At 40.9% G+C, this 576,716-nt stretch overlaps 1 protein-coding gene across 2 annotated transcripts; it reads left to right on the top strand.

Annotated features, from left to right (window-relative positions):
- Positions 1-148,108: 148,108 nt before the first annotated feature.
- Positions 148,109-541,195, top strand: FGGY (FGGY carbohydrate kinase domain containing; the record flags this gene model as incomplete). Of its 2 annotated transcripts, none has more annotated exons than XM_084243991.1 (15): positions 148,109-148,309; positions 160,955-161,066; positions 167,209-167,360; positions 195,333-195,421; positions 276,409-276,524; positions 331,670-331,798; positions 364,286-364,389; positions 401,022-401,129; positions 411,240-411,301; positions 429,535-429,682; positions 444,860-444,934; positions 450,797-450,917; positions 457,107-457,201; positions 536,477-536,538; positions 541,114-541,195. In XM_084243991.1, the coding sequence occupies 15 exons, from the start codon at positions 148,109-148,111 to the stop codon at positions 541,193-541,195; spliced, it is 1,656 nt and encodes a 551-aa protein (XP_084100117.1). The 2 variants fall into 2 exon arrangements, with proteins under 2 accessions (XP_084100117.1, XP_084100118.1); XM_084243992.1 differs by having other exon boundaries at positions 148,142-148,309; positions 429,535-429,686; positions 444,819-444,934.
- Between the last annotated feature and the right edge of the window lie 35,521 nt (positions 541,196-576,716).

The following is a 576,716-nucleotide window of genomic DNA, read 5'->3' as shown; positions in this document are numbered from 1 at the left end:
CTGGCCAGCCGGGAATTGAACCCGCGCTGCAGAGGCCGCAGACAGCTTCTCAGCGCTGCACTCAACCTGCTGCGCCACCAGGGAGGCCCAACTGAGGCTGTTTTTAATCCACAGGAGCTGTGGAGAAGCATCCTCATGGCTAGTAAAAATGAACACCTAAACTATATTCCGTGAAGTTCAAAATTTGAATAGAAGTTTTATTAATTATAAGAATGACATAGAAGTATGCATTTTAAATATGATAAACAGTACTAATTTTAAAAGTCTAGAGAGCTAAGTGTTCTCTAAACCATAAGAAACACCGTCATTTTCATGAGTAAAGGAACAATGTGTCCTCGAAAGACACATTGAAAGCCTAAAGAGCAAGTGTCTACATTTATACCTCACTCTCTGCATTCTTGGTCCCCCAAAGAAGAATTAAAACAAATCTGTGGGATTGGGGTGGAGTGGGGGGCAGAAAATCATGCTGTATGTAATCAGTTACTCAAATGGCAAAGAGAGGGCTTTGAAAGTTTTATTTACATCAAGCCACATGTTTAGTGTTGATTCTTGATCTTTGTCTGCTTGCTGATAAGAGGCCCCCCAAGTGAAATTTAGTTCTTGGCACATGTCTAGAATTTGTGGAGAACATCTGTGAACCTCAGGGAAATTTCTGCCATTTGCTATTTCAAGGTTTTCCCTTAAGCATTGCTCAGGCAATGCCTGGGCACATGCCCAGGCCACTTTTCCAGAACTTTGTCCTACAACTTCGACTAGATCTAAAGATCTAAAGGGTAATTTGTATTTTTGAGAGCTTGCTGTAAAACTTCCTGATGGCCTGGGCTACCCACTGTAATCATCTGTGGTTAAGAGCAGTGATCATTGTTTGGGGTTACTTTGTGCTCTGAGCAGCTACATACAGACTTTGTAGTACGGCATTTTAAAATCTTTCCCAGACCACTGACCTTCGATACAATCTGGAAATCCCAAGGAAGGCCTCTGACACAACAGCATTTTTGCAGTTTCACTCCCACCCTTGAATTTGTGGGCTGGTGGCTTAAGGGTGGGCTGTGGAGATGAAGAATAGGAGAGCAAGCAGTCCTGGTTATGAATTTCGATATCAGCTACTGAATCAAGGGGGACACTTAAAGGTTTAAAGGACACTGAAGTATTGTCAGTAGGATTGATTCATCATAAAACAAGGATTTTTTTTTTTTCATTTTAGATTGCCTAAAAAAAAATCAAGGCAGAGAGGTTTAATGAGGTAGTATGTCACTTAGAATGCAGATTTCCAGGTTCCAGGCATGAGATTTGTTTTTAGTGGATCTGATGTAGGCATAGTTATATGCAGTTTTAATAAGAATTTGGGGTGCCAAAGGAAAACTTCCTTTTTGTGCTCTTTTGCCTGAGAAGTTACTCTAATTGGCCTTTTGAGCTCTGCATCTGATAAGAGAGGTCCAAAAAAAAAGACAACACTTAGACTTTTCTGTTTGACAACATAATAGGACTTGAGAGTTTTCCCATTGTCAGCCCTTGTCACAGTCTTAGTGCTTGAATTAGGGAGAGAAAGGCAGGCCCCATGGAAGCAGGCCACAACTGAGAGTGAGCAGGCCCTGAGTCACTGCCTTCAAGGGGTGGACGATAGACACCATGACATGTTGTCTGACATTTAGCATTAATTGTTTCCTCTCTTGTGATGTGACTTCCCTACTTTATCACCAAACTTTCAGTAAAATGTTCTGTACAAAATGGCGCTGTGTTGGTTATGTACTAGGGGATGAGGAAGAGAGCAGACACTGGAGTTTCCCAGGGAAGTGTGCTGGAGAGAACTGGAACAGCCGTGGGGATGGGAGGGTAAAGAATGCGTGAGAACTGAGGTGGAGAACCAATTCAGAACAAAGAACAGGGAATTCATTGGACAGCGTACAAAAATGTGTGTGCCTCCTTGGGACCCCTTAGAAAGACTTGTACCTGTAGAGCTTAATCAGTTTATTAGAACTTAATCAGTTTATTTTAGTTTTTATTAAAATTTATTTATTTATGCTTAGAAGAGCTGGGGTGTAAGCCAGAGGTATGGGGGCAGCAGTGAGAGGATTCACCAGAGTAAGTAGGGAGCAGAACAGGCAGACTGATTGAAATACACCGCTGAGGGGAGCAGCGGGTGAGACAGGAGAGGTCTACTGCAAGATGTGGGTTAGCTCCTCTGCTGGGGATCGAATTCTTGCTGCAGTGGCAATAGCTTCGCAGTGGCAATAGCTTCACAGTGCAGAGACTCAACCTCTTGCACCACCAGGGAGGCCCAGTTTATTGTTTTTAACCAATGTGTATACCCATGTAATCACCACCACAGTGGATATACCACCAGTTTCCTTCTGTCCATCCAATAGACCAAACCCCCAAAATCTCCTGGCCATAAGAAACTGCCAAACAACTTTTTGTCATTAGAGATCGGTTTAGACTCTTCTAAATTTCATGTCAATGGAATTATACAGTATATATACTTCTGTATATTATGCTATTTTAGTTTCCTCCAGGTAGTTGCATTTTTCAGTAGATTGATATGTTTGTTGATTGATTTGATGAATAGTATTTTTTTTTTTTGGTATGGATTTAACAAATTGTGTTTATCCATTTACCTGTTGATCATTTGAATTGTTTTCAGTTTGGGGACAGTAGCAACAAAGCTGTTATGAACATGTGTGTACAACTTTTTGTATGGTCATATGTTTTCAATTCCTTTACATAAGTACCTGAAGTGAAATTGCTACAAGGTAGCATAGGTATGTAGGTGTAGGTTTGACATTATTAAAAAAAAAAAAAAAAAAGAGTGCCTAACCACCCACAACATATGAGAATTTAATTGCTTCATGTTCTTGTCAATAGTTGCTATTATCAGTCTTGGTTTAGCCATTTTAATGACTGTCCTCTTAATTTCACTATGTTTTTAAGTGACTTTTCCCTTGTAACTAGTAATATTGAGGCAATTCTCATGCTCACTAGTCACTCCTATATCTTCTTTTGGAACACGTCCTGACTTTTTACTTAAAAAAAAAAATTGGTTTGTTTTCTTACAATTTAAGAGTTCTCTATATACTCTGGATACTTGTATTTTGCCCTTTTTATATCTGAACAATATTTTCCCCAGTCTATGCAGTGCCTGGAATTCTTTTCGATGGTATCCTTACAAGAGCAGTTTTAAACCTAAGGTATGTTTTGTTAGATTCTTTTCAGGCTTAGTGTCCAAAAGAAATTGCCACCATAAAGGTTACAAAGATTATACTCTATATTTTCTTTTGGAAATCTGTAGTTTTGGCTTTTGCAGTTAAATCTATGATTAATTTAAAGTATTTTTGGGGGGAGTCCAGTGATTTAAGTTAATAAGTTAATCCTGGTGTTAGGATGAAAGTAGCCATTGACCTTGACCTATGTTAGTTGTTTGTTTTTCCTTGATGTTCTTCATCTGGTGGTTGAGGAAGTTCTCTTCTATTCTTAGGGTGAGATGTGCGGTCTTTCCTTTTTAAAAAATAACGAATTGTATAAATATTGGCAAACATTTTTTGTATCCATTGCATTTTTTTCTATTTTTTGTTAATATGTTAAATTACATAGTTGCTTTTTATATATTAAAGTACCTGGGGTAAACTCACCTGGAGTGGTATGTTACCCCTTTTATATGTATTCCTGAGTTTTATTTGCTACTTTTTGTTTGTAATTTTTTTTAGTTTTTTTTAATATAACTTTTTTTTAAGATTTATTTATTTATTTATTCATTCATTCAAGCACTGGGTACAGTCAGAAGCATGGGAGGGTGAGAGAATTCACCAGAGCTAGAGCGGGGAGCAGAGCAGGCAGAAGGACTGAAGTACACTGCTGAGGGGAGCAGTGGGTGGCAGGGGAGGTCTGCGCGCCAGGTGGGACCCTCTTCTGGTGGCCAGGGAGCTGCCGGGGAGCTGCCGGGGAGCTGCCGGGGAGCTGCCGGGGATCGAACCCGCGCTGCAGAGGCTGCGGGCAGCATCGCAACCCAGTGCTCAAACGCTGCGCCACCGGGGAGGCCCTTATTTGCTACTTTTTAAAGAGGTTTTTATATGTATGCTCTTGAAAGTTACTAGGTTATAGTTTTCTTTTTTCTGTAAAGTCTTTGTTTTTGTAACAGATTAAGGTCAACCTCAGCAAATGTGAAGTGTTCCCTCTCCAGTCTTTTCTGAAATAGTTTGTGTAGGGTTGGTGCTATTTTCTCCCTTAAATATTTGATGTAATTTGCCTTGGAAGAGTTTATTTTTCTTTATAAAATTGTGTTAGTAATAATTTTAAATTCTGTTGTAGATATAGGGCAATATAGGTTTTTCATTTCTTCTGGAACTAGTTTAGGCAATTTGAGTATTTCGAGAAATTATGAATTTCATTTAAATTTTATTTAAGTTGTTGAACATTTGTCATGGGTTGCTTATGATATTACCCATTTATTCTTTCAGTTTTTGTAGGGATTTTAATAATGCCTTTCATTTATTCTTGTTATTGGTTATTTGTGCCTTCTTTCTCGCTTATTTGATGAGTGTAGCAAGGTTTTTGAAAGTCATTTTTTAGATTCATTGATTTTTCTTTTTTCTACATCACTGATTTCTACTTTCATTTTAATTATTTCCTTGCTTTTACATATTTGGATTTATTTATTTATTTTTCTAAAGATTTATTTATTTAAGCATACAAGAGCTGGGGTACAGGCCAGAGATGTGGGGAGTGAGAGGATTCACCAGACAGAGTGGGGAACAGAATTGACCAAAGTACACTGCTGAGGGGAGCAGCAGGCGAGTCAGGGGAGGTCTGCTGCGCCATGTGGGTTGCCCCCTGGCCGGCCGCGATCAAACTCATGCTGCAGAGGCTGCTGATAGCTTCACAGTGTGGTGCTTAACCCCTTGCGCCACCAGAGGCCCCATATTTGGATTTAAAGAGTTTTCATTTTCTATCTTCATTAGGTGGGTCATTGATTTTAAACATTTCTAATTTTCTACTATAAGCACTTAAAACATATACATTTCTCTCCGGCCACTGCCTTAGCTCTACCCAACAAATCTTGAAGTGTATTTTCACTTTCTTTCAATACACTGTATTTTCTAATGTACTTTGTGATTTTATTTTTGTGACCCATGAAATTTACCAAGAACTGTGTTTTTAACTTCCAAATATTTGAGATTTTTCAAACATATGTCTGAAAATGATATCTAATGTATTTTTATTTTGCTTAAAGAGCATACACCACATTTTAATACTTTTAAATTTACTATGACTTGTTACAGTGTATATGATAGCTCTTGCTATATAATCCATGTGCATTTGAAAAGAAGGTGCATTCTGATATTGTTGGGTGGAATGTTCTCTAAATATCAGTAATGTGGCTTGGCTGATAACTTTGTTCAATTTTCTATCTTTATATTTACTGTATCAATACTGAGAGAAAAGTATTATTACAAATATTATTATGCATTTGTCTATTTCCCCTTTTTGTTTTCTCCACTTTTGTTTCATATATTTTGAGTATCTGGGGTAGGGATTTGGGATTATTAGTTTTTTTAGTGAATTGACCCCTTTGTCATTATGAAATGACCTTCGTTATCCTTGGTCATATCCTTTTTTTTCCTGACGTCTGCTTTGTTTTATTATAACCAGTTTAGATATTTTATGACTGGTGTTGGTGTTTTCAAGGTATTTTTTTTCCCCTACCCTTTTCCTCTATGCCTTTATATTTATTTTTTTAAAGATTTATTTATTTATGCATACAAGAGCTGTGGTATAGGCCAGGGGTGCAGGGTGTGAGAGGATTCACCAGAAAGAGAGAGGAGCAGAACAGGCAGATCTACTGAAGTACACTGCTGAAGGGAGCAACAGGCAAGACAAGAGAGGTCTGCTGTGCCATGTGGGTTGCTCCCTGGCTGGCCGGGGATTGAACTTATGTTGCAGTGACTGCCGATAGCTTGATAGTACCGTCTTTAACTAACCCTGTGCCACCAGGGAGGCCCCTATGTCTTTGTATTTAAAGACATTTTAATAGAAAGCATGTTGTTGCGGCTTGCTTTTTTGATACAGTCTTCAATATCTGTCTTTTGAGTGTTTATATACTATTTTCATCTAATGTAATTAGCAATATTACTATGTTTCAATCTATTTTCTTGCTATAGTTTTCCATTTTACCCATATATTTTTGTTCTTTGTCTTTTTCTATCTTCCTTTGGATTGAGTATTTTTTTATTATTTCATTATACCTCCATTATTGGTTTATTTGTCTGCCATATATTTTAGCGTTTTAGTTTAGTTTTACTGGTTGTTCAAGGCAAGAGTTGCCAACCTACAGTTTGCAATCAAATTATTATTATAAATAAAGTCTTATTGGAATGCAGTGTCATGGATTCATTCATGTGTTGTCTATGGTAGTCTATCTTGCTAGTGAATTTGATGTTATAATGGCAGAGTTGAATACTGTGACAGTGACCATCTCACCCACAAAGTCTAAACTATTTACTATCTGGCCCTTTATGGAAAAAGTTTCCCAAAACCCTTCTGTTCTAGGGTTTACAAATCTTTCTATAACATCAAATCTGTTTTCAAATAATATACCATTTCATATATGAAAACTGAAATATAATATACTTCCATTTTATTTCTTCATATACTGTAAACTCCAAAGTGTATTGATAATGTTTTTGCTTTGAAGCGTCAGGTATAAAAAATTAAGAAATAAAAGCATTTTATATTTACTCATACATTTATCAATTTTACATTCTTTATTTCTTTTCGACATCCAGATTCCTGTCAGTGGAAATTTTTCTTCTGTCTAAAGTGTACCCTTCAATATTTCTTATAGTTCAAGACTTCTGGCAAGAAGTGACCTCAACTCATTTTTGTCTGAAAGTCTTTATTTCATTCTTCATTTTTGAAGAATACTTTCATTAGATGTAAAAATCTAGGCCTTCTTTCATTTAGCACTTTAAATATAGTACTCCACTGTCTTCTTGCAGTTTCTGATGAGAAGTCTGTTCTCATTTTTCACTATTATTGTTCTTCTTTAACTATGTGTCATTTTCTCTTTGGTTACTTTTAAGATTTCTCTATAACTCTAATTTTTAAAAATGTGGTTATGATGTCCTCTGGTGAAGGTTTTCATTGTTATCTTGATTGAGATTAATTGAGCTTAAATTTTCATGACATTTGGGAATTTTTAGTCACTATATCTTCAGATTTTTTCATTTCCCCTTGCCTCCACATCTCCTACTGGAATGTCAGACAGCTTCAAATAGACCCACAGTCACTAAGACACTGTTCATTATTTTTTCAATCATTTTCTTCTACAAGATTAATTTTTGAGAGCTTCTATTACTATGTCTTTCAAATTTACTAATATTTCTTCTGCAACATATGATATACCCTTAATCTTTCCAGAGGTGTTTTATTAGCATATTATATGTTTTCATATTGAATTATTTCAATATAACTTAATAGCTGTTTTAAAGTTCTTATCTGCTAATTATGTGATCTCTATCATTTCTGGGTTTGTTTCTACTGACTGATATTTTTTTTCCTTATTATAGATCACATTTGCCTCTTTCTTGGCTTGTCTAGCAAAATTTTTGCAGACTGAGTATTGTGCACTATAGTCTGTACCCATTTGGTTTTTGTTTTCCCCTTTAAAGAGTGTTGAATTTTGTTTTTGCAGGCAGATAAGTCTTGCTAATAAGCTTCATCCATTCCACACTATTTTTTTTAAGACTTTTTAGGTCAAATTTAGAGAAGCCTTTACTCTAAGTCAATTTAAGCTGACAACTAAGCTATGGCATTTCTGTGGTCTCTTCTGAATGGCCCAGGTGGGGTATGCAAGGACCTTTTACTCTAAACCATTGGAGTCCCCAAGTCTATGGCTTGTCATCCCTGGCCTGGTTTCATCGAGTGTGGCCCTAAGTATTCATGACTAAATATTCAGCAAAGTTGCTAAAGTACTTTTTCTATGTAGCTTTCTTTCCTCTGAAATTTTGTCTCATTATTTTAAGTCATCTCCACCTCAAAAATAGCCAATCTCTGTCTTCGCAGCTCCATGAAACTATTGTGCTCTGCTTAAGATTCCCCTCCGTGCAGTAAGACTCAGAATGTAATTCCAGGCAGAAGGCCAAGGGCTTACCTCACTTATTTCCTTTTTCTTTGGAATCACAGTGCTGTACCATGTGTTGTCCAATGTCTGAAAAACAGTTGTTTCATATCATTTTTCCAGTTTTCTTATTAATTATGATGGGTAAATTTCTCTGGATCCTGTCAGTCCATCATGACCTGAAATGAAAGTTCAACTATTGCACTTATATTTGTACAAAAAAGGGCAAACCTCGAGACTGGAAACAGAGATGTTCATGTTACAATAGCAAAGCAGAACAACGTGTGTAAAGAATGAAATCTAATATGTGAAACCATCCTAATGCACATTAATTGGAATATGTACCTAAGATAAAGAAGGTGATTATTTCCATGCTCTCCACATAAAAGTGTTCTTGTTCATTCATTCCTTTATTTCATAAGCATATTTTGAGTGTGATTTTGTCTACTTTTACTAAGAGTGAGGATACCATGTTAAATGACATAGAGCCCTGTCCTTAAGAAATTCACAGATAGGGAGAAATAGACAAATGACAGAAATAATAATATGCCATGATAAATAATGCAGTAGAGAGAAGTTGTAGGTTATGAAAACTCACATTGTGAAGATGGGAGTGTCAAGATGGACACTCTGTAGGAGATAATGATTTAAAAGTCGAATCCTGATGAATGAGTAAGAATGTATCAGATGAAGGAAGTGGGAGGAGTTGGAAATAAAGCACACATATGCAAAAGTCTATTTAATTTCTTTCAGGAATCACAAGTATTTCAGAGTGGCTGAAGTGTCAAGTGGGAAGAAGAGGAGTGGGGTGAGATGTATCTAAAAAGAGATGTAGGAGCTGAGTAATATAAGATCTTTTAAAAATTTATTCTAGGAGAATTGAGAACCTATTGAATAGTTTACCCAGGTAAATAACATGGTCTGGCTTGTGCTGTGGACAGATACCAGGGGCTACAGTTTGGAAAACAGAGCTCTGTGGGAGATATAGTGACCTACCAGGAAGACATAGTCCTTTTTTTTTTTAATAAAGATTTATTTAATTATGCATACAAGAGCTGGGTACAGGCCAGAGATGTGGGGGGTGAGAGGATTCACCAGAGACAGAGTGGGGAACAGAACAGGCAGACTGACTGAAATACACTGCTGAGGGGAGCAGCGGGCAAGACGGGAGAGAACTGCTACGCCATGTGGGTTGCTCCCTGGCCAGCCGGGGCTCGGCACAGTATAGTGCAGCACAGTTTAGTGCAGCACAGTTTAGTGCTGCAGAGGCTTTGGATTGCTTCATAGTGCAATGCTTAAACCCTTGCACCACCAGGGAGGCCCAAGATGTAGTCTTAATGCAGGCAAAAGATTACTTGGACCTGAGCAGACCTTGAAAATAGCATCCAAGATAAGTAGATGAAACAGACATTCTCTCTTCACTATGGTGGCTCTTCTGTTTCTGTCTGTATTTCCAGGACAATTACCTCCTTGAGTCTGCCTCACTCCTCTGTTCTGGTTACTGTACCTCCAGCTTAACAGTTCTGTTCATATTTCCTTCTATGATTCATGGAAAACTGTGGCACAGAGCTGACAAAATGATACTTAGAAATCAGCAGTAGAAGGGAATTAGGCATCATGTGTCACAAAACACAAATTTTGCACTTGAAAAAATTGAAAACATAGTTTCATCATTTTATCCAGATTCACTAAACATACGTTGATTTTTCTCCCCTTCCTGTGTGAGATAAGATTTATCATTAATTATCACTCTCCTAGATATAGCTGTAGATATTGACAAGCTTGTAAAGGTTTAAAAAAGTGATGTCCTTATATTATGGACATTAAGAGTAAGGGAGAGAAGTTTCAGCTATAAAAGTAGATCAAAGAACTGATCAAGAAACTCTGATGGGACAGTGGCAAAGACAAGTAGTTTTTCTGTAATATGAGTTATCCTTTCCTTTTTTGGTGATAGAGCCTTTAATATTTAGGCAAGTGCATAATCCATGATAAAACCTTGTAGTTAGGTAGGTGTGTCAATGTTCCAACAGAAAACACATGACACACTCAAAATGGGATAAGTCAAGGAGGATTTATTTATAAAGGTGCTATTTATTAAAATTGGGTGTGGAGGAACTATAAGTGTAGTGTGTGTGGTAATCCAGAGCTCATAGACTTAGGCTGTTACCTCCCTTGGGGTCTAAGAGAATAAAATCTAATAGGATAAAGGGAATAGTTACCAGAGTCTTGGAAAAGAGACAGTCAGGTAGAAGCAATCCTTCTGCAAGGACCTGTGACAGTTGTGGGACAATGCAAGCTTGGAGAGAGGGATCCAGAAAAATAAATACCCTGATCTCACTCTTCTTTGTTTCTTATCCCCTGCAACAGCCCTTATTGTCTGAACTAGAACCACAGAAGTCAAAGGTTACAACCTCCTACTGATAAGGTCCACAAGGCCAGCTTCTCAAGGCAGAGAGGGGATGAAAAAAAGTAAGTGATATCTGTCTGGAAAGGAAAATGGAAGATTGCTGGCATATGGGAGTTATATAACTAAATTTTGGGAAATAGGTGGAAGCCAAAATAGTGTATTCAACTTTTGGATGTACCTTTAAGTGGAGGGGCATGTCTTCCTCTTTCCTAGAAGTCAGATTGATGACAGGATGATTAGAATTTGAGCAGGTATCTTGGTCCACAAGATGGACCTTACATCCTGAAATTGGTGGAACAACATGATAGAGGGAACTTGTATCCTAAGAATCAATTAACTAGCTCTGGTTGCCTATATTCACCTGCAAGAGAAACAAATTTTACTGCCTTTTAAAACCACTGTTCTCTTCAAGTTTCTGTCACTTGTAGCTGATGCAAATTCTAGTCATTTTAGAGACCAAACAGGAAGTTCTTTTGGGAGTTATGATTTTTGAAAACTTTGAGCATTTAAAATGTACTTTGTCAGCTTAAGCAAAAAGGAAATTTATTGGAAGGAAGCTGGGGTGTCTCAGAAAAGCAAAGGAATTCCTAAACTACCAAAATAGGAAAATGCATGGCAGTTCTGGTATCTCAAAATTCTTCCTGGCCTTTCACCCTGGAAAAAGCCACCTATATTATATGACTCATGGCCAACAATTCCCAATCTCTTCAGCAAACCGTCCCACATTTCTTATTTTTGTTAGAAAAAGTAAGAATGGGCCAGATTGGTCCATGTTCTCATGTCTCTGTTGGGAGGGAAGAGCCACATTAGAGGCAAAGTCATCAGAGGCTTCCGAGATCCTCACAGACATGGCTGTGTGATCTGTCATACAGTTGCCCCAGGTTTAAAGTGGTTTAAAGTGCCAAGGTTACTTTGCCTCAACTTATACCAATCTCTGAAACATAATATGTTTCTATACTTGCCACAAGCTCTTTGAGGGTGTGCTTCATACTAATTCTGGAAACAGTATGAATAATAATAATATCTGACCAATAGCTAATACCGAATAAAGGATTATTTCTTTCATTTCCTTCCTCAATACCTGGTATTATGTGTATCATAACAAGGGTAGGGACAGGCAATAACTTAAAAACACAGTTTTATGTAAATTCAAAATTTTGTGCAACTAACCCAATTTCCTCATGTTTACCATATACACAAACTTATATTGAATACAACTTGCAGGAAACAATGACTAAATGCTTTTAAGAGTACACAGGCTGGCAGGGAAAAGAAGCATATAGATAAATCATCATCATAATAAATAGTGAGCTATGTGCCACTGTAAAATTAAGTATGAGATGCCTTAAGAGAACAGAGGGAGAACCAGAAAGTTGGAAGAGGTTGATGCTTGAGGTGAGTGTATGTGGGTGAGTAGGAGTCCTACAGGCATATGATGGAGGAATTCAAGTCTAACCAAAAGGAATAGCATGGGCAAAACTACTAAAGCATGAAATGCTCATCTGTGTTCAGGAAAAAGCTAAGATCACCATGTGAATAGACTTCCAGGCATGAGATAAAAACACATTTATTTACTCAGCAGTAGGTTATTGACTGCTCTGTGCATAGTTCCCAGGGAGTCAAAGTTCAATAAAAGGCAGTCAGTGGGAACAGCACACACAATGACTATGATCAAATGGAGATATGGCAGAAGGGAAAAAGTCCTACTGTGAGATTGTAGTTGGGGAATGAGGCATTACCTAGAGGTCCAGGAACAAGAGTCCAGAATTATAAGTTGGGGTCAGGACCTTGAATCCCATCCTGAAACTGTTTTGAGTTTCTTTATCTTGTATATCATGGGACTTTCTAGGTTTTCCCATGTGTATTTGTTAACGTAAGAAGATACCCATTTGCTGAAGCTGTTTAAAAACTTTCTAACTCTAGACAGATAAATCCCATTTGTTTCACATTTGTGTTCCAGGCACTGTGCTAAGGTTTTATAGATGTTATATCATTTGAACTGAGATTGGGCTGCAGATGGAAAGGGTTATGTGCCAAACTTTGGAGGTAGGCAAGAGAACAGAGAAAGGAATGATGTATACTGTGAGTTTGGGATGTCTGGGTAGGTAAATGCAGTTTTATGAGTAGGGGCTTAAATTCTTCCTCCAATTCAGAGAAAGACCCCTGCTGTAATCAATATGGCTACCATTCCTTGGGTATATACATGTCAAAGCCTAAGATTACTCCATCAGTTGGAAATATGGACATGGAAAACTGCTTTAACTAAGTTGAGTTTATTCATCCTAAGCAATGAGAAGTTCAAGAAAATATAGTCTAACAATTTATCAGAGAAGCAAGCTCTTCCATTTTTCCAAAGTGGTTGATGAATCTCCATTCCTTCAATTCTTTGGAATTCACTTCCATTCCAAGAAAGATGAAAGGGAGAATAAGAGGTATTTACCAAAAAGGTTTTGTTTTCTAATTTGTGGCCATATGCCCATTTTAGAGATTTCTGTTTACATTTCATTGGCCAGAACTTACATGGCCACTCCCAGGTCCAAGTTAGGCTGGAAAATAAAATGTCTCAACAGAGTGTATTTGCTTCTCCCTCCACTACAATAGAATTGAACACTAAGAAAAAAGGAAATGAGAAGTATGTATGTAATCCCATTCCATTTTTTTCAATACTTCTATAATGTAGAGAAAGTTATCCACATTTTAAGTGATGGAAACTGGACTCAGAGAGGAAAGTAAATTGCCCAGATCACCCAAGTAATGAGTCATGAAATAAAGATTTTAAAACAAATCTTATCATTCCAGAAGCAATGGATTTTTTTATGATGCCATCTTGCCTCCTTTAGTTTCGTGACTTTGAGGCAGTCACTAAATCTTTCTGAGCTTCAGTTTCAAGATTTTAAAATGAGAATAAACATTTCTATCAAGAGTTCTTAAAGCATCTAGTTAAATGGCGAGTGCAAAGAGTTGGGAAGGATCATGTTGATGTAATCCTGATTATTGTCTATTTGCCTTTTGCCAAAGTGTGTCTTCCATATTTGAGAAAAGGAATGGTTCTTTGAGTAGCACAATGCCAACATTGCTCTTTGAGCTTGACAACAGTAAAATCTCTTGGCATTTCCTATTTGGGCCACATCAGTTTCCCAGGAATTATTACTGGCTGGATTTTTCTTTGTCCACTCCAATGCTGCCTATGAAGATGAGTTATGAGACACATTCCACAGCAAATCAGATGAAAACAACTGTAAGTCATCCATCCTGGTTTTCTTGCATTCATCCCCTGGGGATATTCCCCCACTAGGGCCAAACTCAGCTCCTCTTCACATAGTGCTCCTTCTGGTGCCCAATCCCAAGATGGAATAAAGCACTGGAGCACCAAGGGAGGCATTCCATCCACAGACCTACCACTTGGGATTGGGCACCAGAAGGAGCACAATTTGTCATAGTTTCATGCCTCGAGTGCCAGACATTTGTGTGCCACTGCCTTCATTGCTTCCTCAAGAGAGTCTTACTCCCCAGTCAGGGCCCAAAGCTGAATCTGAGAGCCTCCACTTCTTTAACAACTTCTCCCAGGCTTCCAGGCAGGTGCTTTGTTTTATTTTACATTAACTTTTGTACTAGCATGGGTCATTGTTCATGCTTTCATTATAATGTAACACATGGTACACCCATATTTCACAAAACTTCATTTAAGTCTGACATTTTCCTTATTGAGCACCAGAATATTCTTTAAAACAAATAGAAAATCAACTGATTTTTGTATATTGATTGTGTATCCTGATATTTTACATGTTTATTATTTCTAATAGATTTTTTTTGTAGTCTTTTGGATCCTCTATGTAATCATTTCATCTGTGTAAATTGATAGTTTAACTTTTTGCCTTCCAATTTGGATTCCTTTTCTATTTCTTGCCTGATTGCAGTGGCTAGGAGTTTCAATACTATGTTGAACATTAATGGTTAAAGTGGACATCCTTGTGAATTAAGTCAGAATGTGAAAGACATGCCTGAGCAGGAATGCTTTCGGCTTTCACCATTGAGTAGAATGTTGGCTGCTGGTTTGTCATATATCTTTTATTATGTTGAGATAAGTTCTATTAATGTATTTGGGGATACGAATCCAATGGTAAGGGGAACAAAAGCAAAAATAAACAAGTGGTATTAAATTAAAATAAAAAGCTTTTGTATGTACCTCAAAAGAAACCATCACAAGTCAAAAAAATCTACAGACTGGAAGAAGATATTCACACATCATATGTCTGATAAGAGGTTAATTTCCAAAATATATAAAGTACTTATACAGTCCAGCAATAAACACATAGATAACCTAGCCCAAAAATGGACAAAAGACCTAAATAGACACTTTTTCTTTTTTTCTTTTTTTCTTTCTTTCTTTTTTTTTCTTTCTCTCTCTCTCTCTTTCTTCCTTCCTTCCTTTCTTTCTTTCTCAGGTCACTTTTTTTATTTTAACATCTATCATTTTTTTACATTTTTTAGACAATATTTGCTTCCCCCCACCCCCTCAGATTGAGTTGTCCTAGAATCTCCTTCCCCAAGGCACTGTGCACCATCACCACAGTCCCCTGTGCTCCTCCCTCCCTCCCTCTCACCCCACTCCCTCCTCCTCCCCTGCAGTATGTCTCTGGTTTATAATTGTCTGTTTTTGCTTTGTTGTGGTTTGTACTGTTATTATTATCAATTTTACACTGATGAATAGACACTTTTTCTAAGGAAGACATTCAGGTGGCCTACAGGCACATGAACAATTATTCAACATCACTTATTATAAGATATATGCAAATCAAAACCACAATGAAATATCTCCTCACCTGTGAGAATGACCTATTTAATAAGGAATGGAAACGACACCTGTTGGAGAAGATGTGGAGAAAAAGTAACACTCATCTGTTGGTGGTGGGAATGCAGTTTGGCGCAGCCTTTATGGAAAACTGTGTGGCTATAACTTTAAAAATAAAAATGGAACTCTCTTATGATCCAACAATATCTCTGCTAGATATTTCCCCAGGAAATGAAAACACTAAAATGAAAGGATTTATGTACTCCTATGTTCATATTATTCTATGTTCAGCATTATCCACAATTTCTATGCATTATCCACAATACAGCATTATCCACAATTTCTGTCCAGCATTATCCACAATTTGTAAGTCATAGAACCAAGCTAAGAGGCCATTCACAAATAACTGGGTAAGAAATTGTAGAATATATACCCAATGAAATACTACTCAGCTGTTAAAAAAAGTAAAATAGTACCTTTGGGGACAAAATGGATGGACCTCAAGTGATTATGTCACCTTATTTATCTGTGGAATATAAATAACCAAAAACAAACCTTAGACTTTGTGAAAATTTTACTGGTTGCCAGAGGGAAAGGAGTGGGTGTGCATGGAGGGAGAGAAGGAGGGAGGGATAGGAGAAGGAAGGGGAAAAGGTGATAAGATATTGGCACTGAAGGTTTGGTGGAGGGTGAGTGAAGTATGTGCACATATGGAGAAGTAAAATTAAAAGGCAAAGGTTATATAGACCTATAGACAACTGAAAAACTAATTTTCAGAAGACATAAAATAATAATGATACAAAAATATTAATGTCCATTAGAAGACAGGCAGACAGATGAGAAAAGAGGAAAAAAGAAGGGTAGGGAAGGAGAGAGAAAGAAAAGAAAGAAATCACACATATAAATGGAAAAAACAATCTTATCCTCTCCTTCCCTTCCTATCTCTGTTCCTTATAAATATCTAGTTTTGCATCTTGTACAACATGAGCATGGGCCAATTTAGACAAAGTTGGCACAAACTGCTAGAGGCTTCCCATGGAGATAGGGTTAATTTTTAGTTGCCAGATATGGCCACCTTTTATCTCACCATGTACAGGCCTATTGAATTTGTTGCCATCAGTCCCTAACCATTATATAAATATAACATACATTTTTTTAAACAATTTCCCAACATTGGAAGCTCCCACTTTTTCACTGTTATAAATGGTGCTGGAATGAACATGTTTGACAATGTATTTGTGAGCACATGTGTTAGTATTTCTATGTGAAAGAGTCCTAGAAATGGAATTTTGGTGGAGAGTCCAAAGTTACACTCCCACTAGCTTTTATAAGCAGATCCATTTCCTCAGAGCCTTACTGACTCTGGAATATCATTCATTTCTTTTTTAACTTTTGCAATGTATCTCACTCATTATGTCACTTGAATTTCTAGTAACTAGTGCAGTTGAGCATCTTTCCATATGTTTATAGACCATTTATTTTTCTTCTTCTGTGTCACAACTATCAGAATCTTGACAAAGCAACGGGTTCCATTCAGTTCTGAGATCCATCTCACAATATCCTGTGAAGTGTCTGAAGACTCTATGACCATAGCACCCGTGTTAAGGATAACCTTTTCCTTTGGCATTTTCTTGACATCACTGTTTCACAACCATGGATACCATGCCCTGAGGTTCTGAGGGCAAGTTCCATACCATTCACACGAAGCATCTATTGAGGGACTTTCACTTGTGCAGCCAAGGGAAGAGCTTTGTGTATGGGTTTGCTTATTTATTTATTAAAGGTTGTCTCATCTGCACTGCTCTTGCCTTTGCTTTGTCCCAGTCTGTCTGAGTCCTTTCTGTGTGAGATGATGTCTAGCTCTACAGCATTCTGACCTGGGGTGGGGTGGGGAAGTCACCTTCTCAATTCGAGCCCATGGTACTAAATATTTGTAGCTATTCACGATGAGTCAGTTTTATTTCATTTCAAATTCAAGGAGCACTTATTCTTTGCAAAACTTTGGAAATACAAAAATGGATAATGCTCAGTCCCAATTTTAGAAAAACCTGAAGTCCAGTAGAAATGAAAGTCTTAGGAGGGGGATTGTCATGGGCCTATGGTTAGTCAACAAAGAAAGTCAGCCCAGGGTGCTCTGGGAGACAAGACAGCTCTCCTGCTCACCATTTATGAAATCTTGGGCAGGAAATGTGAACTCTGTGTGAATCTGTGTGAAGAACTCGGTAACACCCTATAGGATTGTTAGAAAGACCAAATGAGTTAATCCAAATAAAGTGCTTAGAGCCTGCTGTGTGTAAATAATGAATAAATGTTAGTTTTAGTGTAATCATTATCACTGTTTTCCTAAATTATTATTATTTTTACAGTTTTTTATATATTTCATTTTATTTTATATAATTCTTACATCATTTTTTCATTCTAAATTATTATTATTGAAGCACAGAAAAAGAAATCTAGCCCAACCTGGGGACTGCTGGAGAAGGTGATGGCAGAATCATGTCTTGAAAAATAGAGGAAGTAGATATAGCCTTGATCTAGTATTGAAATATTCTGTTATTATCATGTGTTGAGCAATGTCAGTGGGCTGGATATTTAACCTCCATGATCTCATTTAGCAATGAAGACACTCAGGCACAGGGAGGTTATATAACATCCTCTAGGTTACACAGCTAGTAGCCTGTAGAATTTTTATTTCTTCTCCTTTATAGATAATAATAGTGAAGCACTAAGTGGTGTTAGGATCATGATTTAAATCCACGTCTCCCACACGCCTAAACCTGTCTTCTTTGCTGTATTGCCATCCAAAGGAATATATGAGCCTTGTCTTTTGGGGACTTTCAGACAAGACACTGGGCTTCTTTATGGCTTGGTTTTCTTATTTCAGATCAGGCATCTCCACACCTCTTTTCTTTGCAAAATGCCTCTCTTCCCAGCCTCCAGGAGGCTGTGACAATGAGTGGGCTCCCTCTGTAAGATGCCTTGATTCCTTTGAAGGAAAGTGGCAGGGAAATGTGAAGTTGGGTGATGGTGGCCTTTTCAAGGGTGGGTGATGAATGGAAACTTCCTGACATTTCAAGTAACAACATCTGAAAGGAAGTGGAATTTTCCTGAAACACAAGCAGGAGATCTCTGTCACAAGTTATTGATTTGGGGTACATGTCTTGCATTTAATCCAGTGATTAATTTGGAAGGAGGCAGTATGCATGCTGGGCTTTCATTTAGTGAGTTTAAAAGCATAGGCTTCTGATTTATTTTGTCTGCATTCGTGCAGGGCTGTTTAACTGTGAAGGGTTGAATGACAGACTTCCCTACAGGCTGTAAAGACAGGTAAAATTTAAAAAAAGGAACATAAAATCTTTCAAGGCACTCTATTTATCTTTTGTAATTTATTAATCATGCCTACTGAACGCTGGTTGACCCTCTGGGAACACTTCAGCAAAGGAAAACTATTCAGCATGCTCAGCCTGCCAGTTTACTTGCTTCCCTTTTTCCTTTTATTGATGATAAAACTAAGGACCCCAAATAGGAAATGACTCGCCCGAGTCATACTGTGGTTTAGACTTAAAATTAAATCCTGACTCTGCCCTACGACCTCAGGACCAACAAAACTAAAGGAGTATGTGTCAAGTTCCAAAAACATTCCTAAAATGGTCAAAGTACTTTTATAACAAATAGATAAATGAACATAAGAATTCCTTTGCCTGTACCTTTTCAATGGTCTGCTGTTGTCTTAAAGACAAATTTTGGGGCAAGGCTTGTGAGATCCTTTAAGAGCTAGCTTCTGCTTACCTGGAAAACTCTATCTCTTATCTCTCCCCTCTTGAACTCACCTCCATTCCTATGGAACATTTTTATCTTTATCCAAAGAGGATAAGCTTCCTCTTACTGTTGAGTTAATAAATTTGCTATCTACTTGCCTGGAACATTTTTCCTGGCTGGGTGGCTGGCTGGCCAGCAGGCTGGCTGGAGAGATGGATAAATGAACAACTCAGTACCTAGAATTGTAGCACACTTCACTAGAAATCATTGCTATTTGGAGAACAGTGCTTGTTCCATCAATTTAAACTATCACTGACTAAAAAAGAATTTTAATTTACCCAGCTTGACTTTTATCATTTACCTGATACTCTCCAAATATAGCCCTTGGTTCTGAAGGGACTTAACTTAACTTCAAGAACTTTCCATGCTTATCTCTTGGTACACGTCTCCTATTCTGTAAGCTCAAGAAGCTCTCTCCATTGGCTACCTTAGTATAAGAATACTTAAGTTCAGAGCACTTAGCACCCTGAAATGCCATTATTTGTCTCCTGCTGGAACTCTTCAAGGTCTGAGGCCCATATTTTTCCCTACCCCTGGAGCCTGCTATGTGTAAGGGGAGGTGCTTAGGGAATTGAGGTTACTACAAACTATTGAGAAAACCTAAGTTAGGGTTTCTCATACACCCTGGACCACCTGCATCAGAATGCCTGAGTGCTTATGAAAAATTCAGACTCCTATGTCTTCACCAAACTTCCTGCATCAACTCTTTGGGCTGGACCTTGAGAAGCTGCATTTTAATAAACTCCCCAGCTGATGCCAATGGGCATTCACCTTTGCAAGCTTGCACAGTCCCAGTGCCTGGTATAGTGTCTGTCACATAGTTGCTACTCAGTAAATACCTGTGGATGAATGAATGAGCAAGTGAGTGAATAAATATTTTTAGAGGGAGTGGCAGACAACAGTCAATTTGCTCTTTGGGCTAATGTGACAACTGGTTCTGACTCCAGACTCACATAACCAGTCATCCTTCTAGGTTAGGCACAGGTGGGACTCTGGGCGCCACTTCCCCTTAAATGGGCTGGTTTCCTGGAGTTGACAGAGACAGAAGAGAGAGAACCTTGGAAGTTGTAACGTTGGTCCATTTTCTCACTGTGTACCAGAAGGCTCCTGTGCCATCACCACCACCTCCTCATCTCCCCACCCCCAAGCATCCTGTCACATCCCAAGTCAGAACCATTCTGGAAGCAGTATTTGCTCATTTGACATTTCAAAATAGCATCAAGTTGGCTAAAGATAGCTAGGTTACAAGAGAGGTTAAACAGCTTGCCAAGTGCCGCTCAGCGAATTGGGTCTTCTCCACACTGGTCCAATGAGGACTTTGATGCTTCCCTCTACTTGAAGAGGGAAGTATTAAAAGAATTAAAAGAAGGGGGAGGGGAAATTGAACTATGAGCCCAAGGACCAGCCCTGGTCTGAATTCAGTGAATGAGAAAAGAGTGTGTATTCCCATGGTCTTGGTTAACAAGCTGTATTTCCTCCAATTGTCTAAGATAAAAAGGTTGACATAGTAAAACCCTCATTTCTGGGCCACCTGTGTCTACTATGCTTCTGGCTGCCAAACACAAATAGGACTCATTTGAGTTGGGGATAGTTTGTTCAGCTAAGACATTAAAATTAATGAAATGTCACTAGCTTTTTACTCCCTATTATTTCTTCCTACCTCATGCCCCCTTTAACTAAATTTTCCGAAACTGCTATGGATGTAGGAAAGTGAGTGACAACTGTGGAGAGTTGTTGTGTTCCCAAGGGGGTCAAGTATTTACTGACAGATTGAGGTATCCAAATAATAATATCTACCATTTATGCACTGTTAACCTTTGTGAACCACTGGTAAGCTCTGACACACTTTATCACATTTATTCTCACAATAGTTCTATGTGCTGAGTGACATATCTCCACAGCAGAAAGTAATAGCTGGGTCAAGGAGGTAGAGCAACTTGCTTTGGGAGCCACAGCTAGTGAGTTGTAGGCTGGGGGTCATACCTCAGGTGGGTCTAACCCCAAAGCCTGCTTTTTCCCAACCCTGCCCTATGTGTCCCTTTACACAGACAGACAAGGGATGTCCTCTGCTGCATGCACTGAATTAAATCCATTCCAGGAATCAAGCCTGCTGCAGCGAGGATCAGGATGTCTCTTGACATGGGCAGGCAGCAACAGTAGGTTGAGTGGATGGACACTCCTGCTCCATGACTCAGCAGCCAGCCCACTTGTCTGACCTTTTCCCATGTCACAGATATCTAATGAAAGGGTTATCCCTGCCTGCATCCTGCAGCTCCAGGGGTGAGTGGCAGCCTATGTCACATGGGACAGACTGAATGTCAGAGTTGAAGTGAGTCTCTGTCTCACCCTCTCTGAATGTGACCACAGCTGCCCATTCCATGGTGGCAGTGCTGTCACAGCCAGAGCCTATTGGCAGAGAAAGTGGTGGGTGCCTGAGGGGACAGCATGCTGGTCATCTGGCTACACAGGGGCAAGAGGCTGGGGACAGCGGCCCAGTTATGCCTGGCTTTGGTTCCAAGCTCTGTAATATGATTCGGGTGCTTCCAAAGGCCCCTGCTTCTTTGGCGCAAATTCAGTTAAGAGCAGGGGGAGGGTGAGCTAATGGCTTCCACATTTGGGGCCCCTCCACAGGGAGGGCTTTCAAGCTTTGGGGCACGGAATCTGACCCTGCCTCAGAGTCAAGACCTGCTCTATGGGAAGCAAACATGTTCATTAAGTACCTCCTATGAGTAAGGTTCTAAGACCTTGTGGTCTGCACCCTGAGAATAGGATGATAAACAAGCAGACACATGCACAGCCTGCCTGGAGTTTGCAGCTGGTGGGAGAGACTGAAAATGTACCAGAAATTTGCAATAAAGGGTGAAGAAAGCTGTAGGTGCTGGAGGAGTATTTGAGGAGGGCACCCACCCAAGATTTAGTCAAAGGAACAGGTGGTCCCTGACTGAGACCTGCAGGGCTGAGGAAGAGTTCACTGGGAGGTACTAGGAGCAGGGGATACGGCACAGGAGGAAAACTAGAAGTGGGGAAGTATCTGAGGGGGTGGGGTGCAAAGGCACAAAGTGTAAAAGTTGATGTTAAAAGGACCTCCCTGGTGGTGCAAGGGGTTAAGACGCAACCTATGAAGCTTCCGCAGCCACTGCAGCACGAGTTTGATCCCCTGCCAGGGACCTAACCCACATGGCGCAGCAGACCTCTCCTGTCTCGCCTTCTGCTCCCCTCAGCAGTGTATTTCAGTCAATCTGCCTCTTCTGTTCCCCACTCTGTCTCTGCTGAATCCTCTCACCACCCACACCTCTGGCCTGAACCCCAGTTCTTGCATGCATAAATAAATCTTTTTTAAAAAGTTTAAAAAAAAAGTTGATGTTAAAAACTTCAGCTCTTGAAATCCATCAAGGAGAACAATTGAGATATAAGAAATCCAGAGACAGAATGAGATCCATTTAGAAGTACCATACTGGATCCTGAGAACAGCTGGAACAGGACAAACTAGATGCAGGGAGTCCGTTAAGAAGCCGTAGCAGTGACTGAGGACAAGGGTGGTGGCAATCCAGGCCAGGGTGGTGGCCAATGGGGTAAAGAGAGGGAAAGGGCAAGGCTAGTTACAAGGCCAAATCAACAAATTATATGGCCTTTGCCTTCGAGGAGAAAACAACTTTAGTTAAAAAAATATTTTCTCCTCTAATTCATCCCAGTCTCACATGACTAGAAGGGCACTTAGAGGTCATTCAGTTCATTCTTCCCTTAAGAGAAGTCCAGTGGTTTTCAACCTGGGTTTGAATTCTTTCCAAGCAGAGAGAGAGTGGTGAAATGTCAGGTGGGCAGCTGCACTGGACCCAAATTCTCTTGACATTTCAGAAACCCCTGTGCTTGGGAGAGTTTGATTCTGCTGGCAGGGTGTGTGGCCCCAGGCACTGGGGGTGTTTGAGATGACACCAGTATTGTCAGCTGGGTGAGAGCACAAAGCCGCTTCCCTGTGTAGACCTCCAGCAGAGGAGAACTACTGAGGCTGGTGGCTGGGGCAGGGAGCTGCTGAGAACACCTTTCTATTAGCAGCCTTCCCCCCACAAGTGCTGACTGAATGACTGCGCTGTCCAGCCTTGTTCCTGGAAACGCTTTGATAACACTCTCTGGGTGAAAAGCAACACTCGCTGACCTTTTACATGGACAGAATCTGCAGGAAAAGGTCAGTCTTTTTGGAGGTTGTTGAAAACTTACTGACAGCAGTGCCTTAGGCTTATAAAACTGCTTTAACCTTCTCTAAGCTGTCAACATCTTCCCTTAGACTGGGCCATGTCTTAGCTCTGAAGGACCCACTTGGTCCCCAGACACCCCTGGAGCTGGGGTGGGGGAAAAGAAGATCCTGAGCCCTAGAGTCTAGAGTGAACCAGCTCAAAATTACCCCTTGCAGCTGTGTGATGGTGGTCTTGCTTTACCTCTCCAAGCTTTCTTCTCTGTAGAACATATACCTATTTTGAAAGTCTACTATAAAGATGAAATAAGATGATATAGTCTAGCCTGGTGTTTAGAAAGGGCTAATTTTCTAATTTTCTCTGCCTATTTCTCTCTCATTCCCATATACTAAACAAGGACAGATCTAAGGTTGCCGGCCAACCTTAGACAGCTCAGGCAACTACAGAAAAATACCATTGTCTGGATGGCTTAGAATATACACATTGACTTTTCACAGTTCTGGAGCCTGAAGTCTATGATGAGGGTATTGGCATGATCAGGTCTGGGGAGGACTCTCTTCTGGACTTGCAGATAGTTGCCTTCTTGCTATGTTCTCCCACGGCAGAGGGAGGAAGTTCTGATCTCTCTTCCTCTTCCTGTAAGGCACAAATCCCATGAGGAAGTCTCCATCCCCATGACCCTAACTAAACTTACCTCCTAAAGGTCTGTCTCCTGATGCCACCACTTAGGGATTAGAGCTTCAACTTATGAATTTAGAGAGACATAGACATTCAGTCATAGAAGAGAGGGTCTGCAATGAATATTCATTTCACATTTCCTTCCCTTTGAGGCTCTGAACTATGACTGTCTCTTCCTCAGATCTCTTACCAGCCCCTAGTACTTCTAGGGCCCCCTTTGAGAAAGTAATGAGAGTATGGAGCCTCTTCCTGAAAATGTGTTTGTATATAAATAGACACCATGCACACCTTCTTATCCGCAATGTTCTGCTTCCAGTGTTAAAGAGTTCATGGATTCCATGACATTCATCCATAGGCTCTAATTTAAAGACTTCTTTTAGCACACAGGTGATACAAACCTCCTGCCACAAATTGTGGTTCAGTTATCTCATTTTACTGGCTACATTATAAACTGCATGAAGTTGGGAACCAACTATTCTTGTTCAAATCTGTATTCCATGAGTGACTGGGGAGTCATAGGCACATGCCTTAACACTAAGTGAGTGCTTTGATCAATGAATAAGTGACTGGAAAGGTGGATGGGTGGGTGGGTGGGTGGGTGGGTGGGTGATGGATATTAATGGATGGATGGGTAAGACAGAGATACTGGAGAGATAAGTGGAAGGATGGATGGATGAATGAATAGGTGGGTGAATAAAATAGTGAGGAGGCTGGCATGCTCAGAGAAGGGACCAGGGTAGCAGTGCAAAAGTAATCACTGATTTGGGGCACTCAAATGCTATAGGACCTTGAAATCCCTGGCTGACAGCGGCTGATGTAATTCGGTAGACAGTATGGCATGTGGAAAGATCAGAAGCAGAGGATGAGTGAAGTGAACAAGGTCTAAGCAGACTGGATCTTGCAGTTGGGCTACGGGCTTGGGCGGGGCAGATGGAATCTGAGTCAGAAAGTCAAACAGGAAGCTGGGCAAGAGGTGGGGGAACCTCTGACCAAGAAAGCACTGGTAATGGAAAGCAGAAGCTGCAAGACACATTTCTAAGGAAAACTGGAGAGTTAACAAGACCCCAGGGGGTAGGGAAAGGGCTGAATAGAGACAAGAATTCATAGATGAGGAATTCTTTGAGTCATCCATTCAACATCGATTTGCTGAGTGCCTCCTATGTGCCAGGGACTGTTGTAGCACACTGACAATCAGAGTCTGTGCTTTAAGATAAGAAAAATAGAAACACTACAAAGCTGAAATTTAAGGAGCACCTACTATGCATGGGACACTATTCTGAATGTTCAATGTGACTTTTCTCACCAACAACTACTAGGAAGGAGATGTCATTCTCCTCCCTACTTAACAGCTGAGGAAATTAAGGCACAGAGAGGGTAAGTAATTGTCCCGAAGTAACACAACCTGTAAGCACAGAGCCAGGGTTTGAACACAGATTCCAAAGCCTATGTGCTATCTCACCGTGCTATATGCTGCAGTTAAATGAAGGATTTAAACAATAGTCCTATGCAGGGTGATGAAAGAGATGATGGCAGTCTGTACTGGTGACAGTGAGACACAAAGGGGAGAGGTGATTGACCCTGGTTCGATGAGTTTAAGGGGATTTTAGAGAGGAGACCCTGTGGAGCTGGGCCTTAGAGAATGAGTAGGTTCTGAGGCTTCTTGAGAGGAAAGGCTGAAGTTGAAGAATGAGGAGACAGCCATTCCAGGCAGATAAACCAGCCTGGGCAGCCTGCATGGGTACTGAGTAGTGATGCAGCAGACGCCTGAGTGGGAAGCCCTGTTTCTTGGGTGACTGATTTGTGGCACCAGAGCTGAGAAGTGGGGAAAACAAGTTGCCTATAGGAGATAAGGCTTAGGAGTGTTTCTTCACACTTGTATGAAGGTTTATGATGCTCAACATGCTTCTTATCTCTTTGCGTCATCCTGAAAACCTCAACAATAGGCAAGTCCATCTTGGAGCTAAGGAAACAGGTCAGAGAAGTTAAATGACTGGTCTAAGTTAACACCATCACTGTGTAGCAGAGGCCAGACCAGGCCCTCTGACTCTAATTTTAATAATATGGGCACTTATAGCATACACTGTATTTTGCTGAGCACGACTGGCCCAATGATAAATATGAAAGGCAAAGATGAGGCAAATCAGATCAAGCAAGGTTTGAATATACATACTTGAAAAAAAAGAACAAGCAAGAATAATCGACATGGGCACAGCTTCACAGTTGCAAAGCAAAGGAACATATGGAACCTTATTTGAGATTTATGACGACAATGCGTGGCAGGTAGTACAGAGATGACTTTTGTTCCCATTTTTCAGATGGAAAGACTAAAGGTCAGAGATATTCATTGTGCTAAGGTCACACAGATTGTAGGGAGCAGAGCTAAGGCTCCAACACAATTCTTCCTAATGCCAGTGGTACAAAGTCCAGGAGGAGTATTACTATGATAATAGCCAATGTTTATTGTATGATTACTATGTGATACAAACTAGCACATAGTAATCACACAGTAAGTATTTAAAGTAGGCATGTTTAATATGTAAACATGAGTTTCTCTCAGGTGACCCCACAGGACATAGCTATCTGGTTTAGGTAATTAACTTTAGTGGCAGTGTTAAAGCTGACAACAGCTTAAACTATTGTCAAGCATCAAAGAGTGACATTTTAATTGCAACTTGCTAGAAGTCAGATGAAAGTGGGGTTTTAATTCTACAGTGGAGACTTCCAGCAGACAGATTCCTTTACAAAAAGGAGAGAGGGGGTGGAAACAGCCCTACCAAATGCTAGGAGGGAAGAGAGGCCAGGAGGATGAAGATGAGAAGAAAGCGGGGTGGGGTTGGGGGTGGGAGGGAAGACCCAGTCATTTCCCTGCGAGAGGAGCTTGTCTTCGGCGCTGATTGCCCAGAGTCTGGCAGCGCCTGAACACAGAGAGGGCACTTAGTGACTCTTAAATGAGAATGAGAAGGAAAGGGACGTGGGAGAACACACCAGGCGGTGGAAAACCAGGAGCGGAGAGCAGATCGCAGACACAGAGCTCCCAGGCACGCAGAGAGGACAGTCAGCGGCCGAAGGGGCGGCACTGGCGGGCTGGGGGGGAAGAGGCAGAGAGGCGGAGCGCCCACCCCAGGGAGGCACAGGGCCCTGTCGGCTAGGCGGGGGGAGGGGGGGGGCGCGGGGGGGCGGGGGGGCACGCCTGGGGCCCTAGAGCCTAGAGGCGGGCGGGGCAGAGGTCGGGGCAGCCCCCAATGGGCTGGGCGTGCAGCAGGTCTAGGCCTCTTCAAGGGGACTTTTCCAGGGCGGGGGTAGGAAGACCTGGGAGCTCTGACCCTTAATTTCCCAGGTCAGATTCGGGCTAGGACCACCCCTCCGAGGCCTCAGGTGCTGGACCCCACCCGGTGCTGGCCCACCCACTTGTCCCTGGGTTTAACCTTTTAAGTTCCTCCCTGACTTCAAGGTCAACAAAGTCCTGCCTTTCTCCAGCCCAGGGGTTCTCACACCTGAGTGCATCAAAATCATCTGGCGGCTTTATCAGTTAATCGATTCAACTTAATTAATAATTTGATTTTGCTAAGCCCATTTGCTGCCAGCCGTCCACTGCTGCTGATCCAGTGTGTTTAGGATGGAGGCTGTAAATATGCATTTCTAATAAATTTCCAGGTGATGCTGATGTCCAGAGCCACTATCCTACGAGGACGTTTTCTTCCTCACTTTCCTCCCTACTGCCCTGCTTACCTTGTCCAGCCTCCTACAGAGACAGCAACCCTTCACAATTAGGGAAATAGTTGGAACAGAAGGAACCTGCATTTGAGCAAAGCCAGAAAGTTCCTTGAGAATTCCAATGCCCCGTCCAAGGAACTTTCTGCAGTGTTAGCTGCTTCCTTTAGTTTCTTGGGAATCCAGTGTGCGAGATCCAGAACAGGGAAACCCTGAGTAGTAAAAAACTGAACAACAAGCTGGGTTATGGAAATACAGATGCAGGAAAGGGAGAAAATGTCCTCTTTTTCAGGAGAGGAGAGGGTACATGGAGGATGCATGGTCAGCCACACTGCCCCAAGCAGGGCCGTTGACACTTTTTATTCAAAAAAATCATTAATTGAGCAGCTCCTCCATGCCTGGCACTGAGAATTTGGGATAATCAGGAAATTAAAATGAGATCACTATCTTTAAGAAACATACTTTGCAGTAGGACTATTAACAGCAAATGAAATAAAATAGAGAAATTTTGTACGTTAGAAGATAATAAAGACTATATTGGGCCTCCCCGGTGGCGCAGCGGTTGAACGCTGGGTTGCGAAGCTGCCCGTGGCCGGTTCGATCCCCGGCTGCTCCCCGGCCACCGGAGGAGGGTCCCACATGGTGCGCAGACCTCTCCTGCCGCCCGCTGCTCCCCTCAGCAGTGTACTTCGGTCCTTCTGCCTGCTCTGCTCCCCGCTCTGGCTCTGGTGAATTCTCTCACCCTCCCGCGCTTCTGACTGTACCCAGTGCATGTATAAACAAAAAAACAAACAAACAAACCAGCAAACAAATAAATAAAGCATGCCTCTATAAAAAAAAAAAAAAAAAGACTATATGGGGAAATAGAACAAGAGGGCCTCCCTGGTGGCACAAGGGATTAAGCACAGTACTGTGAAGCTATCCACAGTCTCTGCAGCATGAGTTCCATCTCTGGCCGGCCAGGGAGCTACCCATATGGTGCAGCAGACCTCTCCTGTCTCACCTGCTGCTCCCCTCAGCAGTGTATTTCAGTAGATGTGCCTGTTCTGTTCCCCACTCAGTCTCTGGAGAATCCTCTCAACCCCCGCACCTCTGGCCTGTACCCCAGTTCATGCATAAATAAATAAATCTTTAAAAAAATGAAACAAGAAGTTGGGTAAGGGATTGCCAATAAGCATTGCAATTTTAAGTAAGATGGTTAGGGCAGTCCTTATGGAGAAGGTGAGGTTGGTACCAGGATCATATGATAACTGAGGGAAGAATATTTCCTTTAAGGGGAAAGGTAGTGCAAAGATCCGGGGGCAGGTGCATGCCTGGTGTGTTTGAAGCTCAGAAAAGATCTGAATAACTTTAATGAAGGTGGCATGGGGAGAGTTGTTGAATAGATGGAAGTCAAGTCGAGGGGACAAGAAGGATGATGCTATAAGGCTGGGTTAGCCATTGTTAAGGACAGATGTAAATTTTACCCTATTTTGTTCATCCATTTTTCTCTACCTATTTGTCCTCTTCCTTCTCAACTCTTCCATCTACAGAAGTGGACCCAAGAGCAGCCTTTGACATTCTCTGGCTCATAGTTAGAGCTGATTTTGAGAGAGTTATTTTTTTAGCAAGTCAGTGGACCCTAAAAGCTTGGGTTGGGGGCTTACCAAAGTTGCAATTACTCTTTCTAAACTGCAAGATAGAAAATTAGAAGCTCACTTTTGCCTTTGGTATCGTCCTTTTTCTCTCTTATGATTCTGTACATGACCTCTGGTCTCAAGTTCCCCGATGTACCTGCTCTCTGAAGTTTCCCAGCCTGCTGCAGCAGGACCATCCCATTAAAATACAATGTGAGCCACATAGGTAATTTAAAAAGTTATAGTGGTTATATCTTTAAAAAGTAAAAAGAAACAGTTAAAATTAATTTTAATAGTACATTTGAGTGAACCGAATATATTCAAATTATCATTTCAACATAAAGCCAAAAAAATGTATGAGCTATTTTACCTTATTTTTTTTTCTGTGCTAAGTCATCAAAACCCAGTATGTATTTCAGATTTAGCATATCTCAATTCAGACAAGCCACATTTCCTCTAACTAGTGGCTACTTGGCTAGCACAATCATAAATTAGACTGTTCTTCCCTACCTCTCCCCTCTTCAACATAACTAGCCTCTCTTGTTTGCAGATTGAGCTGACATGTCTTTCAGTAAGCGTATATTGATTTCACCACTTCCCTCATTGATCTATAAGAAATAAATGAATTAATTTATACAGACTACTTAAACTATTTCTTCTTCTTCTTCTTCTTTTTATTTATTTATTTATTATTTTTTTGTGGGACCCTTGCCGGTGCCGGGGAACAAACCGGCGCTGCAGAGGCTGTGGGCAGCCTCGCAGCCCAGTGCTCAACCGCTGCGCCACCAGGGGAGGCCCCTTAGACTATTTCTTGACACATGCTAAATTCAATTGAAGTCTTAACTATTATTATCATACCACTTACTGCAATTGTAATTTACTGATTGTCTAACTATTATTTCATATTTTTCTCTCCTTCCTATACCAAAAATTCCAGGAGAAAGGACCATGCCTTCTTTTTATATTGCTGTGTTCTGGGGTCCTTGTATTTGGCACAAGTAGTTGAATATTTAATATAAATTTGTTGAATAAATGAATAAATGAATTAGAATGGTTGCTTAGGGTTATGATTCAGTACTTTAATTCTAACATTAGAGTGGAAAACAATAAAAATCCTTGATGATGATATCAGTTTCCATTTTTAACAACACATCATAAAGAGAGATGGAATCTGGTCTAGAAATGGATATAAGGAAGTGTAGTACAGTAGAAAAGATTCATATTTTTCAAACTCAGACATAACTGGATGTGAAGTCCTGTTACTGCACTTACTACATTTATCACCTTTGAGATGTTAACTTCTCCAAGACTTAGTTCCCATATCCATAGAGATCTAAGCATCTTTGTATATTATGTACCTACATACACGGTATGTTGTAGGCTAGAATACAGGCTCTAATCTCATCTCAGACATCCTTGAGCACATTACATAATCCTTCTGTGTCTCAATACCTATATGTATGTGTTCTTTTAGCATTTAATGAAATATGATGTTGTACATAGAAAGACTTGATGTGGCCAGATATCCATGTCTTTGTCTTTACTTTTTCTTTAACGTGCAACCAAGAGCTCATGATCTTTCTTTTCTTTCTTCCTTTTTCTCCTCAAAGGATGGAGAAAATTTTAAGCAGTTCACATTTTGAAGAGATTAAGCCATCTGGTCTAGTAGATAGTAACAGGTTCAGGGTAAGAAAGGGCCTTTCAGCAAAATTGTCAAAACTTGTTATTTTAGTCTCTCTGCTCTTTGCTTTCTTCTTCAGCCTCTTTTCTTCTTCCAGAAAGCCCTTCTCTTGTGCCTTGTTGGTTGCTGGCATTTACTTCTTTCTCTGGCTCCCAAAGACATAAGTAATTCCCATCCACACCCTAAATTTTACTGCACGTTAAAGAGGAATTACAGGCACCTGAAAGGGTGCCACTTGCTGCTCCGTGTTCTCAAAGATCCCTACAGCATTTTCCCCATTAGTTTCTAGATGTCTGTTAATGCATTTCCCCACCAGACCCTTGAATGGGGTGGGCAGATACAGCCTTTGTCTCTCTGGATCTCAGCCCTTAGCAAACAGCCAGACACATAGTAGGTGCTGGAAAACGTGCTACATGCATCGTAAATGCATAATGCCCCAGTGATTGTTTCTGGTTACTTCCCCTCCAAATTGCCCAAAATACTGGTGGATGTGGGTTGTAAGACCTGTAATGGGAGGAGGTCTGCTGCTTGTTTTGAATTGAAACTGGACATGAGAAGCTCCTCTAGCGTGATCAACTTCTTTTTGGTGTCCTCTGGGGATGCACAGGAGAGAGGGGAGTTGGGCACCCAGGAAGGTTGACAAGGTGCCCTCTTCAGCACTGAGTCAGCAACACCCGGCAATGTGGCCACAGGAAGATGCCGCTCTCAGGGGCTGAGTCACATGAATAACTGGAATAGTTGTTTAGATCATAATGAATTCCCAGAACCTTTCCAAGCCAACCAGCAGGCACATGCTCTCTCCCTACCCTAAGTGCTTTCCAGTTTTATGACTTAGCAGAAAGGAGGAGACAAGACCTGAATTTCTGGGGGCAGGGGTGGCAGGAGTATGGAGGACAGGAATCCTTGTCATTTTCATCAACCAGTACTGCAGATTGTTTCTGGAAGTTTCAGGAAGATACAGAAAGAGACTGGCATTATGGGCATGAATTCTGCACCGACTGCACAGCTCTTGTATCAACTGGGTGAGGTGTGGAGCAGAGAACCTGGCACCTCACCAGAAGCTGTTAGGGTGCCAGTGGACACTAAATGCCCTGGGAACCAGGCAGGTTATCCTCTGTTGAAATAAATATCCTTGGAAATTTGTGTACTTTGGATGAAACTAGATACCTAAATTGCAGCCCTAGAAAAAACTCTAAAGGAGAATGGAGAGACACCCGAGGCACAGAGGCACAGTGGGATTGGTGCGTGGTCTACAGTTTGCATCTTCTCAGATGCTAGTCCGAAAACAAGAAGCTCCCAACATGTCTGTTCAGAGCTCCATAGAAACCCTTAATGAATGCCTTCTACAAACTACAGGCATCATTCAAAACTTACATCTCTTGTTTCCTTCCTGAGAATATTCAAAGAAGATCTCAGGCTTGAAAAGTTTCTTTTTTCTTTTCTTTTTTTTTTAAAGATTTATTTATTTATGCATACAAGAGCTGAGGTACAGGCCAGAGATGTGGGGGGTGAGAGGTACAGGCCAGAGACAGAGTGGAGAACAGAACAGGCAGACTGAAATACACTCCTGAGGGGAGCAGCGTGCGAGCCAGGAGAGGTCTGCTGCACCATGTGGGTTGCTTCCTTGCTGGCTGGGGATCGAACTCGTGCTGTAGAGGCTGCAGATTGCTTCATAGTGTGGTGCTTAACCCCATGCGCCACCAGGGAGGCCCCAGAGTTTCTTCTTTCTTGATACCACATCCGCATGAACAGCCCATTCATGCTGGAATATAGTCCCTCTTGCTAGATAACTCATGCTTTCGTTTGATCTAGGGCAGTGGCTCTCAAAATTGAAGATACATCAGAAGAACCTGGAAGACTTATTAAGACAGATTTTTGGGCTCTACTCTGAGTCTCTGGCTCAGTAGGCCTTGGATGGGATCTGGGAACATAGATTCTTACCAAGTTCTCCAGAGATGCAACTGGGTCAAGAATCCCACTTTGAGAACCACTGATGTAAAGCAACATTTTTTAAAAAGATGTTTATTTATGCATACAAGAGCTGGGGTATAGGCCAGAGGGGTGTGTGAGGGGGTGGTGAGTGAGAGAATTCACCAGAGATAGAGTGGGGGGCAGAACAGGAGGATCTACACTGAAATACACTGCTGAGGGGAACAGCGGGTGAGACAGGAGAGGTCTGCTGTGCCATGTGGGTTAGATACCTGGCAGGGGATTAAATTCTTGCTGCAGTGACTGCTGATAGCTTCATAGTGCTAAGAGTTAATCCCTTGTGCCACCAGGGAGGCCCCCTTAAATACATTTTTTAAAAGATTTATTTATTTATACAAGAACTGGTGTACAGTCAGAAGCGCAAGAGGGTAAGAGAATTCACCAGAGACAGAGAGGGGAGCAGAACAGACAGACGAACCGAAGACAATGCTAAGGGGAGCAGCAGGTGAGGCAGGAGAGGTCTGCAGAGCCACATGGGTTTCTCCCTGGCCAGTGGGAATTCGAACCCATGCTGCAGAGGCTGCAGACAGCTTCACAGTGTGGTGCTCAACCCGCTGCGCCACCAGGGAGGTCCAAATGCATTTTTTTTTTAACATAGATTTTGTTTTTAAGCACTCTGGTCTCTGCAGAACAAAGTTATATAGAGAGATTTTAATATGGAAGGCAAATAGATCTAGGATTTAAATATATGTAATCACAACAAACACAACAAACTCAAACCTCAAAATTCAAGTAGTCTTCCAGTATAAGACTTTTTTTGACTTGTTCTTCCCTTTTTACTTTTTTTTCCTGTTTTTTTTTTATTTTTTATTATTTTTTAATTTTATACATTTTTACATCATTTTTCATTTTTGCACAATGTATGTGTTTTCATCTTGGTTATAGTCCCCATATAATTCCCACCACCCCTTGTTTTGATCCTACTCCCTCCTCACCCCCACCCCCCCTGTAGTGTGTCTCTGGTTTATAGTTGCTTATTGATTCTGATTTTTTACTTTAAATACCAGATGGTCTCACTCACAGCAGGAATTTAGAAAACCTAAATAAGGGACCAGGAAAAAGCCTAATTATAATAAAGTAAGAATCCAAATCAACAAGCAACTATAAACCAAATGCATTTTTAAAGCAAATATCCACTTGAGATTCCATTGTGAAAGGTTGTCATCACTTACAGAAAAACACGAATGCTTAAAAAGGTGTAAAATCTTTATTACAATTCCAGTGTTTACTGGATTTGGAGAAAATCATCTATGAACATCTAGATTAAAACAATTCCTGACTTAGGTCCAAACCAGAAACCATAAGTGAAATGCAGAATTACGAAGTAGAGGAAAGTAGATTTTATCACTAAGAGCAGAGGCATTAAACAGTATCAATTAGCTGACATCTTTTTACTAAAACTGCACTACCTGGGTTCAAATCCTGGCTCTGCCATTTGTCAAATGTATGTCCTTTTCTTTGTCTGTTGACATGAGTTCATCACAGAACCTAGTTCCTAGAGTTTTGTAAGGATTGAATGAGTTCATATATGCAAAATGTGTAGAACAGAGCCTTGTTCATAACATGTACAACAATTGTTTCCAGTGACTTGCCTCCAGCAAGTTCTAGTGATTCAATTTCTAAAATATTCTAAGTCCTTTGTTCCCCATCCCATCATGCATAGTCTTAGTTCAAACCATGTCTAATCTACCATGTTGCAGTATCTTCCCAACAGCTCTTTTTTTTTTTTACTGCTCTTTATTCAGATTTCTCTTTCCAATGTGTCCTCCACACCTCAACCCTAGTGACCTTTCTAAAACCCATCTCATCTTACCATTCTCATGTGAACTCCAAATAGTCTTCCAAATAGTCTTCAGTGCTTCCAGGACACAGTCTGAACTCTTGAGCATTGCCTTTGAGGTTGACCTGGATCTGAGCCCTGTCACCTCTCAGACTTCATTGTTCATTGTACTCCTTTCTCTCTAGTGTTAACAATTTGCTCTATAAAATCATTAATTTAATGTTTTGCTTTGTTTTCTAAGTGTGGGATCTAGAGGTAAGATGGTGAGGTTTATGTGAAGGTGATTTCTTAACCTATTCACTTTGTTTGAAAAGGTTTCAGGCAGGAAGGAAGATTCCCGGAAGTTTTTTAAGTGTGGAGAGGATGGAAGATAGGAAGGATCCATTCCAGAAAAATTGTTCCTGCCAGCTGGGGAGAGAGTAGAGAACTTGGCCTCGCCTTGCCTGTGTAATCATGATGGCCATGCTCATCGGTAGGACTATTAGCACTTGAGTCCAAGCCAGTCTTTCTGTGTCATCCCTGAGGACTCTGAATTTAATGCAACTTCTTCTTCCGTGTGCCCTTTCTAATGTACTGCAGGTTAATTGTTCTAGTTTTCTCCATTTAAAAGGACTAGAGTTTCCACTTGGTGAGAGTGATGGCTGTCTCTGATCTCTCACCTATCTTCATCTAGATAGGGTAGAGAATACTGGAAGTTCTTCAGAAAAACTCTAAACATATATAATACTGGGACGGTTATTTATCTGCTAATGAATTTGTGATAGCTTATGCATAACTTGGTGTCTTCTACAAGTTAGCTGTCATGTTCATTAAAAAGAGGAGGGCTAAGAGAATGAATTTCTCAGGAAGTGGCCTCTGGGAGTGTGGTAGAGATGGCATTTATGGAGACCCTCATCGACATGTACCACAGGGCAATTTGGACAGATGACCCCGTATCTGTTTGGGAGCTGAAATCAGGAATAGGAAGAAAACTGTCTCTTCTGTGTTCCCATTGTGTGAACAACATTGTGTTGGGGGATTTTATAGCTCTTGCAAACTAGACATGAAACAGTTAAATTGTCAAATTCTGTGCTGCAACTGGCAGGAATATTTGATGTTGCTGCACAGGAAGCATATCCTAGAGTGAATAATTCCTGCACAGCAGGGGAGACTTTTTGCAGGTTGAACCTTGTCTGGAAGCAACTCTTTTCTTGTCTGAGAGCCAGGGGCAATATCTGTTATCCCTCTATTCTGCCCCTGCCCTTTTCCCCCACCAAGCCCAACACCCAGGGAGAGGCTCAGAGCACATGGGGTAGAGATCCATAGAGCTCCTACAGTGCTCTGAGCTTGATGGAAGAAAACAGACCTCTTGTTGGTTATTGATGGCCATCTATAACTTTAAGCACCATAGACAGATTGGGAATTCTCTATAATTACTTTAAAAAATAACTTCCATAGAAATGGCCATTGTTTTGTCTACCCAAGGAGGATATAGACAAAGAAGAACTCGGAAAGGAATGAGGGCAGTGTGAAGACAGAATAACCAAAGAAGAGTCCCTCTAGATCAGAGGGACTTGGCCCTCAGATAGACACTAGTGTCACAGCGGGCAGTGTTGGGGTGTAATGTTATTGGGATGTTTCAGGGGTGTGTGCGCATGTGTGTGTGTGAGAGAAAGAGAGAGATAAACCTATTGCAAACACATGTAACATGTGTATATCTTATACATACTGAAGGGAAGAAGGGAAAAAAAGGAAATAATAAACAGGACTCCAGATAGCATTCTGTGTGACTATCTGGCACTGAGATAAGTAGCCAGCTTCTTAGAACACAGTCTTAACAAGAGTTATTCTCATTGTCTTTATTCCACTTGTATAAGAAGAATGTTTCATTTATTCCTCATAAAAACACTGAGAGATAGGTCCAGAGGAGAGAACTAAAAAATAAAAGGGATAAAACAATTGAACAGGCATTTCAAGAAAGAGATGTACATGGCAAATAATTACATGAAAAGATGCTCAACATCATAAGTTGTCAGGGAAAAGCCAATTAGTTCCACAAAGAAATAGCTCTTTAGGCCTACTGAAATGATTAAAATTAAAATGATTAATCATATCAAGTGTTGATGAGGATATGGAGCAACTGGAACACTCAAACATTTATTTAAATGAATGTATATGTTAACACAAAGACTTGTACAAGAATATTCATAGTAGTTACATTTGTGTTTTATATGCACCGCTATCATAGCAGTATCAAAACAATGAAATAATAGAAACCAAAAAGGACACATTTTGATCTACTCGCCATCATAGTGGATGTCAAAATAAGTAAGCAATGGTTACCTGGGAATGGGGTGGAGAGTGACATGAAATGGATTACAAGAAGACATAAAAAAATGTGGGGGGAGTGATTAATATGTTCTTCATCTAAATTGTAGTGATGTTTTCGTTGGTGCAAACATGTCAAAACTCAGCAATTTGTACTGGTTATTGTATATCAACTGTACCTCAAAAAGAAAAAGCAGTAGCAATATAATGCCAAAATATATGACAATAGGAGGTAGGAGAAAATAATCAAAATCCAGCAATATAAATAAAGGTAACCAAAAATAAATATTATATAATAGTTGAGAACCCATGCCACAGATTCAAATATCAGTTCAACTTTGGGCTGGGCATTTAACTGCCTCTGTAAAATGCAGATAATAACAGTACCTACCTCACAGAATAGTTGGGACTATTAAATGAGTCATAACACAATATAGTCCTAGGCTAGTACCTGGAACTTAGCAAGGATTCAAAAAACATTGAATAACTGTTATTATTGCACAATTCCTTTCATTTCATCTAAAGTCAACCCTTTCCCAATAGGAGAAAATTGAATATCCCATTCAGATGAAGAACCCAAAAGTGAAACTAGGGGTCAGTGATTTCCAAGTTCAGTTTTTCTGGTGAATGCAACTTCTCCTCTTGAAGAAAGCTTGCCATGGCTACTTGAAATTATGTAACCTAAGGCTAAAAGGGCTAAAGGAAAATATTCTTAGCCTCCTAATACACTCATTATCTAAGGATCTGGGAAATAGCAGATAACAAGAATCCCTTAGTGAAGATGTGGCTTCCCTTAGGAAGCCACAAGGCAGTAAGTGACTAGGGTACAGCATCGGTATGGATTCTGTTGGCCACTCAATTATACAGATACCTGTTTGTTCTTGACCAGTCATTCTAGCTGCTCTGGATTCTACCCAGGGCAGAAGATTTCCTCTGACCTGTGTTAATCAGTATCAAAATTGAGAGGATAATTAAGGAATGTTCCATTATATGGGACTATACAAATTTATATTTCATTTTTGTTTGGGTCATGAATGTGGACTAAGGTTGCTTTTAAGAGTTGAATATACACAGGTCTCTGTTTACTAAGCTTCGGTATTTCTTGCAGTACTACTCTTTTAAGTGCTTTCTTAGCTGGGTCTATTGAAGGGAAGGGAAGTTAAGGAAGGGAAGACGCATGACAGATTCAGTTTTCTGGTACCCAACACCAGAATTCTTGTCAAAAATTAATTTTTTCAATTTGGAACTCGGTTTTGTGGGATCAGTTTCTTAATATGAAACTTGGGGATCCTGCACATTTCTCTAAATCTTAAGCTACTGGGCTTTGTCTTTGAGTTTGAATAAAAACAAGCTAGAATAGTAAACAACAGACTAGAATAGTGAGGCAAGGCCCATCTTCCCTAACATGTGTCTCCTATCCCCACATCACAAGCCATCCAATTGTGAATTTATGTCTTTCCCAGAGAGGGGGGCACAACAGAGTTGCTCAGAAGCAATCCAGGAGCATCCAGCTTCCTGTGTTCTTTTGAATCTACCCAGGTATCAAGTAATCCTAACGGTGCGTCAACTTTAAGGCTATATTCTTCAAGCTCCCAATTATCTAAATCAACAGCCACAATTGATCACTATAGGGAGAAATAAATGAATTCTCTTAACAGAGCTGTAGACCTGCCCTTCCCTCTCCTATCTGCTATTAGATGGGCCAAAATTAATTATTTCCTAAAAGAAGTAGCCACATGCAGCAATATTTTGACTTTGTCTCCCTAGGTCATCTAAAATTCCTCTTTTGTGGACAATGCTTTCAGTCCTAGCAGACAACTGATATGCGACTTCTCTATTCTGACTCGGTCAGTTCTTTTCTTTACTTTTTTTATTTTATATATTTTTACATCATTTTTCATTTTTGTACAATGTATGCATTTTCATCATGGTTATAGTCCCTATACAATTCCCACCCCCCTTGTTTTGATCCCACTCCTTTCTCCACCCCCACCCCCAGAGTGTGTCTCTGGTTTATAGTTGCTTGTTGATTTTGATTTTTACTTTATTATAATTAGTCTTTTTCCTGGTCCCTTATTTAGGTTTTCTAAATTCCTGCTATGAGTGAGACCATCCGGTATTTTTCTTTTTCTTTCTGGCTTATTTCGCAGAGCATGATCCCTTCCAATTCCATCCATGTTGCTGCAAATTGCATGTGTTTATCTTTTTTGATTGCTGAGTAATATTCCATTGTGTATATGTACCTCATCTTCTTGATCACTGACTCAGTCAGTTTTATGTTCAGGGATCTGTCATTTTGCAATAGTCCTCCCCCGCTGCTCTTTTCTGTATTAATCAGAAATCTTTTGGGTAAGTTACAAAAACCCGTCTCAGATTCCTCCAAATCAAGGGGAAAGCATAAGACTTCTGAGGGCCATGACCTAGAGAGCTTTATTTGCTGCTCTAGACCCAGCCCCTGAAAGAAAGCCTGTTGAATTTAAATGAATGTAGGACCAAAGTGCAATCGGCAGGGTTGCCACTTACTCGGCAGGGTTCATAACAGCTGAAAACAGAAGAACTGGGGCTTCATGATAGACAGCTCGTGAGTGGTCTCTACAGTCCATCTATTGATAGAACTTCCCTTTCATCATCTAAGTATCTACAGGGGTTATCCCCAGGAAGCCAAATTCATGCTCCGTGAGCCTTTTTCCTGATCAGTTGATAGTTACAGCATTGGGCACAAGGTTGGAGGGTGGCCGATCACATGTGTGCTCCAAGATTTTAATTAAGTTCCATCTCTTTCCTGGTGGTTAAATTGGGTACATATAAATGTAAATGTTTAGAGGAGGTGAGTGAGAGGGAGGAAATGAGGGAGGAAGGGAGGAAGAGGAAGAAAAGGAGGCTTGGTGGGAAGGGGAGGAGGAAAGAAGAGAAAGAGAAGGAAGAGCAGGTGTTATTAGAGAGAAATGTGTCAAATGCTTTTGAGGTCCTGTCCCAGACCCCTGCTGGGTTTGGCTAAATCCTGTATTTCAGCTCCATGGGATACCCCTTATTCCTATAATAATCCCCCCCCATTCATATACACTAGCTTCATTTAGTTTCTGTTATTTTCAATCAAAAGCTATCTTCCACCAATACAAATATATACACTGAGAATTCAAAAATAAACATATTTGGGGGCCTCCCCGGTGGAGCAGGGTTTAAAGGTTCAGCTCTATCAAGGTATTGCCAGCCACTGTAGCATGAGTTCAAGCCCCATCCAGGGAGCTACCCACATGGCATGGCAGACCTCTCCTGTCTAGCCCACTGCTCCCCTCAGCAGTGTATTTCAGTCAGTCTTCCTGTTCTGCTCCCCACCCTGTCTCTGGTGAATCCTCACACCCCCAGTACCTCTAGTCTACACCCCAGTTCTTATAATCATAAATAAATAAAAATACATCTTTTTTTTTTAAGTAAGCAGATTTGCCTGTCCAACAAAAAACACTCAAAAAGTGCCCTAGTGTTTATGTTTCCTCACTCTTGAGTAGAGCATATGAGGCAGGGATGCTATGGGCTGCAGATAACAGAATGTCAGCTAAGAATAACTTAAGAAACAAAGGCATTTTGTGATTAACTAGGAATGAGGAGGCAGGCCCCTCCCATGATCGTTGCAAGCCCCAGGCATCCTCAGTTTCTGGCTTTCTCTCTCTTGTGTTTTAGGTGGTAGAAGTCTACCAGACCTCTGGGTACTAAAAGTCAGTGACAAATATAAAGGGGCTATATCCTTGAGCCACATTATGTGACAAATCTGATGTTCTTGGCCCACCAGCAGCCTCTTGCTGGGTCCATCCTATAAAGCCACTGTGACATTATCAAAAGAGCCCAAAGTAAAACTTGAGGGCTAGAATCTCAGCTTTTGTTTTTCCTCCTCATTATTTTACCTTGGAAGAGTCACTGAAACTTTCAGCCTCTTAATTTCCAAATATGTTTTTGTAAAAAAAAAAAAAGTTATTCTTGGTGTTTATGGAAAGTATATGAGATAGAATTACAGATGTAACTAGTTTGATTTCTTGTGACTTATAAATTTCTTAAAAGAATAAATTTTCCTTCTTGGATCTTAGTTCCCTTCAGGGAGAAAATACAACAGCCAGGAAAATCCTGGGCTTTGGTGTCAGACAGATTTCATTTCAAGTCCTGGCTCTACCATTTATTAGCTATCTAATTTTGCTTACTGACAAATATTTATTGGGCATCTACTCTGTGCCAGCACTGTGTTCTGCCTGCTGAAAATAAGGGAATGAACAAAACAGGCATAATCTTTGCTCTTTAAAGCTTGTATTCTAGTTTTCCCATTAAGTAAGAGTAGAAATACTTCACATTCTGTTATTGCTATAAGGATTAAAGTCAACAATGCATGAAGAATATCTGTGAATAGTAGATGCTCAATAAATGCTAATTGTCTTCCCTCCTTCCTCTTCTTACCATTACAAGGTTCTGGAAAAAACATTGCATTGATTGCTAGGCACTGACACTCTCATCCTATCCTTATTTATTATCTGTACCATCTAAGGAAATGCCTCTCTGGATCTCTATTTCCTCTTCTACAAAATAAGAGATTTGTATGAAATAATTTGAGAATAACCTTTTGTTTGGATATTTTATGTTTCTCAAAAATATATCATCTTGATATAGTGGAGTAGGCATGTTAGACTGTATTATGATTTATAAACCAATTTTTTGGTTTTTAACATTTTTCAAGGATTTATAAGATCCAAGCCCTGTGCAGCATCCTTATGTTTTTGTTTTAATCCTACAACAACTCTTTGAGGCAGGAATTATTATCTTCATTTTGTATAAGGAAGCTGAGCCTCAGAAATTCAAATTGGGTCAAAGCCACTCATCTAGTCAGAGTCAAAAGTGGTATTGAAATCCACAGCTGTTTACCTCTAAAAGCTATTAGCTTCAGAACTTGTCATAAGACTGATGGAGTGTAGTTAATGGCTCTATAAGTCAATCATTATTATTATTATTGTCAATCATCATTATTGATGATCATTATTATTATCATCATCATCATTATTATTATTCCGTAAGTCAGCCTGCATTTTTCATCCAAGGAAGACACAGACCATAAGTCTGTCCCCTTCTGTTCTTTGGCTCTTGTCCCTGGCTTCCCCACAGCTGCCTCTCCTTGCCACCATTTCTGTGGATGGTTTCATGTGGTAGATGGGAAACCAAACAGAATTGTTCAGAAATAATGTTTTCTTCAAATTGGACATTTGTTGCTTTTTTGGCTTTGAATTTGGCAAGTATTTCAGTGCTGTGGTGGTCAGACCCGGAGCAAATAATTAGGTGGCCATGGCAACTAGCATCCAGGCCACCACAGTGACACTGAGGAGGGAGCACCAAAAAGAGAGTCCAGATGTCCACTGTGCCTCAACACTCTGGCCTCAGGTTCATCATCCCAGCTTTTCTCCTTTATTTCTAATATTCTATCAATACTAAAATGAAACATCCATTTCTATACTGAAGCATATGGGTCCTGGGATCCAAAGAGCATCTGCAAAGGCTGCATGGAGACAAAACTAACAATGAATTTAAAAAAGACTAAAGCAGGATACAAACATTCATGAATAAAACTGCTACTATGTGTCCCAGGAAGTAAGCTTTATGCCAGCACCTCAGTTAATTCTCTCAATGTCCTTCATTGGATAGAGGAGACTGAGGCTTGGAGAGATGAAATGACTTGCTTAATCACATAACTAGATAGTAAAGGTATGAGAATTCTAACCTTGGTCTGCTTGACCCTAAAGTCATCTATTATCACCTTTCCTAAGATTGCTCTTTGTTGAAGGTGAAGTAGAGGCTGGATAGGTAAGATAGTATTGGTCTTGATGACCATGCCATTTGGTTGATGTCCCCCACCCTATGTTGCCCAGCTTGATGGGATTCTTCCCCCTGGTACAGTCTTAAGCCATTCTATCATAGATGCATATCTTTTTCTTATCCCAGTTACTTTAAATCCATGTTATCCTTCATTATTTCTGTTGTACCTTAAGCAATATATTGCAGTTGAGTTTGAGCCAAATTCTTTCTCTTCCGTTGCATTCTTGAAAAGATAACAGATTGTGTGTGATATTCTCTAGCTTCTGGATCATATATCTTCTCTCCGACTCTGAAGTTGGATTGCTTGTTACCTTATAGATCTTTGAAAAATCCTGTTCCTCATGGACAGATTAGGAAAATCTTAATCCTCAGTAATTTTTCTTCCCTTATTTCACATTCCATTAACTCTTTTAGATTTTTATAAGATTATTATATATCCTTTTCTTTCTGAAGGTAAGTCTGGTACTTCATGCGCAGTATGATCTTTAAATAGAATTTTTGATATTTCTACTAGTGAAGGGTATTTTTCATTGCCAATGGTTGTTGATTCAAGTCTTCCTTCTAGTAAATAGAATCCCACTTAAAATTAAGACTGTTGATATGCTCCTCACTTCTCAGATTGATGAAATCTGCCCCCAGGCTTGGATTTTTTTAACTCACATTTCCCCTGTGTTCTAAGGAGGTAATTAATGAATTTTCAGAGAGATATGTTTCTGTATGTCCTAACAGGAAGATCACCAGTTGAAGGACAATAAAGGTGATGATTGTGCCAATAAAGGAAGTAAACAAGTTAAATGATACCTTTAAAAAATTGAAGGCAAGAGTTATCTGGGTCACGCTGCCCTCTCCATTACTATATTTCACTGTAATGGTGTGTTGTCTTGGCCACAGCAGATGATGGTGTAATAGGCACAGTCTTTGAATCCAACTGTCAGTTAAGCAGCTACATGATCTTGTGCAAGTCACCCAAGCCCTCCAAGCATTACTATCCTTTTATTTTAAATGTAGATAATGGTAACTTGATAGTTGTTGTGAAGATCAATGATAAGATAAATAAAATACATGGGCATTAAAGTTCAGAGATACATACTGATATATTTACAGATGAATTGACTCTCCCATGTATAAATATCAAAGAGAAATGAAAACATATGTCAACCTGTACTTTAATGATCTTGTATAGAAGTGTTTATAGAAGCATTACTAGCAATAACCAAAAAATAGAACTCAAATGTCCATTAACTGATGAATGGATAAATAAAATATAGCAATATCCATTTAATGGAGTATTATTTGGCAATGAAAAGAAATGAAATGCTGATACATCCTATAAAGTAGATGAATCTTGAAAACACTATACTAAGTGAAAGAAGTCAGTCACAATATATTATATATTGTATGATTCTATTTATTTGAAATGGCCTTAATAGGCATATCTATAGTGATGGAAAGTAGGCGAGTGGTTGCTTAAGAAAGAAGGATCCTAGGAAAGAAGGATCCTAGGAAAGGGGGTGATAGCTTATGAGTACAGGGTTTCTTTTTGGTAAGCTTAAATGTTCTCAAATTGATGGTGGTGATAGACTGGTAATAAATACATCATCATCAAATCATACAGCTAAGCACTGTATTTAAGAATTTAAGCAGGTCTTCCCTGGTGGTGCAAGCAGTTGAGCTCAGCACTGTGAAGCTGTCCGCAGCCTCTGCCTTGCCGGTTCGATCCCCGTCGGCCTCAGAGCAACCCACATGGTGAGCAGACCTCTCCTGTCCGGCCCGCTGCTCCCCTCAGCAGTGTATTTCAGTCAGTCTGCCTGTTCTGTTCCCCGCTCTGCCTCTGGTGAATCCTCTCACTCTCCCGTGCATCTGGACTGTACCCCGGCTCTTGTATATATAAAATAAATCTTAAAAAAAAAGAATTTAAGCATCGACTTCTAACTAACCTATTATAAGAATACATCTGATAGTTTTCCTTTCATTTGTCTTAATTCCTTTTGTAGGAGTGAGTTAGCTCTTTTCCTTTCATCCTGGCTCCAGAGAAGCAGGAGAATAACTGGTTACAGATATGAAGATGGCTTAGAATGCCTAACCATCTCCCTTCTCTAGCTCCCTGTGGCCCATCAGTCACCCAAACTTGCTAATTTTCCTTCCAGATGACTCTGAACTTCACCAATCCTTCATACCCACTGCCACCTACCTAAATCAAGCCTTTGCCAAATTCTACAGGACTACAGCAACAGCTGGTCTTCTATACTTTTTCCACACTCGCCCTTCCAAGTCTAGTACCCATCTCTCCTACACACCACCAGGAGACTCTTTTCCACGGATGTCCTTACATAGTTCTCACCCCAATCAAAAATGTGTAGGCTCTGCATTTCTTCTGGCATAATCCCTTCAGTTTTCTATCAGATTCCTCTCATCTGATGTCATCCTATGAATCCAAACTCATTTTTCACCATTTTATGATTCATAACCATTGGTCTAATTTAGTACTCCATCCATTGTGTTCTCATCCACATGCTTCAAGTTAGGAGATTGCTGATTAGTCTTGTCTAATTATTTCATTCTACTTTTCTTCAAAATGATTGGTCTGGGAGTAAGCATTTGATGAAATTCTGAGCAATAATACATGAAAGGAGGGCTATCAGGGGAAAGCACTTCTTGGAGAAAGAGTATTGCTCATAAAAGCCATCAAAGAAGAGGCATACCTATTTCTTTTGTCCCCACCCTCTGACATCTGAGCATTGAAATGCACTGCCTGGACCATGAAGAACAAGTCAAGCAGATGACAGCAATGCCATTGAGCTGAACATAAAGCCATTAAACTGTTGAATTAAACCAGTCCCAGAACTGAACTACTTCTGCACATCTTATTATAGGGAATAATATATGTCTTTATTGTACAAGACAATTTTACTGCAAATCCTAAAACTCTGTGAATCATCTCATTTCTGAGTTCCTCTGACCCTGGTGGAGGACTCACACTCTGATTTCCCAGCCTTGCTCTGCCCCTTATCAGCTCTGTGAATGGGCAAGCTGCTCACCGCTTCTAGTCCAGTATTTCTCCAACTTTAACTTGCATCTGAGTCACCTGGGAGGCTTGTTAAAACACAGGTTCCTGAACATCAGCCCCTACAAATTCTTATTCAGTAGGCATATGGGAAAGCTGGAGAATTTGCATTTCTAGCAGATTCCCAGGTAGTGAGTGGTGTGGCTCTGAGGACCATACTCCTTCCTTCAAATGGACATGAGCACATCCCTAGTAAGTTGTATGAGGACTAAGTGTGACAATATATCAACTGTGCTTGGCACAGTGCCTGGCACAGAATTGTGCTTAGAGATGGAAACTATTTTTTTTAGTTAAATAATGTTATTTATCTATTTTAAATTATTTTTTACATCATTGTTCATTTTTAAACAATATTTGCTTCCCCCCACCCCTTCAGGTGTAGTCCCCATAGAGTTTCCTTTCCCAGTGCACCCCTGCACCATCACCTCAGTCCCCTGTGCTCCTCCCTCCCTCCCTCTGATCCCTCTCCCTCCTCCTCCCCTGCAGGATGTCTCTGATTTATAATTGTCTGTTTTTGCTTTGTTGTGCTTTGTACTGTTATTATTTTTTTACACTGATGTCTTATTTGGCTCCTCTATATTCCCCTGTTATAAGTGAAACTGCGATATTGTTCAATTTCCTTCTGGCTTATTTCACTGAGCATAATTCCTTCTAGCTCAATCCACGTTGCTGTGAATGGCATGAGTTTATCTTTTTTGATTGCTGAATAATATTCCATTTTGTATATATACCACATCTTCTTGATCCAATCATCTATTTTTGGGCATTTGGACTATTTCCAGATTTTCCCTATTGTAAATAGCACTGCAATAAACATTGGCATATAGGTATTCTTTTGAATCAATGTGTTTGTGTCCTTTGGGTAAATCCCTAAGAGTGGAATTGCAATGCCATATGGTAGCTCCATTTTTAGTAGACTGAGGAACTTCCAGACAGCTTTCCATAGTGGTTGAACAAGTTTGCACTCCCACCAGCAGCCATACATGACAAACCAACTGCCAATATTATTCTCAATAGCAAAAAGCTGAAGGCCTTCCCTTTAAGATCAGGAACAAGACAAGGATGTCCTCTCTCACCACTGCTCTTCAATATAATACTGGAGGTCCTAGCCAGGGCAATAAGACAAGAGAAAGATATACAAGGAATCCAAATAGGGAAAGAAGAAGTAAAACTATCACTATTTGCAGATGGTATGATAACATACATAGAGAACTCAAAGAAGTTCACAGAAAAACTACTAGGAATAATCAACCAGTTTAGTAAAGTAGCAGGATACAAAATCAACACACAAAAGTCAGTAATCTTTCTATACACAAACAATCAATCTGAAGAAGAAGAAATCAAGAAAACCATCCTTTTTATAATTGAAACAAAAAAAATCAAATACTTGGGAATAAACCTAACAAAAGAGGTGAAGGACCTACACAAAGAAAATTATGAAACACTGTTAAAGGAAATAGAAGAAGACAGAAAGAAATGGAAAGACATCCCCTGCTCATGGATTGGAAGAATTAACATTATTAAAATGGCCATCCTACCAAAAGAGATGGTAACTATTATTTTAATTTGAAAAAATGTTGAGAGATTCATTTGTGCCAATTCCAGATACGGATTCATTCTTCTGGAGTTCTGAACTCTTGTCTAACAGATATTCCCAGATGAAAGAGCCCAAAGAAGCCTGTTGACTGAGAATATTAACTAGGCAGCGGTGGAAGAATGACATGAGTGATTTGCTGGGATTATTGAAAATCATCCGAAATACCGCAGACGGGAGGGAAAATGGCCTTCACTTATCAGCCCTCCATTAAAATGGTTTGTAGTGTGTCTCAGCATTATCCAAATGATTAAAGAGGTGAGACCTTGAAGAGGGGTGGGGGTGGGTAGGAGACTGGCTGACGGTCTTTGAAAGAGGGAAGGCAATAAAAGATTAGTTATTAAAGAAATGAAGTTCAGGAAATGATCCAATGTCTTGGGAGTGTTCAATCATAGAAGACGGGAGCCTTCTAACCTTGTGAAGTCAAAGGAAATTCAGAGGTGCTTTCTACTTCGGGCATACCTCTTTCCTGCTGTTTCTCAGGTCAAGAAGAAAGACACCTCGATTTAAAAACTTTTTTTCAATAAATTCTTTCTCTAAACTTCCCAATAGAGCTTACTTATTTTACTTCCCAACAGTAGAGAAATGTTTCTATGGCTGTAGTTGTTGGCATCTATCAGAAACACAGTCCTTAATATGTACCAGGCACAAGGCTAAGCATTTGCCTTCATTATTTCACTTAATCCCTTTAACAATCCTATGACGTAGGTTCTATTTTTATGTCTTTTACAGATGCGTAAACAGGTTCAGAGAAGTCAAGTGGTTTGGGTCAAATGTCTAGTAAAAGTGACTTTAACCTGCACATAAGTAATATTTTAACTTTTCAAATGATAGTACCGCTATTTTCTCACTTTGTTCTCCCTAGAGAATCAGGTAGGTATTAAAATTCCTGCTTTCCAGATAGGAACGTGGAGATTTAGAGCATTCACGTGGCATTCCAAAGGCAACCATGGTTATAAAGTTGTGAAATCAGAATTAGACCTTGAGGAATTCTACTCTGTCATACTCCCTTTGGAAATCACTCAAATTGTCTTTTAAAGATGATTTGCATGAATACATATTTATAATTCCTTTCCATCAATAAGTAAGATGAAAATCTTTTCTTACATCAGTTTCTTAAAAACAGAGTTCACCTTCATTTTGCTTTTCCCTCCTTCTCTCTTATTTCCATTTCTGTTTCCTCTCATTTCCAGATTGGGGGTGGGGGTGTCCACCACTCCAAACAGCTCATCTTTGCACTTTGCTGTGTGTTTACACATATCAACATTTCTCCAGCCCCCGAGAGCTTGAAAGACTTTATCAAGGTCTTTATTCTCTCTTACCTCCATTTCCTTTTTATTAGTCCTCACCACTGTGACTTGCAACAGGTCAGACGTCACTCTCTGTATTAGAGTGAGGAAATTGAGACAGAAAGGTTAAAAAACTGTCTTTATGCCAGTATCTCACAGTTTTAATAGCAATCATTTTGTGATAAGTTTTGAAATCAGGAAAAGTGACACCTCCACCTTTGTTCCTTTTTAAAGATTATTTTGCCTATTTGAGGTCCCTTGAGATTCCATTCAACTTCACAGCTTTGTCAGTGTTCTTTCTTATTTTATTTTTTTTAAGATTTATTTATTTATTTTATACAAGAACCGGGGTACAGGCCAGATGCGCAGAAGGGTGAGAAGATTCACCAGAGACAGAGTGGGGAACAGAACAGGCAGACTGACGAAATACACTGTTGAGGGGAGCAGCGGGCAAGACAGGAGAGGTCTGCTGCACCATGTGGGACCCTCGCCGGCTGGCCGGGATTGAACCAGTGCTGCAGAGGCTGCAGACAGCTTCACAGCGCAGCGCTCAACTGCGTGCGCCACCAGAGCAGACCCTGTTCTTTCTTATTTTAAAGTCTTTGCTCTTTACGTAAGGCTTTAATTTGAATTGGCCAGAGATCTGACTCTGAGAAGTCAGAATCTGCCTGTGACTAGTTTCAGATCAGGCTGATATTAAGCAAATTTCTGATCGTCTCTGGTATCAGTTTTCCCTTTTGTCAAATGGACTCTGTAAAGTCAGGAGATAGGCTGTGCTCAGGGCTTGCCAGCGTGCCTACAGTAGAAGACATTAATAAAAGTAGATTGTCTTGTAGTTATTTATTATATATCATTTATTTATTAATTATATGTATTGTAGTCATTGTATATTATAAATGTTATATATAAATGTTATGTATTTATAGTATAAGTATGTAAACTTCTAAAATTTTATACCTTTCGCTCTTAGCTTTAAATCATTGATCCATTTTGAGTTAATTTTTATGTATGGTATAAGGCAAGGGACCAACTTTTGTCTCCCTTCCTTCCTTCTTTCTTTCCTTCCTTCCTTCCTTCCTTCCTTCCTTCCTTCCTTCCTTCCTTCCTTCCTTCCTTCCTTCCTTCCTTCCTTCCTTCCTTCCTTCCTTCCTTCCTTCTTTCTCCTCTCCCTCTCCCTGTCCCGCTCCCTGTCCCTCTCCCTCTCCCTTTCCTTTTCTTTTTAACACATGGCCATCTAGTTTCCCAAATACCATTGTTGAAAATAAAGTCATTTCCCCCATTAACTGGTCTTGGCACCCTTGTTGAAAATCAATTTGCCATGTTGTTTTTTTTTAAAGATTTATTTATTTATACATACAAGAACTGGGGTACAAGCCAGAGATGAAGGGGGTGAGAGGATTCACCAGAGACAGAGTGGGGAACAAAACAGGCAGACTGACTGAAATACACTGCTGAGGGGAGCAGTGGGCAAGTTAGGAGAGGTCTGCTGCACCATGTGGGTATCTCCCTGTCCAGGGATCAAACTTGTCCTGCAGTGGCTACAAACAGCTTCATAGGTTGCGTCTTAACCTCTTGCACCACCAGGGAGGCCCAATTTGCAATGTTTTTGAGAGGGTTTATTTCTGGGTCCCTTGTCCTACTCCATTGACCTATGTATTTGTCTTTATGCCAGTATCTCACTGTTTTAATTGCCATCATTTTGTAATAAGTTTTGAAATCGGAAAAGAGACACCTCCACCTTTGTTCCTTTTTAAAGATTGTTTTGCCTATTTGAGGTCCCTTGAGATCCATCTGATTTTTAGAGTGAATTTTCTATTTGTGCGAAACATCACTAGGATTTTAACAGGAGTTGCATTGAATATATTTATAACTTTGGGAGGTATTGACATATTAGTATAAAATCTTCAAATCCATGAACGCAGGATGTCTTCCTATTATTGGTGTCTTCTTTAATTTTTTTCAGGAGCATGTTGTAGTTTTCAGTGTACAAGTATTTTTCCTCTCCCAGCTATTAAGTTTATTCCACAAAATTTTATTCTTTTTGATGATTTTGTTTTATTGATTTCCCTTTCAGATTGCTTACCATTAATATATAGATATGTAACTGGTATTTTGCATATTGATTTTTCATTCTTCAACTTTGCTGATTCATTTAATAGTTACAGTAATATTCTTTTATTTTTTCTTTATAAAGATTTATTTGTATTTATTTATGGATATAAGAACTGTAGTGTAGGCCAGAGGTACAGGGTGGGAAGGGTGAGAGGATTCATCAGAGATAGAGTGGAGAGCAGAATAGGCAGATCTACTGAAATACACTGTTGAGGGGAACAATGGACGAGGCAGGAGAGGTCTGCTGCACCATGTAGTTTAGCTCTCTGGTCAGGGGTCAAACTTGTGCTTCAGCGGCTGGCTATTGTTTGATAGTGCTGAGACTTAAACCCTTACACCACCAGGGAGGCCCTACAACAATATTTTTGTGGAATCTTTAAGGTTTTCTACATATGAGTTTAGGTCATCTGTGAACACAGCTAATTGTTCATCTTCCTTTCCAATTTGGATGCTTTTTATTTCTTTTTCTTGTCTAATTATTTTGGCTAGAACTCCCATTATTATTTCAGTAGAAGTAGCAAAAGCAGGCATCCTTGTCTTGTTCCTGATCTTAGAGCAAACACTTTGTCTTTCAACATTGAATATGATGTTCTCTGTGAATATTTCACACATAGTCTTTATTATGTTAAGATAGTTTAACATATTATGTCTCATTTTTTGAGGATGGATTTACATTTTTAAAAGTACATTGGTTGTTAGAACTGAGTGGGAATGAACTGATAGCAAGAAGACCCTTTTGGAAGTTATTGTAGTATTTTATTATGGTATTTTAAACAAAAGATATTGCAGACCTGAATTAGGGCATTATCAGAAGAGATGGAAAGAAACAGTTATGATTTTAGGAAGAAACATTAGTTGATCTTGGTAAGTGACTCGATATGTTAGGAAGCAAAGGGTCAAGGATGCTCTTCATTTTTCTGACTCAAGAAATGGGATAAAGGGAAACTTGTAGAGTGATAGTTTGGTGAGGAATGATGATGAGTTAGTTGAAAATGAGGCACTGAGAGATAGGCAGCTAGGATAATGGTTAAACTCCATGTATAGATCAGTTGAGCAAGGATCGCAAAAACAAATACTTGGAGGGGCCAGGCAGCTAACAACGACAGTGAATGAGATCTGATCAATACTCCCAGGGTGTCCGAGGATCTGAGGCAAATGACCATGCATGCCCTGCGTGGACCCTCTCCAATGGGTTCAGCCAAGATCCAATTGCTGGTTTGTGTTCAACCATCCCATTGTTTTCCTTCATACACTTAAAGGAATACATTCAGGGAGCAAAGCTGACCAATGAAGAGATAAATGGAACCAGGAGGCACCCCAACTCCTACCCTAGCACAATTGACATTATTCAACAGAGTCACAAATGTGACTCCAGCTGCAATTTGGCTCTGTTCTTTGCTGTGTTCCTAAGCAGCATTGCTCAGAACAGCGACTGCCGGGAGCTGAATTTTGGGAGTCTGAGGGTTCTTACAAGAGCCAAGGGCAGTGAGCCTGGCTCCTGTTTCAAGGCCTTGAAGCACAGTTATTCAAAATATCAAAATATTAATTACCTGCTTGGCTTCCCTTGCATGGGATATCTGGAAAGAAATGGTTATTTTTGTTGTTATTATTGTCATACATAAATAATAAAATTTGACTTTTTAGCACTGTAGAGAGGTCTGGTCAGCCAGGATAGAAAGACACCCCACTGGAATGAATTTCCGAAGCCAGTTCTTGCAGGAGCCTGAAGCACCAAAGGGACTCAGGCTGAGTAGCCAGAGGTCAGCATCCCTGATGCTGATTTTCCTACCAATGGCAGGCCAAGTAGGGCAAGGGATCAAGACAACTGGCTTGGGTTTCTGAGGCTGTTTTAAATGCTGGATCAAAACAAATTTAGAAAGTCTGTAACTTTGCCTCTTTGATAGCTACATGGACCAAGAGGGAGATTTTAAGAAACTCTTTCCAGTGGCAGCAATCATGAGCTCCATTGAACAAACAGCAAGTAAACATATTTGTTCTTCAAAGCCTGATTCAGGTGTCACCTTCAATATTCACACCCTTTTCTGTCTTAATCCTTTGGGACCATAACATCCACTGCTGTTATATGCTTAAATGTCCCACCCTTTGGACTTTTCAAAGGCAGGGGAATTTACTCTAATTCTCCACCAAACTACACTGGGATCAAACAAGGTTGCTTGTACATACTCAGTGTCTGAATGAATGAATGCATGACTTTATTATTTCATTGTTGCAGCGTTCCTTCATAACCTTTTTCCTGTGTTCCTTTATACCTTTTCTTTCTGCCATTTGTATTAATTTCCTAGGACTGCCACAACACAGTACCATGGGCTGCATAGCAGAAATAATAGGAGTGTGTGGTCTCACAGTTTAGGAGACCAGCAGTCAGAGATCAAGGTGTTCATAGGGTTGGGTCCTGCTGAGGGCTGCAAGGGAGACTGCTCCATGCCTCCTTTCCACTGCTGGTGGTTTGCTGATCATTTTTGTTGTTGACTATAGACAGGCCTCTACTGCAGACACATCACCCAGCCTCTGTCTTCATGTTCACATGGGCGTTCTCCCTGTGGACAAGTCAAAATTTCCCTTTTTAATAAGGGCACATGTCTTATTAGATTTGGGGCTCACTCTTTCTCAATATGACCTCACCTTCATTACATCTTCACTAGCCCTAATTCCAAATAATGCCATATTATGAGGTTCATGAGATTAGGATTTCAAATTATGAATTGAGGAGGACATAATTCCACCATATCAGCCAGTTATTACACCTAGTAATTTTTACAGCACTCACCACTCCCATAACCTTCTTGAGAACAGCAATAGTACTGATCCTCTCGTAGATTGAGCTCTATTCGATGGGTGTCTGCTCTAGAAGAATAAGTCACTACCACCTCTTCGACACAATTTTCTCATACATAAACTACAAAATTATAGTAAATAATTCTTCAGAACATTTCCAGCTTTGAGATTCTTGGATGTTTATGAAAATCCATAGCCCTGAGACAGTGCAAACCAGCCACTCAGAAGAATACCTGTTTGTGATTCTTTTTGTATAAAGTATAAAAAGGTAGTGGTTACTCTTGGAGAGGGCAATGAGGGGAGCTTCTGGGGTACAGGTAATGTCCCGGTTCTTGATCTGTGTTCCCACAACATGGGATTCCCATTTGGGGAAATTTCAGAGCCAAACACTTATTATTGATGCACTTTTATGTGTGTGTGTATATATATATATACATATATATACATATATATATGTATATATATACACATATATGTGTATATGTGTATATATATATAAAAATACTCCAATAAACAGCTTGTCTTAAAACAGGAGTTGATAATTTTTTTAAATATGTGCACGTAAGAGTGTTACAAGATTAAAGGACTCTTTATATATATTTTTTTTTTCTAAAGATTTATTTATTTATTTATACAAGCACTGGGTACAGTCAGAAGCACAGGAGGGTGAGAGAATTCACCAGAACCAGAGCGGGGAATAGAACAGGCAGACCAACGAAGCTCACTGCTGAGGGGAGCAGAGGGCACAACAAGAAAGGTCTGCACGCCATGTGGGACCCTTGCTGGTGGCTGGGGATTGAACTGGCGCTGCAGAGGCTGGGGGCAGCTTCTCAGCCGAGCGCTCAACCACTGCGCCACTGGGGAGGTCCTCTTTTTTTTATATTAAGGGGAGGGATGACAAACTCTTTGTCCACCATTAACTTGTGCTAGGTCTCAGATGCCTAATAATCATAAAATAGCGGTTAATATTCATTATGTATTAGCCATACCTAAAGCATGTTGTCAGGCAAACAAGAATGACATTTGATTTAATTTCAAAATAATATTTATAACAAGTAATATCATACTCATTTTACAGATGTGAAAATGTAAGTCAAGAGAAAGTGTGTAACTTACCCAGAATTGCAATGTACATATGACATAGGCTACATTTGAACATATATCTTTGCCCCCTAAGACATTTTTTCTTTCAATAATGTTCACCCTGAAGAGAGGGAAGTGACTAGATATGTCTTACATTCCTCTAATGCAAGCTAAAGATCTGTGCAAGTGTAATTTACACGTACTTATGCGTATAGATGTGTCTGGGTGTGAGTATTCATATAATTCACATACACACACTCACATGCATGTGGGTGTGTATAAATGTTCTTGTAATAACTTACAAGGCCAAGTCTCTGTGTGCCCAGTGCCAAGATCTAGAGAGAAACTGAAAAATGTAAAGATTCATTGGAGTAATTCCAAATATTTGTTTTTCAGCACTGGGTAATTTAAACATCTGAGTAAACTCACTCTCTGCTTTTCATCCAGATGCTGACTCAACACCAAAACAGAATCAGGCTCAGTGACCTGATGTATAAATCGATCAGAGTATTCATATCCCCAGTGCTTTCTTTTTTCTACTTTTCCTGATATTGAACTTAAAATAACAAAACTCCCAAATTTTACTTATTGCTGGATATATGGTGTACCAGCTAGAGACTACATTTTTCATCCTCCTTTGGAGTGTGGGGCTGTGACTGTGCCAAGTGATGTGTAGAACCTTCAGCTCACCTCCATGAAGACAATGTCCCTTAGATCAAACTCCTTCTTTTCCCTCCTTGCAGACTGGAAATCAGACAAGACAATCATGCAGTCCAACGAGAGATGAACATGATACTCTAGGGATGGTGCAGAAACAAGTTGGAAAAAACCTGGGATGGTTGTGAAGCATTGCCACACCACTAATAACTGCTTTCATTTGGACTATTAGGTGAGAGAGAAATAAATCTACTTTGCTGTACCTGCCCTAATGCACCAGACTTTACAGGTAGAAGGTGATTCACAGAGACACAAGAATAAGTCTGTTGCCCATCGGTCAAAAGCTCAGCCCTCAGAGAGAAGACACTCTGTCCCTGAGCGAGAGCCCACTCAATAGGAGGCAGTCTCAGAGGGACTGATAATGTGCTCTTCACAGCTTGCAACACACCTTTTTATTGTTCATTACCACAAATATATGAAGTAGGAATTAACTTTATTCTCACTGTGTCTGAGAAACTGAGTTTCAAATCAGTGTCATGCTCATAACTAATAAGTGACATGGAACCAAAATCTTTCATCTTTTTCTGGTTTCCCTGGAAGAGAAGGTACATGGAAACTTGAGGCCAAAGAAGGGATTCTGAGAGATGCCTTTTCTGCATTTTTTTTAAAGATTTATTTATTCATTTATACAAGCACTGGGTACAGTCAGAAGCGCAGGAGGGTGAGAGAATTCACCAGAGCCAGAGGGGAGAGCAGAGCAGGCAGAAGGACCTAAGTACACTGCTGAGGGGAGCAGCGGGCGGCAGGAGAGGTTTGCGCTCCAAGTGGGACCCTCCTCCGGTGCCCGGGGAGCAGCCGGGATCGAACCGGAGCTGCAGAGGCTGCAGGCAGCTTAGCAACCCAGCGCTCAACCGCTGCGCCACCGGGGAGGCCCCTTTTCTGCTTTCTCATAGAACATCAAAACTCAGAGTTAAAGTCCAAGCTACATGTATAAGAAAATAAAATAATGCAGAATATAAGGAATCTTTCTTTAAGTCTATTTGTCCTTTGCCAATCTTGGGTTCAAGTTAGAATAATCTGGTAGTCTGTGCTATAACCAAGACTTTGTCCATTAAAGCCACATTTTAATAAAATTGATGGCCACAATACACTCATGTTCTCATTGCAATTTCACAGCAAACCTGTAAGTACTTTAATTTTTTCTATCTTTTAACAAATGAAGTAACTGAGGTTTAGAGGAACTTGCCCAAGGTACTGTAACTGGAACCCAGCTGGCCTCAGCGGTGGGAGCCAGCAGGAACAGTGATGTCCCTTCACCCTGCTGCTCCACCACAGTCAGTGTGGCAGTTGCTCCTCAGAGCCTAGTAACTGCCTTTTTGTCAGTTGTGGCAGTTACTCCGCAGAGACCTTTTATGTAACTGTGTACTTCCTGGATTGTGGAATGGACCAATCAGGTACGAGTTATGAACTGACAGATGCTAAATGGTCCAATCAGCTACAGGATTGAAAAATGGCCCAATTAGACTTGTGGGTGGAGCATCCTGAAAGAGGATATAAGCCAAGGTCGGAGGGAGCTGAAAGCAGATGCCAGCCTCTGAGGAGATGAACAGGAGAGATGACGGCAGCCCCTAAATAAAAGAAGATGGTTCCAACCTCTGAAGGAAGAAGAAAGAAGGGGAAGACGCCATTCCTGGCCTCTGAAGAAAAAAGAGGAAAAGAAGTATCCAGCAGCCAACATCCAAGGAGGGAAGAGAAGCCCAGGACCTCTGTCAGAGCCTGGCCTCCAGTCCTGTCTCTGACATGGCCCGAAAGGAGCATCAAAGGCTCTGGACCTGGCATCTCAAAGAGCTGTATGTTGCTGGTGTTGCCCAACAACTCACAAAGAGCTATTAACACTGGCTGTCTCTGACACTGTCTCTGAGGGACCAGTAGTGACCATCACTACTGGCCAGTGCGGTCCAGCACTCCTGGTGACCATTGAGAACCATCACTGACCCTGTCTGGGTGAGATAGCCAGCACTTGTGGATACAATGAGCTCTTTGTTTCCCCTGTTTGTAAAATAAACCCCATGGATGTTCCTGGAGCCTGAGGTCTCTTGCAATTGTGCGCGTGGGTAAGAACACACAGACAGTGACCTGACCTCTTATCGGGCACTGTCCTTTGTTAGGCTCTAGCCCTTGGTTTTGGTTTTTGGCCTTTTGGCGCTTTATGGCGGCTCCTCTGGTCTCAGAGCCCGGGCAGGTGGGTGGGCAATCCATCCTTCCATCTGGCCTTCTGCCTTGTTGCCTTGTAGCCCTGTCCACCCTTGTTTTTAGTACCTCAGTAAATAGACAAAATCTTCCATGTCTAAGTAGTGAGACCCATATCTGGCCCTCTTGAAGTGTTTAATGAAAATGTTAGTTACTGTTTTGAATGTCAGGTTGAGAATTAAATGAAAGTCTCCTGGCTCTAAATCCAAAGACCCACTTGGATTTAGTCCGACAGACCCAAGCCATGATGATGGCATCACTGGCATGGTGCTCAATCTGTGCCAGGAACTGTTCTTCATGCTTCTGTTTATTAATTAGTGCCCATGCACTCCTTTCAGAGACCACAAGAAACATGTCTGTGGCTAAAAACTTTGGGTTGATTGAGTATTGCAAGGAGGTACAATGCACATCATAGACTGGGGGTGTCTCAGGAGAGGGCATGAGAAAGGAGGTGTAGCATGTAAACCTGAGTAGGTGCTTTTGGAAAGCATTCAAGGAAGCCAGGATTTGCTAAATACTAGGTGCTGTCATGAAATAAGGGTAAATTCTATGATTTGATTTAATGAATCTTATCTAAGAGGAGAGAAGACTGGGAAGAAGCTAAAGAACTAATAAGAAGCAGCAATCAGTAGTTTAAGCCAGGAGCGAGTTTGCATGGTGGTTTTTTTTTTTTTTATATGTGTTTAGCAAAAGTTACGAAATCATCCATCTTGTCTCTTTCATGAGATTGTTTATGCTCGGCAGGAGAACACCACAGTCTAGCCACTAGTGCCAGCCCAGAACCTAACATGGATACCTTACTTTTTTTATTGCTCCACCAGTTCACAGGGCTGGGGGTTGCTTTTCTCATTTATTTAATCTTCACAATAAATGTATGAGTTAGATCCTGTTAGCATCCTAGACTCGGGATTTCGGTAACCTACACAGGTCACACAGCTATCAGACAGAAGAGCTAAGGTGGGGACCGAGGCAGTGTAGCCTGAAAGTTATCTTTCTAGAGGTAGAATTTGGCTATGATGCCCCACCTTTCCAGTTTTCTGTCCAAGGCCTCATCCTGCACTCCTGTCTGCTCCTGACTCTATGCTGTGGATTCTCTAGCGGGCTAGGGTACTCACATGACTGGATTTCACAGATCACAGTGGCCCAGAGTTACCCTCTGGAAAATAGCTGGAATTCCTGACCTGATAGCCTGCCTGGCTCAGGCGCTCTCTCCCATCCCAAACTGGATAGGAAAACCTGCTCCGCCTGCTTAGTTGGACACCCCCTATTGTTGCCTCCCATTCCTCCCCAAAGTCCTCCCCGCCCTGGTGAATGAGGCTTATTTCTGGAGGGGCTAGACATTTGGACTGCCCAACCCCAAGCGCCTGTTGTGACATCCTAAAAGAATCTGACTCTGGCCCCCTAGGGTGTTAGATGCTGCCTACAAGCTTGCAGGCCATGTGTGCAGAGCACAGCGCTAGCTGAGTCCCTCCTTAATAGATATCAGTCCTCTGAGCAAGATATTTAACCTCTCTGAGGCTCCTCAGCTGCAAAACTAGTTGAGAGGATCAGATGAGCTTGGATATATATATTAATTTTTTTGGTGGAAATTGAGGAAGGGATTAAATTTCCAGCAACTTAACGAGGAGGAGTTTGGGCTTCCCTGGAACACAGCTGGGAGCTCTGAGGCAGTCTTAATCAAGATTGGTGCTTCTTCAATGCCTTTGTGCCAGTGAATTGCCAGAGAGTCAAGATGACACATAGATTTTGATTCAGTTATTCTGCAGAAGGGCTGCATTTCAGACAGACTCGAGCTCATGGGGAAGGCAAAACCAGCTATAAACTTCTCTGTGCAGGGGGCACCCTTTAGAACTTCTACATCTCCCCCTCTTATGAGAAAGAAGTAAGTCAGGTTGGGAACCCTACCCTCGAGGTGATGAGATAATGAATACAGACTTTCGTGATTCAAATCCTTGTCCCATTAGTACGTGACCTCGGGCAAGTTGCTTATCCATCCAGGCTTTCTTCTCTTCACACGTGATGTGGAATGACACTGTTTTGCACAGTTGTTGTGAGCAAGCAGGAAGTTGGCATCTGGAGTGAGTGGACCTTGAAAACCATGTTGGTTTGCTTTCCATTCCCACCACCTCAGTAGGGTGTTTGCATCTGAAAAGAAAATAAAAGGGGGAAGACAATATCTAACCCTTAGGTAGAAAGTGTTAACAAAGCCTGTTCAGGCTTCAGGGAGCCAGGGGAGGGAAGCACTCCTGACCACATCCTGAGGTGACCCCTCCCCCTATTGTGTGAGCCTGGGGCTGCCAAGGTGATGATCACTGGGAAGATTCAGTCTCTGATGGGCCAGATATTGAATATTATCTTACAAGATGTTAAATATTATCTTGGATTTAGTATCAGAATATCTGCATTCCAGCCCTAGGACTACCCTTCTGTGACCTTGGGCAAATGGGGCAAGTGACTGAGCCCCCTCCCTTCTCCCTCCTCAACAACAGAAGGGAAGTTCCCATCAGCCAAAGATTAAGCACTTAACTTTTGTTGCGCCCTTAGAAAACTCTCTCTAGCATGCAACTTTACAGAAGAGGAAACCCAGGCTTAGAGTGCTTAAGGAGCTTGTCCAGAGACACACACAGTCAATGACCTGCTGGGCTGGGAACCCTGGTGGTCATATTACAGGGCAGAAGGAGGGGCACCCCATGACCCCTAAACCTGCCTGATAAATGGGTTCTGCTATCCGCTGCATAAAGACAAAACATACTCTAATGCATAAGACCGTCAATAGAAAAATATTTTAAAATAATCAGTGTGCAATAGAAGAGAAATAGTGTGGATAAAATAGTTTCCCCATGAAGCACCCAAAGTCACCCACCCCCTCATGGGTAAATACCCAAACAGGGTTGGCCCAAGCAGGACAGCTGAGGCCCAAAGCTTGCCACAAGTCTAAGGCGCCTTCTGGTGGAGACCCATAAGAAAAAGGGAGCAGGGCCCAGGCAAGTCTGGAAGGAAAAGAGCAAAATCAAAATCAAGATCAAGGCTGCCATTGTCACCTTCCCTGCAGGTCTCTCTCATCCAGGTCTTTTTCAAGTGTCTCCTTTTATGTCCCTCAAGTCTTTGGCACAAATCCAAGGCTGAGCGCAGCTTCTTCACACCTCTCTCTGCTCCATGTGCCTCCTCCAGGTCCTCTTCTTGATCTCCTTTCCTTCATTTTCCCAGTCTTTTCTAGCTTCTCCTCCCCGCCCAGCTTCACGTTTCTTAGGTAGGGCAGGGAACCCGGCCCCTCTCTTTCCCCTGGGACAGTGCTGTTACTGAGGACAGCCAGGCTCTCACGCTCCACCTGACACCCCAGCAGCCACATTGCTGGGCTTCCACTTGCTTATTTGTCACCTTGGAAGAATAATGCCCCCGGTTTTATTCCAGGCAAGATCAGAGGGCTCCAGGTGTGAGTGGGATGTGCCTTGTTCCCTGTCAGGTGCCTTGCAGAGAACTGATGTCTTAATCTCTGTAAGTTTGGAAGGCAGCATTGGCACAAAAGTCCTCAGCATGAGTGTTTCAGAAAGGCAGATACACCTCAGAGTGAAGACAGTCTTCCCACAACGAATGCTCCTGAGTTCATGGGCTGCGTCTGAAGCAGGAAGCTTTCCAGCGAGGGAAGCACCTGAAGCACTTGCCTGTGGGCAAAGCAGCCAGGGTTTCACTCAACATCCACCAGGACTGAAGCTCCCAGTGCAGGACTTGGCCCCCAGGTGCTCCATTCTCCCTGCTTTCTCCTGTCAGCTGCTCTCCAGCCACCATTTCCCCCTCAGATTCTGTGAATTCTCATGTTCCTTGAGGTTGCAGAGCCTGGCTTGACCTGAATGTAGTTTGCCAACTTCATCACCGCCTCTGGGGCAGGGGTGGATATGCAGGGAAAACATTTTTCCTGAACTCTGGCTCAGACGCCTTTAACATCTGTGGAAAACAAGGGAGTTTACCACACAACCCTCTCACAATCAAGTACTCAATTAATGCTTGGCTCCCCAGAGCGACCTTTCTCAAGAAAAATACCATTTGAAACTTTTCTCCACCTCTTTCCATCTTTCTGAGAGAGGCAGTTCTGAGGCCAACTGTGGAGAGAGTGTCTGGTTTCCCCCCTGCAGCTTGCTGTTCTAATCCTCTTGGCCAAAGCTTGCCGAATGCCCCACTCAGCATACCCTAGCCTGACCTCCACATGCCTGGTGGGGCCAGAGCTGGGGCTGTGGGGGAGGGTCAACAAGGAAGCAGTCCTGTTTGCTCAGGTACACTGGGATAATAGGGGTAGCAGGTCAGGGAGTGAGCGAGAGGGGAGAAAGTGGAGAGGTGCAATGATGTCATCAGGAATTTTCCATCTCTTTGAGATCTGGAGCCCTATAACTCAAAGTGAGGTCCACACCATTCCCCACCAGCTTGTGTCTGTCTGAAATGCAGAATCCCAAGCCCCACTGCAGAATAACTGAATCAAAATCTATGTGTCATCCAGACCTTCTGGCGATTCACAGGCACAGGGTCATTGAAGAAGCACCGATCTTGATTAAGATCGCCTCAGTGCTCTCAGCTGTGTTTTGGGGAAGCCCAATCCCCTCATCAAGTTGCCTGAATTCCTAAGGGGCTCACTCTCTCAGGATCACCCCTAGTGACTCTGGAATAACTGCCTCCCATGTTTCCCTCCCCAGGGAAGTTGGTAGCTTGTTTTGCCCGCCTTTGCTCACCTTGTCTGTCTTTTCCAAGTCCAATCAGATGGGAAATTAAACCCTTACTTAATTGCCATCAAAGAATAATTCACAAGGAGCATTTATGTGTAGGGCATTTTCTCCAAATGTTCTGAGTAAGAGGGATAGGGAGAAATGACCACTTTTTCTGCTTTATAGTGAATACTAGACACCGCTGTTCTTTGGCCACACAGATGAGACAATGGGACTGCCCCTCCTCCACCCCAACTACTCAGATGGTCTCTTTCCACATCTCTTCAGCCCTGCTCTTATTGTCTCTTCTTGACCCTCTTGGAGCAAAACTCCCCCCACCGCTCACATGGAAAGTGATGACACCCCTTCTATTATCTTCACATCGTGGCCTCAGAACTCATCTTCACTCCTACATGTCTCAAAAAGAATGTTCCTTCCACCTGCACTCATAGCAGCATTATTCACAATACCAAGGAGTAGAAACAACTCTAGTGTTCATTGACAGATAAATGGACAAACAAAATGTGATATACATATGCAATGTTATGACCAATGTTAAGACCAATATTATTCTTAAAAATAAAGAAATTCTGACATAAGCTACGTCATAGATTACCCTTAAGGACGTTATGCCATTGAAATAACCCAGTCACAAAAACATGCTACTGTAGCATGATACTACTTATGTAAAATATCTAGGGGAGACAAATTCATATAAACAAAGTAGGATGGTGATTGTCAGAGGCTGGGGAGAGAGGAAAGTGGGGGAAAATTGTTGAATGAATACCAAATTTCAGTTTTGAATGTTGAAAAAAGTCTGGCGATGGTTGCACAGCAATGAGGATGTACTTCACACCACCGAAGTGCACACATTTTTTTTAAATATTTATTTATTTATTTGTTTGTTTGTTTGCTTATTTATTTATTTATTTATTTATACAAGCACTGGGTATAGTCAGAAGCACAGGAGGGCGAGAGAATTCACCAGAACCAGAGCAGGGAGCAGAACAGGCAGACTGACAAAATACACTGCTGAGGGGAGCAGTGGGCGTGGCAACAGAGGTCTGTCGCACCACGTGGGACCCTCGCTGGTGGCCCGGGATCGAACCAGTGCTGCAGAGGTTGTGGGAAGCCTCGCAGCCCAGCACTCAACCACTGCACCACCAGGAGAGGCCCCAAAGTGCACACTTTTTAGAGATAATTAAGACAGTTCACTTTATATTATGTTAGTTTTACCATAATCAATAAATACAAATAAAAATATCCCTCTAGGCAAAATATCCATTCTTCTGAGTCTTAGTTTCCTCACTGGTCACTGGGGATAAATACGCATGCTCTTCGCTAATTATACCTCACAGGACTCTTTTTGAAGCTCAAATAAATTGATGACTTTGAAAATAAAAAAATTACTTTTGCAAGAGGAAATCTGGTGCTAGTGTTTAAGATAGTTGTATTTCGCTTGTATTAGCCTATGTGTTTCCCATTTCTGCTGCCTGTCCTCTCCTACCTTGCACCCCAACCTGGCTCTTCCTCCACCATTTCCTCCAATGTTGGTGTTCTCTACCATTCATTCCCTGCCCTCTTTTATGCTTCTGTTCTCTCTGGGATACCATTGACTCTCAACTTTTGAAATACTTCAATGGACAGGTGAACACCAATCTGTAACTCCTGTCCAGATCTACTTCCTAAGATTCAAACTAGTTTACCTTACTGTCTACTGGACTTTTTCCCAGTGCACCTCAACTTAGCATATTCAAAATTAAATTCATCATCTCAGCATTCCCCACCAACTATTTCCTCCAAGGTTCTTACTCTTAGAAACTGATCACAAAATAGAATCTGGGACTCGTCAGTGACTGCCTCTTCTCCACCACACCCTCAACCCTTAAAGGCCTACTCTTGAGAGAGGGTCTCAGATGAATCATTTCTCAGAGGTTCTTTCTCTCTGAGGTTACTGTCAAAGGCGAATGCAGGATGGCTGTAGCTGTGTTCTGCATGTCTTCTTCATTCCAAGATCCAAGTTGAAGGGACATGCTGTTCTTATGGCAGAAGGAAAAAAAAAAACTGACTGAAATTTGCAATGAAATTTAATGTTGCAATGAAATTTAATGTTTCTGCTTGGACTTGGTCTAAACCATTCCCACTTAATTTCCATTGGTGAAAGCAAATCATATGCCTCAGTCTGATGTTAGCAACCTGGGGGAGGACACTTATTCTCCAGGGAAATACTGCATGTCAGAGAGTGAGAGACGCAAAAGTAAAATTCTCTTACCAGGAAGAGGAATGAAGAATTATGGTCCAATAATTTGCTTACAACACTGCTTGTGTTGAGATTAGCTCCATCTGCAGAAAGACCATAACTATAGATGTACCTAGATTTTCCACAACCAGATTCCCAGGGGGTGCTGACCTCTCAAAAGGTAGTACTTAAAACCTGCTAGGAGAAGTGCTAGTCTCATGGGAAAGAAGATCTGGTAGCGGATCCTGCCTCAGTCAATCCAATATAGAAAACCACTTTGTTGGGCCCCGACTGAAGTATCTTTCACTTACCCGTGGCATTGTCAATGGAGGGAGTGCCCCATGTCACTGTTAGTATATGTCACGTGGCCATATTTGACTGGACTGGGGGATGTCCCCTGATCAAGACTGATCCAAGCAGGGTCCCATCTGTGAAATGTGGACTACAAACAGAGAGAGCAGAAGGTCAGTTGCTCCAATGGGTACAGGATAACTTTTTAAAAAAAGAAAAAAAGATTTATTTATGCATACAAGAACTGGGGTGCAGGCCAGAGGTGCAGGGGGTGAGAGGATTCACCAGAGACAGATTGGGGAACGGAACAGGCAGACTGACTGAAATATACTATGAGGGGAGCAGCAGGCAAGACAGGAGAGGTCTGCTGTGCCATGTGGTCAGCTACCTGGACAGCCAGGGATTGAACTCATGCTGCAGTGGATGGGGATAGCTTCATGGTGCTGTGCTTACCCCCTTGTGCCACCAGGGAGGCCCTTCTTGGATTATTTTTAATGATATATTTTCATTTGCAATGATCACTTCCCCCATGTGTGTCTCTCCCACTATTGTGCTGTCCATGATGGGACCAAAACATTTTTTAATTCAGGTTTGTATCCCCAGAACTTTGCACAGTGCCATGCATGTAATGTGTATTCGATTCCAAGCGAGTTGAAGGAGGGAGTGTTCATACAATGATATATAGGTTGGAGGTTTGCAAACAAGGGTCAGGCCTCCTCTTCCTAAGAATCTTTCAGATGAGGTTGTAGCAGCAGATCAGGATTAACTGGATGACTTTAAAGATTCTCTTCCTTCTGAAGAGTCTGAGATTCCGTGAGTCAGATTCTACAGTTTCCACTCACTGGCAAACACACTTTGCCCCCTTGGGTGCTCACCTGTGGCCCACGTCTTCTGACTGCTAGAACTCACATTCTTAGAGGACAGCCTGTGCTGGGCACAGCTGGCAGCCCCACACATCGGGCATAAGGAAAGGTGATGTTGGAAACCTCTGAAAGCAGCTGCTTGGGACCCTAAGGGAGCTCAAGCGATTGGGCCCTCCGTGGCTCCTTTAAGAAGTTTTAAAAGGTTAAGGTTGGCTCTAAAAATAAGTCCACACGGCTTTTTTAAAAGCTTCTAAAACCATATGTCCACACTGGCCATTTTTTGATGGGCCAGTGAGCCTTTAAAAGCTTCAAAAACCATGACTTGGCCTGTCTCCCATAGTGGAGAAAGTTCAATGTGTGGTATGTTTAAAAACAGACCTGCTTTTAAGTCTCCAGAATCTGCACCTGAAACATTCTGCTCCTATCAAAGGGGTTCAGGACAGAGTTCAGAATGCGTGGGGCTTGTTACCCTAGAGGCCAGATTTTTTCCCACAGGGAACAACCGCTTCAAACAACCACAAAACTGCAATTAGTTGCCTATAGAGAGATTAGTTCAAGTTTTTCTTTCCTGCTCACTCTCTTTTCCCATAGGTCTCCTCATAATGTGGCACGTTATGGATTATTTTGTTAAGCACATATGCACACACACACATATGAACATACACAAGACAGGGTTTGCCCAGGGAAAAAGTTCACCTGGACAGAGTTAGAGTGTCTTTGGGGTGATCAGTGATAAATGACGAAGAGCATTCATGTGTTAAATTGTTCCCTACCTCCTCCTTCCTTCCCCGCCTCTCTTTCATTTTTCTTTCCCTTTCATTTTTGAAGATATAGAAGAGCCTATTAGGTGCCACATATTTAATATCTATATTTTAGGTTGAGAGATGGCTTTGAAGTTAGTGGAGGGCTGGGGAAAGGGTATCTTGATAAATCAGAAATGTGTTCTTCCCGAAGACATTTTACAATTTGCAGGGAGATTGGAGAAGAGTATGGATATGATGCACGATATTTCAGACTCCTTGAATACCTGAAGGCATTCTTTACTGATCTCTTGACATCCACAAGGAAATCGAGACTCAGGGAAGTGAAGGATATGGCTCATCTTTCAACAGGTCACTCGGCCTCTGTACATACACATCTTTTGTTGCTTCCCTAGCAACAGCAAGTGGCCATAGTGCAGTAGGGAGAGGGCTCTGCTGCAAGAGGGGATGGGGGAGTAAAACCTAATTGCAGAATGCAGAGGAAAAAGAGCTCCCTTCTAGCCAAGGGAATCAGAGAAGTTCCTGAAACAGCTCTTTGCAGCCACAGTAGATTCTCCTTCCCAAACCAGGGAACTGATCTCAGTCTCCTTTTCGTGTAAATGATCTGTCTCCAGTTTCTTCACAAATATCAAAGGCTAAACCACCCAAGAAAATGAGTGTCTGCTAACTTCCTTTCAGAACCAAAGTATCAAACAGAGGGATGCTACCAGTCCTGCTATGATTATTTTGGCAGATCCTCACCCAGCTAGTGCTCACACATGCTCTGTGACTGGGGGTTCACTGCCTCAAGCTATAAGACAATTCTGGAAAATTCAGGCAAGAATTGCTGAAAGTTGCTCTTTCTGTCAAGCCACAGTTAGTTTCCCTGTCAAGTCTCCCACTAGTTCCATATCCTGTGCTATGGAACAGCATTAAACTGATTGATTGCAGACACTTGAAGACATTTTTCACAGGTACTCTAAATGCTATCTTCACCAGACTAGACATCCCTGGTTCTTCATATCAGATTAAAGAGGTAGTATGATGAGCTTCAACATACAGTGGTTCTAGAAATAGACTACTGAGATTTGAACCCTGACTTCATCAGTTACCAACTATAAACCTTTGGTCAATTCACTTCACTGATGTTCAGTTTCTTTAGCTGTGAAATAAAGATCTCTACCAAAGAGAGTTGTTACAAAGACAAATCGCAATTATCATTGTGAAACTATTATCAAGTGCTAAGGCTAGAGAAAGCAGGTAGAAAATGTTTCCTAGTGTGGAGGGGCACCTTTGAAATCCTGAGAACAGAACATTTCTTCCCTCTCTGGGACAGAAAGGAATGATCAGAGAGCTCATTTTGAAGGATTATGGCACTCAAGCCCTCAGGCATTTTGCCTGAATTACTACATGGCATGCAGAACACTAGAATCTTCTGGTGAGTGCTGGGGTTCAGCCCACGTTTCTGATTCAGTGGATCTGGCCTGGGGCTCGAACATTTACAATTCTAACAAGGCCCCAGATGTGGCCGGGGATCCTAAACCACTGTCCTAGAGTTTAAACAGTGGTATGTGACAAATTAACAATTGTTTTCCTGTGCACTATGTATATGCATTGTATGTCTTATCTCAACTAGCCCTTCTAGGTCACTATATAATCATTTCTTCTTTATATATGAAGAACCTAAAAAGGTTGCCATTTTATCACAGTCAACAGCAGAGCTAGGATTGAAATCAGAGATTGTCCCAAAGTCTGTGCTCATAATCCCCACTTAGCAAATGAGTAAATTGAGGCACAGAGAAATTGCATCTTGCCTGAGACACATATCATGGGGTAGTTGCATTTTAGTTTTTTTTTTTTTTAATATTTTACTTTTAGACTATTTTTTTAAGACTTATTTATTGTTTATATAAGAACTGGGGTACAAGCCAGAGGCATGGGATGGTGAAAGGATTCACCAGAGACAGAGCAGGGAGCAGAACAGGCAGACAGACTGAAATACACTGCTGAGGGGAGCAGCGGGCAAGACAGGAGAGGTCTGCTGTGCCATGTGGGAATCAACCTGGCCGCGAAGGAATCAAACTCACACTGCAGAGGCTGCAGACAGCTTCACATCGCTGCGCTCAACCCACTGTGCCACCGGAGAGGCCCAGCATTTTAATTTTTACATCCAGATCTGTGCAACCTCAAAGTCCAAGGCCCGTGAGAAGCCGGGTGTGTTGAAGGTGGTATCCATTCCAGCATGGAGCCCAGGATCTCCACTCTGGTGCATGATTTTCATTTTGTTCTTTCCTTTTTTGCTTGACTTCTCGAGGTAATTGCTCCTTTCTCCAGGCACTTGATAGGGTAGACATGGTCTTCCTGGGGATCAAATGACCACAGAAGGAAAATAACTTAGAACAGGCAGTTCTTCATTCTTCCTCAGCTGGTGTTTTTCCTTCAGAGCCTGGAAAGAAATGTGGCCTCTGCACACTTTAAATTGGACCATCAATTATTTGTGTCTTGAATATGCAGAGCTCATTAGGGCCGTGTTGGCCACAGTGGAGCACCTGGGCTGAGAAAAGTAAACTTGCCTCAGCTATTTTCAATCCCTGCCGCCCCTCCAGAGTGGAGCCTGCCCGGGGAATGCCAGGCTCTAACATGACCAATTATTTCTGTCCTCAGTTTACTAGGTCATAAATCCTGCCCTGGCACCAAGATCCAGGTTCTTGTGGAAGAAGGTTCAGTTTTAGGAATGACTCTACCTGCTGGCTATGGAGCAGTGTGATGTGGTTAAGAACCTGGCATTTGAAGCCAGAGTATTGCTGGGACCTCATTACACTCTCTCATAGGCCCCCCAGCTGTGTGTGACTGTCACTGTCCTCTGCTAGATGAGAAAATGGGTCCAGCATCAGCTAAGGTTGTTCATGTGACACAGTATTTGAGAAAGGGATCAGGCATCCCTCAGAAGCCACTGAGGGAACCTAGGTTTATCTGAAGTCCTTGATGTGGTTTCTTAAAAGGAAAATACATGCTGAAAAAAAGGCTTCTCCTGCTCTGAATGGAACATTTACACTTATTCTCGCCCTGTTCAGATTGCTCTTCTTACAGCCCTTTGTATACCTGGATGCTGCTCACTCTTCGGTGATCTCCTCACACATTGCTTCTTCAAAGAGACCTTCTCAGCATCTAAAGTCCCTTCCTTTCTCTCTGTGCTCCATCTAACGCTCTGAAACATCACCCTCTTTCTCTCCTCTTAGCACAAAACACAGTCTAGATTTACCTTGTTTATTCCTTTGATTGCATGATTATTATCCAATCACTTCAAGTGCTGCCAGGTTAAGTTGTTTTTGTGCAACTTTCTGAATGAGAATTGGCCTGCCTCCTCAGTGAACTCCACTCCCCTGAGATGGCAAAGCTCACTTTCAAAAACCATGTCTTGCAACTGCTCATCTGGGTGGTTTGGGTTTTTCAGACTGAAAACAAAGAGCAGAAGTAAATTGAGCACTGAAGGTGGCAGCAGATTTAAAATGTAACTTTATTTACATTAACTTTATTGTTTTTATTGGTGGTCATTACAGGTTATAAATTTGATGTGCTGTTTAAAAAAAAGCAGGGAAAACAAACTAGAAAAAGCCAACCCTGCTTTGAAGGAACTCCATTAAAAGGAGAGACACACAAGTTAGCAGACAATTGCACAGCCCTTCGCTAAGTGTGAGGATAGAGGTGATAAAGCCAGCCTGGACTTGGAGGTGAAGGGGGACAGTGACCTGCCCTGAGGAGAGACAGGGCTGGGAAGAAAAAAAAAGACCATGTTCAGGGAGTTAAAAAAGCTCATGTAGGTTGAATGAGAGTGGAGGGGACTCACTAGTGCCTTTTGTCCCCATCCTGTTCTGACTGTGTGCCTCTTTGTCCACTTGTCTGTAGTCTGCATCCCAGATTCCAGGTCCCCAGGACCAAGCATGATGCCTTCCCTAATCAGCATCCTGTTATCATTTGTGGAATGAACTTTGAATAAGGGGTCAGGTTTCAGGGCTCATGTGGGATGGAAACAGTTATAAGCAAAATCGGGGGAAACAGAGGGAAACTGCACTTTGATTGATATGTAGATATTTTTCGCAAAGGTTTTGCCCAGTTGTTTGTCCAAATCCTTGTTTTATATCCTCTAAACAAATGTTAAAATCCAGCAGATAACTAATGACAATAAAAGAAAATTATAGGTATGTGTGTGTGTGTGTATATATATATATATATATATATATATATATATATATATATATGGCTTTGGTAATAACTGACTAAATGAAAAAAAATCCTTTAGTAATAAAGGCTAATGCAGAATTTGAAATTAAGTAGGTTTAAATTCTAAACATAACTCTGCTACATATGGTTTTAGAAAAAATTATTCTAATCTCTTCATCCTTATGTCACTAGACTACACCTTGGGGCCTGGACATAGTAGGTCGTCAGTGATTACTCGTGAAACTAATGGCTCTCCACCTCACCTTACTGACTTTAAAGTATTTCCATATATATACTGAAACTGAAGGGAGACAGTGGGAAGTTACCGGATTTGGGGGTAGATAGATCAGTGTTAAGAGTCCAGCACTTTTATGATTAAAACCAAAGGCAACCTGTATCACTCCTCTGTAGGTCAGTACCCTTAGCCCTAAAGATCGTCTAATAAAGCACAGGTTTCCAAGACATCGTGAGTGCTGAGGTGATCACGTCAAGTTGTTGACATAAATCAAATGTCAGTACTTGGCAGCCCCTTTTGCTTTGTATTAAGTTTCACAAAAACACTGTGAGGTAGGCTTTGCAGACTTACTTTACAGATTGGGAAACTTAAAAGAAGCACATGGTTTGCTTAGTGCTAAACAACAAATGACAGCTCTCAGTTTTGAAAATCAACTTTGATTCCATCAAGAAAGTACCATCACCTCCCCCTCACTGTCCACACATCCACCCTTCATGGTTTAAAAAGTAGAGAAAAGACAATTGGTAGCAATAGTTTGCCAAATGAATGACTCTTTAGGATTTTTTTTCCATGAGGGGGTAGGAAATCTCTGAATCATAGCAATAATTTAGTACTTTGTCCATCTCTACAGTTTTTAAAGTCTCCATAGTTTGTTTGCTTGTTTTTGATCTTTAAGTACACGTGAAACAAGAGAGGTAAAGACTGTATGCCCATTACATACATGAGGAGACAAAGGGTCATATTCAGGAAAATGACTGTGTCTTGCCTTCATGCTCTGGAGAGAATCTGCCAACCATACTATTTGCCATTAGGTAAAGAAACCATCAAAAATGGTGACATCTATGAGCAGAGGATGTCTTTGGAGAGGGAGGGGGGATTATGGTCAAAATAAGGGGGGTGAGATTGTATGGGGAAATATAACTAAGATGAAAATGGATACATTGTGCAAAAATGAAAAATGATATAAAAATTATATAAAATAAAATAAATAAAATTTTAAAAAATGGTGACATTGCTGGAAGGAACCATAAGCAAAGGATAATAAGAATAAGAGGTGGTCAGTTTTCCCAGCACCAGTTATTGAACAAACTTTCTTTGCTCCAGTGCATATATTTTGCTCCTTTGTCAAAGATTAGTTGACCATAAATCTGTGGGTTTATTTCTGGATTTTCTATTTGGTTCCATTGGTCCATGTGTCTGTTCTTGTTCCAATACCATGCAGTTTTGATTATTTTGGCTTTGTAGCATAGCTTGAAGTCTGGGAGTGTGATGCCTCCATTCCCCCTTTTTTTTTTTTTTCAGGAGATCTTTGGCTATTTGGGTTTTTTGGTGATTCTATATGAATTTCATCAATAATTGTTCTATTTCTTTGAAGAATGTCATTGAAATTTTTATTGGAATAGCATTGAATCTATAAATTGCTTTTGGTATACATACACAATGGAATATTACTCAGCAATCAAAAAAGATAAATTCATGCAATTTGCAGCAACTATGGATGGAGCTGGAAGGGATCATGCTCAGTGAAGTAAGCCAGAAAGAAAAAGAAAAATACCAGATGGGCTCACTCAGAGCAGGAATTTAGGAAACCTAAATAAGGGACCAGGAAAAAAACTAATTGCAATAAAGTAAAAATCAAAATCAACAAGCAACTATAGACCAGAGACACACTACAGTGGGGAGCAGGGGGAGGAGAAGAAGGATTAGGGTTAGAATAAGGGGGGGGTGGGAATTGTATGGGGAATATAACCAAATGAAAATGCATACATTATGCAAAAATGAAAAATGATGTAAGAATTACATAAAATAAAATAATTTATAATAAAAAAAGGATGTGGTCAGAAGCCATGGGAAGGGAAAGAGTCTCACCTAATCAATGGGAAGACTGCTAGCCCAAAGAGGCTTCCCTTCGCAGTGCACTGGATGGGAGAGAGTTGAAGCCAGGTCCACCCACCCTCCTCTCATCCACCCCTTTTAATTGCTGATCCCACTCCCTATGCAGATGTTGACATCTATGTCAGAACTCAGCGTGGGGTCAGTCACTGGGAAGAAGGCCACACCCCTGTGTGCATGGCACACATTGTAGAAAGGTTGTTTGGAGATGTGAGCTCTAGATCCCGTGAGAGAGTGACTTGAGAAGAAAAGCATTTTTTTTCAGTTGATTGGTTTTGGGTTGCTTTCTTCCTTGGATATTACCACCTCCCCTACTCTGAAGAAAATTCGCTTAGGAATCTTCCTTTTCCACTCTCCGTTCCTTCACAGAGCAAGACCAGTATTTGCAAAACATTCCCATTTCTGAATGATGAAAAAGCAGCGTGATGACCAGGTATGGGGTGCTCTGGCCTGGGGAAAAAAACCCACTTGCTTATGGTGTTTCCATGCACAGTTGCCAGGCATCAGAAGCCAGGCTGCAGTGCCAGCTCTGCCTCTTTACCAGCTGTTTGCTGCAGAGAAATAATGATTGCATCTGCACTTAACTTTACTCACCAGTAAAATGGGGATACTCTGCAGAGGAGCGGGAAGCTTCCATGAGATGACTCCAGTAAACTTGTTTCACAAACACTTCCCTTGTACATCCTTTTTTTTTTTAATATATTATTTTTATTTATTTTTTTAAACAATATTTGCTTCCCCCCACCCCCTCAGGTGTAGTCTCCATAGAGTTTCCTTCCCCAATGCACCCGTGCACCATTACCTCAGTCCCCTCTGCTCCTCCCTCCCTCTCATCCCTCTCCCTCCTCCTCCCCTACAGGATGTCTCTGGTTTATAATTGTGTGTTTTTGCTTTGTTGTGTTTTGTACTGTTATTATTATTATTATTTTTACACTGATGTCTTATTTGGTTCCCCTATATTCCTGCTATAAGTGAAACCATCCAATATTTTTCATTTTCCTTCTGGCTTATTTCACTGAGCATAATTCCTTCTAGCTCCTTTTGGCTAAGATCAAGTATTGTACAGTTCTTATAAGGAACTTGGCAGACACACCCCCCTTCTGCTTTGAGGTTTTCTCTCTCCTCTCACTGCCAACTTGTGCCCAGATATGTCCATAAAAGAAAGATACCAGTCTCAAAGACAACAGCATCTCAACAATCAGATTTGAAGACGTGAGGAGGACGTGGGAGGCACACCTTTCAAATCACAGCACATGGGAAATCTTGAACTGTTCTTTCTTCCTAAAAATTATAGTTTACGTTGGCCTAGCCACTGGGAAGGATGCTGTCCTAGAATCCTGGAGAACAATCTCAACTAGGAACTCATTGTGTGACCTTGGCCAAGTCACTCTGTTCATTAAAACTTACTCTTCTAACAAAAAGGCTAGACCAGGGGGTCCCTAAAGAAGAGTGTTGCTTGTTGCTTAAGAGTACACTCTCTAGACCCAGACAGACGGGGCTTCAAATCTCAGTTCCTGTGGTTTACTAGTCATATGACCTTGACCTCTCCAAGTGTCAGTTCCTCGCTTGAAAAGCAAGCTTATTAAAGTTAGTATCTAATGAGGTTTTACTGAGGATTAAGTGGAATAAACTACATAAGAGGTTTAATGGTATGGTTGGGTCATAGCAAGTATTTAAGAAAAGGAAGTTGTTATATTATTAAAACCATCATCGTTATTATCGTTACTCTAAAACTATTTGAATTTCAGGTTGTGGTTAGTCCCAGCAGGGGTGTATTTGGAATGGCTACCTTCTCTCCAGGGTCCACGACAATGCCTGATCCTGTCTGGATACAGCCTGGGAAGGTAGAGCATGCCCTCCTGTGTCCTTTCTTCTGAGCCTCATGTTTTCCTCTTGCCCTTTGCTGCCTGGCACAGGTCTGAGGTTTGGAGTTGTTGTACCCCGGCCTCCCACTGGTCAGGCAGCTAGAAGGAGAGGAAACCAGAATAAACATGTTTTGCAAGAGTAGAGCTTGTTTAAGTGAAAGCAATTCTAAATAAGGACAACACAGAGCCTTGGCTGCCTGTTGCAGCTTCCTCCACACAAGGGTTTGCCATGGAAAAGCAAAGGTCATTCGATTGATAAGCTGAGGGTGCCTGCAGCCAGCCTGGCAGGAAACTGATGACAGGACATCCTCATCCAGCATTTGAACTCATCACAGGCTTGGGGGTGTGGTACAGGGACAGGGAATTCAATGACCCAGACTGGCCTCTAATCCCAGCTTCTCTATGATCATCTAAAGCATTTCCCTTCATCCCACAGAATGTTAAATTCTCTATCTATATTTAAAAAAGGAACAAGTTTTGCTTTGGGTTCCCATGGAAATTTTAAAAGCTAGTTAAGTCAAGATGGGTAAACTGTAAAATAATTTTCAAAACTCTGGAGTTAGTCAGAAGGTGGTTTTCCTCTTAGCTCCACTGATTGCTAGTCATGTGACCCTGGGCAAGTCTGTGTTTCTGAAACTCCATTTTCTACTTTGTATGTTTGATCCCTGGCCTGGCTTCTAATGATCCCAGGGCCATCAAAGCAGCAAAGTATGTCAACTTGGTGTATTAGTTTCCTGTAGCTGCTATAACAAAGCATAAACTTAGTGACTTAAAACAAGAGAAATTTATTTTCTCATAGTTCTGGTGATTAGAAGTCTGAACTTAGTTTCTCTGATGCAAAGTCAGGGTATCTCTAAAAAGCCCTAGGGGAGAATCTATTCCTGGCCTCTCCCAGCTCTGGCAGCTGCCAGCTGTCTTTGGTTTGTGACTGCACCACTCCACTCTCTGCCTTCAAGCTCATGTGGTCTCTGCTTTGTTGTGTGTAGTCAGCTCTCCCTCTGTTTTCCTCTTATAAGGACACAGGTGATAGCATCTGGGGGCCCAAGTGAATTATCCAAAATAATCTCACCTCAAAGCTCTTAATCACATCTACACATACTTGTTATCTGTTTTAACAGATAACATTTACAGGTTCCAGATATTAGAACCTGATATCTTTGCATTCTGTTCTTCAGCCACACTTAGGAATACTTAAGTAGTACTTTCCTTACTATGCTTACTAACTTCTTCAACATTATTAAAGAGTTTCAGAGGACCCCACTACTAAAAAATATCTTGTCATTGAAACTGAGAATTACAGACTGTTGAAGTATGCCAGAAATAATAATATTGAAAGCCTTCATATTACCATGACTGCATAGAATGGCATCTTAGTTATCTCTTTATCCCAAGCAAGTTTACCAGGCAAGACACCTAGTACAACATGATGAATGGATGCATCAAAACATTTACATAGGGCCACCCCTGGTGGCGCAGTGGTTGAGATCTGGGCTGCGAAGCTGCCCGCAGCCTCGGCAGTGCCGGTTCAATTCCCTGCCGACGGGCAATGGTCCCGCATGGTGCACAGACCTCTCCTGCCACCCCCGCTGCTCCCTTCAGCAGTGTATTTTGTCAGTCTGCCTGTTCTGTTCCCTGCTCTGGCTCTGGTGAATTCTCTCACCCTCCCGCGCTTCTGACTGTACCCAATGCTTGTATAAATAAATAAATAAATAAATAAATAAATAAATAAATAAATAAATCTTTTTAAAAAATGATTTACATAAATTTGAATTTCATTTTTGGTATAGTAGAGTATTTACATGTATAGAATGATATTGGATGGCCTGAATGAAATCCTGCCTTCAGTTATAAGCTGTGAGATTTTGTTGCAAGTTATTTAACTTGTCTGAGAGGCTTTAGTGTACGCATATATAAAATGAAAATAATTAAAGTATTACCTAGGGTTTTACAAGGAATAAAAGATATGTTCCTTGTAAAGAAGTTTTCATAATACCTGGTATATGAGAAGCACTTGTATAATACATGAATTGGCAATTATTAATTTCTTTATTACTGACTTCAAGTTTAGTTCATTAAATCACCCCTTGTATATACCAAGAATTGACTAAGAGGCAAAGGAGAGATAGTTTAGTGAGAAACAGAGGAACTAGAAATATATCTTCAGACTTATGCAAAAGAATTCCAATTAATTGTTTTTGTTTTCATTATCTCCATCTTCCAAGCAGATTCTAAAACACAACAGCATTGGACTTTGCCTCTAGGCTTGATTCTTGATAAGACATGTTGATCAACTGAAGTCTTTCTTTCCTTTAGGAATTTCCTCAATAAATACTTTCTAAGTACCTATGACTAAAGGAATTTCATTCATGAACTCTTTTCTGTAGGGGCCGAGCGGGTGAAGCAGGGACTAAATCAGCTGTCAAAGGTTCTGTGGGTCTTAGAGGGTTATGTGGTATGACTCTAAGCCTTGACTGCAGCTCAAATGATCAGCTGGAGTTGGATAAGGACAGGATAATATCTTCATCAGGAAGAATTAGAAGTGATACTAAAATGTAGGTACCACGGCCCCAGAGATCAGAGGACCTTGGGAATGACAAGGCATTGGTTGAGAAGAAACACCTAGATTATAGGTTGTTGCTGTGACTTGCTTTAATGTGCTTGCTTTGTTTGCAAAGACAAGGCTGCATTTAAAGGATTTATCTTCAAGGTTTCCATGTTCTACTGAGAAAACAGTAATGTGCATAATAAACTTAAGGTGGACAGTGTAAAATGTCATCTTAAAGATACTAAAGGGCAGGGAGACAAAAGCAGACAACCCCGCTAGAGGATGAAACAAGGAGATGAACTAGGGAAAGTGTTCTAAAGAAAATGACATAACATTCCAATAGATCTTACACTGTTTCCTGTAAACATCAACGGTTCCAAAACGTACTTTGAAGAATCAAATACAAGAGACCACAAAAGATTATCTGGGTTAGACCTCTGCTTTTCGATGGGCTTGTTTATCCCCATTTTATAGATAAATTTACTGAGGGTCAGAAGCACAGGAAATAGTGTAGGGGAGAAAATGATAACATAGTTCCTATTGCTTCTTAATATTCTCTATTTACAGAGAGGATAGATAAGGAAAAACACAGTTTTTTAAATTGCAGCCAAAAGATCCCATGTTTCAGCTGAAAAAGTATGATCAGTTGAGTGACAAAAATGCAAATATCATTGGACTAAGTAGACAATGTTTTTCAGTCTCACATAAAAGAAATATAGAGATTGCTTGTATACAAATGTTTATAGCAACACTATTCACAACAGTCAACAAGTGGTAATAGCCCAAATGTCCATCCACAGCTGAATAGCCAAGCACAATGTGGTAGAGACATACAATAAAAAAGAAAAAAGTACTCATACATGAGTCAATGTGAATGAATCTTGAAATTATGCTAAGTTAAAGAAATCAGATACAAATGGTCACATATAGCATGAATCCATTTTTATGCAAAGTTTGCAAAAGGCAAACACATGGAGACTGAAAGTGGAATAGTGGTTTCCAGGGGCTGAGGGAAGGCAGAGTGAATGACTGATTAATTGGCAATGTTTCCATTTGGAGTGAGTAATAATTTGGAACTAGATAGAAGTGGTTATTATGGTGAATATACTGAATGTTGATGTAAAATGGTTGCCTTAAAATGGCTAATGGCTAATTTTGCTAGCTGCATTCTATGTAAAGTAAAAATAAATAAGTAAATACATACATACATACATACATACATACATACATACATACATACATAAGTTCAGAGGTAAGAAATTCAGAACTGATAGGCAGCTTCCTCCCTTAAGGACCCAGGCCCACTTATCTAGCAGTTCTGCCATCTATAGCTTTAAGTTTTACCTCATGGTTCAAGATAACTGTTCAAACTTCAGTAATCACAGCTGCATTTCAGCTAACAGGAAGGGGAAAAGAACAGAGGTGTGGTATGAGCCAAGGACCTTGAAGAATGACATATAAATTTGATGTTTCAACAATGTACAGGAACCAGCCAATGCAAGAATGACAAGAAAGAACTTTCTGGAAGAAGGACTCAGAGGGTGCTGGTTTCCACAAAGTTTGTTGGGTGGAGGAACTGGGAGAAACCCAGTGAACCTGGCACAGATAAAGTGAAGAGAATACTGGAGAGGTGGCATGGGTGATCCAGCCCACCATAACCCCTGTGTGGTTCTGAAACTCTATTATCTTTCCTCCTACTAACCCAATGCTTGCTCCTTTTACCACATAAGTCCCCTTAGACTTAAGGAAATTGTTTTAATAAAAATAACCCAGTGAGAGATGTGTCTAAAGATGGCCTCTAATATGCACAAAGCACACATTTTATCTTCTAGTCAAAGGCTTTTGGAAGTTATTTACCTCTCAAAGACAGTTGCCAAAGACCCCATGACTCAAGGGTTTTCTCCTGCCTCCTGGCAGTGTGTTTTATTGCTGCCTTTTCAGAGGTCTTCTCCATTGTCTCTTTCCTTGTATGACCTCATTCTTAGTGCCAGTGAAAGCCAAGGTAAATCGTGCTAACTAACAGCCAGGGCCAGCTGCTGAGATATGAACTGGTTATTTGTCTCACCAGGTACCAGGGGAGGGGAGGAGGAAGCTACTGCTTTGGGTCACCAGTGCCCACAGTTCTCTATTTTGGCTTTGCTAGGATCTGGGATTTTATTTGCCAAGGAGCACAGCTGGGACCAGCCTGCCCTGGCTGAACTTCATGTGCCTCAAGAGAAAAAGCAAGAACCTGCTGTCAACTGGACTGAAGGACACTTTGGCATTACTTGTAGATGACAGTTTGTTGTGATAACCCAGGATGGCAGGACTGGAGGACCTGAGTCACAGAGAGGTGAGGTGATTTTTTTCAAGGGAAGATATTGAAGTTTGAGGTTACCTGGTCCTCTCAAGGGCTATAAGTTAAGTATCTTTTGGCATGAACCCAAGAGAACTCCTTCCAAATTGCTGGAATTTAAACTGAGGACAGAGAGGAGACAAGAAAGCAAAGACTAATAGAGAAAGAAGATTTTAATAGTGCTGTGTGAGAGCATTTCCCAGTGAGGTCCCATCTGGGACTAATAACTGCTGCGAATTGATCCCTAACCACATACTTGACCCTAACCCCATGAGTTCCAACTCATTTTGTCATTGTCCTGATGCTCTAAGGTTAGATAGTGGTTTCCAGTTCACAGGTGAGAAACCAAGTCTCTATAAGGTGACATGACTTGTAAAAAGTCATCCAGCTGTTAAGATATAGGGCCGATATTGAAGCCCAGTTATATAGCACCTGAATGTCTGTGCTCTTAGCCTGTTTATCTTTAAGCTGCACTCACCTGTGTGTCCCTGTTCAGGCAGACGAAATCATTTTTTCACAGTACAGAAGAGATTTGAAGAAACCACCAAACCCCCATTTAATTAAAAACAGAAACAAGGTAGCTGAAGAAATGAGATGTCTGGGTGAGGGTTGGCAATGGACAGAGTTGAGAAGAAGATGACCTTCACCTCCTGCCATGTTACATGATCTGCAAGGCCTCTCTTGAGGAATGGGTGGCTTCCATTCACTCTGGTAGATCCTTTCCTCTTCAGTTGCTCTGGGATCCAGGAGACTGACCCATTGAACTCCTAGCTTCTGGTTGGATTCAGCCTCCAGGTATTTTTTTCCATGCTCCTTCCTATAGGACCACAGGTTGACAGTAGACCGCAGACAGTTTTCACATGTTTTATATTTATCTGCAGAGATTTAGTAAGAGCCACAATTATAAAACTGATGAAGCTCTAGAAGATTGTAGAACCCTGCCTGCTCAGCATTTTACCCAGAAACATTGCTTTTCTCTGCCTCCCTCCAACTGCTCCTTGAAATCCAAGAGTTGTAGGGAACATACTCTAAACCAGTTGACCTAATGCAAACCTCTCTCTACTCTCGAGGAGAGAGTCAGTTGCCAATGTTTCCAAAGTGTCCTTTGTTGGCCTGAGTGGGTATGATTTATACTCTGGGCCTCCATCAACAGTTTGCCTCAATATCTTTCAAAGTGTAAAGTCCTGTAAATCTTCCCTGGGAGCGACTCCTCAACCGCCAGCTTGTGTTATACAAACACACAGAAATGTCATTAAGGCAGCAAACAGCCCCACTGGCCTCAGCAGAGGTCTTTTCTGCCAGGCTCAAGTTACCTAAAATCAATATTTGAACAAGGATAAAACCACATGTTTTCAAAACCAAGTAAGAGGGTCTAATACCAGGCCTGGAGATGTGGTTACATCACACGGGTTCCCGCTGCCCAGCCCTTCCCACCACAGGGACTCTGCTGTTGAGTTTGACCTGGCAGTTCAGGCTCCTACATCCTCACTGTCACTGGACTTAATAGTCCTTGGCAATTAATCTCCTCAGACAGGTGACAGCTAGGAATAAACTGTACAAGACAGGAATTTTCACAGAGCAAGGATGGGACTCAAGCTTATGAAACAGGAAGTTAGGTGTGTCCCTTTGTGCATTCAGCATGCATTGATTCAGGCTCTGTACTAGGCTCTGTGAGAAGGTCTGGGAGTCCAAGAGTTAGAAAAATCTTGAGTCTCCTCTTGGGGATCTCATATATTATGTGGGAAGAAGAAGAGCTCACATGTCATATCAACAGCAAGGGACAAGTGACGGTGATGTTGGTAAGTCCAGGGCACTTGGGGGCACACACAGGGACAGGGAACCCAGTGCTGATTGGAGGCCTGCCACAGAAGGCTCCCAAAGGCAGGTCTACTTGAAGGTGCACTTTCTAACCTATTTTTATATATATATATATATATATTTAAAGGGCAGGTTTATTAGGGAAAGGATAAAAGAGTTAAAGGCACTTGCATAGACACAAGTGGGCAGGAAGAGGTGCTAAGAGAGGCCTGCATGATTGCAGATGGCCAGCCTTGAGGAGAGCCATCTCCACTGAGGGAGGTCAGTGAAGGGAAGTCCCAGCATGGTACAGGCCACAGGCAGGCAGGAAGGCTGATGCCCTGCAGAGGAGAGTTTGTGAAAAGAAGCACCTGCGTAGTCACAGGTGGGCAGGGAAGTGCTGCTCTAACCTATTATTTTGACTTTGTATGTGCCAGACACAGGAAGGGAAGAAAACTTCTAGAAGGAGAGTAAATCCTTGCCTTCTCCCCAAAGGAAAAAGTATGCAAGGAAGATTTTTAGTTTTCCTCCCAAGAAGAGTGCTTTGTCTGATTGGCCATTGGAGAACAGAACAGCCCATGCTCAGCCACTCTGAGTTCTCTCTATTTTGGAACTAGGCAGCCCAGAGAGACCCCCCACAGCAACACCTGACTCTGGAGTAAGATGGCAGGGTACTGGCAGTGGGGCCGGTCCACTGATGCCTGCTGCCAGGCCAGAGGGCAGTGTGAAGGTCTCTACCTGCACATCTGCAGTAGCGTTCTTTGAGGAATGAAGTTGGCACTATGTTCTCCATCTGCCTCTGGGAGCCTCTCTCTCTACCGAGAGAGGAGTCTTAATAATTGCTCCCTTCCAAACAAAAAACATGGCATATTATCAGACAAAACTGTCAAATCCAACATTGTATTTTTTTCACATTGTGCTTAGAAAAATAAATAAAAGAAGCCAGTATGTTAACAATGATTGTATTTATGTGTGGTGATAGAAGATTTTCCAATTTTTTTTTTAATTTATTTATTTTTGCATAGAAGAACTGGGGTATAGGCAGAGGTGTGGGGGGTGGTGTGAGGATTCACCAGAGACAGAGTGGGGAGCAGAACAGGTGAATCTACTGAAATATACTGCTGAGGGGAACAGTGGGTGAGACAGGAGAGGTCTGCTGCACCATGTGGGTTAGCTCCCTGGTGGGGGATCGAACTCAAGCCCTAGAGGTGATAGCGCTGAGAGTTAACCCTTAGGCCACTAGGGAAGGCCCAATTTTCCAAGTTTTTAAATGAGTATGTGACATGCTATTTCTAATCTTAAGGGGGAAAATTGATCAATACCATGATATAATCTTTCAGATTTGATGTAAAAGAATTTAAGAAATATAAGAAAAATATGAGAACACTGTAAATCCTCAACAAAGCATTGTTTGCCCAGGATAAAGTGGTTAGAGGTAGCTGTGACAAGCGCAGTAGGTGAGGTAGCTGTGAGAGCAAACAAGGCCCAATCTCATTCACTTTTAAGTTTTTAAACAACTGTGCTCAGTGTGAGATGCTAGAGTCAGCAATCCTCTGAGGATAATATTCAAGATCCCCTTCCCCCCATTTATGGGTGCCTGGGACCTGTCCATGCTCCTCCCTGACCCAGATTTACTGCGTCATGTGGCAGGATTTTCCCTGTGAGTGAGCTCTCTTATATCTATTAGCCTCTGCTTGCATCCTATACTCTCAGATTAAAATGCCTTTCCTCTCTACTGAGCCCATGATCCTCCTTTAAGACTCAACTTAAGTGTCCCCTCCCCCAGGAAGCCTTCCCAGGTTTTCCCCTTATTTTCCCTAGAGCAAGTTGGACATGTTCTCCCCTCCATGCTTATTGAGAATTTAGCTGCCAAGGTGCTTGTCACTTTGCATTGCAATAGATTGTTGACTTACCTGTGTCTCCTTGGCATGAGAATTGCATCCTGTTCACTCACATGCTTCTTTAATGACTCATCTCATTCAACTAACACTGGCCGAGCTCTGCTCTATACCAGGTACTGGGCACTGGGTACAAAAGAAAAGATAAAGATCTCCCTTCACAGGGCATGTTGTCTGATGGGAAAGAATATTTCTCTTCTAGAAAAGAAAGAACACTGGAAAACAATCTGCCTAGGGGAGCAAATCAGTGTTCAGAGAGGAAGACTCCATTTCAGCTTGGTGGTGAAGGGAAAGTAGAATAGAACTAAGCAGACTTTAAAATTGTTTAAATAAGCCAGAAAGAAAAAGAAAAATACCGGATGGCCTCACTCATAGCAGGAATCTAGAAAACTTAAATAAGGGACCAGGAAAAAGAATAACTATAAGAAAGTAAAAATCAAAATCAACAAACAACTATGAACCAGAGACACTCTATGGGGGGTGGGAGGCGGGGAGGGGAGGGATTGGGGTCAAAATAAGGGGGTCACAATTGTATGGGGAATATAAAAATAAAATTTATAGTAAAAAAATGTTTTTATAAGGAAGGGGGAAAACCCTAGGTAGGATAAGAAGCAGCCAAGTCGTCCATTTCATGTAGGAACTTAGAAGTAACTCAGTAAGAGCAGTGAGGATGGGGTGGGGTGGGGGGACAGGCGAGGTGGAAAGAGAATGAGAGGCCATAAAGCAAGGGGCAGGCTGAGCGCGTGCAGAGCTTGTGTGTGCCCTTTGTTAGTTTTACTTTATTAAGTGAGCAGATGTCACTGAAGACTTTGGGAGTTCTAATCAGATTTGTAGATCAGGAAAATTACTCACCTCTGTTGTTGCAGTTGTCAAGGAGAACAGAAACTGATTAAACATTAAATGCTGAGTTCAAATATCCCCCACTTTTCCCAAGACCAGAATCTAGGAGGTCAGGTCGCACTGCCCCGGGAAGGAGTGCTCACCTCTTCTTGGTGAGATGAGCACTGCCCGCAGTCCTTGCCTTCAGCAACATGAAACTCCATCCAAAGCAATGCTTCATTAATACCCATTCTTCATTTCTCCCTGATCTTACCTAGACCGTGTGCAAATCCTGGTGAACACAGCAAATACTATCTCCCTCTCCCACTCTGCCCATCAGCCACCAAGTCCTGCAATTTCCACCTAACTCTCTCTCTCTCTCTCTCTTTTTCAGCATCAGGCTAAATGTGCCAGACTACAGGCTTGTGATACGGCTCCTAGTAATCCCTGTGTTAGTTGCCTTGGCTGTTGTGACAAAGTGTGCCAAACTGAGAGTCTTAACACAAGCATAGGGTCTCACATTACAGAGGCTGGAAGTTTGAGATTCAGGTGTTGGCAGGGTTGGTTCTTTCTGGAAGCTGTAAAGGAGTCCATTCCAGTCCCTTCCCCTTTGGTAGAGGACTGCCCTAGTCTTCACATGGCTTTCTCTTTACATGCATGACTGTCTCTACATGTCCCCTTTTATAAGGACAACATTCTGGATTAGGGTGCACCAAGATGACTTCGTTATAACTTGATTGCCTCTGTAAAGACCCTATTTTCATATGAGATGACATTCTGAGATATCCAGGGCTAGGACTTCAACATATGAATTGTCCTGGGTCGGGAGGGGCACGGGGCGGGGGCACAATTCAACTCATAGCACCTCCTGCCATTATGCCTTATGTAATCTCCTCCCCTGGACAGACTGATTTGTTTCTGAAGACAGAATGCAGCCGAAAGGGATGTCACTTCCAACCTTAGGTTACAAAAGAGTACAGCCTTCATCTTGTTATCTCTCTCTCTGGTTCTTCTCACTTGCTCAGAGAAAGGAAGATGCTTTCTTCTGAGAGGCTCCATGGGGACATCACATGGCAACAAGCCGAAGGAAGCGTTCAGTCAGGTCAGCGAGGAACTGAGCCCTGCCCCCAAGTATGCAAGTGAGCTAGGACACCACTCCTGGCCCATGTGAGCTTTGGGGTGACCACAGCCTCAGCTCATGCTTGACTGCATCTTGGTGAGAGATCCTGACATGGAGGATCCAGCTGAATTATCCCTAGGTAAGCCATAGTTCAAGGAATACTGTTATTCAAGCCAGATTTCAGGCTAACTTGTTACCCAGCAATGGCCAGCCAATAGATTCTCTCTCCTCTTAGACTGGGCCTCTCTCTGTTTGCTCCACCCGGACCTCCCTCAAGTATAAATATAACTTTGAAATTTCCCCGCTTAAAACCTGGTATGACTCCCCATTGTTGTTCGGAGAAAAACATCAAAATCTTTAGCACTGCCAAGCCCAGTCTTTCCCTGCAACTCCAAAAGGTTATGCTACCAAATTATTTGCTTAGAAGAAGACAAAATTATGTTCAAATTCTGGCTCTCCTACTTGGTCTGATGTCTGAGCTCTGTCCCTTCCCCTGTAAAATCAAGATTCTAAATTATCATTAAACATTTAGTGAAAGTTCACTCTGCATGATATCTGTGCTAGATGCAAAAGACAATAAAACATAAGAAATGGTTCCTGCCTTCAAGGAATAGAAACAATTGAATGTTTAACTACTGTGGAATGTGTTAAGTACTCTGGTGAAAGAAACACAGGGACTAAAAGTTAATGTGTCGTGGACACTCCCTTTGCACATAACACATTAGAGGGACTTGCCATTTCAAGACCACCCCAGTCCAATGAGGTGCCAGCTACAATCTTCACCTTCTAGAAGAACAAATTGAGGCTGGGAGAAGTTGACTAACTTGTAAAAGTTCACACAATTGCTAAGTAGAAAGACTAGATTTTAACTGTGGTTTAGATCATTCCAAAACGCTCCCTTTTTCCTAATGTGCTATGTTCTCTGTGAATGAATGTCAGAGTTGGGGGTCTCAAGAAGTGGGTACTAAGATGGATTTGATGGTGTTTTGTGCTGGACACCTGTGCAAGGAAGGAGAAGGATTTGGCAGAAGAAATTGAACTTCCATGAGACTTGACCAAGATTCAGCCCACCTGGCAAAGGACTCTGGAGCTAATGCCCAATAGCAAGGTCCTCCATGAGGTGAAAGACAGGGGTCTTTATGCCCTGCCTTGCTCAGTAGTAATGACTGCAAGTGTGGGATCCCAGGTGAAGGGTTTTTCCTGCAACTAGGGTGACCTTGCAGGAGTGACAACTGAAGGCCGCCTACTGGCCAACTCCTGACATCTGAGAAAATTCTTGCTTTCAGGGATCTGGGCAGCAGACACCCTGTCTTACATAATGCAGGGGCACAAAACTCAGATAAAGGGATGCAGGGAGAACTTCTAGAGGAGGTGACACTGAATCATGAAGAAGTTTGCCTATAGGGTGGGAAGGGCCATTCAAAATCTGAGGGCTAAAAGCAGGAGAGAAAGGTAAGACGTAGAAGAAAGGAGGAATCTATATGGAAGTGGGGTGGGGGGAGCAGTAAATAAGAAAAATGGCTCCAGCTGTGCTTCTTTGCCAGCATGGACTTGGTGCTCTCTCGTGTCATCATAATCCTGACAGTGAAAAGGATTGACCTTTCACTTTGCATCCCCCTCCTCAGTAAACTCATTTCCATCACAGTCTCAGGGACTTTTCGTTCTGCACAGACATTAAGGATGCTGTGCCTTGAAAATACACTGCAAGTTGGGCAAATAATTGGGCCTGGCACTTAGTACTCAATAAATATGTGTTGCTGAATTGGAGTCCATTGTGTGAATTCCTTAACAAGGAGGTAGTTGCTCTGACAAGTAGATGAACCTTGGGAGGTAGAAACCCAGTCAAGAGCTATAAGCAAATCCAAGTTGGGGACAACATCAGGTAGGACTCATTGCAAATGATAGAATTGTAATCAGGACTTGAGCTCAGGGGTCTGGGATTCAAGACAGTGGCCGTGCCTCAGGAACAATAAGAAACAAGATCGGGACAGAGGCACCAGGGGCCATGGCTAGACTGGGGGATTTTCATTTGTTTATTCTTCCGCAGATCCTGTCCTTCATCCACCCTGTTTGCAGATAAAATATTTATATGAATTATAGTGCTTGACTTCCCTCTCACTTCTTTCGTTTCCTTGCCACAAATCCTTTGAAAAGAAGAGATAATGAGTGAGACAGAGTAAGACATAAAGTGTGTGTCAGCACAAAAGTAAATTGAAAATTTACTGAGAAAGTCAGTCAGTATTAGGAAGCGAAATGCTGATTTGGCTCTACTCTGAATAAGTGAAAGTCCCTCCGCTGTATAAATTTAATGTTGCTCCTTCAGGTTAAAGCTGCTATTTCAGATGGGTGAGAAGGAAGTAGAGGGGCAAAATTGGTGTAGGAGAAGAAGGGGAGAAACAGGAGGAGACAGCCCCCAGCTCCCAGATGTCAGTGTGTATAGGACTCTGGCGTGGGAGATGGCGGGATGCGAAAATAATGTCTCACACCATCTTTCTGTAGGATTGGCTAGTCAGAGGATTTTCACTTTGGTGATGAAACGCCAGATATTTTGTTCAAACTAGAGCCAATCTTTCTGAGGTGCTGGAGACACTGATAATATGGATTTAGACACAGTCTGTGGTGCAGAGTCACTCACAGCCTAGGAGAGATGGCAAGCGAGCAGACAGAGGAATGTAATGGCGGCCATTGTGTTGATTAGACAGACACCTCACCCGACTTATACTGTCAGGGAGACTCCCCAGAGGACTGTGATGGCTGAGAAGCTGAGTTATAAGAGATGGGTTGAAGTTACCCATCTCTGAAGCACTTGAAGTAACAAGTGCTTCAGTGAAGCGGATCAGCTTATAAGTCAGGGACTTGGACCACTGTGCTATGAAGGGGAAAGAGACAGATATGGAGGCAAGAACTAGATCATGAAGAACCTTGATGCCAAGGTAAGAGTTTAAGCTTTATTCTAAATGCTTTGGGGAACTATTTGAAGATAATTTCACGAATTGTGATGTTAAGTCAGTTTGATGGAACTACTGGAATTTCTTGGATGCCTTACCTCTGGGTCCTAAGCTGTGATATGTGACCTGAAAGCCATTCAGCTTTGGCTTCATCCTCTGCCTTGGGAGCAGGATTGACACTCCTGGCTCAGAGAATGGGCTCATTTCCATGGTTTTGGGCCGCTGGGTGGGGCCTCTATAGGTGGAGCCTTCTAGAAATGAGCTGCACACCCATGATGTCACAGGGCTGGGACATGGGGAATGGAGTGAAGTGTAACAGCTGCTATCACTGCCCCCCCCCCTTTCCTTTTGAGAAATTACAAATCTCTCTTCAGACTGCTGATCAAGGAGTCCTAGTAGTCATGAAGAAATTCAACCTTTCACAAAGCCCAAATCACTCCTAGAGATGGTAGGATTGTGAAAAGCCTGCCAGCTCTATAATCAAGATGATCTAGATTTGGATCCTGGCCCTGTTCTAAGCTATGAGCCCTAAAGCAAGTTAATTACTTTCTCTGAATCCCAGTTCTTTAGTGATAAGATGGAGATAATATCTCTCTCACAGGGTTATCAGGAGCATCGATGAAGACAATATTTATAAATCTTTGGCAGTAGTTATTTATTCTGCCCCTAGAGAATTTTTTTTTTCTTGTGGAGATTAACTCTCTGCTGGTCATCGAGAATCCATTTAGTTCAGTTTTTCTGCCTTAGTAATAGAAATGGGGAAGTATTACATGAAAACATGAGTTCTGTTGACCAAACTAAAAAATTGGGCTCATCTTGAATAATATTAGTCAACCACACTAAGTCAGGCATCATGGATTGATGAAGCTGGAATGCAAAGAGTTTGGGACTCCAAGTAGCAGGGCCTAAGTTCCTATTACCATCTATGCTCTTGACCAGGGCACCTCTCTGAAAAATAAGATTCCTTCCAAACTTGATGGTCTCAAGAATAAGCTAATAAACTATTAGACTCTAATAAGTCAGGTATATGGGCTGGGGGTGGGGGTGGGGTGGAGTGGGCAATAGGAGGCAAAGCACCAAAGGATGTCCCTTTATTTGCTCAAATAAATTCTCTGTTTCCATGAGGGCCTGCAGCTGAGGAAGAAAAAAAAATTCTTCCACAGGAAAAGAGTTTAAAAGTTCATGCTCCAAGAAAGAATCATAAACTATTCCAAGAATGTCAGAGAGAAATATGACGTACCCCAGGGGACCCCCAGGGGGAGTGAGAGAGGGAAGCAGCTGGAGTTGCCACATGCTGAGCCCAGTGCTGTCTCCAATGGAGATTCCAAAGAGATTAATACGGTGCGATGCCAAGGTGGGACTTTTTCTCCCTGCCTTCTAGATATAGAAGTCCTTTTCCAGGGCAAACCCACTGACACTTCAACTCCTGTTTAATAGATAAAAAATCACCTTTGGAATAAACATATGGGTTCAAAACCCAATTCTGCCACTTACTATGTGGTTTTTGGCAAGTGAATTCACCTCTCTGAATTTTGATGTCTTTATCTGGCAAACAGGTACAGATATCTGCTGCCCAATATATATATATATATATATCTAGATAGATAGATAGATAGATAGATAGATAGATAGATAGATAGATAGATAGATAGATAGATAGATAGATATTTAAGAACTCAATGAAATAATGTAACAAAGCCTGTAAACCCAATGTCCTAGGAGGGGCTCCATCAAAGGCAACTGTCTCCCACCATTAACTCAAACTCAGGCAACTGAGCTTCTCAACAGTGCTTATTCTCTGTTCAGATCATTCTTTTTTGTGTTAGTAAACAGAGATTCTGACAAAACATAATTGACTGGATATTCTAGCCTTACCTGGAAGTTCCCCCTAAGGCCCACTTCATTTTGATACCTTCTTATACTATCTCTTATGGCCTTTTGTCAATTCTACTTTACCCAGCACTGGCTAATACCTTTTTTTTTTTTTTAATTTATTACAACTTCTGTGATCCATCGTTAGTTCCAGAGGTCCTTCCCAGGGCATTAAATTTTATATCACAAGATCATATTCTCAAATCAGTAAGCTATCATTTATCCCACTTTATGTCCTGCTTTTCTTGACTACAGGTGCAAATGTACCCAACCACCTCCTGCTGGTGTGTGGCATGAGTCCCTCAACTCTTTCAGAGTTTAGTCTCTTTCCTCCCTTAGCAGGCCCAGTACACCCCCTGCTTGGTTATGTGATGAAGAGAGGTGGAGGCAGATCCTTGGCAGTGGGGTTGGTGGTAGGATTTTTTTTCTGGCAAGGCAGAAGCTTTTGCATAATTTTTAAGCAAAGAAGGAGCACTGTCCTTCAACAAGGAGGTATACACCATGTCTACAGTTCAAGAGGGTTCATAGATATATGGGGTTTCAAGTCTCACTTAGATGTTCCAACCCTAAGTCTGAGAATACTTTTCCTTTTTAATCCTTGATGTAGCTGGTTCACTGTAGTTAAGAATTCAGTCTTCTCTAGAGCTTGGCTACATTTTAATGAAGTTCTGAGCCTGTGCCTCAGTTTTTTTATCTGCCCTCTGGCTTCAGTAAATGAGTGTCTCTGTATGCCACCAACGAGGACCTCTGACTTTTACATTTGGCTATAAATTCATGATTAATCACCCCCAGCCTTTCATTAGATTTTTCCAATGCATTAATTGCACTCAACCATCCAAATCCCTTGTTCTTATAATCACTCTTTCCCCTCAGCTTTTTAACTGCCTGAGATATTGTAATGGCTAAGCATTCCTTTCCACTGCCCTTCCATTTACCCATTCACCACTAACTGAAGTGTTAGCAATTGTACGGATGGAGCACGTCAAGGGCTATCAGGGCTTCTTATACCACCAGTCATAGTGTCCTCATTGCCTGCCAGGATGGCCGTTCAGTGTGATATTGTAGCACTGCATCAACCAGTCATTGGGACAGACTGCTGCTAGAGAGTAGGGACAAAAATTGGTCAACAACTTCAGCTGAAGGCTGCACAGTAGGGGTGCAGATGTGTGTGTTGTGGTACTGAACTGGGGCATAAAACACAACATTATCTACTACACCTTAAAGTTAAAGGAACAATCTTACCACCACCATCCATTCTGCAAGAGTCTGCTTCCATATCATCTTATTAGCATGCCTCTCTCTGGCATTCTCTATTCCTCTGATTCTTCTTCATTTGTTCCCACCAGCATTTATTTCCATCTGAAACACTTGCTTATTTTTTATCTCCTACCATAAGATTGTGCTTTCCACATTTGTGGTACCCCATCACCTAGAAGAGCCCTTGGCTTAAGGTAGGCCCCCAACAGATATAAATGAAATACAGTATGCACCTCACTGAAATTGCTAAGGACTAAAATAAATCTCGTATGTGATGGAATCTAGCTCAGAGTAGAAGTAATACAAATGAATACCATAAAGATGTAAATGTAAGTAAAGAAATATTTGTGAACATATGTCTACACGTGGCAATGGGATGAAGAAAAGGACTGTCTTCTTTGCAGAAATATTTTACAGTTTGAACCACTCAGCTGTGGGGCTCAGAGACTCAACTTTTTACCCAGGTCTTCAGGGCAGACCTTTGCCTTTCCATAAGGCAGGGATTTAGAACTCATTTTTATTTCTTCCAGCACCAGCATTTAATTGCAGACTTAACAGGGGCATAGACCTATAAAAGATTCACCTTGTTTCTCTGAATGTGTACATTATTTACCATACAGTCATAAAATATTTACCCATTTCTCAGCCGACTGCACCCTGCTCAGTCTTAACTACCTCATTGCTGCTCAAAGCTGATCAAATAGGCGGCTGGCAACTCTCCAGAAATGGACCAAGCTAGCAGCTGGAAGAGGACCATATTTTATGCATTTGTCAGAGCACATAGCAATCAAGGGTGTTGAAAGCCTTTCTGGAGGTACTAGGGAGGAGTGTGGGTCCTTAATCCCTTCCCACCTCCAGCCCTTGCTCTAAAACATGACTCCCTATGCCAGGCCCAGTGTATTCATCTATTCAGGTTGCACTTATAGAGCACCTATTGTGTGCTATTGGTCTTGGGGATGTGGTTGTAAATGATGCAAAATCCTATGCCCTCCTTAGAGAAAACAAGCCCAATGATGAAGACTCACTATGAGAAAAGCACCTGAATATTGACCTCTCTGTCCAGGTAACAAGAGTGTAAAATGCATGGTTTCCTGAACCACTTTGTTGGGTTGGAATTCTGTCATACTGCATCATGATGAGTGTGTGACCTAATCTCTTGTTGCTTCAGTTCTCACGACATTAATAGTCTCAGTTTCATGTTATTTCTGAGTATAAGCTTCCTAGCACCTAGAGAGCACTTAGTAAAGGTTGGAGGTGAAGAGAAAGGAAAAAAAAATTCCCAGAACATCTCTCCATGCTAAATATGCCATGATGTTCATTTTACAGATGAGACAATGATACTTCAAAAATTAAGTACTTGGCCAAAATTCAGTTGTAAGTAGCTAGGCCGGGATTCAAGCTCATGTCTGTCTAATTGCAAGGACTATACTTGTAAACACATACTTATTAAAGTGTGGCATAATTATAATTATCATATCTACAACTGTTTCCACTATTTCAGTAATATTCCCAGCCAACCCTCAGTGAGATTAGATTTCCTTGTTATTTGCCTTTATAGCACTCCTTTCATTGCAGTCCTCATGCCTGTGATCACTTGTCAATTTGATTATTTGTTGGAGTAAGCTGTATGCAGACAAGAGATGTACTTGTCATGTATTCCCAGCACCCAAGGGGCTATTTCAAAGCATGATAATTTAATCTTTGCAGCAATGCTAGGCAGCAAGTAACATTTCTCCCCCACTTTATTGTTAATGAAACTGAGTCTCAAAGAAATGTAAGAACTCCTCCAAGAACACACAACTAAAAAAATGGAAAAACTTAATTTTTGTTTTTTTTTTAAATGCTGAAATTATTATTTTTTAAAGATTTATTTATTTATTTATACAAGCAGTGGGTACAGTCAGAAGCTTGGGAGGGTGAGAGAATTCACCAGAGCCAGAGCAGGGAGCAGAACAGGCAGAAAGACCAAGGTACACTGCTGAGGGGAGCAGCGGGCATGGCAGGAGAGGTCTGCGCGCCATGTGGGACCCTCGCCGGTGGCGGGGGATCAAACTGGTGCTGCAGAGGCTGCGGGCAGCTTTGCAGCCCAGCGCTGAACCGCTGTGCCACCAAGGAGGCCCAAAGCTTAGTATTTTAATAAAGGTCCCTCTAATTCTGAAGCCCATGCCCCTTTGACTGGCCTACACTCTCCCTAAGCAGGGAGGTAACCAGAGGACAAGGTCTCAGGAAGGAACATCCATGTGTGAAGGGTTAGCATGCCAGGCACTATGCTGAGATATTTTGTCAACACTATCTCTTTTACTCCTGATGACAGCCTTGTGTTCAAAACCAGATTTTGGCTGAAAGAAATATTTTGCAAACTCAAGTGCAAGCCATGTTGGAATGAGTTGACAAAGAGAAGGAGACTGGCACTGCGCAGGAAGGGAACTGAATAGGCGACACTGACCAAGTTACAAAACCTTTAATGCTGTCCTTCAGTCTAAGAATTTCTGTCCAAAGAATAAGGCCAGCTTAGGTGGGGCCCAGGCAAAAGCCAGTTGGGAGCCCAGCCCAGGGGCAGGAAGGGTAAGGAGGAATCAGGGGGAGGTGACACACTTTGACCTTTTAACTCTGACTCATGCCGTGCTGCCTTCTTGCAAGAAAATGTTCCTTCTCCCTAGCTTGGGGGGACAAAAAGGCACAGGTACAATTTATCTCCTCAGTGTTTTATATTCATGGCCTGTTCAATTCCTTATGAACACTATTAGTAGAAAATGTGGCACAAAATAAAGGTGATAATGGATTATCCCACAGTTGGTATATATATTTTTGACTATAGATTAACTCTTTGACTACAAATAGCAAGTCTTCTTAAACAAAAGCAGATTTTCAAACTGAACTGATTTTTAGTAGAATTAACGTTCACCAAAAAAATAAATAAATCCTGCCAAAGGCAGAATCTATAATCAGTTCAATTTGACACCAAAAAATAATGATTAATAAAATAGTCTTATAGTTTAAAAAGAAGCATTTAATTCCAATAAAATTTAAATGGGAAAATTAAAAATAGTGAACTTTGTTATATTGAGCCTCATTAAAAATATAAACTGGCTCAATAAATTTGCTCCAGAAAAATTTGATCCATCAAAGTGTACATAATTTTGATTAAAACTGTTGTCTGATATAGTCACAGCTTGAGATCAAATACAAGGTCTCCAAATATGTTATTTATCTTACCGAAGACTGTGCTGGGGCTTTACTTAACATTATCTCTAATCCTTACAAAAACACTTCGTTACAGTATTACAATCCCCCAACTTCCAGAAGAGGGAATGAAATTCAGAAAAGGTAACAATTTTTTCAAGGTAATAAATGATTTAATACCAGCACCAGGATTATTTGTTGATCAAAACAGAAGAGTTTCACCGAGTGAAGGTTACCTATAACTCCCTTCCTAGATTGTAGTATATCATGATAGATGTGGGGGTACTATTTATCTTTCTGGCCTCTCCATAAAGACTGTTGAATCCATGTCCCTTTGCACATAGAGATGCTGAGACTTTAGGAGAAAAACTGAACTAGCCTAAGGTTTAGAATTTTATGAAAGGCCTGGACTTTCCCTGAATCCTGATCCACTATTCTCTCCACTCACTGAAATGACCCATGGAATGATGCTATTTTTTTTTTTTTAAGTAGCTAGAAACAGGGAATTCTCAGCCCCTACAAGAGTAGAGCTCTATGGAACCTCAATTGTTTCATTCATGGCTAATAAATTCAGGGACTTTTGTCTATCTACTATCACTACTCACAAAGTAAAACTCCTTCAAAATATCCTAAGCAATATATCCATCAAGGAACAGCACATGACCCTGTGCCTCCTGTTCAACACTCAGAGAGTGAAAGAGAGATCCCAAATCGATCATTTCCAACACTGTGATATCAGTGTTTTCTCTTTCTGCTGCTTTCTCTATGAAGTGGATCTCTCTGTTCTACTCAGCAGCCATGGGGGTTCATGAAGAAGGGCGCTAGACACATTCCAGGTCCCTGGGGAAAGAAGTTATATGTTTCTTGTGTGATTGCCATTTGTTTTAATTCAGATCAGTAAACCTAAACCTAAATCTGCATTTACAGCCTTGGCTTGACACTTAATGTTCTGTGATGGGGAATAATGTAACAGGACTTATTAGGTGACTATCTGACTGGGTTTGCCCAAAACCTAAATGTTTTTCAGGATAAAGGACTTTCAGTTTTAAATTGAGACACAACTTCAGACAAATCTACCCAATTGGTCACCCTAGTCATTCCCCATTGCATGATTAGCACTCAGGCCAGAAATATATTTAATCCAACCCCAACATTTTTCAGAGCCCACATTCAATTTCTTGGCAGGGTCAAGATGAATCTGGGTCATTTAAATATGTTAAAATATGGTAAAAATCTCTTGACTAATGTTATTGATTTTCTCCATGAGAAGTCTCATGAAGACTCTTTCTCCCAGCACAAGAAACTTTACTTCAGCCTGCAGTTTGTAGTTCTTCTTCCAACAGAAGGTGGAGGGCTTCTCAGTAGCAGAGCAATTTGGTCTGAGTCTTGTCACACACGCAGTCTGCTCTGACCCACTCATTGGTGAGTATGGGAGGTGATTTCAGAGAGAGGTCTGAGAAATTATCGAGGTGGTCCAGCAGCCTGGGTCACCAAAAGCCATTACCTTCAGCAGTAAGAAATTGCTAGTATATTATACCAAAAGGCTGACCAAAGCAAGCTAGAGCGCTCAACTTGTTTTCATCCTTTCTCCTACTTTGTCTTTATAAATCCAATTGCCTTCTAGGCGCCATTCAGCTTTCCTCTCTTGTCTCTTTGGTTTTTATCATAGTTCAGATTTCATTAAGCTATGGGTAACTTGAGGACAAGAGCCTACTTTACTCATGTCAAGATCCTTAGTGTTTAGTGAAATGTCTAGTATAGAGTATGAGCTCAATTCCTTCATATAAGATATAGGATTGAATTGAATGAATAAATCAATTTACATCTTAAAGTTGCAGAAGTACCCAAGAATTAGAACATCTGTGCCTTACCTAAAGTGTAGTTTTAACAGATGTTGAATAAATGTGTGAAATAATGAATGAATGAATGAATGATGCGGATAACTACTATTAATGGACTGTTGATTGTATGCCAGACACTGCCTAGGAACATTGCATATGATACCTAATCTTCAAAAATCCTGCTGTATTTTTTTCTCCTTATGCTTATCACTACTTAACATATTATATATATATATCTTTCTAATTAATCTTCTCTATCAGTCTTCCCTATAAGAATTTAACCTCTACAGGGGCTGAAATCTTTGCCTGTTTTGTTTTCTACTGCTTTCCCTGCCTAAAAAGTTACATAGTACCAAGTACATGAATATTGAGTAAATATTATTACCCCCACATGGCAAAGAAAAAGTTAAATTTAAAATGCTTCAAAAAAAAATTCCCTAACCTTATGTTGGGCACTCTATATATTACATGCTTTTATAAAAAACTGTTGAACTGCATTATGAGGCAAGAATTATCATTATCTTAGCAAGGTGGGCACTGTGAGTCAGGAAGGTGGGTAGTCAGAGAACAGCAGGGGTCAGAGAACAGCCCATCTAATAAAGGCCTGATCACGATTCAAACTCCAGGTTGTATGACCTCAAATCCTTGCTCTTCCCATGACCTTAAGCCTCCTTGCAATGAGAAAACACCTCATCCCTGAATCAGAATATTCAGAGAGAAGGTGTTGTTTCCCACCTAAAAAGATAGAAAAAACCTGTTATAACCCAAGTCAACTTAGAAAAACCCTATTGAAGAAAAAGCACTCGTTTAACATTAACAATGCAACAAATGCTAAATGTGGATTAGAAAGAACTTATTAGGAAGAAAAGATACACCAATGATCTGAAGTCTTAATGAGATGCCCACTGTATCTAGGAGGAAGCAATTTCCCAGGGGAGGAACTGATGTGGAAGGAATAGTCAGCAGCTCTTTAGTGGCACCCAGACACATCCTCTCACATATACACCTGCTCAGGGCTCAGCAAAAGACAGTGCGTAAATGTCTGGAATATTGCATAAAAACTGTCTGCCCAAGCAGTCAAAGCTATTAAAATCCATCTTGCTGAAACGAACCCTGAGAGCAGGTCAAACAAATCTAATTTTTATTGTTCCTTAAGGAGATGGTTGTGTTGAAGACAAAGGAGAGAGGCAGGAGGCCAGTTAGAAAGAAAAAAAAAAACCCTAAGAGGCCTTAAAAAATTAAATGTTCAAAAGAGCCGTGGCAGGCAAGATAAATGATATATTACAGTGCTGGTTTAAACCTAATTGATGACTAATGTTGTAATGCATCTGAACCTACACTGATGTATTATCCGTCTGGTCCAAGCTGAAGGGACACTGCAAGGAGAAAAATTGCTAACTGTTTTAACCTGATGTAACTTTTAAAAAATAACCAGTCCAGTTACTTTAAAAGATAAATGGGTGGGTGGTGACCTCCTAATGTATATCAGGGTCTTGCAATGCAAAATCAAATGTTAATTAAATAAAATCCAGTGCAGGGACAATGCAGAAAGAGCATGTTTTTAGAGCTCGGGGGCCAGATGAAATTGTGTTTTGGGGTTTCTTAGAAAATATTTCAAAGACTGACAATGGAGAGGCAGTGATGGCACACCACATAGGAAGTCATTTAAGAATCAAAGGTTACCATCTGGTAACACCTTCACACAGGTTATATATTTATAGAATAGCACATGGGTGCAACTATTCAACTACTGTTGAAGGGGCAGGATCACCAACAAAGTGACTTAAATCCACTAAGGTGGATCAGAGGGGCTTTATTTTCCTGATCTGATTCAATAGAACCTGAACATACGCCTCAGAAGGACAAACAATGTAAGATGTAAGACTGTCAAAAGGACTCAACAATCAACTTGACAGGGCTCACAATGAGCAAATTTAGTACCAAATTTGTCACAAAATAGTGAATATAACCAGTTGGAACCAAAGACTAACCTGTACCTCTAAATCATATACAATGTTTCAAACCAAAATGCCTCAATTAAAAAATAATACAAGAAAAAGAAATAAAAAGAATCAATCAGTTCACACAGCTATAAAAGAATGGATGGATGAGTGATGAGAGCGAAATTTCCTTGTTAGAGTATAATTCTAATTAATTAGTGAGTAAGAAATAAGGAAAATTAGAAAATCATCATTTGGCAGCCAGCAAAGGTAATTCTTTTAAGCAAGACTCTTGAATAGATACAGAAGATGGTGAGCAAGAAAGAAGGATGAGAAAAAGAATCTTTACATAATTCCACAATGTCTCATTTTGAGAACTCCTTGAACAAGGGGTCACCAACAGTTTTTAGACAAATGGACATCATGTGATTCCTGATAAAGTATCCTGAGAAGGACACAACATCATTTTTGTGGTAGTCTTGATAAAAATGCAGAACAGAATTTAATTATGAGGAAATTAAGGACAAATTGAGGGCCACTGAAAAATAAATGGTCTATTCTATTCAAAGTTTCAAGGTTGTATATCAAGTTTCAAGTCAAAGAATGACTCAGGAAATATTCCAGGAAAAATGTCAAGGAAATGTAACCTAGGAGGCTTCTTTGGATGCTGGGGAGAAAATAATGACATCTGTGGGACAATTCAGAAATTTGCATTAGGACTGTAGATTAGATACTAACATTATATCAATATTTTTTCATAATTTTAATAATCACATAATGGTCATATGGGGAAAACTGTCAACACAGGGAAGCTTTGGTAAAAGGAAGACAGACATCCTTTGTTCTATTTTTAATTTTTGTACACATTTGGAATTATTTCAAAGTGAAAAGTTAAAAAAATTACAGAATTATAGACCCAAATCTAGCTTCATTCATTCAGGAGCTGTTCTATTCAGTTGTTCTTTACAGGCAAATAACTCACTGGAACAAAACTGGTGGTAAAGCTAAGGAAATAAAAATTAGTGTGAGTGGTCAGAGCATGTGTATGTAAGATGATGAGAGTGAGGAGTGAGGAGCAGGAACAAGGGGGCAGTAGTGAGCTGGCCCTGGAGAGGTCATTAGTTCCCTCAGGAGGAATCCACATTTGACTGTCTGGACCAAAGAACGGTCAATTGTGGGAGGAGTATGTGTTGAACAGCCAGATTCCTTGTTACCATCCAAAACTTGAATCCAGTTCCTAAAGGTCAGGCTCATGGATCTGCATTTGAACTCTCCAGGAGAGCCTTACCAACACTAAAATGACTCTATGCGACCTCTACTTGAGTACAGATTGTTACTATTACATTCCTTTTAAAGAACAAATTATATGTGCTGTCTTTGAACTTTCCTGTCATTTTGCTATAAGCTGGCTCTCTTTCTGCTTTATAAGAATCTGAAGGCTTTTACTTACAAGGGCTCATTTTCTGTGATATATTTTGATGGAAGTAGATGATATGAGTGCCCAAAGGTAGCAAAATAAGAATAAACACTTTGGGAAAGAATTATTAGCTTCCTTATAAGTGTGAGAGCTGAAAAATGAGCTGCCATGCACTGGGGCACTGGCCCCCTTCCAGGCTGGCCATGATCACTCAAGCTCGAGACCACTGGCTGGAAAGGTCAAAGTCATATTTTATGAAGCTCAGTTAGTTCAACGAAAACATTTAGTTGAAAAACCTCAAGCACTCTGTAAATAGATTTCTAGGGTTTTCTTGAAAGGTTTATGAGAACACCATGGCTTAGCACTAAGTTATGTGAGTAAAGGACCAGAATGCACTCTTTGAAGGGGTGTGTGTGTGTCTTTGTAAATTTGTACTTAGCTACCCTGATAAGAACACAAGCTCTGAGGTCAGGAAGACCTGGGTCCAAAGCATAGCTCTTCCACAAGCTGGCTGCTTGCTGAGGCAAGTTACTCAACTCCTGTGAGACTCAGTTTTCCTTGTGCCTAGTGCCAAGGCCATTTTGAGGGACACCCCACACACACCCTGAGATCCATTTGATGTACAACCATACATCTTTGGGTCTGCATTCAACTGTCCTTCTTAGTGAAGACTTCCCCAAGTTCCGTATTTAATACAGCAAATATCCCCCTATTTGCCCCAAACAGTTCTTATCTTCTTCTCAGGTTTTGCTTTTTTCACCAGTACTTATCATGTAATACAATATACATTTTACTATTTTTACACTTTATTTTCTATCTTCAACACTAGCATTTAACAACACAAGGGCAAGGATTTTGCCTGTTTTGGTCAGAGCTCTATTCCTTGTGCCTAGGGGTGTTTGGACCATTATAAGTGCTTACTAAATATTTACTGAATGAGTGGGTGAATGATTAAGCAGTTAGTCAATGGGGAGATTCCTAGTCCAGCACTTCTGGTCAAGATGGCTCTATAAGATCATGTTTTCAGTTTTCCTTACTTGTCAAATACCCAGAAGTAAGAGACCAGCTACAAAAAAGAAAAAAATTTAAAACCTTTATGTCTACCCATTCTGAGGTACTAGGGGTTAGAGGTTTAACATATAAATTCTGGGATGGGTGACACTGTTCAGTCCATAGCAAAGAGTAAGAGAAATAAAGACATATTCAGATCCACAAAAATTAGAGAAGTTATTACCAATAGATATTTGCTTCAAGTACCACCAAATGTTTATCAGTATGGAGAAAAGAAAATATAGACTAACACAATGTAAAATATATACAAAAAGTAGTAATCACATTAATTATAAGCTCATTAAATCCACCTATTAAAAGTGAAAATTTATCATCACAATGACTTTTTAAGACTTCGTGCTATTTGTTTCAGGGAAGAGACAGATCCAAAACACAATGGCCCAAAAATTGCAACTAAGTGGATAAAATAAAATATAACAACCACATATAGCTGAAATAAAGCTGGGATGGCTATATTAGTATTAAGCCAACAGATTTAAGGAGGAAAATACACTAGTGAAATAATGACTGTCAGATCATTAAGAGAACCTCTACTAAAAGGTTTAAAAATCATAAGGTTTAAAAATCATAAACCTGTGTTTACCTAGCATTGCCTAAAAACAAATAGGACAGACGCTGAGAGATTAGTCAATCTCACTGGAAATTTAAAATCATATCTCTGAGAGAAGATTTAATAGTCTTAATTATAGATAGATAGATAGATAGATAGATAGATAGATAGATAGATAGATAGATAAATAGATAGATAGATAGACAGACATTCATGCAGGTACCTAACATAGAGACATAGAGAACTGGAAATTTCTCTCTGACTTGTTAATCTGGCATTAATTGTTAATTGTTAATTGTGCTTCTCACAATTCAAATCTGGATCCTGCCTGGGTTTCTTGGGTATAACTGGTCATTAAAACTCCATGTTCTCTTCCTACCTTCCATAGACCTCATTTAGTACTTACCTTAGTATAGGTAAGAAAGTATCTATTTGTTTCATTACCCTCTGAGCCCCTTGATTTTAGACAACATGGGTATGTCACCTATCTCTATAATTCCAATGCCAGGCAAATAGCACATAGTTGGTAATTACTTGTGGAATGAATGAATCCGTAGTCCCTGTTCTTAAGAAGTACACAAGGTAGAATAATTAGCAAATAACATGTATGGGAAAAGACTTGTGCTGAGCACTCTCCTAAGTGCCTGGCAGGTAGGATCCCATTCATCACCACAGTCTCCCTCTCAGGTAAATGCTAATATTATTTCCCACAACAGAAAATGGAGACCAATAAGCTGGTCTGATTTGTCCAAAGTCACATATTTAATAAATAATGAGCCAGGATTTGACACCAGTTCTCTAATCTCACAGTCTGAGCCCTTTAGCAATATACTTTACTACTCATATTTGTGTATTAAAACACAAGCACTAATAGAAAGTAGTATTTGCCAAACAACAAGTGAATTTGATTGCTATGATGTTAAAAAGATTAATTGTACAAATTCATATCTTGACAATCTGCAAAAGTGTTCTCAAACCTTTTGATTTCCCCTGTGCCCTCTCCCACTTGTCAGGGGGGAGATGGGGGAAGAAGTCAGCCAGTCATTATCCTCAAGATCTAACACCTCTGTGCATCTCTGGGATCATCCCTACCAGTTTGGCAGAAACCCACAGTGTCTGCTGTCTTGGCAGGAGTTTCAGTGTGGTGATCTGTGACTCTCAGGCCCACTGGTCTGGCTGCTTTTCTGTGTCCTTAACTAAGACAGGAGAAATGAGTGGTATTAGGAGCCATCTAGACAACTGGGCAGCTGCTTTTCTCTTTTATATTATGCAGAAAGTTCAGATACAGGTCAATAGATGGATTCTGAGAAAAATCTGGGGTGGAGAGAAACAAATAAACCATTTACTTCTCAACCTTTATTATCAAGAGAACATTAGGAAATAGTTTATATTTCAGGGTGTCTGAATCATGTGGGTCATGAACTAACATATACATCTACAGACATAGAGATCCATACTTGACAACTTAACTTATTCCCACTAAGGTAACAGTCAAGGAGAAAACACTGCTTTATATGAGTAGATATGAATCAATGTCTTGGAGTTCTGGACAACTCAAAACTCATGCTCCATCCTGGCACCACTGAGAAATTATTATACAGTTTGCATTGTTCATTGTTTTTGTTATGTGCTACATTTGACCACAGTTTATGAGACAATTCACCACTGAATAATTTCCATCCAAATGCAGAAGCTGGAGACAGTTTAATTCATGTCAAACTTCAAAGCTACAATGGATAAGGGCTGCAATTGAGCAATCAAGCAGTTGGCAGGGTAGGCATGTAAAGCCTTTGACTAGAAAATATAGAGCACAGATTCCTGCCCAGAAGTTTAATGTCAGTGGCCCCTTTCAAGAAATTATCTTAGAAAACTCCTCTGGTTTTCAAAGTAGATATTTTAAGGCCTAAAATTGGTGAGAGATAATCATCAAAATTATAATATTCTGGTTTGGGTAGAGAAGGCTAGAGTTTTAAAATGCATTACCAATTTAATCCTGGCAAGCATTTTGCTAAGACTTTATTCTCCCCCAAAGTACAAATGAGAAAAAGTTCTCAGAAAAAAAATGACTTATCTAAGGAAAATCCAAAGTTGTTAGGAAGTAATGAGATAAAACTAGAACTTAGATTTTCTTGTCTAGTCTAACACCCTTCCCACTCTACCAAAGTCTGTCTCTACCTTGAACTTTGTCTTGATATTTTAACTCCCTTTACATCTGACTCTCTCAGTCAAAGAGCCAAACCTCTGCTGTGTTTTGTATGGGAAGAATGGTCAGAAGATACTTGAATTGAGAGGGATCATAGAGACCATGTGGTCCTATATTCTTGCTTATAGATGAGAAAACCTAGGCCCAGAGAGATGGGTCACTGGCTGAGATGACAGGCAGAGTCAGCATCTATATTTACTCATTTTTAGTCTTCTGTTGCTCCCTGATGCATCGTCAGCAATGTTTCCCCTCTAAACTCTGGAAATTGATTTGTGTACTCAACTGACATTTATACATCACTTGCTATGAAACTGTTCATGGTTTAGAATCACTGAAAACAGAAAGACTTACGCTATAGGAATCCTTACTCCTTTAGCAAAGATATATACAAAAACAGTTGTACTTACTATGTTGGAGGTTTATACATATGAAATGGATTAGCAAAGAGGGGGCGGGGGGATTAATTAGGCCTATGGAACAAGGGAAAAGTTCACCAAGGAAGAAAGAATTGAGTTCTCAAAGTAAGTTTGCTATCCAGATCGTGATATCTTTCCCATGTTATCCAGATCGTGGAGAAAGGAAAAAAAAAAAAAAAAGACCTCACCTGAAAAGAGAATCATATGTGTAAAGGAATTAAGACTGTGAGAAAACACTGAAACGCAAGCCCTTGGGTCGGATTAAATCACAGGTGATTCACTGGAGAGTGATATCAAAAGAGAATGGAAATAAGGCATTTGATGATGGATTCATAAATCACATCAAGAAATATAGACTCTCCACAAGTTGCTGAGGAACTGTTAAAATATAAGAAGCAGCAGATATAATTCACAAGCCAACTTTGTCAGGTGAGTGTTATCTCCAACTGTAGAGATGAGGAAACTATCAAGTTCATGCTCAGATGACCCAGCTTGTGTGTGTGTGTGTGTGTGTGTGTGTGCTCACATACATGTGCCTGAGAGAATCTAAACCTAGACTCAGGTACTCAAAATCCAAATCCCAATTTCTTTGGACAGCACCATATAGCTGCTGAAAGCAATTGTTTTTGAAAGGGGAAGCTAGTCCTGAGATCATTCCAAAGATGTCCAGCATGAAGAATGCAGAGCCCCCATCTGATTCCATCCCTGATGAAACAGCAACCTGGTCATGGCTTACTTCCCTGCTAAGTTTAGTTTATCTTTCTCAGTTACTTAAAAATAAATCAATACAAGCATACTTTAATATGCCCATGACCCTTATGGAAGACTTTGTTGACAGGCATCAATGAAGAGTTGCTCTCTCTAACTGTTTTCTAAAGAAGAGCCCAACCAATGTCAAAAAAAAAAAAAAAAAAACCCACCAGATTTATATATTCTCTCTCTCTCTCTCTCTCTCTCTCTCTCTCTAATTGTCTTGACTCTAGACCTTTTCCCAAGAGTCCATATGTCCACAATTCAAGTTCACCTTTTCTGCCTGATTCTAGAATCCAACCAAATTTTTTCTATCCTTTCTGATAAAGAAAAAACAAACATTTATTCTGTGTTCCATTTCCTCTGCTCTTTGTGGTTTTAGAAGTAAGAGACAAAGAGCCTCAGCTCAGTAAAGTCTTTTATTAGCAACACACTCCAACCACACCATCTTCTGTAGCTTTTTATCACAGCATCTAGCACAATCATTGTGTCTAATTCATAGACAATTTTGTACCAGGCCCACAGTAGATGCTCAACAATTCTTACTTAGCTTGGATATAGTAATTTACATTTTGGCATATTTATCTTCTATGGGTTTTTTTTTTTTGTATGTTTAATTTACATAATTGACTTTATACAGGTTTTTCAAGTAGATGATTTTCCTTATTCACTCAAGTATTATGATTCATAAAGTTTCTAGATTAAAGAATGTGGACATTTTGAAGTTTTTTCAGACATGTTCACAAAATTCCTCTCAACTGGTGGATAGCAGTTTACACTTTAGTCACTAGTCTATGAGAGAACCTGGAGAACCATTTAGTGAAGATCACTTTGTTCAGGTGTCACTGAATGTTAGTGGAGAGCAGATCATTTGATTAGGCAAAACCCACCAAGTCTTACAGTTTTAAGGCAAATACAAGAACAACCCAGAAGATGACTGGACAAGGTCATTGAAAATTAACACGCTCTGGTAAACTCCTCCATCTCCAGATTCCATCTTTTTTAGATTTTTTTTTATACAAGAACTGGGGTACAGTCAGAGGTGTGGGAGGGTGAGAGAATTCACCAGAAACAGAGCGGGGAGTAGAACAGGCAGACGGACCAAGGACACTGCTGAGGGGAGCAGTGGGCAATACAGGAGAGGTCTGCTCACCATGTGGGTTTCTCCCTAGCTGACCAGGAATCGAACCCGCGTGCAGAGACTGCAGACAGCTTCACAGCACGGTGTTCAATCTGCTACGCTACCAGGGAGGCCCATCTCCAAATTCCATCTTGAATTTACTATTGCCTCTTTGGGATGACTCTACATTCTGAGCCCCATTTCTGTGAATTTGTCACCACATTCCCTCTCTAACTTTGAAAACTGCTGACCATCCTCTTAGTATGACATCGAGAAATGAAAGTGTATGCTCTAAGGAAAGCAAGAAGGTTGAGGTCCCTGATATTCAGGGCGCATGGGATGGAGAGTATAATAAATGAGTCATCTCTCCCCTGTCTCACCACTTTATCACCCATTCCATTCACTCTCATGTCCCATACAGTAGGGACCACTTCATGTTCCTGGACCTTGTTCTGCTTTTCTCTGTATCTTTGTATATGCTCCACTCTCCATCTTGAACACCATTCTCATTGTTGTCAGTTGACTGGCTCCTCCTGCCCTAAGGACTCATCTGAAGCACTACCATGCCCATATCCCCTCCAATCAGGATGATTGAGAGAAAATAACACCCTGAGTGACCTTTCAAGCCTGGGAACAACCTAATTAAAGCTTTTGGATGATTCCTCATTATCTGTAGGATCAAAATATGAAGCCATGTGACCCAAAACAATCTGGCCCTGACTGCCACTCCAGCCTCATCTCTCAACACTCCCCTTCATGCCCAAGTTCCAAGTATATTGAGCTTCTTTCAGATCCTGGACACCCACCTCTGCCTTGGGCCTTTGCATGTAGGTTCTCTCAACCAGCAACACTCCTTTTTTGGCCACTTGCTTCTCTAGGTGGCTGACTTCTAGTAACTCCTGTATCTCAGTTTCTTAGGGGGATAATCCACAGACCCTAGAGTTGAATAGCTTCTTCTCTAACTGATACAACCCCAGGTCTCCTGACCTCTCCTCAACATTTCATTATGCTTTATGGATATTTACTTTATTAATCTTTTTCTCACTAGACTAGAAGTCTCTTGAGGGTAAAAAATGATTTCTTTCATTTACCCTTTCAACTCCAAAGCCAAGCACACAGTCTCAGGCAGCTTTTTTTTTTCTTTTATATATTTTTTTCAGGTTTGTCATTTTATTTTTTTATTTTTATTTTTTTTAATTTTATATATTTTTACATCATTTTTCATTTTTTATCTCCATTATTTACATGGCAGGTACTTGTTAAGATCTGCTAAATGAATGAAAGGCATACATACACACACACATGCCTTGGCACCTTGAAAATTTATAAATTCTAGATGCATTCACTGGTTACTCTCCATTTGCCCTCTCCTACAGACCCATTTTTGGCCCTTGTTTGCTGTGCTCTACGCTTTAGGAGGTTGAATGGCAGGTTGCATGATATTTGAAATCTGTCTTCCACTTGAATTCAGCACTATGGAAAGTTAGAAAGATGAGCATTGGCACATCTCTTTCCTGTACCATCTTCTAGCACAAGTTGCTAGTAGGCTTAGAGGCTGCTTCTCCAAAGCTTCAGTCTTTACTGGACTGATACATTACTGTTCCCCTTTGCCCCTTTGACCCTAAAAGAGATGTGGACACCTCAAGGTGTCCCCAGATCATCTCTACTCACCTTATGTAAGTAGACTCTTCATCACAGTCTCTTCACTTAAACTGTTTGGATGAATTCTCTTTCCTTTGGGGACCATGACAATCTGCTTTACAAATGCAGTTTGTTTTCTTACCCTCTCCCAACCACCAGTTCTAATTTGGATGGTAAAGGAACTCCTTCACCATTACTACTCTGTTTACTGCTCTCTCTTCCCCACTGGACTATGAGCACCTAGAGGGCCAAGAAAATAGATATTATTTATTTCTGCATCACTAGAGTCTAAGACAGTGCCTCACCTATACTAACCACTTAATAATAAATGATGTTTGGTCCCTACTTCACCTGCAGAATGAGGCAATTGGACTGAACTATCTCTAAAACCATTTTTATGTCTTCCTAAGCAAATGAGACAAAGAAAACGTTCTTTTTAGATCACCCATCTTGGGAGAGTTGTCCAGAAACATACAAACACATTTGCCTTTTCTGTGATGAAGCTGTCTCCAGTGGGGTAGATGCCTTAATAAATCCATATTGAGCCATTTATGTTGGAGCAAAGATTAACCACAAACTATCACAGTTCAGATCAAATTTAATAGACTAATAAATGGCTGCTTAACAAGGACATTTGGTTACTGTTACATTAAGTTTCCTAGGAGACTTTATTCTGTTCTACTACAAGGATGTGGAAGGCTATAAAGTAAAGGCCTTCCAAATTTGATTGAAAAAAATAGTCTAAACTCAGTTCTTTTTGGAAATTGTTCTTATGTGACAGTATGAAAACTGGCCTCAAAACATTTTCTTTGCCAGGCATTTCCTTCATATATTTTGGAGAAAGCTCGGCCTCACAAGGAAACCCCTTAGTTGTCCCTTAAAAGTAGAATTGCGTCATTGTGGATAAGACATGGTGTTCAAATAGCTCCCTGGGGGCTGGGCTCTTGGAAACTCAGCAGGATTTTAATTGTAAGCAGACAATTTGTTTTGGATTGTATGCAGAGCATGAAAAAATAAATGCTATAGGATCTAACAATATATAAGAGGATTAAATTCTAGTATTTCTCTACTGCTTTGCTTCTTGGTCCTAGTTATCTTTACAAGCAATGAACTCACCCCTCTAAGATTATTTTCTCTCCTTTAGAAAATCTGAAATGCATTAATTATTAGCTCCTAGCACCTTAAGGAGTAATGTTAGTCTTGTTCACTCCTATATCATCAATGCCTAACATTATTGCTTAGATCATCTGTGCCCAATAAATATACTGTATTTCATCAGCTTTAAGGCACTCTTTTTTCTTTATAGTTTAGCAGCTTTTGAAATCAGAATGCTTGATATAATCAATGTCGTGTCGTGGATTGATTAGCTTCATAAAATCATGATGCCTACTACAATTGATGCTATCTTAGATTCAGTAAAATGTGGAATCCTGAGTGTCTTTAGGGAACCAGATCCTACATTAAATTCTTTAATCCATTAGTCATTATACCATGTGATACTAACTCTTTAAGGTAAGTGTTATTATCTCCATTTGACATATAAGGCTCTGAGTAATGCAGTCAATTGACCAGAGTCACAATTTCTGCTTAGGAAAAAAAACGGAGTTGGCTTCAAACCCAAGTCTGATGCCGAAGTCCATAATCTTTCAATTATATTGTGTTGTCTCCCAGTGGAGACTTCAGATAAACTTTAGAAACTACATGTTAAAATCTGGGATGTTTCATCGCTGTTTTGACTTTTTCCACCCAGCTTATCCTTAATTAAAAAAAAAAATTGTCACCCCAAAATATTCTCAAAGTGATCAATATATGTTCATAGGTTTGAAGTTTTGGTGACAGAATGACAGAAATCCATCCCATACCAAATTAAGTAAATATAAAATATATTGGATATGCATGGGTGACTCACAGCTCCAAACTAGATGAAAGCTGGAGAGAGTTGGGGCTTAGGAAGCACTGGAACCAATGCCTGCAGTGTGCTGGAATACTACTCTCTTCTCACTGTTCTGTGGATGTGGCCCCTGACAACTCCAGACTACTAGATCTTGGAGCTTTAGCACTGCAAGATGGGGTCATACAATTCTTTTAAACCTAAACCTAAAAATCTAGAGAATTTGGATTCGTTAGTTCAGAATCACATATCCACCTCTCTCCCCCTGGAACTTGGGCTCAGGTTGAGTCATACTAGGCTAACAGGCAGGCCCCTTGGTAATTACATGAATGAAGTTGGGGGAGAAGAAAGGCAAGTCCCAAAAAACAACAGTGGCAGGCAGGAAATCCCTAAATGTCTTTTCCAGAAAGCCATCATAGATGTCCAGACACCATATGTACTGATAATGAGAGAAGAAAGGTAAAATTATTTCCAGCTGGGGAGATTGGTGGGAAATAGAACTCAAGATGGACTGGGAAGGAAGACTGATTTTAGCACGTGGAGGTGTCAAGGGAGGGCTTTCTCCGTGGGGTTGAAGCAGTATGACAGATACATAGTCTAGTTAGAAACAGACCAGTAATAACATAAATACAAAACTACCATTTAAAATTAGTGGCATGGAGGAAAAGATGAAGAGGAGACTTGGCTTTCTCAAAGGAAGGAACCTTTGAGAACTTGACTTTTTCTTTTCTTTTTTTTAAAGATTTATTTATTTATTTATACAAGCACTGGGTACAGTTAGAAGCACGGGAGGGTGCGAAAACTCACCAGAGCCAGAGCGGGGAGCAGAACAGGCACACTGGCGTAGTACACTGCTGAAGGGAGCAGCAGGAATGGCAGGAGAGGTCTGCGTGCCATGTGGGATCCTCGCGGGTGGCTGGGGATCGAACTGGCACTTCAGAGACTGCGGGCAGATTCGCAGCACAGCACTCAACCGCTGCGCCACCAGGGGAGGCCCCAGAACTTGACTTTTTCAAAAGAAGGAGATTTGGAGGAATTACGGGCAAGTTTCTTGAAAAGGTGATATTTGAGCTATGATCTGAAGGTTAACTGAACAGTAACAACTTGAATAACCTAGATGCTGGAGGAAGTTTCTGTAGGCAGTAACTAGAATATGCAAAAGAGAGCCTCCCTGGGGGTGCAGGCGGTTGAGCACAGCGCTGTGAAGCTGTCTGCAGCCTTGGCAGTGCAGGTTCGATCCCCACCAGCCATGGAGAGACCCACATAGAGTGACAGACCTCTCCTGTCTCACCTGCTGCTCCCCTCAGCAGTGTTTTTCAGTGAGTCTGCCTGTTCTGTTCCCCACTCTGTCTCTGGTGAATCCTCTCAGCCTCCTGAGCATCTGGCCTGTACCCCGGTTCTGGTATAAAAATAAATTAATTAAATAAAAAAAAAAAGAATATGCGAAAGATCCCGTGGTGGGAGAACCAGGCAAGTTTGTAGAACTAGAAGGACCAGCTGATTCCAATCTCCTTTTGTACCTCCATTAAAGCCCACAAGAGCCTTTTTGCTAACCTAATTGAGTCACTTACTTTTTTAAAGCTTATCTGTTACTCCTGGCACCTCAAGCAGCACCTTCAACCGTGTTTGGGACACTGATTTGCTGCAAATGATGTATCATTTGCTTTTCATACTAACTTGCCATGGTCCAAGCACCCTCCTCTGCACCCCAGCATGCCATACAAAACCAAAAATACACTGATTTTCTATGTGCACCATGATGTGACAAAGGCTACATGCATTAAAGAGAATACAATTCAAATATTTGACTTACAACTCAGATTTCCTCTCTAATGTCACTGCCAGGCACAGCTGTCACAATCTTCCAGCTCAACCCCAGATGTAAGAGAAACATAGGAGACTGAGCAGTAAGCTAGGACAATGTAATTCTCTTCCTCTCCCTCCCTACTTGCTTTCAGGGCAGCATCCAGAGCTGCCCCCATGAAACTGAATCCTGATCACATGGGCCCTTCTCTGTATCCTCTTCTTTTTTAAAATTTTTCATTATTATTTCTTGATTTTATATATTTTTACATTGTTTTCCATTTTTGCACAATGTATGCATTTTCTTTTTTTTTCAAAGATTTATTTATTTATGCATACAAGAGCTGGGGTACCGGCCAGAGGTATGGGGGGTGAGAGGATTCACCAGAGACAGAGTGGGGCACAGAACAGGCAGACTGACTGAAATACACTGCTGAGGGGAGCAGCATGCGAGACAGGAGAGGTCTGCTGCGCCATGTGGGTTGCTCTCTGGCCGGCCAGGGATCGAACATTTGCTGCAGAGGCTGCGGATTGCTTCATAGTGCAGTGCTTAACCACTTGAGCCACCTGGGAGGCCCCCAATGTATGCATTTTCATCTTGATTATAGTCCCCATACAATTCCCGCCCCCCACCCTTGTTTTGGTCCTACTCCCTCCTCTCCACCCCCACCCCGCCCCTGTAGTGTGTCTCTGGTTTATAGTTGCTTGTTGTTTTTGATTTTTTTTAAAAAAATTATTTATTTATGCATACAAGAGCTGGGGTATAGGCCAGAGATGCAGGGGGTGAGATGATTCACCAGAGACAGAGCAGGGAACAGAACAGGCAGATTGACTGAAGTACACTGCTGAGGGGAACAGTGGGCAAGTCAGGAGAGGTCTGCTGCACCATGTGGATTGCTCCCTGGCTGGCTGGGGATCAAACTTGTGCTTCAGAGGCTGCAGGTTGCTTCATAATGCAGTGCTTAATCCCTTGTGCCACCAGGGAGGCCCCCTGTTGATTTTGATTTTTACTTTATTATAATTAGTCTTTTTCCTGGTCCCTTATTTAGGTTTTCTAATTTCCTGCTATGAGTGAGACCATCCGGTACTTGGGAATAAACCTAACAAAAGAGGGGAAGAACCTATACAAAGAAAACTATAAAACACTGTTAAAAGAAATAGAAGAAGACAGAAAGAAATGGAAAGACATCCCCTTGCTCATGGATTGGAAGAATTAACATTATCAAAATGGCCATCCTACCAAAAGCAATTCACAGATTCAATGATATTGCAATAAAAATTTCAATGACATTTTTCAAAGAAATAGAACAAATATTGATGAAATTCATTTGGAGCCACCAAAAACCCCGAATAGCCAAAGCTCTCCTGAAAAAAAAAGAAGGGAATGAAGGCATCACACTCCCAGACTTCCAACTGTTTCCTTTTCTTTTCTATGCGCAGGAGTCATGACAAATTTCTTTACTATTTCTTCCCCAACACCTTTCCCACATTGCCCCATCACACTTCCGTGTCTTGTGCTGCTTCCCTCTCCCTGGAATGCCTTCATCCAAATCCGTTAGAGCCCCATTGCTGAGGGATATTAATAGATCTTGTAAAAAAAAATAATAAGTGTGATTTCAATTGTGAGCAAAGAAGATTAGGAAGCCTTGGATTGAATGGCATGGAAAAGGAACCTTCACCCCAGGATTTCTCAAAGCTCCACATGGTGAGCTGCGCTAGGTTTTCCAAACTACTCAACCGCAGACCCATTATTGGTGGAACACCTGTGGATGAGGACATATTCCCAAGGTCACAAAGGTGGGAATATGAGGAAATCTGGGCTTCGTGATTAGGATGGAGAGAAGGAAGGGAGGCGGGGGAAGGTAGGCAGAGAAGGTGAGGAGAAAAGGAAGAGGTGAAATCTCCACTAGAATGATTGTTCCCTCCCAAATTCAGAGATTTGCCAGGTTGCCCCTGCCTCCAGGTCATTTTTCCCTTAGCAGAATTCCCTCCTGTGAGAGATGAGCTGTGTAGGGAGGGTAAAAATAAGCAAATAAAGCCACCTCCCATTGCTATTCAGGGACCCAGTTAACAAGGTTAATGACCGGCCCTGAGGTGAGGTGGTGAGGCGTGTGCCTCTGCTTTTCTGTCAGGGTCCCAGCTGCAGGAAGGATTGTCAGCACTTGCCCTTGGACTGTGATGATGCCTTTTGCAGCAGCTTTTCCTTCCTCATCTTAAACAATAGCTCTTCATGCACTGTTCAGAGTTCACTTAAGGAATGAGATTTAAAAGACAGGTGGCAGTTGGCATCATTACTTAATTATTTAACCAGAAGTGTTTAGACACCATGTCAATATAAGGGCTTTAACCTCTACAACCAACAATAGACTAACTTTCAAAATATGTTACTGGTCTCAGTTACCACATATTGAGCATCTTTTATGTATCAAGAACAATGCAAAGCACTATGCATCGGGAGTGTTCAAAGAATGGTAGCTAGATTATTGTAAGTATGATATTGTTTCATCCTTATACCTTAATCTGTTCACCAATTTGGGGTACAATCAAAGTCACATTATCAGTATTTGACATTAAGATCAACATGTCTCTAATGTCTGTCCCTCACTCTGGTTCTCACTCGCACAGTTGCTCCTCCCTTGTGATGAAATTATTTTTCTTTATTGAGGTAACATTGCTTTACAATACCGTATATGATTTGGGAACGTAGATTCACACCTCCTCAGATATATGTTATCACACCACCCCAACCTCCAAAGCACCCATATTTCTTTACCCTAGGCCATTGTGCCCCCTCACGCCTTTGTTCCTACTTACACCCTGCCTCTGCCTCTAGCAGACTTCATTCTGCACTCATATTTCCAGGGTTTGTTTTGGTTTAGTTTTATCAGTTCCTTTGTTGTTGTTTTCCTCTATATTCCATATGTAGTGAAATCATCCAGTATTTGTCTTTCATCTTCTGACTTATTTCACTTAGCATAATCCTCTCTAGTGCCATCCATGCTTTTGCAAATGTCAAGAGTTCGTCTTTTTTTAATAGCCAAATAGTCATTCACTGACTATTATAAAGTGCTGCAATGAACATCGAAATGTGTATTTCCCTTCAAATTAGTGATTATCTATTCTCCAAGTAGACATCCAGGAGTGGAATTGCTGCATTATATGGTCTATCTATTGTTAATATTTTAAGGAAACTCCATGCTGTTTTCCATATGAGAGGAATCAGCCTACATTCCCACCAACAGTGTATGAAGGCTCCTTTCTCTCTGCATCCTTGCCAACATTTGTTGTTTCTGATTTTTTGGATGTGTCATTCTCAGTGGAGTGAGGTGGTATTTTATTGTGGTTTTGATTTGCATTCCCCTCATAATAAGTGATGTGGAAATGTTTTCATGTGCCATGTGTATGTGTTCCTTGGAGAAATGTCTAGATCTTTGGCTCACTTTTTGTAATTGGGTTTTTTGTTTTCTTTTTGTTTTGCATGAGTTCTTTGTCGATCTTGGATATTAACCCTTTTCAGACATATGATGTGCAAATACTTACTCCCAAACAGTGGGATGTCCTTTTGTTTCACAGTTTCTTTTTGCTGTACACTACCTTTTTAGTTTTATGTAGTTCATGCATTTATTTTGTTTTTTCCTGTCTTTTGGAGTCAAGTCTCCAAAGACATCCCTGAAGCCCATGTTGTGAAGTGTTTTACCTATGTTTTCTTCTATGTATTTTATGGTTTTTGGTTTGCATCCAGGTCTGTAATCCATTTTATTTTTTGTGTATGGTGTGATATGGTGGTCTAGTTTCATTTTTCTGCATGTGACTGTCCAGTTGTTACAGCACCATTTGTTAAAGAGACATTCCTTTCCCCATTACATGCTCTCAGACTTCAAGCTATACTATTAAACTATAGTAATAAAACAGTATGGTATTGGACTAAATATATGCACACATACCAATGGAACAGAATTGAGAACCCAGAAATATTTATATGAAAAGTTAATCTACAACAAAGAAACTTCTCTCTTTTTTGCTCTTCTCTCTGAGTTTCTTTCCTAGTCTAAAACTCTGTACTTTTAACATCTCATAAAGAGAGAGTAGGAGAGTCTGGTTATTGTGTGGGTACTTCAACTTTCTGACACTATTCCATGGGATGCTTCTGACACTGTTCCATGGGGTGCTTATTACAGCTGTCCTGCCTAGTCATGTTTACACTCATTACCTACTTCTGGGACATTCTTGCTATTTTAGACCCTTACAGAGCTGCAGAGGTTATTCAAGAGAGGACAATAATATTTACCCATTGTTTAACTTGGCCCAGGTTGCTCCTGATTTGTTCTCCCAACTCTCCTCAAAGCTTTCCCATCAGCAGAATCAGAGGACACACACTTGACTGAAATGATCCTCCCTTTGCACCACCTAAAAATTGTTGGTAAACCTCGATAATTGGTCCAGAAATTTCCTTTTTTTAAGGAAGCTTGCTATCATTTTGGGCAGTAAACTTTAGTTGTGGCCATCTCTAGTTATTGAAAAGTGTGTAAAAAAGTTGGAGCATACAAAAGAAAGTCCAGATCTCTTTGCCTTCTGAGTCTCTGTGCAAATTCTTCTACTTCCACCTAAGTTATCCTTTTTCAATACCAAGGGAAGGCAGCCTCCCAAAGCCACAAAGTAAAAGCTTTGTTACAGAATTCTTTTTAGCTGGCGGGTACCCACTTGCTTCTGTTTGCATAACTGAAAAGGGTAATCAAGTGAACAGAACTTTTCCAGATCAAAGAAAGATAACTCCACTGGCTTTTAGGCTATTTTAAAATAGTTTCATTAAAACTTTTTTTTTTTTTTTAAATTTTGCATCCATCTACTCAGAAAAGAAAGAATCCTGACTTTTCCCAGTCTGGTTTGCTTGTTCTTCCTGTTTCTCCTATGCTCTAAATGTGAGTTCTTAACCTGCTGATTGTCTCTTTTTTAATTTTCTTTTGGCATCCAATTCCTAGCTTCTAGTGTAAACTATGTTGAAGAAATCCCTTATCTCCAAGTACCAAAGGGTACCTTGACTAGTTTATCTACTTTCATTAGAACCTAAGCCTGTCTGAAAACAAGATTTTCATCCTATAGAGACAGAGCCTCTCAAAGCTCCCTTTTATTCAGTGGTGCCACCAGCTTCTAGCCAAACTCAAGTCTAGGGGGTATCATAGTCAACTCTTCCCCTCCACCTGCTGCTCTGGCCAGTTTTCCCAATGATAGGATAGGGTTAATGATAACATCTATCTTAGAGGACTTGTGGGGATTAAATAAGTTAAAATTGAAAAAGCAGCAGAGGGACTCACCAGTGGCGTAGTGGTTGAGCGCTGGGTTGCAAAGCTGCCCGCGGCCTCTGTGGCACCAGTTCAATCCCCGGCTGCTCCCCGGCCACTGGAGGAGGGTCCCACGTGGCGCGCAGACCTCTCCTGCCGCCCGCTGCTCCCCTCAGCAGTGTGCTTCAGTGCTTCTGCCTGCTCTGCTCCCCGCACTGGCTCTGGTGAATTCTCTCACCCTCCCGTACTTCTGACTGTACCCAGTACATGTATAAACAAAACAAACAAACAAACAAACAAATAAATAAATAACATGCCTCTTAAAAAAAAAAAAAACTAAAAAGCAGCAGAAGGTAGCCTAGCATTCAGTAGGGAATAAATGCTAACCATTATTGTTTATACATTCTGAAACTATCATTACTACATATGTTGTGACTAGGAACTTGGTGTGGTTGATCTGAAGATGCATTATGGATCTCCAACACCAACTGTAGCCCACATATCAAGAATGATGACATGTCACACACACACGCTAAGAGGATTATTGTAAAAGGTTTATTATTCACATAATGAGGGCATCTGGAAAGAGCAGGAAGCATCCAGGCATGTTCAATAATGGCTTGAGAAAGCAGGGACAAGAGGCTTGGTTGGAGTTTTTTGTTTAGCTAGGGCAAGGGGTCCTATACATTGTTTAAACTGACCACTGGTTCCAAAGGAGGGAGTCTTCTGCTTGCCCAGATTGGAGAAGAAGAAAAAAGGGGAGGATGACATGAGACCTAACAGCTCTCAGAAATCAAGTATCAAAAAAGGAAAGGGAGGGGTCAGATTCTTTATTATAGAATGAATAGGGCAGACCTAAACCAATGGACTACTAAATCTCCCAATTTTAAATTTGCATTTTCTTTCATTCCCTTGTCATGATCCTGAATGAATGGAGACTCTTGATTACTTTTTAAAATTATTAGTACAAGACCTACTTTTTGGCCTCCCTGTGTCTTTGCCTCTCTATTACCAAACATCCTTTTGCTAGTGTAATAACTCAAATGTGAGTTTTCCTTGTGACTGGGAGGTTCAAACTGGTTCATAGTGTGATATTTTTTAAAACATAGTCAGAAAATTCTTCAGTATTCACCCACAGGGATGTAGAGCCTATATTCCCTACTCTGGACTGATTTTAACCAGTGATGAGTACAGCAGAAATGATGTTAGTGACTTCCCTGACTAGGTCTGCAAAGGTCATGCAGCTCTACCTGGTTTTCATGGGATGTTTACGCTGGGGATACCAGCTGCCATTGAAGAAGTCTCACACCTGAAGGTCACCACACTGTAGAGGTTCTCTACAAGGGCTTCTGCTGATGTCCCCAGCTGAACAACTAATCAGCATCTACTAAAGTCACATTAATTAACCATCTTGAACATCCAGCCCAATTGAGCCTTTAGATGCCTACTGCCTCAGCAAAGATCAGAATATAACCATGTGAGAGACCCTGGGCAAAATATCAGAATAAAACCTTTTAAAAATCTAAACCACCCCATTGTGAGTAAACTAAATGGCAGCTGTTTTATACCTTTAATTTTAGGGTAATTTGCTATGTTGCTATAAGAATTGGAAAACTCTCACTTAGGCATTAAAAATTAGAGCTGTCAAAGTATAATTCTTTAAAAATTATAAATCATTTTTTAAAAATAAAAGATTAAAAAAAACTATAAAAAGAGCACATGCACAAGATTAATTCATTCGTGAAGGAACCACCAGGTTAGTAAAGATCATTTGAAAAATATGAACTACCCAAGTATGTATAGGGACTGAAGGAAAACGTTGAACTAAAATTTGGTTACATTAAACTGGTTTATGTTCTAGGGGACAATAAAACCATTACCTTTGGGTTTGTCTTGTAAACAAAAATCATTTGCAACTGTGCTGGAGAAAAAAATCTACAATAAAAAGCAAGTAATGTGTAAAACAATAGGCCTGTTGGATAATTTTCCAGCATGATATTGAAAGAATGCACATCTATTTTCTGAGTTTTTGATATTTTTTCTTAATTGGACCTACAGTAGATATCACCTTTGCCTGAAAGTCTTTATAGGGTTGACAATAACAAAGGCAGCCTCCCCGGTGGCGCAGGGGTTGAGGGCTGGGTTGCGAAGCTGCCCGCAGCCTCTGCAGTGCCAGTTCAATCCCCAGCTGCTCCCCGGCCACCGGAGGAGGGTCCCACATGGCGTGCAGACCTCTCCTGCCGCCCTCTGCTCCCCTCAGCAGTGTACTTCGTCAGTCTGCCTGCTCTGCTCCCGGCTCTGGCTCTGTGAATTCTCTCACCCTCCCGTGCTTCTGACTGTACCCAGTGCTTGTATAAATAAATAAATAAATCTTAAAAAAAAAAAGAACAAAGGCACAAACAGGGGGACACTAGAGCCTTGGTCTCTGTGATGGACAGAGGGAAAGTGATATTCAAAGGAAGGTTCTAGCCAATGATTTTCTTCTTTTATTTTATTCCCTCCTCCAGACCATTCAGGCCCACACCCTATATGTCTTCCTTCTCAATTTCCTCCTCCCATTCTCTCTGCTAACCATTATCTTCCTTTTGCCAAGTTCATATTTTTACTTCTATTATTTGTGTGTAATGGTTTCTTTAGGTATTTATATTTTGCTGATGAGTGAGACTATCCAAAATATGTCTTTCACTTTTGAACTGATTTCACTGAACATAATCACTTCACGATCCATCCATTTTGTCCTAAATGCTACCATTTCATTTTTCTTCACAACTGTGTAATATTCCATTGAAGATATGCTCCACAGATTTTCTACATATTCATTTTTTGAAGGGCACTTGGGATTTGGCAATTATGAACAGTGCTGCTATGTACATAAGTGTAGCTAGGTCTTTGTGTATTTGATTTTTCATGTTATTTGGATAAATACCCAATAACAGTATTGCTATGTCAAATGGAATTTCCATTTTATTTTCCTGAGAAATTTTCATAGCATTTTCCATACCACTGTTGGTGGGAATGCAGGCTAATACAGTCCCCTTGGAAAAAGCTATAGAGATCTATAACTTTCAAAACACATCATGTTATCACTGCCTCCTTGTATTGTGGTTGGTGTTTAGTAAAATCTGTGGTTTTATATATTACATGGGCTAGAGAGCTGACTTGGTATTTTGTCCTTTGGAAATACTGATACTCTTAGTGGTGAAGATTATGTTGGCAGAATGTCCCGAATATTGGATTTTCAGACTCTCTAAGTCTCAATCTTGGGCCTCCCTGGTGGCACAGCATATTAAGCACTGCACTATGAAGCAATCCACAGCCTCTGCAGCACGAGTTCGATCCCCGGCCAGCCAAGGAGAAACCCACATGGCAAGGCAGACCTCTCCTGTCTCTCCCGCTGCTCCCCTTAGCAGAGTGTTTCAGTCAATCTGCCTCTTCTGTTCCCCACTCTGTCTCTGGTGCATCTTCTCACTCCCAGCATCTCTCGCCTGTACCCCAGCTCTTGTTTGCATAAAAATAAATAAATCTTTAAAAAAATAAAAGTCTCAATCATAGTTCAATGTGATTCATTTAAGTAGGAATAATTGTATGAAAAAACAAAATGTACCTTGTAGTAAGGGTCCTTTTTTCAAGTCATAGCTTAGTAGCTATATCACACAATCTCCCTGATTCCTGGTTTCCTGATCTGAAAAATTGGGCTCATACTTTCTTAACTCAGAGAAAGTTTTGGAAATGGTGTGGCTCTATTCTCAAGTTGTGGTATAATAGTTATTATTAATATAGCATTTTCTACTTGGGGACACAAATGGTGAGAAAGGAGGAAATTCATTCCAGCAGATTACTGGGTGAATGCAGTCCCACCCAAAAAACCAGAAGTTTTTTGGTGCAGCTGACTATTACCCATGGAATTGCCTGGGTGAGCAGGTTGTTTTGACCTCTATTCAAAGAGGCAGCTCAGGAAATCCCCTCTTTGCCTAACAGTGATTCATAACAGGAACTCAGAAAAAAAAAAAAATGAGCTGGAGAATCTCCTGAGCCTTTAGCACAGTGGGCCCAAAGGAAAACTGGACCTCCAAAAAAGGAGGAGGTGCTACTTAAGACTTTGGACTACCAGAAACTAGATTAGAGCTCTTCTCTCTGATGGTGTGTGGCCCTCAGGAAGGTCTCTTATCCTCTTTGAGTTTCCATGTCTTCACTCATAAAGTAATGGTAATACCCAAAGAGTTGGTGGGAGATAGGAAATTGGAGATGAAAAGAAAAATCAGAGTTCTGCATAGACAAGGTTATCATGGAAACTCCAAATCCCATTGACAGTTGGTGACCCAACCTCATTGATGGAATGCATACATAGTGATATATACACACACTAGAATATACTCAGCAGCGCAAGGAATAAGCTACAGGTATATATACTGGAGAGACTGCATCTTTGTCATGTAATAAGTACGGAAGTATACATACTATATATTAAAAGAAAGGAATAAACATTGTACAAGTTAGGAAAATTTGGAAAGTGGTTCATTTGATGGGGCTAGAAAGAGAATGAGAGAGCAGATGTAAGTGTCAATGTCTCATTCTAATGTTTGGTGGCAAGTTCATCAATATTTTATTTTACATTCATAATAGTAAATGTTTTACTATTAATAATACAGATGAGCCTTTACTCATATGACAATGAGGGTATATCATTACAATTAAGTCAACTCTGCACAGCAACACAGAACAGACACCTAAAACCAACCCCTTCATATCTCCTTGTCTTGTTCCTTAGGTTCTTCTTCATCTGGGATTTTTTTTAAAGAGAAAAGCATTTTCTTTGATGTAATTTATTTTCTTCACATTGTATACATGCTGTCTTTTGTTCCGTGCATCTTTAAAGTTAAAAAAACTTTGGGTATAGGGCCTCCCCGGTGGCGCAGCGGTTGAGCGCTGGGTTGCGACTGCTGCGCTGGTTCGATTCCCAGCCGCAGGGCGAGGGTCCCACATGGCACGCAGACCTCTCCTGCCGCGCCGGCTGCTCCCCTCAACAGTGTATTAAGCCGGAAAGAAAAAGAAAAATACCGGATGGTCTCACTCTTAGCAGGAATCTAGAAAACTTAAATAAGGGACCAGGAAAATGAATAACTATAAGAAAGTGAAAATCAAAATCAACAAAAAACTATGAACCAGAGACACTCTATGGGGGGTAGAGGGTGGGAGGGGAGGGACTGGGGTCAAAATAAGAGGGTTGCAATTGTATGGGGAATATAAAAATTAAATTTATTATAAAAAAATAAAATATTTGCTAGTTAAAAAAAAAAAAACAGTGTATTTCGTCAGTCAGTCTGTTCTGTTCCCCGCTCTGGCTCTGGTGAATTCTCTCACCCTCCCGTGCTTCTGACTGTACCCAGTGCTTGTATAAATAAATAAATAAATCTTAAAAAAAAAAAACTTTGGGTATAGACATGTCTAATGGTTTCCATCTTTGAAAACTGTTATTTATACAGCTGTTTGCTTCTCTTTTCTCTAATCAGTCCTTTCTAGCTTCTACTTCCCTCTCCCACTTGTAATATAATGAGGTGAAAATGCAATGAGATATTGGAATAATCAAAGTAAAATGCTCGAGTGGACTCTACACCTTAGGTCTTTCCTAGTCTTGTACTCAGTTCAAACTCATCCCTCAACATAACCTTCCAGTCAAACTAAAAAATCTTCTGTTCCCCAAAGTAGCCTTCATGACCATATTTCTCTTTTGAAAAATTCCCACTGCTCATTCAGAACCACCTTTAAATATCCCTTCCTTTGTGCTTCTTCTAAATTCCCCCAGGAGAGTCTGTTGCTACCTGTTCTATGCTTTGATATTGCTTGAAAATGGCCACTATTTTAGCCCTTATTACACAGTTGTTGTAATTGTTTCTTCACACATAATCTCCCTGACACTTGAGGGGAGAACCTATCCCTGCTTTACCTCAGAGATGCCTGGCACATAACAGACAGATAAATTAAAACCTTAATGAATGATGGGTGAGAGATTGTTATATTAAGTGTTCCATGCTCCCTTCCTCACTAGCAGTTCTCCAGTTGTGCTTCAGTGTGGGCAGCAGGAGCTAAAGAGATCAAAGATCCAGTCGGAGGGATCCCTAAACGATCAGAAATCTGGAAAAGGGGGCATCCTCTACTGACTCTGTCAGTCCCTAATTGTTCTCTATCTTGATCTGCACCCGGAAGACCCATTCCCATCATGGTAACAGAGCTGCTGTGAGTTCCTACAAGGGGTGAGATGACTCTTGTGACAGAGTTTCACAGGAAACACACAAACATTTGTAGACACAACTTGGGTGGCCTGGGAACAATTTCCAGAGGGGAAAAGTTGTAAGATATTTTTATATTGCTCCTATTTGGTGAAACATATTCCATCTTTTGAAGATGTGCATTGATGGAGAGGAGGATGGAGTGACTTAGCTCTGATTAGAAGGGAGTTAGACAGTGAATGCTAAGGGAGGCCTTGTTTAGTGACGTGTTCTGCCATTCAAGACTGAGTGAGTGTGTGTGTGTGTGTGTGTGTGTGTGTGTGTGTAAGTACTGTGGCAATCGAGTCAAAATAGTGTAGGAATTGGAATTAGACCTTAGCTCACATCCATGGTTCATATCCTTAGCCAAATATCCTTGAACAAGTTACTTCACTTTTTTGATCATTTAGTTTGTCATTGATAAAATGGGCAGAAAATTATATTTATCTTATAGGATTATTAAAGAGCAAATAAGATTAAAAACAATCAGCATATCCAGAGTTCAATAAATGCTATTATGTGAACTCTCCGAGTTTATTTCCTGCAAGGAAAAAAAAAAAAAGGCAAAGGGTAGGCAATGTTACCTACTTACTAGGAAAGTAAAATGAGAAAGCATATAGTAACATTTAATAAACACATAGTAACAATATTTTAAATAGAGTTTAGTGCTTGTCTTCAGCATTTAATAAATATCTAAATCAAGAAAAGACCTTAAAGTGAGAAAGTTGATCAAGGAATTCTTAATATTTTTTTCCCCAGAAGTGTAGTCAAAGACCCTCTTTAGCCATCTGAAACAGGTATGAATAATTTCACCAAGGAAAAAAAAATAATCTGTACATATGAACTTTAAAATTTTAATAAAATTGTAGTGACCTTCGGAATTCTATTAAAAACATAGAATATTTGGAGGCCTAGGTTTAAGATCCCTCATCTAAATAAAGTTATAAAATATATGTTAGACAAAATGGGAAATACACTAGTGGACTGCTTTTTCCTTTGTTTAAAATGAGCCTATTACTCATTTTAAAAACACTCTTGTTAGCAGGGACAGCTACAGTCCTAAGTGTAAATTAATAAACTCCTTTGACGAAAGAAATAAAAAACTGGCAAATATTTAATCTTTTCTCTGAAAAGCTGGAGTGGTTTATTCTGTGCCCTTTTTGAACATGCTGTAGATTTTAATCCCCTTTTGGCCTTTTCTTTTGATTAGAGCTAATGGAATTGTTTCCCCCTTATGTCCTCATTTTCCATTCCTCAACCTATCTGGACTTCTGCCTCCTAAGGTTAACATTGCTATGAAGTAATGTAATTCATCATTACTGTTTAGACAGATTTATTCAGCATTCTCTCCCCACAGATGTCTTTGAGCGTGGTGAATCCCACATCCAGGGTTGTCCGGTGGGGCTTGACATTATATTTATAGTATCTAAACCCAAAACAAAAAACAAAGAATCCTCAAACACCCTCCCCCCACCCCCCACAATTTCACATGTAATCAGAATTGACTGGCAATGTGTTTTAAATAATTGTACCAGTTAGGACTGGAAAATGCCCCTGGAGTAGGAGAGCTGAGCCGGTCTGGCTGTGCATAGAACTTCATTTCAATTAATTTGCCTTACAGTGGATCATTGAAATTAGCTTAACCCAAATATTTGGGTTGGATAGAATGTGCTAATAATAGAGTCATAGAGTCACAAACATTGAGGTTGAGGAGGAGGTCTAAAGGACAGTCCTGTTTCTTTCTCCTCCCTGTAAGTAGTTCTTCTAGAGATCCCAAGTACCTACAGTCCAGCAGTTAGAATTGGGGTGGGAACCAGAAGCTTGTTGCTATTTCTGGTGCTCTAGGGAATACATTTAGTGAATATCCTTGCCACCATCACTGCACTTGAATATGCTTTCCTTAAATTTTTATTTTTTTATTATTTTTATTTTGGGATTACACTTTTGCTCTTCCATATATGCACTTGTTCCACTTGAATCTCTGTTGCGAAGGGGACATCTGGTAGCCCATTGCCGCTTGGGGCTTCTGAGTTTTGCCATATTCCAGAGTTAAAATCTGTTGACCACAATAGAACTGATTTTCTTCCTTAGGTTACACAAACATCTCTAATCCCTCTTCTACTTGATGTTCAGCAAAATGTTTAATTAACTGCTTCATTTTCTATTCATTGAACATTAACTATGTCCTAGGCACTGTGCCAGACACTTGGGGTATTGTGATGAGCAAGATAGATTCTGGTTCTCACAGAGCTTATATCTCAGCAGGGAAGATATCTGATGACAACTATGATTCTTCTGTTCTCCAGGCTAATCACTCATAATTTCATAAACACTGGCATGTAGTTTCTTCATCCCTGCTCAGACTCCTCTGAACTTGGTCTAAAGGGTATATAGGACTCTTTCAAGGGTGGGACCCAAACTAAACACCAGGAAGAAGGCAAGGGATATTAAGGCTTGTCACTGCTGTCCTTGATTAGTTAACTGCTTTTCTCTGTGAGTCTCTGCTGTCCTCATATTATCAGCCTTTCATTTGCTCCCACGAGCTATCTACCTGTGAAGTAGGGGTTGAAGGCAATGCCTAGATGATCTGAAATATCTGGAATGGGTAGCATTCTGATCTGGTCATTCCCTTTTATAAGGTTATTTATAAATTGAGACCATGGACTTCGATATCAAACATGAGTTTCAGTCTCATCTCTGCCACCTACTAACTTAAACAAGCTGGCCAACCTTATGGGTATGTGCCCTGTGCAGTCCTGGGGATGGAAGGCTGTGTCAGAGGAATCTGACTCAAGTTTATGCACTGTTGTCACCATCTTGAATTTCTTAATAATTTTTCAACATGAGACACCATATTGTTATTTTGCACTAGGCACAACAAATCATGTAGCTGGTTCTTCAGCAAAAGCTACTTTGCTTCTCTGAACTTCAATGTTTCATCTAGGACACAGGAACACTCATACTACCAACTCCACAGGTTTCGGTAAGTTTTAGGTGAGACAGTGTATATACCCATCCCATAGTTAGCTCCTCCCCCCACCAATGGAAGCCAACAACATTGTCATTTAGAGTATCTGACATGAAGTATTCTGAATTTGGCATGTATGCTGGCGAGGTAAACATTTCTTACTTCTTTATGCCATTAATTACCTTTTTTTAATACCTGTCCTTCTAACTAGATGAGCATGTTTGGGAAAGGGGAGTTAACTTCTGTTTTCTTTGCTGATTGTTTCTTTGATTGCATTTGAGAAACACTGATTCTGGCTCACTTACGCCAAAGGGAGTTTTCAGAATGACATGACCTCAAACAAAAATGCTAGTAAGACTGGGACCAGGAAACTTGTGAGTGTCACTTCCAGATAGAAGAGTTTTGGCAAAGGCAGTATGCTTGAACACCTGCCATCCACAGTGTCACTGTGTTGAAGACTCAAGTTTAAAAGAGTGTGTGCACAATTTCTTGTTTGATTCACAGCTCATTTCCAGGCCAAGGCAAGGCAGGGCAGGGCATTTGATTATAGCACCATAAGTTGGCAGTGGAGGAAATTCACAAAAAGGAGAATGATATGCTGATGGGAAGGAGAAATAAGTCCAGAAAATTAAAAAACAAAGACATTTTCTCCAGAGCGTCTGCTGTGTACCTGGTACTCTGCTGGGGGGTTCACTTTATCTTACTCATAGTGCCTAATAAGAGGGGACACCCTACAGATATTTGTTGAATAAATGAATAATTGAATGGCCTTATTTAACCCTCACACAACTTTTGGAAGTAGGTAAAAAGGAATATTAATTTCATTTCTTTTACAGAAGAAGAAATTGAGGCTCCAAGAACTTAAATTGTTTGTTCAAAAGCACACAAATAGTAATTAAAAGGTGTGATAATGGTACCTCTGATAAGTTTGTGTGATTAATTGAAAGGATGTTTGTAAAGTCTTTAACACAGTTCCTACAGATAGAAAGCCCCCAGAAATGACACCTTATCTCTATTCTCAAAAAAGTATAGAGAAACAGAAACAGAGTGCTGGGGGAAGACATCTGGTTTCACTACCATTTTTCTTCAAAGTTTAGGTACCTCCAGCTGAACTATTAATGCACATATCTCTTAGAGGAAAAAAAATCATTGCCAGTTGAACTATTACATGATGCTTTCTTATCACATCAAGATATTTCAGATTAATATTGAGAAATTCTATTTTAGACAGAGTAGACATAATTTAGAAATGATCTAGATATATATTTTAAATAAAATTTCTTTGTCTGTCTTTCAATAAAACTGTTTAGGAAAATAGTCAATGAGCTAGAGTTGGCTACTCCTCATATAGAATATTTCTGTTATCTTAGAAAGTTCCCTCCTATGTTCTTAAGTTATTCTTTATATCCTGTAAGTGATCACTGTTTCAATTTCTATCACTGTAGATTAATTTTTCTAGCACAGTAGATTAATTTTAATAATTTTACCTGTTTGTGGATATTTGTGTAAATGGAATTAGGTCGTATATACTCTTTTGTGTCTGATTTCTTCCACTTAGCCTGTTTTTTAAATTAACCTGTGTGGTTTCATGCTTTAGCAGTGCATGTTTTGTATTCCATTATATGAATATAGCAAAATTTGTTCATCCATTGTCCTGTCTGTGGGCATTTGAATTGTTTTCAGCTGCTACAATTGTTTAAATTTCTTTTGTATTTGTCTTGAAACATTTTAAAATCACATGCTACTCCTACACACACACACAGAGAGAGAGAGAGAGAGAGAGAGCAAGAGAGCAAGAGAGAGAGAGAGAGAGAGAGAGAGAGAGAGAGAGAGAGAGAGAGAGAGAGAGAGAAGATAAAGCAAAATAAAAACAAAATACATTGATTAATGTATCACCCAGACTTCATTTTCCGAATAGTTGATCTCTTTGGAAATATTTTTCTCCTCAATTATCGATGTACTTTTCACAAAATATTGTCAACTGGGCCATGAAGAGAGTTGGAGAATATGGTGTTTCTTAAATGAGTGCTATGTTATTGTTTTGGAAGTTTTTGTCAAGTCACGTTTACAATTTGCAAATTTTGAAGTTTGTGAGATTTTAAAAAAAATCCAAAAAAAAAAGGCATGAGTGAAATTTTGATCGACAACTACTTGTTCCTCCAAAGTTTAATTGGGGGTTATTGACTAAAATCACAGTGACTATGGTTGTCCAGTTATTTTGCCAAGTACCTCCAGATAAGCAATGCAACTAAGACATTGCTTAAGCCTGGACGTCTGTCATCATCAATTGGAAGGTATGGCCTGATTTAAGTGATGTTAAAAATTAACTAAAACTATACATATATAGAATACATGGCAGGAGGAATATTCTAGGAATTCGATATTCTCAGATCTTGTTTTCTAGTCCTTGTTTTGTCACAACTAGCTTGTGACTTTAGAAAATATTTTAGCAAACTAGGAACACTGTCTTTCTGGTGGGGCCAATAGCCTTACAGGGATAGGGTTTAGCTAGCAGAGTGGGGAGTGGACTTCAGCTTCATGTTGTATTTAGATGAAAGGACATATTGGTAGGGCAGAGAGAGTGTTTTGGAAAGACCAGAAGTCCATTTTTTGGTAGGCAGGCACCTTCAGATAGGTCCCAGTCTAAACTCGACCTAATCCAAATGTTCTCTGCCCAATTCAATGTCATGAAGTTCTAGAGAAGGTGGTAGTAGACTTCCCCAGGCTGTTGTGAACATCCTGCACAGGCTCAGAGACATTCTTCTTTGAGTTGTCCTGGAGGCCTGCAGCAGACACTTCCTATAGGTCACCTCCCACTTCTGCTTTGACTTGTCATCATCTCAGAGCCCTCTCCTGTTACCACTATGGGGAAAGACATGTTTCAAGGTTTAGGATTGCATGTTGCTGGCATGGCCATCACATGGTTTGTACTTTTATACAAATGGCTCATGGCTGAGAGTCATTGTGGGCTGCAACTGAGTGGTAGCAGGAGAGAAAGTTATAGATGGTTATAGATGGTGGAGAGCTGGTTTTGATGGTGTAGAGCTGGTTATAGATGGTGTAGAGCTGGAGGGTGGGTGGGCAGTTCAAACCTGGAAGAGAAAGCTGGTGCTGCAGGTGGAAAGAAGTGAGATGACTAGGACTTGCATTCATTGGATACATTTACATCCAGCACAAGCATCTTTACCCACTTTAAAAGAAACTCCCTCCTTAGTAATTGGAATGTAGTGTCTTGTGATCGATGACCTGGAGCAAGCTTCTCTCATGTTTCTTCTGTATTAACCTTACTCTCTCAAGGGTTGGTCAGGAGAAGTCACTGAGATACTGCATGCAGAGGTGCAGAGCCCAGACCCAGTAAATGTTAGCATAATCTTTATTGCCCCTTCATAGTTCACACCCCAATATTTCCACCAGTCTTGGAGACCAGCCCAAAACACTACCTGGGCTTTTAGTGGCATTTAGCATATAGTAGGTACTCAATACTGAATACTCAGATGTTGAAGGAAGAGATGAAGCCAGGCCAGAGGCAGGCTAATAGAGGACAAGTAAAAAAGTATGTTGGCACATTTTCCTGTCTTTGGAAATGACCTACTGGCATCCTTTAGAGATGCAAGTTGAGCAAACTAGTGAGTTGGTATATAAAATATGTCTCTTGGTCATACTTAGGGTGGGGAGCTCGGCAGGTCCTCCAGTCAGTGGTTTCCTCTTACCGACCACCTGTTAGGTCTCCAGTGAACTATTTCAGTTATTTTCCTCCTGAGATGATAGTGTAGTCTTGGGAGAGAAAGCATGTGTATGCAAAGGCACCTGTTCCTACCAGAGATCAAGTTAAAGGAGGCTTAAAGGAGTCTAAGTTGAGAAAGAAAGGAAGACAGGAGAGCAGTTTGTTACTAGTGAGCAATCCAGTAGGCAGGTAAGTCTGTCACAGCCATAATCATTTAACACTTATTAACTACCTGCTATTACAGAGTCCTGAGCTAATTGCTGAGATTATAAAGTAGAAGGCATGGTTGTTACCCTCCAGAGGCTTCCAGTCTAGGGAATGGAATCGGATAGAAGTATGGAGCACATACTAGTTGTTCAACTGGGACACATGTTTTAAGGTATATTCCAATTAATAAATATTATTATTACCCCAGGAAACTAAAGCGCAGAGACATTAAGAAAGTCTATCCAGCTCACCCAGCAAACAAATAGCATTGGGAGAAGATCCCAGGTCTATTTGGTTCTAATGGCCAGAGCTGCCCACAGAACTATGTGCAAGAGCCTCAGGACATGCATGTAGAAAAGAAAATGAACTTTACAAGGTGTTTTAGGTTTACTACCTGATGAGTAGTAGATAGGAGGCTGCAGAGTCTAGAAGAGAATGTATTTACTGAGTTCTCAGACAGACAGAGGAACCTTGCACTGGAAGTAGACTTCATCTAGATGCTGAAGGGAAAATGTGAATCCAATAAGAGGAGAATGAGGGAAGAGATCTTCTAAGTGAAAGAAGTGGGGCATAATGTGTGCAAATATGGTCAGCAGAAAAATTCTCACTTTCAGAAGTTTTAGCAGCTTTTAATGCCTACTACCTGAAGAGGACCTTTGCCCAGACTATTGTTCAACTGAAGAAGACACTGATGCAACTCCAGAAGTCATGATATCTATGATCACATCAAGACCCTTGCTTAGGCTTGGGATGCTGTCGCCAAGGAATGTATGAGTGGGATCTAGAAGAAGACCCTTAGTAGATTTGTCTGAAATTTCAAAGAATTTTCAAAGGATGAGGAGCTTGCAGAAATCTCAAGGTTATGGTTGACCTGACAAGCAACTTTTACCTGGGTGGGGATGAGCTCCCAGAAGCAGTTTAAAAGTTTTAAAAGTTAAAATATATATATATATATAAGTTTATAGAATAAGTATATAATAAAGGAAAATATATATATTTTTGGTATGGTCAAACAATCTTTTTGTGTTTTAAGCTAAAGTGAGTGTTATTCCAAAAGAGCCAAAAACTCAAAAAAAATTTAAAAAGTTTTAATAGTAAGAAAACTATATTAAGTTTCATTCATTATTGTGGAAAGAAAAATATTTTAATAAATTTATTTATTTAACATTTATTTATTTATGCATACAAGAGCTGGAGTGTAGGCCAGAGGTGTGGGGGGTGAGAGGATTCACCAGAGACGGAGTGGGGAACAGAACAGGCAGATCTACTGAAATACACTGCTGAGGGGAGCAGCAGGTGAGACAGGAAAAGTTTGCTGTGCCACGTGGGTTAGCTCCCTGGCTGGGGATTGAACTCGTGCTGCAGTGGCAACAGCTTCACAGTGCTGTGTCTTAACCACTTACACCACCAGGGAGCCCCTTTAATAAATTCAATGCCACCTAAGTGTACAAAGTTTGTAAAGTATGCAGTACTGTATCATAATGCCCACAGCCTTCACATTCACTCGCCACTCACACACTGACTCACCCAGAGCAACTTCTGGTCCTGCAAGCTCCATTCATGGTAAGCAACCTGTACAGTTGGATCATTTTTATAGTATTTTATATGTCTGGTTATGTTTAGTTACACAAATACCTTTGTGTTACAGCTGCCTAGAGTATTCAGTATAATGACATGCTGTATAGATTTGTTGCCTAGGAGCAATAGGTTATACCATACAGCCTGTGTATGTAATAGGCCATCCCACCCAAGTTTATATAATCATACTTTATGACATTTGCACAATAAAATCGTCTAATGACATGTTTCTCAGAACTATCCCTATCATTAAAGGATGCATGATGTTATTGGGGAGAGCACTCCTGCTCCAGTCTTACTAACAGTGCACGTTAGTTTCCGTTTCCCAATCTGTACAATGGCTGTGATCAGAACTACTTCACAGGGTTGGTAAAAGAAGACCAGAGACAATGTGTGCAAAGCCTCTGATATATCAACATCACCTTCTAAATCTAAGTCAGACCTCAATCTAAATCAGGTTTTGTCTCTCATAGTAGCCTCTTTTCTCTCCTAATTGGAATTGGATCAATGATATATTTGCGTTATCTGTTAAACGGCGGTTTTGTGACTGCAATTTCTATGAGGATAGGGACAATGCCTGCTTTCCTCAACACCAGAGCAGACGGCACCCAATAAACCTTCGTTAAATAAAGGCATAAATGTATGAATAAATAAATAACAATGCTTACTTCTGTGCCATGACCTTGGGAATCTCAGGGAAAAATACCTTTTTCCTTTGGTGAGGGGCTGACTTGCTAAAGCCTGATTTTATCTCCCTAAGACTGCACTGAGGGGATTGCATAATTTCCACCAGTATAGAGAGAGTACAAATTCTCCTGTCTGCCTCCTGAAGCTATACATAACCGTCTCTTAGCAGGATGGAAACCATACAAACTTCCAGTTCAGCTGGTTCTACGATTTCACAACCCAGTTCTTTGTGTCTTGCTTATATCTGCTGTGCAACCAAAATTCTTAGTGTGATTTGTGATATACCTAGTGGACAGTGACCCTGAACTACCCCCCATGATGCTCAGCAATGACCTTGAGTGAGTGTCTAGACTTTCTAATAATCAAATCTTCTAATCAAAGCAAAACAGTAACTTTTTGTTTAGACTTGAGGAGGAAAAGCAATAAACTAATAATTAGCATTTGATGCATTTCTGTGAGTTCTGTGATGAAAAGAAGGACTGGGGGCTGAAGGATATAGGCAGAATATATTGCCCAATGAGGTGAAGCAATGTCCATTTAGCTGGATAACATTTATAGCTTTTCAAATGTGATTACATACATCATCTTGCCCTTGCTTCCCTGCAACCATGGAAAATAGGAATGTACAGATAACATTTGCATTGCAGTTTGTTGCTAATATAAGCTTAGGCAAGTGGGGGTGGTCTGGGATATGGCTCTGGTTTCAGTGGCATAAAAGAACTTACCCAGATCTCATGACTCTGGATTTTTCTTCTGGGCCATGCACTTACTTTAAGTAAGTCACTTACTTTAAGTAAGTGTCATGCACTTACTTTATGTTAGCCAACATTGCGAACATGCCTGTAATGTCCCAATTGCTCCACCTTCTGAAATGAATTTCCCATGCACTTTTATGATGGGACATCAGGAATAAACACATCAGGAAGCGGCAAGCTAAGATCCGTAGTCATATTAGCGTGTTGCAAGCTTTTGTAAATGAAATTTTATTATAATATAGTCATATTCACTTGTTCACTATCTGCTATCATTTCTTTTGCATCACAGAGGCAGAATTGAGTCTTTGCAACAGAGACTGTATGACCCACAGTGTCGAAAATGTTTACTATTGGGCCCTTTACAAAATGAATAAAATGGAAATAATTGCAAAAATCAATTTATTAATTCATAATAGGCAGTGTATCATAATTGAAAAAGAGAATGAGAATTGGCCTCAGAATTTTACCTCTACAACTTTGCTAGGTGAACCAGTTACTTATGCCCTTTGGGTCTGTTTCTGCATTTATCACCTTGTAGAGTTGCTATAGGATTTCTACCAGGTAAGTTAAATCAGTTATTACTAGGCTTGGCCCCATATGTCAGAAAACATTAACGAAAAGTGCCTTGCACAATACAGCACTTTGTTTCTTTCACGTAGAGTTCTGGAAGTAGTTTGGGGTGGTGTGCTGGTACTACATGTTTTTAGGAACCCAAGCCCTTTCACTTTGTTGCTTTGATATGTGTGGCTCTCATTCTGGAGATTCTCTCCTGGTTCACAAATGTTCTGGAGCCTCAGTCATTATACTCTAGCTGCTGTCAATAATAGTGACAATATGATAATAAGAGCAAACAAATAAAATATCAAGTACACACAAACGAGAAACAGAGTCATCCATAAAGGACAGGCATCAAGTCCACACTAATTCAAATTTAGTTAAGATGCAACCTCCTGCTATAGTTTATGAGATAACCAGTGAATGGAATAAATAATTTCATTTATTTCATTTCTGGGGCACACTGGATGGAAGCAGTCTTATATGTATTCAGCATCTAACATGTGACAAAGCATTTTCATAACTATTACCTCCTTTGCTCTTCACAACACTTTGCAAAGGTAAGAATAGGTTTTAATGTTATTAGTCTTGTTATACACTGCTAGTCACATAGCTGCTACGTGACCTGATTCCAGTACCTCTTATCTTCCCAAGGAGTCCATGCTGGATATGTGCATAGTTGTTGTAAATGAAAGATGAACGAGCATGGTGTAGAAGTCAGAAAATTACTCCAACACTGGGTTCTTAGCAGAAATGCAACTAATCATGTGACCTCACCCTTATTGAGTCAGTATCCTCACCTCTGTGACAAAGATAGAGGAATCTATTGACTTTTGAGCTTGTTATGATGATACTAGACAATAAATATAAAACACACACACATAGTTCAGGTTAATAAAATTAGTCATTACCTAGGCTTACCTTTCAGAATTGATATGTCCTTAGAAAAATCACTTCCCTTTACTTGGAAACAAAGGGTTTGGATTTTCTAGGAAAACAAGGGGTTTGGATTTGTTAAGCTATCTTCCAAATCTTGAGTTTCATCAACCTGGGAATATGCATTTTAAAAGAAAATAGCTAAAATCGGAGCTTGGAGATCGTTATTTCCCTCTGGTTACTTACTGTGTCTCAGAACAAGCCACAACTTTTCTGACTTCCCACATCTGTAAAATAGCGATAAGCCGTATCTAGCTTATTGGGACAGTAAGGATTGTTAAGATTAAATGAGGTAAATCTGTTCCAGAATCCACCAGATTGTAACTTTCTCAAAGGCCCATGTTTTATAGATTTACAGACTGTGGCATCACTGCAGAGGGTTGGTCTACATGAATAAATTCATGTCAAGTAGCAGAAACAAGCTCTGGCACAAAGCATCTAATAAATATTATGATTACTATTGCACCCTTCAACAACATTCCTGGTGTTGGATCCACATATGACACACGCACCTATCGGGACTGCCGAGAATTTGTGTACGTGAATTCTGAGAGACAAGCCCTACGCTGAAAACCCGCAGCACGAGTGGACAGAGCACCTCTAAAACTCCAGCAAGGCAGGCGTGGCGGGAGGGAGGGCGCCACGCCCGCCACCAGCCAGCAGCAGAACTGGAATCTCCGGGACCAAACCTGCCCAAGGCGAAGTGGGCGGGGCGTAGGCGCGGGCCAATCACGGGTCCGGTTTGAAGAACCAATTGGGCTGCGTTTTACAAGGGCCGCGTCCGGTAGGGGCGGGGCCAGGGGCGGGGCGGAGCCGAAGTCGCCTGCGGGGACCGCCCAGCTCGCGCTCGGTGGGGCTGCGCGCAGCGCCTGGCGGAGCCCTAGCTGTAATGTAATTTCAGATTGGACAAGTAAGTGACCATCCTCTCAGTTTCACTTGTGCACGCGGAGCTTCTGCAAGTACGTAGGCTCCTGCAAGCACGTTCTCCTAACGGAGAGCGCACCGGGCCCACAACTAATTTCCTTCTCCTTGCGGTGGCAGCCGTCCCTTGCTCCTCTGCCCCTGGCCGCGAGGGTCTCCCGCCAGCTGGACCTTGACTGCCGGGACGTGGTTGGGGGCCCTGCATCCTCTCCTGGGCGAGGCGTGCAGGCCACTCAGGGAAGGGTCGGCCTTTACTGCAGCCAGAAAGTTTCCCTGGGCATTTTTGAGCCCTTTAAGTAAAATCTTGCTGCCTAAAATAGTAGCCTAAGGGCAGTGCTGCCTGCAACTTTAAGTGCTTTCAGTTTTTTATGCTAGTGTATTAGGTGCAGTTTTTCGGATGGTGTAGTACTTGATCAGTTACTATAATCCTGGGTGCCAGAGGCCTGGGAGTGGCTTTCTGTTTTTACTAATTTCCCCTTTTAAAGATCCTCAAGCTGCAAAATGGTGAATTTCCTTAAGCACTGACTGTTTTCCACTGAAGCACTTCTTGTTTTAACTAATTTTGTCCCTAAATTAAAGGGTCAGGCATTAGGTTTGGAAGAACAGTCATTAGGTTAATTTTTAAAATAGGAAATCAGGAGGAGGAAGTGATTATGCTTTTGAATTGCAAATCAGTAGGAAAGAAAGTCTACTCAGAGTTTGTGGCATTTATTTAGGTGGTAGAGGTTTGCTTTGTTTTGTTTTGCTTGCTTTCCCAGTCATTCCTCCCACCAAGTCTATATCCTGATTTTTTTACTTTTAAAGTGGCCAGCTGGGTCTTGCAGCCTTTTGACTGCTTCTTGGGCTTCTGGGAATCTCCTGTTAATGAGGCCTTCGCGCTTGGCTCTTGACCTGATGGCCACTGGCCTGGCGGTTAGAGAGACCAGCTGAAGAGGCTCTCATAGTGGGGAGGCTCCAAGTACTGTTAATAAGGATGACTGGGGGAACAGCAGAGTAGATGAAAAGAGCCTGGAGGTTGATTTTTGGAGGGGAGGGAGGTTGGGAGCCTCCCTGGATGGATTTAGAAGTCAAAACTTGTATTTTGGGACAAGGGAATAACCCAGAGGGTGGAGAACTGTGTCTTTCTGGATGAAATTAAGAAGCATAAGGAGATTGGGCCTTCTTCCAGGCTGTGTTAATTATTGCTGTGGGCCTTGTCTTCTGGAATCTGGTTTCCTTTCCCTCTATTTTCACTTAGTTTAAATCACAGTCAATAAGCAGCTGGTTTTGAAAACAATTTGCAGTAACTCAGACACCCAGTCAGAGTGCTCGGAACCCCTTCCCACACTGCTCTCCCCTATGCAGCAGGGAATTTGAAATATTTTGCCAGAATGTACTGCTGAGATCACTTACCCTCGCATTGCCCATCTTTTTTATACAGTGGAATGTAGAAACAACTCAGGTGGTACAAGAGGAGATCACCCCTATCTGTCCTTCTGCTCATTCATTTGTTCACTAATCTGTTTGCACATATCCTGGACCTGGCGCTGTGGTAGGCTCTGGGAAAGTAAAGACTAGTAAGACTTGGTCTCTGCTTTCAAACTCTCGTTTGTTTACTTCTAGCCTGGTGAGGGGTATTGTATGATAGTGAACTTCATGTGATGGCAGGGTAGAGAGAAGCTCTCAGGAATGGAGAAAAAGGCAAATGGTCCAATGTGTGGTTTTAGGAAGACTTCCTGGAGGAGACAATATCTGAACTGGGTTACAAAGCTTCCCTCTGAGTGGAATGGAGAAAGACAAGAGGGGAGGGAGATGATCTGATTTGGGAACAGCTGTGCCATATTGTTGATTCTTGTTACTGTGCAGGAAAAGGTGAGGTGGGCAACCACGAGAAATGAGTTTGGGGAGAGTGAAAGGGCTAGATCCAGGAGGGTCAGGTGGATCATGTTAAGGGAGTTTGAGATGTATCTCCAGAGCAGTAGGAGCTGCTGAATGGACACTCAGATTTGTGTTTTTAAACTTACTCTGACTGCAGAGTGGAGAATGGATTGGAGTAGTGAAGACTGGAGAGACGGTATTACACCATGAGAGATGGGTGATGGTCACAGTTATTTTACTGGAGAGGTTAGAATAGAATGGTTAGGAATTAGTTACTGATTGAATATAGGGGATGAAGAAAGAATGTAGAAGTCAAGGTACCATAGGGGAAAAGAAATCATTCCCTATTGGGGGGGGGATTGATTTTTTTCCCCAACAGTCTTATTGTGGTCTAATTGACATACAGTAAGCCATCTATTACAGCATCTAATTTGATAAGTTTGGGCACATGTATATCTAGTGTAAAGGGCAGGACTAGACACGGTGCAGGTTTTCTGATCCCATGCAGACCGGGTAAAGGAGGAGTCAGAGTCCTCAGTAGTTTTGCAGGTTTTTTATTTGGGGTTCACCAGGCATATGGCAGGCAGGGGTGCTGGCTGGGGGGCTGGGAGGCTGCCAGGCCTCCCAGCCCCCAGCAAGTCTTCACTCTATTTGGGCTCTCTGGCGTTGGTTCTGCTGTTTCTCGGCTTTTCTTTCAGCTTTGGCTTTTACTGCTGCTACTGGTGCTGCTGGCGTCCCCACCGTGATGCCGCCCTTAAAAGCACAGTCTTAACTCAGCTGAATCCCATCTACCTATGCCCACACCCTATTCCAGGTGCCCGCCATCAGACATGCATTCAGGACAAGGATCCATCATCTATCCTAATGGCGGAAGGGCAGAAAAGCCTGATATTTTCTTTACCCTACATCTAGCCATGAAACTATCATCACAATCAAGGTGAAGAATGTACATAACACTTTAAAGATTTCTTGTGCTCCTTTGCAATTCTTCCCTCACTCCTAATCCCGTCCCTTCTCCCCTGACCCCCCAGGCAACCAATTGTCTGTTTTATGTCACTGTAGATTATTTTAGATATTTTTAGGATGTTGGGTCGAGGGGCCATACAGTATCATTTTTTTGTGTGTGGTAGTTTTTTTTTTAGCATTATCATCTTGTGATTCATCCCTGTTGTGTGTACACAAATAGCTCATTCCTTTATTTGCTGAGTAGTCCTTCATTGTCTGACTAAACCATGCTTTGTTTATCCATTTACCTGTTGATGGATATTTGTATTATTTGCAATTAAAGCTGCTATCGCCATTTGTGTCTAAGTTTTTGTATGAACATATGGTTCCATTTCTCTTGGTAAATATCTAGAAGTAGAATGGCTAGTTCACATGGTAGGTGTGTTTAACTTTTTAAGAAACAGCCAAACAGTATTTCAAAGTAATTGTGCTGTTTTTCATCTCCCCTACCAGTGTATGAAGCTTCCCATTGGCTTTAACAGTTGATGTGGTCACTCTCTTTAATTTTGGCCATGCAAATAATGTGGTTTTAATTTGCATTTCCCTAATGACTGCTAATTTTAGTCTTCTTATCATGAGCTTATTTGCCCTGTGTCTATATTTTTGGATGAAATGTTTATTAACTCATTTGTCCATTTTTTAAAAATTGGACTGTTTGTTTTCTTAATGAGTTTGGAAAGGTCTTTATATGTTCTCATTATAAGTTATTTATCACATCTGTGATTTGTGACTATCTTCCATTTTGTGGCCGGCCTTTTTTAATGCTGTCTTTTGGAAATCAGAGTTCTTAATTTTGATGAAATTTATCAATTTGTAATTTTCATGGTGTCGATCTTTATGGATCGTGGTTATAGTGTTATATCTGACATCTCCCCTAACCTGGTCTCAAATATTGTCTATTTTTTAAAGAAAAGTGTATTATTTTTGGTTTTACACTTACTCTTGCCAACTATCTTATGTTTTGTACGTGGCACAGAATGTGCATTCCTAGCATGTTCCCCTGTGTAGCTGATGCTGTTCTTTTGGAGACCATCTTTTAAGAGCCACTGATGCTCTATCCTCTTTAAAAAAAATAAAACAAACGGGCTCATATTATAGTATCTAAGAACTTAATAATATATAATTAACATTTTTCTTTAGCTCCTTCTCATTGCTTTTAACAGCTACATATGTATCAATTTTAGCATTTAATTTGCTTCCAGGTTTTTGTGAATGTTCTCTTGCCTTTATAAGAAAAGGTGGTAATGAATATTTTTGTACATATCTTTTAGGCAAACTGACCCATAAATTCTTAGAAGTTGAATTGTTAGGTAAAAGGGTAGATTTTGAAAATGGGCAGACATGGCTAAATTGTTCTAAAGGAGGTTGAATCAGTTGCTCTCCCATTAAAAGTATACAGAGTGCCTATTTACTCACACTTTTGCCAAAAGTGGGTATTATCAAAATTTTTAATTTTTATCTATTTGTTAAGTATAAAATTTCTCTCGGTATTGTTTTGATTTGTATTATATGTTGTGTGAAGTTAAAGATTCATATATATTCAGTGCATTAAATTTTCTGTGAAATTCAAGTTTGTATCGTTGCAATCACAAGAAAGAGGGAACTGTGTGACCCAGGCACCCCATATTTGGAGGGGTCACTAGTAGTTCCTCATATCAATAGTTTTGTAGGTTGTAGTAGAAAGGGTTGAGATTGAGGAGCGGATAGCGAGCTAAGATTAAAAAGGCAGGCAGGAACCACAGCTGCTAGGTCCTTGTGGACCAAATAAAGAAGCATTGGTGGTCTTTAAGCCTGTGTTTGGCTCTTGGTAATTTTGACAGGGCATGTTTGTAAAATGGCAGGCTAGCCAGTTCTTCAAGTCTAATGTTTAATCTTCAAATAACTTATTCTTCAGGCCTTTCACCTTGGATCTTAAAGCTGCTTGGCCATGCCTCAGCTACAGATAAACACAAGAAGAGGCCAAAGACCTTAACCAACCTCAGACTTGGCCTTGCCTCTGAGGAAGGAGTTTTGCAAGATTGTGTAGGGGAGTGGATTTTGTTGCTTTACCTAATGCTGTCCTGAGTCCTTCTTGGACTTGCTGACATTTGACAGTAGTCATTATAGTTGGTGGGTTCTTCTGTTGCTTGAATTTGAGTAACTTTCTTGGGAAAGTTGTGGATTTCGGCCAATATGCTAATGCTAAAGACATTGCTTTGAAGGTCTGGTTAGTTCTGCAGAAAATCATTTCCTAGTTAATTATGTCAGCAAATCAACAACAGTCTTCTGGAGAAGAAAGTGACAGAGGGAGAAAATCTTTGGCTTTTAGTGAACTTAGGGTCTAAATTGGGCCCCTTCTCTATCTTCCTTCTCCCTCCAGAAATGTGCCTGTGGAAGTGGGGCCAAGGTCAAGGGGGAGATTGTTCCAGGAAAGGAGCACGGTGGGTTACACAGAAGAGAGGGTTGCTGATATTGTTTCTAGAACTCTCCAGGGGAAAGACAGTCTTAAAGTCTTATTTTAAGAGATATTTGACTCTTTTATGATTTTTAACCTTCCCCTCCCCCCAAACTTAGTAACCCTCTTCTTCCCTCCATCTCTCCATTACTACCCTACACCACTCTGTGCTTATCTGGAGTTGGGGCAGAACATTTGAAGTTAATATGTAACATGTCTACATAATGTTACATAAAGTTTATAGTTACATGATGTAGTATACATGGATCGGAGCCTGGAGAAGGTATTTCTAATGATTGAGTGTCTGAGAAGCGCAAGTAGACTTGAAAGTGCATTGCTAGTGTGCCCAGGCTGAAGGCAGCTTGGTTAGTATGGAGAGCCACGTCATGTCAGAGATGGTAGCAGGGTTCCTGGTTCAGACGTGGCTCAGACAAACCTAAATTTGCATACAGCTTCCTTCATCTACAGGCTCTGAGCCCATCAATGGGATATTGATGCCCTCAGGAATCGGGTATAAATGGAAACAGTGCACATTTTGATGGATGTTATAAATATGGGTTCTCCGTCATTTCTTTGCAAAAAGAATAGTTTGGTGGGACATTGCAAAGGACTTGGAAGCTGTTACAACATGTAAGGAGTTGCTTTGTTGAATCACAAGGGTTGAACAGAAGAGAAGAGAGAGTGAGCAGGGTTTTATGGCTGAGGCCAAGGGGGATCCAGAGTTTAATTTGCTCTCAGGCAATGTTTTGTGTTGGTGGAGTTTGGGGATGTCACTTGATGAATCAGAGTTTCCATCCAGGATTTCTTTAGGACCTATACTATGCACTTGGCCTCAACATGGCTGGATTTTGTATTTTCTCTGTGACTGCTGCTTTGCCATATCCGCCTCTGTGGCTCTTGGAGAGTGGTAGCTTTGGTCACCATCCAGGACTGGCTCAGTTTTGATCCTTGTGGCTACCACATTGTGAGGCAGACATGGGGATTTGATCAATTCTGATTTTTCTTCCCTTTAGAACCCAATTTCTAATTTAAAAGGGCAAGCACCCTTTCCGCTGTCTGATTTAATATCACCCCCTCCTCCAGTTACTTCATGTTTGTCTTTAAATGGGCTTACACCATGCCATGAAGTTGCTCAGCATCTTGAAAAATATCAAGTTTTTGATCTGGTAGTAGGAAATGTGATGAAAACAGAAAACTGACACCGCTTTACCAGCTAATGTCTCTGCATTCTATGGAGAAAGGTGGAATTGGAATAGGATGCTGAGCTCCTAGAATAGGGTTAGTGCTCTGGTGTCAACATAAAACTACTTCACCCACATGTAGTTTTACCAGGTTTGTTAGATTTCTCTTGAAGGGCATAAAGTAGAAATAACTTGAGGCATCACCATTTGATTTTCAAACATCAGATTCTTCCATTAAATTGTCAACTTTCTAGAATCAGATCATACAGTTTTTGATTTCGTAATCCCAGCCTTCTAGTACAGAGGAAGCAGTTCATTCTTGAGTTGTTTACTAGAACTGAGCTGTCAGTTATGGTGAGAACACCTAGGTATAAATGGTCCATATTAAAAGATTGTAGGTGTGCAGAGATCATTTGCTGTTGGAAGTGAAAGTTGGTGTATGGTAACAGTTCTAATATTTATTGCTGTTTTTATGTGCCCTAGACCAGGCACTGTGTTAGGTACTGCAGTTGTATAATTTCAGTTATACAACTTTTGCTGACTATTGTATTCAACTATTGTATTCAGTTATACAACTATGGCTTAGGACTTGGGACTTGCAAGGAATACTGCAAGATTTGATATATAGGAGTCAGTCTTTGACTATAAGAGGAAAAGTACCTGTCAGACAGCTAAAATTTTTCCTTCCTTGTGTATTGTTGATAAAGCCAAAAGAAAACCATTTATTATTGTCACATTAGCTCTCTCCTTCCAATTCTGAACTTTCTCACCACCTTAGAGCGTGTGAGATGCATTTAAAGTGGCCTTTAATTATTTCTGTTAAGACTGATGTGGGCACATGTACTCATTGCTATGTTTTTCTTCCCAAACTTACCAACCTTTTGATTGCAATATAACTAAACAAATAAATAGTGCAGGACTCCTGAACATGAGCGCTCAGCAAAGTCCAAAGATCAAAGTTGAAAGAAGATACTGAGTTCTTTTTTAGATCCCTGGGATATTGTCTCTGTGGACACTGTCACAAATCCATCCTGGAAGAGTAACTCTTTAAAAAAGAGCTCTGGAGGTAAGTCATCCTCTCTGGATGGGATGTGTGGGGGTTAGTCTTAGGAAATAACACTATAGCTCTCAGGTTGTTTAGGGGTAAAGATGGGGGGGGAATAACAGGACAGCCCCCAAATGATTAGCTTTCAGCCCAGTATTTCAGCACAGCATCAGCTCCCTTCTTGAATTGCTGAAATAACTTTGCAAAGAAATAGCCTCCCATGTCCATATCCCTCTTTTCCTTTCACGCTTTATTTCAGCAGCTTGCGTATTTGCTGAAGAATCAGCTGTGAAGTCTGTGGTTTCCTGTGGCTCATTCCTGATAATATTTATACTGGAGCTCAGTCCATGCTGGGGACTTGGGCAGGTGGATTTCTCTGGCCCTGGAAGCCTCTGGTAGACTGAGTAGGGAGGCATGGCTTAAGACTTGGTGTGGCACAGCTCTAATTTCTCTCCCTAATTTTCCTCTTGGCCTCTACAGTCCAGGTCCTTATTTGTCCCTGTCTGATCACCCAACTGTTGCTTTTCCTTTCAGAGTATCCCTCTTTGCCTAAAAAGAATGAGTTGAAACCCAAACTCTCACGCTCACCATTCATAAATGAGGCTTGGAGCTGCCCAGTCTTAGCCTGGAATCGCAACTCCTCTGTTTAAGGTGCTCTGTGACCCTAAACAGCTTTATCTCTGAAACCCTCAGTTTTCTTCACTTGAGAATGGACTCATTCTGCCTGCCTCACAGGGTTGTTATGAGGATTAAAGGGAAACTTAACACCATGTGGGCGATTTGCAGAGCAGTGCGGAATAAATGCTAGTTATTGCTATATGTATAGTTGGTCCTGTTGAAGAAACCGATCAAAGGATTTGGTTTCCAGTTTCAGGTTGGTGTTGTGGAAAGAACCCTAAACTGGCTGTGAAACCTGGGATTCAGATCCTTATTCTATTGTTTATTCTTTATGTGACTTGGGGCAAGTTCCCATATCTCACTGAAGTATAAAATGGAGATGGGTTTACCCACTTGATTGGGTGTTAGTGAGATGAGAATAACACATGTGTAAAGGTGCTGGGCACACAGAAGAATCCTGATCCTTTAAAAAAATCAGAAAAAGATATTTTCCATTTGTTTTTTTTTTATTTTTTAAAAATCTTTTTTTTTAAAAGAGATTTTATTTTATTTATTTATACAAGCACTGGGTACAGTCAGAAGCACCAGAGCCAGAGGGGAGAGCAGAGCAGGCAGATGGATGGAGTACACTGCTGAGGGGAGCAGTGGGCGTGGCAGGAGAGGTCTGAGTGCCATGTGTGACCCTCGCCTGGCTGCTGGGGATCAAACCGGCACTACAGAGGCTGCGGGCAGCTTGGCAACCCAGCACTCAACCACTGCACCACCGGGGAGGCCCCATTTGCTTTGTTTTTTGAGGCTAAGAGAACTAGTTGAATATGGTTGGAGTCCAGGACACAACAGATAGTACCTATGACCCAAGAACAAAGGACAAGAGTGAGAAGAGCCAGGGATCTAAGTTGTAGACAATCTTGCAGAATTTCTGTAAATCACAGTGTTGAATTTCAGGGAAGATGCCCAAGGATTTGGATTTCTCTACTTCCCTGCTTTCAGGGTCCACATGTGGAAACAATCTCAAAGAGCACACTTAAAACTATAGTAATGGGGGAAATGATGAGCTGAATATTAAATTAGGATCCATTTCTTAAAAAATAAATGAACCAGGAGGTCACCTGGTTCCACCTGTGCCACCCTGCCGCTGTGGGTTTGACTGTTCCTGAATGATGCCTTTGAGATGTGTTCTAGGAATGGGTGGTTTGCTGAAGAGAGGCAGTGGCTGGCATTGGAAGAGGCTCAGTCTCTGAAGATAGACAGCCTGGTTTCTGAGTTACCATTCTTGGTCCAGGCAGGCTAGGACATCTAGCAGGGTCCTTGTCAAACAGTTAATAAATGAACCTGTATCAGGCAGGATTGCATCCTGACATGGTGAGGGTCTTGAGAGCCAGAGGGAATGGGATCATTCTCCTTTACTTGTTATATGCATAGTGGAACAATTAATTACTCTACCTGTCCAGGACTCATTTTCCTCCTCATTGGGATAATAATGGCAATTATCTTCAAGGATTCATGTCAGGATTAAAAGTGGTAGTGTAAGCAATCTGCTTAGCTGAGTATTTGATACCCAGAAAACATGGTGCCTTTCATTATTTCCCTAATGATGGGTTTAAGGGTTTCCAGTGAGACAGAGTCATGTTAAGTTCCCTTATGTGCCAGGCACTGGGCTGATCTGGGGAGGCAGCTGTGACTGGGCAGCAGGGGAGTTAACATTCTATTAGTAAAGCTCTGCTTATTATACGATGTGGGGCTCTGTATGGGCTTGTTCTTCTTTAGCTAAGGTGGTCTCCGAACTAGAATTGGGATAGGCCTATGAGTGCAAATCTCTTGCTTTGGATTTTCCTGGAAATGAATCAGAATATCTGGGTAGTGAATAGACAGGTGATAAACTCCCTGCAGAGGAAGACAGTCTGAAGTGAACCCTAGCGCGAGGAGCAGGGGCTGGCAGGAATGGAGAGAGGCCTGGGTGGTGTCTCGCCAGATCTGTGTAAGCCAGAAAGTGTATATAGATTCTTCATTTCCTCTTTATATCAGTGTTTCTTCCCAAAGCATTTAGGATAATCTTAGAAAGTTCTAGTCAAGGGTAAAGAGTTGTTAGTATGCCAAAATTGGTGTTAGGGAGCAGCACCCCGGGGCTGCTTCACAGTGGAGACTTTGGGAACCTAACAGAATCCCAAGCAAAGTGAGAGCTAGGGATGAGGAGGGCGTGGAGTAGGGTAGGTGGTGCTGGTCATTCTTCTTCCTATTTGCAGGTAAAAACCTGGGCAAGCTTTGAACCAAAATACTGACCTATTTTGTGCATCACTGTATCTTTAGCTTTTAGCAGAGTGTCTGGTACAGTATTTGTTTCTTTGAATATCCATCACTGAATGCAAGATGCATCACTTTTATAAACCACTAAGAAAAAAAAGAAAATGCTACCAATAAATTATAAGATGCCAGTGATTGTAAGATCGCTCTGATTTTTAGAGAAGCTAAATTTGAAATATGACTATCTTAGAATTCATAAAGTGTGTTTGTAAGCATCCAGTAAATGTTGAATGAGTGAGCCTACAAAGATTAGAATCAAGACAAAATATTGGTGTATATAAGGACAAACTTAGGAATTCAAACTATTAGAACTAGAAACCTGTTCATCTTTCTCTCTATTGATTCTCTGATTCAGTTGTTCACTCAGTAAAGCTTACTGACAACTGATTATTACCACACACTGTGCTCGGAGCTGGGATGCAGAAATCAGTAAGTTCTGTTTTTTAGGTTCAGACTAGTAAGGGAGACAGACATGGAAGCAAAAAATGCCATCATTCAGAATAGTAAGTTTTCAAAGTGGGGTCAGGATGCTCTGGTGGCATCCTTTGAATATAAGTAAGGGACAAAGAAGGTCTTGGAAGTCTTCCCTGGAGAGGTGATGGTTGGGCTGGGTCTGAATGTGAAGTCCCTGATCACCAGGCAGACAAGAGCACAAGGAATTCGAGGAAAAGGCCGTGGGTGACAGGGCAGTCCTCTAGTGGCCTGATGCACCTGCGAGGGTCTGGAGATTGGCGTGAGAAAGGGCATGGTGGCATTACCTGTGACTGGCAGCCGGCAGGTGAAGGCTCCTGAGGGCCTGGGATGCTGAAGACCTCAGGCTAGATCACAGCCCTTGGCCAGTGGTTTCCTGCCATCCCGAGTCCTTGCAGAAGTCCCAGCAGAGGGACTGCTGAAGGGGGTGGGGGTGGGGTGAGAGGTGGGACAAAGGTGATTTTTCCTTCCACCGCAGCGGTTCTTTGATCTATTTAATTTTTCGTTAGAGTGGTGTTTGAAAGAAAGGCATCTCTGTTAAATGAAAGGAGGAATGAATGGTTTGAAAATTGGTGTAGGGTTGTGAGTGAGGGAGAGAATGTAAGAATACACTGAGGCCAGAAAGCAAAAGGGGGCAAATGCAGTGGGAAACCACTGGGATTAAGTTCAAGCAATCACTTCTAATGAAGCTGTTTTTGACTGGGATGAATATCCAGGAAGCAGTGACAGAACATCTGCTGACTGCTTTCCTTTTAGAATCCCCAAGTGTGACTTTGAAGTGCAAGGGTACAGGATACCACTGAGGTTGAGATGAGACTGGGTGCTTGGCCCCGAGCTCACCCGGGGGAGCTGTAGTATGTTCACAGTGCCCTGTCTTAGGGGCTCATTCTGTTCCTTTGAAAGACCAGGCTGGAAAATGAAAATCTCTACGAGTTTTCTGTTCATGCGGGCTAATCTGGCCAAAGGGAATTGTAGTGGCAGTGGAGGCCAAGGAATTCCTGAGTGTTCTCTGGTCAGATTTCCTTGTAACTCAGGAGGAGTCTGTCAGGAAAACAGTTTGTCTAACAAATTCCTGATCCTGTCTCCCTGGAGGCTCCTTCCCAATTCCTAGTTATTTCATGGCATTGCTGCAATATATCTACTTCTTCTGCAAACCTGTACTGCTGACTGTTGCAAAGAGTGTGAGACTTGGGAGTACATGGCTGTGGAACTGTGGGCCCAGGCTGCTCCTGAGGGAGGCTGGGTGAATTCCAGAACTTCTCAGGCCTGCTTCCCCATCAGTGTAATGCTCATCATAATAATGTGCATTTACTGTTCCTAAGTGTGGACTCAGCGTTAAGCAAAATGTCACATATTTCATGGAATCTCACCTGGGTTACCTGTAAAATAAAAATATATTTACCTTCCAGAATATTAGGAGTAACGGCAATGTGTTAGTTTCCACAGTGATTGGCACAGATAGGTGCTCAGTAGGTAATTTGTTGATGACTGACACAGAAGATGAGGATCCTTTCCAGTACCATGACTGCTTTCCTTGTTTTGAATTAAATTCAATGAGAATAATGTCTGTCTATTCCTTCTGGATTTTATGTTTTCCTGTAACCCTTTATTTACCCTTACAGCACTTTGTACTCCATATCATGACTTTGCATGAATAATTCAGTTGTTTATAGATGCTTAATATCTCATCTACTCCCTTCCAAGGATGAGAACTCCATGTCTGAGGCCTGTCTGGTTCTCCCCCACTAGCTCCGTGCCTGTTGACACACTGTTAACACTCACCATCCCCCCTCCCATTTTTATTTATTTAAACCGTTTTAATTTGGGGGTTACATTTTTACTTCTTATTCTCACCTGTTCCACTCACCCTCTACCCAGCCACCCAGGTCAGTACCCCATTTACCTCTCTCTCTTATCCCTTCCTCCTTTCTCCCTGTTTCCTCTGGTAACCATTAAACTCTTCCATTTTTGTTGAGTGAATAAATAACTGCCCCGCTAGTTAGTTGCTCAGTGTTTATATCCACTTTCAAGATGTCTTGTGCTTGACTCTGGTTTATGTGGTTTTGCCTTTGACCACTACAGGCGGCGGGATCATGATGCGCAGCGGAGATCAAGAATCAAAAAGCTACTATGTGGGTGTGGACGTTGGGACAGGCAGTGTCCGTGCAGCTCTGGTGGATCAGAAGGGCGTCCTTGTGGCCTTTGCAGAGCAGCCCACTAAGAAGTGGGAGCCTCAATTCAACCACCATGAGCAGTCTTCCGAGGACATCTGGGCTGCCTGCTGCGTTGTCACAAAGGTATGGGTATAGCTCTCCTTGTGTCTGCTCGCCTGTTCCCACCTGCCAGCTGTGTGACCTGTCACCTGGTGCCAGGGACTGCATTGGGCTGGGGTACCTTTAGACTTAGTCCCCTCTTAGGGGCGTACAGTCTAGTGACGCAGACCAATAATGAAATGTCTCTGATGAAGATGAGGAAAGGGCTACCTCTGAAGGGCTTAGGGTAGACAGCATGAAAGATGGGGACTATGCAGGCAGGATTTGGTTAGGACCATCCGGAGGTGGAAGAAGTTGCTGATAATCATAGATGACGTCTGTTGTGCCTTCCCTGCGTGCCCAATGGCATGTAAAAGTGTGAACAAGCATCATGAATCCTCACACCAATGCTGTGAAGGTAGTACTGTTAATTATTGCCTGATGTTATTGACAAGGAAATAGGCACAGAGCTTGGGCCTCTTACCCAAGTTCATGCATTTAGTAGTAGGCAAGGCTGGCAGCTAAGGAATCTGAATCCAGTTCTGTACTCTTAGTCACTGGACCATTCTGCCTTCGAGGTGTGCAAGTGAGCGGAACCTCCCTGTGGGCAGAGGGAACAGCATGTGCCATGGCATGGTAGAACGAGAACATGACGTGTTTGGAGAAAGCGAGGAGGTTGGGCAAAACACTATACGGGATGTTCATCTTCAGTGACCTTGGATGGGCATTGGCCTGTTGGCTTGGGAAGGGAAGCATATCGGGCAAGATTTCGTCATTTTTATAGTTTCTCTTGACTGTTCAGTTTTATATCCTGGTGATCAGAGATGCTTTTGTCCTTTTTTTGGTGAGCAAATCAAGTCCTGGGTTTTCTCTTCTCCCATTCCTAGTTTAGGTGCTTAAATATTCATGAAGGGCTTGGTAATTTGCAGATGGACAATTCACCATTCTGTTTGTATTGATCAGTCGGTTTAAACTTTAATGAGCTTGGGGCTGCTGTTAGTGTCTTGGGAGAAGAAGGCAGAGAGAGGAGTTGGGGGTAGGCAGCACTGGAGCATTATATTGGAATAAAAGAGGGGATACATCTTCTCTTCTGCCTGTTTAATTTTCATCTTTCCTCCTCCTCTCTGCCCCCGCCTTGGGGAGACTCTTCTATTCTTTGCCCTTGGGTCTCCTTTGTTCTTCTAACATATAGCCTTTCTTGCCATTAAGGAAATTGTCAAGAAGAAAATATAATTCCCCAATGAAAAGCTTCTTTAAGAAAGGTCTGCTCTAAGTACAGCTTGGTTTAATGGTAGATTTTTTATCATCTCCCAGTGGTGGCTGACTTGTCATCTCTTTGAGCCCCATGAGCTGCATGAGTGCTCTGGGCCTTTGTCTCACTGTAGCGAACCCAGATAAGGCTATTGGGTCTTAGGCTGCTCCTCTTGCTTGGACTTTGGATGTGTGGCCATGCGCCAGAAGGCAGAGGATGAGCATGACACATCTGTTCCAACTCATGGCTGGTGTGAGGCTTAAGGAGGGAAGTGTTTTTTGGTTAGAGAGGTAGCATGGCATTGAGCACACATTGTGGAGCCAGACGTGCCTAGACTGACAAGCCATTTCCAGCGTTTATTAGCCTGACATCTTAGACAAGTTTCTTAATGTTTCTTACCCGAGTTTTCTTATCTGTCAACTGAATGATAGCTGTACCTGCCTCCATAGAGTTGTTATGAGGATTAAGTGAGTAAGGCATATAAAATGGTTGTAACAGTGCTTGGAATAAATAGGCATGGTCCTTTTTATGATGGTGGCGATAAGAGAAATGTCTGGTATGGAGGAGAATGTCTAAGATAAAGGGAGGCATCTCTTGGGAATATTCACTCATTTCCCATCTGGTTCAGGTTCCTTTCATGGAAGATTTCAAGAAGCTCTGCTTCAGAGCATAGAGTTACTGAAGATGCATCCTGGCCTGCCTCTTCTTGCTCCAGAACTTCAGGAAGTTAAGAGTTGGGGAGCAGCTGTACTGCTTTTCCCATTGTCTGAGCATTTCACATTGTCTGAGATTATTTCCTTCCTTAGTCAAGTCAGCAGTTGTCTCTACTGCTGCTAACTCCTGCAGCAATAATGACGGTGGCTTCCAATTGTTGGGCACTAATTATGTGCCAGGTACTATCTGTACACTTTATGCCCAGTATTTCATTTTATCCTCAGAACAAACTCTTGATACAGATTTTGTTCTGTTTTAGAGCTGAAAGAAATGAGTTTTGAAGCATTTAAGATTTAAGTCCTCAGCCCAAGGTCACATGACTAATGCAGGGAAGGCTTGGTCTTGCTGGTGTTCCCATGTGCTTTTCCCTTTGCTTCCCTCTCCAGCCTCCTCTCCCTGCACATGCACCCCTGCTTGGACATTGTATTAAGTTGCCTGAAGTTTTTTTGAATTTGTTACCATATGGGGAGCCTGGAGCTTACCCTGATTGTTGTATTAACCATGATGAATTAGAAGTGGTTTTATCTGGCTGGCTACTCATGTGGAAATATGTGCTCTCTGAACAGGGCTCATTCCTGTTCATCTGTATTTCCCTGGAATTCTTCCCCTGAGGTGTGCTCAAGTAATATTTTGTTGAGTAGGCAAATGAATGAAACGACTGTTTTTTTCACTGTCAGGACTGTGCTTTTCTCACCTTGTCTGCCCATGTCCTGAGTCCTTCTAAGGTAAGCTGTCAAGCAGTATTTCCTCCTGGGTAGAACCTTCTTTGATGACCTCAACAGGCTCTTCTTTCCCTTGGAATCTTCTTCTGCTCCCTCTCCTTCCAACTGTTATTAATGTAACTGGTGCAACTTAAGCAAAATGGTCTTTCACTGGCTTTCTAAGTGTTGGGTTTTGGGTGTATCAGAACCGTGTCATCCTTAGAGGCATGAAACATTTGTATACCTCTCCCATCTGTGCTCTGCTGCTTAGCAAACAGGCCTCACAGGCCTTAGCAAACCGCACACAGGCCTCTCTGCTGCCCCAGAATACACTTTCATCATTATCTAACTCTTATCAGGCTGTATTTTCATTGTTCATTTGTTTATCCATGTTTAAGCCATGAGTTGAGCTCTTGATGAGCTCACCCTTATACCCCTAGCATCAACCACAATACCTGGCACAAATTTGGTACTTAGTAAAATTATTACTGAATACTAATATAATACTAGTTCTAATACTTAGAACTAGAAACAAATAAAAAACATTGTTATCTCAATCTTAAGTAAATGTTACAGTAATTCTGTGACTTACAAAGGCACTTTCATTCCTCCAGTTTGACATATGAGGATATTGAGGCCCTGAAACTAGTAAGTATTAAAGAGAGGACTGGATTCTTTGTGAAATGGCTCTAAATCCTCTTCTCTGAGGTCTTGATGACCTCAACAGGCTCTTCTTTCCCTTGGAATCTTCTTCTGCTCCCTCTCCCTCCAACTGTTATTAATGTAACTGGTGCAACTTAAGCAAAATGGTCTTTCACTCCCCCTAGAGTTAACAGGTCTTTATTGGGTTGGTACCCACATACTTAAAGTGTTATTGTGGGAACACACAAGTACTGCAGGTAAACACAGTCCCTAATTTTATTTATTTATTTTATTTTAAAGATTTATTTATTTATTTATACAAGCACTGGGTACAGTCAGAAGTGTGGAAGGGTGAGAGAATTCACCAGAGCAGGGAACAGAACAGGCAGACTGACGAAATGCACTGCTGAGGAAGCAGTGGGCACTGCAGGAGAGGTCCGCGCGCCATGTGGGACCCTCGCCGGGGATCGAACCGGTGCTGCAGAGGCTGCTGGCAGCTTCACAGCCCAGTGCTCAACTGCTGCGCCACCAGGGGAGGCCCAGTCCCTAATTTTAAAGACATATCTCTTTTTGGAGACATAGTCTTAAATCACCCCACTGAAGCAAGGACATTGTAAGTTAGTGTATGAATAGCACCAACTTCTATAAAGCAGCAGCAACTGGGAGGAATCTTGGCCCACATGCATTTGTTGAGTGCTATGTACTCAGCAAACATTCACTGAGTACCAGCTGTGTGCTGTGCTCTTTGCCAACCACTGGAATATATCAGGAGAGGTGTGCAAAAAGTTTTTTTACCCCTAATGATGAAAGAGTTTAGTTGAATACAAAAAAACCAACACATGGGAAGCCAGTGAAGTACTGTTATATTCTAAATTGTACCAGCTACATGAAAGATGGTTAGAGGCGGTGGGGGTGGAAGAGGGAGTATTCACCTGGGATTGAGAATAACATTCACTAGGCTCTTCCATCCACAGAACCTGTGTGGCTCACAAAGCACAGTCTTACCCAACATGGTAGGAAGGGAAGGGGTTGTTACTTCCATTTTAGAGTTGAAAAGAAAAACTGAGACCCACGGACTTATGGGACTTTCCTCAGATCTCCTAGGGAATTAGGTGGTAACTTAAATGCAGGCTGTGTTAAATCTGGGAATTCTCTCCATCTCTGATATCACATACCTTCATCTTTTGTCTAAACGATTCTAAGAACCTATCAGATCTTCTCATATGTGCTCTTAGTCCAATTTGTTCTTCTAAAAGCTGATTTTTTTTAAAATGCTAACTTGATTGTGTTCCTCTTGCTTACAACTGTTCAATAGCACCACACTATTATATGGACAGAACTCAAAATCCTTAACATGACACCTGCATGGTCTGTTTTTCACCAACTTTGCTACCTCATTTCAGGGTGCTTCCTTAGCCTTCTGTCTTGTCCTTAAATACACAGTGCTCCTTCCAACCTCAGGAGCTCTACACATGTAAGCTCGTCTGCTTGCACAACTCCCTGACTTCTGCCATCACATTTAATGCCGCTTCATCCTAGATCCATACTATCGATTATAGTAGCCACCAGCCACAGGTGGCTATTGAAACCAAATTAGTTAAATTAATTAAATATAATTAAAAATGCAGTTCTTCAGTTGTACCAGCCACATTTCAAGTGTCACATGTAGTTGGTTATCAGTGTATGGGACACCTCCTCAAGTCCTTCAGGTGTTTTTCAGATCTCACCTTCTCAGCAGCTACTTCCCCTTCTCAGCACTCCTGATCTCCTTGACGTTTCACTTTCTAGTATACATGTCCATTACTGCAGAGTATTCATTGGATAGGGGTGTGTCAAATGACAGTTTAAAAGTCACTTCATCAGGGAAGAAGCTTTTTCTTGCCCAACATTACCTCTAGTGGAGTTTGCTTTCACTTCATGTTTTCACAGTGTCTTGTATGTTTCCTTTTTTAGAGTATCACATGGTTTATGAATTGCTTATTTTTTTATTATTATCAAGTAATAATTATATAAACCATATAATGAAATAAAATAAATAAAATGAAATGAGTTCAATCAAATAATAAAAATCTTTTTAAAAATTAATATCTGGCTTATTAGGTTTCATGTATCAGGAGGCAGAAATTATATTTTTCTCACCCAGGGTCTAACACAATAGACTCAGGAAGAATAAAAAGAATGACTGATTAAACAAATCAGGATGCCCTTACTCCCAGCTGATGGAGAAAGCCGAGGCAGAATGTAGGAGGGAGAGCATGGACAGAAGCACCAAAAAGGAATGTGAAGAGACAGTCATGCTGGATGGAGCAGAAGGTTTCTAGTGGGAAGAAGGAGAAGAAATTGAAATTGATGATGGAGTACACCTGGGAGAGCCATTTCTGAGGCTGGCCAGGGGCTCTGCTAGAACACTAATGAGTTTCAGATTGACCTATCTGGCAACAAATTCAGAATGGCTTGGGGGAACAGAAAGAAAATTCAAAGAGGCCAGTTGGGAGGCAGTTTGTTTCTTAAAATGAAATTCTGGATACTGAAATGCCTTTGCAGCATAAGCTCTGAGAGACTTGGGATGTCTTGGTCAGCACATGTACCCTGCCTGGCACATGTAGGTACTTACTACTGCTTTAATAATGAATGGCTGGGTTAGGATGGTGGCAGAGGAATAGAAGGGACAAGATGGAGAGACTTTGGATAGCAGCTCTAACAGGATGTGGTGATGATGGTGGAGAAGAAGTCAAAGGCAGTTTCAGCATTTCCATTCTTGGAAGAATTTTTGTCATTGTCATAAATGGAAGTGTTTGGCCTCCATTTGCTCACCTTCCAGGGATAACATCACACCTAAGCTAAGATGCTGTGTAGATAATGTTGTAGGATTGGATTTATTCATTTCATCAGCCATTAGAGTAGATTTTGCAAAATTGAGTTCTTCTGATGACAGTCAATATATACCCTGTGCAAGCTGAATTAATTAATTCATTGCTGTCTTTACCTCAGTGCCTTTTCACTGGCTATTCTCCTGCCTGGAAGATACTCTCCCCAGATTTTCACAAGGTCAACTCCTCAAGTCCTTCAGGTGTTTTTCAGATCTCACCTTCTCAGCAGCTACTTCCCCTTCTCAGCACTCCTGATCTCCCTGACTTTTCACTTTATAGTATACATACACTATACATACTTTCTTTGGTTTATTGGCTCCTACTAACATGTAATCTCCCAGTGAGCAAGGGATATAAAAAAATAAATATTTTGCTCTCCACTCTTTCCCAAATGCCCAGAAAAGTAGACACTCTAACCCTCAAAGGGATTTGGTCAGATTTGCTAACTAATTGAAGGAGTGAGTAATTGAATTGTATAGGCCACAGGGGGTGATGGGCTCAAGGGAATCAGGAATTTCATAATTCCATGAATGCTCCCCAAACTAACCAAGAATTCAAATAAAGATTCAAAAGAATATAGTACTGGCTACACAGAATTCTGCTGAAGCTGGAGTGAGTCTGTGAGACCCCAGACTTTGACTCTGGCATCAAATAGAGCTGAAGAAAAAAGCAGGTATGACTCTGACCTTCCATTCCTTACTGGAGGGGGTTTCTAAGGAATGCCTTCTCCCCACCCAATATGGCAGACCCAGTGATTTAAAACACATGCAGGACTGAGTCAGTTCCCATAGTCAGAACAAAGCAATGCACAATCCCTTTTCCAAATATTTGTTTGCTGCCCCATAGCTACAAGTTGACAGTTGTTAGACATGGACCAGGTTACCAAGTAAGTCTGCAGAAATCTTCTCTGGAAATTCTTTAGAAGAGCAATGTGCTTTCTTTCCAGCCAGGGAAATTCCCTTGATGCAGAATTGTTGGGGTGAGCTTACTAGACTGCTTTCTTCTTCCATTAATAAGGGTATAAAAAAGAGTCCTCAGGTTAGCAGGTCAACCTGGGGCTTTCTGGGTAGTGTGACCCTGTTATCCATCTTTTGGGGAAGGGTGGGATTGGGACATTGGGGTGATCCTACTCATGTAGAAGCATGATTGTAAAGGCATGTCCAGATAAAGCTGAGAAACTAATCGTGTTTACCTAACCAAATCACGTTTAAATTGTTCTAGTTCCTTGTGACAGGTTTCTATTTTAGAGATGGGGTCACTGAATCCTTACGACTGAAAGGTCTTGGTTAGAATGTGGAACTCTGTAAATCTTCAAGGGGAGTCTTAAAGTAGATTGAAAAGAATATTTTCCTTGCTCTTACTTGAAGTTTACCCCTATCGTAATTTTAGGAAGATTTGAGTCTATCCAATATTTTCAGTAGCAGTTGCCTTTGCCTGTCATTTTTATATATGTTTACATGACACAGAGAGCTTGCTGTTCTTTGTACATAAAAGAGATTCTATGAACACAATAAGACATTGATTGCTTTATATTTCCTGTTGGTTTCAAAACACTTTCAAGCCAGTTGAATTGTTTGAAACTCCCTTATATTCAGGTAACTGAGGTTCAGAAAGGTGATCAGACTGATCGAGTGGGATTGGTCCACAGGCAGTGCTTTTCTTTTGGGGGGAGGGGTATGGACACTTTGGGGGGTTAACGGTTGTGGATTTTTTTAAAAGATTTATTTATGCATTTAAGAACTGGGGTACAGGGCCTCCCTGGTGGCGCCGCAGTTGAGCGCTGGGTTGCAAAGCTGCCCACAGCCTCTGCAGCGCAGGTTCAATCCCCGGCCACTGGGCGAGGGTCCCACATGGTGCGCAGACCTCTCTTGCTGCCTGCTGCTCCCCTCAGCAGTGTATATCGTCAGTCTGCCTGTTCTGTTCCCCACTCTGGCTCTGGTGAATTCTCTCGCCCTCCTGCGCTTCTGACTGTAGCCAGTGCTTGTATAAATAAATAAATAAATCTTTAAAAAAAAAATACTAGGGTACAGGCCAGAGGTCCAGTGGGTGAGAGGATTCACCAGAGACAGAGTGGGTAACAAGAACACGCAGATTAACTGAAATACACTGCTGAAGGGAACAGCGGGTGAGACAGGAGAGGTCTGCTTCGCCATGTAGGCAGCTCCCTGGACTGTAGGGTATCAAATTCCTGCTGCAATAGCTGCGGATAGCTTCATAGTGCTGCGACTTAACCCCTTTGCACCACCAGGGAGGCTTTTTTGTGGGTTTTAAAAATTTATTATGTTTTAAGTTAATGGGAGATGTTAATGATTATGGTCACTCGTGGTTTTTCATGAAAGGAAATCATAGAAACAAAAGTAAAAAAAAAGGATTTAATCAATAAATGTTTTATTTTACAACTCTAAAAATTACTTAAAGAAGTGAAAAATCTACTGTCTCTAATTGCATTGTTAGAAATTAATAAGTTTATTAAGTTTCATTTATCTTCTTATTTTTTACTTTAGTAATATACTATGGACCTCTTTTCCATTTCTTCTTTCCTCGCTCAACTTTTCAAAGATATATTTTTACACATCATTTGTTACATGTGTAACATTATATTGTATACCATAACAGGTTAAGGTATAATTTACGTACTATAAAATCTCTTCATTTTAAATGTATATGTCAGTGATTTTATTAAATTTATACAAGTCTGCAGTCATCACCATAATACAATTTTAGAGCATTTAAAAAACTGCCTTTTTAGTCAGTTCCCAGCCCAAGTCTTGGTTAACTATTTAACTGCTTTCTGTGTTATAGATAATCTCTAACTGGAATCTTATAACTTGCTTTCTTTTGTGCCTGGCTTCTTCCACTTAATATCTTTTAGGTTCATCCACGTTTTATATATCAGTAGTTTGTGCCTCTTCTTGCCACATACTATTCCATTGTGTGGCTATACCACACTTTGTGTAACCATTTCGTTAAACCCAGATTGTCATTTGATTTGTTTTCAGTTTGGAGGTATTATGAGCAATGCTGCTATGAATGTTCACATACAAGCCTTTGTGTGAACTTATGTTTTCATGTTATAAGGCAGACAGACACCTAGAGTGATATTGCTGGGGGTGTGGTTAGTTATTAAAAAAAAAAAATCCCAGATTTTTTTCTGTCCCCCAAAAAGGCTGTACTTTATATTTACATCAACTACATATGAGAATTCAACTCTTTAGCCACAATTTTCTAACAGTATTCTTGTCCTTTTTTGGTTATAGTTGTTCTCATTATATGTAGAGTAGTATTTAATTGAGATACTAATTTATATTTCCTAAATGGATAATTGGTTATTTTTATGTTATCTTTTGTCATCTTTTATTCAGATCTTTTAACCATTTTATAATTGAGTTGTTCTCTTATTGAGTTATAAGAGCTTTGTGTATTTGATATGCAAGTGTTTTGTCAAATGTATAATTGCAAATATTTTCTTCTAATCTGTAGCTTATCTTTTTATTTTTTATGGTTTCTTTTGAAAAACAAAATTTTAAAATTTTGATGAGCTAAATTTATCAAAATTTTATCAATTCTGCTTTTTAATAAATCTTGGTTGAATCTATAGCCACAAAGATTTTTTCCTGTATTTCTTCTTCAAGATTTGTAGTTTTCTTTTGCTTTAGGTATGTGATATATTTTGAGTTAATTTTTGTGTATGGTGTGAAGTAAAGTGTAAGTTTGTTTGTTTTTTCCCCATATAGGTATTAAGTTATTCCAGCACAATTGATTGACAGACTGTCATTTCCTGAATTATTTTGGCATCTTTTTTTTTTTAAGATTTATTTTATTTATATAAGAACCAGGATCAGACCAGATGTGCGGGAGTGTGAGAGGACTCACCAGAGACAGGGCAGGGAACAGAACAGGGAGAATGACTGAAATACACTGCCAAGGGGAACAGCAGGCTAGACAGGGGAGGTCTGCCGCACCATGTGGGTTTCTCCTCCACCAGCTGGGATCGAGCCCGCACTGCAGAGGCTACGGAGAGCTTCACAGCGCTGAGCTAAACTGCCTGCACCACCAGGGAGGCTCCTGTTTTGGCATCTTTATAAAGAACCAGTTGCCCTTAGGTCTTTGGGTTTACTTATTATCTTTCTAGCCTATTCCATTCATCTGTACTTTTATCCCTATGCCAGTGTGATATTGACTTAGTAATGGTCACTGGCTCCTAAGTTTTTGAATCACGTAGCATGAGTTCTTCACCTTTTTTTTTTTTTTTTTCTTTGCGAAAGTATTTAGAATCGTGTATATCCTTTTCATTCTCAATATATGTTAGGAGCAGCTTGTCAATTTCTAAAAAAATACTTGGGATTTTAATAGCATTTGTAAAGAATATGAGATTAATTGAGGAGCTTGCTATGTTAATCATGTCCAACCTTATGGCACAATTCTCCAATTTATAGGTTTCTTCTTGTAGCAATACTTTATAGTTTTCAGGTATAGGTCATGACCTTCTTTTGACAAATTCATTCCTGAGTGTATTTGTTTTGGAATGGAATTGTTTTCTTAATTTCAATTTAGTTAATACACTACTTTTTTGGTAGGAATTTTTGCATATGTGAGCATATCTGGCTAACGAAGAAGACACTAACCTCTTTTTAAATCTTAATTCTTTTATATTTTTCTTGTTTTACTGCATTGACTGGAACCTATAGTACAAGGGTGAAGAGAAGTAGTGAAAGAGAACATCTTTGTTCATGGCAGGGAGAAGTTGTTGGTTTTACCATGAAAGAACTCTTTGTAGATGCTCTTTATCATTTTGTGTAAAGTCCCGTCTTTCCTGGTGTGTGTGTGGTGGTGTCTTTTATTGCATCTGTTGAGATCATTTGGTATTTGTGCTTTATTATGTTAATATGTGTTATATATTAGTTGATTTATGGATATTTAATTACCTTTGCATTCTTGGGATAATCACATGTGATCACAGTATATAATGCATGTCTTAAATGTGTCAAGATTTTGTTAGTATTTTGGGAAGAATTTTGACTCCTCTGTTCATTGTAGATATTGATCTATAGTGTCCTTCCATCCTTCCTTTCCTTCTTCCTTTTTTGATATCGTTATTTGGCTTTTGGTATCAGCATAGTACTGGCCGGGTAAATTTTGTTGAAAAACGTTCCCGCCTTCATTATATCCTTACAGAGTTTGTGTAGGAATGATACAGTTTGCTCTTTAAAGGCATAATACTTGGGCCTCCCTTGCAGCGCAAAGGGTTAAGCACAGCACTGTGAAGCTATCTGCAGCCTCTGCAGCATGAGTTCAATCCTCATCTAGGGACATGGAGCAGCAGACCTCTCCTGTCTCGCCCTTTGCTCCCTTCAGTAGTGTATTTCAGTCAGTCTGCCTGTTCTGCTCCCCACTCTGTCTCTAGTGAATCTTCTCACCCCCCGCACCTCTGGCCTGTACTTCAGTTCTTGTATGCCTAAATAAATAAATCTTTAAAAATAAATAAATAAATAAATGCTTAATGCTTTTATTTTGCTAAGAGAGTTTACTGACTTCATCATACCACCAAATCCAGAAATTGCTTTTTTCTCTTTCTTTTTAGTGGCTGTCAAATACTCATTTTATATACATATCAGATGTAAATTTTTTAATAATAATAAAAAAACTTTACATTTTTTAAGTGTTGTTAAGCAGTATTACAGTTCACCTCATCTTCATGTAAACTTACATAGCTGATGATTTGCTACAAGGGATTCCTAAAAGTGGGGTTGGTGGGTCAAAGGTTTTACAAGCTTTTTAATTTTTTTTTAAGATTTATTTATTTATTTATACAAGCACTGGGTACAGTCAGAAGCACGGAAGGGTGAGAGAATTCACCAGAGCCAGAGCGGGGAACAGATCAGGCAGACTGATGAAGTACACTGCTGAGGGGAGCAGCGGGCAGCAGGAGAGGTCTGCGTGCCATATGGGACCCTCGCCCTGCAGCTGGGGATCGAACCGGTGCTGCAGAGGCTGCGGGTAGCTTCGCAACCCAGCACTCAACCGCTACGCCACGGGGAAGCCCTACATGCTTTTAATTTTAATAAATACTATAAAATTATTCTCCAAAAATTGTAATTAATTATTATACTCTTAGAATAGCGTTCAAGAAGGTCCACTTTGCCATATCTCACCACTACTTTATGCTATTAATCTTTACATTTTTGCCAATACAAGGAAGAATGTTGGCGATTTCAATTTATTTAATGTAGTAGAGTTGAGGAACTTTTCATATGCTCATTGACTATTTTTATTTTATGATGTGACTTGTCATGTCCTTTGCTTAATTTTCAATTTGATAGACAAATTTTCAATTTGTCTTCTATTAATTTATAGGATCTTTTGATATTTTAGTGACATTGAACTTTTATCTGTTTTTTTATTGCAAGGATTAATTTTTTTTCTGTCATTCATTTCTTTCTAGTTATAACTTGTTTTCAAGCTTTTAAAATCCTGGCATTATAATTTATGTTTTTGTCTGTTTTTGAAACAGAAAATTGTACAAGGGATCGATTTAAATCAAGTTCGAGGTCTTGGGTTTGATGCCACATGTTCTCTGGTGGTTTTGGATAAACAGTTTCGTCCTTTACCAGTAAACCATGAAGGTAGGACCATTGTTTTTTCTTTCCATTGTGGTGGGAGACCGGTTGGAGCAGACTTGACTTGTCAATACAAAGGGCCCCGGTGGAATGTGAGGTTGGATGTCTCTTACCACTTACACTTGGGTTTAGAGATCGGGTGTGGAAGCCAACAATCATGTCCTAGAGGCTAAAAGCTTGGAGAATAATTGGTATGAGTAGGGTGACATCAGGGTCTGAGTTAGAGAGAGATTTGGCTTCATCAAACACGAGACTCATAGTAGAGGGCTTAATGAAAGAATGACATTGGGTGACTAGCTTGATATGGGTAGCCCTGAACGGACTAGTGGTCTGGGTGTTTTCTAAGAAGGGAGTTTCAGTGTCTGCAGTTGATTTCCATATGCAGCTCTGATATCACATTCATGTAACTGAGTGATCTTAGTCTCCTGAAAGGAAATAAAACAAGGCAGACAAGACTATGTATCACACAGAAACTGGAAACAGATGATTTCTATTTTCAGTAGCCAGAACAAAGGACATTCCCATGCCTACTGTGTCTAGTAGATACAGTAATAAGCTGTTTCAAATGTAAAGTGCCACCCAGGTCCACCTTCAGAAATTTTTCACAATGTGCAAGGATATGATCCTTTTGAGGAATTTTAGCTGGTAGTGTTAGCCTTGCAGTTGCAAACCCAATAGTATGTACTTACCCATATAGGTACTGTAAATAAGTAATGTGGGTCAGGTTTGAAGAAATCAAAGCATATATGTAGAGATAAATATTTAACCTTTTAATATTTAACTAATATTTAACCTTTTAATGAATGGAAGACATTTGGGAGTGTGGAAACTGTAGTACACTGGAAATCAGTGCACCATCTAAGGAGTGCAGCTCTAGGCATCATCAGTTATTTGTTGCCAAGCTAGCCACTACATACATGTTTGGGCTAAATTGTGTGGGAGAACCTTTAGTGGTAGATATTGCTGTTGTAGTGCCTTTCTTAACTGGTGTGTGAATGGGACACCCTGGAATTGAAGTCAAGCGGATTGTAGATCTCAGTTCTGTTACTACCGAACTGTGACACACAGAGTGAGTACCTTAACCTCTGCATATTTTACTTTTATCTTCTGAAACAAGTGAAACTAGAAGCAGTAGCTTTGCTGTGAGAATTGAGTGAGAGCCTAGCACCAGTGAATACTCAGAAAAGTTTCTTCCATCTGATTGTAAATTCTTCAAGTTGACAGAATGTGTCCCACTCCCTCCTCTAGGCTTAATGCATGGAAAAGTGATATTTATGAATTACGTGTGCTGAGAAGATAGGCAGAAGGATGAATGTTTAGACCATAGTGGTAATTATGACCATCTTCTAACACACACACACACACACACACACACACACACACGCACTCTTTCTCTTTCTCTCTCTCTCTCTCTCTCTCTCCCCCCCCCCTCTCTCCCTCCCCGCCTCTCTCCCCACTACTTGCTACATTTTTTAGCATCTACTATGTGCTAAGGCCTGTTTATTAAGTGTGGAGACTTCAAAGCTGCATATGAATGGTCCTTATTCTTAGTGACCATTCCGACTCATTTGGCATTGTTCTGGCCCAGGAGGGCAGGGCTGCACAGTCTGGACCAGGGCAGAGACCAGGGGAGGGGGGGCTGAACCAGTGGCCTCAGCTCAGCACAGCAACCAGCACTCTCTCATGGATTGGGCTAGCCTTGTTGGCCACACTGGGAGGCTGTCAGCTTTCCCTTTATTGGCTTTCAGTAGAGGTCGGGTAGTCATCTGTCAGGGATGCTATAGGAGGAGTTCTCAATTTGGGTGGGACTTTAGCTGTTAAGAGCCATAAATTCCAACAACACTGTATCTCCTAATCTGTTAAAATACATTACTGTACAATCTGTATATTAGCATTAACTATGGGTAAGACTGCTTCATCAGTCTTACCCCAAAGATTTGTATTAAGTTAGTTTGGGAAGAGGCACCAGCTTTTAAAAAAAGTTTCCTCAGAAATTTTAGTGTGTGGAGAATTGCTGGATACAGATAAATGGACAGTTGAATTCTCAGGAATAAGAACACTTGCAGAAGAGAGTTGCTTGCTAAATCTGCTAAGATATCCACCTTTTTTGGATGCCATCATTTTTCTCATTGTAGATAGAATTGCCTCCTGTTAACAGGTCTTCTATTCAGAGGAAAGCTAGGTTATGACCCTAATTAAAAGTGTTGAAATATATTTACTTCACCTAGAAGGTTAAAATGTGCCTGTTCATCAGATGCACCTAACCGCAGGTGCCCCTTACCAGTTTCCTACCTTTCAACAGATTATATTAAGCTTGGGTTTGATCTTAAATGAATTAGCCTATGCTAGAAACTGAAAATAGAATTTTAAAGGTGGTTTAAAGGTTCTTTACAGACCTCTTTGATCTACATGGCAGAGACCAGTCTTGATTGGTGGGTGAAAGTGATAGTAAGGAGCAGGATGCAGAGTCATGGACTTAGCTATTGCCATTGAAACCATAGCTACGCACCTGGAAAACTGGTACCGTCTTTAGATATTAACCAAAAAAAAAAAAAAGTAAACAAAAAGCTCAAGTAAGTGAAGTCCACATTAGGGGCAATAGTTGAAACATTACTCATTGCCTATGTTAGCGGTCCCAGTGTTGGCCTTTTCTTATTTGTTCTTCTTCCTTTGAAGATCAGAGCAGCTGAGACTGGACAGTGCTGCCCTTGCTGCCTGCCTCCTGCCTCTGCAATCCACCAAACTCGTAACTGCAGGGGCATTGCAGCCATGGGAGCTCTCTGAGGGGGAGGAACCAGGGTTGATGATAATTCATGGCTCAGGGAGCAGAAACCTCATATTTGGATGTTTTTGTTAGTTCATGTAAAGTATGTCTGGAACACCTCCTGTGAGGTGTTCAAAATATTAATTAAATGAATACAAAGATGAATAGTCTGCCCTTAGGTAAATTGATTTTGTAACTCAAATTCTGCTTGACCAAATTGCCTCTGATTCTCTTAAAATATGACATCCTCGTGGCTCTGCTCTGTTTAGCATGCTGTCTGTTGTGTGAGACCTCCTTCCCTGGTCTCCTTTCACCTGACTCACCAATGGCCAGTCATTGTCAGAACTAATTTAAAACTTCCCTGCCTCTTGGAAACTGTCTGGCCAGCCCCAGGCTCAGCTAACTCGCCACTTCTCTGTGTTCTTCCTCCTTTCTGCCCAGTACTTCTGTCTGGCAGCCAATGCACCATATAAACTGTTTTTTGTTTTTTTTTTTTCCTGTTCAACCACATACCCTGGAAGGGCAGGGACTGTGGCACATTCTTCTTTTATCCAAGCACTGTGCCTGGAATGTGGTAGGTGCTCAATAAAAGACTAAATAAACTTTCAGTAGAGTTATTTATTTGTGATTTTCTGTAAGGACTGAAAAAAGATTAAATGTTGATTTTTGTCTAAAAGGGAAATTATTAACATTCATAATAAAAATAATCATCATTTTTGCACAATCCTCTCTGTGTCCTTCTGATAGCATTTTGAATCTCTTCATAAAGAGACAGTAATAACTATCTTTGCAGTTGAAAGTTTACTAACAGGTCTTGAAGCCTCTGCACATACATCCTATATAGAATTTAAGAAGCGATACTGATATTGTCCTTCTCAACACCTATATACCCATGCACATGTGCATGTGTTTGTGCATGCATGCAACACACCCACATTCTGGTTTAGTGATGGTTCTGGAATGAGAACTGGACAGCAGTATGTTTAAAACTATTCAGATGATTCTAATGCACAACTGGGGGCTGAGAACCAGAGCTTTAAGCAATTCTGTTATACAGTGGAATCACTCAGCTGTTAAAAAAACAAACTCAGATGGTTCTGTGGAAGGTCTTAATATATTTTCTCTCATTTTCAAAGAATTACTGTTGTTTGAGAAACTTTCATGGGACCTGAAGTCTCTCCAAATTCACAATGGCCTAATATAGGTATTTTCTTAGATTGTCTTTTTTTTTTTCCTTTAAATTAAAAAAAAAAATCCTCCTAAAAAACCTGGAAAAGAAGACTCCTATGTACCCACTACAAAGGATAGACAGATGAAAGTTTTCCATATTTGACTCAAGCCTTTATTTTGTTACAGAGAAAACAGTATTTGGCATTCAGTCCATGCTGTCCCTGCCTTTCCCTCTGCCTGGCAGGTGACCTTTGCTCTCCCACTTTGTGTACCTGCAAAGACAACAATATGTATGGTGTTTACAAATATCCCAGCTGCTTTCACCATTCATGTGGATGTGTGTCACTCTAGTTAGTTCATTTTCCTGATGTATTTATTCCCTGCATAGATCTGTTTTCAAAGCACACTTGGTGCTTTTCTCAGCTGTGAGATAGGCTTGTCTTCAGCCTCAGAGTAGTTTGCCATTGGCAATGACCTACATCATTAAAGGAGATAATGTGTATAAAATGTTGGGCACAGGACTTGGGGCATAGACATATACATACACATATACATAAACACACAAGGGTTACAAACATCTACAAAATTACAGAGTTTCTGCTATTATTTTGCCATAAAATAATGTATGTAAGTGGATTCATTGCTGCTTTGTGTTTTGCCAGCTAACGAAGCACAGGACTCTATAAAGAATTCTCACTTGCCCACTGGTACTTGATGAATTAACAGAGGCTGTTATGTGGGCTGTAGGATGATAGAAGTTGGATGTGAGAGAGCAGTGCCAACACTTCTTTCCAGCTGGTTTCAAATCCCATTACTATGTTTTATGCCTCCTGGGGCTTTACTGTGATAGGTATTTGTTGTATCTTTTCTGTACATTATCTCTCATTTAGTAAATGAAAGTTCTCAGTAATTCTTATACAATATTAACTATTATTGTCCTCACTTCATAGAGGAGGATTCTGAGACTTAGACAGATTTATTAATTTTTTCAGTATATCTCTGCCTATAACTGTCAGTATCCCCCTTAATCTGCTGGATTCCAAAACTTGTGTGCTTCTGTCTCTACCAAACCAGCCAACTGAATGAGGGAGAAAACTAAACTGATTTTAATTAAAGCAACTAGAAGTGGGACTATAAGCAAATGAAATCCAATGTGTAGATAGATTTGATGTTTCATATGTATTATACTGACAAAATATGTGCTCGTATTTAGAGAAGACAGATCTTAAAAAGTCAAAGTATTATTATAGGCTTATTTTCTAGGCTCTTTTCCTGAATACATTGCCAGAATATTTTTCTAGACCATAAGGGGTAGGTAAAGAGAGAAGAAGTTGAGAGAGAATGAGTACTAACTAATTGGTAGGAAGTGTCAGCTGGGGTTAGTGTACACATTTAACCCTGGGGCTGTAGTCAAGAAACCCATCTCTTGAAGGAAAGTCCAGGGTCTGGGTAGAGTGTACTCTTCAGCCTTGGTGGCCCTTTCGCTTGCTCATAGTTCTATGAATGACATTGACAGAATTCTTTTTTTTTTTTAAAGAAGCAGTTTTCCAACTTTTATTTATTTTTTTAAAGATTTATTTATTTATGCATACAAGAGCTGGGGTACAGGCCAGAAAAGCAGGGGGTGAGAGGGTTCACCAGAGACAGAGTGGGGAACAGAACAGGCAGACTAGTGCTCGCTTCGGCAGCACATATTCTAAAATTGGAACGATACAGAGAAGATTAGCATGGCCCCTGAGCAAGAATGACATGCAAATTTGTGAAGCATTCCATGTTTTTAAAAGACAAACAATGGCAATACAGACACCAATATATCAATATTAACTCTAAATGTAAACAAACTAAACTCTTCAATAAAAAGACACAGAGTCGCAGGCTGGATTAAGAAACAACACCCAACCTTTTGCTGTCTCCAGGAAACACATTTAACTACAGAACAGGCAGACTGACTGAAATATATTGCTGCGGGGAGCAGCGGGTGAGACAGGAGAGGTCTGCTTCACCATGTGGGTTTCTCTCTGGCCGGCCAGGGATCGAACTCAAAATTGTGCTTCAGAGGCTGCGGATTGCTTCATAATGTGGTCCTTAACCCCTGGCGCAACCAGGGAGGCTCCATGAATGATAGAATTTGTGCAGCTCTTTGTTCTTAGAAATCCATAATTGCTGTAAAGGCAAGTAGGCACAGTGTGTTCATCTATGTGTTTCTGCTGCTAGGAGATTCCCGTCGAAACATCATCATGTGGCTGGACCACCGAGCTGTCAGCCAAGTGCAAAGGATCAATGAAACCAAGCACTGTGTCCTGCAGTATGTCGGAGGGGTAATGTCTGTGGAGATGCAGGCCCCGAAGCTTCTGTGGCTGAAAGAGGTGAGTGAGTGGGTTGAGAGGATAATAATAGTAGAGGATTCCATTTATTGTGCCTCTGTCTATACCAGCACCCTGCTAAAGTCTGTTATATTTGATTTTCCCCAGCACTTCTTTGAGGAAGGTTGATTCCATTTTATTGATTAGGTTGCAGTTAAATTATTCCCATTTTTATATGCTTAAATCATGCAAGGCTGTGATAGCTTTTGACATAGGTTATCTCTTTCAATTCTGACAGCAGCCCTATCAAGTAGGGTTTGTGTGTGTGTTTTGTAGACAAGAAAAGTAAAGCTAATAAAGATAAACTCATCCCCAGTGCTACAATAACGATGTGACAGAGCCAGGATTTGAACCTAAGATTGGTTGACTCAGAAATCGATTCTGTTAATATCCAGTACTCTTCTGAAGTTCAGAGAGATTTATTACCATTGCAATAGAAAGAGACAGAGCTGGGATTGAAGTCCAGATCTCATGATAAGAACCTTCTTTCTCTATATGCTTTTATCCCCAGTGATTAATCTCTGGCCTTGTTGGCATTATAGGTTATTTCTTTGTCATCTTACCTGAACTTGAGTTTCCTTGTCCTGAACTGATATGGTGATCTCTGTCCAAGCACTGGCAGGTGGTTCCTATTTCCAGATGTTATGAAGTGTGGAGAATGGTGATGTCAGCTTAATGGTTCCCATTAGAGATGGATGTGTTGGAAAGTTCAAGTCCTTTGGGATCCTCAGGGACTTAAAAACCCCTTGGTGGTCTGGGGAGGAGAGAATCCATCTAATGAGTAAGCCCTGGTGCGAGTCATTACTGGCTCTGAGTTTCATATGGGCTGAGTTTTCAATTACTCAAAATGTATACGGGGATGGGTGAGCTTAGGGGGGTGCTGAGAAGTTGTCCCAGAATTGCTACCTTGGGGCAGAAGGGAGATAAACAAAAAGGGCATCAGTAGTCAGAGCAGGCTTGGCTTCCTCTGTATTGAACTGTTTTCTAAGTTTTCATTTTCAGAGAGGCTTTTATAGTGGCTAAGAGTTTGAAAACAGTCCTAGAAGCGGCAGGGGTTGGGGGGCAGGGGTTAGTTTTCTAATTCTCTATTAACAATGCATTGTGTGACTTGGGGCAAAAAGTTTCTCATTCCAACCCTTGCTTTTCCAGGCCTTTCTCTCCATCTATATAAAGTGAAGGAATTGGACTGAATCAGTTTGAAAACCTGATCCAAATAAATGCTGACATACAAGTTGGAATGTAGAAATGCCCTGCACAGTCCCCATACTCTGTGTGTTACATGGGCTTTCATTGATTTAATCCTCGCAAGCTCTCCTGATAGAGAGCATGAGAGACAGACTGAGAGAGAGAAGGTAGATGACTTTTCCCAGACGGTTGGGAGAGCCAGAATTAATCCCAGGTCTACTAGACTCCAAATCCCTGCCTATCCCATCACGTCATGCAGAACTATAATCCCTCTGTTAAAGCTTGCCAAATTAAGGGGCCTCCCCTGGTGGCACAGCGGTTGAGCACTGGGCTGCGAGGCTGCCCGCAGCCTCTGCAGTGCTGGTTCGTTCCCCGGCCGCCGGCAAGGGTCCCACCAAAAAAAAAAAAAAAAAGCTCGCCAAAGTAAGGAAGGAGCAGGAACGAGGAGGGTGGTCTTTGAGTGAGCCTATACATGGTGCACAGAACAGATGTTTGCATAGATCACCCTTCGTGGCCATAGGTAAGGCAGAGTGGTACTGAATTAAGTGAGGAGGTGGCAGGTGGTCTTTGGTGCATGATCAGGGCCTTGTTGGGCTCTTGCTTTGTGGCCAGCTCAGCGCTATATATCCCAGAAGATATAAATAGACATCCACTATGTATGTATAGAGATCTCAGAGTAGTTAACTATTGTGCTCTGGAGATCAAACTGCACTAATAAAACCCACAGAAAATAATTAAGTTCTAGATTGCATGGTGGTGATTATGATCTTCTAAGGTCATCTATTCATTCATCCATCCATCCATCTAATCAATTTCACATCAGAGCTTTCTGAGTAAGGCTCTAAAACATTGCCTCACTATATATTTAGCTATTTGGAGATTGAGCCTAAACTCTTTTTTTTATTTAAACTTTCTGGTAAGCATGCATAGGGATTCTTACTGAGAATCCCTTACTGAGAATCCCTTTCAGACTACTTTGAATTTGATCACAAATTCAAAATCAAAGATACTTCTAAAATCAGTTTTAGCATCTTCTTCTTAAAGCCTGACCAAGATGGCTTATAGCACTTTTCAAACTTTAATGTGTAAATGAATCATCTGGAGCTTGTTAATCTGCAGACCTGATTTATTGAGCTGTTGGAAAAGTTATGACGTATTCTTTCAAGTGAAAATGCATCATGACTTTTCTGACAACCCGATGGTAACCCTGGAATAGGGACTGAAATACTGCATTTCTAGTATCTCCCAGGTGATGCTGATGTTGAAGTCTGTTAGCCTACTATAAGACCACTCTCGGTTCTAAATGCTCTGTGCTTGTGTCCTGAAAAATGTCATTTGTGGAGAGTCAGGAAATTCTACCACCTTCTTAATGGGTCTATGAGGGACAGACATCAGGACATTAGATATGTTCTGTAGAGTGCTTCAAGAGCACAATTACAGTTAGAACTCAAGACTATGCTAAGTTCATTGGGCTGTCTTTTGTTTAATTTTTATTCATTTCTTAATAAACCAAATCTTTACTGAGCTCATGCTGTGAAGCAGCAGTGTGATGAACACTGAGGACATGGTGGTAAAGAGGGCTCAGCCTTGACCTGTGTCCACTGAGGATAGTGAGGAGGGCTCCAAGGTGTGGGGTGGGTGGAGCAGCTAGACATGGAAACAGAGCCATCAGCAGATGTGCTAAGTGCCTGATACAGGCATTTGCAAAGTGCTTTCAATGAAAATAATTTACTTCTTGGAGCAGTTATTTGTGATATGAATAGATACTGGTCTTGCCTTAAAGAGACAGACTATGGTTATTTATTCTAGAGACTTATTCTAGAGACAGACTATGGTTCATTTATGGCAAGGTAAGTAGGTAGCAGATGAGCCTGGTGCTTCCCTGAGTACAGCAGGAAATGGAGCCCATCAAGTAGCTCAGGCTCAGTTTGTTAAGGGCTTATTTGGTCATAGAACTTGGTTGATGGTTTTTAAGTGTGTGTGTGGGGGGGTGTCTTTGGCAGGAACAAAGAGATTGGTTTAGGGGTGAGAAAATGTGTCTCTATGTGAGAGTTAACTCCTTTTCATACTTCCCTGATCATGGCACTTTTGTTGGCTTGACTTTGCTCAGAGAGTACATTCCAGAATACATTATACAGCCCACAAGATGGTCTGTGATGCCATTCTTACCTTCTGCTTGCCCCTTACTGTGTGTCCCTCATCTTGCTCCCTCTCATCAACCTCAGGGATCCATTTGGCGTGCCTCACACACACCCAGTCCTTTGCCACCTCAGAGTGTTAGTGAGGGGTTGGCAAACTACAGCCCAGAGGCCCTGTCCCAGCTGCTGCTTATTGCTGGTTGGCTTGGGAGCTAGGCATTTTCAAATAGTACAAAAAGAAGCAAAAGTAGGAAAATATTTTGGAACTTGTGCAAATTAAATGAAATTAAAATTTTAGGCCACAAAGTTTCATTGGAACACAGATGCACTATTATGTTTATATATTGTCCAAGGCTACTTTTGCATTACAATGACAGCTGGATAGTTGAGACAGACTGTGTGGCCTAAAACTGCCTGCATTTGCTCTCTGGATCATTAAAGACAAAATTTACTGGTCTTGATGATGTTGTGATTCTGTGCCTCTGCCCCGAATTTTCTTCCCACGCTTCACCACTGATTCTAACTCATCATTTACGTCTCAGGTTTATTTTCCTTAGAAAAGCCTTTCCTGACCTTCAAATAAATCAGAAGTCTCTTGTCATTGCACTCTTCGTTTGACTTCATTGTATCTTTTCTAAATTGTAATTGTAATATCAGTTTATGTGATGATTCATATCACCCTGGCCTCTTCATCGATTGTAATCCACAGGAGGATGGCAGTCCCATCCATTTTCTTCATGACGTGTATCCCTGCCTCTAATCAAATGCCTGGCACACAGTAGGTACTGAGTAAATAATTAGGAATCATTTGAGAGAGTAAGGGACTGCTGCAACATTCTACGTGAGAAGCAATGAGACCTGCTTTAGGCTGTGTGGGTAGGAGAAGAGGTGGGTTCTGGAAGTCTGTGGGGGATAAAATCAGCAGGACATTGAGACTGATTGGCTAGGAGTAGTGGGTGTAGGGTAAGGTAAAAGGTATCAGACTTTTCTGCCCTCCCGCCATCAGGATAGATGATGGATCCTTGCGGTCCTGAATGCATGCCTGATGGCGGGCACCTGGAGTAGGGTGTGGGCATAGGTAGATGGGATTCACCTGGGCTGAGACTGGGCTTTTAAGGGCGGCGTCAAGGGGATGCCAGCAGAAGCCAAAAGAGAAGCCAAGAAAGAAGCAGCAGAAGCCGAGAGAGAAGCAAGAGAAGCAGAAGCTGAGAGAAGGCCAGAGAGCCCAGAGTGAAGACCTGCTGGGGGCTGGGAGGCCTTCCAGCCTCCCGGCCCCCCAGCATCCCTGCCCCCCAGCACCCCTGCCTGCCATATGCCTGGTGAACCCCAATAAAAGCCTGCAAAAAACCACTGAGGACCCTGACTCCTCTTTTACCCGGTCTGCTGGATATTAGAAAACCTGCACTGTGTCATTCCTGACCCTACAATTGGTGTAAGTCGGCAGGATGATCCATGCAGACGGGTATGGAGCCCTCCAAAGACCTGGAGAGACTGAGGAGTAACAGACTGCCTGTGACGACGCTGGAGGCGTCATGGCGGCACAGGAGATGAACAAGTTCCGGAGCTGCAGGATGAGACCTCGCTTGGAGGAGATGCCCAAGAGGACCAGCCAACGACCCCTGAGGCAGCAGAATCATCGGGGAAGAGAGGACCACGATTCGGAGCTCACCAGTGCTAATGCAGGGAGAGGCCAATTGACTTGGACTAATAAACTTGGACTGATGGACTTAGACTAATGGAGTTGGACTGACAATCCCTCCAGAAGGCAGAAGACCTTGCAGGTTGATGTTTTGGGACACTAGGGGTGGAACAGTTTTGTTTGTAAAACCCCAGGAGATGGGAATCTGGGGGTGGCCAGTGGGCCTTGATGGCCAAAAGCAGCCTGTGTATGCCCAGCAGCCAGGCGGAGGAGAAAAGCCAACTGAGAAGGCAAAAGCTGGTACTGATGCTGAGTTTGGGAAGCCCTGAGTGGCTATTAAGCACTAAGTAAGCTGAGGAAGGCCAGTGAGTCTCGTAAAATCACCTGTGGGTGATGCCCTGTTCGTTTTCGAGTGAGGGTGAGGAGCTGAGGAACCCGTCCTTGGGGGACGGATGGGGAACGTGGCTTGGGGTGGAGCCCAAGCCGAATGTAGAGTTTGGATCCAAGGATCCCCGACCCATGTGCTTGTGCAGTGGGTTGGCCTGAGTGCAGGGGTCTGCGAGTCGCATTGGTGGCTATGAAGGCCGAATGTTGGTGCAACAGCAGACAGAAACCCTGAGGGTTGGCGATTACCCCAACAGAATAGAATCACCAGTCCCAGAGCTAGTGCATCCTGGGGGTGGATGCTGTGTGTGGCTTGTAGCCGAGACTACAGCCAGAGAAGGCCAGGAAGCCTGACGGCTCCTGGTGTGTTACAGTAGATGCCGTGAGTGGTTCCCCTCCCTCGCATGAGCAGTGCCTTTGGCAGCAGATTTGGTGGCTCATCTGCTGGTACCAATAATTGTCTTTTGCCACTAGGTTGGTCCCTTGCCTGGACTTATTTGTGTTCTGTTGTATTTTGTTGTTATATTGTGATGTATTTGCTTTTGTGGGCCATGGCTGCATTGTTTATGTTTGCTAAGAAAATTGTATATGTGTAGATTGTATGGCAGAAAACCCTGAGGGGGTGGACTGTAAGGTAAGTTAAAAGGTATCAGGCTTTTCTGTCCTTCCGCCATCAGGATAGAGGATGGATCCTTGCGGTCCTGAATGCATGCCTGATGGCGGGCACCTGGAGTAGGGTGTGGGCACAGGTAGATGGGATTCACCTGGGCTGAGACTGGGCTTTTAAGGGCGGCGTCACGGGGACTCCAGCAGAAGCCAAAAGAGAAGCTGAGAAAGAAGCAGCAGACACCGAGAGAGAAGCAAGAGAAGCAAGAGAAGCAGAAGCGGAGAGAAGGCCGGAGAGCCCAGAGTGAAGACCTGCTGGGGCCTGAGAAGCCTTCCAGCCTCCCGGCCACCCCTGCCTGCCATATGCCTGGTGAACCCCAATAAAAGACCTGCAAAAACCACTGAGGACCCTGACTCCTCCTTTATCCGGTCTGCTGGATCCTAGAAAACCTGCTCCGTGTCCGTCCTCTCCTTACAGTGGGCTAGATGGATTCAGAACTGACCGCTCACCTCGGTGCTATTATTCATGTGCAGCTTCTCCTTAGCTTGGAATCAGATGTCAGAGGGAGTGGGGCAGATTTTAGAGTTCAGACTTCCCAGAAGACAGAAGTGATATACTAGGACCACCGTAGCTCTTGGGCAAAGTCACTGGGGTCCTAGTTCTGCAAAATGGAATTTTAATCATGTCCTCTATATTTAAGGTTTATGTGTTTCAGGTTGACGTATGTCTCCTTAATAAGAATTGTCAGATAAAAGGAAAAATGTCATTTGAATTTTTCATAACCCCCAGCAGTCTGGCTTTTCCATTTGGTCTCAATGATTCTGACTCTCATCTTAATGAAGGCCAAATGTAAATTAAGTTCTGTCAGTTGGGAACAGCTGGAGTTTCCTATCTTTATAAACACGAAACATTATAGGGTAACAAGGTGCAGACTGAGGAAGGTCAAGAAAGTTAACGGGCTGATGCTGGTCCTGACAGCTCAAGTGTTAATGGAAGATAATTAACTAGCATGTAGAGGCAGCATGGAGATATTCCGATCAGTCTTTTAACTCATTGCCTTTTTTTGCCTTTGTCAGCAGAGTAGGAAACTAATCACTTTATAGTTTGAGGTTTTCATTGTTCATTCCAAAGGTCTGGAACCAACTGGCTGGAATGTTGGAGGATTTTGTTGATGAGCTTAGAAAATATATCTACCCCTCCCAGCTCCCCATTCCATGCCCCTCTGCTTTTGTTCCCAGTAACATATTGGATAAATGAGTAAATGATTCTCTTATTCTTACGTGCCTTTTCCTGTATATGTAAATTCTTTGGAGGAATCTGGGTGCTTGGGTGTGTATGGAGGTGATTTGATAACTTCATACTGACTGGGAAAGGTGGCAGCTGAGTGTTTCGTGGTAGGAAGTATTAAAAAGAGAACTCTCTAAGAGGTCAGAAAAGCCTGTTCTAGTCCCTTCTCTAAAATAAGAGGCTTGCCCCAAATCATTTTTTGTGCCTTGTCTGACCTTGTTCTTCCATTCTTCTTGATGCTATAGTAACATCTCTTTCTTCACTTAGATTTCTTATAAACTTGAAACTTTATGAAAGGTAAACATTGTAAGTTTCTTTCTTTGAAATACATCATTTCTTTTTGAATGGCAATATGGTAAAAACTACAGTGTTTCTCTAATAGTTATTTGGTTTTAAGCTCCATTTCAGGGTCTACTACTGTCCTCTTAGATTCTGCAGATCTTAGCAATAGAGCTAGGAGGAACTTGGGAGATGGAAGTAGTGTAACAAAGTACAGTGCCACTGTTTATATTTGAATCTTTCTCCACCATTTATCAATTTTGGACCATAGAGAAACTAAATCAACTTCTGAGTCTTAATATGCTTAGCTATAAAATGAGGATAATATCAACTTTGTGGGATTATTGTCCCACAAATTTAGTGAGCTATTTGTACAATGGCTTATGTAGTAGGTATTAAAATAGTTTACTTTTCACTTTTATTGTTTTTTCAAAAGTGTTTATTTTTACTGATAGGTAAATCTTATCATGTTATCCTGAAAGTAACATCCTATCATGAATTGAGACCGTTTTAAACAATAAAATATCTTCTTTCATGGACTGGGCTGTGAAGAGTGCTATGTTTTTCCTGTTTGACAAGTAGCTATGGAAAGCATCTAAAAACTACCACAGTGTTGTTGACACAATCACAGTTGCAGAATACAGAATGCATTTTCAGTCATTCATTCATTTGAATCATTCACAGCCTAAGTGTAACACCCACATCCCAGGGTGAGCAGTGAATCCCACTGGCTCTGCGCAGTGAATCCCACTGAGTCGGTGAATACCTTGTTTTCCCTAAAATTCACAAATGCCTCCAGCTCCAGCATTCTTTTATTTCATATGGATTATTTAATTTTCACACCGGTCTTGTGGGTAGATGTTATCTCCTTTTTACAGACGAGGAAACTGAAGCTCAAAGAAGTGAAATGACTTAGTCATGGCCACACACCACGTAGGCAAAGCCACATGAAGAGCCAGCCCACAGCTCTGTGCAGGCCCCTTCTCGAGGCCCATGCACTTCACTGTGGGAACCCAGAAGTGGTGTCTACCTTCACAAAATGTAGTCCATCTGCAGAGGGAAGATACAGGCTACCTAAGCATTAAGGACAGAGCCAGGAAATGGATGAAAACAATAGCTAAATTGTATATAGAACTTACTATCTAGTATTTTTATCCACATTAAGCTCATCTAATCCTCGCAGCCATTCTATGGAGTTATTATCATTTTATATAGATGATAAAACAGGCTCAGAGATGTTGAGCAACTTGCTTAAGGTTATTCAGTTAAAAAATATGACAAAACTGAGATTTGAACTTTGGCATTTCTGGTCCAGAGTATGGTCTTATCATCATTTTGCTCTACTGCCTCTTCAAGTATTTGTCTTGCAAAGTTTTGAATAAACTAGTTCAGGGTAGAAATTTGTAAGGAATGACTTCAGGAGGGTCTGAGGCTGGGAATGATGGGTTGGGGATTCATTTTCTTCATTTAACAAGGACTGATTGTCTTTTTCATGCTAGACACTGTGTTGGGTATTGGGGGTGCCACAGTGAGCACGACAGATGAGGACTATGGAAATGTAGATTTTTGTATCACAAGGCAGAAAACACACACACACAGAGAGAGAGAGAGAGAGAGAGAGAGAGAGAGAGAGAGAGAGAGAGAGAGATTGATTTGGTTTTGGTTTTCTGGAAAATACTGTGGAGGAAAAGCAAAGATGAACACATTTGGCCTGGCTAGCTTGTTCTCTCTTGGAGGTTTGGTTTGACCTGATTGGTGAGATTTTCAGGAAGAGGGAGCAGCAGACTCCCTGAAGGGAGGAGAACACCTGTGAGATTGGCAAAGGGCCTGAGTAAGGCAGAGTAAGAGGAGGAGGTGGGTTGGAGAAGTGGGCATGGGAGAGATCACTCATAGCCATGAGGCCACAGGCAGGAGTTTGGATTTTATTCTAAAGCTGTGAGAGATGCTTGATGGATTTTAAGCATGGGCATGACACGATCTGTTTTATGACTTAAAAATATCAGCCTGGCATATGCACTGGTTAGATAATAACTGTTTGTATGGCAACAATGAATTTTACACTATACCGTTAAAAGGAAAAAATTACAGGACTGAATGTGCAGGCTTATAAATGCACTTGCTTTTAGAAATGATAAGTATAGAAGAAAAGACCGGCTGCACACACAAAAACATGAATAATGGGATACTATCCATGGCTGGAATAGTTTTCTACTGTTAGAGCACAACCCTCACACTTTTATTACTGCTTAGTAATTTTCCATTAAAAAATAATCTTGTAGTCATAGCTACATGTTCTGGTTGACAATACTTAAGTATTTAGCATAGGATATTTTACTTCGTGTGCTTTTTTTCTCTGCAGAACACTGTACTAGGGGGCTTCCTATGCACCATCTCATCTGTGTCCCTCAGTGACACAGCATTATTAGGTCATTATACAGATAAGGAAACCAAGACCCAGGGGCCTTAAGTAGTTTCCTTAAGGCTACAGGACAAGGGAATGGTCGAGCCAGGATTTTGGGCAAGTCCAGCCAGCCTCCCAGTCCTAACTGTTGACCTTCACTGCCGGTTTTCAAAGAGCACTTGTTTCTTCTACCATGCCAGGGGTGCGGACTGGCAACCCACAGTTTGAATCTGGTCCCCAGATGGGTTTTAATTAACCCACCATATACTTGAAAAAAATTTTTTTTTGAATTAGCTTCCAACATTTAAAAACTAAGAAATTTCATATAAAAGTCCAGATTTTCTGCTTCTTTAGAAAAAATAACAAAAGGACTTGGCAGTCCTGGCCCACATTCCCATGTGGAAGGAATTGGCCTGAGTGGCTCTGGGGCTGCCCCCTTTGGAAGGGGCAAGTGTCCCTCATTTCACAGCAGTCCCGCCCAGCCTGCTTCTCTCATTTCCTTTCCTAACTCTTCCCCTCTAGGCATTTGGATTTGAGACACACGCTGTGGGAATCAATCATTACTTTTCCTATAACAAAATGCTTAGAGAAATGGAAAGACTTTCCAGATGTGGAAATTTCTTGGTCAGTGGCTTTCTTGGTAAATTTCTTGGTCAGTGGCGCAAAGCGTACTATGCCCATATTCTCTCACACCTCTGGGTTCTTGCTCAGGTTTTTCCTTCTGCCTGGAAAACTTAGTTTCTTCCTTCACTTGGAAAACTTAGACTAATTCTTCAAGACTCCACGAAACCTTCCTTGACTTTCTCCATTGAGTGTTGGTTAGGGTCCTGCCCTTGGTTCTCTATGCATCCTCCCCTTACCTCTGCTCTGGAATTTATTACAATATATTGCACCTCATTAATCTCTCTGTTCCCAGTGTCTAGGGCATTGCTTAGCATCTCACATGAATAACTCAGTAAATATTTTAATGGATAGTTGGATGGACTTATTAATCATTTATCATGCCCTTTTTGATTATTGGGTGTGTCTGTCCAGCAATTCCATTCCAAAGTAAAGATCCACTGCTCAGCGGGAAGAAGTTTTCTCTTCCCCATTGTGGGAAAGGAAGTTTGGAGCATTACCACTCCTTTCCAACCCAGAGCCACCCCTTGGCCGGAGTCCTGTTAACTTGAGTCACACATAGCTCATTTTGTATGTGAAGTGAAGTCTCTAGACGGAGACTAACTCCTGTGAGTCTGTCTTCTCTGTCTTTGTACCCTTGAGGTGGATAACCCCTCAGTTGTTCCCTTTAACCTCCCAGCAAATCCAAGACTCATCTACTGAATCAAAAGCCCTCTCTTTAGAATGTTTATACCAGAGCGCTGTTGCATCCAGCCCAGATTCCTTGCAGCCTTTGAACAGGGCAGACAGTATTGTCAGCTGTCATTAGGGCATCTGTTGTGCATTTTCTCTCCAGGGTGGTCTGCCCATAAACCGGCCTTAAAGTAAATATACTAGTGTTGAGGCTGATGGTCAGCCTTCATTTACCTGCGCAGTGAATTTTCCCTTATCATCCTTGCATTTGTGTATTTGAGTTACACCAAATATGTGCTATATACTTTTAGTTTTCTAGTCCAAAAAAGTAATTTTACAAAGCAAGCAAAAAAATACACAAAACGCCAAAGAGAAATTGGCTTGATACTTAGCCAGTACATAATGAATATCAACTATTATTATAATGCTATATTTTGTATTTTACTTAATGGCTAATCACGGACTTTCACGTATATTTTCTTTATTTGCTCTGTGACATGGCCTCGTGAGATAAAGATTACTGTTTGCCACATTTAGCAGATGAATATACTGAGCCTCAAAGAGCTGCAATGATTTGTCCATAGGTGTCAGGATTGGGTTTTGAAGAAGGTCCTTTTGACTCTAAATCCTGTCTTGCTTTTTCTGTTGTGCCTTGTCCCTTCTCATTTGGGTTGGTGGATTCTAAGCTGCAGAGGAGGAGGAGCTTGTCTTTTTGGACCTGACTGTTGTGTCCACAGAGCCAAGTGCAGTGCTTGGTATTGAAATCATTCTCTCACACATAGATGCTCAATGAATTCATGTTTCCGGGTGAGAGCCAGGCTTTGGATGGTGGCCGGAAAAGCTCAACTGTACTTGCAAGGTATTCCCCGCTCCCTTGCACTATGGCAGCTACCTTTAAGACTTCTCAGTGTAAGCATGGCTAAGAGCAGGATCGCTGCATTCAACTGGCTTTTTGCCTACATGGTATGATTTGATGTAAAAGAAAAATTGGGGAAAATCCCTCCCCTTCGTGGCTAAAGTGGAGGCTGTGCCTATTGAGGAAGATACTGCTTTTAGGCAAGACATAACAATGGTCATGAGAGAGGAACTCATTAGCACGATGGGTGGACCTCACTGAGGAGTACTGTCACTTTGGGAGTCTGGAGGCCTGGGGTAGACAGATGTTCACTGAAACATGAATGTTGGGAGGTCAGAGGTCAGGAAAGGTGCAAAGCAGAAAGCTGTTCTAGAAGTGTTAAGTGCATCTCATTTCTCTGAATATATGGGTTGGTTTTATCTTTTCCTATTGTCTTTAAAATGAGAGTAATTGTTCTACTACCATACGAATATATTCATTTAATGCCTGAAACAAATGTTTGTCTAGTAACTACTGTGTGGAGAGAAAGCACTGTGCTTGGTGATGGGAGGTGAGGTTGAAACCAGGAATATCCTTTATTTCCAGGAGCTCCCGAACCTAGGAGCAGGAGAAAGGCTATGAAAGCCATTTTTCCTCCAACATTTTCTTATCAAAAATTTCAAACATATGGAAAATTGGAATGAATTTTACAGTTGGCACTAAGAACCATCACCTATATTCTCCCATTAACATTTTTTTAAGATTTATTTATTTATACAAGAACCAGGGTACCGGCCAGATGCGCGTGAGGGTGAGAGGATTCACCAGAGACAGAGCAGGGAACGGAACAGGCAGACTGATGAAATTCACTGCTGAGGGGAGCAGCGGGCGCAACAGGAGAGGTCTGCTGTGCCATGTGGGACCCTTGCCAGCCGGCCGGGATCGAACTGGTGCTGCAGAGACTGTGGACAGCTTCACAGCGTGGTGCTCAACCCCTGCGCCACCAGGGGAGGCCCTCTCATTAACATTTTACTGCATTTGTTTTATCATGCACATATGTGTCTACCTGTCTCTATCCATCCATCAAGCCACTTTCAGTTTTGGGAGTAAGTTGAGACAAGATTATATTTGTTAAAACAGGTTGAAATATTAAAAGGCTCTTTAACTTTCTGAGACATTTCATAAATAGTAATTAAACTATTGCCTCTTCTTAATTGTTCTCTATAAACATGATCAATACTGACACTAGGATATATTAAATATCTACCATGTGCTTTTAAGTTAGCTATCTTATTTAATTCTTATGAAAATCCTGTGAGACTGATGAAGTCAGTCAGCACATGAAGAAGCTGAGGATGGCTAAGTTGGGAGGCCAACTTGGGTCTTCTGACTCTAGGGATTTAAAAAGCTTTAAAAGGAGTAAACATAGAGCTTCCATATGATCCAGCAATTCCACTCCTAGGTATTTACCCAAAGGACACAGAAACATCAATTCTAAAGAGCACCTGCACCCCTATGTTTATAGCAGCACTGTTTACAATAGCTAAGCTTTGGAAACAGCCCAAATGCCCAAAAATAGATGACTGGATCAAGAAGATGTGGTACATATATACCATGGAATATTACTCAGCATTCAAAAAAGATAAACACATGCAATTTGCAGCAACATGGATGGCGCTGGAAGGGATCATGCTCAGCGAAATAAGCCAGAAAGAAAAAGAAAAATACCGGATGGTCTCACTCATAGCAGGAATCTAGAAAACTTAAATAAGGGACCAGGAAAATGAATAACTATAAGAAAGTGAAAATCAAAATCAACAAAAAACTATGAACCAGAGACACTTTTTTGGGGTGTAGGGGGCGGGAGGGGAGGGATTGGGATCAGAATGGGGGAGTTGCAATTGTATGGGGAATATAAAAATATAAATAAATAAATAAATAAAAGTTAAAAAAAAAAAAAAGGAGTAAAGAAAGGCTAGCTGGTCAGACTGCAGCCTGTTCTACAGGTGAGATGCCCAGGAAGAGACATAGCCAATTCTCAAAGTTTAAGAAGCCAAGACAACACAGTTGTCCAAATTTTTTATTTATCTTACATTTTGAAGATCAGTATTATCTCAAATAAAAAGTTATGAAATTATGCAAGGTTAGACTCAATTAAATAATCACAGTTGAGACTAGTTGAAACCTAAGATTTCATTAACACCAATTCCATCCCATTCCTCTTCTGTCTATGTTCTCCCACATTATAGTGACCCTTCAGCTGCTGATATCTTCCTCCTCTTTGTATTTACCTTCTGTAATTTAGAAGAATGAATAAATGAGTAATCTAGTTCCTTACCTATTCTGAAGTCAGGGATTCTAGAAGTACTTATCAGCCTAGATCTCACTCAAGGCTTATCTCTGTTGAGCTGTGGCTACTCTGCTGATTGACTAAGTGATTTGGGATCCCCATAAAAGCCCATATTTCTCTTCTCCTACATGGAGTGACTACGACTTAGGTAAAACTTGTGAGTAACCTCAATAATAAAAGAAAGTCTGGTCTTGACTCTAGTCCTCCTGATACCCATACCTACACATGGTCCAAAAACTACTTTGGTTTGGCTTCTATTGTAATCTCAATGGTCATTGTTTTCCTGCTTAAAAATGCAAGGCTGGGGAGTGTTCAGAGGGATTAGAGAGCTTCCTAAAAAAAGAGTACCAGGCCTCTGTCTTGCACTGGGGCTTTGCTAACTGAATTGTGACACAGGCATATTCTCCCAGTAATGCTCCATGCATAGAGGACTGGACCTTGCCAAGTAAAACAAAGCAAACTACAGGGAAATGAGTTTTTTCCCAATTAATTATTGTTAATATTTTTAATAATAAGGATTTTATTTTCCTTTATTTTCCCATTATTGTTATTTCACCACAGATTAGTGAAAAATCAGTGGACCCGGACTAGCACAGTCTGCTGTCTTGCATTTGGGAACAGCTGGTCTGTATGACTCCGAAGTCTCCTTCAGCACCCACCTTCTATGAACCTAAGATAGATGAGAAGAAGGGCAGGACCAGAGCTCAGGCTGCTGCAGTTGTCTTGGCATAAGGCTGTGTAGTCTGGCTTTGGCTGGAGGTCAGGGACTAGCCCATGGACCTGAGGAAGAGAATGAGTCACCGTGTAAGTATTTAGCGAGTACCTCCCATGTCCTGGGAAGCAGCAGCTGGACAGTGGTGAAGGAGACATGGGCTTGGAGTGCGAGTGACCAGAGTTTCTCACTGACCTTTTCACTCACTATATGCATGATCTTGGGCAATGCATTTCACTTATGTGCCTTAGTGTCCTGTCCATAAAATAGGGTTGATGGAAATATTCTCTCTCAGAAAGTATACATTAAGTGGTAGTGTGCGGGTTGTAGTTACATATTTTCAGGGAATGATTATGAAAAAAGAAGTTGATTTTTGGAAAGAAAACTAATGAGGTCTGTTTTCCATATAGTTATCTCTAGATGAAGGTAAAAAAGCTAAGAATGAAGGGAAATAGGACTCATTTTGGAATAGGTGCTTTTTTATAATCTGCGCTTAGTCTTTTAATTGGTGATTGATCTCTGTTGGATTAGGTAGAAAGGCTCACCTCATGCAGCTTATGAGTAGAAGAGTTAGGGATGTAACTGGAATCTAACTCAACCCTATGATCTTGCCTGGAAAGTTCACAGGCCAAGACTTGAGGGGTGGTGGAAGAGTCAGTAAATCCATCCTGAGATGCCCCAAGCAAATGCTTCGAGAGAAATTTGACTTGCACTATTAGTAATAGTAGCTAGGAGGGTCTTATCTTCATCACAGACATTGTCCGGATGATGACTGTAAGGATGGGTACACGTTTTAGAAATGGTCTAAAAATAGATCCAGACTAAGCAATTGCTAGAGATGATCAAGGAAACATTGATTTAGCAGATAATTTATTAAAAATTTATTGTACTCCCGATACTTTATTAAATGCTGGGAATAGAGCAGTAAACACAGCAGATCCCCTGCCCTCAAGCTGCCCACAATCTAAAAGAGAGACAAAAGATATGAAGTAGCAATGGAGTGGAAGTGGAGTGGCAACTCAGGCCCCTCTGGAGTCAACCCAGTTAGGGGAGAGGAGTCAGGAGGAGGTGACATCTGGAGCCTCACAGGTGGATTGCAGTTAGGTGAACACTCTGACTCGCTTAGCTTGCCAAAGTCAGGCAGGTGGAGGGAATGCTCTGGGGAAAGGTCTGGCAATCTGAGGAAACAAGACCTCCAGTTGCTATTTGCATGGTAGGAGCTTAGAATGTGAGTCAGTTGAAAGCACTTAAAAAAATAATATATTTTTATATTTATATTTTTTTTACATCGTTCTTTTTTTTTTTTTTTTTACGATGTATGCTTTCTCATCTCAGTTATAGTCTCCATGAAATTCCCACCACCAATTCACCCATGTACCATTACCATAGTCCCTTGTGCTCTTCCCACCCACTTTGATCCTACTCCCTTCTCCGCCCCCTGCAGAATGTCTCTGGTTTATAGTACTTTTGAGTCCTCTTTTGTGATTCCCCTTTTGTGATTCAGTGCAGTTCCCATGGAATTTACTTCCTAGCCACAATCAGAAAAAAGCCACAGGCTCTTTGCCTCACCTTTTTTGACTCTCCTAGCTCTAGGGCCTGGAGCTGGACAACTCAGGGAAAATGAGCCCCAAGTGTTCCTTTGGCCACAGTATCTCCCTGGGCGGAAGGAGACACTCTCCTGATTTCATGCATCTCAAGGCTAGACTAGACAGTGCCTCAGAGAATAGAGCAGTGAATTAACCCCTCTTGTCCACGAGGGTGGGACTGAATACCAGACAGGCTCTTTCCACCTCTCCTTCGGTGGGCGTGTGACTCAGAGACGGTGACATCAGCCATGACTTCATTCACCCAGAGGAGAGACAGTCCGCAGCCTAAGAGCAGGCACTGCCTTCTGCCCTTCCTTCTCCATGTTTTGCCTCGTCAGGGACATTGTTGTGGTCTTGCTCCTTTTTTATTTTTCCCCACACATTTTCCTCCTTTTTACCTTTTTCTGTCCCCCTTCCATCCTTTTTCTTATTTCATCCATTTTTCATGCTTAAATTATCTGTTCTCTTTACTCCTCTTTATCCGTCTGTCACTTTTGTCTTTATTCTTCCTCCTCCTCCTCCTAATCTTCTGTGTTTCATTTCTTTCTTGCTCATCTTTGTTTTTTATCTCCATTTTCCTTTCTTCTTGTCTTTTATCTCCATTCATCCTTTTCGTATGTTTGTTCTCCTCCCTTCGTGTCAGAAATGTGTATGGGAACTGGTTCTCCTGCCACCCATCTCCTCTGCCCTCCTGACTTCCCACCGGGATGTTGCTGTCCTAACCTTCCTAAAACTGTGTTCACAGATAGCCCTCTGTCCAGGACTGATGGTGGCATCCATTCTTTTCTGCCCTGCATGTCTGTTACAAATGCAGATTTGCCTCTTACAGATCTTCAGTGACCTTCAATGACCAGTGACCTTTACACTGACCTCAGGGTTCCTTTTTAATGACCAGGGATGCAGCTGGCTTCTTACTACACCGTTGCTCAGATAGTTGTCCCAACTTGGGCCACCCTTCATCCCATCTTCTTTAGCCTGTGCCTTCTACGCGCACAGAGGTCAGAAGCTACATCCTAAGTAATACCTTTCCTCTGCTGCCTGCCCAAGCAGTGTTTTTCTTTCTTGACCATACGCCATCCTTAGTTTATAAATCAGGTATTTTCAAACTTGAACTACTCTGCACTGTTTATACATTCTTTCTTAATGTTTCATATACAGACCCTGCTCCACCTAGCCAATAAGCATCCTAAGTTCAGGACTAGGATTTCATCCCTTTTCATGGTCTGCTTTCATACCTAGTACACACCCAGCTACCAACTAGGGCTGATAAACATGTTGTTGAATGATCAATAAATATTTCATTTGAGAAGTACTTATTTCATGTTAACTCTTGTATGCAGTTGAATAAATTATAGTCCCTTCCTAAAAAGGAACTAAGAGTCTAATCAAAGAGGCAGATAGGTCCACACATAATTTGAGAAGACTCAGAATTATGGGAGAAATTAAAATGTGTCTGGATGGGGCACATTAGCATGTATAACCTCATTCAATTGAGTCCCACTGATAATACTGCAAGTTAAGTTTTCTGTAAGTGAGCAAAGTGAGGCCCACAGGTACTGTGTGACTACTGGGCAGAAATAGCACCATGTACAAGTAGGAGAACTGAGATTTGAACTCAAGAGTGTCAGGCTCTGAAGCCTCTGATCCTTCTTGAGGGTGGAAACATGGTGAAACAGACATTCTGATAGTAATAACAGTATTTTAAGATGTGCTTATTCTGTGCCAGATGTTGTTTTAAACACATGTATTTGCTCATTTTCTTTCTCAACAACTATGTTATGGGTGGTGGTACTGTCTGTAATTATATTAGGGGCACTGAATTATTATATAGGGCACTGAATTATTATATATACCCTCAAGTAAAGAGTAATTAAGTAGCTTTTCCAAGGCCACATGTCTGTGAAGTAATAGAGCCAGCACATGCTCTCCTGAAATCTGGCTCTGAAGAAAGGGCAGCAAAATGTGCAAAGGCACCACCCTGTAGACTAGCCTGTTATATTACTAGAACTGCACTGGGTCAGTTTATTTGGCGGATCGGGAACTGTGGGGTGCTGGTATGAGAAGGTGATGAGAGATGAGGCAAAAGTGGAAGCCTGAAGCAAGGTCACAAAGATCTTATAGTGTCCAGCACCTCCCACAAGGATGCTTCACAAAAGATGCAAGCAGTGTTCCTAGAAGGGTTGTTTGCTGTGATGTTGGATGGCTTGCATTCATCATAAGGAAGAGTGTATAAAGTTCTGCTCTTCTTTCACTGGTTGAGTTGTGTAGGATTTTCCCAGTTGCAGACTTTGTCCATGCTCTGCAGAAAATGGCAGTGGAACTCTGCAGCACTGGTATCCATGGACAAGGAAGGGGCGCATGCGTGTGTGTGTGCATGCGCGCGCGCGCGTGTGTGTGTGTGTGTGTGTGTGTGTATACACATACCCCCCCCCCAGTTAAACCCCACAGAGATGGCTAATGGGACAGTGGCAGTCATCCTTTATGGGTTGGCAAAAAGTTAATTTGGGGTTGAAAGACGTTTGGGGAAGAAAGAGGAAGGGGCATGTCTGAGCCAGCCTGGCCCTGACACCAGGTTGCCCTCAAAAGTCCCAGAGTACTCAGTATTTGACGGAGTGCTGCTTCTGCTGAAGCCCCCTCTCCGGGGTGTCTGGCAGCCATTCAGCATGGTGCTGCACTGACCTAGAGTCCACGCCAGGAAGTGAATGAATCCATTTTCCAATTAAAGTGAAACTTCTCCAAAAGACCTCCTCACCCCAAGAAGAGAAATTTATCTTCTTGGCAGTCCGTCTTGGCTAGAATATGTCTCTGCTCCTAAGATAGACTGTGAAATGTCGTTAACTTGAATGGAAAAGAGAAACTAGGACAGTTCTTATTCACAATCTCATTCACTTTCCCATTCATTCGTTATTTCCATTTCCAAAAACTCCTATTTAGCATATACATCTCCATTCATATATTCCTTCATTCAGCTGCCAGTATTCATCATATATGCACCAGAGACAATGCTAGGTGCTAGGAATAAAGAATTTGATAAAAGAAGAAGATGGTCCCTGCCTTTTAGGAGTGTCTTGTTCAGGGAGGCAGACAGAATTATGAAGAGATGATGGGAATGTTAGAGGTATTTATGAAGTACTGTGGGGGCTTAGTGTAGGTACACTTACCTTAGGGAGTCCAGGAAGATTTCATGGGGTGGGTAATGCTTGAGTTCTAAATGATGTTGGCCTGGTGAAAGAGGGAGGTATTCTAGATAGGGTGCACAATAAATTAAGATATAAAAATGTGAGGAAAAAAATGAAATGTAGGTGGGTAATTCCAGCTTAGTATCTTAGAATCATCAGAAATGAGGCTGGAGTATAAGACATGGATCAGAAATGTCATGTTAATGAACTTGATCTTAAGGAGTAGGAAACTTGGAGGATGCAGACTATTCTAGATTGAAAGCTTCCTGTGGGTCAGGACTATGGCTGTTGTTGGCTCATTTCCCTAGCACAGAGCACAGTATACCTTAAGTGTAGAAAACCAGATGTGTTTTTATGGACTGGATTATAGGGTGAATGAATGTTTTTTTAATAATCAAATTCACATTTTTCAAAGGTCATTGTGTCCAAATTTGTTGTGTAGAGGGTAGGGCTTGAAGAAGAAGGGCTATATTTGAAACGTAGGGGCTATATCAGTAGCTTTGTTCTGTAACAAACCACTTTAAAACTTAGTGACGTGAAAAGCCAACCATCTATTTACCTCGTAATTATGCAGGTTGGTAATTTGGGAAGTGATCAGATGTTTTCTCTGCTGAGTTCACCAAAAAGTCTGTGGAGGGACACTGGGTAGAGTTTGCTGACCTTGGGTTTGCTTAGCTCTTTTGCATGTCTGAAGCCTTGGCTGGGATGGTTCATTTCTGCTCCACATGCCCCTGATCCTCCAGCAGGCTAGCCTGAGCTGCGTTACATGGCAGTGCTACATTCCAAGAAAGACAGAAGCAATGATTTTTGAGACTTCAGTTTAGAAGTAGCACAGTGGCATTATTGCTTTATTCCATTGTTCAAAGCAAGCCATGAGACCATCCCCAATTCAAGTTGTGGAGGTACAGATTTAGCTCTTGGTGAGAAGAGCTACATCATATTGCCAAAGGCATGGACTGGGGGACTGAAAAAAAATGTGGCCACTTTTGGAGCGTACTATAAATGTAATAGCAAAAAAAAAAAAAAAAAAACAGGTGAAAGAATATGATAGACTGCAAATGGAATAGAGAAGGGGTATGATAGTCAATTTTATCTCTCATCTTATTGGGCCACAGGCACCCCGATATTTGGTCCAGCATTACTTGGATTGTGTCTGAGGTAGATAGTTTCTGCTAGTTTAACAACTTAATCAGTAAGCTGAGTACAGTAGACTGCCCCCTCTAGTGTGGGTGGGCCTCATCTAGTACATTGAAGACCTTAGAGAACCAAGAAGCTGAGTAAGAGGAAACTCTCATCCATCTGTCTGCCTGAACTGGGACATGGGTTTTTTTCCTGCCTTTGGATTCAAACTGAAATATGTACTCTTTCGGGGGCTCAAACCTGTTAGACTTTGGACTTGTGTTTACACCATCAACTCTCCTAATTCTAGGCCTTGAACTTGGCATGGAGACTCCAGGGTCTCCAGCTTGCTAACTGCATATCATGGGGTTTCTCTGCCTGCATAAGCATGTGAACCAATCCTTATAATAAAGTGATTTCGTGTGTGTGTGTGTGTGTAATTTCCTCTGGAAAATCTAATACAGGGGGTGACTTGGAAACCCTTTCATAAATTAATTGGAAGTTTAATTTATGATTGGATGTAAGGAATGACAGAGAAGAAATGGAAGATGATTTCTTGGGTAACTGAATCTACTGATGTAGAAAATTGAGGAGGGAGGAGGAGAACATTTGGGGAAAGATAACAGATTCTGTCTTGGATATGTTGAGTTAGAGGTATAGTATGTGAGTCATCCAGAGGATCTGTCTCAGAAAAGTTTAGAGTCTGAGATTTGGTACATAACTAAACTTGTACTTGTTTGGCACCTTGGGGGTAATTGAGATTGTCCAGAAGTATGTGAATGGTGAGAAGACCATTTGGATAAGGCAAGAACTCTGGGGAACATCTACGTTTAAAGGGCAACTAAGAAGAAGAATCTCAAGGAGACAGGAAAGCAATAATGATGAGAAGGCATGAGGGATCCAGGAGAACTGGGTTTTAAGGCTTTCCTCCTCACTTCCCCACTTGTCCAAGCCTGCTTTTTACCATGTTTGCTCCAAGAGCTTCTCACCCATTTCAAACCTGCTCTTCTCTTCATATTAGGACTAACCTTCTCCCTCCCTCCCTGTCTCCCCGCCACCCCCCTCCTCTCAATACTACTTACAAGGAACTGTGTTATCTAGGTTGCCCTGGCACCCTGCTCCTTTCTTCCTGACACTTCCTTTGCATTTTACCCTGCTTTAGGGAGCTAAAACAACTAGCTCTGAGCTGGTTGTCTTAGATCTACACTTTAGTCTCTTTCCACTTTATCTCTTGTGTAACCTTGGGCAGTCATGTTTCCTTTCTGGGTTTTCATTTCTTAACCTGTAGAATGAGGTTAATTAATTTCTTGCCTTCTGTGCCTTAAAGGACTATACAGACCAGATAAGATCATGTATGTTAGTGTGCTTTGAAAAATACGAGTTGGTAGCTGTAATTGAAGTGAAACTCACCCACTTGTCAGGCACTCTACATTATTTCATTCCATTCTCATAGCATCCATTGAGGTATGTGCTAGTAATACGGTATTTGAGGAAACAAGGGCTTAGAGAAATTAGTTTGGCTAAAGCAATACAGCTGGGAATTGGTGAGGACAGCCATGTCTCCCTGATCCTAAAAGTTCTTAGATCCCACATAAAAAAACCATGCTTTCTTAATGCATGTGGTGGTATTATATTCCGGGGCAAAGTCAGCTTCATGAATATAATCACTTTTCATATAAGTGATAACATTTTTATGGTTGGGAAATCAATTCTTGTGTGGATTGTACATTTTATGTATAACAGGAGTCTGTGGAAGGTAGGGGAGAAGATATATATATATTTATATATATAAATTTGAAACACTGGTATATAAATATACCTTGGAATTATTTCATTTAACAAATTCAATGATTGTACAGTTAAACAAATCCTTCCCTATTGGAGGGTAATCTATCTTGTCAATTCAGATTTTTCCTTTTTGGGGGTGATTCTCTGCAGTAGCATTGATATTTATGCTACTTGACCTTTAGGCTTCAACTAAAATCTGTCCTCCATGAAGCCTTTCTTAGTCACCCCGACCCCAAAGCCCTTTTCTTCCTCTAAACCCTGTCGGTGATTACTCACTAGAGGCAGATATATGGCCACACACACAATATTATGATAAAGTTATGAGGCTGACTCACCAAACTGTGTTATCAGGTTCATTACATTATTGTCATACATCATTTTATTAATTGCCTTTTCCTTTGCACACATCTTTCTTCATCACTGTTATAATTTTCTCTTTTAAAAGGTCTGACTTTAAATTTTTTATACCTCCTGAAACCTTTTGCATTGTCCTTTTCCTGTATCAGCAGACTTTTACCCACCTGAATTTTGCCATTTAAAGGTGGATTTAGATACATGAATATATGATTAGAATATAGATGGGAAGGAGGGATTCCCTGAGAAGGTAAGACTTGAGTTGGGTTTGAATCAAAGGTAGAAGGCTGATCTTGGGAGAACATGGGAAATTCAACTCAAGTCAAGGCATCAGTCTCCACAGGGATGTAAAAGAATGTAATTCATTTGGGGAACAGGAAGAGATGGACAGTGCAAGTGGATGATGGGAGATGAGCCCAGAAGGAGTCATCATAATAATGGCCAAGTTGGAGTCAGGTTGTTAGCATCCTGAGGTCCATGCCAAAGAGTTAAAATGGAATTCTTGGCCAGGAGGAAATATCAAACCATTTTAAATAAAAGAATGCAATGATAAGTTTTAAGTTTTTAGAAAGATGCCTTTAGTAGCACAAACCTCTCAGTGTATCTGCCCATCTGGCTTGAAATATCTTCAGTGCTTGGTCTTTTTCTCTGTGCATGAGAGTTTGAAGCACACGATTGTTTCATTCATTGTAGAAAGTTTCTGGTTGGAGATTGTGACCCAGTCCATGTTTTTAGCACCATTTTTCTTTTAAGAATGCAGTTGAGGGTTAAGTTTCTTCCTGAAACATCTTTCCTCTCTGGGCCATCAGTCTATGTTCTCATTTGGAGTCTTGAACATAGATTGAGGATAAGTTTTGCCTTTTTATGGGTAGTTGTGCTGGAAGACAACATCATGTCTATTGGAATGTTCACACAGGGTTGTTTTATAGGGCAGGGAATTAGGGGTCTGTGGTCCCTCCCTTTTATTCACTGTGCGCAGATGATAGCTCAGATAGAATCCCTTGGCAATTATTAACAAAAGGTTTGAATGAACCTTTTTAAATTCATCATCCCTAGTTTCTCATGATGTTCCCAGACCCTGGTATCGCTAGACGTACATTGCAGTATCTGCTTCTTTTCCCCACTAGTCCCCCTGGTGTCCAGAAGCCAGCAGAGACCTCATGGCCTCCAGGGATGCCAGAGTAAGGCAAAAAAGGAGAAAAGGGCTTGTCTCTTCTCTGAGGCTGGCAGGGTGGCTGCTGCCTGGCCTTGGATTTGGGATATTCAGTGACTGCCTCCACCCTCTGCTGAGCGTGCAGCTGTGAGCCTTTGCATAGTAGCCTCCTCCCAAGAAGTGCTGTGGTTTTATGAAGTAATAGATGACTTCAAAAAAATTAAAAGTTCTCTTTGGTTGCTTCCAAGCCCAGGAATTGCTTAGCTCAAAGGATTGTTATTGGAATGCAGAAGCCCTTCTTGCCAACTCATACACTCCAAATCACTGCTAATTTTTTTTTTTTTTTCCGTGAGAAGGCTAGTGTTTTATAGTTGCTTGGTTAACTGGAGGATAGACTCATTAACCCATTCAGTATGAGAGCTCTTAGATTGAACTGAATTCAGCTATAGCATAATGAGAGGCAACTGAAGGTGTATGTGTAGAGGGCCTAGTCTGCACCCCCTGTAATGCATCCATCCATCCATCCATCCATCCATCCATTCTCCATCCATCCATCCATCATGTGTGTGTGCAAGGTGGCATTAGGTACATAGAAGCTGTGAGTTATCTGTCCAGGATTGATAGTGAAAACACTGAAATTTTTGAAATTGTGTGCACACTTGTTTGGAAGGACTTCTGTTTGGCTTTTCTTCTGTGAAGACTGCCAGCAGCTTCCACTCTGACCAACGCAGAAGGCCAAAGCCCACAGCTCTGCTTGGCCTGGAAGCCCCAGGATGGTGACTATGACAGAGTGGCAGAAGGGACACTCTGCGTAGAACTGGAAGCCCCTTGTGATATTGGATATGGCCTTGTTGTTCAATCCTGTTTCTATATCCTTAGTCCTTAGTGTGTGGCTGTTGTGTGTGTCACCTTGTACTCCTGAACTGCCCCGAATCCAATGGGATGAGGTATGCTGGGAGCACTGTTGAAAGGCTCCGGAGGGATGTAAAAGGACAGTCACTGTGTCCTGATGCAGGCCCAGTGGTAACAAGAATAGAATTGTTTTGGTAAGTTTGAGGCCCCAGGATGGAATGTTGCTGGCAAGGGGAGGGGAGGGACAGAGAGATTTTGCTATAGAACTGGGTTAAAAATCTATCACCTAGACCACTCTGGCATTTGATGCCAAAGCACTTGTGAGCATGTCATCAAAGGGAAGAACGTTCCCATAGGTGGTCCGATGGCTTCTGGAAGTAAGAGAGCAGGCTTCTGGAGACATTCTCCCTCATCTGTTCAAACCCTGCCTCCTTGTCTTTGCAAGCTAATCTCAGGACTTTGCTTTTCAAACTTTGCTTTTCTATCTAATCCTCCAAGACCACGTGCATCCTTAAGGATGCCTAGCTCTTGTAATAAGATGTTGTTTCTGGTTTCTTATCCCATGAAAAGGTTGAACCGGGGTCCCTGGCTTTGATCGATGAAGCTGGCGTAGTCTCAAGAAGAAATGACGCTCCTTGGATGCCTCCTACCCGCAGTGTGTCTCTTTTTGGCAAGAGGTCTGAAGTTCTCTTTGAGACATTATGTTTGGTTCCATTGTTCACAGTGGCTGTCTATGTGACTGCGGGCTGAAAGCACTCATTATGCAAGGTCTTTAATGACCTTATATGAGATAGTAACAGAAGCAGTTGTTTTCTGAGTTAGGGAAGATTGTTCAGCTTTGGCTGGAAGCATTGTTTGTTGCTTCAGTGGTTTAGTGGTTTGCTGGTGACTGGCCTTGGATATCTGGAACCCTTAGCAGGAGGCTGCTTTTTCTCCTTTGCTCTTAGCCTGTATTTCCGAAACCACAAAGCACATGACAATAGGTGCAATGTGCAGGTAGTTTGATTCACATTGTATAGTGACTATTAGTTTATAGCTGTATTAGACATATTTATTCCTTCATTTTGCATTAAACATTAAATCACCATTAAAACCAGTTGGCCAGTCAGAGAAAAGTTTAGGACAGGTCATTTTCTAGATGTAAACTATCAACTAGATCCTTTGGAATGTAAACCAAATAATCACACAACAGTGATGGAGAATGAGCTTAACACTGTCTTTTGATCTGTTATTTCTAACAGGAAATACTCAGTTTCTCTGCTGTACATTGGCCTCTAGATTCATATAGTATTGGTAGAAAGTGGGAAGTAGGAGGAACTTACAGAATTTGAGACCAGTTGGAAGTTTATAAAATGCACTTGGAAATTTTGAGGCATTATAACAAGATAACACATGTAGAAATCCTTTATAAACTTTGAAACTTTCCTCATAGGAGAGACATTGGAAGGTAAAATTGAGCAATTTATCTAATTGTTTACATATTTATTGCGTGCCTGTGATGCATCGCCTGCTAGCAGATAACAGCAGAATATCTCTTTTGGAACTTCTGCCTTAGTTGCCCTTAAGTTTCCAAAGATTCCTTTGTGCTTATAATACATTTATTTCTCTTTTTTTTTATAATTTCTTGGGGAGATAGTAATTGGAACCAAGGTGTGAATAATTATCTTTGTAAGTAGGAAACATTTTTTTGGACACTATATCTATATGCTTTACTCTTCCTTTATGATTTTTTTACTTCTTCAGGTCCTTGGCAGAAAATGCCACTTCATAGTTTCCAGGATGATCTCACCTCCCATTCCCATCATAGGCAGAAGTTACATGACTCCACTTGGATCCTGATTTGAATTCCTGGGAGGAATCTGATTGGTTCTGTTAGGTCACATATGCACCCCTGCTCCAATCAAGTGCATAAAATGTTTGGAGTTTCTATTTGTCAGCTAAGGGTCCAGTCCTATGTGTGTGTGTGTGGAGGGGGTGATGGGAACAGTTGTGGGATATCATGGTGTATACAGATGATAAGGTCCTTGACCTCACAGAGCTTACAACCTAACAGAAAAGACATTACACAAATGATTATGGTATAGTGTGGGTTGAATGACAGCCAGCCCTAACCTGAGTAAGAGATCCTGGAAGACCTCCCCAAGAAAGAGTAGATAGGACTAACCAAACTGGGTAGGGGAACATGGACCCTGGGAGGGAACAAGTGGATACAGTAGATAAGGAATGAATGTTCCAGACAGGTGGCAGAAGAATGAAAAACTCAGTGGCAAGGGAAAAAAAAAAAAAAAACTTCATTCATAGTGTGCAAGAAACACATGTTTAAACATTTTACAAGAGTGCTTCTATTTGCCATTCTCGTTCACTTTAGAGGAAGTTCTTTGAGGACAGGGACCATTTTCCCATTGCCTTTGGAACCAGTTGATATAGGGAGGATTTTACATGGAAGGATACATTCCAATTTATCAGATAGTTTCTTGGTGTAGTTTTCTTCCCAGAATAGCTATTCAGTTTTGAAATTTTATTATTTGTCTTGAGACATATCCTCTTGCCCTTTATTGGGAAGATGGATTGCATAACCTCTCAGAGTGTGCTTCCTTCAGGTTGGAAAAGATGAATTAAAGAAATTAGGGTCACTTTGGAAGGATTGATAATTACCAATTTTTTTCCTATGTAATACTGCTTTTATGTCATCCCCACTCCCAGCCCCTGAACAGATGTCTTACCGGGTATTATTGGCTATGCTTTTGTTTTGAAAATTTTGAAGCGTTATTGAAAGTGGAGAGGGGTAGGGAAAAAAAAACATAATTGATTCTAATATATATTTAATTTGGCAGAACTTGAGAGAGTCTTGCTGGGATAAGGCGGGACATTTCTTTGATCTCCCAGACTTCTTATCGTGGAAGGCAACAGGTGTCACATCACGGTATGTTAATTACAAGTTGGATTTTATTTGTGCTCATCCATTCTCCACTGTCTGTATATATATATATTGCTTTCTTAACTCACTGTGACTATAAGGACTGTTTGTACATCTGCATGTGATTTTGCATACTTGAAACATCTTGAATCCATCTTCCATCTCTACTGCACATGCCCAAACACCATTGTTCCTATGAGTCCTGGAATGTGGTATCCAAGGTGAAGACCATTCATTAAAATTGGCCACATTTGATGGAGATGTGAACAGTCCACCATGAAATGTGACTCTTTCCACAGGCACTTTTCACGTGGTTAGTAAAAGGAAAAGATTTTTCTCTTTGGCCCTTAAAATTAAGTCAAGAGATGTTTTATTTTAAAGGAAGCCCATTTTAACTAGATGGGTGTGTTCTGAAGTTATTTTGCTTTTTACATCAGTGTACCCAAATCATCATGAAATGTAGAGGTATGTATGCTGAAGTAAACAACATTTTTCCAATAAATTATAAACTTTATAAATAAGTATGCTACGGTGAGAGCCAATTTAAAAACCACTCATTGAGTGTGAAATTTCAGCTGCTATAATTAACAAAGTGGATATGTGCCTCGGTATATATAGAGAGACAGGTTTGACGTGAAATCTCAAAGTATACAAGTGTGTTGTCATCTTGACCTCTGATTTTTGTGGGATGGGGAGGAATGGATGGTCTCGGGTGAAAATAATTTAGAACAAACTTGTGAGGAAGAGGACCATTTTCTAGAGGACAGATAAACCTGAGTAAACATACATACACACAGACACACACGCACACATACACATGCACACACACATAGGAGAGAGGGAGGTATATTTTGAAGTTAGTTCATTCACGGAGAGCTAATCCTCATTTCCTTTCTTATTTAAACTCAGGGGAAGCTGTATTGGGAAATCGTTTTCTCTGGGTTTTTTCCCGTCTATCTCATTGTGTATAATTTGAACCTTTTCTTGTAGAGAGTTGATAAAGAGTGTGATAGTTCAGCTGCAGGAGCTTCCAGACAGGAGATAGGAGAGGACATGCTTCACTGGCACGTCATTCTTCATGGTATTATCTTCCCCTCCCACCAGTAAAGTACTAGGATAGAAGGGATCCACATGCAGATAAAAATGACTTCAGCAGACTTCAGGTACTCATCCCTCACTGGGGGAGAGGCTTTTGGGGGAGTGGTATGAGCTTTATCCCAAAAGGTGCATTAGTCACCCATATACAGTTATCACCACTGTGGAGATCAGTATGTAGGTGAAGACCTCATCTTGGGCATTCTTCTTTCAATGTGAAATTAATTTTCTGAAGTCTAGAAGCACCTTTCTCTAGACTTGTTTTGCACCTGTGTAGTGAAGGAATTGTTCTGATCATTTTTGTCAAATAAACCTGTTAGTCAAAGCAATGCTAATAGTGTGGGTATCAGCAATACCCATTGGTCTACACACCCTGAGGACTCAAACATAGAACTGCAGGTGGAGACAGACCTGCATATGTTGTATTATGCTCCAAGTAGTTGCATGATCAGGTGAGTTTGGACAACATCGCCTAACAGGATATACTTGAAAGTAAGATGTGACTCTTTAAGGTGCTTCACACCTGGGAGGAATTGGGTCCATACATTCAAAGCCTTAATGAGTTTGGTGAATTAAATTTGGAGAGCTTAGTGTCGACCTATCAACTTGCTTGGAGTCTTTGCCACCCACCCCCCCGCCCCAATAGTCTGAAACTGCGGAAGCAGAAAATGAAAATGCTCAGAAAGATTTATTGTCTATCTAGTCATCCCTGCGATTTTTTTTTTTAATTGGCTGAGGCACTGATGACTCATTCTGTTTTCATTAATACAGATTTGTATCCCCCCTTCCCTGCCTCTGGCCCCATACTCAATAGCTCCTTCGGAGGCCTCTCTGTCTTCTAGATGTCCTCATCTAAGGCTGAGCCTGTGGACCTTGGACACCAGAGACTGGGTTCTTCTTGCAAGCATGGTTCCCCTCTCCCTGGCACACCTATTTCTTAACATCTGTCTGTTGCTTGTGTCGTCCTCAACCTCCCAGTTCTTTCTCTCTTCTCTCTTTTAACCTGCATGATCAGGGTGGAACTAGTAATAGCTCTGAACTTTCTGGATTGTAAAATAAGATAATGGTTGCACCTGCTCTGTGGAGTCATCGTGTGCACTGAGTAAGGTAACAGAAAAACTTCCAACACAGTGCTCAGATCATTTTTTTTTTTAAGGAATTAGATTTTTTCTTTTTAACTTCTCTTTTTTCTATCTATTTTGGCAGGGAGTTTTGGATTACATTTCTGGCATAGTAGAATGAGGGAAATCCTTGTCGTCAGCTTCACCTGGCCTCAGTGCCTCTACTATGTACTGTCTGAAAGAACCTGAGTGAATTACTTGCCCCCACTGAGCCTCAACCCTCCTCTGAATGTCCTTGCAGGTATATGGAAGGAGTTAGAAGTACAGGGGATAAAATGTGTAGCACTTAGCTTTAAAAGAATACAGCGTTCTTTTAATCAAAAATCCCCATTGTCTGCCCCCGCTTCCAGAGTAAGGAAGATGAGGGTCTGAGCTGGAATGTGCCAGTGCCAAAAATACTTTGGGCAGTAGAACATGAACTTGGCAACCTTTAAACCTAGGAGGGGTTCAGATTGGGTGTTTATTTGATTCTTAAATGATGATTATTTTGGGAGCCTTTGGGAAAAAAGAGTGCCAAAATGGCTAAAGAGGATTTTTTTCTTTCTGTTTTACTTTTGAGTCTAGGCTAAAAAGTGATCATGTTTCACCTTAATGCTTTCAGACTTGTTTTTGGCAGTGATAATGTGTAAGAAGTCTTTTTTCTTCTTGTCTTCTCTCCTTATCTATTTTTCTCCCCTTGCCCTCTTTTTTTCACCATCTCCCTGTTAGGTACAATTCTCATCTTAAAATATGGGCCTCTCTTATTTATTTGGATTAATGAGGAAATTACCACCTGGCCTATGATTAACTTTTAACTCAACCCCATTTTTATTACACTAATTAAAATAATTATCACTATGTTTTTGTTATTAATAGTAACAATATGGTAATAATCATTTATCAAGTGCTTTTTATTTGTGCTGGGCGTATTAATAAATGTGAAACCATTAGTCCTCTTAACCATGAGTTAAATTATATGGTGTTATTACCATTTCCCAATTCAAGAACTGAGGTTAAATGCTGTAGATATTTGCCACATTCTATCAGTTAAGTAACTGTTCAGAATTTTGTTAACCTGAGAGATGGGGAATCATGAATTTGAATAATAGCAACTGATATAATCAGATAAAAAGATATGCATATAACTTGTAAATACTCTAATGAGATTTGAGTTGGCTGGCAATAGGATAAGATAAAAACTGATAAACATATTTAAAAACTACAATGGAGTGAAATATTAATAGAAAAATTAAAATGAAATTAAGAGCTTCAGAGAAACTCAAGTTATTTCTAGTTATTAATAGGTATGTTCCCTAGCTTCCTAGTAGCCAAGATTGAAACATAAGATTAACTGAGTGGACAGATCAGACCTCTGGAATCTGAAATTTCTAGTAGATTATCAAGGATTGGCAGTATTCTATAAATTATTTAAAAGTATGTCTTCTAAATTCAATTATAATTTCAAATATGCCTTTTTATTTTCAAATTGTTTTTATTTTAAAACTTTTCGATTTACAGAAAGTTAGGAAGATAGTATAGAGTTCCCATATATGTGATACCCTTACAATTAACATATTCATTTGATGCATCTGCCACAATTGATGAAATGGTAGTGATATATTATCACTAACTTGATTTCATATCTTGATTCCTCTTTATTTCTTTAGTTTTAACCTCATGACCTTTCTATGTTTTGTGGTCTTCTCCAGGATACCATATATATTTAGTCATGGCCTTAAACTCTCTTGACTGTGACAGTTTCTCAATTTTCTTTGTTTTTGAAAATCATTATGTATCTTGTCAAATGACCCTCTGTTTGTTTTTCTTTTATTTTTTAAATTGCAGATCTACTTTGTGCAACTTATTTTTCCTTAATAAATTATTGTATTTTTCATATCGGTGAGTATTATCAGAAAACATGTTTTTGATACCTGTGTAATAGTTATTATAGGACAGTATAAAGTATATATGTTAATTCTTCCATATTTTTTAGGTTTAAAATAGTATCCAAAGGGGGAATAAAATGGTATCTAATTTGTTTTGTATTATTTGGTTATCAAATATAATAAATTTTTCTTATACTTGTTAACCACATTTATTAAGTTATGTTAATTGCAAATTATGTTAACCTGTGTTACATGTGTCTATTAGTTATTGAAATTATTAATATTTATATTGGATTTCAGCATTTTCTTAAATTGTGAGAGCACTTGTTTTTTGTTTTGTTATTTTCCCCAGGTATTAATTTTGAAAAAAATTTGAACAGAAAATTTGAGAGAATGGCATTGAATGAGTTGAAAACTATATATTTACCTAAATTCGTCAATTAACATATTGTTAACATTTGTGCTTTCAAGTGCTCTATCCCTGATATGCACATACTTTGCTGAAATGTTTGTAAATGAATTGCAAACATCATGTCCTTACCTCCTAAATTCCATAACATGTTCACCCAGGAGTATCAGCAGTTCTCTTATCTGACCACAGTGCCATTGTCCCAGTGAGGGCCAGTTATATGAATCCTCATTATTTAAACTCTCGTAACATCCCTGTTATTAGGACTCAAGGTGTCACTCACTCTTGCCAATAGGGCTCTGACTAATAGAAACTACATACAAAGAAGTATTAGCTAAATGAAAAATGAAAACTACCTCATTATCTCAGAAAATGCTCTTGCACCTCTGTTACATAGAGCTTCTGTATAACCCAACGGATCATGCAATGAAGGCTATACCAGCATCTGCATATTCAAGTATATGTGTGTTTGCTGTAGGAAGGAAGACCATATATGTCAGCCACATCTCAAATCCAGTAACTGAGACAGCCAAGTGAATCCAGATCCTCTTCAGGGCACACTGGTTGCACATAAGTGTAAAAAGTGAAGAAGTGAGCTTGATATCATTCTAGGCATGACTTATACCCTTATCTTTAACATAGGGGGACACCTTTAGTGGTGGCTTAATATATTCTGTCCTCTCAACATCAGATGTGTTTCCCTTACCCTCTTGGGGAAAATTAAGTAAGGGGTGGGGTGCAAAGTCACTTGCGCTTGCTCTGTGCTACTGTGTGTAGAAAGAGCAAGTTTGGGGATAGATTCATCCTCCTGCATGGGGAAAAGAAGTGAGAAACTTCCACTCTAATTTCTGCCTCTGGCTATATGCCTCTACATTATTCCTCAGTACTTGACCTCCTGATAACCTTTCACAGTTGCATATCCGAGATAAGACTTAATTTAAAAACAAGGCACCAGCTTTATTGAGAGTAAAAAGAAAGTTTCATATACTATGCAAGTATACAATATGTCCATTTCAAATTTACATTTCAATGGTTTTCATCTATTTTGATGAATTAGAGTAAAATGTATATAACAAAATTTGCCATTTCAACCATTTTTAAGTATATACTTTAGTGGTATTAATTACATTCACGGTGTTGTGCAACTATTACCACTACTATTTCCAAAACTTATTCATCTAGGCAGAAACTGTCACTATCAAGCAGTTTTCTCCTTACTCCTCCCTCCTTTAGCCCTTGCTAATCTCTAGTCTACTTTGCACTACTCTGAATAGTGTATTCTATGAATTGGCACATTTGAGAGAGCTCATCTGAGTAGAATTAGATGATATGTGTTCTTTTGTGTCTGACTTATTTCACTTGGTATAATGTTTCCAAGACTCACCCATGTTGAAGCATGCCTCAGCGTTTCCTTTTTGTGACTGTATAATATGCCATTATATTCTTTTTTTTTAAAGATTTATTTATTTGTTTATATAAGCACTGGGTACAGTCAGAAGCACGGGAGGGTGAGAGAACTCACCAGAGACAGAGAGGGGAACAGAGCAGGTAGACCGACGAAGTACACTGCTGAGGGGAGCAGTGGGCGTGGTGGTAGGAGATGTCTGCACACCATGTGGGACTCTCGCCCGTGGCGGGGGATTGAACCGGCACTGCTCAGGCTGCAGGCAGCTTCGCAGCCCAGCGCTCAACCACTGCGCCACTGTATTCTTATACAGTTTTTATTTCCATACTTCTGTTGTGAACCCACGTTTCCTCCTATTTCCCTACAGTTACTCTTATGAATGATGCTACAATGAATATTGTGTGTAGGTATCTGTTTGAATCTGTGCTTTCAGTTCTTTTAGATATGTAAGAATGTATTTGCTGGATCATCTGTAAACCTATGTTTACCTTTCTGAGGAACCACCAAGCTTTTCCATAGCAACTGTACCATTTTACATTCCTACCAGTAATACATGAAGGTTCCAGTTTCTCAACACCCTTACCAATACTTGTTTTCCTTTATTTAAAATAGCCATCCTTATAGGTATAAAGTGAGTTCTCATGGGGTTTAAGATTAATTAATTTTTTTACTCTTAGACAACTGTTAATGAAATTGAATTTAGATCATCCTAGAGATAGCACCAGGAAAATTAGAGTTCTAGGGGAAATAGATCAGTTATTCTTAGTGTGATTTGCATTACAGTTCTTTGATTTGCATTGTTTTATGTTTGTGTTGAAGGATGACTTCTCAGAATGATGGTATAAAACAGTTCTTTAGGTTCTAGGAAGAATGATTCACTCATGCTCTCACATCACCTTATTTTTTAGTATTTAATAGTGCTGAGAAATGACTTGTAAATATTCCTTGACCCTTATTTTTGGGAAAGTATTCACTCTCTAAGAAGAAATATGATCCTTATCTCTTCTGTGATGGATAATGGAAGTAAAAAATGCAAAATAACAGTTTCTTAAGCATAGAGTTTATCTTCTATAAATAAATATAAATATATGGAGTCCTTATTGTGGGCTGCAGTCCAAAGAAGGCATCAAGGGCCATTTCTTTGACTTTTTTTCTGTATCTTCCAAAACCTTAACTTCCATTCTCAAGGTCACTTAAAGGTCCAAGATGGTTACTGGAGCCTCCTTTACCTTTCTCCTTTAGCAGGAAGAAAGGTTGGTAGAGGGGGGCTTAAAAAGTATAAATACTCCACATCTGAGCCATCCTTCTTTAAACAACCTTCTTAGAAGAATAACATAATATTTATGCTTACATATCTTTGACCAAATTTATGTTCAAGGTCATACCTTACCAAAAAGGAGCCTGGGTAAAATAAACTTTTCGCTGGCTACATTAAAACTTGATTAAAATTGTGTTTTCCTTTGCTACTAAAGAAAAAGAAAGGGGAGAATTAATATTGGGCAGGTAAAAAGACAAGCACAAAATTGTAATTGCTCAATATATTGCATTGATTAATATCCTCAATATCTATAATTCCTTCATATTGGTGATGAAGAACAGGGTAAGAATGGTGGAGGTCTTGGAGAAGTAGTTTATGGTATGAAGCAACTGAGGCAATTTCCATCATTTGTTCACTTATTAATTCACTTATTACTTGTCTGTATAATAATAGAGCCCCTAAGAGGCATCTTCTCTTTAATCTAGCTGTGGGTAGGCACATATTTAAATTACTCAAATCCATATGAGGACCAGGGCCACAATGTCCTTAGCTCAGTGTTTTACTCTGCCACTTAGTGGCTGGTGAATTTGGGTAAGTCATTTAAGTGCCTCTCAATCCCATTTCGCTGATGGTGAAGAAGGATGAAAACTTCAAGGGTTTGCTTTATGGAAAAAAAATGAAGAACCAAGGGTTAAACTTCTCAATGACATTTGGTACATAGTATTGTACAAGAAGTGCTACTTCTACTTACTGTTCCTTTCAGCTTTGGTTTTTTGTTTTGTTTTGTTTTGTTTTAAAATGTGAAGGATACGCAAATTCAGCTAAGTAGCTTGTGAATGGAGCATGGACGATGGGCTACTTAGACACCAGATAACCTGTTTGGCTTCTGTTCTTCCTCTTTTAGGGGTTTTGCTGTGGTTCCCAGTTTATGTGATCAGGGTTCAGTGAGGCTTGGAGTGTGAGAGTGTTACCAGGGGTCTTAGAGCTGTTGTGGATGTGAAGAAATGCCTGCAGACTACAGGTTGGTCAGTATTCAGAGGCTGCATGTCCAGGAAAGAGTGGAATAAGGTGGGGCAGGAGGGGGCATGGGCCTTGACATTGTGGCTTCTCTTACACATCTACAGAAGCCTCGGACTGAAGCTGTAGATGCTCATTCTGGGTCAACCTGATGAAAGGTGTCAGGATTCAGCCTTGCAACCTATGATACTGCAAGGACTGTGATGGCGTGGAGGTGTTCAGAACCTGTGTCATCAGAGACACAGGGTAACATGGTTTGTAACTTGTAAGACTTGTGTCCTGTCCAGCTGTGTGACCTTGGGCTCGAGCTCTGTTTCTTCCCATCTGCAAAATTTAGGAATTGGATTGTTATGTGATCCATTTAGCATCTTCAGGACTAAAGTTCTGTCTATGAGGTGTAATGGTGTTGACCAAAGACTTCTTTTCCATTCTTTCTTAAAGTCATTCTGTTGAAGAAGTATTGCTCAAGTCTGAACTTAGAATTCAACCCTCTGGGATATAATTTAGTGTCAAAAAGCTATTTGCTTTTGGTCTTTTTTTTCTCTTTTGTAGTTTCTTTTCTTTTTTAATATACATTTTTCCCTTCATTTTCCTTTCTTTCTTTCTCTAAATTTTTGTCAAGGGCCTTTGAAGAAAATTCCTAAATATTATTAAGAAATTGCAGTCAGGGAGGCCTTTTTTCCCAAGTCATTTAGAAGATTGCTTTCCTTTTTGTTAAATGCAAAAAATTGTCAACCTCTATTGATAAAATGTGCCAGAAACCACATTCACCAATAAAAAGTGTCAGTTCTCATTATTGCCCAGATATTGTTCTTCTCAAAAGTTCAGCACTTTCCCCAGGCTTTCTAAATACTCTTCTTCCACATTTTGCTACGTTTTGAATCTCCTTGGGTCTATATGGGATGGCAGCCTGTCTTTTAAAAATAAATGGGTTCCAAATGCCATTCAAACCTGTTTCTGCCCTAACCTACCCCTCCCCTCTCTACCCCTGCCTTTTAGAAGTCTTATATGCTGTATAAATATTGAGCTGGATATAATTTCTAAAGAGGTGTTTGGACTTTTAATTAACACTGACAGCCTGTCTGCTTGGGATTTTACTCTGCTGTCTCCATGGAAAAGTCAGGCAGGTCAGTATGGAGAAGGGAGGGAGCTCCGCAGTGGATATGTTCCTGGCGGCTGGCCCTAGAGACACTGAACTCTGAGCCAACCATGAAGTCATTTTGAATTTAAGGAGTCTTGCTAATCCACGGCAATGCGTCTTAATTTGACAAAGTAAAGGCTGCCCGATAAGCAACCCTAACTACAAGTTCTGTGAAACTTGTGCATGTGTATGTGGGGGGGTGTTTGTAAGTTTAGATTGTGCTAAAGAAATGTGGTGATGTGGAAAAATGGTCTCCTTTTCCTCTGATTCCTCCCTCTCCCATTCCATCTCTCTCTCTCTCTTTCTCTCTCTCTCTCTGGCCCAGTTCAACTCTGCAGTCTGGCCTCTGCAGTGGCTTGATGTGAAATTTGAGAAACATATGTAGTTTTCTATTTCAGGAAAATGATCTCAGGGATTCAGTGTGGTTTTTTTTTTTTTTTTTTTTTTTTTTTTGGTTGGCTGTTAAGCTCTGATCTAGCCCAGTGTAGTTTTTTGATGATGGGAAAGAGGCTTGGGAGTGCTTTTTATCAGAAAAGCACTTCATGTAATAAACCTTAAGGTTTGGTTTATTTAGTTCTGTTATCCGCTCCCTCCCCGGCCTGTAGCACAGTGTCATCTGTTCTGTCAGAAGTGGGAAGAAGTGCGCATTGTTCGTGTTACAATCAGCTCATGGCTGCTGGTGCGTACATACACAGAAATGCCCACTGTGTCTGGCCTTCACAAAAGATAGTTTGAAATGCAGCTGGGTGCAGGACCGGGAGTCTGCATACTGATGTCCACAAAGGAGAAGGGATTTATGAGGGGTGAAGTCTACCTTTGTTTTTGCCTTGGAAGAGCCAGTATTTTCCTTTGTTCTGGAGGTCCAGTGCCCTGCAAACCAAACTTCCTGGACCTCACCATGTAAGGGATGTGTGGACCAGCATCCCTGCTGATGGAGGGGGGGGGCTCAGGCAAGGAGGCCCAGGTGAGTCTGGCATAGGCCCTGACTGCGAGTGAGAGCAGCAGGAGGTGGACCCATGGTATTTTCAGACAGGTCCAGTCCATGTCTGGGGGGCTGTAGCAGCATAAGGCATGACTGTAGCCCTTGGGAGCACTTTACTCAAGGTGGAAAAAAGAGTCCCTCACCTATCCTTATCCACTTGGCATGAGCTTCTTAATGACAGATGCATGTCTGTTTTCATCTTGGTAGTCAGGGGGTGCTTGCTGAATTAATGAGAGGCAGGTGTTCTGAAGGGGATCTCCACCAGCTCTGCTGGGGTTATAGAGAAGGGGCCTACCTACGCATCTTCACCTAGTTCCAGATGGGGCAAGGGGAACTGGAAAGGTATATTCAGAGGGAAGGTGACTGACTGTCCTGGGTAGTATGCTGGTTATCCTATTAGATTATTAACAACATGTCATTTTTATAGATGAGGAAGTAGATATTCAGAGAGGTCAAGGCACATGCTCAAGGTCACACAGCTACTAAGAAACCGAACTTAGAACCAAACCTAAAGTTTGTGCAACACTGAAACCCCTTGTCACAGCGCATCTTTCTAGTAGGGGAAAAGATGGAAACCCTAGCTTTCCCTACACTGCACTTGTCTCTATCTCTTCTTGTGTCTGGGCAAACTGACTATCTTCCTCTGACTTTTAAATCTGGCCTTTCTTCAAGTGATTTGGGAAAGTTTAAGAGACTCTCAGGCAGTGGTGGTGGCAGATTTCCCATGAGGGGAACTCAGCAAACTGTGAGCTTCGGGGACCCTCATTTCCCTGGGCCCTTGTCAGTGCTGGAAGTTTCTGGAAATGTTCCAGGTGGGGAGGAATTGCAACTGGGTAGCCTTTCTGTGTAGATGTAACTGATTTCAGGACAGAGAGACCTAAATCCCCAAAGCTCCATTTAATTTGTTTTGACCTTTTTCTTATAAACACTTTTGCATCAGATTTTGTATTCAAAATTAAACAGAATTTTGAGTTTTGGAATATGTAGTTATATTCCTTTTTTTGAAGAGTCCCCCATATAAAAACTCCATGGGGCCTCCCTGGTGGCACAAGGGGTTAAGATGCAACCTACGAAGCTATCCGTAGGCATTGCATCAGGAGTTCAACCTCTGGCCAGCAAGCTACCCACATGGTCCAGCACACCTCTCCTATCTTGCCCGCTGCTCCCCTCAGCAATATATTTCAGTCAACCTGCTTGTTCTGTTCCCCATTCTGTCTCTGGTGAATCTTCTCACTCCCCCACACCTCTGGCCTGTACCCCCATTCTTGTATGCATAAATAAATAAATCTTTAAAAAAAAAAAACAAACTCCAGGCCCTATAAGTCCAGGGCCACATGCCAACCCTGGAACTTATGTGTGACCTCGAGCAACTTTTTTGGCCTTCATCTGTACCTCATGGGCTTGTTACAAGGTATGAAATAGTTCACGTGTAGAGAATTTGTAGTACAACATGCTAAGGACTAAGTAAGTGTTGACTGTGTGTGCTACTGCTCTTATTATGTGTTACTGGCGTATGAGAACAAATGGATGTAAATTAATTACCAGTTTCTGCCCTTTAAACATCAATGTTCTGGAGGGCACATAACAAGGACAACTTTAGAGTAAAAACCCACAGACTATGGTTTATGCATTTATCTCCTTACCATCTTTGAACATCATCCCCATGCCTTCAAATAAAATTTAATTACATGGAGAACTGGTGATATTTCACACAAATGCAACAAGAGCGCTCTTCCTCTTAGCATTGTTCTTTACACAGCAACATTCCAGTCCCATCAAACAGCTTGCCCATCCCTGGGCTAGTCAGGCCTTTTCATGTCTTCCTGCCTTTGCACATACTGTTCCCTCTTCCTAGAATCTTCACCTTCTTCTTTTTGCTGAACTGTTGCTCATCCTTCAGGACTCAAATGTCATGTTATTGTGAAGCCTTCAGACTCCCTGGGGCTGTTCGACACTCCCTCTGCATTGTTCCTGGTTCTTCTAGCATGTCTCCTTGCATTGCTTTTTTTTTTTTTTAAGTTTTTTAAAGTTATTTTTGCATAGAAGAACTGGGGTGTAGGCCAGAGGTGTGGAGGGTGAGAGAATTCACCAGAGGCAGAGTGGAAGATCAACCGAAATACACTGCTAAGGGGAGCAGTGGGCAAGACAGGAGAGGTCTGCTGCGCCATGTGGGTGAGCTTCCCGACTGGGGATCGAACTCAGGCCTTTGCAGTGGGCCTTCATGGTGGTAGCTCTGAGACTTAACCCCTAGACCACCAGGGAGCCCCTCTCCTTGTATGGCATCATTCCTCAGCACATGATGATTTTCTTGCAACCGGGATCCCTTTGCACAAAGACAGTACAGCTTACTCACCTTGGTAGCCCTTGATGTGGAGTGTAGGACAAATTATAGAGGTTGAGAAATTTAGGGCAAGTGACTGGAAAGACTTTCTGTTCATGCCATTATATTTTAAAAGTCATAATAGTTTATTCCAGGAAAGTATATGATATGATTATAGAGAACCAGGTTTTGTTCTGGTGATTTATACTATAAGAAATGTTTTCTATTTCCTGATTGACATTCAATTTGTAGTGATTTTTTTTTTCTTTAGCATTTTCTTAATTCCCCTGCTTTCAGGTTTCTGATTTAAGCAGGTACTGTTTTGTCACAACTACTCAAGTGGTGTTTTCCTTGCAGTACTGTGATTGGTGAGTGCAGGGAATTTGTATATTTGATCCACAGCTCTATCCCCAAGTCCTGACATAGCGATTAGCAGAGAGTAATAGTTCTAGAGGTGGAAGCAAGTAAATAATAGTATTAGTTTGTACTAATAACAGGGTAATTAATATGTGCCGGCACCGTTGTGAGCATTTTAGATATTCCAACCTCTTCCACCATTCCTGTTATACTATAATTATCAGGTATATATATTTTTTTTTGGGGGGGGACCCTCGCCGGCAGATGGGGAACGAACCAGCGCTGCAGAGGCTCTGGGCAGCCTTGCAGCCCAGCGCTCAACCGCTGCACCACCAGGGGAGGCCCTATCAGATATATTTTACAGGTGAGAAAACTGAGGCTTAAAGAGGCTGAGGAACCTTGTCCAAGGTCACACAGCATAGCTGGGATTTGAACCCAGGCATGTGGCCGTAGCATCCAGGTTTTTACCACAATGGTAAATTGCCTCTGTTTAGTATTAATGAGCTCAGGGCTTGTTTTTTAACTGATTATTGAGGGAATCCAGCAGAGACCTACTTTTATAAAGTAAGGAGTTCATTTGCTAGGTGATTATTCACCTTAAACCAGCATTTCTGTTCCTCAGTGTTTGATGCCCAGTCTCGCAGAATGGACATCTCTTGGAAATATATAAGAAGTGCAGTTTTCAAGCATCACCCTACCTACTCAATCAGAAGCTCCAGGAGGTGAGACCCAGTAATCCATGCTTTAGCAAATCCTCCAGGAGTTTCTAATGGATGGTAAAGTTTGAGAACCTCTGTCAAAGGCTCATTATTTTCTCTGGAATTTTACCCTCTTCTTTTGACTTTTTTAAAACATCATACATTTTGGGTGCTTACCTCTGAGTAGCCCAGTTTCTTGTCACATTTCCGTGGGGACTAAGCTGTAGATTCAGTGAATGTTTTTGCTAAGGTTCCTGAGAGGTTTTACAGGTTCTGTGCTATTTGAAGTTTTATGAAGCTTTTTCCTGTGCTGATGGATTTCAGCATTTGAGAACTTACAGTATAATATTCCCTCTGGTTGGCCCTGCTCGCTCAGATTCACCTGACTGGTGAGTGAAGGAGTTCAGAGAGCAGGGATAACAGAGGAATGGGAGATAGCAGAAACAGTGAATGGGGGAACAAGAGTTTCAGATCATCAAACATTCCAGAAATTGCTGTGACCTCTATGGACCCTTGAGTTACACATGGTAGGAAAAAGGACACTGGACTTGGAATTGGACTTGGAATCCTGGTTGAACCTCTCTTTACAAATGTGAATTTAAAATGGTAATCTTGCTGTGCATCTGTTCTTCATCTGTAAAATGGTAATATTTACCACCTGATGACTTTATTAAGTAAGGTCCATGATGAGCATTTTAAGTCATGATGAACTAGTTGCATCTGTGTCAAGAAGACACTAAAAGCTAAATTTTGGTCACTAGCTTCTTCACTAGCAAGTTGTAGGGTAAAGAAAATATCAGGCTTTTCTGCCCTTCCGCCATCAGGATAGATGATGGATCCTTGTCCTGAATGCATGCCTGATGGCGGGCACCTGGAATAGGGTGTGGGCATAGGTAGATGGGATTCAGCTGAGTTAAGACTGCGCTTTTAAGGGCGGCGTCATAGGGGGACGCCAGCAGCAGCACCAGCAGTAGCAGCACCAGCAGCAGCAGCAGTAGAACCTGAAAGAGAAGCCGAAGCAGAAGCAGAGAACGCCAGAGAGCCCAGATAGAGTGAAGACTTGCTGGGGGCTGGGAGGCCTGCCAGCCTCCCAGCCCCCCAGCCAGCACCCCTGCCTGCCATATGCCTGGTGAACCCCAAATAGAAAACCTGCACTGCGGCCAGTTCTGCCCTTACAATTGGCGTAAGTCGGGAAGATCCATGCAGACGGGTATTGGAGCCCTCTGAAGACCTGGAAGGGACTAAGGAGTAAGCGTTTGCCTGTGACGACGCTGGAGGCGCCATGGCGGTATAGAAGATGGATACTTCCACGAGCTACAGGACGAGACCTGGCGTGAAGGAGACGCCCAAAAGGACCAGCCAACGACACCGGAAAGGACCAGCCAATGACCCCTGAGGCAGCAGGCCGTTGCTGATGCAGGGAGAGGCCAATGGAGTTGAACTGATGGACTGATGGACTAGGACTGACAATACCCGCCAGAAGGCGGAGGACCTTGCAGGTTGATATGTTTTGGGACCCTGGGGGGTGGAACAGTTTTGTTTGTAAACCCCAGGAGATGGGAATCTGGGGGTGGCCAGTGGGCCTAGATGGCCAAAAGCAGCCTGTGCATGCCCAGCAGCCAGGTGGAGGAGAAAAGCCAACTAAGTAGGCAAAAGCTGGTACTGATGCTAAGTTGAGAAGCCCTAAGTGGCTGTTAAGCAGCCTGGGTATGCTGAAGACCTGTGATTCTCGTAAAATCACCTGTGGGTGATGCCCTGCTCATTCTTGAGTGAGGGTGAGGAGCTGAGGAACCTGTCCTTGGGGGACGGGTGGGGAACGTGGCTTGGGGTGGAGCCCAAGCCGAATGCAGAGTTTGGATCCCGACCCATGTGCTTGTGCAGTGGGTTGGCCTGAGTGCAGGGGTCTGTGAGTCGCATGGGTGGCCATGAAGGCCGAGTGTTGGAGCGACTGCAGACAGAAACCCTGAGGGTTGGCGATTACCCCCAACAGAATAAAATTGCCAATCCCAGAGCTAGTGCATCCTGGGGGTGGATGCTGTGTGTGCCTTGTAGCCGAGACTACAGCCAGAGAAGGCCAGGAAGCCTGACGGCTCCTGGTATGTTATAGCAGATGCCGTGTATGATTTCCCCTCCCTCGTATGAGCAGTGCCTTCGGCAGCAGATTTGGTGGCTCATCCGCTGGTACCAATAATTGTCTTTTGCACTTGGTTGGTGCCCTGCCTGGACTTATTTGTGTTCTGTTGTATTTTGTTATATTGTATTTTGTTATTTGATGTATTTGCTTTTGTGGGCCATGGCTGCATTGTTTGTTTGCTTAGAAAATTGTATATATATATGTATAGACTGTATGGCAGAAAACCCTGAGGGGGTGGACTGTAGGGTAAAGAAAATATCAGGCTTTTCTGCCCTTCCGCCATCAGGATAGATGATGGATCCTTGTCCTGAATGCATGCCTGATGGCGGGCACCTGGAATAGGGTGTGGGCATAGGTAGATGGGATTCAGCTGAGTTAAGACTGCGCTTTTAAGGGCGGCGTCATAGGGGGACGCCAGCAGCAGCACCAGCAGTAGCAGCACCAGCAGCAGCAGCAGTAGAACCTGAAAGAGAAGCTGAAGCAGAAGCAGAGAACGCCAGAGAGCCCAGATAGAGTGAAGACTTGCTGGGGGCTGGGAGGCCTGCCAGCCTCCCAGCCCCCCAGCCAGCACCCCTGCCTGCCATATGCCTGGTGAACCCCAAATAAAAAACCTGCAAAACTACTGAGGACTCTGACTCCTCCTTTACCCGGTCTGCATGGGATCAGAAAACCTGCACTGTGCCCAGGTCCGCCCCCTACACAAGTGTTCTAAGAAAAGGATTGCTGGTTTTTCAGAATAACAAGGTCTTCAGAGTGCTCCAAAGTGACTATTCCAAGGAACACAATTCTGGGAGATCCAGTTTCTGGGAAAACCAGGCGCCAGGTTGAATGCTTTACGTCTTAAATCTCCATATTTTCGAAAAGGTATCTAAGAGTGATTTAACAATGTCAGGATTTAGACCTAAGTTTTCTTTTTGTTGTTGTTAAAGACGCCATTGCTGCAAGTCAAGGCCTAAGGACTGTAAAAATATTGATGCAACTGTCAGAGGTACATGGTATTTGACCTTCTAATAATAAAGACAAATTATTGCATTTCTGTGATATTTGATTCTGCAAGAGCTTCTCTTAATTCCACTGGTATTCCATTCCACAGCTACTGGAGCTGCTGAGACGAGGGACATAGGGTTGTGTTTCTGATTTATGAGGTGGAATATTACTCTAATTTACTAAACTGAAAGTTTAGTAAGGTTCAGATAACAGCATGTCTGAATGATAATAACCACAGAAACTACTCAGAGATTCAGTGACTTAGTTACAAGTTTGGTCAGAAGTTCTCTACAGAATAAAGTACAAGTTGTGAGGGAGAAATTAAGCACAAATAAATAAAGGACAAGGCAGATACTGAGCACACAAAACTAGGTATATGCAGGAGGATTGTTCTTGCACATTTGCAGAATGTAAGCAGTGAAATGTTCCTGGTGGCTGCTTGCTAACACCACCCTACTTCACAGGTTGGTTCCCACTCGCCAGATTTAATGGGTCATGACAGCATAGAAAGGTAGAACAATAGACCCCACATTATTTAAAAGAAGTCACAGTTACACAGAGAAGCATTTTTATTTTTCACCCTCAACTTTGCTGCATTCGCAGAGAGCACTTTGGAATCAGCTCATCTAAGCTTCAGACTTCAAAGCGAGCTCATTCTTGCTGGACAACAGTCACATCCATTTTTGCCAACTCTTTGACCTTTAGAATAACATGCACTCAGGTCTGACCTGTCAACTGTCTATAAAAATCCATTCAGATCAAGGACTCAGTATTTTCAAAAGCACATCTAAAGGATGGGGGCCTTTCTAATTTTGTTTCTCTAGGACTTGTTTTGGAAGAAGCCAGCTGCTGCTTCTAGTCTTCTTGAGAGGTGCTGTAGAGAGGTTGAGTCAGAGGGGCCTCGACTTACATTACCATCCTGTACCCTTTTATTATCAGTTGCACATGATGTTGGCAGCCACTCACATCAGCATTTTTCTGCAGCTGTTGTTTTTTTATTTTTTTTTCTTCTGACTCTTGTTGATCATGATCATTTGACTGTGAAAGTATGAAGAGGAAAATAGGATAAGTTGACTTTCCACTTATGCCCATGTGGGGATCTTTGACCACGAGGGGTCGGTTCACATGTGACTTTGGGATCACTCTTGTGTTTTTCAAGTGGTCCAGATGACTTGAAACTTTGTATTATAAAGAAAAACTGGAGAGAGGTCTAATTTGATTCAACCACAACCTGATAGGCTAAAAAGGATGTACAGTTCCTGATATAACTTGTTCATGACACTGTAAGATAGTATTATGCTATGTTTTTATATTGCCCATCTTCATAAAGAACTCAAAGCAATGTCCCTTTCTGTATGCCTTCTCCTCTCTAGTATATCTGAGATGTGTGCGGTTTCAAAGTGCAGGTACAGCGTCATGACAGATCAATGAATGTGATCATGCTGAGGGTATTGTGTTATTGGACATGCTTAACATTGGGGATGGGAAAGCCTGTCAAACTCCCAATAACTATTAGTTATGAGGTATTTTTTATATTTCAGGCTCTTTATAGGTATTATAGGGATAATATTTTAGAAGGCTATTGTGACCATTGATTGTGTTAATCCATGTAAAGCACTTATGTAGCATTACTGGTGCATATAAGGGTCTCAGTGCATATACTGTTTGTATTGATTGCAGAATCAATCATACAATTTAAATGTTTTCTTTACTTACTATTTGTGTAGTCTTGGATAACATTAGTATTAATATTAACTTCATAGTAATATTAACGTAGTGTCAGTTATATATTAGGTGCTTTATATGCATTTGCTTTTAACCCTTGTTTTAACTTTCTGAGGTCAGTATGGTTATACCCATTTTATGGAGGAGTAAGATAGGGTTAGAGAAGTTAGGAAACCTCCCCAAAGTAACAGAACTAGATCTGTGGCAAAACTGGCTTTCTAAAGTTCTTGTTTTCTGAGTCAAAATTTTATCATTGGTAATAGGAATAACAATAGCTCTAGGTAAGGATTAGATATTGTACATAAAGTACTTGGTACTTATGTGCACTTCTGATATGATGCATTATGATGTTGTTATTATATCCAGTTACAGTTTTCGCAAGCCATGAGATTTTTCATTTTCTGTTCCACTTATCACATGTATATCTGTAGGGATTAAAAAAGGATAGATGCCTGAAAACTTCAGAATTAAATGTATGATCTGGTGCAGTATATGCTTATGTATCTGTGTGTACATGTACTTTCCATTCACTCTAGAAGTACATGGATACTGAGTCTAGGTTCTATTTAAGGAAAATCACAAATGTTCAGAATCATGGACTTGAACATAAAGTGTCTTGGCCTCAACGTTTTGCTGTTCTGTTTAAAAGTTGTCAAGGAAACTGCCTGAGTTAAAGCCAGCATTTGGGAATCAAATGAGTTAGGATGGGTAGGGTGGAGTCACCTTTATACATACATTTTTGGCATTCAGAAGCAACAGCAATCCTTTCAACTGGCATGTACAAATGTAATATATTCCATGATATTTTATTCTTTATTTCTTGCCTTAATAAATGAAAACACTTATAACATGGGCACAGGCCCACTTCTCTGCTTCTGTAGTCAGATCTTCCACACGAAGGATAGGTAACCACTTCATTTAGTGAATTACCAATTCACTCCTTAACCCTACAATATAACTTCATTCTTACTTGGGGGACACCAATAGTACCCTTATTGTGATTGTGTCATAAATATGCCCCCCAGGCATACCTTCTTACCTGAATTTTAGTTCCACATCCTATAGAGACACAAAGCTTTAAGGAATTATCCTCTCCCAGTATAAAGTCTGTAATTTTAAAAATTGGTTAGCAGGGACACAATATTTTCTCAGAATTTAAACTTTCTCTAACACTTTGATTTTATGTACTAAACAGTTTTTCTTAAAAATTTTTATCAGTAGGAGATGATTTATATACATCATTTTGGAGTTCTTCTTCCTTACGAAATTTGGAGATCATGAGGTTGATATTCTGCTAATTCATCTTTATAAGATATGAGGAATTCCTAAATAAAACTTTTTCTTGAAATACTTTGGACTTAAGTGGATCTGAATAAATTATGTAATTATTTACTATTATTTTATGCCTGTTAAAACCAAACTGCCATGAAGATTAGAATTATAATACAATTTCCTCTTTACACCATGGTTTACACAATCTTTTTTGTAAGGGTTCATAATTTCAAAGATGCTGTGCTCTTTGTCAACTCAACAAGCTAATGTTCTCTCTTAATATTTTTTTAACTATTATTCTATTGAATTATTTTGTGTTTCTTAATAGTTGATTTGGTACATGATGTTGGCAGTTTTCAAAATAATTAATAGTACTTTGCTATAATAATGATGCCAAGCTGCCTACCTATATTTGGAAGTGAGTATTATGATGTTAACAATAAATCCCAAACTGCTTTGTGTTGCTGATATTGTTATATTGTCAAGATATGATGGAGACCCTTGCTGTAAACATTGTCATTGATTGGACACAGGATGAGTAATGCCAGGATTGATGATGAAATAAGCAATGCCAAAGACAAGTCAAAGACAAAAAGTGTATTGGGTAAAGATATGGCTGTGCTAAGCTTCAGTATATTCCTGATCGATTCTCATTTTAGACATGTGGAAATGTTGAGGAGCTGAGATATTAAGTAACCTGGCAACGTCATGTGGCTAGTAAGTATATGTCAGGATTTAAATGATAAGACTCATGCTTTTAACCACTATAGTCTTGCAAGCCACTCAATAAGCATTTGTCGATTAAACCAATCAGTTCTCTCAAGGAACGGATTCTAGTGATGAAGGTAGATAATTAAGTCATAAATTTTGATACAATGTGAAGTATGTTGTGACTACAGAATGAACTGTATATAAGAAACATGTGAGGAGCAGTACATTGTATGGGATTAAGGAAAGAACGAAGGAAGAGCTGGAAGACAGCAGCATCTCAAATGATGAGGCCCAAGACGGGTCCCCAGGTTTATCTGTTGAACTACCACACAGCATGTTTGCCTGCCAGGAGACATACTGTTCCATGCTTTGCTTTATTTACGCATCTTGGCTTGTCACCAGACTGGAAGCTGTCTACATGCAGGGGCTAAGTCTTGTATCTTCATCCCTTACTGCAGGGATGGCACTGAGCTATTTAATAAATACAAGTGATGAATAAATCATGGGTATCTGCAAGGGGAATGAGTGGACAAGTGAAGTCTGGACATTACAAAGATAAGAATGTTAATGAAGGTGTGAAAACTCATTGCATGTTCTAGAAATAGCCCATGGTGTGGAGCAGGCAGAGCATGAAAGTGCAGACCAGGGTCTTATGAAGAGTTGAGTCAGCCAATGATATGTGTACACCATTGACATTAGACTTCTGATTGCAAGCATTTCCCTAATTCATTTTCATCTCTACAGGGCAAAGAAAAAGGATCAAGAGCTGGAACATGTCATGGGGATTGAAAAGAACAGTAATCATAGCCCACCTCTGCTACTTGTCAGCTGTGTAACAGTGGGCGTGTCTCTTAGCTTCATTGTCCTGCTTGTCACACAGTAGATTTTTGAGATTTGTTAACTAGAATAATGAATTAATAAAATTCTATCTTTTTGTCATGAAGGTTTTGAGGAATTTGAGATATAACTACATAAATGATCTAGTGCTGTGCCATGCACTTACTTATCCAGTGAGTGTGAGGCAAGGCTTTGGGGTTTCCAGAGAAAAGGGACCCTGAACATTTAGACAAAGTAACAGCTCTGTGATGGTGTGATCAGTTCCTGGAACCGAATCAAGGTAGTAGAGGGAACTCAGATACCCTGAGAACGATTATTTAACAAGAGGAAACAAGGCTTATAGGGTCAAGGAAAAGACTTCATTTTAATCTCAGTAGTGCTCTGGAGGGCGAATGAGGTAATCGGTGACATGCTCAGTTGTTTTGACCCCACTTGGCGGAGAGGGCAGGGTTTGCAGAAGCCTGCACCTGTGGGTCCTGGACTCAGTGCTAGGAGAGGTGCAGGCAGCACAGTCAAGTGCAGGCTATCATGTGTGGTTGGGTCTGAGTCTATAGTGTTTTTTCCCTTGCTGTGGTCAGATTGGGGCTCATCTTAAAAGTTATAGGGTGATGGAAGAAAGGAGCTAACACAGTTTAATGGTAAAAATATACAACAGAAGGTGTGAGTTACCAGTGACCTGATTCCTTCTTTTCTTTCTTTAAATCTAAACAGAGTAACATTGTGATAACTTTATAATAACTTTGACAGGAATGGACCATGCTCTGTTATGTCCAATCAACAGATTTGGAGAACTCTCCATTATTTTATTCTAGTCACATTTATCAAAGCCCTGCCTTCAGGGTACAATGGGGTGAAAGCAAGACTTCTCCAGGTAGTCACATTATAGTGCCATTAGCACCATGACAGATGCCCAGTGCTTTCTAGATTCTGCAATAGCAAACTGGGTGAGATTAGCTTTATCTAGGCACTCAAGAAAGACCTCAAAAGGAAGGAAGAATGAGCAGGAATGTAAGCAGGATGACCTGGGAAGGATGGCCAGTGCAAAGTTGTGGGCTAAAACACCATGGTGCTTCTAGGAAGCTGTGAGCATGTTAGCTTATCCAGAGCAGGTTGTACGTGGGGAGCATTTGGAGAGAGGAAAAGGAAGTACCCATGTACGTTACTCAGGCTTTGGGCTTTATTTTTTTTAATTATTATTTTTATTTTTTTACATCATTGTTCATTTTTATTTATTTATTTTTAATTTAAATATTTTATTTTATATAATTCTTACATTTTTTCATCTTTGCAAAATGTATGCATTTTCATTTTGGTTATAATCCCCATACAATTGCACCCCCCCTTATTTTGACTCTAGTCCTTCCTTTCCCCGCCCCTCCATAACTTCCCCCGACCAATAGTGTGTCTCTGGTTTATGGTTGCTTGTTGATTTTGATTTTTATTTTGCATTGATTAGTCTTTTTCCTGGTCTCTTATTTAGGTTTTCTAAATTCCTGCTATGAGTGAGACCATCCGGTATTTTTCTTTTTCTTTCTGATTTATTTCGCTGAGCATGATCCCTTCTAGCTCCATCCATGTTGCTGCAAACTGCATGTGTTTATCTTTTTTGATTGCTGGGTAATAGTCCATTGTGTATATGTACCACATCTTCTTGAACCAGTCATTTATTTTTGGGCATTTCTGTTGTTTCTATAGCTTAGCTATTGTAAATAGTGCTGCTATAAACATAGGGGTGCAGGTGCCCTTTGGAATTACTGTTTTTGTGTCATTTGGGTAAATACCTAGGAGTGAATTGCTGGATCATATGGAAGCTCTATGTTTAGTAGGTCTTTGCTTCCCCCATACCCTTAGGTGTAGTCCCCATAGAGTTTCCTTCACCAGTGCACCCATGCATCATCGCCTCCGTCCCCTATGCTCCTCCCTCCCTCCCTCTGATCACTCTCCTGCCTCCACCCCTGCAGCATGTCTCTTATTTATAATTGTCTGTTTTTGCTTTGTTTTGTACAATTTTGTTGTATTATGTACTGTTATTATTATTTTTTACACTGATATCTTATTTGTTTTCCCTATATTCCTGCTGTAAGTGAAACCATCTGATATTTTTTTTCTTTTTTCCTTCTGGCTTATTTCACTGAGCATAATTCCTTCTAGCTCCATCCATGTTGCTGCGAATGGCATGAGTTTATCTTTTTTTGATTGCTGAATAATAATCCATTGTGTATATATATCACATCTTCTTGATCCAGTCATCTATTTTTGGGGATTTGGGCTGTTTCCAGGTTTTACCTATTATAAATAGTGCTGCAATAAACATAGGGGTGCAGGTGTTCTTATGAATCAATGTTTTTGTGTCCTTTGGGTAGATCCCCAGAAGTGGAATTGCTGGGCCATATGGTAACTCCATTTTTAGTAGACTGAGGAACCTCCAGACAGCTTTCTATAGTGACTGGACCAGTTTGCACTCCCACCAGCAATGTAGGAGAGCTCCTTTTTCACCACATCCTCTCCAACATTTGTTGTTGCTTGTTTCTTTGATATGTGCCATTCTTACTGGTGTGAGGTGATATCTCAATGTAGTTTTGATTTGCATTTCTCTGATGATAAGGGATGTTGAACACTTTTTCATATGCCTGTTGGCCATTTGCATTTCCTCTTTGGAGAAATGTCTTTTAAGTTCTTCTGCACATTTCTTGACTCAATTGTTTATTTTGTTTTTGTTGAGTCATGTGAGTTCTTTGTATATCTTTGTGATCAGTCTCTTATTAGTTAAATGGAGTGCAAAGATTTTTTTCTATCAGTGGGGTGTCTCTCTGTTTTGGTTAATATCTCTTTTGCTGTGCAGAAGCTTTTCAATTTGATGTAATCCCAGGTGTTTATCTTTTTATTGACTATCTTTGCTTTGGTTGATGAGTCTTTGAAGATGTTATTGCAATGTATGTCTTCTAGTGTTTTATCTATATTTTCTTCTATATATTTTATGGTTTCAGGTCTTATGTCCAGTTCTCTTACCCATTTTGAGTTGATTTTCACACAAAGTCAAAAAAAAGCACTAAAAAAGAGAATTATAGGCCAATCTCCCTAATGAACACTGACGCAAAAATCCTCAACAAAATCCTTGCCAACAGAATCCAACAATGCATCAAAGGGATAATATACCACGATCAAGTGGGATTCATCCCAGGGGCACAAGGATGGTTCAACATACAAAAACCGATCAGTGTAATCCAGCACATCAACAAAAGGCAAAAACCATATGATCATATTAATAGACACAGAGAAAGCATACGGCAAAGTCCAATATCCATTTATGATGAAGGTGCTTGAAATTCTCGGGATACAAGGAACTTACCTTCACATGATAAAAGCCATATATGAGAAACCTACTGCCAATATTATTTTCAGTGGCGAAAAGCTGAAGGCCTTTCCTTTGAGATCAGAAACAAGACAAGGCTGTCCTCTCTCACCACTGCTCTTCAATATAATTCTGGGGGTCCTAGCCAGGGCAATAAGACAAAAGAAAGACATATAAGGAATACAAATAGGGAAAGAAGAGGTAAAACTATCACTGTTTGCAGATAATATGAAAATATATGTAGAAAACCTTACCCTAAAAATTCCACAGAAAAACTACTCAAAATAATCAACCAGTTCAGTAAAGTAGCAGGATACAAAATCCACACACAAAATTCGGTAGCCTTCCTATACACAGTCAATCTGAAGAAGAAATCAAAAAAACCATCCCTTTTATAATTGAAACCGAAAAATCAAATACTTGGGAATAAACCTAACAAAAGAGGTGAAATAAAATTATAAAACACTGTTAAAAGAAATAGAAGAAGACACAGAGAAATGGAAAGGCATCCCTGCTCATGGATTAGAAGAATTAACATTATTAAAATGTCCATCCTACCAAAAGCAATATGCAGATTCAACACTATTCCAATAAAAAATCTCAATGACATTCTTCAAAGAAATAGAAGAGATACTGATGAAATTCATATGGAACCACAAAAAAACACGAATAGCCAAAGCCTTACTGATGAAAACAAAGGAGAAAGGAGGTATCACACTTCCAAACTTTCAAGCTATAGTAGAAGCCATAATAATTAAAACAGTTTGGTATTGGAACAAAAACATACGCACAGACCAATGGACTGAATAGAGAGCCCAGAAATAAAACAACAATTACATGGACAACTGATCTTTGACAAAGGTGCAAAGAACATGCAATGGAACACGGACAGTTTGTTCAATAAATGGTGCTGGGAAAACTGGACCACCACATGCAAAAAAATGAAACTAGACAACTACCTTTCACCGTGCAGAAAAATCAACTCAAAAAGGCTTTGGGTTTTAGAATGTCTATGGCGTGACTGTGAAAATGTATTACTATAAAACCCTTGCTCTACCTCTTCATGCCTCTGAGGTCTTGGGCAAACACTTTAATTTTCTTATCCTTCAGTTTCCTCTGAGATAATAACAGGACATGCTTTACAGGGTAGTTGTGAGAATTTGAATAATAGCATAAAGCACCTTCAACAGTGTCTGGTACATCAGTTATTAATTATATAATGATATAATTATATAATTAACACTAATAATTATTATTATTAAACTGTAACCTATAGTCAGAGTGGAACAACCTGGTAAGAATGATGCTGAAGAAAGGCAACTGTCAACCGTGTGGAGTGTTGACAAGGGACAGGGACTGGAGGTGGACAGCATTGGGGTATCCCCAGGCAATGTAGTTGAAGAAGAGATAGATCTAAAAGATGCTGAAAAGGTGTCCTTGTTCAAGTTTAGGCGAGGAGGGTGAGGACCTGCATCTCTCAGTATTCAAGAGTTGTGCTGGAGAGAGGCTGATGTCCAGGGCCAACATGACCCAGTATAAGGTGTCAAGGTAGTGTTTGTCCCAGTTCTGCATGGGGCACCGCCATGAGCTCACGCACACTGAGCATGCCGGGAACCTCTCCCTCCATGATGTTTTCAGCTGACTTAAATGTAACACATGATGATGAGCATATTTACATAATGTGTGACTGGTGAAATCATGGAAGATTGGAATTTCCCATTTTAATTCCATCTTAAAGATGCTTGTTAAGCAAAAGGATATAATTCATTTTTCAAACTGCTGAAATGTTATTTTGGCCTCTTAAATCAAAGGCATTCCGCAAGTGTTTTCTTTATTACATGCCTTAAACTTTAATTAGAATTTAATTATAAAATCCTGAGGGCATGAGTAAGAGGAGCAGATGCGACAGTAAAAGCAGCTTAGTTGAAGGAGGATTAAAGATTAAAAGTTGCGTGTTAAAGGCATAAGTAATGACCACAGTACTGTGCTTTTGTGCTACTCTGATGTTTTTTCAATTCTGCAACTTAGTTTTATTACTGGTTTGTAGCTGAGGAATTTCATAAATTAGATTTTTAATTCTTGTTTATAGTCACCAGTGTAGGTTTGCATTTCTAAAATAAACTCTGGATACTTTTTATTCGAATCTTCAGTCTAAGCTGTTGGTAAATATTTTTAAACAAACATAGAAAGCAGAGCCAGGATGTAGCTTGGCCTCAATATATGGGTTAAAAAAAAAAAAGGAGTTTCAGTTGTTATTTATACAGCATTGCTTCTAGGACTCAGTTGCACTTGTCAGTTTTTATAGCTTGCATCTTGGAAGATACCCAATGTAGGCAGCTCTGGGATAGGGCAAGGTATATGGTGCATGGAGTCAGGGCTGCTTTATAATTATGATCTTGGCAAATTGCTTTGCCTCGCTGATCTTCTTTCTGTATCTGTAGAAATTATTTAAAAAATTCTACTTCAGGCGTCCTCCTGGTGGCACAAGGGTTAAGTCTCAGCACTGTCACACTGTCACCCTATCACCTCTGCAGCCTGAATTTGATCCCCAGTCAGCTAACCCACATGGCGCAGCAGACCGCAGCAGATCTCTCCTGTCTCACCTGTTGCTCCCCTCAGTAGTGTATTTCAGTAGATCTGCCTGTTCTACTCCCCACTGTTGGCTAAATTGAACTGAAGGAGGCGCTCATCATTTTATTAATCAACATCAAGTGAGCATAAGAGAGATTTTGATAGAGATGGATGGGAAATGTGGAAGTCTTAATGAATCCAGGCTTAGTTTTGTGGAAATGTGTGATATCCACTTATCAGGTTGGTTAGCTCATTTGTCTTTTTGTAATTAGCCTACTTCTTTTCTGTTTGCTCCCCTTGGGTTGTTGGCTGAAGGAATGTTAGAGATTTGGAGTGTGGATACCTTGAGACTGCTCCTTCTATGACACAGTCAGCATGGCCTGCTGTCCGCCCTGGAGATATATTGAGAATGATCTTCCACTATACTAAATGACTCCACTTCTTAATGCATTTGCTCCTAGTTTTTCTTTGCTTCGTGAAATCTTAACTTTAGAGTCCTTTCCTTCATTACTTACAAACTTAATGTAGACTAGACATAGGTTGACAGGAAAAATACATAATGAAGCCTAAACATTCCATCACCTACCATTCAATACAACTTTTTCCTTTAAATATCTTGATGTACGGTTTATTCTAATTATTTGCAGATTCCATATTTGTGAATTCACCTGCTTGCTAAATTTATTTGTTACATCAAATAAACTGTTGGTGCTCTTGTGGTCATTCTTAGACAAGTGCAAAGAGGCAAACAATTTTTTAATTGCTTGCACGTGCATTTTCCCAAGTGAGACCTAGTGGGAAGTCTCTGCCTCCTTCTTTCTGCTCATATTGTACACAAGTGTCCCTTTCTGGTCTGTTAGTGCACATTTTTCTCACTTTTTGATGCTTTTTTTGGCAATTTCACTGTTTAAAATGCCCCCACAAGTGTAATGTTGAAGTGCTGTCTGTATTTCTAAGTGCAAGAAGGCTGCCATGTGCCCAGTGGAGAAAATACCTATGTTAGATGAACTTCATCCAAGCATGAGTCAGGTGCTGTGAGTTCAGTGTTAATGAGTCAACAATATATATCAGATGGGGCATTTTAAAACAGATGTACATATAAAACAAGGTTGTGTATTGATTGGTTGATGGGAATGTAACCCATAGCTCATAGGAACCTAATGCAGTATTTCTCTTAGGAACAATGAGTCAGAGCTGTTAATTTGGCATTTTTAGACAGTTTATAGAATATCACTAGCATGAATAATGATGACATACTATATGTCTTTCAACTCTTCTTCTTGCTCATTCTTGATCTTTCTGTGTTGTGATATCTCAATCTCTGTGCTCTGTATAGTATGTATATATTTGCTCAATTGACAGTGCATGTATTTTAGCTAGATGTCATATGACACTGTTAATTGTCAGTTGTGTTGGGCTTTGGCCTGTTTGCACACAGACTATTTGTTGCTTTTGCCCTGCTCTATTCTGAATTAGCAGGGGTTGACTCTAACCTCTGATATTTTGACACCAGCAGGAGATGGGATGACGGGAGGAAAAGGGAAGCTAGTGTTTGTTCTTCCCTTATTGTGTTGACAGCAGCTGCCTCCCCTCTGTGGCTCTCCCACTTGCTGGGCAAGCCCTGTAGCTCCAGCTTCTGCTGGGTGACCCTGGTTCTTGGGCTCCAGCAACTCCATTTCCCTTTGTCCTTTCGGCCAGTGGGTGGGAGCAGCTTCCTGCTATTGCTTATCTCTGAGTTTCTTGGAGGAAAGTCTCATATTCAGAAGTCAGGGCAAGACAGAAGAATGAGAGGATGGTAGCCAGGATTCAGCCCCTTGGGAGATACAGAGAAAGGGTTGGAGAGTGCAGAGGGCATGAGGGCTGTGCGTATCGCGTGTGATGTTAGAACTCAACTTGGCACAGGTTAAGAAGCCAAGATGCCATGGATGGTTGGAAAGCAGCCAGTGCCTCTCATCCTGAGCTGATTTTGTCTGGAATATGAATCCCTTAGCCTGACTAACTCATCCACTGAGGGAAAATAATATTCCATCCTGATAGGGCTCGAACAGGGTCTTATTCTCTAGAATATAATTTTCTTTTCCGGTCTCTTTTTAGTCCCTTCTTCACATTAGGGCTCTTTCCCCAAGAGTGTGAGAACCCCTGTGGGTCCCATGCTCCATTCTGAGCCTCTTGTGTTGGCACGGTTCTTATTAAAAATGTATTTTCTCCTTGTGTTGGCTGGATTAACAGAAAGGCCTTTGGAACCAAAAGTTGTTTTGAGGACCCACTGTACCGAATGGCATTAAATATGCATCACCTCCCACATGCAAATCCTTTGTCTTCTTGGACTCTTGTCTGTTTTCTGCTCAAATCGACATCACAAAAACCTACTTTTTACCATGATGTGGTGTTTTCTTCTAGGAATATGGGAAATTTCTTTGCTTCTGCCTGTTAGCCTTTCGTTGGGAGGCAGTGTGCTATGGTGATGGGTGAGCAGAACGAGCTCTGCCACTGGCAAACTGTGTGACTTGAGGAATCTGATACTGGCCACTTAGTCTGTTGTGTAGGTAAAACGGGATGGCGCATGAGCAGGTCATGCCACCTAGGTGAGTGTGGCTGCCCCCAAAGAAAGGTTTCTCTTCACTCATCGCTTATTCTTAGGTCTTCTGTGTGGGGCTTTTCAAATACATTTCTAACAAACCAGAATAAAATATACTATTAAAATAACCCAGAGTACCCAGTTTAACCTTACTGAATAAAAATGAAATGTTCAGACACTTTGTACTGTTTTGGGAAAGGCTATGCAAGTTTTTTTGATCTTGTGAAAAAATGACAGTGTCTCAAAGGCTGGCTTCAGCCCTGGTTATTCATACCTGAAAATATACAGAAATCTGGATTCTTTTGGCTTAGATACATGGATGCACATGTGTGTGTATTCTCTGTGTGTGTTCATTCTCTGGATTTGTGAGTGTGCATGGATTTGCAGGCACACGTACAACACTAAGAAATGTTCTAATATTTTATTTTCTTACAGTCTGTACTTCACATCATTTTTTTCCCCGAGAACTGTTTATCTTCACTCCAGACATGACCGTTGGAAAGGTGGCAGAAAAAACAAACGGCTGGTGTGTTTTGGGGCAGTCTGCATTCCTTTTAACTCTCTGAGACCAGGCTTATGCTTGGACTTTCAACCTATTTGTCCTGGGGCCCAGCTATTTTACTTCTTTCTGGAAAATTAACCTGTTGTTCAAGCCGATGAAAACCCTCTCAAGTTTGAGAACCAGAGATCTATGAAGTGTTTGATTTTATTTGTAACTTTAACCAAGGCAGACTTAACTGGGCTTTTGTTTTCTTATTTAACTTTCATCTTTGTAACCTTAACCTAATTTCTTTTTCAAATCTCCATCCTCCCCCATTCCACGATTCCTAATCCCTCTTTTGTCCTCAGATTTTTCTCCCAAGTCAGGAGTATGACATTTAAATCTGTTCTTTAGGAAGTGTCTGAAATCTAATGCATGCATGAGATTATTGTTTTTTCTTGGGTTTCTTAGGAAGATTAAACAAAGGTTGTAGATTATGGAACTCAAAAACTATCAACAGAGTCATGGTGCAGTTTGGGAGTAGGTGTGTGGATTTCAGAAAGCCTCAGGATGCTTTCAGTTGGCCTTCATGTGGACTTTCGTTTCCTCTCTGAGAGGCCCAGGACTGGGCTATGCATGGTTTAGATAGGAAAGGATTGAAGGAATAACAGCTTCTGGACCCAAGCCTTGAACACTTGGCCATCATTCAGGGTCTCAAGAAAGGGGACAAGAGGCATGAGGAAGCTTCAGGAGTTTCCACACAAACTTCTTTCAGCTCTGCCTGTGTGTGTTCATGTCCAAATGTGCCCCCCCCCCACTGTGGAAAATACATTCATTCACCTCTGTTAACCATACAACGACATCGTGCAGGAAATGATAGTATTTCTCTTTTACAGACAGGGAAACTGAAGCTTTGGTAGCTTGAGAAAACTGAAGGTACAGCCCAAATGCCCAAAAATAGATGACTGGATCAAAAAGATGTGGTATATATACACAATGGAATGCTATTCAGCAATCAAAAAAGATAAACTCATGCCATCCACAGCAACATAGATGGAGCTAGGAGGAATTATGCTCAGTGAAATAAGTCAGAAGGAAAAAGAAAAATAATGGATGGTTTCACTTATAGGAGAAATATAGGGGAACTAAATAAGACATCAGGGAAGAAATAATAACACAACAAAACAAAACAAAAAGAGACAATTATAAACCAGCGATATCCTGCAGGAGAGGAGGGAAAGGGATCCAAGGGAGGGAGGGAGGGAGGAGCATAGGAGAATTTGGTGATGGTGCATGGGTGCATTGGTAGAAGAAATTGTGTGGGGACTGCACCTGAGTAGGGGGTGGGGGGAAGCAAACATTGTTTAAAAATGAACAATGATGTAAAATATATATAAATAAATTAATTAAAGAAAACTGAAGGTATAGTTAGGATTACAGGGAGCCTGGAATTACCAGTTTGTACATTCTTTCTCTTTCACCAAGTTCTTTCCTCCTTGTGTAAATCTTCAGGGATTTTTCTTCTTGCACTCTCTCAGCCTAAGGGAGTATTTTATGTGTTGGACACTGTTTTATGCAATTCATATCTATTCAGTGCCCATTCTAATAAAAATGTGTGACAGGGTATTGTTCCTATTTTAGAGAGTCAATCCCTGAAATTTACGGGACTAGGTCATTTACATGAGGTCACAAAAGTCTTAGGAGGTGACTCCTGGGTTTGAGTTCAGGCAGGGCCCCAGCCAGTTTGCCATGTCCATTACATCAGCTGTCAGCGCTGGCCATGGTCCATGGAGCCCACCTGACCAGATGAGGTGGACATGTGTTGTGTTTCATGTTCTATCACAATCAATTTCATTTTTAGCATTATAGGGATTTCAAGTAGACATAGGCTGTTTCCTCAGAGACAAAGGTAATAGCAACCTTGATCGTGAATACCACTGCCATATGTAAGTATGTGTGTGTAAGAGACATAGTTCTTGGTACTTATGCATCATCCTTTAGGTCAACTTTATTCTTATTTTGCCAGTTGTTCCGCTAATGTCTGTCTGTCTGTCTGTCTCTGTCTGTCTCTCTCCCTTTAACCAGAATCTAATCTAGGATCACACATATATTTACTTTTCATATCTCCTAGTCTCCTTTAATTTGGGACAGTTCCCTCCATCCTTGTCTTTCATGACCTTGACATTTTGAAGCATCTGGCCAGTTATTGTGTATCATGTCCCTCGCTTTGTCTGTTGATTCCTCAGGGTTAAAATCAGGGCATATACTTTTGAAAAACCACAGGAATGATGTTGTGTTCTTCATAGTGTGTTATGTCAGGAGGCACGTGATGTTGATTTTTCAGACCCCTGGTGATGTTAGCTGGTGATATCATTTGAGTTTCTCCATTGTAGTATTAGTGTTTTCCCCTTTGTAATTAGTAGCAATCTTATGGGGAGAGACTTTGAGGCTATATAAATATCTTGCTTTCTATTATACCTTTGCCCACTAATTTTAGTATCCGTTATTAATTCTGGCTTGAAACAGTTATCCCTGTGGTTTTGCCAGATGATATGTTCCTGTTTATGATTCCTTCTATCTTTGTTAACTGGAATTCTACGGTAAGTGACTTACCCCTTGTATTCCTTTTATTAATATTTATTCTATCATTTATTTGTATCAGTATGTACTTATGAACTCATATTTTATCCAGTTGGTTATAATACATTACTATCATGATTTTATTGTTCACCTAGTCACAGATTTAACCATTGGGAGGCCTTTCAAGCTGGCTTCAGTGACTTTTGACTTGTCTCCATCTTTTTTGAGGATATCTTTGCTTTTTCTGATACCATGTTTAAAAATACTTAGTGTTTTCTATACTTAGTACTTTCTGAATAGCATACCACTAAATAAGTACTCTCCACGGTCCAGCCCTGGAAACGCTTGACTCTCTAAAGAGCCTTAAGAGAAGTCTGCTCTTTCTGCTTTGCTTCCTTTCCTCCCAGTCACTTCTTCACTATCATATGATTTCCGTTTTCCCCAGTGCACTGACATTGCTGTTAAGGTCATCACCAGAGCAGTATGCTGAGGTTTTATGTTACACCTCTTACACCCCATACTAGATCTTTCAGGAGTATGGTGAAGAAAAGTTGCATCATTTCTTGCTTTAACTGTCATTGTAACTACCAGGTTTGCATGGGCTCTGACAGATATCCCCATCAGGGAAAAACTGACAACAGTCACTGTGGGGGAACCAATGCTTCCTTTCCCACCTTGGAGGTTGGTTCTCAGGCACAGTTTATACGGCTTGGGGAACTGGAGTGGGAAGGTGTGGATGGGCCTATGGATGGAGAATCACTAAGTCTCTGTGGAGCCAGCTTGGCAATGCAGTTTCACCTTGCCTGCCTTCCTTATTGTTTTGCCCCCATTGCGTAGCACTCTCTTCCTGCGTTCTGCAATTGCAGGTTTTACCATAGTACTCACACACAAACCTTCTTCTTGCTCAGGGACTGCTTTCTGGGGCACCCATGAAGATATGTTGTACTTCATGCCCAATTTCTGTAATCCCTTAGCTTTGACAATATCTCATGTTCATTTATTCATTCTTAAAACTTACTTATGGAGACCTCAAATATGTGAGTCATTGTATACAGGTAAAAACATGGAACTTGTAAGATGGAGGGCAGGGAGAAGAAACAATTTAATAAACAAAAATTCAGCTAAGCGGTTAAGTGCTCTGAAGATAATGTGAGAGGGAGTGAAGTAGAAGCTTGGTCAAATGAGTGGCATTGAGGTGCTTCATGCTGAGAAAGTGATGTTTAAAAGAGACTGGACCAATGAGATGACATGAACTGAGGGGAAATCACCTGTTGAGCAGGAGGAAGTGCAGGGGGAACCTCTCCAGCAGGTGTGTAACTCTTGATCTGTTTGAAGGACAATAGGGAGGCCACCACGTGACTAAACACAGGGAGCAAGGAAGTAGTTGTTGGAGATGTGGACATCTCCAACAGGGGTCTATGAGACCTTATAGGAGATGTTTTGAAGTTTGGATTTTTTTCTAAATGTGATGAGGGGACCCTGGATAGTTTTGGCAAAATAGTGACTTCTGATTGACATTTTGCTGAGCTGGGTCTACCTGCCATGTGGAGAATGGATTGTTGGGAGATAAGAGTGGAAATAGGGCCTCCCTGGTGGCACAGGGGGTTAAAGTCTCAGCACTGTGACACTATCCACAGCCACTGCAGCACAAGTTTGATCCCTGGTCAGGGAGCTGACCCCATGGTGCAGCAGATCTCTCCTGTCTCACCTGCTGCTCCCCTCAGCAGTGTGTTTCAGTCAGTCTGCCTGTTCTATTCCCCACTCTGTCTCTGGTGAATCCTTTCATCCCCCGCACCTCTGGCCTACACTCCAGTTCTTGTATGCATAAATAAATAAATAAATACATCTTAAAAAAAAAAAAGTGGAAATAGTTGAGAGGTAGTTACAGTAATCCAGATAAGAAATGATGGTGGTTTGGACCACAGAACTAAAGATGTTGGGAAATGTTTAGATTTGGGATATATTTCGAGGTCAAGTTTGAAAAGACTAAATGATGTGGATATGGGGAGTGTCAGGCAATGAACAATCAGGGGTGAGAGTAATCAAAGAGTAATCATGGCCTCTCTATTCTGTGGACTTTGATATCCCTACATAGACTTGCACCTTTTGGTTCTCATTCATAGATTCTTCTTCTGGAGTCTCTTTATATATTAGTTTTCAGAGGCTTCTGACCTTAGTTCTCCACTCTTTTTTATCCTGTTAGGGATCATCATAAACTCACCTTCCTGTAAGATCCCAACAGGTAGCATGTAGGAGGCAGAGGCTGAGATAGCACATACACCTACCCTGTGTGTGGGGGCAGCCACAGCACAATGCATGGCATGAGCCACATCTCAAGTGCACTTCCTGAAATGAGCTCTTGCTAAGTGTGTTCTCAAGACAGGGATTGCTGTCCTAGTAGTACAAAATTTTTCTGTTTTTTTCAAGACAAGTTAAAAATCCAGATTTGGAACAAAAAAAATCACAATCTTAAGATTTTTATATGTTGACTGATACTTTTTTAAGAACTCTAAGGGGGGCCAAACAAAACAATTCTGTGTTCCAGATGTGGTTTTTGGGCCAGTAGTTTGTAACTTACACAGAAAAGTATTCTTTCTGGGGAAAGTCAGTGTACATGACTTGGTTTTATTGATTTCATTTATGGGCCAGTGACTTCCAAATCTGGATTTCCAGCTCTGTTGCTATTGAGCACTCTCAAGTTGAGTAACCTCTTAACTACTGAGTCTGTGTGTGCTTTTTTCCTACCCAATTCTTAATGAATTAAACAATTAAACTCTTTTTGAATCTGAATCTTATTTATGCTACTTTCTAATTCTTTTCCAACATGATTTCTCTCTCTCTCTCTCTTTGAAGATTTATTTATTTATACATTGAAGAATTGGGGTACAGGCCAGAGTTGTGGGGGTTGAGAGAATTCACCAGAGAGAGTGGGGAACAGAACTGGCAGATTGACTGAAATACACTGCTGAGGGGAGCAGCAGGAGAGTCAGGAAAGGTCTGCTGCAACATGTGGTAATCTCCCTGGCCAGGGATAGAACTTTTGCTGCAGTGGCTGCAGCTAGCTTTATAGGTTGCATATTAATCCCTTGCACCACCAGGTAGCCCTCTCACTCTTTTTGACAACCTTAATTTGGTTATTAAACAAACTTTGGAAGCAATATCACTAAGTGTCCACTATTATATGAATTTTACAGATGATGAAACTGACACATGAAAGAAACTTGTCATTTGTGCAAATGAAGCAGTAAATAGTGGCAGATGGCATTTTGAACCCATGGCATATTATTGCAGATATATACTCTTCCTGCGTACAAAATAATAAATTGCACATCTGTATTATATGAGATTTAAATGACATATGATCTTGCTAATCATTCCACAATTATATATGTATCAAATCATCACTTTGTACATTGTAAATATACAATTATATTTGTAATTATCCTCAATAATGTTGGTAAAATTAAAGGGAACAATTCAGTGGCAAAAAAATTAGAACATAAAAATAAATATAAACATGTGGAAGTAATCAACTAGAATTATCTCAAATCACTTCTATCAGACCTCTTCTAGTAAGCTAATATATTTTTTTTCTTCAGTTACAGGATCCTCTAGGTATGGAAGGGTGCTTGCCAAGTACTCAGGGGGTGTTTTAAAACACCCCTTTCTTTACAGAATTTTAGCTGGTCCTTGTCCTTTTTTAAATGTGTATGATGCATTTGAAATCAGCTGAATCACAGAGAAGCTCAGTTGAAATTGTGTAAGTTTGGTGTTCACATTATAAGACATTTTAATATCATTTACAAACATGGCCATCTAAGAGAGTCCAGGTGTCTGAAAGCAAACAAAAGTGACCCCTTCTGGCAGGCAGCCAGCTGCCCGCTGTCTCCAAGTCCCTATTTGGATGGACTCTTTGTAGGTCATCTGCCTCTTCTGGCAGCCTTTGCTCAGCTGTCTCCAGCAGACAGCCTGGCCTGGGCTGGTTCTGAGTAGGAGATTCTGCCTGCCTCCTCTTGCCATGGCATTTCCCAGAAGGTATCTATTTATTTTTATGGAAAGTTGCTGACAATTGTGTTGTAACCATGTGGCAATATCTACCAGGCGATCCTATTTCTGCTTACTCTAGAGGGTAGTTTGATTTTTAAAAAGACAAATTTTAATCACCCACAAGAAACATATTCCTTAGTACACTAATGCTCTGGGTTCAAGCACAACCAATGGCTTTTCAAGAAATCCTCAGAGATTTTTCCACAAAGAAATGTAACTATGATGATTAATAAAAGCTTGGGCTTTGGACTTCGACATTCCTGGGTTTGGGCTCCAGCTTATTTCTTAAGCCTATTTTAAATCGGTAAAATGGGAATAAGAATTATTCATAGGAACATTACATTTATTAAATAAAATAATGTCAGTGAAACTCTTACTCAAGTATTTTGCACATAGTGTCAGTTTTTGGGACTTAAGTTAATTATTACTGTAGTTAAAATAATAATTTTATTATCATGTTGGCTCATGTAGCAGCAGTTCTTCAGTCAGTTCCCCTTATGTATTCTCCCACATAGCTCTCACATCGAAGGATCTGCTTAACTACTGTTAAGTTAGGTAAACATTCCTTTCTTCTTAGTTTTGAATTATTTAATCAAACAAACTCTTTTTGAGTATCTTACATGTGTAGGGACTACACTACATGGTATACCTTAAGAATGGTGTACCTTGACATTTCACCCCTTTTTATTCCTGTTTCAAACTAAAACTTCGTATTGTGGTTCTTCAAATGTGCTGTCTCTTGTCCTGCCATCCTCTTCTTACAGACTGTTCCTATGACCTGGAATGCTCTCGCTCACTTATCAATCTGGCAGATTTCTACGCTCGGCTTAAAACTCAACTGAAGCCAGCTTGACTCCCCCAGGGAGATTTAAGTGCTTTTTCTGCTGCCCATGTGCTGTGCTTTGAGCACATTATTCATTTATAATGTTCTCATGAGTGTGTATATTACCTTTGTTTGCCTGTGTTCTCTGCTCTGGACTGGGAACACTTTGAGGGCAGGGACTATGTCTACTTGTTTTTGTATTTTTAACAAAGTGCTTATGGGATCCTAATTTATTGGCGCATTGAAATGGGCGAAAGGAAGAAATTGGTATGTGAATTAAAATAAATAAGTGAAAGAATGAATGTATGGTATATGGACCTGACCTTAAGACCTTGAGATGTTGTCACACTTGTAGGGGAGACTGGAATATAAACATTCTCAGGGTACAGTGATAAATGCTTACAAGATCCTTAGTGCATAAAAAGCAAATGGCAGTCAGCAGGTTCTGCTCATAGTCATGTTTTGTTTCAGCTTCTTGTTTATTTATTTATTTAAGAAAAATCCATTCGGGCACCAGATATAAAAATCCAGACCTCTGACTTCCCGTATTTTGCAGCATTTCTGCATTGGAAGAGGTGCTGGAGCTGAGAGGAGCTGTTTTTAGTGTGAGCATGATTTCTGCACTTCACAGCCCTGACTCATTCATGTTACCATGCTGACCCTTGAGTCCACTTGAATTTGCAAACCCCTACTATAGAGGAAGGATTGGAATTTTTTCCAAGTGAGAAATTGAGGGAAGAGATGATTTGGGGATGAAAGGAATGAGGGTGTCACAGTGAGTGAAAAGGTTTAGCGATGTGAAAAACCACTTGGGGCACACAGGGCTTGTAAGGTTCTAAAAGGCATTGACTGGGCCTCCCAGGTGGCGCAGCGGTTGAGCGCTGGGTTGCAAAGCTGCCTGCAGCCTCTGCTGCGCCGGTTCGATCCCTGGCTGCTCCCTGGCCACCAAGGAGGGTCCCACATGGCGTGCAGACCTCTCCTGCCGCCCGCTGCTCCCCTCAGCAGTGTACTTCGGTCCTTCTGCCTGCTCTGCTTCCTGCTCTGGCTCTGGTGAATTCTCTCACCCTCCCGCGCTTCTGACTGTACCCAGTGCATGTATAAAACAAACAAACAAACAAACAAATAAATAAACATGCCTCTATAAAAAAAATAATAAAAAAATATAAAAGGCATTGACTGAGGTTAGAAGAGCCTACAGGGGCCTGATCATGGGGTCTTTTCATATTTCTTGCTAAAGAGTTTGGATTTCAACCTATAATAAATTGACTTATTGAAGAATGACATGGTGAGACGTGGTGTTTCTGGTAAGGTGGATGAACTCCAAAGGGGACATCCATAGACACAGGGAGAATCAAGAGGATGCTGTGCTCTTATTCAGTGATTCTCAACCTGGGACAGTTTGCTACTTGCAGTAATCTTGTCAAAGTCTTAAGACTTTTTGGATTGTGAGGAGGGTGTGTGCCCTTAGATTTTTATGGATCGAGACCAGAGATGCTGCTGAATATCTTTCAATGCACAATGAAAAATTTTCTGACCCGAAATGTCAGTAGGTTCAGAAATCCCACCATAGTCCTACTGAGCCATAAAGAAGACAGAAGTTGCATAATGGCCATGGGTGTGCTGAGACAGGGATGGAGTCAGTGTTTTAGGAATCAGCAAGCCTAAGTGACTGATTATTTGACTATATTTGCTAAAGGAGAGAAAAGGAGGAAGATGAGCAAAATAAAAAGAAAGCTGAGCAAGATTTAGTAAATAAAGACAACACCAATCTTTAAGGGGTAGCTTAAAGCTTTGCTGTGGATTCCACCATTAATTTCTACTTGCCCAGATAACACAAGCAAGCACTTTCTCAACAAGCAAGCACTTTCTCAACTTTTTTATCTTTAATCACCAAGTCATATTATAATTTTATTGGGAGCTAGCAAACTTAGTGAGCCTCTTTGGAGAAAATTACAGAAATGTTTTCACTATAGTCTGTTGCTTTAATTTGCAATGATTTTTGCTTCGAGAGTTTGAGGTACTTCTGAGTCCAAAGGAAGCTCAAGTGTTATCTCAGGTCAATTTCCTGATGTTTATCTTCCTCCAGAAATTCCTTTACTTTTTGTATGCGTTCCTTATGAAAATCCATTGGAAATCAGGAAACTGGAAGGATAACTATCAAAAAATGTGTTTGATTTTTCTACTAATATGATTGTTTAGACATTATTCTTACCAGTTAAGAAAAAAATGGAAGTTGGAGTTGACAGCTCTTAACCGGCCTTGAACTAAAATTAATTTGATCTATTGATGCAGAAAATTCAGACTCTGGAAGAGCACTGAGGATGGGGGTGGAAAAGAAAGATTGACTTGTGACCTGGCATTGTATTCGATTTTGGAGAAACAGTTTTTGTTGAAATCCTAGATCTTCACAGACAAATACTGCTTTATCTGACTCTTATTACATGGAAACATCTTGTGTCTATTCAGGTTATATGGAGCAGGCAGAAATCTGATGGATGGGATAGAAATTACCCTTTTCCTTCATTTCCACGTAATGATCATTGCCATCCTCCTTCTCAGTAAGCTGTCATTTTGAAAAGAGAGAGCAGGTAGGAGAAGGCTCCCTGGTATTCCTCCAGTACCACACAGCACTGGTCCATGCTCTTGTCATTGTGTCAGCCAGAGTCCCATACTAAAATGGGGTGACGAGAAACATGGACAAGTGTAGGGGCACCACAAAGGATAGTGCAAGGCCCTCCGGATACCAAAAGTGGAGTCGGTACCACCTCCAGGCTGTAAGGACAAGGGTCAGGTGTGTTAACAGGTCCTGTAGAGATGATTGTATGGAGAGGCTCACCACCAGTATGACCTTTGGTAGAGAGTCCCCGGCAGACCACACTTTAACCTTGCCTGTTGGTATCCCTCTGTGCCCACCATTGGGCAAATTCAGCTCCAGACAGAGGCAAGAGAGCCTCTTGATGTGCTTCTAATTGGTCAGCATCCTGGGTTCAGAAAGCATGGTAGAGAAGAAGGTTAGCAAGGCAAATGGAAGTTCTCTGGACCATTTGGACATTCTTTCTGATTGGTTTTTGTGGTTAGATATTTGTGGACAGTCAGCTGGTGGAGGGGGATATACATTGGAGTCAGAGAGTCTGATACAGAATCACATCTGCTCCACTTGCTAACTCAGTGATTCTGATTTTCAACTGTTTTAATTTTATTAAACCCTTATTTCCTTATCACATAATGGGAACAAGGGTACCTCAAAGGGCTTTGTGGAAACACAAAGCAAAAAATGTCTCAGTGCTCTTGATAGACTTGGAAAGAAGCTATGGTAAAATGTGGGCAATAGGCCTTAGTGAAGTTATTTTTCTGTATAAAACAAATAGACCTGTGTTGTGAAATAATGGTGATTTTCCCCCTTTATTGTATTTTTCTATACATTTTCTGATTTTCTACCATCAGAAAAACAAAGACTTCATAAATACTTTAATAAATATATTTTTACTGCCCTCAAAATTATTGTTGGGTAATATTGTGCTCTCTGAGTTAATGAGGTGTTTGGCCTAGCAGCCACAGCAAAGCTGCTTTGACTATGGAAAGACCTTAGTGGCATGTATGCCATTTTTTTTTTTTTTGTGATATAGCCACAAGCTCAGTTCTAGTGCCCCACCCCCATCAGGTGGACCTCTGAATTGCTTGTTCTCTGCACCATCACTCACCCCCACTCCAATTCTTCTCTTGAGAAACTTCTACACATCCTTAGAAGAAATATGCTGAATAAGCATATCCATCTCTTGGTACTAGGACATCTTGCTCTTTCTAAAGAATGGTCTATAGTTATAAATATCCCCCCATTCTTTCTTAGTGTTAACAAAAAGCTGATCTTGTTTAGATGACTCTAAGTGATCAAACTTGATGGTCTAAGTCATTGCTAGCCAATTGAATTCTTTACAGTGATGGAAATGCTCTGTTTTGGTAACTGTCCTTCAAGAATGCAGCCACTATCCATTAAAAAGCCATTAAAGCAGTAATTCTGTTAGTAAGTTTACCTCTCTCTTAATCATGCCATATAACAAGCTGTTTATAGTATGCAAATGACTGTGACACAGGTTAGCTTTATGTATCTTGGATTAAAACTAAGTTCTGGTAATGATCTTGGTAATTCCATTAGTATGGATATAGACACAAGCTGACATTTCTTACTCTGACTAGCCTATTCACTATGAACTGGCCAAAAGTTATACTGATTTCAGTGAAATATGAAGAGTAGGATTTGGATGTGTGTTTTTTGTAGCCCCAGGAAAGTCACCTCCTGAGTATTATGCTGAGAATATGATCTCCCTTGGAAAGCTGTGAGACAAGGTGAGTGGGGAGATTCACCATGATCTTGGAACAGCTGATTCCTAAATGGGAAAGTGAACTCATGCCCCACTACTGAGTTCTGAAAGGCCCTGAGAATGGGAAAGGAAATCTTGAACTCCTAATTTGTGAAGTTAGGGCCAGAGTTAAACAAAACTTGGAGGTTTTCCAGGGTGTGTGCCATCAGTAAAGATGACTTATCCATGTGGATTTACAAAACAGCACATGCAAATAATGCATCAATGGATTTTTTCCACATGGTAACGCTAGTCTGTGAACATAGATGAAGTTCTAAGTTTGGGGTTTTTTGGCTGAGTGACAAGGACTCTACAATAAATGTTGTTAAGTATATGTAAGTTGGTTTTCCATTTGTTAAGCCTATTAGTATAGAATCCTCAAGTTTAATTTAAAGTGGGATATTATGTAGTGATTTCTGACAGTCTTTATTCTGTGACCATACTCTTTAAGAAAGTGCTTTGGCTTGTTCACTAGTTCAGTCTTTCACTGATTCCTAAAAGCATGAAATATAAACTTGCCATAAGAATTAGCTTTGGACACTTCACAAGGCAGAATTACTCCTAAGCCCAGGAATGAAAATGAGTGAGCATCTTACTTGCATAGTTGTTTTTGTTTTCGTTTTTTTATTTCCCAAATCAATGCTGTGAGCACCAGAAAACATCCCATGAATCTCATTTTGAGTGGCCAGAACTATATCCAGTGGAGATTATGTTTATTTCTAAGGGTGGGACACATAGCACCAAAATGTGATCACATCAAAGGAGATTGACCCTTTGACAAGGTCTGCTTAGCAAAGGCATGTTTTCTAGAAAGAGTGGGAGGTGTGAATGTACTTGTGCAAATGCTGTGGGAACAGCCTCCACTACCTCTACAGGAACACTCCAAGGGCAGGCCTTGGATATCAGTCTTTGACGTTGTTTTACTGAGGTGTGATGAGAGGAGTGAGGAAACCTCATTCATTTTGAATCCAACACCCTTGAACAGAAGGGACTGACTAAATCCAGGGCATTTAGAGTTCACTGAATTTGTCAAATTACTTTTCAAGCTTGTAGGACTTCCCCAAATATGTTTTGCCAAGTGTTTATACATTGGTGTCTTTTAAGGGCAGTGTGCTCCATATGTTTCTAATTCATCTATAATGAAATGATCAAAATATTGTACTTTGAGATCGCTGAAATCCAAAAAGGTCTTTTGAAAATATTTATTTTTTTTATTTTCTTTCACTCTTTAAGGATACTAGCAAAATGGGTTATGTTAATAATCACAAAGAAGTCCAAATTCATCCCCAATTCCTGGCCACCAGGTTTTTTTTTTTTTTTTTTTTCCGGAATATCTGTGCTTATGGCTTCTCTCAGGCATATTTCTCATCAGGTTTACATATACCCGCTCAGAAAAGCTATTTTGAAAAAAACTATTGTCTGGCAATTATACTTTTTTTTTTTTTTTAATGAAGCTTTAGGTCTTTAGGTCTTTTCTTAGAATAGGGAAATCACTTCATGATAAAGAATAAACTCTAGCATAAAAACTGATTAATTTCTTCAACAACAACAAAATATTTCAAGAGGAAAAAAGAAGAGGTAGTGGGTGATCTATAATGAAAAGAGCTTTAGGAAATATTTTGACCACTTTGTGATGTGTGGCCCTTATTTGAACCCTCATTCAAAAAACAGCTGTTAAGAAAAGTAACACATGAGGAGAGACAGGTATATAGAGTGGCTCTTTGGTGATGGTAAGGATTAATTATAAAAATATTACAATTACCTTTTAAAAGATATTCTATATTTATAGATATGTGCTAGAATATTTGCATTAAAATAATACTAATTCTGGAATTTGTGTAAAAAGAATCTGGGTGGGGAAGAGATGATACAAGATGAAAATGAGTTGAAGTTATTTGAAGCTGGATAAGTGGTATATGAGGGCTCATTAAACTGTTCTCTCTGATTCTGAATGTTTGAAATTTAGCCTACTAATTTTTTTTTTAATTAATAGCTGAGATCTCTAAACAACTTGGGTTCCTAAAATACATATTTTTTTTTAAAGTTGTGGGGATAAGATATGTTCTTGTTCAAGCACTTCTTTTTCTTAAGATTTATTTAATTGTTTGTTTATTTATTTATTTATACAAGCACTGGGTATGGGCAGAAGCGCTTGAGGGTGAGAGAATTCACCAGAGCCAGAGTGGGGAGCAGAACAGGTAGACCGACAAAATACACTGCTGAGGGGAGCAGTGAGCACGGCAAAAGAGGTCTGCGCGCCATGTGGGTCCCTCGCCGGTGGCCGGGGATTGAACCGGCGCTGCAGAGGCTGAGGTCAGCTTTGCAGCCCAGCGCTCAACCACTGCACCACCAGGGGAGACCCCCTAAAATACATACTTTGGCTACCTTAGATTCTGTTCTCGATCTCCCTTTCCCCAGTGAGCAATTATTTTCCCTTCCTCCCTCCTGTCTGCCTTTCGGTCTCTCTTCCCATCTTACTCACTTTCCTTTCTGTGGCCATTATCTGGACTGACAACAAAAGAAGACACGTGTTTTAGATCATGTTGCAGATACACTTGGAATATGTTATCATGGCAACACAAAGGCCAGGCAATTTCTGGAGATTCAGATAAATGTTGCACACTGCCAGGGCCTGCTTGACCTCTATGAAGTTGTACTGGGTTGAGGTCAGAACTTGGCTGGAACATCTACTGCACAGACGGTCACTGCAACAGGTTTTTAAAAATTTTGACATGATGAGAATGTGACAGATTTGAATGGAAGTTATCATTTTATCATTTGTCTAGATTTGCGGAGGAGATGAGATATTAAGAGCCCACACTTGTTACTGTCTGTGATTTGGAAGGAGGTCTTAGCTTTGAGATTTTACTTGTGAGATTGGTTTGAGTAGACAAAGAGATCAGATCATTGGATCCCAAACCAACCTGAGAAAGCCCAAGAAAGAATCACCTGGAGAGGTTTTTACTTCTTAGTTTTCGGTAGAAATATTTTCATAGCTCTCTGAGAATTCTGATTCTGTAGTTCTGGGCAAAAACAAAATCTAAAAATCTAGAATTTTGTCAACTTCCATATGACTTTCAATAGGGTGGAAGCATCCGAGTTGCTCAAGGGGCAGGTTGAGATTGTATTTCCATGTTCTTCTGCCATATTACAGTGGGCATGATAACATTTTCAATGGTGTTTTTATTTTCATTTAAGATGATTTGCTTCTGGCCAAAGCCTTGAATCTAGTCCATCCTACATAAGCACTGCATATGTAAGTGGCAAATATAAAAAAGAAAGCTAGGAAAATTAAAGGCCACCACTCTTATAATAAACACGACTCATAATTTATATTATCCTCTGTAATTTTTACTACAGCCTCGGAAAGCAACTATTATTACCTAGTTTTGCTTTTGAAGAAATTAAGGCTCGAAGGTGCTCAATGTGCTACCCAAAGCCCTAGGCAAGCATAGTAAGTGTGTGGTAGAATGCTGTTTGCACCCAGCCTTGTTTTCCTGTTGTACCATGCAGCCTCCCTGAACACCGTGGCCTGTTTCTCAGTCCCTCCTTGGCTCCAGAGGATTGTGTAACAGGAGAGGAAATCTGTTTAGACGTCAGGAAACCCGACCAACGGGGCAGGCCGCCAGAGCTTCCTTTGCTGGGCTGTACTGGCGTGTTTGTTTTTCTCTGTCCAATGTTGGGTAAAGGTCCCACCGAAAGCCTTTGTCGCTGCTCAGAACACCAGGGTGTCATCACTGGGAACTGTTTGGCCAGAGGAAGACTGCAGCTGCAGGACAGACTCCTCAGCTAGGCGATTCACCCTTATCAGAATGTTTTTGGCACCTTGTAACAGGCCTAAGAATGTGGGTGTTTCATGATGCTGTGGACACCATCTAGTATATTGGCTCTCTGACATGGTGAAGACTAAAATGTCAGGTGGAAAGAAAAAGTCCCCCCAATGAATACCAGGCACTGCCTGTCCACTTACCTGGCACATTACCGCAGCCTATGTACTGGTTTTCCTTCCTACAGCCTGCCCTGCTCTCCAGGTTCCTTTCCTCACAGAGAATCTTATTAAAAATACAGAATGAAAAATCCCTTCAGTGACTCCTGTCTCCTTGAGGGAAAATCTGCACCCTGGGCAAATACCGAAGACCCTTCCTGCTCTGGCCCTGTGCCTCTGTTGTGCTCCCTATCATGTTCCCTACTGCGCTCCCTACTGCTTCTGCTGCAGACAAGGTCCTTGCCCTGGCAGCACACAGCTCATTTTAGAAAGAGAATGAGAGTACTACGAAAATGTATAATTGAGCTCTAATTCATGTAGTGGCTGGCAGTGCTTGATTTTTCCATGTGTGTTGTCTCTCCACTCAGTGGACTGTAGGCTCTTTGAGGACAGGACTTTGTCTTGTCTACCATTATATAATCTCACATGGACTAATATCCAGTGTATAATAGGAGTCCACATTCACGGTGGCCTGTGAACACAGGAATGCCAGGCACTGGGCAGTGCTGTGCAAGGTCACGGGAGGGCACTGTCAGTGGTCACTTTACAATAAGCCGGTTGTGAAGGATTTAAATCAGGACTCTGTAGAAGTGATTGTGAGCTTTAATATTAGGAAAGTCAGAATTTTAGAAAGGCTTTTGCTATATTGGATAGAAACAAAGAAATCTAGGTTCGTATTTGGTCCCTGTCACTCATGAAAGGTGACCATAAAAATCTCAGGTTCTTTGCCCATACAAAGAGATTGCAATTACTTCCCTTAGAATAGTCTTTTCTTTTTTAAAGATTTTATTTATTTATGCATACAAGAGCTGGGGTATAGGCCAGAGGTGTGGGGGATGAGAGGACTCACCAGAGACAGAGTGGGGAACAGAACAGGCAGACTGACTGAAATACACTACTGTGGGGAGCAGCGGGCGAGACAGGAGAGGTCTGCTGCACCATGTGGGCCGCTCCCCGGCTGGCCAGGGATAGAACTCATGTTGCAGAGGCTGCAGATTGCTTCACAGTGTGGTGTCCAACCCCTTGCGCCACCAGGGAGGCCCCTTAGAATATTCTTGTGGGAAATAAAAGCAGTGTCATAAAGTGTGTAGCATAATGTCTAGCAAATATTAGGCTCCATCAATGGTAAGCAAAAGTTGTTACAGCTATAGTGTGACTGATATGCCTTGGAAACAGGGGTTATTTAGATGAGGTAGTTAAATTTGATTAAAATGGCACAGTTATTGTACTGTCACCGAATAATCAGAGTTAAAATAGATTTCACAGTTCTTGTGGCTGTTTTCATGTGCTTTAGAGGTTTCTCTCGCATTTCTATACTTTCTTTTTTTATTTTGGAAAATTATGTCTGGGTCTGTGCCTGTAACCAGCTCACCTGATACACAGATCCCCTCTCCCTGATCACAAGGGGGGCCTTTTCTGACAGGGGAACATAATAAGTAGAGGAGGGGGCTAGGAATGTGTCTTCTGTTTAGGGAGAAAATGAGATCTAGTCCTTTAGTAACAAACCACATAAATCTGACTTTCCGTGTGTGTGTGTATGTGTGTGTGTGTGTCTGTCTGTCTATGTGTGTGTGTGTGTGTGTGTGTGTTCAATACAGACCATGGTGCCACTGTGATCTGTCACTGTGGTCATGATTCTGGCCTCTACCTAATTCTTGCACCTCATTACCACTGTTTTCCAGCCACATCTCCCCTTCAGTTCCTTGAACATTCAAATCCTTTTCTGCTATGGCTTTTTCAAATTTACCTTTCCCTTTGGCTAAAATTCTTTTCTTCTGCCTCTTTTCATTTTTTCCCCCAAATCAGCAGGCTCATTCTCTTTTGGTGGTGGTTTTAGAGCAAAATACAGAACTGGGCTTTTTCTGTTTTACATAATACCAAGGTCTAATATTGTAAGAGTGTTTGCAATCCCTAAAATTTTCTCCAACACGAGCAAATTTAATACTTTTCAAATACAAAAATAGGGGCACGTGTTAGCAAGCTTTTCTAGGAGCACTTCTGGTACTACTTTTCTTAGGGTCAGTTTCTCTGTCCAGGGCTACCTGCTGTCTCTGCCATAGAGGGTACTCAACATCCTCTTCCCCACCCTCTCCCAGCTTGAACTTTCAGAACCATGACCTCTGAGCTTTGGTGGCTCCCACTTCCAGCTTGTTTTATTCCTCTTCCTATTAATCCAGAAAGGATGGCCCTGCTGGGCACCTAATTCCTTCCCTCCCCCAGCCAGTGGTGGTTGAGAGGAGGCATAGGAGTTGCCAGCACTGCTGGCAAATAGGGACCTGCAAGGACTGTCCTTCGAATATGCTGGGTAAGGGAGGAGGGCATGAGGGCAGGGACGGAGGAGGTGAGTGGAGAAAAGTCCAGGAGGAAGCTGCTGACTCATGTCTGAAATGACAGCATCACACAACAAAAGTAATTCAGAACTAAAAAATAGCACAATGTACTTTAGTACCAAAACGTGCTAGTGTTTCATAACTCCCACCCATCCAGTCTCAGCACAGAAGTTACCTCCTCAGAGAGATGTTCTCAGACCCTCTGTCAAGTGCACTCCCCCAAGTTCCATGTTTATATCCCCATAGCACTTACTACTCGGCGAAAGCATATTGCTTACTTTTTCATCTGACTCTTCCCCAGTGTAATCCAAGCTCCATGAAGACAGGGACCTGCCTGTTTGCTCCCCAGAGCTTAGACCTGTGTCTAGAACTTTGTTGGTTCCAAGAAATATTTGTTGAATTAGTTGACCATGATGATGTGTCCAAATTGTTTAGGATGAGGTTAACACTGAAAAAGGGGTTCACGTTCCCGGCTGTTCTGTAAATCAGGTCAGGTGATGTGGTTATTATAGTCACAATTATAATTTTGTTGCAAAATCTTTTTTGGATGCCAGGCATATTGTGGAATTGAGGGAAGTAAAAATTTTGCAACAGATGGTACCACCTGCAAAAGAGACTGAATCTATTTTTTTTACCCCACCCTTCTCTCTCGATCACAGATATGAATAAACAGAAAGAAATTGTTTTTAATTCTCCCTTTGCTGTGAGGGCACATTTAGTTTTCTGAGTCAGGCGAGGAGAGTCTCTAGCCACAGGACAGCTGGGAACTCAGGTCCATGGAGAGCACCCAAGATGGAGGTGAGGAGAAGGCGCCTCCTTGTCTGGTGACAGCAGCTGGGGCCCTTTCTGCTTCTCTCCCCGCAGAAATCCAGTTGGAACCAGCACATGCTGGGATTCAGCCTGCCAGACAGAAACAGATGGTCTCAGGCCGCCTCTGATCTGTTGGTAGCACCGACTGCATAGCTACTGATTTACTCATGGGAGAGGGAGACTGAGGCGACCGAGGTGAGACCCAGCCACCTTGCATCCCTACCGCAACTGAAGTGACTCCTTTAGCTGTAGCTTAAGTTTCAGTTCTCTGAATTGGGAGAATTTTGTGGCTCATGCCCCATGAGAATCAGACCTGGTCAGGAATATCTGTAAATCTCTATGGCATCAATCAACGCATTTAAAAGAGCACTTAATCCCTGACCCCTTCTTGCACCTGTCACAGCAGGGGGCATACACAGTTAGGTGGTCTGTATTCTGGAGCTAGAATTGTACCCTAGACAAGTGTTAGAGATGTGGGACTCTTAGCGACACAGTTCAATTTGATGGCCTTCTGTTTTCTCGTCTCTACATGGAATGATGGGACTGGTTTGGAAACAGCAAGCAGATTAGCTATCACACCAGTTCTTAGGGGTTGGGGATTCCTGTCTGGCACAGTGGGGAGAGATTAGGAAGCTAATCTCAGCTAAGTGAGAAAGAGCAGTCAAGTATTGTTTGCCAGGTGGATGGACATGGCGATGGTGTCTTACATGAAGGTATTCTGTGATGGATGCTTCCTTCTGCCTGTTAATTCATGATTCCATGTGTCCTACAGGTGGTTCTACTAAGATATCATAACACTTTCTTTTTTGTTGTTATTACTATCTTTTAATTTATTTTTTTAAATATTTTATTCTTACAATGTTTGCTTTCTTTTCTTAGGTATAGTCCCCATAGAATTTCCACCACCAGGCCTCCCTGGTGGCGCAGGCAGTTGAGCGCAGCGCTAGGAAGCTGTCCACAGCTTCTGCAGTGCTGGTTCGATCCTCGTCGGCCGCAGAGCAACCCACATGGAGCAGCAGACCTCTCCTGTCTCGCCTGCTGCTCCTTTCAGCAGTGTATTTCATTCAGTCATTCATGTTCTGTTCCCCGCTCTGTCTCTGGTGAATCCTCTCACCTTTTCGCACATCTGGCCTGTACCCCTGTTCTTGTATAAATAAATAAATCTTTAAAAAAAATTCCACCACCAATTCACCCACGCACCATCACCATAGTCCCTTGTGCTCTTCCCACCCTCATTTGATCCCTCTCCCTCCCCCACCCCTGCAGAACATCTCTGATTTACAGTTGTCTGTTTTTTTGTTTTGTTTTGTTTTGTTGTATTGTGTTTTTTTTGTTATTATTTTTTTCTTGATCCCCTATATTTCTCCTATAACACTTTCTGAACTTACTAATTATCCAGAGATTTGCTGATGATGGGGAGGAGATATACACAATCTGACTTTTATTGAAAGTTTGAAATCCTCTCATTGAACCCCCATTCTTATGGAAACTAAGGCTCCTATTGAGTAAGTGACCCACATAATGTCACTTAGCACTAAGTGGTAGAACTAGAATGTAAATCTAGTTCTGTCTGCCTCCAAGCTCCCACCCAGTACTATGTCCAGCTGGAGAACATCTCAGAACAGATTATAATTACATCTGGTGTGTGCAGCATTGTCTATAGGTACATAGAGATCAGAAAAGTGCTTTATAGATTCATTAACTGCTATTATCCCTGTTCTTTTGTGCTTACAAAGTACTTTCAAAATACTATGAAAGTATACTGAATGCTAGTGATCTATGAGCCATCATATAAAATACTTTACCTGGATTATCTCATTTCTCATTTGAACTTTGAAAGCTATTAGTCCATTTTTCAGATGAGATAGCTGAGGCTCATTGAGGCAGGCAGCTGATCTATTGGTCACCTGGCTGGGATTTGCACCAAGACCTGCTCATACCTGGAGTCTGTGCAGGCACCTTGTGATACTGCTGAGTCCTGATTGGGACTTGGTGCAGCATCAGCAATGCTGATGTGGGAGTGAGGACTCCCTTACTTCTGTGTATTCTATTCTCAGGTGAAAATCTTGACCCTTTCCTACCTGTGTCAGAAAGGAAGAAACCCTGCTGACCTTCTTTCCTGGCTGGGACCAAGGAACACCTCTGGTCTGGGACTGTGCAGCAGGCTTGCTGGGTAGCAGGCTGCCATGTGATTAATTTCACAGGTCTTCACTTTCATGAAGATCAAAAACAGCAGACCATTATGGGGCAGCCATGAATGCAGGAGGTGAAAGAGAAGCAACATGTCAAATAGGTATCCTGGTGTGAACATTTAGAAATGTAAATCTCCTCATGGTCCTGATAAAGCTAATTTCAGTAATTAACAGGTCAGGGTGTCTTCAGTTTTGCAGGTGAAGAGCTCATTTTCTGTTTTGTGTTGCTATCTTAGAAACTGACAGGTTAAAAATTAATAAATATGCATACCTAAATACCTATGTGAATGTTTAATATGCATGCAAAAGTTGAGATTGTCAGAGAGTAATGATAATATTACTCTATACTATTTCAGCGGTGCTTCTTTTTGAGTTGCTTACTTGGAATACTTTCAAACCAACTTTCTTTGTTTGGTTCTGTTGCTTCCTTTTTATGAAAATTGTTAATTCTGAGGATTTGATAAAAATAGAATTGAAAATACAACCTCCAAGTAGTGAATATCAGGGAATCTGCAGGTTGCCTTTTCTAGGCTTACCTGATTTGCCGGTGAAGTTTGTGACTTGCCCCCACCTCTAACCCACAGCAGTGTCCCCCTTGCCACCAGCCTCCCTCCCCCGATCATTTCCAGTAGTGCACAAGTGTGTTTGTGTGCCTGCGTGCCCTGCTTCTAGAGAAAAAGGCCAGCATAAGCTAGGCTCGGCCATGGGCCTGTCTGGTTTAAATGTAGGCTGCGTGGGAGATCTGGGGTAATAAGTGAGTGACAACAGGTGCAGATTTCGTTACACCCTTCTGAACTCAGCTCATAGTTCTTTCTTTGATTCTCTTCATCCAACACCCTTATTTGAGTTGTGTCCAATAAATTTTATAGCTGTATGATCCTGTTTCAGAGCTGAAGGGAGATTTTTCTCTCCACTTGTCTAAATGGTGCCTACATCAAACCCCTACTTCCTGCCCCCTCCTCACTCGTCCTTAAGAAGTAATCAGGAATAACCCCATAGCAGAAGTCTCTGTCTTCAGTTTTGCATGTCAAGAGCTAATTTTCTGGCCCTGTTTTAGAAAAGCTAAGAATTAACTTGCGGAGAATTAACCATAATTGGGGAGAAAATAATTACTCTGCTTTTTCTATTCTGTGATAACTGGAGCCACAGGCAGATCTTTCAGAGCAATGTCAACGCCCACTTCTATTTAAAACAAAGTATTGCTACAGGGGCCTTGAAGCCCATCTGAATGTTCTCTGTGGTAAGATTTTGTGCGAACCTCCCTGAATGTTGGTGTTCAAAGGGGATTCATTACATGTCTTTTTGGCACAAAGTTGCAGGGCGGCAAGACATTTTATATCACATTTGAAGATGTGAATGGCTTTGGCAGGTGTCAGATATCTTCATGGGCTTTGTGTGCAAAATTTAGTTGGGCCGTGCCAGGGTAGCATCAGGAATAGCCTGTAGTCTGAGGGTTGTTTCCGGTAAGGTCCTCTTGACTTCTACACTTTTTCATATTTTGAAACTTGCCTGGCTGCCTCTTTTCTCTGGTATTTGGATTTGTTAAAAAAATCTCCTAACCAACGGTATACCTGATAAGGTAGCTAGTAGGCTTCTTCCATTTGTAATGGCAGTGACCTAAATATTATCCATCAGATACCTTAGTTCCATCAGAGTACATCAGTTAAATAAATATCTCTCTACCCTAACAACTTCACACCCTAAAGTCTGCCCAGCATTCTTTCCTGAGCTCCAAACTTAAGTGCAAGGTGATCATTGGCTGTTTCTACTCCCTGGCCTATAGACACCTTAGGCCTTAGCTCATTTCCCTGAAATAAATTAGCCTTTACCCCCTGTGTTTCACATTGTGCTGAAGGCGCTGTCATCAGTTACCCAAACTAAAAGCCTTGATACTGTACTTTCATGTGCATTACTGTTTCTAATTCATGGGCATAATCTGTGTACCTACTGAACTGCTCTTAAATGTCCCTGGAATCTATTAATCTCCTAACTGGGCTCCTTGGCTCCAGTCCTTGCTCTTACCCCACCCCCAACTTCTCCCTACCTCAATGAGTCACTCAGGTTCCCATCCCCACCTCACCTAACTGCTTTTCACACCCTCATCTCCACCCACCTCACCTAACTACTACTCAGTCCCTAACCCCAGCGAACAGATACACTATCTGTCTCTAGTATTCTCTTGAAATGTGAATCTGATAGTACTGCAGTAGCATCCTGTTTCTTAAAGGTATCAAGTCTTAACTCTGGTGTGGGATACAGGAACCACTGAGATCTAGCCTTTCCCTGAGGCCCCAGATCTCACCCTTTGTTACTCCCCTAGTAGAAGGAACAAAACACATGGATCCCTTTATCCTCTTTCAAGCATTATTCTCTGTCAACCCTGTGTTTTTACTCTGTGCTATTTCTGCTGCTACAAATGCCCTTTCCTTAATTCACCAGCCCAATCAACTCCTATATTTCTGTATTATTAGGTTATAGTGCTTCCTGTGGCTTAAATAAGATGTTTTCTTTTCTCTCATGATAGTTCAGAGATCCATGTTTTCCATGAGATCACTCAGGAGTGCAGGTAACTGCTGTGTCAAGCCTTTCTGAATATGATGCTCTTATCTGCAAGATCCAAGGCGACTCTCAGCCTGATGAGGGAGCACACATACTCCCTTTCAGATCAGGTTCCTGAAGCTGTCTATGTCTACTTCCCAATCCTGTTTGCTTCCTGGCTGTCAAGCTCTCTGCCTCTATAGCAGCAGAAGCAGTAATTGTAGCACTAGTGATGGTGGTGGAAGTCATCACAGTAGTAAGAGGAATAGCGGTAGGAGTAAATACAGTATCATAATTGTTCATTTACCATTTCAGACGAAATTGAAAGGTTCAGTGACCTGAGCAAGGTCATATAATAAATGACAAAGCCAGCATTCAAACCCAGAACTCTCAGGCCTCCTCTGATAGTGCAGACGGTTAAGCACCACGCTGTGAAGCTGTCCATAGCCGCTGCAGCACCGTTCGATCCTGGCCGGCCGGCCGCTAGGGTCCCACATGGCGCGGCAGACCTCTTCTGTTGCGCCCACTGCTCCCCTCAGCAGTGTATTTCATCAGTCTGCCTGTTCTGTCCCCATTCTGTCTCTGGTGAATTCTCTCACCTTCCCGCATATCTGGCCTGTACCCCGGTTCTTGTATAAATAAATAAATAAATCTTTAATGAAAAAAAAAAACCAAAAACCCAGAACTCTCATACTTCAGGGTCACCACTATACTGTGGTTATCAGACCACTCACACTCACTGGGGATTGTTTCTTTATGTCATTCTCTCTCCCACTAGATTGTGAACTCCTTGAGAAAAAGTACTTAGCTCACTTTTGTATTCATAGAGCTTAACACAAGCTTAACCTGTAGTGGGTACACAGTAAATATTTTAGACATTTTAATTATAGCTTCTTAATCTTGGCACTCTTGACATTTTGGACCAGATAGTTCTTTGCTATGGGACTGTCCTGCTGTGCCTTACAGGATGTTTAGCACCATCCTTGGCCTCTATGCAGTAAAAACCAATAGCATCCCTCACTACCCTTCTCACCCCCATTGGGATCAAAAATGTCTCTAGACATTGCTTGGGAGGCAAAATCCCACTGATTTAAATTAAATCATAGCCAAGGAAACTTCTACAGTGCTTCTAGCCAAGGAGGGTATTTTCAGAATTGGTCAAGGCTGATGATGTATTTGCCAGGCCTCATTGTGTCTGGAGCACAGAGAGTGGGCTTGCAACACTCATGTGTTGTCTGTGAGGTGGCCGTAATGAAGTCCTTGAGTGTGCCAAGTCTTCTTGGGGAATACCACAGAGGGTCCCCCTGGAGGCGGCTCTTGCTGGGCAGTGCAGACCTGCTGTCTGGCCTGACACCACCTGGCACAATCTCATTGTCTCTATGAAAAATAAGCATTTGTAAATCTCCTGGCAAAGCAGGGGCAATGTTCTATTCCCGGATTTTTCTTTTCTATTTCCAGATGTGTCACTGTGATCCACAGAGCCCAGTGAGAATTCTGTTGGAAACCCAAAGTTCTTACTCTTCGCCAACTCCATTCTTACGACTTTCCTGCTGTCTAAGTTACTCTGAATTATGTGACCCATATGCTGGTCAGTCCCTGGTATCACTTTCACCTTTATTATTCTCAGGCCTGTAGCATGTTGCAAGTGGAAAAATTGTAGGTTATTCCACAAATGTAGTTAATTCTTCCCTGCTTGCCTTATTGGTGACAAGAGACAGGAATTCAAGACCCCACCTTTTCTTAGCTGTGTCACTTTGCATAATATACTTAGCTTCGTTGACTCTTCAATTGTTATTCTGCAAAGTAGAGTATCCTAATTGTCCAAGTTACTCTCACAGTTATTATATGAGCTGAATAAGATCATCTGTGCAGAAGGCTTAGACTCCCTAGTGTGTTGTATGACCAGTACACCTATTGCATCCATGCAGACTGAGGCATCCTTAATCAGTTAAAACAGACCAGGAGCTTCCCTGGTGGTGTAAGGATTGAATCTCAGTGGCTACCACTGCTGCAGCCTGAGTTCAATCCCTGATCAGGGGACTAAACCACATATGGTGCAGCAGACCCCTCCTGCCTCACACTGCTCCCCTTGGCAGTCTATTTCAGTAAAATCTGCCTGTTCTGTTCCCCAGTCAGTCTCTGGTGAAACCTCTCATCCCCCTCACTTCTGCCTACACCCCAGTTCTTCTTTGCATAGATGAAATAAAGCTTATAAAAGAGAGAGACCAATTCCCAGGTGAATGATTTCCTTAGAAGGTATTCAATGGAGGGCCTCCCGGTGGCGCAGGGGGTTGAGCGCAATGCTGTGAAGCTGTCTGCAGCCTCTGCAGTGCTGGTTTGATTGCCGGCCTGCCAGAGAGAGTCCCTCATGACGCGACAGACCACACCTGCCTCACCCGCTGCTCCCCTCAGCAGTGTATTTTGGTCCTTCTGCCTGTTCTGCTCCCTGCTCCATCTCTGGTGAATTCTCTCACTCTCCCTCGCCTCTGACCCATACCCCAGTGTTTGTATAAATAAATAAATCTTTTAAAAAAAGGTATTCAATGGATATATGGTGAAAAATTCTATGAAGCAAATTGGGAAGTTATTTCCTCATGGAAGGATAGAAAGGGGAATGGGGTGTTACTGTGTGAGTTACGTGTCATTAGCTCTGTGACAGGCATTCCAAGTAATTACATTTTTGAGACTCCATCCGTTTATCCAGTGTTAAGAAGGGTCATCAACTCGCGTGCCTGCAGAGGCATACATACTTAGGACCTGGCAGGTATGAGACAATACAGGGGTGGGAGGGCACTCCCAGCCTGAAGACATCATTCACATGTCTCAAAGATTTTGCATCAGCCAAGCAAAATATGTCTTTGGGCCAATTTAGATCTTTAGGCAACAATTTGCAGCACCTAATTTGCAGAGCACCTAGCTAATACTGGGACAGGTGTTGGGCACATAAAAACCAGGAGCTCAGAGGCTAGTAACAAAGATGGATGAAGTAAATAATGTGAGAGAGAGATTTATGGTCAACTAATCTTTGACAAAGGAGCAAAGACTGCATTGGAGCAAAGAAAGTTTGTTCAATAAATGGTGCTGGGAAAACTGGGTCGCTACATGCAAAAGAATGAAGCTTGACCACTACCTCACACCATACACAAAAATCAACTCAAAATGGATTAAAGAACTAGACATAAGACCTGAAACCATAAAATATATAGAAGGAAATATAGGCGAAACACTACGTGATTTGCACATCAAAGACATCTTTACAGACACATCACCCAAAGCAGTGATAGTGAAGGCAAAGATAAACAGCTGGGACTACATCAAATTAAAGAGCTTCTGCACAGCAAAAGAGACAATAACAAAAACAAAGAGAAACCCCACCGACTGGGAGAACATTTTTGCACACAACACTAATGATAAAGGACTGATCACAAAAATCTGAAGAGCTGATGAGACTCAACAACAATAAAGAAAATACTCCTGTCAAAAAATGGGCAGAAGAGCTAAAAAGAAACTTCTCTGAAGAGGAAATGCAAATGGTCAACAGGCATATGAAAAAATGTTCAACATCACTTGTAATCAGGGAAATGCAAATCAAAACTACCATGAGATACCATCTTACACCAGTGAGAATGGCACATATTAAAAAAACTAGCAACAACAAATGGTGGTGAGGGTGTGGAGAAAAAGGAACTCTTCTGCACTGTTGGTGGGAGTGCAAACTGGTCCAACCACTATGGAGAGCTGTGTGGAGATTTCTGTACCTATTAAACATAGAGCTTCCATATGATCCAGCAATTCCACTCCTAGGTATTTACCCAAAGGACACAGAATCATCAATTCCAAAGAGCACCTGCACCCCTATGTTTATAGCAGCACTGTTTACAATAGCTAAGCTTTGGAAACAACCCAAATGCCCAAAAATAGATGACTGGATCAAGAAGATGTGGTACATATATACCATGGAATATTACTCAGCATTCAAAAAAGATAAACACATGCAATTTGCAGCAACATGGATGGCGCTGGAAGGGATCATGCTCAGCGAAATAAGCCAGAAAGAAAAAGAAAAATACTGGATGGTCTCACTCATAGCAGGAATCTAGAAAACTTAAATAAGGGACCAGGAAAATGAATAACTATAAGAAAGTGAAAATCAAAATCAACCAAAAACTATGAACCAGAGACACTCTATGGGGGGTGAGGGACAGGGAGGGGAGGGATTGTGGTCAAAATAAGGCGGTTGCAATTGTATGGGGAATATAAAAACAAAAATTATTTTTAAAAAATAAATAAATAATGTGAGAGAATAGGTTAGATGTATCAAGAGCTCAGCCAAGCACTGTTCAGTGTCCTTTACAAATGGAAATATGCATTTAATTACTACAACAGCCCAGGTGGAGGATATTATCACCTGTTTTTTTTTTAAGATTTTTTATTTAATTTTTCATAGAAGAACTGGTGTGCAGGCCAGAGGTATAGGGGGGTGAAACAGAGTAGGGAGCAGAACAGGCAGATCTACTGAAATACATTGCCAAGGGGAGTAGCAGGTGAAGCAGGAGAGTCTGCTGTGCCATGTGGGCATCTCCCTGGCCAGGGATCAAACTCAGACCTTCCAGGTGGTAGCGCTGAGACTTAACCCCTGAGCCACCAGAGAGGTCCCTGCCTGTTTTATAGATGAAGACAGTAAGACAATGAGGCTAAGTAACTTACTCGAGGTTTTGAAGCTAGTAGCTGACTAGTAATAAAGTGTAAAGTGCTGCATCTGATGATGCAAATGCAGGAGCCTCCTTTTAATTACATTCCTTCTACTCTTGCCCCCTCCATCCCCTCCTCCCCACAGCAACTTGAGTGAATTTAAAGTGTAACTAAGGTCATGCTACTCAGCAGTAGTTGGTGGTACAGCAGCAGCCCATCTGAGGAGGTCCTGATCCATCTGGCTGCTCCTCCCTGGCCAGCCACACCTCCTCATGCTCTGAGCTCATGCTCCCAGAGGCCTTTATGGTCACTCTCGCCTTTGCTCATGTGTGTCCTTAGAATGAAGGACCCTTCTCAGCTACCATGTCATCTCTTTAGAAACCTTCTCTGCCTTCCTTCCCAAAGGTGACTTGCCAGGTAATCCTGCTTAGTTCCTCCCTAGCATGTGTTTGCTCTTTCTCTTGTGCACTGACTGATAATATAAACTGCTGGAATATAAACTCCAGAACTGCAAGGGCTTGCCTTTTCACTGCTACATCCCTTAGTCTGATCTATTGGCAGGCACAAAGTAGATGTGCAGTAAAAACATACTTGTTGGCTGAGTGAGGCTGTACATGGAGGAGACTAACATCACTGGGCAGAGTCAGAGATTGTGGGTCACCAGTATCATGTGTCAAGTGACACGGTTGGGATTTGCTCTGATTGTGCTACACCTTGCTTGACAACCATCATGGCCTCTCCATTGCTCTCAGGTTAGAGTCCCCAACCCTTGACATGGGCTATAGACCTTGATACCCAACCCTGGTAGCTCTTTGGACATCCTCTTTCATATTTCTCTGCACACCATCCCCTGTTGACTTCACTGTCCCCTGACCCTCAGTCAGGCCATATTCTGTTCCATCCCAGCCCTTTGTCATGTTCTCTTCCCAACCTGAACCCTTCCATGCTCATGAACTTAAATACCCTTTTCCCAAAGCCCTGGACTATGATACCCCTTATTGCATTTATCATCATTCTCGTAGTTGCTTTGTGATTTCCTGGGTAATTTCGGACTCTTCTGCCCATGGCCCCAAGAGCAGCAGCCTCTTCTCCTTCATCTCCATACGCCCACCATCTATTCCTGGGCCTGTGAGGTAGTTAGTACTATGTAGATGCTTGTCGCAGGAATGACTAAGTTAATATATGAATGAAGAGTGAGTGAGTGAATGATGGGTTCCTAAACCTGCTTTTTTCATATCTTTCTTTCTGGGAAATCTCACCCAGGATAAGATTCCACCACCATGGGCAGATGCTTACTCTTTCTCGATCTCTACCTTTGTCTGGTACCTGAGGGAAGTGGAAAGTCAGGAACACGGAGCCTTGTGATGTGTTTGTCTGGCTACAGCACAGGACAGGGAAGAACTTGGTCTCTTACTCTTTTAACTAGGACTAAAGTTATAGCCCTTTGGAGGACATCCTTGTTTACTATTGCCTAAGGCTACTATCCTTGAAGTAAGGTCAGGAGAAAATGGACTGGAAGTGGATATTTACAAGTTCTGTCTATATACCCATGATTCCATGTCCCCAACCCTCATTCTCCTGGTTCCTTGTAAATTAGAGCAGAAGAGGCCATGGGTGGAACTTTACACACTGGGTTTGTCTTTGCAGAAGGATTCTGAACCCATGTTGCCATCCCGGAGGCTTTGCTGTCCTTCATCTTTAATGTCCATTCTTTGACCAAACCCTATGAGTTCCCTTCCTTAATAACTTCACCTCTTCCTCTCAGATATTAGGAGTGGGGCAGTGGGCATGTAGGTCAGAGTTCTGTTTTCTCCTAAGGAGTCCTGTGTTTTATTTTATACATGAAGCTGTCTTCTGTGAAAGCCAATAGGCTGTTCTTCTGGATTAGTTTTTTGGGGGCCAATTCTATATATCTTGGGTTGTCAGAAAAGTCATGACGTATTTTTTATGTTTCGATGCAAAAATGCATGATGACTTTTCCAAAACCCAACAGAAGTGTAACCACAAGGGAAAAGTGTGGGGGCAGAGAGAAACCCACCCACCTTGGTGGGGCTCTTTTCTATAGGAGTCATTGTGCCAGGCATGGTCTGCATCCATCTCGCCTTACCCCTTCTGGGTAAAATCCAGAGATAGCTTCACGGCTAATTTTCAGGGCTCAGTAGCTTATTAAAGCCAAAGAAGGGACATGAACCCTTGCTTTTTTTTCTTTTTCTTTTTTAGCTAATGAAAGTATTTGAAGTACGTACAACTTCATAAGTTTCTAATCCCACCAATGAAAAACCACTTCAACCCTACACATCTTACTATAGATCTTTCTCAATTTATGACGGTGTTATGTTACTATAAATCCATTGTTAAGTTGGCAATATAGTAAATCCAAAAAATGTTTTCAATACATCTAGCCTGTCAAACATTATAGTTTAGCCTGTCTTCCTCAAACATGTGCAGAACAGTAACATTAATCTACAGTTAGGCAGGTTTGAATTTGGATCGCTTCCTGAGCTAGTGATATTTGGTGCAATACTCTCTTGTGATGCTGTCCAGAGGTAGCTAGCCACCATTCCAGTAAGCCGCACCATCTCTAGAAAATAAATAACCCATATTCTCCATGCACTATATTGCCTGTGTGTTTTGATCATGTGTTTGATGTTTTTGCATCCCATCATAGCTATACAAATCACAGATTCTATGAAATGCATGTCACTTCCATTCCATCATAAAAATTCGAAGTCAAACCATTGTTAGTTAGGGACTCTGAATATACACGTGACTAGGAACTTATAAGATAGTGTACAGCTGATATTTGTTGAATAGTATTTGGAAGAGAAATAATAGTTGCTAATATTGATAAATGCTTTTTGCCTTTCCAACTTTGAGTCAATTATTTGTTAATCCTGTTACTAGGACTTTGGGGAGACAAGCATCAGATGTGTCCATGTGCCCAACGTGCCTACTGGGTTGCTGGGCTCAGAACTGACACTACTCATGGTCTTTTTGGCTGACCCCTTCATGGGGACACTGGCTTTTTCTTTCCCCCTCACTCCTTCCTGGACAATACTTGTTTACCCTCAATGTCTCCCCTTAGATGTCAATTCCTCTGGTAGCCCTTCTTATATGATTTCATGGTACTCTGCATTTCCCCCACTTAAGACAATTGTAAGTTTTCATGTAATTATTTGTTAAGTACTGGCATCTCCTGCTTGATCCTTAGTGCAGGAGGGTAGAAACCTAATCTTTCTTACTGTCTTATGACTGGCATAGAAGACATTCAGATTGATGGCCCAACATTGTTGACCTGCATGCCTTTAAATCCTCTTTTACTTCTGGTCATGGAAAATTCCAAAGACATGTAAGAGTAAAGAGGAGATGCAGTGACATTTCATGTACCTATTATACATAGTGGTTGAAAACATATTTGCCCTGCCTTCTGCTTCCTAAATGATGGATCTAACGACTTCTTTGGGGAAACTCTGTGGGAAATACTTATTACATGGTAATGCTGATGTTATAAATGTGCCAGTTTGTGACTCTCTCTGGACATGATGTCCGCACACATATGCAGAGGTCAGTGAGTGCTCTAATGGACTGTCATGTGAGGGTAGACATTTAATTTTAAAGTGTTCTGGTTTGGGATTTTCGTGTAAATGCCACTGAAAACATGAATACTTCAGCCCCTTTCTCAATCTAGCTTGGTATTAGGCTCCAGGGACCTAACTCTGGAAGGAGAGAATATGAGCTCATTTTTAGGCTGGTAAGAGAGAATTGTGTAATAATGTAAAATCTGCCCTTCCTCATCAAGGAGAGATCTTGGGGTTTCAGAAAAGACAGTTTAATGTGGATATTTTATATGATTTGATGGGCAAATTTCAGGAGAAATCTATAGTACTTGTGCATGTGTGTGTATTTGAGTGTTTAAATGTTACCAGTTAAGTTGGAGAGATGTAAGGGCTGTTGATAATAGGCATTGTTTGTTAAGGGACTGCTTGGATCATTTGCTGTGCCAGGCAGTCCTTTAACTACATATAATCTATTCCTTACAACAAGGTTTTAAGTTCAGTGTTACTCCCATCTTAGAAGTGAGGAAATGAAGAGGTTGAGAGTTAACCAGCAAATCATATAGCAAGTGTCAAAGCTGGAATTTAAATCGAAGCCTGCCTATTTCCAGAGCCTTTTTCTTTTAAGTGTTACTGTAAGCATTCTCAAACATTTTTTTTATGTTTACTTGATAATTATTTACTTGAATGATAAGTACCAATTAGAAACTTACTTATGCCACCCTTATTTCATTGTACTACCGTAATGCTCTATAACTTCTTTAGTAGTAAGTAGCCAGCTCTAAAGTTTATGTCTAGTGTAAATTTTATTATTTTTTTAATGGCTGATATTGGTGTTGTCTTCTTGTTTGGAAAGATTTTTCAAAATCCGCTATATTGTGACTCACTTTAAACCCTTCTTAAGCCAAGTCCATCCCATTAGCTATTCTTCCACTAGGCAATCAATCCCATATTGGTCTTTATGTGCACATTACTATGGATGGAAAGCCAGAGGTTTTGGATGTATTTTGTTTTTTTGTTTTTAAAGATTTATTTATTTATACAAGCACTGGGTACAGTCAGAAGCGTGGGAGGGTGAGAGAATTCACCAGAGCCAGAGCGGGGAACAGAACATGCAGACTGACGAAAATGCACTGCTGAGGGCAGCAGTGGGCATGGTAGAAGAGGTCTGTGCACAATGTGGGACCCTCGCCTGTGGCCGGGGATCGAACCGGCGCTGCAGAGGCTGCGGGCAGCTTCACAGCCCAGCGCTCAACCGCTGCACCACCAGGGGAGGCCCTTGGATGCATTTTGGAAGTTACTAGATCATTGCCTAAATTAGACTAACTCTTCAGTATTATGAATTCTGTTTAAAAAATACCATGACTTATTTGGTCTTACTTATTTTAGTTGGGGGGGGGGCAATAATTCGGAAATGGCTTTATTTTGACTGAAGGGTAAAAGTATCTTTTATTTTGCTTCATATTTAACGAGTTACAAACTGAGCTGCTTATATGACTTAAGTCAACTTTCAAATTCTCTTTCTTATTACCTCCCACCATCTACCTTTGTTCAGATTAAATGAGACTTCTATCCCAGTATATGATTCAAATAGCCATATATCTGTATCTTTGTTCATGTTTATAACATTTACCATCTTATGAATTTTTAATGCCTATCTCAATCTACTTCTTCCTCAGATTTTTTTCTAGCATTTTATAGCTCAACTAGATACTGTCTTTCTGTTCTTTGTTATGCCATAGTTTGTATTTCTTTAATGTTACTTATTATGCCTCACATCACAGTAATCTATGGACTTATTTTCTCTCCTTCATTGGGCTGAGAACCAGGATTCATGTTTCATCTCTAAGGCCCTGACACCTTGCACAGAATTTGTAATAACCATTAGATATATTTTATTAAATTGATATTTAAAAGGAAACTTGTGTGCTTTTATTTAAATAAGACCATAAATTAGGCACAACTGTCTCTGTGAATTTGAAATTCTCAGAAACATTCTCCAGTATTGTTCTTTTGTTGAGATCGAAGCTGTTGGCCTTACAGTAAATGAAATGAATCACAGAGTGTTTGAACCAGAATAATAACAGTAATAATGACAAAAACACTAGAACTCATCAGTGTAATCCATTTCCTTTACTTCAGGCCAGACAGTTCCCAGCTACCTTAAATTTACAGGCTTCTCCTTTCTTAAAGATCCCTTAAAAAAAAAAAAAAAAAAAAAAAAAAACCAAAAAAACCTGTCATTTCATACCAACTCATATCTTCTAGCCCTGTAACTTAGGCAGTTAATCTGAATCTTCCCTTACGGAAATTTATGTTCATTGCCTCCATAGAAATGAAAAACAGCTGCTTTCAACTGAACGTATTTCCCTTCCTAAAGATGGTTAATCAATCATTCCATGTCCTCCTCTTCCCTGGTGTAAGTCTCTCTTCCATCTGACATTCCTTTGTGTTCTCCATTTCCAGACCATTGAATGCTAATCTCTTAATTAATTAGTCTTTTGCCTAAAGAAACTAAGGCTAGTATGATGAGTGATTGTTGATTTCAGGTGTACCTAGAAAGATGTCTCATGCCATTACAGTTAGTGGATCCAGGCAGGTTGGTGGGTGACTGAAATGTTATGACCCCAAATGATCGATGATGGTATCTTTTTAGGCCTGCCATCAACCATTCCTGTCTCAGTTTCTCCAGTTGCTGAATTTCCAAGATATGATTTATTTGTAGCAAACTGCTTTGCAAGGTTCAAAAGAAACAAAAATCTGCACAAGGGAAATAGAGTAAATTGAGGCCATGGATCCCCCCCCCCCCAGATCTGGATTATAAATAAGCTTTAAGAGTGCTCTCAATTAGAAAAACAGATGATAATTCCTAAGGAGATAAAAAAGGAACATGCTATAGTCTAAGTCCACTTTTACCTTTTTGTATGGTTTTTCAATTAAGAAATGCTACAAGTACTTTATGTTCATTATTAATAAACCTTCCTAAAGATGGTTAATCAATCATTCCATGTCCTTGGTAGCAAGCAGCAAGCAGGGAACTTGATTTCCTTAGTATAACAAGGATTTTGATTTATATTTGAACAGACTTCTGGTTTCTTTTGTTTGTTTCTTTCTTTTTTTATTATTATGAATTCCTTTAAACATCAGCATATGGACTGAATTTCATTGGAGGAGCTCTAGCTTAGCACTCAAAGCAGATTTCCTATGCAACAATAAAACGGTATGCATGTGGTAGTAGTTAAAGAACATAGGTATTGAGTCATAGCTATTGAGTCAGCAAAAATTCATTTTGCATCTTCTACGTGTCAACCCTACTGGGAAGCCGAAAGTGTGGAGTGCACCATCCTTGCTTCTACTTTGCAGTCCAGGATGAAGAGAGAAAGGCAATTTAGCAGATATTCGTAATAGCATAATAAATAACATAGGTGCTATGATAAGAAGCAATGGAAACCTCTTGGAGGGGCAGATAACTCACCTTTGGATGAGTTAGCCAAAGAATTGGCATCTGAAAGTGATTAAGATTTACTAAGGGTAAGAAATGTGAAGGTGTTTCAGACCAAGGGAATTATATGACCAAGCTTAGAATTGAGTAGGGGCATGACCCATACAGGTGATTGCAAATTTGTTTAAACCAAGGAATAGGAAAAACATGCAGAACTCAAGTCTTAGGAGGCAGCATATTGGTTGCTGAAATAATTGATGGCATCACTGAGAAGGGCACCAACATCACCATGCTACCCTCCTCTTAGCATTGTGGCCACTGTAATGGCAGCCTCTATCATCTGGACAGAGGGGGTCCTGACAAAGGGAGTACAGTGTGAGGGAAAGAATTACTTGGATGTTTTTACATTTTGCACCATATGAGAAGAATGCCACCATTTCTAGAGACCAAACTAAAATTGGTAGAGTAAGAAAACCAGAATGGCAGGATAGGCTGAATATTCTCAGGAGTTATAAGTATCAAATCCCTTTAGATAGTATCACAAAGCAAATCACACACAGCAGTTTGCGAGGTTTAGAAGAGTTGTTAATTCAAAACCATGTCTTTCAAAACCATGAAGAGTTGTTAATTTTTCCTTAACAATAAAGGTAGAAAAATTATTTTTTGAGTGCCTCTAGTATGACAGGTAATGGGCTACCCTATAACATAGTAAATTGTTATTACTAAGAAAATTTACTTACTGAGTGTAGAGTCCAGGACTGGACACAGTGCAGGTTTTCTGATCCAGCAGCCCGGGTAAAGGAGGAGTCAGAGTCCTCAGAGGTTTTTTGCAGGTCTTTTATTGGGATTTAGCGGGTACATGGCAGGCAGGAGTGCTGGGGGGCCAGGAGGCTGGCAGTCCTCCCAGCCCCCAGCAAATCTTCACTCTATCTGGGCTCTCTGATGTTCTCTTCCTCTTTTGGCTTCCATTTGTTCTTGGCTTCTCCTGGTGTCCCCGTGACGCCACCCTTAAAAGCCCAGTCTCAGCCCAGGTGAATCCCATCTACCTGTGCCCACACCCTACTCCAGGTACCCGTCATCAGGCATCCATTCAGGACCGCAAGGAACCATCATCTATCCTGATGGCAGGAGGGCAGAAAAGCCTGACATTTTTCCTTACCCTACACTGAGAAAAAATGGTTTCTATGATTTGTTATATGTTTATTTATTTTGAAGAGTATTCTCAAGTTAAGCTGATATTTGTTGGATGCTCAAGAGACCAGATATTAACATAAAATGGCCTAATAGCCAAGTAGAATTGGAATGCACTGGGCCAGTTGGCAGGAAGTATTTGAATCTTCCCCCTTTCTCATCCTTTGCCAGGAATCTTAAATTGTCTTTTCAGGGCAAAGAAGCCTTCAATGAGCATGTTTTAATAGAATTTTCTTTTCCTTGCATTTCTTCCTATCTCCTTGCTTTAGTATAACTTGGCTCTTTTTCATATATTTCTTGTCTGTAGCATAAGACCCCAGGCCACTATGACTTTGGTTGAGGTCATTGCTCAACTTAACAAATGACAATTTTGGGGTGCCATTAGGAATGAGGAATACTGGAAGGTAAGGATTATACAGAAAATATTGTTCATTCTTGATGACATACAGTGTGCTGTCTGATAGTAGAGTCCAAATGAGTCGACCCTGAATATTAGCTCAAATATTTGAACTTATGAAATATTTTGGAAAAATTTCTTTTCTGAATCAAACAGGGGTGGATATACCTCAGTCTTTTTTAAGTTATTGTGGAAATACATCTTAGTACAATAACCTCATATGCAGCCTCATATACATACATATGTCTTAGTATAGTAATTTCATATACATACTAGACAATGTAGAAGAAGCTAGCACCAGGGTGTGGGACCCAGGAGCCAAAGGCTAATAATAAGATCAAGTCTCATATCCAAGAATTCACAAAAAGCCTGAAATTATTGAATCAGAAATTCAGCATTACAAGAGTGGAGAAGAAGCCAGGGTAAAGACAGAGGCAACGCAGAAGGGGACACGCGGGATGAGACAAGGTCTGATGTTCCCATCAGAAGGTAAATGGAAAACGCAGAGGTTAATGGAAACTTTTGACCCCATAGCTCTGCTCCCATAGTGGAAGACTCTAAAGTAGCCTATAATTTCTTGTCTTCCTACTTGTTTTGATACCATAATCTCTATGGACATCTTACTGTATTTCTTCATTATACTCACCTGTCATAGAATTTATTAGAAATTTGTGTGAGCCTCTCATGAAATTCTCTTCTATTAGACTCAAAACTCCCTGAGGGAAGAGAGATTATTTGTGCTTAGCACCTATTAAGAGCTTACTAATGTTTGTTGAGTGAGTGAAGGAGGGAGTGAAGGGCTCTTTTATTTATTTTCCTCATTTGGAGATGACTCATTCCTGTTGAGGTCCGCACAGGGAGGCTGTGACTGAGGTGGCCTTGAGCCACTCTCTCTTCAGCTTCCAGAAGAACCTTTGCAGATGTGACTCTTCCCACCTGGAACATTCTACCCTCTCCCATTCAAAACTTGCCTCTCTTTCTACCTCTTTTGCTCCAGCCTCTTCCACTGCCTCCATGCAGATGACGCAGAAGAACCACCCATCTGACTGACATATTTTTCCTGAGCCATCTGAATGCCTTCCACCTGCTTTGTGTGAAATCTGCCTGTCCTGGAAGCCATTTTGTATTTTGATGATAGTTCCGCATGTTTATTTATGAATTGAATTGACATCTGAACTCTAAAAAGCAGTCTTACTTTTCACATCCCAAGTCTGTCTCATTGTTGTCCCCTTGCACTGGCACATGGTGTACAGGTCCTGAGTGTCTCAAATTGTACAGAACACTGTCGCGGGAAATCGAAGGTAGCTACTTATTTGTTCCCCTGAGCTTTGAGTTTCTCAAGCTCTGTGTCTATTTTCCCTTACCACAAAAGGAGGTAACAAAAGATAGACACAGAGAAAATCAAATACCTTGAAATCATTGCACATGGCCTGAAAGAGTGCAGTGATCAATATATAAAACCTTTTTCATGACTGGACTGAATAAGCACAAAATTAACAGAGGTAAACTTATAATTGAGCACATTAATGTTGAGATGCACCCTTGCTTTTTCTTGGTAGTATGACATCACATGAGTTGTCCAACCTTTCTGGCCTATCAAATGAGAATATTACTGGGATCCTCACCTGTTTGTTGTGGGGACAGTGGCAATACCTGTATAAAAGTTTGAGGCACGGAGCCTGGTGTTTAACAGGGACTCAGTAGCTGTCACTTGTTCTCTGACCTTTTCCCTTAGCTCCCCACTTCTCTTATATGTCCCTGATCGTTATCCTTATGTTTTGGTGGATAAATCCAAATCCATGAGTCTCAGGGCCTTACCAAAATCTTAAAATGTTTTCGCGGCGGCTTTGGGCTCTTTTGTTTTTCTGACACTTAGATCTCTTTCTTTTGGGGGCATGGGAAAACTCCCTGAACTTGATTATTTATTCATTTCTTTCATGCTCCTCATATTGTCATGGCCACGTTCGAACCATGTTATCGGCCAGTCTAACTGAAAAGGCAATTTAATATTGCCCTGTGTTGCATCATTGCATATATTATTTCGGTCTGTCATGAACCTGTCAGCAGGTCTTGATGAAGCACAGAGCTCTTAGTGACAAGCCTGAAATCTGACAGTTCTTTAACAGAAGCCACTCCAATCGGTGCTGTGGTATTTCTTCAGAAATAAGGCTCTTTTGGCCGCTTTGTTGATACAATTAGCAGTCCAGTCCAAGCCCCTATCTCCCTGTGAGCCATATCTTCAGGGCTGGTAACTCTGTTGCATGGCTTAGGAAAACAGCCTTCATAGGCCTGTGATATACTAACGGCTGCAGCCAGGAATATTTTGGTAATTTACCCCCACTCTCAGCTCTAATTATTCTGTTACTCACTGGCTTGTTCGATTGAAACTCTCCAGGTTCTGCCTTCCCCAGGCAGAGAACAAAAGGTTTCCCTTGAAAGTGGAGGCCTGGCAGTGTCAATTCAGTGAACTGCATATAAATAATGCAGCAGTGCAGACTTCATTTTTGTAAAATCTTGTTGTAGAAATACATGATAATGATCAGGCCCCTGGAACTCAGCAGGCATGAGCTTTTGATGTGTGTCTTGCTCTGGGTAAAAGCAGGAAAGTCAAAAGTTCTCCTTGTTCTTGCTAAGCCTGTTTTGTGGTCTCAGGGGTATGGCTAAAATCGTGGTGACACTTTCCCTTTGTTTCTTTCAGTTTGGAGGCTGGTACCTGCCACTATATGGACATAGTGGGCCCACAGTACATGTTTTCTGCATTAATGCACTTTTAAAAAATGATAATCATGATTATAGCAATTAACACTTATTGATCATCAAAAATGAGCTTTATGTCATTTAACCTTCCTAAGACTAGAATGATCTGACTGGCTGATTCTTTCTGTATCCTCTAACCTCCCAAATAACCTTAGGTCTTTCCTTCTATATGATCACAATCCCCAAAAATGAACCTTCAGGGTCTAACCTGGTAGCCAGAGCTCTGAGAATAGAATCGGGGATAGGATCATAAGAACTGATGAGCTGCTTTTGTCAAATGCCCCTACTCTTATCTGGCCCTGTACCCTGCTCTGAGGGTGAGCCTTAGTTTTCCTCGGGGGTGTGGGAGAGGTCATTCCCTGGTTGTTCATACGGAGGGCACATGGGGTCTAATTTCTTCCTACATGGATTTCAAATCATACTGCTGTTTGCAGCCCTACTTGTCTCCCTGTTTACAAGGGTGCCTGGTGCCACACTTCCTGGCCTTTTCTGGGTCTCTGCAGGATAATCCCCAGCTTTCCCTCAGCCCCTTAGGTTTTATCTTTCTCAAGTCTGTGCAGAGAGTTACTCCTCATCCATCTGTGTTGTCTGACTTTCACATGTCTGTTACTCTCATCATCTATCTTGGTCTCTGTGTCATTGTGGGGTCTCCCCTTTCTGAAATATTCTTTGCCTTCCTTCTTGAAATGTTCTGCCATTTTAGTGGAATTTTAAAAGGGATCACATGTCAATATGTGCAGTCAATTTGGCATCTTTAACTGGACGTCTCTTTGTTTTGCATTATTTGAAAAGCAAAGATATGTTAGGGATTTGGCGTGTTTCTGTGGCTGGGAAAGTAGGTGATGGGAAGTATATGGGCATGTAGAATGCATTTTCAGAAAGGTTTCCTTTCTGGTGAGGGGGGTGGCCAATGCAAGGAAGCCAGTGTTCTGTTTCTGCCCTTGGATGCTCCAGCAATAGAACTTTTGTCTCTTCTAGGGCTTCCACAGACGGTAATAAGGAAGACCTGGGCCTTTTAATGAAAACAATTAAAAAGTAATTAACAACCTGAAGCTTTCTCCTCTGACATCTAGGGTTTGCATTCATTTACTCAAATGCATCATTGAGCATCAAAGGCACTGTGCTTGGTGCAGGCCAATGGAATAATGAACTGCCAATTCTGTCCCATGTTATGGCTAGGTCTGCTATACTGATATTCCCGGGAGGCCAGAGAGAGCACCAATAAATAAAATAAAAAAACATTTTTTTATGATAAGAAGGTAAATCCTTTAGCACCCTCTGGCCTTCCCCACTCACACACACTCTTGCCTAAAATAATAGAAAATGCAACAAATTTGCAGTTCTGGATTCTTAAATCTACGTGGATCACAGAAACCACTGAATCTCAGTAAACCTAAATAAAAAACAAGGGTGAGGGCCTCTCCTGGTGGCGCAGCGGTTGAGCGTTGGGTTACGAGGCTGCCCCCAGCCTCTGCAGCGCCAGTTCGATCCCCTGCCACCGGTGAGGGTCCCACAAAAAAAAAAAAAAAAAAAACAAGGGTGATCTTAGGTGACCACATCCAGTTACACCTTCATAAATCTTTGATTTCATGTAGTTTTTTGCACTGCCTACTTGTTATGAGTTAAAAAACAAAACAAAACAATCAGTTTGACATAAGCTCAGTTCAAATTTCCATCCTAATAAATTCTGATTTCTTCTGTCACCCACTATTCTTCTTGGTGAATTAACCCATCTGCCATTGTGTTTGGTACTTTGTCCCTGGTATTATTTCTTGTTCTCAACTTTACTTTGCTTAACATTCATATATATATATATATATATATATATATATATATATATATATAATATATGCCACATGTGTATATATATATATATATACACACACACACATATATAGCTACTTCCTCAGTTTTGTTAATATTTCCATGGCATATATTTTTCTATCCTTTTTCTCTTGAACCTATCTTGTGTCTTCATACTTAATAAGTTTCTTGTTTTCAAAGTGTAGTTAGATTTTATCCAGGCTGGTTATTTCTGCCCTAACATTGGGATTTTTAGGCCATTTGTATTAAAATGGTTGGGTTTTAATCTACCACCTTGCCCTTTACTTTTTCTTTGTTCCTTTCTCCTCTTTAAGTTTTCTCTTTTCCTCCCTTCCAGATTGCTGACTTATTATCTTTTTTCCTGCTTCCTCTAAAATTTATAATATGAATTTATAACATCACATTTTACTGTGGCATACTTTTACATTCTTTCTGATATACTTTAATATCCTCATGTTATTGATGTTATTATTGTTTTGTTTGTATAGATTTTGTAAACTCCACAGCATATTTTTTTCTAAATTATCTTTTAATGATTAAGATTTAAAGTCAATGATCTTTGTTTTAAAAATTAAAGACAACGGGCCTCCCCGGTAGCGCAGCGGTTGAGCGCTGGGTTGCGAAGCTCCCCTCGGCCTCTGCGGCGCCGGTTCGATCCCCGGCTGCTCCCCGCCCACCGGAGGAGGGTCCCACATGGCGCGCAGACCTCTCCTGCCGCCCGCTGCTCCCCTCAGAGGTGTACTTCGGTCCTTCTGCCTGCTCTGCTCCCCGCTCTGGCTCTGGTGAATTCTCTCACCCTCCCGCACTTCTGACTGTGCCCAGTGCATGTATAAACAAACAAACAAACAAATAAATAAATGAATAAAATACGTGCCTCTTTAAAAAAAAAATAAAAATTAAAGACAAAAAATTCTTAAAATAATTAAAGACCTCATATTTATAGATTCTGATAATCTTTTCTCCTTTATATAGATGCATCTTTTTATTTAATAGCACCTTTCCAATATTTCCCTGAAGAGTTCCTTTTAACATTTTCAAAAATATAGGTTTCTTGGAAATGATTTTTTTCAACTTTTGTCTAGAAAATATCTAAATGCTGCATTATTTTTTTCAAAAATATTTTTGTGGAACATAGACTTTTGATACTATTCTCTTTAATTTTATGAGCACTTTAATTTGCTACTCTATTTTCTTCTGAGCTGTTCTATTTCTGGTCTCCTCTGTAATGCACCCTGTCCTTATATAATGTGTCCTTTTCTTCTGACTTCTTTTAAAATTTTAGTTTTCACTTTTTTTTCAAATTTGATTATAATGTTCATATGGTTTTCTTTGTGTTTTTCCTGCTTAAGTTTCTTTGATCTTGACTATGGCTTGATAGCATTTTTATCAAATTCAAAAGAATTGGTCATTGGTTCTTTCCATTGTCTTAGTTGGTTGCCCACATCATCAGTGTTATGTTGTGAAGTATCTGGATTTTGTTGCCTTCCTGAAAGAATTGTTGATCTATTTTTTCAGATCGTCTGTTAATGTACTTTCCACTAAGTTTTATTCTTTGGAGGTTTCTTTTCAGTCTGTGTTAATGTAGGGTTCTTGCAGAATTTGCTTGGGGGGGTGGGGGATCTTTGGTGAATGTCCCGATTGACCACTGAGGAGTTTTCACTCTGATTTCAGTAACATGATTCTCAGCTCTTCATGAGCTCTGAGAACTACTCAGCACACACTGTCTAGTCAGTCTTCAGACTGTAAGTGTCAGTGGACAAATCTGCATCGTAATGTCCCACAAAGACTTCCTGAGACTCTGGGCCTCCCCTGGTGGTGCAGCGGTTGAGCTCTGGGCTGCGAAGCTGCCCGCAGCCTCTGCAGTGCCAGTTCAATCCCCAGCCTCTAGCGAAGGTCCCACATGGCACACAGACCTCTCCTGCCGCCTGCTGCTCCCCTCAGCAGTGTACTTCTGTCCTTCTGCCTGTTCTGCTCCCCCCTCTGGCTCTGGTGAATTCTCTCTCCCACCCGCGCTTCTAACTGTACCCAGTGCTTGTATAAATAAATAAATAAATCTTTAAAAAAAAAAAAAAAAGACTTCCTGAGACTCTTGTGTGGATTTTCAGGGCTCTCTTTCTGCATAGCTCCCTTCTTTATGGAAAAACTGTGCCATCACAGTTTCCAGTCACCTTAAATTCCCTGAATTCTGATCTCAGTCTCCTGAGAAGCTGCCATGTTTTCCCTGGCATTGCTCATGCTTTGTGGTCTGGCATGTGCTTCCAGGCAGAAAGCCAGAGTGATCTTAGGCTCACCTCACTTGTTTCTTTCTCTCAGGGATCATAGTCCTGTCCTGCCTATAGTTTAACATCTGAAAACAGTTGCTTCATTTTCTCCCCCTACTTTTCTAATTATCAAAAACAGAGGAATAAAAATCTCATCTCTACATAGAGATGGATGGTGGACATGCACACGACAACAGCCCATATCAAAAGACCAGAAACAACAAGTGTTGGGCCTCCCCTGGTGGCGCAGAGGTTGAGCGCTGGGCTGCAAAGCTGCCCGCATCCTCTGCAGCGCCGATTCGATCCCCGGCTGCTAGTGAGGGTCCCACATGGCACACAGACCTCTCCTGCTATGACCACTACTCCCCTCAGCAGTGAATTTTGTCGGTCTGCCTGTTCGATCCCCGGCCACCCATGAGGATCCCACATGGCATGCAGACCTCTCTTGCCATGCCTGCTGCTCCCCTCAGCAGTGTACTATGTCACTGTGCCTGTTCTGCTCCCCTCTCTAGCTCTGGTGAATTCTCTCACCCTCCCGTGCTTCTGACTGTACCCAGTACTTGTATAAATAAATAAATAAATCTTAAAAAAAAAAGAAAACATTTTAAAAAAATAGAAAAAATTAAAAAAAAAAAAAGAAACAAGTGTTGACACGGATGTGGAGTAAAGGAGCCATCATACACAATTGGTGGGAACACAGACTGGTCTAACCCATATGAAAAACAGTATGGAGGTTTCTCAAAATATTAAAAATAGAAATTCCATATGACCCAGCAATTTATTCCTAGGTATTTACCCAAGAATGCAAAAATTTATACACACGTATCAAATTGATATACATGTATACATATATACACACATATATATCCAAAAGGATATGTGTGTCTCTGTGTTCATGGCAGTGCTATTTACAGTAGCCAAGGTATTATATTGGAAACAACCTCAGTGCCCAATTACATATGAGTGGATTAAGAAGATTTGGTATATATACACAATGGAATACTACACAGCTATGAAAAGGATGAAATATTGCCTTTTGTGACAACATAGGTGGAACTGGTGGGGACTATGCTAGGTGAAATACATCATAAGGACAAAGAGAAATAGCCTGATGATTTTACTCATATGTAGATCATACCAAAAAACAAAATAAAGGAACAGACAAAACTAAACCAAAACAAATCCTAGAAATCTGACTTCAGAATTGATGCTATCAGAGGGGGAGGGAGATTAGGGAAAGGGGTAGGGGAACTTTTGTTCTATGGTAAAATTCTATGGGTGCTTTGGCAATGAGGGCGATGTGGTGAATATATCTGAGGAAGTATGTACCTACTCCCCTAAATCATATACAACGCTGTAAACCAACATTTTCCCCCCAATAAAGAGAAAAACAATTTAAAATTTCTTTTTAAAAGAAATTTAAAAAATAAAATGCCCTGATGGTGCAAGGGGTTAAGACCCAGCCTATAAAGCAAACCGCAGCCTCTACAGCATAAGTTTGATCCCCAGCCGGGCAGGGAGCAACCCACATGGCACAGCAGACCCCTTCTGACTCGCCCGCTGCACCCCCCCTCAGTAGTATACTTCAATCAATCTGCCTGTTCTGTTCCCCACTCTATCTCTGGTGAATCCTCTCACTTCCTGCACCTCTGGCCTGTACCCTAGCTCTTGTATGCATAAATAAATAAATATTAAAAAAATTAAAAAATAAAATGTGGGGCAAAAACTTACCAGTCTCTTCATTGTTAGTGAGAAACAGAAGTTTTTATTATTCCTGCTTCAATATTTATTTCTATCTTGATGTGTCATTTGATGTCAACATACTTTTTATTCTTCAGTATCAGTTATTTTTCTCTTATTTCATAAAACACTGATAAAGTAAATTCATAGATCTATTATTAAAAAAAACTTTCTTGAATGTTGTTCATGATGTATTTTTTTTCACATTTTTTTTATTTGGTCATGTCTCCTGTAGAATTTCTATGCTTGAATTGATATTTTGAGAGTGGTCGTTCATTTTTGGTTTTCATATTGTCTTTGTATGGGTTTTATAGCATAGTTACCCTAGCTTTATAAGTAACTTGTGGTGCATTCCTTCCTCCAGAATCTGAAATACTATGAAATGGTCTGTTAGACCATTTGGACTTGAGGTTAATTCATTTGAAGGATACTTTTTGGTAATATATTTCTTTTATGATCATATATATTAAGGTTTTTTTTTTAATCAGTCTTAAGTTCTACTGTTCTACTAAATTGTCCATTCCATGCAAATTTTCAAATTCACTAGCATAATGTTGTTTGCTTTTTTTTGCTTTTTTTATAGTGTTTCTCACATTTCCATTCATATTTGTTATTTTTGTCTTCTCTCTTTTTTTCTTCATCTGTTTTGTTACAAGTTTTTCTGTTTTGTCTTTTCATAGAATTATGTTTTGATTCTGTCAATTCCCTGAATTTTATCTGTTTTATATCTTCCATCTGCTTTTATCTTCATTATTCCTTTTTGATCTTTCAGATTAATTTCTTACTGTTTTTCATAATTTCTTAAGTTGGCTACTTAGGTTTTTAATTTTCAGACATCCTTCTTTTCCTGCAAAAGCTTTTAAAACTCTAAGTTTCCTCATAAAATGCCACTTTGAACATTTATGATCTTGTATTATAAAACATTCTCTCCCTATGTGAGTTCATGTAATTTGTGGAATTTTTTTTTTAGTTCTTTAGTTCCTCAGTAGCAATATTAATTACTGTTCTTTTAATTTACCTGTTTCTTCAACTTCTGAAAGTACAGTAAAATGTTCAAGGAAATTACATCTCTAAGTGTTCTTTTTGTATTTCCAGAAGCTCTTCCTTTATATATTTTACACTGTGATTGGTTCATAAAATAACAAATTGTAATATTGTTAAATATTGGATTTAGCATTGTGTCATGAAATGTTTGTCTTTGTCTTGCTAATTCTTTTTATCTTGTTATCTAATGTGTATGATATTCATGTTGTCATATTTCAAAGTTTTGAATTATATTTAATTTTTATTGATTCCTTTTTTAAAAACCTCACATTTTAAAATCTGCATCTTTTCATAAGATATAGCTTAAATTTAACATCAACTGTGATACTCTTATCTTTCATCCAGCATGGAATCCAGCCCATTCCCATTATTGTGAGAATTGATTTTATTCTTTCTCTAAGATTTTCATCTTCTGTGTATCTTACATTATTTCCTTTCCTTTTCACTTGGATTTGTTCACTTACTGATGAATTTTCTCTTTATTCTCTTCTTATCCCTTGTTATTTTGAGAGGCCTACTAAGCTTTTTGTTTCCATTAGTGATTGCCTCTCATTCCTTACAACCAACATTAAACTTGTTTTGTCCAAGCACTGTTCTTCTCCTATTTCTGATTTTAAGCTTTTGTTTACTTAATATTTTCCATAGTAGGATATCATGGATTATTCCTTGTAATGAAGAATGCTTGTTGTATTTCAGAAAACTTAATGCTATAAATTCCTATTTATGATATCATTGTCTATTTAAATTCAAACATGTATGCATATATGTTATATATGCGTATATTTATGTACCTATGCATGCAAAGTCATTCACACACAAAGAGATCAAGAAAGGACGAATATTTGTCTTCACCACCTCTAGTTCCTCTAGGCTTTGATGTCCACTATGTTGAGAAAGCTGCACTGAATCAACTGTTTTTGGTTATGTTCTTTCTCAAGTGTTGTCCTCAAAGAACATATATGAGTTTACTTTTTGAAAGCTTGCATGATGAGAATATTTTTCTTTTTCCCTGACAGCTGAATAATATTTTGTCTGGGTATAGGATTCTTGGATCATTTTTCTCAATAGTCTGTACATTGTTCCACTGTCTTCTGCATTCCAGAGTTGTACATGAGAATTCCTTAGCTAGTCTGAACCTCTTGTCTTTTTAAGTAACTTATTCTTTCTGTCTGGAAGCTTGTATAATTTTCTGTTTATACTTGAAATTCAAGTATTTCCTGGATTCACTTCCTGAACTTAATGAGACTTCTAATCTACAGGCTTAAAATCTTGCTTCTGCTCAGTATAATAATTAAAAAAAAAACTAGTACTATATTCATTTAATTACAACATCTCCTTCATCTTTTTTTCCTTTTCTTCTTTTTTAAAAATCCCTTTTGGAATTCCTCTTATTCTCATGATAGGCTGCTGGGTCTGCTCTCTAAGCCTCTTATTTCTTCATTATTTCTCTCTTTGTGTCTTTACTAAGGGTAGTAAGATATTTCTTTCACTTGGTTTCTAGATCATTAATTTGATATTCAAAAGTGCCAGTGATTTTTTTTTAACCTTCTGCAGAAATTTTTAACTAAAAATTTAAAATTAGTGGGTTTTGTTCAGAAAGTCTTTCTTACATCCTTCTTCAGTTTTCTCCTCTTCTAGATGTTCTGTGTGATCTTCTTATGGGTGAGTTAGTCCCCCTAAGTTAGGAGTGTTTTCATTTTACCTACCCATTGATTTTATGTTCTTTTGACTCATAATAGGTTTGTATAGTCTCTTTGGCATAAAATTCTGAAAGGTAGTGAAAGGTGTAACAGTTTTTGCCCTGCATTCTCACTGGCAGTGGACAAAGAGTGGGTGGCTCTTTCTCCCTGGGAAAAAGGAACATTCCTTTCTGGCTGCTGGTCTTTGAAGCAACTCAGCTTACCAATATATACCCCTGTTTTTCTCAGGCTCCCATCTCTAATTCTAATCCTACAAACTAAACATGACCCTCCACCCCTCACTGGGCTGGTAGACCAGCTTGCTTGAGGATGGACAGCTATCCTGGGAGTGCATGCTGCCCTCTGAAACACCATCTGGAATGAGAAAACCTTGGTCTTAGTAGAAGCCTCAGGGGAAGGCTTTGTTCTGCTTTGTTCTGCTGTAGGTACTTTGCCTTTATTCACTAACAAGATAAGCCCTATACTTGCTCTCTCTCTCTTGAAGATTTCTGCATAATATGTGACCTTAGCTGAACTCTAAATTTTGCCAACTCCACTGATTTTACACATCCACCCTACTCCAGAATTGACTTAAAGCCACCCAAATGAAGTGGACCCCATTAGTGTTTAAATAATCCTGATGGGAGATAGAGTTTCCAGAGGCATCTATAGTAGTAAATCTACCTTCAGATTCAGTCCTCACTCCATGCTCTGTGGTCACATACTGTGACTTGCTGTGTGGATGAAGGCATCCTTCTCCTTGCCTTTACTTGAGGGAAAATCTACTTGGAACACTGTAGTTATGCTGTAAAGTGTTGAGTTGTTTACCTGTTGCTCTGTTACAAGCCACATCCAGTGCTCAGTAGTTTAACACAATAACCTTTATTTGACTCACAAGTAGCTCCTTTAGGCTATGCTCTGGTGTGAGCTGCTTCTGGTCTCAGCTGGACTCACTCAATGTTGGCTGCCTGGAGATGTCTGATCCGGGCTGTACATAGTTGATCTTGCAAGAAGAAATACAGCAAGAAGAAATACATCATGCTGTTAAGGTTTAGACTCAAAACTGGCATGCAGTAATTTCTTTTGGTTAAATTGTCACATAATAGAATCTAAAGTCCAGATGTAGGATAGGAGACCCTGTCCACAGTACAGGGGTGGGAGGAGGAGATTGTAGCACCAGGAATTCCATGGCAAAGCATGTGATTCTGTGGGCTGTGGAGGATAGAAGACCTGAGGCCATGAACTTAACCTGCCTCAGCTACGAACTGCAGTGCCACATTTCTAAGTTTTAGTATAGCCTGAAAGGAGAGAGCCACGAGTTTAGCATGGAGGTAGTAGAGAAACCTTTGCAGAGGAGATATCATTGGACTCTCCTGCAGACGGTTGACCTCAGTACTGTGAAGCTGTCCATATCCTCTGCAATGCGGGTTTGATCCCGGCCGGTGGTGGAGATACCCACTGTAAAGGGGCAGGACTAGCCACTGAGCAGGTTTTCTAATATCCAGCAGACCGGGTAAAGGAGGAGTCAGAGTCCTCAGTGGTTTTTTGCAGGCTTTTATTGGGATTTACCAGGTACACGGCAGGCAGGGGTGCTAGGGGGCCAGGAGGCTGGCAGGCCTCCCAGTGCCCAGCAAATCCGCACTCTCTCTGGGCTCTCTGGCCTTCTCTCTGCTTCTCTGCTCTCGGCTTCCTTTCTGCTTCTACTGGCGCCCCCGTGACGCCGCCCTTAAAAGCCCAGTCTCAGCCCAGGTGAATCCCATCTACCTATGCTCACACCCTACTCCAGGTGCCCACCATCAGGCATGCATTCAGGACCACAAGGATCCATCATCTATCCTGATGGCGGGAGGGCAGAAAAGCCTGACATTTTTCCTTACCCTATACCCACATGGCATGACAGACATCTCCTGTCTCCCCCGCTGCTCCCCTCAGCAGTGTATTTCGGTCATTCTGGCTGTTCTGTTCCTTGCTCTGTCTCTGGCGAATGCTCTCACCCTCCAGCACATCTGGCCTGGTTCTTGTATGCATGAATAAAATAAATAACTTTAATAAATAAATAAACAAATAAATAAATATACAGCCAAAATTACCAGTATCATAACCTAAAAGTTAGTAACAAATCTCAATACCATCAAATAGCTAGTCAGCTTTGTGATTTCTAATAACCTCACAAATGTCATGTAAATAGATCTAATTCAAATGTTTATATAGCTTGATTAAGATCTAAGTAAAGGGCTGAGACTATTAAAAGTAAAAGAAGATGCTTTAAATAATTAGCAGATGTAAATGTGGACTTTTGATCTAAATAAGAATGTATAATTACTTACTTTGGTGCTACCTTGACACTACTGCAGATATCTGAGTGGATATTTGAGAAAATACAAAGAAAGCCTAGCTCATATTATTGGTGTTACTTCTCTCCCATTTTCTTAGGTCTCTCTGCTCACTGGTGTGCAAATGGACATACTCTGCAGAGAAAGGCTGGGATGACAGCTTCTGGAAGATGATTGGCTTGGAAGACTTTGTTGCAGATAATTACAGCAAAATAGGTAAAATATTAAAACTCAGCAGAGGGATTATGTGTGTGTATATGAGGACGGTGAAGGTTTTTGGTTTTGTATGACTTAAAATAACAGCAACACCACCCTGTTTTTTCAAAGGAAATACGGAAGTGGTGGGTAAGCCATGAATCCTTGTGTTGGGGCTTAAGTGATCTGAGAGGAGATGGAGGCGATGAAGTACATAGAACCTTATCTATGAGCTGGACAGAGAAAGATATTTTCATGAAACAGATGGGAATAACGTAACGGGGAGGGAGGGAGTGTATGGATCATTCCCACTACTGTGAAAATATTTTATGAATTAGGTTCAAGGAATCAGGCAAGGCCATGAACAGAAAACATAATAGTTGAAGATCAAAAGTAGAGATCAAAAGTAGAAGAATCAGGAACATCAGAGAAAACAAAACATGAGTCAGTGCCTGCTGAGGAAGACCATGAGGTCCTAAACGTCCAGCTTTATATAGCACTGATTGGGTACTAGAGGCATAGTAACTCTCAAGGGTCACCTGGTAGAAGAATCCAAATGCTGTATGTGCAGATTATGTGGTTGTGTGAGTGTGGGGGGGGATATTCAGGTATATTTAATGATAACTGACATTTTAAGGTTTACATGTTCACTTCACAGAAAGATGTTTATTCCTGTAGATACTACTACATTCTAGCAATCTGTCATCAGCTCACTGGAGAGAGTAGGTGTAGGTATATGGTGGAATCTCAGTTGATGAATAGATATAACCTTATAGAATATAAAAAGTATTAATATATTAAGTAAGTCATATGATGTTTGGTTTTAAGACTGTTTGGAGCCAACACCTGGGGCAGCCACTGGGGGACAGGGTTAAACTTTTATTCCAGGGCCTGAGGGAGTATGGCCTGTTGGGACTCCTGTTAAGTAGGTTGGGTTTTTGGACAGTGCTTCAGAGCCTGGAGGGGAAATACGCAGCCAAACAGGAAAGGGGTACTGAACAGAGTGCTCAGAGAGGGCAGTGACCACATCTGTCTTGCTTTTGAGTATCCTGGCATGGAAGATGTTGATAAATACCTACTGATGTAATGTGGAAAAGATAAACACAACTGTTTCAACTGACACAGATTGGCAAGAGTTAAGAGAACACAAGTACAGAACTACCTCAGGTGTCTTAGCCCAGTCTGCTATTTCACAATATCTTGGACAGATAATTTGAGCAACAGAAATTTATTTTTTCACAATTCTGGAGGCTGGGAGATCCACAGTGATGCCAACAAGATAAGCTTAGTTCTGAGGCTTCTTCTCTTGGCCTGTTGGCTGCTGCCTCTCTGGATTCTCACATGACCTCTTTGTGCAGGTGCGGAGAGAGAATGCACACTGGTGCCTCATCATTTAGGGACTCTAAGCCTGTTAGATCAGGACCCACCCTTTTGACTTCATTTAACCATAATTGCCTTCTTATAAACTCTGTCTTCAAATGCATCGTATTAAGAGTGAGGACTTCAATATATGAATCTTGGGGAACACAGTTCATTGCACTAAAGTACTACTGCACAGTTTATTCTAACTGAAGCAGGACCACTAAGTCTGGAGTCCCCACTCATGTCTTGGAGTCTCCCCATGAGCTTTCTGTCACCAGGATCAAGTGATGAGGAGGGGCTCTTGTCTTGTAATTGAGGGTTAGAGGCAAGTTAGGTCGAAAGCATTGAACAGAGCTAGCGTTCAGAGCTAGCATAATTCTAGTCTAGCTCTAATACTAATGATGTGAACTTAGACAAGTCTCATAATGTTTCTGTTTCACTATGTTCTTGCCTATGAAAGACATAATGGTAGCAATTAAAACTAATAGTTCACTGTTTCTCAGTCTTGATTTTATTGCATTACAACCATTATCTTATTAAATTATCCAAAATACGTATTTAAAATTTTTATTTATCCTGATCTGCAACTGAAGAGCAAGTGCACTTAACTGATAGTGTCAGCTTGCAGGTGATAGAAACACAATTCAGACCTGTGATTGGATGACTCCAAATCCTGCTCTGACCATTGTGCTATCCTGATTTCCAACTAATATTCATTACGCACCTGGAGTAGGCAACAAGTCAATCTTAATACTTCTTTTCCGTCTGTATTCTGTATTTCTTTTTTTTTTTTTTAAGATTTATTTATTTATTTATACAAGCACTGGGTACAGTCAGAAGCGTGGGAGGGTGAGAGAATTCACCAGAGCCAGAGCGGGGAGCAGAGCAGGCAGAAGGACCGAAGTACACTGCAGAGGGGAGCAGCAGGCGGCAGGAGAGGTCTGCGTGCCATGCAGGACCCTCCTCCAGTGGCCAGGGAGCAGCCGGGGAACGAACCAGCACCGCGGAGGCTGCGAGCAGCTTTGCAACCCAGTGCTCAACCGCTGTGCCACCGGGGAGGCCCTTCTTCTGTATTTCAAGCACATTTCTATGCACTTCCACATACTTAATGGCATATAATTCTCATAGCCAGTGACAAAAGTACAGTTACTTTGTTTATAGATGAGAATCAGAACAAGTAATTTTGTCTAACCACATGTAGAACCAATAAATTGAAGTCAGAATTGAAAACTTCCCCAGCAGGAGAGCCCATAAGGAGCTAATATTTGATTGGAATACACATATCAATTTCAATAGCAATTGTTTAAGTGATTTTTCTTAATTTATATGTCCACCTCCAACATAGTTATTCTTTCCACGTTTTCCCAGGATATGTTGGCCGCAGCTTTATTATAATACACATTGATTGCCTGTCTATGTGTTGATACCACTCTAGACTGTGAACTCCTTAATCTCAGGATTTTCACTTATTTACTTTTATTTTCCTTGTCCTAGCACAGGGGATAGCACATTTGATTGGTAAGCAGGTAAATTAGTGACTGAGATGGCTGGGTCTAGGATATCAGTACTGTTTACTTATAAAAGCTGTAATGGTCTTTACTGATTTTAGCAGTGTTTGTGGTTATCTGGGTCCAGCTTCAACTCCTATATTCTGTTTGGTTTAACATTTTGGTGCTTCCCCTTGCACAAGACCCATGTTTAATTAGTATATTAGCTCTGCTAATAGAGCAATACCTGTAGGAAATATTCATTAAAAGTCCATAATGTTAATCTAGCAGAAAATTTCCAAGTAACTGTATTAGATTTTGCCTGTTAAGTTAATGGATTTTTAATGGATGTCCTAAGGAGACGTATCATTAACCAGAATATTACTATACATGAATTAAAACATACCCATTCATCAAAATTAGTTGTGTGATGTTGCCTTTGATTTTCATTTCTGGTGATTTGAACTGGTAACTTTAGCCTGAACCAAAAGTGCAAGATACTAAAGAGAATGCTAATTCTCATTTGTGACTTTCAGAAAACTTGTCTGGAACTTTTCTCTAGACATTTTTTCACAATTCTTGGAACTATGAAAAATGAATCTCGGAAGCCTCCCTATGAAGTGTTAAACATTTCCAGTGGACTCATTGCCCGTCAAGACGTGGGCAATATAGTGCAAAACCTTTTAGCAGACTTGAGGAAAGCATCGTGGATTTGAGCATTAATACAATTACCATAATTCGCTCCATGTGGAGCTTTTAGCCAAGTCTTTACCAGGCTTCCTGGGCTCACGCAGTAAATAAATGCTTTCCCCGAAAACTGAGCACCTCAGCAACTGATGGTCTTATGGAGGGATGATTTTGAAATAAATTATTTATGAAGTGTAAGTTAAGGATCAAATACAATATTTATATGGTGCATTTCAAGGACAGGGGAAGATATTTACAGTGTTTTGAATAGCTACATACAAGAATCTAAAGCTAAAATATTACTACCTAATGTCTTCTTTCAAGGAGATATTTGGATGGTTTGGCTTGGGGACATTATACAAAGTAAGAAAAAATAGTTTTGTGACTCAGAAGAATATAGTAGACCCTTCTTTACAATTGAATCTGTAGTCCTTGATTTAATGTTCAAAATTGATGGAGAAAACAGAAACCCAGTGTTTTCTAGGGAATTGTATACCCTTAGTCTGATATGATGATCTGTGTTAATAAATCTTGATATTCAGTTCCAGGTGACACCCTTCCATGCTGCCTATCTAGTCCTAAATATCTGCCAAAGGCAAACAGGAAGGAAGAGATCAGTAGGGAGAAGGGACCTTTAGGAAGAAAAGCAACCTCCCACCTGTTCTAATCCATTATCCAGTCTCTTTTTCAGCATGTCTCAGTTGCCTTTTGCTTCCTGAGAAAAGTGCTTTATTGTATTGTTGGGATAGGGCACTTTATGTTGCACAACATGGCTGAAGTGTAGAGTGATTATTTGCATTGCAGAAAGAGCCTCATTACAGAAAAGGCTTCAGTGTGTCAGCTTATAGATCAGCCATTATTTGGAGTCAGGAAACCAGAGGAGAAACTTAAACCCCAAAGAGGAGCTACTGTTAAGTGAGAGGCAGAAATGGAGATAAAGCATATGTGAAGGAGGACAATTCCTAAGGGGGGAGGATATATCTTTTAACTGTTTTCCTTTCCCTGTGTGAGACTGTATTTTAAGCATCAGACACCGTGGGCAGTCATTTAGCACAGAGTAGATTCTGATGAAATACATGTTGAATGAGTGAATATGTGTTTGACTGAAATACTTGCTAAATAAATCCCCTTTTGGCTTCAATTGTCCCTAATACATAAAGGGCTGGACCTCCCCTGGAGGCGCCAGTGGTTGAGCGCTGGGCTGTGAAGCTGCCCGCAGCCTCTGCAGTGCCAGTTCAATCCCCGGCCACCGGTAAGGGTCCCACATGCACACAGACCTTTCCTGCTATGCCCACTGCTCCCCTCAGCAGTGAATTTCGTCAGTCTGCCTGTTCTGTTCCCTATTCTGGCTCTGGTGAATTCTCTTACCCTCCCGCGCTTCTGACTGTACCCAGTGCTTGTATAAATAAATAAATGAATCTTTTTAAAAATACATAATGGGCTCTCTATAAATTGTGTTGAATTAAACAGCACTCTTAGGTTTCAGAGCGACAATGATTTCATTTCATACATTTGGTGCTACCAGTCTTTTTATAGCTAACATATTTGCTGCTTATGAAAAGACTCATGTGACAACACACTCCAACCTGAATGATAGCTGCAGTCCCATCTCATTCCTGCAGCAGATCTCTCAGAGACTTTTCTGTGACAGCAAATTTACAGACTCCTCCATGGAGTCTGTAACAAACCAAATAACAAACCAAAAAAAAAAAAAATGATTGTATAAGATTGGGACTATCACTTTTCCAAAAAGCAAAATAAACCCTACAATTAATGAAAATTGCATTTTGGATGTGTTTTTTTGTTTTTTTGTTTGTTTGTTTTATTTTTTCCTGGAGGTAAAGAATCTTGACTAATGACAGGTATGTGTTGGGACTTAGACTGACCCATACTCACCCCTGTACCAGTCTGGAGCTCTCCATTTGAGAATGATTCATAGAGCCATCTGAAGCCAAGTGGAGAACTGGTTTGCCTTAGACTGGATTTGAGAGCACAGGGGGAGGGTATTCTGCCCCTTTTCTGAACCTGGCTGGGCCTTTGGATCTCTGTGACCATGACCTATTCCCTTCTTTGACAGACCTAAGAGCTGAGACAAAGAGCCAAGACTGGGCTGGGCTTCCCTTAGCAGTTGATCTGCTTTTGCTCTGCCTAATTTACAAACTCAGAGAACCTACTAGCCCATCAGTGGTTCAAACACAGAGTCCACAGGTGTTCTAGAAGAGAGACAGGCCAAGCCTGCACTGACTCCATGTTAAGTCTATGACTACTTCCTGGGAAACAATGACCCAAGTCTCATGATTAGCTAAATGATTTATATTCCCATGGATGGAATAGGAGCAAGAGATGGGGGTGTTCACATTAATACTATTCCAGCCTGGGGGAGAAAAGAGGAAATCCCATGTGGAAACATGCCTATAGGATTTCTACCAGCAACGTGCCCCATACCCAATGTTAGAGTCTAATCTATCAGTGTCACCCAGATAGTGGGTATTATAAATTTCTTTTTAACTGTTTTTTTTTTTATGATGAAATGCCAGTTTTATTATTTTTTTAAACTGTTACAGATGATTTTATTTTATTTTATTTTTTTTATAAATTTTATTGTTATATTCCCCATACAATTGCAGCCCCCCCATTCTGACCCCAGTCCCTCCCCTCCCGCCCCCACCCCCCTAAAAGTGTCTCTGGTTCATAGTTTTTTGTTGATTTTGATTTTCACTTTCTTATATTCATTTTCCTGGTCCCTTATTTAAGTTTTCTAGATTCCTGCTATGAGTGAGACCATCCGGTATTTTTCTTTTTCTTTTTGGCTTATTTCGCTGAGCATGATCCCTTCCAGCGCCATCCATGTTGCTGCAAATTGCATGTGTTTATCTTTTTTGAATGCTGAGTAATATTCCATGGTATACATGTACCACATCTTCTTGATCCAGTCATCTATTTTTGGGCATTTGGGTTGTTTCCAAAGCTTAGCTATTGTAAACAGTGCTGCTATAAACATAGGGGTGCAGGTGCTCTTTGGAATTGATGTTTCTGTGTCCTTTGGGTAAATACCTAGGAGTGGAATTGCTGGATCATATGGAAGCTCTATGTTTAGTAGGTCCAGAAATCTCCACACAGCTTTCCACAGTGGTTGGACCAGTTTGCACTCCCACCAACAGTGCAGAAGAGTTCCTTTTTCTCCACACCCTCGCCAACATTTGTTGTTGCTAGTTTTTTTAATATGTGCCATTCTCACTGGTGTAAGATGGTATCTCATGGTAGTTTTGATTTGCATTTCCCTGATGACAAGTGATGTTGAACATTTTTTCATATGCCTGTTGGCCATTTGCATTTCCTCTTCAGAGAAGTTTCTTTTTAGCTCTTCTGCCCATTTTTTGACTGGATTATTTTCTTTGCTGTTGTTGAGTCTCATCAGCTCTTTGCAGATTTTTGTGATCAGTCCTTTATCATTAGTGTTGGGTGCAAAAATGTTCTCCCAGTTGGTGGGGTTTCTCTTTGTTTTTGTTATTGTCTCTTTTGCTGTGCAAAAGCTCTTTAATTTGATGTAGTCCCAGCTGTTTATCTTTGCCTTCACTATCACTGCTTTGGGTGATGTGTCTGTAAAGATGTCTTTGATGTGCAAATCACGTAGTGTTTTGCCTATATTTCCTTCTATATATTTTATGGTTTCAGGTCTTATGTCTAGTTCTTTAATCCATTTTGAGTTGATTTTTGTGTATGGTGTGAGGTAGTGGTCAAGCTTCATTCTTTTGCATGTAGCAACCCAGTTTTCCCAGCACCATTTATTGAACAAACTTTCTTTGCTCCAATGCATATTCTTTGCTCCTTTGTCAAAGATTAGTTGACCATAAATCTGGGGGTTTATTTCTGGATTTTCTATTCGATTCCATTGGTCTGTATGTCTGTTCTTGTTCCAATACCATGCAGTTTTGATGATTATGGCTTTGTAGTAGAGTTTGAAGTCTGGGAGTGTGATGCCTCCATTCCCTTCTTTTTTTTTCAGGAGAGCTTTGGCTATTCGGGGTTTTTTGTGATTCCATATGAATTTCATCAATAATTGTTCTATTTCTTTGAAGAATGACATTGAAATTTTGATTGGAATAGCATTGAATCTGTATATTGCTTTTGGAAGGATGGCCATTTTAATAATGTTTATTCTTCCAATCCATGAGCAGGGGATGTCTCTCCATTTCTTTGTGTCTTCTTCTATTTCTTTTAACAGTGTTTTATAGTTTTCTTTGTATAGGTCCTTTACCTCTTTTGTTAGATTTATTCCCAAATATTTGATTTTTTTTGTTTCAATAACAAAAGGGATGTTTTTTTTGATTTCTTCTTCTTCAGATTTATTGTTTGTGTATAGGAAGGCTACTGACTTTTGCGTGTTGATTTTGTATCCTGCCACTTTACTGAACTGATTGATGAGTTGAATTAGCTTTTCTGTGGAGTTTTTGGGGTTCTCTATGTATAATATCATATCGTCTGAAAATAGTGATAGTTTGACTTCTTCTTTTCCTATTTGGATTCCTTGGATGTCTTTCTCTTGTCTTATTGCCCTGGCTAGGACTTCCAGTATTATATTGAAAAGCAGTGGTGAGAGTGGACATCCTTGTCTTGTTCCAGATCTTAATGGAATTGCTTTCAGCTTTTCACCATTGAGAATGATACTGGCTGTTGGCTTGTCATAGATGGCCTTTATGATGTTGAGGTATGTTCCTTGTATCCCAAGAATTTCAAGGGCTTTTATCATGAATGGGTGTTGCACTTTGTCGAAAGCTTTCTCAGCATCTATTGATATTATCATATGGTTTTTATATTTCTTTTTGTTGATGTGTTGGATAACGTTGATTGATTTTCGGATGTTAAACCATCCTTGTGCCCCTGGAATGAATCCTACTTGGTCGTGGTGAATTATCTTATGGATACATTGTTGGATTCTGATGGCTAAAATTTTATTGAGGATTTTTGCATCAGTGTTCATTAGGGAGATTGGCCTGTAGTTTTCCTTTTTTGTGTTGTCCTTGTTCGGTTTTGGTATTAGTGTAATGTTGGCTTCATAAAACGTGTTTGGTATTGTCCCTTCCTTCTCAATTTTTTGGAAGAGTTTGTGAAGGATAGGCACTAATTCATCTCTGAATGTTTGGTAGAATTCATTTGTAAATCCATCAGGTCCTGGGCTTTTGTTTTTGGGGAGGTTTTTGAATACCATTTCAATTTTGATAATTGTAATTGGTCTATTTAGGTGTTCTATTTCTTCTTTATCTAGCTTTGGGTGATTGTAGAGTTGTAGGAATTTGTCCATCTCCTCTAGATTGTTAAACTTGTTTCCATATAACTGTTCATAGTAGTTACTGATTATTCTTTTGATTTCTGCTGTGTCCGTTGTGATTTCTCCTCTTTCATTGATGATCCTGTTTATTTGTGCTTTCTCCCTTTTTTCCTTTGTGAGCCTGGCTAGGGGTTTGTCTATTTTATTGATTTTTTCAAAGAACCAGCTCTTGGTTTCATTGATCTTTTGGATTGTTTTTTTAGTTTCAATTTCATTTATTTCTGCTTTGGTTTTTATTATTTCTTTTCTTCTACTGGTTTTGGGGTTTTTTTGTTGTTCTTTTTCTAGATCTTTGAGCTTTGAGATTAAGTTGTTTCTTTGCGTTCTTTCTTGTTTCTTGATGTGAGCTTCTATTGCTATATATTTTCCTCTTATTACTGCTTTTGCTGCATCCCATACATTTAGGATATAGGTGTCCTCCTTGTCGTTCAATTCAAAAAATTTTTTAATTTCTTCTTTGATCTCCTCATTAGTCCAATGGTCTTCCAGTAGTGTGGCTTTTAATCTCCATGAGGTAGGAAAGTTCCTTGCCTTCTTTTTATGGTTTATTTCTAGTTTGATGCCTTCATGGTCAGAAAAGATGGTTGATATGATTTCAATCTTGGTGTATCTGTTGATGTTTGTCTTGTGCCCCAGTATGTGATCGATCCTGGAGAATGATCCGTGTGCGCTTGAGAAAAATGTGTACTCCGTTTTTTTGGGGTTTAGTGCTCTATAGATGTCTGTTAAGCCCAATTGCTCTAGGTCCTTATTTAGAGCTTTGGTTTCTTTACTTATTTTTTGTCTTGTTGATCTATCCATTGTTGATAGTGGTGTGTTGAAGTCTCCCACTACGTATGTGTTTTCTCTGATGTCTGTTTTCAGAGAGGACAACAGTTGTCTGATATATTTTGGTGCTCCTTCGTTTGGTGAATATATGTTAATGAGTGTTATTTCTTCTTGAAGTATTGTCCCCTTGATCATAATGTAGTGACCATTGGGGTCTCTTTTTATCTTTTTGAGTTTGAAATCTGTTTTATCTGATATAAGTATAGCTGTTCCTGCTTTCTTTTTTGGTCCATTTGCTTGTAGGATTGTTTTCCATCCTTTAACTTTGAGCCTATTTTTATCTTTTGTAGCTAAATGTGTTTCCTGGAGACAGCAAAAGGTTGGGTTTTGTTTCTTAATCCAGGCTGCAACTCTGTGTCTTTTTATTGAAGAGTTTAGTCCATTTACATTCAGAGTTATTATTGATATGTTAACATCTGTATTTGCCATTGTGTTTGTCTTTCCTTTGATTTTATTTATTTATTCTTTTAATAACTTTTTTTTTTTGGCCTTCTTTCATTGTTATTCGTCCCTCTGAGGTTCTGGCTTTAGGACTCCTTGTAGTATTTTTTGGAGTGGGGGTTTAGTTGCAATGAAATTCCGGAGTTTCTGTTTGTCTGGAAAGGTCCATATTCTTTCTTCAAAGAGGAAGGAGAGCTTTGCGGGATAGAGTATTCTTGGTTGGCATCTGTTTTCTTGGAGTCTGTTGACTATGTCCCTCCACTCTCTCCTTGCCCGTAGTGTTTCTTCGGAGAAGTCTGATGTCAGCCTGATTGGTTTTCCTTTGAATGTTATCTGTTTCTTCCCTCTTGCCAGCTTCATTATTTTTTCCTTGTCCTGGATTCTTGGGAGCTTTACTATTATGTGTCTTGCTGTATTTTTCCTTTCGTCGTGGAAGTTTGGTGTTCTTCTTGCTTCTTGTATATCAATTTTCAGCTCCTTCTTCACATTTGAGAAGTTCTCTTCAATTATCTCTTTGAATATTTTCTCTGTTCCTACATCTCTCTCCTCTCCTTCTGGTATTCCTATAACTCTTACATTTCCTTTCCTCATGGAGTCAGATAGTTCCCGAAGTCTTTCCTCGTTCTTTTTCCTTCGTACTTCTCTTTCCTTTTCTGTTTTGGTTCTTTTTATTTCTGTGTCTTCAAGATTACTTATTCGTTCTTCCATTTCATCTATTCTGCTTTCATTGCTTTTCCCAGAATTCTTTAGTTCTTCCATTAATTCTTTGATCTCCTGCATTTCTTTTACTTCCCTCTTTAGGGACTCAATTTCTTTCTTCTGACCATTGTTTTCCCTCTCTAGGGACTCAATTGCATTCTTCTGATCGTTGATTATTTTTCCCTTATCATTGTTTTCCTTTATGACTTCTGTCAGTTTTTTAATCACGGCAATTTTAAATTCTCTTTCTGGAAGGCACAGAAATTCTTCCAAGTTATTGTCGTTGCAATCTGGGGGCTGGTTTTCTTTTTGTGGTGTGCTTTTTCTCTGGAGAGTTGCTAGGTTGCGTGTGGTTCTTCTCCTCCCTACTGTGTGTTTTCTAATTTGCCATATACGTTGGGACACTGTGTTGTTGGGACTGGCCGGCATCTTGGGTGGGCTTCTCTGCTCCCCTCTGGTTCCTCCAGGAGTCATCTGTCAGTTTCAAGCAGTCTTTACTGGAGAAAGGTCCCTGTTCTAAAATGCCGATGTGGGGACACACTCCCCTGTGCGCCTGGTCTGCCCCGGTGGTGGGTTCCTGCTCCCCCTCTGGGCTTGGACTGCAGGCCAGAGGGGGTCTGGCGTCGGCGAACTTCCCCCGCTCACCTCTGGCTCCTGAGGAAGCCTTCTGCAGGTAGTCTTTACTGAAGAAATGTCCCTGTTCTAAAATGGTGATGTGGGACACACTCCCTGCACGTCTGGTCTCAGGCACACTCTTCTGCGCGCCTGGTCTGCCCCGGCTGTGGGTGCTCGCTCTCCCAGTGGGCTCAGACTACTTGTTCGGAAGGGGCCGGGTGTGGGCTAACTCCCCAGCTGGCCACTAGCTCCTTCAAGAGCCTCTTCTGGCTTCAAGTCGCTAGGTGGCGCCAGAGATCTCTCCTAGCGCCCTTGGGGAGCTGATTTTCCACCCCGTGGGACAGGGAGCAGAGCGGGGATGGTAGGGTACACCTCAACGGCTTTGGGGTGCTGTGTGTGCCTTGTGCCCCACCGTCGTGGGGAACCCACGCCCCTAATTTCGTGCCCCGGGTCTCAGTTCCAAAGCCCTCAGTTCCAGGACGCGGGCTGTAGCCCAGATCAGTGGCGCGGGAATGGCGCCTTTTGAATCCCGCTTCCCTGCCTGGGCGCCTGGTTCCTGCTCACTCAGGGAGGGCTTCCGTGGTCTCCCCGCAAGCCTAGGTCGCAGGCGCGGGGACCTGGGCAGCTGTGATCCGATCAGGATCAGCGCGCTGCTTTCTGCGCAAGCTTGCTGGGCGGCCGGGGCTGTGTGCTGGTGCTGGTCTCCTCCTGGGGGGCGGGGCTCTCTTTAATGGCGCCTGGAGCTCACCTCCGCGGCGGATCCTGCAGGGTTCTCCACAGCTCCAGTTCACGGGGTGTGGTGGCTGAAATAGTTCCTTTCCACTCACAGTCCCGCTTGCTGTGTCCTTTGTTCTTGTTGGCCGTTTTGGTTTGTTGTTTCCCTCCTCTCTGCCGGTCGGAGAGTGCAGACTTTGTGGGCGGGGGAGGGGAGCAGGGTTCTGCGCTTCCCTCCCTTCTGGTCCTCTTTTATGGCAACTTTCTTCTTTGGGCAGTTTGCTGGAGTCGTCCGTTTATCTTCCGTGTCCCAGTTCTCACTGGGACCTGCCGCTTTTCCTCCCTATTAACTTTTTTTAATGGGAGATCTTACTCGCAGCGTCTCCTCGCCGCCATGTTTCTCCGCCCCTTCTTTAACTGTTTTTTTAATATAATTTTCTGGATTTTTCCAGTAGACCTGAACATATTTACAAAGATTTATCCATTCATTCCTTAGAGTGTTTTTCATTGAGCTTTCCTGAGCTGTTGTTTCATCTTGATATCATAAGATGTAGGTCTCTTTTTTAGTAATCTATTACTAAACTAGGAGACCTTAACAAATCATTGGCCACAGTAATTCCAGCACTTTCTAGGCTTTGGGGGCACCTGTCATACCACTACCCCTCATGTGCTAAGGGAGGCCCTTCCTGAGAGTACTCAGGCTAGACTTGCTCAGCCCTTTTACTTTATCCGTTGATCTTACCCCATCTTTTTATCATATTTCTCACTCCTGTCCAAGTGACAAAATAAAGCTCTTTCCATTACTTGAGGCTAGACAATATCCTGTGAGTATATACTGTGTTATTTTACCCTTTAATATCAAACTTCTGGCTAATAAAAAATGACCTAAAGGTTTTTATGTCAGTTATTGAGCATCCTTTCAGGCCTGCATCCTTCCAGCCACACTGCTGAGTGCCTACTATGTGCTCATGCAAAGTACTATTAAATCCTGACATATGAAAGGGTTCTTTATTGTCCATACCCTTGGGCATCTCACATCCATGGAGCGCAGTTGAAAATAGGTGAATAGGGCCTCCCTGGTGGCGCAGCGGTTGAGCACTGGGTTGTGAAGCTGCCCGTGGCCTCTGCGGCGCCGGTTCAATCCCCGGCTGCTCCCCGGCCACCAGAGGAGGGTCCCACATGGCACGCAGACTTCTCCTGCCGCCCGCTGCTCCCCTCAGCAGTGTACTTCAGTCCTTCTGCCTGCTCTGCTCCCCGCTCTGGCTCTGGTGAATTCTCTCACCCTCCCACATTTCTGACTGTACCCAGTGCATTTATAAACAAACAAACAAACAAATAAATAAATAACATGCCTCTATAAAAAATTTTTTAATTAAAAAAAAGAAATAAGTGAATAAATCAATAATCTCAATGTCTTTCTTATTTGTCAATAAGTTTAGAGATGTCCAAAATACTGTAGAGAAGAAGAGCAGAAAGTCACTAACTACTGAGGGTGACATCAAGCAGATTTTCTCATGATATGGCATTTGAGATGTGTCTGAAATATGTGAGTTTAAGTTTGCCAGGCATAGATGGGAATGACTTCAAAGTCACAGGCAAAGGCATAGAGGGCAGAAGAGTGTAGATGTTCCTGCACTGTTGAGTGTGGCTGGAACATAATGGACCTGCATGGGGTAGGAGAGAGGACTATGTTTAATTTTTTAATGGGACTTCTATTGTTCCTTAAAGATGGTTCCATTCCTCTCAACAGATGCTTCCAATTACTACTCCTGTCAATGTTGTAAATAAATTTTAGGGTAGTTTTAGCAATTGTGTAACTCCTATAGGGGGTGGTGTGGGGAGAGACTCCTGAACCCTTTCTTTAATCATATATACTACCCATTACCTTCCTCCCCTTCCATAAAGGTTTGTTGTAAAGCTGAAGTGAAACATCATATATCATAAGGAGTGTGGCTAGCAAAACCTGTAGGTAGCTGTTATCATTTTTTTAAAGATTTATTTATTTATGCATACAAGAGCTGGCCAGAGGTGCAGGGAGTGAGAGGATTCACCAGAGACAAAGTGGGGAACAGAACAGGCAGATCGACCAATGTACGCAGCTGAAGGGTGCGGCAGGTGAGACAGGAGAGGTCTGCTGCGCCATGTGGGTAGCTCCCTAGCTGGCCGGGAATTGAACTTTTCTGGAGTGGCTGCAGATAGCTTCACGGTGCTGTGCTTAACCCCTTGTGCCATCAGGGAAGCCCAGCTGTTATCATTTTTGAGTGGACCTCACACTTGGGGGATAACCATCTTCATAGCCCATACCCTCAATACTGTCCCCTGCTTTTGGATCTGAGAGAAGTAAGTGTGTCCACTGTACCCTCCCACCATTCTTAGATTCCCAGAATTACTATTTCAGCAGCTGACCCTTCCAGGAATATTCCTGTAGAGCCAGAAGGGCAAGGGAGCAATGATGACCACATCATGCTGTGAGGTAATGGCTTTCAGAGTTTTTGCTGTATATAAGGTTTTCTGGAACTCTTCTTCCTTTTATTATGGCATCTGAAAGATAATTGGAAGTCCCCCAAAAGTGAGGTCAACTTCCAACTTCTCTTCCTTCCACTGGACAGTGGAAGCAGTCACTGGACAGCAGTCAGTGACTACCAGAGCTGAAAGGAAGTGAGGAAATTTTGTGATAATGTCCTCATTGTATGGCTGAGGAGCCAAGGCTTAGGGAGACAGGGTGTTTCCTTGGCCTTAAGCATTTCAGTGACAGAAATGAGGCCAGAAACCAGGTCGTCTGACCCCCAGTCTTATGACTCTTCCTCTACTCCATGTCACCTCTCCTGCTTGACCTTTTTAAGCAAATTTTGGTGATTTAGCCAATATAGTAACTGTCATTTGAAAAGGGGTTGAACTAGAAGAATATCACTGAGAGAAAGACTTAAACATGGGTATAGATGAATGAACATAATTAAGATATTAGCTATTGCTTGTTTTAATGATTAAGAGTTTGGCGAGAGTGTTAGACAAGTATGAGTTCAGTCCTGGCGCTGCTCTCTAAGCCCTGCAAACTCTGCCATGTGCATTATGGATGAGGTACTTGATTGTCTTGATGGTTAATTGGTGTATTATTCAGAATTAAAGGAAATGGTGTAGGTAAAGATCCTAGTACATTGTAAGTCTCCGGAAAATGTTATAGCTGACTATCTTCATAGTTATTTGTTTCTCCTGAACTCAAATTCCTCTATGGTGATAGGCCATTCTGTCAAAGCCACTACGCCTTGAACAATACCATGTGATTATTCCATACTTCTTCTGACCTTGGGGGATGCCTTTTCCTGAGCTATTCACTTGGGTTTATACAAATTCATTTCCAAGAGGGATGTAATAAAACTAATCACATTTCTGCTTCTAAGTCATAATCACATTCCAGTCTTACCTCCTTGGGAGGTTACCTTGATTGAATTATAGATTTTCCTTAATTCTTCAGTTCTGTATCTGGCAATCTTTGCCTTTTTCTTATGAACAAAAGGGCATATATATATATATAGGTAAATGAAAGATAAACTGATAATTAGCTAGGAAACTCAGTGAATAATCTTATAGTACTTTATGAATTTAAAAGAATATTTCCATGCACTGCCACATTGTTTTTCCCTGTTGACTTTGAAAAATAGGTTTTAATTTAGATTTCATTTGGCAAAATCAAAACTCATGAGCTTTTGAATCAGAAAGGCCATTTGCCTTTGATTCAACACTTATTGGTAAACCTTGGGTGAGTCACTAAACCTCTCTAATTTGATTTCATCTATTTGACACTTTGGATGGTCCCTTTGATAAAGTGACCATCTTCAGTAAAACCCCAGTAAGCAGTAGCTGCATTAACTGACACAGAAGATTCAGTACGACTGAAAATATCATAGCAATACTGACGCTGGCATTAGATTCCCCTATGTCAAACCCTATAACAACCTAAAAGAATTCTTGATAAGTACATTCAAGGGAAGGAAAAACAGGGCTTGTGCCATATTCTTTTGGTTGTATTTTTTTTGAGATTTATTTATTTATGCATACAAGAACTGGGGTGCCGGGGATGAGAGGACTCACCAGAGACAGAGTGGGGAGCAGAAGAGGCAGACTGACTGAAATACACTGCTGAGGGGAGCAGCAGGCAAGACAGGAGAGGTCTGCTGTACCATGTGGGTCAGCTCCCTGGCCTGCCAGGGATCTAACTCATGTTGCAGTGGCTGGTGATAGGCTCATGGTGCTGAGACTGTTGCGCTACCAGGGAGGACCCCACATAGTCATATTAATGAGTGAATAAGAAAGGAGATTCCAAGTCTTATTTCCCTTCTCTGTTGTCATTCCTCAACTCAGTGCTACATACTGGAGAATAATGTTTTAGCAAAGCCAATAGGGTTCCTGCCTTCCGAGAGTTTTCAGTCTAGAGGAGAGTGTTAAAAAATCAATCAAAATGGCCTCGGAAGTAAATGCTAAAGAATGGACTTCCTGAGTGTGTAAAAGAGGGGTAACTTTTGTCAAGGAAAGTGGGGAATGTTGAGGAAGTGGTGCACCTGGACCACCTAACACGCTGCTCCTTTGGTCTTCTCCACCTCAGCAAAAGGCAGCAGAGTTCTCCCAGCTGGTCAGGACTCAAACTCAAGTAGTTCTTGATGTTTCTCTTTCTTTTCCACCTTACATTCAGTTCATCAGCAAGTCCTTTCTGCTTTGCTCCAAAATGAACCCTGAATTAGGTCATCCCTACCCCTCTTCACTGTTGCCATCCTAGTTCAACGTACTTTCATCTTTCACTGGATTAGTGTACTAACCTCTTCATTTGTTTCCTTAATTTTGTCCTTCTCTCTGTTAATCCATTTTCTACATTGCAGCCTTAATATTATTTTTAAAATGTAAACCAGATCATGTTACCCCTGCCTAACTTCCTCTAGTGGTTTCCCATTACAGTTGGGGGGAAAAATACTTTGCATGTTTTGTAAAAATCCTGGATGACCTCTATCTTTTTTTCCAGCCCTTCCTCCCTCTCCCCATCTCTCTCACTCGCTCCCTTTTTCTTCCCCCACCCCCATCCCCCTCACATTCTCCATCTCCCTCTCATTGCTTATCATGCCCTCACTTATTCACCACAGTGACCTTTTTTCTCTCCCTCAAATATTCCCTGCATATGTAGCCTTCATATTAAATTGACTCTGTGTTTGGCTTGGCCCGTCTCAAAATATTCACATGGCTATCTCCTTCTCTTTGTTCAGATCTTGGCTCCAATATCATTAGAGAAGAGCCTTCCTTTGCCACCTGAGCTAACATTCCCTTCCCCCGTTCCAGCAGTATTCTATTTCTCTGTTGTATTTTCTCCTTAGTACTTGTCACTATCGGAAAATTACCTTATCCTTTGTTTATTGATAGAATAGCTAGCTGCTCATTCACTATTGTTGAATAAATGAGTTAATTAGATTTTTTGAGAACATTTTATAAATAAGTAAGATGGCATAGAAGAAATGTATCTTAATGCAACACATTTTTGAGAAGTTTCTGAGAGTTTCTAATAACGAAAGTAGACTTTAGAATATATAATTTGTGAAAAAAAAAAGAATATATGATTTGTTCAAAAATACATCCCCAAACTCAGCAACTGTCTCTCTAAAGACTGTTCGTAAAGGAGCTAATCTCCATCTGCTGTGAGACCTTGGTTGTGTGATCCATGACACTGTATTAACCTGCCTTTGTCAGTAGTTTCAGTCAACAGCTTAGATGAACACAGAAAAGAATTGCTAAATAAACGAGTAAAGGATACAAAGCAGGGGACTATAATACGTTGAATAACATAATGGCAAAATTATTTTAACATCCCAGCAGGCTGGAAGAGTAATTACTAAAGTGAATTTTTATCAGGGATAAAGTATAATTATGTCTTTTCACTAAAAAATGCAAAAAGTGAAAAAAAACTAGCTTCTCAATGATATGTAATATCATTGTAATATATGTAAACTCAGTAGCAACCTAGATTTCTTGGAGAATGTTTGGTTATTTAGGATCAATGAATCGAGAAAAAGTTTGTTGAGTACTTACTATGTATAGTCACTTGTAAATGCTTTGTAATCATTACTTAATCCCCTTAACCAGTCTGTGTGGGTACTATTTTACTCATCTTGCTGATGAGGAAACTGAGGCACAGATTAAATAAGTTACTTACAATTACAGCAAGTAATAGAGCCATAAATAGTTGTACTCTAGAGTCTGCAAATTTTACTACAAGGCTACAAAGCTTATTGGGGCTGGGCTGCATCAACAGAATTGCTATGTTTGCATCAAGACCATCAAAGGCCCAGTGCCGGACAGATAATATCTGAAGTCCTGTGTCATTGTGGGCGTCACATTTATAAAGGCCACTGATAATAAAAGTAGTCCATCGATAGTTTAATGCCCTGGATAAAAAAAAAGATAATATAGAATCAGCGAATTCACAAAACAGCTGAATCGTCTGGGTTTGTCGGATTTGATGGACTCACCTCCCCAAAGTCAAAATACTAGTAAATCATGGAGTCAGTTGTAATCCAAATCTGTCTGAGACCATGAAAGTTCAATTCCTCCTGGTTGCTGACTCACGGAGATTATTCAAGAATGTCACTAAGGGTCCGATGTGCCTCTGAGGTACTTTTCTCCCTTTCCCTGAAATGGCTTTAGAAAAAGAGGCCCCAGGACTTGGCTCTCTGAGGATTATATCTCCACTCCTTTGAAATTCCAGAAGACAAATGTCTGATCCCTTGCAAAGCCACATGTGTTGTAATCATATTAAAATTTATAGTTTGGGATTTTTGGTTTTGCTTTTTCTGAAAGTTAATAACTTGGAACTTGCTTCTAGATCCCCGCTGGACACCTGACCTCCTGTGATTATTGTCATGCATTAGAGGTTGTTTAATTTAATGTTCTTGAAAGGAGCTATCCCAGTAAGTTGCCTGCCTCTGTTAGAAGTCACAGCAGCTACCTCTTCTGCTTCGCTTCTCTCTGTCATGTTGGAGGGTGCTGACCTTAGCCTCTGAGGTGGCCCTGGCTACCACTTCCTAGATCTTTTGCAGTGCCCTTCACCCCAGTTCTGTGCAGCTTTAGGGCATGCTACCATGACCTTTTCAGTTTCCCAGCAAGGGCTAACCTTTCTGAGAAGCCATATCACAAGTCTGCTGTGGTCAGGTTGGCAGGTCATCGCTTGACTAATGGCCTGCTCCAAGGCTTGCTGGCAGATACTGTGTTACCGTGAACCCTATTGATCCCAGAAGTTTGCCTGCTGCTCAGACAGACTCTGTGGGCATGAGGAGGTGGTGAGTCACGGCCCCACCATCCCTGCCACCCATCTGTTCTTGTGGAGAGGAGAATGAAGATGACTCTTTGTGGTATTGTAAAACCTAGAAAGACATTAAAAATTCCGTTAAATTTTCATACCCTTTTAGCTGCTGAAACGTATAATCTATTAGAAGGGGAGAAGAAAACCTCCTGCAGTTTTCCCCCTACTACCCTTACTTCAGAGGCTACTTAAGGGACCAGGTAATGATTTTACGATGTTTATTAATACTTCATGTTCTGATTGCTTCCCCCACCCCCATTCTTTTGTCTTTAAATTGAAAGCACAGAAGCTTCCAAGGGTCTTTTTACAGAGCTTTGCCATGTCATATGTTGTTCTGTTGTGGATTTTGCATGTAGAGAAATGTTGTCTTGAGATGCTGCGTAAGAGGTATTTATTTTTATGTGCTTTGGGATAATGAAGGAAAGAGCTTGAGGGCCATATCGACAGAAGTGTGAATGCTGGCCTGTCATTGACTAGCTGTATGGCCAGTGCAAGCTAGTTACATAACCTCTGCGGCCCTAAACCCACCCACCTGCCATCCTAGTACTACCTTAGCAACACCTTGTGGTTATGATGCCTCTCATCTGATCTAGAAGTGAGAAGAGTATCTGTTCAGCAGTGGGAAATGGAGGGACCTCCTTCACATCACTTCTGTTTTCTCTGTGAAGTAGCAAATGATGTGATCATCTGAGAGTGTGGTGGAGAAGTGGAGGAATCCAAAGTTTGAGAAAATTGAAAAATATTTAAAGAGAGATACAGAGAATGGAAGCAAGGTGATTAGAGGAAACTTGGAGCGTTGTTGGATGGAACTGAGAGCCTTGCTGAGGGTGGCCATGCCTATGTAAGTAATGTGCCCTGTGATGGCATCTTCTCCAGCAGTGCTCAGCTGTCTGCTGCAAGCACAAAGGGAGCAGTTTTTCATTTGCTATATCTTAATCATAGTGAATTGTACAGCACCCACCCAGTTCTGTAAGCCATTGTTCTGTGACAGTCCATATCTATACAGTTACCAAGTGTAACTGTCTGTTTCATATTCCTAGTATTTCCCTGATCCATGAGGTCTCTCCATTTTAAATGCCACCAACTCTGTGTTCTTATCATCTCCCACCTGGACTATTCATCAGGCTCTGAATATTGCACACCCACTGAATGGGAACTTGTTTTTTCCAGTCCATTCTGCACACTGTAGCCCGTGTGAAATCTTTACAGTAAAAAAATCAGATCTTGTGACTTCCCAGCATAAATCTTCTCAAGTCTTACTAATGTTCTTGGGGTACAAAATAAAAGCCCCACTCTGGCTTCCCCTCTGGCATTATTCTCTCTTTTGAACTCTGTCCTCTGGTCCACTGCCCATAGTTCAAAATACCCTTGTTTCACCACAGGACTTGTTTTTATGACTTTATTATCTTTTCTCGAATATCAAGTCCATGTTCTAGGCAAAAGGACAGGGCAATGTACAAAAGTGTGTATGTTAACTGAGACTTCTTTTTGGGCATTTATGCTTATATCTTGTTGGCCAGAATAGCATTATGTGAATGGAATGGCTCTATTTCTAAGGGAAGCTAGAAAAAGAGGCTTTTCATTGGCCATTTTGCAATATAACAAGAGTTGAGAGAAGGGGAGGATGGTACTTAGGCAACTCCTAGTCTCCGCCATAGATGATCAGGGTTTTCCAGGTAAAGAGTTCAGTGAAAGGTATACCTGAAGGAAGAAACAGTATGAGAAAAGATTCAAAGCTGAGTAATATGGTATGAGCAGGGAAGAAATTGCTGGCACATTGTGTTTGAGGCAGAGAAAGGAGAGATGAAGCTGGACAAATAGGAGGTGATCTAATTTTAATAGCTTTACTATGCCATGATGTGGAGCTTAAACCTGATCCTGTATACCAGTGTTCTCTAAGTGGGATTTTATATCCCAAGTGTGGTATCCAAAGATGGGCCATTGAGTGTGGGAAGAAAGTTTAGAATTTCTGTTTATTTTTATTTTATTTTTAAATTTTATTTTATGTATGTTTCTTCATACATGGGCACATGTTAACTTATAAGTAATATGTGTATGTGTGTGTGTGTATTTATATATATAGGAAATCTATGCTAAAGACTTTTTTTAGTGGCACACATAATCAAAATGTTTAGAAACTGTTACTTTAGGCATCAGGGAATTGTTGAAGGATTTTAAACAAGGAAATGACTTGGTCCAATGTGCCAAGGTTTTTTGTTTATAGTAGAATGTGCTTTATATTTTTAAAAATAATTTTAGAATGTTAGTATTTGGAAAGGAATGTAGATGGCGTCTACTCCATTTTACAAGGGAGCGACTGAAGCCCAGGAATGTGCAATAAGTAGGGACAATCTTTGAGTTAGTTTGTGGCAGAGCTGGGGCTCAACCCAGACCCCATCTTGTCAAAGTCCTTTGTGTGTTTTCACCTACACAGTTCTCTTCTTGGGTGGTGCTTCTCTCTCTTCTGCAGTTACTTTTCTTGTCAGAACTATGGGTGGATAGGAAGCTCGAAGAACTACATGACAGTGAGTTACCAGTTTGCCCTGATAGCTGTTCTGCTGGTAGTGTCCAGATGCAGTTTCCCAAGGTTCTGTTTTTGTGATAATAACCCATCCATAATTCAGCTTATACACTCCATTGGAAAGATTTGGACATTGTATTTGCAAACTAACAGGCTAAGAAAGAGACTGCATTGAACAGATTTCTGACGTGCATGATAGAGACTTTCCAGGGATAGCCCCACTTTATCTCAGCTCTGTGCATGCAAAGAAACACATATTCCCATGGGAATATGTCTGTGTTTGGCTAGATTTCACATGGAGTATCTTGTAAAACCTGATAGGGAAAAAACCTGATTCGTAAAAGCCTAGTGAACACTAGTTGAGGTCTTTGTTAGCTACTTTTTGGCCAATATAATTGATTTATTTTATCAAGCCATCTTCAGCCCAGCTATTCACATACAGGAAGTACAGGGACTCCCTGATAACCAGATGGGGATTAAGACATATACTCTCTCAGGTATCCTAAACTATTCACAAAATTCAGTTTACAGGGGTACAGACTGAGGGTTAGATGTCTCATGACAAATGTGTTTGTCAAGTTGATGATCATGTTTACCAAGAGCCTTTTATCACCATCTGAGTCCTCTTTTAATGGCTTAGGTCACCCTGGAATTATTTCAAAAACCCGCCTGATGTTAGAACCTCCTGTGGGTTTGCCAGACACAAATTTAAAGTGAAGTCTGTAGCCTTCATGGTAGCAAACATCAACCTCTAACTCCATTATATTAATCATGGATAAATGTTTTCATATTTGAGAAAGTTCTTAGCCTTGTAAATGTAACCATTTATTTAAAAGAAAGAATCATGTTGTATATTTTTTAAGAAGAATTTTTGAATATAGGAATCTTGATTACATTCCCCAATGGGGAAGTTGTATGTATGTGTGTGTTTATACAGATATTCTGTGTATACACACACTCTGCACATACACACACCTGTGTAGTTATAGGACCTGATAACAGAGTTTTATTTGACAATCCTGTGTGGTATCTAAAATTTAGTTTGGATAGTGAAATATTGCAGTCCCTGGAATATTCCAATGGCTTATGGGCACAGCAAGAAAGGATCTAATATGTGCCATGTAATGTTATGGTCATTCCCTAATGAACACATATGATTAGAGTTCCTGATTTTTATTACTTAAAATGTATCCTGTTGATATAGTAAAATCTCAAATCACAGTGGCTCAAAAAAGAGGATCTTCTTTCTCTTGGTCCAGGGCAGATAGTATACTTGAATGGTTTCCTGGATACAGATTTTCATCTGGGTTATGTCTGCATGACTGAAGAAACAATCATTACAACTTTAAGGAAGGAAAAATAAAAGAGGATGGGCAATACTTATTCCTTCCCTTCAGGGTCCTGGACAAGACGTTACCCATGTCATCCTTATTTTAATCCCGTTGGCCAGAACCCAGTCTCAAGTTCAAAACTTACTGGAGGGAAATGCATTCTTTAGCTGGTGTTCATGTTCCCAGCTGAATATAACACAGAAGGAAAAGAGAATGTATAATAGGGGTCCAATTGTCAGTCCCTGCCATACTGATTAAGTTGAATAAGAGTTTTCCAACATTTTTTTCCCTATCTCCTAAAAGTGGGTCTCAACTCCTGTGAAAGTGTTCCACAATCTACCCTAAAGCCTAATGAAACAGCCTAATGGTAGGAGAACTAAACCTTGCTGAAGTCTCCTATGTCCTTTATATACAGTATCACTTAGTATATTTGCTATGAAGTATTCTTCTCATTTTACAGGTTAGGAAATTGAAGCTCAGAGAAGTGAAATATACTACAAAATCAAGAAGTGATAAATTTGAGACCTCTTAATTATCTGGTTATTACCTAAGTTGAGTCTAGAAAAACAACTGAGTCCCTTTTCTCAGCCTCCATTTCTTCCTTTGTAAACTGAGGGGAATGAATTTATCTGCTACTCTTAAGCTGGAACATCTATGAGTACCACCTGGAGGGCTTCTTAAAACACTGATGAATGGGACCATTTTGAGCTGCTTATTTCAGAAGATCTTGAATTGGACTGAATGTTGGCCATTCCAAGTTCCCAGGTGATGGTCCCCAGCCATATTTTGAGACCCGCTGGAATAGACCATCTCTTAGATTTTTTTCAAGGTCAACAACCTGACCAGTTTCAATACCCTGAATTGATGGGTGGTCAAGTTTGATAGGTGTCTAGGAAAATTCTCAATGTGAAGAAAGGAAAATGCTGATGAAAATCATTATGTAATATACTCCTTTACTCAACAAATATATATTGAGCACCGTGTGCTATGCATTGTGGTGGTACTGAACATAGAACATGACCAAGACACACCTGACCCCTGTGAGGTAGATATAGACTATGGAGAAAACAGATTATTAATTTATTGTTATTATTTAAAAGGAAGTGCAAGGACCTACCAGAATAAAATGCTCTTCTCTGAAATTTGTGATTGTAACTTTAAAGTTAATGTAAATAAGCTAATTTTCTACTGTGCTTTTAAGTCATCAGTGATCTATTTTTCTGTATCTAGTTTGATTTCCTTCTCTTTCTTTCTTTTTTTGAGATATTTCTATCATTCCAGCACAGTAAGTAGCATTTTCATTTAATTTTTGCTAATCTAAAGGTTGCCTTCCTGTCCTAGGTGAAGCCTTGACTTTTTTCAAAATCAGCATTTTCAATTTTAGCAGACAGTGGCAGTTTAAATTAACAGCGAGAGCAGAAACCCTTGTCTAAAGTAATTTCCTCACTATTATTCCAACTTCAATGAAATTAGAAATCCTAGGGAGATGAATTCAAATAGTCATCTGCCCCCCAACTCTCCCTCCAGCAGTTTGGCTTTTTTTTTTTTTTTTTTAAGAATAAAAGATGAAGGATGTAGAGTTCTTGAAGGGAGATATCTGGTATAAAAAGAGAAGGAAGTGAGGGATGTCTTTATAAAAAGAGAAGGAAAGGAAACTGATAACAGTTATCTTTGGTTGAATGTGTATTATGTGCCAGGGACCATTACCAAGCATATTACATTGAATTATCAGTTAAATGCCTGACAGACCAATGAGTTAGTAAAATTTTCTCCCGTTATAGATATGAAGGTCAGGGTTCATAGAGGTTAGATAACTGACCCAAAGTTTCATAGTTATTTAACTGGAGGAGCAGGAATACAAAATCAGGTGCATGACTCCAAAAGTCCATGCTTTTTACCAGTAAATTTCAATCAATGCATTTTTCGTAGGGATGGTGCTGAATCATTTGACTTACTGGTTTTCTGACTCATTTCCCCAAACAGGGCCAGCTCTGCTGTATCTTCTGCAGTCTCTCTTGTATCCTATTTCTTAGTGCCTTTTTTTCCAGAGCAGTCCATCTACCCTTTCACCTTCTTCCTTTCCATTGGCCTTAAAGAATAGCTTCTTATGGACTGATTCAGTGGCACAGTAGAATCTGGTGCACTTGCCAGGGAGTAAAAGTGCATTTGTTCAGGTTTATAATGTTTATTTGAAAGGGATGTTCAATCACAGATCTGACTTTTTTATGAGCCTCATTCTATACACTTGTGACTGGAAAAATGCTTCAGTAAATAGTGCCTTCATGAAGAATCACTATCACATACATTATTTTAAAAGATTTCACAATAAAAAGCCCTCACATTATTGATAGTCCATAATTAATATGAAGTGAATAATATGGGCTTTAAAATAAAATTCACCATAATGGTGACTAGAATATGGGCTTTATTTTTTGTAAGTCAGAGTTATAAAATACAGGTTATCCATCACTAAGGAATATGTCAACACATTCGTTTGTGGGTCCAGTTTCCTCTTTTTATTGTCAAAAACACGATTCTACACTTCAACGAATTAGTGGTTTTATTTTTTAAGCTCATTAAGATGGTTCAAAAAGTCTTGGTGAGCAAACACCTTTTTAAAAAATCAATTTTTCAATAATTTAGAGTGAATCAAACCCATGTAGTTTCATTTCCCTTAAGGGGGATATGCTTTCAAAATAATTAAAGTAGAGGCAGCTTTATAGATCTTGAGAAAATGTGCTTGGGAAGTGTTCTTTGATTCCTTATGAACCCCAAAACTTTGATAAAATGGGACATGACTGGATTCAACCTCCCGACTTCATCACTGGCTCGTGGTACATGACCAGTAGTTTAGAGAATGCTGCCTGCCCACCTAGTCTATATGTTCTCACTTCACTTACTAATAGAACTCCAGCTTTTAACTGTACGTAGGGTTCTTTAAAGACTACATTTCCCAGCTTCCTTTGTAGCTGTGTATGTTCATTTAAGTTTGGCCAGTAAGATGTAACCAGCAATGTCCTGTGGGATTCCTCAGAAGTCTCCCTTAAGGGGAGGGACGGGGCGAAGGGATTAATGACAATCTTTTTCCTGCCCAGTCTACATTGACTGGAATTCTAGCATCAACTTTATTTTTTAAAGATTTATTTATTAATGCATACAAGAACTGGAATACAGGGCAGAGGTGCAGGGGACTGAGAAGATTCACCAGACACAGAGTGGGGAGTAGAATAGGCAGATTGATTGACTGAAATACACTACTGAGGGGAGCAGCAGGTGGAACAGGAGAAGTCTGCTGCCCCATGTGGGTCACCTCCCTGGCTTCACAGTGCTGCAACTTAACCCCTTGTGCCACCAAGGAGGCCCCTAGCATCAACTTTAGATAGTGGACGAGAATGACACCCCAGGACTGGCAGAGCTGTGAGTTTTTGTGCACTATCCTACCAGCCTTGGATTTAATATCTGCACTTCACTGTCTGGACATAAGGGAGAAATTTATCTGATTTTTATTTTATGTCACTATTTTGTGGACTTGGAACTACATTTGATCGTAACTTATAAAAATGATGACTCATCAGGTTTGGGGAAACAGCATGTGCATTAACATAATAAGTTTAGCTGTCATTACCGAGCAGCATCTGGGGGCCAGGAACTGTTCTGAGAGCTTTATTGTGTTAGCTCCCACAACCCACTCAGCAGTCTTCTGAGAAACAATTATCCCCATTTTACAGGTGATGAACCTGAGACATAGAGATGTTAAATAACCTGCCAGAGGTCACACAGTCAAATCAGGAGTTGAAACCTGTCTATCTAGCTCTATCTTTTTCCTTCAATCCTTGTGGGAAAGTGACTTGGCAATGTTGTTTGAAAAAAAAAAAAAGCAGGGCCTCCCCCGTGGCGCAGCGGTTGAGCGCTGGGTTGCGAAGCTGTCTGCAGCCTCTGCAGCGCTCGTTCGATCCCCAGTTGTTCCCCGGCCACCGGCGGAGGGTCCCACATGGCGCGCAGACCTCTCCTGCTGCCCGCTGCTCCCCTCAGCAGTGTACTTTGGTCCTTCTGCCTGCTCTGCTCCCCGCTCTGGCTCTGGTGAATTCTCTCACCCTCCCGCGCTTCTGACTATACCCAGTGCTTGTATAAATAAATAAATCTTTAAAAAAAAAAAGGCAAAAATTGGACTCAAAACTGTGACTTTTTGCCATATGGAAGCTTATCCTCCAGACCTGACTTTGTCACTATTTATGTGAGTGACCATGACACATCTCTTAACTAACACATGCCTCAGACTATTTCACAAATAAGAAAATACGATAGCATGTATGTCAGTCAGCCACTCAGAGCATGACGCTGTGACAGGTTTAGGCCTCCTGGGGAGGAACTCAAAGGTTGATGAAGATAAAAACCTGAACCCTTAAGAGAAAGACCAAGTAATAACAGAGGAGTCACAAGAATGTTACCATGTCCCAGAGAGCTCTGGTACTTGGCTTAGGGTAGGCAACCTGCAAGTGTTTCTAGAACTAAAGTGATTATGCATGATTCCATGCTCTTTGAGGAGGAAGAAATAAATGAAAATGAAAAGGAGGGGAAACTTTGGGAAGTGGGAATCTAATAACAGTATTCCACAGGAATTAGGACTACTCAGCAAATACTGGGTTAATGTTGGTAGAGTCAGTCAGTGAAGGGACCTTGCAGCTCAGGTAAGATTTGGGCCAGTCACAGGTAGTTTAGCCGTTCTCTCTTTCCTGCTTTTTCTGTGTCCCAGATTCAGTTCCTTGAACAAACTCCATGCTCATCTGCAAGAGGTGAACACAGCCCTTCTATCTGCTGGCTACTCTTTCCCAACTTCACTTCCTAGTGAAGTCTGTTTTTCTGTACTACTATACCTCACCTACAGGGGGAGCTGTCCTGAGTAGATGGGATCTCAGTGGCACCCATCAAAATGAAGGACTTGATTCTAAAGTATGTACTGTAAAAAATTTGTTGGCCAAAATTGTTCTTGAAAATCCTTTAGGGAGCTAGCTCCACTGTGATAACTTAACAAATTCTCTGTACTAGAGAGACTGTCTAGAGCAGGTAGTCCTTACAGTTTTTCTTTACTCTTTGAGATAGCTAGCCTATTTGAGGATCTAAGTTGTATAAAAAAAGAATACAGATTGTATACAGCCAAATAGCTTGTGCACCCCAAGGGGAGTCAGCTCCATATACCATGATGTGAATGGCTCTGTGCATGCAAAACTGTGCACTGTATGCTTGTACCTAATGAGAGGAGATAACACCTAAGGAAAAACAGGAACTGAAGTCAACCCAGGGAAGAGCTGATTTACATCCCACTCCCTGGAGTGAGATGCTGAAATAACTTATTTGCATTATTTATATTTTTTTAATTTCTTTCTGTATCACTTTCATTTGTTGCCTGAATTCTGGGTACAGTTGAATTTGTGTGTCATATCTATGCAAACCACAAATGTTCTGCACTTCCTTTTATAACACTCATTACATTTGAATTCTTCATGGCTAGTGTGTAATTAATGGTTTGATGGTCCTGCTGGAAATACCTTCTCTAAGGGTAGGGGTTATGTACATCTCATTGCCTGCTGTGGCTCCAGCACCCACACAGTATCTGGTGCAGTTTTCTGAGAAATTCCTTTCCAGACCTTGATGTGACTGTCTGCTCACCTGCCTTTAAGAAGATCCACTAAGTCTTTTGCTCAGTTACTCAGTGCTGAGACCCAAAGCTGCTAAGGTACTCAGTAAGCCTGGGGTGGAGATAAAACCTGCCTGGGCTGGTACTGCCCTACTGCTGCAGAAACCCCTGAAACTGATAATTATCCAGAGACACTTGATACATCTGAAGGCCTAAGGAGCTCTGGACCCCCTCAACTCATTATCACCTCATTAAACCCCCCACTTCTAAATGCTCTGCCCCCTGCCACCCTCATGCCCCAAGGCTCCTCCCAGACTGACTTTGAGGCTCTTTCATAAGTAAATGTCACTGAAATGTGATCCTGAACATATGTCAATGTTGGTTTTTGAAAAGCCTATCCAGTAACAACAGTATCATCTTTTTATTCTTTTCTTTTGTCTCGAAAAGAGTTTTAAGTTAAAAGTGTCTGAAGAAAATTCAGAAAGTAAAAGGAAGCGAAAACAATCTTGCCACTAATACCCAATGCAGTTTTAGTCACTTTTTTCTGGTTAATTTACCACAAGTCAACTTGAAATCCTACTTTATATGTTAGTTTTAAAGTAATATTTTATTGTAATCATATTTCCATTATTTTTATAAGCATAGTTTTCATAACAACATTTCATCAACTGATCTTATACTTTTAAGACTATGTCGAGGTTGAAGATGTGTTTTCATTTTTTCCCTTCAGTCTATAAATATCATATAAAATCCTGACATAAAATTGGAATATCAAATCCACATCAAAACACTGCAAGGAGTAGCTTTGTTCCCTCTAATTTATTTTTTGCATCTTATACATTGTTAGTAATGGAATTACTAGATTAAAAAAATCTTTAAAACAATTTATTTTCTTTTAATTGTACCTAATGCATAGTTAGTATATAAAGCTTAGAAAATACAGAAAAGTATTTCATCTTAACTTCGGACATTTTTCCAGGAGGAACCTACTTTTTTGGCATATTTTCAATGTATATACATATAATACATGTATTCTATAATATAATTAGTAATATGTACCTATATTTATGGCTGATATACACTACACATGTATGATTTTATATAATTAATTATTTTCATGTCATTAATTATATCAAACGTGTAATTTATTGCATTATATTATTTATTAAGATTTTTCATGAACTCATTTTTTGGAGTTCATATTTCTGTGTTTTATTTTGTCTACTTTAACATTTTTTCCTATTCTATTTCTAATTATTTCTATGAGGAGTAAGAATTGTTTTTATTTGTATACATATCTTTGTTAGATTTTATGTTATTTCCTTAGATTCATCTAATAGGTTCAATAAGCCAAAAGCTATACATGTTTTTAACTTTCTTGCTATATATATAGTAAAGTAGTCTCTCTTATTTTGGGGGGATATATTCCAAGACCCCCCATAGATGTCTGAAGTTCCTGGATAATACCAAAATCTCTATGTGCTCTGTTTTTTTCCTATACATTTTTTCCCTATAGATGTTCCTATGAGAAAGTTTAAGTTATAAAGGAGGCACAGTAAGAGATTAACAACAACAATAATAAAATAGAACAATTATAGCAATATATTCTAATAAAAGCGATGCAAATGTGGTTTCTCAGCCTCTAAAAATATCTTATTGTACCTACTATTTTTGGACTGCAGTTGGCTGTGGGTAACTGAAACCATGAAAAGTGAAACTGTGGTTAATGGGGGACTATTGTATGTCAAATTATTTTCCAGAAAGCATATACCAAATTGTATTTTCAGCACTCTACATTATAAGGCAATGAAAATAGCATGCCATTTGTTTTAATTTCTTTTTTTATATTTCTTTTTTTTTCATTTCTTTTTTTATTTTTATATTCCCCATACAATTGCAGTCCCCTGATTTTGACCCCAATCCCTCCTTTCCCTGCCACCCCCCCCCCAAAGTGTGTCTCTGGTTCATGGTTGTTTGTTGATTTTGATTTTTTTCTTTCTGATAGTTATTCTTTAGGTTGAAATTTCTCTTACATATTATTCATGTATTTTTTTCTGTGAATTGTGTATTTTGTCAAAAGTATAAGAATATTTGAAGCTTCTTGACATATATAGAGAAACCTATTTTAAAGGAGATTACTGCGATAGTGAAGGCAAAGATAAACAGCTGGGACTACATCAAATTAAAGAGCTTTTGCACAGCAAAAGAGACAATAACAAAAACAAAGAGAAACCCCACCAACTGGGAGAACATTTTTGCACCCAACACTAATGATAAAGGACTGATCACAAAAATCTGCAAAGAGCTGATGAGACTCAACAACAACAAAGAAAATAATCCAGTCAAAAAATGGGCAGAAGAGCTAAAAAGAAACTTCTCTGAAGAGGAATTGCAAATGGCCAACAGGCATATGAAAAAATGTTCAACATCACTTGTCATCAGGGAAATGCAAATCAAAACTACCATGAGATACCATCTTACACCAGTGAGAATGGCACATATTAAAAAAACTAGCAACAACAAATGTTGGCGAGGGTGTGGAGAAAAAGGAACTCTTCTGCACTGTTGGTGGGAGTGCAAACTGGTCCAACCACTGTGGAAAGCTGTGTGGAGATTTCTGGACCTACTAAACATAGAGCTTCCATATGATCCAGCAATTCCACTCCTAGGTATTTACCCAAAGGACACAGAAACATCAATTCCAAAGAGCACCTGCACCCCTATGTTTATAGCAGCACTGTTTACAATAGCTAAGCTTTGGAAACAACCCAAATGCCCAAAAATAGATGACTGGATCAAGAAGATGTGGTACATATATACCATGGAATATTACTCAGCATTCAAAAAAGATAAACACATGCAATTTGCAGCAACATGGATGGCGCTGGAAGGGATCATGCTCAGCGAAATAAGCCAAAAAGAAAAAGAAAAATACCAGATGGTCTCACTCATAGCAGGAATCTAGAAAACTTAAATAAGGGACCAGGAAAATGAATAACTATAAGAAAGTGAAAATCAAAATCAACAAAAAACTATGAACCAGAGACACTTCTAGGGGGGCGGGGGCGGGAGGGGAGGGATTGGGGTCAGAATGGGGGGGCTGCAATTGTATGGGGAATATAACAATAAAATTTATAAAAAAAAAAAAAGAATCAGATACAGTTGCTCTTAATGTGCTTTGCTTCTAAGAGGAAAAAATGTTAACGATTTTTCTAGACTCTCCCCACAGAGATAAGGGGAGGTAAAAAAAAAAAAAAATAAATAAAAAAATAAAGGAGATTACTGTAGTGTGTCAGAAAAGTATAACAAAGAGTCAGGTAAACAAATATTTGAATTTCCTAGTTCACTGTTTCATTTTAGGCTCCAAGATTCACCTTTTCACACTTTGAAATTACTCCATAGATCTTTGGTCTTGTGAAATAGTAATAGATATTCACCCACTGTCACTGTTGGCTCTATCATTTCCTGAGACCTCATCTTCCTGACTCTTAATTATATGAAATGTGATAAAGGTAAAGTATCTCAATTCTCAGTTGTTTGAGAGCCAGTTACCAGCTTAGCCTCACTTCTCTGCCTATCATTTCATTTTTAAATTTTTTTAAATTTATATATTTTTTACATCATTTTTCATTCTTGCACAGTGTATGCATTTTCATCTTGGTTATAGTCCCCATACAATCCCCATACCCCTTGTTTTGATCTACTCTGTCCTCCCCCCCCCTTTTTGATTCGTTCATTTATTGTGTATTGCTCATTTATCTGTGTATTTTCTGGTTCCACATTACAATACATGGCTCAAGATAACATACCTCCCTATATATAGTCTGATTCCTCTTTTTCCTCTGTATTTATCTTTCTAATTTGTTTCTTTAATAATTTATGTATATGTACTTTACATCATTGTTAATTTTTTTTTTGCAATGTTTGCTTTCTTTTCTCAGGTGAGGTCCCCATAGAATTTCCACCACCAGTTTACCTGTGCACCATCACCATAATCCCTTGTGTTCTTCCTTCCCCTGTTTTGATCTCTCTCCCTCCCCTTCCCCTGCAGAATGTCTCTGATTTACAGTTGTCTGTTTATTTTTGTCTTGTTTTGTAGTATTTTTGTTGTTATTTTTTCCCCATTCCCTTCTAATTTGTTTGCTTATTTGGGTCTTTCATGACAGAGGCTATGTGCAGATACTCAGGTAATCCTTGGCTATCTCTTCATACTTGATGGTGGATACTAAAGAGCTGATTAGAAATTCAGCAGGGCTTAGCAGCATGGTCCTCACTGTGAGCTGATCTAGAGTTTGTTTAATAGGGGAATCTTCTGCCAGTATCTGTGGATCTCTTCTCTTGCTTTAATCAGATTCTCAAGAAAAAATATCTTATTGCAGGAATCTAAGTCAGGCTACTGGAGTTCAAGAAATTAGATAGGAGAGTGGTTGGATACATCCATATTCGTTAATAATTCTTGAACTAATCTTCCATTTTTTCACCTAAACTTTCCTACTCTCAACTGTCTGGTATCCATTATCCTTCTGTTTTGTCCTTTCTAGGTAAGAGACCTCCTAGTTTGGTGAAAAGGATGGTATTGCCAATATCAAGTCAGTGTTGCATCTACCTTTTAATTAAGTAGGTTTTCAACCAGACTATTTTCAACCCATCTTTATTTTAATGTGCCACTAAATTCTAAGTCTTTTGGGTTGATTCTTAGCTTTCCTCACAACTAACTCAGGATTCAGTTGCTCAAGATTATTAAATCTGTTACCATTCATTATTCTAGTCTTTGGTTTCCAAAATTTTCTTTTCTCATATTTCTGCTTTTATGAATTTGTATTTCTTGAAAGCAATACCCATTTCATCTCATACCTATCAGAATGTTTATTGTCAAAAACCAATTTCCTTTTTTGCATCTTTTTTATTTTATTTTATTATTTTAGATATATTTTTATATCATTCTTCCTTTTTGTACAATGTTTGCTTTCTCCTCTCAGGTGTAGTCCCCATAGAATTTTCACCACCAATTCCCCTGTGCACCATCACCACAGTTCCTTGTGCTATTCCCTCCCCTCCAATTTGGTTTGGTCCCTCTCCCTCCAATTTCTCCAGGATGTGGAGAAATTGAAAGCCTTATATACTGCTGGTCATAATGTAAAACACTATATCCATTATGAAAGATAAGGTGATGCCTCAAATAATTAAAAATAGAATTGGATGATTCAGTGTCCTATTTCTGGATCTGTACCCAAAAACAATGAAAGTTCACAGCAGCACTCTTCACTGTAATCAAGGAGTAGATGTAACCCAAGAGCCACTGAATAGATAAACAAAATGTGGTGTATATGTACATATATACACAGTGGAATATTATTCAGCCTTAAAAAGGAAGGAAATCTGACACATGCTACAGTATGGATGAATCTCGAAGATGTTAAGTGAAATAAGCCAATCACTATGTGACAAAAAAAAGAGAAACACTGTGTGGTTCTGCTTAAATTAGATACCTAAACCAGTCAAGGTCATAGCATCAGAAATTAAAATTGGCATTATCAGGGGCTGGGAGGAGAGGAGAATGGAATGTTATTGTTTCATGGGTAGAATTTAAGTTTTGCAAGATGAAAAGGGTTCTGAAGATGGATGTTGGTGATGGTTACACAACACTACAGATAGTCATTCCATCTTGAAAAAGAGAGAGAAAACTAATTAATGTGTTAAATCTGTGACTTGAGATGGAAGTATACTCTCTCCTATTTTATTAGAAGTCATGGAAGTTATATGGCTTGCTCTGGCCACAGACCTGGCCATTGGCAACTAGGATTTAACATAATTCTGGCAGGGAAACTGGGGTACTTACCTGCTGTGATACATAAATCAGCTCCGTTTTGTTCATTCTTTCACTAATGTGTTCATTAAACAGCTTTGTTCAGACACTCTTGAGGGTAGCAGTGAGCAAGTGTTTTAAGGATGTAGTGTGAGATGGAGATGCCTAATACAGTAAGCAGATACACAAATTAGACAATGGCAACTATTAATAGCTGTTATGATGGAATTTAAATGTTGGCTGAAATGTGGTGGAGAAAACTTCTGAGTTGAGAATGCAGAGGAAGATCGTTTCACAATGTGAACATGTGGACTGGAACATTCCTGACAGAAGAAAGTGTGTGTGCAAAGACTTAGGGAGGGAAATAAGTTTGGCACATTTGAGGGAGCTAAGAAGATGAATTTAGTAGAATAGAGTGAGGGAGGGAAAAGGATGAGATGGGGCAGGGGATTTTAAAAATGTGAATTCTCTAGAGCCTTGGAGTAAGGTATCCTAAGCGTCCCTGGGGTAATAATAGAAAGCAACTGGAGGGCTTTCAGGAGGAAAATGATGTGATGACTTAGCTTTTAACATCAGCTGACTTTCACTAAGTATCTACCATGTAACAAGCACAAGGTAGATATCAGAAATGCAATATTGAACAGCCACCATTGCCCACAAGGAAATTACGGTCTGGTAAGGAAAAAGAGCAGACATTGTCAGTAAACTATCGCAGTATCTCCCACAGTGTGTTCTCTGGAAATCAGGATGATTTTTAGGGGAGAAATTCCATGATAAATCCATCTGGAGCTAATTATTTTATGTTTCTTTCGAGATTCTTAGCTCATGGTGGCATTTTAACTGAGAATTGTTGAAGTATAGAAACCTGCCCAAGTTAGTTCAGCTTGGTTTTTCCCACCAATGGCTTCCTTTAAGTAACACCTTTAACAGCTTTTTGAACTCACTGTGTATGTGAAACACACTCTGGAAAACACTAAATTGAGGAAATATGGCAAGTGGAGTGCTGGGGCTGACAGCTATATAGAGAGGGAATCTAGCACAGTTCAAAGTGTGGAGGAGGCAGGCACTCAGGGTAACCTTCCCAGGGAAGGTGACCCCACAGTTGCCCCCTGAGGGGTGAGGAGATGAGGAGAGGTTAGCCTTACAAAGAAGCAGGGAAGGATATTGCACAGAGAAAGGACAGCCTGAACACCAACATGGAGACCCAAGCAGCCACATCATCCTAGGAAAAGGTTTCAAGCAGGAGGAAGAATGGTTTGCTTGCTTTGCACCTTAGTGGAAATACTTATTTTAAAATGGATAGCAAGTAGAATGCACTTCTCCCAGTTGGGCCCCTTCCTCTGCTGACACCGTTTGCTTGTCTGACCTTCAGCAGTTTCCTTTCTGCACCTTTGTCCTCCCCCGCGGCATGTGCCCTGCAACCCTGTCCTGGGAAGGCCAGACAGAAGCTCTGCCTGTGCACTGCTCTCCCCCGAGTCAGACAGCCCAGCCTTCCTGGAAGTGTGGATTTCCTATTGGGGCCCACATCTCTGTGGGCACCTCTATTTCTGTCTGCATTGTTTCCGAATACTCTGGCGCTGCCACCCTGCTTCCTCTTCCACATTCTTCCAGGTTGATTTTTGCATCTGCTTTGTGCAAGGCAGCATAATTAGAGGATGTCACATTTCCCTGTGAGAGATAGTTTCATGCACAGCAGGATCCAGGGGATGGAAAGGTTCACAGATGCCAGGGGGTCTCCCTTCTGTACACCCAAACCCTTCCATTTGATACAATAGAGGCTCTTTATATGGGTTCTTTTTCTTCACTGTTATTAGGTGATTAATCAAAATAGTTCCCACTTATTTAGTGCTTACTTTGTACCAGACACTGTAGCATTTTATATATCGTCTATTTTCACAACCCTAAAATGTGTGTGATTAGCTATATTTTACAAATGAGGAAGAGACTGAAGAGTAACTTGCTCAAGGTCATTCAACTTGTCAGAAAAGAGGCCAGCCTTTCTTTAAACCTACCTTCCACTTGTAAAGGTCACACGTTCTAGTACACTCTAGTACACAGTGCCATTAAATGCTCTAATTGTAAACATTTGTTTCCTGGGGACTCTGTGTTTACATCTGCCTGTGCACTAGCCTCATCAGGGAACTTTTAAATATAAGAATTCTAGGGCCCAGCTTTGTAACTGTTGACCAGAAGTCAGGGGTGGGGGTGCAGAAATGCTGCTTTCAGAAGCCCTTCAGGTAAGTGTTCTTCTCGTTTTAATCACTGCAAGGACAGCTGCTGACCTCAACCCCAGACTTTCTGCTTTAGTAGGTTTAGAGTGAGACCTGAGATTGCACATTTCTACCAAGTTTCTAAGTGCAGTTCACTCTGTCATTGGGGAACCCACTTTGATAACACTGCTCTGACACAGAAGTGGGGAGCAAAGTGAGGGACAGGGAGTTAGTGGGAAAGTAACACTAATGCTTTTTTTTTTCCTTTACTACTTCTTGTTTAAATTCTGGAAGAGTTTTTTTTGTTTGTTTGTTTGCTTGCTTTGTTTTTGTTTTTCTTGCTGTCTGACCAAGCATTTTAATTAAATAGGAAGGGGGGGATGTTGGTGTGGGATTTTTGGAGTCAGACAGCTGGTAACAATTCCCAACCTCACCACTTTCAAAGACTCTGAGCTTCAGTTTCCTCAGCAAAAAAAATGGAGATGGTAATTGTTGCCTCCCAGGCATTGCATATGCGGAATTTCTGTCTTCATCTCTGCTTCCACTACCTCGGTGAAAAAATTGTGGAAGGCCAGAGCTCTCCTTTTAGTCTTTCATTCAGATTATTTGAGCTCTGGAAACTAGCTATACTGTGAATATGTTTTGAGACTTATTTAAGTCTGGTGTAACTGTTGTCCCCTCTTTTGCATGCTTTGTCATTCTTCCAGAGAGGAAATGTGAGGTGGAAGCATTGGGGTCCTGGAGCACCTGCTGGGTAGTCCCTGCTTGTGTGTGGCCAGGGCAGTGCCTCCCTGCCTGGAGGAAAGCAGCACCAGCCTTCCACTGGCGCATGAGGCTAGAGGTCAGTAAGCAGAACTTCATTAAGGGAATTTGCAGGCACAAGCTTCAGAATATGGGCATTTTCCCAGAAGGAGGGGGTGCAACAAACAGTGACCCCTGGGCTTTGGGATGCACGTGTGTGCACTCTGATTGTTGGAAAGGAAATGGGCTTTGCAACCACAGCAACTGGCTCCTAACTCCAATCCTGCTATTTATTTGAAGCGGGACTCAGACCAGTTTTGGGTTTTGGGTTTCTTTGTCTACAATATGGGGATGACCTTCCTTCACTCACATGAGTAGTAAGAGTTAAATGAGACAGGGTTGTAAAACGGTTTGTACCATGCTTGGATCACACTTACTTATTACCACTCGTCCTTTTCCATTGTTTCATTATTTGCTTCTATATAACTTATATATGAGAGGAAAGAAGGGGAATATAAGAAAGATAGGAAAAACAACTAAGGACCGTGCCGTGTGCTTAGCCCTTTTACATTCATCAGCTTATTCATTTTTCACAGCATTTCTATTATGTACTATTCTTCCCATTTTACACAAGGAGAAATAGAACAATTACAGTCATAACCTGAATTCTTAGAGCTGGTAATCTTGAGTGGAATTGAACCCAAGTGTCCCCAAATCCAACACTTGGGTTCCTCTTACCCCCTCACTGTCTGAGCAAGGAGGCTGGAAGAGCATCCTCCTGAGGAAGGAGATTCACATTGTTACAGGTTTAATTTTTCTGCCTACAGGAAGTGGGTATACCTTTGCATTGTTTCTCTAGTTCCTTGAAAATGTAAGCTATTGGGTTAGAGGATATTAGATGCCTATTTATGACTCCTTCTGCTAAGGGGAGGACAATAGAGGCACCAATCCTATAGTGTTCAAATAAGCCATGGTGCCATATGGCCAACGAACATGTTGAAAGTTGTTTTTTACAGCGTTTTTTATAAGGATGTAATTAGAACTAACAATACTATCGAGCCATCCCTAATTATTTTTTAAAGATTTATTTTATTTGTACAAGAACCGGGGTATAGGCCAAATGTGCAGGAGGGTGAGAGGACGCGCCAGAGACAGAGTGGGGAACAGAACAGGCAGAATGACCAAAATACACTGCTGAGGGGAGCAGTGGGCGAGACAGGAGAGGTCTGCCATGTCATGTGGCTTGCTCCATGGCGGGCAGGGATCAAACCAGCACTGCAGAGGCTGAGGACAGTTTCACAGCACTGTGCTCAAACACCTGCATCACCAGGGAGGCCCCATTTGTAATTATTTTTATTGTAACTAATTAGCCCTGTGCTCCTGGAAGCAGTGAAGATTAACAAATGCCCCCACATTTTGTGTTCCAGGGAATGGCTTACTGTCAGGAACCACTCTTCCCCATGCGATTTTGATAAGATTCACGGTTGCCCCCTTGTTTACTTATGTCAAGGCCCTACCTTCCAAATTTCTATGATTTGCATTATGAATCACTAGCTAAACTGTTTCTCTCCGCTGATCAATTGGAACAAAATGCTTGCCAAACAAACCTGGGTTAAAATTCTGTTCTTCCACCAGACCTGTGAACATTAACCCATCCTCAGCCTAAGCCAGCCTACAGTTCTCCTGAGGAGTCCTGTATTTGTCAGGGCTTTCCAAAGAAACACGTGTGTGTGCGCGCATGCGCACGTGTGTGTGTGTGCATAATAATAAAAAATTGGTTTTTGCGATTGTGGCAGGTCCTAGGATCTTCATGATAAATTTGCAAGCCAGAGACCCAGGAGAGGTGATAGTGTAGCTCAAGTCTGAAAGCATAAATAAAGCACAGATACCACTGAAGGCTGAAAGGCAGGAAGGATTCTCTTTTACTAGGTTGGGAGGTGTAAAGAGCTGTTATCTGCTGTGTAAAGAGCTGTGATCTGCTATCCAGTGTCACTGTTTTGTCCTCTTTTCCACAGTTTCTCCTCCGCCCCAGCTTTCTTTTCTCTTCTCCATAAAACAAACACTTTTTTTTGGTGTTAACCTTGAGACACTTCAAACTCCCTGCTGCAATAATTTCCCTCCTCTATTGCAAAAACTTCTTTACCTCCTTGCAACAATCCTTACTAAGTCTGGATTTGTTTATGATTTGACTGGAACAAACTAAATGTCTAACATTAAAGGGTTGCTTAAGTAATATGGTTCATCCAGGTTCAAGAATATGATGCATCTTCAAAAAGAATGCACTGTACTCATTGATGAGTAATGATGTGTGATATCCCACTGAGTTAAGTGTACAATAAAATTGTACACTTTTGTTATCTGTTTTTCATAAAATTAAATACATATATATCTTAACATTTGGGAGGGGTATTCTCTAATATTTTCTAATATATTTCAGTAGTAGTATTCCTAAAGGAAAGGTTTTTTTCCTGTGACTTTTCTGTATTATTTGAATTGTCCATTAATGACCCTTTATTTGTAAGCTAAAGGAAAACCACAGTGCCTATTAGCTTCATGATTTCTGATTTTTTAAAGAATTATTCCTTTATTGTAAGATCTTCTTTTAAATTTATTTTTGTGTAGAATAACAGGGGTGTAGGCCAGAGGTGTGGGGAGGTGAGAGGACTCAGCAGAAACAAAGTATGGAGCAGAACAGGTGGATCTGCTGAAATACACTGCTGAGGGGAGCAGCGAGTGAGACAGGAGAGATCTACTGTGCCATTTTGGTTAGCTCCCTAGCCAGGGATGGAACTTGGGCTGCTTTGCTGTGGGTGGGCCATTGCTGTGGTAGCACTGAGACTTAAACCCTAGGCCACCAGGGAGGTCCCTCTAATTTTTTTTTTTTTTTTTAAGAGTCAATTCTGCCCATACAAGCTGGGGCCTGGTAAACTGGCCACATGGATGCCCCCTCCATGCATGTCCACCTTTGATCGCCCAAAAGTCTTTTCCTGGAAACAATTCCAGAAAATAGAGTCCTGCAGTATTCATGCATCTCACCTCTGTATTAAAGGCACATTTGAGATGGGGACTGTATCCCTCCGCCCTCCCTCAGTGGCCCCTCTGAGAATGGTTCCTGTTTCTGTTGCAAAAAGGATGAGAAGACTGGTGACTCTTCTGTGCTCTATGCCAACCTTTATCATTTTTCTCAGGTCTGTTCCATCTACCAGTCTCCTGTGTGCAAAGAATGAAACTTTAAAAATGCAGAAATTAGATTTTGTTTCCTCTACAAGGCTTGAAACTTCCATATCCTAATTAGCACTTGAGCATTTTCTCCAAAATCTACATGAGTGCCCCAAGCCTTTCTGCTTCCTTAGACACTGAATGATCAGGATGGACATTTTAAGTGACATTAAGTTAGAGCATCATTTTTGGAATTTCCCCTGCTAAATTCCCATGACACTGTAGGTGAGGGCTTCCGTTTTACTCTTTGACATTTGGCTACATTCCAATTTGGCAAATTCCACTCCTCTCTTTGGGTACTGCAATGGCAGTGTCGTCCTTCACCCAGGATGAGGTCATTGTCTTTGTGGTTAAATAGTAAACACTTTCTGCTTCTTCAGCTTTCATGCTACAGTGAAGTTCAAGAGAGGGACTTAAACTTTTACAACTTAAATTTTCCATCCTTCCTGTCTTTTATGTCTCCCGATTGGCAGTTTCCCACCATAGATTAAATTCTACATTCAAGCCTCTGTTGCTCAGCCCTCAGAATTCAAGGGTCAGGTCTAGAGCAGCCAGCACTTTTGGGCATTTCTGTACTTGAACTAGACCCTATTTATATAACAGGGTTTTGTTAAAAAAAAAAAAAAAACTTTCTAGTCCTTGGGGAAAAATTATAGGTGTTAGAAGAACCTAACATCTTAGGATAAATAACAATAACAATGAATTAGTCCTTAGCCCTTTGCTTTTATGTGCAAGTGTTATTTGTAGCCTGGCTATTGAAGGACGTGGTCATTAAATTGCAGTGAGTTCTGCATACAGCCTCCCCTCATCCAGTTGAGTGCTCTGTATATTCCCCTCTTCTTCATGTGAGCACATAGGTGTGTTCGTTTCCACAAATTTACTTTCCTTTGAAGGCTCTCAAACACAGAGATGCTGGTCTTTGAATATTCTCTCTGTACTCTCAAGTTTTGTGTACTACACCCTCTGAAGAGACACATTGTCGTCTGCTTTCCATATTCTGTCTAGTGAATGGCTTGTTGTCAGGACAACAGCACAGAAGGTGGAAGGTCATTGGTAACCACATGAATTCTTTATACAAACATGAACAGAGCAAATTCCAGTATGTGCTTGAAAGCAGTGAATGAAGCAAAAAGATTTCAGATAGATCCTTCCTCTTACAAACTTGAGATTTCCATAAAAATTAACGACGCGTGAAGTTGCCCTATTTCTACTTAAAATTCTGAGTGGAGGTATTACTGCAGTTGGACAGTATGTTTGCCATTGCATCATGTTAGGCCTGACTTTTCTAGCACCCCCACCTAAGTACCTGCCATGTGCTTGTGACTGTGTCCTCAGAAAACAGTAAGGTGGTTCTGTATTATCTCAGTCCAGACACACAGAGTCAATGCCTGTGCCAATTGTAAGAAGGGAGGGGGATCAAGACCCCACAGCATCGCTTGTCGATGAGTTTTACGATTCATATCTGCAAAGAAACTGAATACAGAGGATTTAAGTAACTTTTTTCTAATTCTTTGAATACTTGGGTAGGTTGTGCACAGAATTAGAACTCAATTCATCCTGATACCTGAAACCACACATTTTCATTATAGCATTCTTTTTTTTATGTAGCATGCTGCATCATGGTTAAAAATATAACATAGGGGAAAAAAATGAAAAATGGACCATTTCGATGGTGAAGTATATATATGCTTTTTAAATATTTATTTACATAGATATTTTTTAACATCATTGTTCATTTTTGCGCAATGTACACTATCTCCTTTCAGGTACAGTCCCTGTAAAATTCCCCCTACCACCACATTACCCGTGCACCATCACCATAGTCCCTTGTGATCTTCCCTCCTGTTTTTATCCCTCTGCCCGCCCCCCTTACAGAGTGGCTCTGATTTATAGTTTCCTGCTAATTTTGTTTATTATTATTGTTATTTTTTCCTAATGGTTTATTTGAAGCATATATGCTTTTAAAAAAAAGAGTGGAAAATGTTTTTCAAAGGTATAACAGTTGAAAAAAGAAACAATGTGTAATTTAGTATTCATTGAGAATAAGCAATTAATTTTGCCCTCTGGGTGAATTTATGTCTAACTTATTTGCACATGAAAGTACAAGATTGGCTTCATTTATATGAAAGTAAGACATCTGGTTGGGAAGTGAAAAATTTGGTCAATTACCTGAATCATGTTTGGTCTACATGATAGAAAAGTCCCCAGATGTCTTCAGATCACCAGATGTTTGGCTTTGTGTGGTTAATCCTAGACAGACTGACGTTTTTTCACCAGAGAGCTTGCTATTTGAAACCCTGTAGATTCACCCATTGTTAGGAGGCTCTTATCATTTTGTAAATCAGTAGTTTGCAAACACTAGTCTAGACTAGAGAGCAACACTGGCCCCTGGCAAAGTGTCCACAGGTTTGTGATGGGATGTAAAAATAAGGTAAAGTAGAGACATTTACTTTTTAAAATGGTTCTTTATTTTAAGATCATCTCCTCCCTATCTTTGTGGCGATAAAGTATTCTATAAATGATCCTCATTCTAGGGTTGGTTTGGATTGAATCTATGGACTAAATAAAACATGGAGAAGTCTATGTCAGTCCCCAAGTTTTTTTGTTGTGTGATTTTTTTTTTTTTTTACTGAGTCGTGAAAAAAAAACAAAAACAAATTGTGAAGAACCGTGCTCTGAACCTGATAATATCTTTAGCACAATGTCAGCCAATATATTTTCATGTATTTCCAAATTTGTGTCTTCCCTGGAAGTGGGGGAACTCTTTGGCATACCTTTGGCAGAATTCTTTGCCTGATCTTGAAAGCATTGACCATCTTGATAGTCAAACATATTTGCTGACAACATAATATTTTTCCCCTTAAAACCAGCATGTGGTCTTTAAAATAACTCAGAACACCTTCTGCACTTTTAAAACATTTCACTCTGAAGATGTGCCATGGAGACATGACCATAGGAAGACACTTTTTGTACTACAAAACTGAGTTTCATCACTGTGAATATTTTAACAGCTTTCACAGTTTCTGCAGTTTGTTCATGACCCCAATCATGTATCTCCACATGCTGTAACTTCAAGTATCTCTCCTCAAACTTTAAAAACTCAGCCTGAATGAACCAAATCACCTTGCTGTGCCAGGCAATATGCTACATTAGGAACCCAGTCATAATAGCCCCCATAATGCCTCACAGTCATTGAGTATTTGCCATGTGGCAAACAGCTTTCTCAAGTGCTTTATACCTGTTAACCTTGCTTGATCTTAATAACTAATCTGGGAGAAGATTAGCCTTCTTAGAACCTTTTTACTACAGATGAGGAAACTGTGGCACAGAAATTAAATCACATGTCCAAGGTCACAAGCCTTGTGAGTGGTAAAACCAGGCTCTCCATCTATGCCTGCCCACCTCCAGCCTGAGCTCCTGAATGTTCTGCTAAAATACCTGCCTCCTAAGAACGTGTCGATAGAAAGAGCTCTGCCCTCAAGGAGGTTACAATCTAAAATAGAAGAACAGGGCACAAGGAAAAATGCCATTTTGTAGAACAGAGTGGTATCATTCCAAGGAACATGCTGTGGGAATATAGAGGAAAGAGTGATTAATTATGATCTACCCAGGAAAGATTTTTTGGAAGTGGCCTTAGGCTAGGTGAGAACAAAATAGGGCATCAGCAATTACCTAGAGAACTGGGTCACTATGGGTGTCAAAGTGTATGACTTCACTAAAAAGGCTGCTCTTTAATGCTCTGAATAGTTCAGAACCTGCCACCTACACCACTGGAAACCATTGCATTTTTGCCGGCTGTCCTGTTCTCCCTGTGACTTGTAGCCCTGCCTTAGATAAGCTTCCTACTCCAGTTGGGAGGGAGTGCAAGATAAACTGACACAGGGCCTCCCTGGTGGTGCAAGGGATTAAGCACCGCACTATGAAGCAATCCGCAGCCTCTGCAACACGAGTTTGATCCCCAGCCGGCCAGGGAGAAACCCACATGGTGAGGCAGACCTCTCCTGTCTCACCCACTGCTCCCCTCAGCAATGTATTTCAGACAGTCTGCCTGTTCTGTTCCCCGCTCTATCTCTGGTGAATTCTCTCACTCCCCTGCATCTCTGGCCTGTACCCCAGTTCTTTTATGCATAAATAAATAAATCTTTAAAAAAAAGATAACACCGTCACAGCAGGGGATGTGAAGAAATGGAGTCTTGGGGTTCAGTCTAGACTCTGTTGCCACACCTGGGTGACCCTAGGGAGCCTCCTGCCGCTCTGGGTCTAGTTTTTTTTCTACTGCGAAACAAATACTTTACGGTTGGTAGCTTCTAAGGGCCATTCAAAGTCTGGTATCTCTGTTGTTGGAATCTTCCTAGGAGAAGAAAGGAAGGAACTAGAAGACTCAGCATGCAGGGGTGTCATGGCTCTTGTACTCATGTTTCTGGCCATGTCCTGCCAGGGATCTCCTGCAAAATCAAACTACTTTTCTTTCTATCCATGATAGTCAGTGTGCACTTGAGATATTGTTCCCTGCCTTCTTCAACTACTGCCTCTTGTCTATGTGGTATAATAGGAAGATCCCAGGTTTTGGAATCTGAGAATCTGGGTTGAAACCCTGATGGTGCCCCTCATCACATAAGTGACTTTGAGCAATTATATATCCTTACTGTGTTTTCATTTCAGCAGTTATAATATAGGTGCTCTTAATACTAACCTCACAAGTTTGTTGCTAGCGTTGAAGGTGAAAGTGACTGAAAAGGCTCCAGGACAGTGACTGGAAGTTAAAGGTTTCAATAAATGGAGTCTCTATTTTTACATTATCTGCCTAAAATATAAGCTGTGCACACTACTGCTTGACTCACTGAATATAGTTACTTATTCAAACAAAAATACAAACCCCTTGGTCTGTTGGCCATTATATCAGGAAACATTCTTTTTAAAATTAACTCTGTCTCTTTTCTTTACTCTCCCAACTGACAAGACATCGTGTGTGTGTGTGTGTGTGTGTGTATGTCAGAGAGAGAGAAGGAGAAATATCAGTTTCTTTTTGAATCGATCTGTCTTATGACCTCCTTTTAAAAAAAATTGTGAGTTCAGTTAAATAAACATCATGGAGAACTTAAGTTCTAGACACTAAAATGCTGGGGGGAGGGGAAATGAATGCAGACTTAGATAAAATAATTTTTAAACTATTATCTGTGTGTAGGGATGGGGATAAAGAGAAACATAAGGGAAAAACAAGGATGACCTTATCAATCATGTTCCTTAATATATTTTCAGCATTATCATAGCTCCTGGCACATAGTGGGTACTCAGTAAATTTTTCTTTAATGAATGATGAGGATATCATAAAGTTTTAAGTTTAATCAGCATTTTAAAATAGAATTTAATGCCCAGTTAAAAATGGGATTATTTTTAGGTGGGAAATGAAGGGGAAAAGCAAGTAAATATTTCAGAAGATGACTTTCAACATGTTTCAGGTGGCAGAACATGTCAGTTTGGGATTTTTCATTAATTTCTCTGCTTGAGCAAATAGTTCAGGACATGTGCAGCTTCCATGCAAGGGCAAGAATTACTAGATTTTTTGTTTTAATTCAACCTTGTCTTAATTGTGGTCTAAAATACTCCCTGCTAACCTGCCCAAGAGAACTGAGATCGTTGTGGATGGGTCTAGGTGGGCATGGGTCAGGTCTCTAATTCTAAAATTTCTTTTAAAAATAAGTAACAAGGGCCTCTCCGGTGGCGCAGTGGTTGAGCGCTGGGTTGCAAGGCTGCCCGCGGCCTCTGCGGCGCCGGTTCGATCCCCGGCTGCTCCCCGACCACCTGAGGAGGGTCCCACATGGCGTGCAGACCTCTCCTGCCGCCCACTGCTCCCCTCGGCAGTGTGCTTCGGTCCTTCTGCCTGCTCTGCTCCCCGCTCTGGCTCTGGTGAATTCTCTCACCCTCCAGTGCTTCTGACTGTGCCCAGTGCGTGTATAAACAAAAACAAACAAACAAACAAATGAATAAAAACATGCCTCTATAAAAAAAAAATAAAAATAAGTAACAAGGAGACACAAGGGATAGTAATGGAGGAAGGGGAAAAAAGAAAAAAAAAAAAAACCTCAACAGTACCAGTAGCCAGTTTACTGGCAGCTAGCCACATACTCACAAAATGGTCTTGTGTCGTGTTCTGTGAGGTTCATGCTTAGTGTAACTTTGAAGCTCCCCCTGACTCAGACTAAGTCTTACCATTCTTTAAAATCACACCAGCAGCATGTCCTGTGTGACACAACAAACTCTGATAAACCACCACCTGCTTTTAGTGGAACTCCAGCCTCTTGTCTGGAAGTAGCACATTCTTGTTTTTATTCCTGTGCTTTTTAACTGGTAGATTCAGTCTGGAAGGACCCAGAGGTCCTCTCTGAGGACAGGGCAGAGTGTCACTCCACACTGTCCCAGCCAATCTAGTTGGGTCTGTTGACATTGGCAAAACAGAACAAGGACTGGTGCTCCAGTGCCAAGCTCAGAGGAGCCAGGGTCGCATGCCACCCATGCCCAGACCTCTCTTTGGCATTTCCATGGACTTGAGCCAAACCTCCCCCTGGGTCTCGTCTCATGTTTGTAGGAATACAAAGGAACACTGAACCTTCCAGTTAATACAACACCACCACCCCGCCCCAGCCCCTTCCTGGAGAGGATAACAGTTCTGTTGACCATTATAATGCACTTTCTGTCTCCCAGCAATCCACACGGTCATTAATTTCTGCTGCTGACGTCAGGAAAGAGGATTATGTGTGTGTCTGAAACTGTTCCCAAAGTGCTCATTAGTCATAGATAATTGAAAAACTGGTAGGGGAAGATCTGGTTTAATAGTAGGCCCTGCTGTGAAGAGGGACTGGAACCACCTGATAATTGCAGCTCCAGCTTGGACCACGAACACTGAATCTGCCGTCCGAGGGGGAGTGTAGTGGACATGAGCCCAGAGCCCTCAGAGCGCTTGCTTCTTTACACCCCAAGGTGAGAGTGTGTTCACAGGGCCAGAAGCCAGCCGGGGCAAGAGAGTAAGGAACCATTCCTTGGGGCTCTTTCCTGCCTTAGGTTGGGGAGCAGCTTTTGGGAAAGGTATACAGAATTCTCCTTAATTTAACCTTGCTTTTATTTTAACTTAAATTACTTCGCTTTGCTCACAAAAGAAATGAAGGCCATGGTATACAAGACTACCCTGTGGTGAACCCCAGTCCTGCCCCTAACAAGATTCTCTATTTGTCTAGGATTTTTCTGGAAGAATATGTGCTAACATTTTTGCATCCTTTAAAAAAAATCACAACCTCTAATGAATCCTCTCCCCCACTTCCCCGCCCCTCTGGCCTACACCCCAGCTCTTGCATGCATAAAATAAAATAAATCTTTTTAAAAAATCACAAATGGGATCATACTCTGAACACTGCATCTTGCTATCTTCACTTAATTCATTGAGACTTTCTCCCTATTTTGATTTTTCCTCATTCCTGTTAACAGCTACTATGCTGAGTACTTATGCTCTCATTTATTTATCCTGAGCAAATTTCAGCAGAAAACACCATTAATAAAATGACACCAGAGACATATGTTCAAGGTAGAACAATTAGAAATTATACATTAGTAAAAAGGAAAAAAAAAATTCCCATCATTTCTCCATCCAGAGAAAAGCTATTTTCTGCTTTCCCCTAGGACTGTATTTTCACAAAAAGTCCATCTACTTTCTTTGTTACTGCTCTAACATGAAGTCATACTCCACATCTTATACTCTACTTCTTATACTCTACTTATAGTCATACTCTACATTCTTCATTAGTTTTGATTGTTGTGAGAATAAAAACTATTTCCCATCCTAGCCTTTCTGCAGGTTTATCATCTTTAAAACCAAGCAGTGCCCAGAGCTGTCGCTGGCAGGGCCACATTGCATTAGTTGGCCTTCCTTGCCTTGCCTGCGGTCTTCTGCTGCCTGACTTGTCCTCTTAGCCACTCCTCCACACCTCCCTGGTGCTCTTTTGCCAGTGCACTAAATGCCTCCAACTCTGTGAGCCCCTCGGGGCTCCGTACAACCAACCTGCTGTTTGTCCTAATGGCATCCATTTCCCAAAAGCATTCTAGATGAAACCAGCAATCTGCCACCCGTCTTTCCAGATCAGACTCCATGTCCCCTTCATCTTGATTTCCTGCTCTTCCCTGGGTCAACTTATCTGTGCAAGTATAGTCTATTTTTTAGCATTTCCTACTTTGTTTTGAGAACCTACCTTTGCCCCAACTACTGTGTGGGTCTTTGAGGGCAGAGATGACTCTATCTCTTACACCCCAGCAAAGGATAGGTGAAAATAAATGGGGACTATTGTTATCACTGTTATATGTTTATTAAAATGAATGTTTATTAAAATGCACGAGTGAATGGCTAGAGGAAGACTGTAAGAGATTGTGCATGCTCAGGCTGTGAAGTCTTGACTAACTCTGGGAAAGCAAATGCTGTGATTCATTAATTGTGCAGTGAAAGAAGAGCAAAAGCAGAGTTATTTTGGGGAAAGTTATCAAGTTGCACTAAAGCTTAGCTCTGACAGCACCTCCAGTCCCCTCAATGCAACCCAGCTGATAACCCCAGAGTGTTATTTGAAGAGGTGATTTCTCAGAGATCTCCACCTATTTCTATCATCCTGTTTCATGCCAGCTGTTTCCTTTTGGGCTCTAGGTAAACAAAGCGTCTTCCTGCTTGGAGTCCAGATAGACTATTCCTGAAGGCTGTGGTTGTGATACAAAGGAGGAAGGTTAATCACTGTGCATATTTATTTTCATTCCTAGACCACTGAATTGAAGAGAAGTCCTGGCCCACTGCCCTAGCTTGAGTTCTCTGGAAACAGATGCTTGAGACAGATTTGGGGATATAAGATATTATTAGGGGTGAAATATCTGTGCTATCTGTGAAATCAAGGGGCTGGGAGTAGGTCTGGGAGAAGTTGAACTATGATGCAGGTGCAGTTTTAGAGCACCCTGATGTCCAGCAGGAGTGAGTGGACACTCCAAGCCTTCTGCTCCCAAGTCACTAAGTCACCACGTGTGACTGCTCTGGGAAAGGGATCCTCTGGGCACAATGGCCTGCAGATGCTGGTGGCTGCAGACTCTCTGCTAACCTCATTCCCCTTCCTGGGCAGCAAGTCTGGCCTTAATGGGGATCCAGGTTGAAACATCTCTGTATGTACCCTGCTGCCCTACCCAGGCAACCACCATAACCTTCCATCTCTTGCTCCATAAAATCTTTCGTATCCACCTCTATGTCTTTATCTCAGTTGCCAATTACTTAATGAAGGCCCTCATCTTTTCTCTTTGGGTACTTAATAGTTTCACAACTGTTTTTCCTAACCCCATTCTGTCTACTGCTACTGTGCTGCCAGAGAGATCTTTTAAAATACACAAATATAGTCACCTCATGTCCTGGCTCAATGGTGGCCTGTGATTAAATTCAAACACCTCAGTTTGGATTACAATGCAGCCTCTGTCCCTACTTTCCTTTGTAATCATATTTGTACCTGCCTCCCCTGTGACAGGCTCCACCCATCATGTTTCAGTGTACTGGGCCCTTCTGCAGTCTCCCTTCTCTGCAGGGCCTTTGCTTTGCTCAAGATGCTACCTCTGCAGAGAAATGCTCCTGTGTGTGGTCCTCCAGCCTCTGATTGGAAGGCAGATCTCCTGACTGCAAGCCCTGCTCTTTCTTTGCACCTACTCCAGATGATTTGGAAGAGTATCCCAGCCTGCTCATCCTTTTTCTGCCCTGAACCTTTTTGTTTTTAAGCACTGCTTTTATTTTTCTTAAAGATTTATTTATTTATGCATACAAGAACTAGAGTATCGGCCAAAGGTGTGGGGAGTGAGAGGATTCACCAGAGACAGAGTGGGGAGCAGAACAGGCAGATTGACTGAAATACACTGCTGAGAGGAGCAGTGGGCATGTCAGGAGAGGTCTGCTGTGCCATGTGGGTCATCTCTCTGCCCGGGGATCAAACTCGTGCTGCAGTGGCTATGGATAGCTTCATAGGTTGCGTCTTAACCCCTTGCAACACCGGGGAGACCCCTGTCCTGTACCTTTTTAATGAAAATTGTACCCTCTAAGTTTTGAAGATAAAAGTGGAGATAAAAGTGAAACTGTGTATCCACTTTGACATTCTTATTAAAATTAACCCTTTAAAAAAATCTTGAATTTAGTGGACCTGATTTCCAAATGGTGCTACTTTTTAAACATATGTAATATTTTTTCTAGAACACTTATCTTGATTCCCTTCTTTTACCTAAAAGAATGTTTTAAAGTAGCTGCACCAAAATGCAATATAATGAATAAGAACACAAACTTTGGTGCCAGTTAGGGTGGAATCGCGGGCATGTGCTTCAACAGTTGAGCTGTATGGAATTTACTTTCCCCTTATAAACTTAACTTTCTCGATCTGTCTGTGCATTGGAGAAGGTAATACTACTCCTCATACAGTGTTCTTTTTTTTTGATACTGAACCGAGAAAATATGTGAAATATGTCCATAGCACAGTCCCTGGCCTAGAATGGGAATGCAACCTACTATGTGCTATACTAGACATAGGGACATAGTTAAGATGATGTCCACAGCCTAGCGCTCCACAAACAATGGCTCATCTCTCCTTGCGGTTTCTGCAGGTTTTCACGTTCAAAGTACATCAGAGGTACTCCTTTCTTCTCCCCATCATTTGAGCATCTTAATCTTACCCACTAACCACTACTACTAAATCTTATCCACCACCACTACTGTTCAATAGAAATATTTGAGCCACTTACATAGTTTAAAATTTTCTAGTAGCTAGTTTTTTTTTTTTTTTAATATGTGCCAGTCTCACTGATGTAAGGTGGTATCTCATTGTAGTTTTGATTTGCTTTTCCCTGCTTACAAGTGATGTTGAACTTTTTTTCATATGCACGTTGGCCATTTGCATTTCCTCTTTGGAGAAGTTTCTTTTTAGCTCTTCTCCCCATTTTTTGACTGGGTATTTTACTTTGTTTTTGTTGAGTCTCATCAGCTCTTTGTAGATTTTTGTGATCAGTCCTTTACATTAGTGTTGTGTGCAAAAATTTTTGCCCAATCAGTGGGGTTTCCCTTTGTTTTGGTCACTGTCTGTTTTGCTGTACAGAAGCTCTTTAATTTGATGTAGTCCCAGCTGTTTATCTTTTCCTTTAAAAAAACTCACAACAACAAATATTGACGAGGATGCGGAGAAAAAGGAACTCTCCAACCACTATGGAAAGATATGTGGAGGTTTCTCAATCTGCTAAAAATGAAGCTCCATATGATCCAGCAATTCCACTCCTAGGTATCTACCCAGGACACAAAAACATTAATTCAAAAAGATACCTGCACCCCTATGTTTATTGCAGCACTATTTACAATAGCTATAGAAGAAACCCAAATGCCCAAAAATAGATGACTGGATCAAGAAGATGTGGTACATATACACAATGGAATATTACTCTGCAATCAAAAAAGATAAACTCATGCCATTTGTAGCAACATGGATGGAGCTGGAAGGTATCATGCTCAGTGAAATAAGAAAGAAAGAAAAAGAAAAATACCGATGGTCTCACTCATAGCAGGAATTTAGAAAACCCGAATAAGGGATCAGGAAAAAGACTAATTATAATAAAGTAAAAATCAAAATCAACAGGCAACTATAAACCAGAGACACACTGCAGGCAGTGGGGAGAAGGGAGTAGGATCAAAACAATGGTGGTGGGAATTTTTCAGGGACTATAACCAAGATGAAAATGCATACATTGTACAAAAATGAAAAATGGGGCCTCCCCGGTGGCGCAGCGGTTGAGCGCTGGGTTGCGAAGCTGCGCGCAGCCTCTGCGGCGCCGGTTCGATCCCCGGCTGCTCCCCGGCCACCGGAGGAGGGTCCCACATGGCGCGCAGACCTCTCCTGCCGCCCGCTGCTCCCCTCAGAAGTGTACTTCGGTCCTTCTGCCTGCTCTGCTCCCCGCTCTGGCTCTGGTGAATTCTCTCACCCTCCCTCCCGCACTTCTGACTGTACCCAGTGCATGTATAAACAAAACAAGCAAACAGACCAGCAAACAAATAAATAAAGCATGCCTCTATTAAAAAAAAAAAAAAAAGAAAAAAAAGAAAAATGATGTAAAATTTAAATAAATAAATAAATGAAATTAATGAAATAAACTATCAACCAAAAAATTTCTAGTAGCTGTGTTAAAACATAAGGAAATGATTGAAGTTAATTTTAATATGTTTAATCTGATATGTCCAAAATATCATTTCAGCATCGGTAAAAAACACTGATCTATTTTACATTCATTATCCATATGAAATCTTTGACCTCTATTGTGTGTTTTCCACTTAGTTATCTCAATTTAGGCCCTACATTTTAATTGTAAATGTTAGATTTTGAAATTAGGTGTTAGATTTTTAAATTAACATTACAAGGGTAGATTTGTTCTAACTATGCTTAAAAGTTTTCAGTAACTGAATTAAGTATCAATTTTTAAGTTGAAATGGAAAGGAATTAAAATTATATAAAAGAAAAATTTATTTTATTTTATTTTTTTAAGATTTATTTATACAAGCACTGGGTACAGTCAGAAGCGCGGGAGGGTGAGAGAATTCACCAGAGCCAGAGTGGGGAGCAGAACAGATAGACTGATGAAGTACACTGCTGAGGGGAGCAGCAGGCGTGGCAGGAGAGGTCTGTGCGCCATGTAGGACCCTCACCGGCAGCTGGGGATGGAACCGGCGCTGCAGAGGCTGCAGACAGCTTTGCAGCCTAGCGCTCAACCGCTGCGCCACTGGGGAGGCCCAAAAGAAAAATTTTGGTATTTAATTACTTGGACCACATTTCAGGTGTTCAATCCACATTGGCATAGCAGCCACCATATTGGACAAGAAAACTCTGAAACCATTGCACTGGTGTCCATCTTCCTTTTCTTAGCTAAGCTCTTTTCAAATTCAAAATACAGAAAGAAGCTCGTTATATAAAATGGAGAAAAATGGTATTGTAGAGGTGCTTTGTTTCCATTTAGAGGAAGTTAGTTGAGCAATTTACCACCTGCTCCCTCTAACGTCCACTCTCACCTCTACCCTCACCTCCACCTCTAGAAGTCTTGAAATATCTCTGCCTACTCCTGAAACTCCAGGGAACAAATAACAAGTGACAGGTATCTCGGGACTGTGCAGATTGCTGACCACACACTCAAAATCTTAGAATCTTGATGCTCAGAGGGATCTGAGCACACATATGGGTCCACCCCACCTTCCCACCTTCTTGCAGTGTGGAGATACTTACCCATTCCCTGGGAAGTGCAATGGGGAGGACTCAGCCTCTGCTGTACACCTGGTAACAAATGGATTACTTATTCTCTTCTAACTTTAAGCTTCTCTGTGTACTGCTCTCATGTCTGTAACTAGGTTGGAGGCAAGGTCTGCCTTTTACAGCATCACAGCGCCCACACAAAGCAAGACAATCAATAAATTCTTAACTGAAGGCCTGACTGACTGCAGGAATTCAAGGTCACTTGAAATATCAGGGTCACTGCATTGCACAACTCCAATGAACACCATTCAAATTGTAGTCTATGGTTGTGCAAGTAGAAGCCTTGTAAAGTTTACCAGGCTTACACTGAGCTCTCTTTCCCAATTGAGAAAAACTTTTAAGAAATTCTTTATTAGACCAAAATAATCCCCTCCTTTATCCTTTGACAGGAAGCAATTACACAAGTAAATTTTCTCACTTCTTTAGGAATATATGTTTATCAAGGAGTACATATGGATGTGTGAATATGTGTGTGTGCTTCTGTACGTGTTTGTGCATGTATGTGTGCAAGGTTGCTGGAAAACTGCACTTTTAGGAAGTCCACTTGGAACAGTTTAAATGTTTTAACCTAGGCTTCAAGAGGCCTATGTATTTATATCTTTTGCAGTTTCCTGTGAATGGAGTCTTTCTCCAGTTTGAAAGTTGCCTTAGAACTCTTGGCTGTGTCAGGCACTCCAGAGAATGACCTTTGGGATCCAGGACATGTACCTAAGTCACCAGATGAGCACAGGGACTCTTTGTGACTGCATGGTTTCTATCTCCCTGATTGAGAAAATACAGAGGCAAGGGGACAGAACAGAGTTTCTCATAAGAAAACCTGCTGTTTGCTTTTGTGTTTTTCAAACTGACAGGTGTTTATTTTTTTTTCATGTCTACCCAGGAAACCAAGTGCTGCCTCCTGGAGCTTCCCTTGGAAATGGGCTTACACCAGAGGCAGCGAAAGACCTTGGCCTCCCTGCTGGAATTGCAGTGTCTGCCTCCCTTATTGATGCCCATGCAGGAGGACTAGGTAACCGTTTACTCCATATTCACCACTAACACTGCTCAAATAGAATATTCCCCACCACCTGAGACACTCCTTTTCTGTTTTTAAAGCAAAGCTGAAGGGCTGGTGATTCAAGACATAGTGATGAAATGCCTTTTTTTAGCTAGGCATTTAGATAGAATTGTAGAACTGTTCATCAAATATAAAATCTATAATTGCATTAGATTTTCATACAGAATAATAGAAAATATTGATCTGAATAAATACCAGGATGATTCTTTGGTTTACTGAAAATTTGAAACAGATACATTAACTTCCAACTAGCATGTATGCCTATGAAATACTCATCAGTACTATTTTTTCTAAAGGTACACCAAAGTCCAAGTTTTAATAGGACAGAAAATGAGACAAGAATTTCAGTAGCTATAATAAAGTATGATGACTCTTCTTCTTGTTGTAGGGTTGGTTTTTTTTGTGTATGCTTGTTTATATTTTCAAATATTTCTCACTTTAACTTTACCCATGTCTTTTCTCCTAACCTTTCTTTCTAAATTTTTTTTAAAAAATTACAGTTCATACTATATGAGATCGATTTATTAAGTCTATTTTCATAATAGAATAAACCAGAATAGAAAGCATTATAGTATAACATCATAGTATATCTCACATACAGAGTAAGGACTGTTTTGTGGAACTTATATTTTTATGTGTTTATGCCTTTCTATACTGGCGTAAATAAGAAAAGGATTTTTTTCTATGGAGCATAGTCAAACACTTTGAAAGATATCCTAGTCCATACAGCATATTACATATTATATTACATTATAGATATACGCCATCCTCCTACCATTATCTTTCAAAACTTAACTTGAATTGTATTCCCAGAACTCTTTCCACATACTCAGACCTCCACATACTTTCACATGTCCAGTATGGTGGTCCTCTATCTCTCCAGCTGGGAAATGACTGCTGCAACCCTGCATAACCTTTCATGGAACACTCAAATTTATTTAAAAATTCTCCAAATTGTACGTCTTTTAGCACCATCACCTACCCCTATTGAAGAATGATCACATTGTGCTTTAGCAATATTTCTGTTTTTCTTTTCTACTAGTCTATGAATTCCTCCAGGGCAGGAAATTGTATTATTTCGTGTCCTGTAATGATGGACCACTTGTGTTGAGCTCTATGACTGATTCTTATAAGTGTTTGATAAATTTATTAAAGGAATAAAGCAATGTTAAGAATAAGGTAAGGGCCTCCCTGGTAGCACAGGCAATTGAGCACTGCGCTGTGAAACTGTCTGCAGCCTCTGCAGTGACAGTTCGATCCCCACCAGCCATGGGGCAACCCACATGGCGGGGCAGACCTCTCCTGTCTCACCTGCTGCTCCCCTCAGCAGTGTATTTCTATCAGTCTGCCCATTCAGTTCCCTGCTTTATCTCTGGTGAATCCTCTCACCCTCCCGTACATCTGGCCTGTACCCCAGTTCTTATATAAATAAATAATAAAATATATTTTTTTTAAAAAAAGAATAAGGTAAAATGTCCTTAACTTATGGAGGGAACATTGTTTTCTTATGGTACAGATAATTGAGGTGTATATAGTTCTTCTATGGAATCCATGGACTCTCAGAGCTGGCTAGCTCTCGTGGACCTCTCAACATGCTGCCTTGTTCATCTTATGTGTTCTGGTGTAACACACAACCTGAGAAATAGTGAACAGCCATAATCCACATGGGTTAGCTGGATGCTACATAATACTCATTACCATTGCGGTCTGTGTTTCCCTATTCAATACATGTGCTATGTGCTTTTGATTGGGGTGTCATAATTTTGGTTTTAAGAACAAGCACAAAGAAGGCTTGTGGGCTAGACTGGTATGGAGTGTTTCTGTTCCCATTCTATATCATGTTGAGACTGTGTCTCAGAGCCATGTATCTCAGAAAAAGGGGAGCTTTCCTTGTTATATGTCTTCATTTGCTTTGGGTGAAAGTCTCAGCCAGCCACCCTTACCCAGGTGACGAGCATTGGGCTTGGACGACCACGGGCAGGAACAAAGGGTCTGCACCCAGGAGCTTCCTGCTCTTTGGTGTCCTTGTCCATTTCACAGGTGCACCAAAACATGTCTTTTCACTTCTCCTGAGACTCACTGTGCCCTCCAGAGGGGAAATTATTTTCTGAATGGCACTTGGTACTTGTAGATGCTTGGGGAGGGTTGGTTGAATCCCCTGGGAGGAATCCAGGCCATTAAATGATCTTCTTTTCCTCAATCGGAGATAATCAGTGACAGAAACTGTACCCATAGAAACTTTGGCTAAGACCTTTTGTTCCCCACAAAATACAAATGTTCTTAAGTAAGTGAGTTTCCTTTGTATTTTCCAAAAGTAAGTTCTTTAGGTGGAAAGATAGAATAAGGACCTTGGTTTTTTGTTTTTGTTTTTTTTTTTAATGTGTTATTAGCTGTAGCAGTCACTGTGCTGTACAGTACCTCCTCCTGACTTGCTTATTTGTAACTGGAAGTTTGTACCTTTTCTCCTTCCCCCTCCTTACTCAAGTACCTAGGATTCTTTAAAAGACAGTGTTTAGGGGTGTGCAGTGGCTAAGAAGGGACAGGAAGGGAATTCTCCCTGTGGGGCAATAAAAACCTACTTCACAGTTTTAATCCTTTCATACCTTCTCTCTCCTCTTCTCTCCTTCACCTTATAGCCAATCAGGATTAGGGTATGTAAGCAAAAGAAGAGGCCTGGAAATAAATATTCCATCACTTTTCTCACACCATCTAGGTGGTATAAAACAAAGGCTTGAAAATCTTGAGAAGACCATCCATCCACCCCTCCAACTATGTTGTCACTAAAGATGTGTATTAAGTATTTGCAAACCTGGCAGTTACAGGTCTACACAAGGAGTTAACAGCAATGAACAGAACACAACTGCACTTATTCTGGAGGGAAAGTTCTAGTCCTTCTTTCCTGGTCTGCATGTTTGTAATTTAATAGTATATGATATGCATTTGAGGCAACTCATCCCTGAGACATGTTATGATGCTATAATAAGAAACATGGAGTCTGAAGATAAGTCTAAACTCCTGTTCTCGCAAGCTGCACCTTACACCTCCTTGCACTTACACTTCCTCTACTGTGTTGAGAGAGAAATGCCTCCTCACAGATTTGTGATGAGAACTGAGATGCATGTAGATAAAGTAGTTGGAATAGTGCCTGGCCCAGAGTGGATACACAGTAATGAGGGGTCTTTGGTTTCCTGGAGTCACAATGCTTGACACACAGTAAGAGCTTTATGTGTGGAAGTTCTCTGAGAAGTGTTCCAGGAGAACTATCTTCCCTTTGGATAGGCGAGAACCCAGACTTCTGTACTCATCACCCTTCCCTGAATCTGCCTTATTTTCCTTTCCCGGGTCTCTCCATAACAGAAAGCAGTATCCACTGTAAAATGCTGTATCTACTGCTGTAAGATGCTGTTGAGGTCAGAAACAACCTGAGTTTATGGTCAAATGAGGCCATGTAAAAGATTGTCCAGTGCCAGATTAAGAAGCCAGCAATGGAGGTCAGAATTGGATGCCATCCAGGCTTCACACAGACAAGACCTGACATTGATGGTGGCTTCAAACGCTGAACTGGCATGACCTACCTCAGACCCCACATTCTGATAGTAGGAGGGGTCTGCTTTGGAGAAATCCTCTTGGACTTTTATCCTCAAGGAAGCCTGGGATGGGAGGATAAAGATCAAGGAAGCAAGTAAAACTCCACTCAGGCTTTTTCCAATTCTGGACAAGAGGAAGAAGGACTTTATGAGAATAAAAAAAATCAAAGAAAATAGAACATTTTGTTCTTAAGGTGCTGGTTAGTAACTTCTCCAGCAGACAGGCAGAAGATAGGAGTAGCTTTGTTTGCTCTTCATGGGGGTGGTTCTGGCCAGGGCTCCTGCTGCTGATATTTTTCGAGCTTATAAAAATAGTATTAACTTTGTTCCAGGTCTGTTCTTGGCTCCAGCATCCCAGCTGTCCTGAAAGGCAATAACAACCTGATTTCTGTTTCCGGCCTCTCTCTGCTCAGTTCCTCTTATCTATTAGATGAACTCTTGATTATCTATCAAATTTTCAATCTGGTGCCCTCTCTTCTGGGCATCTTTCCTGTTCATTTATGCACTCCTTCTACTACTTTGTTCCCACTATGTCTCATACTGGCATCCATTACTGTAAATGTCCAGTTTTGTGTGTGCAATTTTGTCTTATTTACTAGTCTGTAAACTCTTGGAGAGAAAGCACTGTGTCATTTCATCCTCATATCATAGCAACCAAAGCATAGTACTTTCCACTTGGAAAACCCTTAACATATGCATATTTAGTGAATGAATGAATGCATGAATGAATGCATTCCCTCCATGAGGCGTAGACATGACAACTGAGAGATATAAGAACCTTTCATCACAGAAACAAGTGTCCCTAGGCCTGGCTCTGCCTCCTTGAAGCATAAGAGTTTGGCTCAAGCACTGCCTCATCCATTCCTAGATATCTGAGTGACATCTTTTATGCTTCTTTCTCATCAGCAGGTATTGGCCAAGAATAATCTGTGTGCCTAGGTTTAGAATCATTCTTTGATTCCAGATTCTAGTTTCTTTACCAGATGTTGAATTGGCTTAAATGGTTCATCTGGGCCAGATGTTAAATTGGTTTAAATTACTCATCTGAGTTGCAGAGTCAAACCAAAATGAGAAATTTCTCATTTTGATTTCTTTTATTCTTTCATTTTTAAATATCAAATGAATTTGTTTAGCAGTCCTGCAGCAAGAACTTCTGATCCATACATCTCCTTCCAGTGAGCAATCAAACCTTCTGACTTTTTGTCTCACCATTATTAGTGATCTAGAAGCAACATTGATTCTCAGAGGATTTATACGTGCTAATTTTTTGTCCCATTGATCGGATGAGAAATTTGGTACACAAAGGTTACCTAACCTGCCCAAAGGAACAGAGTTAGTAAGTGGTAGTTGTAGATCATGATCTAAACCCATGCCATCTGGTTCTAGAGCTCACACTCTAATTCCTGTGATATATACTGAAATGTGATCCAGTCTACTCTTAGATTGGAAACTTAAAATTCACATGAGTAACCAATATTAAGAAACAAGTCTTTCCAGAAATATTCATTCATAACACATTTTGCTGAGTGAAAGGAATATAAGATGAATAGGAGAGAGAATTAGACTTCTAATAGAGAAAAATAATTGAGTAAACAATTGCAGTTGTATGTGCCAAGTCTGGAGGGCATTGGGAAAACATGGTGTACCCCAAATTAAGACCTAAAGAATTCTAATAGTATTCCTAGAAGAGGTGCTATCTGGGAATATAATTGCAATATTTCTTGCTCTGTCATTGCTTCTTGGTAAAGTGGAGTGTACTTATTTGTTGTTACATTCAAATTTCAATCAGGCTTTATTCCTAATAATAACAGAATTTAAAAAATAATAGAACCGCTGTTTATATTGGTACTACTACTGTTATGACCATTTTTACTTGCCTTCTATATGCTAAGTGCTCTGCCCAGCACTTCCCATACTTTATCTCTTGCACTTCAATTACTACTAGCTTTTAGTAATCCTAAAAGCTACAGGCTCTTTACCATTCTGTATATGAGGAAATTTTAGATAGAAAAAGTAACATTTATACAATCATGTAACTTAGTAGAGTGGCAAGATGTGTACTTGAGTCTGACTCCAAAGTTCATGTTCTTTTTCTCCCTACTGGTGTTTCTCAACCAGAGGTGATTTTTAACACTCCATCCTCCCTGCTATGGGATATCTGGCAATATCTGGAGAATTTTTTTTTTATTCATCTGGGGTAAGAGGGAATAATACTGGCATGTGGTATGTAGAGGATACTATGAGATATCCTACATAAAATAATTATCCAGATTCAAATGTCAGTAGCTTTGAGGATGAGAAATCCTACTCGATACCAAATGACTATAGTAATATTACTTCCCTTCATCAATTCAGTTTATTTCTGTGGAAGCCACGGAGCCGCCCCAAATAAGGGTTTTGCTAATATATTAGGACTTATGAAAATATATGTTGTGAAATTAACTCTGCAGTACAAATAGTTGTGAAATAGGGAAATAGAAGTGATGGCTGAGGAGTAGGGAGTACAGGGGGATCCCACCCCATCTATCTTACTAGGAGTCCAGCCACACTGGACCACTTGTCCTTCCTTCAACCATCGTGTACATTCCTCCTCCTTACCTTTGCTCCTGCTGTTAGCTTTGGGGAAGCCCCCCTCCACTCCCTCTTCCTACCCATGGGTCAGCATGCATTCTTAATGTTATTTCCACTGTGGAGACTTCTCCAAACTTAACCCCACACTCAGAAGAATGAATTACTCTCTACTTTTGGTTTCTGCAACACTTTACACCCATTTAAGTTTCCCCAGTAAATCATGTCTGTATGCCTATCCAGCATAGAACCTATAGAGTCAGCCCTCAGTATATCAGTGAGAAAGTTAAGATAATAAGTGTGAGAGGATTTTGAAAGATCAAAAACAAAGATTGCTAGATCTGGGTGAAGAGCCTAGAAAAAATATAGATTCCTAGGCTCTACCCTGCCCAAGATCCTGAGTCTGAATGTCTGGGGTGGGGCTCAGAAAGCCACTTAGAAATCAACAGTGTCTTCCTGGTACTCAGAGGAGATGGCCTGTGGGGCAAGTTGGCACTGGGAACACAGGGGAGAGAAGCAGTAGTGATGTACAGCTGCTAAGCAGACAAATCAGAGCAAACCAGAACTGCCGAGAGGGAGCCAGATCCAGGCTCAGGCCAAGAGCTGGGGGTGAGAAGGAGGGTATCCAGCAAGAAAGAGAAGGTGGATCTAAAAAGGCAGACAGTCTGTTAAGGAATGGAGGGGGATTAGACAAACAGATAAAGTTGGTCAGGAATCTGGAAGGAGAAAAGCCGTGTCAGTGTCTGAGCAGATAGAGCAGGACAATTCCAGGAGTTCCTGCATGCAGATCAGAAGGGGGAGGAGGATTCTGCTCCTGTGGTTTCACTGTTTTAAGTTGAGTTTTGGTTTAAGGAGAATCACTGCTGCCTGAGATAACAGCAGCTGCATCTGCAGTGGTAGTGGCTCATGTGACCGAAGGGCAGAGAGGAGATATGGGGAAAGGATAGCTTGGGGTTTCCTCTTCCCAGGCCCCTAAACCTTCTTTGGACTGAAACAGACTGGACTTAGCTAGGAGACTGGTCTTTTACCCTGTGGTCAGAAAAACAGGAGGAATCTAGGGCTATAGCCTACTCCTTCTGTCTTACTGCTTTCTAAATCTTGGCCCATGCAACTCAGGATATTCAGCTATGAACCCGCCCTGAAATGCTAACCTCTTTAGTTTGATACACATGCTTCTGATTGAATAATAAGTCATCATCTTAGGCTTTAGAATTAAAAGGTGCTCAAGGATTTTCGATAGCAACTTATTCAATTTGCTGATGACAAAACTGAAGCCCAAAATAGTGAGTCATCCAAGGTTACCCCAGAAAATTCTGTCATAGTTGAAGTGATATCGTGGGCCTCCTAATTTGTTGACCAGGGACCTCCTTCCATTATGCCTTGTTCCTAAGTTATGAAAAGCGAATGATTCCAGGTGCTAGGACTCTGTCAGTTGTGGAGAATAAGTCTAGGTCTGTCAGACCTAGGAAAGACTGGTTGTTATGTGTGTGTAAGTACATACAGTTATATATACATTGTGTGTGTATACATTTGCATGAATGTATGTGTGTATACATCCATACTTATGGGCATATTGTAGTACACAGGCAAATGGGGCACCAATTGGTATGTTTCTGGTCTACACGTTAGATCCCAGTGAATGGCTATCGTTGCTGTCAAGAGAGGCCATTAAGTAGGTCAGCTAGTTGAAAGCCACTCGTGAACAATTTTTTTGTTTCATTGTCACAGTCTGTACTGAGCTCTAAAGAGTCTCTCCCAAAAGCTGGCAATAATAAAAACACCTGGTATTTGAGTTCCTTCTGAAGTACTCAAAGCAGTTATTTTTATTTCACTTACCACTGATTAAACATCTACTCTTTGCTGATGATTGTGCTAAAGGCTTTAGTTTTCAGTATCATCAGCTCACAGCTACACTGTGAACCACCATTATTTTCTGCATTGAACATACAAAGAAGTCAAGGTATGATACTGCTCCAAGGTGGCATTTTAATGAATGACAAAGTTGGAGCCAATGTCCATGTCTTTTTGACTCTTGAGACTCCGCACTTTCTCCTACTTGCCCTAGGTATTATATTCATTCCATGCCTTTCACTAGGTTAGCCATTCCTACCCAAACATATATCTGTATTTATAACAGGCATTCTTCCAGTTTGGTATGTTTCTAGGTACATTTTATGGATGGTGAATTAAGGAACAGAGTGGAGAAGTGACTTTACAAAGAATATTTAAAGCAGCACACGTTTCTGAGATTCTGTCAGTCATTGGAAGTAAGATCAAGTTTATTTTAAACCAGGCTAGCTGTTTTTTGCTGTTTTTGTGGTAGAGAGATCATTAATATTATAGTTGATATTGATTTTGTTGATTAATGTTGATATTAGTCTCATTTCTATAGTGAAATGGCATTTTCAAACCACCATTCTGGTAGTTTTACCTCCGTTTAGTGGTTGTACAAACTGTCATCCAAGGAGGAAAAGGCATTTGCCTAAGTTTACAGGAGCAGGAAGGGTTTTACCTGAGACTCAAACCCCTCCTCATGATGTCCAGTTAGCTAAAGTGCAGCCGTTGCTTCAAACAATGAAACATGTTCAACCTTCAAACAATGGAACAGAATGCCTTGAATAAAAAGAGCCTATGCCCAGAATTCCTAACTTCAAGCAAAGCTCTGACCCACTCATCAACCCCGGGATCTTATCTGGGATTCAGAGGGAATTTTTTACCAGAAGGTCCCATTTATTTTCTCATGTATTCACATATGACTGAAAAGATGAGCTGCTGTTTTCCTTCGTTGACCTTGGGAACACAAACAAAACCATACATAATAACCCAGCCCCAGGTTCTTATACTGCCAACCACCTGCTAGGAAGACTTTCCGCTCCTATTAGAAGATTGCTGAAAATTGTTTGGGACCCAAAGTCTGATATAATATTGCACTTGCATCACTAGCTACGAAAGTAGGCTTACACCAAAGGTCTACTGTTTTTCATGGCACAGAATATCAACACATGGTGCATATAATATTATGAGCATTCGTGTTTACTTTGGGGCTTGCACATCGGCAGCTGTTGGTGGGGAAACGCACATCTCCAATTATTGCCCCTTAGTGGCATCTTCACATCTCAACTGCAGGCTGCTGCTTATCCTCTCACCATTTGGCCTAGTTAATTTCCTTGTTTTCAATGTTTTCTAAACTATGCATGCATATAAGTCATTATAAAGAGCAAGGGGAAATAATTTTTCAATTTCTCCACACTTGAGGCATCTTGAGGATTGCAGCCAGTGTAGAGAAACTAGAGGCAAAATTTCTTGGAATATGGAAAAATCTCACTAATTGTCAGTTTATCATTCAGCAATATCTTCCCCACTCCAAATTTCTATATCTCTAGTCCTTATCAGGCTCTGTACTGTCACACTGGTGCAAGAACTTGGCTTCTTTTTCTTTTAAAAGATTGATTTATTTATGCATACAAGAGCTGGGGTACACAGGCCAGAGATGCGTGGGGTGAGAGGATTCACCAGAGACAGAATGGGGTGCAGAACAGGCAGATTGACCGAAGTACACTGCTGAGGGGAGCAGTGGGTGAGACAGGAGAGGTCTGCCTTGCCATGTGGGTTGTTCCCTGGCCAGCTGGGAATCGAACTCGTGCTGCAGAGGCTGTGGATTGCTTCATAGTGTGGTGCTTAACCCCTTGCACCACCAGGGAGGCCCCCGAACTTGGCTTCTAAAGACAATGCCAATGAAAGAATCTTGAGGTAACACAGCATAGTAGTATGACATTTCACTGTCTCCTACCATTCTGATCTCTGTCACTGTCTTTTATGAAAGGACTGTTATCTCTCCTCCATTCTTTTCACTTCATAGTGTTCTTCAAATCCAAACAGAGAATGTGCAAAGTTTGCTCATGTTCATTGTAGTCTGAGCTGGTTAATACTCTTCCAGAACCCTTTAGAATTCCTGTGCCATGCATCCATAAATGCTGCCTTCATTTTGTTGGTAGCAATGACAGACATTCCCACATGACTTCCCTTTGCTCCCATTTTAGTTAGAAATTACTATTTTCTGGAGACTAAGGATAGAAGATATAGAAAGGTTACCTGAGAAATTAGATTATTTACATTATTTTCCATCATTATAGTAAATTGAATTACAATACAGATAACCAAAAAGAATATTGAAAATGACATAGGCTTCTGGGTTTTTTTTAAACATATAATTTCTATTGATATTTACTTGTTGTCATGGTTTTCAAATTTATGTATACATGTCAACCCAGAAATTAGTTAAAATGCAGATGACTGGGTCACCACAACCACCACTGCTATAGATTACGATTAGTAGGTTTGACTGGGGCCTGCATATCTTCACTGTCTCCTGCCCCTACTGGAACTTGATGGACTTCACCACTAGGATCTTAAACGATAGCATGGAATAATCTAAACTCATGTTGATTACAGTTAAATTTGTTCACAAAAAAAAAAAAAATTGAGCCAGTTTAATTATAAAAACTACATTTAATTTTTTTTTTTTGTTTCAAGAGCAGAGCAAAAAGGGATCTTCCAATCTGGTATAGTTACCATGAACTTGGCACTGCCAAAGTATTTAGCTGGAAAATGCTTGATATGGACAACTTTGTGGTTGTGAACATTCTTACCACTCTCAAATGTAGACAAGAACAAGGCTGACCTAGACTCAGGCAGCCGGTCTGCTAGAATAGAGAGGAAAACCAAAGTCTGTTCTACTTCAGGTCTCTCCCTCTTACCATTTTATGGTTCACCCATGCCTTGTTAATTGAGTTAGCCATGGACAATTTTTTTTAATGTTAAAGGAACAGAAAACACTGAGAATCTTTCAATGAATTGCCAGGCCTAGGGAAAGCATCTTACAGTTTGTTTAAAGAGAATGTGTTAGGTTGTTAGGTTGTTGATCTGTACTGTTACAGGTTCCTGGGCTACATTTAGCCAGGAGACTTAAAAGTGTCCTGACCTGTGACTCACTGCTGTGAAACCCTGAGGGGAACTCTTCCACCAGTATGAGTGAAAACTTTACACACCTGCTATATTCAGGCCTTTCACAGCTGAGAGTTGTAAAGAAAAGCCCACACAGCTCAGATCTGTGAAATATATCAAATATGTCCCAATAATGTGACTCTTGTTCATACATTGTCTGCCTCACTGTGGTTTAACATTATTGTCCTACCTAAAGCGCATGGCCAGGTAATTCTTTTTCCCTTGTGCATATCTCTATCATTAAATGTAACAGACAATTTAAACACTTAAACAGATAATTACATTACTTCTCCCCCACTTAGACTGTGAGCTTCTTGTGGGCAATGCATTCTGGTCATATTCATCTCTTTAACTTTAGACCCCAGCACTTAACTCCATCAATGAATGAATACATGCATTATATATGAGGTAATATATAATTAAGTCACCTATAATTTATCAAGTTAATAGGTTTGTTTATAAACAGCATGCTAAACATGCTAGTTACTGTCTCAGAGAGAGCAGTATCAAAAAATAGAGATCTATCATGTGGCTAGATATAGGAATCTGAAAAAAGGAGAAGTCTGTCAATTCAAACAGTAGGCAAAGGAAAGGCAAAGATACTAGTATTCATGGAGTGACCACAGCCTGCCAGAAATGTGCTGCATAGTCTACACATGTAATCTTCACATCAATTCCAGCAGCTTGCTCAAGGTCACATGCTAGACATGATAACCCTAGGATGTTAGCTCACCTGGATGCAATGGGACCTACAGTATTATGGTAGAGAGGATAATATAACTGATAGTTATTTTAGGAAATGAGGCTGGGAATCTTTAGCAGTTCATTTTGCTGAAACCTATGATCTATGTAAGATTTCCTGGAAGATGGGGCTGTAGAAATGAAATAGATGGCACAGCATGGTGATCCTTGAGCACCACATTGAAAAGTCTGTGATGCCTTCTTTTCCCCAGGCATTGACAAGTCACTGAATGTGGTTTTAAGCCAGAAACTCATTCCAGCAGGAATTTATATCGTTCCATACACAATAGTTTGGGGACAGGAAATGTGAAAGAGAAAGGGTAGCCTGAAATTGGGTTGTGGCAAAGGGTCTTGAATAGAAGACAGGGAATTTGAGCTTTTTTCTTCCTAAATCCATTTAAGTAAGAGTTGTTTAAAATTTTGAATGCCTTGTATTTTTGGGAAGTCCAAGGCCCATTGTCATGCTGTCATCTAGTACTGTTGACTTAGAATTACAGGTAAAATGTGGCAGATTTTTAGAGTAAGAAATAGTACCTGACTATGAACAAATACTCCATTTATTACCTTCATCAACAAATTCTAGGCACTCACTTTCTCCCTGCAGAGGCAGGCACAGAAACCATGGTGTGGGGTGGCATGCGCCTCATGAAAGCATGTACAAAGAACTGTACACTCATTTTGCCTTAGTAGATCAAGAACTTCCTCCATCCCCCAAAAGTGGTGTTGATTGTACACTTGTAAGATGAGTAGGAGAAAGAGAAATTTATTCAGATGGACAGGTAGGAATGGGTAGGTAGGGAGGAAGTTAAGGAGAGATGGAGGCTAAAGGAACTGCACATGCTAAAACTCCAGAAGCATGAGAGGGCTTATTTTGGCTGCAGAAGATTACATGTTGAAATGGAAATGTAGGAGACATTTGTATGGATCAAGTTTTTATGAAACTTGAATGCAAGCTACCGCGTGAATGAAACTACTTATAATACATATAATGCCATTCAACAGAACACACATGCAACATATAACTTGTGCTCAGAATATATAAAGAATTTCTGTAAATTAATAAGAAAAACATAGCCATACTGACTCTACAAAAGGTAAAGTTTGCTGGGAGATAGTTTTGCTGAAAAGAGGATATTCAAGTGGACAATAAAATATGAAAATTTTCTCAATCTCATTAGGAAAACTCAACTGAAACCATGATATGATACTACTAAACAACCACTGTGTTAACAAAAATTAAAAGGTTGATAATACCAAGTGAAGTGAGCTATGTAATGCCTCAGGCACTGCTATAAAAATATGAATACATACATCCCTTTGGAAAAGAGTTTGGCAGTGTCTGCATACTCTGTGTCTCACCTATCTCACTGTTAGGTATATGTCCAACAGAAGTCTGTTTCCAAAAAAATGACAAGAATACACAGAACAAAACACCCCCCTCCCCAATATCCATCAGTAGTAAAATAAATAAACAAATGCTTGGTCTAGTCACACAATGGAATCTCACACAGCAATAAAAATATATAAAGGTGACTGCAGGTAACAACATAGTTGGCTTTCACACACATGGATGACGGAAGGTGACACAAGAAAATCTACTGGATGGTTTACAAGGCAAAGATAAAGCAAATCATGAGCATGGTGTCTGGAGGATAGCATGAAAGGAATTATTTCTTTGTCAAGATAGGTGTTTTCACTCTGAAAATTCACTAAAGTACATGTTTAAAATCTGTGGCCTTTTAAACTTTGGAAACAGCCCAAATGCCCAAAAATAGATGACTGGATCAAGAAGATGTGGTACATATATACCATGGAATATTACTCAGCATTCAAAAAAGATAAACACATGCAATTTGCAGCAACATGGATGATGCTGGAAGGGATCATGCTCAGTGAAATAAGCCAAAAAGAAAAAGAAAAATACCGGATGGTCTCACTCATAGCAGGGATCTAGAAAACTTAAATAAGGGACCAGGAAAATGAATAACTATAAGAAAGTGAAAATCAAAATCAACAAAAACTACGAACCAGAGACACTTTTTGGGGGGTGGGGGGCGGAAGGGGAGGGATTGGGGTCAGAATGGGGGGATTGCAATTGTATGGGGAATATAAAAATAAAATTTATTAATTTAAAAAAAAACAAAATCTGTGGCCTTTTAATGCTTGTTATACTTTATTGATAATGTTTATTAAACATGTAATAATTTTTGAGCACCCAGCATCATGCAGGCCCATGCTCAGTGCTGGGAGTGCCGACATGGGTATACTGTGAACTGATCACCACTCTCAGTGCTGGAAGTAGGTGACATGAGACAATAGGCAAATGGAGAAGTGACTTGATGGACATAAGCCCAGACTCATCAGCACGTGCAGGAGCAAGTCATAACACACTGCTGATCGGCATTAATGGCTTCATGTAGCTCCTCCTTCCACTTTGTTATACTGACAATCATGAGTCATCAAGAAAGGGAGAAATTATGTTCAAAATCCTTTTTTCAATGCACAGTACAAGTTGGTAAAGGTACCAACTTTTTTTGGGGGGAGGGGATGTTTGAATGGTAAGTTTCCTTTAAACTACATGCTAGGCAGGATTCCCACCTTCTCTGCTGAAATTAGATAAAATCTGTTATTGTTCTCTCCAAAGAATTTTTTTAAGATTTATTTATTTATGCATATAAGAGCTGGGGTGGCCAGAGGTACAGGGATGAGAGGATTCACCAGAGACAGAGTGGGGAACAGAACAGGAAGACTGACTGAAATACACTGCTGAGGGGAGCAGTGGGTGAGACAGGAAAGGTCTGCTGCACCATGTGGGTCACCTCGTGGTGACCCACACGGGGATCAAACTCGTGCTGCAGAGGCTGGGGATAGCGTCACAGTGTTGTGCTTAACCCCTTGTGCCACTTGGGAGGCCCTGCATAGAATGCTGATGCAGGCCGATTCTCTTGTAGGCCTGATCAGGGAATCTAAGTCCCTTCCTTCTCTACTTTGAGCCATGTGTCCCAGATTCTGTGTGCCTGAGTGTCCATATCACCCCAAAATTCATATGTTGAAATTCACACCACAAACATGATGGTCTTAAGAGATAATTAGGTCATGAGGGCAGGGCCCTACGAATGGGATCCATGCCCTTATAAGAGGAGACACAAGAGCAATCTCTTTTTCTCTGCTGTGAAGACACAGAAAGACAACCATCTGTAACTAAAAAGAGGGTTCACCCCAGAATCCAGTCATGCTAGCACCGTGATCTTGGACTTCTAGTCTTCAGTACTTTGAGAAATAAATATTTGTTGCTTAAGTCACTCAGTTTTTGGTATTCAGCAGCCTGAACTGACTAAAGGCATGTGGTCCCGTCGAAAGTGGACAGAATGTAAGAGAAGAACACCTGCAGGCCTCCCAGAATTGAGGTGACAGGGTAGGCAGCCTGTGTGGAATGTGGGTGAAGAGGAGGATGGGATAACTTCTGGGGACAATGCCCATTGTCAGCACAGCAGGTGGCCAGGCCAATGTGAAGTTGGAAGGCCTGGCAGGTGGCAGCTGCTTCCTATCATCTCACCAGGTGGCGAGCACTGCCAACAAAGCCCAGAAATCCTCCAGAAAGCTCACAAGAACAAAGTACTGACTTGGACACATTTTGGATTTTCTTAGAAATACTCTGACATGGTGGATGGGGTGTTAATATTTTTTAAAGATTTATTTTATTTATGCATGGAAGAACTAGGGTATAAGCCAGAGGTGCAGGTGGTGAGAGGAGTGACCAGAGACAGAGTGGGGAATAGAACAGGTGGATCTACTGAAATACACTGCTGAGGGGAGCAGCGGGTGAGACAGGAGAGGTCTGCTGTACCATGTGGGTCACCTTCCTGGCCTGGGGATCAAACTCGTGCTACAGTGGCTGGTGATAGCTTGATAGCACTGAGACTTTAAACCCCGCACCACCAGGGAGGCCCAGGAGTGTTAATTTTTAAATTATGTTAAAATTCTTCCCTTTGAAATACAAAATTTGGAGAGAGAGAGCAGAGAATGAAAAATAATATGACTATATATATATATATATATATATATAGCACCTTTGCGATAGAAATATGTACCTGTGTTTATATCAAAAACATATGTACCAGAATATACATAACGCCATCCCAACAGTCTCATAATGGTTGTATAAAAAGCTTTGTTTCTGGAGCCAGACTACCCAGGTTCATACTCCATGCCATCACCCGCTCTCCATGTCATCATGGGTCAAGTACTTAACCTACTGGGACTGAGTTTTTCATCTTCCAGATGAACTTCATCTCGTAGTGCTGAGGATTAAATCAGTTTGTTAACATAAAGCACTTAAAACAGTGCCTGGCACGGTAAATGCTAGACAAATATTAGGAGTTAGGATGGAGATGGTGATATAAAGAGCTTGAGACTTGAGTTAGGTGGTGGTGGGTCTGCAGACATGGTGAGGTTACAGAGGAAAGAGGTCCTTGAAAGAAATTAGTGGGAATTAGTGTCTCCTGCCAGAAGCTTGTTTGTGCATCTGTGGCGGCCATTATCACTCAGAGCAGCCTCGACAGTGTGTACCCAGGAGAGAGAAGCACTTTGAGAACAGTGATTTTTTTAAAGACATGTATTTATGCATACAAGAACTGGCATAAAGGCCAGAGGTGCAGGGGTGAGAGGATTCACCAGAGACAGAGTAAGGAACAGAACAGGAGGACTGACTGGAATACACTGCTGAGGGGACCAGCGGGCGAGTCAGGAGAGGTCTGCTGCTTCATGTGGGTCACATGATGTTCCCCCTGGCCAGGGGCAAACGTGCTGCAGTGGCTGCGGATAGCTTTATAGTGTTGCGTCTTAACCCCTTGAGCCACCAGGAGGGAGATTTTTTTCAGGTACTATTTCCCCCACAGTGCTAAGCACTGTGCCTGATGTCTACTTGTGCTCAGTAAATTTTTGTCAAACTGAGTCCCACCGAATGGAGGAGAACGAGGATGTTATTAAGGGCCTACCCTGTGACAGCACTGCTGTTTTAAAATAGGATCGTATGTTTACACTTTGTCATGGAGACATCACTTCCTTTCCACAGAAGAGGTATCAGAGGCTCAAGGAACTCGGCTCATTTGCCCCGGGTCCTGCTATGAGTCAGTGGTGGGGTCCCAGTGTCTCCTGCAAAGACAGCACTGCTCCATAGAGCCTGGGACAGGCGCAGGGAGGACAGCACAGTCTGGCCGGCACTGCCTCCAGAGATGGTGTGGTGGGTGTCAGGAGCAGGTGCATAGGTGGGAGGGGAGGGCTGAATCTTGATCGCTGCTACAGCTGAGATGCTGTTGCAACTGCAGTTTTTGAAAAATGTCAAATGTGTTCCTCGTGGGATCTTCTGTAATTCATTTTTGCTCTCATCTTCCACACACTTTATTTACCTAAGCCTTTGTTCCCTTTGAAACTATTTCAGCCACATGTCATTCATTGTGTTAAAACCCTGGGTCCTTTATCCTGCTTAGCTTTTTTTTCTCTCTCTCTCCAGCTGCTCCACATATCATTTAATGCTCAGAGCCCTCTGGCCTGTGTCTTATCCGGTGGTGGGGGTCACCTTACCTCCACTCTCCCAGAACAGGGGGAGCGGCATAGACTCTGGATCCTGCTTCAGGAACTAATTTTCCTTTTTGTCTCCTTGTTGTCTGAAGCCTGAAGCAAGGTTAGATCAATCTGTCTAGGTGTGGTAGAGCCTCGTGACCCTCCCCAGGGAAACCCTAGCCCCATAGAAACTTGGCCTGATTTTGGCACCCAGGGTGAATTCCAGGCTTTGAAGAATCTGTCAATGTTCAACTAACCCCAACAAAACCTCTGGAAGTTTTGGATATAACCGAAACTCACTCTAAGGGAGGAGGTGCTGAGCTTGGCATCAGAGGCTGTGTAGAGGGAAGAGATACTCTTAGAACTAAGGTCTTTTTCTCTGAAATGGCAGGTCTTTGCCCATAGTTCAAATATCCCGAGGGGCCTCCCTGGTGGTGCAGCGGATTGAGCGCAGCTCTGTGAAGCTGTCTGCAAACTCTGCAGTGCGGGTTCAATTCCCAGCCTGCCAGGGATCTACCCACATGGCACAGCAGACCTCTTTTGCCTCTCCTGCTGCTACCCTCAGCAGTGTTTTCAGTCCCTCTGCCTATTCTGCTCCCTGCTCTGTCTCTGGTGAATCCTCTCACCTTCCCGTGCCTCTTGCCTACATCCCAGCTCTTGTGTAAATAACTAAATCTAAAAAATAAAAATCCCAAGAATCTGACAATCATGTCTTGCCTCCCTCCTGGTATTTTCCTGAAGCTGTCACAAGTCTGTTGTTGGTCTTTAACAGATGGTCAGGGTTGCTAGTTCTTCACCCTCCAGGAGCCTTCAGATCATTTTATAAATGACCTCAGTTGTCTATGGGCAAGAAAAGGTTGCTGAAGGAAGCCTAGCCCTGCTTCCTGCTTTCTCCCAGGAGAAACTAGACATTAACATTTAATTAGCACTTCCAATATCCCAGGCATAGGCTACTTGCTTTACACATAGGGTGACCAACCATCCCAGTTTACTCAAGATAGTGAAGGGAGGATATGGTTTTCCATGGATGCTGGACATGCAGTGCTATAACTGGAAATAGTGAGCTGCTAAAGAGGATATCATTATTCTCACCTCTTAATAAAGAGATCACAGACCCAATATGGAGATACTTGTGCTCAGGCCCACATCATCAAATTCAGGCTTAATAATGTAACTTCATTGCATGTTCAGCCCCCTCATGAATATAAATTTGACTCATTGCTGGCATTTTCTGGCCGATATCAGCAAGGCGTTCTGCCTGATAGACTGCATTCTATCAAGGCCTTGCAAGAAATAATCCATTCTTTTCTTATTTCACCCTTTCCTTTAAAAGAAAAAAGTCTTCCATTTTGTACATCTCTTTGGAACTCCTTTCTGTGTGCTAGATGAGAAACCTGATTCATGAATCATTTAATAAAATCAGCCCCTGGAATTTACTTGGATGAGTTGTCTCTTAACAATTGAGACACGAAGAGGTGAGTTCATTTATTGAAGGTTGCTAAGGACACTGATGCAGCTAAGATTCACAGTAGATCTTTCTGACTTCAGATCCACTTATCCAGCAACCAGATTCTTAGGAATGTAAGATTCTATCTCATTCAGACTGCAGCTCAGGGTTGCTCAGCAACCTAGCTTTATCTCTACCTCTCTCCTCTCTGCTTTACCATCTTTGTCTACACATCTATCTGATGTGTCTTTCTTTAACTATCTATGTAAAGATAGTTAAAGATAGTTCTTTAGTTATTTTTAGATAGTGATCTGCCCCTGCTTAACCACTGCCTCATCTCCTTCAGGAGACCCTCCTGACTGATTATACTGGGTCAGGGCCTGGAGCTCCATATTCCATGTTTTCATTAGATTTATTCAGATCCAAGTCACTGACTGTTCCATGCTGTCTTTTAAGTGTCTGCCTGTATATATTTCAACCCCTACTGACCGGGCTAGGGAGTAAGGGAGGACACCATACTTAGTACAAGAATCTGCACGTGCACACCTAGCACAGGCTGCTCATGCACATATATGACTAATGGTCTGTTTCCTTTAAACTAAAACTCTTGCTTTAAACTGAAAATCCTGCCCCCATGAAGCTCGAATGAGAGCCAGGCATTGACGCCATCAGATGTACCAGGGTCAAGATAACCGGGAGGCTGATAACAAACTGGGGGCTGAACATGACGAATACCAAGAATATCAACTATGACGAGTTGTTCTGATAAACCGATTCAACTGTGTTGGCCCGTTCTGATGGGCTGTTTGCTTATGACTAACTGTTTTTGTTTAACTCATTTTAAAAAGGCCAGCTTGAGATGAGATGACAGAACAGTCCCTCTATTTATGCAGACCAGTGGCTATGGAGAATATTCTCTTCTGGGTGCTATGCCCTCCATTCTCTCAGACCAATGGCTAGTGATCTGAAAAATTAAAGTGTTTATAGATTCAATTCCTGCCACTGTTTATTGGCTTTTTGGTAGTGACAGACAGCAGAACCGAGACCTACTGCCAATAACACTACCTAGACTGGGATCATGTAGAATAAAAGGAAACTACTTTCATCTTTAGATTTCTAGCCCCTAACAGTGCCTGGTTTATTATTGGGCATCAATAAATGACTGTTGAATTAATCACTTATAAAATACCAGAGGACAGCTATGCTATTATATTTACACAAATAGTTTTAGATTATTTTTTAGTTTTCTTATTAATTTTTATTTTCTTTTATAGTCATGTTTAGGGGTTCTTTAGTTTTTTTAATTTACTTTTTTTTAATTTTTAAAAGTAGTAATTTTTTCTTACATTGTTGTAAATTTTTGGACAACATAATTTTTCTCTCAAGTGTGGTCATCATAGTTCTCCCACCACCACAGCACCCATAGTCCCTGACAGGGTAACATAGTCCTGGAGGGAGGTAACTCCCTCCACCCTCCATTTTCACCCTTCTCCACTCCCATACCCTCCTGGATGCCTCATATCTGTGGTCAGCTTTCAAGGTTTGTCTTTTTCTAAAACCATCTGATATTTATCTTTTTCCTCCTGACTTATTTCGCTTAGCATAATCTCTTCCAGCTCTATCCATGCTGCAAATGGCATGGATTTATCTTTTGAACACTGAGTAGCATTCTGTTATATATACGTACCATATCTTCATGGTCCCCTCATCTGTTTTGGGTATTTAGGTTGTTTCCATATCTTGGCTGTTGTAACAGTGCTGCAATAAACATAGGAGTGCAGGTTTCCCTTTGAATTAGTATTTTTGACATTGATTCAAAAGAACACTGGTACTCCTATGTTTATTGCAGCACTATTTACAATAGGTAAAACCTGGAAACAACCCAAATGCCCAAAAATAGATGACTGGATCAAGAAGATGTGGGATATATACACAATGGAATATTATTCAGCAATCAAAAAGATAAACTCATGCTATTCACAGCAATGTGGATGGAGCTAGAAGGAATTATGCTCAGTGAAATAAGTCAGAAGAAAAAGAAAAATATTGGATGGTTTCACCTATAGCAGGAATATAGGGGAAATAATTAAGACATCAGTATAAAAAATAATAACAGTACAGGGCCTCCCCGGTGGCTCATCGGTTGAGCGCTGGATTGCAAAGCTGCCCGCAGCCTCTGCAGCACAGGTTCAATCACCTGCCGCCAGCGAGGGTCCCACATGGCGCACAGACCTCTCCTGCCACCCGCTGCTCCCCTCAGCAGTGTACTTCGTCAGTCTGCCTGCTCTCCCTTTTGGCTCTGGTGAATTCTCTCACCCTCCCATGCTTCTGACTGTACCCAGTGCTTGTATAAATAAATAAATATTAAAAAAAAATAATAACAGTACAAAACACAACAAAGCAAAACCAGACAATTATAAACCAGAGACATCCTGCAGGGGAGGAAGAGGGAGAGGGATTAGAGGGAGGGAGAGAGGAGCACAGGGGACTGAGGTGATGGTTCACAGGTGCATTGGTGAAGGAAATTCTATGGGGACTACACCTGAGAGGGTGGGGGGAAGCAAATATAGTTTAAAAATGAACAATGATGTAAAAAATAAAAAAAAATTAGAGAAAAGAATTAATGTTTTTGTGTTCCTAGGAATACAATAGCTGTTCATATGGCAAATCCAATTCTAGTGGCTTGAGGAACATACACACAGCTTTCCATAATGACTTGACTAGTTTACATTGCTTTCCCACAGGCATTGTCGTAGGCTTCCTTTTTCTCTTCATCCTTACCAGTACTTCTTGTTTCTGGTTCTTTTAATGTGGGCCATTCTCACCAGTGTGATTTTGATGATGAACCTTTTTTCATATGCCTGTTGACCATTTGCATTCCTTCATTGGGTAAGTTTCTATTTAGCTCTTCTACCCATTTTTTTTATTGGTTTGTTTGAATTATTTTTGTTGAGTTGTGTGAGCTCTTTAAAGATCTTTGTTATCAACCCCTTATCAGATGTATTGTATGCAAATATTTTCTCCCATTCAGTGAGGTGTCTTGGTTTGGGTTACTGTCTTTTACTGTGCAGAAGCTTTTTAGTTTGATTTATTTCCAGCTGTTTATATTTCTCCTATGTTTCCCATGCTTCCAGAGACAAGTTCTAAAAGGTATTTCTGAAGTTTATGTCATAGAGTGTTTTACCTGTGTTTTCTTCTATATATTTTATGATTTCAGGTCTTACATCTAAGTCTTTCATCCATTTTGAGTTGATTTTTGTTCATGGTGTGAGGTAGTAGTCTAGTTTCTTTCTTTTGCATGTGTCAATCCAGTTTTCTCAGCACCATTTTTTGAAGAGACTGCCCTTGTTCCAGTGTATACTCTTTGCTCTTTTATCATAGATTAGTTTATCATATATGTGTGCTTATATTTCTGGACTTTCAATCCTATTCCATTGGTCTGTAAGCTTGCTTTTGTTACAGCACCATGCATCCATTTATGATGAAAGGTTTTGAAAAACTTGGCATAAAAAGAACGCATCTCAACATAAGAAAAGCCACAGATGAAAAGCCCACAGCTAGCATCATTCTCAATGGAAAAAAACTGACAACCTTTACGCTAAGATCTGGTATAAGACAAGGATGTCCACTGTCATCACTTCTAGTTAACATAGTACTGGAAGTCCTAGCTAGAGCAATTAGGCAAGAGAAAGACATAAAAGGAACCTAGATTTGGAAAGAAGAAGTATAAATCTCATTAATATTATATTTAGAGAACCCTAAAAAAAAAAACATGGAAAATTTACTTAAAACAATAAACCATCCAGTAAAGTAGCAAGATACAAAATCAATACACAAAAATCACTAGTCTTCCTATATGCAAATGACCAGGCTGAAGAAGAAGAAAACCATCCCATTTACAATTGCTTCAAAAAAAAAAAAAAAAGATAAATACCTGGGTATAAACCTGACAAAGGAGGTGAAGGACCTATGTAAAAGAAAAATTATAAAACATTGTTAAAAGAAGTAGAGAAAGACACAAAGAAATGAAAAGATATTCCCATGGGTTAGAAGAGTCAACATTATCAAAATGGCCAGCCTACTCAAAGCAATTTACAGGGCAGTCCAATTTCAATAAAAATTTCAATATTGTTCTTCAAAGAAATGGAATAAATACTGCTGAAGTTCATATGGAATAACAAAAGACCCCAAACAGTCAAGCTCTCCTGACTAAAAATGGAAAGAATGGGTGAATTAGTACACTTCCAGACTTCAAACTATACTACAAAGCCAATGGTTTAAAGATTTATTCCATGGGATATATTCGGGGTATTTGGTCTAGCTCCCTCAATTTTGGTTTCTTTATTTTAGCAAGTAAGTAATTTTTGTGAGCCAATTTAGCTGTTTGGATTGGATTTCAGCCTGACCCTTACCATGTCTAATGCCTGTGAATGAAAAATTGTCTTTTATGAGGTCATGGATGAAAATATCCAAGTAATCTGGAGGCAGTGTTGAGGTCAGGAAGAAAGGAATTTCTGAAATCAGGTTTTTGCTTTGTCTTTACTGTGAGTTTTGATAGTGTTTTCTAAGTCTCGGGTTTCCATGCTATTACATATTAGTCTGCCTTTAAGATTTGATTTTTCCGAGTAGAAGGAAAGAGGATAACAATTGAGTTATTTATTTGCTTGCTGGCCCTCCTAAGGCTCTTGTATTGGCACCTGATTGGTGTAAATCATGGAAAAGTGTGCCATTTAGACAAATGTCAAATGCCATTGCCAAGTTGAATTGCAGTATAAATGGTGCTGCATGCTAGTCTGGTTTTTAAAGGAAAAAAAAAAAAAAAGGAACTTTTGGTTATTCTCAACAGTGTTTAAAACATTAGCTTGGATTGTTGCTACTACCTGGTACCTCATTTTTCTTTTTTCCCTGACACCCCCCCTCCCATTCATTATTCTGTCATCAGTTGTGTATTCAAGGACAAAAAAACAAATGTTCCAATCAATCTAAATAAATATCTCACGAAGTATACATCATGCTGAGTGTGAATGTCCTGCAGTTACACCAAAGACTGAACGCTGTCAGTTGTAACAACAGTGGTAAAACATATTGAGTAAATTCTGTTCCAGGTACTGTTCTACACACTTAATCTTCACAGTAGCCCTCTGAACTGCAGGCTGTCATCATTCTAGTTTTGTAAATGGAGGAACTGAGGCACAGGTGATTTGTCCCATCTGCCAGACTTGAAATCAGGTGCTCTAACTCTGGAGCCCTTGCTCTTAGCCCTTATGCCCTTACTACTTCAACTATTTAGTAAAATTCTGTCTACATTGCATTTAGACAAAGACCTATTTTCTATTATCTTTCGGGTCTCCAAGAGAAGGTGTGGGGGACAGAATGCTGGCAGCATCAAGGTGTGTAAAATTTCTATGTGCAATTATCACTGAGATTTTTTTAAGGTAAACCTGCTTTGGCTTTTAGATTGGGTAAATTTTAAACCAAGTTTCTTTCAAAGTCAGGGTGATGTTTCAGACATGATGTTTGCAAATCTTTTCCATTGTTTCCACTACCCTCTATTTGTTATGCTAGAGATAAACCCTTTGGGCTTGCCTTTGTAGTATTATAGCTCAAGTCCTAAAAGAGATCTAAGTTCAGCTCTGCTGTCTGTGAATACTTAGAACTCTTGTAACTCGTGGAAACATTTCAGTTTCAGTCAGCTTTATGAGCTTTAGAGTTGACTACCTCTTCCCCACTTTAGCCCTGAGGGACCTTGGACAGGTTCCTTGAAAAACTTTAGTTTCATTTTCCTTATAAGTAAAATGGCGTGATAATAACTACTTCTCAAGGTAATTGTAAGAATTGAACACAGTATTTGCAGTCTTTCAATAATCATCAGGATGTTAGGACGTTTACTCTTTACCAAAGATTCTGACAATTCTAAATAAGGTGTGCTGTGAGACTCCAGGAATAACTTTACTCTTCATGCTTTGTCACTCAAAACACTTCAGTATCTTTTACCTTCAGTCATATTTAAGATGCGAAGTATTTGTTCATGCCTACCTTTTTCTACAACATGCCCTTTCTAATACCTGTCTTGTGGTATACAGTCATTCATTTATTGAACAGCTACACCAACAACAAAATTAGTGAGCCCCTGAAGTTTCAAGGGCTGCTCTGGCCACAGTTTGCTCATGTTCTAGTAAGTGTCAGGGTGGAGTTCAAAGGAGGACGGTTGATTTAGTTCTCTGTGTAACAGTGGAAAGTGTGTTCTAGGCAGAGAGAACAATATGAGCAAATGCTCAGTGGGATGGGGGGCAAAGGGCCTTCAGAAATAAGGAGAAGACTCTATGTGGCAAACTGCTGTGTCAAGCACTTCTTGAAGCCCTGGATATAATAATTCCTGATTACTTTCAGCGTTGGTGTATTCCACATACATTTCAGGTAATCCCCACAGCAATTTTGTAGGGTAAATACTGCTATCCCGAATCATCAGACATGAAAATGAGGTTCTAGAGATCAAGGCATTTGCTCAAGGGCAGATAAAGTGGAACTCAAACCTCTGTTTGAGGACACCCATAATAACAAGAATAATAAAAATAACACGTATTCTTATAGTGTTGGGTGTAATCCAACCTGCATTGTCCATTATAGTATAGACACTAACTACAGGTGCTACTGAAGTTAACTAAAATAGAAGATTCAGGTCCTCAGGTGTACTAGCCATGTTTTAAGTAATCAATTGTCATGTGTGTCTGGTGACTATATTATACACTGCAGATGAATGACATTTCCATCATCTCAGAATGTTCTGTTAGACAGCTCTTTACATATGTCAACACATCTAATCTTTATAACAGTTCTACAAGGAGAAGAGTATTCAATTTGTGAAAATGGGGTAAAGAAAATGTGGTATGATCAGGCATAGTTTCCCCACTTTTGGGTTAATGGATGGAATGCATGTATAACAATGGTCCCGATAGTGTGGACCACACAGCTTGGATGTGTAAAGGGCTGTTTCTTATAGGCTTGTGTAATTACACTCTATCACTTTTTCACAGTGATGAAATCACTAATGTTTCATTTCTCAGGACATATCTTTATCATAATCAATACATAACTGCACAATGGAATATTATTCAGTCATTAAACGCGAATGAAATCTTGTGACAACATAGAAGAACCTTGAGAACATTAGACTAACTTAAATAAGTCAAACAGAAATATATAAACACAGTGTGACTTCACTTATATGAATCTGAAAAAAAAGAAATTGAATTCGAAGATACAGAAAACATACTGGTGGTTGCCAGCAGTGGGATGTTGGGAGTGGTCAAAATGGGTCAAGAGGGTCAAAAGGTTGAAACTTCGAGTTACAAACTCATGGGCGTGTAATGTGTAGCATAGTGATTATAGCTGATAATGCAGTGTTATATATTTGAAAGTTGCTGAGAGGATAGATCTTTGAAGTTTTCATCATAAGAAAAAAAGTCTTATGACTATGTATGGTGAAAAATGTTAACTAGACTTGTAGTGGCCATTTTGATATACAAATATCTAATCATTATGTTTGTACATCCAAAACTGATATGCTAATTTTATATCAATTATAAATTGCACAAATGTAGAAGCTGAGTCATAAAGATGATAAAAGAAGTCAAAAGCCACATGATGAATGGGTCCATGTTTTTAAGCACAGCTTTACAGTACTTACTCCCATCCTGTATTCCAAGTAACATAAATGAATAACCAAAAGAATAGAATTCAGGTCTTCTTGCATATAGACTGTTGTTTGTTTTACTGCAGAGACAGCATCTTTGATGTGATTTTTATTATTCCAGGAGCTTAAACTGTCCAGACTTTGCATACATGAGGGCAGTGATTTCCAGAAAGCATTCTCCACAGGGCGTCTACAAACCTCTTAGTTTAGTCAAAATACTGCGCATTCTTCCAAACATCAGAATCAGGAGACTTGAGGTGATATGTGGTCTTAGGTAATGCCCAAAATGGGAAAATGCCTGAGTTGCTTATTCCAAGAGGGTCTTCTTCAAGTCCCCAGCACATACATAGGACACCATTTTATTTTTCAAAAATAGGGAAAAACCTTCAGACTACAGGACTGAAAATTTTATTTAAATCCTATCTCTGCCTTTAAATGGCTAAATAAATTTGACTAAGTTACTCTACTTCTCTGAAATCAGTTTATTCAGCTGTACATTTTACTAAAAATTAAATGAAAGCTTTGGTGTTTGCAACTAGCTTTGCAGGTTATAAAATATTTTGCATTTATTAGTATGAGATAAGTATAAGACAAATGCTAGCTCTTGGTATGTTTTTCTTCTATAACCCTTTAAAGTTTTCAAAGCAATATGGCTTGAGAAATTACAGGATAACATATTATTTTTCTTGAGGAATGTAAATTTTATTTTTTAATTATTTTATTTTTTTTAAAGATTTATTTATTTATACAAGCACTGGGTATAGTCAGAAGCGCGGGAGGGTGAGAGAATTCACCAGAGCCAGAGCAGGGGAACAGAACAGGCAGAGTGATGAAACACACTGCTGAGGGGTGCAACAGGCACAGCAGGAGAGGTCTGTCACGCCATGTGGCACCCTCACTGGTGGCCGGGGATGGAACTGGCGCTGCAGAGGCTGCAGGCAGCCTCGCAGCCCAGCACTCCACCGCTGCACCACCAGGGGAGGCCCTATTTTATATATATATATTATATATATATTATATATATTTTATATATATTATATATATATAAAAGATTTATTTATACAAGCCTGGGTACAGTCAAAAGCGTGGGAGGGTGAGAGAATTCACCAGAGCCAGAGCTGGGAACATAACAGGCAGACTGATGAAATACACTGCTGAGGGGAGAAGTGGGTCCAGCAGGAGAAGTCTGCTTGCCATGTGGGACCCTCGCCGGCGACCCAGGATCAAACCGGCGCTGCAGAGGCTGCGGGCAGCCTCGCAGCCCAGCGCTCAACCACTGCGCCACCGGGGAGGCCCTATTTTTAAATATTTTTACATCATTTTTCATTTTTGTACAATGTATGCATTTTCATCTTGGTTATAGTCCTCATACAATTCCCACCCCCCCTTATTTTGATCATACTCCCTTCTCCTTCCAGTGTATCTCTACTTTATAGTTGCTTGTTGATTTTGAATTTTTACTTTATTATAATTAGGATAACGTACTCTTAATCATAGTATTTGTGAAGTCGCTTTTGCTTTTACATAAATAGAGTAGATTTTCGATAAGTGTTTGGGTGGGAAGATGGATGGTTGGATGCATGAGAGAGAGAACAACTAAAGGTGAAAAAAAGAGCTGTTCATAATGTTTCAATTTTTCTTTTTGTTTTGATAGTGATCCCTTGATAGGATCTATGTTCTTGTGAATGTTAAGGGGTAAGAATCATTAAATAGAAGGCCCTGCATTGATTCATTGCCTCAGTAAACTTGTTTTTCATGCTCTTTATTTTTTCCTTTCAATAAAATTATTGAGCAACTACCATCAGCTGAGCATTGCTCAAGGTTTAGGAAAAGCACAGATGAGTATCTCACGATGTTTTAATTTTTGGTGCCTGTTTCTTCCGCTGCTAACTTTGTCCTTTATAAACCTCCTGTGGAATGCTGAATAGACTGGTGCTCATGCAGTCGTGTGGAAGCCCCAGCAGTGCTGAGAGCAGCACTTGTCGAAACCTCGCCATGTGAATTGTGTCCTGATGTACACATGCAGCCGTGGCTCCTCTGTGGGTTGTGAAATATGTTTCTGCAGACTTGAGAAAGCTCCTGCTGCCTTTTGTTGCTCTCCCTGCTCTGCGCCTCTTGTCTCAGGGACGGCCCCTCTGAGCTAGAGATTTTCTCTGCCTTCATGCTTCCAAACAAGGAGACATTTTACCTTGTATCTTAGAAGATGCAATGCTTATATTTGTGGAGAATGGCTGAAAAAGGACTCTTTCCATCTGCTTCTCTCATTGTGAATATGAAGGAATAGTTCAAACTTTCATGTAGTTTCCGAGAGAATTGGGACTGAAACTTAGATTTTCTAACTCTGAAACCTTGGCTCTTAGTAATATCACAAGGTGAGCTACTCAAAAAATTGTATTTCCTTTGTGTAAGAGAATGATAATGTCATCAAGTGAGAGCGTATAGAAAGGAACATGGGCTTTGGAATCAGATAGGACGAGGTCAAGTCCTGGCATGCTTTTTATTTCTAGGTGTCCTTGAGCATGTTACTTAAACACTCTGATCCTTTGCTTCTGCATTTGTTGAAGGAAAGAAGCAAAGTAATATTTAGGTTATAGGGATGTTATAAAGATTAAATGTGATAAAATTTAAAAATGTAGCCCAGGCCTCCCCGGTGGCGCAGCGGTTGAGCACCGGGTTGCGAAGCTGCCCGCAGCCTCTGCTGTGCCGGTTCTATCCCCGGCTGCTCCCCGGCCACCAGAGGAGGGTCCCGCATGGCACGCAGACCTCTCATGCCCCCCGCTGCTCCCCTCAGCAGTGTACTTCGGTCCTCTGCCTATTCTGCTCCCTGCTCTGGCTCTGGTTAATTCTCTCACCCTCCCGCGCTTCTGACTGTACCTAGTGCTTGTATAAATAAATAAATAAATCTTTAAAAAAAAAATGTAGCCAACTACGCAGCCTGTCTTAAATGTCTGATATGTTTGCTAGAAAGGAAGACAGACTCTATCTTTCCCTTGAGAAAGAGTTCAGATGATGATGCTACGATGATGATGATGGTGGTGATTACTGTGGTAGTCTCGGTGATAATGTATCTACTATCAAACAGACTTTCATTTTTAAACATTTCCTCAGTATCAGCACAACTATATTGTTACTTTATGACAAATCTTTTCTGTCTACAGATTCCATTATATTCTCAGTCTAACACCCTCATTCTCAGATTATGAGCATAGATATATGACAATAAAACTGCTAACTGGAGAAGAAACAAGCAAACATCACTCATACATTTCTTCTTCAAAGGTCTCAGAATCCACATCTTTAAGACACCAGGATTTTCAGATTGACAGAATAAGTAAGCACTGACCACCTGCTCTTGGGCTTTTATCTTGGTTTCTAAGAACTAGCAGCTTGGCGTCACACTGCCTGGGCATGAATCCAGCCTTGTTCCTTGTGAGTGCTGTGACCTTGGTTAAGTTCTCATTTCTGAGTTTTGGTTTCCTCATCTACGAGGATAATAATAGTATTAATCACATTTTGTTGTTGTAATAATAAATGAGGCAAGTTCAGAGAACAAGCAAAAAGAGCTCAGTTAAAGTGTGCCCCTCTCTAGGGTTTCTTCCTGTCCAGAAGCTTCTGTGTCCTCAATGGGAAGATGTGTCACTTAGGGTTAGCAAGAAAATTGTAAATCTCTCTAGTATGTAAAAAAGGGGATTTAAAACTCAAAAATGGTGACCCAGATAGTGGAGTAAGAGCTATTCCCTGTGAAGTAAGCCAGAGACCAGCAAAAGTAGAAGCTGCCACTACGCTTAGGCTGGAGGGACAGAGGAAGGAGGTGCAATTCCCAGAGTTCAAGGGCAGGGAACACAAGCACATGTTGCAGCATTGGTGGCCTTGTCAGCAGAGCTGAAGTCACGAAGGAGAAGCAGTCACCTGACATGGGAAGAGGACACGTTCTCTGGCTTCCGCTCCTTCAGCCCTCAGCATCCAAAAGGGCTGACCTTGGCAGACTGTGAGGCTGGGCACTGCCATCCAGAGGCAGCCCCTCCATGTTGAGCAGAGCAGAGGGCTTGAGAGCATAAAATCCCAGAGCTCCCACAGGCTCAGTTGCACATCTCAGTCTCCTGGTTATTGGGACTGCCTTAATGTGATAGCCTGCCCAGAATGTTCCAGAGCCTGAATCCTCCTGCTGCTGGCCCTCAGACCAGTCACAGGGGTTCATAAGTTGCTGTGCTTAGGAAGGCAGAATTTGGAAAAAGCACTGGGGAAAAAAAAACAAGAAAATTGTGGAAATATAAGAAGCCAGTCACTGACTTTTTCTGGTCCCTCTTTCTGGAAAGGTCTGCTTGTGGAGCAGCCAGTGCCTTCAATATCTGGGGTTCTCTGGCTGGAGGACACACCCTCATCCCCCTTTTACCTGAGTCATGCTGAGTAGCATAGACACACTTCCTTGCACCCCTACAGGTATATTCAGCTTCCCCTGTGGTCCTTTCAGTCCTGTGGTGATCTGCCTGCAGTGAAGTGCTCCATTTGATGCTCTTTTCCTCCCCCAGACTGTGAGAACCCCAAGAGCAGGAACTTGTCTATCCTTACATTCCCAAGCCTTTGTGCTGTCACTGCTCTGTCCTAGCAATCGTGGTAGAGGCTGAAATGCTAAGCACCTGGATGAGGCAGCACCAGCTTTGTGCAACTTTTATTCAAAGGGATAGGCCAGAATGCATGATCTTTGAAAATTGCTAGTGTCTTGTGTGCTGGGGGAGTCCAGGGGTGCATGAGACACTATCTTTTCTGGAGGATCAGGAAAACAGTCTGTGCAAGTAGCATTTGAGTTAGGAATAAACTGGGATAGAGGCTGGAGAATGGCATTTCAAACAGAGGGAAGAGCAAATGCAAGGGTCTTGAAGTGGGCAAGGACATTAAGTATTGTAGATCGAGAGCAAAAGTAGCATTGTGTGGTGCTGAGGAGGACAACAGGAACAGTCCTCTCCTGCATCTCCATCTCTTTACCCTGCCCTGGGTGCTTCTCACCTCCTGCCCGTGTTGTAGTCAGGAATGATCACGTCTTGGCTACCACATAATGCCTACTGGTTTTGTGTATAGGAGGGGCTTGTTGGATATTTGAATAAATAAGGGACAAATCTAGGCTTAACCACTCTTTCTGGCATCACATTTGAACTGCACTTACCCAGCAGGTGTCTAAGAATACAATCTATGGGAAGAAGACTGAGTCAATACCATGACGGGAAACGCTCAGTTATTTGGCATTCTTTTAACAGGAACTCATTGTCAGTCATCCTGTCCTTTACATCAAGAGCTCTGCAAAAGTGGTAGTAAGAATGGTGACCTAACGATGTTAGAAAGATGATCATCCAACTATTCTGCTGCCTACTTTGAGGCTGGAATGTGATGTACTCAATCAGACCCCATTCAGCTCTGCTCCTTATTAAGTGTGGCCCTGAAAAAGTCCCTCAACCTCTGTCTAGTTTAATTTCTCTGCAGATATGTGTGGCATGAGTAACGGGGACTTGACAGGGCTCATGTAAAATGGGACTGTGTATGTGAACATTCAGCCAGGGCCTCGTGTTTCCTGAGCCCCAAGTCACTGATTGCTGCTGCTTTGATTATTTTAATTATGGTTATTTAGTATTTCAGTGTCAGACACTGACCAGAATAAAGTCAGAGCAGAGCAGGTTTCCTCGTGGCAGGCAAGTATGCTCTTTTGCTTCTCTTTGAGCTGGGCTTACACAGGGAATGCTTTCTCGATGTGGTTTGGCTGTTAAGTAAAAAGGAATGATTTATACTTCTTTTTAGCTTTCTTTTCCATTTTTCATAAAGAGGGTTTTGTTTTTGCTTTCTCATAGGAGTGATTGGAGCAGATGTGAGGGGGCACGGCCTTGCCTGTGAGGGACAGCCAGTGACGTCACGGCTGGCTGTCATCTGTGGAACATCTTCTTGTCATATGGCGGTGAGTCTGCCAGGTTGAAGGCGGGGCCACCACACTCGGGAGAGGGGAGCCAGGAGGAGATCTGTGGGGCCTGTTCTTTGGCCCTCTCAGCTTATCCCCTTTCTGCCTCCTGCTCTGTCTAGCCGGAAGCCCAGCCCTCCCTCCTACAGCCTTACTCAGATCATCTTTTTCCAGGGGCCAAGTCTTTGAAAAATGTGGAGAGGCTTGAATCTGCCTTTGACATCACCCTGGCCAGAGAGCCCAGGAGGGAGGTATGAAATCAGATCCAAGGTGGCAGCGCCTTGCTCACAGAGGGATTTGTCCCTAATGGGAAACCGAGGCTTCTCTGCACAAGGGTGTCTGTTTTCCTTGGCCACTGAGCTCTCTCAATCAATATAAATCCATCTCCCTGGGAGTAGCCTGATGATCTATAGAATTAGGCTGCGTATCATGACTTCAAAAGAACACTGATAAGCAATTTTCACTTTGTTAATTTTTCTCCATGAATTAGTGGAAAGGCTTTCTCCAAGATTGCAGTTAAAATTTAGTGCCTGCCCTAAAATTTATATCTTCTTTAAATGCATGAGTCTGAAAGCATTCCATTTCGATAAGTACCCATTTCTACCATATTTTTATTTAAAAGTCATTACTCTGTTAAACTGAGATGGACGACTCCTTGGATCTTTCCCAGATGAGTGAAATAGTTGGGGGGCGGGTGGAATGAATGTAAATGGGGGAGGAGCAGGGAGATGAGTGAGGGTCAGAGTGGAATTCATTCCAGGCCCAAATCTGCAATTGTGGATGGATTCGTGTGCCACAAGAATCTCTGTTTAGTTGCTGTAGGCACTAGTGAGCCTTTTTTTTACTCTTCAGTAATTTGGTCGAGTAAATATTGATACTTTAATTTATTTACTGATCCCTGCCCTTGTATCTGGAGCTGTTCTAAACCTTGGAGACATCAGGAAGATGCGGGACTTCCCATGGTAAGAGAATTGTAACAATTGTTATAAGACAATATGAGGCCCCCAAATATATATATTCAGATTGAACTTGTGATTTGGAGTGCCTGTTGTGTGCCAGCCATTGTGCAAAGTGTTTGCACACAACTTCCCATTTCACTGATTGATAGTGGAACCAGCTTGTTGGTGCCCAATCTCAGCTCCTCAGCTTACTAAGTGGGGGTGCAGTGACAAGGCACTCAACTGTTCTGAGCGTCAGATACCCTGTCTACAATATGTCAAGCTTTGCGGTAACCTCTCTTGTAGTCTTGTGATGATGGGATGAAGTTGTGTGATATGTTCTACCTAGACTGAGCCCTAGAAAGATCAATGGTGATTACTAACAGGTACTAAGTTTGACCGAAGGGATTCAGTGACAGGGTCCAGGCTGAAGGGACATCTGTGCAGGACTTTAAAGACATAGACTGCCTTGGGCACCTCTCCCCACCAATAAGTTCCTTTTGTTTGTTTCTCTGCACAAAGCTTCCATGGCCTTTCTTTTCCATGTTGGCCTATTCTAAGGCTTAGGTGTCCCTAAAGGGAAGATCTGCAGAAGGGCAAGGCTCTTCTTGCAGGAGTTGTACCCCAGGACAGCCAACCCTTGTTTCCTTGGACATGGATCTAACCCAGTCAGCTTGTCTTTATCGATTTAACCTATTGAAATACCTCCTATTTTCATAGGGACATATAAAATCCAGTTTCTCCTGCGAAGTCTGAATTCAGACACGTATACCCCACTCAGTTCACGTTTCTGAGCAGAAGCAAATCTAAATGAGTGTGAATGACTCAGTGAAGTCTGCTTCGTAGTCTCCTTCAATTTTAAGGTGGATGATACTGCCATTGTCCCCCTGTATCCATTTTATAAATGAAGCAACAAGAGATTTAAAAAAAAACTCCAGTGTTTTCCTATGTTCACAAAAGTAGTACGCTAGAGCTGAGCATTCCCCTCTAGCTCCATGGGATTCCCAAGCACATCCTCCTGATGCCACTGTGTTTTGTCCCCATAGAAGAATGGAGAGCATGTGCTTCGGTATCTCCAGTGGGAATTTGAGTGACTGTTTATGCACCATTTGGCCTGAGGCTAGCTATTAGCTTCTCTGAGCCTCAGATTCTGTGTCCATCACAGAAGGGGTGACAATGCCACTCTCAGAGGGCCCTGGATAACATGAACTGCATATATACATACCTAATCCATAGTGCGCACTCAGAAATGGGCATGATGCCCATTAAACTTTCCTTCCATGAAGCAACTGTTTGGGCTTTAATGAGTTTGATGGGCAGCTGCAGTTGGTTGCAATGAATGAGGGCCATAAAATGCCATTTTATTATGGTTGTGTTGTGCTGAAAGTCAAGTCCCCACCTCCACCCTGCTTTGTACTCAGGAGTGGGAAGGGACCTTCTGGGCCAAGGGGATTAATCATCAGCTTTAATGTTATGTGGTGAGGGCGAGACTGTGGTCATGCTGGCATCGGAGGGTGCCTTTGATCTTGCTCAGGTGCTGGGTGCCCAGCGAGCCAGCAACAATAACACCTTTGTGAGGTCGAGGAGGGGTGCAGGCCTGAGGAAACACTCCCAGGGAAACTCAAGGACCCCCTTTGTTGTGGTTCTGGCAAATAAAACCACCAACTGTCAAGAAAAATTCACCAAACAGAACACAGGGAACGAAGGGGACTCTGGGTTTTTCAAAACGTTGTTTTCAACCTTGTTTGAAAGATTCTCTTTCTCCTGTCTGCTCAGTGTTGATGTTTCCAATTCAGTGGGGTTACTGAGACAAAACTCTCATGAACATTTTATGCTTGCCCCAGATTCCTAGATCACCCAGCATGAATGAATAAATGCATGAACAATTGAATGAATGAATGTCCATGTACGCAAGTATTGGCAAGTACTTAAAAACTCCCTTCATCCAAGTTCCTGCTACTTCCAGGAATCTGGAGAAAAAGCCTGAGGTTGAACATAAGACTTACTAATCAGGCCTTTGATATTTTAGAAGATGCAAGTGCAAGTGTGGGCTGCACATTTATCTTCGTTGTAGATGATTTAATTAACAGAAAAAAATACTGTACTTTTTTTTAACTCCATGAAAGCAAAGCTGCTGCCTCAGAGTTAATTACTACCAAGTCACCAAAACCCAAGATAATACACAGCAGGGGTTAGCCAGAGGTGGAAAAGTCACAGGGTCAGAGGCAGCTGATCCTCCCCATCATTCCAGCACCCCTTTTCTCGAGCTGTCAGATCAGCTTGTAACTTGGCAACTTGTCTTTCAGTTAACATGTCAGATGGGGAGGGACCCCCGGGAAGAGGGGAAGCATTGACAAAGTGAGGTTTGAACAGAACAATAGTTGGTGAGAGCTGAGAATTACACCTGCATCTTAAAATCACTCAGAACTGAAATATTTGCAAAGTCTTAGATGAATGTAGAATGGTGGTTCTCTGTCACTTAGCAGGCATAGATTTTCACCAACATGGACTCACATGTTAGCTACGTGAGTCTAGGTAAGATGCTTCATCTTTTGATACGTCCATTTCTTTTTCTCAATTTGTATTTTTTAAAAGATTTATTTATTTTTGCATACAAGAACTGGAGTGCAGGCCAGGGGAGTGAGAGGTGAGAGGATTCACCAGACACAGAGTGGGGAACAGAATAGGTAGATTGACCGAAATACACTGCTGAGAGGAGCAGCAGGTGAGACAGGAGAGGTCTGCTGCGCCATGTGGGTTGCTCCCCGACTGGGGATCAAACTCGTGCTGCAGTAGCTGCAGATAGCTATATAGTGCTGAGACTTTAACTCCTTTTGCCACCAGGGAGGCCCCAAGTTACCTCCCTTTCTTTATCTGTTCATGTGGGCAATAGTATTTACCATAAAGTTGTTTTGAGGCTTAAATGTAACCTTCGTAAACATATTGGCTTTGTACTTACCACAAAATGCCAAACAGGGTGTTAGTATTGAAAATGATTTGTGATGCCTAGAATGATCCAAGTGGTAATCAGGATGAACTCATGTTTAGCTTAACTCTACATCGAGATATGTTGAGACATGTGCAGGTATACAAGTCAATAAACAGATGTCTCCTATCCTTGACAGCTGAGAGGCCTGTGATGAGGATGCCCAACAGCTTGTTTCTCCAAGCACACCTGTTGACCAGATCATGGTTTCCAATACTGTTCTGCAAGACAAAGAGCTGAGACTCCTTGGAGAAATAGTTAATCCTAGTGTTATAGGGCAGGGAGAGGGGCAGCCCAAACCCCGCAAACCTGCCTATTCTAAATGGGTTCTGCCATCCGCCGCATCAACACAAAACATATGAGACTTTAATGGGAAGGAACTTTAATAAAACTAGGAAACAATACAGGTAAGGCAAAGAGTCTAGTTTCTAAATGAAGCATCCAGAGTTACCCATCCCCTCGTGGGTAAAACTCCGTCCATATGGGATTGGCCCAGAACAAGGCCCCAAAGCCTGCCACAAGTCTAAAGCATCTTCCAGTGGGGACCCACAGAAAAGGGTCAGAAACAACCAGACAAGCCCAGAAGGAAAAGAGCAAAATCAACATCAAGATAAAAGCTGCCATTGTCACCTCCCCACGGGTCTCACCCACATCTGTGTCACCCAGTCCACGACCAAAAGATAAGCGCAGTTTCTTCACGTGTCTCTAGGCTCCATGCGCCTCCTCCAGGTCTCCTTCTGGCTCCATCCTGCTTCCTTCCTTCCTCAGTCTCTTCTGCAGCTTCTCCTCTTCCTGCTCAGCTCCACCCTCCCTTGGGTGGGGCAGGGAACCTCCCCCTTTCCTGGGGACCACCCTGTTACACTAGGACCATGGTAGATGCTAGATGAGATGAGCGTGGAACATCGTATAGGACCAGAGTATAAGGAAATGCTAAAAATATATGAAATTTTTGTCAAAATAACACTGAATATAGCTGATGGAGCTTCCAGTGGCAAAACTGAAACAATTTGAGCAGCAAAATTAAGTAGTATTAGATTATAATGCAAAGCATAACATAAATGTTGTGAGTCCATACTGATATAAATGATTAAGTAAATAAATTAGCAGAAAACATAAATCTTGTTTGCAGAAGAATTCCAAGAAATTATGTCAATAGTCCCTTCTTGGGGAAATAAAAAACACCCCACTCTTTAAATATGGACTGTTTAGTGTGACTTCATTCTAAAGAGGTCAGTATAAAAAGGGAGAAAAAGTAGTTTTACAGTGGAAAAAGGTGACAAATACTATTTCAGTAGGGTGATCAAGATCACCTTGATAATATGCACCATTAATACAATGTGACAAGAATGGCACTGACTTTTGTGATCTCCCTCCATAAACACTATAAACCACAGCCTATTCATAAGAAAAACATCAGGCAAATCCTATTTAAAGGACAGTCTGTAAGATACCTGATCAAGGTCATCAAAAAACTGTCAGAACTATCAGGGTCATCAAAAAACAAGGGAAATGTAAAAAACAAGGGAAATGTAAGAAATTTTCAGTCAAGTGGAGCTTAAACAAATGTGAGCAATTAAAAGTTCTGTGGGATCCTACAACAGGAAAAGGAAATTAGCATAAACTAAGGAAATCTGAATGTGGTAAGGCCTTTAGTTAGTGATAAGATGTCATTGTCATTCTTTTAGTGTAAAATATGTACTTAAAGCTATTAATGATAATGGGAGGTGGGTGTGGGGAATATGGAAACTCTGTACTGCCTTCACAAGTCTTCTGTAAATCAAAAACTATTCTAAAATTAGTTTATTTTCAAAAATCATTTGTTAAATCATTAACTCATTAGGAAAACATTTTCTTGTATTTGCCCAGTTAAGGGCTAAGGCTATTAAGACAAATGAAAGTGTCATGCTTGCCTTTATTGCGAAGGGCAGAGCAGAGGAGATGACTTCAGCACAGCATGGTAATTACTGTGGTAAATGCATAACTGGAGTGCCTTGGGAATATGGAGAAGGGCCTGTCTGAGTCTTCCACCTACAAGGAAGTTTTCCTATAGAAAGTGGTATTTGCATGTCCTGACCCCACCAGGACACTCTTCCTGCCAGTCCAATTTTAGGCAGTAGACTCTGAAATTCCTCCTCTTCTCCACTTTGTTTTTCTCCCTTGTGTTCACAAAACCTTCAGCTGACTTCCACTGAGGCCTGGCTGGGATGTGGGTCTAGACAGGCCCATGGAGAAGGCATCCCAGGAAAGGAGAATAGCTGCAGGCCCTGAGGTAATGATCTGCTTTTGACATGATACCACAGCAAATGGGGAGAGGGCACCTGGGCCCAGTGTCTCTGCCCTGGTGTCTTTAGCAGGTAGCTTTTTCAGGGGTCAGTGAGAGAGATGGAAAGGGAAGGAATTTGGTTATAACAAATAGCAACATTGTGACCCTACCGCCCACCAGTGAAAGGATTGGGGTGCTCTGCTCTGCTCCCTCTTCATTGACCAGGACCTGCACTGGTGTCCCTTTAGTACCCAGCATTGTTCAGAGACTATATTGAGGTAACTGTGGACCCTGCAAACAGACTATGTGCTCCACATTGATTTGGTGAGGAAAGGGTCAGTGCAGTTCAAGGAGCAATAAGAGACATATCATGCTCTTAGGAAACTCAATGGATTCCTCTCCTGGCATTTGAGGCGGGACACTTCTATGCTGTGCTGGAGATCAGCCTTGGTCATTATGGCAGGCAACTGTCAGAACTAGCCCCATCAACAGACACTGTGCTAAACCTTTACGTCGGGCAGTCAGCTGGAGGATCCCATGAGCTAGGCAACTTTATTGTCCCCATTTCACAAGTCAGGAAACTCAGCCAAAGAGTAGTTATGTGTGTCACACCATGTGCAGGAAGGGGACATTTGTTCGAACTCTCTAAGGGACTGACTGCAGAGTCCCTATTCTTCTCTTTCAGTTAAATAGCTTCTCTCAAAGGCTCAGAGGAGGAGAGCAGACTCAGGTCAAATGTGGGCAAACGTTGTCGCAGACAAAGTAAAGTTTTGAACAACTAAGAACCTGAGATGCTAAACATCATTAGTCATTAAGGAAATGCAAAATAAAACCACAGTAAGTCTACTACGTGCTTATTAGAAGGGTCAAAGTTGTGGTGAGGATGTGGGGAACTGAAACCCTTACATGCTGCTGGTAGGAATGTGAAATGGTGCAGCTTCTTTGGAAAACAGGAGTATCTTAAAAATCTCACCTGTGCGATCCAGCCATTTCACTCCTATAAAAGCCAGGCAGGACCATCTGGTCCCATGTTTCTGGAGGGCTACCAATGTCAGGTAGAGGGCCAGCAATGTCAGGTAGAACAAGGCATCCTGACACAAACTCCTTGTGGCGAGTGGGTCAACGGCCTGAACCCAACTTTTCACAAAAAGTAGCCACTGGCCTGGGAGAATGGTAGATGCAGCAGAACAGAACAGCATAACATGAGCAGCCATGGAGGGTAGTATTACTGACACTTATCATGGGCTAAAAAGAGTGAGTATATTATTTTTTGAAATCTTCATAATAACCTGGTGCAGATATCAGAGTTGTCCTTCCATTTTATGGGGACTGAAACGGAGGCTCATATAGAGTACTTACCCACTATCACAAAGCTAGTAAGTTCTAGAGATGGGCTTCCAACTCAGGCTGTCAATTCCGGAGCTCCTCTGTCAGCTCTCAGCACAGATCTGACATCTGCTGTGGCCTGGGTTGGCCACATGCACACATGCTTTGTGGAAATGGGGGTAGAGCGATTACAAGGCCGAGCATCCCCAATGCCTGATAAGAGCTGTAAAGAAATTAGGGCTGGATAGAAGCTCAACCACACTGCTCTCATTTTCCCTTCTTCCCTCTCTTTCAAATCACTGCCTTTCAAGAGGCCACCAGCCTTATGATAACAATAAAAGTAAACAACATCACTTGTCACCATCATCCCCTGGGAGGAGAGTATTTATGAGACTTCTTATTTATTCTTCCCTGTTTCCCTGCTGCTCTGTGGTCAAATACTGAATTAAGCAATTTGAAGACATGCAGCCTTGCTTCCCAACTCTGAAGATGTTTTTGTATTCATTTGGAAGAGCATGAAATGAAAACCACATTGATTCCTCCCCCATTCCTATTTACCACTCATCTCCTATGTGGATGACTCTGATACTGTGGCTGGTGAGGTGACCTAGCAGTGACAGAAGCATGTGTGCTTTTCCAGAAGTTCACGTGACAGTTCATGAAAAAAAGATGCTGACGACAGCCATGTAGAGCCCTCATAAGTATCAGGTACCACCCTGAGGGCCCCGGTGCACAGCCACTCCTGTGCTCCTGTGGGCCAGTGGGCCTTCCTAAGTCTGTGCACAGATCTAGTGTCATGCTTATCATTTTATCATCCCCATGAACCCTGAGCAGCCTATGAAAATCTACATTATGCTCTTTCTTTAGGGCACATAGTAGGTATTCAACACAGAGTTTAAATCAAATTTACCTAAAGAGATATGCTAATTTGATAGCAAGTAATTTGTATCCCTAGTGAAATAATTAGTAAACTTCAAACCACAATCTCAAGGATGTAAACCTTGAATCTTAAAAAGAAAAAGAAATGCTCTCAAAGGGAAAGGCCAGTCAGTTTTATGCATGTTATGTAAGGAAGAGAAATTTGTTGAGGATAACTTTTCAGGATGAGCGAGGGATGTTTTTATGCTTAAGAGAATTGATACCTAGAATTGATGAAATAATTACCATGTGCTAGCTTCTCTGCCAGACAGTCCATATATAAAATTTCTAATCCTCACAATAAATTCGTGGCATAAATTTATGAAAGAAAAAGATGTAGAAGCATGTTTCCCATCAAAATAAAACGTAATACTAGTATATTCAAATTAAACGAAAGTTGAATATCATTAGCAAGCAGTGGCCCATAATGGCCCATAGAGTACATTTTTCCATGAATAAGATGATGGCACTGAGGTCAGAGATATTGCAGAGCTAGGATGTGGCAGGAGAGCCAGGGTTGGCTGGGTTCCTGGCCTTTATTACCATTTCTTACAAATGTCAACATGGTACAATAAGTGTATCCTGCTTTCTTACTCAGAAGTGAGCTCAATTTTGAGTTCTGGTTTTAGAAATAGCTGCTGGACCCTCAAAGGGACCACATAATCCACAGTGCTAATGTTGAAAAGAGAGAGTGGGCCCTACCAGCAATGCTTGGGGTGGTAGAGGGAGACAGGGTGGTTCTGACTCCTTAAGAGAAACCTTACGGGTTGGATTCATTTTCTTGTTTATGAAAGTGGCTGTGATCATAAATAGACTAGTTTTTTCTTGGTGATTTAGAGTTTGTGAAATGCTTTGTGGAAGTAGATGCCAGAGTAACTCTGTGAGACAGAGTATCTGTTGTTTCCTTTGAAAACGAGACGCTAAGGTCCCACTATTAGTAAGTGATTGGCCAAGGCTCAAATACCTACCTGAGTAAGCCCCTGAGCCAATTCTACTGCGTCTCCACTCAACTCATCTTTAGTGAGATGGAGGGGTCCTGCAGCTGGGGGACGTCTGGCTCATCACAGGAATTGATCGTGCATTACTCTTTACTGTAGTGACTGCAAATTCTCCATTGAACTGCCAGCCAGTAGTTCGCTCAATGAATGGATACAAATGTACCTCGGGATGGGCTTAAAAACATGTGGGTCCTCAGGTCCCATCTTTATAAGTCAGTAAGTCTTATATGAATCTGGAATTTGGGGAAATCTGCTTTAAGCTTTTTTTTGAGTGGTAGCCATATTTCCATCATTGTCCTCAGGGCCAAGCAGGGCATCTTGTACATTGATGTACTCTAAATTTGCCTTTGCTGAAGGTAAGAGTGCAGTAAGTGAGTGTAAAATTGGTGTAAGATGAAGTATGTCAAGTTGGACAGGCCAGTCCCTGCCAGTTGAGGGCATGGAATCTGCATGACTTCAAAAGAAAGTCTGTCTTGGTAAGCTTAGGTACAGACAGGCTAGGAAGTCAGCATTTGAGACTGTTGGAATCTGCCAACAATTAGAGACTGTAGAATTTTTACTTTCTCCTGAAAAGCAGGATGAAGTGACACAGTGAGACCTCATTTGCAGCTCTGTGCAGACAAACCCAGAAACCGAAACGCAGACACACCAGAACTCAGCAGGAAACCACAAAGGCCTATGTTCTTTCAGTGTAAATAGGAAGTCAGAGTTTACTTCTGAACCCACAGTGCCTAGCCGAAATGCAGCATTTAATCCAGCTCCCTGCCTAGCCCTGCCCTGAGCCCAGGGACAGATGAAAGATGATGCCACCTGGGTAAAAGCATTTAAAAATGTTGATCAGGGTATGGAGCAAGCTGCTTTTGTTTGTGGTGGTGAATATTTGGGGCACAGGTGCAGTTTGCACTTGAAAGCATTAATTAGTCTCCTTGGTTTTCCCTGCAGTGATATCTGAAACCCCCATTTTCCTCTACAAAGTAATCTTAATCCACATGCATTCATAAAGCAGTTGCCATTGACAATCTTCTTGCACATATCCCATCTGTGGACCTTTGGGTCCAGGTGCAGCGTAGTAGACCACTGTGTACCCTTAATATGTACTCTGTTAGATCGAGCCTGTAATCTCATTTGATTACCACCATTACATTGGAAAGAAATAAGTAGTATACAAATGGTCATCACCATCTTAAGATAAGGGTTATGTGGTAATTGAGACAGGGGTTTTAAAGTTAGATAGGCTCTGTGTTCACATTCAGAATACTTAAAGCTTCATATCTAGCATGTCTTCTTTTATTCAGTCAACTGTTTTGAAGCATCTACTTTGTTCCAGGCATTGGAGTAAAAATGGCAAGCAAAACTAGATGCCCACCTTACAGTCTAGTGGAGAAGATAGATGCTAAATAATTAGAGAAATATATAATTACCTTGAAAAGTGTTTTATGTTTACTCCCTGCTGGTGGGAATATAAATTGATTCAATTACTTTGGAAAACAACATGGTGTTGTTTGATAAATTTCAGCAGGCACATGCCCCGTATCCCACCAACGCCATGTGTAGGTAAAAAGCAGGAGGAACTGTTGCACCTGTGTTCCAGAGACAATACAATAGTATCCATAGCATTGGTGTTCATAGTAGCTGTCAACTTGAATCAATCAACCCAAATTTTATGGTAGAATACATAATTAATTGTGGGGAGGAGGGAGTAGGATCAAAATAAGGGGGGTGGGAATTGTATGGGGACTATAACCAAGAGGAAATTGCATGTATTGTGCAAAAAATTAAAGATGATATAAAAAGTATATAAAATCAAATAAAATTTAAAATAATCATATTCCTGCAGTGCTGCACCTATTGAAAATGAATGAGCTACAGTTACAGGAACAACATAGATGAGTCAAACAACTTTATGTGAAAAGAATAGGAAAGAAGTGCAGGATTATTTTATTTATGTAAAGTTCAGAAAAGGCAAGAAAAATAATATATTTTAGGAATGTTTATATAGGCACTAACTCCAAAAAGACAAGCAGGAGACTAATTGCCACAAATATCAGGACAACTTCAATTACTATTTGGGGATGTGTTTGTTGAGGAAAAAATGCCTTCCAGACGGGCTTTGGGATGCTGGTATTTACTGTGAAGGATGCATGAGTTTACTGCCAGTCTTTCACATGTGCACATGTTTTTCACATTATTCTGTATGTATAAGTAAATGTTATAAAGCAGAGAACACTTCCAAAGCATAAATCCAAGTGACTTACACAGATTGAGGTGGTTGGCTTCTGTATGGCAGCCAGCTCGGTGGATAGACCAGGTAAGACAGACTGGAAGTCAAAATTTGAGAATAGTACCAGGTAGAATATTCCAGCAATTAGAGATTGTAGAATATTTGAACTGAGATAATTTGATTAAGTAACTAAGCAGAATCTGACAGGGAGGAAAGGGGTTTTGTGTGTGATGCTTGAGAGAAAAGTACCCCCAGAAGAGAATACTACTGGATAATGGAAGGGAAATTGGGGATTTGGGGTGGTGTAGGAAGTAGGAGTAATACAAGTTAAGGCTAGAGAGGCAGTTTGGTGCAGGACATACTGAGTTTGCAGGCTTCATGAAGGATTTGATGTTTTGTCTTAAGAAAACCTGAAAGAGTTTAAATACAGTGGGTATCATAATTGAATTAAAAAGGATTGAAATAATTGTGCTTTGGAATACAGTTTCAAAAGACCCAAGAGCAGATCCTGGGAGATAAGATAGAAGGAGTTCAGGGTCAGGGTGAGAGTTGATATCATGGTAGCTTGTCTGAGATTATGGCAGGAGAGATAGAAATGTGTGTATTTGAAAGTTGCTTAGAAGATAACATCAATGCCGATTCACAATTCAAAGTGCTAGGGTTGTAGGGTGGATGCAACAGAGGATTTCTCTGCAGTGTCTTGAACAGTCTGCTATGATAAACTGCTGCTCAGGAAGCAGAGATAACTGAATAGACAACAGCAGGGTTTCAGACATTTCTTAACAGAATAGCTATATGGAGATTTTTTGTTGTTGTTGTTGACACAGCTGTATGTTTTACACAGAATTTAAATGTTTTATCCTTGGCTCTTATCAAAGGTATACACACACACACACACAGTAGTCATGGAGGCATATTGCTTCTGTGATAGCCCTGCAAAAAAATGCCTAACCTGAATCTCATCGTGTGGAAATGCTAAAACCCAATTTGAGGGGTATTCTACAATATAACTTGCCTTGCAAAAATGTCAAGGTCATACAAGACAAAGAACAACAAAAAGAGTTCCAGATTAAAGAGCCATGACAGCTAAAGGCAATGGGTGATCCTGAATTGGATCCTAGACTAGAAACACATTTTTTTTCTCTTTTACTGTAAGAACATTTTGTGGACAATTTATGAAATTTGACTGAGGTCTGTATATTAAATAATGGAATTGCATCAGTATTTATTTCTTAATATAATAATTAAATGGTTATATAAGAGAATATCCTTGTTTTTATAAAATACATGCTAAAGTATTTAGGTAGGAATAAATGAGCATAATATCTGCAAGTTACTTTCAAATGGTTCATAAAAAATTTCTACACATAAAATGTGTCTGTGTATGTGAGTTGGTAGGTTGGTAGGTAGACAATGCAAAATATTTTGAGAATCTAGGTGAAGGGTGTAAAAAGCTATTTGTACTACTTTGCAACTTGTCTAGAAGTCTGAATTATTTTTGAAATACAGAAATTAAATATTAAAATTAGCCATATATTGGAGATTATGTCTGTGTTTGCTATAACCATATTGATAAGTTAATATGTTACTCACTGTATGGCATATAAAGTCCCATTGGAGATTTTTTTTTTTTAGAATTTATGGATTGGAAAAGTAGTAAAAGCTGTGCAACTGACCATACTGTTTTCACCCTGCAAACTAGAACACTCAGAGCTAAAAATTAACACACAAGCTAAAATGTTTAGTCTTTTGTTTGTCCTATTTCCCTTATTCTCATTAATCTTACATTATAGCTTTTGTTTATGTGTTGTTCTGATATACTTGGGTGTTTAAAATAACTTAAACCTTTTCTATTAATTTCCTGTAACTGTTAACAAATTACTACAAATTTGGTGACTCAAACCAGTACACATTCATTTTCTATAGTCTGGGATGCAAGAAGTCCAAATTTACATTCACTTAAGTCAAGATCGAGTGTGGACAAGACCTTATTCCCCCTGGAGGTACTAGAGAGGTATCTGTTCTTTACCTTCTGCTTACACCTTCTGGTGACTGCTGATGTGTTTTGACTTATGGCCATATTGCTTCATTCTTGGCCTCTCACTGGCATTCATTGTCTTCTCCTCAGCAGTGGCCAAATCTCCCTTGGCATCTATCTAATAAGGATTGATTGACAGTGTACCTTATATACGGTCCAGGCTTATCTTCCCATCTCAGGATCCTTCATTTAATCACATCTACAAAATCCTTTTTTTGCTGTGTAAGATAATATTCATGTGTTGCAGAGATTTGGACATGGTTATCTTTTAAGGGAATATTGCTCAGATCTCTCCACCTTTGGTGAAAAGAAGTGGCATATAAGTAAATACACCTTTAAGTAAATAACAGTAAAACTATCTGCTTGGGAAATACAAAGTTTTTCTATGCTCTTACTGATGTATGATGAAGGAGCACCATAATACAAAGGAATCAGATTCCTAAAAAGTGACTTTAATGCAACTAGTTTTCTATTATATTTCCTATTTGGTTATTGCTGGAGCAGAGAAATACATTTGATTTTTTTTAAGTTATCATATCTGCTAACCTTTTAAACACTCTTATTTATTAAATTTTAAAATGCACATGTTTTGTACGCTTTCTGCATTCATAATACCTTTCACAGTAATTTTAAATTACAGTGCTAGGTGATCTTTTGTAATAGAATGTAACAGAAATTCCCCAGTGAACACATACATGCTGGAGGATTTCAATGCATATACTCTACAAAATTGAGGAAATGCTCTTCTATAGCTTATAGGACAGATTACCAGTAGCTGATGCTTGAACAGTAAGGGTTCTATTATTTGACAATCCCATTTCATAATCTGGGGGCTCCATCACTGTCAGCTTCCTGAAAGCAGGGGCCCCATGAACATTGTAGCCCTAGTGTCTAGCACAGTGCCTGGGACTTAATCATACATTCAGTTTTTGAATGAATTAATAGAATAATGAATGAATTGGATGAATTAATAGAAGATTAATTGATTGAATTAATTAATAGAATGAATCAATTAATTGAATGATTTAATAGAAGATATTAATGTCTATGTTGAATGAATACATAAAAGTTGGAAAATTATGTTTTAATGGGAGCCAAAACTCTAGCTACTTTCTGTACCCCTCCTACCATAAGTTAAGCACATTTTGCTGCCATTCTTTCAATCTTTCAATACTTGGCACAGTCAGCTAGTCATTTGACATATGAAGGAATAAATGAATGAGTCAGTCACAGAACATTCTGCTGCTGGCTGTTGGACTCTGCCCCTACATATTCACATTTATTTGAACTGAAGCCAGGTGGTAAAGATGATTTAATCAGGACAAAAATAAAATACTCTCTTTAATGGAATAATTGCTTATTTCATTTTCTCCTTAGAGTCGACCATTCATCTCATGCCACTGCCTTTCAATTTATATATGTTGCCTGTGAAGTATTGAAAGTGGAGATTCGGAATAAGACAAAAGTGCTCACAAAACACTGTTTTAATGTATTTCTGAGGGTCCAGATTTCCAATACTACGATGGAGAGGGGTGGGGTGTAGTAGCAGCCTTAAAGTTTACATCCAGCTAGAGTTGAGTGCTTGCGTGATGATTTATCCAGATTTATTGGTAAATAACTGAGGGCGGTTGGAGATCATAAAACAGGCAATTAGGTAAGTATATCTTAGTACTTTTAAATACTTTATGGTGGTTTGATCCTATATGTATTTCCATTTCATAAGGAATTTGATTCATTAAGTTACTTAAAAGTAATACCCAAAGCTAGACTCTCTTGTATCCAGGAATTAATTACCTTTTATGACTTGGAACTCTACCCAAAAAGCCTTTGATGATTCCGTTTTCCAAAAAATGAAGGTTAACTTACTTAGCCTCTGTCTACCTCCTCTCCCACCATCTACACTCTGGTACCAGTTTCATGTTGCAGGAATGTGCAATAGGGTTCTTCCTATCCTGGAGTTTTTAGAAGAGGCCTCAGAGATCAGACCACCTATGAAAAGCTTGCTAAAGGATTGTAAAACTAGTATTAAAAGACACCCTAAGGATATAAAATAAAAGTGGAAAAGCCAAGGGTGAGGAATAAGGGAGACTGAATTTGACTTTGGTGTCTGAGATAGCAAACCAAAAGGTAAAGGCTGCTTTGGAAACAGACAATGTGTACACTGATGACAAGGCAAAGGTGTGTGTGGCTTCATCTGGCACAAGGGGGCCAGTTCAGTGGATCTTAAATGGGACCCCATCCAAAGGGGTCAACTGAAAGAGCGATGTTGTTTAGCCCCTCTCCCCCCAGTAGATGGGTAAACCACCTGAAGGATAAGAATGAAAGGGAGTCCTCAGCAGAACAGTAGCTGAGAAGCACAGAAGGGAGAGGGAGGTTGAACACAAGCTCTAACGCTTTAAATAGACTGCTATGAGGTGAATGGGATCTCAGTGGGGACATCATAGCAAGTCATCAGAGCAGGGTGTGTGAAGAGGACCCAGTGGTCTATGGTGGAGGACTCTGGGTGCCTTGCTTGTGGGTGTGATGTGGTAATTTACATCTGAAAAGGCATAAGCCTATACCTCTGAATCACACGTAGTATTGTAAATCAATACTTTTTTAAAAACACACATATGAAAGGAGACATTTTTGGACATGCACCTCACACTGAGGACTTAATGAAACCAGATCAAGAATAATGACCACATCGGTCAAGTAAGACCTTCCCGAGAGACACTCATCCTCTGTGTGGATGAGTCCATGCAGCATCTAGCTAGGCGGCAGAGGAGAGTGAGGAAACAGAAGCAGCATAGCAAGCCCATCTTCCCCAGCCCCCACTGTCTCTGTCTGTACTTCTAAGCCTGAAATAAGCTGTAGCTGTGGGAGTAAGAAATTTTCAATTAGATGAGATGGGAGTTTACAGTATTACAAGATAAGTAGAGCAGTATGTGGAGTTATACATTTAATGCTTCAAAATGAACCAAGGATTTTTTTTTTCAATTCTTTAAGAGCTTAGGAATGCGATGGGTTCTCCTGAAATTTCATCACAGGACAATAATAGTTCATGGAACAAATTTAATAGAAGACAAATAAAGCAACTTTCCCCACTATACCTATGACTGTATAGGTCTTTCAATAAATGAGGACATACACAAGCCATGGCTCTTTTCCCCTCCCTCCCTGGCTAGTCTTCCTGTTCAACTACATTATCAAATCTCTTTTAATTATGTAAGGTGACAAGCTATAATAGCTTCCTTTATAAAGGGAGGCTTGGAGAAAAAACTCTCTTGCCTCGATACCTTACTCCTATTCCCCATTTATTCCCCTTTCCTTGTTCACACTACTCCTTCTACACTGATCCTTTGTTTCTTGCGTAAGATAAAAGCACACTCCTGCCCCAGGGCCTTTGCACTTGCTTTTATCTCTCTACCTGTATCACTCCTTACTACATGTTTCAATCCTTTTGTCCTTTCCAGTATCTACTTAATGCAACCTCATCATTGGGTTCACCCAAACCACCCTTTAATGAAATAACACTTGTCCTCACCACAGTATATAACCTCTATATTCTTCTTTTATTTTCTACATAGCATTATCACAGCTGACATAATAAATATTTGGATATTCATGTATTTTTACCATCCCACACTCTACCAGACTATAAATCTCATGTTGGTGGGACTTTTGTTTTTTCACAGCTGTTTCCTTACTGCCTTGAACAGTGCCTAGCATATAGAACACACGAATACTTCTAAATGAATGAAAGCTTTCTATCTTGCTTAGGCATTCCAATTGCTATAAAACTTCCCATAGTTCCCTTTTTTACATTCCAACTCCAACTAAGCCTACCTAAATCCAGTGCATCCTTTGAGTCTCCATTTCTACACTACCTTCTCTGTGCCACTGTCCTTTGTTAGATTTAATTGCTCTCTCCAGCACTCATAACTCTTGGTTATTTTTCACTTTAATCAAATTCTTGCTCTTAACCGCTTCATCATACTGCCTTTTAGACTCATGTTGTTTCTTGATTTTTAGGTTTTAGAGATGACTAACTCAGCAACCACAGCTCCTGCTCATGCTGTACAATTGTAAAGTAGCTGACTTTGAACTCCATGAAACAGTATAAATCCTAAAGCTAGATTGTTCACTCTCTCAGTCCCACCACATGTGTTTTCCTTTCTCCTTTTTCTTTTTCTTCTTTTCCTTTATATTTTTCTTCTCAATTAAAAAAAAACAAAAAACCAAGCACATATTGTCTGTCATTCATTTTCTTGAAGCTTCTTTCATTTGCTATTAAGGACGAAGTTCATCTCTTCCACTGAGTGGTTGTTCTGTGACCTTGGAAATGGAGAATTCCTTCTCTCACTGGCTTATTTCACAATTGAAATGCTCCTAACTGTTTTATCTTGTATTGATGAATGGGGAGGGTCAATAATGACTGATAAACTTTCCATCAACATACATGAGGGAAATGGCATGGAGCTCTCAAGAAGATGAAATCATTTTCTATTATCCCTGAAATGATTCAGAGGGTGGGCTGTGCCATCATTTGAGCTTGATGTCTCCCTAATAAGATCTCTTTAGATTTGGGCCCAAAAACCTGGTACTATCTCATGTCAAAATTTGGAGAAGTTACAAATTTACAAATAATGTTTTATTTTTATCCCTTTCTCCCTATTTTTATTCTCTGAGATCATTTGCATGAGGAAAAATTTCATTAGAATCACTAGTTGAGAACCTCTTTATTAGAAGAAATAAATCTGTTGATCAGATAATTTCACAAGTTCTATTGAGTGAAATAAACTGAATAGTATCTTCAATAGATAGTTAGTAAACTATTGGTCGCCATATTATTGATATCTTATCTCATTCATCTCTAACACTTTGCCTGCACCTCTTCAAGCCATGGCGCCAGACAAGATTAATCTAACCTTCCTTTGCATTACAATAGCACTTTATTCATAGGTCTATTGCCACATGCATTTTTTTTTCTATTAAAATGTATTAAATGTGTACTCTGCCATTGGACCTTGAGCTTCCAAAGGCTGTGACTGTAGCTTATTCATCTCTGTATATCTAAGGTGTGTCAGAATACAGAAAAAGTAGAAATAATATATGAGCTACTCTGTCTAGTTCAGGTTGGTAGAGTACATGGACATTTGTTGAATAACTGGTATGTGCTGGATATTTAAAAATGCTTAGTAGGGGCCTCCCCGGTGGCGCAGCGGTTGAGCGCTGGGTTGCGAAGCTGCCCGCGGCCTCTGCGGTGCCGGTTCGATCCCCGGCTGCTCCCCGGCCACCGGAGGAGGGTCCCACATGGCGCGCAGACCTCTCCTGCCGCCCGCTGCTCCCCTCAGCAGTGTACTTCGGTCCTTCTGCCTGCTCTGCTCCCCGCTCTGGCTCTGGTGAATTCTCTCACCCTCCCGCGCTTCTGACTGTACCCAGTGCATGTATAAACAAAACAAACAAACAAACAAATAAATAAATAAAAACATGCCTCTATTAAAAAAAATAAATAAATAAAATAAAAATGCTTAGTAGTTCTTTAATCTTTGTAGTGACCCTAAAAAGCATTGTTCTCCATGTGTTAGGGGTGAGAGAGTACATAAGTGATTTCTCCAGCCTGGCAGCATCTCAAGGATTGATTGAACTAGTGATCTTGATTGCTGTCTGGAAATCCTCAATAGCATGGAGACATCTTAGGGGCATCAACTGTGTTGGGAGGCAAGGAGATTTAATGGGAAATAAACTTTTTTGATGGAGCACTTTCTCCGTAGAAGAGTACCTTTGCCTTTGACCACAGACAGAAAACCCTCTGTAGGGTGTTGGGTGTCCTGATTTGAGTCCATTTCTGCATGGTTGTCCTCACCAAGACTTTCAGAATATGGAGAGCTAATGGAGTACATCTAAGCCAAAGTTATCTAGGTGAGTCATGACTTGGGAGACCAAATTTAATGCTAGGCCCTCAAGACCAGGCATCCTATGGAGACAAGGTCTTGGGATAGATGTTAACTAAATCAGGGTGCATGTAGGTCTGGAGGGGCTGACAATTGACCACTTGTCCCTTTGAGATGTCCAGGAATCACTTTATTTATTGATTTCTCTGCTTGGATTGGTCAGGTGGTTTTAAAGTCTTGTGTCAAAGTAGCCGGTTTGAAACATCCAAAGCTTGGAGAGAAAGAGGTGGTGGAAAGCATGGTCCAGAGATGAGTAGATGGATGCAATGAGGTGAGGCAGTGAAGAGCTTTCTGGAGAAATGTATTTGAGGCAAAGCCTCTTTCCTCTCCTGGAACTGCTGACTTAGCAGTAACCACACATACTTAGAAGTAACCACACATACTTAGATGCCATGAGGCTGATCTGGAGCTCAGAGAATCTGGAGGTCCAGGAAAGGCCTGCTGTGTGTGGAACAGTTACGTAGCTTGTGACCACAAGAACTTTCAGCAACATAACAGATGATTATCATTCATTATGCATTTGGTTGTAAATCAAAACAAACCAAAATGATCCACTGTGCAAGTTTGGCATCTGGTAATCCTAGCTATGTACTTGAGAAGGCAGCAGTGGGAGATGTGGACTTCTAACTATAAAGCAATCAAAACAGCAATTGGGATTATTTCCCCCATTGCCTTTAAGAATAAAAAAATTCTTCCTTACCACGTGGTAAAAGGACCTCCTTTTGTTTTGACCATTGCCTGCCCTTCACCTCATAGGTTTGCTGTTTTTCTTCTGCCTCTCCTGTTGCAGAGATGCCTGACCTTGCTTAAGTTACAGAATCCCTCTAAGCCTCAGTTCCCTCATGTGTAAAATGGGGATAAAAATAACTACTTTGTAGGCTTGTAACAATTGTTCAATTAGCTAGTGCAAGTAAAGCCACCACCAGTCTTGCACACAGTATAGGCCGATGCAACATAATTTTGCAATTTTTCTTCTTCCTGTTATTGTATCTTTTACTTTCTCGTTTAACCATAACTCCTTCTTCAAACTATTATCATACTAAGAACTTATATACTTATTGAGGTGTTTATCATAGTTATCTTGCCATCTTTGACCTACCTATTAGACAGCTTTACAATGGAAGCTGGGAGAAGGGCAGTATCTTTTTCATCTGTTTCCCAAGAAGCTGACACAAAGTAGGCACTCAACTCAATGATTGCTGAAAGGGAGAGTCTCTATTCTGAAGAACCTTGGTTTTCAACAGGCCCCACATGCTTCCTGGGTCTACTGTTCTGCCTCATTTTCAGCACCTTTTGTGTCAGAAACTGCACCAGGTGCTTTGCAAGCACCATCTCAAATAGCCCCATAGCCCTAGAAGGCAGCTGCTATGCAAACTCTTGACAGATGACTGCAGAGCCTCCATTAACAGAAATACCTTAAGTGTAAACACTAGATGCCTTTTTTTACCATCAGTCCACTAGAAATTTAAATTAAGATCCAAGCAATCCTCTTGGTCTAGCATGACAAGTGAGACCCTTATTTTTCCCACCTAAAGCCTACCATACCTCCAGCAATCCCTACTCTACTCCAACCTCTCTTATTTGTCCCTTGTTAGGATTACCAAGAACAACTCAGAAAAATATAAATTAAACACGTTCTGGTTTAAAAGAATAAGAATATAGAAAGTTACTTGAGCAGTTTTCCCTGTTACTTGCTGCATAAGGCAGTGAGTCATGACTTCTTCTGTATTTCCACTGACCTTCCCAAACATCCCAGAAGGTGAGTATTTTTTTTCTGTCCATGGGAGGAAACCAATATATGCCCAGGTCTCATGTCTCCCTGCATAGAGCTGTGACTCCAAACCTGCCTGAGCCCAAGCCCATCTCCTCAGTATGCCCAAATCCTCATCGGGCCCCCAGGTCACATTAACCAGCATGGCCCTGTCTGTATCCTCCAGAGGCAAGCATGGAAGGGTGTTTCTTCCTACTACAGCTGAGTACCCAGTTACCACCCTACGAGAACAGGCCAGTGGAGTGGAAAGTAGCTCTTACTCTTAACTGACATCTGGAGAGCCAAATTCGCAAATTGGGGGCCTCCCTGGTGGCACAAGCACTATGAAGGTATCTGCAACCACTGCAGCATGAGTTTGATCCCTAGCCAGGGAGCTGACCCACATGGTGCAGCAGACTACTCCTGTCTCACCCACTGCTTCCCTCAGCAGTGTATTTCAGTAGATCTGCCTGTTCTGCTCCCCACTCTGTCACTGATGAAGCCTCTTACCTCCCACACGTCTGTTCTGTACCCCAGTTCGTGTATGCATAAATAATCTTAAAAAAAAAAGATTCTCAAATTGTTAGATCCATGGCAAGCCCACACTTTATCCAGTGGGTATCAACACACACAGTTCTGCTGCAATTCACACATCCTGGAGACTGGGCTGGCCCCGGAGGCCACTTTCATTTAATCTTGTTTCTGCTGGCTGTGTGGTGAGTGGAGTGAGGGAGAAAGGCTGGGATGTGAGGAAATATACTCATCTCCAAAATTTGGATTTGCTTTGCTCATCGAGAGCGCCCTTAAGTAGCACCATTACCATTGTATGGGTTCCTTTCTGTAAATTCAGCTTTTTAGCAAAAGCTAAAACCTCTCAGAAGCATAAGGGCTGGTTCCCCGGCTTTCTGACGCTCAAATATGACTAGTATTTTTCCCACCTGGCCAAAGAGGTAACGGATGTACTAGGAAGAGCACCCATTGCTTTTGGAGTTAGATAGGCCCAGATTAAATCCCTTTTCTGCCTCTTAGTCCCTGTTTGACAATGAACAAAGCTTTGAACTTTTGTGAACCTTGGTTTCTTCATGTATAAACTGAAGGAAATGGCAGAATTATTTTGAAGACTGAGGATGAGGATGTGTATAAAACAATCAACATATAGTAGACACTTAGAAAGTGTTAGTTCCCCCTTTTTCTTTTCCCTTCCCCCCGCATTCATTTGTCTTTTTTTTTTAAAGATTTATTTATTTATGCATACAAGAGCTGGGGTACAGGCCAGAGATGCAGGGGGTGAGAGGACTCACCAGAGACAGAGTCGGGAACAGAACAGGCAGACTGACTGTAACACACTGCTGAGGGGAGCAGCGGGCAAGAAAGGAGATGTCTGCCTCGCCATGTGGGTTTCTCCCTGGCCGGCAAGGGATCGAACTCTTGCTGCAGTGGTTGTGGATTGCTTCATAGTGCATGCTTAACCACTTGCGCCACCAGAGAGGCCCATTTGTCATGGTTTTTATAAAACAAAAGCCATCACAGTTGTCATTTGTTACTTTGGGAGCTAAGTATATTCTGACACAGCATCATACCATATATTTTAGAGATCAGATCGCTGTTGCTTTTTTTCCTCTTGCCCCACTCCGTTTTCTTTTCCTTATTCTAAGGGAATCTAGATGAGCCCCCTCCACTCTCACACTCGATTAAAATCAGGTCTGCTTTCCATGCAGATCATCTGTTCCTTACAAAAGCTTCTCCTGACCATTGTGCACAGCTGAACACTGTTATTCTGAAGTCATCATTTCTTTGGCTTTTGATTGTTCTACAGTGTTTACATATCTTAGGTATTAGCGTGGTCTTTTAAGAGTACAAGCAGAGGTTAAACCCTCCCCCGGAGCAACTTTCTCTCTGAGCTCCTTTCTTCCCTCTGGTTCCTGCCTCTGTGGTACAGCCATTGCTCTTTCATAAGAACTCGTTTAAACAGAAAAAACTTTTTTTTTCAATATGTTTGTCTTTTTCATTGACATGAGGCTCACTTAACATTCCCAGAAAGATGCTGTTGAATATGGAGGAGAGTGAAAAAATACTACTGGAATGATATTTTTTCTCTCTCTCCCAACATTGGAAAATCACATCATGTCCATTGGATTTGCAAGGGGCATATCCCATTCAGGGCACAGGAGAAGCTGGGCCAGTTCCAGAACAAATGTTGAAGAGTGTGCGACCTGCCTGCTGTGCCCTTGCCATTCCTTTTTTACAATGTTTTTCTATTAAAACAAAAAAAGGATCACAGGAAGCATTTGGACTTTTGAGTGCCATTTGAGTTCAAGTCCTGGTTTCTGCTCTGTTTTTAAGCCTGGACACTTGAGTTAAAATCTTTGAGGCTCCAGTTGCCTTTCTGTCAAAACTGGGTGTGCCATGACTTGCCCAGCATCTTAGGTGGGAGAATGTGGACCTGTTCCATATGGGCATGCCGCAGGGGCTTCACGGCACGTGTCACTTCACCTGATGATAATGACTGCTGATACACTCGATGCCAGTCTGGAAATAGCAGGAAGGAAGACCATGGTCCATTGTCCGCTGTGACATGCTGGTACATGGGCTTCCTAGGTGCTGTCCCTCCCTCATAACACAGAAGACAGCTAAGGCTTGCTGGTTTCACACCCTCTCCCTCCCAACTCTATTCCCCAGGCCCCTCTCACCTAACCATCATTATTTTTTAATGTGCTCTTCAGACTCCTTTGTTACAAAGAGGGTGAAAGGGATAAACTCCTTCACCCTAAGCATCTTATTAGCTGATGTTAGATAAACAGTTCTTAGCTTCTAATACTTTTGTAATCACTTAGTGAACTACTCAAGTATCTTTGGATAGTTTTTTATTTCTCTGTGCCCCGCCAGTTTATTCTTTATTAGGCCAAAAATAGATAATTCTGAGAATCAGATGTCCTCAGGTCTAGACTTACAAATACACATCCCAAATTCTGAGCTAAACTGGCAAAGCATGAGTGGTTCTTTGGGGGAGCACTTCTAAAGAACAATAATTGATGTATATGCCAGAAATCCTGACTTTTATTACATGAGGCCCTGATAGCCATCAGCCAGGGCTCTCATTGCCTTATGCGTGCTGTTAGCAGGGTTAAGCCTGAAATGCATTTATTCCCAGTGACAGATCTTGCACATAGACATCAACCCATCGGAATGATGGTGTTGATTCATATCTTGTTTCCCTTCTCTAGAGCCAATAACACCTCTGAACCCTGTTTTACAATTCTAGTCAAGATGGTGTCAGATCTTTTTAAAATGACATGCTCGTGGTACTCCAGTCCATAAATAGGATGTGCACCTTGGCCAGTGTGGAAGGCTTGATACTCATGCAGGCTAGATTTCCCTGGGTCACTGAATGTACCAGGCACTGTACCAAAGCCTATAATAGACTGTGCCACATTTAATCTTTACAAATCTATAAAAAATATCCCATTTACCCCATTTTTAAGGTAGATATACCCTATGGACCAAAGTCACACAGCAAGTTAAGACAGAGCATTGAGAGTAAGTTAGAAGATCTAAGTCAGTGATTAAATTTGCGAGATGATATCGGAGGCCAGACACTTGTATCAAAGCAAAGGGTTGTAACAGAAGAAACCCTTAAATGGTATAGAAACAGCAGGAAGAGAAGGTGTCCACAATTTAGCATTCCAAAACCAGAAGGTAGCTGACGAGGCTGGGTAACAGTGCCGCGTGCTTCCTGCCAGGACGTCTGTGTGCATCTGCTGATCAGCCTTCGCTCTGAGACAGCCCTCAGGTGTCTCTTTACCTGAACCCCAATGTCTGTAAGAGGGAGCTGTTTTCTGATCACCTAGTTCAGAATCAAAAGAGAACATAGGTTGGGCCATATTTGAGACTCACATAGCAATTAGTGCTATGCTCGTTCCTGGGGATGCAACAGAAATAAAAGACACAGCTCTGGCTGAGGGCAGAGCTGGAAACTCCTCAGTGTGTTGTAGACAGCTTTCCTCCTCACCAGCCTCCTCCCTTCCCACACCCTGTCTCCCCCTCTTTTAACCCCTAGAGGATCCACAGAAGAGACCAATAATTGTTTACCTACCACAGATCCTTTGGACTATGAGAATGATACAAGTTATGATTTTTGAAAGATTTATTTATTTATGCATACAAGAACTGGGGTACAGGCCAGAGGTGTGGGGGGTGAGATGATTTACTAGAGACAGAGTGGGGAACAGAACAGGCAGATTGACTGAAATACACTGCTGAGGGGAGCAGCGGGCAAGTCAGGAGAGGTCTGCTGTACCATGTGGGTAGCTCTCTGGCCAGGGATCGAACTTGTGCTGCAGTGGCTGTGGATAGCTTCATAGGTTGTGTCTTAACCCCTTGCACCACCAGGGAGCCCCAAGTTATGATTTTATATCTTTGGAGTCAGATAGCTCTCAGAGCTCTCAAAGCCAAAAGCTCAGTCTGTGCTCACATTTGTATAGAGGAGATCAAGTGTGACTTCTTATCTGTAGGGGAGAGAAAATTTGAGGCAACTTTAGGAAGGCCTCAAAGTTTTCTTGACTGTTCATTCTTTAGTGCAAAGCAACTTTGGGCGCATTAAGTATAAGTGAATGAGAAACATATGGCTTACATTTCCATTGTGATCACATATGGGTCTCAGAATGATGAAGAATGAGGAATTCAGGGTGTAAGGAGTCCAAAATACTTTGCAAATATTTCAGACTTTGCAGGCAACACTTGGCTGCTGCCATCCACCCCAAATCTGGGGACTGTTTGGTTATCAAAGCAAAGCAAAAGGTTGCTTTAGGTGACATGCCTGTTCACTGTCCTCCCTGCCCACTTAATCTGACAAGCCCTAGGAGATAGCTGTGGGCAGGTTTCATGTGTTCTTGTTTTGCTCTAACTGAAAGAAAGGGATTGAGTTTCTAGGAAGGACAAAGTCTTTACTGTAGGACTCTTAAGTTTTCAGAAACCTCCAGACAGAAGGGAGGAAAATTTGGCAAGCGGGAGCTTTATTAACTGTGTGCCTCTTACAGGTGATTAGACATGTTATAGTCAGTCTGTTGTTCTTGTGTCAAATGATACTGTTATGTTAATACTTTCAGCCATGTCCTCCATTTATACAGTGACTTACTTTACAAAAGATATTGCATACATATGACATGCTAGGCACGTATTACATACGTAGCTACATTATTGGTATACTACATAACGTGTTGGAACAGCTTACGATGTGGAAGTAGAGAATCAAGATATGGGGAGGAGCACCTCATTCAGCACTGGGGTAAAAGTCAGGGTCTAAAGAAGGCTTCCCAGAACAGATGAACTGATCTGCATCTTACCAAAGGGTGTGTGACAATTGGAAGGGAAGAGGGAATGCCTTTTACACACAGGGGAAGTTAAAAAGACTCAGACATGACCACAGAAATGGACACTTGGGGAATTTCTAGTTGTTAAGTAGGTTGAGACCTAGGCTGTGATGTGCATGAGACAGTATAAACTGATTGGAAGCAAAACATTGGGGAATGAGAATATGTGTGATTAGGCCAGACAGATAGATAAAAGCCAGATCTCCCAGGGATATTCAGAAGGATTTTAGTAAGGAATGTGTAATTGGGTTTGTGTGTTAGAAAGATCATTATGCTGGAATTAGGGGAGCTGATGTCTCTAAGTGGGGCTTGCAGGGTGAAGGACAGTATTTGAGGCAGGAAATCCAATATAATCACTGCTGCAGTGATCCAGGCAAGAGATGATGGACTGGACTGATGTAGTGGCAGTGCAAAGAAACTGAAAGGCTTGTATTTGAAAAACTGTTGAAAGCACCTGTCACCTCATGTGGGGTGAGATGAGATATGAAGAAGTCAAGAAAGAAATCCTGGGAGTTGTGTAAACAGGGTACCCTTCCCTGAGACAGGAGGCCCAGAACAAGAGTAGCCCCGGGAGGGAGGATGGCAAGTTCTGTCTTGGACATGCTGATTAGACATCCAGTTCACATGCGCAGGGGGAATTCAGGAGCAAGACCTGAGTTTGCTATAAAACTTTGGAACTCAGCAGCATAAAAATTGTCATTACACAACATAGCGGTGAATGAACTACCCTCAGGAAGTGCGGTAATTTAGACAAACACAGAGGAGATGATCCTGGGGAAGAGAAAAAGAAGAGCCTAATTGGGGTAGTGGCTGGACCTAAACCAAGGTCTTTGGACTCAAGATCCTCCCAGTGTCCCAAAAAAAAGTAGAATTAAGCCAAATGTGGTTTCCTAGTTCTTTTTTTTTAATTATTTTTTTAAAGATTTATTTATTTATGCATACAAGAGCTGGGGTACAGGCCAGAGATGTGGGGCGTGAGAGGATTCATCAGAGACAGAGCAGGGAACAGAACAGACAGGCTGAGTGAAATACACTGCTGAGGGGAGCAGTGGGCGAGACAGGACAGGTCTGTCGCGCCATGTGGGACCCTCGGATCAAACCTACACTGCAGAGGCTGCAGATTGCTTCATTATGCGGTGCTTAACCCCTTGTGCCACCAGAGAGGCCCAGTTTCCCATTTCTTGAGAACATATTATGTTCTTGGGTCATTATATTCACTATGCCACTTAGGCCTAGCACAGAGCTCTAGTAGACACGATTATCCTTTATGAGGAGACTCAGAGAGACTCAAGGGTATCTGGCCGCGAAAGGATTGAAATTGAATTGAAACCCAGATTTTGTCTGACTCCACAATTCTGTGCTCCTATGACTGAACTATGCTCACTGCTTTCAAGACATTTTTCCCTGCTGTTTCATAAGAGAAGAAAACAAATCATTATGGTTCTCTCTGAGAAGTGCAGAAATAGAGGTGAATGCTAAGAGCCCCCATTCATCAACAGAATTCTTTATGCTGTTTTTACTGTGTCATGAGCCAGGAGTTGGCTGGAATGTATATAATTTTTTTTCTAGTAAGATGATAGCGCAGTCCATTTGGAGGGAGAGATGAGCCACCACGGAAATACCCAGTCCCACACATGCCTGTGGCTACCCTCTAACATTCCCAACCTGGCTGGAGGCACTCAAAACAAAACCTCCTGTTCCCTCCCAGGAACACTGGCGCCTGGAGCCTGCCTCTTGCCCCTGCCAGAGGCTTAGGCCAACCTCAGGATGATGGGTTGGGGGAAGCAGAATGGACACAATTGGAGCAGCTCCCCATTCTGAGCCCAGTCATCTCTCCCAGAAAGAGGTGTGAGCAGGCGCCTGGGTTTAAGCACTGCAGGGCGGCTCAGCTGACGGCCGCAGAGCCTTGTGTGAGACTCGGCCAGTGGCATCCACTAATGAAGCCGGCATGGGCACAGACATGAAAAGAGATAAGAACACATGGGCAGCAACTTCTAATCCCAGCTCTACCACTTCTCATCCTGTGGTCCTGCATGCTTTGCTTCCCCTCCTCATGTCTGTGTCTTCAGCTGTAAAATGTGCTGTGTGTGTTTCACTCCACCTACTGTCAGGGTTATTTCAAGTCTGACTGCAAATGTATACACCAAGGCACCTAGATCCCAAACCATCCTGCCCCGCAGCTTCTCCTTGTTTGTGATCTTCAGGGGAACGGATATTGTATCCCTTGTGTGGCTCATGGTATCCATCTTACTATTTCTTTTCATGTATGAAACGTTAGTTTGAACTCTGTGTATCCAGTAAATATTAAATAAAGGACCAGGAAAATGAATAACTATAAGAAAGTGAAAATCAAAATCAACAAACAACTATGAACCAGATACACTCTATGGGGGGTGGGGGAAGGATTGGGGTCAAAATAAGGGGGTTGCAATTGTATGGGGAATAAAAAAATAAAATTTATAAAAAAAAATACTCCAATATAATAAAAAAAGAAAAAAAAAGATATTATATTAAAGAAATATTATTCAGCTACTATGTTATAGATAGTAGTCATTAAATATAACTCACAAACAACCCCCTGTAATCTTGGCCATGGGTCAGAGGAGTTGTAGAGCAAAGTGGGTACTTGGAGAAACCCCAAGACATGATCCACTGCAACCCCCTGTGCCCCAGGCCATGGGAGGGCAGAGTCTGGGCTGAAGTAGCTTGTTGGGGAGTTTTGATCACCTGGCTGAGGTAGAATGACTCAACTGAATGGAATCTAAGAGACAATCAAAGGCAGAAGATAGCTCAAACACCTCTAGCCTGAAATATTTATTTAATAGAAGAAGAGAATAAGGAAAATAGAGGAAACTGAGTTGGTAGTTCATAGCTTGGATCCTGCACCAACAACTCCTATTCTAATTACAAGCTATTTGAATTCCATCAACCTAAATGTCCTCATTCATGCAATAAGTATAATAATAATAATAGGGCCCTCCTTGGGTTGTCATGAGTCTTAAATGCGATAATGTATATAAAGAGCCATGAAGACTCTTTGACACATAATAAGCCCATTGTAACAATTACGAATTACTGTTTTATTAGTGTTTCTTCTTTTTCTACTTCTTCTTTTTTCTATATTATTATTCCTAATGAGTAGTGCCTGACTTTGAGGGCGGTTTCACTGAGACTTTTTCCCAGTCATAGCTTTTTCAAAAATGAAAATTTGACAAGCCGTGGGGTGTATTACTATAAAAATATAGCCATCCTTCAAATCATAGGATGTTTTCTTTAATGTAAAAAGGGGAACTTTAAACTAAGCCTGCATGCAAATCAAAATGCTGGTACAACTTTATGGCTCGGCGCATTGCCTACGTAGCCCTGGCTGTCTGGAATGCCCTCTCTTTCAATCTAAGCAGACACATGTTCCTACTTCAAGGCCTTACTCCACTGTGACCACCTATATAATGCATTCACTCTTCTCCCAGGCAGTTTAGGCTCTAAGCACACCCCTCTCTTACCTCACTGTAACAGTTGGCATGTTTTCCTATAATTTTTTTTTCCTCTATCTCTGTCTGTCCATTCCTCTAGGCGTTTCCTGATGAAAGGGGTTGTTCCCTATTATTTAATAATATTTTGCTCCATCATTTTTAGAGCCTTGTTGCTGATCTCAGTGCCTGGCATATAGTATGCAACTAAACGTTTGCTTTACTACAGGTCTTTGCAATTTCATTTGTATCAGATATAATTAAAAATATATCAAAGGTCTAGATACAGTTTAAACAACACTAAACTGATCATGTACCACCACCGATGAACAAGAATATTATCAAAAAGAATACTACCAGTTCCTTTTAAGTAAAAAATCTTACTTGTTTGATTAGATAAATCTTAACTGTTTTCTTATATATTGTTTAATGTTCTAATTTTTAAAGTAATTTTTAATCTCGATTTGAACATACCCCATAAAATTCTTCCAAGTTGATACTATCTAAAAATATGATAGACTTTACTTCTATACTGTGTTCTTCTTCTTCATTATCAAGAATATTGACTAAGCACAAGCTGAATTTAGAGACCTCCTTCCTTAGTCACAGTTACTTTTGCCTGTGACCATACATGAGCTATCTATTACATGAGCCTCATTTCAAGGAGAACTAACATTTATTTGGTACTTAGCATATATATAATAAGCTATTCATAGGTAATGAATGGTTCCTCTGACATTCATCATTCCTCCCATTTTGAAAATGAAGAAATTGAGGCTGAGAAAGATGACATTGCAGTATATCACCTGGCTGGCACCTGGCAATTGGGAATAGAATCAAGCTAGTTCTTTTCTCCATCCATGTGCTCTCTCTTACAAGAGTAGCCAGGAAAAGGCATCAGAAGCCTTTTAGAAAGGAAGATTCCCTAACCTGCTTGTCATCAGGAGGAATGAACCTCCTGGTTTATTCCTCTCAACTCATGGTATGTCAGCTCTAAGAGCCCTGCCTTTCTGCCCTTGGAAGGCAAATGAAGGATTCAAAGCAATGGTGGCCACTGAGCAAGACCGTACTTAAGCAGAGACAAATATAGAATCTGTAGAGCCTGGTTGCTTTGTATTTTTATAACTTTGGGCCAGCTATTTAACAGTCTGTACCGCAGTTTGTACATCTGTACAGTAGGAATAATGATTGAATCCTCTCTTAGGGTGATTGTGAGAATAATGTGATTTCTGTAGCTTGAATTTGTTTAGAATAAGTCTTTTAGTAAGTACCCTGCCTGGCTCTGATGTTGTTGTTGTCAGCAGTTCCATATGACAGGGAAGCCAGTGCCTTGCAGACCACTGTCATTAGTGGGGTAAGATGTACACCTTCTTTCTGTGAAACAGCAGCCATCAGGTCAAGATGGCTGTCAGCATGGAAAAGAGCTTTCCCCCAAATCTTTTTAAATATTTAGATTCAGTGGGGCCTCCCTGGTGGCGCAAGGGGTTAAGCAACGCACTGTGAAGCAATCTGCAGCCTCTGCAGCACGAGTTCGATCCCCGGCTGGCCAGGGAACAACTCACATGATGAAACAGACCTCTCCTGTCTCACCTGCTGCTCCCCTCAGCAGTGTATTTCAGTCAGTCTGCCTGTTCTGCTCCCCACTCTGTCTCTAGTGAATCCTCTCACCCCCTCCCCGTATCTCTGGCCTGTACCCCAGCTCTTGTACACATAAATACATAAATCATAAATAAATAAATAAATATTTAGATTCATTGTAAAGGGAGTAAAGCACGTATAAACACCTAAATATGTTCTCTCCTTAGCAAGCTATTACTTCTTTTCTCCCAGAGCACAGGGTTTGGGAGAGATTGAAGGTACTCTGGGAAACGTGTTTCTGTGTATTTGTTTCCTTTGCTTTGCTCCAGGTGTCTGATGAGGAGCACGTGCCTTTCCAGAGGAGGGAGCACAACAGGAGTCAATATTAGATTTCCTCCCTGGATAGAGTAAGGCAGTCTTCACCAGGCACTTCCTAGCAACCAACCATAATCTTCACAGTAACATCCATAAAGCATGGGGATTAGAAATTGGGGGGAAGGAGGGAGGGAATATGGGGAGTGAAGTACAACCTTCCTAAGCAATTTATAGATACACGTTCAAAAAGCTGCAAAAAATAAAGCAATTCATAGGTTTGTGTTCAAAATCTGCCTGGGTACAAGTCCCACCTCATGACTCACCAGGTCTGTGATTGTGAACAGTTTATGCAACCTCTCTGAGACTAATCTGTCAAATGTGAAGAGTTCTGGAAGCCAAGAGATACAGGGCATGAAAATAGATGACTTTTATTTTTGTCTGTCTACCTGTCAAACCCTGGGTCTTAAGTGGTGATGACCCTGGCCTGTATTATTCACCACAAAGCAGCTCTGGGGTGCACTTCAGGTACTTTTTAAGAATGGTGATAAAATTTTCACTGTGAAAGGTAAAGTGACAAAAATAAAGCCCATATAGTGTGCACTCTGTCTGACTGGAATCCTCTCTGTAATACATACACACACACACACACACACACATATACACACAGACACAAACACACATGTAAAACATATGCACATAAATACACAGATGCACATACATACAGTCATACCCACATGCATAATTTCTGTGTATATTTTACCTATTAATTCAGACATCACTTCCTCAGAATAGCATTCCCTGATCCCTGGACTCATAGTCTATGTATATGCTATTATAATACCCTTTACTTTTCCTTCTTTGACTTATAGTTGTGATTACACATTAGTTTGACAACTTGGTTAATGTCTATATCAGGTAATCAGTGTCTCAGTTTGCCTAGCATGGAGCGTTCTCCAGGACACAGGACTTTCAGTGCCAAATCTGGGGGAATTCTGACCCACACTGAATGATTGGTCATCTAGTCTGCTCCCTTTCACGGTGGCGTGTACGCCATGCTCCATGAAGGCGGGCACTGTGCTTTCTTGTTTACCATTTACAAGGCACAAGCTGAGCTCACAATAGAACTCAGAATATATCTCTTGAACCTATAAAGGAATGAGTAAATATGTCAGCATAAGCCAAATCGACTTGCCTTCAGAAACCTTTTTTTCCCCTCAAGTGATTATTCTCATTTCAGTTGTTAAATGTGCCCATTTTTTATAAACTACATCTATTTGAGAAAATGTTAATTTGAAAATATTGTGTTGCTTCCTTATCTTCCCTTACCCCCTGCCAGTTTGGGGATGGGAAAACCTACTGATTTGAGATCTCATTAATTTAGTGGAAAGAGAACCAGGTTAGTTGGGATCCAGACACTGAAAGGTTTGGTCAGCTATGCTCAAATGCTGCACTGTAAATTTCATGAGGGCAGAAGTTACAGATTGTCACCACAATATCCCTAGGGCCCAGCATAATACCAAGCATATTGTTGAAGCTAAATAAATATTTCTGAGATAAATGAATAAATAGAGTCTCTGCTCAGTCTGCAGATGTGGGGGAGTAGCTAGAGCTGGCATACTGAATTCCCCTTCCCTCCTCACCTTCTAGCTATACCTTGCCGCAACCATCAATACGAGTTCAACATCCTTTCCTGCTGGGGGGATGAGAGTTTGTGCCATTCCAGATGTGTGATGCATACATGGTCCATCCCTGCCTGTCCTAGCTCCCCTCTTCATATACATATTTCCTAATACCTAGAGGGACTTCCATGGTCTGCTGCAAAAATTTTTAAGTATCTGAATACTAAGGTCACCTCTGTCTTATCTACATGACTTTGTTCAACCTATTCTCATGGCTTAGAATGCCTGTTCCACTTTACCTGGCTAAATCTGACTAGTATAAGCATTTCTTTAAGGTTTATCTTTTTTTAAAGATTTATTTATTTATGCAAACAAGAACTGGGATACAGGCCAGAGGTGGGGGGGGGGGGCGGTGGTGAGAGGATTCACCAGAGACAGAGTGGGAAACAGAACAGGCAGACTAACTGAAATACACTGCTGAGGGGAGCAGCGGGCAAGTCAGGAGAGGTCTGCCGTGCCATGTGGGTTGCTCTGCCGTGCCATGTGGGTTGGGATGGAACTTGTGCTGTAGAAACTGCAGAAAGCATCATAGGTTGCATCTTAAAACCTTGCACCACCAGGGTAGTCCAGTTTAACATTTTCTAAGAAGCCACCTCTGAATCATTTCACTCGGCACCTCCTGTGCCTCTCCATTCTGTGTTTTGTCTTTGTCATTCTGTGGACCACACTGGATTCTATTTGTCTATTTACTTATCGACCTCTCCTCCAGATAGAGAGTTCCTTAAAGGTAAGAACCCTTTCTGATTCATCCCTGTGTCCCTAGCACCCAACAGAGAGAGTTGGCATGTTGTTATATATTAGGTGGCTAGAGTTTGTCAAAGAAGAGACTATGTCAGTTTTCTACTGCCACAAAAATGCTGTGTAACAAACAAACACAAAGTCGTAACTACAAGAAGATTTACTTTTTTCTTTTTATTAAGGTAGCATGAGGTCATAATACTGTAGTTTTGAGGTGTACAAATGTTTCTCACCTCAACAACTTTATATTTCACACCATGACCACCACCAAATGTCCAGTCACCACCTACCACCAACCTATTCCCTCTCTTTCCTTTCCCTTCAAGTAACTGCCATTCTGTTTGGCCAAGTCTAAGAGATTGTTTTTGTTTAATTTTATTTGTTGATTTGCTTTTCTTCTTTATGTCCCACAAATGAATGGAATCAACAAGTATTTGTCTTTCTCCTTCTGATTTTTCCCACTTAACATAAGCCCCTCAAATGGCAAGATTTCATCCTTTTTATGGATGAGTAGTATACCACTGTCTGTACAGACCACATCTTCTTAATCTACTAACCTGTCCTCACACACTTGTGATGTTTTCATATCTTGGGCATTGTGAATAGTGCTGCAGTGAACATAGGGGTGCATGTATCTTTTCAAATTAGTGTTTTTTTTTTCTTTTCCTTAAAAAGATAAAATTTATTTATTTTTTTAAAGATTTATTTATTTATACAAGCTCTGGGTACAGTCAGAAGCGCGGGAGGGTGAGAGAATTCACCAGAGCCAGAGCGGGGAGCAGAGCAGGCAGCAGGACCGAAGTACACTGCTGAGGGGAGCTGCGGGTGGCAGGAGAGGTCTGCGCGCCATGTGGGACCCTCCTCAGGTAGCCGGGGAGCAGCCGGGGATCGAACTGTCACTGCAGAGGCTGCGGGCAGCTTTGCAACCCAGCATTCAACCACTGCGCCACCGGGGAGGCCCTTATTTATTTTTTATAATTTTTTACATCATTGTTCATTTTTAAGCAGTATTTGCTTCTCCCCATCCCCTCAGGTGTAGTCCCCATAGAGTTTCCTTCCCCAAGGCACCCGTGCACCATCACCTCAGTCCCCTGTGCTCCTCTCACCCTCCCTCTGATCCCTCTCCCTCCTCCTCCCCTGCAGGATGTCGCTGATTTATAATTGTCCATTTTTGCTTTGTTGTGTTTTGTACTGTTTTTATTGTTTTACACTGATGTCTTATTTGCTTCCCCTATATTTCTGTTATAAGTGAAACCATCAAAAAAATTAGTGTTTTCATAATCTTTGGATAAATACCTAGAAGTAGAATTACTGGGATCATATGGTAGTTCTATTTTAACTTTTTGAGGAAATTCCATGCTGTTTTCTGTTGGGAATGCCATCAACAGTATACATGAGGCTTCTTTTTCTCCATATCCTCATCAACACTTGTTTTGCTTATTTAACAAGACATATTTTGTTCACAAGTCTGTCACTTGGCTGGGTGATTCTAGTGATCTGGACCTGCCAGCTGTTGGTTGACTGGAAGGGTTGGCTGGTCGTGTTTAGGTTCCCTCCTTTATGGGCAACATCAGAGCCATTGCAATGGCTTTTCTACCTAGCAACAGCATGTTTTTATGGAAAAAGGAGAGGAGCAAAAGAGATGCAATCCTCTTGAGGCCTGGAGCCAGGACACTGGTGAAATGTCACTTCCTCCTCATCCTGTTGGCCAGAACAAGTCACAAGTCAGACCTGCATTCAAGGGGCAAGAAAATATATCCCACATCTCAGAGGAGCTGAGAAGTCTCATTACAGAGGAGGCGGAAATAGGGAGGCATACAAAATGTCAACCATCTTTGCTATCCGTCCACTGTGGGGGGAGCCAACCAGGAAATGTTTCACCAGTTTCTTTCCAGTTTCTTCTTTTTTACTACTCTGACATCAGAATGAATTTATCAGAAAAGTTTCCAAAGATGAAGCCTTGCCCTTCCTTGGGAATGAGTGACATCCTTACCATCAAAGTCATTTAATAAGCTGAATTCCATGGTTACAGAAACATCAAAAGGGAGGAGCCTCCTTCTCAGGCTCTCAGGGTCCCTATTTTCATATACTTTTTCCCTTTCTTTCCAGATCAACAAGAACCCAATTTTTGTCCCAGGCGTCTGGGGCCCTTATTTCTCAGCCATGGTCCCTGGGTTCTGGCTGAGTGAAGGTGGTCAGAGCGTTACTGGAAAACTGGTAAGTTGACACTTTTTCCATATGATCTTTAATGTTTTTATACCTTTGACAGGTACCTTTGTCCCACTACCCATATAGCCAGGATCTGGAATGCAGACTCCTACCTCAGAAGAACTGACTTTCTCTTAGCATACAGACTAACACGTGGTGTGTGTGCAGCAGTAGTTTGCCAAAGGAATACATGCTGGTTCAGGCAGTAGTGACTAAGGTCTCTTCTCAGCTATCCTCAGCACGACTATCCTTTTTCTTCATGGCAGCAAGAGTGATGTTCTACTGTGTGAGAAGGACCATGTTAATCTCCAACCAAAATCCTTCAGTGGTTCCCCAGAGCCCTCAGACAGATGGTATTCTGGGCTCCTCATATCCCCTGTGGTCTGCCCATTGCAGCTTCCCCCATGTACTTGTCACTAGGCAAGATGACCCTACGCACAGCTCACCCATAGTTCATCTCAGTCACCTTCTCTGTGCCTTTGAGTTTGCTTCTTTCCCTGTTCAGAGAATTCTTTACCATTTTGATAATTTCACTTTTCCTTTATGACACAATTTCAGTTATTTGTACATTCTGTTATCATATCGGTTTCCTAGTCTGTCTTCCAGGAGACTTTGAGCTTTTTAAAGATAAGGGCCATAATTATACTTAGTGTAACAAGCTCAGTGCCTGGTTTATAGAAGTGCTTGATAAAAATATCCTTGGAATCATGGGGTTGTCTAATAGGAGAGCCAGAAGAGCTCTAATAGTGAGATGAGTACTATTCCGGAGATGCAGGGCAAAGAGTTGGGACAAAACTAGGTAAATATAACTTGCAAGGAAGAAAGTGTTTGTGCTGACTTTTAGAAGAGAAATAGGAGCAAACCAGACAAAGCAGGATGGGCATACTCTTCTAGACAGAATACTGGCATAGGAACAATGGGAGTGAAAAATAACAAGGCATACTTGAGGGTAATTGCAAATGGTCCAGAGTTTCAGTTGTGGCATAAACTGTTGTTAAGAGAATGACTTACAATAAAAGTTAGAGATCTGGGCAGGGACCACATCATAAGAAGTCCCTGTAAACATGCGAAGGAATTGAACTTTATCTAGTAGACCAAGATGAACCAGCAAATGCTTGAAAGAATGAACTTGATATAGTCAGACCTCAGCTGTAAATCTCTGCCTGGCGACAGTAAGGACAGAGGACTCTAAGCACATGACTGGAGGTAGAGAGACCACTTTTAGTATGCCAGCCTGCACACAAAATGCCATGAGGGCTTGAATGAAGAAAGTGCCTATGAAGACTGAGAATTGAGGTCAAGAGATCAGCAGGCCTCAGAGGGAATGGGGGTGGAAAATGAGGGAAAATGAGACCTCAGTTCACTTACCCAACCCTACATTAACTATGTTATATTGAAATCATCTGTTTATGATCTGATTCGCCTACCAACTCCTCTAAATGTTTAGCTAAATTAAAAGTGATCTGACCCAAAGCCGAATAGGCATGCAAATAACCATTAGTTTCCATTTCTTAGTATATTGCTATTTTATACTGGGCTCCCTCAAATTCTCTGTAAAAGCCTGTGGAAGCATAGGTAGATGGCTGGGCTCGGTGGGCATGTTCTGTGCCCTTACTTTAGTGCCAGCGTATAGAGATGAATATAATGAACTAGACCCCATCAAACCCTGAATTGAATAAGCTTATTGTCCAAAAGGGAAGTTTAGTGAATATAAAATGACATCTAATTGATGTTATAACCAGAGCTAGGAAAACTGAGACCACCGTATGCCTAAGTTGAAATGGGACTTGAGTTTTGCATGCTCCTATTTTAAACTATTGTCCTGTATTTGCACAATTTTCAACTATTCATTCCCATTCTATGACACATTGAGAACCCATTACTGAAATACAGTCTGTTTTAACCCCACATCATGGTCTAATCATCCTTAGCAGACCCAGAACTCATAACTGACACAATCCAGAGGCATTTTTTAAGAAAAATAACAATCCTTTAAACCACTTCTTTGTGCATGATGCATTGTCCATGAAGCTGTCCATCAACAGGTTTTCGGAGGCTTAGTATGCAAATGAAACATCTGTGTCAGTCTGGAAAAGCTTACCCCAGTATTTGGCTCAAAGTTTGAGCTGTTGCCATGGATATAAGCTCTCTTTACCCAAACGTATGACAAATCTTTGTGGACAAGAATCGGGTATGCCTGTTTCCTGAGTCTGAATTTAAATAAAAAATGTGATTTCTTTCTAGCCATCAATAAAATCTTCATACAATAATCCACTGGGATTTTCAACAGGAGTTATAGTGATTGTTGGTCTTTATCTAGTTAGTTGATTTTGCATCATTAACTAATCAAAATGAGGATGTAGCTTCACTTTGGGCTGTCCACATACAGGGTTTATTGACATGGCCGTGGAGTCTGATTGACCCATGAGGTGCAAAGTGAAATCTTACAAAAATCTAAAAGCTAGCATAATGGACCAGAATCTGAATCTGAACAAAATAGATTGACTAATAAAACCTCGGTCCAGAGAAGCCAAACAAAGAAACAGAAACTACCTATAAAATAATTAGATGAAATAATAATAACAATAATGAAGATAATAACAAAAATGACACCTTACTGAGTGTGCTTTTGTGTTCATGGAAGCATGATCTTGTTAATCATTGAATGACATGCATAATAATCACAAGATCTAATATTTATTTTGAAGACTTATTTTCCAGTCTCAGTTCTAAGAGCTTTTTATATAGTCTCTCATTCCAACCTCCTCCCTATGCTGCTCAACACAGAGCTAGCCGCAGGAAGTCAGGCAGTCTTCCATAAGTGGGTGCATAAGGAGCTCGCTGTGGGCACAGTGTCGTACTTGGTATAGTGATCATGATTTCATCCCTGTATGCATTTATTTATTGTGATGACTGTGGGCAAGGAAAGAAAATGGTTTCATGGTTCTTGTCCTCTAGTAGCTTATCCTCAAATGGGAAAGTTGGATATAGAACCTATCATTATAATTATAAATTGTAGCACATAAAAGTAGATTGCACTACCCCTGCCACCTTCTGGGAAGGCAAGGGCTAATACTCTTTGAGTAACTTATCATGTGCCAGTCACTTCTAGGCCCTTATTAAGATTCAGCCTTTCTTTGGCTCTTCACAGCTTGTCTGGGTGGTAAGTGTTATGATTGTCAGTTTTACTAGTGAATAAAGAAGCTCAGAACAGTGAGGTCACTTGATGAAGTTCTTACTTAGAAGTGAGAGAGCCTTGATTCACACACAAATGGACTACAGGAGGCTCCAGATCTTTCCCAATCTGGACCTCACTTTTGTGGACCTGCATTTCTGAGTTTTTCTTCTAGTATTTTTTGGTAGATTTCCTAAAGAAGCAACTATCATCAGTTTATGTGACTTTCTTTCCAAGTGTATTGAAGCAGATAGAGTTGACACACTTTGTAACCATGAGAATAAAGCATATGAATATCAGTATAGTCAGGATCCATGTAAAGCCATGGATGTATACCCAACATTTCACATTAGCTCATTGGAAGGACTTCATGGATACAAAACTAACTCTGCATAAACAAATGTCTTTTTGGTCCCTCCTCCTGCCCAGGCTTTTACTCAGTTGTGTCCCTGAGATCCGGCACAGCTCCCTAATTATCTTATGTCTAAACTTTCTACTCAGAAAACCTATAACTTGGTTCAGGCTTCTACCTAATATACACTGGGTAGCTTGTAAACAGTAGTACTTTATCACAATTCTGGAAGAATAATGTCCATAATAGGACCCTGGCACAGCCATTCCGGTTAGGACCCTTTTCCAGGTCACAGAGATATCTTTACATGGTAGAAGGGGAGAATGCTGGTCTCTTCAGGCCCATATAAAGACACTAATCTGGTTCATGAGAGTTCCAGCTTCTTTACGTAATCATCTCCCTAAGGTCCCACTTCCCAATACCACCTCATTAGTGGATAGTATTTCAATGTATTAATTTGGGGAGGACACAAACATTTAGTCATAATGGCCTCTCTAAAGACTGCAGCTAATGAAATCTCCCTAAAATATAGACATGACCCTATCATTCTTGCTAGCACTCCCATTACCTATGGAATTAAGTCAAAACTTGAGAGTGATGCCTGTTTATACAACTAATATTTATGGGGTACTTACTATGTTTGAAACACTCTTTTGAGTGAGAAAAAGTGAATACAACAACCTCTTCTGTCTAACCTCCAAAAATCTGCCCACTTATTAAGAGGAGACAGATGATATACAATAAATAAAATTAGGAAATATTAAATAAAGTTTAGTATTGGTATAAGTTATTAAAATATAGTGAAAGCAAGCTTGTGAGTGCAGGTTAACAATATGCAAATTTCAATAAGGCCGTCAGGGAAGCCTTCATTGATGTGACTTTCAAACAGCAAGGAAGACAAAGAAGTTAGCATTTGGAAACCTAGGGGAAGAACATTCCAGGTCAAGGGAATAACCAGTGCAAAGATCCTGAGGGGGTTGCTTGCCTGAGGTGTTACAGGAACAGCAAAGAGACCATATGAATGGAGCAGAGTGAACCAAAATATGAATTGCTGGGGTAAATTCAAAGAGATAATATGAGTTATATTATTGGTACATGTAAGATTTTTGGCTTTTATGTGAATGGAATGGGAAGCCACTGAAGAATAATGAACCCAGGAGAGAGATGATATTATTTAGGTTTTTAAAGTATGGTTTAAAACTATCCTGCTGCCTTCTATGTTGGGATAGATCGTGGGGTGTTTTGGGGGGATATGGAAGGAAAGAGAACAGAATCTGTTGTAGTAAGCCAGCTGAGATCTGATGATAATGTTAATAGAGCTCTTAAAAAGTGGTTAGAATTGGGATGTATTTTGAAGGCAGAGCAAACAATTTCCTGATTAGAAAGAATAAGAGGTCAAGGTCTTTGAAAGATAGCTTTGCTATCACTGGAGAAGATGGGCTAGATGCCAGAGGGCTGGGAGGGGAAGGATAGAGTCAGGAATTACTCCCAGTTTTCTGGCTATAGTAACTGATACACTTCCTAAGTTGATCCTCCATTATTTGTCTTCATCTTGGTAAAAGAACATCATCATTTATATTTTTATTAAAGCCAGAAAATAAGGATTAGTCTTGAATCCTCCTCTCTTCTCTTTGCTTACATCCAGTCCGTCATAAAGTCCATTGATTCTAATGCCAAAATGTAGATCACCAAAGCTTCTACTTTTCTTTACCTTCATTCCCAGCACCAGTGACCAAACCACCATTACCTCTCAATCCAACTGGATCTCTCTTCTCTGTGCAGTAGTCTTATAATCTCTCATTTTTTAAAATGGCCTTTCCTCCTTGTTATAGGCCTTAAACCCATCCTGAAAATCTGATTCCACCCAAACGAATCTTCCTACTTATCCAAACAGTTTGTAAACTTTTATGCTGAATTATGGCTGCCAGCTTTCAGAGCTGAAATCTGAGAAGATAAAGGAAATAGGAAAATAGTTATATAGTTAGACTAACTCTGTGTAAATATTTCTAAGGCAACCATTTGGCACATACACTTGATTGTGGTAAAACTTTTTATTTCATTGGGAAACAAATAGCCACTAATAGGACATTGTGTTCTTCTATACTGTGCTAAATACACTAGAGAATAGAACATAAGCAGAGAGGTCAACCCTAAAATAGACATTCCAGGCTTTTGAAATGAATGTTCAATTATTGGAAAAACTGGCTCCTTTTCTGTTGTGGGGGCACAAAGGTAATCATCCCATAACCATAACCCTCAGGGTTTTTCTAGGCTGGCAAATAATCAAACAGGCATCAAACAGATTAAGAGAAAGAAACCAATAAGAAGTTTAATAATAGCATGTATACCTCCTGTATACATGGGACAGACCACATGACTTCAGAAGCTTAAATAGCTAAAATTGGGAATGATGGGAGAAGAGAGAAGTACAATTAGAGGATTTACTGGAGAAGGCACCACAAACAGAAGGTATGCAGATTTCAAATTATTCTTTCACCATGAAAATTATAGAAGGAGACTAGGTCTTCCAATTCTGTGTAGGTCCTTATAGAAGTTTATATGTAAGTCTTTTTCAAAAACAATATCCTCCCAGTCTTCAGAGTCCTACCCATGAAATTAATCTTTTGCCAAAAAGATGTATTTTTTGGTGGCAGATTTTTTTCTTCCCTACACTGCAATCAGGGTGTGCTGTTATCACCCAAATGCTTGTGAAAAAATAAAAAAGTATATCTGATCATTTAAGAGATCCTGTTTTCCCAGCTATTTTTATTCTTTTGATGTATTCCTCTGAAAGCCACATCTAAACATGCACTCACCACAGCCTGCCCTACAAAGCAACTTTTATTACCCTCATTTTACAATTATAGATGAGGCTCTAACCGGTGGTGTAACTTTCCCTAGGTAGACCAAAATAAATATAAATATAAATGTAGGCCATTAATTTAAACCTAAATCTACCTATTTCCAAAGTTCTTATTTTTTTCCATTAAAGCACTATTTTTATATTCAGATATTGTGGCACTAACAAACCCAGAGATGACTGCCATTGAAACAATAGTTTTTTTGCAATTATCAAGAAAAGGGTGTATTGCATATATTGCATCTATACAGGGCCACACAGGAAGCACCAGGGCCACCCCTATTGTCTGAGACTGGGTCTTGGAGTAATTATAGCCTGGAAACAAAGGCCCATGCCTGAGGTGGTGGGGACCTGAGCTCTGGACTGGTTGATTTGCATTCAAAAAGAGTGCTGGCAGGGAAATTGAGCCCCTGACTATCTCCAGGAATTGTCTAATCTTGGGAAGAGCAGTGTGTCCAGGATCATAAGACCCCATATATCAAAGTATGAGAAATACAGAAAATAAGGAGGCATCATTAATGTAGCTGCATTTCTTTTTTTGACCCCAAAATTCAAAATCATCATTGATTTTCTTATACTTTCTAACTGATTTTCTTATACTCTCTAAGAAGTCAATCTCTAAGTTTGTTTCATTTTCTTCAAAATTTCTCTCATTCATCCCTTCAGGATGCCAGGCACTGTTGTAGGCTCTGTGGATTGGAAAATAATGAAACTCTTGATTTAAAAGACCTCAGAATGTGGAGTAAGAGATAGACCTATAAACCAATGATTATGAAATATTATGACAAATATTATAGTAGAGCAAGGACAAGAATATGTGTACCTTCTATTCCCACTGTCAGCCTCTGAACCTTATTTACATTTCCTGCTTTCTGTGCCAAGTCATCTCCCTATCCTGCGTATACTACCAGCCTAATTTTCTTTAACTTTTCATCATCTTGTTGCCCAAATCAAAATAATTCTTCAAAATAATTCTGACTTTTCCCACCCACCTCATTCATTTATACTTTCACCATTTTATTTTCTAATATAACATACAGTTGCCCTATTTAGGATCAACTAGTGTTCTACAAAAACATACACAAAGTGTGTCTGTTATTAAGTGTGTAAAATATGGTCTCTCAAGAAGCACATGATATTATATGAGTATGTGGTGTGCTTCCATTATGGTCATGCACTACACATTTATTCAACAAATGAGCATGATACACCTACCAGGCAGGGGGATAGACCCATCGCCTTACTGTCCGAAACCATATATGTCGTTCCATCTTCAGCTTTGTAGTTATCATAGCCTCTTTTTTGTCTTGCTTCTGGCCCTGTATTCTTTCAAACTCTGCCTATTCTTAGCCTCTCAGCTGAAATTTCACTTCCCCCAACTGTATAATAATTACTAAAAGAGTGACCTCTTACCTTATGCTCCTCTGAATTAAATGCATTGTATTTTGTATTTTTCACTATATACCCAGAGTGCCTACGAATAGTATCTGATGAATTACGCTCTCAGCAAATACTGAGTAACTGCATTCAGCATATATCCCAGATGTTAGATCTATGCGTTCTCTTAAATGCTCATTTTAATACCTTCTCTGAACCCTTAAAGCACATCCCATATAAATTAGCATCAAATGAAGTAATTTCTTTAATTATCCATTACTGATCCCAGTAGGTTCATCATGAAACTCCCACTTGCTTGTAGACTCTTTAAAATCTAGACTATTCCTCATCATAGCAATCCAAATCTAAACTGGTAGGAAGTAAAAACCCTACATATTTTTTTCCATTGAAATAACCAATCATTTTGGTATTATTTTGAAACATTTCTGTAGAACTGCCCAAGTGGAATTCAATAACATGTATTGGGAAATTTAGTAGACAATCTGGCATAGTACTTAAGAACAAGGACTTAAGATACAGAGAGACCTCAGTTTGAAAACTAAATTTGTCACTATTTCTTCTGTCACGTTGGGCAAATTATTAATTTCTCTTAGTCTCAGTTTTCTTATCTCTGTAGTGTAGAATACTATCTTCATAGGAATGTTTAAGGAAGAAATTAAAAATGTGTCTAGATGCTTAGTTTAGTATGATATATGATGAGTCAATAAATGTTACATGATATTTACACTATTGTTGGCATCAAGATGCACACTTCTTGTCCTAGTGAAATGGGCAAACCCTGGGGGAAGGGGATCCCTTTTGGTAAGTCTCCACCCATGCACTTATGACTGCAGGACAGGACTCAAATGCAGAGAAAAGTAGAGAAGATTTGAAAAAAAAAAAAGGTTTATTCACATAGAAAAGCTGAGAGAGAGAAGAAAAAGAAAATGTGTAGGTCACATATAAGTAGATACAGTGGGTTCTACCTGCAGATGGCATCAGCTGAGTACACACCCGGGTGATCTTAGAGAGAAGCAAGCCAAGGAGGCTGGACATGCACATGTTCAGCGTTTTAAGTTCAACGTGGCCGCACAGCTCTGCCCCTAGTTCCCTAATTCCAGCGGCACCCGTTCAGGATGTCAGATGGACAGCATGCAGAGAGGTAGAGTGCTCAGCATCTGAGATCTGGGTGGTGTGGAGATGAGGGTGGGCTCCTAAAAGCTCTACTTTTGCCATTCATGTCCACCACTAGCTTGGAGTTTTCTCCCCATTGTTTCCCTAGCACTAGCAATCCTGTTTGAAGAGGAGGCTTATCACCTCTAAAATAGCTCAGAGCTGTTAAGTGACTTACACAAAGTCACACAGCTAGTTCCCATGAGAGCCTGAACATAACCCTAACTTTTATGGCTCCATAAGAAACTTCTTTCTCTTTACATAGCACTGACTCTCAGGAAACACACTCAGAGAAGCTGTCTCTGTGAGGCCAAAATAACAAGTTGGTTCATAGTTTGAATGAAAATAAATTGTTCACAGTGGTTATTTTGGAATACTAGCGACTCCTGTAAACACTGTGAAAATACACAGATGCAGTTCAGGTATTCCAGCAGTTTGGGTTGTGTTTTAGCAAGCATAGTAGCAGCATGGGGAAACATCTCTCTTCCTAATGTATATTATGTACTATTTTATTTAGAGCCACCAAGTAGATTATGAAATAAATCCTATAGATTTCAAAGGAGAAGATGGTTGTCTGCAGAGAGTAGATATCTCTGCTTGGATGGCTATGTCCCAGTTGCCCAGGTGATAACTTTTTAGTTGGGGAGATTTTTCTGATAGTGTTAAAAAGCAACTCTGGTTTTTTTGTTTTGTTTTTTTTTTTCTTTTAACTGGGACTCCCCTCCTCCATAGTCTTTTTCACTCAACTTTTCCATTAGCAAGACACAGTGATTAATCCTAGGTTAGACTTTGCCTCGGGATAATAATTTAGACCAGGAGTGAGAAAGCATGTGATCCAGAGGTTAGTTCTTTTAACACATAGGTCCTCCATTTACCTGGAGTTACCCTTTCTTCTTACTCACCCCTTCAGACCTCATTCTTGACCTGATACTACCTGCTGCTACCAGTTCAGCTTTGTGAGTTTTATTTCCTGCTACTCTTCTCTTTAAACATCTTTGTTTTATAAATCTAAGGGGCTGCCACTAGGTTAGGCAAAGTAAGATACTCTTGCTGAGTTAGCATTTTAACATTCTTGGATCCTCTATACACAGTTGAAAGAAATGGCATTTTAATATTCATTCTCTGACTTAAACATAGATTAGGGAAGCTATAAAGTTGACCCTTCTCTCTTTTGTTTTACAGATAGACCATGTGGTGCAGGGCCATGCTGCCTTCCCTGAACTACAAGCCAAAGCCACAGCCAGGTAATTGTACCCTGAGGTTCCCTAAAGGTCCATATGTGCTGCTGTTTGAAACATTCATTCAATAGGCAGCTGCATCATTTGTATGTTCTTCAGACAATTAAAGTGCCTGGCAGTACTTGTATGATATAGTCATCTAGATAATTCAAAGCATACATGTATTAATTTCCAAAATAATGTAGAAAACCCAAAGAACATGTGGAGGAATCTCCACACAGCTTTCCATAGTTGGACCAGTTTGCACTCTCACCAGCAGTGCAGGAGAGTTCCATTTTCTCTGCATCCTTGCCAACATTTGTTGAGCTTCCATATGATCCAGCAATTCCACTCCTAGGTATTTACCCAAAGAATACAAAATCATTAATTCAAAAGGGCACCTGCACCCCTCTGTTTATTGCAGCACTGTTTACAATAGCTAAACTTTGGAAGCAACCCAAATGCCCAAAAATAGATGACTGGATCAAGAAGATGTGGTACATATACACCATGGAATATTACTCAGCAATCAAAAAAGATAAACTCATGCAATTTGCAACAACATGGATGGAGCTGGAACGGATCCTGCTCAGCAAAATAAGCCAGAAAGAAAAAGAAAAATACCAGATGGTCTCACTCATAGCAGGAAGTTAGGAAACCTAAATAAGGGACCAGGAAAAAGACTAATTATAATAAAGTAAAAATCAAAATCAACAAGCAACTATAAACTAGAGACACACTGCGTGGGGGTGGGGGGGTAGGAGGGATTATGGTCAAAATGGGGGGGGGATTTTATGGGGACTATAACCAAGATGAAAATGCATACATTGTGCAAAGATGAAAAATGATGTTAAAAATATATAAAATAAAAATTTTAAAAAAACCCAAAGAACATAAAGATCCTCAACAACGTGTCAGGAACTGTGGATAAGAAGTTCTGATGTAATAAGAACATGAATGTTGGAGTCAAAACGCCTTGGGTTCAAATCCAGATTTATTCCTTACTAGGTATATAATCTTGGGCAAGTTATTCAACCTCTTTACACTGGTCTTTTTCCCTATGTTGTGGATAACAACTGATAGGGTGTGATTTCCAAGAGTTATTGTTAAGTGAAGAAAGCAGAATGTAAAGGAGTGCTCATAATATACTTCCTTTCATAAAAAGGAGGCCATGTAAGAAAATATGTGTATATACTCATTTGTAAAAGAAATGAAGGAAAGTTAAACCATGAGACTAGTGAGATTGGTCGCCTATAAAGGAATGGAATGGAAGGCGTGGAGGAAAGGGAACGAGGTAGTAGGAGAGACCAATTATATTCTGAGCATAGTTTATTACATAATACCTACTTGAAAACTTTCCACAATAGATAGATGATTAGATTTATACAGACATGTATGCATACTGTAAAAACACATACACACACACATAAATACCAGGATATGGGTGTGCAGTGAAGGTGAGCAAAATAAAATGAACCTATTGTATTAACAATGAAAAATATAATAACAGGGGCCTCCGCTGGTGGTGCAGCGGTTGAGCGCTAGGTTCATTCCCCGGCCGCCAGCAAGGGTCCCACAAAAAAAAAGGAAAAAGAAAAAAGAAAAATATAATAACAGCCACACTAAAGAAGGTTTGGGAAAGAAAAAAATTAACCTATGTTTGAGAAAAAAAATTTGACAATATGCTGTATGGTTAAAAATAAAAATAACTGCATATACATATCATACTCTAATTAGTTAATTTGTTATTCATTAGCATATGGATTAGCTATTCAGCAAAGTTTCCATGTGTACACTACAGTTGAGCTCATAAATGGATATGGGTAGGAACAGGTTTATAGATGTAGATTAGATAATGAGAGCCAGGTGTCTCACAAATAGGTATGGGGGAGCAAAAGTCTCCAAGTTATGTCATTTTATTAGAAGTTTTATTTATTCCACATAAGGGATTCTGAAGACTAGAAGGAGGTTGTTTTTGTTATTTATCCATAAGTTTCTCTCTGTGAAGAACTCCCTTTAGTTTCTTGAGTGGAGAAGGCAGAATTAAATATGTGCATACCTTTTGTTTGCTGTTCTTTTCCCAGTAAACTCCCCAACTGAACTTCCCACTTTCTACCCAACCTCTCCTATGTTGCTAAAATATTTAAGATAGTGTCTGAAGACATGTGGCCAAGTTACTCAGTTAAGCTGGGATAGTGTAAAGCAGGCATACACGTTGTTATTAAACTTCCTTTGGGATTTTTTTCTCTTCTCTATCTGCCTATGCTTTCTTAATTATTTGCCAGCCCAGAGAACCCAGAGGAGTACAGGATGATTTCCTTTGTACCCCAGCCACAGGGAAAGGAAGAGGTTAGAATGAATTTTCATGCACTGAATGGAAATCAGAGGTATCAGTAACAACCTATGATTTTTGATATATGTTTGGCTGGATATAAAATAGAAATATAGATGTATACATTCATGTATGGATATACACACATATATCCCCTAGCTTTCTCTGCCAAGAGGATCTAGAAGCAGGATACCCTGGTAGCAACATACACACAATCCAGATCTTGGTTTCTAAATATTCTCATTACTCTTCAATAAAAGTAATCAGAATTCTTGTAGAAAATGGTCAATTTTGTGGCCCAAGCAGAAAAAAAAATGAATATTTTGTGGTGCCAAAAAGTACAGAGGCATTCAAAAAGGAATTGTTCCATGAACAATTTGATCAATAGACTATATATATAAGTATGATAGAATAAAATTAATCCATGACTGCTATAAGTAAATAATGGAAGAAATAAATAAATGGGGGAGAGAGGACAGACCTTCCTGTCTACTGGAAGGACAATGGGACTTAATAATAAATGTAGGAGGGGCGGAGCAACATGGCGGCGAGGAGACGCTGCGAGTAAGATCTCCCATTAAAAAAAGTTAATAGGGAGGAAAAGCGGCAGGTCCCAGTGAGAACTGGGACACGGAAGATAAACGGACGACTCCAGCAAACTGCCCGAAGAAGAAAGTTGCCATAAAAGAGGACGAGAAGGGAGGGAAGCGCAGAACCCTGCTCCCCTCCCCCGCCCACAGAGGCGGCACTCTCCGACCAGCAGAGAGGAGGGAAACAACAAACCAAAACGGCCAACAAGAAAAACGGACGCAGCAAGTGGGACGGTGAGTGGAAAGGAACTATTTCAGCCACCACACCCCGTGAACGGGAGCTGAGGCGAACCCTGCAGGATCCACCGCGGAGGTGAGCTCCAGGCGCCATTAAAGAGAGCCCCGCCCCCCAGGAGGAGACCAGCACCAGCACACAGCCCCGGCCGCCCAGTAAGCTTGCCCAGAAAGCGGCGCGCTGATTCGGATCGGATCTTAGCTGCCCAGGTCCCCGCGCCTGCGACCTAGGCTTGCGGGGAGACCGCAGAGGCCCTCCCTGAGTGAGCAGGAACAAGGCGCCCAGGCAGGGGAACGGGATTCAAAAGGCGCCATTCCCGCGCCACTGATCTGGGCTACAGCCTGCGTCCTGGAACTGAGGGCTTTGGAACTGAGACCCGGGGCACGAAATAAGGGGGAGATGGCGGAGGCCCTCCCTGAGTGAGCAGGAACAAGGCGCCCAGGCAGGGGAGCTGGATTCAAAAGGCGCCATTCCCGCGCCACTGATCTGGGCTACAGCCCGCGTCCTGGAACTGAGGGCTTTGGAACTGAGACCCGGGGCACGAAATTAGGGGCGTGGGTTCCCCACGACGGTGGGGCACAAGGCAGACACAGCACCCCAAAGCCGTTGAGGTGTACCCTACCATCCCCGCTCTGCTCCCTATCCCACGGGGTGGAAAATCAGCTCCCCAAGGGCTCTAGGAGAGATCTCTGGCGCCACCTAGCGACCTGAAGCCAGCAGAGGCTCCTGAAGGAGCTAGTGGCCAGCTGGGGAGTTAGCTCACACCGGGCCCCTTCCGAACAAGTAGTCTGAGCCCACAGGGAGAGCGAGCACCCACAGCCGGGGCAGACCAGGTGCGCAGAAGAGTGTGCCTGAGACCAGACACACAGGGAGTGTGTCCCACATCACCATTTTAGAACAGGGACATTTCTTCAGTAAAGACTACCTGCAGAAGGCTTCCTCAGGAGCCAGAAGTGAGTGGGGGAAGTTCGCCCACGCCAGACCCCCTCTGGCCTGCAGTCCAAGCCCAGAGGGGAGCAGGAACCCACCGCCGGGGCAGACCAGGCGCACAGGGGAGTGTGTCCCTACATCGGCATTTTAGAACAGGGACCTTTCTCCAGTAAAGACTGCTTGAAACTGACAGATGACTCCTGGAAGAACCAGAGGGGAACAGAGAAGCCCACCCAAGATGCCGGCCAGTCCCAACAACACAGTGTCCCAACGCATACGGCAAATTAGAAAACAGACAGTAGGGAGGAGAAGAACCACACGCAACCTAGCAACTCTCCAGAGAAAAAGCACACCACAAAAAGAAAGCCAGCCCCCAGATTGCAAAGACAATAACTTGGAAGAATTTCTGAGCCTTCCAGAAAGAGAATTTAAAATTGCCGTGATTAAAAAACTAACAGAAGTCATAAAGGAAAACAATGATAAGGGAAAAATAATCAACGATCAGAAGAACGCAATTGAGTCCCTAGAGAGGGAAAACAATGGTCAGAAGAAAGAAATTGAGTCCCTAAAGAGGGAAGTAAAAGAAATGCAGGAGATCAAAGAATTAATGGAAGAACTAAAGAATTCTGGGAAAAGCAATGAAAGCAGAATAGATGAAATGGAAGAACGAATAAGTAATCTTGAAGACACAGAAATAAAAAGAACCAAAACAGAAAAGGAAAGAGAAGTACGAAGGAAAAAGAGTGAAGAAAGACTTCGGGAACTATCTGACTCCATGAGGAAAGGAAATATAAGAGTTATAGGAATACCAGAAGGAGAGGAGAGAGATGTAGGAACAGAGAAAATATTCAAAGAGATAATTGAAGAGAACTTCCCAAATGTGAAGAAGGAGATGAAAATTGATATACAAGAAGCAAGAAGAACACCAAACTTCCACGATGAAAGGAAAAATACAGCAAGACACATAATAGTAAAGCTCCCAAGAATCCAGGACAAGGAAAAAATAATGAAGCTGGCAAGAGGGAAGAAACAGATAACATTCAAAGGAAAACCAATCAGGCTGACATCAGACTTCTCCGAAGAAACACTACGGGCAAGGAGAGAGTGGAGGGACATAGTCAACAGACTCCAAGAAAACAGATGCCAACCAAGAATACTCTATCCCGCAAAGCTCTCCTTCCTCTTTGAAGAAAGAATATGGACCTTCCCAGACAAACAGAAACTCCGGAATTTCATTGCAACTAAACCCCCACTCCAAAAAATACTACAAGGAGTCCTAAAGCCAGAACCTCAGAGGGACGAATAACAATGAAAGAAGGCCAAAAAAAAAAAGTTATTAAAAGAATAAATAAATAAAATCAAAGGAAAGACAAACACAATGGCAAATACAGATGTTAACATATCAATAATAACTCTAAATGTAAATGGACTAAACTCTTCAATAAAAAGACACAGAGTTGCAGCCTGGATTAAGAAACAAAACCCAACCTTTTGCTGTCTCCAGGAAACACATTTAGCTACAAAAGATAAAAATAGGCTCAAAGTTAAAGGATGGAAAACAATCCTACAAGCAAATGGACCAAAAAAGAAAGCAGGAACAGCTATACTTATATCAGATAAAACAGATTTCAAACTCAAAAAGATAAAAAGAGACCCCAATGGTCACTACATTATGATCAAGGGGACAATACTTCAAGAAGAAATAACACTCATTAACATATACTCAACAAACGAAGGAGCACCAAAATATATCAGACAACTGTTGTCCTCTCTGAAAACAGACATCAGAGAAAACACATACGTAGTGGGAGACTTCAACACACCACTATCAACAATGGATAGATCAACAAGACAAAAAATAAGTAAAGAAACCAAAGCTCTAAATAAGGACCTAGAGCAATTGGGCTTAACAGACATCTATAGAACACTAAACCCCAAAAAAACGGAGTACACATTTTTCTCAAGCGCACACGGATCATTCTCCAGGATCGATCACATACTGGGGCACAAGACAAACATCAACAGATACACCAAGATTGAAATCATATCAACCATCTTTTCTGACCATGAAGGCATCAAACTAGAAATAAACCATAAAAAGAAGGCAAGGAACTTTCCTACCTCATGGAGATTAAAAACCACACTACTGGAAGACCATTGGACTAATGAGGAGATCAAAGAAGAAATTAAAAAATTTTTTGAATTGAACGACAAGGAGGATACCAATATCCTAAATGTATGGGATGCAGCAAAAGCAGTAATAAGAGGAAAATATATAGCAATAGAAGCTCACATCAAGAAACAAGAAAGAATGCAAAGAAACAACCTAATCTCGAAGCTCAAAGATCTAGAAAAAGAACAACAAAAAAACCCCAAAACCAGTAGAAGAAAAGAAATAATAAAAACCAAAGCAGAAATAAATGAAATTGAAACTAAAAAAACAATCCAAAAGATCAATGAAACCAAGAGCTGGTTCTTTGAAAAAATCAATAAAATAGACAAACCCCTAGCCAGGCTCACAAAGGAAAAAAGGGAGAAAGCACAAATAAACAGGATCATCAATGAAAGAGGAGAAATCACAAAGGACACAGCAGAAATCAAAAGAATAATCAGTAACTACTATGAACAGTTATATGGAAACAAGTTCAACAATCTAGAGGAGATGGACAAATTCCTACAACTCTACAATCACCCAAAGCTAGATAAAGAAGAAATAGAACACCTAAACAGACCAATTACAATTAGCAAAATTGAAATGGTAATAAAAAACCTCCCCAAAAACAAAAGCCCAGGACCTGATGGATTTACAAATGAATTCTACCAAACATTCAGAGACGAATTAGTGCCTATCCTTCACAAACTCTTCCAAAAAATTGAGAAGGAAGGGACAATACCAAACACGTTTTATGAAGCCAACATTACACTAATACCAAAACCGAACAAGGACAACACAAAAAAGGAAAACTACAGGCCAATCTCCCTAATGAACACTGATGCAAAAATCCTCAATAAAATTTTAGCTATCAGAATCCAACAATGTATCCATAAGATAATTCACCACGACCAAGTTGGATTCATTCCAGGGGCACAAGGATGGTTTAACATCCGAAAATCAATCAACGTTATCCAACACATCAACAAAAAGAAATATAAAAACCATATGATAATATCAATAGATGCTGAGAAAGCTTTCAACAAAGTGCAACACCCATTCATGATAAAAGCCCTTGAAATTCTTGGGATACAAGGAACATACCTCAACATCATAAAGGCCATCTATGACAAGCCAACAGCCAGTATCATTCTCAATGGTGAAAAGCTGAAAGCAATTCCATTAAGATCTGGAACAAGACAAGGATGTCCACTCTCACCATTGCTTTTCAATATAATACTGGAAGTCCTAGCCAGGGCAATAAGACAAGAGAAAGACATCCAAGGAATCCAAATAGGAAAAGAAGAAGTCAAACTATCACTATTTGCAGACAATATGATATTATATATAGAGAACCCCAAAAACTCCACAGAAAAGCTAATTCAACTCATCAATCAGTTCAGTAAAGTGGCAGGATACAAAATCAACACGCAAAAGTCAGTAGCCTTCCTATACACAAACAATAAATCTGAAGAAGAAGAAATCAAAAAGACCATCCCTTTTGTTATTGAAACAAAAAAAAATCAAATATTTGGGAATAAATCTAACAAAAGAGGTAAAGGACCTATACAAAGAAAACTATAAAACACTGTTAAAAGAAATAGAAGAAGACACAAAGAAATGGAGAGACATCCCCTGCTCATGGATTGGAAGAATAAACATTATTAAAATGGCCATCCTTCCAAAAGCAATATACAGATTCAATGCTATTCCAATCAAAATTTCAATGTCATTCTTCAAAGAAATAGAACAATTATTGATGAAATTCATATGGAATCACAAAAAACCCCGAATAGCCAAAGCTCTCCTGAAAAAAAAAGAAGGGAATGGAGGCATCACACTCCCAGACTTCAAACTATACTACAAAGCCATAATCATCAAAACTGCATGGTATTAGAACAAGAACAGACATACAGACCAATGGAATCGAATAGAAAATCCAGAAATAAACCCACAGATTTATGGTCAACTAATCTTTGACAAAGGAGCAAAGAATATGCATTGGAGCAAAGAAAGTTTGTTCAATAAATGGTGCTGGGAAAACTGGGTCGCTACATGCAAAAGAATGAAGCTTGACCACCACCTCACACCATACACAAAAATCAACTCAAAATGGATTAAAGAACTAGACATAAGACCTGAAACCATAAAATATATAGAAGGAAATATAGGCGAAACACTACGTGATTTGCACATCAAAGACATCTTTACAGACACATCACCCAAAGCAGTGATAGTGAAGGCAAAGATAAACAGCTGGGACTACATCAAATTAAAGAGCTTTTGCACAGCAAAAGAGACAATAACAAAAACAAAGAGAAACCCCACCAACTGGGAGAACATTTTTGCACCCAACACTAATGATAAAGGACTGATCACAAAAATCTGCAAAGAGCTGATGAGACTCAACAACAAAGAAAATAATCCAGTCAAAAAATGGGCAGAAGAGCTAAAAAGAAACTTCTCTGAAGAGGAAATGCAAATGGCCAACAGGCATATGAAAAAATGTTCAACATCACTTGTCATCAGGGAAATGCAAATCAAAACTACCATGAGATACCATCTTACACCAGTGAGAATGGCACATATTAAAAAAACTAGCAACAACAAATGTTGGCGAGGGTGTGGAGAAAAAGGAACTCTTCTGCACTGTTGGTGGGAGTGCAAACTGGTCCAACCACTGTGGAAAGCTGTGTGGAGATTTCTGGACCTACTAAACATAGAGCTTCCATATGATCCAGCAATTCCACTCCTAGGTATTTACCCAAAGGACACAGAAACATCAATTCCAAAGAACACCTGCACCCCTATGTTTATAGCAGCACTGTTTACAATAGCTAAGCTTTGGAAACAACCCAAATGCCCAAAAATAGATGACTGGATCAAGAAGATGTGGTACATATATACCATGGAATATTACTCAGCATTCAAAAAAGATAAACACATGCAATTTGCAGCAACATGTATGGCGCTGGAAGGGATCATGCTCAGCGAAATAAGCCAAAAAGAAAAAGAAAAATACCGGATGGTCTCACTCATAGCAGGAATCTAGAAAACTTAAATAAGGGACCAGGAAAATGAATAACTATAAGATAGTGAAAATCAAAATCAACAAAAAACTATGAACCAGAGACACTTTTAGGGGGGCGGGAGTGGAGGGATTGGGGTCAGAATGGGGGGGCTGCAATTGTATGGGGAATATAACAATAAAATTTATTTTAAAAAAATAATAAATGTAGAAGAAATAATGCAAATTGAAAATCATCATTAGGCAAATACCACAGCTGTAATTATTGCAGGCAAGAATCATAAGTGGTTGCTAAAGTAGTAAGGGAACATGTCATGTGAAGCAGGACTTCATTGCATAGTCCAAGTATTAATATAAAAGGGAAAATAAGGGCCTCGCTGGTGGCATAAGGGGTTAAGCACAGCACTATGAAGCTATCCGCAGCCTCTGCAGCATGAGTTTGATCCTGGCCTGCCAGGTAACTACTCACATGACACAGTAGACCTCTCCTGTCTTACCTGCTGCTCCCCTCAGCAGTGTATTTCAGTCAGTCTGCCTGTTCTACTCCCCACTCTGTCTCTGGTGAATCCTCTCACCCCCACCCCACTCCTCTGGCCTGTACCCCAGTTCTTGTATGCATAAATAAATAAATTTTTTAAAACAGGGAAAATAGTTACTTCCCAGTGGAGAAATTTAGCAGACAGTACCTTAACCAGTGATCAAAGCTAGCAATATTGGCAATGAGCTATGTCAGCATCACGTGCCTCCTTTTATGAAGCACTGGCAGGGACACAGCATCGTATCTGTGATGTTCTTGCCAAAAATGCATGACCTCAATGTAAACATGAAAAATGACAGACAAACCCAAATTATGGGACATCCTGCAAAATTATAGCCAGTATGCTTGAAAGGAAAGTTATGCTTAAAAAGGCTTAAAGAATTATTAAAAAGCTGTACACTAGATTGGTGGAGAGTAAGGAGATATTACAACAACAACAACAACAAAAAATGTATGATCATGGAATACATGCTGGACCAGAACTATCCATACCCACTGCCTAAATTATGAAAATAAGGGAAGTCTACTATTTTTGCAATTTTTATGTAAATCTTAAATTACTGCAAAATGAAATCCCTCTTTTTTAACTTTTTATCATAATAATGCTTAGTTGCTGGACTTTTAAGGAAAGTATTTTGTATTAAGAGAAACCCCTATTTAGCCAGCACATGATTAAAGGGCAGTCCAAGGTAGCGGGTAATATCACAGACTCTGGAACCAAATAGCCTATGACTCATTTTCACCCCTTTGTAGCTGTGTGACCCTGGGCAATTCATGTAGCCTCTCTGTGCCTTTGTACACTGATAGTAAACACCTCATAAGACTATTGAGAAAATTAATGAAATCCATCATGACCGACTCTTAGTGACAATGAAGTGTTGAGATGCAAGAGGTATTTCGATTTAAATGTTCATGATGATAGTTTTGTCATGTTTGTCATAGTTACTTAAGTCAGATACTTCCATTCCACCACAGGGCTTACATTCTCCCTGGGGAGGTGCATCTGTGTGGAGCAGAACAGCATGTCTGCCACCCCAGAATATAAGCACTGGGCCCTCACCAGGTAGAGGAGGAGGTTGATCCTGACAGGGAGTTTGAGAAAAGCTTCTCAAGCATTCTCTAGAAGAGGAGTCTTTTTATGATGACATCACCACCCAGAGGGGTCACCTCTTGCTGCCTCATCAGCTAGAACTTCAGTTGACTCAGAGACCACACAACCTGGAGCAGGGTTCCTAAGTTGAGATCATCAGAACAGGGAAAGTAGTTCTGAGAGAACAAACCTTGAACATCTCTGAGAATTCACTTTGAGTTTAGTGAGTAATGTGTTGGCAGGGTTTTGTAAACTGTACAGTGACAATGACAACTGCTAATACTTCTGATACTATGATGAATGATTATAAAAGAGGATGTTTTGGTGGTGGTTATTCTATTAAATATCAGCATCATTTGTCAGTCCTCCTTAATGTGCCTGCCTTCCTGTGGGGAATGTGGTGGAGTAGTAAGAACATCAGGCTGGGAATTAGAAGTCTTGGGTTCTTGTGCCCAATCTGCCATAAATGTCTCAGTGACTCAGTTTCCTCGCTGTAAATTCACAATATAACTACTCTGCTCTATTCATTGTATAGGTATTCTGAGCATGAAAGTAGATCATAGAAATGCTAACCTTTGAAAATCCTAAAGCTCAACAGACACCTAAGGAATCATTAGATTTGTAGTGAAAGTTCAAAACTTCCAGAATGTTCTTCTGTAGATGACCCTCATAGGAATAGTTTTAATTGAAAGTGAAAAAAGAAGAATTTAAGGATGAGCATGCAGAGTTAGGGAAGCAGCAGCACAGAGTGGTCCACAAGCAGCAGTTTATAGAACCTAGCGTTAGAGTCAGACTGGATTTAAATCCCAGTGTTCCCCATGCCTCTTGACTCCATACCCCCTTCCAAGAACCTTACTGAACTTCTTCTCTTTATGGCAGAACATTGTCTACACTCTTCTTCACTCTTTGCTTACTATGTACTCCTGCTTTGACCACTCCGATTTGAATTCTGCCACCATCAGCCCAAGATATTTAATGTTGATACACCTGGTGACCTCTGTTTGGATTTGTTCATGGAGGGTTTTCCAGTCTGCTTCCTTGAGCTCTCAGCACCAATGACTCCAGCAATCACTCCTTCCTGTCATTTTAACACTCTGTCCTTGACGTTCCAAAACTTCACCCTCTCCCTGTTTTCTTCCTGTATCTCTGATTCCTCTTTAACCACCTTTTCAAACTTGTGGTCTTTCTCTTGATCATAGCATCAAAGTTCATTATGGCTAGGTTCCTGGCCCTCATCTCTCTTTGCTATTTCTACAGCCTTGACTTCATTTCTTTGTATATTTTGATGAATTCCAAGTTTTATCTCCAGCTCATATATTTAGTAGGTATTCAGTCAAGATTGTTTTACTTTCCCTTCTACTTCTGTTGTCCTGCAAAGGGAAATGCATCTGTATCTTATCAGAACTTTGAATGGACTATTCCAAGATTATAAGACTCATTATATTTCAGGTCTTAGAAATAGGCAAAGCTGTTATTAAAATGAAGTTGGCTGTTTGGAAAGGACAACAAATCCCTTGGAATCAGAAACCATATGCCTTTGTTGGTGTGACTTAGGAATCTTTGAAAACAGAAATGATCTTAGCATCAACAAATCCTATTTGAAACTGTAGACACAAGTGTTCATAAACAGATTTGGTATTTTATATTCTCGATGTACCATAATCCTTTTAGACCCTGTCCCTGAAGAAAAATGTTTGTGAGCTTACCGATTAAGTGAAAAATAACTAGGTATAACCATGCATGTAACTGGCAACCAGAATCTCTCTATTTGGAGCCAAATATTTAGGTATTTCACTTCTTAGCCAGAGATCGCCTTATATTTATTGTTGCTTTGGCTCTTCTCCTGAAAACTGACTATTGTTTTAATCCTGTTACAGTGCCTTACCTACCAGTTTCTCCAAATGAGGTTCCGGTGGTGACATGGCTTGGTAGGAAGATGTTGTCATAATCCACATGAACTATATTAAAGTTTGGCAGCAGAACCAAGGTTAAAATCCAGGTTCTCTGTCCAATGTATGTATTATAAGTATTTATGATATGACTGAACAATGAAAAAAAGTCCCTGCTTTCTTGCTTTTATGTATGTATAATTTAAGTATTTATGTGTGTGTGTGTGTGTGTGTGTGTGTGTGTCTGTAGAGAGGGAGGGTGGTGGTGGTGAATGCAGACATACTTGCCAGCAATTAATAAACTTTCTATAGAAAAATAGAGATGAGTAAGGAGAATTAGAACATGGGTTGCAGGGGTCATGGTGGGAGCTATTTCAGGTGAAGAAGCCACCCTCAATAAGGTGACACATGAGCAGGACTCTGTGTAGAGGCAGCAGGCCATGGTGTATAGGGAAAATGCTCCAGAGTGCACAGCCAAGTGCCAAGACCTGAAAGGCAGCAACCAGTGTGCCAGACTGACGGACACTGGCAGAGCCATTGGACCAAGGTCCAGAAGAGTGGGAAACAAATGAGAATTTGGAGTTAGCTAAGGGCCTAACAATGAGGGTTGCTGTAGATAACTATAGGGACTCTGATTTTATTTCATGGCTTTCATTTTTTTTGAGCAAAGATACAGTCAGATTTACCTTTTAGAAACACTGCTTTGTCTACTATATAAACTAGACCATCAGAGGGGTGGAAGGGACAGAATCTCAGCAAGCCCACAGTCAGCTGGAGGGGGAGGGCAGTGAACAGAGATGCCCAGTCTGTTCTGACTTTCTTCTGCTGAGGTCACTGCAGGCAGTGGTCACCTCTCACTGAGCTCCCGTTGGTTTCAGGTGCCTTAGCATTGTTAACATGAAGGTCTGCTAAGTCACATTCTCTCTCTCTCAACCTCTTTCTTTTTCCCCACTTTCCCTGGATTTTTGTTGTTGTTGTTCCTTTGAAGGCAATCAATTTTTCTTGATTTTACGTCTTCCTTAAACCTCTTTTCCTTCTGTGATGGCTATAATCTCACTGTGAACCAGTTTCTTAAAATGCACTGATCCTCTATAGGCTAAATCTCAGTTACATTTAAAAATTTCCTTTAACTCCCCTTGGAGCAAGGAAGGGAAAATGAGTGGACAAGAACATTTATTAACAATTTGCAGTGTACCTGGTACTGTCTTAGTGATAGCTTTTTATATTAGTTAATTCTTGATGAGGAAATGAATGTTATAGGGAGATCTCAGACTCCAATTCTAAAGATTGTTCTCACTTTCTATTCAGCTTTTCTATTCTCAGATTGCTCCTGTCACCTTTCTGACTTCAACCTCTGCTCCCTCAGTTTTGCCAACAGTGTGGGCCATCAGTCTATCATCAAGTATTGACTTTGCCTCCCTTGTGCTTATGCAATTGTAGAACCATGGTGATGATATTAACTGTCACTTTCCATCTGTACAGTGTGCTGGGATAATCGGGAAAGTCGTGATGGCTCTTGGATGAGAAATGTTATTTAAACAGATATAAACTGGTTATTATAATGCCTTCTTTAGCTTCTGTTTTGCATACAAGGATAAGAGAGTGTTCAGGCCTGGAGGTTCTCTCAAGATGACTGAGGCTGTGCTGCTTTTGGAAATAAATCCTCCTTTTCATACCTCTCAACAGGTTACCTGTAGCACAGCACGGTGTTGGCACAAGGGTGGAGTTTAGGGGAGTTGGGAGGAGGGGTGTAAAACAAGATGTTTGTTCCTTTTCTCTCTCCCCTTCTATGATATACACCACCACACCTGGAAGGCTGTGGCCATATGACTCCAGAGATTATCCTGTTCAGCCTCCAAATGCTACAGTGAGATGAAGATGTATAAACAACTCAGAAATTCCAATTCTAGTGTACTATGCAGAACCTAGAGTTATCCAGTCTGCATTGCAATAGCTGTGATGGGCAAGTAAGTGTATGAGAGCGTGAGTATGAGTTAGTGGGAGAATGTATGTGTGATCTGTGCCATGGGGGGAGGTGAGCGCAGCCCTCCCTACTAGGCAGTCTGTGCTTTTGCGGGGCAAGAAGTAAAATTAGGAGACGCGCCACGTGGACACTTCTTCCCAAGGCTTTCTCTTACTCTTAGAAAGAGCACACATGTCTTCTCTTAGACTATGTATTTAGAAGTTTAGTTTGAAAGTATGGTCACCATACTTCTGGGCATCCACTGATTCCAAAAATTAAGTGATTTATGGAGCGGGAGGGGAGACTAAAGATTCCAGGGGTGCTGTATGTGTTTAAGATTGTAAGCAATAGTCTGAAAAAAACTTTCTCTGACTTGGATTTTCTTTAAGCTAAAAATGAATTTCCTGTGATGAGAAAGGACAGGGAATTGTTTATTGATTGCCTATCATTTTAGAGTGCGCAGAACTCTATATTTAATCTTTGTAACAACCTATAAGGTAAAAGTATTAGTCCTGATTGCAAAAAAGTGAGCCAGACTTAGAGAGATTCAGTAAGCCCGAATCACTTCACTGGTATTGGGCAAAACTACATTGTGATAGTTAAAAAATATATTTTCTTCATAATATACAATGCACCTAGGACAGCAAGAATGTCTCCCTCTGAGAGAGGATATATGAGCCTGGTGTTCATGAGAGGGAGGGAGAAAGGTCCACTTGGAACAGTTAAAATGTGATTCCTGAGCTAAGAGGGCAGCCCGCCATTTGAGAAGAAATTGATAAAACAAAAATGAAACAAAGTCGGAACCCAAAAAGGCATCATGCAAGGTTAAAATTATGTGAATAATGATGTGCATTCATTATTTTAATGTTTTCCAAGTGCATTTCATTTTGAATGATATACTCAGATAGCACACATGGTAAGGTATAATTGAAAAAACATGTAGGCGAATGGCTGAATTCAAAGAATAAACATACAGCTGCGAGGAGGTTAGGAGTCAAAGGGGTAAGCATATGCTCCATCCCCCAGGGAGCTCGTTAGTGCATGAGTGACCATATATGTGGAGGCTAAATGAATCTCACTGTTTGCAAAGACCCACAGCAAATGAGACAATGACGAATCAATAGTAATTAGGCTATAGGTTCGTATTGACCCAGATGTCTGAAACCAGATGCCCTGCTCTGAGATTCCTTGAGAGACAAATGAAAAGATTTATAGACATGCACTTCTTTAAAAAAAAAAAAAATCCCTTGACTCTAAGTGCAGTGATGCTATTCTGAAGTGGAAGGTTGCTAGAATCAGTGGAGGCTCTTGACTCTGGCTAGAAAAAAATGCCCTTGTGACTTTTTTTTTTTAAATGTAGATTGAATGATTGACTTTATTGTTTTATTTATTTATTTGTTTGTTTGTTTTGTTTATACATGCACTGGGTACAGTCAGAAGCGTGGGATGGTGAGAGAATTCACCAGAGCCAGAGCAGGGAGCAGAGCAGGCAGAAGGACCGAAGTACACTGCTGAGGGGAGCAGCGGGCGGCAGGAGAGGTCTGCGCGCCATGTGGGACCCTCTTCCGGTGGCCTGGGAGCAGCTGGGTATTGAACCGTTGCTGCAGAGGCCGCAGGCAGCTTCGTAACCCAGCGCTCAACCACTGCGCCACCAGGGAGGCCCTTGATGTAAATATGATTCCTGCCTGTCTAGGAGCAAAAAGAACCGGGGGATGGAAAATGAAGATGTGACCATATTCTACCCAGATAGAACATTCTGGCCCTGCCTTCCATGGAGGCCTTGTAGGATCCTTTCCTGACACTATCATACATTCATGCTAATGCAGAGTTTCCATGTGGGGCTTTGATAGGTTTCTGACCTGGGCTCCAGAATGCACATGGCCTCAGACTCACACACAGAAGAGCTTACACTTGGACTAAGTCCTATGTCTTCATGTCTTTGAACATCCCCTATGTAAAGGACTGTTAATGGTGCTTGGCTCCCTGCACTGTGGTCAAAGGGCTGACACACACTGGGGGAGCAGCAGTTAATGATGCTGTGTTTGGGGAGTCTTTTCCCCACAGTACGATCACCCTCCTCATATGATTTAAGCAGGAGATTTTCACAAATACGAATGAGGTGTCATAGCAAGAAGCAGAGATTACCTAGTAGGGAAGGCTGCCCTGATCTCCCCCACAGCACACACACATTCTCACACTTACTCACATTCACTCTCTCATACACTTACTTGAAGCCATTTTCCTTCTCTTTCTTTTCTATATTAAAAGTCCACATTTTTTATTTAAGATAAAAGTTTGAAAACTACTGCTTAATTGTTTGATTGTTTCTTTAACCTTAATTTAGAAAACTTGGAATTTCATGGGGACATTCACAGTCAAAAACTAGAATTGGAAACCATTGAGCCATATACCTAAAACATTTTTAATGTAACATTTTCCAGAATAAATAATAAATATCATCTTAAGTATCTTAGATTTTAACCTCCCTTGGAAATGTATTTCCTCTTTTTTAATTTTTTGCCATTATGTCATTTTTTTACCTTTCAGCTTCCCTTCAAGGACACTAGTGGATGCCACCTTCAATATATCCACTTTTTTCTATAATCACTGGCTTAGAACTTTGAGAAGGAAGCACCTTGAAAGAGGAGACTCACTGTGTCATACAGTGAGTCTGAACCCAGTGGGATAGGTATTGTTATACCCATTTTATTTTGGAAAGACTAAAGTTCAGAGAGAGAAAGGTACTGACCCATGCTGCCCAGCTAGGACAGGTAGAACCAAGCTCTGTCCCTGGACCCCTTGACTATCAAGCCAGTTACCATCTCTGTCTCCCTCTCAGCTGAACCCTCATTCTACACATGAAGAAACTGAGGCTTAAAGAGAAAGAACGAAACAGCTGTCATTTGACGAGTTTAGGTTGGAAATCAAGTTTCCTAATTCCTGATTCTAACTGCATTCGCTCCAGTCTTTTCCCTACCCAAGCTCCTGTCCTGAGTTGAGGAACTGACATTGGGCTCTTCTTGTATTTTCATCATTATTATTGCAATCAAGCATAGTGATTTTTAAAAATCCTTTACATATGTACGGTATTGTACAGCTTACAAAATACAGTATCTTTACATACATGGTCTCCTTTGATCTCCACAGTAACTCTATGAGGTAAGTTGGACAGGGGTCATGACATCTGTTTTTACAGATGCAAAGAGAGTGGTTCAGAGTTTGAATAACTTTCTCATGGTTACACACCTTCTAGGGGTAAAGCTTTCCCTGGATTTGATCTGATTCTAAACCTCTCCACTTTCCTCTAGGACCTGCCACCTATTTGTGGTGATACTACAGCATGAGCTGAGAGTGGGAGCCATGGTTTATAGGGGCTTCAGGTCATGTCTTTGCTTTGGGGATTCTGCTTATTTTTGGAATTTGATATGAAAGTACAAATGGTTTCTTTCTACAGAACAATTTACTCCCCAGCTCTGCCCCCCTTTTAAAAAACAAAATCTACTTCTCTTCCAGATGCCAGAGTGTATATGCATATTTGAACAGTCACCTGGATCTGATTAAGAAGGCTCAGCCTGTGGGTTTCCTCACTGTTGATTTACATGTTTGGCCAGATTTCCATGGCAACCGGTCTCCCTTAGCAGATCTGACACTAAAGGGCATGGTAAGTAACAGCCAGTCCTTGCATGAAGGTGTAGGTGGGCCAGAGGGTTAGGCGAAGTTGGGAAGAAACAAAGTGCGGAGAGAGAAAAGAGGAAAAGTAAATAAAACAGGCCTGCAGTCCCTGGCTCCTTGCAGATGCATTGCCGCATGCAGGCACTCCTCTCCCCTGTATCCTGTGCTGGAAGTTCTCATTGTTTCTGAGCCACCTCCGGAGCATTAAAAACAGTGTATCTTATATTCCGGTACTGCTTCCTCTTGGTTGCTCTGAGCTGCTACTAGTCATGAGACCCTGCCCAGGTCATTTTTGTGTTTCCATCGGTCTATAGAGTCACGTTTCCCTCTCCATTCCCCAGGCCTCCTGGTAAAGAAGTACTGATCTGGTTTGTCATAGCAACTCCTATGCCCGGCTCTGAAGCAGGGAAGAGTCCACGCTAGTATTAGGATTTCAGATTAAACTTTGGCAGATGTAAAATACTGTTAGTGACTTATGTTGGTGGTTGAATTCAGCTCCTAGTGACCTTTAGTGTCACTTTAAGGGCAAAGATTGTGTGGACCCTCCCGGGGCAGGGGGGAGGTGGGGGGAGGCAGGTAAAGTAAGCTTGGTAGGGGAGCTTTGTAAACCTTGTTAACCAGATAGAACATCTCTAGGGCCCAGGGAGATTGGAGGCTTAGACTGGTGGAGTCAACAAGAAGCATGTTTGAAGACAGATGAAGCATGTTAAAATTAGAGAATGAGAGATAACTTTTCAGTTCCAAGAGGCCAGAAAAGTCTGCAAGTAAGAAAATCATCACTGATGTCAGAATCCAGGAAGATGTCAAGAATTTGAGAAGCAGAGTGTGAGGTATATTAAGGCAGGGACTGAGGATGGAGGGTGTGAGCGGGTAAGGTTTGTGCACTGCAGGGCAGCGGGACTGCTCTGCTGACTTGAAGAGCTTCAGGACTCAGAATGCTGTGGTTTAGTGATTAATTTTCTTGAGCGTTTTCAGTATTTTTATGACGCCAACAGGAAGACTTGATCTTTGTTTTCATTACCTACTTGACATAATCAACTTCTGCTAATAAATGGGAGTCTTGGTGAAAAAATAAGATAAAATCATAGTAAAGGTTACATCTGGCTGGTGTCCTCGGAGCATGACCACATGACAAATAATGAGCTTGGACTCCTTATATGGGAAGCAGAAGAGAAGTATCCAGAGAGAGCCATGTAGCCACAAACTGTAGCTCAAGAACTGTACTTTCAGAAAACCAACTCTAGGTGCAAACAGAGCTTGGAGGGAAGCACATTTTGTATAGGTACAAAAATGAGTGTCTTTGTTAGAGATAAACATCTAAAAACAAATGCAGTAGCCACTTACTAGGTGAAGACATTAAGAAGCATGACTAGTTTGTAAAATGATCCCAAAGCAAAGCAGGCATGTGGAGTAAAATGACAGTGGCCCCAGAGTGTGTGCACTTGCATTTACCTCCCTTGGGTTCCTCCCTTACCTAAAAGCTGTGTACCCAGTCTGACTGGGGCCATGGCTCCCAGTGGACTTTTGCTCTTTCTTAAAACCAAGCCTCACATCCAAAGTCATAAACATTACCATGATTGAAGAATTCACAAGTGTTAAGGATGTTCTAATAAAAGTGAACAGACACAGAATATAATTCCAAAGGCATCACTGGAGTGTTTTGATGATCATTTGAATAAGACTCATTATGTCAAAGACACACTCACCAAAGGAGTCTTCTTGCATGGGGGCCAATTGCCAATTGTAGCTGAAAACATGTTTGTTATTGTTTTATAAACAGACCTCATCTGTCATGTGATATTTTAGCAATGGTTTCCCTTCTCAACTGTCCTTTGCAATGATTTACTTTGAGATGGCTGTCACCACTTGGAAGAGAAGGTATCCTAGATGAAATTGAAGGAAAGAAATTTTGGGCTAAAAATGTCCCCCAGAATCTCTTTCCATCAATCCAATTTTGGGTAACATCAAAATAATCACCTTGAAATCTGTTACCACATTATCCTTTTGTCAGAACCTTCGATGACTTCTCTCTCCAGCTCTCATGCAGGAAATATTTTACATTGATTCCGTGACCAGCACTGCTAAAGATGGAGTAGCTTTGGCAGTTCCTACCTTTCTGGAGCATGTTTGGAAAGAGAGGAGGGAAGTTCTTTATAAAATGTTAGGTTAAAAAAACATATACTAGCTAGAATTATCAGAATTACCCAGTAGGGCAAGAAACTTGTGATTTCTGTTTTTGGCTCCTAAAACATTTCTCTTGGCACATACTAATTACATAATATATTCTTATTGATAATTGATAGTCAACATGAAGATAATTAAAAATTCATCTATTGCTTCAGAAAAAAGTATATGTGACCAATTTATTCATACTCATGTATAAGTGGCTACTGATTCTTAATATCCATATGATAAATATTTAATTGTAATGCTAAAGTCCAGGAAAATTAAGTAGTTTCTGTTTTATCACAATTATGAGTACATTTGTTCATCAATCAGTGACTATTTTAATAGCTTGGTGGGGGGAGAGATCTAAGAGTAACCAGTCATAATTCTAACCCTCAGGAATTGACTGTCTTTTGGGGGGAAACACAAAACAAGCAGAGGGAATATGGGGTCAGGCTCTAGGCGATGCTCTGCTTAGGGCACCCTCGATGTGTGGGAGATGATTGTCCAGCCTGATCTTACAGTCAGAAAGGCTTCAGATCAGAGGTGACATTGACACTGATGTAAGTGGAAAAGAAGCTCTAAGACCAGGGGAGTCATAAGACATGCAGTCTTCCAGAGGGGAAGGACAAGGCATGTCTGTGATTCTGATTCCTTGCACCATTGGCTAACCAATGGCAGATTGTGTTTGGCATTGAATCTTTGTAATATGTTTTCTGAGCATTCTCGGGCCATTCTCTCTGCTCCTCTGCCTTAACAGCCTGACACTCTCCCCAGTCTTTATTTTCACGTGGTTCACAGAAAATCTCATAACATTTGTTAAGCATTCATTCATCCAACAAAGGACCCCCTAGTATGTGCAGGCCTATAAACCCAGTTTATCCAAAGAAGAAAGGAAACTATTCCTGTCCTGAGTTCACATAAAAGCATAAATGTGGGAGAGATAATTATTGTATGAGGGAGGGAGGGCGGGAGATGTTATTATGCATTCTATGTGTAGTGATCCTGGCTTATGTCTATACAAGCCAAAGCAGTGCTCAGTAAATGTCTGACTGAATTCTGTGTACAGTGTCATCTGGCTCCTAAGCCCTGTTATCACCTTTCTCTGTTTCACTTGAAAAATACCTGTGGAGATGCAAAACAAAGCACATGCTCCTGCTGACTTTGAAAACTAGGATGACGCTCAACTAGAACTTGGATTTACATTCTCAGAGAGAATCTGGGAAGATTTTCCAGAATCTAAAAGTCTTATTGTGACTTGTTTGATAAACAGAATGTGTGATTTCTGAACATAGTAAAAACTTGAGCCTTACTAGAGTTTGGACCACTCCACCTTCTGCTCCAGAGTTGAGAAATGCAGGATCCCTTTCAGCCTACACACAGGGCTGCCATCTTTCTATTCTGCTGCTGGCAGTTAAGGATTGTTGTTGTTGTTGTGTTTTTGTATTTTTGGAAGCAGCCAGTGAATTCAATTTCCCAGAACTCCTCCACAACTGACACCTTATCTTCCCTTTCAATACAGTCCATTAGAAAACTGCCAACCCAGGAAGACAACTGGGCAGAAATCTGCCCGCGGATGAACTGTGAGGCCCTGTGAGTGGGGCAGAGATGGGGAGACCCTAGAGGCTGCACATATGGAGGAGGCCTGAGAGTCAGCATGTGTACCCATCTGTTCAAGGGTTAGAAAGTCTATCTCAGGCCAAAAAAACTACACAAAATAAAAACTGTTGACCCTGGGAATTGGCAACCAGTTGTAGATCTGAAGTGGCAGAGCCAAGTGATAAGAGTAAATCACATGTACTGTATGCTGGGAAATGCTGAATATGTAGATTAGTAGTTAGAATGAGCAAGAAAATAATAAAGTGCGCCCCACAGGAAGAAGATTTTGTATCCACAGAAAAAGAAAAAACATTTTGAACACTTAGGGAAAGACCTCTTGCAAAATTATTTACTACTGAAACCAAAGTGAAAGATTAAAACTCCTTGGCATATTCAGTAGAATTTTTTTAAAGGAACATCTCTATAAAGTAGTGTAGAAACTTATTGGGGCAAAAAAAGTGAGCTCAGATGGAAATGCAGTGGAGTGAGAAGAAAAAAGAAATGATAAAGGCAACCAAAAATACAACAGAAGAATCAAAACCTGCATTGAAGGCAGTAGAAAACAATTGTTAGTGAAGAAAATAAGATCACAACTGTCATAAGATGTAGCATATAGTTTAAATTTATCAGAAAAAAACATGAGGATAGGAGACTTTTTTTTTTTTTAATTTCAGCAGTGCTTAGGTTGAGACAGGTACCAAACAACTGCTCTATGGTTACGCAGTTATTTCAGTCTTCTTCATCTGGCAAGTGAAGAATGAACAGTGGCCTGTCCAAAGTCACAATACTGAGGACTGCAGAGCTTACATGAAAACGGCAATCCTGGCTTTTCAGAGGTACACTGCCATGAACCTGCCCTAACTTTTAACTCTAGACTTTAAAAAAAAATACACCGAGAACTAGAAAAAGGAGTCCCAACAGCTGCACCTTGCACACCTTACTACTGAGCGACACCAGCCTTGTGCTTCCCTACCCCACCCTCCAATTCTGACCACCGGCCTTCTTGCCCTGCCTCCATCTTTCCCTTTACTCCCATCCTTGGACTTCAGCACTGACCCTGTCTCTTCTCAGTAATAGCTCTAGTTTCCTACTCACACTCACTGACTCAGATTTCAAAAGTAATTGTCCCTGCTGATTTGACCTGATTCTAAACCCTTTCACTTGAGGTACCTACCCTCCTAAGTCGGAACAGGACATAACCCAGAAATCTTTCCATTCTGCTTGATAGAATCATTTTCTTTTGTTCTGGTAACAGTTGGCTCCCTGCCATGGAACTAGCTGTTTCATTTTTCCTCTGGCAATGCCGTTGACTTGCAACACTAGGCTAAAAGGAGGGCAAGTTAAGGGGTGGGCAATTTAATAGAATGCTTCGACCAGGTAGCCACTGATGTACATGTTTTTCCTTTCACTTGAAGAAGGAGGCAAGAGAAAGAAAGTCTATGTATAGATGTTTGAAAGGAGCAGACGCCCAGGTCCAGCAATCTGTATCAAAACATTTAACAGTGATAGTTCTAAGTTCTTTAAAACCAAAGAAAACCACAATGCTTACTTTTAAAGTAAAGAAGTATGACATAGTCACACATAAATACAGGTGACCCCAAAAGGGCATGGTTGCATGTTTTATTTTTTTTTCTGTGATTTTTCTTTAAGAGGCATGTGTTATTTGTTCGTTTGTTTGTTTGTTTGTTTATACAAGCACTGGGTACAGTCAGAAGTGCGGGAGGGTGAGAGAATTCACCAGAGCCAGAGCGGGGAGCAGAGCAGGCAGAAGGACCGAAGCACACTGCTGAGGGGAGCGGCGGGCGGCAGGAGAGGTCTGCGTGCCATGTGGGACCCCCCCTCCGGTGGCCGGGGAGCAGCCGGGGATCGAACCGGCGCCTCAGAGGCCGCGGGCAGCTTCGCAACCCAGCGCTCAACCGCTGTACCACCGGGGAGGCCCTTTTCTGTGATTATTTTTATTTTGAATGGTTGCATGGTTTTCCCCCTGTGGAGCAGTAAAGAGAGCCCAGGTTTTGAAGTAAAACCTGTACTTGCATCCTAGCTCAAAAATGTCCCAGTCATGTGCTCTCTAAGATTGGGAGCTCTGTGAGGTCCTCCTGTTCATCCTTGCCCAGTCCCTGGCAGAATCAAATGGGGTCTTCCCGCAGCAGCAAATGCCCAGCCTGCAGCCCCTGCGCAGTGGCCCATATCAGCATGTTTAGAAGATGGCCAGCAGGATTCTCGTGTGGCCTGGGAAGCCTGAGCTGCCAGTCATGAGTTGTCCATCTTAGCCCCAGGGCTCCCAGCCCCAGAGGCCCAGCCCAGACTGCCTGACACTAAAACTTCTAAATATTGTTGGGAAAATTTGTCCCCCTTTCTCTTCCAAGCTGATTATCTCAGACCTGTTCTCCAGTCTCTGTTCTCTCTCCAGCAGTTTCCTATAAATGTTTCTCAGATTCTCCCTATTTCCTAGTTATTGGCCCATCAGCTCACCTTCATTATTGACTGAGAAAACAGCATTTTTGTTCTTTGTGTTCTGAAAAGCTTTTAACTGATTTCTCTGAGCCTTGAGTACCCCAGGAAACTCTGTTGACCTTAGACGTTTCAGGAACGGCAATCCTGTTTTCTTATCTTTTGTAATCTTTAACAACCCATTGAGAATCCATTTCTAAACCCTTTTCTTTTTTAAATTTTTTATTTTATATAATTCTTACATCATTTTTCATTATTGCACAATATATGCATTTTCATTTTGGTTATATTCCCCATACAATTGCACCCCCCCCTTATTTTGACCCTAGTCCTTCCTCTCTCCTTCCCTCCCCGCCCCCCATAGTGTGTCTCTGGTCTATAGTTGCTTGTTGATTTTGATTTTTACTTTATATTAATTAGTCCTTTTCCTGGTCCCTTATTTAGGTTTTCTAAATTCCTGCTATGAGTGAGACCATCCGGTATTTTTCTTTTTTTTCTGACTTATTTCGCTGAGCGTGATCCCTTCTACCTCCATCCATGTTGCTGCAAACTGCATGTGTTTATCTTTTTTGATTGCTGAGTAATATTCCATTGTGTATATGTACCACATCTTCTTGATCCAGTCATCTATTTTTGAGCATTTGGGTTGTTTCCATAGCTTTGCTATTGTAAATAGTGCTGCTATAAACATAGGGGTGCAGGTGCCCTTTGGAATTAATGTTTCTGTGTCCTTTGGGTAAATACCTAGGAGTGGAATTGCTGGATCAGATGGAAGCTCTATGTTTAGTAGGTCAAGAAATCTCCACACAGCTCTCCATAGTGGTTGGACCAGTTTGCACTCTCACCAACAGTGCAGGAGAGTTCCTTTTTCTCCACATCCTCGCCAACATTTGTTGTTGCTAGTTTTTTTAATATGTGCCATTCTCACTGGTGTAAGATGGTATCTCATTGTAGTTTTGATTTGCATTTACCTGATTAAAAGTGGTGTTGAACATTTTTTTCATATGTCTGTTGGCCATTTGCATTTAAAATATAGGCGAAACACTACATGACATGCTCCTCAAGATATCTTTACAGACACATCGCCCAAAGCAGTGATAGTGAAGGCAAAGATAAACAGCTGGGACTATATCAAATTAAAGAGCTTCTGCACAGCAAAAGAGACAATAACCAAAACAAAGAGAAACCCCACCGACTGGGAGAAAAATTTTGCACACAACACTAATGATAAAGGACTGATCACAAAAATCTTCAAAGAGCTGATGAGACTCAACAAAAACAAAGAAAATAATCCAGTCAAAAAATAAGCAGAAGAGCTTAAAAGAAACTTCTCCAAAGAGGAAATCTAAACCTTTTTTTTCTAACCAACATATATAATCACATAACTCCTTTAACGAATAGGATGAAAAAAAAAAAAAACTTGGCTAACTAAAGTACTATACATTTGTTAATAATTTTGGTTATTTTAGGGTCCATGATCTGCAGTTCACAATATCAAATTTTAGAATAGCATTCCCACAATTTATTGTGCATTAGGACCAAAGGTTCAGTAACACTGGAGTCAGAACTTTGGAAATATTCGCTTAGTTATGATCCCAGGAAAGAGTTAAGAGATGTGCCGGAGTTTTAAGATTTAAACTGAAGTCTAAGGGAAGAAACACAGTCTTTCATATTCACAGAATAAATGGAAGCATTTTGGTTGATAAGGACTAAGACTTCTCCAAGAAGTTCTTGCAAGTGAGTACCCTACTGTTCTTTCCCTGGGCACTCATCAGGGGCACACTGCTCCACACTCCTAGGTATTCATCCCTATAACATTATCATCATGATCTGGTGGTCAGCATACCTTCTGCACAATTTCCTTTCCAATCTATACCTACTAGGCTTTAGCCTCCTGTGTTAGCACCCTCGTGGTACCATAACTTGTTGAACAAGGTATTCTATTGCTGTATCCCAAGTAATGAATGGGAGTGAACCCTTCATGTAATTCAAGAGAAAGAATGAATATCAAGAGAAAAGGAAGGAAAATGCACACACATACACATATAGTTGGTACCACAAGTGTCTAGCTCTTGTAGACTCAGGAAAGTTTACTGAAAAAAACAGACTTTGCAAATGATATTTAGTCTTTGCACAGATGCCCTACAGCATTGGAAAATGGAGATGCATGGTTTACAAAATAAACATTGTGTTAAGATTTAAACTCTTGTGTCTTACTTCAAAAGCTCACTGCCTTTCCATTCACCTCTACTTCTCTTCTATGCTGGGAGATCTCAATATTTAGGTGTTTTATAACCATTATCTAGAATGTTGAGGTTATCAATCTCAGTTCACTTCTGTTTGGCAACCACTTGCAGTTTTCACACAACTCTAAATACTAGTGTTTTTACTTACAGTTCTTGTTGTTGCACAACAGCCAAAATAAAATGTGCTTACCATGCAATTCTGCTATGGGGCTTCCCCATACATTTCACTGTCTTGCCCAGACGTTCAAAGTAGGCACATGCACTTCTATAAACTCAGCCCTTCTGCTTATACTGCCTTCCCACTTCCTCTTATGGATGGAAACGTTCAGCCTCCAGCCAGTCGTATCTGCTCATCTGACCAGTCCCATCTCTCTCACTGATTACAAAGCTGTACCTTCTCCAGTGCTCCTAGAGCACTGTCACCATCTCCCTGCCAAGATAGCTCCCTAAGGGTTCTCTGTGGCCTCCCCAGTGTTTCTATGACAGGCACACTTTAGAATGTTCCATCTTGAACTGATTGCCATTTGAGATATGCCAGGTCAGGACTGAGGTCCCCAGTCTTTGGGAGAGAATCAAATGGACTTAATGATCATCTGTCTTTCTAGTGGTTCCATGTATATATTTTAGGTGAGATGTTAAAGAAGCAGGGACCTCAGATCATAGAAGCTTCACACTTTAGAGAATGTCTTTGGTTGAGTCACAGTTCAATTCCATGACCCTGGTGCTGGTGGTGAGGAAATGAGGGAAATGGTTATGGGAGAATTGTTCCCTCATTTAACCCTGTGATGCTCAGTACCTTCCATATAATGATATATGTGGTAAATCCCATTCAGAATTTCTTCCCAAGAATAATTTTGTTTCTCTTGAAGAATAGGTATGTTCTACTTGTCAGGAAAAGAAAAGCTATGTTAACCATCATGGGTCTGGAGACAGATTAAATTTGTTGAGGGAGGGAAAAATCGGGCGAGCTCCTAGGTTTCTTGTTTGAGCAATGGAATGGTATCTATGCCCTGCAGTGGGTCAGTACTTGTTTCAGGTGGTTGGGCGCATCAGGAGAACGTAATTAAATGGAGCTGGAGAGTTGAAGGACAGGGATCTGTGAAAACCACTTAGCTCCCCTGTTTTAATGTGTTGTGTGTGGCTACCTCATTGAACTCGGGACAATGCAAACTTAAATTAATTACATTTAATATGATTAAATGGGGGCCTCCCTGGTGGCTCAAGGGGTTAAGACACACTTGTGAAGTCATCTGCAGCCACTGTAGCATGAGTTCTGATCCACAGCCAGGGAGCTAGCTACCCACATGGCTCAGCAGACCTCTCCTGACTCAACCGCTGCTCCCCACAGCAATTTATTTCAGTCAATCTGCCTGTTTTGCTCCCCACTCTGTCTCTGATGAATCCTCTCACCCCCCCCCCACTCCTCTGGCCTATACCCCAGTTCTTGTATTATAAATAAATCTTTTTAAAATGTGATTAAACACATGGATAATTAAATGTGTATGTTATGAGAATTGGTTTTGTAATGTGAAAAATCTAAAGTGAACTCTAGAATTGACTCCCCCCAAAAAATTGAGATTAGGCTAGAAGAAACCAGCAGTTCTTCACCCTTTAGAAATGTCCCAAGAGAACATCCTAATGAATGGGAAATAGGAAGGTAGAACTGTGAACAAATCATAAAGGCATCTAAAGCGAGCATCCTGTTCAGTTCTGGAATCTCTTAGAGATTGACATACTCCATGAAATCATGTGGTTCCAATTGAATTTAATGGGATTCCCTTACAAGCCATAGATCCTAAATTACCCCCAGTAGGTATAACTTTTATAGGACACATTATTTTGCAGAGGACACCCCCTGAATTCTGTTACACTGAATTCTGACAGTAGTAGAATTCTGAATAAAATCATCTTTTACTTAATACTTATGGTGAAAATAAAATACTTATGTAACTTAATTTTTACAGGTATAAGACAAGGTTGCCTATCGTCAACACTTCTGTTAACTTAGTATTAGAGGTTTTGGACAAAGCTGTCAGGCAAAACCAGAAAATAAAGGGGATCTAACCCAGAAAATATGTGAACTTATCACTATTTACAAATGATATGATATATATAAAAAATTCTAAAGATCCCATCAAAAAGAATTGGAAACAATTAATACAACAAAATGGCCTTTTTATGTATAAGCAAGTAGCAAAAGAAGTTTAGAAAATTACTCCATTTATAATTGCTTCCAAAATAATTAAATACCTCAAAATTACTTAGGTATTGACATAAGGAGCTGGAAGGTTATCTCATGCTCATATCATGAATGGAGAGAATTAATATGATCAAAATGGCTATCCTGCCCAAAATGTTATAAATTTAAGGAACTCATCAACAAAATGCCAACAATATTTTTCAAGAAAATTGAACAAAAAAATATTGAAATTTATATGAAACCACAAAGGCCTTGAATTGCAAAAGCAGGACTGAGGAAAAAAGGAGAGTGTAGGGTAAAGAAAATATCAGGCTTTTCTGCCCTTCTGCCATCAGGATAGATGATGGATCCTTGTCCTGAATGCATGCCTGATGGCGGGCATCTGGAATAGGGTGTGGGCATAGGTAGATGGGATTCAGCTGAGCTGAGACTGTGCTTTTTAAGGGCGGCGTCACGGGGGGACGCCAGCAGCAGCAGCAGCAGCAGCAGCCAAGAAGCCGAAAGAGAAGCCGAGAAGCAGCAGAACCCAGATAGAGTGAAGACTTGCTGGGGGCTGGGAGGCCTGCTAGCCTCCCAGCCCCCCAGCCAGCACCCCTGCCTGCCATATGCCTGGTGAACCCCAAATAAAAAACCTGCAAAACTACTGAGGACTCTGGCTCCTCCTTTACCCGGTCTGCATGGGATCTGAAAACCTGCACTGTGTCCTGTCCGCCCCTTACAATTGGCGTAGTTGGCAGGATCCATGCAGACGGGTATTGGAGCCCTCCGAAGACCTGGAGGGACTAAGGGGTAACTGTGTTTGCCTGTGACGACGCTGGAGGCGCCATGGCAGCACAGAAGGTGGATTCGGTCCAGGAGCTGCGGGACGAGACCTCGCATGGAGGAGACGCCCGAGAGAACCAGCCAACGACACCGGAAAGGACCAGCCAATGACCCCTGAGGCAGCAGGCTGTTGCTGACACAAGGAGAGGCCAATGGACTTCAACTGATGGACATGGACTGATAAACTTGGACTGACAATCCTGCCAGAAGGCGGAGGACCTTGGCAGGTTATGGTTTTTTTTTTTTTTTTGAGAATCTGGGGGTGGCCAGTGGGCCTTGATGGCCAAAAGCAGCCTGTGCATGCCCAGCAGCCAGGTGGAGGAGAAAAGCCAACTAAGAAGGCAAAAGCTGGTACTGATGCTAAGTTGAGAAGCCCTGAGTGGCTGGTAAGCAGCCTGAGTATGCTGAAGACCTGTGAGTCTCGTAAAATCACCTGTGGGTGATGCCCTGCTCATTCTTGAGTGAGGGTGAGGAGCTGAGGAACCTGTCCTTGGGGGACGGGTGGGGAACGTGGCTTGAGGTGCAGCCCAAGCCACATGTAGAGTTTTGATCCCCAACCCATGTGCTTGTGCAGTGGGTTGGCTTGAGTGCAGGGGTCTGCGAATCGCATGGGTGGCTGTGAAGGCCGAGTGTTGTAGCGACTGCAGACAGAAACCCTGAGGGTTGGCGATTACCCCCAACAGAATAAAATTGCCAATCCCAGAGCTAGTGCATCCTGGGGGTGGATGCTGTGTGTGCCTTGTAGCTGAGACTACAGCCAGAGAAGGCCAGGAAGCCTGACGGCTCCTGGTGTGATACAGTAGATGCCGTGAGTGATTCCCCTCCCTCGTATGAGCAGTGCCTTTGGCAGCAGATTTGGTGGCTCATCTGCTGGTACCAATAATTGTCTTTTGCACTAGGTTGGGGCCCTGCCTGGACTTATTTGTGTTCTGTTGTATTTTGTTATATTGTATTTTGTTATATTTGATGTATTTGCTTTTGTGGACCATGGCTGCATTGTTTGTTTGCTTAGAAAATTGTATATATATGTATAGACTGTATGGCAGAAAACCCTGAGGGGGTGGACTGTAGGGTAAAGAAAATATCAGGCTTTTCTGCCCTTCTGCCATCAGGATAGATGATGGATCCTTGTCCTGAATGCATGCCTGATGGCGGGCATCTGGAATAGGGTGTGGGCATAGGTAGATGGGATTCAGCTGAGCTGAGACTGTGCTTTTTAAGGGCGGCGTCACGGAGGCCTGCCAGCCTCCCAGCCCCCCAGCCAGCACCCCTGCCTGCCATATGCCTGGTGAGCCCCAAATAAAAAACCTGCAAAACTACTGAGGACTCTGGCTCCTCCTTTACCCGGTCTGCATGGGATCAGAAAACCTGCACTGTGTCCTGTCCACCCCTTACAGAGAGAAATGGAGGTATCACATTACCTGATTTCAAACAGTATGGTATAGGCATATGTAGCGGCAGGAATGGGCCACTGAGCAGGTTTCCTGATCCAGCAGACCGGATAAAGGAGGAGTCAGAGTCCTCAGTGGCTTTTGCAGGTCTTTTATTGGGATAGACCAGGCACATGGCAGGCGGGGGTGCTGGGGGGCCGGGAGGCTGGCAGTCCTCCCAGCCCCCAGCAGGTCTTCACTCTGGGCTCTCTGGCGTTCTCTCAGCTTATCTCGGCTTCTGTTCATTCTTGGCTTCTGCTGGCCTCCCCGTGATGCCGCCCTTATAAACTCAGTCTCTCAGCCCATGTATACCCACTTCAGGTGCCCGCCATCAGGCATGCATGCAGGACCACAGGGTTCCCTCATCTATCCTAATGGTGGGAGGGCAGAAAAACCTGATAATTTTACCTTACCCTACAGCATAAAATAGATTCTTGGTTCAGTGAAATAGAATTGAAAGTCCAGAAATAAGTCCATGAACATACCAGCACCTAATCTGTGCTAAAGCAGCTATTACCATAAAATAGGAAAAGGACAGTCTCTTTAATAAGTGGTGCTGGGAAAATTGGAAAGCCATACATAAAAAAATGAAGTTGGGTCACTTGCTAATCCCAAACACAAAAGTAAACTCCAAATGGACTAAAGATTTAGATATAAAAACTGCAATAATAAAAGATAGAGAAGAAAACATGGGTGATATGTTCTGTGGTATCAACAATAAAGTGTTTTTTTTTTTTATGACCCAACACCTGTGGCAAGGTAACTGAAACTAAAATGAATATGTTGCCTCAAATTAAAATGCCTCTATATGGTAAAAGAAAATACAATTTAAAGGGCATCCTATTGAATGAGAGAAAATATTCACACAAAATATGACAGATAAAGGATAACAATCAAGATGTATATATATATATATATGTATTTAAAAAACTAATCAAAAACAACAAAAAAAATTAATGGATAGCAGATAGGAACAAACAATTCACAGAGACTATGCAGATATCCAATAGGCATATAAAAAAATGTTCATTGTCTCTTCCAATAAAAGTGATGTGGTTAAAACCACAATAAGATACCGTCTCACACCTGTGAGAATGGTACATATTAAAAAGATCTGACAGGTGTTGAAGAGGATGCAGAGAATAAGGAACCCTAGTACACTGTTAGTGTGAATAGAAAGTGGTGCAAACATTGTGGAAAGCAATCTGAACTTAGCTTAAAAAACTTAAAATGGAAATATTGTACAACCCAGCAATCCCCCACTCATGGGCGTCTATCCAAGGAATTTGAAACTATCAGCACAAAATCCATATGTTCCCAAATGTTCACAGCAGCATTATTTACAATAGCTAGGATATGGAAACAGCCTAAATATGCAGTGACAATTAGATCAAGAAGATATGGCATATCCACATTATACTGTAGGGTAAGGAAAAATGTCAGGCTTTTCTGCCCTCCTGCTATCAGGATAGATGATAGATCCTTGCGGTCCTGAATGCAGGCCTGATGGCAGGCACCTGGAGTAGGGTGTGGGCACAGGTAGATGGGATTCACCTGGGCTGAGACTGGGCTTTCAAGGGTGGCATCACGGGGACACCAATAGAAGCCGAGCAGAAGCCGAAAGAGAAGCCAAGAGAGAAGCAAAGAAGTAGAAGCAGAGATCACAGATAGAGTGAAGACTTAATGGGGGCTGGGAGGCCTGCCAGCCTCCCGCCCCCCCCCACGCCCCCCAGGCCCCCTACCTGTCATGTACATGGTAAATACCAATAAAAGGCCTGCAAAAGCCACTGAGGACTCTGACTCCTCCTTTACCCAGTCTGCATGGGATCAGAAAACCTGCTCAGTGGTCATTCCTGACCCTACAGACTTGAAACAAAAGATCATCCTTTACTAGAATGTCACTGTTCCGTGTTGATTTCTGAAAGCCAAAGAAAATGGGTTTTTGTAATAAAAGCCATTTTAAAGAAGACTGTGTAATCCCATGCTATGAAATAGCAAACACACTCTTTCTATATTGTTTGTTTTGTTGTTACTTAACCCAAGACAAGGCGTTTCCTTTTGGTGGAAGAAGGGATAGTTTTCCCAGGTCTGGAGACTAAACAATTTAGTAGGCATTTCACGTACAGCTCACATAAAGGGGATTTGCATATGAACTTGTTTCAACAAGGAAACACATCTGAACGTGTTTCGTGGGAACTATCTCTATGGCAGCTCCTTTTGACCATCTCCTTTTCTTTTCTTCATCCCTACAGGTTACGGGATTGAAACTGTCTCAGGACCTAGATGATCTTGCCATTCTCTACCTGGCCACAGTGCAAGCCATTTCTGTAAGACTCTTTAATAACATTTTGAGACTCAGGACTACCAGTAAACTTTAAACCACATACATCCCCGAAATATATGCTTTTGTGACAGGATTCTTAATTAAGAGAGTGCCTGCCAAAAAGAGATGCTTGTTTTTCCTGGAAGGAAATGTTGACAAAGATCTTCACCTGCTTCTAGTAACCTCACACAGCTGAAAGCTTTGCAAAGGAGTTAAAATCTTTAAACATCAGACTTGTCATTTATCTAATGTGTTTTCTAAGTTCAATTAAATAGAAGCAAGCAGAGGCCATCTATGCTTGTACTATGAAGTTCATATAAAGGATGTCCACAATTATAAAATGCGTGCTATAGTTCACTGCAAAGGAATTCATTTAATTCTTTTAAATATAAGCTTCCTTAGAACATAAACATGTTTGTTTTAGATCATTAGCTGCTTCAATGAGAGACTTGGATGGTGAGGTCGGGAGAAAAGCGAGAATTTAAATCTAAAGTGTTAGGGTCTCCTAAGCTCAAATTCAAAAATGAAAACAAAATTCTAGAAGTTCAAATATCATTACCAAAGATCATATTCCCTAGAGATGATCCATGAATGGATTACAAGAGGTTTCTGAGCCCTAAAATCACTCATGAAAAACTGTATTGTACACATGCTAGCAAACATATCTCGGGGAGTTGGTCATGGGTTTCAGAGTCTCAGAGCTAATAGGAACTCTCCATAATAATAATCTATTGAGGTCCTCCCTGGTAGTGCAAGGGGTTAAGATGCAACCTATGAAGCTGTCTGCAGCCTCTGCAGTACAAGTTCTAGCCCCGGCCAGGGAGCTACCCACGTGGTGCAGCAGACCGCTCCTGTCTCGCCCACTGCTCCCCTCAGCAGTGCATTTCAGTCCATCACCTTTTCTGTTCCCCGCTCTGTCTCTGCTGAATCCTCTCACCCCCCACACCTCTGGCCTGTACCCTGGTCCTTGTATGCATAAATAAATAGATCTTTTAAAAATAGTAATAATAATCTATTGAGGCTGAGAAAGAGAATGGAGACCAACAAAAAGGAAAGGTCAGCTCACTAAATTCTGGTTCAAAATTTGGTTTTCTGAACCAAGTTATTTAAAGCTTTTGTTTGCGTGTTAATGCTATATGGACATATTTACATGCTAGTCAGTTATTTTGTTTCTCCAACATAACCTTTTTCATAACCTCATTGCTTTAGAACAATGTAGATTTTCCCCAACAATACTAAGCAGATTTATCACCAATAAATGTGCTTTTTCTTATATTCAAATTTGTTCAGGTGTCTGAACATATGATAAGAGGCAGAATTTCCCAGCTACTAACAGAATAGACAGTTTTTAGGTAGCTGCATAGGGTATAGAATCAGTCAGCTTGATTAAACAATCCTTTTAGTTTGTGGGCCAGTTTGACTGTGTCTTCCTAAAGCAACTGTTTTATTGATTTAATAGCTTGGCCAGTTCAGTGAAATCAATCAACCTGCTTTATTTATGGGAACTTGGTCAAAAACAGACAATTCTGACATTTATCAGAATGGATAAAATGAATAGTAAGGTGAAAAGGGAGATCAAAAACATGCATCCAAAAAGAAGAGCAAAGCAAAAAAAACAATGTACATCAGTGGTAAATATATTTATTATCATCATGATGATGATAATAATAGTAAATAATAGAGATTTGGGGTATTATGTGCTAGGCACTATGCTAAATATTTTACAAACATTACCTTACCCAACCTTATGAAGTAATTATTAATATATTCCCCATTCCACAGATTAGAAGCCTAAACCTCAGTGAGGCTAATTAACTCGCTTAGTTTCATGCCACTAATAAATGGGAGAGTTGTGATTTGACCCCAACAAATTGATAAAGTAAAACTAGATACATGAAGTATTGAGAAACCTTTGTTTTCTGATTTGTATGAAAAGTCTTTTAGTGGAGTGATCAGCTTGCACTGAGTTGAATAATCCTGTAAAAATCAAAACAGAGTGATGCTCATAAAGTCCACGTTAAGAGGCAGACTTGAAGAACGAGGCCAAACAGGATGTGCTAAGGGCACTGTCACTAGTGTGACATCATGAGACTGTTCTTTTCATTGACCCTCTCTCTCTGGGCCAGGCACCAAACAGTGTCTTGCCCACCTGAATTTAGGGCAGCAACCCTCTAAGTAGGTGGGATTGTCCTTATTTCACAGACATGAAAAACCATGTCCTACAGTCAAACAATGGTACATGGCAGAGTTGGAATTTGAACCTCTAGTGTCTCACTCCCAAGCTTCTATTCTTCACACTGTACCAAGCTGCATTTATCCTTGATGTATTAGTAAAAGCTTCATGGACAAAATAAGCTTTCAGGCATTCCCAGGAATAGTTTTCACTTGACACATCTTAGAAAACATTGTTAATTTGGCCAGGATTGTCTCACAGAGATCTCCTTCCTGGTAAGAGCACTCAGCAAGAGTCCAAGAATATAATATATACATGAGGTTAAATTTAATGCAGGGGGTGGGGGGAGTGCCAGATACATTTTCCCAAATGCCACACTCTTGGAAAATCAATCTCGTATTTAATGGGCCCTACGTGTATTAAAAGCTATCATATTTATTCTGTCCATTGTCTTAATGACCTTAATAATAACACAAAGGGAAGGCAATTTAAGACAGAGATCTTTCAATAAGGTTTTATTGTGGAGTCAGTTGAATTGGAAAGAGTTCAGTCTGTTTTACAAAAAATATCTGGTTGTGCTGATCTTATATGCAGAAATGTGCATTGTAGGGAAGCATTCTGATAACATAATTTCTTAGTATATTTAAGTTGAAAAAATCATTTTTATTTCTTTAAGTCTGAACGTTGCCCTGGCACCAATGTGTTGTTAATAAAGTTAAAGTTAAATGAATTCCTCTCTTTAGTAATATCTGTAGATAGTATTTTATAAGAATAGAATGAAATTAAAGAGATTGTAATGAAGTTAACTTTGTGTGAAACGGTCCATGAAGTAAAAATTCTCTCTTGATCGCACTTAATTGAAAGACCTGTCAAACATCCAGTTTATCCATAGCCTGTTCATCTATAGTTTTCTTTTCTGAACAGACCCTTAAAAAGTACTATTTGCATTTGAAGTCTCTCAATTTGCATTTGGCTCTGTACATTCCCAATGGAATGGGCTAATTTTAATTTAAATTTCTCTGTGAAAACATTTTTTCCAGAAAGGTGAGCACAAAATCATTTTAGCACAAAGCCCTTTGGTGAGGGCGGTTAAGGAGGGTGGAGCTTTTCACAGAGTGGAGTCTGGGACAGGGATGGGAATGCCCTGTAACTAACCGCCAGCCCGAGTGGGAAATCCAGCCGACAAAGACACACAGGGGAGAGACAGACTATCACAGCCGCTCTCGAGGGAGAGCCTCTTGTTTGAGTCTTTCCTCCTTTTTCCCAGGCAATGTGCTTTGTATTACTCTCCGCTCAGGCCTGCTAATCATGTGCGTCCTGGGTCTCTGGTTTTCGAAGTATCAATTTTGCATGGTATTTCCATCCATAGTGGGAGGCAGCTACCTTCCCCCACTTACTGACTGGATGGCCTTAGGCAATTTATATGACGCTTAATGGGGATAACATTTCGCAGTTTTAGAGTTTGTCATAAGGTTAGAGGTGACATTAAAGTGCATAGCAGAGCTCCTGGCATGTAGCTAATTACCAGAACACCTTCCATGTGCTGGAGTTTCTGTACACTGCACCAGCAACCACGCAAGGTGAGTATTACTATTTCATCAAATCTTAGACAATTTTTAATTTTTGTCATATTAACATTTCTGGCAATTTTTGGAATTTTCAAATGAATGAAGAATGGCATTATTCCTTTTATTTTTTTTTTCAATGAGAATGAAAACTGAGAAAGATTATATAGAGGTTTGATACAAGAAATAGATGAGATGCCTGAATGCCATCCTTGTTTTTTTTTAACTCAATGAAAGCCACACTGTAGCTACTCTCTGTCCATACCCCTGGAGTAGATTAGGATTTTCTGGAATCTACAGACAACAGTGATCCATGATGGATATGAGGGCATCTGTAGGCCTGAAATTATTTATACTACTACTTTGTATGGATTTTTTTTTCTGGAGAGGTCAGTAAGTTTTATCAGATCCTCAAGAGGGTTCATGACCCTCCAAAGCTTAAAAAAGAACATCTGGGGGTAATCAGCCATATTCAATATGCAGTATCTGGCTTTATACAACATGTTTTAATTTTTTTTTTAACACACTACATCTGTGGCTATCTTTAGAAGCCCAAGTTTCACCTAATCCATGCTCTTACCAGATTCACTAATGGCCTCACCAAACCCTGAAGACCTCCAGACTGGAACTTCTGTGCTTTTGCTCCTGAATTGCCCCTGCCCCTCAGCGTTTCCTCCACAGTAATCAGGATTTCGTGTCCCATGATTGCCTGTAGCCACTGTAGCCCAGGAGGACCCCTGTATACAGGGTAGGTAACTGCAGACAGCCTTGTCAAAGGAGGTCCTCTTGGCCTATACCCCACCCCCGAAAGAGGGGAGGAAACATCCTGGCCACTTCCAAATCCCTGTCCTTTACTTTGGTTAGACCTCTGATATAGCATGCCCTCAGGAAAAACTGCTCCTATGAACGCGGGTATCACTTCCTAGCTACACCATCACATCTTTACTAAATGTGAGATAGCTCCATTTTCCCTACAGCCCCAGCCCTGCTTCTCATTGGCAGCACCACCTGTGGCTTCCCAGATCCTTGCCCTCCTTATGTCCCTCGACTTTGCCCTTCTGCCTCAGCAACTCATCTTTGACCACACCTGGGTCTCTGTCAGCCCCCCCGGAATGTTCACTCTCAAAACACTTCAAGGTCTCTCTCTCAGCCATAACACCCTCTACTTTATTTCGCTCCTGAGCCCCTTTTTCAAACATCACCATGTTACTACCCCCTGAGGCGTTGTCATAGTTCATGTCTGTGATTTTAATCCTTACCTCAAAAGGTATAATTTATGACTTTCTACTACTTTAACTTCCAAAAAATTATGATTTTAACTATTCAAATATCCTAGCTAAAACTAAAAAATTGTACATTAAAATTCACCTCAATGAACCTGTAGTATTATTTTCTTCTCAAGCATTTTTACTGAACAGGACAAGAGCAGGTATGTTAGGAAGATATGGAAACAGAGAATCCCTGAGCCAACCAGAGCACGTGATTTTTGCATCATTGCAGATCTTCAAAGATCAAGTAGGAAAGGCTTCTGGCTCTGGAATTCACAATACTAGAGAGACACTCCCTGATTTCAAGTGATAATAAAGGTCAGCTTACCTTAACTTTGCTGTGTGAAGACTTTGTCTCAATTCTTCGGCAATCAGAACCCCCTTTCCTTGTCTCTGCTGTGGAATTCTTTGGCACTTTTCCAAAGATCCCTCCTCTTCAGTTCCTGTTTAGGGAAGGGAAACTGATCAGGGACCAGTGACCATTATTTGCAGAGCAGTATTGCCCATCACTCCTTTCCCAGGACCTAACAGAGGACCTGGGCCACAATGGACACTCATCAAACACTTGCTTGAATGAACTGTGTTAATATTGACTGCTCACGTTGCAGTGTCCTATCACTACCATTGGAAGCAAATGGTATAGTCATGAAAATTTTGGAGTTGGGCAGGCTCTGGTTGGAATTCCCTCTCTGCAGCTCAGTTAACCGTGTCATCAACGACAACATAAACTCCCCCCAGATCCTGAAATAGTGTGCAGAAAGCTCTTTGTGTGGTATCTGGCACTGGGTCCACACTTGGTAAATGCACCCATCGATTCCTGTGCAACTATACTGATGCTTTCTCCTGCTTTTCCCTCTCAGTTTGGGACCCGCCTCATTGTAGAGGCCATGGAGGCAGCAGGACACTCGATCAGCACTCTTTTCCTATGCGGAGGCCTCAGCAAGAACCCCCTCTTTGTGCAAATGCATGCGGACATCACTGGTAAGTCTGAGGAGGCGGAGAGGCCACCACTTTAGGCTTGGCAGCAAATAGGCATGGCAGAATCTAGACAGGGCTGGGAATAGGGGGAGGTAGATAGTATGCCACATTATTTTGAATATTTATGTTAAAAATACATTTTTTTCTGTAGATAAATATGAAATCTTCCATAGGACAGTTGACTTCTATGCAAATACAACTATTGAATAACAATGAGAAATGAGAAAAGAGAGATCATAAGGGCCAGATCTTACTTAATTCAGTTTTTACTTAGCAGGCTTGAGTTATCTCTTCCACTTCACGCACTGTGGGGCATATTGAAGAAGCACAAATGAGTAAGACCTGATCCCTCCCCCAAGGAGCTCAAGGTCTTCTGAGGAAGGCAGACAGCAAACACATGCATTAAATATAGTGGGGCAAGAGCTGAGTGAGATAAGCACAGAGTACTCTGCTAACACAGTAGGGCACCTGCCCCTGCTTGGACCTGTGATTGCACAGGGCAAGGGGTCTGGAGGAAGTGACCATGAGGCTGACTTGAGAAAGACTGCAGAGCCCAGCTGCTGTGGGAACCATGGGCCTGGCTGTAGATAAGAACTTCAGCACTAAAACCCTGAGATCCTCTGATTTCTTCTCAGCTCATCAGAATCAGGGATCATGATAGATGGGCTAATGCCTCCATGATCTGAGCAGACAACAGCAGAGCAGGATCTGAGCAGACAACAGCAGAGCAGGATCCCAGGGACATAACCCTGGACCCTTAGGAAGGGGCGCCATTGGCAGGAGACTTACTGGTATTGCAGGACTGTTCTGGGTATTTGTCTCTTTGGAGCTGATACCCTTGCCTTGTGCTCCTTTCTCTCCCAAAGTCTCCTAGGGACTGGTGTTCCCTCCTAAGGCCCATCCCATGATAACCAGGTACCAGGGCAGGGCAAGGGGAGAGAACCAGAGGAGATTGGATTCTGCTCGCCACCCCAAATCCAGCCTGATAATGAGCCTACCCAACACTGGCCTCCGTTCATAGCAATCGCTTGCTGTCCCCCATTCCCCGGATTCCTCACCTCTAATAGGTGGGTAGGTCAACGTGTCTGCCCCGACTTAGTTCATCATAGTTCCCTCCCCAGTCCAGGCAATGCACATTCTCACAGATGGGAGCTTTACCAAATATGATGGGCATAGTTGACCCCTGCACTTTGCAAGCGTCAGTTAAATAGGTTACTTTAGACTGATGCATGAGCCAGGAGATAGGATAAAAAATCACGCAGTGTCAGGGCTACCTGAAGATATTAAATATAGAAATTCCCGCCATTATCCAGGCCCCCACATGTGTCATTGTGAAGCTGTAACCCTCACATGGCACCAGCAGGCAGTGATTGGCATAGAGGAAAGAGAGGATTGGGGTGATGAATTAAACTGACTGTCCAAAGTCAAACAGTAAGGGACAGAGCCAGGCTTATAACCCAGGTATATCCAGGCCTGACATCCCTTATGCTGTGTTGCCCACCCAGGTTTCCTAACTTTTCTGCCCACTTTCTACCTAACCATTTGGTGCTAATTTCCCTTTCCAGGAGCCTCTAAAATCTACAGAAGTGGGCAGTTCTAAGGCAGGAAGAGGAAAGATATAAAAAGGAACCAAGATGATCTTATACATTTCCCTGAGGAAAAACCATACCTACATTTTGTCTAGATTTTGTCAGAGAGCTGGATCGGATAAGGTTCAGACTTCAAACCTGATCTGTGAGGGACTTTCCAATTCCCAGCCCTCCAATAGCTTCAGAGGCTTCCTACCTGGATGCAGGAGGGAGATACAATAAGCCTTGGCTAACTTGTTACCCAGAGAAGGGGAAAAGGGCCTCAGTGCAGTGTAATCCCCGTGACCTTGGGCCCCTGGCTGGGCTTTGCAGCTCTGACCTTTGTGAAAGTGGGTCCCCTTCCAGGCCTCACACCCTTGAGCTGACTCAGAAGCAGGGGGTGCAGTGGCTTCTCAGAAAGTTCTGCTTTGGGAACTGTTCTCCTTCTTCAGGCTGTTGAATGAAAAGGCTGTTAATCGTTATATGAATTCCGATTGAAACTGGACCCTTTGTCTCTGACTATGGACCAGTTACAGTTCCAGACAAAGGGACCTTTTCTTTGGCCTGGAATTCCTCTGCCTTGGGAAGTCTGTGACTGACAAGTGATGGCAAAGTGCATCTGCCTTTAAATGCTTTGGGTTCTGCTAAACTCATTAATGCATCAGATAAAATAGTTCACATTCCAGGCAGAGCTGCCTTCTTCCTCTCCCTCACCCAGCACTCAAAAAAAAAAAAAAAAAAGGAACACATTTGCATCTGTGCTTGTAAAAGACACGTACACAAGCAGTGGGTGTATAGGTAGAGTCTCAGGGGCCCTTAAACATAGTAATTACTCAGTTTTCTTGCAAGATTTAGAGATCATAGATCTGGTATGTAACTCAAAGGAATATATGTGAAAAACACAAGGGATTTGGAAGATTCTTTGGAAATAGCGTGGAGTTTTGAAAAGAGTGGAAGGCCCGCTCTGTGACTTTGGACTAGTTCCTTTACCTCTCTGAGCCTCATTTCCCTCTTCTGAAAGTCAGAAATAGTATTTCCTTTCTATAGATTGTGCTGAGGATTAAATGCCTGTGAGTTTTTGCGCACTGAGTTCTGTGTCTGACTCAAAGTAGTTGTTCAATAAATGTTAGTTTACATCTCCCCTTGAGGCAGTCCCCTGCCCAAAAGGAGGTGCCTTTGAAAAAAAAAAAAACACACAGTTGATTATTTTGTTAAGCAAATCCTTTCCATTTGGAGAACAACCTGCTCCCTGCAAGCAGGGGGAGCAGAGCTTTGCCATCTTGGGGAATGTCTTCTCCATGAGGAGGAGCCTCCTCTTCCCTGGGCATTTAATGTTACCTGTGGTTTCGAGAAATACTTGGTGTATACTGACTAATTATAGGTCTCCCCCACTGACTTGGGACTAAATGTTCCTCCCTTTAAACTTTGTTTTTCAGTTCTGGCAATTTCAGTAGGGGTTTCCCTCTTTCTGTCTCATCCATTACTGAAATCATTTGTCCCTGCATTTATTCACGCACAAGCTCTCTCTGAACTCGGTTTGTGTCTGCAAAGAAGAATAATGCCCTGCCAAGAGGGTTATTACAAACAGGAAAAGTAAGCTCAGGGTGCTCACCCACGTCCAGAGAGTACAGGGGGGGAGCCCGGGGACACAAGTGTCAGTACCAGTCAGTACCACAAGTGTCAGGTCCAGACAGGGGAGCGATGACACACTTGAATGGAGTCCCTGCAGAGGAGCCTAATAAATGGTGTACTTACAGAGGTGTGAGCAGGGTGTGGGCCGTCAGGCAGCACCTTGGGGTTACTCACGGTTGAAACCACCCTGCCTTTGTAGGACTCTGGACAGGAAGGTGACCAGCCTGAGTCAGGGGCAAGGAGACCAGGGATGTGGGCCACAGAGGCCAGTCTCTGCAGATCTAGAGCCAGTTGGGAAGGGAAGAGATGGGATTGGCCTGAGGGGCAAAAGGCAGCAGTGAGTTGGTTCCACTAATAGGGGTGAGGGGAGACTGCAGAGATCATGTACATTTGAATTATCATAACATTTAGTACTAATTTAGTGCATTCTCTAAGCCAAACCTAGTTTTCAGTGCTTAAGAGTGCACTTGCTTATGAGTGCACTTACAATCCTTGCAGCAACCTTGTGAGGTAGGTGGAATTGTAACCCTATTTTGCATATGGGATAAATGAGGCTCAGAGAGGTTAGGTCACTTGCCTAATATCATACAGCTCTGTTGGCAAGGAAGCCAGAACTCCAGCCCTGGCAGTCTGGCTCCAGCACCCTTTGGATTGCAGTTGGGGAGAACAGTTTATGGGGTATAAGGAGGGGCAAAGAGGTGAATGGGGTGAATGGCATTTGGAGGTGGGGATTGTGGTGATGGTGCTTGGGTGCATTGGTGAAGGAAATTCTCTGGGGTCTGAGGGAGGGGGGAAGCGAATATTGTTTAAAAATGAACAATGATGTAAAAAATGAATTTAAAAAAGTCATCCAGTCAAGGGGTCACACTGCCATCTGCACAATGCCTGGGTTCTGCTGAGGCAAGCAGTGTTTTCCCCTGAGTTGGCCAGCTCAGTCCTTCAGTGGGGCCTCATATCTAACATCCTCTGGGTGAGTGATAGGCACCTGCCCTGTCCCTTCCTTACAGCTCTTTCTAGTCCAGGTGAAGTGCATATAGAGGGCTCCCCTCACCACATATTCATCCTAACAGTGGCAGCCACCATAGGCCAGGGATGTGCTAAGACCTTGTGTGTCTCTCACTAGCCTCATAGCAAACCTGTGTGATAAGTCTGATGCCCATTTTGTGCAGGAGGAGACTGAGGCTAGAGTGTCAGTGACTTTCTTAAGGACACAGACATAATGGACTAGGAAACAAACCTAGGCCTGAGTCTTTCACAGAGACTCCATCATGCCTGACACCTTGTCAGCAGTCTAAGGCGCACACCCTGCAGTGTGAGGCCAGGTTCAAGCCCCTGGGGTATGTGGAAATCCTGTTTCCTGCCCTCTCTTCCTGGGACACTGGGGCAGCTCACCAGCCCCAGAGCAGGTGGGTGAGTGACATCGTGGCGGTGCAGAGAAGGCTATCAGGGAAGTCTTCCCAGAAAAGGAGAGAGACATCCAGTCTTCGGAAAAGCATCGCTAACATCTTAGAAAGATTTTATAGACCGGCCACAAAGCTTACCTCTGTGGAGTTTGCTGCCATCTCCTGATTAGCAAATATATTTGTGTTTACACTATAGAGCTTTTTTTTATTACAGACACACATGTAAAATCCTAGAATTTTAAAGTGTTTCTGCTAACCTTAAGTACACCACAAGACCTAACCTTGGCAGTTGGCATGCAGAGCACTCCTCCCTGCCTGGATGGCCCTGCTCTTCCTGTACATGCCTTCTTTTTTTTAAAGATTTATTTATTTATTTATACAAGCACTGGGTACAGCCAGAAGCATGGGAGGGTGAGAGAATTCACCAGAGACAGAGCGGGGAACAGAACAGGCAGAAGGACCGAAGTACACTGCCAAGGGGAGCAGCGGGCGGCAGGAGAGGTCTGCGCTCCATGTGGGCTCCATGTGGGACTCTCACTGGCGGCCGGGGATTGAACCAGCACTGCAGAGGGTGCGGGCAGCTTCACAGGCCAGTGTTCAACCACTGTGCCACCAGGGAAGCCCTGTAAATGCCTTCTTAATCCCCACCTCCACTGGGTAACAACCCTTTCAACACCCCAGAGATAGTTCTTTCATCATTTGAGTGCTAGATATTAGTTCCATCCCAGGGATTCATCTGTGAACAAAGCCCCCATCCTCATGAAGTTTATGTTCTAGAAGGTAGACAGGAGAAACAGACAAGCCAGCCATGGAGTGTCGGGCAACAATGGGGAAACAGACGGTGGAGAGCTGTTATTTTAAATCAGGTGGTTGGTGGGAAGAAGATGTGGATGCCGACACTTGAAGGAGAAAAAGGGAGTCGCCTTGTGGACATCTGGGAGAAAATGATTCAGACAGAAGGGCCCTGAAGCAGACTCAAGAAAGAGCAAGGAGCCAGGACAATGTGGAAGGGAGCAGGAGACCCGGAGGGGAGGAAGCAGCCCCCATCCTGGAGACTCTTGGGAGGTCAGCCGGCGGGAGGGCTTTGGCTTGTGTCTGAAAACAATAGGAAGCCTCTGGAGGGACTCATCATCCCCTCTTACTAGTTCCTTTTTCTTAGCATATCTCAGAGAACCAGCCCCTGCATGGTCTTTATCTCTTTCTCCTCTATCTCCCCTTTGAGATGTGAGTAGCAGAACAGTCAGTTTCTCTGTGTTGCCTGGGCTCAGCAGTTCAGCAGCTATTTGTTGAACTGAACCCAATGCCAGATAGCAGCTAGCAGAAGCCTGGGAAGCCTGGGCCAGTAGTTCTCATGAATTGACACATGTGGTATTGACTCTCCTGGGGCTCTGGGCTACTGCACTACCAGGCATAAGCACTGAAATCCTTTAGAGATAGGTCATCTTAAAGAACAGGGACCTGCAGGGGGTGGAGAGGAGTTGCCCATTGATGCCTTCAAGTCAAGTGTTTTTGTTGCTGTGGTTATTTGCTGGCTCACCACACTCTCCCCAGCCTGCTCCCTAACCAAGGTGTGGCCTTGTCCTGTGCAGGCATGCCTGTGGTCCTGTCGCAAGAGGTGGAGTCTGTTCTCCTGGGTGCTGCTATTCTGGGTGCCTGTGCTTCGGGGGATTTCTCCTCTGTACAGGTAGGTAAGGACCAAGGGGCAGACCATGCCCTTCCCCTGTCTGGGACTGTCCTTCCTCTTGACAACAGCTCCCATCTTGCAAAACACACATAAGATGTAATTAAGAAATGATAGGTTCCAGCCAGGGAAGCACAAACACTTCCAGCCGTAGACATATTTATTGAAGTTTTCATTTTGGTTGCCTCTGTTAGCGTTGGTTCCTTTCTTTTTCTGTTGATTTGATTTTTTTCCTCTTTAATATACCTCTTAAATTATTCTTTTAAATTTCCCCTTGACCATTTTTCTTTTAGCAAGTGAAACAGAGAATGTTCAAAACTTAACTTTTTCTTGTAAATTAAGCACCTTGATCTCTGACAAGAGACACAAATAAAAATGTTAGCACAAAAGGAATTAAAAGGGAAAATAAGGAACAAAGACATAGGAAGATGGAAACAACTTGGTGGTCATCATTGAACACACAGTTTGGCTCTGAGTTTCCTGGCAGCCAAGACAAAAAAGAACACATGATAAATTTCATAATTCTTACTTTCAAAAAGAGGAAACACTCTTGTGGGAGACAAAGCTTTTCCTACCACCAAATTGCAAAACATATTTCTCACATGGGTTTTATGGAGAGACTTTGAGAGATGAAACACCAGTATTAACAAAAGAATTACCAAAAGGAAAGAAGTCGGATAGGTACTGGCTGAGAGCACAGTCTCTGGAGTCACATTTAGTCCTATAATAACTCTATGTTCCCATTTCATAGTTGAGGAACCTGGAGCATAAAGAAATGAAAGTGGAAACAGCTAGTAAGTCCCGAAACCAAGAAGCCTCCCAAACTCTCAACTGAGAGTTCAAGAAATACTTGTTCAGTTGAGAACCAGAGAGCTTATTTACATAACTGGCCCAAGGTCTCAAGATCAGAACTAGAGCCATGTTTTCTACCAGTAACCTAAAAATTATATCTGTACTTATTGTGACCCTCTTAGGAACCAGGAACTATGCTGGGTGCTTTTCATATAATCTACCCGGCACCTGTAACAAACTACATGGACAACAGAGATCTAGAAAGATTACAGAATTTAAGGGTATACTGTTAGGAACAGACAAACACAGTATCTGCTCTTTGTACCCCATTTTGGGAAGTATGAATATTATTTACCCCAAGAAATACCTGTGAAATATCTTCCAAAGACTGTACACATTCGTGAATGCTTGTGAATTTTAACTAAAAATTTTAGGCAAAGATTGTCACACTGAATTCTCCACTTCAGGATATGCTGGTACTTACATACATCATATGGAGAGATTTACTGTTGAAATATCAAGACTTGTCAATAATTAATTTTGGTATATCAACTCACAAAGATGTTCTCCCAACAGGATGCCTTGTTCTTCCTCAAACAAATTATAATAGCTGAAGTAAAACAGTAGAGATGCTTACTAAGGCCCTCCATAGCTTACCTCATATTATGGACTGAATATTTTATGTCCCATCAAAATTCATGATGGAAGTCTTAATACTATTATGTGGTAGTTTATGGAGTTTCAGCCTTTAGAAGGTAATTTGGGCTAGATGAGGTCATGAGGGAAAGGCCCTCATGGCAAGATTGGTATCCACATAAGAAGAGACCCCAGGAAGTTTGTGTGCACGCTCTTTCTCTCTCTACCATGTGTGGACCCAAAGAAAAGATAGCCTCTGCCAGGAATGAGGGCTCTCACCAGAATCTGACCAGGTTGGTACCTTGATCTTGAAATTCCATCATCCAGAACTGTGAGAAAATACATTTGTCTATCAGACCCAATCTATGGTTTTTATGATGAAAGCCCAAGTAGACTAAGACAGTTCATTTCATTTGGACACTCTCTCTGCCTGTGGGGTAGATATTTCTCTCATTGTGTTTATATGGAGAAACCTAAACAGAGAGAGATTTTAAATAATTTTCCCAAGGGACAGAAGCAAAGTGGAAACTAAGGTCTCTCTGGATCTATATCTTATATTGATTTTCATTCTTTCTCTATTTGTTTGATTTTTCTCTTTAATTTTCTTTTTTTTTTTTTTGACATCTTAAATATCTGAAGGCATTATGTGCTGAAAAGAAATGTGGTTGGTCACCCATCAGGACATAGTCCACAGGCCAAGCAGAGACTAGCATGATGAGAAGCAGCTTCCATGACTTAGGGTACTTTGCTGCTGTCGTAATCAAGCTGGAGTTTCCAGCTCTGAAAGGACTCTACACTCACTATGGAATGCATCTTCAAGGCATGAGATTTTCCATCAATCTTCAGGAACAGAATCTAAGATATGTCAGATTGAATATTAGAATCGGTGACTTGCATGGCAATTGCAAGGCTCACAACATCTTTTTTTGTTTTTGTTTTTGTTTTTTTTTTTTTATAAATTTTATTGTTATATTCCCCATACAATTGCAGCCCCCCCATTCTGACCCCAATCCCTCCCCTCCCGCCCCCGCCCCCCTAAAAGTGTCTCTAGTTCATAGTTTTTTGTTGATTTTGATTTTCACTTTCTTATAGTTATTCATTTTCCTGGTCCCTTATTTAAGTTTTCTAGATTCCTGCTATGAGTGAGACCATCCGGTATTTTTCTTTTTCTTTTTGGCTTATTTCGCTGAGCATGATCCCTTCCAGCGCCATCCATGTTGCTGCAAATTGCATGTGTTTATCTTTTTTGAATGCTGAGTAATATTCCATGGTATATATGTACCACATCTTCTTGATCCAGTCATCTATTTTTGGGCATTTGGGTTGTTTCCAAAGCTTAGCTATTGTAAACAGTGCTGCTATAAACATAGGGGTGCAGGTGTTCTTTGGAATTGATGTTTCTGTGTCCTTTGGGTAAATACCTAGGAGTGGAATTGCTGGATCATATGGAAGCTCTATGTTTAGTAGGTCCAGAAATCTCCACACAGCTTTCCACAGTGGTTGGACCAATTTGCACTCCCACCAACAGTGCAGAAGAGTTCCTTTTTCTCCACACCCTCGCCAACATTTGTTGTTGCTAGTTTTTTTAATATGTGCCATTCTCACTGGTGTAAGATGGTATCTCATGGTAGTTTTGATTTGCATTTCACTGATGACAAGTGATGTTGAACATTTTTTCATATGCCTGTTGGCCATTTGCATTTCCTCTTCAGAGAAGTTTCTTTTTAGCTCTTCTGCCCATTTTTTGACTGGATTATTTTCTTTGTTGTTGTTGAGTCTCATCAGCTCTTTGCAGATTTTTGTGATCAGTCCTTTATCATTAGTGTTGGGTGCAAAAATGTTCTCCCAGTTGGTGGGGTTTCTCTTTGTTTTTGTTATTGTCTCTTTTGCTGTGCAAAAGCTCTTTAATTTGATGTAGTCCCAGCTGTTTATCTTTGCCTTCACTATCACTGCTTTGGGTGATGTGTCTGTAAAGATGTCTTTGATGTGCAAATCACGTAGTGTTTTGCCTATATTTCCTTCTATATATTTTATGGTTTCAGGTCTTATGTCTAGTTCTTTAATCCATTTTGAGTTGATTTTTGTGTATGGTGTGAGGTGGTGGTCAAGCTTCATTCTTTTGCATGTAGCGACCCAGTTTTCCCAGCACCATTTATTGAACAAACTTTCTTTGCTCCAATGCATATTCTTTGCTCCTTTGTCAAAGATTAGTTGACCATAAATCTGGGGGTTTATTTCTGGATTTTCTATTCGATTCCATTGGTCTGTATGTCTGTTCTTGTTCCAATACCATGCAGTTTTGATGATTATGGCTTTGTAGTAGAGTTTGAAGTCTGGGAGTGTGATGCCTCCATTCCCTTCTTTTTTTTTCAGGAGAGCTTTGGCTATTCGGGGTTTTTTGTGATTCCATATGAATTTCATCAATAATTGTTCTATTTCTTTGAAGAATGACATTGAAATTTTGATTGGAATAGCATTGAATCTGTATATTGCTTTTGGAAGGATGGCCATTTTAATAATGTTTATTCTTCCAATCCATGAGCAGGGGATGTCTCTCCATTTCTTTGTGTCTTCTTCTATTTCTTTTAACAGTGTTTTATAGTTTTCTTTGTATAGGTCCTTTACCTCTTTTGTTAGATTTATTCCCAAATATTTGATTTTTTTTGTTTCAATAACAAAAGGGATGGTTTTTTTGATTTCTTCTTCTTCAGATTTATTGTTTGTGTATAGGAAGGCTACTGACTTTTGCGTGTTGATTTTGTTTGCTGCCACTTTACTGAACTGATTGATGAGTTGAAGTAGCTTTTCTGTGGAGTTTTTGGGGTTCTCTATGTATAATATCATATCGTCTGCAAATAGTGATAGTTTGACTTCTTCTTTTCCTATTTGGATTCCTTGGATGTCTTTCTCTTGTCTTATTGCCCTGGCTAGGACTTCCAGTATTATATTGAAAAGCAGTGGTGAGAGTGGACATCCTTGTCTTGTTCCAGATCTTAATGGAATTGCTTTCAGCTTTTCACCATTGAGAATGATACTGGCTGTTGGCTTGTCATAGATGGCCTTTATGATGTTGAGGTATGTTCCTTGTATCCCAAGAATTTCAAGGGCTTTTATCTTGAATGGGTGTTGCACTTTGTCGAAAGCTTTCTCAGCATCTATTGATATTATCATATGGTTTTTATATTTCTTTTTGTTGATGTGTTGGATAACGTTGAGTGATTTTCGGATGTTAAACCATCCTTGTGTCCCTGGAATGAATCCTACTTGGTCGTGGTGAATTATCTTATGGATACATTGTTGGATTCTGATAGCTAAAATTTTATTGAGGATTTTTGCATCAGTGTTCATTAAGGAGATTGGCCTGTAGTTTTCCTTTTTTGTGTTGTCCTTGTTCGGTTTTGGTATTAGTGTAATGTTGGCTTCATAGAACGTGTTTGGTATTGTCCCTTCCTTCTCAATTTTTTGGAAGAGTTTGTGAAGGATAGGCACTAATTCGTCTCTGAATGTTTGGTAGAATTCATTTGTAAATCCATCAGGTCCTGGGCTTTTGTTTTGGGGGAGGTTTTTGATTACCATTGCAATTTCGCTAATTGTAATTGGTCTGTTTAGGTGTTCTATTTCTTCTTTATCTAGCTTTGGGTGATTGTAGAGTTGTAGGAATTTGTCCATCTCCTCTAGATTGTTAAACTTGTTTCCATATAACTGTTCATAGTAGTTACTGATTATTCTTTTGATTTCTGCTGTGTCCGTTGTGATTTCTCCTCTTTCATTGATGATCCTGTTTATTTGTGCTTTCTCCCTTTTTTCCTTTGTGAGCCTGGCTAGGGGTTTGTCTATTTTATTGATTTTTTCAAAGAACCAGCTCTTGGTTTCATTGATCTTTTGGATTGTTTTTTTAGTTTCAATTTCATTTATTTCTGCTTTGGTTTTTATTATTTCTTTTCTTCTACTGGTTTTGGGGTTTTTTTGTTGTTCTTTTTCTAGATCTTTGAGCTTCGAGATTAGGTTGTTTCTTTGCGTTCTTTCTTGTTTCTTGATGTGAGCTTCTATTGCTATATATTTTCCTCTTATTACTGCTTTTGCTGCATCCCATACATTTAGGATATTGGTGTCCTCCTTGTCGTTCAATTCAAAAAATTTTTTAATTTCTTCTTTGATCTCCTCATTAGTCCAATGGTCTTCCAGTAGTGTGGTTTTTAATCTCCATGAGGTAGGAAAGTTCCTTGCCTTCTTTTTATGGTTTATTTCTAGTTTGATGCCTTCATGGTCAGAAAAGATGGTTGATATGATTTCAATCTTGGTGTATCTGTTGATGTTTGTCTTGTGCCCCAGTATGTGATCGATCCTGGAGAATGATCCGTGTGCGCTTGAGAAAAATGTGTACTCCGTTTTTTGGGGGTTTAGTGTTCTATAGATGTCTGTTAAGCCCAATTGCTCTAGGTCCTTATTTAGAGCTTTGGTTTCTTTACTTATTTTTTGTCTTGTTGATCTATCCATTGTTGATAGTGGTGTGTTGAAGTCTCCCACTACGTATGTGTTTTCTCTGATGTCTGTTTTCAGAGAGGACAACAGTTGTCTGATATATTTTGGTGCTCCTTCGTTTGGTGAGTATATGTTAATGAGTGTTATTTCTTCTTGAAGTATTGTCCCCTTGATCATAATGTAGTGACCATTGGGGTCTCTTTTTATCTTTTTGAGTTTGAAATCTGTTTTATCTGATATAAGTATAGCTGTTCCTGCTTTCTTTTTTGGTCCATTTGCTTGTAGGATTGTTTTCCATCCTTTAACTTTGAGCCTATTTTTATCTTTTGTAGCTAAATGTGTTTCCTGGAGACAGCAAAAGGTTGGGTTTTGTTTCTTAATCCAGGCTGCAACTCTGTGTCTTTTTATTGAAGAGTTTAGTCCATTTACATTTAGAGTTAATATTGATATGTTAACATCTGTATTTGCCATTGTGTTTGTCTTTCCTTTGATTTGATTTATTTATTCTTTTAATAACTTTTTTTTTTTTGGCCTTCTTTCATTGTTATTCGTCCCTCTGAGGTTCTGGCTTTAGGACTCCTTGTAGTATTTTTTGGAGTGGGGGTTTAGTTGCAATGAAATTCCGGAGTTTCTGTTTGTCTGGGAAGGTCCATATTCTTTCTTCAAAGAGGAAGGAGAGCTTTGCGGGATAGAGTATTCTTGGTTGGCATCTGTTTTCTTGGAGTCTGTTGACTATGTCCCTCCACTCTCTCCTTGCCCGTAGTGTTTCTTTGGAGAAGTCTGATGTCAGCCTGATTGGTTTTCCTTTGAATGTTATCAGTTTCTTCCCTCTTGCCAGCTTCATTATTTTTTCCTTGTCCTGGATTCTTGGGAGCTTTACTATTATGTGTCTTGCTGTATTTTTCCTTTCGTCGTGGAAGTTTGGTGTTCTTCTTGCTTCTTGTATATCAATTTTCAGCTCCTTCTTCACATTTGGGAAGTTCTCTTCAATTATCTCTTTGAATATTTTCTCTGTTCCTACATCTCTCTCCTCTCCTTCTGGTATTCCTATAACTCTTATATTTCCTTTCCTCATGGAGTCAGATAGTTCCCGAAGTCTTTCCTCGTTCTTTTTCCTTCGTACTTCTCTTTCCTTTTCTGTTTTGGTTCTTTTTATTTCTGTGTCTTCAAGATTACTTATTCGTTCTTCCATTTCATCTATTCTGCTTTCATTGCTTTTCCCAGCATTCTTTAGTTCTTCCATTAATTCTTTGATCTCCTGCATTTCTTTTACTTCCCTCTTTAGGGACTCAATTTCTTTCTTCTGACCATTGTTTTCCCTCTCTAGGGACTCAATTGCATTCTTCTGATCGTTGAATATTTTTCCCTTATCATTGTTTTCCTTTATGACTTCTGTCAGTTTTTTAATCACGGCAATTTTAAATTCTCTTTCTGGAAGGCTCAGAAATTCTTCCAAGTTATTGTCGTTGCAATCTGAGGGCTGGTTTTCTTTTTGTGGTGTGCTTTTTCTCTGGAGAGTTGCTAGGTTGCGTGTGGTTCTTCTCCTCCCTACTGTCTGTTTTCTAATTTGCAGTATGCGTTGGGACACTGTGTTGTTGGGACTGGCCGGCATCTTGGGTGGGCTTCTCTGCTCCCCTCTGGTTCCTCCAGGAGTCATCTGTCAGTTTCAAGCAGTCTTTACTGGAGAAAGGTCCCTGTTCTAAAATGCTGATGTGGGGACACACTCCCCTGTGCGCCTGGTCTGCCCCGGCGGTGGGTTCCTGCGCCCCCTCTGGGCTTAGACTGCAGGCCAGAGGGGGTCTGGCGTGGGCGAACTTCCCCCGCTCACCTCTGGCTCCTGAGGAAGCCTTCTGCAGGTAGTCTTTACTGAAGAAATGTCCCTGTTCTAAAATGGTGATGTGGGACACACTCCCTGCGCGTCTGGTCTCAGGCACACTCTTCTGCGCGCCTGGTCTGCCCCGGCTGTGGGTGCTCGCTCTCCCTGTGGGCTCAGACTACTTGTTTGGAAGGGGCCAGGTGTGGGCTAACTCCCCAGCTGGCCACTAGCTCCTTCAGGAGCCTCTGCTGGCTTCAAGTCGCTAGGTGGCGCCAGAGATCTCTCCTAGAGCCCTTGGGGAGCTGATTTTCCACCCCGTGGGACAGGGAGCAGAGCGGGGATGGTAGGGTACACCTCAACGGCTTTGGGGTGCTGTGTCTGCCTTGTGCCCCACCGTCGTGGGGAACCCACGCCCCTAATTTCGTGCCCCGGGTCTCAGTTCCAAAGCCCTCAGTTCCAGGACGCGGGCTGTAGCCCAGATCAGTGGCGTGGGAATGGCGCCTTTTGAATCCCGCTTCCCTGCCTGGGCGCCTTTTCCTGCTCACTCAGGGAGGGCCTCCGCGGTCTCCCCGCAAGCCTAAGTCGCAGGCGCGGGGACCTGGGCAGCTGCGATCCGATCCGGATCAGCGCGCAGCTTTCTGCGCAAGCTTACTGGGCGGCCGGGGCTGTGTGCTGGTGCTGGTCTCCTCCTGGGGGGCGGGGCTCTCTTTAATGGCGCCTGGAGCTCGCCTCCGCGGCGGATCCTGCAGGGTTCTCCACAGCTCCCGTTCACGGGGTGTGGTGGCTGAAATAGTTCCTTTCCACTCACAGTCCCGCTTGCTGCGTCCTTTGTTCTTGTTGGCCGTTTTGGTTTGTTGTTTTCCTCCTCTCTGCCGGTCGGAGAGTGCCGACTTTGTGGGCGGGGGAGGGGAGCAGGGTTCTGCGCTTCCCTCCCTTCTGGTCCTCTTTTATGGCAACTTTCTTCTTCGGGCAGTTTGCTGGAGTCACCTGTTTATCTTCCGTGTCCCAGTTCTCACTGGGACCTGCCGCTTTTCCTCCCTATTAACTTTTTTTAATGGGAGATCTTACTCGCAGCGTCTCCTCGCCGCCATGTTGCTCCGCCCTCTTTCCCCGGCTCACAACATCTTAAAGACAAGTTACTGTCTCCTGTTCAGCACAAGGAAATATGTGCCCTATTTCCTGTCTCTAGGAGACATTATAAAATCTCATCACATGCCTGAGAAAAATCTGAGTAGTCTTAATCTCTGTGGCGTGCTTATTCTATATTCTCAGACAATATCACCTGGCCTTTGCAAGTGCTTGTTTTATTTCCTTTTTAAAAAATGTATACATAAGAATTGGCACTCATGTGGGATTGTTGAGATAACGAGCCTTTGATACCTCTGAAGACCTCCATGAGCCCATAATAAATAATCATAATAAATAATCATAATCCATTGTGATTATGTTTAAAACTGCTTTAGAAATATAAATGCACATAAACTCAACTTCGTTGACCCCTCTCCAAAGAAGAGGTGTCAACCATGTACCCCAGGCCTGGGGATCAGCTCAGGATTCTGACAAGTTGAAGTTCAACAAAATTGCTTCCTTCCTGTGTATTATGTTTATCAGCCTGAACTTCAGTACACCTCTTTCTTTGAACTTCATAAATCCTAACTATGTCTGCAGGTGTCTGCCATTCCTTTCTTTATAAAACTGACCAATTCCTTCGTGCAACTCAGTGATTCCCACAGACCAATTGTCTTGTCTTTTTACAGACCACACATCTGGGGTTTAAATGGAAGATTTTACATTTCTAGATCAGAATTTGGTAGACCCAGCCAAAGTCATCTCCAGATGAAGAAGCAGAGGCTAGGAGTCCAGAAGACCCAGTCTGGAAACCTAAGCAGGAGGCCTCTGTGTCTAGAGATAAGAGCTTCCCAGTTTCCTGGGCACATTATTGGATGATTTAAGCCAGAGGTGGAGCTTTTATACCTTCCATTAGTGATGGCAATGGATCAGAGAACTTACAGTTGTGGGTTTTACATTCAGCTATTATAGACTTTTATGTATTTCAATACTGGTAAACTTTTATCATATGGAGAGAAAGGACTAGTGGATGGAATTTTCCAGGGGGGTATTAATGGGAGAGATCAGTAAGTACAAGATCCATTGCTACTCCAAATCCTGAAGACTGCTGACAACTGCTAGCCTCTACCTCCTATGCTTTTGTCTGCTTATTCTCACCCTTATTGTCTCTTTCTCCCTCTCTCCCCTGCCTTCCTTTCCTTCCTTTAGACATCTAAAGTCTTTCTACTGTCACCTTTTCAAAATTCTGGGGACTTATTTACTTTAAAACAGTAACTCCCTTAAAATAATTTGCTAAATTCATAAATTCATTTTGATCTCTTGCCACTGTCTCGTTTTGTTGAAATTTGCTTTAGAGTCTTACCCCACTGACTCACTGATTTTTTTTTTTTTTTTTTTAAGGAGAAGAGGGCTATCAAGATAAATAGCAATGTTAACATGAAGGCTTGTTTTGTATAGGAAGAAGAGAACTGATATAGCCATCCATTAAAAAATAGAATGCAGGGCCTCCCTTGGTGGCTCAGCGGTTGAGCACTGGGCTGTGAGGCTGCCTGCAGCCAGGTTCGATCCCTGGCTGCCGGTGAGGGTCCCACAAAAAAAAAAAAAAAAACAAAAAAACTTGCTGAATGATAAATGATATTTACTTTATAAAAAAAAATAGAATGCATTAAGGAATAGAATGACTAATAATATCTTAATGAATGATCCCTCTTCAGAAATGGCATTCTCCTTTTAGTAATTTACAAAACTGCCTGCACTAGTCAGCGCGACAAGTATACTGTCAGTGTCATTTTATATCTGCAGCTTAATGAAATGGAGTGAAACCACAGAGAGCCACTTTCATGGTAAACGTCTAGCTATTGAGTTGAGTAAGGGGGAGGTGACTCACGGAAGGGAGTCTTTGACCTTGCTTTTATTCTCAGTAGTGTGGGATCCTTGCAGTCTGGACCTCTGTGACCTTTCCATCTGGCCACGCCCCCATTCCCAGAAAGTCACCCTGTGCTCTTTGGCTCTCCCACCCTCCCAAGTAATCCTCTCTAATTCTGAATATCCTGGAAAGCAAAGTAATTATAATTAGAAGTTGGAAGCATCCCATAATACTTTCTTAGGACTGAGACCCTGGAAACTGAGCAAACTGGAAAAGAGTAAGTTTATGAAATATCAAGATGCTTACATTTCTAAAGATGGAGAGCAGAGAGGTTCTAAAAAAAAAATGTAAAGGATATATAAAAAAGAGACCATTTTTAACTTACTATGAGAAATAGCTCAATCAAATGGCAAAGAGGCATAAATATAAAATGACTTTTCCATTTTCTGCTTCCTTTGGCTCCCAGCAGTTGTCATTAGCTTTCCGTACTTTTTTAATCTTAAAACTCCTGCTTTTTTTGCAGGAATTTCTATACAAAATAAGCCTTAATGTTAACATTGCTATTTATCTTGATAACCCCCTCCTCCAAAAAGAAAAAGAAAGAGAAACATCAGGGGGATGAATCTAAAGCAGATTTTTAAAAAAAGAGACAGTGGCAAGAGAAGAAAATTAATTTAGCAAATCATTTTAAGGGAGTACCGGTGTAAAAAAAATAAGCCCTCAGAATCAACCAATTAATCAAATGCTTTCTTCCTCCCATGGTGTGAGGGTTGCCGCCTCTGTAAGGCACTGACGGGACATCAATGTCCCCTGTCACGTTCCAGACAGACATCTGCATCTTACAGACCAATACATGTAAGTGGCCAGTTGAGAGCTGTTCCTACTCACTCTGTCTGTAATGTATGCCCACAAGATAAACTCTCCATGCTGACCACAGTGGTCTACCCTTGAGGTCAGTCTCCGCAAACAACCTCATTGCTTCGCTCCTTCTTATTCTTTTTCACAAAGTTGACTTAACTTAGAATGAAGTATATTCATCACCTAGTGTGCATTTCAAGGCCTGTGGTCTTATATATGATATGTCTATATGCTGTTTTATTTGGTGAGAGTCAACTTTCTGTGTTTTTAATTCTGTTTAGCTTTCTGTCACCACAAATACCAGTTTTACATTTTACACAGTAAAGCCGATTATCATGACTTTCATTTCTGGAGGTTTGGAAAGACTGAAATATAACGGATATTCAGAAATGTGAAGCCATCAAATTTCCTGGTGCATTTAATTATATTTTTGCTTTTTTTCCCCTGAAATACAATTAATCATTCATGTTCTTTGGAGAAGACATAAAAGTCAGCTGAACAGAAAGAAAAGAAGAAAATGCCTTACTACCCTAAAATAACAAATACTTAAAATTCTGGTTTTTATCATTTTGTCTTTTTATACACTACAAATGTGTTACAAAATTACAAAAATGTGTCCATACAATGCATATAGTTTTGTGTCCTTTTTTCCCAATCAAAAATATATACAGGGCCTCCCCGGTGGCGCAGCAGTTGAGCTGGCCTCTGCAGCACTGGTTTGATCCCTGGCCGCCAGGCAAGGGTCCCACATGGCACGCAGACCTCTCCTGCCACCCGCTGCTCCCCTCAGCAGTGTACTTCTTCGCCAGTCTGCCTGTTCTGCTCCCCACTCTGGCTCTGGTGAATTCTCTCACCCTCCCGTGCTTCTGACTGTACCCAGTGCTTGTATAAATAAATAAATAATTTTTTAAATATATATATATACACAAATATCCTTATCATTTCTGTAGGCTGCATTACTTTCTGTACCATAGAATGTGCCATGCCTTATTTTACCAGTCCCCTAGTTTTGAATATCTAAGTTATCTCTGTCATTTTGGGAAAGCTGCAACTAATATCTCTGTAGCTAAATTTTTGCACCCACCCTAAATAATTCCCATAACATAAGTTATGGGTGTATAATTGTTTAGTCAAAATTTGCCCTACTTTTAGGATTTTGAGACAGATTAACACTATACACTCCCAGCAATGGTGCATGAAAATTCAAGGATCAGATTTCTTATATACACGGAGTCATTTGTTGTGGATTTCAGTTCCATTTAGCTTTCATCCTCAGTCCTCCTATAATCCTGTTCATTTCACATATGGTCCTGATATTACCCACTTTTTTTTTAGTAGCCTTTTGCCCTTTGCTGCCTAAAGCATGTGTTCCTGGAGATAGGAGAATGTGGTTTCTAGTTAAATAGATTCTGATTTCTGATTGCATTTTGAGCGTCCTGCTCCATATGTCAATGCCCTGTAGACGGTGAACCAAAAAATCTGGAAGGGCAATTAATAGTTTAAAGAAGAATTAAGTAAAGAATATGACACAGTCCTAACATTCATTATACTTGTTTCCATGCACAGTTAATTGTACATCCTTATCTTTTCCAGAATTGCTCTTAAAAAAAAAAATACAAATTCAGCTTTGTTTGTTTTTTAAGATTTATTTATTTATGCATACAAGAGCTGGGGTACAGGCCAGAGGTGCAGGGGTGAAAGGATTCACCAGAGACAGACTGGGGAACAGAGCAGGCCGACTGACTGAAATACACTGCTGAGGGGAGCAGCGTGCGAGACAGGAGAGGTCTGCTGCGCCATTTGGGTTGCTCCCTGGCCGGCCAGGGATCAAACTCATGCTGCAGAGGCTGCGGATTGCTTCATAGTGTGGTGCTTAACCCTATGTGCCTCCAGGGAGGCCCAAATTCAGATTTTGATCAATTGTAAATTCCTTGTTCCAAGCCAACTTGCAGAATGGCCCCTTGGATATAAAACTCAAATATTAGCTCAAACTTAAAATATTATTTTAGAAAATTATTTCAACATATAAGAAATGTATCTTTTGACTCTCCTGTACCTTACAGGATGATCCAGGAACTGGAAATTTCCTGTAACTTCCTGTCCCTTACCATTGACAGAATCCTTGGGTGCATTAACAGTCCCCACTGTGCAGATTACTGCTCTGAAGCATAGAAATATCATATAATTTTGCTTGATACAAGGTCCATGCTCTTTTTATTCCATAAAACCATATCCATTATAAATTCCAATATGGCAACTCTACTACCCTTTAGCGAATGGTTTAGTGAAAATATCAGTGACATATTTGTCATCACTGCTTGGTTGAGTATCACATATAGAAGTAAAATTATGACGTCTGCCCTTTTTGGTTTGGAGGTTTTCTAATGCTTTTGCTTGGAGAAGACCTCATATCATTGCTCACAAGTATAGTTTTACTTTATTTGCTTTTAATAACAAGCTTCCCATTTATTTTTTGCTGAAGTCAATATTAAACACGCACTTTAATTTAGAGCTTTAACTAAAAGACATTCTTCATACTATTATTATTAACACAAAGATTTAGGATAAGAAATATTTATTCCAAATATCTGCCTCCTTGTATAATTTTTTTCTAAGGGATTTAAGAATCCAGCTTTCATAAAAGTAAACAACAGTCAAACATTTACTAAGTCCTTTAGATACTTAGAAGGCTTTCAGAGGTGTATTTTTAATATGAAGTTTACCTACATCTTTTACTTTTTTCAAAACAATGTTTCATATTGGTACATATATAAAGGCATATATGACATCATTCTATAGAAACAAATACTTATAAGTACCTAATCCCATATTCTGGTGATCATTTATGCCTTTACTTTTCATAATAATCTTCTTTGTAGGAGTACACTGGAAATGAAAGAGGGTGTGATTTTTTCCCTTTTGCTCTAGGATAATTCATGAATAACATATCCATGCTATAAAAGCTTAACAGTCAATGCAATAAATTAGATTGGGGAAGCAAATAAGAGAACAGGAAAGACAAGACCTTAGTTAAGTCAAGAATTTACTATAATGGCGGGGGTGAGGGGTGGTAAATCCCTGACAAATGACTACATGTAGACACACATACACATACTTACCATAGGCCATTGGACAAAATTTGATTCAGAGTCATGGAATGTACAGATATCTTATTGAAGTCTATGAAAGAATTTAGGTTGTGACATTGAGGCAGATGATGGAGATTTATGCAGAGGAAATACATCATTGTAGTTGCTTGTTGGAGGTAGTCGATACTCTAATCAACCATTGGAAAGAATCCTGGGATCAGAAAACTTGAGTAGCATGTCTTTAATCATATGCTCCTTAAAGAAATTTGAACATACAGAATTGTATTAAGAGTTGTGAAAAACTAAGGGAGAAAGGGTAAGGAAATGTCCTCTACTGTTACAATAATTTTTACAAATGAGGAAATAGGGTAAAAGAGGTTAAGTCACCTACTAAAGCCAATGGCTCTAGAGGGATGGAGCCACAACCCAGGGCCCCTCAAGCCAAGGACTGAACAGCTCAGTCACAAATGGCAATGGACTCTTCTGAGGCTGAGTGGGATTGCCATTATTTACAAAATTGGTACCTGAGATAGATGACTAGACTTTGGAAGCACATTAAAATGTCACTGTGTGAGTCAGGGCCCCCACAGAAGGCAGACTCAAATCAGGTAAACTTCAGCGAGCTTAGAGAAATTGTTTATAAAAATAGTGGATCAGCACATAGAGAAATCACAAGGGAAGTTGCAATGCCCTGCAGTGTGTCACAGTTGGTCCTGAGAGGTGAGGGGAGAAGAGAATCCCAGAACAGAAAAAGAACCCCAGAACAGAAGGCTACGTGGAGACTAACTGAATCAGGTGATTTGCCAGTGACCCTGTTAGGAAAGAGCTGGGCTATTGACCCCATTCTCCCCCTTTCTCTGTTCTACTGCCAGGCTTCCCATTGGCTGGACTCAAAATCGAAATGCAGGGAGCTTGCTGATCTAGTTGGTAAAGTGAGTCTGGCTAGGCCCAGATAAGGGGGTGAGAGGCCTTGAGAAACACATGAAGGTGGCCAGTATAGCCATCCAGGCTGGGTTGATGGGGCAGTCTGTAGACCAAAGCCTAGTCTGTACATACTTTGTTACAGATTTGCATCGGGATAGGGAAATTGAATCAGAATGTAAATCAATTATGACCTTTTGTTCACAGCAAGATATCCTCAAGGAGTCAGTGTATCTGTTGTTGTAGGGCAAGGTCTTTATGAGTTGCAGACGCTTTGAGTAGCACTGATCCAGACTCCACAGCTCGCAGGTAGTGACAGGTTTACTACAGTCTGCAAAAGAGGCCCCCTTATCCCTGCTTTTATTTATCTGCCTTTTGCCTCTACTAAAGACAAAAAAAGGCACTTTTCTGCATCAAATCTGAGCAGGCCTCTGTGCTAAAGTTCTTTAGATGACATTTAATTCTTGCAAGTTAGGTTTTTCACCTTACCATTACAGATTGGAAACTGAGGCTTAGAGTTAAGTAATGGATCTGTCGTCTAACAGCTAGCAAGTAGCTGAGCTGGCCATCAGCTCTGGGTCTGTCTCCAATAAATGTGCTCTTTTCTAGACTAGACTCCCCAGCACCCTGCTTAAAATGACATTAACATCAGGAAACAACAGAGTTATAAGGAGATCGCCTTGTTTGGTGACCCATTTCTGTGATTCTCTCTTGTTGGCAACAACTAAGGAATGGTTTCTGTGAGTAGATGTACCCCCCAACCTCCGAAAAATCAGCATGATTAATGAGTCCCATGTTACTCCACTTTACAAGTCCTTTTCCAGCCCAGCTAGCCAGATCAAAAGGTGAAGCCAATTTGTTTCTAAGAGACTCTTGTCTGTTTCCATCTCTGTTTAAACCCAGGAGGTCTGGAAGAACATGGGGAGAAAGAATTCATGAGAGGGATGCATTTCCTTAGAAATGTTATTAATTGGCTGGGCAAAACAAGAAAAGGAAATAAAATAGCTGCTCCTTACTAAGTAAAGGCATCTTTTTCCCTTATCTCATTAAAAATTAAAAGCACTCTTGGTTTAAGTAGGGCAAATTAGTAATTAAGTGCTATATAATCAAGTTGTGTAAACATAATATTGAAGGGGAGGCCAAATTAATCACTCTGCTGGCTTGTTTTTGCCCCCATTAATGCACCTTTTATTCAGGTCCTTCCTGTAATGTCAGGATGCATTTTCTGCTCTCCTCCACTGCTGGTGATAGGGGGGCTGTGATAGCTGGGCTGACAGATGACAATGGAATGGATCTGGGAAAAGCACATGTGTCGGCCTTGATGCAAAGAGGTGATGAGATACCCTGCTTCATTCCTTAAGCCAGGATTCATCTGCAGGAGGCTGCCAGGTGACAGGGACAATCCTAGTGGGTAGCAGGACTAAGAAGAATCAGACATATCAGTAGCCACCAAGGTCCAGTCTCGTGGGAGGGAGGTGGACACAGACAGATACAATTACAAAAAAAAGTCAATATTAAGTGTAATGGCAAAGACCAATTTGATTTGACTCGGGCTCAAATCACAGCTTTTCCACTTACCTTGGATAAGTATTTCTTGTGCCTTAGAGCCTCATCTGTAAAAAATAACAATCATACTTGCAACATAGATACATTATCTCACAACTCTGTGTTGTAAGGAATGAACATATTAGTACCTGTAGAGTGAAACAGTGTTTACTTAATGCTGGCAATTATTTGTTTGAACTACAGTTGCTATACAATGGGATAACAGAACACCAGGGGATGGGGTGTCTTCCACTGTTCTGAGAGCAGAGAAAGTCCTTCCAAGGAAGCAGCCTTTGAATGGGGCTTTGGAGGATTAGCAAGGGATGGAATAGGAACTCGGGAAGGGGGTGGGGGTGGAATGGAATTTTTTGCAGTGGAGTAACTTCTCTGAAAGCAGAGACAGGATCATGTGCCTCAATCCCACACAAATCTCTCTCAATTTCAGCTCAGCTCACTAAGTATTAGTAATAACTACTGAAGCCTCAGTCATGTTTTATTCAACTGCCTGCTGAGCATGGTAGGGAGGGTGTGGAACAAGGTAAGTCAGTTGGATCTATTGACAACAGGATAAGAGGAAACCAGACAGGGCAGAAGAGAGAGTAGCCCTCTCAGTCACCTCGCTACACTCCAGGATGATGGCACCTCGTTGGCTCCCTAACTGTTTGAACCTGACTAGGTAAGGTACAGAATTTCTTCAGGCCTCAGGTTCATATTAACTGACCCCACTGAGTCCCTGCAAGGAGTCTATGAATTAAAGCACACTTAGCACAATGCCTGGGACATAGGACTGTTCCTATTTCCTGTATTTACTTAGTCTTTACAACAAATCAGTGAGTAGGTGGTGTCCTCCCCCTATAAAACAGGAAATTAAGGCATCAAGTTGCTGATAAGCCAGTTTCAGGTCACACGTATGGCTAATGGTGGAGAGGGAGGCTTTAAACTCAGCTGATCTAGATCCAGGCCCACCCTCTCCATGTCCCCAGCAGCCCAGTGCATCAGAGGATGCTTAGAGCTAGATACATAGTATGTGCTAGAAATAAAGCAGACCCACTTATGTCCAGGCCCCTTACTTGCTAGAAAGAAAAAAGTTCATCATTCCTCCTGCTTGAGGGACTGAGAGGACTGAGGCTAATAGCCTCGATAACCCTCTAACAGGTGGGGCAACCAGAGTGACTCACCAGGGGGCACCAGCCCTGGGATGCAATGGAAATGCAGCTATTTGCAACCGATCTTAGCAGTTTTGCTTTGGGAAGAAAGTCATTTGTTTATTATTCATATACCACTTCCATAAAAAACCTGAGGAAGCTTATAATATATAAGCTTCTGTTATATAATATATAACAGAATAAAAAAGAGCAAAACAAAACTCACAGGTCAGGACCTATGTAGAAAGAGAATACACCCCTCGAGACTAGGGGTCCTCACATTCATACGCGTGCAGTTGCCAGTAGTCCATTTAAACTTGGGAAGATACCAGCAAAGAAAAAGATCATTTCGTTCTGTATCAGGTTGGAGAATGTACACTCTGCCTAAGGATATTGAAAATCAAATTATTTTAACCCTGCATCAGTGAGTGCCAAACCAAACATACTTATGGACATATTTTGCCTATGGGTCTCTGACCCATAAATAAGGGGATTACTTTGAGCTTCCAGGCAGCCAAGACAAAACTGGGAAGTGTGTCAAGTCATACAGTGTTCACAGTTCGAAGTATACGGTTCTCCAAAAAAGATTTTGTCCCCCTGCCAAATTCTAGAGTTGCCCTTTCTTTAAACACTAACCTAAAGCTCTTCCATAGAAATTTCACAGAAGCAGAATTCATTACCTACCACCTTGTTAAGGGTCCACAGCAGGACAATGAAACTTGAGTTCAGGTCCAGGATCCTTCAACCCTGGTATATAACTCTCTGGAGGGATTGCTTGCCCTAGAGGTCATTGAGAATCCTCAGCATGTCTCTCCATCTCTCTTCCCTGAATAGTCTTTCCCTCCACTAACTCTCCAAACAAAGCTGCTGTGTCACTGACCTAGGACTGTCTTAGAGGACCTTAGTGCTAAAGGTTTTTACCAGCCTGGCATTAGGGAAGTGCCAGAATGAAGTGCCCATCAATCAAGAAAGGCAACAGATGTGGACGCGTATCAGATGTCAGTAAACAGCAAGTCTCCAGAGGCCTCTGACTTGGCATCCTCTCAGCAGAACTACCCGGCTGCCTTCAAGAGGGAACACCATGGACTTTTATAAGCTGCATTAAGCGATGTATTTTTTATTAATCTCTATTTTTTCTTAAGGGCAGACTTAATGCTCACAGACTGTTCTAGGCTTTCAGCCCTGGAAGTGTAGGTCTTCAAAATATCTTCCCAGTAATTATGACAAGTTTCATGTTCAGCTTGTCTAGTACCCTCCCTTTTACTGTTAGCAGTATGATTCATGCTATAAATAATAAATAGGGCCACAGTTAAGAGCACAGACGCTGATTTCACAGAAATCTGGGTTCCAAACGTGGGTTCAAATTCTATAACTGGGCTTAAGTGGATCCCTTCACCTCTCAAAGCTGGTTTCCTTCTTAGAAAAATAAAATTAAGAGTCCATGCCTCCTAAGATGGTTGTGAAGATTGAGATAATATATAAAAAGTAGCACCATTAGTGGAATTTATAAACTTTCAGTAAGAGTTATACAAAGTTACAGTAATATCAATGTTGATACCTACTCCTATTAAGTGACTATAAACCACACAATGTGTGTGTGTGTGTGTGTGTGTGTGTGTGTGTATAAAGGTGCGGGGCCAGTCATTGCCTGTTTGCTCACAGATTGATCATGTGTTCCCCTCATCCCTGTTGTGCTGTGTGTTGTTTCCCAGTCTCCCTTGCGACTGGCCTCTGGGCAAGGTTGGCCAGTGGGAGATACTGGTAGAGGCTGACGTGCCAAAAGAGGGAAGAAATTGGGCCATTTCTCCCTTCACTAGGGCAGCAGCTGCATCTCCTCTGTGCCTACAGCTCCCAGCCTCCCCCGTGCAGGTCCCAAGCCTGAGCACTCCGCGGCTCCTGGGCTTCAGCTCCAGCCTGATATCACCAGTTCCTGGCTCAGCCACACCAGCACCTCTCACCACCCCCTTGACCCCATAGAGGGGTGGCAGCTTCTGTTGTGATCCCTGAGTTGCTTCTACAATACCTGTTGGCTTCTTGGTTGATAGGAGACTATCACCTATGAAATCTGTTTCTTGTTCTAAGTTCTTTTTGTTGAAAGGGCTAGAGTAATTTTGATTCTCCTGCCTGGACTCTGACTGGACTGTTGCTTTTAATTTTTAGAAGAGAAGCCTGTACTTCCAGTGAATTTATTTTGCCTTCTCTCTCCATATTCGAATGAGCGGGGCCAGCTGAAGAAAGGGTGACTGGTTATCATGGAGACCAGTTCTCTTTGACTGAGTGACACTCAAAAGACAAGAAATTGACCTAGCATCTTCAGTGACTACCCAGCTCTGAGTTAGACAGTGAGGCCAGTAACCTCATGTATTTTCCACCTCTCTGAGGAGACAGGACACTGCAAGTCAGATGCGGGTGCAGTTCAAGGTAGTGTCTAGTCAGTAAGAATGCAGACTCCTTTCTTGAGCCATTCACTACTCTACATGAGCCACTATATCAGGTATGTGACTATTTTCATCCCCTACAGGAGCAAATAGTGGCACAGAGATAGCAAGTGATTTGCCCAGGGTCACACAGCTATTAATTGATGGTGGTAGAAATTTAAACTTAAGTGAGTATGTCTCAGAGCCTAGTTTACTAGAGACTTATATCTGTTCTTCAAGGTTTTCCAAGCTTTCCTCTTTGAAAACAATAAAGTGGCATACATATCTTATTTTGCCCTGGTGCTCTTGCAGAAATGTCCTTGCAGAAACAGTATTCAACCTTTTCACATAATTCTCATTATAGGTGTATGTGGAAAGCATATTGTTTTCATTTTTTACAAATGAGGAAACAAATTCAGAAAATGAAAATTTACCCAAGGTCACACTGGGTGTTGGAATCTGCATGTAGTGTTTCTGTCCCCACATTCTCTACTGGTGACATTGAAGTACTGGATAATGTGCTACAGGACTGTGTTTTTTTTTTAACAAGTTTAAAAGAGAAAAAGCCAGGTCCCTCACCTTCATGGAGCTGACAGTCAAGCTCAATAAATAAAAATGAAGCAACCTGAAACCAGAGAGTTCCATTACATAACCTGCTCTCTGGTGATGGTTATAAGCAGGAAAGAGAAGTGTGGTTTTGGATAAGACGGAGGGCTTGAAATGGAAATGTTAACTTAGGACAAGAAAAGCAGCAGCAGGAAGAGGGCTTTTTGGATAGAGGTGCTAGTGAGTGCAAAGGAGTAAAGGTAGACAGAAAGGACATTAGCGTGGCTCCTGGGCAGGACCCCAGTGCAGGAGCAGCGATAGAGAAAGCTGGATATGTAAGAACTGCAGTGGGTTGCAACTGGGGGCTGGTAACTACACACAGATCAATTGTGAATTTGATCGGGACTCTGGGGAACATCCTTTTAGCCCAGCATCCCCTGACTCTGCCTATGGTTTAAAAAAAAAAAATGTTGTAGGCTGATAGTCTCATTTTTAAAAAATCAACAACATTAAGTGCTTCTTAGATGATAATAGTGCTTCCTGCTTAAGAAAAATAGCCTGTAAATTAATACAGCCTGGGAGTAATAAGAAAGCTTTATTATTGCCAACGGTTTTGAAGGCTCCCTTGTAATAGGAGGGCAACACTCATTAAATGCCCCAAGAAAGCTCCTATTTCACTGAGTGCATTTGTGTGTGGAGTGTGCTACCATGTGTTTGAGAATTTCAGGCTGAAGAAGGCATCTACTGAGACAGCGCCTCAGAGATCCAGGAAGCAAGCAATCCTCTCCTCACACCAGCTCAAAACGGCTCCTCCTTGTCCGCGAACACCCCAGCCTGGAGGAGTCTGTGTGTGGGATAGAGTTAACCAGAGTGAAATCCCTTTTAGCTGGCCATGTTAGTTTCACCTGTCAGCATCTCTGACGAGGAGGGATCCAGACAAACCAGACTGGTTTGGATAATTGGTTTACAGCAGTTGTCCTCACCTCAAACTGACTACAGATGTCAGAGAAGAAATTTATAGACAGTCCTCCAGTGCAGAGTCAGGCAGGTGCTTTGACGACTAGGGCACCCCAGGCTTTTGTGAGTCCAGTATGTTGCCACTCCCCTCAGGAGTCTCCTAAAAAGGACAGCAGAGGGAAGTCAGTCCTACAGTCTGCACCCATTGTTGTTCATATCATTTCTGTGTATGAGCTCACCTAATCCTCACAACCATCCCACGAGGGCCAGAGACTAGATAGATATTCTTTGCAGAAAAGAAGGTTGAATCACAAAGTGCTTCATTTCCCCAGGATGTAGAGCCATTGAAATGGGACCCCAGACAACCTGACACGCTAGTCCACTCCCTTAGCTAATAGTGAGGCCCATCTCTGAGGTTGCTCTGGGAAACTCCCTGGGTAAGAACCCCCTCTCCATTTTCCTGCCCCCTCTCCCGCTTCCCCTCCCACCCTTCCTACCCTCCACCCCTGTGTATATCTCTAAGGCTGTGCTTTGATACCTACATCTGCTTACCCCACTCCAGGTGGGCTTCCAATTAAGGGTCCAAGTCTTCCTCATTCTTAGCCAGTACGAGGCTATATGAACATGTGTAGATCTGCATGGGAGGTGAAATTTTACAGTCTCAGTAATCTCCTTTGAGCTGGCTGAGGAGGCAGCCTCTTGGGGCCGGTTTCACAGATCGCCAGCCACTTAAAGCATTTTTGCTGCTGTGGATGGACTTAGAATTTTTTTTAAAAAAAAATCAATGGATAAGTATCTATCCTAGAAAAGTTCTGGTACCTGTACACAGGGGGAAATGTATAAGGGTAGTCATCACAGCTTCACTGTAATAACAAATTTTGTTTGTCCACAAGAAGAGGATTGATGAGATAACCCTTTGTAGAACCATGTTGTAGACTACCTGGCAGCAGTTGGAAAGGACTAGATGGATCCATATGTACTGACCTGGTGAAGGTTCCAAGCCAATCACATTCATCAGCATATCTAAACTTCTTTAAATAAGACATACAAAACAAACAAAAGTCTTGAGTCGGTAAATCCAGGTCCGACGACCTAGTTATTAGATGTATCTCTGAAAACAACTTTCCCAACTCCTTATGATTCTGCAGTAGCCCTTGTTTTTATTTTCAAAGATGAACGCCCCATCATTAGTGTTGATTCATTTACCAAATAGTACAATGTATGACCGAGGCATGAGGTCTACCTCCTTGGGCCTCAGACTCCTCCTCTTTTTTTTTAAAAAAAGATTTATTTATGCATACAAGAACTGGGGTGCAGGCCAGAGGTGCAGGGGGAGCAGAACAGGCTGATCTACTGAAATACACTGCTAAGCAGTGGGTGAGCAGGAGAGGTCTGTTGCGCCAGGTGGGTGAGCTCCCTGGCCGGGGGTCGAACTGGTGCTGCAGTGGCTGTGGATAGCTTCATAGTGCTGCGACTTAACCCCCTGCACCACCAGGGAGGCCCTCCTCCTCTTTAAACTGAAAAATGATTCTGGTTTCCGAAAAATTTAAAGCAATGGGCCACCTGGGAGGACAATACCAAGAAGAGGAGGTGATCCAGTTCTCCTCTCTCCTTTTCCCCAGGACATGGCAGCCTCAGGGGGTCACTGCAAAACATAAGTACTGGGCTAGGTTGTTTTGACGGAAATAATCCACACTGTATTTAAGTAATTGCTACCAATACTTAATACAATAATAAAAGAACTTCAAAATGGGAGAGCCAAACCCTGAGAAAGGTCGACTCAAGGGCTCTCACGCTGGGACCTCTGTGCCTGTGTGATTCATGGCCACCGTGTGTTCTGAGGAAGGGGCGTTGGCTCGTCCTGACCCTGTACGGTGGGTCAGGGATGCAAAAGCCTCCAGGCTGCCGCCTCCTCTGCTGGAAACAGCCTGCGTGTCGTGGCACAGGCGAATTAGAAATTCTACCCAGCGACTCCTGGAGATTGATTTTCCGTCTGGGGATCTGACCTCTTGCTTCACCAGCAGAGGGGATCAGACTGTTCTGGGAGGAGTTGGTGAGGCGGCCCTCTGAAAGGCCTTCCCTTTCTTTTTTCTTTCTTTTCTAACTGTATGCTTCAAAAGGAATCCTGATTCCTTTGGGGGGCTTAACACCACCAGTTGGAATCCTTCTTGGCATTTAAAGCTTTGAGAAGCTATCCGTAGCACCCCCCACGTCGGTCCTTTATGCTAGAAGATTACTGAAGATTTCATTCCATTTATGTCATTGGATTTATTTTTTTTTAAACCCTTTTGAGTCAGGGATGAATGCCACATTTCCTTTATTTTTTGTCAATTTTCACAGATCCCTAATGTGAAAGGATCAGGGGTAAGAATCTTGCTTGAGTTATTTCCCGATCTCAGTGCCTAACACAGAGACTGACATAGAGTAGCTACTTAGGAAATATTTGTCCATTCATTCAATAACCATGCCCAAGTACGATGATGAGCAAGATAAGCACCATCCCCTAATTGAGTGGAAAAGATAAAGAAGTAGATAGATAGATAGATAGATAGATAGATAGATAGATAGATAGATAGATAGAGTTTATATTATAAACTCTATTATTTATAAGGGGAAGAAAGTTTCAATGGAAGAATAAATTAGAATGCTTGATGAGATAAAAGTAAAATGACCTCAGTCCCAGCTCTAAATCTTTCTCATCTCATCTCTTTATGAATAGTAATTATTGCTGTTATTTTAATTGCCATTTCTTGAGTCTCTGTTACATTCCAAACTCTGTGCTAGCATCTTTATAGGTATTACAACAGATTCTCAAAATATCCTTGCCTGTTAGGTCTTCTTATCCATTATTCTATATGAGGAAACTAAGGCCTGGGAAAGATAATTAACTTGTTCATGACCAGAGAGATACTAAGTGTCAGAAATAAAATTTTAATCAAAGTTGATCTGATAGAACCTCTGCTCTGAGTAAAAGGCAAAAAAATTCTAAGATTATCATTGGGGTGCAACAGGGCCCCCCATTTGAAAAATACTGCATTATACTATGCGGCAGAAGTTTAGCTAAGTAAGGGAAAAAAGTGCGAGGAAAAGGAGAAGGAGAAAGATAGTATTCTTGAATGGCCATCTTATCAGCCTAGCAATAATAAACCATTGCCATGGCAACAGAAACTCTAATCAATGACAGATGTTGAGTCACTTTAAAAACCACACCAAATGAATGCCGAGCGGGTGCTGTAAACCTCTCTCTCCTGCCACAGCTGGGCTAATCGTGCGATGGTCTTGTTGGCAAGATCTATCTTTCAAGGGTGGAGCAAACTCTGGACTTGGCCTTAGAGCACTTGTTGCAAAGTCAGATCTACCCTTTCTGAGTTTTTTTGCCTTGAGCCATCAGTTCTTCAAAAATGGGAGGTAGTTGTTAATTTTGTCTTTGTTATGATTGTTATTATAGCTAGTAGTAGTAGCTTCCGAAATTTTGCTTCAAGTTTATGAAATGAATACCTGGTGTCATCTAAAGCATTATCAGGAGGTTTAAATGAAATGGTGAAAGGTGTGGAAGTCCTTAGCAAAGTGCTAAATAACTTACAAATCTATTATTAACACCAGGAGGCAGTCCGATGTGGTAGGAAGAGCTTCCATAGGAATTAGACATGACAGTTTACTGACTCTTCCATTTAAATGCACAACCTTGGTTTCTTAATCAACAAATATCTTAGTGTAAATCTGCAAAACATTCTCTCTCTTATAAAACATGAGTTTTACTTTACCTCTCTCACTTCATCCTCCCCCTGAATAATATAAACTAGCAGCTCCTTCATCAGACGGTTGTGGGAATTAACTGTGTTCATAAAGAAAGCGGACTTGGGGCAATTCCTGGCATAGATGGTGTGTCTTGAATTTAACTGTGGTGGTCATGACAGTGATGATGATGGAGAGGGAGGAGGAGAAGGCGGATCAGTTGCACTGGTCTCTGTGTAGAACTGTGAATGCTCTGAAGTGTGATGCATGAGAGGGTGCCCTGATCATTGTCAAAATACTTTTGGTCCATTCCTGGACTGATCAGCTCATTCATATGCCCAGTTTTCTCAATTGCCTGTGTTGCCTTTTTGTCTAGCTTCTATGTGGGCTTCCTCTGACTCTGGCTATGTAAGTGGAGGAAGGGAGACCCAGGACAAAGAATTGATACAAACTATGAGAAAGATTTTCTCAGTGACCGAGTTCTCCATAGATCAGGATTTCCCAAAGAGTGTCCTTTGGTGTATTAAAAGATGTTCATTCCTGATGAGAATAAACAAACAAACAATGATATTTCTGGAATGAATTCATTTGGAAAATGCTATATTCCAGCTGGTGCTTTTAGAGAAGGACTTTAATAAGTAAACATGTATAGTGAATTTCCTGGGCTGGAGAGGTATATGGAATAGTCTTTTCCAAATTGATCAGAGAGTTAGTTTTTCATGAAATAAGTTACGTTGCTAAAGTTCCCAGAACCAAACATTGGGAAATGCTGCTGTAAACCCTGGTCAAGACCGTCAGTATACAAACATTACCACAGTATACTGGTTTAACATCTCCTCCCCTCCTATCCTTTCATGTGTCCATTGAACAGATGAAAAGGGCACCCATGCTCCCATGCTGTATTTGGTGGTGGCTGTGATAGATGAAGAAATAATGACAAATTAGGTTGATGTATGTCCCCCTTCTGGGAGCTCTTACAGCCCCTTCAGGGGAAAGAGAAAAATTGCCTGGAAATTTCAGTACAGCCTAACATGAAAAAATGGAGCTCACCCAGGGGCGGGAGCCTTTACCCATCTTGGTGGGTTAAGGAAAGTTTTTCCAAAAAAAGAATGTCTAAGCTGAAACCCAGAGCAAGAGTGGAGCTGTGCAACTCCATAGAGCCTTTCCCAGGCATAGCTACGCTGCATCCTCCTAACAAGCTTTCCAGCTGGGTGCACAAACAGCAGTGAAAGTTAGGTCATCACTGCCATTTAATGTGCTCCTAGTGTAAGTCAGGCACCGTGCTAGGCCCTTTATTCACTTAGTGCATTTAATTGTCACCATATTGTCGGTTTACAGATGAAACATTGAGGCTCAAGTGACAAAGCTGCACATCTAGTTGTGCAAAACCGAGACTTGAACTCGGATCTACATGGTGTCAAAGCTGTTTTCATTCTGTCATGGGCCAGCAGTGCTGAGCCTAAACAGTCGCTAGCCTGTTTCCACAAGACTGGGCAATGTAGACAAATCCACAGAACGTCATGAATTCTTCCTTAAGCAGATGTTTTCCTTCTGAAATGACCTGTATTATCCTGAGCAGTGCCCCTCCCAAATCTTTGGTGTAGAAAGTTCCATGCTTTTCTTTTTAATTATCACCTTTGTGAGAATATTATTTTGAGTTCTTACTGGGCAAATAAAAATTTCTTAACTCTCTGTCAGTCTCCAAAGTAATTTTGGAAGTTTTAGTGTCTGTGAAATTTAGAAGGGTTGGAAATACTTTGTATGTGACTGTTTAGAACATACCCATTTCAAAGAAGAGAGGAATAGGAACCAGAACCTTCCTTTGGGGTGTTGGTTCAATGCTGGATGAGTCACTAACTTACAGGCTCATGTGTGCAGCAGCCATAAGTGGAGGTGAAGCAGGATGATTCAGGGTTTCTCCACATAAATCTGGGTTGCTCAGGATGATTGTAACTGGCACATGGATGTTCTTTGATGTAGTTATATATTTATTTTAATGTGTTTTAGAAAAAATAGGACCAGCACCAAACCTAGGTTTCTTGGATATTTTTGGTTAGAAGAAGGCAATTTATAAAAAAGAGAGTATTTGAAATTTAGAAGAAATATTACCTAATAAATGCTACAGGTAGTACTTTTTTAAGATTTTATTTTTACAAGAACTGGGGTATAGGACAGAGGCGTGAGGGGTGAGAGGACTCACCAGAGACAGTGGGGAGCAGAACGGGTGGTTTTACTGAAATACACTGCTAAGGGGAGCAGCGGGCAAGACAGGAGAGGTCTGCTGCGCCATATGTGGGTTAGCTCCCTGGCCAGGGATAGAACTCAGGCCAAAGCAGTTATTGCATGACAGCCTCGAGACTTAACCCCTATGCCACCTGGGAGGCCTCTGCAAGCAGTACTTGAATAGGGAAACACACATCATGAAGATGATGTGTGAATGCCTGAAATTTGTGAAGTAATAAAATAATGTGTGTAAGTGTCCCCCTGCAAAGAAGCCCCAGTAAATACTTCCTTTCTGACTCACATGCTTAGCAAGTGACAGAGCCCAGGACTACAACTCATGGCCTCAGACTCCCACTCCAGTGCTCCTTCCAGGACACCCTTGTGTCCTGCCTGTCTGTCTCACCTGCATCTTCCCTCCCTCCAGTTATCCCTTGGGTAAATGCAGTGGGGAGGTATGTCCAAAGTGGCAAGTGTTTCTTCTGTGGAGTGCCCCTAATAAATGAAGTATACCTAATAAAGTAGACAGTGTAAGCATTTAGAGAAACAGGAATCTGAATCTGAGAATTGAAAGGGCCCCCAGAGATGAGCACACCCAGCACCCCATTTAACAGATGAGGAAGTTGGGGCCCATAGAGCAGAAGTGCTTTGTTCAGAGCTCTTTGCTGGTCCAACCAGGATGAGAATTCATATGAAACATGCAGATGTCAAATGTTGCATGTTAAACAAAAATAGATTGTTTCCGCCAGACTTCCTGCTTTCCAGAAAGGTAGCAGGGATGTACCACAATAGGACTTTTACTTCCACAAATCTGAAAATTTGGAAGGTCATGTTTGGTACTGTGCCCAGCAAAGAATATTGCAAAGGTTCATTGGAGAAAACATTTTCTTCCATGTGTTTACTTTTTGTTGTTTCTTTCAATGGTGGTAAATACCATAACACAAAATTTAGCATTCTTAAGTGGAGATTTCGGTAGTGTTAAGTATGTTCACATGGTGTCATCAATCTCCAGGACTCTGTCATCTTGTAACATTGAAACTTACCCATCCATCGTATAGTAGTTTTCCACTTCCTCTTCCTGCAGGCCCTGGCACCCACCCTACCACTTTTTGTGCCTTTGAATCTCACTGCATTAACTAACTCTTACTAGTGGAATCATGCAGGTTGGCCTTTTGTGAGTGGCTTGTTTCTCTCAGTATAACATCCTCAAGGTTCAGCTCCTGCAGAAGAATGTGTCAGGATCCCCTTCCTTTCAGGTTGGATTCTTTTTATAAAAAAAAAAGATTATTTATTTTATACAAGAACCAGGGTACAGGCCAGATGCGCAGGAGGGTAAGTGGATTCACCAGAGACAGAGCAGGGAACAGAACAGTCAGACTGACGAAATACACTGCTGAGGGGAGCAGCGGGCGAGACAGGACAAGTTTGTCGTACCATGTGGGCCCCTTGCCCGCCAGCCGGGATTGAACCGGTGCTGCAGAGGCTGCAGACAGCTTCACAGCGCGGCGATCAACCGCCTGCGCCACCAGGGGAGGCCCTCAGGTTGGATTCTTAATGCAGCAGTGTGGCCCCTGATTGTTCCCACCATTGCTGGGAGACTTTGGCATGCTTAACACTTAGTGACTTCTGTCCACTGGGAGAAATGAGAGTGGCAGTGCAAGCAGGATCTCAAACACTCACCAGCCTTTTGCAAGTAGGTGACAAGGGAGATGAATGGGTTTGCACACAGTGGTGCATCGTGTCTTAGTGCAAAATCCCCCCAAGTTCCCACCACTGCTCCTGCCCTAAGTCTTCAGTAAGTCATAGAGAAGTAGTGAGGCTGTGAGTCTTGGAGTTAAAAGAGTGGATTTTCAAGTCAGCCTTGAGTTCCAGTCTCACTACCATGACTTACTAAATCTATGATCTTGGGTTAAGCATCAGCACTATGAAGCAATCCGCAGCCACTGCAGCACAAGTTCTATCCCTGGCCAGGGAGATGACCCACATGGCGCAGCAGACCTCTCCTGTCTCACCTGCTGCTCCTCTCAGCAGTGTATTTCAGTACATCTGCCTGTTCTGCTTGCTACTCTGTCTCTGGTGAATCCTCTTAACCCCTGCACCTCCGGCCTATACCCAAGTTCTTGTATGCATAAATAAATAAATCTTAAAAAAAAATCTTGAATAATGTGTTTAACCTCTCTCAAGTTCTCTACTCTGTAAATGATTAAAATAATACCCATAATAAAAAAAAAGTTCCTCTCCCTTTGAGTAATAAGATTTTCTGTACTTTTCTGGATTTAACTTAATTTTCAAATTTAAAAATAATAATAATACTAGGGCCTCTTCTCCTGGATTGTTCAGAAATGAATGTGTTATATGACATTTTGGCCACTCTTGATATCTTGTTCCAGTCTAAGGAAAAATTTTAGGAAACCTGATGATAGTGGAAAGAAGAGAATGCTTTTGCATATCACATGCATTATTTTTTCATGAGAAATAATAAGTAGAACTTTATATGATCCTTCACACTCTTCACATCACTTTCACTTTCTCTCAGCTTGTCTTAACTGTCCTTGCCTACCAGTTCTCACCCCTTATCAGCGCTAGCTTTATGTTCAGAAAGCTATAGGTACCCCCCAATTATTTTTCTTTAATGCATTTGGAATAATTAGCCTCTCCCAACATTTATCTGTCCACTAATTCATTCCCTCACATCTCAAGATATTCTCTTGTTCTCATGGCCTCTTGGTAAATGGCACCATTCACTTAGCCTCTTAACTCAAACAAAGCATGACACCTGGACGTAGAAACTGATCTCAGTTCCTCTCTGAAGTTGGGCATCTCTCTTTGCTGACTACTTTGGAATCTTCTTTTTTTATTCCCCATTTCTGATCCTCCTCTCTCCTTTCTTTTGATAACGGGACAGCTTTCCCAAAGGGATGAGTCCATTGCCTTTTGCCAGAGTTGAGTTCATTTTCCACTGCATGTTTCTGTTTAAAGAGGAAGACTTGTAAAAGGATTAAGCATACAATGAGTGTGTGCACTTGATTTTTAGTATGTGTGTGCCCACCCCAACCCCAAACCAAGACAATGGAAAAGCCCTTAATAACAATGTAACCAAATTGTACATGTTCTGTTTTATGTGGTACTGACTCCTAAATATACTCTTAGCAGTCAGGCATTATTTAATACATCCCCATTAATCAAGCTGCCAAATCTAAATGAAAACCATGTTTAAATATGTTTAATAAGATGATAGCTCTTGGTCAAATATCAAACTAACCCTCATTCAGTCTTACGTTTTTACTCAGAAAGCTGTTTTGTGCTGGCAAGCCAGTCTTGATTAGAAAGCAATTTATACTGCAAACTCTTAGCATCAAGTGTGTTTCTACTGAGCCCCTAAATGTAAATGTTTTATAGAGAGATCACGACCCTGAAATTTTTTTCTGGCTGAAAAATGAGACATCTCTTTGTGGAGTAAAACCTTGAATTAAAAAGGAAATTAATAATTGTCTTAGAGATACTAAGTTTTTTGTAGCTTCCGTAATAAATAGTGTCTGCCTTTGGAGCTGTTATTGCTTTTAGTGTTTCGTACTTGATGTACTAAGTTGATCATTTTTTTTTCATTTTTTTTTTTCCCCCTTTTGACAGGTCAGGCTTTGGTTAGCTTTGTAATAGCGACATCTAGGGGCATTATGGAACATTGCATGAACTACTGAAAAAAATGTTCTCACTATCCTTTAAAAGAGCAACCCAACTCCCTCTTCTTTGCCATGCAATGACAAAATGCTCTGTATACTGGAGTTGAATAAGAGTGAAGACAAATGCATCTTGATGAGATAGGTTGCTATCTGCCTACCAGCCTATAATCTGGAAAAACCCAAGACCTGAAACTAAACAGTCATTCTAGGCAAAGTTGGCAATGTATTCTGTTCTAGCAGATTTTAAAAACTTATTAATAAAAGATCAGTAGGTTTATTCAACATAATAACTTTTTGTTTTTGTCGTTAGTAGTCTGCTTATATTTTCTTCCTTCTAGTAGGCATTTTCCTTAGAGGATTATCGTGGCGGTGCTTCAATGTTCTCTCATGTGGTTTTTGCTTCCAACATCTCCAGATGTTCTTATCTTTCTTTCCTCAGTATTCTCAGAATTAGTCCTTACAAAGTTGTATTTTGCCTCTTATTAAGCCTTTTCATTCTGCCCAGTAATGTTTCATTATCCTTTCTTTTGGTTTCTTGAGTTCTTACACAGTGGTTCATGTTGATATGGCATATGCCTTTTAAATCCTTGACAAAAACAACTATAAGGTGTTTACTAAAAGCACTGTAACATTATTTGATGTAGATGCTGGTAAACAATTCTTATCAAGTTGTTTTTGCACTATGTTACATTCACAATTGGGGATATGTGTTTAACTTTGTACACAGTAGAAATTCTGCACTTGCCTTTTCAAAAGGGTAAATGTAATACATGACAATATATAATTCTTATAGACAGTGCTTATCTATGCGTTGTGTCTTTTTGTAGGTGATGATGAGGATGGTGATGATAAACAACAGTTATTGGTGGTTTCTGTATGCCAAACACTGTTGAAATCACGTTACGTGAAATAGCTCATTTAATCACTACAGCAAAATCACGAGATGGAAACTTGTTATTCCCAATCTACGCATGTTCTTGGAATGCTTATGGGTCCCCAAAAGGGAAGCTTCCACACATTAGTGTGGAAGCCTGCCATCATTAGTATGCAGTAAGTATTATTAGTTCTTTCTTGGACTTTGAGACTCAGTTAGGGTCTTTTTTCTTTTTCTTGTTAACTGGTTTTCCCTTTGGGACCTTGTGTTCCTCCTTTACCTTTTGATACATCTCTCCACCTTACTAGTACTTCCAGCTATGTCAACTAATAAAAGCAAATTCTGCCTCACAGAGCTTATATCCTAGTTGGGAGGAGTCTAGTGACAAGTGATTATGAAAATAAATTATCATAACAAATAATATGCTTTCATGAAGCAAAAGGGAAAAAATGCCATGAAAGTAAGTAAAGCAATGCAAGGCATCAAAGAACTGGACAGGCTGGGAGAAAGGACTCATCATGCAAGTGATAGGAAGAACCCTCCCAAGGGAGGGATGTTTGAGATGAAACTCCAGTAGCAAAGAATACAGCTAATGCCAAGACCCTGAAGTGGGAATGAATTGAACATGTCTGAAGAGAAGCACAAAGACAGGGAGGCTGGATTGTGTTAAGAAAAGGGAATTCTGACGCTCTTCTTTCTTTCTGCTTCAGATGCAGATTTCACTGTTTCAAAGAAATGACTTGGAATGGCAAAACCCTGAGGTCATCTATGGGATTTGGAGGGACAGGGAGGAACACAGGCCACATAATTAGCCTAAGAAAGATTGTATGTATCTTACACTTATACTCACATCCCACACAGTTCTATCCTATTGTCAGATTAAGGCGAGCATAAGGCATAAGTGAAATCTGAGCCCTTTTGGCAATTAGTCATTCACTCAGTGTTCTCAGCACACGGCAAAAGATACACTTCTTGTGTGTGACAATACACCTTTGTCTGGCTCGCACTAGACTGGCAGCTCACTGAGGGCAGAATCTAGATCATCATCATTCTTCACTCATCTTTCATTTATTCAACAAACGTTGCTGTGTGCCTTCTTCGTGTTAATCTTGCGTGCTGGGCATGTCTCCCTGTTCACAGACAGAACTCTGAACAAAAAAGACTCAAGCCTTGCTCTGAGGTTTATCAAAATATTGCAAAGGAGAAATACAACAAAATAGGCATTGATAATAGAATGTGCTATGTGCTATGGGATAGGTGTAGCACCTCACCCAGCCTTCGGGAATCAGAGAAAACTTTCAAAAGGAAAGACAGTTGAATTAGGGCTTGAAAGAGTTAACTCAAGGACTGTGGGAGTGTGTGTGTGTTTGTGTTTGTGTGTGTGTTTGTGTATGTGTACGCCATGCACACAGGTGGTATGTGCATGCTAACTAAGACTGTAACTGAGAGAGGGAGGATAATGTACAGAATTTTAGATCTCAGCAGCAAAGGATTCATGAACCCAGAGAGGAACTTACCTATATATGGCATGAAAATGTGAGTTTGAATGGACTCTGTCCACGCAAATATTGCAGTTGCAGCCCATGAGATGACAGAATAAAGCCAAAAGGTTTTACTAGATAAATTGAGTAGACAAAGTTTCACGCCATCACCACATTGAGTCCCCACTACAATCCAGTCCAGTACATATTCCCATTTCATACTCAGGAACTGCAGCCCAGAGAAGTCATGTGACAGTACCCGCATGCAATTAGCAAATGGCAAAGTTGAAATTGGAGCTCAGGTCTCTGAGACTCCATATCTGGGGCCCTTTCTACCATCTCACCCATTGCTTGTGTGTGTGGGGGGGGGGGTGGAAAGCCAGCAGCATTGCATGATGGGAGTGGTCATCTTGGGAATTAAACTCCCCTTCCCTGGGCATCCCCGTGCAGCTCTCAGAAGGCTGGGAAGTCTCCTAAGCCCAGCTCCCAGCAGCCCTTGCTTCAGTCCATCTGAAAAGGATCCGTCTTTAAAAGCAAGGAGCCAGAAAAAAATAATTCATACTAAAAACAAACTCTGTCATGAGTCATTTGACTTTGCTTTCCCCTGAACACATAGTTTATGTCTTGGGCGAGCTAAGGTTAAAGGAACATCTGATATGTTTTAGTCTGGCTGGGCCATTATTTAAGGCGCTTCACATCCAATATGTGCCCGTTGGACCCCGTGGTTTAAATCAAGGCTTGTGCTTATGGGGCCTGACAATTTGTTATTTTTGTTGTAGTTCTATCGGGGTGTGACTGTGTACGTGTTTTATCAAAATGACAAGAAAAGTCTGGGTCCAAGACTCAAATGATCTTGGTCTGTGAAACAGCCTCTGACGGAGTCTTCTAAGTGAGGATGTGCACAAGACAGGAAGAGTAGACGTGCCGTGTGCTTACATGTGTGAGCCCTGTGGAAAGGAGAGAGGATGGGGAAAGGTGGCTTCCACATGAGCCATTTACATTCCCACCAGCAGAACAGGGACTCTCAGGCCTGGGTCAGAACACCCTCCATCTTGGGTAGAACAGCAAATAAAACAGAGCGCAGAGCAAGCGACTCTGTCCATGTGGATAACTTGCTTTTCTCTAGATAATTGGGAAATGATAGGGTACACTTACTTTGTAAAACTCATGTGCAAACAGAATGTAGAGTGGAAGGCAAAAGGCACAAACCTCTCGTGACCAGTGAGGGAATCACTATTATACATAACACCTTTCTTTCTAACCACTTTCACACACACATACCCCCCTATGTGCAGACCTGGGATCACTTCATATTAATTGTTTTGCACCTATTTTTTCACTTACATTATATTTTGTGGCACATGAATGCACATAGAATTGCCCAGTTCTTTTATATACTCATACTGGTTCCAGAATTGCACATTTAACAATGACTTAACCAATGGCCTATTGTAGAAATGTTCTAGTGTTTAGCTTTTACAGATGGTGAGATAAGGCTCCTGTTTTGTGTGGGTCTTTGTATACAAGTATGAAGATTTCTCTTGGAGAGATGCAAAAAAAGTGGAATTTCTATTGAAAGGATTGGTACATTTAAAATATTGTAAGCTGTGACCAAAAGACTATCCCAAATTGTATTCCTGCCAACGGTTCCCCTGTGCCTTTGCCAACACTGGGTATTGTCAGTTGTTTAACAGCTTTGCCAATTCCTTGGACAGAAAGTGACTGTTCATTGTTCTTTTCTTATGCCTTTGCCCTGTTACTAGTAAGAATGAATATTTTCTTTATATCACCAGCCACTTCATTTCTGTTTCCCGTTAATGGGCTTTTAATACCCTTTTTTCATTTTTCTGTAGGGTTGTTTGCCTTCCCTAATTGAGTTGGAGAGGTTCTTTATATACTCTGTATAGCAATCCTTTTGTGCTGTGTATTACAGACTTTCTTATAATATGCACCTTGTCATCCACCTTTGCTTATGATGTCTTGTCCAGGAGTTTTAAATTTTCTTATACTCACATCTGTGAACCTCTTTCTTTATGACTTCAAGATTTCTTGGAAACTTTCCCCATAACTTACTTCTTTTTCTAAAGCTCACTTCAGAATGATAACATATTAGGCCAGAATCCATCAGGCTGGCATAATGGTCTTTGTTTGTGCAGACAATCTTGGTAATTTTGTTATTAATTGTGGGGAAATTCTAAAACCATATGGAGCAGTTATAGGCAAATGAGAGGCAGCAGGGAGCTAGCTAAAAGGCTGCAACCTGGAATCCTATGGGCCTGGGATTGTATCCAAGCTCCCTTACTTGCCACTTGATTTGGGGACATCACTTCATTGCTCTGAGCTTTTGTTTATTTCTCCCTAAAATGGGACTAATCACAGTTTCAAAGCAATGCGACGAGGTTTAATATCGCTTGTGTTTCAGACATGGCAGCTCTTCCTTGCATATTTGTTTCTACCTTTCCCCTCCAGGACATGTAACTATAATTGGTCCTTTAAACCTTGACTCCCAGCTCTTCTGAGGATTTTGTAGCTGAACAGTGGAATCAGTACTTGCTCAAGAGTCTGAGGCAATTTCCTAATGATGCATCTCAGTGTCCTTAAAGGAAACGAAACACCTACACCATTGCTCAATGCTGGAAAATTCTCCGGGGTGGCCAGCCAGCCCCATTTGGAGGAGTGGAGCAAGGGCTCTGGGGGGACTTCTCCAACTCACTGTGGGTGGAAGGTTCCTTCTTTCAGAGGTTTTGTAGTTCCTAGACTCCTTGAGCCTCCGGACTATGCAAGGATAGTGCCCTCTGCCTTTAAAATAATCTCTTCTTCCCTGACCTCACTGACATCCCCCTCTACTTATAAGAACAGGATGCCAGAGTCTGGGAGCCCAGACATTTGAGCCAGATGGCTGGGTTCAAAGTCCAGCACTGCTAACTCTTACTTGTGAGGCCTGGACCAAGTTTTTTCATTCTTTTCTGCCTCAATTTCCCTATCTGTAAAATGGGGATACTAGCATCACCTACCACAGAGAACTGTTAGAGTCAAAATTTATAAAGCACAAATCACCTATAGTATTTGAATCCTAGCTCCTCCTTTCCTGCCTCTTGACCTCAGTTCTCTTGCCTGTACAATGGGCATGGAAATATCTTCTTCATGGGATGACTGAGAAAGTGATATGGGATAATGTATGTAGTGGTGATAGGTGTTGACCAATTGGTGGCCTCTCTGGAGATGACTATCAAAACAGACAGGAATGAGCAGGAAGGAAGCACCCCGTACTCAAAAGCAAGGAGAATGGTGATTAAAAGAGAAGGTTCTGGAGTCAGACACACTGGATTAAAACTCAACCTACACCACTCCTAGCCCTGTGAAATAGGGCCTAACCTCTCCAACACTCAGTTTCCTGATCTATTGATATAAGATTGAATAGCAAATGGTACCTCTTGCTAGGCTTGTTATGAAGATGAAATTGTAATGAGTCAGATATAGAAATGGTTATTGATATACATCCCCTGGCTACCCACAGGATGATCCCTGCCTGCAGTCCGAGGCGGGGGACCGGGCAGACGATACTCTAGTAGATCTAGAATGCAATAGATCTAGAATGCAAGACAGGAGAAAAGACCAAAACTCAATAATGAAAACTAAGACTGAAGTCTGGTTTCTGTGAATCAGAAACCAAAATGATTGGGGACAGAGAGAATAACAACACAAGGATGTCTTCATTTATCTGCAGCAGTGTATCTCATTTTAATTCTTAAAACAGTCCTGTTGGCTATGACTATTATTTCCAGTTTTCAACTGGTAAAACTTAGGGCCCGAGAGGTTATATGAGTTTCCCAAAGTCACACAACTAAAACTAGAAGAACTGGTATTTGAACCCATGTCTGTCTGGCTTCAAATCCCTAGTGAGTGATCTTCTATAAATATATGTCCTGCCACTGTTGGAAGTAACTCAGAGGCCAAGGAGAGAAGGAGGAGGAGGGAGAGTGACCCTGTTTCTCTGGGAGACCAGAGCAGGGAAAGGCAGGGGCAGTAGGCCTAGAGCTGACAGGCTGCATGTAAAATTTTGGAAATTTTGCCATGAAAGACAAGGGTGTGTTTTCAGCTGAGGCCATTTTCAGCTGTACCCTGTGTACCAGGGGAGGGTAAACCAAAACACAGCCATAAATAGTACTCTCCAGAATTCTCCTCACAACAGCCCACTGTGCTCCTTCTGGTAGGAGATGACTGACTGTTGAAACGCTCTGCATGAAATGACCGAAGTTGTTACTCCCACAGTCAGTCACAGCCCATTCACGTGAGGTGCCTCGGATGTGACTGAGTAAGAATCACCAGGCAGCCAGCCCTCGTGGAGTCCCAGCATCAGGCCTGGCCCGAGGAACTGGCATCCCTGGACAAGGGACAGGCCTTTGAAAAGCCACTGCTTAGGAAAGACCCTTCCAATTTCAGGGGGCTTTCCTGCCTGTTACAGAATAGGTTTTTATAGCTCCCCTTGCTCTAATTTTAAATAAGAAGTATCAAACCTGGGAGAGACTTTAACAAGTCATCTTGTTTAACGCGTTTAAAAGATGGAGACATTTGGGTCCAGAGTGGGAGGTGATGTTCCCAAGTTTACAAAGAGAAAGCCGAGAGTGGAATCTAGTCCTCCTGACTCTTAGTCTAAAGCAGGTCTGGGGCCTCCCTGGTGACGCAAGGGGTTAAGCACTGCACTGTGAAGCTATCTAGCTATACACAGCCTCTGCAGCACGAGTTCAATCCCCCGCTGGCCAGGGAGCTACCCACGTGGCGCAGGAGACGTCTCCTGCCTCGCCGGCTGCTCCCCTCAGCAGTGTATTTCAGTCAGTCTGCCTGTTCTGTTCCCTACTCTGTCTCTGGTGAATCCCCTCACCCCCCCACACACCACTGGCCTGTATGTACCAGTTCTTGTATGCATAAATAAATAAATCTTTAAAAATAAATAAATCATGTAGGTTTTCTAAATTCCTGCTGTGAGTGAGACCATCTGGTATTTTTCTTTTTCTTTCTAACCAGGAAAAATACTAATTAATACAAAGTAAAAATCAAAATCAACAAGCAACTATAAACCAGAGACACACTACGGGGTGGGGTGAGGGGTGGGGAGAAGAAGGACTAGGGTCAAAATAAGGGGGGGTGCAATTGTATGGGGAATATAACCATAATGAAAATGCATACATTGTGCAAAGATGAAAAATGATGTAAGAATTATACAAAATGAAATATTTTTTAAAAATAAACACTCATTAAAGATTAAAATTTAAAATAAATAAATAAACAAACAAACAAACAAATAAATAAATCAGGTCTGATGCTTTCCTCCCGGGCCTTCCCAGTGCAGTAACAAGACTGCTAACCTCTTCTGAAGGCAGGAGTGTGGGGACGTGCGAAGTCATCTGTCCTTGATGCCTCTACCTCCTTGATGTCCTTCTACCTCCTGGCTGCAGCTTTGCCCCCCTTTTCTTCTCACCTGTCAAAACTAACGATATAGTTCTATGGACTCAAATCTTATTCCTTGAAAATCAGCCTCTCGGATTTCCAGTTATTGCTGCTTGCCTTTTCCAGGACTGCTTCCCACTGCAGCAGAACTTCCTCTTGAAAAATGGAAAAGGCCCTTCACAGGGAGGAGGCTTGGCTCAGCCCCTCAGTAGGTTTTCTGGGAGGAGACACTGTCTCCACCATGTGCCTCATGTTTAAGGTGCAGGTGAAATAGAAGACAGGGACTGTGCTGTCTGATTGATTGACGCTTGATTATATAACCACACTTCATGTTTCAATTAGGTTATGTGAGGTAGGTTGGTATGATCTCCATTTACAAAGGAGGAATTAGATGTTTAGAAAGGCAAGCCACTTGCTCAAAGTCGCATGGCCAGAAAATGAGAGAATTAGGACCTAAACCTTGGTCTGTCTGCAGATCTAAAGTATAAGCTCTTGGGCCTCCCTGGTAGCGCAAGGGGTTAAGCACCACAGTGTGAAACAATCCACAGCCTCTGCAGCATGAGTTTGATCCCCAGTGGCCAGGGAGCTATCCACATGGCACAGCAGACCTCTCCTGTCTCACCTGCCTGCTGCTCCCCTCAGCAGTGCATTTCAGTCAGTCTGCCTGTTCTGTTCCCCACTCTCTCTGGTGAGTCCTCTCACCCCCTGTACCTCTGGCCTGTACCCCAGCTCTTGTATGCATAAATAAATAAATAAATAAATCTTTTTAAAAAATAAAGTATAGGCCTCCCCGGTGGCGCAGCGAGTTGAGCTTGGCGCTGTGAAGCTGTCCGCAGACTCTGCAGCGCGGGTTCAATTCCTGGCCGGCAGGGGAGATTCCCACATGGCACGGCAGACCTCTCCTGTCCCGCTCGCTGCTCCCCCTCAGCAGTGCTTTCGGTCCATCTGCCTGTTCTGCTCCCTGCTCTGTCTCTGGTGAATCCTCTCACCCTCCCATGCCTCTGGCCTGTACCCCAGTTATTATATAAATAAAAATAAATCTTAAAAAAAAAATTGTATAAACTCTTGCAGTTTCACCAAGCTAGAGGAACTGAGGTTAAACTATGTGTACAAACACATGGAAGCGTGAGTGCTAACCTGTGCCCCACCCATGAAGGAAGATAAAGATGATATTGAATGACCCACTCCAGGCCAACTATAAAGTGACCCCCACAGGTCAGTGCTTAGTTTCTGTAGACATTTGCCTTCCCCAAGGAAGTCTGAGAATTGCAACCATTACTCAAAGAATCATTTCCAATGAGAGCCATGGAGGAGCCCTTAGAGGTACGAATCGATAAAAAGCTAGTCCAATCATTCTCAAATGTCGTGAGAAGGCTGCTGCAGGCAGGGCCAATTGCAGAATTTGCAGGACCCAGAGCAAAATTAAAATGCGGAGCCCTGGCCAGAGGCAGGAATGTCTCCCCTTTCCACAAGTCTGCTGCCTCAGCTCACAACTGACAGGTGACTCCTAAGCATTGCCCACTTCTTGGGTACCTACCCAATACTCCATAGCTGCCTGGGGGTGGGGGGCAGGGAGAGCCACTGCCTGGCCCTACTCAAGGACTTACTACCTTCCTGGCTTTCCACCCCTTTGCCACCCCCTTATATAGGGGGCATGAAATCCTGTCACTACCCCATGGGTACATGGTCAGCAGTGGAGATGTGGGTAGGACATTTAAAAGCAGGGATCAGGCAGCTAAGAACCAGCCGCAGGAAAGAAGGAAAGGTAGCAACAGGTCCCCAGCCCATGCTCCATTCTCTCATTAGCCTTATTTTACAAAGCACGAGTTCAAAGGTAAAAGCATTAAGAATTCCAAGGCAGTAACTGCAGACCACTAAACCCCAGTTTGACCCTTCCTGGTCTGGGACCCTGTGTGATCATGTATATGGCACATTCGTGAAGCTGACCCCACAGCAGGTCCAAAATCATATTTCACTAGTCCAGTCGAAATGAAAAGTTAAGCACAGTGTATTGGGTTCTTAACAAAGCTAGGGCCTCCCCTGGTGGCGCAGTGGTTGAGCGCTGGGCTGTGAGGCTGCCTGCAGCCTCTGCAGCGCCGGTTCCTTCCCCCGCTGCCGTCGAAGGTCCCACAAAAAAAGAAAAAAAAAAAGCTAAATGTAAGCTATTCACATGATTGACTTTTATTCTGAGATTGCAAACACTTTTTAAAAAAATTTTAAAGATTTATTTTACATAATTATGCATGCAAGAGCTGCCACTTTTTTTTTTTTTTTTTTGGTGTTATGACGTAACAGAGTATGTCCAAGAATTTCTTTTCTTTAGAGAGGACAAAATAAAAAACTGACAATTCCTTGTAGGTCTCTGAGAGGTTTTGGATATTTTATTGCTCCGAACTTAGGGAGTTTCTGAGCTAGAATTTCCAAGAAGACAGCCCTTACCAGCTCTTCCCAGCCTCCATTCACATCCAGTTAGGAGTGGAGGCTTACTTCAGTGGGTCTTCCCTTGCTTTTATGAAGTCGTAATACTGATGATGTCTGTCAGAAGAGGCAATACCAAATAAACATCAAAATTCAAAGTCTGAAACATCCCAGTTTCTCTGACCCCAGAGGGCAGGGTTCGAGAGCATTCTATCTCCAAATCTACCAACCATTCACAGCTCCTTAGAAATGAGGTGGAAAAGCCCTAATACACTAAGGACAGGCTCTCCTTACTTCTTAAGTCCTGCTGTAGTTATTAAAAATTGATTGTTAAAAGTGCCTAGGACTCAGAATCGTTTGGGGTAATAAACTTTGAACACCCTAATTACAGGTTCTTTCATCTCTCCTAAGGCAGCAAGCGGCCCCAAGGAGGCTGCTGCTTCTCTGGGCCGATTGCATCTCTCCTGCCACAGGCCTGGGTTGGGTGTGAATATGGATCCTGGAGGATCCACTTAGATCCTGGGCTTCAAAGATCTAGTGGTGGGTAATTGTGTGGCTCTCCCAGCCTATGGTTCCCACTGTTGCCCTGACTTGTAGAAGCATCAAACTGAAGACAAAGCCAGTTTACATCCTATGATAAGATCTATTCAATAGAATAGCCCACTGAGCTCTTGAAATAGATGTCATCGGGGATTGCAGCCTAAATGGTTTTACTTCAGAAGATGCAGAATTAAACATAAAGCAGAAGACTGATTATTGTTCAGTTCACATGCACAAAACCAACCACTATGGTATTGTCTAGCTGCAGCACCAGGGGGCTTTCCTGCAATGCACTGATGGTTTGTCTGGGCCTTGGGTGAGAGAAGAGCAGGAGGAGGGAGCATTAGCAGGTCAGATAGGTGAACAGTTTTGAATGGTACAAAGTCTTTGCCTTTAATGTGGGCTGTTTTTTTTTTCTTTTTTTTTTCTTTGTATTCTGTCTGTTTGAGATGTGGAAAGAAATTTTTGCCAGTGCTGGCTTCAGAGTCTCAGGTTGAAGAATCTGATCACTGACCCCAGGAAAGAGTTACATAAATCACACTCTCAGGGACTTCAGACAAAGAACAACTCGGGGAAGCTGGAGGGAGTTTGCAGGGCATTCTGGGACATTTCTGGATGCCCTTTGTTTCCCCCTTTCAAGAAAAGCCCTTTCTTTCCTTGCCTTCTCACATAACAGCCTGGGATTCCTGTCCCTCCCTCCCCCCCCCCCCCAAATGCATTTGAACTTGCTGGGTTTGTTAAGAGTCAGGACATGAAGCATTTTTCCATGGTAGAAAAGTTCTGGCGTTCCAAAGCAGAACTAATGTGGGATTTGGGAAGGCTGCCCTATTTGTGCACTTAATTAGGGTTCCCCAAAGGCAGCTGAGCCATCGGTGTCATAGGAAACTGATGCCGAGGCCAGGGATGCCTGAGACTGTGTGGGTACTCTGAAAGGGGAGGGGACATGGATTTCACACCTGTTCCCCGCTGACAGGAATCAGGATTCAAAGGAAATCAATCCAGGGGGCTCTCCAGCCGTACTCATTAGGATCCCAGGCCTGATCGCATCACCGAGTGTGTCGCTGGTGTTTGAGTCAAATCTCAAAACACTTGGAGATATGGGACCAGAACAAGGTTCCCTTTGGGTTTATGAAATAAAGTCTGGTTCTTATATGAACTTTGAAGTTAACAAAAATTGCAGTGGGGAAACTACTATAGACTTTGAGCAGGGAAGCCCATGCTCCGAGTCTGGCTCTAACATTATTAGAAGATGCCAGATCCGGGAGAAGCTACTCAGTTATTTCTGAGCATTCATTTTCTCCCTGTAAAAGGGCAGCCTAACACTTACTCCATGGGTTCATTATGACAACAGCTAACATTTGTTGAGCAATTGCTGTGCGCAGGACATTGTTCTAAGCACATGGGCCATGTTGACTCTCCATCCTCTATGAATCTTACAAAGTAGATTCTATACTAGAGGTTGGCAAACCACCCCTGTGTGCCAGTTTGCCCATTCCATTTTTGTGTAAATACTGTTTTATTGGAACAAAGATACTCTCAATTTTTCTCATCTACAGTGTGGCTGCTTTCAGGTGACAACTGCAGGCTTGGGTAGTTGCTACAGAATCTGAGTGCCCCACAGAATCTAAAACACTGGCCCTATACAGGAAAAAATTCCAACCCTACTTTGAATAATTCCAAGTAAAGATGAAGAAAGAAAGCTATAGGCATTTTATGTAACTGAAATGAGATCACACAGCTGATAGAAGATAGAACTAGGATTGAAAGCCTATAGCCTGGCTCCAGAACTTGTGTTCTTTGCTAGTATCATGAGTGTACTCTATATAAAGTGCCTATCACAGTGCCTGGCATAAGGGAGATGCATACTACATGTTTCATTTGCTATCTGTGCCTTCCCCATAGTACTTCTTTTCCTTCTGTCTCCCTGCATGGGTGTCTATCAATTCCAGTTGTCTCTTCTCTTCGGCCAGACCATATTTTCAATTCAGCAGATTTCTAATCAGTCATATGCCCATTGTCTAATTCCAAACCACTCTGTAAGGTTGGTAACATTATCTTCATTTAAACGATAAAGAAATCAGTCTGACCTCTGAGTGCTCAGGAATCTTTATACTCTGTTTGGGACCCCTCAGAGAAAATGTTACTAGAGGCTTTGGGGACATTTGTTTTATGCTAAAAACTAACATTAAAGAAAAAAATCGCAGCCCTCCCTAGTAGCACAGGGGTTAAAGTCTCAGCATTATTAAGCTATCACCAGCTACTGAAGCCTAAGTTGTATCCCCAGCCAGGGAGTAAACCACATGGTGCAGCAGACCTCTCCTGTCTCACCTGCTGCTCCCCTGAGCAGTGTATTTCAGTAGATCCACCTGTTCTGCTCCCCACTCTGTCTCTGGTGAATCTTCTCACCCCCACACCTCTGGCCTACAGCCCAGTTCTTATATGCATAAATAAATAAAAATAAATCTTTTTAAAAAAATCCCAGCTGCTACATGGGGAAAACATGCAATCTAATTGGAGAGAGAAAACCAAAATATTGGAATAACAGCAGGTATTTTAAAAGTTATTTATTTTTTTAAGATTTATTTATTTATACTGGGGAACAGGCCAGATGCATGGGAGGGTGAGAGGATTCACCAGAGACAGAGCAGGGAGCAGAACAGGCAGACTGACAAAATACACTGCTGAGGGGAGCAGGGGGCGAGGCAGGAGAGGTCTGCTGCACCATGTGGGACTCCCGCCTGCTGCCCGGGATTGAACCCATGCTGCAGAGGCTGCGGACAGCTTCACAGTGCAGCGCTCAACCGCCTGCACCACCAGGGAGGCCCTTGAAGTTATTTAGTGTGGATTACAAATAGGTATGAATGGAGGGCTGGAAAAAGAAAATGAATTAGTTGTCACTGTGTATGTAGATTTCCTGGAGATGGTCTGATGGGAACTGGGTCTAGACTGTGAGCCAGGATTTAGAACAGAGTAGCTCAAATATGAGCATTGTAAGAATGAGCAAAAAACCACAAAGAGAAGACACAGAATGGGTTGTGTCAGAGGAACAAACCTGGGAAGTCTCTAGGAATGGTAAGGAACCAGAATGGGCAAATGGGGGACAGATAGTGCAGGACTTTGAAGGCCAGAAAGTGGTGTCTGGGTTCTAGGATTAATAATAGTGAAAATCATGAACACACATATGCAGGATTGCTAACCCAGGCACATATAACATTGTCAGCCCCCCTGTGATGTAGGTATTGTCCTACTTTGCAGATGAAAAAAACTGAGGCTTTGATTATAGCAATCAAACCTTAATAGGAGGGTTAAAAACACTCCACAGTCAGTTAACAGTGCAGACTTTTTTGTTGTTTCTTTTCTTCTATAGATACATGTGCTTGTGATTGGGATTTTATAATGTACCCAAATAATATAATCTTAGACTCTGCCTATAACATTGTCCCTGCTTGTTCTGGTGCTTTTAATTATTATCATTTACTCATGGGCTAAAATGCAGAGTTCCAGGAATTGAAGGTTCTAGAGTGACTTGATCAATCTGACACCTCCTGCCACAGGCAATGGGGAGCTATGAAATGCTCTTGAGCAGGGAGTGTGCCATTGTGGCCGGAACTACTCTGCTGACAAAGTCAGACTGAATGGGAGCTGGGAAACACAGGAAATAAAAAGAGTGAACCCAGAGGTTCTGGGTTTGGTGACCTAGGACAGAGCCACAGAAACTTGGGGTTGGGATAATTAAGGACATTGACATTGATAGACAAGAAGGGCACCTGTAAAGTCAGAGAGCCATACCTGGCACTGCTTAGACCTTACTGCTAGACAGCCTGCCTAAGGGACAGAGGATCTGAAGTCTAGACACTAATTCAAGTTCTGGCTCCACTGCTAAAAGTACTTGTGAAGAAGGAGGAAAAAGGGAAGAATTATATGCTGGCCAAATTATGCAGCATCTGACTGTGTCTTTCCATCATCTCTATGAGGTGGTAATAATAAGGAAAGTAGATAATATGTAAATACTTTCTATGTTTTCTGAACTGTTTTCTACATATTAACTCAGTTAATCTTCGTAGAAACCCCACGAAATGAGGAGCATCCTTACCCCTTGATAGTGGTGAACACTAAGGCACAGAGAGGTTGAGTAACACAGCAGTGATTTCATACCTGTAAATAGAGAAACTGAGCTTTGAAGTAAGGTGGTTTGTCTCCTGAATCCACTTCTCACAGAGGAAAATCGGGTAGGTATGAGCCCCACTTTATAGATGATGAGATGAGGCACCAAAAAAATGTGGGAATGAATCACAATCAGACTGTTAATAAAAAAAATCGCTATACTGGCATTTGAACCTAGGTCTTTCTGACCCTGGGCCTCAGGGCTCTTACTAGCCAGGCACACTGCCCCCTACTGGTGTAAAAGTAATTTACAACCATAACCCCATATAACTATTACTGGCACCATCTTGTACTGATGTCAGGCTTCTCTGACTATAGGAAAACAAAGGAGGTGATGGGCCAGGCTCATAGGCCATAATGGTAAAGGACTTGCCTTGTAGACTGTGGCCTCCTCAAGAGAGGAACCAATCAGTTCCCTACTCTTTTCCCTGCAGTCCCCGCCTGGGCTGGCATGGAGTGGACAGCAGTTCTCAGAAATATTTACTGAACTTGTTCCAGATACAACCATGGGACTGTTCCCTACCTCATGGTCCAGCCCCCTCCATGTGTTAGCTACTTGCCTTCTGCCAGCCCTAGGAGAGTAATATGATGATGGTATCTTTCTAAGTTTGTCACCCGGCCCTTCTCTAAGGTGTGCGTACTCAGAGGAACATTTGAGGATTAAAGTTATCCCATCCCACAAATTTACCTGCACATCTGCACTCCAGTCTCTAAGCTAGGGATTAGGGACTTCTCAATGAGAAGGCTCCTTGCCACAGCCTAGTATATGGCTCACAGCCAGTCTGAAGCCTTTCACTAACCCTTCTTACCCCCAGATTCTTACTCCCACCCACTTCCAATGCCCCTGGTTCAGGCTCTGCCCCCAGAGGATTGACATCCAATACCCGTCCTCCATACTCCCCATGAATAATTTGCTTTTGTCCTTGGGACATTTTTACCTCTTTTGTTAAGGTAACGGCCAGTTCAGTCACAGGTTTCCTCCCCCACTGTCAGCCCGCATAAGTGGCATCCCCATCAGATTTATACCAGCTCCTCAGAACGGCCACCTTCTCAAGGACAGGCCTTTGGCAGCTTTACCAGTCTCACCTGTTTCTGGGTTGGCAGCTGCCAATCGAGCCCGGTGAAGCTTATCCAGGGAGCAGCAAGAAGACTTTGCCCTCCTGAGTCTTTCTTAGCAAAAGAAGTGAAGTGTCCTTTTTTTAAAATACGCTCTAAAATTTTTCACAAGGAGCTATAGCAGTTAAGAGCATAGCCTCTGGAATCAGGAAGAGATGAGTTCAAAATCCTGTTCTGCCACTTGTTAGGAATGGTATCTTAGGAGCATCGTTCAGTCTCAGTTTTCCCTTCAGAAAGTGGGGCTGAAGGAAGGCCTGCCTTGTTCTGTAGTTGGGGGAATTCAGTGAAACGATAAATGTGCCCATGCATCACAGTACCGGATAAAGCCGTAAATACTCCTCAAATGCTCAGTATTAACAGCATGATATTAAGCATCATCACATAGAGTATCTTTGAACTCTCCTTGGAGATATTTTATTCCAACATTTATTCAACAAACATTTATAATAAAATTTAAAAAATAGGCTACAAAAAAAAAAAAGGACGAAGAAGAAGAAGTCTACTACTTTTCAGATCCATATCGGGGCCAATTACAGGCTGTGTAAGTAAGTTTTTGAAAGGAAGCAATGCATGCTGAACACTTATAGGACAGACAGTGTTCTAGGCATTTGGGGGACAGTATTTCATTTATTCCTGATGAGGGCCTTGAATGGATACATTATAATTGTCACTTTGAAGATGAAGAGGCAGGTTCAGAGAGATTAACTTTCTGAATGGAATGGCCAGTTATTGAATGTGATATCAGTTACCCTGTAATAAACCAAATATTCTAAGATCAAGTCCCTGCTAGGAAAGATCCACATTTTACTCCATATTCATGCACACTTTTGCTCATGTAACTTTCTGGTTAAGGGAAGCTCACAGAAAAACATTTTTATTCCATCGTTGTTGGCACAAGTCTCTGAAGAAGAGAAGTGGTCGTCTGCCTAAGTCGGCATGTGGGTGCTGAGCCTGTGGGCTGTCCCCTGGTGAGTGGGGCCTACATCCTCATCCAGGATCCCCGCTTTCACATATGCACCTGATAGAGACGAAGAAGCCCAGAAGGAGCTCACTTTGGACTCACCCAAGGCATACTTTGCAAGTTTTTTGTTTTGTTTTTTAAACAAGTCCCAATCATGAGCTTGCTTTTTGGATTCATGCCTTATGCCTCTAGCCATTGAAAGCAAACTATGTCAAGTAAAAAAGAAAAGTCCTTCAGTTAGTTGAGGTTTTCATTCTGATTCTACTTTGGTGGTTTGAAACTAATTACAGACCCTGGGTTGTGCCTACATGTACAAAATGAAATGAGAGTTTGAGCCAATTACTTTAATAACGAAGAGAGGAAAATCCACTTTTCTTTCCATTATCTAAAGATTGCAGGCATATGTAACTTTTTTGAAAAATTGAGTTATGTGAAAAGTTGGCCTCAAGCCTTCATTTCACTTTGCCTGTCGAGAAACAGTCTCAAATTTTGTTTAGGAAAGAAGATGACATGCCTCAGACTGTTTCTGCAGGATTAGAGGGTCTTGTTAGAACAATTGCAGGCTGAGATTTACTGTTGTTATGATAGGATATTTGTGTGTGTTTGAGGAAGAAGGTATATTATGTAATATTGCTTGAAAAATGTTTTTGAAAGACTGGAATACCTAGAATAAATTTCTAGATGAGTTTCCATTCCTCTCATTTATTGATTCATTTATTTTTGTCCTTATCCTGACCTGCAGGACCCTCCTGGCCTGCTGCCCATTTCCTGCTCAACTACACTGGCCTCTTTGCGCTCTAAACCCACTCCCGCCTCAGGCTTCCACACTTAGAGTTCCCTCTGCATAGAATCCTCTTCTAGATTTTTACCTGCTTCACTTCCTTATGCCCTTTAGAGCTCTGCACAAATATCATTTTATCAAAGAGATGCCATTCCTGGCCCCCTGTACACACTGCCTGCTCCATTCATGTCATTCTCCATCCTTCTACCCTGCTCCACATTTTCCCCTAGTACTTATCACCTGAGGTAGTGTGTGTGTGTGTGTGTGTGTGTGAGTACACATACATGTATTTTTTCATGTTTTTTGTTAAAACTGTTCATTTTTAGAACAGTTTTGTATTTCTAGAAATGATAGCTATATAGTGAGTTCTCATAACCCCACACCCAGCTTTCCTTATTGTTAACATCTTAGATCACCATGTTACATTTGTAGTAACTAGTGACCAATATTGATATCTTATTATTAGCTGAAGTCCACATTTCATTCATATTTCATAGTATTTACCTAATGTCCTTTTTCTGATCATGAGTTCCATCCACGATGCCATATGACCTTTAACCATCATGTCTCCTTAGATGCCTGTGGTGTTTTATGACCTTGACAGTTTCAAGTACTGGCAGCTATTTTATAGTGTTCCTCTGTTGGAATTTGCCTGACGTTTTTCACATGGTTACAGTGGAGTAAGGTTTTGGGGCAGTAAGGCCAGTCATCACATCATGTCAGGAGTACATGGTTTCCACTGCTGCTGCTGACCTGGATCTCCTAGCGGAGGAAGTGTGTGTCGAGATTCTCTGCTGTCCAGTTGCTCTGTCCTCCTCTTTCTTACTGCTCTCCGTGGAAGTTAGTCACTATATGCAGCTCACACATAAGTGCTGGAACTTATGTTCCACTTCCTCAGGCGTGGAACGTCTACATAAATTTAGAATTCTTCTGCATGAGAAATTTGTCTCTTCCATTTATTTAATTATTCAATGATTTCTTTATGACACTGTGGACACAAAGATATTCACATTCTATTTTGGGTTATAATTCAATATTGCTTTGTTTTGTGGTTCCAGTGTTGGCCTTTGGGAGCTCCTTGGTGGACTCCTTTCTCTCTCTGACATATCACTTACGTGATATGAGAACTTATGAGAACTCACTGTATCTCTCATTTACTATAAATACAAAACTGTTCCAAAAATGAACAGATTTAACAAAAAATGTTAAAATGATACATATATATGTACACACACACACACTACCTCAGGTGATAAGTACCAGGGGAAAATATGGAGCAGAGTAGAGGGATGGAGAATGACATGAATGGAGCAGGCAGTGTGTACAGGGGGCCAGGGATGGCATCTCTTTGATAAAATGATACTTGTGCAGAGCTCTAAAGGGCATAAGGAAGTGAACCAGGTAAGCATCTAGGAGAAGAGGATTCTATGCAGAGGAACTCCTAAGTGTTGGTTCTTTTTTTTGACTACTTCCTCACTTCCAGGCTCATCCCCTATATTTCCTATTCGAGCCCTAGTATCAACCACTTCTCCAATACTTGATTTTTTTGTTTTAACTGGAGAATGGTGTTAGAGACCAAGATCTGGTCACTAAGTGCTAAGGAGCTGCTGTTGCTTCTGGACTCTTGCAACTGGCAGTGAACACTAATCTGTGTGTATACCCTTATCTATAAATAACTGCAGTAATAACCTGTCTATATTATGGTAAACATGAGTTCCTACTGTATCTCCAACTGTACTCTATTACCACATGAATCATTCTAGTCCCCTTGCCTTGCATATTTGTAAACTTCCAATAGTGAGAAACCTGTTCTGACAGTTCACTATAAATTTTCTTTATTGCTGAGTTCCGGTATGCTGGTATAAACATATCAGAACCGTTAACTCACATCCCTATGTGACATAGCTTTCCCAGTTAGAGTCTAGTGCTATGTACAGTTTCTTTTTCCTTTAGTTTTATAAACTCATTTCCAGGGTTACTAGATCAGCACCTTAATGCCCATGATCTTCAGTGTTTTGTAAGACAGAGCATCACATACTGCATTCCATCATAGGATTCCCCCACCTCCTCACTTATTTCTTTGATTTGCACTTTGCACTGTAACACTTAATAATTTTGACAAATGCATGTCATTTGCACACAATTACAGTATCATGCAAAATTGTTTCACCACCTTAAAAGGAAAAAACTCCCTGTACTTCACCTACTTAATCCTCCCTCCCTTCTTTCTGAGCCCTTGGCAGCCACTAATCTTTTTATTATGCTAATATTTTTATCTTTTCCAGAATGTCACAAAATTGGAATCTTGTAATATTCCAGTATTCCATGTTGCAAAATTCCCTATTACCTTTTCAGACTGAGATTCTCTTTGTGGCTTGATAATTCATTTCTTTTTATTGCAGAATAATGTTCCATTGTATTGATGTGCCAGTTTCTTTAGCCATTCACCTACTGTAGGATATCTTGTTTGCCTCCAGTTTTGTTGTGGTGTGTAATTCTTTGTATGCATTGTTGAATTTAATTTACTAACACATTGAGGATTTTGCATCTTTTTTCATGAAAGATATTGGCTTATTTTGTATTCCTGTCTTTTAATGTCTCTATCTGGTTTTGGTATTAGAATAATGCTGGCCTCAGAATGAGTTGGGATGTCTTTCCTCTGCTTGTTTTTCTGCAGGAGCTAGTGAAGAATGGAGTATAATTTCTTCCTCGAATATTTGGTGGAATTCAATAGGTTATAAACCATCTGGTCCTCATGCTTTGGTTTTCGAGTTATTACTGATTCAGTTTTTAATGTAGAGCTAGCTCTAGTCAGATGATCTCTATTTCCTGTGTTTAGATAGGCAGTTTGCAACTTTCATGGAAATAATCTATTGTTCAAGGAAATATCCATGAAAGAATCCCTATAAACAACTCTTGCCCCCATGGACATCCTATCAACAAATCTGGTCCCACATAGGTATAGAGTTGTTCATAAAATTCTTTCCTTATTTTATTGATATCCATGGGATTGGTACTGGTGACCTGTCTTTAATTTCTGTTATTAATTATTTGTATCTTCTCCCTTTTTATCTTTGTTAGGTTGACTACAGTTTTATTGATTTTATTGACCTCAAAGAAAAAGCTTTTGATTTCATTGATTTTTCTCTATTGTTTTCTTATATTCAAATTTATGAATTCCTACTTATATTTTTATTACTTCTTTTATTCTGATTTCTTTAGGCATAAATTGTTCCTTGCTTTCTAGTTTTCTAAGGTGGAAACTTAATTTTATTTAATTCATCTTTTCCGATATTTGCACTCTGCTATAATTGCCTTCTAAGCACTGCTTTTGATACATCCCACAAATTTTGATACATTGTATTTTTGGAAAATAAAGTTAAAAGCATTCCTTAATTTCTCTTAAGATGTCTTTTTTGATTAGTGCATTATTTTTTTTTAAGATTTATTTTTATTCATAGAAGAGCTGGGGTTAAAAAAAAAAAGTGTGTGGTTTAAGCTCCAAATATTGAGGGATTTGCTGTTACTGATTTCCACTTTAATTCCACTGTGGCCTGAGAACATACTTTGTATGATTTCTATTATTTCAATTTATTGAAATATCTTTTAGGGCCTAAAATGGAGCCAGTCTTGGTAAGTGTTCCTTGTGAGCTTGAAAAGAATTTTCATTTTGCTTTTGTTGGTGAAGTGTTCATTATCAACTGGATTGAGTTGGATGAAAGCGCTGTTTAAATCAACTATAACCTTACTGATTTTTTGCCTCCTTGAGCTATCAGTTATTGAAAGAGGACTGTTGAAATCTCCAACTAGAATAGATTTGTCTGTTTCTCATTGTAATTCTATCCATCTTTGTCTCATGTATTTTGATGCTCTTTATCAGATGCATACACAGTAAGGATTATTGTATTTTCTGAAATCTCTCACTTATCTTTATATAATGTTCCTCTTCCTTCCTGATGTCATCTTTGCTGAAATTAATACAGCTACTACAGCTTTCTTTTGATTTGTTTTAGCATGGTTTATCTATCCTTCCCTTTACTCTTCACCTAAGTTTTTAAAAGCGGGTTTCTTGTAGACAATGTAGTTAAATCTTGTATTTTTATCAACAATCTGAGGATCTCTTTTAGTTAATGTATTTAAACCATTCACATTTAAAGTAATAATTGATGTAATTTGATTAATAGCTACCATGCTCCTAACTATTTTCTGTTTGTTGTACTTTCTGTTTCTTTTTTCTTTTAACTTGTCTTCTTTGGTTTTCATTAGACATTTTATATGATTCCATTTTATCTCCTTTTTTAAAATACCACTTAAACTTTTCAAAACATACTTTAGCTCTTACCTTGAGTTTGATATATACATGCTTAACGTAAGCCCAGCTTCCAGTAACACTATACGGCTTACATATAGTACAGGTAACTTATAACTACTTCCGGTTCCGCTTTTCCATGCTTTTTGACATTGATGCCCTTAGCTTTCTTATCCGTATGCTATCATCACCCAGTGTGGTGTTGTTGTTACTTTAAATAACTATCTTAGGGCCTCCCCGGTGGCGCAGCGGTTGAGCGCTGGGTTGCAAAGCTGCCCGCAGCCTCTGCGGCACCGGTTCGATCCCCGGCTGCTCCCGGCCACCAGAGGAGGGTCCCACATGGCGCGCAGACCTCTCCTGCCGCCCGCTGCTCCCCTCAGCAGTGTACTTCGGTCCTTCTGCCTGCTCTGCTCCCCGCTCTGTGGTGAATTCTCTCACCCTCCCGCGCTTCTGACTGTACCCAGTGCATGTATAAAACAAACAAACAAACAAATAAATAAATAATAAATAAATAAATAACTATCTTATAACTTAATTAAGAATAATAAATTACCATGTACATCTCCTCACCAGTTTATGGTTCCTGCAACTTCTGCTCCAGGTAAGACACTGCATTCTCCTCTCTTTCCAGATTTCTGAATGGTAATTTAGCCTATTGCTTCAGTTCTCCCATTGATCCAAGAAAAATCAGCGATTTCAGTGTTAGCTTTTCTCTTGTAAGGATGGGAGTACTGAGTTCTAAGCATTCCCAATGTTGGAGCTGTAGCTGGAATTTCTCCTGATATTTCTTTAATATGTGTTTTGACTTCACTCTATTAAGATATAGGATGAAAGGAGGGTCATCTGCCCTGTTATTTCTTCAATAGCTAGAATAATACCTTACTTAGAGTAGTTGCTCAATAAATAATCAGTTGCTATTTAATGAGAACATTGATATAGTTGACACCGTGCCTAGTAGGGAGGTATAATGGTAAAAAAGACATACCCCAAATGTCTATAATTGTTATATTGTTGGTAGGAGGCATATGAACATATACTTAGAATGGAAATAATAAAGTATCAATTTGTGGACAGGAAGGTATGGAAGCATTGTATCTAAAGTAGCCTAAGCAAGAAGAAGGTAGAACTTTGCCAGAGAAAGGAACCATCAGTGAGTCTTTATAAATTATGAGCAGCTACTAGCCTCTTTGAAGAGGCAGGGGCGGGTGGGGGGGGGGTGGCCAGGGCAGAGGAAAGAGCATAAACCTGGCAGAGCCCTTATCAGACAATGTGCAAAGTGGATTACTCATAGGACCTCAAGTAACATTTAGTCCTCCACACAAGGCATGCTCTGTTAACTCATTTCACAGAAAGTTTAAATGACTCGACAAAATGTCACCAATGCTGAGTGATGGAGCAAAAGTCCATCTGAGTCCAAAGTCCATTTTCTTTCTTTCTGCTACAAAGATGACTAAAGCACCACTCATGGTCTGGAGGAGGCACCAGACACATAAACAGACCTTTGTGATAGCCTTGATCCCTTTGAACTTGCATCATTGTTGTTTCTCTTTAAGACTTCAGTCCTAGAAGCAGTGAACTGAAAATCAGGGCTGCTTTGCAAATGCCCACAAACCGCTGTGGGGGAGGGGGGTTGTCAAAGAAGGCAGGAAAGAAAAATAAATGTGGGCTTCTGCTCTTTAAACCTCAGCCCAGTGAGGCGGACTTTCCGGGAATACTTCAGGACTCTTCAAAGGCCTATTGTGGAAAGCCTCCAGATGTGCGTGGAAAACCTCACTGGGGAGCTTCCCAGTGAAGGGGCCTTTTAAGCTTGAACTCAGATGAAGGAAACTGACGTGATGAGTCCTACCAGGTGGCCCGCTTTCTGAAGGAGCCCAGATCCCTCCATAACCTTAAGGCAGTGGGATTAGCTGGTTCAGATTCCTTTGCCAAACAGTGCATCTTCTTTGACTACAGAAAGCAGTGAGGTTTTTTGTGAGGTTTTTTTTTTTTTCTTGCATTCACCCAATGATTTATCTACCTGTAAATTGTTAGTGACAGCCTGTTCATTCCTCCAGCACATCTTGTGGGGGCCAGGAGGGGATTCAGGATTGGAAAACGTGGAGGCCCTGTGTGATTTGCGCTGGCTCCTAAATGATGCTGCTGAGTTGGGAAAGCCAGCCTCGCCTGGGGTTTTGCTCTGATGCCCCACCCTGCTTTAGCTGACTCCAGGGCTCCACTGTCCTTGGTTCCTGACCCCATCTTTCTCTTGCTAGTCACCGTGAAGTCCCAGAGACCCAGATTTCAGTCCCCTGTCTCCAGTCAGCTGTGTTATCTTGGACAACGTAATTCAACCTCACTGAGCCTCAGTTTCTTCACCCATAAAGGAGGTCCCTGCCTCTTCTTTGGTCTGTGAGGAGGAAATGAATCCCTGTGGTGAGGCCCACAAGTGCCCCGTACAGTGCATGGCACACAATACTTTTCCCACCGCCTATGCTCATTCCCTTCCTCTTCCATCCAGTCGTAAAGGAAGGCAGGGCTGTCCCATTTGGCCTTTGAATGTTCCTTCGGTAGCTCTTTAAATCCTCTCGCTGCTGTGTCCATATGCGCTTAGCTAAGTATTTTGAGATCACAGTGTATTTAGGGGAAAGTCCTTTTGGCTACAGCTAAAATTAGGCCTCTCTTTTGCTCCTCTGTTTACCACCCCCCTTCCTATTTTAACTAATTAGAGGCATTGACACTAAGAAACACTTGAGAAAAGTTGGGAGAACAGCTGGGAGTTGTTCTAGATACCAGCAGCTGCTCCCTGTCAGCATGAAGGCAGGGAAAAGGATGATCCTAAGTCCAGGAGACAGGAAGGGGGCCTCAGAGATGAAGGAGTGCCAAATTGGTCTGTACTAGGCAAACTGAGCAGGAGTGGGGGGGTTGGGCACTGTGTCCTCTCCTGCTGAGGGGCTGGATTTCTGGGGATTGGATAGTCAAAGAGAGCAATGGAGACAGAGATGGGAAGAAAGAGGTGAAGGCACTAGGAAGCTCAACAGGTCAGTTATTTAAATAGTTGTGTTAGTGTGTGACCAATCTGTCCCTGGGATCCCCAAACTTACACACTCTAAAACAGGCTCCAGCCATCCTCTATATAAAGACAGACTCTCAATGTGAAAGACCTCTAATAGAACTTGTGTTCATGGAGAGAAAGAGGAGAAAATATTCCAAATAAAACACCCAGAATTACCCATCCCCTCATGGGTAAATGCCCAGTCAAACAGGGTCAGCAGGAACCAGGACCTGTAGACCTGAAAGCTTACCACAAGTCGAAGGTACCTGCTGGCAGGGAGCCATAGGAAAGTAGGCCCCAGAAATCTGGGACAAAAGGAGATACCACATCAAGACAACGGCTACCATTGGCAGCTTCCCCACCTGTCTCTCACCCATGTGTCTCTACACGTCTCTCCTCTATGTGTCTCCTTCCATGTCTCCTTCCCCACAGACCCCAGGTACAAGTCAGCTGCAGGAACAGGAGCTCTCCTCTTTCTTCTCCGGAGCCCACCTGCCTTCCCTGTGATATGCACGGCTTCACCTGGCTGCTCAGTTCTGCCCCTTCCTTAAGTGCAAAAGAGAACATGGCGCCTCCCCCTTTTATGGAGCTATCTCTGTCACAGTTGTCTCATACGCTCACCTAGGCTACTGCAGTGCTCTCCCTGCCTTCTCAGCTCACCTTCCACTGGCACCAGGGAGGACTTGGGGAAATGCAAACCTCACCCGCTCAACCTCTATATTGGGTTTCAGCCACTGAATGAGGACCAGGTCCCAGAACCCACCCTGTGACCCCCGTGTGCCTGGCAGGCCTCCTCCCTCCACAGCCCAGCCCCATTCCCCCCATATCATAGGTCCTGTTAGGTGACCTGAGTTTACGCTGGGTTTCTCTACCTTCTAAATACGTGACCTTGAGAAAATTACTTCACTCACCCACGTCTCAGTTTCTTTATCTGAAAAATGGGCACATAACAGTAATTGCCCCACAGAGTTGATGTAAGGATGAAATGAACAGTTATGAGATGGTTGGAATCTGTCACATAGTAAGTGCTCAATGACTTTTACTCATCACTGTCATCAGTGTCATCGTCCTCATCTCTTTTATCCCCTAGACTTTAATGCCTCTCCTTGGCTTTTATGCCCCTCCTTCCCCACACAAATTTGTCTTGACCTAAATCTTCCTCCTCCTTCAGCCAAGCCTTAAAGGGCACTTCCTAGGAGAAGTGTTCCCTCCATGTTCCCGTCTACGCTCAGGCCCCGCCCAAAGTGTCTTACAGCCCCGTATTTCTGCTTTGCAGTGCCTAATGTAGCACATCACTGTAGGTAGTCTGTGCTTGCTTGTTTCCTGCCTATCTCCCCTGGGAGGCTCTAAGTTTCTCAAGGGCATGGACCATGCTGTTTTGCTTATCAGTGACTGACAGAGCAAGTTACTTCACTCACCCATGCCTCGGTTTCTTGATCTGAAAAATGGGCACGTAACAGTTGACTGGCACTTAGTAGATGTTAGGAGGGAGGTAGGAAGGAAGGAAAAATGAAAAGGAGGGGAGAGGGGAGAAAGGTAAAAAGCAGGGAGGGAGAGAAGAAAGGAAAAGGAAAGGAAAATTATTGGGGAAAGAAAAATATTTCCAAAGTTCCCCCTACTCCAAATCTAGTTCTCTCCCACTCCTTACGATACCAAGGACTGCATAATATTTTCTTGTCTCTAGTGTGTTAATATCTTCCTATGCACTAATTCACAGTTTAGTATTATTTTCATTTCATGAAGTGTGTGTATTTATGCTTTCCCATGTCCTGTCCCCAGAGGACCCTGTGCCAGGATTCCCGACCATGGGGCTAGTTGACTTGACAAAGACGCCTTCTGCTATAAAGACTATTCTACTTATCCCTTCTTGCTAACACAGTAAATGTGCTAATACTCTTTTTCGTAAGATTTTGTGTTGATGAAACTGTCTTGTAGGATGAAAACTCTTAAGTAGTGGGTCATGGAGCTAGGCAAACTTTTTGGTGTTACCTGCACTCTGGGACCTTCTTTCTTCAGGCTCTTCTCCAAGTACTATCTAACCTTGGAAGTAGGTCATGGCAGAATTTGGGGGTTGGGAAACTTGATTTATCTGACCTCATTGCCGCCAGTTCTCCACCACACTCCATGTTAAAATCTAAACCGTTCCATTGGTTTCTGCCCTTGACCAGCTATGACACCAGAGTGCCCAGACTCGGTAAGCTGCCCACGCAGCCACAGCTGCAAACACACAGCCTCCCCAACTCAATCATAGCTTCCAGCATGAGTCCTAACTGCTCCATGACCCACCTCTCAGATGAGACCTGGGAACTCTTCTCTCATGGGTGGACCACCCAGGAAGGTTGCCTGGAACATTGTTTTATTTTTAAGGGAAAAAATACAAAAAAAAAGTATTTAAAGGACAAAAAGGAAGGCATGATACAGCAGTCTATCTAGCTGTTTTACAAAGGATGATAGTCTTATTGAATGAACGGGCTTGAAGCGGCCTACCTTGGGGTTGCTGCCTCCATGTACTTGAACAAAATCTATCTTTGTTTTAATGAACTGCTTAAGCCACTTGTTCTATTGCAAAAGGAAAGTGACATCCCAGGTTGTAGAGATATTTTCAGAGTTACATTTGCCTAGCAACATAGAAACATACCAAAAACAAAATAGATAAGTCAAAATCTTTGCTGAGATCTTTGGTATCGAGATCTTAATGATGGCACAGTCCTAAAGATAATCCAAAATCTAAGCCCAATACAATTGGACCCAAGACAGGCCCAATACCCATCAGTTCTCAAATATCAGTTCCAAAACAGGTGTCTTCTAACTTTCTGGGAATGGTGGTTCCATAGGAGGAATTTGGGGCTTCAGCTGTCCCTGGGACCAGTACTTTTCACACCTGGCAGAGAACTCCCTGAGTTCCCTCAGAGGGAGGACAGGCCTCACTTTCTACCACAGCTTCCTCTAACAACACCCATTTCACTTTCCTCTCTGAAGAGCTGGGCCTTTCTCTCAGAGAAGGACCATTCCTTCACCCAGTCATCCAGTCAGCAATTTCTATTGGGTGAACACCATCAACATGCTAATTCCTGCATTTGAGCATGAACAGAAGACAGAGCCCCTACCCTGGTGGGGCTGATGGGACAATGATGAAGAGATGGGTTATATAACTAATATACTTAGGAGGGCTTAAAGGAGATGGGATGCAAGATCTGTAAAATGTGACTAGTAATCACAACCTTCTAGAGATGCTAATCTAGTGGCTTAGGAGGATCGGGAGATACACAGGGTGGGAGACATTTGTGCTGAAGGGAGATTTTACCTCCTAAAATTATCAACACTTGTGATAATAAAGAGCAGATGGATCTTTTAACCAGTCTTACTAATATATTTTAACTCTATAGACAGTTCACCTCCCCTTGTTGCCCCACCTCAGTATATCACTCCCCCCTACCCTGCCCTTTGATATACCTCTGAGTTAAGCAAATGGATTGTACTGTGTGGATTTGAATCCTAAATCTAGCCCTTTTACGAGCTGGTTGATTTTGGGCAAGTTACTTAAATTCTGTTCACCTCTTTTTTTCTCCCTTTTGTAAAAAAAAAAGAATAATTATGATATTACCATAATTGTGATAATATCTTTGCAGGTCACTGGGATAATAATAATAATTCTCATGTTTTGATGAGCTAAGGCATTCTATCCTTATGGTGTCTAACACACAGGGTACCAAATAAACATCAGCCATTATTACTAGTGAGTGCTCAATGAGTGGTGATGGCTCTTATTCCCATTTCCAGCTCTTCCACCGGGTAGAAGTAAGACCTGGTCCAGGAATAGTAAGAGGAGTGGGAATGAATGAGTAAGTGGGAGGTAGAGAACATTTCATTCCAGTTTCTCATTTAAATGAGCTTCCCCACCTCCGTTCCAACCTTGAAAAGCCACTGAACTCCCCCTGGATTCTCTTTCTAAATCCTACACATGCTCACTCCTTGTGGAACCCCCTCCCACCATGTACCCCACATGACGGTTTATATTGTTCTCAGCAGCCATAGTTTCTTGCTACAAGAAGTCTGTGCGTCAGTGCCCTAGCATTTTCCCATGGCCTCAGGTCTTCTGACTTGACTCATGTTTTCCTGTCCTCCCATCTCCTCCTGGCCACCGTAAGGAAACCAGGACATGCCTTCATGGAAAGGTCTGAGCCACAGACACTGTGTCAGGTGTCCAGAGGTAGCATTTCAAGTCTCACGCTGTCCAGAGCTTCCACTGCTTTTTTAAAAAGGAAAAAAAAAAAGTGCCTTCACATCTCAGGTGTAAGTGCCAGATCTTGTAGCACTTATAAGGACAAATTCATTTCTTACTGAATAATGGAGCTTAAAACCACATGACGGACTGATGTAAGCTTGGACAGGGTCTGTGAGGAAGCTGGGCAGCATTATTTCTCTCGATGCTCTTTTATTGTTGTTGTTGATCTCTGAACAGGAGGCAACCGGCGTGAGGCTCTGCCCCGCCATTACCTTGACCCTGAATAAACCCCTTTGCATCTAAAAAAGTGGGCTCTGAACAAAGAAAGTGCCAAGCCTAGTGCCAAGCCTCACTCTGCCTCTTCCTATGTGGGGCAGATGCCTATGTTCAGAAACTTGAGCATTTTCTTGTTAACTCTCCCCCCCCAACACCCCCACCCACCCAAGCCTCCTGAGCGCCTCTCCATGTCTGTGGGTCTCTCCAGTCCATCAGCACCCTCCTCATCTCCCCTGAACTCCTGCCCCCACCCTACCTGTCTGATGCGACAGAGCAGCCAAGTAGGGACATGTTGGTCACCCAGCATGAAAGAAGACTGCAGGGTCCTGCAGTATCAGCCCTGCTCTCAGCAATCCCTCACCCACACTTGCCCTTGCTCTTTCTGCATCAGCCACCCTGGCCTTCTTAGTCCTCGAATGTGTCATTTTTCTCTTTTTGCACATAGCTGTTGTACTTCTCTCCTCCTAAGCATGGACACATGCTTCCCCACCCTCATCTAGTTCATGAATGTCTGAAGATCCTTTGAATGCCAGCTAAGCCACAACACACAGGACACAGCATACATATATCATATATGTCATACCATGCCTATCATACATACATGCAAACATACCATATAGAACATGAGGCGTGGAGACTCTGGAATGCAGGTTGCTCACTTGCCTCCCCATGCCAGCAAACAGCACCTGGGGCTGGGAAGAACCCTCACCACTCAGATTCTGACTGCTGTGTCAGAAGAGGAAGGCTCCAAAGAAACAGCTCTCCACAGCCATTCTTGCCGCACTGCTCTTCCTCATGCTCCAGGCAGAGGGCCCAGGGGGAGGCTGAGAACAAGATAATTTCTTGTTCCATCCTTGTGTCTAACCTGACACATTGTTTCTTGATTACCTGGAAAGATTAATTTGACATCTGAAAATCAACCAGCAAAGCTTTCCTACCCAAACCATGAAACTCAGCCTAACCTGTCTGTCTGGCCATATCCCAAAGACGTTCTTTCAAAGAATTTGTGTTCTTTGAGTTTGACTGGGGAGGGTGTGGTAGGCACAGGAGGGGAGGAAAGAGAGAGGAGAAGAGAATCTCTCAGAGTGATCTGAGGGTGTTCACAAGAGAGCTGCTCTCATCTCCTGCCCCATCCTACTCCATATACATTCCTGACCCCCTTTAGACTCTCCATCCCAGTTACCAGCCCTCTGGGGTATGGCTTACAGCCACCCCACTCCCTCAACCAATATCTGGTCCCCAGTAAATCCCACCCAGCCCTCCATTTTTTCCCAGCCCCCCTTCAGCTCATGAGGAAGACGGGTAACCAGTGAGTCAGGAGTTCCAAGTTCTACTTCTGGGTTTCATATCAGTTCACTTTGTGATCTTTACTAAGTATCCCCAGTTTCTTCCTCTGAGGCATCTCAGCACCATGACAATTCAACATTGTGCACATTACATCTGCGAGCACTTGCTTCATGCAGAACTCCATGGAGTTCGCCAGTGTTTACCTGCTCACCCTTCCCACAAGGCTGATACTACTCTCACTTTACAGAGAAGCAAGATAAAATAGGAAATTTAAGAAACATGCTCAGAGCCACCGATTGGTAAGAGGCCAATCACACAAAACTGAGTACCAAGGATGCTAATAGAAAAAGAAATCAGAATGATTTTTTTTATGAAACAAGAAACAGCTCATCTTTCATTCATGATATTATGCAGAAGAAGAGATGCCTTTCTTGCATTGCTCCCCATGCACACCTCTGCTCAGGGATGAGCGGGAAAACACACCGGGAGGCTACACTCTAACGAGGCCAGGAACTCAGTAACAGAGGAAGAGAAGGAAGCAGGAGGCAGATACCAGGAAACTGAGGTTCTCAGGTGTCAGAGCAAACTCAATGAAGCCTTCTGGTGTGTGATGAGCATACTGAGGACCAGAGCGAATACAGAACTTGTCTAAGTTCACACCATTTGCAGGTGGAAAAAAAGACACAGAACCCAGGTCTCCAGACTCTTTCCATAGAATCATCCAATTCAAATAGTCTTCCTCTATTCAAAATAGAGGAACATTCCTCTATTCAAAGAACCTTCAAGAATATTAATTGTGTACCCATCTAACATCCTCACTAAACTATGCTAAAGGTAATGGACATTGTAAAAATCTCCCAGAAATTCACAGCTGAACACACAAAGAAGCGGGTCTCCAAGAAACATACAAGGATTGTCGCTGGAGGGATCTGTGCTGGTGAGATTATGATAATCATAATATATGAATAAATGAACATATGGAAGAAATCAGCAAGGCCTTCTTCTTCTTCCCATATGTAAACTCAGCCTTCGCCTAAAGTCATTAAGCAAACACAGATGCAGCCAAACCAGACACCAGATGGTAAATGAGAGTTGGAATTAAGGGTAACGAAAGCTTTTGGTGTTGTTTATTCAAAGATGGGGGAAAAGCCACTATCCAAAATACCTCAGTCTGCAATGAATGGTCACTTCAGGTCATCAAGGTCTAAACCAAGACCCCAAAGTGACCAAAACAAAACAAGAAAAATCCCTAGCGTGATAATGATTGGGAAGCTGTCGGAAAACCACTGCTGTCTTCTGTGCCTGGCATACAGCAGCAGAAGAAAGCAATAATTCTGGGAATTGGGAGAAATGATTAAATCAGAGAAGGACAGCAACAGGTTTTGGCCCAGCACTTACATGTGCCAGGAGCTTTGCATCCTTGGTCTCACTTTGTCCACACAACTGCCTATCAGGTGTTGACCAGTTTTTATAAATGAAGAAACTTTGTCAATGGACCAAAGGAGGTTAGGCTCCAAGGTCACACTACTGGAATCCTAACCTAGCTATTTCTAGTGCCGCCTGTGCTCTACTCCCAGCTTTGCAGCTCTGATTTCTAATCTTTGTCCTCTTATCAGGCCATGTAGTAGTTGACACAGAGAATATGATCCTCGAAAGATTCTATTCATCCCATCACCACTGAGCATTCCCCATGTTCAAAGCCCCTGGGAATACACCTAGGTCACACCCAGGTATCAGACACACAGCGGAAGTTAGATAACATTCTCTTCCCCCTTTCGGCCCAATCCACTGGCTGTAAGTAAGAAGGTAACCTGGACCGGTACTGCTTGAGAGGAGACCAGCAGGAAACACACCTAAGAACTTGAGGACATGTGTATTTCACAGAAACCAGCCTTGCACATTCCTCATCTGATCGGAGCATCCTCTTCTTACTGCCTCTCACACTCCGCTCAGCCCTTCCATCTCCCTCACTCCCGTTTAGTTAGCCCCTGCTTCCACACTAACTGCTGGTCAGCATTTAAGCATGCTGTCTGATGCGGCAGCCACTAGTCAGACACATTTATTAAGTGCTTGAAATTTGGCAAGTCCAAATTGAAAGGCAAGGTACACACTAGGTTGCAAAGACTTAGTGTAAATAAAAGACTGTAAGATATCGATCATTTTTTATTGATTATTTGTTGAAATGATCATCTTTGGGATATAGTAGTTGAAATAAAAGATACAGAAATAGAATTCACCAATTTCTCTTTTCTTTTTAAGTGGCACCTATAAATTTTCAATCCCTTCTGTATTGTTTCTATTGGACAGTGTCACCACAGCTCACCCATCTTTATAAAATCCTTTCTACCTATCAGTTCCTTCAGTTACTAACTCTCGCAGTCAAAAATGTCATGAGATAATTATCCTTACTCACAATTCTCTTACCACTGTACCTGCCTCCTTAACCAAGGATCATCTACCTTCCACTTCCACAGTCCCACAAAAAATCACGCTAGCCTCAGTCACTAACACTAACCTGGGTGATTGCTCAGCACAAGGAGCCACTTGGGGGCCACTCGCTTCATTGAAATGCTCTTCCATTGACAACATACTTTCCTGATTTTTCTCCTACTCCTCTGAGCGCCATTTTCCAAATTCCTTGTCAACTCCCCTCTCTGTTCTACCTAACATTTATGTTGTTCTTCTACAGGATTCTGTGCCTCTCATCCACTTCTAAGGATCATGATCTATTTTTGTGCTGGCAGCTCTACAGCAATCCACATAGCAGCTCCACTCACAAGGCTTGAAAGCATCTGATTTAAACATGTTCAAATCCTAATCCGTCATCTCCACCTTTCCCTACAAAACTGGCACTGTCCCAGGATGCGGCACTGTCTGTAAATGGCACCACATCTACTTTTATCACTACTGCTAGCACTTCAAGGATATTCTGAACCCACCCGCTCTTTTCCTTCCCTTTCAGTTTCTCACAGTCTCTTTCTAAACTACATCTTTCATCTCTTGATGTCTTCCTCTTTGCTTAAATTCCACAGTCACCACCGTCATCCATACCACCACCACCTCTCACCTAGACTGTTCCAGGGTCTCTGGAATTGTTTCCTTGCTTCCATTTTGCAATTCTCTACACATTAGCCAAAGTGATTTTTTTATAAACTCAAATAGCATCGCTCTGACTTAAAACTCTCCAGCGTCCTCCCTTTGACTCCGGCATAAGGTGAGAAACCTGTTTAAAAGGGTATTCAAAATCTGACTCCTGTTTTCACTAGTCTCTTCATTTTGTCCACCCCATCCTTCTGGCACTTCTTCTAGTCCTTCACATCTGGACTTGGCACCTTCAAATATGCATCCCTTCAGCCTGGAACCCTTTTCATCAAATTTCTTTAGCCCACTTGTTTTGAACCTTCACCTAGTCTCTGAACTCACACTCCTTTTGTCGTACTCTGGGCCTCTCCTACATCACCTGTGTTTCCCCCATAGACTGTAAATTCCACGAGGTCAGAGACTAGAGCTGTCTAGTTCATGGATGTACCTACACTGGCTAGCCCTGTGTCAGGCACACAGTAGGCACTCAGTAACTATTAGTTGAACAGTAACACTAACACCTGGCTCAAACCTCCCATTTAGAAGAAGAGGAAACTAGGATCCAAAGAAAGGAAGCAACTCATTCAAAAATTACAGAGCCCAGACTGAGATTAATACAGGATTTGAGCCTCCTGATTTCCAGAAAAGTTCCCTTTCCAGTACATCATGTGCTTGTCCATAATTTAGTAACCAAGGGAAGTGGACTGAATTCCCTATGTCTTGTGAAAGCCAGAATGTAAGCTCATATTCATAAACACAGCTGACATAGTTCTTTGATTGTTTTATGTAAAAGACCTGGAAGCCCAACCCAAAAATAAACTGTGTTTCTAAACATAAAAGCTACTACAACTTTTTCCCCCCAACAGCACCTTCTGCTCATTGTTCATCTTCCTTCCTCTCATTAACCACAGGCATCAGCGGGTGTTCAGTGTTGAATGTTTCCTTCTTTCCATGCTCTTATCACTTGCCTGCCCAGGCAGCATGTCACATGTAGCAGAAGATTAGGAAGCACTGTCTTTAAATAGTAGCACTCAAGAAAACATTACAAGATTCTCTGTAGTGCTGGGGTGGAGATGGATATAATTATAAGAATAAAAATAACTCAAAATTTTAAGCTGTGGATTGTGCCAGGTACAAAATTAGATGGATGTTTTATATGCATTTTCTCTTTTATCTTAATAAATCTGTGAGTATTTCTATCATTTCTATTTTTCAAATGAGTAAATAAAGGCATAAAGATGTTAGTAAATTCCCAAGCCATTCCGTCAAAAGAGTAAGAGTTCCAATCAAGGCAGTCCAGAGACCATGGACTTGACTTTGTGACATTTGACAGTGAAGATGTTGACCTGACCTGAAATACCAACATGTATAACTGAGGCAGATCCCAAATTTGTTTTATACAGATATCCCATCCCCGATTCACTCATTCATTCATTCATCCATTCATCTACTCATTCATTCTTTCATTCTTCGCTCAGCATGCATTATTTGAAGAATCACATTGTATCAATTGCAGGGAATACTGATAAAACTAAATCATTTCTATCTTCTTAGATTTCATTTTCCAAAGGGGAAGTCATGTATAAGTAGACTGTCATCCTACTGTGTGATAAATCCTAACACAGACTGAAACCAGGAAGCTTTGAAAATACAAAAGAGATTATAAATCAATTTTAAAAGACACAACAGTGACTCAGTCTGGACTGGCATTCCATCCTTCTCTCTGACCTCTGCTTCTTCCCTACTCAGCTGGCTTCCCAATTTCCTCCCAGCCCTTTGTTTGTTTTACTGTTTTGGTGCCATCCTAAACCTCCCCAACTCCTGACTTCGGATTCAATCTTTCTGCTCATCTTTTCCCTCCTGAAGTTAGTTTTAAATGAATTATGGCTTAACATTGTGTCTCTAGCATAAGGTGGTATAAACCTCAAGAAGAACAGGGTTTTTGCTTACAGACAGAGAAATAATTGTCTGGAAATAATAATAAGGAGTCATGACCTTCCCAGCCCATCTGCCCTACCGACCTGACACATCCACCCTCATGTATATTTCACAGATCTTACTTTGGATAAAATTTCTGGGAAAATGAGGTTTGTTTCTGTTGATGGGTACATAGTAGTAATAATAATTACACTTCTGGGCATTTAGATCACACAACAGGCCTATAAAATAAATAACCATTTTTAAAATAAAGAAATTGAGACTCACTATTAAATGGCCTTGAATGACAGTGTATGAATTGCCAGAACTTTGCTCCACAGTGAATGAGTGAGAGTAGAGTTTCCAATGCTGCATATTTTTCTCATCTTTCTACCGGGATATGAAGTAGAGAGCATGTTTAATATAGTGCTGGGCCGTGCACGTACTCAAGAAATGTTAGTTGTCATTATTGAGTTTTTGTTGTTGTTATTAGTATTCTATTATAGCTCACTGCAGTGCTTTATGCTTTCTCAGTCAGAAATGTCAACAGACTCATTTCTTTTCCAGTCAACAGTGGATTAGTATGTGTGATGGCTTGCAGTTTTGAAGTATATAATCTGCCTGATTCTTTTTGCAAAAAATACTTGGTATTGTTGCTTTTAGAAAACTAGTAAGAGGCAATTCAAACTCATGTAAGTAGGACAAATACTTGCTCAACCCCTTTTATTTTGAACCCAGGCCCTTAACAGCCAGACCATGTATTTGGACCCCACCTCAAAGTATTGCAGCAGTGATGGGTGGTTTGACCTGTTGTTGAACCACACCCCTGTGCCATGTTTGCTGTGACTGAATTAGAATGAAATTGTCCCTTGCTGGGGAAACACAGTAGGTATGTTCTGTCTCATAGTGGACCTATAAAAATCCTAATACAGTATGCCACTGGGAGTAACTGGTTCACTAATGAACTGGAAGTTAATTTAAAAAAAAAAAAAAAAACACGTGCATGAACCAAAAGATTGCAGGACTAGCAAAGACTTTAGAAATAATTTAATCCAAATCCTTCATTTTACTAATAAGGAGAGTGAGTCCCAGGGAGGAGGAGGACCTTACTCAGGGCCATACAGCTGGCAACAATTTTGTTTCAAAAATTGATAGAAACAATCTTCTACATGTCAATGAATCCACTGCCCTGCCTTTATAAACAAAGGATCATACTATAATTGAATTTGCCTTAGTGCAGAAAGGGTTTTCCAGTACTCCAAAGTCATCAGAAGAACATAAATTGTCATAAGCTAGACATCTGCCTATTGGCTATAATCTTCTCAAGGAATAGGTCTAATTTTATTCATGAATTAAAGCAAGTTTCAGATTCCAGCTAAGCTACTTATTAGCTTAGGCAAGTCACTTAGCCTCTCTGAACTTCTCTTTCCTCCATAGAAATTTAGATAAGACTTTTGTCACAGCATGTCTGTAGCATAAAATGATGGGTACAACGTGCCACACTAAAATAGGCCTTCAATAAGTTTTTACTTCCGGGTAAGGTTTAACTGATACCTACTAGAAGCTAGGCATACACAATGACTAAAAAAGCCAAGGGCCGTGCTTTACTGGCACTTACATTTACAAAGGAGTAGAGATGAGGACCAGGAGAAGAAGCAAACAATAAACAAGGGTGCATATAATTTAACAATATAATTTCAGGTCATGCTAAGTGCTGTGAAGGGTTAGGGAGACTGAAAAGTGAGATAATGTGACAACAAGTGTTTGGGAGAAGTGGACAGTTCTACCAAGAGTTGCCAAGACCTCTTTGAGCTATTTGTTGAGGACCTAGAACATATGGAAAAGCTGTAAAGTCAAAGATCCAGGGGAAGAGAGGCAGGAAGATCCTGTGCAGGAGCAAGCTTGACATGCTCCATCAGCCATAAGATGGCCAGTGTGTTTCCAGCAGGCCCAGTATAGTGTGCAGGGCAAGAGATGAAGTTGATGGACAACATGGACACAAGCCCCACCCTGAAGTTCTAGATCATCCAATGAAATCTGAATTTCATTCAAAAAGTAATGTGAGGCCATTGCAGTTTTTAGGTGTGGAATACTGCAGTATAATAAAAAAGTAGTTATTCTTCATCCCTGATTTCCAGTACACAGCTCCTAAAACCATCAGAGTTTCTGGAGTGGCAAGATATCTTTTCTAAGTTAATGAGATGATTGGTGGCTGGGGGGCCTTTGTATAGCTGCAAAGAGGGGCAGTCTCTAGAAAGATTAAGGCTCTATTTGAGCCTTGGAACTTTCAGCTGCACCCCTGAAGTGTGGGGATGGGAGAGGGCTGGAGATTCAATTAATCATCAATGACCAATAATTTGATCCATGATTCCTACATAATGAGACTACCATAAAACCCCCTAAACAATTGGGTTCAGAGAGTTTAAAGTGGTGTTCCCCATAGTAGGGGTGAAAGCTAATCTTCTGCACCCCCAAACCTTGTCCTCGCATGTCTTCCTTTTGTCTATTTCAGAGTTGAATGTACTGTACCCTATATAATAAATTGGTAACATTAAGTAAACTATTTCCCTGAGTTCTATAAGCCTCACAGCAAGTTATTCAATCTGAGGTTGGGAGAGCTGAGTAGGGGAGCCCTCCATTTATAGCTCATTAGTCAAAAGTACAGAGGCCCAGGACTCCTGCCTGACTTCAGAAATGGAGTCTTGTAGGACTGAACCTATCGGGTCTGACACTAAATCTGGTTGGTTAGTGTCTGAATGGAAATGAGTTGTAGAATACCACTTAGTGTGTGGAAAGTTGCAGCATTGATTAGTGTGAGAAAAAAACTCAAATTTAGTGTCAGAAGTATTGTAGACAACAAACAGTCCAGAAAGACAGAATTTAATCTATCTCATTCATTGATTCCCTAAACAAATATTTGTGAGTTGCATGTTCTATCCAGGCACAGTTCTTAGTGCAGTGAATGACTCAAACAAAAAAATGCCCACAGAAGCTTACATAATAAAGGAGTCATAAATATCTAAGATTTACTTAGCATGTACTATATGCTGGCACTGTTCTTAGTGCTTTACCTGAAATAACTCACCAGATCTTCACAACAGTCCTACAAGAGGCATCCTATTATTCCTAATTTTGGATGAGGAAGAAAGAGGCATAAAGAAGTGAAATAATTTGTAATAATGCAACTAGTAAGTGGTAATGCCCAATTTCAAACTCTGGCAGTCTGTAATAACCAGAGACTATAATTTTAATCACCATATTCCATTTTCCAACTTACTAAAAAGTCATTCTGACTAACCCTGTTATTAAGATACCAAAGTAGAAGTAGTTAGATGATGAGTTAGGAGATGGTAGTGGGATACTTGAATTTTTGACAATACTATGAGTAGATATTATTATTCCCCCTTTTTAGATAGGAATATTGAGGCTGAGTCACACGTCTGGTAAATAACAGAACCCAGCTACAATCCCAAGTCTATTTATCTGTAAAACCCAATATCTTTCCATTAGCGTCTCCATTTCCTGCAAAATTGGAGAACCTCCAGACCCCAACCTTCCTTTTTCATCAAGAGACTAATTTGAGGCATATTTGTAAGTCAAGAATGGAGACCTGGGCTTTTAAATTTTTTAGTTTTTGTTTGGTAGGCATCATCTAATTAAAAATAAAATATAACAACACATACACTTAGACATATATTATCTTTTTTACAACACTTAATTTGCGATACAGTACACATAAAGTAAAATACACAGATCTTAAGTGTAAAGTTTGATGAACCTTAATAAACAGGTATACCCACATGATCAGTACTCCAAACAAGATGTGTGTGTGTGTGTGTGTGTGTGTGTGTGGTTGGTTGGTTGGTTCACTGAATGGACAGATTAATGGATAGATAGATAGATAGATAGATAGATAGATAGATAGATAGATAGATAGATAGATAGATAGATAGATACTCAGACAGACACTGTGCATTTTTATAAATGAGTCTTTATGTCATGGTTAATGATGAGAACCTCTCCCACTCTTTCCTATCTCTCCTCCCTTCCTGCTTCTAAATTGACATTGTTGTCTCCAATGCATGGAGGTTACACCAAATGCCAGGTGCAGTTCAAAATACAACTGTGCCAAAAAGAAAACAAAATAAATAAAAGAACAACTGGTGATTTTTTAATGTTTGTTGTAGGAAAATCACATTGCTCTACTTTCTGTTTTTCTATGGAGGGGTCATGTGCCTCAACCCACACATTAGCATGTGAACTTGTTGTTCCAGTAAAATGAGTCAGAGTTCCTCAAGAAAGCAGATTCATGGATTTAGAGCTATGTCAGTATCTGAGAAAAGGTAAAGTGTACTGCTTTGGCACACCTCACACTCACTCATTCTCACCCAGGAGGTCATATAGCTAATCAGCAGCAGAAGTGGGACTTGGTCTGCAGCCTGGAGACTCAAAGAGCAGGCTTTTTGCATTTTAGGGAGTACAGGAATATCAAGTCTGAAAATAGGGGATAAGAGAAGGCTGGAATTCTGCCTTGACTGCATACATATTGGTTTTATGACCTTGGGAAAATCCCTTACACTCTTTCAGCTCACTTCCTTTATTCATAAAGTAAAGCTATATGATGGTATCTGTGTCACTGACGTGATTAACGCAGTGTGTGGCAAACAGTAAGCACCTGGGAAATATTGGCTTAAGCCAGTAATATATCAGTGCCCTTGGGAGTTGGTTGCTAAATCAACAGACATCACATTTTTTTTAATCATATGCCCTATCAGTTATTCATTTTTTGAGCTTGCATCTTCAATATATGATAACTTACTTATGAAAAAACATAGCTAGGGGCCTCCCTGGTGGCGTAAGGGGTTAAGCACAGCACTGTGAAGCTATTCGCAGCCTCTGCAGCATGAGTTCGATTCCCGGACCAGGGAGCAACCCACATGGCGCAGCAGACCTCTCCTGTCTCACCCGCTGCTCCCCTCAGCAGTGTATTTCAGTCAGTCTGCTTGTTCTGTTCCCCGCTCTGTCTCTGGTGAATCCTCTCACCCCCTGCACCTCTGGTCTGTACCCAATTCTTGTATGCATAAATAAATAAATATTTTTTAAAAACTATAGATGGGCTTTATTATGATTATAGATATCATAAAATGGATGAAATATAACTGAAATAAAATATTTCAAAAACATGCCTTCGTACTAACACCATTCAGAGTCCGAAGGCACACAGTACGTCGATGACCAAGTTTTTCAGTTATCTTTTAAAAAGATATTTTATGAGTTTTAAATTATTTTGTATGTGACTAAGTATCAATACCTCAAGCAGTGTTCTTGATTTTTGTCCCACTTCTACCTTGTCTGACTAGCTCTTCATTTTTTTTATTTAATGTGAAGCGCTCCTATTATTGAGCAAAAAGTGTCACCATTTTCCAGTTTACTTAAATCTAAATTATCACCATTACCTTTAATCCATTGTCTCCCTCATTTCCACCTGCTTGCCCATTTTGTGAGGGTTAGTTTAAATAAAATTAGAGATAATACCGTACCTGTAAATCCACTAATCGGGAACATCTATGTGACAACATGCAGCAAATCCCTGGATGCTGAGGACACAGATCGAGGCCTGGCTTGAGCCTCCTCCATGCGGTAGAATCTCCCTCTTCTTTAGAAAACATCCCCCATCTATGTGACTCATGACCATCTGTTGTGTGGACCAACTGATGGATCTGGTAGTAATCTGCATAGAAAATCCTGGTAACGCTTAATTAATTTCTTTAGACTAAAAATCATAAATGGCACTTCTAATATTTTTTTCTAGAATCCTAATCGATTGTGTCTGGTACTCCCTGGCGTCCATGCATGCCACTTCAGAAACGCTAGTCCAGGTGATCTGACATTGCCTCAGTTGTACATGTCTCCAATGAGCAGTTCAATGCACTGTCACCAGGCACCTGTGTGTGCCAGGATGTGGCCAGCCTGAGCCCTCTGGTGACCTGGCCCGGGCACTTCAGGGACTCAGTGGAGCTCCTCCATGTACCCCCTGTTTGTTCGTCCCTGTTGCTTATTACTCTGGACACTGCCGAGGTGGCAGTGCCCTTCAGTGCCTCAGCCTCAACTACCTGACAGTCTTCCCAAAATCATAAGGCCGTTGTTCTCCTTGACCTGGGTAGGGAAAGAGGTATTAGATTCCCCCAGCCCCTGAATTGCTAACATTAGTGTGTCTATCCCTCATGGAATTCCCGTCTTCTCCATGGGAGCTCAAGAACCCCTTCTTCTCTCTAGCGTGATTTCCTGGGGTCTCTCACTCCCATATAATCTCAAGCCCTTGCAGTTTCCAAGCCAGGCAATAACAGCTGAGTACTGGGTATTTCCCAGGCCCACACAGCCTGGCGCTGCCCCCCAAGAGTGGGGAGCAGTGTGTGTGGATGAGCGTCTCGGCCTTGACACGGCAGGGAAGGGTCAACCCCATGAATATGGTCTTTCATGGCCGGGGTACAGGGCCCCTATTTTTCCCTATAGAAACCCTTCACTTGCCTTCAGAAGTGACGATCAAATGTGAACTTTCATGGTTTATTTATAGTTCTGCCTTAGCGAGAGAAAGAAAAGAAGTGATTAAAATGCTATTTTACAAAATATTTTGTTTTAAAAAAGCTTTCATTGTGTGGGCAAAAAGGAAAGAGGAAAGTCACTGCAGGCATTGTGCTGTCTAGACTCTCAAACAAAGAGGGTAGCGTGCCACCAATTAGGATGGTCCAGCCTGCCTGCTGACAAAAAGTAGGAATTTTGAGGCCAACTTCAAATAAACCCTTTTGAACAGAAGTATATTGTGGGTGGTGACTATATTTAGCACATGTCAGCATTTCCATAATAAATTCATATTGTTATGCCATGGTAATTTCCAGATTTACTGCAGCCAGTGGGTTCATGAGGTTTCAATTTTATGTTAATTATTTGGAGAAATTGGAAAACTCAGCAGTGCTATTTCTGATGACAGTACCGATTCTCTGGGCATTCTCCATATTGTGTCAAATACCCATAATGAGCCCTGCCTCCCAGGAGAGAAGAGAGTCAGCAAGAGTCATCTTGACTGCCTGTGTAATTTTTTTTTTTTTCAGAATGCAGTATATTTTTATTTTTTCTTACCCTTGTTAAATCAATATATGCCACTGTAGAAAATTTAGAAAACATAACCATCCCGCAAACAAGAGAAAAAAATGAGCACTCGTGCTCTTGAACTTGTTGACATTTTAATTTATTTTCTTCTAATGTTTATTGTGCATATGCAACTTGTGTATGGGCAAGCACAATTCTTCAGAGAGAATTAAAAAACAACTGTATTTTACTCCCACCTCCCATGACATGTGTGCAGAGGAGTAGTTCTTCTTGACCTGGTCAAAAATACTGGGAGTTCCCTTCAGCAGATCATCAAATAGCATCATTCGTTAAACTTTGCTTTGTTAACAAGGAAAAAAGAAATATCCTGGCCTGCGTTGAACATTGTCCGAGGACTTACTGTATTTGCTTAAATAAATGCAAAGTCACTTAGATCATACAAGTTTTATGGTCCCTTGGAGTTGTGAGACACTGTCAAATTCAGAAGTTAGAGTTCTGTTCTATAATCATATGCATGATCAACACTTCGATTTTCACCTAAAGGTAAGAGATTTCCCAGCCCTCCAGTAAGTCTACTAGAAATGAGAATGCCTGTGATTGGGTTCTTCTTTCTTCTGCATTCACTTCCTCTCTAACATCTTAGTTTCTTTCTTGCTCCTCGGAGGGGGTAAGGGAAAAGAGATCGGTTACGGGAATGTTCTTCTCTTATGAGCACTGTCGTTAATGGGCTCTGTGCTATCATCAACTGGGAGGTATTGCCAGCGAGTAAGCTCCCTCAGAGATCCTTCTGGGACTCTCCACTTGTGTAAACCTCTCATTTGCAATATTTTGTCCTTGTTAATGCCTGTCCTAGTAGATTGCAGACTTGTCTCTTAATTCCTGACAAATCTAGTAAGTCGACTCAAGCTTCCTCATGCAGACTCCCTGTCTCCTTAGGTGACCATGCTGGGCAGGACATAGGACACCCGGGACAGCTCTCTCACACATGACCCCTGTGGGAAGAGACCTGTGGGCTCTAGCAGTGCTGATTAACCCCAACGCAACTGCCCCTTCACTTCTGCATGGCAGCGCCAGCTGGCCCCTCTCTCGCAGGCAAGACTCACCCTCATTCCACTCTAACCCACTACCTCAGGGACATGCATCCACGTGGCTGTCAGTCTCTGTACCCCCTGCTCTTGTGACTTGTGCAGGGTGAAAGTCTCTGGAAAGAGGCCTAATGTGCCATAAACCCATAGTTCTCTCCTGAAATTCCACCCCTTCTTCTAGCCCTACATGTGGATGAAAGTCTTCAGACTTGAATGGTTCCTCAGCCACCTTTTTTTTTCTTTTCACAAACTCTTCAGGGTGGTCTGTTTCCAGATCACTTTGCTATCTTATATCTATCATCTCTATATTTCAGCCAAAAAATCCATTTTAGCCTCTGTCATATGTATGATCCCAAAGTCCGTTCATCCTGCAGACATTCCCTGAACGCATATGATATACCAGATGCTGAGTTTGGCAGTGGGAATAATTATAATAATTCCTGCCTTAAGGAGCTTGTAGTCTAGTCGGGGAGGCTGATGTGCTAACAACAAATTGCAGTGCTGTGTCAGAAGTGCTGTGATAGATGGAAGCCCGACTGCTGTGGAAACGAGTCACTCAATCTAGGTGGGAGGCAGGCAGGGGATGAGTCAGAAGAAGTCTCCATGGAGTCCATGTGGGACCTAAGTTTTATGCTTAAGTCTGTACTTTCTCGAGAAACAAAATAAGCTCTTTTTTAATTCTTTGACATCGCTATTGCTGGTGTTAGATTCTCAGTAATGTATTTCAAAAAACAAGCAAAGGTAATGAGAAGAAAGAATACCCTGCCAACTTCACTGTTAGGTGGCAAGAGAATTGCCTTCATGGGGTACCTGACACTTCCTCTGACGCCCCATGAGGCAGCCCTGGAGGGTCACCTCAAGTCTGAGGTGGAAGGACAGGACGACCAAGTGCGGTGTCCCCTCAGAGCATTTTATAATTAGAGGAGGAAAGAGTTGGAGAAGTGCCCCCGGGAAGTGCGCAGAGAAGACTCTGAGGGAAGAAACAAGGGCAAGAGGAGAGAATGAATGACACAGTTGGTGATGGGAAGGCTGGGGCCACTTCAGCAAGACACAAGACAAGAAGATGTGGGTGGGGGTACAGAATGGGGGTGAGGCTTATTTTAAAGGTGTTGGAGCTTGGTCTATGAAGGAAAATGCCCTGACACATGTTGGGGTGAGCAGAATCCTTAAGATATCATTGTTTAAAGCAACTATAAACCAGAGACACGCTATGCTATGCGGGTGGGGGAGGGGAGGAGGGATTAGTGTCAAAATAAGGGGGTGTGGGGGTTGTATGGGGACTAGAACCAAGATGAAAATGCATACATTGTGCAAAAATGAAAAAATGATGTAAAGATATATAAAATTAAATAAAATTAAAAAATAAAAAAAGATAGCATTGTTTAGTGAAACAGCAGCAGCCTCGCCAAGACGAGCTTGGACTGCTTGCCCGTCACAAAACAGCCCCGACTGCCCCTCCCTTGTTTGTTTCCAATGCTTGCCTTTTCGCTATGGTTTTCTCTTTAATAACTTCCCTTCCTTACTAAAGACTACCATTTCTTTCTGTTGTCAGTATGCGTGCTGCTCTCAGCATCTCTGCTCTCCCAATCAGCACTTTAAAAGCTGTTGATTGCTAAGGAACCAGATAACTAGTTCAGAGTGTTCCTACCATCAAGAGTTGGTAGAGCAGCCTAACTAAATTGGAAATATGTGTAAGTGATTAGCAAATGAAATAGCTGTCAAGTTTTCCAAGCCTTGAATAACTGCTGAAATGAAGTGATTCCACTTCCAGCATAGTCTTGGCCACATTCTGATTTGGTCATGGTCAATGTCTTTTCCATCCCCTGGTGGAATGGAAAGGGTCCTAGAGGAAAGGGCCCCTGCACGCTTCACTGCCGTATTCTTTGTATACTGGATACTGTGCTTGGCACATAGAATGGGATCAATATATTTTGTTTATATATATATATATATATTAAGATTTTTTTTATTTGTGCATGCAAGAACTGGGGTATAAGCCAGAGATGCAGGGTTGGGGGTGAGAGGATCCACCAGAGACAGAGTGGGGAGCAGAACAGGCAGATCTACTGAAATACACTGCTGAGGGGAACAGTGGGTGAGACAGGAGAGGTCTGCTGCACCATGTGGGTAGCTCCCTGGCCGGGATTGAACTGATGCCACAGTGGCTGCCAATAGCTTGATAGTGCTGAGAATTAACCCTTTGCACCCAGGGAGGCCCAGGATCAATATATTTTATGAGAATTCCAGGTGCTGAGGTTAAGCAGCATATGAAAGCTCCTGCTCTCCCATACTTTATATTCTGGTTAGGAGAGGAGTGGAGAGGGCAGATATGAAACACATAAACCAGTAAATACAAGGCATGTCAGAAGAGAATTAGGGTGAAAATTATGATAGATATATATATCATAGTGGGGTGGCAAGGATGGTTGCAGGGGGACCCCTGAATATGTTTTAAAGATACCCAGGAGCTTTTACATTCTACTACATGGTAGCCAGCTTTGTACATTTTTTTCCTTCCCGCCTAGCATTTGCGTACATAGTGAGTAATTAAAAAAATACGTGGAATAAGAAGTTGTACATATGTCACTCCAGGGTGACTGCATCCTTAAAAATAAGACCGTAGCTAGGGCCTGGTCTGAGCAGATTCATCATGCTATTACTTGCCACATCCCTAGTTGAACCTGTTGGATCCCAAAATTTGGGTTCATTCCTCTCCCCCTCACTTTCCACAGCCTTAACAACACTGGGAGATGGCCCCAGAAACCTAACCCTCTGTGCATATAATGGAGCCAATATAGTCCGTGGTTAATCTGTATGCACACTCCAGATCACACTGTCTTGGCACCATAACCTCCTGTCAGCCCAGTTGCTCCATTGTCAAGGCAGAGTGTCCCAAAGTCAGATTCTAGAACTCAAGTCAATTAGACTCAGAGGTCTCACATCTGTACTCACAGTTTCAGAGACTGCTGGGGAAAAATCTGAAGATAAAATGATGAGGTCTTAAAGTATATATACAAAGCAGGGCCCATCAGTTAAGTAGACAGTATGCTCAGTGGCTGATTATGTTGCCTTCTCGGCCCTCGTGTCCAATGAGAGGGGAAATAATTCCCTCTCCCTGCTCCCTGCCATCACTAGGGCTTTGCCTTCTGCTTATTTGCACCCCAGAGACCTCTACCTTAGCCATATATTAAGTATAAGCAGTTGGCTCATAGATAGGACTTTTAATATTTTAGTGTTTATTGAGTTTTATTCTTATTACCAGAGAAAATAAGTCAAAAATAATGGACTAACTGGATATCTTAAGAGGAAGTAGATTTTGATTAACATGTTCTTGCCTAGGACTAATTCACTTTGGTTGTTGATTTCCAACTCAGCTTTCTGTGTTCTGTTTTCTATTTGACAGGAGGCAATGGCAAGAATGAGCAAAGTTGGGGAAGTTGTATTTCCCAGACTTGAGGATAAAAGGTAAGTTTTTATTTGTTATATGCACAATGCTATGGCATGAGGACCAGTAAAGACAGGCAGTACACCACTGGAATAAACTGAAGACATCAGCTAATCTAGTCCTTTGATTTAATAGTTGATTAAAGTAAACCCCAGAGAGGTAAAATCACTTGCAATTACCTACAATCTCAGCACTACTTAAAGCCATACCTGGCAGTCCCATGCAAACATCGAACTCTCAGACCAATGTTCTTTTCTCTAGGTCCCTAGCAGCAAACCTGGTCTTCTCTGTTCTAAATAGGGATTTTTTTTAATTTCATCCATCAAAGGACATAGTAGCATCTGCCTGTTCTTCTACCCTTTGCATCATGTGGCATTGAGGGCTACAACATAACTTTATCAGTGTGTTAACCGCAATACAAAAAAAACCCCACTAATTTATTGAGTTCCTGCTATATTCAAGTCACTATGGCCATTAGTGTTCAGACAGGATTTAGAGGGGAATAAGACACACAATCTCATTTATACACATAGAGCATTTCAGAACAAAGGGGTATGTACTACCACAGAAGTATTACCAGATGACAAAGCAGCAAGGAAGGAGTGTTACTGTAGGGGTGAGCGAAAACTTTTGAAAGGAAGTGAGGTCTAGCTATTTTAAAATGTTTAAATTACCAGACAGGTCCAGTCAGGGTAGGACATTCTCAGTAGAGGGAATAAGAATATGCAAAGTTACAAAGGTGGGAACAGTATGGTATGTTCGCGTAACTATAAACAACACATAATTCTGAAAAAGAGTATAAGATGGGAAATGACAGGAAGTAGTAATGGAACTGTTGTCAGGGAGACTAGAGGGGTCATCTCCTAAGGAGCTTTGAGGTCTTGCTCAAGACCTCAGATTCATCCCGTAATCAGAATGGTGATGATAACTTTCAGGCAGTGGTGGGATCTGGGTAGATGCAGCTTTTAGAAAGATTCCCTCTTAGGGGATAAATTAGAGGGATTAAGGGTGGAAGCAGAGAAAGAGCTGGAAGACTTTTTCACTCATCCAAGTTAAAGATGAAAAAGGACTGTACCTAATCACTGATATATGGTTTAAAGACAAAGGACAGTAGCTTAAGTCCTTTTATAATTTTAGGAAAATATTTCGAGTCAAATTATTGCAAGTTCCATCTCATGTAATGAAGGCAAAGGTACTGATCCCACCGAAGCTTGACCCTATGTAACAATGTTAGCAATGTCCAGGAGAAAAAGAGACCCAATTGGCATGTTATCCCTCTAAATGTAAACCTGTGTCTAAATACCCAGGTCAGAGGAATCAGAACCCGCACACTGAAACATCTGAGTTCTCCACGTCAGTGGGAGCAGAGGGCCAGCACTTTTGTTGAAATTAGAAACATCTCCATCTCTTTACTGACCCTTCAAAAACTATCCAGGGAAGTCTGTTTTTAAGCTTTCAGTGGAAGCCGCCTTCATGGAGCAGGTTCACGTGGTGCTCTATCGCCATCTTCAGGCCACCTCTAGACTTGCAAGTAGAAAGAGCCAGTTTCCTTCTGAGCTGGGCTCATGTCTCCTCAATGCCTCAAATCATATTATTATCTACAGGGAACATTTACTTAGGTCTGTGAGAAACAGAAGCAACTGACTAGCATGGAGAAAATATGGATGAGAGGATTCAGTTGATTTTAAAATTCAGGTTCCTAGAGAGCTTGATCTAGTGACTGTTCTTTAATACGCTTTTTAAGAAGATCCCATACCAAATTTATCCTTGAGAATATATAGAGAACTCCTAAAACTAAACAATAACAGCCATACAGCACGAATCAAAGACTGGGCAAGGATCCTGATTAGGCATTTCTCTGAAGAAGATATGCAAGTGGTCAAAAGTTGGGAAAAAATAGATGGGAACCTCATAATCATTAAGAAAATGCAAATCAAAACTACACTGAGATACTGTTGTAAGCCCATGGGATGGTTACTTATCAACAACAAGGAAATAACAAGTGTTACTAAGGATGTGGATAAATTGACTTCCTTTACACATATTTTACATAAGAGGGTGTGTAAGATGGTACAGCCATTGTGGAAAGTAGCGGGATAGTTCCTCAAATATTAAAAATAGAATTACCATATGGTCTAGAAATTCCACTTCTGGATGAACTGAAAGAACTGAAAGCAGAGTCTCAAGATATTTATACACCCATGTTTATCGGAGCACTATCTGCAGTAGCCAAAAACATGCAAGGAACCCAGGTGTCACTTGACAGATGACTAGATAAATAAAAAGTATATATACAGGTTGGAATATTACTAACTCTTAAAAAGGAAGGAAATTCTGACACAAGCTATAATGTGGTTGAATCTTAAAGATGTTATGCTAAGTGGAAAAGCCAACCACAAAAAGACAAATGTTGTATGATTCTACTTATATGAGGTACGTAGAACAATCAGATTTAGAGACAGAAAGTAGAAGGTGGTTTCCAGGGACTGGGAAAGGTGAGAGAATAGGGAATTAATGTTTAATGGGTACAGAGTTAGTTGTGCAAGATAAAAAGCTCTGCAGAAGGATAGTAGAGATGGCTGTGTGACAGTGTGAATGCACTTAATGCCGCTGAACTGTTGGCTTAAAAATGGCTACAGTGGTAAATTTCATGTTATATATATTTTAGCATGATTGAAAGAAAACAGGGGAAAGTGCTTTGGACCTGTTTCCCATTTGTGAAAAGGGAAAAATATAGTCTAGCCACTCTTGGTGTTCCAGATTAACATGATTAAAAAACAATAATTCACATTTGTAAGCACTAACAACTCATAGAGTATTTCATGTTTATTTTGTCAAAAATTCAGTCTATGATATAGTACACCTTGTCACCCATTTTTATAGCAGGGAAACTGGGGCTTAAAAAATTTACACAGAGGCCCCAGGCTTCTCTGCCTGAAAAGTTGGTTCCTTTCCCATTGTACAGAGAATAAAGCCAGTGCTGCAAAGGTGTCAGTGTTAAAATTGGAAATCTTAAAGGATATGAAAAGGGGTAGTAACTCAGGGGTAGTAATTTCAAAACTAGCAGTTTTGAAATTCCAAGGTCAGGAAATCCGCCTCATATAGTGGAAAGATAGCTTAGCATTATGTTGTCGTAAAGGATCATTGGAACGAGGATCATCACCATGCCGAAAACCATTCTATAATTTTCAGTTAAATCAATTTGGAGGCTCAGAGTGTGGGTGTTAGTATCACCTACATACAGCAAGATTGATCTAGAGTATTAATTAGTTCCTGGATTTTTTTTTTTTAAGTAGTAACCATAACAAGCACCATAACAAGTAACCATCACTTACTAGAAGACAGGTACTATTCTAAATACTTTTCAATTCACATAAGAGACACAAATAAATTAAGTAATAGATCCAGGGTCACACAACAACGGGTCAATCTGAGATTCAAACCCAGGCTTCAAAGTCTACCTCTTAACCCTATGTTTGGCCCCATCATAGCTAATAAGTTGCCAAAATGCTTAAGGTTCAAATGGTGGGTGGAGGGAATCCTATGAATTCCTTTAACTCTTGCATGTTACTAGCAGAAGTCCCTGTGTTACTTCTTACAGTCTCTTTCACCCAATTCATGAGCTGGCATCAAAGCTCCCTCATGCAGACTTCCTTTCGAAGTACCCCAGAATGTTTAAGACTTGCTAAACTGGCTTCATCAACTCTTCACCCCATGTTAGAAGAATAGGGATACAGCTGTAGTCTTCAAATTTAATTTGTCTTAGCTACTATTATTCCCTTGGGATTGGGCCGCGCTGCCCTCTAATTATGGCCAACACCAAACCAAACAGCTCTCCCTGCAGGTTCAGCTGTAGAGTAGAGGAGAGCAAGGTCCCCTGTGGGCACCGCTACAGGAAAGGCCTGAGCCACATGTTCATGGGGTTTTACTCCCAGAGGCCGTTGTCTATGAAGAAAAGGTAGTGTAGAATATACGAAAGTTAATTAAAACACTTGTGCTTATTGCTGGTCAAGCTGTGGTTTTAAACCACTTATCAAACCTGCAACTGGTCACACATGAAGCTTTTGTTGAAGACAGGAATATGAAAGGTTCTGGGGTGAGCCTGGGTCCTCCATTTCATTGCAGCAGAGGCTTTGGAGTCAGACAGACCTGAATTTGAATTCCAGCTCTGCCCAGTTTTAACTATACTACTTTAGATGTGACTCTCTACATAAATGTCTTTACCTCTAAAATAGAAATATAGACAGACCTTGATTTATAATGATGCACACCTGAAACTTATGTAATGTTGCAATACAGTGTTATTTATTGTAAGATTCCTAACAGTTACGTGGACACTCTTCTCAGCACAGTGTATTTCACCAAGTGGAACTAGTATCCAGAGTATAAATGGTGTTTGATGCAGAAAAAAATAAAATGCAGACGTAGGTTAAAGAAAATGGGATAAAACACACTGATCCATTGCTTGGGATGCCAGAAAATGGGAGGTGTCAGTAAACCCATAACAGACAAATTCCTGTTCTTCTAAATATAAGGGGAGGCTACATAACAGTTTTATCTTGAGATCATTCAGCACATTCATCTTTGTCCCACAGATACTATGACAAGAAATACCAAGTGTTCCTGAAGCTGGTTGAACATCAGAAGGAATATGCAGCCATCATGAAAGGTGACTGAACAGTGCTAGAAGGTTCTGGGTCATTGCCCCAAGGACTTTGTCATTTCATCTTATATTCAAGACATTTCTGTATTGTCTTTTAATAAAGGAAACCAAGACATATTCAGCCAGAAATAGAGTCTTCCATTTCACAAGACCAATCTTAGTTTGGTGGATTTGTGGAACACGATCATGGAGACAGAAGTTTCGCAGAGGCCATGGGCTCTCCTATGGGACTAAACCTTGGGCTGATTCAAGATCACATGGGATGATGCATGGGAAATTTGATCATTAATTCAATTTCATCCATTAAATGAATGACTTAACATTGCTTTAGGTATATTCTGTAGGTGACTATAAGCTTGCTATTAACCTATTATTTGTAAATAATTTCAAACTTAGAGAAAAGTTGTGGGCATAGGAATATCACAAGAAACAGTCACATACCTCATTTGTACCTTTTAATATTTATATCATTTGCTTCATCATTTGTATATTCCCTCAAGATATATATGTAACTATGCATAGACACATACACAATGTACATACATACTCACATATCAGACCCAAGAACAACTGCTAATGTTGATTCTCGAGCTGCCATGGCTCAGATGAGTTTATTTTTTTTTTTAATTTTTTTTTTAAAATTTTTTTTTAATAGAGGCATGTTTTATTTATTTATTTATTTATTTGTTTGTTTTATTTATACATGCACTGGGTACAGTCAGAAGCGCGGGAGGGTGAGAGAATTCACCAGAGCCAGAGCGGGGAGCAGAGCAGGCAGAAGGACCGAAGTACACTGCTGAGGGGAGCAGCGGGCGGCAGGAGAGGTCTGCGAGCCATGTGGGACCCTCCTCCGGTGGCCGGGGAGCAGCCGGGGATCGAACCGGCGCCGCAGAGGCCGCAGGCAGCTTCGCAACCCAGTGCTCAACCGCTGCGCCACCAGGGAGGCCCTCAGATGAGTTTAAATTGAGGACAAGTCAGCAGATAGAAAAGAAAAATTCAATATAATTCAGTCAACATACACTTTTGATATGCACACATGCACATTTCTGATTCATTTGAGAGAAAATTTTAGGAGACTTTAATATAGTACTTTAATTTGGCATTTATATTCATAGTCAATTTGTGAATAATTCAATAATGTTTTATGGCATTTTCCCCCATACAGGATTCAGCTGGAATCAGATATTGCATTTAATTAATTGCAGAATCATCATCTTGCAATCATCATAGTGAAGATAGGTAGAGGCAGGAATCATCAATGAATATGAGAGCATTTTGATGAGTAACAGAATGATACATGGTCTTAAAATGTCTCCTCACAGATTGTTTATTAATTTCAGGAGGAAAAAAAGAATGTTAACTGTACAGGGAAGAAATAGGACATCCTGGTTGGGTGATCAGAATCAAGTTCAATGGGCAGATGTGCCTGGAGTTCCAGCAGATGTGGTAGCCTGGGAAAGACACAGCATCACCCGGTAGGGACTGCACAGCCTAGATCTAAGCATAAGGAAACATTAGACAAATGCAGAATGGTCAGCATTCTATTTAATAGACTCTATTCTTCAAAAATGTCTGTCAAAGATAGAGAAAGGCTATGGAAATTTTCCAGATTAAAGAAATATGGTGGCTTAAAGCTTTGGATGTAGACAAGTGTTTAAAAGGAAGAGCTATAGTTGATGCCATGATAAACACATACAAAGCCATGTGCATACTCACACACTCTTAACTCGGTCAACAAATGCTTTGGTCAGAATCAGAATCTCTGCTAGGTATGGTCCTAAGCACTGGGGGTAGAGCTGTGCATAATATGTGGCCCCTGCCCACATAGAACCCCCAGTCTAATGAGAGATGGAGACAAGTAAACCCATCACAATATACTGTGAGAGATGCAGTAAAACAAAGTACCTGCTGCCATGGAGTGCATCAAACAGTCAGAAAAGGGGAAATCAGTGGAGGTCAAAATGGGGATCTAAGGGCCAAAGCAATATAGTGTAATGACAATGAGCCCTTGGGGTCTGGTCCTGGCTTTTTCTCTTACTAGCTGTGTCACTTACAGAAACTTTACCAAACCTCAGCTTCCTTACTTTAAAAATGAAGTATTAATACACCTACTTCACAGGAATATAATGAGGATTAAATGAAATATGCATTATTTGCATATATTTTAAAACACTTAGCTCAGTTGCTTGGAACTTGTCTGTCTTTTTGCTGTCCATGGCACGAAGAAGATCCTCAGAATAATAGCAATAAATATTACTGAACAGGATAACCACAACAGTTGCAAAAGCATTCAGCAGTATCTAAAGGATATAGATACTGAGCATAGCATAGGATGGAGGTGGGTGTGGGTGTGCAACCCAGTAAGCTTAGCAGTAGGACTCCAGAAGCCCAGTTCATTCACCTTTCCCCCCAACCAGAGCTTGGGCTGGGGATAAGAAAGGCTGGGGAATCAGACTCAGCCTCTCAAAGAAATCAGAGACAACAAGATCTTGCAAAATGTCAGGACCAAAGTCAGACAGGCTTAGACTACAAAATCTGATCAGCACTGACTCAGAAATTTGAGCAGATGTGGGCCCGCTCCTGCAAAGCAGCAGCTGTCACATGAATGCATGGGTAGGAAACACAGAGGTAGCAGAATAAATAATAACCAAATATTTACCATGTCCTTCCTGTGTGTCTTTTCCAGTTACTACAGCGCTGCAAGGTAGGAAGCATTAACCTCACATTTCCGTTGAGAAATCAGAGGGTCAGAGAAGCTAACTAGCTTGCCCAGAGTTACTCAGGTGGTGAGAGAGACAGACTTCCAATCCACACCTATCTGAAGGGAAAGCTTTGGGCATCCCACCTTGAAACAGCTGAAGAAGAATTCTGCCCCCATCACCACCACCACCTGCTCTTTAGTTACAGTTACAGTGCTCATGCTGTGAGGGGCCAGCCCTGGGTGCTGGTCATTCTCCCAGGCAACTTAGATGCAAGCCTAACTTGACCTTGGCCTTGTACTGCTTTATAGAAAAAGGAAAACACAGAGATGAGGCAAACAATGTGGGGATCTAGGAATTCTTGTGTGTCTCAGCAGTGAGGAGCAACCTGTGAGAAGGGCTGAGAGGCTTTGGACAAGCTACTTAGTCTCAAAGCCTTGGTCTCCACACCCCCTCCCCACCCCTATTAATGGAATGATTTCCTTGCTTACTTGAAAGAATTGGTCACTACAAATATTGTTTCTACACTGTTCTCTTCATGCCACCTGGGAAAAGTGTTAGTCCCTAGAAAAGTAATTCTCATTCCTAAAACCAGTATTTTAGGAAAATGCCTGTGTAGATTTCTATAACCATGTGTAGTTTGATAATAAAAATTTTTAATGATTCCAATACTCACCTTCTTGCAGTAGGAAAGGAAGCTTTATTTAATGTACATACGCAAATTATAAGTATCATTAGCTTTTATGAATAAGAATTACAGTGTGGCCAGGGCGGTTTGTGGGATTTTTGTTTAGTTGCCTTCTGAAAGTTTTTCTTTCAAGTTGAAGCCAACCTTGCTTAGCAAATCATTTTGCCAAGAAACACATTAAGGGTTTTTCGTTTTGACCAAAAATACTTCCCATATGTGGAAAACATAAATATGGTATTCCAAAGACTCTAAAAGAACAAAAATCAGGAGAGGCAAATAGAAAGAAAAAGACAAGGATAACAGACTGGTGTGGCAATGACGCAGATGGTGGTCAACTTCAGGACCCAATGTCAGAGTCCAAAGAGGATCCTAGAAAGAATGCCCTCTCCTGGGGAGAACCACAGAGGGAGACTGGTTCTTAAAGTTAGAGCATAGCCTGGATTGTTGCCAGTTTTATTGGGGAGCAGGGAATAAAGGAGTATAAATTCCAATGGGAGCAGTAAAAATACTGTAGGACATGCTTACAAATTCCCAATTTTGGGTAACAAGCTGCAATTAAGGTTTTAACATTAATATGATCTTCTATTTCTTTCAGACCTGAGAATACTCAAGTTATTGGGATTATTATTTTCCCCTGCCGTTGGCCTGTAAGCTCTTGGAGAGCACCCATTTTGATAGGGCCTGTGTTCTCTGCACCCAAACAGTTCCCGGCACATGTGCGTGTTCAAGGTGTGAATAAATAACACAAGACTTTCTTCCTCACAAAGAAGACTGGTAGAATTAAAAACATCTTTTTAAAAATCTCACTTGCAGGTCAATAATCTGACACAGGTGAATGTACCTTAATTTAAGTAACATCAAGAACTTTAAAATGTGACATGGTCATGAAGGGTTAAAAAATCATGCCTTATACCTAAAGGCATGTTTTTAGATTGTTTTTAATTGTACAAACACACACACACACACACACCTATACACATGCAGCCTAGCCGCATGCCTCATTGTGGGTTGCACCTCAAGCCCTGAAATCTTTTGCCAATTTTCAGTGTCATTACAGACCATTTCCTGTATGATCTCTTATGGGAAACCAATTGTGTCTTAGTCCAGAAGTACCCATTGTTCATAAACCAAGACCTGCGGTACACATGCCTTCCAAATTCAAGGGCATAGTTACAAATAATTACCATCAAAGGATTTAAAATGAAGGACATCATTGCTAAACAACAAACTAATGACTGAGTAGAGCTGTGTAATGTAATTATATTTAAGACTGGACTTCTAATGAATTACAGAAGAATCTTGGAGCTTTCTCCTGTTTCCATAAAGGTACTTAGCTGCTTTTGACAGTAATAGGAGGGAGCCTTTAATATAAAAAGTCTTTTTTCCCTTACCCTGTTTTTTAGAGGGAGAACTTTAAAAGTACATTTCTTGAAATGATGTTGCTCCCAGTACTTCTGGATATTTGGCAATTGTATAAAATTCATAAAACAAGAACAACTTAAATAAAAGCAAAGAATATACTGCTAATAAATTCAGGTTTCTCAGTTTATTATCAACTCAACCATCACTTTTATAGTCAATTTCTATTCTGCATAAAAAATCATTTAAAATTACATATTAGAATAAATGCCTCTAAAGACCTAATTTTTATTTTCTATAAATGACACCTTAAGTGTTGAGTACAAGTGTTTCCATATTAAAATCTAGTGTGAGCCTGTCTCCCTGCTGTATAATCTTAACACATTTGAAATGGAAAATGTTTTATTTAATATCTGATGATAAGGCTGTCAATAATGATCACTTCCCTTTGAATATTTATTTACAAATTTCCAGATTGATTGCAGATACATCATCTAAGCTGCTCTTCATAATAAATTGTGAGGGTCGCCCGACAAGGAGAGGCATCCCATTTTACAAATACACATGATTGTGTAGCTGGAACCTGGAGGCAGGATGGCTGCGCTGCTGCTGCTGCTTAAATAAATACAATTCACTTATTTGCACAACAGAGAATAATTCGTTTGCTAATAGCTCTCCCTCTGTGGTTCCTCTCTTTCATAGATGTGTAAATATCTAGGAGGCCCCTTCTGATGCTCTTTGTTTGGTCAAAGCACCTATAACTCTTCCGGAGAGTAGAGTGGGAAAGTGAGAGACCTTGAGCCCTGGAGTCACTGAGCCCTGCCCCCAGATCTCAGCTTCACAGCTCACTACTCCACAGTTTCTGTGAACTCATGGAAGTCAGTTAACCTACGACTCAATTTCTTACCTATAAAGTGGGAGAAAAGAAAATCTGCCTCGTGGAGGATGTGAGGAATTAATGAGCTATGTTTCCAAGTGCCTGGCACAGGACCTGACAGAAAATCAAAGTGCAGCAATTCCCATTATCTCCTCAGCCCATAGATGTGCATTGTAGAATATCTAGAGGCATTCCTTCCAGCCCGTTGCACCACTTTATCTCCAGTTTCTACAGGAGAGGCTTTCGTATTCCATCAACAACCTACAACTGAAATTGTCTTGCGGCTGAATGAAAGGGCTAGCAGCAGATTGAGGAGCCAGAGAGCATGCGTGGAAAGAGCGCTAATGGCCACAGAAATTCCACGCAGATGCCCAATAACCGCCACCACTGACAGGTGCTACAAAAGGTAGTTAACACACAGACCCAGGGGCTCCCTGGGGCCCTCTAACTTGCACCCTCTAAAGGGGTCTGGACATCTGTGCACATCAAGAAAAAGCAACTTTTAGTGTAAAAGAAATTTAATAGAATTAATGGGTATAGAGAGAGAAGAAATGATATTAGTGTCCCAATAAAGCACCCAAATTTACCCAGCCCCATGCGCTTAAATGCCCAGCTAAACGGGGTTGGCCAAAAGCAGGACCACTGAGACCCAAAGCTTGCCACAAGTCTAAGGCACCTTCTGGCAGGGATTCATAAGTAGGGGATAAAAGGGGCCAGGAAAGTCTAGGACAAAAGGAGCAAAATCAAAGTACAAATCAAGATAACAGCTGCCATTGTCAGCCCCCATGTGTCTTTCATCCTCATGTCTTCCAAGTGTTTCTAAGTGTCTTCCTCCATGCATCTCCTCCGAGTTCCCCAAGTCCCTGGTATAAGTCCAAAGCTGAGAAACAAGCACCCTTCTCTACGTGTCTCCCCTGAGCCCACCTGCTTCCCTGTTTCATAGCTTCATCTGGCCATTCAGCTCCTCCCATTTTTAAGTGGGGGCAGGGAACCTCCAAGGATGCAGGTAACTTAGGTGTGTCTGGAAAAGCTCATTCAGAAATGATGAAAGCTGAAACATGCCCGGCCCTGCCTTTTTCAGCTCTGCAAAACTGAAGGCACTGAGGGCCTTTTACCTGAAGATTCAGCTCTACTCCATCCCTGAGGTAACCCAACCTGAGGTAGGCCATATACACCCAGTTCAGACCAACCTCGAATATTCCCTAAGCAGTGAGCCTGGTTGTCTTTCTACCAGGAAGCTCTAGGCACCCAGAAACTCACCCAAACACTGGCTCATCCCCTAAAATATAAACACATCTAACATGATCTTTGAAATCACAACACAGTCTATGGCCATACCATCCTGAACATGCCCAATCTCATCTGAAATTGCACCATGACCCTTCTGCTATGCACAAAGAGAAATGTCAAGCTCCCTCACATAGTTTACTACATTATTCCAAAAGCTGTTTGTCAAAGTCCATACCTCACATTATATTTCCTTCCATTTGTAGTCTTCCTGGGCTCGAGTCAGACCTTGTTTACTTATTCTATTATTTTGGTCCTTATTACTCCCTTCAACTTTGATTTTTTGAAACTGTCTCCCTGGGTAGGACCTTGGCTCTCTTTCAAGCATAGCTTGGTTTAATTTTTGTTCTTGCTACTCTAACTTATAAATCATCTCTCCCATCCTACCTGACCACAGAGAACTCTCTATCAAGTTAAACTGTATGCAAGGGCCTCCCCGGTGGCTCAGCGGGTTGAGTGCTGCACTGTGAAGCTGTACATAGCCTCTGCAGCGTGGGTTTGATTCCCTGCCGGCCAGGGAGAAACCCACATGGCACGGCAGACCTCTCCTGCCTCGCCCTCTCCTCCCCTCAGCAGTGTCTTCAGTCTGTCTGCCTGTTCTGCTCCCTGCTCTGTCTCTGGTGAATTCTCTCACCCTCCTGTGCCTCTGACTGTACCCCAGTTCTTACATAAAATAAATAAATCTTTAAAAAAAAATAAACTATATGAAAGATTTGTCTGCCTGCACTCAGCAAACAGAAGCTGGAGGTGTCTCATTTATCCTTTGGTTCCCCTCCTAGGACTAGAGTTCTGCTTTGAATTTTAGGCTGCTTCTATAGGACCCTGATATATTCTCTAGCACATACCAGCTCTCTCCCCCAGGGCCAAATCCAGTTCCCTGTAATTTTCCAGCCATTTCCGGGCCTTACTTTTTCAGAGAGACCCCTCAGAAGAAATCCAAAGGACTCAAACATATTTTTCTTTTAATTTAATTTAATTTGTATATATTTTACGCCATATATTTTCTTCTTTTTTGTTCAATGCATGCTTTCTCCTGTCAGGTGAAGTCTCTATAAAATTCCCACCACCAATTCACCCGTGCACCTCACCATAGTCCCTTGTGTAAGAACACATTTCCTCCCCTGTTCTGATGCCTCTCTCTCCCCCTCCCCTGCAGAATGTCTGATTAATAGTTGCCTGTTAATTTTGTCAAACATGCTTTCTGCCTAAAAACTTCTGTTGCTATGTCAACTGTTCTGATGCGATAGCAATGGAAAATATTTTCTAGGGACTTTCTGTTCCTGACCCTTGTGACTGAGTGGGGTTTGTGACCAGTTCTGCTTAATGAGCTGTGAGAAATGATGGGTTATTTCTGGATCAAGTCTTTGATTGACACTGTGAGAATTTTCTTTTCTCCTACACAATAATCACTAGTGTTCTAGGTGAGTGTTCTCCCTAAGCCTGGATTCCTTAGTGAAGATGACTCAGAGCAGTACCTTCAACCAACCCACAATCAATATGTAGCTTGTGTGAAACATAAACATTTGCTTTGGAAAACACTGATGTTTTAAGGTCATGTCTCAGCTCAACATAATCCATCCTAATCTTACTTATAAACTGATATGATTAGAGCCACACCGACCCGTATTGAAGCTAAATTTGCTGTGATCACAGCAAACTCAGACTTGCTTGGGGAAAGACTTGTGGCTCAGTTAACCCCCTTGGTCCCTGAGCTGACCATGCTTCCTTTCCACACCAGCATGTGTTCAGAACTCAGTCTCAAGGCGATGAGCAAGATAACCCTCATATTCTATTCTGGGATTTCCCAAGAGAATATTTATCGGTTGGGAGGGTGTTTAGCTAAATAGGGGCACAAAAGAAACCATCCTGTACCCTTCTGGGTTCTTCTTGGGCTGGACAAGTAATCAAAACAGCATCAGATGTTTAGCAAGGGAAAATCAATCAATGTAATGACATACATATGGAGAATTTACATGGTTGTAAATTCTAAAGACAATGGAGCAGACAGGAATATTTATCCCACATTTAGGAATCTGGGGCCTTAGGGGGGGAAGGTGGAGACTCCCCCTGAGAAGCAAGAAGAGGTTGCCTCATCACCTTTACTCTGTAAAGATGAGATTCTTAAATAGTAAGGACATGTTCACTGATAAAACTGCAACTGGATGAGACCCCCCCACACACACAAACTACATTCTCCTAGGTCATGAAAGGGGGAGCAATGATTGCTTCTTCAATTAGGAAAGGGGCAGAAATGGGTTATAAAGATCTCTTCTTCAATTAAAGAAGGACAAAAGACTTAGGCAAAGATAGAAGCTTCTCATTTTCAGGATGCTGTTGCTCTTAGTTGAAAATATTCAGCATGCCAGAATGGAGCATCTCAAGGAGACCAATTCTGAGAGTCTTGTGTGGTTTGATTTGAGTGCTTTTACCTACAAATGATAATAACCCATTTGACAGTGGCATATGTGATAATTAAATCCTTAATAAGAAATACAGAGACAGGTGGTCCTCAAACTGACTTGTAAACAATCCATTCAAGATCCAAGACCTTTTATCCTTCTATTCCTTCAGCCTTCACCTACTGGTTTTTGACCTCAGATTTCTCACTTCCTGATTACAAGATGCTGCCGTCTCTACAAGCACCTTATTTTTCACATGATAGCATCCAAGGTATAATAAGACCTTCTATTTGTGCCACCCTTTTTCACTAAGGAATTGCCTCCTAACAGACTGCTTTGGCCTGATCGGCTAAATTCTGCATCACAGGTTTGCCAAAACTAGCTTAGAAAACTCATGATACTCTGGGGATGGGCATGTTGCTGTCCCAGTGAATCGTGTTTCTGTTAAAAAGGAAGAGGAAGAAAGAGCTTTTGTGTAGATAGCCAACAGCTTTGCTAGAATAACAATAGGTGTTAATTGGAAAAAAGACCATGGTCAACTAAGATTGAGAAACACTGAATCAAACCAACGTTGTTACTAAAGTATATAATAAAATGGCCCTTTAGTATGCTATATACAATATGAATTTCATAGAGAGAGATAAGTCAAGAGGCATCTTCCAGACTTATTCCATCAGAGAAGTTTTTGTGCAAAACATTTTACAGCACTCATATAGACCCAACATAGTAATTTGGACCCTAATTAACCAAGTGTTATTAATGTTTTGACATGAATTGTATGAATGTTTTCATTGATATTGTCTGTGAATAGGAGGTTTATTCTGCAAATTAATGGCTACTAAGTGAAATTTGATTGTTTTACCTAATTATAGAAACAAAATTCTATTCACTAGTTTATATATTAAATATTGTCTTACAAATGAATGTGACTATCAGTGTCTAAACTAGTCATTAAAAATAGGCTCAAAGAAGACTTCTATTTAGAAATGCATTGAAAGAAGTCTTTCATTTGAATTCAGTTGTCCTTTCAGTAAAATTCAATTGTAGCTATGGAGGTACCATAAATCAAACTATTAGTATAGCAAGCGTCAAATACTAATAATATAATCCTGAACTTCATGGTGATCTTTTTAATTTAGTATTTCCATTAATTCTAACTATTAAGGTTTCCTTGTCTCCATTACATATTTTAGCTAGGAATTCCCTAGGCACACACAGAAGGTTAAGGACAGCTCACTCATCCCTCTTAGCTACCCTCCCTGTGCATATACATACTTATAGCACAGACAACCTTAACTTTTTGTTGGGTCTTTAACTAAAAGAGGAAAAAGCTCTTTCCAAGCAAAAACCAAAGGAAAATTTATCTAACATTAGCTATTTTTTGACACATGTAGTTTCTAATTTCATGAGTTACGTTGAAGTTGTGGTGATATAAATTCCAATATTACATAAAATTTTAATGTCATCCTTTTGAAATATGCTTCTAAGATTTTTGGTTTATTATACTATAGTGATTTTAGAAGTTTTGGAATATACTGCACAATAAAAACTCATTACAATTAAAAAGGATTTGAAGAAACCATTACATTGAGTTATGTTACTTGCAAACCTGTTCATTTTTTGTGTAAATGTGCATTTACCACTTTTCTATCTACATAATAATTTTTAAGTATAATTTCTGAAACATATGGTTTAGCTGTTCCACCCAGGTGTTATCTAGCACTGGAGAACATATTGTGCTTATATGTATGCAAGCATATGTTTCAATTCTACTCTTCTTACCACAAACACTTCATACACTTCCTGCTATTTATATCAGGAACATGTATTTGGCCTTGGTATCACCTGCTCTTTTTCATACAGGAACTAACCAGGAAACTTCTGGGAGCTTATAAAATCTACAGGAAATAAATACAATGTTGACTTTGTTATAAATATGATTGAGTTGGTAAGGAAGTGATTAAAAAAAAAGCCTTTATGCCTGTAAATGTAGAAGGAGAGAACAATGTGTTACCCTTTTAAGCCTTTCCTAATTATTTTACTCTCTTTATAACTTTGCATTTATGCAAAAACATAATTCAGTTTGAAAAAAATTTGTTTCTCATACTATACAACTTTCAGTTATAAGAATGACAGTCCACACATCAATAGTAATAACTAATATTAACCATAACTTACATTGGATAGTTGCTACCAGAGACTATTTGGTTCTATTAAAATAATGCTAGTGTCAACTTGAAGAGTTTTCCACTGGCCAAAGACACAACAATTTTTGAATTAAGAAAGTAATGACTACAATGGATTAATATACATCTATCAAATATAAAAATATGTGTGAGTTGTCTCTAGAGATGAATAGGACAATTTATAATTACCCACTAGATAACTCTGCAACATACTGCTCTTCAAATCATAATGCAAATATACTAAACCTAATCCTTCTTTAGTGGGCCCGAATCCAGGATCATACAAATTAAACTTAATTTATCTCTTTTAGGGATACAGAGGCCCATGTCCCTCATCAGAGAAGGATAGTAGTCATTCTTCTCCACTGTGGAGAGTTCAAAGGATCTTAAGCATGTCATCTGTACGGGCCAGACTTCTCCAGAGGAATGGGCTCACACAAATACGAAGGCTGAGAAGACCCCCAATTTTCTCTCCGCAAAGTAGAAACCCAGGAATCTTAGTGGTTTTATTGAGGTTCTGACTGAATGTTCTGAGACATAACCTGGCTTTGCCATATCTGAAAAGCTCCCCCTGGTGTTTCTAAATTGCAACTAGCATTTCCAGCCATTTTGATCTAAGGGGTGATCCTAACTTCACGCTCTTCCTGGGAGGGGACTCTGTGGAACAAATATGAGAACAAATTTCCTTCAGGAAAGATACTTAAAAACACTATCACCAACAATAACAAGCTACTAAATACCAGACATGCCATGCAGGACAGTATCACTTATTTAACCCTCCAAAAACACTGTAAGGTGCATCCTATTATCCTCTTTTCTGCAGATGAATGAAATTGAAAGAAAAAAATTTTAAATAAATTACCAATAGCAGTGGGACATGTTGGAGGAATATTGGGGCACTGGTGGTGGACATGGGTTAAAAATATACATTTGTCAAGGTTTAAACTTAGAATCCCTAAAAATGCAGTGATGTAAACCAACTTTACCTCAATAAACATGACTTAAGGGGAAAAACTACCAATGGTCACAGAGCCAGTAAGTAGTGAAACCAAGACTCAAATTAACTGTGTGCAATCAAAACCCACTCTTCACAATATCACACTTCAGACACACTGTGTCCTGATTCTTAGCTAAAAATAATCTGCTATCTAAAAAATTCTCAAGATCAGCCTAGGGTGATAAACAATTTCATTATCCTTTATCAAAGTGTGTCCTCTGGGAAAGTGAAAACTACCAGACTGATTTTTACAGGTGAGGTGAAGAAGACATCTCTGTGCCTTACTTGACAGTGTGATGTAAGACTTCTGTCCTTCAGAGTCATTACCAAATGGTAGTGGTTGTAAATACAATACACATTTCAGTTGCAGTGAGCATTAATATCTATAGCCATAAACTATTTATTTTGGTAGAGAATCTAGAATTACTATAAAGGAAATGTTCATATGTTCAATATGCTGGAAAGAAGAAGCTGGTAGACTTGTCATGAAACTGCTTTTGCAAGGCCCTTTCCATAAGAATGAGACAATGTCTATAGTTCAATATCCAAGAATTGAGGTGGAATGTTGGTGGACAATGTGGAGAAGCTAGAACCCTCCCATCTTAAAATACCAAATTATCACAGATAGGCAAAAATGTCTATGTTACCATCTGACTAGGGTGAAAAGAAATAAATTAGGCATACAGGAAGCTATGGTATGTCTTCACAACTAATTATTATTAATAATAGCATCCTCTTAAATAGGAGTATCATTGCATTGGTACCACTCTACACTTTGAATCTCTTCTCCAAACAGTCTAACTTAAACTGAATCATAACTCAGTAAAACAGCTTGCATCATTCATTCTCTCATTCAGCAGTGAAATATTAAGTGGGAGTTAGATATCAATAATAACTAATCTTGCACTGTTGTACATGTTTTGTATTAAGTCCTTCAATTCTCACAGGTACCTTGTATCCTTTTTCATAGATTTGAGAATACTGAAAAATGGAGTGCTTAAGAATGCACACAGCCCTAGCACATTTATCATTACTGAGCAATTAACATTGGTACAGTACTTTTAACTGAACCACAGGTTTTAATAGTCGTCACTAGTTTCCCACTAATGTTTTTTGTTCCAGGAATTCATAGAGTTTACTACATTGTAATTAGTCACCACGACTCCTTCGTTTCCTCCAATCTGTGACTGTTCCTAGACTTCCTTTGTATTTTATGACCTTGACTCTTTTGAAACCTATTGGTTAGGTTTTGCAGGAAGTCCCTCAGTGTGGGTTTGCCTGATGTTTTCTCATAATAAACTGGAGTTATGATAATTTGGATGAATAATATAAAGGTAGAGTGCCCTTTTCATCACATCATGTCGAGGATACTTGCTATTACCATAATTTATCACTGCTGATGTTAGCCCTAATCACTACAATAAGGTGATTTAGGTCATATTTCCTTACTGTAAAGTTATTATTTTTGTTTTTATATTCTGTTAGTTAAAAGTGAGTGACTCAGTCTAGCCCACACTCAAGAGGAGAGGATTTAAGCTCTACCTCCTGAAGGGGTGAGTAATTACTTTTACAATTTATAAATTTCACAGTTCTGAAAGAACATTTTCTCTTCTCCTCTAATTATGTATCCAATCATTTAGATCCATATGGATTCACAGATGTTTATTTTATCCTGTAGGTTATGATCCAGTATGATGATTTTTTTTATTTTGTTTCTCAAATTGTTCCAACTTTGACCATTGGAACAATGGTTGACTGTCTTTCTCACATGTTTCTACCTTCGAAGCACTTCTATGCTTTCTGTGATGAGAAAATGTTCCAGGCTCCTCTGTTATTTTTTCTGCCCCAGTACTAGAATCACCACTCCTCCAAGAAGCCCAAGTTCCTTCAAAGAATGGTATCAGAAACCAAGATCTATGTGCTTCCAGATCCTCTCAGTGGACAGAGATAGAAAATATATGTACACATGTATACTAACCCATGTACATAGGCACAAAAAGTCTTAATTAAATGGAAACATAAATAGGTTATTTTAAATGCCATGAAGAAAAATACCATGTTTTATGTTGAACGATTATAGTTTATTTAATATAAATGGAGTAAGGTGGAGATCTACTTGGGCTTCTCTGCCATAAGAATTCTTAAGCCAAAATACATTCAATGAAAAGGAATTTTCCAGGTAAAACTGCAAGGACAGACTATTTCAAGTAGAAGATGCAATGTCTGAAGAAGCACTAAGTTAGAATTCAATGTGTATGAAAAATTGGAAGACCCCCACCACAGCAGGAACACAATGATCCAGGGGACTCTGACTGAATGGGTAGAGGCTGGCTCATGTTGGGCCTTGACGGCCATGGCAAGGAATTCAAATATTGCCATGACTGTCTAAGTGTGTTAATATGCATAGAAAGGGGAGGTTCCAGGTTCCCTACCCCTCCCAAAGAAGGATGGAATTGAACAGTGAGGAGAAGCTAGAAAAAACTAGAGAGAGGAAGGAAGGAGACGAGAAGTCTAGGAGACCTGGAGGAGGCACACGGAGCAGAGACCTGTGAAAAAGCGATGCCTGCTTGAACTTGTACCAAGGACCTGGAGGACATGAAAGGAGACACTGGAAAGAGATGTGGGTGGAGACCCATGGGGAGGCTGACAATGCAGCCTTTATCTTGACTAGTATTTGGATTTTTGCTCTTTTCTTTCCATGCGTGGCTGGTCCCTTCTGCCCCTTTTCCATGGGTCCCCACCAGAAGGTACTTTAGATTTGTGGCCAGCTTTCAAATCTCAGTGGCCCTGCTTTGGGACAACCCTGTTTGGCTGGGCATCTACCCAAGAGGGGATGGATAACTTTGGGTGTCTCTGTTGCACATTAATTGTATTAAAGTTTTCTACTGAAATTCTTAAGCACTATGACTTGCCTTTATGTGGTGGATGGCAGAAGGTTTGGGTCCCAGGATGGCCCTCATTCTGCACACTAACAAACACATTGAGTGGCCACAGAAGGGTTTTGAAGAGGTGAAATGTGTATAGAAATGTAGGGCTTGAGGGGGCTTCCCTGGTGGCACAGGGGTTAAGTTCTTGGTGCTAGCAAGCTATTTTCAGTCCAGGTAGCTGACCCACATGGCTCAGCAGACCTCTCCTGTCTTGCTAGCTGCTCCTCTCAGCAGTGTATTTCAGTGGATCCATCTGTTCTGCTCCCCACTCTGTCTCTGGTGAATTCTCTCAACCCCACCCCAGCACCTCTGGCCAGTACCCCAGCACTTTATGCATAGATAAATAAAAATAAATCTTAAAAAAAAAAAAGAAATGCAGGGCTTGAGGAAGTGGGAATCTCTCCAGCTTTCTCAGTTCCTCCACCCCAAAGCCTATAAACTTTCCTCTGCTGGCACCCATCCCAGGAAACTCTAACCTGCCTATTCACATCAGTCTTATCTTTCTGGTTTTTAGATTCCACCAAGGCCATATCTATAAAATGTACTTATATGAGATACTTGTGGATGTTTGTTGTAAAGTATGCTCTGATTTACATTATGTTTTATTTCCCTCAGCATCTTTTCTAGGAACAGAGATATATCCATGCCTCACAGGATTCCAAACTTTACCAAATATTAGGAATAATGTGTCCCTCTTTTCTTTAGTTGCTAAGTTCTTGAACTATGTTTTATAAACACTGGTGTTTTCATCAGTTGTGAATGATTGATAAAATTTTTTTTCTCTCCTCTTTTACTAATTGATTGCATTTAGTGAACGCTAGGTTTTGTTAGACCTGTTCTTTTGTTATAAACAGATTGGATACCTGCTCTGAAATTAGGACTGCTACAATTTTTTTTAAAAATTAACAAAAATACAAAGAAGCCCATCCCACCTCTTGATGAAGGAATTTCCTCTTTAGCACCATTACCAGTCTCAACCTGAGGTTTTCAGTAACTCGCAGCTCCTGAGGCTGTTCTGTTTCCTTGAACTACTCTAATTACTGCAGAGTTATTAGGAATTTATTGATTGTCAGGCCAAATGAATTAACAATAGTCTATTGTTTTGTTAAACAGTGAGGCAGTGGTTATTTTAAAATGTTTTATCATGTCTTATGTAAAATCTAAAGGTTTACTAAGTGTAAAATACATTAATGAAGCAGTTTGTTAGGCTTCCCTGGTGGGCACAAGGGTTAAGATGCAGCACTGGGAAGTTACCTGCAGCAGATGCAGCAAGAGTTTGATCCCTGGCCCGGGAGCAACCCACATGGCACAACAGACCTCTCCTGACTGCTCCCCTCAGCAGTATATTTCAGTCAATCTGCCTGTTCTGTTCCCTACTCTGTCTCTGGTGAATCCTCTCACCCCCCCCAACATCTTTGGCCTGTACCCCCAACTCTTGTATGCATAAATAAATCTTTAAAAAAATTTAATTAAAAAAAAAAACAACAAAGCAGATTGTTGAAAGTACAGATTTTAAACTGCATGGATCAAATATGACTATGAAAACATTAATAGAAGATTCTATGTCATCTATAGAGCAGTGTTGTGAGAATCCAACAAAGGGAAAAAATCATCCCAGAGGAATACTATTACAGCCATTCTTAATCATAGTTTTGTTTTCCTCTCCCTTTGTGATAATTATTCATTCCTTTGGACTAAGGAATGCTGGCCATTTACAAAAGCATGGCTGCTTTTTTTCCACATGCCCTGTGGTTTCCTCCTATTTTAGGCCTAAGAGAAAGTATTCAATAATTTTCATGTTTTAAATTTATTTTAATGTCTCTGTCAATTTAGAATAATGGTTTCTAATTTAAAAAACTTGACTAATTCCATTTTGATATTTTAGAAATATATTGAGTGCCATTTAACTTGTTAAGGAATTCTCAGTTTTCTATGCCACATGTAAAGATAAGTTTGAAAGTCAAGCTAGAATATGTTGAACTTTAATGATGCTCAGCTGTGAGTTATATAATGCTATAATACAATGTTATAACAATTTAAAAAAGAGAAAAGCATTGAGACTTGGAGTCACAAGACTTCTGTTTGAATGGCTACTCTGCCACAGACTGTGGATAACTGACAAATTAATCCCACAAGGCTGATCTTTTTTCATTTTTAACATAGAATTGGTAATCATCTTTTGACCTAACTCACAGGGTTATTAAGAAGTTCAGGTGGAAAAATGGCAGGAACCTTCTCCACTTTGTTCACTGTGAAGTTCTTTTAGGTGTCAGTCTTAGTATATGTATTCACTCGTTTCAAAAATGATTTCTGAACACATTCTACATGCCAGGCCCTGTCCTCATGCCAGAAATGTAGAGATGTTTGAATAGAAGATTGTGCTGACAATGAATACGAAGTTCCATAGGTTAAAAATGTACATAGTGTACTTTATGTGGTATAACAAAATGAGTGTATTATCATGGAGTTATGACATTTCTTATTAAATATTTTAATTTTAAATTTTACTCATTTTAAAAAATGAGTAAAATTTTGGAAAATATTCTAATTTTGTCTTAGATGTTGTATGTTGAATGTTAGCCATCAGTGTAGCTGAAACTCTGGATTTGAAAAAAAAGGATATAATGTGTGATTCTACTATTTCTACTAAAAATGTCAGAAACTGGTGACTTTATTAATTATTAATATTAATTATTATTAATTATTAATTATTATTATTATTGTTGATTCTATCAGCTTATGTTTAGTTCCCATTGTTGTCACTGATCAGCTTTTCCTATTGTGGGCTGTCAGTGGGTCCAGGCAGAACTTCTGTATAACTTGTCAAAGGTAAAATCTTGTAAGACTTTCCGTGTTACCTATTTTTCAGGAGTTTATTTCAGAGTCAGAAGCAGAAATGGCATTAAGAAGTCCAAGAGCACAAGAAAGGTGAGGTATAATCAAGCAGGGAACTATGATTACTACAGGGAAAACAAGAGACAACACGAAGATCACACAAGGAGTTCAAACAATCAGTCAATAAATATTGGTGGAGGATTAGCCATGTACAAAGCACAGTGCTCCTGACAGTGAATTCAGTAGTCAACATAGACATGATCCTCCTTTCATAACTTAGAAATACAATGAAGAATTAGCAAAGTTAGGAAGAATCTGGCAGGAAGAGGAAACAGCCATAGGGTAAAGCCAAGCAGTAGGAATAAGTCTAGAGCTTTTTAGTGACTATTGGAGCCTCAAGGACATGTTCTGAGGTATTTTATGTATCTGCGTATCCTTCACAAAGTCTGGTATTGTTCTGTTTACATAGAAACAAGCAACAGATATTTTTTTTAAATAATAAATTTTATTTTTATATTCCCCATACAATTACAACCCCCCCATTCTGACCCCAGTCCCTCCCCTCCCGCCCCCCACTCCCCAAAAAGTGTCTCTGGTTCATAGTTTTTTGTTGATTTTGGTTTTCACTTTCTTATAGTTATTCATTTTCCTGGTCCCTTATTTAAGTTTTCTAGATTCCTGCCATGAGTGAGACCATCCGGTATTTTTCTTTTTCTTTCTGGCTTATTTCACTGAGCATGATCCCTTCCAGCGCCATCCACGTTGCTACAAATTGCATGTGTTTATCTTTTTTGAATGCTGAGTAATATTCCATGGTATATATGTACCACATCTTCTTGATCCAGTCATCTATTTTTGGGCATTTGAGCTGTTTCCAAAGTTTAGCTATTGTAAATAGTGCTGCTATAAACATAGGGGTGCAGGTGTTCTTTGGAATTGATGTTTCTGTGTCCTTTGGGTAAATACCTAGGAGTGGAATTGCTGGATCATATGGCAGCTCTATGTTTAGTAGGTCCAGAAATCTCCACACAGCTCTCCATAGTGGTTGGACCAGTTTGCACTCCCACCAACAGTGCAGAAGAGTTCCTTTTTCTCCACACCCTCGCCAACATTTGTTGCAACAGATATTTTTGAATGAATAGTGAATGGACACCAATACTTATGTCACCATTGAATCAGCTGACACTCCTCACACATCCCCTGCGCCAGAACTTGTCTAGTTCTGAATGCCAGAACATCAATATCTCTAAGGTAAACGGTTATCATAGTCTCTACCATACAGGATGACTTGGAAATGTCCTGAGGTAGTACATGAGAAAGTAAGTTTTAAATGTAAAAATATCATCCAAATGTTGATTGTTCATCTTGGAAACAATTGGAGTAATGGAAGAACATGGGAAAGAACATCAAGGAAGATTCTACATTGGAAGGAGGTCAGAATACTGAAGATTTTCTTAACTTTAATTGTCAAATATATCAATTGTTAGAATGTTTCTTTAGCAAAAGTAGTCACATCTGTGTTAATGTCAAAGTTCCATAAGCTCAACTTTGGGGAGAAAGAGAAAGTGCTCAGGTTGTCACTATGAGTAAAGGAATAATAATTCTTCACATTCAAAACCTACAGCCGATGCACCTGAGCTTCACACAACAGAGTAGAAATTGAACAATATGTCTAAAACACGCATCAGTGACATCTTGCATCAGATTGGATCATATATTTACATTCACACAGAAAGATAAGTGTGTTAAAAGGAAACTTGTTAAAACTTCCCTTTGCAATTATGAGATGGTATATGTGAAAACAGAATGTTGTCTTCAAATATGGAACTCCAAGAAACTGCTATTATCAGTACTATTTTGATTGTGATACTGTTCCATACCATTATAATGTTATGGCTGAACTTCCTTATTAACAGTCCTTTGGGAACTCCCACTAAGTGGTCTTGAATGAAATCCAAGTCTAGAGTTGCTTAAATGAATTCCACTCTCTCCTCAATGGTGTTGTCATGCTGCTTCGGGATCTAAGATAAAGAAATTGTGACCCTTAAGCTTTAGCAGAGCAAATTCTATTAATAAGGCAAACAGGCCTTTATCTAGAATGATAGAAACAAAGAAGCACAACACTTTTTTTTAATAACCACTGAGATATCCTTGGAGTACTGCCACCAATTTGAGTCTGCAGAAGAAAAATAAATTGCCTGGAGAGGATGTGCAATCACATGTAGCTCATCTTGCCTTCTACTACAGGACTTGGAGTGTGGGAGGTAATGAGATTATAACGATGCTCATCACACACAACAAGCTTGAAGATGCTGAGGATGTCTGCTATTAAGCAAGGAAGCCACTCCTTCTATAGGGCGTTTTCCTATTAAAGATCCTATAGTATCATCAGTTAATTTACAGATCATAGAGCACTAGGCATGTCAAATAGATTTTAATTCACCCACCAATGCTAATTTATGGGGAGTGGCAGCTGGGAGCACTTGATTGACAAAGACTGTGAAGGGAAAGCCAACTCTAAAGGAAAGATGGTGGATGTGGATGTATTTGAAAATAGAGATGCAGATTGAGCAGTCCCTGTATGGTGGTGGTTCATGGCTCTGTTTTAGGGAAAAGGCTCATTAAACTCAGGTACAGTGTAAGACAGTGTAGGGGCAGGACTGGGCACAGTGCAGGTTTTCTGATCCAGCGGACCAGGTAAAGGAGGAGTCAGAGTCCTCAGTGGCTTTTGCAGGTCTTTTATTTAGATTTACCAGGCACATGGCAGGCAGGAGTCCAGGGGGGCTGGGAGGCTGGCAGTCCTCCCAGCCCCCAGCAAATCCTCACTCTATCTGGGCTCTCTGGCGTTCTCTCTGCTTCTCTTCTTCTCTCGGCTTCTGATCGTTCTTGGCTTCTGCTGGCGTCCCCATGACGCCGCCCTTATAAACTCAGTCTCTCAGCCCAGGTATACCCACTTCAGGTGCCCGCCATCAGGCATGCATGCAGGACAGCAGGCAGGGTTCCCTCATCTATCCTAATGGCGGGAGGGCAGAAAAGCCTGATACTTTTTCCTTACCCTACAGATAGTTATTCATTCGTTTATCCTTTACCTTGTTAGGGGGAAAGGATGTCTGGAGCAAACTCCATACAGGCTTTGTGGATGTGTGGGGTAAGGTAAAAGGTAGGCTTTTCTGCCCTCCTGCCATCAGGATAGATGACGGAACCCTGCGATCCTGAATGCATGCCTGATGGCGGGCACCTGGAGTAGGGTGTGGGCATAGGTAGATGGAATTCACCTGGGCTAAGACTGGGCTTTTAAGTGCGGCGTCACGGGGACGCCAGCAGAAGCCAAGAATGAATGGAAGCCGAGAGAAGAAGAGAAGCAGAGAGAACACTAGAGAGCCCAGATAGAGTGAGGATTTGCTGGGGGCTGGGAGGCCTGCCAGCCTCCCGGCCCCCTAGCACCCCTGCCTGCCAGGTACGCGGTAAATCCCAATAAAAGCCTGCAAAAGCCACTGAGGGTTTCAGGACTCTGACTCCTCCTTTACCCGGTCTGCTGGATCAGAAAACCTGCACTGTGTCCTGCCTGCCCCTACAGGATGCCACCCCCACTCCATCAAGACAACGGGAAGTATAAATCCCATGATCCCCAAAGGGAAGTTGTGAGGACCTATGGGCGGAGTTAAGCAGCCATGTTCTCTGTTTGTAAATAAAACCGGCCATGTTAGTGGGGTCTAGAGCACTTGGCTTGTGCTCTTGGCTAGGCAGGTTTGGTCTCGGCTGGTTATTTGGGATTCCAGGTCGGCGGAACAGGTAGGACACATTCAAGAATTTATCTCCCACTTTTCTCCCTGAGTTGTACATTTCCTCATTTCCCCTTCTTTTGTAAATGAACCTTTAGTGTGTGCCTGCAGTGTAAGTCCCCCTTTAAGCGCACAGGTGAGGACCCATAGTCAGGCAACCCATTTTAGAGTGGGGTTGCCCTGTAACATCCTCTTCAAAAAAGACATAACAAATGCAGTATAAGAAATATAAATCAAGAGAGAAGATCAAATAATAAAGTAAGGACACTGAGAAATAAAAGTCATGAAATCTTAATCACTTAGCCAAGAAGGCTTAACATTTGGCTCTGAATTTCCTAATAGCCAAGTTACTATAGAATCAATAATGATTTATGAAATTCACATCAAAGATTGAAAGAGGACCTCCCTGGTGGCGCAAGGGGTAAAGACACAACCTATGAAGCAATCTGCAGCCACTACAGCATGAGTTGGATCCCCCAGCCAGCCAGGGAGGAATCCACATGGCATAGCAGACCTCTTCTGACTTGCCTACTACTCCCCTCAGCAGTGTGTTTTAGTCAATCTGCCTTTTCTGTTCCCCACTTTGTCTCTGGTGAATCCTCTTACCATACCCACCTCTGGCCCCAGTTCTTGTATGCATAAATAAATAAATCTTTTTAAAAAGAAGATTGAAAGAGGTGGGAATAGTCTCACTTTTGAGACCCTTTTATAGACCAAGCACTATTTATAACAGATATTCAATAAACACTGATAAATCTGAAGAAAGATGTAGGGGACAGGATAAAGGAAAAAAAAGACTTCATGAGAATTTTGAGGCACATATTCAGACCCTTTCCATTAGATGACCCACTCCCCAAGATGGAATGTGAAAAAGAGAATCAGGATGAATCAGCTTATTTACCCTGAACAACAACAGAATATTAGCATTTATGAAGATCTAAAATATTGTTGTAGATTTTAATGAAAGCAGGCACATGATTTTTCTTTGTGCCATTTTAAGTACTCGGGTATAGCGTAAAGGTGAGTAAACATAACATAATTAATGGAATGACTAGTGTTCTCACATGCCTTACTATTTTTGTACTGATTTAAAATTTCCAGATAATGTGCCATCAGAAAGGGGTTATTTTGCCTCCATTTCATAAAGAATCAACTTTAAACATAACTTAAACAATAGTGAAAGGAACAAGTGTCACAAAGTAAGTTATTTATGGTGTTTAGGCACAAAGATCTGTGGGCATACATTAAATTCTCTTGTTGTACCTAGAAACACCCAAATCAGATAATTCCATGTTCTCCTTTTATAAAGTGTCTTACATCTTATTTCAGTCAGGAGGGGCCCTCTTCCTTAGATCCTTTTTATTAATAGAGATTTTTTTCTCTTTTGACAAATGTTTTTGCAGGAAGACAAAAATGTCTTAGATCCTTTGTACACAAGTTGTCCCTATAACCAAATAACCACAGTGTAGGGGAGAATTCATGAAGAAAAGTCTCATAGAATAAAACATTTTGCTTTTGTTCTTTCCATTTTTCATCCTGCTTTGATTTTCAACATGTGTCAGCCATTCTTTTGCTATAAAACTTAATAAATGAAGTAAATGAGCAAAGGCCAAAAATAATAAAATGAAATTTCAATCCTTTATAATTTTTGGCATGATTAGCTTGATTATATTTGATACATACTTATGGGTTTTGTGTTTCAGACAGAATATTTCTTGTAAACATTCATATATCCCAGATGTGACCTAGTTTCATTCTGGGAAATAGCTGCTGAATGTTGCACAGGCAAAAAAGACACGGCTATTTTTGGAGCCATTAATGTAGTATACTCACAGGAATCAAATCTGCAATTCCAGCTGGCCAGTGAAACCTTTATTGAGCACGTACTCTGTGCTGAGTAATACTCCAGGGCCCAGAATTATCTAATGTAAAAATAAAACCAAAGAGTATTATGTGCAAATATCTGAAGCTGGAAAAAGTTTGAGAAGGATTACGTAAAACATAGGGTGTGTTGGGGGGGGGGGTGTCTTAAGTAGGTTCACAGAAAATAGAATCAGAGGAAGTAGAATAAGAACAAATTATGAAGTTTTCCCTCCACCTTAGAAATTCCCTTCAACTAACTCACAGCCTAAATTTGGGTAAATGTCCACTTGGATCAACCAAAAAAAAAAGAATGGAAAAGTGACTAGCATGATGGTGGGTGTAAAATGATTCCTCTTTTCTCTCATATTTTTTCCATTGAGATAAAATTCATATAATGTAAATTTTCACGCTTATGATACTTTTAAGATGCACAATTCATCAGGAGTTAGTGCATTCACAGTGTTTTGCACCCACAGCCATTATCCAATCCCAAAATACTGCCATCACCCCACAAAGTGGTCACTGGCTATTTGCTAAAACTGTTCTGGACATGTCATATAAACACAATCATACCATATGTGACATTTGTGTAAAATTTCATTGTGCTGATGAACATGCCTTCTAGTCTTAATTTTCTGGGGTTTCTTACGTATGTGCAAAAGATACTTGAATTTTGTTATGCTTTTTTGTATCAATTGTTATGCTTTTTTATTCTGTCCTTCCGTTAATATGGTATAATATATTGATTGTTTTTCATGTTGAACCACCCTTGAAATCTAAGGTAAATGCCAAGTTGTCATGGGATACAATCCTTTTAATATGTTATTACATTCGGTTTACTAGAATTTTGTTGAGCATTTTTAGATATATATAAAAGATATTAACCTTTAATTTTCTTTTCTTATGGTATCTTTGGCTTTGTTATGAAGGTAATGATGGTCTCATAGAATGGATTCAAAATTTTCCTTTTCTATTTTTTTTTTTGAAGAATTTGAGAAAGATTGCTTTCTTTATCAAAACATCTGGTAGATTTCACCAAGGAAGCCATCTAATTCCTGAACTTTTCTTTGTTGAAAGTTTTTGGTCATTGTTTCAATATCCTTATTTGTTTTAGGTGTATTCAGATTGTATATGTCCTTTTGGATTCATGTTGATAGTTTCTGTTTGTACAGTTTCCATGTTTTGAGGAATCTGTCTCTTTCTGGCTGTTGTGAATAATGATGGAATGAACATGGGAATACATCTTCATTTCAATTATTTTGGATCTATATCCCAAAGTGGGATTATTGAATCATGTGGTAATAAAAACTTTTTGATGAATCTCCATATTATTTTCCATGGAGACCACACTATTTTACAATTTTCATGTACAAACAGTAAAATAAGTTTCCAATTTCCCCACATACTCACAAACATATGTTAACTTAAAAAAAGTCATCTTAACAGGTGTGAATTATATCTCATTTGTTTTTGATTTACATTTCCTTGATACTTAACACTTTTCATATACTTGTTGGTCTCTTATATATATGTCTTCTTTGGAAAAATATCTACTCAAGTTCTTTTCCATTTTTAAATTGGGTTATTTGGTTTATTGCTGTTGAGTTGTAGAAGCTATTTGCATCTTTTGGATATTAATCTCTTTTCAGATATATAGGTTTTTAAATATTTTTCCATCATGTAATTTTCCTTTTTACTGTGTTGATTGTTTCCTACCTGGAAGCTTTTTAATTTGATGCATTCTTTTTTTAATATTCAGAAGAGCAGGTTTCATTCTTTTTTTTTTTTTTTTAATTCAGAGGGTAGACAAAGAGAGAAGAAGGCACCTACATAGGTACAGGTGGGCAGAGATCTGGATTTGAAAGGGACAGGTTTGTTGAAAGAGACCCTATACAGACACAGGAAGACAGTCTTGGGACAAGAGCTGCCAATTTGATGCATTCTTATTTGTGCAATTTTTGTTTTTGTTTCTACATTTTTGTTGTAATACACAGGAAATTATTGACAAACTCAGTGTTATGAAGCTTTTCCCCATGCTTTTTTTCTAGATGGTTTACAGTGATTAATAATTTTTTAAGTCCACTGTGGTCAGAGAAAATACTTAATATGATTTCAGTCTTTTAAAATTTATTGATTTTTTGGGGGGAAGGGGCTAGTACATGATTTATTCTGCAAATGTTCCACATAAACTACAGAAAAAAGTGTATTCTGCTCTTGCTGGGTGGAGTTTTACATATGTGTTTCTAAGGTCAAGTTGATTTATTGTATTGTTCAAGTCTTCTATGTCCTTGTTGATCTTCTTTCTAGTTTTTCTACTTATGCTAAAAGTGGGACATAGACATATACTATTATTATCATCAAACACTTCTCTTGTTAGTTTTTGCTTCAATATTTTGAGACTGTTTATATGTTTATAATTAATATATCTTCCTGGTGAACGGACCCTTTTTTTTTTTAAAGATTTATTTATTTATACAAGAACCGGGGTACAGGCCAGATGTGTGGGAGGGTGAGAGGATTCAACAGAGACAGAGCGGGGAACAGACCAGGCAGACTGAAGAAATATACTGTTGAGGGGAGCAGTGGGCGAGACAGGAGAGGTCTGCTGCGCCATGTGGGACCCTCACCAGCTGGCTGGGATCCAACTGGCGCTGCAGAGGCTGCGGAAAGCTTCAGAGTACTGTGCTCAACTGCCTGCGCCACCAGGGGAGGCCCTGACTTGACCCTTCAACCATTACGTAATGTCCTTCTTTGTCATAAGTTTTTCTTAAATTCTATTTATTCATTATATTTTATTTAATTCCATCCCTTCTTTTATGTTGTCACAAATTACATCTGTACATGTTGTGTACCCATCAAGATATACATATAATTGTTATTTTATGTAGTTCTCTTTAATCGTATTGGAAAACAGAGGAGTTATAAGCTAAAAATGCATAATATTAATGTTTATATTTGCCTCTTTATTTGTTCCTTTGCAATGTTCTATTTATCAAAGATACTTAATGTATGGCTTCATAACACTGGGTTTGTCAGTGTATTACACAGTGTAATACACAGTAATTTCCTGTGTATTACAACAAAAGTGTAGAAACAAAAACAAAAATTGCACAAATAAGAATGCATCAAATTGGCAGCTCTTGTCCCAAGACTGTCTGCCTGTGTCTGTGTAGGGTCTCTTTCAACAAACCTGTCCCTTTCAAATCCAGATCTCTGCCCACCTGTACTATGCAGGTGCCTTCTTCTCTCTTCTTCTCTCTTTCTGTGAGAAAACTGAGAAACCAGAGAGTTCAGAAATTTGGCTAAGGCAATAATAAGGAAGAGAGAAAAACATGTTTTTCTGGGCTTTCTACGCAATGCTGTTTTTTAGGCAGCTTGCTCACTTATCTCTTACAAGCCTGCAAAAAGCTTTCCTACAACTAACATTAGTGTCTGCCAAACAGTACTTTTAATGAATAATCCAACTGAGACGACATTCAGTTTAAGATAACATATCTGTTCTTTTGAATCAACATTGAAAGCAAATGAAATAGAATTGTTTCCCATAGACTTCCTGGGCAACAGAGAGAAACATTTGAACCTTATTGTAGGGGCAAGATGCTACCAAGCAGGCTATCTATGATCTATGATAGGATCAGACTGGGTAAAGGAGAGTCCTGGAGAACCTCAGTGGCTTTCTCAGGCTTTTATTGAACTTTTACATGTAGTGCAGCAACCAGGCACACTGCAGGCAGGGGTGGGGTGGGGGGCAGGAGGCCAGGAGGCCTCCAAGCCCCTGGCAAGTCTTCACCTTGGGCTTCTCTGATGGTCTTTTCTTCCCTTCTCTCTCCTGCCTCTTCTGCTTCTGCTTCTCCTGGTGGATATCTCCATACTGAGTCATGGCCCACAGAAGTAAACAAACTTACAACAACAAAACAACTGCCGGTGCCCCATAAGGCAGGGCAATCCTAATGGTGGGAGGGCAGAAAAGCCTGAAAACCATTTACCCTACACTTATTCTCAACCAAAAAAACATTGTTTATGAGGATGGCTGTGCTTGCAGCATACAAAAAACTTCGAATGAAATGGGTAAAACAGCATCACCATAGTTTGTTCTTCTCAGAACTGGAAGTGGATGAATCTTGTCTGTTTTGCCCACAGTTCTCCTTGGTTGACTTGGAGAATGGCATGGGGTAGAAGAAGGCACAGCGGAGTCTTTCTGGATAAAACAAATAAGGGTTTTGGTTTTAGTTATCCACATTGTAACTCTGGACACATGTTACTTCTCTTTTACAAAAATGAGGATTGTTGTGATATAAATTTAAATCATGTATATTATGGGACCCAGAATAGAAAAAGTTGGTATAAGCTTGCTTTCTTCATCCATTGGACCCTCTCATTTCTCCATTTCTCCTCCAACTTTTCAAATGTGCTCATTCTTGAAACATCTATTCCCTTATAAAAGAAATTGATTGAAACATTCACCCTGAATTATAAGTAACTATTAGGTTCAATATTTTAGTTTTTGCATGGATGTCCTTATTTTAACAGAGGACTAAAATGTTATTTCCAAGCAATGAAACTAATTTTTAAAATGTAAACTGCCTTAGTCAAAGAACTTCAGCCTAGTAAACACCAGTCCCTACAAAATGAAGCCAGGGCTTCTTGGAGAAATGGCTGTTTCCAGGGTAGAGACCAGAAAGTGCAAAGGAAACCTGGGATAGCTTGTGCCAAATGTATGCATGTGCTTAAAAAACAGTAGAGGTTTGCAGAAAGGACTTAGAAGCCACTTGAAAGGGTTTTCATTTGGGAGTTTGATGCTTAAACTGAATATGACAAGAAGGATGAATCATATTATATTGAATAAAAATAAATCTGAGTCCATATTTATACTTTAAAAATTAAACATCTTGAATGTGTATGTGTGTGTGTGTGTGTGTGTGTGTGTAGAGAGAGATTTTAAGGTAACAAAAGTAATTACTTTTACCCTTAAATTCTTCAGTTCCTAGGACTAAGAATGTTCTTCTATAGATTCACATGTAATTATCACACTTGAAAAATTTCACATTGATAAACTATTATCATTTCATATACAATCTTTTAAATTTTTCTAATGGTCCTAAATTATTTTGTTTCTCTTTTCTTTTCAGAGATCCCAAATTGAGGCACTGTGTTTATTGCCACATCACTTTATCTTCTGTCATCCAGGACAGTTTCCGTGTGTGTGTGTTTGCCTGTGACCTTTCTTGACAGCAATGTTTTTGAAGAGTCTGGTTCAGTAAGATTTGTCAGATTGTTTCTTTGTGATCAGATTCAGTTTAACCAATTTTAGCAGGGGTTATATTGTATATCATTTTGAATAGTTCATTGGCCAAGAATATGGCATTTGATGAGGGGGGTGTAAACTTATGGGGGTCATCAAGCTTTATCATTTGGTTAGTTGTCCACCAGAATTCTCCATTATAAAAATATCATTCCCAAGTAATCATTAAGCAATTTGAGACTGGTTGACTATATGGTTTCCTGAAAGTTTATCACCCAGTGCTTTTAGCATACATTATTAATTGTTGCCTGAATTAATTATTGCTATAGTAGTTGTAAAATAGTGGCTTTCTATTTCCATTGTTCTTTCTACACCTATTATCATTATCCTGGTAACAAGAGTTTTCCTTCTCTCCCCACCAACTCAAAAATTTTAAAGTGTAAATATGGACTCAAATTTATTTTTATTTAATATAATATAGTTCATAAATCTTGTCACTATTCAGTTTAATCATCAAACTTCCCCAAATTCAGGCAGTAGGAACCCCTTCTAATCAGTTTCTCAGTCCTTTCTGAATGCCTCCACCCCCTTTTTTTAAAGATTATCTGTTTATATGTTTATCTGTCTATCTATATCTATCTATCCATCCATCCATCCATCCATCCATCCATCCATCCTATTAATCTATCTATATCTCATGCATCTAATCCATATTTATCAAGAGAGATATGGCAACTACAAACTAAGTAAGAACTTTTAACATATAAAATACACTTTGAAGAGTAAACCAGATATAATTCATCTGTCTGAGCTCATCAGTATGTATATATTAAATGGGTGAACAGTTTGTATTTCAGTTACATATTTAAAAATCAACTCTGATCTCCCATAAAAGAATTCTCATCTTTATATCTGGAAAAAGATTTTTCTGAGTTGTGCAACTTATTTGTTATTTTGGATAGATCTCTATTGCATTTGTTTCCTCATCTATAAAATAAAGATTAAAAGTATTAGTTTTACTCCACAGAAAAACTAATTCAACTCATCAATCAGTTCAGTAAAGTGGCAGGATACAAAATCAACACGCAAAAGTCAGTAGCCTTCCTATACACAAACAATAAATCTGAAGAAGAAGAAATCAAAAAAACCATCCCTTTTATTATTGAAACAAAAAAAATCAAATATTTGGGAATAAATCTAACAAAAGAGGTAAAGGACCTATACAAAGAAAACTATAAAACACTGCTAAAAGAAATAGAAGAAGACACAAAGAAATGGAAAGACATCCCCTGCTCATGGATTGGAAGAATAAACATTATTAAAATGGCCATCCTACCAAAAGCAATATACAGATTCAATGCTATTCCAATCAAAATTTCAATGTCATTCTTCAAAGAAATAGAACAATTATTGACGAAATTCATATGGAATCACAAAAAACCCCGAATAGCCAAAGCTCTCCTGAAAAAAAAAAGAAGGGAATGGAGGCATCACACGCCCAGACTTCAAACTATACTACAAAGCCATAATCATCAAAACTGCATGGTATTGGAACAAGAACAGACATACAGACCAATGGAATCGAATAGAAAATCCAGAAATAAACCCACAGATTTATGGTCAACTAATCTTTGACAAAGGAGCAAAGACTATGCATTGCAGCAAAGAAAGTTTGTTCAATAAGTGGTGCTGGGAAAACTGGGTCGCTACATGCAAAAGAATGAAGCTTGACCACTACCTCACACCATACACAAAAATCAACTCAAAATGGATTAAAGAACTAGACATAAGACCTGAAACCATAAAATATATAGAAGGAAATATAGGCGAAACACTACGTGATTTGCACATCAAAGACATCTTTACAGACACATCACCCAAAGCAGTGATAGTGAAGGCAAAGATAAACAGCTGGGACTACATCAAATTAAAGAGCTTCTGCACAGCAAAAGAGACAATAACAAAAACAAAGAGAAATCCCACCAACTGGGAGAACATTTTTGCACCCAACACTAATGATAAAGGACTGATCACAAAAATCTGCAAAGAGCTGATGAGACTCAACAACAACAAAGAAAATAATCCAGTCAAAAAATGGGCAGAAGAGCTAAAAAGAAACTTCTCTGAAGAGGAAATGCAAATGGCCAACAGGCATATGAAAAAATGTTCAACATCACTTGTAATAAGGGAAATGCAAATCAAAACTACCATGAGATACCATCTTACACCAGTGAGAATGGCACATATTAAAAAAACTAGCAACAACAAATGTTGGCGAGGGTGTGGAGAAAAAGGAACTCTCCTGCACTGTTGGTGGGAGTGCAAACTGATCCAACCACTATGGAGAGCTGTGTGGAGATTTCTGGACCTACTAAACATAGAGCTTCCATATGATCCAGCAATTCCACTCCTAGGTATTTACCCAAAGGACACAGAAACATCAATTCCAAAGAACACCTGCACCTCTATGTTTATAGCAGCACTGTTTATAATAGCTAAGCTTTGGAAACAACCCAAATGCCCAAAAATAGATGACTGGATCAAGAAGATGTGGTACATATATACCATGGAATATTACTCAGCATTCAAAAAAGATAAACACATGCAATTTGCAGCAACATGGATGGCGCTGGAAGGGATCATGCTCAGCGAAATAAGCCAAAAAGAAAAAGAAAAATACCGGATGGTCTCACTCATAGCAGGAATCTAGAAAACTTAAATAAGGGACCAGGAAAATGAATAACTATAAGAAAGTGAAAATCAAAATCAACAAAAAACTATGAACCAGAGACACTTTTAGGGGGGCGGGGGGTGGGAGGGGAGGGATTGGGGTCAGAATGGGGGGGCTGCAATTGTATGGGGAATATAAAAATAAAACTTATTATTTAAAAAAATAAAATAAAAGTATTAGTTTTAATACTTTTAGGATAGTGCAGGATAAATGAATCACCATAGATGAAGTTTAGAATAGTACATAGCACCTAGTAAGTACCCGATAAGTTGTTATTGTTCAGTTTCAGAACTGGCTATCTCCTTAGTTACCAATCATGTTCATACAAAGCAATCTTACAGTATGATGTACATTACTTTAATGAAATGTTCACCATCTCTCTCTTCTGTTTAAGGCTAAGTCTTGATCAGTTTTGCTTTTACTTTATTTTTGTTTTATTTTGTTTTTCAGAACTCTGGAAAATATTTCCCAATTACATTACAAACTATTTGTTTACTTGGTTTAATCACTTCAAAAATGTCATTAACTGGATTTCTAGGTGTTTCCTATAATTGTTCACATTAACAATTCTTCACACAATTTTCCTGGCATTTTATTTGCTGTCTTTGTTCTTAATCCAAACTGCTATTGTTCAGGGTTTGATAGCTCCTTCTCCCCACCCACTACCTTAAATGATCAGATAAATTCCTTCCTTCTTACATTTAGTATTTGTATTGCTTTCTGTATAAGTTAGAGTAACATACGGATAGTGAACAAAATACTATATCTCCTCAGGCAAACATCACTTTAATGTATTTTAATTGATATACATGTGGAAATTTCATAATATATTTAGGCACAATGTATGCAAACATTGTTTTTCTCAAGCTATAATAAAATACAAGCAGTATTTCTAATACAGTGTTCCCTGTCCTCTGGAAGAATCATGCTTTTATCATTAATTCTGTGAGGCCTGTTTTATGAATGTGGTTTTATCAAATTTCCATAAATAATGTTGATTAACAGATGACTTTTAATTGTTATTATTTTTACTGCTATTTTAACTTTAAAAAATTTTACTTACTTTAATTGCTTTCTCTTGAAAGCAACCAATGATACCTTGGGTAGTTATACTATAATGTTAGATTTTGCTTGCTTTTTAAAAACAACATCTGTGAATTAAATGATTAACCACTGTGTGTCAGTGTCTGGCCTTTATTTTAAAAATCTGCTTACTTGGATTAGAAGGATTGTCATACGTAAAAAATAGGTCACCTACAGAATGAAAAGCATGGATCAGCTCTTCTAAAGGAGTATAAGATGATGACATGACTTATCATAGTCTAGAAGTGTCTACCTTGCATTCAACCACCTGTACACATGTTGACTGCATGCACATTGATACATGTACACCGAATTTGCTATATTTCTTTGGCTATTGTGGTATGACAGACCATTCTTGGGGTTAGCATCCAGACAAACAAGTTAACCCAGATGCTAGATCCTCTATCAGTCTGGCTTCCTTTGTTACTCTGCAACTGAGATGAGTCTGTGTTGCAGTTCTTTTTTTGCCCACCCTCTCCCTTTCTTCCTTTTTCTGTCCTTAACATTATAGGACTGCTGTGGGGGGATTATGGAAGGTATATCTGCACCTAAGCAATGCTGTCAGGATACCCTGTATGTTGGCTCATTAATTTGCTTCGGGAATACTTTTGCTAGTGAGGTCCACCTGGACTGTTTGCTGCTGGTATGGTTACTGTACCTATCATGGATGCTCTCTCTGAATTTCTAGATCCATGCCTGACCAGGCCAGTTTTCTTTTAGGTGCTGCTTATCTTCAGTCACTCATGGTATTTAGATATCAGGGGTTGTTCACATTCAGTCACTTAGGGTATTTAGATATTACAAGAAAAGCCTAAAACTACTCCAGTTTTTTAGTTCATGTCTTGTATGTGCAAGGCATAAATTTCTTCTTTACAAATAGAGCCTACTACTACAGTTCTATTTTAGGTATCTAATCAGGGATTTTCTCTTCATATCAATTATCCATCCACTTATGTCCCAATTCAGAGCTTAAAACCTTGTCCTGATCCTGTCTTTCTGTCTTAAAAACATTTGAATATATTTTACATATTAAATACATTATACGTCCTTCTCTGAAGATGTCTTCTCTGCATGTAAAGTCCAGAAGGATAACTCAATTGCCCCCCTAGCCCTTAGACATTCTTCTTAAGTATTTCAAGTAATTCAATTGCCTGGCTCTTAGTGATTTGTTCTCATATGCTTCTAAGCATGTATGATTACAGTAACTTGTATTTGCAAATGAATTTCTGATTCATAAATCTCTAACACACCTATGATAATTTTTATTCCTGTGAACTAGGTAGGGCAGGTAGTATCATTAACATTATTGTAGGGATTTTTCACAGAAGAAGCTGCCAAAAACCAATGAAAAGACTCAGATCAGTTCTTGAATTCATAGGTCTTTAACTTTTCACTGTCATGTTACCAGTGTTGCTAGTGTCCAGAAATATAAAATGATTCCACACACGAAGAAAGTTCTAGAATAATGTTAAGGGATTTGATAGCAAATGCATGCACTGTATTTTTAGAATGAGACTGATTTACATTTGGAGTCTTTTAATTGCAGCCATCCATCAGTTTTAAACTTTCAATGTCTAAATATAAAGATGCAGCAAAATAAATGAGCCAGCTGCATTTTTACACAGAGCATGAATTGATGAGTTTGTGAATGAGTGAAGTGATGGAAATCAACAGCTAGAATGAGAATATTCTAGCCCATTTCAATAGCTTATGACATATATCAGTACCCTGGAGAGCTTCCAAGTTTAAACCACCCCTCACCCAGGAAAATTCTCAGGAAGGACAGGTTTTCAATCAACAAAGGAAATTGGTATATTGTACATTGATATCTTCTATGCTTTTTTAAAACTAAAAGATCACTTCACCTTTTGTTTTCCTACCTGAAAACGTCTTCTCTTTTGCCCCATTTAAAATAAATTGTCCATGTTTTTTTTTTTTTTTTTGGTAGATTTTTAAAAATTAAGCAAATAGAAGACATTACTTTAATAGAAGAAAAGAGCCCTTTCCACTTAGCAAATGTAAGCCTTATTTCATGAAACTTACAAAATCTTATATAGAAACTGTACTGGGTCTTCCTGTCAAAAACATTTAGGTGTCCATGGTTTCTGATCTTGTGAGAGTTTCTTTGATTTTAGCAGCTTTATGCCCCCTCCCTTTTTAGGAACCCTTTCTTTACTATGTCTGCAAATTACAACATCGTTTTCGAATGACCCCTTAGAACAAAATCAGTTCTGCCGATCTACAGTGGTTTTTATTCAGAGGAAAGATTTCTTTCTGAAGACATTATGGAAAGAGTGTGGGTCTCCACCGTGGTAGCCAGGAGCTGCCCCACCGCGAGGACGATGCCAGATCACTCCCCACAAAATCTCTGCTCCCCGCGGCCTGCTTCGCCTCGGCGGCTGCGGGCACTGAACCTGGGCAGCGCCCTGCCGCGCACGCGCGCTCCCCTCGTCAGCGACAAACTCCCATCCCCTCTGCACCTGCCAGGTCATAAACCCCTTCCCCTCCGCTCCCGCTCGCTCCCGGAGCTCAGTCTTGTCTCACGCTGATTGGCCGGAGCCCAGGAGGGCGCGTCCAATC

This window comes from Talpa europaea, assembly GCF_964194135.1.
Source record: "Talpa europaea genome assembly, chromosome: 9".
Classification (NCBI taxonomy): Eukaryota; Metazoa; Chordata; class Mammalia; order Eulipotyphla; family Talpidae; genus Talpa; species Talpa europaea.
The sequence above is the reverse complement of the archived record's forward strand: the minus strand, read 5'-3'. Positions and strand labels throughout refer to the sequence as shown.